Genomic DNA, 576,716 nt, shown 5'->3' with positions numbered 1-576,716 from the left:
TAGATCCAGGGTTAATCGAAATAGAGATAACTTGATCACAAAGCTTACCGTCGATCTCAATGATAGATGCTTGATGGTCTGCCTATTTGTTATCCAATGCTGCATAAATACAAGGAATTCTTTGACCAACATCCCCAACAGTCTGTGCGTCCTATGCACTGTATATTCAAAGTCTACCGCCTTGATATTGTGGATAATATATCCTGGGATGATCCCCTCCACAAGTCCAACACCACTCAATCTCCTTATTCTACTCCTCAGATCGATGCCCCTTTCCTCTATCTGATGCATTAAACTTCTTATATGGTGCAACATTCTCTTTATTATTTGTACCCTGAGGTCTTTCTCATTTATTATCCCATTTTCCTTTGTTCTTTGCATTACCTTTCTAGTCTGGCTTAGTCTCATATTTGTACTTCGATTTCTCATAGAAATTCCTTAGCTTTCAGATGGTTTCCTTTAATGATTTAGGCTCATCGAACTCAATCATGTCTTGCAAATGCAACTAGAAATCCACTAATGAACCTTTGAATCTTAGTCTTATCCTCTGTGAGATAAGGCACTTACCTCAGTAACTCCAATAACCTACTAGTGTACTCATCATCTATCATCAATCCCATCTTTAGTTCATAGACTTCCTTTTCTCTGTCATCAAAATATATCTCTGACATATACTTCTTCTTGAATAACCTCTCAAACTCACTCCAAGTCCTCCTCATGAATACATCTGACATTATTCACATCTTACCACCAAGTGTTTGCTTTACCTATGAGACTGAATGTAGCTAGTTTGGCTTTCATGTTCTCTAAATAATCATGTAACCTGAAGAACTTCCTCATGCCAAGCAACCATGCCTCTGCATCTTGTGGTTTCTTCATCTCTCCATGAAAAGTAGGTGGTTTTTTTTTTTCTAATCTCATCCAGAAAATATCCCTTATCACTCCTCCAGTAAGGATGATAACGATGATGATCATAGTTCCTATCTAAATCAGAACTAGAATAATATATGTGTCTATCCCTCCTCCTATACAAAGTGTCCAACTGTTTGCCATCTCTAACCGTTTCATCTCTATCTGACTTGTGACCACCATGTGACCTACTACCATATGCCCCATTAGTTATGTCCTCCTTCTCATAGCTGATTCGATGTGGTCCCTGTCGTTGCAAATCTGACAAACTCTGAAGTATCACTGCATTTACCTGTACTTGTTTCTCCTGTGCTTGCATGATTTTTTCATTATCTACCTTACAACTCTTTATTTATTCCTTTAAGCTTCTCAATATATCTGCCAAATCGGAAGAGTTCCCAACACCATACTTCTCTTCTGATTCATAGGGAGAGTCTTTGTAGTCTATCATCTTGCTAGCCATTTGATATTTATTCCTACAAGGTATATCATGTAAGTTAAACCAAATCACAATAAACCAACGTACCTTAATATAGCTCGAGGAGGATACATTTTCTACAAGATCAACGAATTAGTGTGATACATTTATAATATAATCATGACATCATATAGAAACATAACACATAAGCATATAACCATGCAACCATCACTCTAGATAGGGTTTAGCCATCAATGCATGACCTTATCAACAACACATACCACGACCTCATACATGACAACAACCATTACATCACTATACACTTAACCACATGCAAACATGAACATGCATAAACAATGTGTAACAAATCACACACATGCATAAACGCATGTAATCAAGCATAAAAGAACAATACTTGTAACCAAACCTACAAGCATGATACATGTAATCAAACATATAATAATGTAACCAAACATACAAAATGATAAATGTAAGCGACATATAATAACATGTAACTTGTCATACACTCATGTCGATGCATCCCACAATAACAACATTGACTTCCACATGGTGACATCACTACAACCATGATCAACATTATGCAAATGCAACAAGCATATGGAATGAAAGCATAAGAGACACACATGCAACCGACATGCATGCATGACCAACACACAACCCATCTAGTCTAAGGGGTGAGCCATGCTCTGATATCACTCTGTAACGCTCTCCTCACAAATCTACTCGATCAACTAGCAAGCCAGGATAAACATGCGACTAGAGGACAATATGATATGATTCGGCCTCCTAAGTCACGTTAAGGAAGTGAAACCGATGAAAACACACCATACAGACATTCAACATCAGCAATAGGACTCTTAGGAACCAATCCAACCTTGCTTCCAACTATCCCCTAGGTCCCACTAAGCTTTTGGACCACTTGACCTTTGGACACTCTCACAGGCTTACAAGCCAGCATCAAGGGACTATTTTGCACAGTGTTGTGCCAACATCCCTAGGATTTGAGCCACTTTTTTAGGCCCAAAGCCTTGGTCACTACTCATAATTCAATGACATCTTCAGAAAAGTAAAATAAAAGAGAAATGAGAGTGCAAATGAATTTACTTGAATAATACCTTGCTTGGACCCCTACGAGCCATGACAGGCATTTTGTCAAACATATTACGAATATGTAATCTACAAGTGTAAACAACAGATTTGAGCATAAGGGTCTCATACTTAGCTAAGAATCGCTAAGAAGCATTGTTGCCTCAACACACCAACTTCCATTTCATCCATTAGGCCATAGATACATTGGTCATTCATTTACCAATAAAAACATGATGAGAGCCATACATAGCTACTTTAATAAAACATATATATAACCAGCATAATAGCAACATAAATACCAAGGAAATCACAACCATATGATCCACATATAAACCAATACAATACTCATAGAAATACAAGGATAAATAGTCTCATATTGATGATGCAAAATCCATACTCGGGATGGGACTTCCACGTTCCACCCGGCTGTAGAATGGCTGAGACAAATCTCTCTTTAACCATTCACCCCCATGCCATATTCCAAGCATGAATGTGGGATTTCATAAAACACATAAATCCAAAACCATCTAGAGCTTCCAGAGGCCAACCACCTTAACCCATCAAACAGTGATTCCACCTCACAGTCGGACATCACAAAACCATCATCAGATTAGTCTCTATACTATCCATCCAAGGCTCTAGAGCTTTTGTTCCAACCAAGTCTCTAAGACTAGTAACTAAAACCACAGCTGCCATCGGGCTCCAAAGCATTTGTCCAACCAAGGCTACAGGAATAGTAACTCAACCCACCAAGGGCTCCAAAGAATTTGTCCAACCAAGGCTACGGGACTAGTAACTCAACCTAAGTTGTTATAGGGCTCTAGAGTGTTTGTCCAACCAAGGCTCTAGGAACTAATAACTCAACCCAAGCTAAGGAAAAATGAGAACCAACCAAAACTAAACAAGGAAATAAACCCACAATCTCCATGGTTGTCCAGGAAATGGAAAGGCTAGGATTTCCACTGTCAATCTAGGTAATACTAGATGACAGTGACAAATCATGACCAAGAAACGACATGCATATTCCATGCATGCCAAAACTAGTGAAGAAAACATACATGCAACTCGGTACCTACAAGCAAATCCCACTGTAGTTGCTGATCTCGATGTTCTCTTGCACTTTCCTGCGCTTCCTTTGCCTTCTTGCTCCAAAAATACAAGTATGACACACCCTCCAAGAGTGCTCCAAGAAAACTCCAAGTATCCAAGAGTATGAGAGAGAGAGAGATAGAGAGAGAATAATGAGAGAGCTCCAACACTGGACTGACAAAAGGTTAGAAAAAGCTTGCCAACTGATCCTCAGAAGCATTTTTATGAATGAGACCTCTACTTTTTTCATTTTCCATTATTTTCCTTCATTTTCCTCCTCACATGCAACATGTGACCTTTCACCTCCCTTTTCTCCTAATTTGCATTATTTTCGTAAATAAATGTGCCAAAAATGTCATTTTTCCTTTCCAAACTCTTAGCCATTATCTTTTCCAATTTCCTTAGCCATTAAACAACCACAAGTGATCCTCGTCACTATGATTTTTCCCAACATTCAGCGTAGAATAAGTTTCCAATCACCCGTGGTTATTATTTTTCCTTTATTAACTTTTATTACATGGGATTTTCACCAGGGCTGTTATAGACTTGGTGTGTATTCAAGAGGTTGACCTCGCATTCTACGTTATTGTCTTGGTGATTTAGCCAGGATTTAAAATTTATCACAAAATTAAACAATATTCACAATCCAATCCTAAGGTCTCTAAAAAGTAAAAAAAAACAATTAACACATGCTAAAAAATCTAAGGATTCAAACCATGCAAACAAGATTTTCACAATAAAATCACTAGTTGGTAATGAAATCCAACGTTGCAGAAATTAAAGTGAAAAGTGGTTGTAGATATGAGCGAGTGGAACCAGTTACACTGACAACCTTCTTAATGAAACGATATGGTGCAAGTAACTTCACTTATTCCATCTCGAGCGAAGATTACCCTCCAAAAATTCCAAGTGAGTCTAGTCAACATATGTTCTAGGTACAGTAGGACCTTCCCTCTGTCGTCACCTCAAGTAATATCCCTAGGATTATGGTCACTAAGATTACCAATTACAAAAATTCTACCTAGGGGGACAGTCTTAGATTAGACATATAGGCAAGGGCAGAGTAACAAAGCTCAATCCCCTTGAAAGATCCTCAACATGGTTAATTGGAGGTTTACTTTCAAGTGACCCCAAGTACCTTTCAACATCATTGTAATACATGTAAATAATTGTACCATAGCCAATGAAGTGGGTACGATCACTTCACTAGGTCTGGTATGATCTCGTTCTTGATTTCTTTGTAAGGGGAGCTTCCCAGAGCAAAACTGAAATCACTGGATTTATCTCCCTATCACAAGATTCTAGTGTTTGTTTGTAGCCATGGAAAGTTTACTCACTTCCCTATTCAAAAGCCCTACACTTAGTCTATTGTAGATGAAAGAGAGCGCTAAGAATAAAACTTTATAAATTGATTTTAATTAGCGTTGATTTTAATAGTTGTTGTTACACAAAGGTAATGGATGTGAAACTTGATGAAATTATGACTTGACGCAATCCTAATGCAAACGAAAATGATGATATGATATTTTTGTTTCAATGAAAATCTATCTAAGGTAGGGAAAGAGTCTTTCACTTTTTCAACTGAAATATAAATAGAAACTCAAAACCCCACTATAACCTTTTCCCTAAAATGCAAATAACCAATTTCAAATCACCTGAATATTGAAAACAATTTCAAATCTTCACTTTTCCCAATAATACAAGTAAACAAAAAATCTCTCTTTTCATACAAGCACTCAAAAATTCGAACAATGCAACAAGAAACCAATGATGACTAAAAATGAACTTTTCCCTAATTGAATGCTACAACTTTGCTTGCAATAACTAATTCAGTTCATGAACACTTCCAACAAATAAACAACAAAAAGGTTTTTCATTCCAAAACTAGCATACGAAGTATTTTCATAAACCGAACCTAATTTTGTAAATCATTCACTTTGGCATTCAAAATAAACTTCTGCAAAAGAGAAATATGGACTTAAAACCTACTTTAATCGACAGAAGAAAGACTGACAGTGAACTTAACAGGACCTATAAATCTCTCTCTTGATAGATAGGCTATTCATGACACAAGACTCTACCCTAATTTGCAAAACAAGACCAATCACAAGAAAAAAACCAAAATAACATTCAATCAAATTGACAGACACTCACAGGAGGTTCTAACAGGTGTAAAACAACAAGAAAAAACAAAAAAAATTGGATTTAAAGAGGAAATAAGTGAGTTTTTCAAAAGTTCCAGGCATTTGTGCAAGATCTTGAGTAAAACAATGTACATGTGCTCTGTTGCTAAGAGGTAAGTCTACAAAAATGTGCATTGTGTCTAAAGTAAAAGTGTGCACAACAGGGAAATTCAAGGAAAAAAAAACAAATCTAGCCCAAAATCCAAATTTCTAAACTTTCCAGACACTCAAGTAAGGCTTGTGTAGCAAGTTGAAAAGATCAAACAAGGAAAAAGACAGAGATTGAAACAATTCCCCAGTGGAGTTGCCAATTTGTTATGTGGACAAATCCATCTTGCGGACACGTGTGATCTACCTAGACATCAGAGAACCCTAGTAAAAAACACACAGTAATTGCTACCTTTCTCTAAGTTCTGATCATTTGAAAGAAAATAGAATGAAGGAGGCCTCTTACCAATTTAGCGAACTGATTGATGAAGTCCCTCAAATATTTTGATCACTCGCTCTTTGATGCTCTAAATGCCCTCTCGTCACTCCCAACAGCTTCTCTGCAATGTCCTGAAAGAGATATGCAAATATAGAGACAAACAAGAGATCAAAGCATACAACATATAATCAAAGAGATAAATGAATTAATTAACCAATTATACATGTGAACTGATCAATTATGCAACCAAAACTCATGTAGGTGATCAAGGAATCCTACAAATTAAATCAATGGAGATGTAACTGAGAAAGAACAATTGCTTATATTCATAAAACTAGACAAAAGCCTTAGAAACATGTAGACTTGATGTAGCAAGCCTTTTTTGCAATCTCCAACCCTCTCCCTTGAAAGAAAATCCTTCCAACCTAATCTCAATAGCATAAACCTACTTCCAACAATCCTCTTCCAATCCTAAGACCTGTAGTAGCTTTATAGGCCAATGATGAGAAGTTATGGATCCATTCTCAAAGGGATAAGATCCACTATTAGTGGGATATAGGTTCCACAAAGCAAGGGGAGTTACTCCATGATGGGAGGGATCAACACTGAATAGGCACTCATTCGAAGATTGTTGGTAGGGATAGATCCCACCAACAATTCTTCTAGACTTTACTTTTTATTTTACGTACTTCAATTCATGTTTGTAGGTCATAGTTGAAGACAATGCCTACTTGTGCGTAGATAATAATGGTCTTCCCTACGTATGCACGGGAATCAACTAAGAAACTACAAGTGTAGCCAAAATCAGGGTTTTGTACTATAGGATCCATAAATTCCACTTTCTCTAAAATGATTTAGATTCTAAATTTGCAGGGGAATGTTCTTGGGACACATTTGTGGATAGCGAAAGATCTAAACTGATGGTTGTTTGCCTAATGTGACAAAATTACGTGTAACACTTTCTTCTTCCTTTGCGATTTGTCCCTAACTGGGACCTTTCTTTTCCTTCCCCTTCGATGAAAGGGCTATATTCTCCTCATCCATCACACTCTTATGTCATTTTATATTGTTGTTGTTGATATTACTCTCAACCAGAGCAAGCCTTATCTCTTCCTGATTGAAATCAACCCACAATCGATCCCATCCAGGTAGTTGATATCGTCTAGTAATACCTTGGACAAAAGTTTGCCCACTCCTTAGTGAAAACATTGAGAATTGTACACACTAGCTCACTCTCGAGAGGTGTCTCTCCAACTACTGCAATCTCATCTCATACATTTTGAATCCTAGTGAGATGAGGAGTGACTCCTTCATCCTTATGCATCCTAGTGGTCCTCAAATTCTATTTCAAGAACATCTTCCGGTTCTCAGAAGGATTGTGGAAAAGCGTTGTAACTACATCCCATATTTCTTTGGCAATATTCTTACTAGCTAGATGTGAGACCATGTAATCTTGAACGCCACTAAGAATCATCCGCTTCGCCTTGGACATCTCCTATTGTAGTTCTCTAGCTGTTGTGGATCTGTAGGTATGACTATAACTCTCTCTGCATACGTCTTTAGACCATGCTCATCTAGTAGGAAAGTCATTTTGGCTTTCTAGATACAATAGTTAGAGGTTCCATCCAAGGAAAATTTAAGGGGATAATGTCTGTAGATGGGCTAATTTTCCATGGATTTTAAAAAAAAAAAGTCAATTTCCATTTTTTCTTAAAATGATTCACCCAAATTTTATACTATAAAAAAAAATATCTTAAAAATCGCCAAAAAAATTATACACACTATAGCTTAAAAAAAATATTGTCAAACATTTTATAATTTACATATTAGGAACTAGTAATATTCGCCAAGGTTTCTAAACTTTAAGATAAATTTCCAACCTTAAAATTTTCCCTGAAGTCTCCATCCAAGGAATCCTGATCTCGAAGTCCTATTGAGGCCATTTCTGCAAAACTAAAATATGGGAAAATAAACATGAATCTCCTCCCCTTCCTGTCTGACTTCCTTCTCTACTAATCGCAATTCTGCCTGGAATGTGCAGATTTTCCCAACTACTACCTTCTACTACGAAAAAACTTAGATTTACTCCAAAAAATTGGATCTGAAAATCCTCAGGGAAATTCTAGAAAAATCCTTTCTTTGTGTTCTTTTTCTCTTTCTCCGAGTGCTAATATGCTGCTGCAAAACTTGCTATAAAATCACTGCACCCATATCTTCTCCATGAAATTGTTGATTTGCTCACTAAAATTGCTTCTCGACAACACTACTTCCTACAAATCACTGCAAGTGACGTTTTTTGAATTTTTTGTTGTTTGAAAACTATAAATCGAACTTTGCCTCTAGTTCACACTCCTGGTTGGCTTTTGCACAGATCCTGAAATTTTTCTTAGAGATTGTAGGAATGTACAGGGTAAGTTCCTCAGAGAGACCAAAGGACACCACTCACAAACAGATCACAGATCAATACACCAATATTCTTGACGTGGTTAAAACCCTCAAAGAGGGAAATAGTCCACGGCTTGAGCCAACGCGGCCACTTCAGGAAATTTATTAATAAAATAATGAAAATTTACATAATCTTCTCTCATGAACAGTTACCCTACAAATGACCCTCCATGCTCTTTAAATAGAGATCATGGACTAATCAGGTGTTAAGCCACGGATCAAGTGTCGGTAATACCGAGGAGATAATGAACCGTCATAACACTTCATGTCTAGAACACATCATGACCATCGGATTGTAAGTTACAAAAGTACATAGTAAAGAAACACACTTTACCTAACTCTACACTAGACCAAGTTATACTTAACTAATTCTTATGTGTTGGAATATCCTAATATCCCCCCTTAAGAACAACTTGGGATAGGATTGAAGGATGTACAAATATGACACAATAGGAGAAGGAAGGAGGCATTAGAGCCTATCCCCCCTTAGTGACAACTCCAACCATAAATTGAAGTTTAGTAAAATTCACCTCTGTGAGAGGCTTTGTAAAGATGTCTGCAACTTGATCATCTGTTGAAAAATATTGCACTTCAAGAACATGGTCATGAATGAGCTTTCTGATGACGTGCATGTGTAGTTCAATGTGTTTGCTATGCTAATGTTGGACTGGATCTTTGCATAGTTGAATGGAAATTTGATTATCACACCAAAGTGTAGTCGAATGCTGCTGCTAAAAGCCAAAATCTGATAGGATCTGATGAAGCCACAGGGATTCCTTACTAGCTTCTATGGCACCACGATACTCTGCTTTTGCCGAAGAAAGAGAAATGACACTTTGTTTCTTGCAAGCCCATGTAATAGGTCCTGAACCAAGAGTGAACACAACCTGCAGTAGACTTCTGATCATTAGGGTCACCAGCCCAATCAGAATCAGTGAAACCAACCAATAGAGGAGATGCTTATGCATTGTAATGAATCCCAAACTGAATTGTACCTTAAACATAATGAAGTATTCTTTTAGCTACTTTCCAATAACTTTCATGTGGGTTTTTCATAAACCAAGCAATAAGACCAACAACAAAGGAAAGGTCAAGATGAGTATGGTAAAATACAAAAGTTTTCCTACAAGTTGACGGTATAATGTAGCATGAACTTTAGGGGAAGTTCAAGTGACTGAAAATTTGGCTCCAGACTGAAAGGGAGAAGGAGCTAGCTTACAGTCTTCCATGTGAAAATGGCGTAGAAGATCACAGGCATACTTGGACTGGGAAAGGGAAATACCTTCCTTGGATTGCAAAACTTGAAGACCAAGAAAGCAATGCAAGTGTCCTAAGTCTGTCATTTCAAACTTCTTTTTAAGGCTAGACTTCACATGATTTATAAGGTTGGGATCACTACCAGTAAGGATAAGATCATCAACATAAAGAACAAGAATGATAAGAGACTTTCCCACTTTCTTGGTGTAGACAGTATTGTCAGAACGACACCTAGAAAAGCCATTTTCTAAAAGATGGCATACCAATCCTGAGGGGCTTGCTTGAGACCATAAAGGGATTTCTTAAGCTGACATACAAGGCTGGGGTCTATTTTTATAAAGCCAGTAGGTTGTTCCATATAGATTTCTTCATGCAAGTCCCCATGCAAGAAGGCAGATTTAACATCCATCTAATGGACTTCCCATTTGAAAGAGGTAGCAAGGGCAAGAACAAGGCGGATAGAGTTCATTTTGGAACTAGGGGAGAAGGTTTCAGTATAGTCAATGCCTTCAACTTGTGAAAAACCCTTAGCAACAAGACGAGCTTTATGTTTATCAACTTTTCCATCTGGTCCATACTTGGTTCTGTAAACCCATTTGCATCTAAAAATTTCGTCCCTTTGGAAGAGGAACAAGATCCCATGTATCATTTCCAATAATGAACGATATTCTTCATTCATAGTTGCGTCCAAATCTGAATGGCTTGAAGCTTCTACAAAGGTGTCAGGATCATAATTCGCTGAAGCTTGAGCTAGCAAAGAAGAGGCTCTATCGAATTAAGAACGTGTACGTCACTGATCTGTAGGATCACCGGTAAGAGCACCCGCTGCATCCCGAGTAGCACGAACCCATTTTAGAAGCTGAGGAGCTGAAGGAGGATCCTGAGAAGGTGGGGGAGGATTGTCATCCTCACTGTCATCATCTGAAGAAGAAATATTTTTAGAAGTAGAAAGGATAGAGAGAGGTGGAACATCCACCGAACTAGGCTCGTAGGCCGATATATTTTCAGTAAACTTTACATCTCTTCTAATGATAACATTTTTGGACTTAAGTGGAATAAGTCTATATCCTTTGACATCTTCAGAATATCCAACAAAAATACATTTTTCACTCTTAGGTTCTAAAGCTAGATGTTTCTCATCTGGAATATGGGCCCATGCTTCACTTCCAAAAACACGAAAGTGACTTACATCTAGTTCAATTGAGTTCCATGCTTCTTCTGGAGTGATATTCTTTAAAACCTTAGTAGGAGTACGATTTACTATGTAATTTGCACAGTTATTTGCTTATGCCCAAAAATTAAGACTAAGTCCTTTAGATTGAAGCATACAATTAGCCATTTCCTTTAAGGTGCGATTCTTCCTTTCAGCTATACCATTTTGTTGTGGAGTATATGGAACAGTATGTTGCATTTTAATTCCATTATCAGTGCAAAAGTTGATGAATTTGTTGTTAACATATTCTCCACCATTATCAGATCTTAGCTTAAGAATTTGATGTCCAGATTTTTTTTCAACAAAGGCCTTAAAGGCCAAGAACATGTTAAATACTTCACTCTTGAGTTTTAAGAAGTATACCCAAGTGCGTCTAGAGAAATCACCAATGAAAGTTAAGAAATACTTGTAGCCAGAGAATGAAACAACTGGAAGTGGACCACATAAATCACTATGCACAAGCTGTAAAGGGGCTAAGGCGTGCCAAGATGCACGTTTTTCAAAACTGTCCTGATGATGTTTTTCGAGTACACATCCAGAACAAACACCATCTCTGCAAGATACCATTGGAAGACATGTCACCATATTTTCTTTACATAGATTCTGAAGGGATCGATAGTTTAAGTGACCAAATCGCTTATGCCAAAGTTTGCTCACTTCATCATTATGAGCAACAAATACCGAGGGAAGATTTGATGACCCAAAGTTGTTGACCTTATAGAACCTTGTAGAATCATCAGCAATGCCAGTAGCTAAAATCTGTCTAGGATCTCTTAGGTCCTTAATTACAACATCATGAGGTGAAAATTCAACGATTTTACCTTCACCTGAATGAGTTATCTGATATACAGATATAAGGTTGCAGGATAACGTTGGAACACATAATACATCATTAAATTTACCATTGTCTAGATGAACAGTTCCAATCCCTACAACACTAAGAGATCTATCATCACCAACATATATATTTTTGGTGTTACAATCATTTAAAGAAGAAAACATAGCTTTTTCTTTCTCCATGTGATAAGAAGCTCCAAAATTAATGATCCACTCATGAGAATGAGAAGAAGAAGATACATTTAGTGCATAACTAGACCGAGATGCTTGACAACCACATGCAAAAAGTGTTATTCCTGAATATGAAGTTGAAGTTGAAGAGTGCTCCAAATGGATGTTATGCTTCTTCATTGCTGCTTCCAAGGCTTCCATCTTCTTAAAGCATTTGGATTCTAAGTGGCCATCTCAATTACAAAAGTGGCAATTTCTATCAGTCTTCTTCCCTTTGTTTTTATTTGCCTTATCATTTTGTTGAAATGATTTTTCATTTTGAGACTAAAATTGCTTAGGACCCTTGTTTGGTTTAGGACCATTTTTTTTAGGATACTGTTTCTTAGGATTCTTTGAATTTGGTTGTTGCTGGGCGGCTAAGGCTTTCTTAGAAGAGTTTCCAATATTAAGAAGACCAAGATATAAGAGCTTTTCTTGTTCTCTTATTAAAAAATCACAGAAGGCATCAAAAGAGAGGGACTTGTAGTCTTCTCCTTAAGAAATAAAGGCTTCTCTAGTAGAATGGAAGGTGGAAACCAACACAGAGTAGGCCGATCCCAACTTAATAAGAATGGAATTGATAAGGCTACTATTTTCTTTCTTAACCTTAACACCTTCCAAGAGAAGTCTAAGGGTCTTGAACTTGGGCAAAAAATCTTCAATGGAAGAAAAATTATTGGGGTCCAATGTAAGCAATTAATTTTCGAGTTGATGTGCTCTAATTTCATTTTAATTCCAAAAACTTTAATGAGTTGTTTCATTGCTTCATTAGGAATATCAAGTTCTGCGGTATGGAATCTGAGGTCTAGAGAAATAGACACCCCTATCAACCCACGTGCTTGATCTTACCTATTTTCCCATTTGGCTGCCTTATCTTCATCTTGAGGTTTGGTTTCTTGACTTGAGTCTATTCTGTAAAGACCTTTACCTCTAAGTAAATCCACAATATAGTACCACCATTGGAAGTAGTTGGTGCTGTCAAGAATAACTTGGCATGGACTTTCCATTTTAACAGAAAATAAAGCTATATATGTTGAGACTAAGTGTTCCAATGGAAAGATCTCAAAAAATTAGGCTGATTATAAAAAAACGGCTTCCAGATGAAGAAGTTATGGTTTTTTGAAGAAAAGTTGTTGAAGATGCGAACAAAGTGCGTCAATGTGCGGAAATGAATGATAATGTTATATTTAAAAAAAATCCCCACCCGCACTTTCCAAACTTAATCTAATTAGCTCACTTAAAAAAAAAAGATTTTATGTGACTCACTTATATAAATAAGTGAAAGTCACTTTTACAATGGTACTTTATGAAATACCCACTAAATTGTAATTTAAATAAAAGATAAAGAGACTTTAGAATTATAAGTGACTCAATTTTTATAATGGGTGAGAACACTTTTACATAAAGTAACTTTAAAACATAAGTTACATGTGCTTTTTGAAAAAGTAACTCAACAAAAAGAAAGACTTGAACTCAAGACCTCTATTCTCATAAAGTAACCTTGGACCATGTGCGCTAGTTTAAAAGGTTAGTAATTTTTGGAAAAGAGGAAGGAGGGTTTTTTTATTTTTTTAGCCATTGAAGCTTTGGGGTGCGTGCTTACTTGAAAAGGCCATTTTTTTCCTACAAAACAAAAACCACAAAACCCAACATAGACACACAAAAAAAAACCTTATTTCCTCAATGTTTCTGATTTTCCGAGATCACACTAAGGCGCAGTAGAAAAGAGCATACACATGAGAAAAAAAAATCCTTCCTTTCTATTTCTGATTTGCCCAGATCACACAGAGTTGTGGGGCAAAGAGCATACATAGAAATGAAAGGTACAGATCTAGTAATAAAAAACCGAGAGCTAAATAAACCGAAATAAACAAATAGATGAATAGCTAGAACCACAAATAAAGACTGTATACCTCTAGATTTTAAAAATGACATAGCTAGGGCTACCAAAAACATTTTCACGTGAAACGAAAGGGGTTCCTCACTGGAATAGATGCTCCTAACACAATAGATCAGTTCTCTCGGCCCGAAAGTAGTCAAAAACAGTAGATCTAGGAAATGACAGACAAATGCAGTTGTACCAGCTTCAGATTTGGATCACCAACAGATGCGGCCCTCAAATAACTCTGATACCATGTAGGAATGTACAAGGTAAGTTCCTCAGATAGAACACCAAAGGACACCTCTCACAAACAGATCACAGATCAATACACCAGTATTCTTGACGTGGTTAAAACCCTCAAAGAGGGAAACAGTCCACGACCTGAGTCAACGCGACCACTTTAGGCAATTTATTAATAAAAGAATGAAAATTTACATAAGCTTCTCTCATGAACGGTTACCCTACAAATGACCCTCCATGCTCTTTAAATAAAGATCATGGACCAATCAGGTGTTAAGCCACAGATCAAGTGTCGGTAATACTGAGGAGAGAATGAACCGTCGGATCACTTCATGTTTAGAACATATCATGACCGTCGGATTGTAAGTTACAAAAGTACATAGTAAAGAAACACACTTTACCTAACTTTACACTGGACCAAGTTATACTTAACTATTTCTTATGTGTCGGAATATCCTAACAGAGACAACCTCTAAAGCTGCAAATTGTTTCCTCGTTACTGAGCTACTAATATATCTTCAACACTGCTTTGATACCATGTGAAATTTTCAGTCTATTGCAGCAACTTGAAATTATTCTGCTAACTGAATATTATTATGTGCAGTTTATTTATTATTACAATAAACAACGAATAAAATCACTACTACAATTTTCACTAAAAATAAAATGCACTACAGACATTAAATCTGAAACTAAGAAAATAGAGCAAACACACACATACACTAAAATTGAAATCCTTATTTTTGGAAAAATATCCTCGAAAAAACCTAATGTGGGAAAACTAGTGAAACAGATGAGGACTTTATTATTATTATTCAACAACAAAATCTGAGTACAACGAATAGGATGCCCAAAATGGAGATCCTCTCTTGAGAAAATGCTGGTAGAATATCTGAGAGAATTTTCTCTCTCTCCACAAGCCATCTGACCTCAACCTGGGCGCATGCCTTTCTGAAGATGCTACACAGTATCTCACATGTACTCCCCTCGTCTACCTCTGAATCAGACACCCTTCCTATTATTTCCCCTGGAAGTGATTCTTCATCCCTTTAAAAAATTATTCCAGCCAACGAAACCTGAATTAGCTTCCTCTTTTGCCAAATTGAACTCCCTCTTTGAGCCTCTACGCAAGCCCATGTGCAACCTCCTGTGGAATAACTCAACCTCTCTCAGTTAACCCTTCCGACACTGAAAATATCCACGTGATCACCCTATTGTTGCTCCTTAATCTCTGATATTAATATTTGGCTCGAATTCTCTTCCCGGTCGAGTCTCTACTCTTTTGGAAATTCAATCTTCCTAGATCACCCACTCACTCAATGTGTCTTTGGTGTGTCCATCTCCAACCCCATCATCCTTCTCTCATAATCTCTTGTTGGTGAACCCACAACCATGATTAGATCTCCATCATTGACTATGATCATCTAAAACTCAATTTGTATGAGTTTCTAGAGCATTCTCAATTAATTCCCTTTAATTAATCGATTTCCCTATGTTAGACTTAGACAATTTTTAATTATCAGTGAATTAATTTAATTGAGTTGTCTCTGGGTGTTTTCTTCCAAAACCTTTTCTGGGTTTTGGATATCTTATGTTTCTTAGCCTCTCTGACCAAGGTTGAGACTAGAACACCTATCCAATGTTACAAAAACTAACACATAGCATAATCATTAATATTAAAGCATCTCCTAGTGTGGTAATTGTTTCTTCTTTTTAAATTTTTTGGTGATTTACCTCATAGGAATGCATCTCTCTTTTCCCACATTCTTAGAGAGATCTTAACAAACTTGGTATATAATGAAAATAATTGCTTTCAACTAGTGGAACAACCACCATTTGTAGTTGAGGGAGATGTTATGAAAACTGACAATAAAATTATACCCTTTTCTGTCCTACAAAACATCCTTCAATGAGAGGTAAATGCAGGTACCGACCAATGTAAGGTAGATACAGATCAAGACCTTGAATCTATTCTAAAACGTGTTTGGCCCAACTTGTCACTTATTAAGTGTCATAGTCGAGATTCACATCTAATACTTGGATTGTCATGGAGGAACTATTCACAAACTTAGAAAAACTTTCAAACCAACAATGTCAATTCACCAATTTAACAGTCAAAATATTTTCTCAAATTATTCCCCTCATTACTCTCATTATCTGTGAGAGAGGATCAGGACTTGCAAAGCATCATTAAAATAAGCTCGAGGATGCCTTTCAATCACATGAATTAAAGTAGAATGGTGACCATACCGTCAACAGCACCTGTCACTGATTGCATGGATTGAAGCAAGATGGCGGGTATACTATCAAATCCACTTGTGACTCTAATGGTGAGTTTGTTTTCTATGATTTTCTCCTCAATTTATGAAAGTAAAGCAAATTTTATTAATTCATGTGCCCTTTCGAGATTATTGTGTTGAGTAACTACTAGATTCAAGGAATTAAACTAAGTAACTAGGAGGGATGAACATAAGGGATCGGTCAAGTCTAATGATACTTGGGAACAATTTGTAATGAACAATGTAAACTTTGAAATGGGAACTATAAACTCAAAATGAGAACTCTGCCCAAAAAACCCCGAGAAAACATGAAAAATATTGCTAAAAACGAAAAGTGTGTATGCTAGAACAATGGCTTTTTTTTTTTGGGTCAATTTTGAACATGTTTTAAAAATGGCAGTGAGAACGAATTTTTGTTCAAAAATTGTGCAAAAACCACCCTGAAAATGAAAAGTGCTAATAATGGAATGATGGATTTTTTTTAGGGTTAATTTTTAACATTTTAAAAAAATGCCAGTAAAATCGAATTTTTATGTGCAAAAATTGTGCAAAAAACACCCTCAAAACGAAAAGTGTTGATGCTCGAATAACACTTTTCTTTTTTGGGATAAATTTTCAACATTTTGAAATAATGGTGTAAAAGATTTTGTTATGACTCTGAAAAACATTAAAATTTCAAAAAAAAATAATGAAAACATAAAATTAAAAATAAAAACAAAAATAAAAACAATGAAAAAAACACAAAAAAAAAGTTTAAAAAATACCAAAACATAAATAAAAACATATATTTAAAAAAATGTAAAAAATGTAAAAAAAAAAAAACAAAATTAACCTATAAAATATAAGAATTAAAAAATTAAAAAATTTAAAGAAATAAATAATAAGAAAAACATATTTTCAAAAAAAATAACCTTTTTTTTAATGTGATGAACCATAAAAAAATATTTGGAAAAAAATAAATAAATAAAACTATAAAATTAAGTAAAAATAGGAAATTTTAAAACAGCATTAAGAAAAACTAAAAAAATAAAATTAAATTAAAAACAAACTATATTAAAAAAAAATTAAAAAAATTAAAAGAACTACAAAAATTAAGATTAAAAACATTTTCAAAAAACCCTAAAAACCAAAAATATGCTAAAATTAAACATAAAATAAAAACCCCAAAAACAATTAAAATTAAAATATATATATATATATATATATTCAAATTAAACATCATTTTCAAAAAAACATTAAAATTAGAAAAAGATAAAAATATTTTTGATATTTTTTAAAATAACATTTAAAATATTTAAAATATATATATTTTACAAATATATATAAAATTTTAAAAAAACATTATATATATATATATATATATATATATATATATATATCTAAACATATTTAATAAAATTTATTTTTTATTTTAAAAAAAAAAAAAAAAAAAAAAAACAATTTTATCGGCCACTACCCCCACGGGGGGCCGAGCGGTGGCCATTTGTTTCCGAGAATCGAATAACCGCTTCCCGGCCACCCCCACGGGCGGTGGCTATCTGATTCTCGGAATCGGATAGAGACCACTCAGTTCCCTGTAGGGGTGGTCAGGTGGTGGTTATTTGATTCTCAGAATTGGATAGCCACTGCTCGGCCGCCGGTGGGGGCGGCCGAGCAGTGGCTATCTGATTCTGAAAATTGGATATCCACCTCAAAGGTAGTCAGGGGGTGGTTATCCGATTCCGAGAATCGGATAGCAACCGCTTGACCGCTAGTGGGGGTGGTTATCTGATTCTCGGAATCGAATAGCCATCGCTCGACCGCCTGTGGGGGTGGCTATCCGATTCTCGGAATCGAATAGCCATCGCTCGACCGCCCGTGGGGGTGGCTATCCAGTTCTCGGAATCGAATAGCCATCACCCGGATGCCCGTCGGGGTGGCTATCCAATTCTCGAAATCAAATAGCCATCGCCTGGTTGCCCATGGGGGTGGCTATCCGATTCTCAAAATTGGATAGCCACTGCCCAGCCACTCGTGGGGGTGGCCAGGCAATGGCTATCTAATTCTCAAAATCAGATGGCCACCGCTCGGTCGTCCGTGGGGTTGGCCGAACAGTGGCTATCCGATTCTGAGAATCGGATAACCACCCCCATGGGCAGTCGGGCGGTGGTTATTCGATTTCGATTACGGGAACTGATACTGTAATGCGTTCAATATTTGTAATATGTAATTTTCGCATTAATTTTTAAGTTAATCATTATTTTTGAAAAAAAAAAAAACAAAACAAACAAACAAACTATTATTTAACCATTTTTAGTTAAAATTTCCGTATAAATATTGTGATTTTGACATGTCAATTCTAGCAAAAAATTATCAAAAAGTGTAGTTTTTTTAGTTATATTTATGTTAAAAATTGTTCTTTTTATGTCCATTGTTAAAAAATATTGTTTTTTAGAAACAATTATTTCATTTGGATTGAAAAATTAATTAAGGATGTATAAATATGTAGAATATTGAAAATTCAAAATATCGACCTTCTAATTTAAAAATGCAAAACAATAAAAACCTTACTACAAAAAAATTAAAATAAAAATAAAAACAAAAAAATATGAAAAAAATGACCACTTCAAAAATTATTAAATTTACAAAATAATTATTTACATTTCATACATTAGAAAATTTGAAGTCAAAAAATAAATCTTTTAAAAAAAGGGTCTAATGCAGAATTACCACTTTTTTAAATCAGCATGAAAATCATTACCATTCTAAAACGCAATGTACATAAAAAAATTAAAGTGCCAAAAACTATGTTCTAAAAAAAACATGTGTGTTCTGCATCACCCCTTTTCAAAATCATATCACGTTTTTGCTATCTCTACGAAACAGGTAACAGTATCAGTTCACGTTTCAAAGTTTACATTGTTAATGAATGAAGTCTTCATTGTTTTAGATATAAAATCTAAATATTAAATAAATGCAAAATCTTGTTACAACTTGTACATTGTTAATTGAATTAAAATCCATATCCAAAGCCTACCTATAGTTATCCATAGTATTGACATAGGTAATTTGCTTCAAGAATCTCACTCGATTTCCTTTGTGATGAAAGTATGGATTACGTCTAAATTTTTTGAATATTATTTTGAAAACTTCTCTGATTCTCAAGGAATTTGCCACCGAAGTAGGAACGTGAAAAACCTATACATCTCTCATTTTCGTGTGTTTTTCCATGGCTTCTAAAGTTGCATTTACAACCATGTAGTTTTCCCACTACTTAAAAAAATTAAGAAATATTTTTTTGCATTGTGATATAATCTCAGCGCTGTGTGGAGATTTCCTTGTGCAGAGCTTTCACTGTGCAGAGGAAACATCCTTTGCATAGTTCCTGCACTCCTGCACCTTCACACTCAACATTATGGAGATTTGTTTCCCACTCCACCCTATGTAAAGGACTCGTAACCATGGAAATTCTGACAACATTAGGTAGTGCAGTAGCATAACAGTGTCAGAAAACTCACTGAATAGTCACTCATAAAATTAGATAAATATATATATATATATATATATATATATATAGATATATATATATATATATATATAGATATATATATATATATATAATGAATTATGAAGCATTGATAAATACCGAAAATAAAATACCCTCCACCACGAGAATTATGTCGAATCAAAGCTGCTCAACCAATTGAAAATATAAGATTTCCATTAAAAATTATTTTTTAACTTATAAAAAATAAGAATATTTAGTATTTTCTTGAAACTTTGATTAAAATGGTTAAAATTTGACAAAATAATGTGAAATCAACGCGCATAGACCAACAAAGGAGGCAATAACGAATATGTAACCTCAAGAAAGATCGAACTAGAAAAAAGCCACCAAGGACAGGACTTGTTAATTAGTACAATTGTTTAAAACCGTGTGTCGAAAATTGAATCTGGCTGGAGCTAACCAGCCATGTATTGGGTATTTAATGCCCTCAGAGCAGCACGCCACTTAGCCCGATAACACGGGAGCGGGCAAATATTATTTAATGCCGAATTTGCCCGCTCCCGTGTTATCGCGTTAAGTCGCATGCTGCTCTGAGGGCATTAAATACCTAATATATGGCTGGTTAGCCCTTTCCATTGAATCTCACTTAAAATTTTGATCTTTATAAAGAATAAAGTTTGAATAACGATGTAGATTTAATTTTACATACGATGTATAAGTACTAGACACATTAGGTTTGGATGAATTTTCTTTTTAAATAGTCCCATAATGAATTATTTATGTTTTGTAATGTAATGAGAATTTTTTAGTAACCACGCTATAAGAATTAGTTGTTTTCTTGTTTTGTTTTTTTTTTTTTTAAATGTGTATGAACATATAATTAAGGTACGTTAAATAGCTATTGAAATGAGTTTATACTATTAAAAATATTTAATATATATTTTAAATTTTCCCGATAAAGATTTATGTGCTTTATTTAACATCATTGGAATATTGATATTTGTACTATTATAAATTGAGATATTTCCTATATTTAATATAATTAATTCATAAATTAAAATTGTTTGTAAGTGGTAGTATAATTGGTAAAACATGTTAGCAAGTCTTTATATATCCAAGTGATTGTAATTTCAATCCGCCTGAACATGTTTTACTAGCTGAACCAAAAAAAAAACTTATGAATTGAATTATTAATAATTGAGTAAATTTAATAATAATCAATCATTAACAATTATTCTTAATTATAAATACTATCAACTAGTATAATTATATTAATAAAGTGGTTGATATATGTGGATATGTGTTATTTTTCACCTTTCATATGCCAATCTATATTATAATATGTGGAAAATGATGTTCATCAACATATATCAACCATTTTATTAATGTGGATGTGTTAGTTGATGGCTGCCATGCATGTGGTTGATTAGTAGACCGTGGATGACAATGGTTGACAATGTTAACCATGGTTGAAGAAGGTTGACCATAATTGATTGATATTGACCATGGCTTACCATGGACAACCTCTAGTATAATAATGTATTTAGGTTACATTAATGTTGACCATTTTTACATCAATGTTTGTAACCATGGTTGATGTAACATTAATGTTAATGTTGATGTTATTGATTCATGCATTGGATATATTATGCAATATTGAAGGGTATAACTTATACGGAAAACAAGGAATGGTAATCATAACATGATATTCACTAACGAATAAACCTCTATTCTATTGAACACATCCAAGACTATACCTTGATTAAGGATGTGGGGTGTAACTAGATCGATTTTTAAGATTCATCATGTAGATGGGTAGTCAAGATTACTCTTTCTTCTATCATCCTAAATCAAAATTAGAACATTATTATTTTACTTCTTAAAAAAAAAATTGTAAGCTTGGCAGGACCTTTTCATTCATTCATTTTCAAAAAGCAGGTTACATCCATGAAAGACGTTTAATGGCCTCAACCTGCCCATTGGGAAACCAGGTCTGTTGGCCACTGAACCGCATTGTATGCCATCCAAAATCTCAATAACTTAAGTTTGTCAAACAAATCCTTATATGATTGAATGTCTGTAAACTAGTTTTCACCTAACAAACTATAATAGGTACTACTAACTGACATATACATCAGGAAATTAAACAAAATAAGGAGTTGTTATATCTAAACTAACAACTACTCATCAGAGGACTCCACAAGAGCTGGGTCCTTAGCACTGGATCCTGGTAATTCCGACTGGGGAAGGCACAAAATGTGCTTCTCAATATGGCCAAGACGAACATTCTGTTGCTGGATTTGAAATTGGATAAGTTGAAATTCTTTCTGAATTTCCTGGAAACCTGGATCAGATTTGACAGAGCCTGCAGGAGAGGTCATAATAGCTCTGGCCACAATAATTTTCATCATCCAGTAGAGATGAATAGTTTGTTTATACTGGGTGGTACGGTCGTGAGTGTGTCCCAGATCTTGAACTAAGACTCGCCAGTCTTCTAACTACACTTCAGCTTCTGTCCGTTGATTTAGTTTTGCTTCCCATGTCGAGATCATTTGTTTTACCTAGGATGGGGTACCTATATTATATACATGGGCCGCCTCACTGATAATTTGAGCATCAAATTTGCAGTCGCTTCTCTTCGATGGTCGAGCGGAGGAAGAACCCCAGCCACCCCGATTCCCCGATTTTCAGCTGCGACCCTGACCCCCATTTCCAGACTAACCAACACTAGGGAAGGATGATCCATTTAGATTAGCAACTAGTCAATCAAATTACAAATTGTCAACCGAACAGGCCGAGCCACAGTCCAGGACCAAACCGTCTGTCCGCGGGCTAGGTGGTTAGACAAGTTTTGAGAACCTGACACAATTACATAAAAGAAGAGCAAGAAACAATATTTGTTAGGCATGAGCCTTACATATACATTGAAAGTCGAAAAGGGCAGCCACCCTCGCCACTCTATTCTGATAACCAACACCTCATGCTCAATTAAGCCAGTAGACAGAGAATCCAAAGATAGTATGTCGCCTCAAAAGGGAGGTGCCATAGACTGGCTCTCCGAGCTGAATACCATTGAAGACAACACCATAACCATAATAAATCAAAGAAGAATAATTAAATATCATTCCCTTGCTCAGGGCCAACAAATCACAAAGATATCCATCACCATCGGGCGAACAATCCTTCGACAGGAGACAATTAACCCAAGTTTTTCCATACATTCCCATTCGAAACAATAGAATAGTAAAGAAAACGGACACCGACATAAAAACAACAGGCACAAAATAAAACAAAACAACAATGTTTTCTCACTTTCCATGCAACCAGTTCCATTTCTTACGATATTCATTTTGCAAAGATTATAAAGAAAATTTCGAGACATTCGATTATAGAGCAAGTCGTAGTCGAGGGGGGGAGAAAAAGGAAAAGGATATACCTGAATATGTACACCATGAACCAGAGGTTAGTCACGACCCGAGAGCAGAACCTCCTGACCTTTCTTGCAGATAGAGGATTGAAAACTGAGAGCCTGCACTTACCTCCAAGGACCGAACTCCAAAAAAAACAATTGCATGAATGAGACTCCACACCCTCCCCACCTAGATTTTAAGAGCCCCGAAGCTCGTCGATTCAGCATTAAATCTTCCCATGTGCTCTGCCACCCCACTATTTGGATCGCACATGTGAGGGAAAGGTTCAAGATGCCCTCCATCTTTGTCACCAATATTCTCATGCATGATGAAAAACTCGAGAGGGACGATGACCTGTATCGCACCCCGATTGGGGATACTACTTTTTTAAATTGACTCATGGGACGATATTGAATTCCCTTGACATGGGGCACGAGGGCTTCACTAGGGGAGCAATATCGTAGCACGTGGGTTCATATTGGTGGATATTTATTTAGGAAAAAATGACATAATATATTGGGGGATATATAGAGGCTAGAGGGTTTTTATATTGGTAGGTATAAAAAATGGAGCCCAAAGTTAATGAAAAATATAAAAGGGTATAAAAAATGTTAATGAACAAATAGATACCTATAATATCTAGTGAAAGTAGGGGTTTGAAATTGGGAAAGTGTATTAGGTTCATATTGGTATGGGGTTAAATAATGTGATTTTTAAAAGTATTTCCCAATAGGTAGTCAAATTAAGGGTATTGTTTAATATGCCACGAACGCACGTGATATGTCATGCGTTCATTGAGTGAAGCCCTCGTGACATGGGGTGATTCCAACAACTATCACTGGAACCTTTAAGTGCCTGCATATACCCCTTTGGCAAGCACAAGTGAATCAAGAGGATTTTAACATGTATATCCCTTTCATTTGAACCTTAAACCTCCTCACATATGACACTCCATTTTCATGGCCATGGCCAATTGAATTGCTCTTAGAAAACTAACATTTATTTTACATTAAAAGGATATCTAAAAAAAATATATTTTAATATTAATTTTTTTTTTTTAAATGTATAATAAAATGATAAATTTGAAAAATAAACTATAATAAAACTTTTTTATCTTGAATTCAAATATGACTATTGTAGGTGAAAAAGAGCCCTAAGAATAAAACTTTCTAAATTGATTTTAATTAGCATTGATTTTAATAGTTGTTGTTACGCAAAGGTAATGGATGTGAAACTTGATGAAATTATGACTTGACGCAATCCTAATGCAAACGAAAATGATGATATGATATTTTTGTTTCAATGAAAATCTATCTAAGGTAGGGAAAGAGTTTTTCACTTTTTCAACTAAAATATAAACAGAAACTCAAAACCCCACTATAACCTTTTCCCTAAAATGCAAATAACCAATTTCAAATCACCTAAATATTGAAAACAATTTCAAATCTTCACTTTTCCCAATAATACAAGTAAACAAAAAGTCTCTCTTTTCATACAAGCACTCGAAAATTGCAATAACTAATTCAGTTCATGAACACTTCCAACAAATAGACAACAAAAAGGTTTTTCATTCCAAAACTAGCATACGAAGTATTTTCATAAACCAAACCTAATCTTGTAAATCATTCACTTTGGCATTCAAAATAAACTTCTGCAAAAGAGAAATATGGACTTAAAACCTACTTTAATCGACAGAAGAAAGATTGACAGTGAACTTAACAGGACCTATAAATCTCTCTCTTGATAGATCGGCTATTCATGGCACAAGACTCAACCCTAATTTGCAAAACAAGACCAATCACAAGCAAAAAACCAAAATAACATTCAATCAGATTGACAAACACTCACAGGAGGTTCTAACAGGTGTAAAACAACAAGAAAAAACAAAAAAATTGGATTTAAAGAGGAAACAAGTGAGTTTTTCAAAAGTTCCAGGCATGTGCGCAGGATCTGGAGTAAACCAGTGTACATGTGCTCTATTGCTAAGAGGTAAGTGTGCAGAAATGTGCATTGTGCCTAAAGTAAAAGTGCGCACAGTGAGGAAATTCAAGAAAAAATAAAAATAAACCAAATCTAGCCCAAAATCCAAATTTCTAAACTTTCCAGACACTCAAGTAAGGCTTGTGTAGCAAGTTGAAAAGATCAAACAAGGAAAAATACAGAGATTGAAATGATTCCCCAGTGGAGTTGCCAATTTGTTATGTGGACAAATCCCTCTTGCAAACACACATGATCTCCCTAGACTTCAAAGAACCCTAGTAACAAACACACAGTAATTGCTACCTTTCTCTAAGTTCTGATCGTTTGAAAGAAAATAGAATGAAGGAGGCCTCTTATCGATTTAGTGAACTGATTGATGAAGTCCCTAAAATATTTTGATCACTCGCTCTTTAATGCTCTAAATTCCATCCCATCGCTCCCAATAGCTTCTCTGCAATGTCCTGAAAGAGATATGCAAATATAGAGACAAACAAGAGATCAAAGCATACATCATATAATCAAAGAGATAAATGAATTAATTAACCAATTATACATGTGAACTGATCAATTATGCAACCAAAACTCATGTAGGTGATTAAGGAATCCTACAAATTAAATCAATGGAGATGTAACTGAGAAAGAACAATTGCTTATATTCATAAAACTGGAGAAAATCCTTACAAACATGCAGCCTTGATGTAGCAAGCCTTTTCTGCAATCTCCAACCCTCTCCCTTGAAAGAAAAGCCTTCCAACCTAATCTCAACAGCATAAACCTACTTCCAACAATCCTCTTCCAATCCTTAGACTTGTAGTAGCTTTATAGGACAAGGATGAGAAGTTATGGATCCATTCTCGAAGGGATAAGATCCACTATTAGTGGAATATAGGTTCCACAAAGCAATGGGAGTTACTCCATGATGGGATGGATCAACACTGAATAGGCACTCATTCGAAGCTTGTTGGTAGGGATAGATCCTACCAACAATTCTTCTAGACTTTACTTTTTATTTTTACGTACTCCAATTCATGTTCACAGGTCATAGTTGAAGACAATGCCTACTTGTGCACAGATAATAATGGTCTTCCCTACGTATGCACGGGAATCAACTAGGAAACTACAAGTATAGCCAAAATCATGGTTTTGTACTATAGGATCCATAAAGTCCACTTTCTCTAAAATGATTTAGATTCTAAATTTGCAGGGGAATGTTCTTGGGACACATTTGTGGATAGCGAAAGATCCAAACCGATGGTTGTTTGCCTAATGTGACAAAATGACATGCAACACTTTCTTCTTCTTTTCTTCTCCCTTTGAGATTTGTCCCTAACTGGGACCTTTCTTTTCCTTCCCCTTCGATGAAAGGGCTACATTCTCCTCATCCTTCACACTCTTATGTCATTTTATATTATTGTTGTTGATATTACTCTCAACCAGAGCAAGCCTTATCTCTTCCTAAGTGAAATCGGCCCACAATCAATCCCATCCAGGTAGTTGATATCGTCTAGTAATACTTTGGACAAAAGGTTGCCCACTCCTTAGTGAAAACATTGAGAATTGTACACACTAGCTCACTCTCGAGAGGTGTCTCTCCAACTACTGCGATCTCATCTCATACATTTTGAATCCTAGTGAGATAAGGAGTGACTCCTTCATCCTTATGCATCCTAATGGTCCTCAAATTCTCTTTCAAGAACATCTTCTAGTTCTCAGAAGGATTCTGGAAAAGCGTTGTATCTTACTAGCTAGATGTGAGATCATATAATCTCGAACACCATTGAGAATCATCCGCTTCACCTTGGACATCTCTTATTGTAGTTCTCTAGCTGTTGTGGATTTGTAGGTATGACTATAACACTCTCTGCATACGTCTTTAGACCATGCTCGTCTAGTAGGAAAGTCATTTTGGCTTTCTAGATGCAATAGTTAGAGGCTCCATCCGAGGAAAATTTTAGGGGATAATATACGTAGATGGGCTAATTTTCCATGGCTTTTCAAAAAAAAAATTGTCAATTTCCATTTTTTCTTAAAATGATTCACCCAAATTTTATAATATAAAAAAATTTATCTTAAAAATCGCCAAAAAAATTATACACACTATATAAAATCATTAGAAATTTTAATATGCTTAAAAAAATATTGTCATACATTTTATAATTTACATATTGGGAACTAGTAATATTCGCCAAGGTTTCTAAACTTTAAGATAAATTTCCAACCTTAAAATTTTCCCTGAAATCTCCATCCAACGAATCCTGATCTCGAAGTCCTATTGAGGCCATTTCTGCAAAACTCAAATATGGGAAAATAAACATGAATCTCCTTGCCTTCCTGTCTGACTTCCTTCTCTACCAATCGCAATTCCACCTGGAATGTTCAGATTTTCCCAGCTATTGCCTTCTACTATGAAAAAACTTATATTTACTCCAAAAAATTGGATCTGCAAATCCTCAGGGAAATTTTAGAAAAATCCTTTCTTTGTGTTTTTTTTCTCTTTCTCTGAGTGCTAATACTGCAAAACTTGCTATGAAATCAATGCACCCATATTGATCTGGATTTAAACCAGAACGCAACAAATTACATAGATAACCATAAACACAGAGATGCAGCGGATATAATACTTCATTTCATTAATGTAAAATACTGAAATATGCTTACAAATAAAAACAGAAATAAACCAGCTAGGGCGATGGTAGCTTATCTCTGAGAAGAGATGTGGCAGCTAGCTGCCTCTAAACTGTGTTACAATGAGGCTCGAAGGCCTATTTATTATTGAGAAACAATAAAAAACCCTAAACATCCAAAAACCTAACCCTAAAAGATGAAATGCCAAACTGTGGGCCCCGTTTGGGTAAATTGGTGCATCAACTTCCCGGGGTCGTAACTTTGGCATATGATCTCCGTTTGACGTGTACAATATCTTGTTAGAAAGATCTATTCGAGAAATACAACTTTGGGAAGAGAAACATCGGTCCATGGACCCATGTTTCTCCCAAGTTTCCCAAAAAACATTGCTCAGGGCCTCAAAACAGCTCCGGAAGTTCAAGACCCAAAAAACTGCTAAAAATAGTAAACTGTGCTACAATTAAGGAAACTAAAAAGCTGAAAGAAATAATGGTGGGGGTCCAAGTGGACTTGGTAGGTGGCCACCAATATCCACCTGGATCATTCCTCCCCCCTTAGGAAGCAATGGTCCTTGTTGTGTTGAGTTCCTCCATGAGATGAGGAAACTTCTACTAAACTTGGTCCCTGGTGAGCCACTTGCCCTGGTGAAGGAGTTGGCTTGCTTTGACAACTCGATACAGTTGGATATTCTATTGGTGAGTGTTCTTGATCTGTGTGTCCATGATCCTATCAGTTGCAGCTTGTTCCACGCAATCTGGATTTAACTCTGTGGGTGTGAGCTGTTCTGCAATGTCGGATGTGTCTAATAATGGTGGAAAGTATGGCCGAAGGTAGTCCACATTGAACACTGGGTGCAGGCCAAGGAATGGGGGAATGTTGAGCTCAAATGCATTGTCTCCCACAACCTTGGTAATGGTGTAAGGACCATATCGGAGTGGTCTGAGTTTCCGATAGGCTCCAGTAAGGCGTTCCTTTTGCAAATGCAAACAGACTTTGTTGCCTAACTGAAACTTGTGTGGCACCCGATGTTGATCATGTCACTGCTTGTACTTGGCATTTGATTTCTCCAGAATTTCATGGACCTACTGGTGAATATGTTGGATGTGCTCAATGAAGTTGGTTGCCTTATCTGTTTCGAACTGGACATGAGACGAATCTACGTGAGTAGTTGCAAATGGCATGGCCACATCAATGGGACATAGTGGTTGGAATCCCAAGCCCACCTGAAAAGGGTTGTGGCGAGTCGAGCTGTGAAGAGCCCGGTTGCAGTTGTGCTGAACAAAGGGGAGGCTATCGTCCCATGTGCGTGGATGCATTGAGTTGTACATGTGCAGAATGTGTACGATTATCCTGTTGACAACCTCTATATGGTCATCATTTGAGGATGGAAGGTTGTGGACTTAGTGAGTTTGGTGTCCAGCATCGACCAGAGACTGGACCAAAATTTACTGAGGAACCTACTGTCCCAATCTGAGATGATAGACTGTGGGATCCCAAAGTGTACCCACGCTCGTTCAAAGAAGAGTTTAGCAATGGCTTCTGTTGTGATATTCTTCTTGCAGGTCGCCATAATGGCCATCTTCGAGAACCTGTCGATGACCACAAAAACACAGTCATTTCCATGCTTACTGGAAGGAAGGCCTGACATGTAATCCATGGAGATGGATTCCCAAGGTCAACTAAGGGTAGGCAGCGAGGTATAGAGGCCTTGCTTCTTGATGGTCGGTTTCGCAATGGTGCAAGTAGTGCATGATTTGATGTACTTCCTGACATCCTGTCGAAGATTCGGCCAATAGAAATACTTATGCAGTACTACCATCGTTTTCTCGACCCCGAAATGCCCAATAGCCCGACTATAGTGTGCTTCCCAAATCATCTTGGCATGCTCGCTTGAAGGAACACAAAGGTGACCCAGGTGGCATAACAAGGCATCCTAGAGGTGAAAATCTGGAACATGCTGGCCCTCCAAGAGTGTCTGGTATTTGTGGTCGAATTATGTGTCGCTTTTGTAGAGAAGTGGCCAATCATAAGTCTTGTGCCACAAAAGTTGAGCACGGTGGTTAACGCCATGATCGGTGGTCGACTAAGGCAATCTACAACATTATTGGTGCTACCCTTTTTATACTTGATATTCAAATGGAACTGTTGCAGGTATGTGGACCACTTATGATGGCGATCATTCTGCAATTTCCCTTAGATCTGTATGAACTACAGGGGTCGGTGGTTTGTGTGGATGACCATTTCCTTCCCAAAAATGTAATGCGTCCATTGTCGACAGGCCTGCACAATGGAATACATCTATTTGTCATAAGTGGGATACTTCTGGACTGTGTCTGAAAGTGTCTCACTGTGATATGCCACTGGATGCTCGTGTTGAGTAAGGATTGCCCCAATAGTAATGTCAGAGGCATCTGTCTCGACCTCAAATGGTTGTTGCAAGTATGGTAATGCGAGCACTGGTGTCGTGTAGAAGCGATATTTCAACTCTTTGAATGCCTTCTATTGAGATTCAAACCAAAAGAATTTTCCTTTCGCTCCTCCCTTGGTGACTTGACTCAAGGGCCAAGTGATATGAGAAAATCCCAACACGAACCTACGGTAGAAGTTGGCAAGACCTAGAAAGTTATGGAGTTCTATAAGAGTGGTTGGAGATGGCCAATCCTGAATGACTTGGATCTTGGCTAGATCCACATGCACCCCCTATTCATCAATAGTGTATCCCAAATACTGAACCTGGGTCATGCCAAAAGTGCATTTCTCCAAATTGGCACATAACTTGTGTTGTCGCAGTGTTTGGAGAACCTATCGAATGTGGTGGAGGTGCTCTTCCCAACTCCAGCTGAAGATCAGGATGTCATCCAAGTATACCACTACAAATGAGTTGGTGAATGGCCGCAAGATGTCATCCATTAGCCTCATGAAGTTTGCAAGAGAATTCGTCAATCCGAAAGGCATAACCAACCATTCGAAAAAGCCCTCAACTTTGAAGGCAGTCTTCCACACATCAGAGGGTTCGATTGGTACCTAGTGATATCCTGACTTCAAATCGATCTTGCTGAAATATTTTTCCCCCTTCAGTTGGTCCAGGAGGTCATCAATCTGTGGGATCGAGTACCTATTATGGACAGTGATCTTGTTCAGCGCCTAATAGTCAATATAGAGTGTCCAAGTCCCATCCTTCTTTGCCAAGATGATCGGGCTCCCACAGGGCGATGCACTCGAACGGATGTGACCTTTCTACAGCAGCTCCCGAATCTACCTCTTGATTTCAGCGTTCTCCATAACAGAGCGCCGATAGATTGGTCCATTGGGAAGCAGCGCACCTCGGGTCACATCGATGGAGTGCTTGACCTAAGCGTGCAGAGGAACCCCTGGGGGGGAGGTGAAGATGTCCTCGTACTCCTCCATGACCTTGTCCATCTGTAGTTGTTGTGTGGAGGGGCCCTGTCTGGAGGTCGTGGCCATCGTCTTCTTCTTTCCTTGAGGGCGTATCATCAGGAAAACAAATTTCCCGGTTTTGGAAATGAGCTTACTGCATTGTTTTGCAGTAACCAAAGAGATGGCGGTAGGTGGTGCTACCTCCGGTATCCTGTACAACTTATTTCCCAAAGTAACAATAACAACACGGGGCCTTGATTCATACACAGCATGTCGCTTCCACAAGTATGGTTGTCCTAATAATACATCAAAAACTTCAAGGGGAGAAATGTCACACAATACCTCATCCATGAAGGGCTTGATGTTGTATGGAAGGCGACATTGCTGGCTCACGCAAAGATCTCATCCTTGGTGAAGCCACCCTATGGTGTACGGTTGTGCATGTGCTGTGGTTAGTAAGCCCAGCCGCTTCACGACCTCTGCCGAAATGAGGTTCTTTTTGCTCCCATTGTCGACAATGAACTGTAGCGGGGAGCCCTTTACCCACATCTGGGAGTGGAAGAGACGCTCCCCCTCCTCTGGATCTTTGCGTTCCTCCTTATGTATCTTTGTGGTGGACACGGTGGCGTTGGGGTCCGCATCGATAATCTGCTTCCCTTTGTCATTCCTCTATCGGGTTCTGACTTAGAATCAGAACATGCATCTGATTCTGAAACCTTTAGCTCGGCCATCATTGACTACTTGGCCTGACACTCACTTGTGTTGTGAGTGGAGCTCTTATGGAACTCACACCACTTTCCCGTGTCCTTTTTTGGCTTCGTGACGTTGTTCTTTGCTTGCATCTTTGGCGGGTTGTCTTGGGTCGCCCCGCGTTGGCTTTGTCCTTTGTTCTGTGGTTTGGGGGCACCTTTCCCTTGCTTCAGTTTCGAAGATCTAGGTGGATAATGGTGGCCACCTAACAAGTCCACTTGGACCCCCACCATTGTTTCTTTCATCTTTCCAGTTTCCTTAATTGTAGCACAGTTTACTATTTTTAGCAGTTTTTCAGGTCTTGAACTTCCGGAGCCGTTTTGAGGCCCTAAACAACTTTTTTTGGGAAAACTGGGAGCAACCTATCTTCCCAAAGTTGTAGTTCTCAGATAGATCTTTCTAACGAGATATTGTGCACATCAAACGGATATCATATGCCAAAGTTACGACCTCGGGAAGTTGATGCACCAATTTACCCAAACGGGGCCCACAGTTTGGCGTTTCATCTTCTAGGGTTAGGTTTTTGGATGTTTAGGGTTTTCCATTGTTTCTCAACAATAAATAGGCCTTCGAGCCTCATTGTAACACAGTTCAGAGGCAGGTAGCCGCCACATCTCTTCTCAGAGATAAGCTACCATCGCTTTAGCTGGTTTATTTCCATTGTTGTTTGTAAGCATATTTCAGTATTTTACATTAATGAAATGAAGTATTATTTCCGCTGCATCTCTGTGTTTATGGTTATCTCTCTAATTTGTTGCGTTCCTGTTTAAATCTGGATCAGTGGTATCATAGTGATCTGTTTTTTCTCTGTTTTTCTTTGCATGTCCCCAACGAGGTCGGGATATAAGGAGTTAGGGCTTGAACTGCTCGAACCTTTGCAAGACCAACCTTGCAAATCCCGACGGCCTCCCATGGCAGATGAAAAGAAAGACGAGGGGGCAGTAGATCCTATCAAAATCTTGCTTGAAGAATCCCTTGAACAACAAAGGAACGTGATGATGGATAGCTTTGCCTAGATCCTTTAGCAGCTACCCAGGGGCAACGCATCGGCTTCCAACAGCTACTTTGGAAATGCCACATCGTTTAAGGTACAAGTTAATTTTTGAATCCCCATATTCGAGGTCAAATAGACGCAGATGCCATCGATAAATGGTTAAATCTGCTAGACGTTTATTTTTCTGTTCATGATTTTTCCAGTCGGGAAAAGATTATTTTCGCTCTTCTCAAAGCAATCCCCCACATCAAGGACTAGTGGGAAACCTACTGCGAGCAGAAGGATGAAAGTACAAGCTCACTATTTTCAGCCACACCCACTTGGGATTCATTCCGGGATGCCATCAAGGAGCAGTATTACCCTGTCGGAAGCTATGAGGATCAATACATAAAGTGGACCACGCTGCGGCAAGGGAGGGACCAAGACGTGCCAGAGTTTACCAATATTTTCCATACCCTTCGTACAAAGTTGGGTATCAAGGATTCGGAGCAGCATTTGGTACTCAAATACCGCGGCTGCCTGCACAAGTACATCCAGGAAGAAATAGAATTCCTGAACATCCCCTCGCTCGGCACGGCATACTGATATGTCGTCAAGGTCGAGCAAAAGTTTAAACAGGAATGCAACAAATTACAGAGATAACCATAAACACAGAGATGCAGTTGAAATAATAGTTCATTTCATTAATGTAAAATATTGAAATATGCTTACAAACAACAATGGAAATAAACTGGCTAGGGCGATGGTAGCTTATCTCTAAGAAGAGATGTGGTAGCTACCTGCCTCTGAACTGTGTTACAATGAGGCTCGAAGGCATATTTATTGTTGAGAAACAATGGAAAACCCTAAACATCCAAAAACCTAACCCTAGAAGATGAAACGCCAAACTGTGGGCCCCGTTTGGGTAAATTGGTGCATCAACTTCCCGGGGTCGTAACTTTGGCATATGATCTTCGTTTGACGCGCACAATATCTCGTTAGAAAGATCTATCCGAGAACTACAACTTTGGGGAGACAAAAATTCACCCATGGACCAATGTTGCTCCTAGTTTTCCCAAAAAACATCATTTAGGGCCTCAAAATGGCTCCAGAAGTTTGGGACCCGAAAAAATGCTAAAAATAGTAAATTGTGCTACAATTAAGGAAACTGAAAAGCTGAAAGAAACAATGGTGGGGGTCCAAGTGGGCTTGGCAGGTGGCCACCAATATCCACTTGGATCACATATCTTCTCCATGAAATTGTTGATTTGCTCACCGAAATTTCTTCCCGACAACACTACTTCCTGCAAATCATTGAAAGTGATGTTTTTTGAATTTTTTGTTGCTTGAAAACTATAAATCGAACTTTGCCTCTACTAATTCACACTCCTGGTTGGCTTCTGCACAAATCCTAAAATTTTTCTTAGAGACTGTAGGAATGTACAGGGTAAGTTCCTCAGACAGACCAAAGGACACCGCTCACAAACAGATCACAGATCAATACACCAGTATTCTTGACATGGTTAAAACCCTCAAAGAGGGAAACAGTCCACGGCCTGAGCCAATGTAGCCACTTCAGGAAATTTATTAATAAAATAATAAAAATTTACATAAGCTTCTCTGATGAACGGTTACCCTACAAATGACCCTCCATGCTCTTTAAATAGAGATCATGCACCAATTGGGTGTTAAGCCATGGATCAAGTTTCGGTAATACCGAGGAGAGAATGATACGTCAGATCACTTCATGTCTAGAACATATCATGACCGTCGGATTGTAAGTTACAAAAGTACATAGTAAAGAAACACACTTTACCTAACTCTACACTAGACCAAGTTATACTTAACTATTTCCTATGTGTCGGAATATCCTAACATCCCCCCTTAAGAACAACTTGGGATAGGATTGAAGGATGTACAAATATGACACAATAGGAGAATGAAGGAGGCATTAGAGCCTATCCCCCCTTAGTGACAACTTCCTGAACTCCAACCATAAATTGAAGTTTAGTAAACTTCACCTTTGTGAGAGCCTTTGTAAATATGTCTGCAACTTGATCAGCTCTTGAACAATATTGCACTTCAAGAACATGGTCATGAATGAGCTTTCTGATGACGTAAATGTGCAGTTCAATGTGTTTGTTGCGCTGATGTTGGACTGGATCTTTGCATAGTTGAATGGAAATTTGATTATCACCCCAAAGTGTAGTCGGATGCTGCTACTGAAAGCCAAACTCTAATAGGATCTGACCAAGCCACAGGGCTTCCTTACTAGCTGCTACGGCACCATGATACTCTGCTTCTGCTGAAGAAAGAGAAATGACACTTTGTTTCTTGCAAGCCCATGTAATAGGTCCTGAACCAAGAGTGAACGCATAACCTGCAATAGACTTCCGATCATCAGGGTCACCAGCCCAATCAGAATCAATGAAACCAACCAATAGAGGAGATGATTATGCACTGTAATGAATCCCAAACTGAACTATACCTCGAACATAACGAAGTATTTTTTTAGTTGCTTTCCAATAACTTTCATGTGGGTTTTTCATAAACCGAGCAATAAGGCCAACAACAAAGGAAAGGTCAGGACGAATATGGGTCAGATACAAAAGTTTTCCTACAAGTTGACAGTATAATGTAGCATCAACTTCAGGGGAAGTACAAGCGACTGAGAGTTTGGCTCCAGACTAAAAGGGAGAAGGGGCTGGCTTACAGTCTTCCATGTGAAAATGGCGTAGAAGATCGCAGGAATACTTGGACTGAAAAAGGGAAATACCTTCCTTGGATTGCAAGACTTGAAGACCAAGAAAATAATGCAAGTGTCCTAAGTCTGTGATTTCAAACATCTTTTTAAGGCTGGACTTCACATGGTTTATAAGGTTTGGATCACTACCAATAAGGATAAGATCATCAACATAAAGAACAAGAATGATAAGAGACTTTCCCACTTTATTGGTGTAAACAGTATTGTCAGAATGACACCTACAAAAGCCATTTTCTAAACGAAACCTATCAATTTTGGCATACCAATCCCGAGGGGCTTGCTTGAGACCATAAAGGGATTTCTTAAGCCAACATACAAGGTTGGAGTCTATTTGTATAAAGCCAGTAGGTTGTTCCATATAGATTTCTTCATGCAAGTCCCCATGCAAGAAGGCAGATTTAACATCCATCTGATGGACTTCCCATTTGAAAGAGGCAACAAGGGAAAGAACAAAGAAGATAGAGTTCATTTTGGCAACTGGGGAGAAGGTTTCAGTATAGTCAATGCCTTCAACTTGTGAAAAACCCTTAGCAATAAGACGAGCTTTATGTTTATCAACTTTTCCATCTGGTCCATACTTGGTTCTGTAAACCCATTTGCATCTAACAAGTTTTCATCCCTTTGGAAGAGGAACAAGATCCCATGTATCATTTGCCAATAATGAACAATATTCTTCATTCATAGTTGCGTCCCAATGTGGATGGCCTGAAGCTTCTGCAAAGGTGTCAAGATCTTAATTCGTTGAAGCTTGAGCTAGTGAAAAAGAGGCTCTATCGAACTGAGAACGTGTACGTCACTGATCTATAGGATCACCGGCAAGAGCACCTGCTACATCCTGAGTAGCATGGACCCATTTTGGAAGCTGAGGAGTTGAAGGAGGATCCTGAGAAGGTGGAGGAGGATTTTCATCCTCGCTGTCATCATTTGAAGAAGAAATATTTTCAGAAGTAGAAAGGATAGAGAGAGGTGGCACATCCGCCGAACTAGGCTCGTAGGCCGGTATATTTTTAGCAAACTTTACATCTCTTCTAATAATAACATTTTTGGACTTAAGTGGAATAAGTCTATATCCTTTGACATCTTCAGAATATCCAACAAAAATACATTTTTCACTCTTAGGTTCTAAAGCTTTATGTTTCTCATCTGGAATATGGGCCCATGCTTCACTTCCAAAAACACGAAAGTGACTTACATTTGGTTCAATTGAGCTCCATGCTTCTTCTGGAGTGATATTCTTTAAAACCTTAGTAGGAGTGTGATTTACTATGTAATTTGCACAGTTAATTGCTTCTGCCCAAAAATTAAGACTAAGTTCTTTAGATTGAAGCATACAATTAGCCATTTCCTTTAAGGTGTGATTCTTCCTTTCACCTACACCATTTTATTGTGGAGTATATGGAACAGTATGTTGCATTTGAATTCCATTCTCAGTGCAAAAGTTTATGAATTTGTTGTTAACATATTCTCCACCATTATCAGATCTTAGCTTAAGAATTTGATGTCTAGATTGTTTTTCAACAAAGACCTTAAAGCCCAAGAACATGTTAAATACTTCACTCTTGAGTTTTAAGAAGTATACCCAAGTGCGTCTGGAGAAATCATCAATGAAAGTTAAGAAATACTTGTAGCCAGAGAATGAAACAACTGGAAGTGGACCACATAAATCACTATGCACAAGCTATAAAGGGGCTGAGGCATGCCAAGAGGCATGCTTTTCAAAATTGTCCCAATGATGTTTTTCGAGTACACATCCAAAACAAACACCATCTCTACAAGATACCATTGGAAGACCTGTCACCATATTTTCTTTACAAAGATTCTAAAGGGATTGATATTTTAAGTGACCAAATCGCTTATGCCAAAGTTTGCTCACGTCGTCATTATGAGCAAAAAATACTGAGGGAAGATTTGACGACCCAAAGTTGTTGAACTTATACAACCTTGTAAAATCATCAACAATGTTAGTAGCTAAAATCTGTCTAGGATCTCTTAGGTCCTTAATTACAACATCATGAGGTGAAAATTCAACGATTTTACCTTCACCTAAATGAGTTATCTGATATACAGATAGAAGGTTGCGGGATAACGTTGGAACATATAATACATCATTAAATTTACCATTGTTTAGATGAACAGTTCCAGTCCCTACAACACTAAGAGATCTATCATCACCAACATATATATTTTTGGTGTTACAATCATTTAAAGAAGAAAACATGGCTTTGTCTTTTTCCATGTGATAAGAAGCTCCAGAATCAATGAGCGACTAATGAGAATGAGAAGAAGAAGATACATTTAGTGCATAACTAGACCGAGATGCTTGACAACCACATGAAAAAAGTGTTATTTCTAAATATGAAGTTGAAGTTGAAGAGTGCTCCAAATCGATGTTATGTTTCTTCATTGTTGCTTCTAAGGCTTCCATCTTCTTAAAGCATTTGGATTCTAAGTGGTCATCTCGATTAAAAAAGTGGCAATATCTATCAGTCTTCTTCCCTTTGTTTTTATTTTCCTTATCATTTTGTTGAAATGATTTTTCATTTTGAGACTGAAATTGCTTAAGACCCTTGTTTGGTTTAGAACCATTTTTTTTAGGATACTGCTTCTTAGGATTCTTTGAATTTGGTTGCTGCTGGGCGGCTAAGGCTTTCTTAGAAGAGTTTCCAAGATTAAGAAGACCAAGATATAAGAACTTTTCTTGTTCTCTTATTAAAAAATCACAAAAGGCATCAAAAGAGGGGGACTTGTAGTCTCGTCCTTAAGAAATAAAGGCTTCTCTAGTAGAATGGAAGGTGGAAACCAACACAGAGTAGACTGGTCCCAACTTAGTAAGAATGGAATAGATAAGGCTACCATCTTCTTTCTTAACCTTAACACATTCCAAGAGAAGTCTAAGGGTCTTGAACTTGGACAAAAAATCTTCAATGGAAGAAAAATTATTGGCGTCCAATGTAAACAACTCATTTTCGAGTTGATGGTCTCTAATTTCATTTTTAATTTCAAAAACTTTAGTGAGTTGTTTCATTGTTTCATCAAGAATATCAAGTTCTGTGATATGGAATCTAAAGTCTGGAGAAATAGACACCCCTATCAACCCATGTGCTTGATCTTGCCTATTTTCCCATTTGGGTGCCTTATCTTCATCTTGAGGTTTGGTTTCTTGGCTTGAGGCTATTATGTAAAGACCTTTACTTCTAAGTAAATCCACAATATAGGAACACCATTGGAAGTAGTTGGTGTTTTCAAGAACTTGGCATGGACTTTCCATTTTAACAGAAACTAAATCTATATATGTTGAAACTAAGTGTTCCAATGGAAAGATCTTGAAAAATTAGGCTGATTAAAAAAAAACGGCTCTGAAAACGGTTTCCGGATAAAGAAGTTATGGCTTTTTGAAGAAAAGTTGTTGAAGATGCCGACGAAGTGCGTGAATGTGCGGAAATGAATGATAATGTTATATTTAAAAAAAATCCCCCCCTTCCAAACTTAATCTAATTAGCTCACTTTAAAAAAAAAAAAATGTGACTCACTTTTATAAATAAGTGAAAGTCATTTTTACAATGGTACTTTATGAGATACCCATTAAATTGTAACTTAAATAAAAGATAAAGGGACTTTAGAATTATAAGTGACTCAATTTTTATAATGGGTGAGAACACTTTTACATAAAGTAACTTTAAAACATAAGTTACATGTGCTTTTTGAAAAAGTAACTCAACAAAAAGAAAGACTTGAACTCAAGACCTCTATTCTTATAAAGTAACTTTGGACTAAGTGCATTAGTTTAAAAGGTTAGTAATTTTTTGAAAAGAGGAAGGGTTTTTTTTTTTTAGTCACTGAAGCTTTGGGGTGCATGTTTACTTGAAAAAACTCTTTTTTTTTTCCTATAAAACAAAAACCACAAAACCCAACACAGACATACAAAAAAAAAAAAAAACCTTACGGCTTGAAGTTAGCTTTAGCTGGAAATTAAATATTTTCCTCAATGTTTCTAATTTTACGAGATCACACTAAGGCGTGGCGAAAAAGAGCATACGCATGAGAAAAAATCATTCCTTTATGTTTCTAATTTTCTCAGATCGTGCAGAGTCGCGGGGCAAAGAGCATACGCAGAAATGAAAGGTACAAATCCGGTAATAAAAAACAAAGAGCTAAATAAACCAAAATAAACAGAGAGATGAATAGCTAGAACTGCAAATAAACACTGTATACCTCCAGATCTTAAAAATGACGTAGCTAGGGCTACCAAAAACCTTTTCGCGTGAAACAAAAGGGGTTCCTCACTGGAACAGATGCTCCTAACACAATAGAGCAGTCCTCTCGGCCTGAAAGTAGTCAAAAATAGTAGATCTAGGAAACGACAGTCAGATGCAGTTGTACCGGCTTCAGATTTGGATCACCAACAGATGCGGCCCTCAAATAACTTTGATACCATGTAGGAATATACAAGGTAAGTTCCTCAGAAATAACACCAAAGGACACCTCTCACAAACAGATCACAGATCAATACACCAATATTCTTGACGTGGTTAAAACCCTCAAAGAGGGAAATAGTCCACGATCTAAGCCAACACAACCACTTCAGGCAATTTATTAATAAAAGAATGAAAATTTACATAAGCTTCTCTCATTAACGGTTACCCTACAAATGACCCTCCATGCTCTTTAAATAGATATCATGGACCAATCGGGTGTTAAGCCACGGATCAAGTGTCGGTAATACTAAGGAGAGAATGAATCGTCGGATCACTTTATGTCTAGAACATATTGTGACCATCGGATTGTAAATTACAAAAGTACATAGTAAAGAAACACACTTTGCCTAACTCTACACTAGACCAAGTTATACTTAACTATTTCCTATGTGTCGGAATATCCTAATAGAAACAACCTCTGAAGCTACAAATTGTTTCCTCGTTACTGAGCTACTAATCTATCTTCAACACTGCTCTGATACCATGTGAAATTTTCAATCTATTGCAACAATTTGAAATTATTCTTCTAACTGAATATTATTATGTGCAGTTTATTTGTTATTATGATAAACAACGAATAAAATCACTACTACAATTTTCACTAAAAATAAAATGCACTACAGACATTAAATCTGAAACTAAGAAAATAGAGCAAACACACACATACACTAAAATTGAAATCGTTATTTTTGGAAAAATATCCCCGAAAAAACCTAATGTGGGAAACTAGTGAAACAGGTGAGGGCTTTATTATTATTATTCAACAACAAAATCTGAGTACAACGAACACGATGCCCAAAATGGCGATCCTCTCTTGAGAAAATACTGGTAAAATATCTAAGAGAATTTTCTCTCTCTCCATAAGCCATCTGACCTCAACCTGGTCTTAGAAACAGGCTCCCAAAATACCCTTGCGCATGCCTCTCTGAAGATGCTACACAGTATCTCACATGTACTCCTGTCTTCTACCTCTGAATTAGACATCCTTCCTATTATTTCCTCTGGAAGTGATTCTTCATCCCTTTAGAAAATTATCCCAGCCAACGACACCTGAATTAGCCTCCTCTTTTGCTGAATTGAACTCCCTCTTTGAGCCTCTACGCAAGCCCTTGCGCAAACTCCTGTGGAATAACTCAACCTCTCTCAATTGACCCTTCCGGCACTGAAAAGATCCACGTGATCCCCCTGTTGTTTCTCCTCAATCTCTGATACTAATATTTGGCTCGAATTCTCTTCCCGGTTGAGTCTCTAATCTTTCAGAAATTCAATATTCCTAGATCACCCACTCACTCAATGTGTCTTTGGTGTGTCCATCTCCAACCCCATCATCCTTCTCTCATAATCTCTTGTTGGTGAACCCACAACCATGATTAGATCTCCATCAACGATTATGATTATCTCAAACTCAATTTGTATGAGTTTTTAGAGCATTCTCAATTTTCTCAATTAATTCCCTTTAATTAATCGATTTCCCTATGTTAGACTTAGACAATTTTTAATTATCAGTCAATTAATTTAATTGAGTTGCCTTTGGGTGTTTTCTCCCAAAACCTTTTCTGGGTTTTGGATATCTTATGTTTCTTAGCCTCTCTGACCAAAGTTGAGACTAGAACCCCTATCCGATGTTACAAAAACTAACACATAGCATAATCATTAGTATTAAAGCATCTCCTAGTATGGTAATTGTTTCTGATTTTTAGGTGATTTACCTCATAAGAACGCATCTCTCTTTTCCCGCATCCTTAGAGAGAACTTAACAAACTTGGTATATAATGAAAATAATTGCTTTCAACTAGTGGAACAACCACCATTTGCAGTTGAGGGAGATGTTATGAAAACTAACAATAAAATTATACCCTTTTCTGTCCTTCAAAACATCCTTCAATGGGAGGTAAATGCAGGTACCGACCAATGTAAGGTAGATACAGATCAAGACCTTGACTCTATTCTAAAACGTGTTTGGCCCAACTTGTCACTTATTAAGTGTCATAGTCGGGATTCACATCTAATACTTGGATTGTCATGGAGGAACTATTCACAAATTTAGTAAACTTTCAAACCAACCATGTCAATTCACCAATTTGACAGTCAAAATATTTTCTCAAACTCTTCCCCTCGACACTCTCATTATCTGTGAGAGAGGATCAGGACTTGCAAAGCATCATTAAAATAAGCTCGAGGATGCCTTTCAATCACATGAATTAAAGTAGAATGGGGAGCATACCGTCAATACCACCTGTCACTGATTGCATGAATTGAAGCAAGATGGCAGGTATACAATCAAATCTACTTGTGACTGTAATGGTGAGTTTGTTTTCTATGATTTTCTCCTCAATTTATGAAAGTAAAGCAAATTTCATTAATTCATGTGCCCTTTCCAGATTATTGTGTCGAGTAACTACTAGATTCAAGGAATTAAACTAAGCAACTAGGAGGGATGAACATAAGGGATCGGTCAAGTCTAATGATACTTGGGAACAATTTGTAATGAATGAAGTCTTCATTGTCTTAGATATAGAATCTAAAGTTTAAATAAATGCAAAATCTTGTTACAACTTGTACGTTGTTAATTGAATTAAAATCCATATCCAAAGCCTACTTATAGTTATCCATAGTATTGACGTAGGTAATTTGCTTCAAGAATCTCACTGGATTTCCTTTGTGATCAAAGTATGGATTACGTCTAATTTTTTTGAATAATATTTTGAAAACTTCTCCGATTCTCAAGGAATTTGCCACCGAAGTAGGAACGTGATAAACCTATACATCTCTCCTTTTCGTGTGTTTTTCCATGGCTTCTAAAGTTTCATTTACAACCATGTAGTTTTCCCACTATTTAAAAATAATTAAGAAATAGTTTTTTGCATTGTGATATAATCTCAGCACTGTGTGGAGATTTCCTTGTGCAGAGCTTTTATTGTGCAGAGGATGTTTCCTCTGCACAGTTCCCGCACTCCCGCACCTTCGCGCTCAACATTATGGAGATTTGTTTCCCACTCTGCCCTATGTAAAGGACCTATAACCATGGCAATTCTTGCAACATTAGGTAGTGCAGTGACATAACAGTGTCAGAGGACTCACTGAATAGTCACTCACAAAATTATATATATATATATATATATATATATATATATATATATAATGAATTGTGAGGCATTGATAAATACCGAAAATAAAATACCCTCCACCAAGAGAATTTTGTCCAATCAGAGTTGCTCAACCAATCGAAAATATAAGATTTCCAAAAAATTAGAAAATTATTTTTGAACTTATAGAAAATAAGAATATTTAGCATTTTCTTGAAACTTTGGTTAAAATTGTTAAAACTTAACAAAATAATGTGAAATCAACACACATAGACGGACAGATGCTATAGTCTCTAGTAAGGCAATAACGAATATGTAACCTCAAGAAAGATCGAACTAGAAAAAAGCCACCAAGGAAAGGACTTGTTAATTAGTATAATTGTTAAAACAGTCTATCGAAGATTGAATCTCACTTAAAATTTTGATATTTATAAAGAATAAAGTTTGAATAACGATGTAGATTTAATTTTACATACAATGTATAAGTACTAGACACATTAGGTTTGGATGAATTTTCTTTTTAAATATTCCCATAATGAATCATTTATGTTTTGTAATGTAATGAGATTTTTTTAGTAACCACGCTATAAGAATTAGTTATTTTATTATTATTATAGGCGTATGAACATATAATTAAGGTAAGTTAAATATCTATGGAAAAGAGTTTATATTATTAAAAATATTTAATATATATTTTAATTTTTTCCCAATAAAGATTTATGTGCTTTATTTAACATCATTTTAATTTTGTAGAATGATGATTACTTCTACTTTTATAAATTGAGATACTTCATATACTTAATATAATTGTTATTATTAATATAATTAATTTATAAATTGAATTGTTTGTGAGTGGTAGTATAATAGGCAAAACAAGTTAGCAAGCCCTTGTATATCCAAGTGATCATAATTTCAATCCATCTGAACATGTATTACCAGCTCGACCAAAAAAAAACTTATGAATTGAATTATTAATAATTTAATTTAAAATCAACTTTAATTGAGTAAATTTAATAATAATCAATCATTAACAATTATTCTTAATTATAAATACTATCAACTAGTATAATTACATTAATAAAGTGGTTGATATATGTGGATATGTGTTATTTTTCACCTTTCATATGCCAATCTATATTATAATATGTGGAAAATGATGTTCATCAACATATATCAACCATTTTATTAATGTGGATGTGTTAGTTGATGGCCGACATGCATGTGGTTGATTAGTAGAGCGTGGATGACAATGGTTGACAATGTTAACCATGGTTGAAGAAAGTTGACCATAATTGATTGATATTGACCATGGTTTACCATGGACAACCATTAGTATAATAATGTATTTAGGTTAAATTAATGTTGACCATTTTTACACTAATGTTTGTAACCATGGTTGATGTAACATTAATGTTAATGTTGATGTTATTGATTCATGCATTGGATATATTATGCAATATTTTTTTTATTTATTTATTTTTTTTTTTTAATGAATAAGACTAATTCTATTATCATACAAAAATCAGAAATACATATGAGTTACAATGGGCAAGGCTATGGAAATCTGCCTGGAAGCCCTCTTCTTGCCCTGATTACATTCCCAAAATTGAACGTTATCAAAATTTGGAATACGATAATTTGCCAAAGGCTCGACACATTGACACTGAAGACACAAGGACATTGAACAGACCAAGACACAGACAGACAGACACATAGACAATTACAGCCAACACATTGACATAGATGCTGATGCCGCTTGGCCGAATCATAGACATAAAGATAAAAACATAGAAATGCTCTTGCAGCAGAGGTTACCAAGAGCAAGCTCATTCGTCATCAGTGGTGTAGGGCGCCTCTTCTACTCGACACCCAAATAGGAGAGAATCATCAGAGTCTGAGAGAGGGATGACCGCACCAGATGGCCCTTCCTGAACCGGCTTGCTTGGACCAGCTAGCGCCAAAGGACAGGCTGAGGGGACGCATTCCTTGGCAGGGCGCTCAAGGTCAATTCCAGACCCTCGTCCATGAACCAAATGACTTGTTCCTGCCCGAACCGGATGGCACGCGATGGGGGATTCTTCTCTGCTGTGGCATTGCCATTCCGGTATGGGCTCTGCCCCATGCACAGGATAGTCTGCCGCGTGAATTGCCTCATCCTGTGTGCTCTGAGTAGCACCAGGTTCAACCGTAATAGAGATAATAAGAGTTGAATTAGCCAAAGGGCAGGGAAGCCGATACCTGAGCGTGGGAGATTCCTCCTGACCTCCTTCCGCTCTTGCGTCTCTACCAGCTCCTCTGCCACCTTCATCATTGCTGCCCTGGAACCGCTGTGGCACCGACGTGACTTCAATGGAGGAGGAGGGCGAAATGTGACCTTGCCTCTGCGTGGAGGCTCTACCTCTGGTGCCCCCTCGCCTGCTACACATTCTCTGCCTTTCCCTTTGCATCGCGGGATTTGCCAATTGCAGTCTCACGCAGGCCACAGGAGCTGCTTCTGTGCGGAGGACCTGCGCAATTGTAATGCAGTTGCAGGGCCTGCTTTTCCCCGTCTCTGAAACAGGCTGAGTGAACTCCGGATCCCTTCCCCCTTCCTCCGCAGAGCGCATCAGGGATTTCACCTTATGCCAAACCATATCCCCGGGTGAACAGGCCCTCCAACGTTAATACCCTCCATTGCACTGGTTGCCAAGCAGCTCGCTCGAGCTGAGAGGACTGGCATTAAATTCCTCTGCCATCGGATTTCATGCGAGGTTTTATCATTCCTTGCAGGGTACCGTCTGTCACCTCTGGGCTGCCACCTGCCCACGTGACCGCCCACCCTCTCAACACGTCCCGCCATCACCTGCATCCGGGAGATATATTATGCAATATTGAAGTAAGGGTATAACTTATATGGAAAACAAGGAATGGTAATCATAACCTGATATTCACTAACAACTAAACCTCTATTCTATTGAACACATCCAACCCTATACCTTGATTAAGGATGTGGGGTGTAGCTAAATCGATTTTTAAGATTCATCATGTAGATGGGTAGTCAAGATTACTCTTTCTTCTATCATCCTAAATCAAAATTATAACATTATTATTTTACTTCTTTAAAAAAAAATTTGTAAGCTTGGCAGGACCGTTTCATTCATTCATTTTCAAAAAGCAGCTTACATCCATTAAAGACGTTTAATGGCCTCAACCTGCCCATTGGGAAACCAAGTATGTTGGCCACTGAACCGCATTGTATGTCATCCAAATTCCCAAGATTAAGTTTGTTAAACAAATCCTTATATGATTGAATGTCTGTAAATCAGTTTTCACCTAACAAACTATAATAGGTACTACTAACTGACATATACATCAAGAAATTAAACAAGATAAGGAGTTGTTATATCTAAACTAACAACTACTCATCATAGGACTCCACAAGAGATGGGTTCTTAGCACTGCATCCTGGTAATCCCGACTGGGGAAGGCACAAAATGTGATTCTCAATACGACCAAGACGAACATTCTGTTTCTGGATTTGAAATTGGATAAGTTGAAATTATTTCTGAATTTCCTGGAAACCTAGATTAGATTTGATAGAGCCTGCAAGAGAGGTCATAATAGCTCTGGCCACAATAATTTTCATCATCCAATAGAGATGAATAGTTTGTTTATACTAGGTGGTACAGTCACGAGTGTATCCCAGATCTTTAACTAAGACTCGTTGGTCTTCTAACTGCACTTCAACTTTTGTCCGTTGATTTAGCTCAGCTTCCCATGTTGAGATCATTTGTTTTACCTAGGCTGGGGTACTTATATTATATACATGGTTTGCCTCACTGATAACTTGAGCATCAAATTTGCGGTCACTTCTCTTCGATGGCCGAGCAGAGGAAGAACCCTAGCCATCCCAATTCCTCGACTTTCAGCTGCAACCCCGACCCCCATTTCCAGACTAACCAACACTAGGGTAAGGACAATCCATTTGGATTAGCAACCAGTCAATCAAATTACAAACTTTCAACCGAACAGGCCGAGCCACAATCCAAGACCAGACCGTCTACTCACAGGCTAGGTGGTTACACAAGTTTTGAGAACCTGACACAATTACATAAAATAAGAGCAAGAAACAATATTTGTTAGGCCTGAGCCTTACATATACACTGAAAGTCGAAAAGGGCAACCACCCTCGCCACTCTATTCTGATAACCAACACCCCGTGCTCAATTAGGCTAGTAGACAGAGAGAATCCAAAGATAGTTTGTCGCCTCAGAAGGGAGGTGCCACAGACCGGCTCCCTGAGCCGAATACCATTGAAGACCACACCATAACCATAATAAATCAGAGAAGAAGAATTAAAGGTCATTCCCTTGCTCAGGGCCAACAAATCACAAAGATATCCATTACCATTGGGCGGACAATCCTTCAACAGAAGACGACTAACCCAAATTTTTCCATACATTCCCATTCGAAGCAATAGAATACCAAAGAAAATGGACACTGACATAAAAACAACAGGCACAACATAAAATGAAACAACAAATTTTTCTCACTTTCCATGCAACCAGTTCCATTTCTTACGAAATTCATTTTGTAGAGATTATAAAGAAAATTTCAGGAGACATTCAATTATAGAGAAGGTCGTAGTCGAGGGGAGAAAAGGAAAAGAACATACCCAAATATGCACACCATGAACCAGAGGTTGGTCACGTCCCGAGAGCAGAACCTCCCAACCTTTCTTGCAGACAGAGGATTGAAAGCCGAGAGCCTGTGCTTACCTCCAGGAACCAAACTCCAAAAAAAACAATTGCATGAATGGGACTCCACACCCTCCCCACCTAGATTTTAAGAGCCCCGCAGCTCGTCGCTTCAACATTAAACCTTCCCATGTGCTCTGCCACCCCACTATCTTGATCACACATGTGAGGGAAAGGGTCAAGCTGTGGGGACGATGACCTGTATCGCACCCCGATTGGGGATACTGCTTTTTAAAATTGACTCATGGGACTATATTGAATTCACTTGACATGGGGTTGATTCCAACAACTATCACTAGAACCTTTAAGCGCCTACATATACACCTTTGGCAAGCACAAGTGAATCAAGAGGATTTTAACATGTATGTCTCTTTCATTTGAACCTTAAACCTCCTCACATATAACACTTCATTTTCATGGCCATGGCCAATTGAATTGCCCTTAAAACACTAACATTTATTTTACATTAAAAGAATATCTAAAAAAAGTATACTTTAATATTAAATTAAAAAAAATTTATAATAAAATGATAAATTTAGAAAACAAACTATAATGAAATTCTTTTATCTTGAATTCGAATATAATATATATTGATGTTATTCTCCAATATTAATCCATAAATATATTTATCTTAATTTAAAATATATTATATCAATATTTTTATAATAATAAAATAACTAAGCTTGTAATTCAACTTCCTTAAGGATTAATTGACTTCTTATTAGTTTTAACCAATTACAAATAATGAATTTATTGATATATTTTGTTATTTATATTTAATATTATATTATTATTATAATATATAAATAAAAATAATATCAAAATCATTTATTGATATATTTTGTTATTTATATTTAATATTATATTATTATTATAATATATAAATAAAAATAATATCAATTATGATTTTGAGAGAAAAGAAAAATATAATATATATATATATTAAGAATGTGATGAAGTCTTAGAGGTATATGATTATGATGGTGATGATAATTACCACTTTCTAAATTCAACGAGGTTTCTTAAACAAATAAATAAGTTGAAACTAAATTCTCTTTAGTTTTCCATTTTATTTTTGAAAAATATAAAATAAAAGTAATAAGATCGTTATAATTTTTTATAAACTGGAAAGCAATTAAAATATGAAACTCGAAAGCAAATAAAATATGAAGAATTGTAAAATTAGGTTCTGTAATAGTAAGGGGGCAGAGGGTAATTAAGATATGAAAAATGGTAAAATTATGTTTTATACTATATAGTATAGAAGGTAGTAGAAAAAATTAAAGAAAATGTTGTTAATGGTTAACTCATAATATATTATAAATTTTTTAAATTTATTTAATTTAAAATATTGTTATACTAACTAATTTCCTTATTTTTAATAATATTTATAATTTATAAAATATTTATGATTATAATTTATAAAATATTTAAAGTAATTAACTTTTTATTAAAGATTTTATTATCATGTTCCAAAGTTTTATTTTTTAAATTTTTGGATTGTTGATTTGATGTTCTTTCTTTATACATTAATTCAATATTTCATAATATTCAACTGATTTTCTATAAAAGCTATTCCACGTATTAAAAAAACTAATAATAAAAAACATGTATTTATTCAACTCAAACAATGTGTTCTTATAACATAAATATGGATTTAGACTCATAAGCACATCCAACTTAGTAATAAGCGTTAAATTATAAGTTACTAGAAATATTCTGTACTTTTCCACTTTTATTGAGTGTGTATGGTAGGTTAATTTATAAGTTTCTAGAAATATTTTTGTATTTTTTCAATTTTATTAAGAGTGTATGGTATGTTGGTTATTAAGTGGATGATAGAAATTTAACCTCAATATAATGTTTTAAATATTTCTAGTAACATTCATAAATTAAAGGTGGAGATTTATCTTAAAAGTAGTTAGGTATTTTTGTCTTTTTAATTAAATTAAATAATAAAAGAAAAATGTCATATGAAATGAGTTATTGTCTTTTGGATATGTTTTGGGTATGTGGTATTGATAAGCCATTGTATTTTCTCATGGTATTGTAACAAAAGATTTTTATAGATTAACAAGTACTACATAGTAGCTAGTACCTGCGTTTGATTTAAATATATCTAATTGAAGTAAAAAACAATAAAGAACTAAAATTGCATATATCCCATTTTGCAACAACAAGACAAGTGCATTTAGGCAAGAAAATGTAGTAGCCTTTGTTGCATTTATTATTTATCATCTTTGTTCATGCCACCATTGAATGTAGTTGTAATAATTTTGGACATAACTGCATTGTAAACTTCGTTTATTTCTCAAGTTATGGAATTATTTTGAATTAAAAATGAAATTTTGGAAAAGAAGAGGACTACAAATTCAATGTGGCTCCCTTCCCAAAGTGCATCATGCACAAACACAATATTAATGTCAATTTAATCGAGTTTAAATGTGCAACCCTGGACGAAGGCCAAAGAAATCCGATCATTAGTTTGCCACCACCATTCTATCCCTTATTTGTATGCTCCCAAGCCATCAACAATCGACTGATGCATATATTTTAGTGTGCGGAGAAAGCTTTAAGCGGTGGAAATGTAATATCTTTATGTAAAAAGTAAACATTTAATATATTTTTATTATAAGTAAACATTTAATTTAGTTTTATTATAGTGATTTGGTAAACTATGGACTATGTGGAAAGCCAGTGGAATTTAAAATGTTTAAAGTTATGTGTGATTCACTTGTATTTATGATGGAAATATAATACTTTTTGTTAAAAGTACTTTTACTACCATGATTGGGTAAATTATGAACTATGTGGAAAGCCTAGTAAAATTTAAAATGTTTAAAGTTAATTTAATTTTATTTAAAATTATGTTATGAAAAGGGGAGAAAACACTTTCATTTACCACAAAATTAGAGGATAGTTACTCTCTTTTTCTAGAGATAAATTATCTCAGTTGAGAAAAGAAGCGAGGGTATGGGAGGAAACTAAGATAACTAAGAAGTGAGGAAAAGAAGATTACACTACCAGTTAGGGTATTCTTTACCTGGTTGGAGCCAATGATATCCCAAAATTAAACTTGATTGAGTCTACAAGTTCCTGGGTTAAACTTATACAGTGTTGATGCCTTTGAACAGACCTTGTTAAGTCACTATCAAACAATTGCTCTGGAAGTGGAAAATTGGATCCAGGGGAAAAGTGGTGATTGTCATTCTCAATAGTTAGTAGGAGTTGTCTTCTCTTCTATAAATTTCCTCGCATCCTAAAAGATAAGTAACTTAAATTGTGAATTCCAAAACATAGAAAACTATTTGCATTTACAGGAGGAGAAGACATCTCCTCTATAAATTGACACTTCTTTGGTATGAATTAAATACATCATATCAAAGATTTAAAGGACAAAATGAATGCATATAATTCAACTATAAGAGAATAACCAGATAGAATGAAGAAACTCCAACATTAGGCGTCCATCATCAACATAACACTGTTACAATGATTAAACATTGTTCTAGGAGGCCTTGAAAATAAATTTGCAGAAGAGTATGAATTCAAAGAGAGTTATCGCTGCGATTGGTTTTGAATCTCTAGCTACTATAGTGCAAGGCGTTAAAGTTGCACTATAATTGCAGTTATGAAAAGCGTTGAAGTTGTATTATCATTGCAGTAATATCGTCGTGTGAGTTTCTGGCTACTGCTACCTCTACAAGCTTTTCGGCAGCAGCCAGAGGACCTGCTGTTGCTATTCCACCACCATGCTCCACTGTGTCGACGCAGAAAGGCCTTGCAATATCGACTGCCTCCTGATTACTGACGACATCCCATAGCCCATCTGTTGCCAAAATCAAAAACTCGTCGCTAGACGTAATTTCAAGAATGGTGGTGTCTGGTTCTGATGTCACCCATTCTTTATAGTCCGAATCACCTATCCCCCTCGATACAGCTAGGCTCCCAATTCGTGGAACTCCACCACAACGCAACACAAGACCCCCCAACTTCTCTATGCGTTCTTGCTCGTCCTCCCTCGCAACTTTATGATCACATGTCAGTGCTTCCGCTTCCCCACCATCATTACCTCTTCTTCTTCTACTAATAACTGCTCTGCAATCTCCAGCATTGGAAACCACCAACTTACCACCTATAATAAGAGCAGTTACACAAGTAGTACCGCCGGAAACACCCTGTTTCAAAAACTCATCATCTGTTCTCAAGTACCCAGCTTTCACTGCCTCCTCAAGATTTTTCTGGTCCAGAAGATCATTTTTATTAATAATGTGCTGCTCAATGCCATAGTCTTCTTCTTCATCATCTGTTGTTTGTAATAATTTATCTTCCGTTGCACAAAGCAAAGCGTTGACAATATTCTTTCCAATATTTTTAGCAGCAAAATCTGCAGCTTTGCGACCGCCATGACCATCAAATACACCAAAAAAGGAGACATCCTCCGCCTCATCCTCAAACTCCACTTTCGAATCATCCAAACTGTCATTATCAGTTGGATGAAAAACATTGAGAGTCAATGTCATGACCTTGTGGGTGTCTTCAATAATCGATTTTCCTTTGCCTTTCCGCTTTCCCTTTCTGCACGCAACTGCATAATAAGAGCCTTCCACGTCATAGCTTTCCTTTTCCGGAGTCTCCGGTTCCTCCGGCTCGGACTCCCACACCATAGCAGGGGATGGAGGTATAGTGAGCGTGGATAGGCCGTACCCTGTATTTTCTTGTGGAAGAGAAACGTTAAAAGTAAGAGTACGAACCTTGGAAAGAACCAGAGGAGCTACACCAGCTTTTGGAGATGGAGATGTGTCCCTGGAGGAGGGAGTGTGATGCGTTATTTCTTCATCATATTTGTAATCACCATCGACGTTGACGTGCTGTAAGGAGGAGGAGGTGAATGGAGTTGAAGGAGAAGAGGAGGATAATGGGGTTAATGTAAGAGGAAAGGGTTTTATCAACCGGGCTCCCGATGGGGTGGAAGGAGAATACAATATGGAAGGAGAACTCAATGGAGTTGGAGACTGAGACTTCAATGGACTTGGAGTTGGAAGAGAAAGTGATAGCGAATTAGAAGTGGAGGTGGATGGAGTTGAAGGACGCAGTAAGATTGAAGGTGACTTGGATGGACTGGATAATAGTAGTGAATTAGAAGACTTCACTGGAGTTGATGAAGAGGACAACGTTAGCCTTTCAAGTTCATACGTCACTTCATCAGGGGACGATGTTGGAGTAGAAGGCATTGTGATTGTTATTAATTGACACTCTGATTGTGCTAGGGGCACCCGGCTTCTCTAATTTATGCTCTAATTTCTACAGAGATGGAATCAGCTTTTAATCGTTTGCCAAAAAGTGTGCAGACAATATGGATATATATGACTCTTTGTTTGCAAATATATTCTCAAACGACGCCACCTTTCATATCTTACCATGGGGCATCACAATTTATTTCACTCCTCATAATTATTATTCTTGGGATATATATATATATATAAAACTGAACCTGATTGAGAAGCCATAACCACAAAGGTCACATTAAGAAAATATTATATATATATAAAATATTATATATATATATATATATATATATATAACTGACCCAATCAGAAGCTATAACCACAAAGATCGCATTAAGAAAATATTATTCATCGAATCATCTCCCACACTTTAATATTCTACATTTTTCAACTGCTCCTAATCGAAATTGGTAACGAAGCAAGGGACGTGAAGAAAGCTCCGAGTTGAATCAAATCATAGTAAACCAATATCAGGGCTAAAAAAATAATAAAATCCCATTAAATCAAATCATAGTAAACCAATATCATCCACACCCAATGAGGGATAGTGTTAGTCAACCTATGACTATAATTATGCCATCCAAAGTCAATTCTTATGAATTATAATCAAGTAAATAAACCATAAGTAATTTATAATGGACTAAAATCATAAGAAGAAATACATAAATGCATTAAAAGCATTAGAGCCTTTGGGTTAACCATAGGCATCTAAAGTAAACCATACCATACTTGATGTATAGTGAACCAATAATGAGGCTGACTATATATAGCCATAATTAACATAAGTCTAATGTTAATTATGGCCAACAATAATTAACCAAAATATTACATTCTCAATTAGAGTTAAATACAAACACATTAAATACACCAAATCAATAACTAATGACAACTATAATTAGACTAAGTAAATTGTATTTGATTCATTATCAATCATTAATAACTATAACACTTGATCCATAGTGAATCATTCTTAATCATTAATAACTATAGTGAATTCAACCATTATCAATCAATAAAAGTCAACTATAATCAACCAAAACAATTATTTGAAACCATTTCCATGAGTCAACTATAATCAACCAAAACAATTATTTGAAACCATTTCCATGAGTAATGAACTAAAGTAAACTAATATGAAACAATTAACTCAGCATCAACCTTAGAAAATGATAGTCAATCATAATCAATCAAAGTCAACCAAAATAAACAAGAAGCAACACAATTTAACCAACACAATCACTTTCTGATATTCCTAAATATAATGCATCATATGAGATGAAATAATATAAGTTTTTAACAACACCATCACCTTAAGTATAGTAACATAGACTTAAGTACCTACAGGTAATCTCTCCAACTAAAGACCCACAACTATTTTATAATTGTCCTTAAAATACAAAAATCAATTATAAATGGAGATATTAATCCATATAGAACGCATGTATTCCATATATATAACATATGTAGGACACGCTATATGTAGGTTATTCCCAAGGATGACAACCATTATATTAAGCTTTATTTACCAAAAGACCCCCTTCCCCAACTATTGTGAATTAGAATTGTTGATTTTTTATTTAGTTCTTGGTGTGTGTTACTATACCTATGGGGTTTTCAGTTGCAGACTTTCGTACAAGTGGGTGTTCCTTAATAGTATACTCTATCATTGATTGTCCTACACCTTATAGGATAAATACTAATTTTTAAATTATTGTAAAGGTAAGAGGTCAACTAACCACAAAATCATTGGTGGAGTTACATAATGTGAGTAAACAAAATGTTTATTTGACAACAAATCAAAATCAACTTCATCTAATATATCACAACAACAACAAAGGTTGTGGGGGGTACATTTTATGTGTATGGTGACTATTTAATATGCTATAATTACAAATAAGAGTTTGGTCAGAGACACAAATGAGGAGTTGCCTACATTTCAATTCAACTTTAGACAAACATGTTTTGTGATGAAAATCCACTTAGTGGACATTTTTAACCACTCTTGTGCAATGAGAAATTGATGCAATAATAACCATCAATAACATGCAATAGCTAAACAATGTGAAAAGTGAGTTCCTTGAATGAGCCCCTAGATTCAAAAGCATTTTAAATGGAAAAAGTTATTTCAGAACAATTTCTCATTTGAAACAAAATGAATATTATGTAACTCGTTTCCTTTACATTGTTGCACAAAGCTTTTGTAATGCAATCAAGTGTGATGGTCCTTTTGCATTTGTATGAATAAATACATATATCACAAATGATGCAATGCACAACTTCAACATAGAAAATTAGTAAGCATACATTATGTGTTTGGTATTACCCTATGAACAAGGCCATGTAGACAATGGTTTGTTTGTTTTCCCCTAGTTGTGCTACATTTTCAATAAGAAAGACACATATCATTTATTCGCAGGGTTATCATCGCCATAGGATAAACTAATGTCGATGATAGTCATCGATAACATGCAATAATTGAATGATATGAAAATACATGATACCATTGAATGCAAGTCAAGACTAGGATTATACAAAAATTTCTTAAATGAATCTTTGGATTCCAAAGCATCAATGAATCTTTGGTACCTTTGTCACTAGTGGCATCATTTGGTTCTTCATACCCCATCAACACAACAGACCAGACTTCTATTCCTAGAGACATTAAATATGTCTTCATTCTTACTTTCCAGAAGGCATAGTTTGTACCAGTAAATAGAGGGGCCTTATTTGTTGAGCATCCTTCTTGACTAGCCATTTTACTTACTTAGGACCTCCTTCCAATTGTTAGACTGCTACTGAAGGAACTTGACCTTGATACCAATTGATATTTAATATGGGAATCACTGGGGGGGGTGTGAATCAATAATTAAATTCTTTATTTCTGCTCAACTTGATCTTTTTCTTATGCAGTTAATGATTTATGTTTGTGCTCACTAGTTATTGTATTTCTTTTGCAAATTACAAGGAGAGCGGTTTACTGATATGTTTATCAAGAATTCAAAGCATTCACATAACATGCAAGAATCAAACACATGAAGACACCAGATATAAGTGGAAACCCCGAAGGGAGAAAACCACGAAATTTAGGCTAAAAGTGATGTGAAGGCAAGTTGCTACTCCTTTTTACATCAGATTTTTGTAGGCTCCAACCTACAAGAGGCTCCTACCTCAAAGGAAGCTACAACTCCCACTAGTTTTCTGCAAGCTACAACCCACATGAGGCTCCTACCTCAACATGCTACAACATGTTCTTTTTCAAGATGCAACATAGAAAAGAACAGAAATTTCTCAAGACACAAATGTTGGTTACCTCATATCCAATTCTGCTGTCAAGTTTTTTGCTGAATTGCTCCTTCTCTTCACCACTTTCATACATTAAAAAGGAACTCAGTTTCATTCCACATTTTCTATTTTATAAGTAATCCATCTTGGTTGTTTGTATTATTTGTAGGAATATGAAATGAAACATAGTCTCTTGGACTTCTAAAACTACTCACAAGCCTGTCATTTCATTTTCAGTTTAGAAAAAAATGTTTGTAAAAAGAAATACATCTGAATTAACATCTCATTAAGAAATAATTACAAGAGACAAATCAGATTTTGATTATCTACATTTTCTGCTCAAACAATTATATGTATTCCATCTTTTGTCTCAATGTTTAGCTTTCACAATGATTAGCATAGCCTTTGCACTTCACGTCACTTTCAACCTTTTACATTCAACATAAATTATCATCAATGAGCTCAGTGACATCAATAATATGTATCAACATTAATCAACAACTTAACTTGTCATCAATGCCAATATTGCCAACATGTGCTTCCCTTTTTTAGTTGAATCTAAAGCATTTGATGTACTCACAAAATTATTAGAAAAATGTTTAGTTGTTTTTTTCCCGAAGGGGTTTCCACCTAAAAAATTTTGTGTCTATTGTTTATTGCTTATTTATGCCTTGAATTGACGCTGAAGATTAATTAATGCTTTGAAATATTAATAAGTTACTAATTGCTAAGAAATACTAATTCACCCCCCTCTTAGTATTTCCAATAAACTCAACCCCTCTTACTCAATTCGACCCTCCATTGGAACCCTGAATTGATCCACCTGTGTCGCCCTGGCTAACTCGGCCACTACTGGCAACTCACACTAGCTAGGAAATAAACTCAGACTCCACTAAAAATTCGAGTTCCATTGGAAAATATGACTTCTACTGTGCAAATCAATCACTTTGGAAATTTTTCTCTTGCTCCAGCAACATGACCTCACTAAACCAACTCGCACTATTGGGGAAACTCAACCTCTTCAGATAAAATTGATCTCCCCTTGTCACTAAGAATTTGGAAATCACTACGAAGAAATATCTCTCCAACAACTTGATCTCCAATCATTGTTATCTCAACTATTGGTGCTTTCCACACTATCATTGTACCCTTACTCTCACTGCAAATCTATCTTTCGAAATGTGTTCTCCAAGTGCCCATCAATATTCTCTTATAATATCATGCTGACAAATCAACGACCCCATCACATGAATTTTCTAGAAGTCACTAGAGGAAAATTGATTTGTCTCAATTAACCCCAATTAATTAACCACTTTTCCTAAGTTAGACTTGGGAAAGTAATTAAACTGGTTAATTAAATCTAATTAAGACAATTTTCCTTATAGACCTTTTTTGGGTATTAGAGATAATTAATCCATTGTGTTCCTTAGTCTCATATACACCACTTGAGACTAGAATAATTGTCTGAGGTACACAAACTAACACAATAGTAATGTGTCATTCCCACGATAATGTCTTGTTGGAAATTGCTCTCATATGCAACACTAGCTCAACCATTTCCTTGTCATTGAATACATCTTGTACATAATTTCAAACAATTTTATAACTTGTAAGGCATCATCTAATTAAGGAATTTATCTCTATAATAGGATGTAAGGTCAATTGTGGTATACAAATATAGTTGCGCATATTCTCACATTTTTTTTGTTGGATTCATTGTTTAAATGCTTGATTGTTCTACATTGGAAGTTTCAACCTTTCCCAACTAGGCATCCTCAGGTGGAGACACCAATTCCATAATGGTATGATCATTAATTGAAGAAGTTAATACCATAACATGTGATTTTATCTCTTTGATTGCTATAAGTTTCAAATGACATCTACTAACACCTTCTGAGATTTTAGTTCTTCAAGTGGACATATTCAAAAGGCCATTGCCAATGGTCCTTTAGTTGTCCTCTATAATTAATGGATGCACATGTTAAAATAAGGTTTATCCAACCCCAAAGTGAAACATCCTCCAAGCACCTTCCTCCTTGGGATCAATGCCTCTCCTTTAAGATGGTGTGCGCTATAGCACTTTATTAAATCAATGCACCTTCTATGATGGCCTATCCACACATCCTATACAAAGATATCCTTCCCTAACCATGTGCCACATGTCTTCTCATGCACCCAATGCTACTACCATTTGTGCCAATGTGGTAAAAAAGCTCTAATTCTCCTCTTCAACATATGTGTTCAAGTCCATCACCAACCTTCATGAAGTATGCTCCTTAATGTAGGAACCCTTAAGTCAAGTGTCCAACCTCCAAGGTACATATCACATGGTCCTAATATCCATAGCTACGTTCCCTCCTCCAAGTGTCCAACAATCTTAGGTAGGTACATTCCTTGATTGAGCAATTGACTTCCACATTGTGAGCACTTGATAGGTTACTTATCATACCAATTAAGTCAATGAGCTCCTAAGTAATGTGTAATGAACAAAGTTCTTACTTCACAATAATCTTCAGAACACTTGGAAGACGAAGACACCCATTGATGATAGACATATATATATTAAGTAGTGTGTAAAATAATTGATATGAGATATGATGTTTATGATTGAGGGCTTGCTTATATACCTAGGTAGGTGCCCCTTCATGAACAATCATGTCCTTAAGGACATGCATCTTCAATAATTAATTGTTTAATTGAATCATTATTTATAACTAGTATTATTTATATAATTTATATTGTTTTTATATGTTTTTTCTTTATAACATTGTCTTCCTCTTCAAAAAGATTTGTCCTTAAAGCTTATTGATGACAAGGCATGTCATTTTTTCTTTCTCTTGTAATCTATTTACATCTTTCAGAATTCTTCAAGTTGTCATCTTTGATGATACAAGATGATAGGGTCCTCTAAGTGATAGAACTGAGAAGGGATCTAACCATCCTAAACTAATATATTCTATGGAATCTTTCGATAACTGGAAACTTGAGTTGAATTTCTACCGTAAGACTAGATTGTGATGACATCGATGTTCTTGGGAACATAAATCATGTGTTTCTTGTTTGGGTGATATGGATTTGTAGATTGACTGAGATTATTGCTTTTATGATTTGGGTGTCGATAAGGAGTTCTTATGTCCGGATCTCCCCTTAACATGTTTGCAGCGATTTCTTGGATTACTTGAGGAATTTGATTTCCTTCAAGTATAAACAGTTCTTGGTTAACTATTGCATCTTCACTTGAAATCTTCGTTGTTTGCACTACAACATTTGAATATGTTTTTACTTCCATTGGTTTTTAATCTTCTTGAGTTGTGATATGATTGGATTGGTATTAGTTCCTTCAACTTGGACTGTTACTTCGATGCTTCTTTCATGATAAGTTCTTCTAGTTTACTTTTCAATTATTTATTATCAATTTTAAGTTTTTTAATTTGAGTGAGTAGACTTTGATTATGATTTTTGAGATGTAAGAGTTCTTTAGTTTCTAATTCATCAACCTTATTTTTTGTGTTTTGATGTTCAACCTTTTCATCTTTTAAACCTCTAATTTCTTCTAATGACCTTTGATTAAGGTCTTTTAAGCACATATTTTCTTCCTCCTCTAATAGATTCTCGTTGAATTGTTTCTCGAGACATTCATTTTCTTGTTCTAATTTTTCTTTGTAGCCTTGGCCTTCTTGACCTTTGCAAGTAATTTTTTGCTATGGTCCCTTAGATGCCAAATTTCTCTGTTACTTTCTATTGATCTTCGTAAAACCGATCTTCGAGACCTTTATATTTCTTTTTTGATGCCTCATTTTTTGTTGAAGTTTTGTGATTCCTTCCTTTAATCTTTTAATTTGTGTTTGTGTATTGTCCTGATATTCTTCAAAAGTAAACAATTTTCGACATGTTGGACAAAATGCCTTGCAATTTTTAAAAATGGACAAATACTCAAATGTTGTTCTATCAAACGGGTATTTGGTTCAAAACATAAAATTAAGTATGGAATCCATAATTCCTTCATTTTCCAATTAGACTCCATTTTCATTCGTTAATAATTTCGTCAAACAATACTTTGTTTATCAAACTTATATATTCTTCATGTGAGTAACCTAATTCTTCAAAATATAATAAAGTCCCTTTTTAATATAACTATTTTATGAAAGAGTTTTAATTAATCCTTCCCTCTTTCTTTTTTAAATATTCCTTCATTAAGTTCTTAAACTTTAAAAAAGTAAAAATCTCCTTTATGCAACTTGGTAATATAATAATACATAATCCTTATATTATATAAGTAATTATAATTATTATATTGAGACAATATGTTATCCTTATAATCCCCAATTGGGTTTATTAGTTAATTTAATGGATCGATAATTTGGAAGGTTGGGACGCTTTGATGTGATACTTCAGAAGATAATGTCGATTGATTTCAAAATGATATCGGTTTGAACTGTAGTGAGCAGTTGATTGCTTCAGTCTGGGTTGAAGAATGTGGCAGGGTACAAAAACAATTTTGTATAAAAAAAATTTGTACAAATTCATATGGAAAGACAAAATTTGCTACTGTATACAAAATTACTTGAAGAAGATCACATTTTCTTTTTTAAATATCAATGGTGGTTGTACAACTTGGCATCACTTTGATTAGCATCAATGATATTGTGAAGGTCGTATGGCGTATTGCTAGCAATGGGAAAAATCAGCGGCAATAATGGATATGTAATCGAGAGGGCGCGAGAGGACCTATGGCGGGGAATGAGGCATGGTTTGTGTGGATTTGTCATAGTGCCGAGGAAACAAAAGACAGGTAACAACATAGGCTGAGTCAGTTGAGGGGTAGAAGGCGATGGAGAAGGTAGGCGGTGGTCGACGACCATGGTGGACGGTTGGCGGCTGGGGCCCAAATGCAAGTACTTATTATTTTTTTTGTTTTTGATATATATATGTTTTAACTTTTTTTAAATAATTTCATTTTTTTTCTTTTAATAATTTTTCCCGTATCTATTCTCTTGCCTTTTTTTAAATCTTTGTTTCTTTTTCTTTTTTAATTAATTATATATATATATATATATATAACTACTTTTTTTCTATTTTTTTTAATGGCCAAAGGCCTTACGCCGTAATGGAGAATCTCTAAACAAACTTTCTATAGCTAAAAGGCTCAATTGCAACGAAAATGAACTTAACGAATAACTGATGGTCAAAGACCATATTAGATTGACTCTATGCAATAGTTGAGCGGCCAAAGGATTGAACAACTATAATACCAATGTAATGAACATAGTTCGTACTTCACAATAATCTTAAGAACACTTGGAAAATGAAGACATCCATTGCTGATAGAAATATATGTATTAAGTAGTGTATAAAAGAATTGATATGAGACATGTTGTTTACAATTGAGAGTCTGCTTATATACCTAGGCAGGTGCCCCTTTATGAACAATCATGTCCTTAGAGACATGCCTCTTCAATAACTAATTGTTTAATTTAATATATATATATATATATATATATATATATATATATATATATATATTACTCATAACATAATGACACCATGCTAGCACTGTAACCAAGGTCAAGCATTCGCCAAAATTGAGCCATTCTATGTCCATGAAACATTAACAAAGGGGTTAGGAGACATAACACTCTCATAGCAAGGTGAAAACCCTTTCAAAGTAACCCTAAAATATAACATGGGATCCTTCCCATTTCAACAATATTCTATATATTTAAATAAATTTAATCCCTTTACTCACTCCTAGTTCTACACAAATTCTTGTAAACCAAAATAAATCCATCTTAAACCTTAATCTATCACAACATGGAGAGAGATCAAATTCCTTAAGGTCTTGAATTTATTTTTATTTAATTCTATGTTATATTCCAATTCTTTATATTAAATGATAAAAGAATTACACATTAAGAAGTTTGATCTATCTAAGTGTTTCACAGATTTACATTTAAGATGGATCTATGTTAGTTTGTTTTTCATATATAGTAATGTACACATGTAATCATTTATTTTTTGTTTAGCTAATTTTTTTGTCATGTTAATATGTACATACATAATTATTTACTTTTTTGTTATCGTGTATGTATGTACCTGCCAACCTGCCAACATCTCCCCTATATAACTATGAATAGAGTCTAATATTTCTTTTGTCAACTAATAAAAAAATAGTTTTTCTAATTTCATTAATAACTCATAATTATAAATAAGTATTTATTGATTTTTCAAGAGACTCATTCTACAGGACAGTGTGGAGGCTATGTGCAAGTATGTTCGTTTTCAACTTGGAGTTGACACGTGTCCTTCTTATATATATATATATATATATATATATATATATATATATTCTCTAAATAGGAAAAAAATATCTGTTATATTTAAAAAAAATATGATATGCATGTCTAATTAGTTGTCCATATGACTTAATATAATTTCATGTAAAGTAATCACAAGTAAAAAAACATGTGAGTAATATGTTTAAACTTTATATTTTTCAAAAATATTTTAACAATGAAAAAGTACACATTGTTTTTTGCACTCTAAAATAAGTTTGCACCAAAGAAATTGATTCCTCGAGCTTCATGTATGGAGCTATGTTGGTTTTATTGTGCCTAGAGGCACATTCTACAAGCGTATGTCACATCTACAATAAAATAATAATAAAATTTAATTTCAGAAAAAAATAAAAATGAAAATAATCATATGAATAAAAAACTACAACCAAAACTTTTAATATCTTTTAATTAAATATTTGTAAAACGAATCTTTAAAAGGAAAAACCATATCCTATTGATATTATTAAAATCTTTAAAAACAAATATTTCCACATCAAAATTGTAATATTTGAAAATATTAATTTGATATAGTTTTATTATAAATTTTGTATCATGCTATGCTATGTAAAAAAAAAACCATTAAATTTAATATTAATATTAATATTATTAGATTCAATAACTTTGGATTAATAATTTTTGGAAAAGTTTACATATCCAAAAATATGATATTTTTTAGACACATAATAAATCTGAAATTAAATAAATCTAGACGGGTTACAAAGTAAACACATTTTTTCTATTTTTAACTAAATTATAATTAAAAGAAATAAAATTATTATTTATAATTTAACTTAAAAATATAAATTTACTTAAATTTTTACTTTAAAAATTATTTGTAATATTTTGTAATTTTACTTTTAAATCAAAGCAATTTTTTAAATTTACTTTAATATTGATTTATATTTTTCTTATTATAATTATTTTTCTAATTACTTTATTTATATTTTCCTTATTATAATTATTTTTCTAATTACTTTTTAATATAAGCGTGCAGCGAATCATAATGAGTATTTCCATAGGTAGCTCCCAATTTGAGCAATAAACAACCTGTCTTCATCAGAAAAGAGCTCGAGCGCCCAATTTGGGCAAGGCTATCATATTCCCATAAATGCATAGGCGTATTTGAGAACCTTACCCAGACCACATTGGATGACATTGATGTTGTTCCAAGGTAGTAGTATGCAGACCAATGGGCAAGGAAGGGACTTGCTTGATCCCAAACCATATGCCTCCTTTTAAATCTTGTTGCTTCTGAACCTGGTTAGAAAACAGGGCATAAAGGAACCGTCGTCACAAAAATAGACTCTGAAATCTCCTCCCAATTGGGCTCTAAGCCACTTAATAAGTGAATCAATTGGCAACGATAAACGATTAAATTGACAAACAGTGGTAACTTCAATCGACATTGAATATTCCAAAAAGATGTAATCTACTTGAAGATAAGACTCACCAAAGAATCAGCCTTCTCCACTATAACTATCCACCGCTAGTCTTTGAGTTTTCTCCTGGGCTTTCTCCACTATAACTGTTCACTACTAGTCTTTCAGCCGTCTCCTGGCCTTCGCGTTGCTGCAAATCATTAGCCAAGGGCTTCCTTGAATGACTTCCTGACCCCATGACTCCATTGAAATGCGATCTCCAACTCTGCTCTCACACTAACTTATAGAATCCACTCACCTTCTCCTTGGCTAGGTGAACAACGGATGACCAGGGCAATAATTTTAACCACTTGCAGTCGATCTTCTCTATACTAGGGCTTTCATTAATTAGGTTTCTCTAGTACTCTTTGACACAAGTTCGATTCCAACCACTACCATTATAACCTCTAGGTGTCTACCTATGCCTTTGCCACAAGTCCAGAGAATCAAAACCCCTTACATGACACTTCATTATCACAATGATCACCAATTGAACTGCACCAGGCTAATTATACATCACATCTTAGGTTCATCATAATATTGTTTTAAAATTTTAGTTTTGCATTTTATCCCCACGCTAATATCACATAAGATCCTCCTTATGTGTAATGCACATTTTTTTTGGGTAGGTTTCTTTGCAATGTTTCAACTAGACGAATACTAGTAGTCTGTTCCATGCTTAATGGTAATCAAAATTGTTCTCGTCACTACTACTATATGTACCAATAAAACGAAATTCTAAATAGCTATGCCTTGTTCTCTTGCTACAACAAACATAAGGAATTCAATATTAAGTTTGCAGTAAGATTTTGGAAACACCAACAAAATTGCATGTAACCTAAGTCACCTGACACGAGGATTCGGGACACGTAGGATTCGGGATTCGTGGTGTCGGATTCGGGAAACGCTGACCCCGGAACAAGACACGGTTAGGACACGTTATATATTATTTTATTAAAATATATATATATATATATATATTTAAAATATATATATATATATATATCTTAAAAATTAGTTATTAGCATATTTCTTACACAAATTTTAATTAATGATACAAATTTATTGATTTCAAACATAGATCTTCATCTATAGCTATTAGCATGCATAGTACATACAAAATTCAAATAAATGTCAGTGGTACTGGTCACATAAATGAGTTACTAATGAAATTTCCCTGTGCCAAGTGTGCCAAATAATTAGAAAATTTTCAGTACTTTCTGAGCTGTACTGGAGCACTTTGAAACAAACAGTGAAAATTATAATAAGGTTATGCCACTGTCATATTAGATTTATGCACATTGCAGATGTGAGGGGTTTTTATGTTGATTTAAGTTTGATTTTCTCACTGTTATGAAACTAATAGGACAGCTGTAGCAAAATGATGAAGTAGGAAACATTAGGAGATCAAACCCTGGAGGCTCAACCACTAGAAGTCTAGAACCCACTTGCACGAGAACCTAACTTCAATGCTTCTGCAAACCCACCAGGGATCAGCTCAAGAAACAAACATTTGCTGAAGCCTGACAGTGACTGATATGAAAGAAAAGGAAGAAGATAAAGCAAAACAGTCATTGCCAGAGAGCTTTTGCACAACTCCCAGTCTCAGAGTCATTGATGTATATCAGTATTAGCTTCCAATTTGGAAACAGTGGTCTTGTTGGTCTATACAGAAGCAGTGAATGCGAATGAAAACAGCGAACTTAAACCCCTAAAAACGAATCCGAAACCAAAAATCGTTCCAAAAATCGTGACACGTTCCAAATTTTTCTGACACGCTCATGACACGACGTACCCGGATATGACACGACGAGTCATGGAAATATGACACGTGTCAGGACAGAATCGTGTCCGATTCGTCCGATTCGGGATTCGTCCAGGGGTTAGGACGAATCCGGTTTCATAGCATGTAACCCATAAAAACTTTTTCTAAGAGGGAAAATTCTAATTACTCTACACGATGTGATGCTCGGATGAACCATTCACACATTAAGATGTGAATGCTTAGCTGAAAAATGTGTTCCCATAAACCAGAAGCAGAACATGACAATAAATATAAATTTATTGTTTGAATATTACAATAAAGTTAAAATCACAGCTTGCAATTTAATTAATTGAATCACTTCAACCTTTTTCCATTGATATTGATCGAACACGAGCAATTACTATCCTCGAGTTTTCCTCCCCATTTTTTCCCAAAAATATAACAATAGGCCTTTCACTGTGGATTCCTCAGACAAAATTGCTGAAAGGAGTGGATTCGACATTCTGATTTTGAATGGATGATGTCCAAAGTAAATCCGCATCCGAGCATACTGTTACCTTTTCATCTCTTAATACGTTTGATGTGCTGATTAGCGAACCAAAACACATTGGAGTCTCATCTGTAAAATTAAGCCAGCCATGAGATTTAAACTCACAAAAATCAATTGAAATAATTTTTTCTCCCAACTTATAACTATAATTTTTTCCAATGTTTCAACTAAATCAAAACATTCCCCTATTTCGCTTTCTTAGAACTACCTAATTCCCTTTCTTAGAGCTAAAACCAATAGCACTCATTCTGCTCGAGTGTTTTTTGTATTTAGCATACAAGTGCTGAAAGTAAGAATCTTATTAGGAGGAAAAAAATTATATTTGTACTTACTCAGATCCCATTTTAGGCCACTGGTGGTAGTACTCTGAGATGGTGCACCAACAGGAACAAGACCACAATGTGGCCCTTCAACTGAATGATTTATTAAAATCTTATGGAAATGAGTTTTGGGAAGAAGATAAACAAGACTATGATTGCTCAAGAGAACAATTCGAATGTTTGAAAATCTATAAAGAATATTGATATTTCCCAACTCGTGGTCAAATCTTCCTCCAAGTGCTCCCACTACAAGAAGAGTCAACTGGAAGCAAGGGAAATATTATGATGAAATAAGAACAAGATTAACAAATTCAAAAAAGCAAAATGAATTTATGTGCAAGAAAATCGTAGCTAAGGAAAGAACGAACTAAAGTCTAGCAAGGAAAGAACACAGCGAAATGCTCAGCTTTACAATTATTCCAACTGGAATAAATTTCCAGAGAAAACTTATCTGCAACCATAGGACAATACCATCCCAAGGTCCCAAAGACAGTCAGAACAATCTCGTAATCATCTTTTTCTCGTTAAAGGTAAGGACTTATTATAACACTGAAAAAGATGTCATGATAATTATACATGGCATCCGATATAAGTTGGATGCAACACAATTTCAAGATACTTACATTAGACTTCTCCAAATCTGGCGTGCGATCCCTAATGAAAGCTATACATTTGTGAAGATCTGTTGTATCCTGATCATATGACTCATCCAAGACAGTTGAACCCTGAGAAAAAAGAGTACAAGAATAAATGATGAATACACATGGTAGATACTACTAGCCAGGTTATAAAATTCAAAGCTACATCTTTTCTCAAGACCTGGGGTCTCCCAGTGGTGATAAGTAAACCAAGAAAGTTGAAACCCAGAGATACGGGTAACCAAGTAAACATAGAATACATACAACGAAAGTACTACTGACCATGCTATCGAGGTTATATCCTGGATTCCTCTTACTGAACTAGGCATTTGCTCCTTAAAGTTGGAAAATGATAGAGTTTTACAAAGCATTGGGATGAAAGAAGAATTGCACGATATATGAATCATCCATCAATCATTTCATTTCACCTCATTTCACATCATTTCACATCATTTCACCTCATGGAAAGTACAGAAACTCTATATAAAGCAGTGTTGAAAATATCGGTATCGACAAAATATTGGCGAAGGTCCAGAAAACATCTTATCGGCAATATCGGCGAAAATATCGACAAATATCGGCAAGCATAAAAAAATCATAATATATTCATTTTTTTCAGATTTCTAAACATATAAAGCAATAACAACATGAACGAAACACATTGACACATAAATATGAAGAAAACACTGATATATATTATGTCAAATAGAAATGATACATCAAACTTCAAAGGCGATACCAAATCCTACTGATCCCTGATAATTGTCCAATGAAGGACTCAAACAAAATAAAATCACATGTCTTGTTGATCCCTGATAATTGTCCAATCAAGGGCTCAAACAAAATAACATCACATATATAAAACTTTAAAAGTATTTCATCATCATGAGTTATAAACTTATGTGTAGCAAAAGTTGCAAAACAAATAAAACTAGTAGCTATTTATCTGAGACCATTAGCCTCTCCCTAGCAGCTTTCTTTCTGTCTTGTTCAGCGATTGCTTCAAGAGCTTTTTGTATAACCTGTGCACTAGAAACCATACAAGGCATTACATCTGCATCATGTGCAGAGAGTCTAGCCAGATGGTATTTCAATCGTGTAACCCCTCCTGACATCTTGGCCCCACACAATTTGCATGATATATATGCCCGAGTTGCCCCACCAATAGCCTCCCCATACTCCCAAAATGGGTCCAAGGCTTTTGGCATATTTGACATTTGTAGTGAACTAATTCAAACCTAGGGCACAAAAAATTGGCATTAAACCCCCCAACACAAGAAATAATAAGTAATAACCACCTCATTTAAAAAAAAATTACTACGTTATTTGCACTTTGCAATGTGAATGAAAAATGGCAATAAGAGGGTGCATAAGACCGTTGGAAAAAAAAAATGAAGCTTGCTGTCCAAATATGGAGAAAACCCTTGCATTGGCTCATGGGCATGAAAATCATATGGAAAAATACAAAGAAACAAAATGTTGGTAGGCAAAGAGGCAAGCAAGCATAACCCTAAATCTATGAAAAAAACATTAACATAGGGATTTTTAAGAACATACCTATTAATGGAAGAAATGAAGTTTGTCTCACTATCCTTCAATCTTTGATCCACAAAAAAATCTTGGTGGCGATGATCATTGTTTGATCCTCAAACCCTCCTTGACAACCACCATGAAACTCTTCCCCTTCCTTCTCCAACACTCAGAGACAAAAATGAAGAAAAAAAACGATTTTCCCTTTTTCTAGCCGCGGAAAAACACGCCTGGCGATATTTTATGCCGTCTCGCGATATTTCGCTGAGATATCAACGATATCTCGGAAATATTGCGATATTTTCGGGAGCCAAAAATATTGAGATATTTTCTCGGTGATATTTCGGCTCGCCAAAAATATCGCGATATTTTCTATATTCGACGATATATCGCCAATATTATCTTCACTGATATAAAAAACTAGTTTAGAGAGGCACATTCTATAGAGAGATTTATTCTACAATGTAATATGTGGGTAATGTGTAAGTACAAATCCAATAAAATTAAAATTAAATAAAGAAAATTATTAAAATAAAAATAAAATAAAAAAATATTTATTTGATGTCGGTCCAAAGAAATTAAAAATAACTATATATTTTTTTGAGTATTTAGAAATTGTAATTTGATTTATGTTAACAAATGGAAGAAATTTTTTCTTTTCTTTTCTGAATTTAGAAATTGTGTTTTTGACCTAAGATTAATTAGAATTAGAATTATAATACTAAAAAATATTAGTAGATATATAAAAAAAATTAATTAAAAAAATCATTTAAAGATTTAAAACCTGTATAAAAACTTTCAGAATATTCCATAGAAATTGATAATTTAAAAAAGGTTTGTTCCATTTGATCCTTTCCAGACATAAATCCAATGTTAAATAGATCTAAACTGGTTTAACATATTATCCTGTTTTCATTTACAGTAGAACCAAGTATAACTTTGTTTCAATTTACATACCATATGGATGCAATAAAGATCAATTACAAAAGCAGTCATCAAATAACTTTTATTGGCTTCTCCAAATGTGGATCTCACGAGAATGAGAACGCAACATTCTTCTTCTAAGAAGAATATGCCTATGGAATTCGAAAATTACTGATAGGTCATAATGTTGATCTTCGGATTGTTGCTAGAAACCCCACCAAGGAGTTTATTAAGGAAATAAGTCACGGTGTGGAGGCAATTCATTAAATGTAAAAGCCAACAACACTATAAGACTAATGCACTAACATCCAGTTCCATCGCTGATTACTTAGACTTATACGTACTCTTAAGCTAAGAAGACTTGAAACTCTTGGGCACAACTTCATAGCTAATGCGTGCAATAGAGCAAAACTATGGAGGAGTGCTGCAAAAGATAATCTCTCCAATCCAGTTTTACGTTTGAACAACATCAAACTCAAATATTCCTTCTTAAGCGAAACTAAGTACTTCTCATGCTACTGGATCTCAAATTTCAAAGAAAGGAATCTCCTTTTCAAATATTAATGAACTTCTCCAGAAGCAATACAAAAGAGATACAAAAAACCCTCTTTGCCTCAATCGACTTCTGCTCCACCAGAACCAAATAACCCAATGCATCTAATACATACAGATATGTTGCAAGTGGGAAGCTCTGTCTGATTGAGTGAAGAAGTGGGATGCGGATAGTCAGTGCACTGCTCACAGAAGTAAAAGCAGTGAAGCAGATTCTCAGGTCTTTTCTGTGGTCTTAATATGGCGGTGAAAGAGGGTTTTCTATGGTTTGTTGGGATGTGTGTATTATGCCCAAGGAGGAGGGGGCTGAGCACTATTGATGTCGTATTCCAAGGGATCATTCTGGCAGCTAAGCGGGTGGTAAGGTGTCTTGAGTGCTTCCCCAATGGCAGATTTTATTGCATCATAGGTTCCAATCATTTCAGCATCCACTTAAGGTTCACGGTGATTTTGTCTTACGTGATATCCTCTCCTCCCCTCATTTTTACAGAAAATATATACTCCTTTCTACATCAGAAGCATGTCCTATCCCCTATTGTGAATGTTCAATGGACCTCTATTGAATCAGACGACAAGGTACACAGTGTTTGATCTCTCTGCCTCAGCTACAAACTACAAGTCTTTGCAAGGTTGGTTATTTTTAGGGGCTACCTACTAAAGCTTGTTTTGCTAAGAGTCTACTCACTGATGATCGTTGCTTAGTATGTGGTCCTCTAGAGATGGTGAAGCACATTTTTCTTGGACTGCAAATTTGCGAATAATTGTTGGAATTAGGTCCAGGTTCATCAATTAGCATTGCTTCAAGGGAAAATACATTGGCCAGCAGCACTGTTTGGAGACTTCCACTACTTTGTGCTTTCTTCTTTCTTAGGGATCTGGCCAATTACCCCCTCGCATCTAGGGATAACCACAGGAGATTTTTCTTTGATGATCCACATCACAGACAATGGTCCCAATGATGGCATTCAGGATTTACCAAAAACAGCTACTCGCAAATGCCTTCCACATCATGCTCAGCTCATTCTTTTGATGATTATGGTGCTAGGTACACATGAGGTACATTTATTCATTGCTTCATATTGAGTATTAATGCCAAATGTATTTGGCCATGAAAGTAATGACCAGATAATGAATCACGATGCTTTAAAGTTATGCCTTTTGCCTTGTTTCATCTTGGTGGTCATCATCTTCTCCTAGCCAAATGTTGTCACTCTTGGGTGCATTGGCACTATTGGGGGCTTTGATAGGTGTAACATGTACATGTCCCAATCCATACATAACATGTTGTATCTCTCCCATCTCTGATATCCGACCTTTTGGGTTGGTTGCCATGTGTCACCTTCTCCTAGCCAAATGTTGTCACTCTTGGGTGCATTGGCACTATTGGGGGCTTTGATAGGTGTAACATGTACATGTCTCAATCCATACATAACATGTTGTATCTCTCCCATCTCTGATGTCCGACCTTTTGGGTTGGTTGCCATGTGTCACCGACTCACCCCTATAGGTTCATGATTCATAATTCCACGAGAGGAAGGGACTTGAATAACTGAGGTCGATGTATCTTTATAAAATAAAGGAAAGAGCAGAATATAAAGTTCAAAATGTAGAAGAAAATGAAGGGATATCATTGATAAGTTAAAAGCTAAATTAAAGCTTGAGCCTTACATCATTACTAGAAGGCCATTTCCCCAACTTCTATGCAACAAAACATATAACTAAAAAGACTAAGTTAAATTATCCTAACCCCCTGCAATAAAAATGCATAAACAAGAAAAGGGATCTTTTTGAAATGAAGTAAAAGAACAGGGAATATAAGAAAACAAGAAAAGGGTAGGAAAGGAGTAGTAAGGCAAGATGTCAAGGAAAGACTAATTCAATGCATAAGCACTCCCTCTACAAAAGTGTCACTCATGAGGATGAATCTCATAAATAACCTTGGGTGACTATGACACCACTTATGAAGTAAGACCCCAAACCATACCATATGTTAGTGGACATACATTTTGACAGGTTCCTTGGGAAATACTTTTCTTCCTAGGTATAGACCTGTGTTGTGAAAATCGTAATTGGGATAATATCGGTGAGGGGAAAAAATCATAAAAAATCATAAAAATCGGGAAAAAATCGGTAAAAATCAGGAAAAAATTGGAAAATACAAAAATAATAACCGTTGCAGCTCCAGGTATATATTTCTTGGGCCAATACCATTCAGTGCTGATGAAGCCACCTTTTTACAATATCCCTCAAACACACATAACTGTATTCTCAATGCAAAGGTTCGTATCCAACTTTCAGTGCCCTGATGCTACAACGCTTGCTAGGTGCATTATCTGGGTGTTTCACTAATAGACAAGAGCCAACACTGCTAGGCATTCTCATTCCTTCCATGATTAACAAGAATCAAACAAGCTCCATGCAGGTTCAATTTGACACATTAAAACTGATTTCTGGGTGTACAAACAAGCAACGCAGAGATTGAATTGCAGACAATGCAGAGAATACAAAAATGGCAGTCTAGCGTTGATACATTCGTTCCACAAGTTCTGGTTGTCACATCATGCCATCGATTTTCAGAAGACACACTAGACTCTTCAAACCAAGTAATGGATCTCAGATTTGTTTGTAACAGTGCACAATTCCTTCCGCGATTTTTTCCCATTGAATTGCGATTTTTCCAACGATTTTTTGGGAAAAATAAACTTTTGTAAGAATCGCGTGATATTATCGGTTAAGTGAAAAACCCGCGATTTTTTTATTTTATAGTGATAAGATTGCAATTTTTGCAACACTGGTATAGACACACCTAATAGGGGGTAATGATGATCCTACCTGAGGAGATATCTTTTCGATGAATTTGATAACTTTATGAATTTTCAAGTCTAGGGCTTATGGATAAATACAATTTTTTCAGTAAGTGGTGTCTATAACTCTTGTTGGAATTTTTTTTTATAGTATTTTACCGTAGAGCACAGTAAATAATTTGTTCAGTTTATTTAACAAATAGAAGAAAATTTTTGAAATGAAGTAAAAGAACAAGGAATACAAGAAAACAAGAAAAGCGCAGGAAAGGAGTAGTAAGACACGATGTCGAGGAAAGACTAATTCAATGCACAAGCACTCCCTCTACAAAAGTGTTGCTCATGAGGATGAATCTCATAAATAACCTTGTGTGACTATGACACCACCTATGAAGTAAGACCCCAAAACATACAATATGTTAGTGGACATACATTTTGACAAGTTTCTTGGGAAATACTTTTCTTCCTAGGTATAGGCACACCTAATAGGGGGTAATGATGATCCTACCTGAGGAGATATCTTTTTGATGAATTCGATAACTTTATGGATTTTCAAGTCTAGGGCTTATGGATGAAAACAATTTTTTCAGTAAGTGGTGTCTATAACTCTTGTTGGAATTTTGTTTTACAGTATTTTCCTATAGAACATAGCAAATAATTTGTTCAGACAAATAGAAGAAACTTAATCAGTTGCTGCAGTAGGATTTTGGATTTTGGAATTTTCACAATAGATGGTTAACATAAGTGCCTACTTGAGGAGATATCTTTTCGATGAATTTGAAACCTTTATGGATTTTCAAGTCTAGGGTTTATGGATGAAAACAATTTTTTCAGTAAGTGGTGTCTATAACTCTTGTTGGAATTTTGTTTATGTATGATTATTAAGTGTAATTGTACTTCTCTAGTGGTATTGGTGCATTTGCTTCATATAGATCTTAGATTTAAATTCCTTCTCATAAACTCTAGGAAGATTTCTAGAAGAGACTCTTCCTTTGAATTGTCTTGAAGCTTCTAAGGTACTATGAAATTTTATCTATTGCAATTACTGGAAATTATTCTTCTAACTCAAAAATTAATTATGCAGTTTATTTGTTAAGACAAATAACGAATCAAATCACAGCTGCAATTTTCACCATAAAAATACTGTGGAAAATAAAATACTAGGGAAAACCGGTGTAGCAAATGAGGGTTTTAATATTAATGTTCAGCAACAATTCAAAGTACAATAATTTAGTTTCCTAGCTGGCAATCTAATCTAAAGAAAATACTAGCAAAAATATAGTGAGAATTTTCTCAACCCAAAGTTATTTTCTGCCTCCGAAATAGCTTCCCTAGCATCTATGCTGAGATGCATGCGTCACCCTCTGCGTAGTGCCTACGCTGGCCCTATGAAGATTTCAGCCTTACTTCCTTCGACTCTTCCGAGAACTGAAAAACTCCCCCCCAAAATGCTACTTCTCTCCTCTTCCACCTACTACTTGTTGAAAAAGTAAATGTAAATGTAAACAACCCAATATGAGGGTAGATGTCACATAAAAACGTAAACATGTAAATGTAAACGTAAAGGTAATGTTTAAACATCAATCTAATTATTAGTATGTATAGACACAATATAAATTTAAAATGCTAAGATGTTTACGAAAACTCAAAAAAGATGTATGGTAAATAAATAAAAATATAAATAAACTAGAGGTATGGTAAATAAATAAAAATATAAATAAACTAGAGGTATGGTAAATAAATAAAACTTTTTTTATATTTACTCCAGAGGTATGGTAAATAAATAAAAATATAAATAAACTAGAGGTACAGTAAATAAATAAAACCTCCTTTTATATTTATTCCATAAACCTCTTTATATTTAAAGAAAACTCAAAAAATATGTTTTATTTAGGTGAAGCCTATGAGCCAAATACCATGGGACAAATAATTATTAATACCATGGGCCAAATACCATATTTATAAAAGAGGTATGGTAAATAAATAAATATAAAAGAGGTATAAAGAGGTATGATAAATAAATAAAAATATATCAAATAGGATTAGAAATCAACATCTAATTATATACCAAGCCTATGGGCCAAATACCATGGTAAATAAAAGAGATATGATAAATAAATAAAAATATAAATAAACCAGAGGTATGGTAAATAAATAAAACTTTTTTTTATATTTACTCCATAAACCTCTTTATACTTACTAACACTCAAAAAATAGGTTTTATTTAGGTGACGCCTATGGGCCAAATACCATGGGCCAAATTATTATTAATACCATACAAAAAAACATTATTAACCCTAATATTAATATTAAAAGATTAATATTATTATTATTATTAAATATAATATTCATATTAATATATTATAATATTAAATTTAATAACTTTGGATGAATACAATATTATTTTTTTATATTATAATATATCATGATATATATTAACTCTATATATATTAATATATGGGGGGGAAGAATAAATACATAGAGTGATAGGGATGGAAAGATAGGGGAAGTGACAAGGGAGAGATGGAGATAAACTTAAGGATAAGGGAGAGGAGAAATGAAGATAGAGAGAGGGAGATGAGTGAGAGATGTAGAGACAGGTAAGAGAGGGAGAGGGAGACACAAAGATGGAGGGGGAGAGAGAGGAGAGAGGGAGGGAGATAGTGAGAGGATTGGGGGGTGGAGAGAGAGAGAGAGAGATGGGGGAAGAGAGAGGAAGGTAGGAGAGGAAGGGAGAGAGAGGAATTGCAAGGGAGGAGGAGAGAGGGAGGGAAGAAGAAATACATAGAGAGTGAGAAGTGGAGAGAGAGAGGGAGTGACGAGGGAGAGATGGAGAGAAAGTTGGTATGTTTAGGGGTGAGATAAAGAGACAAAGAAGGAGAGATGGACGGAATTGGGGAGAGAAGGAGAGAGGAGAGCGGGAAGGATCAGTCAGTGTGATTTTCTGGAGCTGGGTTTGCTGAGAAAATTCGAACAAGTGATCTGTTTCAGCGAGGGGGCAATGAGTACATAGCAGAGAGGTAGAGATAGTGCCTGAGGGTCAGCGCAAAGCTTGGAGAGGCTGACGCGGAGGCATCAAAAGCCACGCAGAGGCAGCTAGAGACTGCGCAGAGGTTGAGGGTCCTGCATGGGTGACGCAGAATGCCAGAGAGCTGACGCGGAGAAGTAGAAGGTTGACGCAGAGGCTTCTAGAGCTATGTTGAGGCTAGCAAGGTTGACATAGAGCCTTGGAGAAGCACTGGAAGGATTTTCATGGGGCAAACTAGTACTGAGAAGCTGAATCTCTGCTTCCGAGAAGAGGTATTACTGTTGTGTAGAAATCTCTGTTGGGTGAGCCAGTTCTGGGGACGATTGTCCAAAATAACAGTGTCCCTTGTGTGTTTGTCTAGTATTTCAGTTGTTGATCTGTATATGAGTTGAGGCTGCATTTGTTAGTATTTATATGAATAAATAACTTGTTAAGGAATAAACAAGTAGGTGAAATAAACCAGATAATGCAGTAGGGATTTCTAATGGGTAACATTTAGAAATATCAACACTTGATGAGGGTTGGAAGACTAAGTGATGGCATGACTGATGATTGAAAGAGACTTTCCTAATGAAAGAGACATAAATGCAGAATTCTTACATGATGACACACTCATACATTGAAAACAATGAAGAAACCGGTGTCCCAAACATTACTCATGTTGTCCTAAAATTTTTATGCATAAAATTTAAGGACAGTCACAAAGAAAAATAAATTTTGTCAACTTAGAGGCATATTTTCTCAATGGGACCTAGACCCATTGAGAAATAGGATTTTTTCCTCTTTCCAATGAGCCCTTACTTGCCCCGAACTCCCAGCAATTGAGGAGATAATGAATTTTTAAGATTGAAAAAATTATTTTGATAGTGAGTCGACCTGCACCTTGTCTTTCAAGTTGACCTCCATACAGTGATGTGTCTTTTCATTTTGTTGTACGAAAACCTCTATTTATTAGGGATCCGAGCTCATTCTTTAGCCATCATTTTTCGTTATGAAGTTCATAATTCGGTGGGAAACACCAAGGAGGACAGTAGCGGATAGCGAGAAGTATTCTTGAAGATAAGGACATAAAATATTTATGTTCTGGGTTTTTAAAATGAAATTGACACCTCCAGGTAGCCATAATTGTATTCTCAACGCAAAGGTTCGTATCCAACTTATCCCTCATAAAAGGTGGATTCATGAGCCCTTACTTGCCCCGGAACTCCTAGCAATTGAGGAGATAATGAATTTTTAAGTTAGAAATAAATATTTTGACAGTGAGTCGACCTACACCTTGTCTTTCAAGTCGGCCTCCATACAGTGATGTGTCTTTTCATTTTGTTGTGCGAAAACCTCTATTTATTAGGGATTCGAGCTCATTCTTTAGCCATCATTTTTCGGTCTGAAGTTCATAATTCGGTGGGAAACAGTAAGGAGGACAACAAAGGATAGTGAGGAGTATTCTTGAAGATAAGGACATCGAATATTTCTGTTATGGGTTTATAAAACGAAATTGACACCTCTAGGCAGCCATAACAAGTGTTGTGACCACACTCGGACCTACAACAGACCTGTGGCAAATATACTTCAGAGCTACCTCACTGAAATAGACTCAGAACTGTGGTAACTCGGACAGAGGTAAACTCTAGATCTTAACTTTGGACTGTGGCACATCTATCTCTTCGACCTAAAGTCTCACTTCCTGTGGCTCGGTTAATATTACTGTGACTGCGTAGATAGCTTTGTGGCACATATAGCTGATCTCTACCTCGGATCTCTTGTTGTAGTCTATCACATCGAATTGGTGCAACAACCTTCTCATTAAATCGTGCTTGTTGTAGCTTTGAATTGTGTCATCTACAATGTGAACAAGATACTCTGATCGCCTCATTGACTGTGTTATCATTGGCTCTGTGACTGCAAAGAAGGATTGGATAACATCAGGACGTTGAAGAAGAGCTTGGGTACAGTAGATAGAGACACGAAGATTCTGTGTGTAGACTTCCTATGGGATTAGCCTCAGAGAACTGAAGTGAACAGTCAACAAAGTCAAGGAAGGGTCAAGGCCAGTTTTACACTATTCTAGATTCAGAGTTGAATTATGATTGCAACATTAATACTCCTATACCTATAGTGAAGACTAATGGTGGAGACCTATTTTGGACAGTCAAGCACAATGTTTGAAGCTAAATAAATATGTACGGTGAAGAATCTTATTGAAGGAACACAAGTAAGTATATCACTCATTTTTTTTGTATCAACATACATTGAAATCAGTGAAGGGTTTTGGAGCATCTATTAAGGAGCCAGTGGAGATTTTTTTGAAGACATGTTTTAAAGGATAGCTTGAAGACACTCTTGGAGACTTTGATTGAAGCCTTTGTGGAGTAACCTTGAAGAAGATTCCAGATTGAAGACACTCTTGGAGACTTTGATTGAAGCCTTTGTGGAGTAACCTTGAAGAAGGTTCCAGATTGAAGACATCACCTTGGAGACACTATTGAAGATGCCTTGAAGGTCTTGAAGATAATGTTGAAGACCATGATGCATTAGCCATCATGAGGTAACTTGAAGATCCTTTTTTTGGGTACCATGAAGAACAACGGAGACACCTTCATGTGAAGAACAAGGTTGTCATTGATGACGAGACATGGAGACTAAAGTGAAGGGATAGTTGAAGATTGACAGGGCTCGTTGAAGAAGACATTGGGAGCCGTGAGTTACTACCAAACATATCTTGACGAAGTATTGCAGTGGGTTGGAGCCTCAAAAAGACAAGGTTGGTGCCTTGGAGGATAGGGTTGGAGCCCTAGAGGATCGGTGTCCTGAAGAAACCAGGTTGGAGCCTGTACCAGAGAAGGGTTGGTGCCCTAGAGGTTGGAGCCTCTAAACGCAGGGTTGATGCCTTGAGAAGATAGGGTCGGTGCCCTAAAGGTTAAAGCCTCACAAAAGACCAAGTTGGTGCTTGGAAAATACAGGTTGGAGCTTGGGAGATTGAAGATTGGTGTCTTCATCTAGGGTTGGAGCCCTACACAAACATTGTACTTGATTTATCGAGATTAATAAAAGTATTTATTCTTATTGTTCATTTTGTGTTCTAATTATAAGTGATCTAACTGGTAAAAGTAACAATTGAAAAGGAATAATGATTCACCCCCCCTCTTAGTATTTCCAACACCTCAAGGATCTTGCCCTTCATGTAGTCCTCCTGACTACAACTCAATATCGCCCCACCTCTTCTCTAGAGGTGCATGAGCACTCATGGCGCAATCATCATCATCACCCTCTTTGTCAGCTTGCGCTGGAGCAGCCTTTGAGTCAGACTTCTCTTCTTTGCCCTTCTTCCGAGGGCACTAAGTGGCGAAATGACCCAATTCTCCACATTTGAAGCATCTAACTTTGGATATATATTTATTTTTCCTCTTCTGTTGCCCTTGTTGTCTCGTTGATGCAAGAGTTGCATCCTCCTCTTCCTCCTTCTTGGCTCTGATCCCTTTGTCGCTGCTTCCCGCCTTGGTCAACCGTCTGATCTCTTCCTGTCGAAGAGCTGCCCACATCTCCTCCCAACTGGGGAGAGAAGCCCTGCCCAAGATGCTCTGGACAAAGGTTTCCCAGTCTTCAGTGACTGCATTCAGGGTAGTCCTGACCATGAATTCAGGATCTGGTGTAGACCCTACGGAAGTTAGCTGGTCTCGAATCCCTTGCAACCTGAGAAGGAAGGGATCGATTTCTTCTCCCTTCTGCATCTGATACTGTCTCAGCTGACTCTCAAGCAACATCTTCCGTTGAACGGAAGTTCCCTCGTACAAGGTGGTCAAGGCCTCCCACATTTCCCTTGTTGTGTCCTTCTCAACAATATGTGGGATTATTGAATTTGAGACAAATGAATCTTGATGTGATTATCGCTGAAAACCTGTCTCAAAAAATATGTGGGATCACATGATCCTTAACCCCGTCCAAGATCATGCACTTAGCTTTTTCCTGAGCCTCCTCGTACTTCTTCAAAGGATCAGCACCAATTGGAACAACAACAATCTTCAAGGCATAATCCTTGATCCGATTTTTGTCCAAAACTACTAGGATCCTGGCCTTCCAGATGACAAAGTTGGATGCTCCATCCAACCTGTCTTGATCCCTCGGTCCATTAACTGCCACCTCTGCTCAAATGAGTGTCAAAAGGTTTCTCTTCTCCCTCTTTCGTTGTTGCTCCAGCAAAACTCGGATATGGATTTCTTTGGCGCTAGAAATCCTCTAAGGAACAAGCTCCCTCTAAAATTTGATTTCCTTTACGAAAATCCTTCTTCCAATAATAGCCGAATCACCCCTCTCTGATCTCTCTTTGTTGCTGCTCAACACTGGATCTAGATTTCTTGGCAAGAAATCTTCTAAGGAATTGATTCCCTCTACTTTGCTTCTGCCCCACTAGGTATTGTTTTGCACCAACAGAATTAGCACCCCACCAGCAACTCCAGATGAAGTTTGCGTTGCACCTCTAGCCTCGGCAGCCGAAAAAATGAGACTCAACAGCCTTTGCGCTAGCCCAACAATAATTGCACTGCCCTTTGCAGCTACAACATCACACATACAAGCTGACGCAGACTCTGCGTGAGCTTCCCTCAGTGACTATGTCACCCCTCCTCTACTCTCTTGGCTAAAAACTGCGTTGTCTCTCGGGACAACTGTCTTCGGCACAGATTCTCCTCTGTCCTTTCAGTGATAGCTTCAATCTTCCTTGATCTGCAATCACTCTGATACCAGTGAAATCTTTTTGAATCTAACAAACCAAAAATCCTACTGCAGAAAACTAATTTACATTACCTACTTGTATTCTTCATTTAACAAGTTATTTTTAGAAATGTTCAGAAAATATTAATGTAAATACACTGCAGCCTACACCACTATATAGATCAAGTACTGAAAAATAAATGAGACAACCATGCAAAGGACACACTTATTTTTGGACTAAACGTCCCCGGAAAAACCCAATGCAGGAAAACTGGTGCAGCAGCTCTGAGGGTTTTCTATTATTAAGCAGAAGTTCTGAATACAAATGTTGGTTGCCCTCTCGAAAAACCAGTGACAAAGAAATACAATGGCGGAGAACTTGAGTGAGTTTTACTTCACTCCACCCGGCGGAATCTGGCTGATCCGGCAGCAAAACTAGCTAGCCTCGGCTACAACTTCACTGCCGCTTCGCAGTAACTGTTGGGCCTGCATGGAGCTCTCTAAGGCTTCACATCAGCTCTGTGTCAGCACTTTTGTCCACTACGTCAGCTTTCCTGGCTGTTCCGACTGTTCCTGGCGCTGGCCCTCCTGGCTCTGCGCTAGCTCTCCTAAGAACTTCACCTCAAAAAATCGATTTCCTCAATCTCTCTGTGTGTCTTCTCCAACTGACACAAAGCCTCCATTTATACTTTTCCTGTTGAGAAATCTACGACCGAGATTACGTCTCTAATCAATGACTAAGATTAAATTAGACTTGATCCTCGTCTCTTAGAACCTTCTCACCCATATTTTCATTAATACCCATTAATATCTTAATTTTCCTAAGTTTAGACTTAGGAAACCCCATTAAAAATATTAATTATTTTAATAAAATACAATTTGGGTGGAATTTCTCCAACCGATTTTTGGGTCTTGGAGATCTCATGTGTTCTAGCCTCTCCACAAAATTTCGGAGCTAAAGCACATCCGATGCTAACCAAAAAACAACAATAGCAATCATAAATTAATCAAATTTTATTAAAAAAAATTGTGGTGATTTTCTTAAGATTAGAACTTAAATATGCTTCAAAAGTTTTCTGACCTCCACCATTAATAAGCCCATTCACATTAGTCAAGGAAAAGGCTCCTCGACCTTGAAGAAATAGGTCTAAAAAATATGTGGCTTCTCTTAAAAAAAATTGCAAGCGATAAAAGCCTTTGAAAAATCAATTTCTATGCCAAAAATTTATGGGGAACCCTCCAAAAATTCATTGAAACACCTGCAAAATCACAAGGTTTGGCAAACAAAATTAATGGCAAGCAATTAAATCCCTAGAGGGCTTGAGGCCTAGAGAAAGAGAGCTAGAAAATTCTATGGCCCTCAAGAAAGGGTCTCCAAAATTAATATGAGCCACAAACAAACCCTCATAAGGTGCCAAGGCAAGCCCAAAGGCTAGCGGCTACCCTAGTGTTGAAATTTCTAAGTCTGACACATTAGAAATCACCACTACATTATCTGGTTTATTATCTCCTACTTGTTCTTTCCATTAACAAGTTATTTATAAATATAAATACTGAAATAAACACAAATGCAACCTTAACTCATATACAGATCAACAACTGAAATAATTGAGACAAACACACAAGGGACACCATTATTTTTGGACAATCGTCCCCAGAAAAACATAATACGGGAGAATCGGTGCAACAAATATGAGGATTTTATTATTATGCAGTTTATGAATACGACTAGGGTGCCAGAAATAGCTCACCCCACAAAGAATGCCCTTGACAGTAGTACCTATCTTTGGAGACAGATATTTTGGCTGATTAGCAACTGGATGATGAGCCCCATAGTGACAATTCCTTCGTTGGACAGCGAAAGTTGCTCCAAGCTTCCCTCTGGAACTGTGTCACCCACTGGAGACTGCATCACCCTCCTACAGCTCTGTGTCAACTCACCAACGCTCAGTCTGCCCCACGAAAACCACCCAGCACTGCCTCTTGGCCCTGCGTCAGCATTGCTAGCCTCTGAGCAGCTACTGCTGCCTCTGCATCACCCACGCTAGCCTCCTCAGTGTCTGCGTCAGCCTTCCTAGGCTCTATGTTGTCCCTCTGGCACTATCTCTGCCTCTCTACTATGTATTCTCAGCCTTCTGCCGAACTGCCCCTCACTGCAACATATCACTAGCTCGATTCTCTCAGCAAACCCTGCTCCAGAAAATCGAACTGACTATTCAATTTGGTATGTCTCCAACTAACCCTCAAGCCTCTTCTTATACTTTTCCTGTTGAGTTTTCAATGACCGAGATTAAGTCCCTAATCAACGGCTAAGATAAGATTTGGCTTCATCCATGTCATTTAAAACATTCTCACCCAATTTTATATTAATACCCATTAATATTTTAATTTTCCTAAGTTTAGACTTAGGAACCCCATTAAAAATATTAATTATTTTAATATCTCTCCAACCAGGTGGAATTTCCCCAAACGATTTCTAGGTCTTGGAGATCTTATGTGCCTTACCCTCTCCACCAATTTTCATGGCTAGAGCACATCTGATGCTACCACAAATCAACACCTAGAAGATCAGATCTAAAGAGAAAATGGTAAAACCCCCAAGCAAAACCCTTGGAAAAATTTGCAAAAATATTATGGAGGAAAACCCTTGAACAAATTTCGATTTGGAAGGAAAAATAGGCCTCCAAACCCTTGCAGGCACCAAGAGAAGGCTAGACAACTCTTTAAAAATTTTCACTGCCCTCAAAATCCCTAACCCTCTAGGCTAGGAGGTTGGTCCTAGCTTCAAAAAATGATCTTCAAAAAATCGATGGGATCAAGCCTGCGAAAATATATACAAATAGATCAAAGCCCAAAATCGATGCCCTTCTTCAGATCTGCAAAGAAGAATAAAAAGAAAAAACCCAACAAGTATATACAAATATATGGAAATATATACAAGGTTAGAAGGAAATATATACACAAGATCTATTCATAAATTTACAAGTAAAATCTCTTTAAATAGCAGATCTATTCATTAAAGTTCTAAAATAAATTTTGAAATAGTTTTTAAAGAGAGATCAAATTTAGATCTAGAGCAAATGGTAAGCAAAATCCCTTTTCTTATTTCGAAAGATTAGTCTTCAAGTGACCCACTATGGGTTCTTCAGCTTCTATGCATGAATAGTTGGTTAATTCAACTGAGAATGTCCCCAAGTATCCAAGATTTGATCAACAATATAATTTTCTACACACTTGAAAGATAATTGTTAGATCCACAGAGATTTGGATGGCACAATGATAGAGGAGTCTAAGGGTTTAACTAAAAACCAATAGATTTGCTCCACCTAGTGTGTTTCTCCAAATCTATAAAATGATGCAAGGTAATTGTACACCAATGAATCTTCAAGAGCTAGTGGAAATAACAAGATTAAAACACCATTAAAACATTAAGCACAAAAGATTGGAAAGATTATACCATATAACTCAAGAATAATACCATAGCTTTTCCCCAAAGACTTTTATTTTATTTCTCAGAAGAAAGAAAAAAAAAAAAAAAATTACAAGGATAGCAGAGCTTTGCTTGACCAAGTGATCCAAGAGGATCTAGACACATTTCCCAAGGAGCACCATGGTGAAGATAAACTCATTCGAATCCTAGGTTGAAGGTGTTTTCAATTTGAATGCAAATGTGCTCATATTTAATTTTTAAAATTTATAAAATTGAAATTGAAATTTTGAGAGGATTATCCTCAAATTCAATTTCTAAATTTATGTTGAAGTTGAGAGCCTTTAGGGATTACACTCATCCATAGGGTTTTGGATAAGGCCCTTGATAGTAAGATTTGAGAGATCTACTCCACATATATCTCAAGGTTATCTTTTAAGGGATTCATTGAGTTATTTTCTCCCTGGAGTAGGGGATCTAAGGAGATATTTTGGGATCTTGAAATCTATATAAGACCATCCAATGTACTTTGTGAGGAATGAGATTTTGGAGAGCTTGAGAGAGACATCTTGAGAAGCTTTTGGAGAGCTTCATTTTGAGGAGAGCTTGGAGAGCTCCATAGGTCTTTCAGAGGTTTTGTTGATTGATATGTACAAGTCTTAAATTCCTTTGTGTAGAAGACAGCTCTAGGTTGGCCACCTTGTTGTAAAGAGAAATGTACATCTTCCTCATTTCAATAAGACAATAAAGCGATTCGACCTGTTGGAGGCAAATCCGGAGACGTAGCCTAGTGGAGGGGGTGAACTCCATTATCAATGCTTGATGTTTGCATGTTTTGTTTATTCATGATTGGATTAAGTACTTTTACATTTACCTAGGACATAGAATTAATTAGATTTTTGGCTTAGAATTTTAATTAATTTTTTATTAGTAAATTTAATTAATTAACCTATGAGGGGATACATTATTTTTTCAACCCTCAAGACACTTTACACCATGATTTTCACATTTTTTACATCTCAAGGGGGAAAACCCATTTGCAAAAGGCCCTCACAGACTACCCAGTGCTGCGACACAAATATAATCTAGCAGATCAAGCAATTTGTAATAAAATAACCTAACCAAATAGTTAGGATTATTCTCAAATCACTTTTACATAGACTCGATCTAGAATACTAGGACTCCCCTAAGATCCCAGTGACAAAATCCATTCCGGTTTTGAGGTAAGGTTGAAGGAAAACTTTGTCGACCATCCGAGAATGGATCGGTGAGACAAAAAACCTCCCTGAATGTAGATCGTCACCAAAAAAGTAGGTTTACCTAGGCAATTACATACACGACACGGATCTACCGAGATTATTTACATTATACACATGCAGAATTGGTTTACATTATAACATGATAATCAGGATGATGATGATAGCTGAACGGCACGGACACGTCAATCAGGTGCTATCCCTTTTGCGAAAAAGGGGGTGTACTACTATGGGTCGTTGACACGTAGTGGTCAAAAACTCCCATGCTCACAAAATTGGGGTTATTACAATCGTCCCCGCCAAAATTTGCTTGTCCTCAAGCAATGCTCGAACAAGCGCTCCCTCTCTCTATTGGCCCAAATTGTCACTGCAAACAATACCGAGGTCCCAAATGTGTCACTGAGTCATCCTGAATGTGTGCACCATCCTATCATAAATGAATCCCTCAATACAAGGGTCCCATGCTAATTTCATAAAGATGCCATCATGCTGATACTGGGCCACTCTAATTATAACTAACTGCCCATCGTGCGCATACTATATCCTCCTCTCCTGGAACCTAATGATGAAATACCAGTAAAGGCCAAATACATCTTGCCTAGGCATCTCCATGATGCCAAATCCTACCCATCTATAGCTAACCCCGAACCTATGCAACAACAAGGAAAGGTTTCCTAGCCATATGATGAAGGCCTTCGCAAACTCCCATGTGTCCACCCAAGAGTGAACTAGATCACTCTCTATCATGACTTCGCTCATCATGAGACAAAGTGATCTATCAACCAACTGAATCCCTAGATCCCATTGCCAGACCTGCTACAGCATAGCTCTGACAATTACTGAAATCCATTCGCGCCTCGTCTCTAGTCCCTACATGCAATCAATATATAGGCTCCATTTATCATGAACTAATCTGATGCATGCTAAACTGCCATGTGTCTGCCACTACGTAGTACCGATGACTGCTGGAAACTACATGTGTGAAATAGCTACCCCCTAAATGCAGCCAATAGATGGGTATCTGATACTTGCAATCAACTCAGTGTATGCAGATCCATTCGGCTCCTGCCAGCCATCACCACTAAGTCTTCCATCCTCCCTTTTGATAATGTGCTAATACAATGTCTGGAGCCCAGACACCCACTGGAAAAATGCCTCAGTCATACACGGTATCCTCTGCTCATGCAAGATTCTGACATGCCTTGCGGAAAGAGTACCACATGTCTCCCCCGTGACCAGCTCTGCAAGGTGATCCCCTAGTTGGAGGGTGATCCCCCAATTGGAGGATTCAACGCATCTTTCGTAACAAATGAATGTCCTTACAATAAGAAAAAAAGATGACCTGGATATATTACAAGAACGATATACAAACCAAAACAAAAATTGAAGGTACGCTCTTCCATAACTTTTAGATATGGTCTAAAGTTCTTGAGGCTTCTCGATCATTGAAGAGTTTTTGACTAGTCTTGAATTATTAAAACATTGTTCCATTTCTCACCAACAAGGATGTCTTTCATAACAAGCTTTTTGAAATCATATTTAGTCCTACAGGGATAAGATAATAGCTTGTTCTTTCAACAGATTTAGTGATAGTAGCTTCTCGGCTTTTGAAGGATTTGGTCTCCTAGAGTAATCTTTAGATCTAGAACCTTATTAAGACTTCAGGATCATGATCACACAACCTCATACATTTTTCAGTCTTCTGAGGTTTACCTGAGGCTTATTCGGCCTCTTGAAATTGTCACTTTGATCGTTGAGGCACGAACTGATGTCAATGGAAATACCCTAGATTTATTTCTTGCAATGTATCCATACATTTTATAGGTTACTGGCTTTGCTAGACTTCATTGCTTGTGTGATTACCTAGATCTCCAATGCATTACACAGCTAAAAACAGTTGTTGATCTTCTCAATCTTGATCTAGGCAAACTAGGGCTAGATAAGATCAATTTCTAGGGCTGCTCTTTCATGCCCTAGCTCTGATCCCATGTTAATTTTAGGGTAGTTCTCTTAGTTGTTTTCACATGATTATTCTTTTCATCCATTCTTACATTTAATATTATACATCATAACATAATTATTTAGAGAACTACAGTAACAAAACATGAAGAGACAGTTGTTAGTTTTGTAGCATTGGACAAGTGTTCTAGTCTAGACTTTGGTTAGAGAGGCTAAGAAACACAAGATCTCAAAAACCCATAAAAGGTTTTAGAAGAAAAAACCTAGAGATAGCTCAATTAATTTAATTGATCAATAATTAAATATTTCCTAAGTCTAACTTAGGAAAAGTGATTAATTAATAGCAATTAATTGAGAAAGGTGAGAAACTCACATAGATTGAGTTTGAGATTATCTTAGTCGTTGATGGGAATCTAATCATGGTCGTTGGTTCACCAATGAAAAGCAGGACGTTGAGTTGAAGATAAACACACCAGTAATGCAAGTTCCTTGGCAAATCAAGCTACCCAATTGCAAAGATCAAGCAATGGAGAGAAGTTTGAGCCAAAAGGAAGGCAGGAGTGAGATTAAGGGAGCAACAATAGCGTATTCCAACGAAGATTCCCAATAGCAGAGCAACAAAACTAGGAGGTCGAAATATTTCTGCAGGAATGCCGAATGGCTAGTGCAAGCAACTAAAAACCCAGTACGAGTTGCGGGAAGAGAGTTTGCAATATTGTCGGAGGTTAGATCAAGCTTCAGAATGCCAAGAGAATTTCTTCCAGTCGCAGAGGGAGGCAGGATGACTCACTTGGAGCCAAGCTAGCAGGTCGTACGATTTTCCCAGGCCAGGCAGTGCAAATTCATGGAGGCCCAGTTTCTCAGTGGGGTTTGAGCAAGTCAGAGGGAGGCCGAGATAATTTGCAAAAGGGAGAAAATTTTTCTCCAAATTATTTTAGCAGAGATTTTGTTGCAAGATTTCCAGTTTGGCATCTAGATTGTACTCAAAATTTTCACTACATAATAATAATAATAAAAGCCTCATCCATTGCACCGATTTTCCCACATTGGGTTTTTCCGTGGACATTTGTCAAAAAATAACGATGTCAATTTTATTTTGTGTTTGTGCTCTATTTTCTCAGTTCCAGTTTTTATTTTCCGCAGTATTTTTGTGGTGAAGAAATTGCAATGTGATTTATTCGTTATTTCGTCGTAATGAAATAAATTGCATAATTAATCAGTTAGAAGAATAAATTCCAATTACTACATTTCGAGGAAATTTTCACAACATCCACACAAGAATTTACCCTAGGAAAACCCTATTCCAAGGAGTAAAACCTAGCAATCCTTTCCTCATAGAATCTAGTCAATAGGAGAGACATCAAAGTCAGACTCAAAGACAAACCTTCTCCATCCTCCTAGTCAAGTCTTGCTCCATAATAGTGCCTCAGTCCTGCTCAGATATGCTTCAAGCATTGTCTCAGATTTATATCCTTTTCATGCCATCATATTATCCTTTGTTTGCCTTAGGTTCGCTCTCTTTGATGACCTCGGATTCACATTTTTGTAGCCTCAGAAAGACCCGAATTATCAACAGATAGTTTGCCTCAGATTCATCCACTTAAGAGCCTCAGACAAGGCCGAATTTGTCTCCCACAAAAGAGATGTGAAATTGATGCCAAATGGAGGAGCACAAATGTCAATATATAGTGTTTCTCCTTCAATGGGTATGTCTTTTGCTGGAGTTGACTTGAGCAATTTAGAGAGACGACTTGACTAGGAGGCCATCTAGGCTTCAATGGAGCCAAAAATTCTAAATTTAAAATGCAAATTTTCTTCTTTTGAAATGAGCATGAAGAACATGCTTTACAACATTTTTTTTAACCTTAGCATGAAGAACATGCTTAAAAATAAATATATAATAAAAAAATTATATTATGAAGAGAGACCATAGTTACAAAATTCAACACATCAGTCATATGAATTCTCACCCATCTCGCAAGAGCACACGAACGAAGGTGGGCTTTTGATCAAAAGGTACTTTATTCATTTTGCAATCAGGTGATTATGTTTGTTTGTAGTTTGGGATTTTGGCATGGATTATGTGGTGACCTGAGAAAAGGAGGGGCTTTGAGCGTGACCTTATTCTCTCACCTTGAATGGGGGTTTAATAGTCAACCCTAGTCGAGTGGGACCTCCCTTAATGGCCCAATGGGTTTAGGAAGGGCACTACTAGAGAAGCCCTGATTGAGATCTCATGTTCCATCTATCCTGATACCATACTTACCACTTTCCATCTTACATTACAAGCCCTATATTCCACCTCCATTCTTTGGGTTCAACTGACCATTGGTTCTCTGGGATTTGGCACCCATACATCCTCATACCTAGGTAGGGCTTAGAACTTGGCCCTAGGAGGTTGATGTAACTAAAAGAAAAGGAAAAATCATAAATTGGCCACAAGCAAAATAAAAGAATATCAAAATGCAAAAGATGGTCGGTACATACACATTAGCACGTGGGCAAAAGCCTAGCATGAGCTATCGCCCAGTTCCTGAGCACCATATTATTGAATTGTTCCTATACATCATGAGAGGAACCCTTGCATGTCCCAACCTCGATGGGCAATGAGCTGCCACATCATTGAGGGGTAATAGAACTATTATACATCATACAAAGAAAGCTCTAACCCTTTGAGCTACAAGCAGTAATACAAAGAAAAATCAAGAAAAATGAAAAGGAACACAAGAGAGGTGGAAAAACAAAGGCTAGGTTGGTAACTCATGCATCCATGATTTCTCCCTCATTGCATCAATACACCCGAGATGTGGATCCACGCCATGTTGATCCATTTGAGCGTGGCACTTGGCCATCAAGTCTTCTCCCCTCCATTACCATCATTGTTTACATAACACCTATTGATTGAAAGGTGGACTGAGGAAATGTGACTTCTCCTTGTTGAATTTGTAGCTATGGTTGGTCTTTATAATGTACTTGTGGTCACTTGATGTAATTATAATTATCATTGTAAAGCATATTCATAAATGCTTGAGTCAAATGAAAAATTATTTTGATTCAAAGCCCCATTGCGATTTTTAAAAGATGTAAATTTGAATTTTAAAAATGATTTTTTTGGCTCCAAAAGTGACGTCGGCTTCCCTCCAATTCAAGTAAGCCCTAGCCAAGAGACGCATCCATTCACCCTAGATAGACTACTATATAAAGGCAGCTCCAACTCCTCATTTCGGTAATTCGCATTCCTCTCTCAACACAGTTTCTGGGCAAGTGAGCAAAGGTCAAGAAGGACAAAGAATAACGCTGAATTTTCTCTCTCCTATCTCTCTCTAGCAACTTGCACATGTGAAGGAATCTCTCTCTATGATTTGCAATTTCTGGGGCAACTGTTGTAGGGGGGCCGAATTTTTCTAGGTTACTGGGGCAACTGCTACAAGGCCGAAATTCTGGGGCATCTGGTATTGCAGAAGGACCGAAATTCTAGAAATGCAGGATCAATAGAAAAGTGCAGGATTAGATTTGGGTGACTTGACTTGGAGGAGAAGACCAAGTTTGACCATAGGTCTAGGTGTGTTTCTCATTGAACAAGAAGAATTTCTCTATTGAAAAGGTTGTTGGGTTTTTCCCTGTAGTGGGTTTTCCCAGGGTAAATCTTGTCTCTCTTTTGTGCATTGTGATCTTTATTGTTCTACTATTCTTTAATGTTGAATTCCTGAAGTATAATTGCTAAATGATATATTCGACAAGTTAAAAGATCTACATCAAAAGTATATCAAAATTTCAAGAATATTGTACTAACCCTAATTGCCCTAGAAAATCAACATGGAGTCGGAGCTTTGGTGACAAAAGGAAGGTACAATAAGATCATTTTTGTCGAAACCCTAGAGAGAGATTTTGATTAAAGTCCTTGTACATTGACATCTATGGCTTCCTCCATGAAATCTGAAAACAAGATAGTGGGTGCATCAAACTTCAGAGCTTGAAAAGTCATAATAGATCTTATCCTTGCTAAGAACAAAATGTTCGATATCGTGACAGGAAATACTACTGAACCAACTAATGCAGTTGGAAAGGAGAAGTTCAAGGAGGATGACATTACTGCCATATGTCTAATAGTGGACTCCATTAGAGATCATCTCATTCCCTACATTACAAAGCATAATACCTATTGTTGCTCAAATTGTACATGCAATGCTACAACGACTCTGGTCGGGGGTTGTCACTCTGATCCCTGACCTTTTCGATTTAGTTGTCTCCCAACAACAAACTATGGGAGTAGTCCCTATGGAAATGTGAAGATGAAGGACAAGTTGGCAACCAACGAGTCCGGGAGACACGATTGAGTGGCCTAGCTACTTGGTTAATTTTAGCAAGACTCAAGGATTATATTTGATTAAATGTGAGACCAGTGCCTTATGGAGTCAACTTCTTGCTTATTACCAATTGTACGCGAAGTAACCGGATGAACAATCATTGCGTGGATGCTTCACTAATTTATATGCTATGCAAATCCTAAGGCCTAGGTTGTTGATTTGTGGTAGCATTGGATGTGCTCTAGCCATGAAAATTGGTGGAGAGGCTAAGGCACTATCTCCAAGACCCAGAAATGGTTGGGGCAAATCCCACCCAGTTGGAGAGATATTAAAATAATTAATATTTTTAATGGGGTCCCTAAGTCTAAACTTAGGAAAATTAAAATATTAATGGGTATTAATATAAAACTGGGTGAGAATGTTCTAAATAACATGGATCAAGACAAATCTAATCTTAGCCGTTGATTAGGGACTTAATCTCAGCCGTTGAAGACTCGACAGGAAAAGTATAAGAAGAGGCTTGAGGGTTAGTTAGAGATACACCAAATTTGAATGCTCAGTTCGATTTTCTAGAGCGGAGTTTTGCTAAGAAAATCGAGCTAGTGATCTGTTGTAGCAAGGGGCAGTTTGGTACGAGGCCAAGAATACATATCAGAGAGGTAGAGCTAGTGCCAGAGAGAGCGCAGAGCCTGGAGAGGTTGATGCAGAGGTAGCTAGGACATTATGCATCCCAGTGTCCTAGGAAGAAAAACAAGGTAGAGGCTTCCGACTCCAAGGCAGCGCCAGCTAAGGCAGAGAAAGAGGTTGAGACTGATGATGACTGTGCCACGAGTGCTCATGCACCTCTAGAGAAGAGGTGGGGGACATCGAGCTGTAGTCAGGAGGACTACAAACTAGGGGCAAGATCCTTGAGGTGCCCAAACTCTTCGATCATATCCGACTATGGGAGCCCTTAACGATAGTAGCAAAATGATAGATGTCAGGTGGAGCAAAGTGTAGTGGAGCAGCAAGGCAATGTTTGGCTGCAGAAATCTGAGGCAGCGCAGTGGAGGTTGCAGCAGTGCGAAAAGCATAGAGCTATATGCAGCGGCGCAATAGCAGTAGAGGGAGCACAGTGTAGCAGCAGAGGCAGCTTCAGTTTCACGAGGCCTCCAAACTGACTGGGATGTCAGTATTTGGGAGAAGTCAATTACCTACTTCTCGGTAACTAAGTTGCAGTGCAACAGTTAGCATTGGCAGTGTTAGGGGCAACATATTGAGAGGGAGCAGTGGAAGTGGAAGTGTCATGGGCAACAGTAGAGGAAGTAGCAGTGCAAATGATGTGAGGCAGCAGACCAAGCATCAGCATAGGTACCGGTGTGGAGGATCAGTGTGATGTTCCAGTGATTCAACATTACTAGAGCACATTCCTCGCTAAGAGGGAGCGTTGATTTGTGGTAGCATCGGATGTGCTCTAGCCATGAAAATTGGTGGAGAGGCTAAGGCACACAAGATCTCCAAGACCCATAAATGGTTTGGGGAAATTCCATCTGGTTGGAGAGATATTAAAATAATTAATATTTTTAATGGGGTTCCTAATTCTAAAGTTAGGAAAATTAAACTATTAATGAGTATTAATATAAAACTGGGTGAGAATGTTCTAAATAACATGGATCAATCCAAATCTAATCTTAGCCGTTGATTAGGGACTTAATCTCGGTCGTTGAAGACTCAACAAGAAAAATATAAGAGGCTTAAGGGTCAGTTGGAGATACACCAAATTTGATCAGTCAGTTTGATTTTCTGGAGCGGGGTTTTGCTGAGAGAATCAAGCTAGTGATCTTTTGTAATGAGGGGCAGTTGGGCACGAGGCCGAGAAGACATAGCAGAGAGGCAGAGATAGTGTCAGAGAGACAGTGCAGAGCCTAGAGAGGTTGATGCAGAGGTAGCTGGGAGCTACGCAGAGGCTAAAGAGGCTAGTGTGGGTGACGCAGAGGGTCTGAGAGCTGATGTAGAGAGCCAAGGGGCTAATGCAGAGGCTAGCAGAGCTGACGTAGGGCCAAGAGGCAGCGCTAGAGATTTTCGTGGCGTAGACTGGCAGCTGGGAAGGGTGATGCAGTTCCTAACTGAGTAACGCAGAGCAGTGGAGAAGCTTGGAGCAGCTTTCGCTGTCCAGCTAAGGAGCTGTCGTAGTTGCTGTGGGATCGTTCATCTATTGATTGATCAGCTGGAATATCTATCTCCGAGGAGAGGTCTTAGTGCCGAGTACATTCTCTGTTGGGTGAGCCATTTCTAGCACACTAGTTGTATTCATAAATTGCATAATAATAAAACCCTCATATTTGTTGCACCAATTTTCCGCATTGGGTTTTTCGAGGACGATTGTCCAAAAATAACAGTGTCCCTTGTGTGTTTGTCTCAGTTATCTTAGTTGTTGATCTGTATATGAGTTAAGGCTGGATTTGTGTTTATTTCAGTATCTATATTTATAAATAATTTGTTAATGGAATGAACAAGTAGGATAAATTAAACCAGATAATGCAGTAGGGATTTCTAACGTGTAAGACTTAGAAATTTCAACATAGATGTGATGCATGAATCTTGGTTACTTTTAGTTATATGCCTATTCTAAGTATAATCTCCCTCTTAACTGTTTTGGAATCAGTGTTTAGAGTAGGTTGTGAGATGGAAGCCAACGGAAAGCAAACAAAGGCTTGATTAACGATTCCTCCCCCTGTGTTCCAACCACCCAATGCCTCCAGCACTGTAGAAACTATGGCTCTGATGACTGCAAGGTCACCGTGTTAACCACTAGAAAGGTGTTGAATCCCTCAAGCTAAATTGAGAAAGGGTGGCCCTAGATACCTATCAACCAAGCTTATGCTTGGAGGTAAGTTATTAATGCAACTAGACTTAGGATGCTTATGCAAGGAGTGTGAGTGATTTCTTAGATTAAGATTGTTTAATTGTTTAAGTACTTAAGTTATGATTAGCTTCTATGACAAGAGTACTTAATGATAAATGGTAAAACAATCTTATACCCAAGAATGTGCCAGATTATCAAGCGCCAATATTAATAGATCAATCCAATGATAGCAAGTTTAGAACACTTATCCAATTCAACAATGATGACAATTGCTTGAGACAATCAAAGTCGATGCCAATGATGATCCTATCCCAATATTAACAGATGCTCACTTAGAATGATTCACCACCATAGATACTTCACAACCAATAATTCTGAAGATGCCAATGCTTAAGATAAACAATAAAATTATCAAAGCTTCTAAAGATAAGATGCTAAAACAAGACTATGTGTTTAGCAATTATACAATGATTCCCTTTGAGATTAGCAATGTTCCTTAGACAATTAAATGCTTAACACAATAATACCAATTAGATGCCAAGATACTTAAGAGAGAGAGATGCTTCAATTAAATTTCAATGCCCAAATTAACTTAAACCATCCAACAATATTAGAGCTTAGATGTGTAAGTGCTTATCGAGTGATTTTAGTGCAAAAATTAATGATTCTTAGAGGCTATGCATGAGCTTACAAGAAAACAAACAAATGTTAGCTTTCAAATAACCAATGTTTAGACAAGTTTTCTCACAATAGCACTTAAAATCACTAGTGTAAATGAGCACTTATTAACTTGTAAGATAGAAGCAAGTAAAACCACTTTAGAACCAAAGAATGACAAGCATGTATAAACTAAATATGAGCAATGAGACACCTAATGACTTGCCAACTGAAAATATGAGTTAACCAGCCTAATTATGATGTATTATTCAGTGTTATATCAGATCTAAAAGCACTTATGAAAGCAATAAGAAAAGAGTGAAAACAGTGAGCTACCAATGTGGGAGTGTGTGTCAAAATGTGCCAAACAATTCCCAAATGCAAAAACAAGCCTATCAAATTGAAAATTTAGATTTTTAAGCCCTTTATGATATGATTATCAGATCTGATCCACTGGTTATGCAGAGATATTCAGTCCATAAATAAGTTAGATCTATGCCCAATAAACAATGCTCAATTCACCAAATGACTAGTAAATTTTTACCATGAATTTCTTAATGCATTTAGGCAACTTATATATGATTTTTGGGGCACTTAGATTTGAATTTTATCATTGTTATGAATGTATTCAGAGAGCTGTAGAAAATAGTGGGGAAAAAATGAGGGTTTAGAGATCAAACCTTAGGCACAAGGCCTTGAAAATTGCTTGCCCAATTTGTCAAAAAAAAAGTTCCAATGACTTTGTACCTAAAAAACCCACCAATATTCAGTCCTGAATTTTTTGAAGATGAAATGAGGGCTAGGAAGATGGAAAATGAAGGTCAAGAGAGGATGAAGCAAGGAGGAAGGCTGAGCAGCGAAGGGAAAATACTACGAAGGCCTGCGGCTTAGGGTATAGGGTAGGCCGAGAGGCCTAGAGCCCACGGCGAGGGGAGGAAAAGAGGGTGAGAGGGATGGAAGAGGCAACGGTAGGTGGGACGGAGGAGGCCAAGGCTAGGAGAGGGGAGACGGAGGGCAAGAAGGAGGGTAAAGACCTACGGCAAGACTTAGGAAGGGAGGTTGAAGCCTTTAAGGCTTACGACCAGGCCTAAAAAGGCCTAAAAACACCACGACCAAGGGGAAGGAGGAAGGTCGAGGCCCTCAAGGGGCTACGGCTAGCCATTAAAGCCAGAAAAGGTCTGACGTTGAAGGCTTGGAGGTTGGAAGTCCTAGAGGAGAATGTCGAGCCTAGGAGATCTGAAAATTTTGAAACCTTTGTTCAAAAATTGAATTTTTCTTCAGATCTTCAATTTTGCAGTGAAATCTTCAATAAATGGCCCTGCAAAAATTGTAAAGGCTAGATATTACCCTCAAGGGCCTAGATCTAGTTCTAATGCACCTCTTTTCCCTTGATCTGACCTGCACAAATGTATTTACAATAACCCAAAACCCCAATATATACAAAAATTCAAAATATCTCAAAACCCCAAAAAACCCCAGCTGCAAAACAAGGGTTAGAAAATAAAATAATTTACAAGTATATTATACAAATTATATTTACAAAATATAAAAGTGTACAATGCTTAGAAAAATTGTTGAGAATATTATTTTGTAGATTTTGACGATGGCTAAATGTATTTCGAAAGATAAATGTCAAACCACAACCTTAGTGAAGTTAGAAAACCATATAAAATATTCAGGATCCAAACATAGTCAGCCTGTGCCCACAGTTTGTGAACTTGGAGCCCAAGGGTTGGGGAACTTGCAAACACTATATAATTTCTCAAGAATAAAGCGTTAGAACAACAATGAATCGGATCACCTAAGATAAGGCCAAAACTTATCAATAAAATGTTCCCATCATCTAAAATGAAACAACGATTTAATAAAAAATTAAAGCACAATATAGGAATGCCCATACCTAGCACATACCATAAATCAGTAGAACAGAGACACCATGAATTACACTCTAAAGTCTTTTATTATGATTATTAAAAACATTCCCAGCGGGACAGTAGCTTTACATCAACTTTTACAGAGTTACACTAGCCAAACATCAGATGGCTTAACACAAATGGCCTCCAATTTATAGATAAATCTTCCAAGTGGAAAATAACGGCTAGTTGGTTTGATTCTCGTCAAAATAATCTCAGTCGTCGATAAATCCTTCATGAACTTTTAATCTATTGTCGAAAATACTTATTTTTGACGAATTTTCGTATTTCTCATTAAACCCATTTTTTTTAGCTCAAAAATAATTATTTTGAGCTAATTTTCTCAAAAACTTGACTTTGATTTCCCCCGATCGGGGTGGAGGAGATGGGGAAGCACGGCAAAATAATGAAAAGGGCGAGGTGGCAGGAGGATCCACCGCGAGTCATTAATATCACACAAACCGGCATGATGAAGCTCAGAGGCGGTAGGATCCCGAGGCCAGGTTCTGTCAGGGCAATCAAGACAGGTGATGGGAAGAAGGGCAGTGATCAGAAGAGGAGGGGAGAAGGTAAGAAAGGAGACATGGACGCGAGAGGTCGGAAGGTAGAGTGCAAGAGTTTAAAGGGTAACCCAAGGAAAGGCAAGCGCCGAAGGAAGGAGACGCAGGACAGAAGAAAAGGAGCGGAACTCCAACAGAAGCCGGTGTTGCAAAGGAACAAAGGGAGAACGGTTAAAAGCATCTGGAGCTGGAGCGATAAGGTAGCCCTCTCCTCCGCGCAGATAGTGAGTACAGGTGGCAAATCCGCAAGACACTCTACAGTTGCAGCAAGAGAGATAGAGACGGAAGCAACCACGAAAATGGAAGTAAATGAGGCAGGGCAGAGTAGAATCACGCGCAGAACTTGGGAGGGCATAACCCAGGACCAGGTAACAGGGGAAAAATGTGCGTTCGACAAGGAAGTTGAGATAATAGAGAGGCCACACCAAACTGCAGCCAGTAAAGCAGGAGAGAGGAGGACCCGGAGATCAGGGGGTAACCAACAAAGCACAAGAATAGATGTCGAGAAGAGAACCAGAGGACAGCGAGGTGCGGGGGTGACAGAGAGTATAAATTTTGAAATTGGGCAGGGAAGTGAACCAACAGTCAGGAAAGGGCCCATGCATCCACGTAGGAGAGGTGGGCGTCGAGGCAGGGACCGAAGCAGGGGATTCGAAAGGCAACAGGCGAACTTGGAACCGCCAGCGGAACAGAGGCGAGGACGTCGAACCATGAATCAGATGGTTCAAGAAGCGGAGAAAGCCTACGAAGAAGGCACAGATGCTGAGATACATAGGATAATTCAGGAGATAGAAGCCAAGGCGCTGCAAGAGGACTCAGAAGCTGAGATGGAGGACTGGGGAAATTTGATTCCTGATCCAGGTAATACCAGAAGTCGACTATCTCTTTATAAGCAGGCATTACATGTTTACTGGGTTGTAAAGAGAATTATGGCAAAAGCGATGGAACAAGTGGCAATGGAATTGGCTGAGGAGGCCCAGGGCATCCCGAACTTAAAGAAAGAAATGAAGAACTTCCAGATTACCCTGCTCATGCAAGATGAAAAGCTAGAAGAAATTAAACAGCTCCTGAAGATGATAGTGCCAGAGACAAAAGCTGAAGAGACCCTGCCCGAAAATGTGGTAGACTAATCTGTCATGCTTAGTTTATGCTTCTGCTTAGTTTTTGTTAGTTTTTGATAACAGGTTGTTAGATAGTCAAGTCTTCAGCTTCATTTACAGTTAGTTTTCAATGCTGGACAGTAGCAAGTGTAGTGTTTTTGATAGTAAAGTTCACTTGGCATGGACTGATAGACTGAAACTTTTCTTTTACTGGATGGCTATTAAGGATTTTAGGTGGCCAACAGACCTGGTTTCCCTTCGGGGCGGGTTGAGGTCACCAAACTTTTGTAACTATTATAACCTGATGCAATAGAAAATGAAAAGATCCCACTTTTACTGAAAAAAAAAACTTGACTTTGATTTGACCACCAAAGCCCAAGGGTCCAATTGTTCTTGAAATTTCCAATATTCCCTTGGTGGGGGACCTCCAAAAGTTAATTTTTTCAAGACCCTCGAATTTTTCCACTTGGAGAATTTAATTTCTCTAACATTTTAATTTTTTACTCTAATTAATTAATTTTTTGGCTTAGGATTAATTTTTATTTTTACCAGAAAAATTAATTAATTGACACTTCAGGGGATTAATTATTTTTTCACCCTCAAATATTTTAGCCATGGTGTCTAAGTATGAGGTACCATGCACTAAAATATTTTTTACATAAGATTTTACAAAATTCAACGCTCAAAAGGGGAATACCCGTTTGTTATAGGCCCTTAAATAATTTACCCAATTTGCAACACAACATCATCTAGTAGACCAAGTGACTCGTAATAAAATAATTTAGCCAAATAACTCAAATTATTCTCAAATCACTTTTACAGAAGACTCGACCAAGAACACTAGGACTCACTTAAGACTTCGACGATAAATTCCACCCTAGCTTTGAGGTGAGGTTGGAGGGAAACACTTTGTCGATCATCCATGTTTAAAAACACACATGAATTAGTGAAACAAAAAAACCTCCTAAGATGAAATTCGTCACCAAAATAATAGGATTACCTAGGTTGTTACATACATACACGTCTTACTAGCATCATTTACATTACAAATTTTGCAGAATGGGTTTACAATGACTCAAAAAGTTGATGGCTAATGATCCTGATCGTTGAAAAAAATTTGTCCAACTGCTTCCTTGTGACTTTGACAGAATGTGTGCAATAATACCTCCAAGAAGATGTATGATGTCTATTACCACTCAAACTAGCAGGGGGCATAAAAACGACTCCTAAACGGATAACTACTAGATCAAAGGGCAACGATGGAGACTCCCTACTGTGTCACCTCAGCTAAGACTCCCTACTCCTTATGGACTTTCACCGATGGGAGGAGACCCAGTATATAGAAAGTCACTTGTGAAGGTTGAATCGACCAATGGATGTGAAGTGACCTTAATAATCCCTTTCCTAGAAGGGAGGTTAAGAATAGAGCTTACTTGCTTGTTAAGCAAGGTACAAAGATTTCTAGGATAAGAAGGTGAGAATTTGACGGTTAGGTTAGAGGAATCTGCCTTATGAAGGAGTTTCCCAATCCAAAAATCTTTATTGGACTTAACTTCTTGAAGATTTGACTTTTCAAAAGTGTGGGACCACATGGGACCAAGTGGACATAGCCTAGGTTAAGAGGGAAGAAATTAGCAACCAATGATGTTCTTAACCCAGACAAGGAAGGGGAAAGGATCAAAGCAATAATTTTCACTTAAAGGTGTCAACTTGATCTTATGAGGCACTAGCCTAGGGAACACTAGGGCAAAGTTTGATCTCGAAGCTAGGGTTTGGATTATATCACAACTCCACCGTTGGAATGGCTTCTAAATTGGAGGATTCCTTGAGGACGCACAGTGCAGTAAAGGCTATGAGATCGAACTTTTTCTTGGGCTATTTTGTCGAGAAAATGAGCCCTAGGTGACCCAACTGTTAGGATATTCCGACACATAGGAAATAGTTAAGTATAACTTGGTCTAGTATAGAGTTAGGTAAAGTGTGTTTCTTTACTATGTACATTTTGTAACTTACAATCCGACGGTCACGATATGTAGTGATCCGACGATTCATTCTCTCCTCGGTATTACCGACACTTAATCCGTGGCTTAACACCCGATTGGTCCATGATCTCTATTTAAAGAGCATTGAGGGTCATTTGTAGGTTACCCGTTCATGAGAGAAGCTTATGTAAATTTTTATTCTTTTATTAATAAATTGCCTGAAGTGGCCGCATTGGCTCAGGCCGTGGACTGTTTCCCTCTTTGAGGGTTTTAACCACGTCAAAAGCACTGGTGTATTGATCTGTGATCTGTTTGTGAGCGGTGTCCTTTGGTGTTCTGTCTGAGGAACTTACCCTGTAAATTCCTACATGGTATCAGAGCTATTTGAGGGCCGCGACCGTTGGTGATCCAAATCTGAAGCCGGTAGAACTGCACCCGATTTCCGTTTCCTAGATCTACTTTTTCTGACTACTTTCGGGCCGAGAGGACTGCTCTATTGTGTTGGGAGCATCTGTTCCAATGAGGAACCCCTTTCGTTTCATGCGAAAAGGTTTCCGGTAGCCCTAGCTGCATCATTTTTAAGATCTGGAGGTATACAGTGTTTATTTGCAGTTTACAGTTATCTTCTCTCTGTTTATTTCGGTTTCGGTTTATTTAGCCTTTTTTTATTACCGGATCTATACCTTTCATTTCTGCGTATGCTCTTTGCCCCGCGACTCTGTGCGATCTGGGCAAATCAGAAACAGAAAGGAAGGATTTTTCTCATGCGTATGCTCTTTTCCGCTGCGCCTTAGTGTGATCTCGGAAAATCAAAAACATTGAGAAAAATATTTAGTTTCCAGCTAAAGCTAATTTCGAGCTGCAAGGTTCGTTTCTTTTTGTATGTCCGTGTTGGGTTTTGTGTTTTTTGTTTTGTAGGAAAAAAGAGCTTTTTCAAAGCAAGCACGCAACCCAAAGCTTCAACCCCCCCTCTCTCTCTCAAACTTTTTGTATAGCTCACTTGGTCCAAAGCTAATTTATGAGAGTAGAGGTCTTGAGTTCAAGTCTCCTTTTTGTGGGGGCGGATTTTTCGTTTCCGCACATTCCCACACTTCGTCGGCATCTTCATCAAATTTTCTTCAAAAAGCCATAACTTCTTCATTCGGAAGCCGTTTTCAGAACCATTTTTTTGAAACAGCCTAATTTTTCAAGATCTTTCCATTGGAACACTTAGTTTCAGCATCTATACCTTCAGTTTCTGTTAAAATGGAAAGTCCATGCCAAGTTATTCTTGACAACACCAACTACTTCCAATGGTGGTCCTACATTGTGGATTTACTTAAAAGTAAAGGTCTCTACAGAATAGCCTCAGGCCAAGAAACCAAACCGAAAGATGAAGATAAGGCAGCTAAATGGGAAAATAGGCAAGATCAAGCACGTGGATTGATAGGGATGTCTATTTCTCCAGATCTTAGATTCCATATTGCAGAACTTGGTACTCTTGATGAAGCATTGAAAAAGATTACTAAAGTTTTTGGAATAAAAAATGAACTTAGAGCCCATCAACTTGAAAATGAGTTGCTTACATTGCACCCCAATAATTTTTCTTGCATTGAAGATTTTTTGTCCAAGTTCAAGACCCTTAGACTTCTCTTGGAAGGTGTTAAGGTTAAGAAAGAAGATAGTAACCTTATCTATTCCATTCTCACTAAGCTGGGACCAGCCTACTCTGTGTTTGTTTCCACCTTCCATTCTACAAGAGAAGCCTTCATTTCTCAAGGACAAGACTACAAGTCCCCTTCCTTTGATTCTTTTTGTGATTCTTTAATAAGAGAACAAGAAAAACTCTTACACCTTGGTCTTCTTAATCTTGGAAACTCTTTTAAGAAAGCGTTAGCCGCCCAGCCGCAACCAAATCCAAAGAATCCTAAGAAGTTGTTTCCTAAAAGGAATGGTCCTAAACCAAACAAGGGTCCTAAGCAATTTTAGCCTCAAAATGAAAAATCATTTCAACAAAATGATAAGACAAATAAAAACAAAGGGAAGAAGACTGATAGACATTGCAACTTTTGTAATCGAGATGGCCACTTAGATTCCAAATGCTTTAAGAAGATGGAATCCTTGGAAGCAGCAATGAAGAAGCATAACATCCATTTGGAGCACTCTTCAACTTCAACTTCATCTTCAGGAATGGCACTTTCTGCATTTGGTTGTCAAGCATCTCGGTCTGGCTATGCACTAAATGTATCTTCTTCTTCTCAGTCTCATGAGTTGCTCATTGATTCTGGAGCTTCTTATCACATGGCCAAAAACAAAGCCATGTTTTCTTCTTTAAATGATTGTAACACCAAAAATATATATGTTGGTGATGATAGATCTCTTAGTGCTGTAGGGACTGGAACTGTTCATATAGACAATGGTCAATTTAATGATGTATTATGTGTTCCAACCTTATCCTGCAACCTTCTATCTGTATATCAGATAACTCATTCAGGTGAAGGTAAAATCGTTGAATTTTCACCTCAGGATGTTGTAATTAAGGACCTAAGAGATCCTAGACAGATTTTAGCTACTGGCATTGCTGATGATTCTACAAGGTTGTATAAGTTTCACAACTTTGGGTCATCAAATCTTCCCTCAGTATTTGTTGCTCATAACGATGAAGTGAGCAAACTTTGGCATGAGCGATTTGGTCACTTAAACTATCGCTCTCTTCAGAATCTATGTAAAGAAAATATGGTGACAGGTCTTCCAATGGTATCTTGCAGAGATGGTGTTTGTTCCGGATGTGTACTAGGAAAACATCATCAAGATAGTTTTGAAAAACGTGCCTCTTGGCACGCCTCAGCCCCTTTACAGCTCGTGCATAGTGATTTATGTGGTCCACTTCTAGTTGTTTCATTCTCTGGCTACAAGTATTTCTTAACTTTCATTGATGATTTCTCCAGACGCACTTGGGTATACTTCTTAAAACTCAAGAGTGAAGTATTTAACATGTTCTTGGCCTTTAAGGCCTTTGTTGAAAAACAATCTGGACATCAAATTCTTAAGCTAAGATCTGATAATGGCGGAGAATATGTTAACAACAAATTCATCAACTTTTGCACTGAGAATGGAATTCAAAAGCAACATATTGTTCCATATACTCCACAACAAAATGGTGTAGCTGAAAGGAAGAATCACACCTTAAAGGAAATGGCTAATTGTACGTTTCAATCTAAAGGACTTAGTCTTAATTATTGGGCAGAAGCAATTAACTGTGCAAATTACATAATAAATCGCACTCCTACTAAGGTTTTAAAGAATATCACTCCAGAAGAAGCATGGAGCTCAATTAAACCAGATGTAAGTCACTTTCGTGTTTTTGGAAGTGAAGCATGGGCCCATATTCCAGATGAGAAACATAAAGCTTTAAAACCTAAGAGTGAAAAATGTATTTTTGTTGGATATTCTGAAGATGTCAAAGGATATAGACTTGTTCCACTTAAGTCCAAAAATGTTATCATTAGAAGAGATGTAAAGTTTGCTGAAAATATATCGGCCTGCGAACCTAGTTTGGCGGATGTGCCACCTCTCCCTATCTCTTCTACTTTTGAAAATATTTCTTCTTCAGATGATGAAAGCGAGGATGAAAATCCTCCCCCACCTTCTCAGGATCCTCCTTCAACTCCGCAGCTTCCAAAATGGGTCCGTGCTACTCGAGATGCAGCAGGTGATCTTGCCGGTGATCCTACAGATCAGCGACGTACACGTTCTCAGTTTGATAGAGCCTCTTCTTTACTGGCTCAAGCTTCAGTGAATTATGATCCTGACACCTTTGCAGAAGCTTCAGGCCATCCAGATTGGGAAGCAGCTATGAATGAAGAATATCATTCATTATTGGCAAATGATACATGGGATCTTGTTCCTCTACCAAAGGGACGAAAACTTGGTAGATGCAAATGGGTTTACAGAACCAAGTATGGACCAGATGGGAAAGTTGATAAACATAAAGCTCATCTTGTTGCTAAGGGTTTTTCACAAGTTGAAGGCATTGACTATACTGAAACCTTCTCCCCTATTGCCAAAATGAACTCTATCCGCCTTGTTCTTTCCCTTGCGGCCTCTTTCAAATGGGAAGTCCATCAGATGGATGTTAAATCCGCCTTCTTGCATGGGGACTTGCATGAAGAAATCTATATGGAACAACCTATTGGCTTTATACAAACAGACTCCAGCCTTGTATGTCGGCTTAAGAAATCCCTTTATGGTCTCAAGCAAGCTCCTCGAGCTTGGTATGCCAAAATAGATAAATTTCTTTTAGAAAATGGATTTTCTAGGTGTCATTCTAACAATATTGTCTACACCAAGAAAGTGGGCAAGTCTCTTATCATTCTTGTTCTTTATGTTGATGATCTTATCCTGACTGGTAGTGATCCCAACCTTATAAACCATGTGAATTCTAGCCTTAAAAGGAAGTTTGAAATGACAGACTTAGGACACTTACATTATTTTTTTGGTCTTCAAGTCTTGCAATCGAAGGAAGGTATTTCCCTTTCCCAGTCCAAGTATGCCTATGATATTCTATGCCATTTTCACGTGGAAGACCGTAAGCCAACCCCTTCTCCCTTTCAGTCTGGAGTCAAACTTTCAGTCACTTGTACTTCTCTTGAAGTTGATGCTACCTTATACTGTCAACTTGTAGGAAAACTTTTGTATCTAACCCATACTCGTCCTGACCTTTCCTTTGTTGTTGGCCTTGTTGCTCGGTTTATGCAAAACCCACGTGAAAGTCATTGGATAGCAGCTAAAAGAATACTTCATTATTTTCGAGGTACAGTTTAGTTTGGGATTCATTACAGTGCCGAAGCATCTCCTCTATTGGTTGGTTTCACTGATTCCGATTGGGCTGGTGACCCTGATGATCGGAAGTCTACTACAGGTTATCTGTTCACTCTTGGTTCAGGACCTATTACATGGGCTTGCAAGAAACAAGGTGCCATTTCTCTTTCTTCAGCAGAAGCAGAGTATCGTGGTGCCATAGAAGCTAGTAAGGAAGCCTTGTGGCTTCGTCAGATCCTGTTAAAGTTTGTCTTTCAGTAGCAACATCCGACTACACTTTGGTGTGATAATCAAAGTGCCATTCAACTATGCAAAGATCTAGTCCAACATCAGCGCAGCAAACACATTGAACTACACATGCACTTCATCAGAAAGCTCATCCACGACCATGTTCTTAAAGTGCAATATTGTTCAACAGATGATCAAGTTGCAAACATCTTTACAAAGGCTCTCACAGAGGCGAAGTTCACTTAACTTCGATTTGTGGTTGGAGTTCAGGAAGTTGTCACTAAGGGGGGATAGGCTCTAGTGCCTCCTTCCTTCTCCTATTGTGTCATATTTGTAAATCCTTCAATCCTATCCCAAGTTGTTCTTAAGGGGGGATGTTAGGATATTCCAACACATAGGAAATAGTAGTTAAGTATAACTTGGTCTAGTATAGAGTTAGGTAAAGTGTGTTTCTTTACTATGTACATTTTGTAACTTACAATCCGACGGTCACGATATGTAGTGATCCGACGGTTCATTCTCTCCTCGATATTACCGACACTTGATCCGTGGCTTAACACCCGATTGGTCCATGATCTCTATTTAAAGAGCATGGAGGGTCATTTGTAGGTTAACCGTTCATGAGAGAAGCTTATGTAAATTTTCATTATTTTATTAATAAATTGCCTGAAGTAGCAGCGTTGGCTCAGGCCGTGGACTATTTCCCTCTTTGAGGGTTTTAACCACGTCAAAAGTACTGGTGTATTGATCTGTGATCTGTTTGTGAGCGGTGTCCTTTGGTGTTCTGTCTGAGGAACTTACCCTGTAAATTCCTACACCAACTTGGCTAGACCTAGAAGAGAGGGGGAAAGGTAAAGAAAAGTATTCTTTGAGTGATCACCTATTGGAGAACCAGTGCCTTAATACCTTGGGGAGAATGAAGTCTAGGAGAATGATGAGAAAGGAATTTGTATTCCAGTCAAGGAGGCCTTAAGGACTTCTTCGCTCAACCTTTAGGGCAAGAGGAAGGGACCTCAAAGCTTTTATACTTCACTTGGAAAAAGAAATGGCTTATATATATAAATATCCCAATGGAATCATCCCTAGGAGATTTTATTCACATACATGGCCCAAACATTGAGAGATGTTATATAGAAACAATAATTCCACAAATTTGCAATGCAGCAATTAGCCCTATTATAGCGAAAATCCCATTCAATGCATATGACAAAAGTAAAACAAGAATAGCATTAAAATTGTGTACTTACATGTAATAGAACATATCCAACCATCAATAATCTGACAATAAAGAATCTCCAAGATAAAATACTCCAATCCAAACATCAAAATTCATCCATGCTCCAATTCTTCATCACAAAAAAGGTGTGAAAATCTCTAAAGAGAAGAGTGATCCAATCCAAAGTGATGATGAGAAAATGAACTCATCTCACTTGTATTTACACACTAATTAGGAGTTCTAATTAGTCTCTTACGCCTACATAAGCCCAAAAAATAAAATAATGTGCTAATAACCTAACTTTTGGTAACAAGCCCACCAAAATAGCCCATAAATGAAATAATAAGCCTCTCAAGAGGTCAAATGATAAACACTACATGTTGTAGGTTTCTCCAAGAGGCCCGATGAGGTTTATAGGTGCCATAATGAAATATAAGATCCTCAAAATTTATATTTTATAAATTATAAATTTATAATTAATAATATATATTAAATTTGTATTTGTATATTTTTTCAACTTTAAACAAGAAAACTTTAATGATAATCATTTAAACATGTTTAGTCTCTCCCATATAAAAACACAATTTTTTCATAGGAGATTCTTCTCAACCTGATAGTGGTCTAGACTTTTCTTGATGTCTAATCATCCACCTGCCCCATGCATGGTGTGCTCTGTGGTAAAGCAATCCCAAAAAGTTAAAACAGTGGTAGCCTTACCCTTCCACAAAACACGCTTATTCTTTTAGGCATATTTTCCTAGTTTTAATCTTAACATGATATTATCAGAATGCTGTGAGAAATTGGCAGATTTTGATACTTAATTTAGCCCTTTTCCAAAATAGCCCTTCGCCATTTAACAGCATCAGCTGATTACAGCTTATGGCTGGTCTCAATCCTACTTTCTATTTGACCGAAAATGTCTGAACCTGTATGTGTGAATTTACAGTTTATAGTTTGATGGTTATTAAATTATTTGGCTCGGGAATGAATGTTTCATAAATTCATTCCAAATTGATTTACAAGAATTTGCAGGCTCAAATTACAGAGTAAGAGGTCTCTTTTCCAGTTCTCGTTTCGATGCCATATAAATTTATAATATTAAAGGCATTGAAGATCCACAAATACAGGAGATTCATAATTTACATTGAGACTCTAGCAAACCTTGGGCATGAGTTTTGAAATTGTTTTTATAAATTTATAGCATAAGACTAATGGAGAGACTGATCATAAGAGTCTTCTGCGGTAGGAAGGGACTCATGAATGTGCAAACAGCTACCCTTTTTTTTCCAACTATGGTCATCACCTTATTAAATATTTCCACAAAGCTACAACCAATATGATATGATATTTTGCTTGTGGGATTGTACACCCATAATGTTCCTTTATAATATTGAGATATCATAATTATATATGATTTCAGAATACTGTGTTGCGCATAAGTTTTGAAAAACTTATCACTATTGATAAATTTTTACAATGATTCATTACCCTTGAGCAGCACGTCATGCCCACAGAGCAATGCTAAGGCATGTGAACAAAGACAGTCTTTGGAAACTGTAATCTTTGGAAATGATGGCAGAAAATTTCCTTGAGAAACATTCAGAAGACCTTACAACCATCTCTGAAGGACAACCCAGACCAATGACCATCAATGACTCCAAAAATGATATCATTTGTTTATGGCATATATTCTATATTCTATGGCATATCATTTTTTAAATTTCAATAATAAAAAAATTATTTGAAAATTAAATTTTTAATATAGTTTTTTTATGAAGAACCCAAAGAACCCAACCCGAAGAAACCCAGAACCCAAGCACACGAAGAACCCGAAGAACCCAAGAACCCAAGAACCCGTTAAAGGAAAAGAACCCAAATTTTTTTTTTGAAGAAACCGGTTCTTCATGGAAGAACTCGGTTCTTCTGGGTTCGTCTGGGAAGAACCCGTACCCGAATCCGGTACTTGGGTGCGGGAACCCGGGACGGGTTCGAGAACCCCACCCCCGGGTGCGGGTACCCGTGCAACACAGCTCAAAAGTAATGGACAAGGGGGTGGCCCCTTGTTCTCCAAACAATAAACCTGTGGTGCTCCCACTAGGTGTGGGGGCACAATAATAACCTCATGGGTCTCCAAATGAGTCAAAGATCCCTGTAGCCCATCTGCAAAGGCTCAGATGATGGTGTAGGTGATGCCCCATCACCCTACAAGTCCGGGGTCCGCTGCCAAGTGTATGGTACCTTTGTGGCGCTGGCTGGGCAAAGATGAACCAAGTGAATCTTCCTCATCCACTAGGTGGATCTCGAGCCAATCACTAAAAATATCTGGGAATCCATGGAGTATTGTCTACTGTTGTGGAGGCCCATGGCTCTTAACAGACTAACACACACCCTAAGGCCTACATGTGTCAATGTAGCCCTCTGGAGGGTTAGGACCCTGTATAGGGAGACCAAACCCAAGATGGAGACCATCTGCAATCATGTATAAGATCCAATGCATCCCTTAACCTTTTAATACAACAAGTCATCAAGGAGATCGAGGAAAAGAGCTTACAAACCATGGACCACAAGTGGGGACTTCATAATGGTCTACCCTTCTATAATGAGCTTTGGCATGTGCTAATGTCTCCAAATTCCAAATGGGGTTAACCAAGTATCCTATTAGGTGGTTTCTACTTCTAAAGGTGATAATATGTCTGAGGTACATCCTTTAAAAGGTGGTGGTATGTGATAAAGAGGTGAATGGAGTAGGGGATGAGAAATGGCAGCCTTGGGCCACATGCTGGGGTACAAGGGTGGCTAGTAGAAGGAAAACCCACACTTGGGTATATAATGTATAGGATGGAGCAATCATGGTACATGAGGTGCCCCAACGGTGATTTTTCCAACCTTTTTTATATGCCTTTTGCCTTTTTATGATTTTTCTTTAATTAACTGCTCAGGGCTGAAGGGGTAAGAGCATGATGTGTGAGATATAGCAGCGGATACCCCCCTTTAAGGTAGGGTGGTTCATTGCCCACTAAGGGGTTGGGACAACCATGGATTCCAATACGATGTAGGAGGCTCAAAGAACTTATAGGAACTAGGTTGATGGCCATGATGATGGGGTAGAGCTCATGTATTGGCTTTTTCCCACGTGCTAAATGTGTTTGTCTCGGCCATCTTTTGCATTTTGTAGTACATTTTCCTATTGAATGTTGTCAATTATGCTTTTACTTTTCTTTTTCGCTGCATCAACCTTTGGGGCATCATTCCAGACCTAACCCAAGGTGTGGGCAAGGTGAAGGGGAGAACTAGCCCTATGTGGACTCAGGTGGGAGAAATGATGAATGGGGTAATATTGAGTGGAAAGGGGGTAATATATGCGGAGGAGGGAGTGGGAACACGCAACCAAAATCAAGGTTTCCCGTGAAATACCATCCGTAAAGCAAAATGGTTAGTAAAAGAGATCTCACAGGACTAGAATCCAAGGTTAATATCTAAAATGGGTTTACGGGACAAGAGCACAAACCTAGCCCATTCTTAATGTTGAATCCCCAATTAATCCATGCCCAAAAGTGTCCATGATAAGCGAACTACAATACTCAATTTCCAAATGACAAGGCATACCTTTAGGTTTAAGAGGCCCATTGTCAAATGTGGAAGACTTTAAGTGATGAACAAAAGGATAAGGCAAAGGGGAAGGTGAAGTATTATATTCAACGAGTTTTTCCTCCTCAAAATCATCATTTTCATGTAAGGGAAAATAGTGACCCTTCTTTTCAAGGGTATTGATGGATATGTCATCATAAATAATGCCTGAGAGAAAGGGGAGACCACTCTCAATCTCATCTTCCTTGTCGGTGTCATAAATGAGAGCACAACCAAATTGAGGACCAACAATTTCCCATTTCTCCTTTTCAATCATAGTTGCAGGAATCGCCCCCCCCCCCCCCAGATCCTAAGCCGGAATCGCGACCCGTACGGAATCGTTCCGGAATCTCCAGGCGAAGCGCGATTCCAAATTTTAGGTTGCGCGATTCCGTTTTTTAAAAACGATTCCTGGTTTTTAGGTGGCGTTGCCCCGGATCCGCGCTTCGGAGGGCGATTCGGGCATCCGGTTGCGCCACGCAACCCGCCCGGAAGCGCACGCAACCCGGACGCAACCCGCGGGCAGCAAAAATTAACTTAAATTTTTTTTAATTTCTTTTAAAAGTTAACTTAACTTAGCATGAGGGGGTGGGTTAGGGTGAGTTTAGGGTGAGTTTAGAAAAGAATAAAGCCCCCATTCTCTTCTCATTTTCTCACTTTGAGTTTATGAGAGTTGGAGAAGAGAAGAGAGGAGAGGAGAAGAGAAGAGAGGAAAGGAGAGGAGAAGAGAGGAGAGCTTGGAGGAGTGAAGAAGGAGGAGCTAGGAGAAGGAGGAGGAGCTTGGAGCAAGAGCTTGGAGGACTTCATCTACAAGAGCTAAAGAGGTAAGTTCAAACCCCAAACTCCCTTGTTTTTTTGAAAAAAAAGTTGTATTTTTCTCCTCCCTCTCCTACTCTTTCCCATTGTTTCTACTTGCTCCTTTATTTACAGGTTGTCCACCACCTATATCCATATTCCAAGATGGTGTTCTTTTGGCTTCTATGTATCATTCCACTCTTGGTTTTAATGATGGCAAGGGTGAGGAATAGAGGGGAAGAGGAAGGGGATGAACTTGGTCCTAATAGTAGTGACCCAATGTATGATGAGGAGGAAGGGTTTGAAGAGGAAGGGGATGAACTTGAAGGGGACACTGAAGCACAAGATGGGAAAGGTACATCAAATCCCTTGTGGAACTATGTGACCAAACTTGATGGGGGAAAGGGTGGTGGATCTTACAAATTTGTGTGCCCTCATGGTTGTCATGGAGGAAAACCATATACGGGTTCATATACCCGTCTGAGGAGGCATCTTTGTGGGGTGCTGGACAGTGATGAAAAAAAGGGTTCTGTGGGGGTACAAATTTGCCCAAACATTTCAACTGAAGAAAGAAGAAAATACATCCAAATAGAGATGGCTGCACAACGAAAAAACAAGAAACAAAAAACTCATTCTGAATCAAGTGCAACCTCTAAATTTGGTAGTTGCCCATCTCCTCTTGGTACTTCTGCAACCTCTGGAGGTAGAAAAACAATAGGGGATTTCCTTAATGTTTCTGGGAGGGATGATGTGGATGGAAAGATAGTCCGTTTTCTTTGTGCTTGCGGTGTACCATTCAATGTGCTTCGCTCTCCCTATTGGCATGACATGGTAAAGGCCATCAATGAAGCCCCAAAAGGATACAAGGCCCCCAACTATGAGAAAGCTAGAACAGTGTTATTAGAAAGAGAAAAAGCTAAGGTTCAAAGAGCTTTGACACGTTTTACACATGAGTGGGTGGATTCTGGGGTATCCATTGTATCAGATGGGTGGACAAATATTAGAAACCAACATTTGATAAATGTTCTTGGTGTTTCTTCTAGTGGTGCAGTATTTATTGCATGTCATGACTCCTCCTCCATCAGTGCAACTGCACAAAACATTGCAGATCTCCTATTGAAATCAATCAAAGATGTTGGTCCGAATAATGTGGTTCAAGTGATCACAGATAATGCAGCAAATTGTAAGGCAGCAGGAAAAATTATTGAGCGTACTCATCCACACATCTTTTGGTCTGGGTGCCTGGTTCACACATTGAACCTTTTGATGCATGATATTGTGAAACACAAAGATTGTGGGTGGATTGCTGAGGTTTACAGGAAAGGGAAGCAGCTCATTAAATTCATCACAGGGCATACAAGGGTAAACTACTTCTATGGCACTTACTCCAAGTTGCAATTGCTTAAAATTGCAAAGACAAGATTTGCTAGTTATTACCTCACCTTTAGGCGGCTAGTGAGGGTGAGACAAGCTTTAACTAATCTGGTGTGTGCTGAAACATGGGATGAAATTAACACTGACACAGATGGTGCTAATGTAGTCAAGGACACTGTTCTTGACAGTTACTTTTGGTCACAGGTTAAATATGTTTTGCAATTCACCAAACCAATTTATTACATGATCAAGTTTGCAGATTCAGATCGACCAGTAATTGGGGAGGTGTATGAGCAAATGGATAGCATGTTGGGGCAGATTAAAGACAATGTTGAGCCTAGAGATACCACCTTGTACAATTATATTCGTGTAGAGGTGCAAAACCGATGGGAAATGCTAAATATTCCATTGCATGCATTAGCATATGTTTTGACACCTAAATACTATCATCCATCATGGCTTTCAACACCAGCACCTGGGGGGGGAAGCAGGAAAAAACCACACCAAGATAGAGAGGTTCACGAAAAATATATGGCTGCATTGAGTAGATTAATCCCTGATAATGAGGAGGCTGCATTGGTACGGAGACAGGTGAGCAACTATACGCTCAACACTGGTCCATTTGGGAGCATGCATGCAATTCAAGATCGAGAGCATTTTTCTGCTCTTGAGTGGTGGAACATGCATGGAGGGGCTACTCCACTTCTACAGAGTTTGGCATTGCGGGTGCTATCACAGGTGGTAAACACTTCTTCTGCAGAGAGGTGTTGGAGCTCTTATTCTTTCATCCACAGTGTTAAAAGGAACAGGTTGAATTTAGACCGGGCAGAGAGCTTGGTTTATGTTCATTACAACTTGCGATTGTTGTCCCATTACTATGAAGATGCAAAGTCTAATAAAGACTTGTTGACTTGGGACAAGAATCCACAGGAGCCCAATTTGGAGGATGGAGTGTTGCGACTAGAGCAATTAGAGGATGCTCTTATCCAGGTATGTCCATTGTGGTATGAATTTTCCAATTTTCCCTTATAAAGCATTTCTCTAATTCATGTTTTTAATTTTTTTGTTAACTAGTGTTTTTTTTTTTTTTGCATGAATTTTTTGAGCGATTCTAGGATGATGATGACCGTGTTGATATGCCACCACCCCCACCCCCATCTGGTCCCTTGGTTCCTAGGTTCCATGGTTCAACACCAACAGCAGGGAGTTCTTCTTCATCAGTTCCAGTGCCACGACTTACACAGGGACCATCTTCTTCATTGCCACCACGTGGAGGCCCGCCATCACGTTCTATTCGTGGTGGAAGGAGGAGAGATTAGTAGATATATTCACAATCTACTTCTTTTTGTCATAGATTACTCATTAGACTTGTAGACTTGTGAATTTGAATTTTGAACCTTTTTGGCTTGGCGGTGACCAAGTGACATATTTTGTAAACATTATTATTTGAATTTTGGACATGACAAATGTTGACAGTTGCTCACTTGCTAGATAAATCATAATATGCTCTATGTTTTATGTTTTATAATATGCTTAAATGTTTTATGTTTTATAATATGCTTAAAAATTTGATGTATGTTTGTAATAGCTAGAATATAGATGATTGTTGTACTAGTAAGTAACTACAATGGAATCATGGATGCCATATCTATCTTGATTTATGCAAAAATATGCATGTTTTCATGTCTTCTACAATTAATTTGGTATTTGGGATGTTTGTTTTGAGTATAAATGCAAAAAAATATAAAAAAATATATATATATAGCAGACGCTTCCGCGGACGCTTCGCTTCCTAGATTTTTGGAAAATGACGCTTCTGCGCTTCCGCTTCGCTCCCGCTTCGTGCAACATTGTTTTCAATATGGAAGTAATCTTCAATGTCACCTTCCAAGGGGCTAATGGGGTCACCTTCTTCAAGGTTCCCAAAGGAGTTTCATCGAGAGTAATATTGTTGAGAAAGGTAAGGTTAGTCTCAACTTCACTTTCCATGGAATCATGCTTCCCAACACGTGTTCTCAAAATCATTATTTTCATCATGTGGACCCAAGGAGGACTCACCTTCCCATTCATCACTTAGATTCTCAAGGTCTTGATGATGCTCAATGAAGCCTTCCTCTTGAATGCTCAATGCGGGGCATAGTTGAAAATGCCTAAGAAAGCCATCAACAAACTCCTCAATAAATGAGATGCTCCTAGGTTTGTGATTTTGTAACCATGAGTTACGACCATAGAGAGAACTAAAGAATAACAACATCTAGTGGACCACATTCTCCTTTGAAGTATGTGCATTAAGTCTTTTCCACATGGTCAAATGCGGAGGTTGGGTCACCATCAAACATAAGTACCCCATGTACCATCCTTCTTGTGACATGATTGGGGTGCCCAAGGATGCTAGAGATGTCCAAAGCGGGAAAATCATCAAAGAAAGACACCCTACTTTGGGTATACATGTAAATTCTATAGGAGCCGCCAGGTTGATTTTAAAGATGCATAGAAAAATGCTTGCTTCACCCTACAAGCATCGACCTTCAAGTTCAATGAAGAACTAAGGCTTTGTTCTTCCAATGGAGTCGCCAATCATGATATGTCAATGTGTCGTATGGGGAACAAAACACACGTTTCATGTCTTCGGCAACAACGCCGAAATGTTACCGCTCAAACTAGCAAGGGGCATAAAAGGGACTCCTAAAGGGACAACTAATAGATCAAAGGGCAACAATGGAGACTTAGCCCACTGTCACCTCAACTAAGACTCCCTACTCTTTACGAACTTTCATCGATGAGATAAAACCCAGTATATAGAAAGTCACTTCTGAAGGATGAATCGACCAATGGATTTGAAGTGACCTTGATAATCCCTTTTTCAGAGGGCGGGCTAAGGATAGAGCTTACTTGCTTGTTAAGCAAGGTACAAAGATTTCTAGGATAGGGAGGTGAGGATTTGAGAGTTAGATTAGAGGAATATGCCTTATGAAGGAGTTTCCCGATCCTAAAATCCTTATTGGACTTGACTTCCCGAATGGTTTTTAAAGATTTGACATTTCAAAAGTGTGGGACCACACGAGACCAAGTGGACCCAACCTAGGTTAAGGGAGAAGAATCTAGCAACCAATGATGTTCTTAACCTAGACAAGGAAGGGGAAAGGATCAAAGCAAGAATTTTCACATAAAGGTGTCAACTTGATCCTATGAGGCACTAGCCTAGGGAACACTAGGGCAAAGTTTGATCTCGAAGCTAGGGCTTGGGTTATCTCATAACTCCACCATCGGAATGGCTTCAAAATTGGTGGAGGCCTTGAGGACACACCAACATAGTAGAGGCTAAGAGATCAAACTTTTTCTTGGGCTATTTTATCGGGAAAATGATGCCCTAGGTGACCCAACTTGGCTAGACCTAGAAGAAAGGGGGGAAGGTGAAGAAAAATATTCTTTGAGTGATAACCTATTGGAGGACCAATGCCTTAATCCCTTGGGGAGAATGGAGTCTAGGAGAACGATGGGAAAGGATTTGTATTTTGGTCAAAGAGGCCTTAAGGACTTCTTTGCTCAGCCTTTAGGGCGAGAGGAAGGGACCTCAAAGCTTTTATACTTCGCTTGGCAAAAGAGATGGCTTATCAAGATAAATTCCCTGATGGAATTATCCCTAGGATATTTCATTCACATACATGGCCCTAACATTGAGAGATGCTATATGGAAACAATAATTCCACAATTCAACAATCAGCACTATTACAACGAAAATCCCATTCAATGCATGTGACAAAAGTAAAACAATAATAACATTGAAAGTGTGTATTTACATGTAATATAACATATCCAACCATCAATAATTTGACAATAAAGAAGCTCCAAGATAAAATACTCCAATCCAAACATCAAAATTCATGCATGCTCCAATTCTTCATCCCACAAAAAGTGTGAAATTCTCTAAAGAGAAGACAAATCCAATCCAAAGTGATGATAAGAAAATGAAGTCATCTCACTTGTATTTATACACTAATTAGGAGTTCGGATTAGTCTCTTAGGCCTACATAAGCCCCAAAAACAAAATAATTTGCTAATAACCTAACTTTTGGTGACAAACCCACCAAACTAGCTCATAAATGAAATAATAAGCCTTTCAAGACGTCAAATGATAAACAATACATGTCGTAGGGCCCTCCAAGAGGCCTGATAAGGTCCATAGGTGCCATAATGGAAAATAAGACCCTCAAAAGTGATGGACAAGGTGGTGGCCCTTTGTTCTCCAAACAGTAAATCTATGGTGCTCCAAATGGGTGTGGGGGCACAATCATAACCTCATGGATCTCCAAATGAGTTGAAGATGCCTATAGACCATCTGTAAGGGCTCAGATGATGGTGTAGGTGATGCCCCATCACCCTACAAGTTCTGGGTCTACTGCCAAGTGCATGGTACATCTGTGGGGCTGGCTAGGCAAAGGTGAACTTGTGCATCTTCCTCGTCCAATAGGTGGGTCTCGATCCAATCTCTAACATCTTTGGGGATCCATGGAGTGTTGTCTAGTACTGTGGAAGCCCATGGCTCTCAACACACACCCTAAATGTGTCAACATAGCCCTTTGGAGGGTTAGGACCCCGTATAGGGAGACCAAACCCAAGATGGAGACCATTTGCAATCCTGCATAAGATCCAATACGTCCCCTAGCCTTCTAGTATAGCGAATCATCAAGGAAATTGAGTAAAAGAGCTTACAAACCATGGAACACAAGTGGGGACTTCATAATGGCCTACCCTTCCATAATGGGCTTTGGCATGTGTTAATGTCTCCAAACTCCAAATGGTGTTAACCAAGTATCCCATTAGGTGGTTTCTACTTCTGAAGGGGATAATATGTCCAAGGTACATCCTTTAAAGGGTGGTGGTATGTGATAAAGAGCTCAATGGAGTAGGGGATGAGAAAGGGCAGCCTTGGGCCACATGATGGGGTACAAAGGTGGCTAGTAGAAGGGAAGCCTACACTTGGGTATATAATGTATAGGAGGGAGCAATCGTGGTACATGAGGTGCCTCGACCTTTATTTTTCCACCTTTCTTTATATGTCTTTTGTCTTTTTATGATTTTTCTTTAATTATCTGCTTAGGGCTCAAGGGGTAAGAGCATGATGTGTGAGATATAGCAGTGGATACCCCCTTTGAAGGTAGGGTGGTTCATTGCCCACCAGGGGTTGGGAAAACCATGGATTCCTATATGATGAAGGAGGCTCATAGAACCTTTAGGAACCAGGGTGATGGCCATGATGATGGGGTAGAGCTCATGTATTGGCTTTTTTCCATGTGCTAAATGTGTTTGTCCTAGACGTCTTTTGCATTTTGTGGTACATTTTCCTATTGAATGTGGTCAAATATACTTTTGCTTTTCTTTTTAGCTACATCAACCTCTAGGCCTGACCCAAGGTGTGGGCAAGGGAAAGGGGAGAACTAGCCCTATGTGGACCCAGTGGAGGAATGTGGACCCAGGTGGGAGAAATGATGAATGGGGTAATAATGAGTGGAAAAGGGGTAATATATGTGGATGAGGGAGTGGGACCACGCAACCAAAATCAGAGTTTCCCGTGAAATACCATCCCTAAAGCCAAATGGTCAGTAAAAGAGATCCCACAAGACTAGAATCCAAGGTTAATATCCAAAAGGGGTCTAGGGGACAAGAGCACAGACCTAGCCCATTCTTTCTGCCAAATCCCCCCGTTAATCCATGCCCAGAAGTGTCCATGATAAGCAAACTACAATACTCAATTACCAAATGACAAGGCATGCCTTTAGGTTCAAGAGGCCCATCTTCAAACATACGATCATGGCAGATGGGTGAGGGACCACATGGCTGGCTCAGGTGGCAGAGAAGTGGCACAACGAGCTAGCTGGTGGCTGCAAGGGGTTGCTCGCTGTTGGCTGAGGACCATCTTGGAAAAAAAAAAATTTCCTAGGGGTATCACCCACAAAATGGTGTGTAACAATGCCCTAATAAATCTCTACACTATCAAGAATGTCAGTTAGTTGATGAGTTTGAAGAATGAGCTCCAGAATAAAAAGATGATTAATGATGACACTATGGCTTCATACTTTATAAGTACTTCGCAAATCAAAGATCAAATTTCAGCTATTGGAGAGTCTATTCCCGACCAAGAACTTGTGACTACAACACTCAATGGTCTTCCTAGATCATGGGATGCATTTTTCGCAGGCATAAGCAGTTGGAAAGAACCTCCTTCATTTGAGCAATTATGGACATCATCTGCTCAAGAAGAAGCAAGATTGATGACCAAAGATTGTCAAGATGAAGTTCAAGCCCTTACAACTCACTTCAAGAACAAGGGAAAGAAGAAGTTTGGACCTCAACAATAGAAGGGATCTTCTTCCTTTAAGAAAAAGAAAGACTTATCAAAGATACAATGTTAGTTTTTGTAGCATCGAATGGTGTTCTAGTCTCAAGACTTTGTGGAGAGACTAAAACAAAGGAGTTCTCTGAAACCCATAAATCATTTATGGAAATTCCACCTAGAGATGGCTCAATTAAATTAATTGACCATAATTAAAAATTTCCAGTCTAACTTAGGAAAAATGATTCATTAATAATAATTAATTGAGAAAGGTGAGAATTCTCTAAAAACTCACATGGATCAACTTGGAGATGATCTCAACCATCAATGAAGTTTTAATCTTATCTGTTGGAGTCCCAACTGGAGATTATAAGAAGAGGTCCATAGATAGATGGATAACACACCAGTGCAAATACTCAGTGATCTAGACAGTTCAATTTTCCAGTGCAGATGATTCAGCCAGAGAAATTGAGTCAGAGATTGAGTAGCAGGTGGCATAGCAGCAACATAACAATTTTCCGAAGGAGTGTCCAGTTCCAAAGAGTCAGAAAGAGGAGGCTGAAATTTTCTCCAGGAAGCAATGCAGGGACAACGCAGTTGCTTTAGCAAAGTAGTTCAGTTTGGCTGAAGGGAAGGTCATTTTCAATTCCTGAGACTGGGAGGATTTTCCACAATGTCGGAGAGACAATTTTCGATTCAGCATCAGGCAAGACGACTTGATTAACATCTGTTTTGGGATGAGCATTTGGTAGGCTGCGCAAAGGTGATGCGGGCCCTGCGCAGAGGGTTTGGGTGACTTTCTTTCTAGAGGCAGTCATGTGTCGATATTGCTTGGAGAGAGTGTAAAATCCCTCAATATATTTTTGCCGGTGTTTCTCTTGGGTAGAATAGTCAGTTTGGTGACATTTTATTGTACTTAGAAATTTTGTTGCTGCATAATAATTCGGAGTTATGATGGATCTCAAATAATAATAATTATTATTATTATTATCCAATTTTAAGGTCACGGCCAAGCCATACACCAAATTAGTGTATGAGACCCCATTATTTGTGGGACAAGGGACCCACCTTCGTGTAGCGATTTGACTGCTAAGTCTACGAAGGCATACATACTCTACCCCCCTCTGGTTTTGAACCTGTGACCTCTTACGAGGAAACACATGCTCTTAACCATTAGGCCCACTCAAGCTATACTGGTTTTCCTGCATTGGGTTTTTTTGGGGACTTTTGTCTAAAAATAACAGTGTCATAATTTTTGTGTGTGTGCTAGCATTTATCAGTTTCCAACATCTTTATTTCCGCAAAGTTTATTTTTATTTGTGAAGAAATTGCAGTGTGATTAATTCGATATTAATCAGAAATTAATAAACTGAATAATCAATTAGGAGAATTAATTCAAGTTGTTGCATTTCAAGGAATTTTCACATACAATGCTATGGCTATCAAGAATATGGATATTTCAAGAGAGATTGCCCTAATATGGCTAATAAGAAAAGAAAAGGCAAACAACATGCTTCTGCAACAGAAGTTGAAGAAAATGAAGAGCCAAAGAAGACCAAAGGTGAAAAAAGACTTCTTCTACTACTCCGCTTTCACAGGTTCCTTTGCAGATGATGATGACATGTGGCTAGTAGATAGTGGAGCATCAAGACACATGACCGAAGAGTGTGGGAATATTTCAAGCATGACAGAGAAGAAGTTATCTCAAAGGGTTGAATTGGGAGACAATAACAGCTATGTAGTCAAAGGAGTTGGAAAGGCATCCATAGAGCTAGAATCTGGTAACCACGTACATCTCAACAATGTCCTTTATGTACCAGGTTTAAAAAAGAATCTTGTCTCTGTTTCTTGTTTAGAAGATAAAGGAGATAAGGTTTCTTTTGTGGATGGCAAAGTACTTGTGTGCTCAAAGGGCTCTAGTATAAATGATGCTAGGGTTATTGGGATTCATATTGGAAAGTTGTATGGACTTGTGAGTCAACCAAATCAAGCATTATTATATGACAAAATAGATCCATTTGTGTTATGGCACCAAAGGTATGGACATCTTCCTTTTAGAGCATTGCTCGAATTAAGTGAAATAGTGTCAGGGGTTCCTGAACTACAGATAAAGAACGATGGTGTATGCAAAGGTTGTGCTCTTGGGAAGAACATCAAGAAACCATTTCCAAACAGTGACAACAAATCTAAGAAAACTTTGGACTTGATTCATTCTAATGTCTTTGGTTCGATGCCCATGAAATCACTTGGTGGTTCATTGTACTACGTGGTATTCATTGATGACTTCTCCCATAAGACATGGATATATCTCCTAAAGTCAAAAGATGAGGTATTCGACATGTTCCAAGAATTAAAAGCTGAATTGGAAAACCTGACAAGTAAAATTATCAAGATACTGAGATTTTACAATGGAGGAGAATACACCTCAAAGGAGCTTCTGCTTTCTTCAAGTATGCTAGGATTAAGAGGGAGCTAATTGTCCCCTATAATCCACAACAAAATGGTGCAGCAGAACAAAAGAACAGACCCATTGAAGAATCTGTCAAGGCAATGATGCATGATTTGGACTTGTCATTGTTCTTATGGGCGAAGCATCACGGGCACCTGTGTACATTCAAAATCGAGGTCATCATAGAGTTCCGGAAGCTATGACTCTTGAAGAAGCCTTCTGCAAAAGGAAGCTTGAGGTTGGGCACATGAGAATCTTTAGTTTTCCTGTATATATTCATGTTCCTAAGGATAAAAGGAACAAGCTTGAGCCTTCAAGAAAGAAAGACATATTTGTTGGATACAATGAACCTTCAAAAGCTTACAAAATATATATTCCAGAGCAGCATCAAATTGAGGTCAGTGGAGATGTCATCTTCGATGAGAAAGTGACATATTGGAATTCTAAGGAAGTCGTCATAGATTCCTTGGAAGAAGTTAAACAAGAAGCCTCAAGGGAAGAGAACTTGAGTTCTACAGAATCTACCGGAAGGCCAGAAGGGTCTCAAGATCTAGCAGAACCAGTCATAGTTCTTGAGATCAAGAAGAGACCAGCATGGCTTAGATCCACATTAGAAGAGGCGGAAGGACACGCAACTCCTGTCGGCACATCTAGAGAAGTGAAGGAACCTAAAAGGTTCTCCAACTATGCAACTCTCATGACAAAGTTCATTGATGAAGAACCTTCCACATATGAAAAAGCATCTAGTAACCAATTGTTGAAGGAAGCAATAATGAGGAGTACCAATTAATAATGAAGAATGATGTTTGGGAAATTGTGCCAAGGCTTGAAGGGAGGTCTATGGTGACTTCCAAGTGGATCTACAAGATAAAGCATGTTGCAGATGGTAGTATTGACAAATACAAGGCGAGGTTTGTGGCTAGAGGATTCTCCCTGAAAAAGGGAGAAGACTATGAGGAGACTTTTGCTCTAGTTTCCAAGTACACCTCCATTAGATCCATCATTTCTCTTGTTGTTACGTTGGGATGGAATTTGCACTAGATGGATGTGAAGACTGCTTTCCTTGATAGTGATTGAGGAAGAGGTGTACATAGAGCAATCTCAAGGATTTGAGGTATATGGAAAGGAGTCTCATGTTTGTAGGTTGAAGAAGGCCTTGTATGGACTCAAGCAAGCTCCAAGAGCTTGGTATGCTCGTATAGACAGTTATTTGACGAGATTGGGATTTACCAAAAGCAAAGCCGATCCAAACCTTTACTTTAAGGTTGTGAAGAATGCACTTGTGATCTTACTATTATATGTAGATGACTTGTTTCTGACAGGTGTCGAGCCTCTTATCATTCAGTGCAAGAAGCAGTTGGCTTCTGAGTTCGACATGAAGGATCTTAGGTTGATGCACTATTATTTGGGATTAGAAGTATGGAATAAATTGGGTAAAGTCTTCCTTTGTCAAGGAAAGTATGTGGTAGAGATCCTTCAAAGATTCGGTATGATGGATTGCAAATCCATAGCAACTCCCATGGTGACTAACTTGAAGAAGTCAAGAGGCTTCGACTCCAAATTGATAGATCCATCTATGTACCGACAATTGATTGGAATGTTGATGTATTTGGTTAATACCAAGATGGACATTTGCTTTGCTGTGAACACCTTGATCCAGTTTCGGGTAGAACCGAGACACAAGCATTGGATTGCAGCAAAGCACATCTTGAGATATTTGCGTGGTACAGTGAACTATGGCTTGAAGTATGTTGCAAACAAGAATGTACAACTTCAAAATATACAGACGCTCATTGGGCAGGAAGTGATGAAGACATGAAGAGTACCTTGGGAGTATGCTTTAGTTTGGGATTTGCTATGATATCATGGATAAGTAGGAAGTAGATGTTGATTGCACTCAGAACTGTTGAAGCAGCGTACATGGCAGCCAATGAGACCTATACTGAAGCAGTATGGCTTTGGAAGTTTGCAGGATTATTTGGCCAAGAGTTGGAACCGACAGTGATACACTGCGATAATCAAAGTTGTGTGAAGTTTCCAGAGAATCCAGTGTTCCATGACAAGTTGAAGCATTTTAAGATCAAGTACCACTACATCCGTGGCATGGTGCAGAGGAGAGAAATAACACTCTAGTACATCTCCATCGATGCGAAGATAGTTGATATTCTGACGAAGTCGCTGCCAAGGGAAAAGTTCATGTACTTCAAAGACAAGTTGGGCTCGTGGTGATCACCCCTCTCATTGAGAGGGAGTGTTGGTTTGTCTGCAGCATGGACAGACATTCTCCTGAAGGGGAGAATGGGTCTAAGAGATCCAGAGGGCTCAATAGGTAGTTTTGAGTGAGTGTCTCTTGGAGGAGGACCCTAATCACACACCATAAATGGTGGAGTGAGGTCCTGGACCTTGATCACACACCAGGCATGGTGGAGTGAGGTCCTTCAACATCTGGACCCTGATCACACACCAGAAGGGTGGAGTGAGGTCTTGGACCCTGATCACACATTGAGTAGGGTGGAGTGAGGTCTTGTTCAACATCTAGACCCGATCACCAACCAAGAAGGGGTTGAGTGAGGTCTTGGCCTAGAGTGCTCACCAGGAAGGGTGAGTGAGCGCTTGCTAGTTGAGGGTATCAACATTTTTGGCCTAGGTGGTGGCCATGGGATTCGAGGATCAATCACTCTGGAGGAGTGAGTCTTGATATGTTGATGACATTTCCATGGGTTTGGTACCGCCTCAGATAAGGCCACTAGCGAATCTTGATGATAGTAGATGATGTTGATAATAATGGATAACCTTTTCTTTAGAGAAATTTGTTCAATCTGAGAACACCTATGATGGTGATTATGAATACCTCCCTAGTTAAGAGGGAGTGTTGAATTTGTAACTATGGTCGGTCTTCATAATGTACTTGTGGTCACTTGATGTAATTATATTTATCATTGTAAAGCATATTTATAAATGCTTGAGTCAAAGGAAAATTTATTTTGAGTCAAAGTCCCATTGCGACTTTTAAAAGATGTAAATTTGAATTTTTAAAATGAAATTTTTGGCTCCAAAAGTGACAAGTCAGCCCTGGCCAAGAGATGCATCCATTCACCCTAGACAGACTACTATATAAAGGCAGCTCGAGCTCCTCATTTGGGTAATTCACATTCCTCTCTCAAGATAGTTTCTGGGCAAGTGAGTGAAGATCGAGAAGGACAAAGAAGGACGAAGAAGAAAGTTGAATTTTCTCTCTCCTATCTCTCTCTAGCAACTCGCACATGTGAAGGAATCTCTCTCTATGATTCGCAGTTTCGGGGCAACTGTTGCAGGGGGGCCAAAATTTTCTGGGTTACTGGGGCAACTGCTGCAAGGCCAAAATTCTAAGGCATCTCATATTGTAGGAGGGCCAAAATTCTAGAAGTGTAGGATCAAGAGAAAAGTGCAAGATCAGATTTGGGTGACTTGACTTGGAGGAGAAGACCAGGTTTGACCATAGGTCTAGGTGTGTCTCTCATTGAACAAGAAGAATTTCTCTATTAAAAAGGTTGTTGGGTTTTTCCCCATAATGGGTTTTCCTAGGGTAAATCTTGTCTCTCTTTTGTGCATTGTGATCTCTATTGTTTTACTGTTCTTTATTGTTGAATTTCTGAAGTATAATTGTTGAATGATATATTGGAACAAGTTAAAAGAAGATCTACATCAAAAGTAATTATCAGAATTTCAGAAATATTGTGCTAACCCTAATTGCACTAGAAAATCAACACCCCTTGGGGGTTGGAAACACCTAATAAAGTGTTCCTATAGCCACTCATGCCTAGAGAAGAAACACCATTGCGAGTTCAAAGCCCCATATTTGGAAAGGGAGCCTTGCTTGCAGTGTCAAATAACCCTTTACATTTCAAGCATGGTTCACTTAGATGCAAAAATTATTATTGTACTTCATGATTTGTTGCTTGCTAGAATTTGTAATGTGATCGTTAGCTAGTTCCACAGCCATGACCTCGGCAACTTAACTGGGGCCCAGACCTCCATAGAGGCATATTGACACATACAAGTAAAGCGCTGAGAGCCATGGGACTCCAAGAAGCAGTGGAGCATCATACACACCCTTGGGCACCTCCAGTAGCCATGGCATTTTGGCACATTGCCCTACATTTAATGACTTTTTGAAATGATGCACCTGGTCCCAACATGGTCCCCAGTCGGCTTAGTAATTTATGAGGGATGGCAGCTAATCCAAGGCCTAGATGAGGATGGTCTCACACCTTGAGACATGGGAGGGATAACACCAACTTGGAAGCCCTCAAATTTGGAGCAAAGACCAACACTCTAGCCATTTGGAGACCCATGAGACTACCTTTGTTGCCCCAAGATGAATTTTGGGGTCCACAGAGGGATATTGACAAAACTTTGAGGGCCAACCCTCAGAGGGTGATTTTAGAGAGCTTCTACACCAAGTTTGGCACTAAGAGGAACCAATGCATGCCCTAGAAGGCCTAATGCATGGATGACATCAACATATCTTACGCTACGGGTGACACGTGTGGGAATTTTTTTATGTTTTAGGTCTTCGCTAATGGGTTGGTTTGTAACCCACCTCATCATTGTAATTCTACTTATCCTAGAAGCTTTTAAGCTAAAATACATGTTATTCCTCATATAAATAGAGGAGAAGACTATTGTATTTCTCATCATCACTAGGACTTGGATATTTCGGCCTCTCATAGAGAATTTCAGCGTCTTTCTCTTGTGGAGGAAATCAGATCTATGAATGCATTTTGATATTTGGAGCTACTTGCTTGTTTATGGAGCTATTGTCTTGGATCAATGGATGGAATTTCATGCATGTTATCTTGTAAGTGAGCATTTTGTTAGATAAATCTTTTCTTTATGTCTAATGTATGGAATATATTGAATCTAGAGTTTTCTATTTTGCCCTAATTTATTGAAAATCTATTGGATAGAATCTAGATATCATTATTGCATGCATTACTCATGAATAACATGTGAATGATAATCCTAGCAGTGAACTTTGATTATCTCTCCCATGAAACTTCTTGATATATTGCATAGTTAATCAATCGCTAGGGTTTTTGGTGCCAGGGCATGAATTATCCTTCCTCCTTAGCAACTTTTAGCTATCTAATTGACTCATAGACTCCATCCTCCCAAGGAGCTAGGCACTGGCCATCCTTTCTTGGCAATCAAATCACTTTTCATCCATAAATTGTCTTTTTCCTCTTGACCTAATTAGGCCCCTTTAAGGCCAAGCATCTAAACTAGGGCTTGGTGTGAATCTCTAGGGAGAGAGCATTCTTGAGATTGGATAACCTAAACATCAAGAGGATAGCATTTGCCACAAAATCTCTCCTTTTGGTGGCCATCCACTTCAATCTCGTCCACAAATTCCTTCGCCCTAGTCATTTTCCCTAGGGTACAACCCTAGTTTGGATTTAGCTTCAACTTTGGAGCTTCTCGAGGGTTTCATGTGCCCTTTTCTTGATGGAAACCCTTTCTCAACATCTTGACCTTGAGTCATCCTAACTCTCAACCAACAAATCAAACCCCACGCAATATCTTGCCCATTATAGGCCTCTACAAGGAAAGTGAATTGCCTCCTCTTCATAAAGGGAGACTTAAACCTAAAATTGTGTCTTTCCCTTTAAAGCCTCTAAGTCACCCTGCACCTCAAATTTTAGAATACCTATTAGGTGACCTATATACATACCAGAACTCCTCCCATTGGTGAAAACCTATAAAGAACAAGGGGTTTTGGTTGTAGTGATAGTGGGCCATCACCCTATTATTGTCTCTTGGTCTAGTATTAGCCGTGTAGGGTACCCCTCTTCAAGGCCTGCTAGATTTTGCAACAACAAGACCCGGGACATTATTTGATGGGCATCACTTGTTCCAAAGCCTAGATAATGATGGTCATCCTTGAGGTGACAAGGGAGGGCTTGCACATCACCTTGGAGCCCCAAAGCTTGAGTTAGAGAGTGCCACGTCACCCCCTTTGTGTGAAAATTCCTAATCCTCAAGGAACCCCTACTGCAGCAAATCTGAATCTACTTCACCTACTTGATTTTAATATTCATTCATCAAGTTATTCTCTGAATACTGAAGCAAATTACTTCTGCAGCCTACACTACTTTAATATTTGATTACATGAAACAGAAAACTGAGCAAAGAACAAGATACATAGGACACAGTTATTTTTGGACAAAATAGTCCCCGGAAAAACCCAATGTGGGAAAATCGGTGCAGCAACTCTGAGGGTTTTCTATTATTAAGCAGTAATTCTGAATTCAAACGTTGGTAGCCCTCTTGGAAAACCAATGACAGAGAAAATACAATGGCGGAAAAACCGAGTGAGTTTTATCTCACTTCACCCAGAAGATTCCAGCTGATCCGACAACAAAACTGGCTAACCCTAGCTACTTCTACGTAGGCCCTTGGTCAGCCCTACAAGCTCTACGTCAACTCTGCGTTGTCTCTTCTACCCATTGCGTTAGCTTTCCCGAATGTTCCAACAGTTCCCCAACAGTTTCGTCTTTCTACGTGGAGGGCAGCTTCTGCTTCTGCGTTGGCCCTTTTGGCTTTGCGTCGGGCCTGCGTGGGCCCAGATTGGCCCAGCGTTAGTCCTCTTGGCTGTTGCGCTGCCTCCACTAGCTTCTCTCCGCCTCTCTGTCAATACTCCCGAACTATTCTTGCCCCTCTACTGCAACTGATCACCTAGTTCGAATTTCTCAGCTTCCTAGCTCCAGAAATCAAACTCTAAGATCAATCTATTCTCTTCGTGTGTGTTTCTAACTGAACCCCAAGCCTCGTTATACTTTTCTCGTTGAGACTTCAACGACCGAGATTAAGTCTCTAATCAACAATTAAGATAAAAACTTGACTTGATCCGCCTTCTAGATCATTCTCACCCATATTTTGATTAATACCCATTGATATTTTATTTTTTATAAGTTTAGACTTAAGAACCCCATTAAAAATATTAATTATTTTAATAAAATACAATCTGGGTGGAATTTCACCAAACGGTTCTGGGTTCTTTAGAACTCATGTGCCTTAGCCTCTCCACCAATTTTTATGGCTAGAGCACATCCGATGCTACCAAAACCTAACACTTTGCTCCTTTGAGGGTGACTTAATGCACCATGGACATGACATTTTGGCCTAGAGTCACTTTAGAGGCTTGCACATAATACTGGAGATGTACCTTGGAGTATGGAGCACTCATTAGCCCATATTACACCTTTTGGTGGCTTAGAGAGCTCATTTCGAGGATGACATCATGCTTTAGGAGCATTTTCTACCACACATGTGGGCATTTATGGCACTCTTGTTCTGCTTTTGAGCTATGCGGTTGGTTTGTAACCTCTTTCTTGTGGAACACTTAAAGTAAACTTGTCAATAGGGCTTCATTAGTTGTTTTATTGTAAAAAATTTGTGACTGAGAGAAAGGAGAATATCAATGTCTGACTAACATGAACAAGGGATCGCATGCAGGCTAAAACATGCCGCGCTGGCTTATTGGGTGGTTTTGACTTTATATCTCCTAGGGAGCCAACATGATGAAAATCACATGTAATTATCATGCTATATTAGGGGTAACACCTCTTAAGGCATCAATTTCAATGGCACAATCTAAAGCTATTACTAAGTTCTAACACCATAAAAGGATATATACACCATAACAAATTGCCTGGTAAAGGCCCAACCTTCCTTATACTATTAGTTTTTGTAGCATTGGATGGTGCTCTATTCTCAAACTTTGTGTAGAGGATCAAACACAAGAGATCTCAAAAACCCAGAAATCCTTTCTGGAAATTCCACCTAGAGATAGTTCAATTAAATTAATTGATCGATAATTAAAAAATTCCTAAGTCTAACTTAGGAAAATCGATTAATTAATAGGAATTAATTGAGAAAGGTGAGAATTCTCTTGAAACTCACATGGATTGACTTAGAAATGATCTCAACCATTAATTAAGATTTAATCATGGTCGTTGAAAACTCAACTGGAAATTACAAGAGGAGGTCATGGAGTTGATGGAGAAAACACTCGAAGAGCAATTCCTTAACACAAGTAGAGTTTCCCAGCTGCACTGATTCAGCAGAGAGAAGTTCGAGCCAAAGAGGGGACGCAGAGTCAGTGAGGGGCAAAGTTGGTGAGTCCAGAGGAAGCTTTCCAGTTCTGGAGAGTCAATTACAAGAGAGTCAAGTTTCCTCAATGGGGCTGCGGAGGGCCTGCACAGAAGCTTCAGACGCAGAGTTCGATTTGGCCAGACAGAGGGTCAATTCAGTTGTTGGAGGTCAAGAGAATTTTTGGAGGGGCTAGCGAGTCATTCTCAGAGGCTAAGTTGGGCAGACAACTTGATCAGAGCAACTTCCAGGCAGAGCATGAGAGGGTCTACGCAACATTGGCACAGAGGTTGACGCACGGGTTCGAGCAGCCCAGCTTGTGCCAGTATTTGGAGCTGGATCTGGGTCAGGGAAAGAATTATTTCACTGATTTTGTGGTTAGATTATATTGTGGAGGATTGCCAATTTTGGGCATCTAGTTGTACTTAGAATTTCTCATTGTTGCATAATAATAAAACCCTCAGTTGTTGCACCAGTTTTCCCATATTGGGTTTTTTTGGGGACATTTGTCGAAAAAAAAATTTGTCAGGTTTTTAAGTGTGTGCTAGCATTTTCTTAGTTTCCAACATTTTATTTTCTGCAGTGTTTTTTATGGTGAAACTTGCAGTGTGATTTATTCAATATTTGTCGTAACAAATCAACTTCATAATTAATTTACAGTTAGAAGAATAAATTTCTAGTTGCTGCAATTAGAATTGTAAATTTTCACATGGTATCAGAGCATAGTTTACGAAGAGGAGGCTCAAAGACGAAGAGGGAGAATTTTGTGGCTCAAAGGGAGCAACAACACAAATTTCCAAAGGTTGCATAGTGCCTAGCTAGGCAGTGTGAATTGCTAGACAGGGGGTTAAATTTCCAGTTGTAGAGTGCAAGAAGGGTCGATTTGTCCGGGAAGTGATTCCAGCAGGCAATAGGTGAGCAACTCAGTATTTTCGCAGAGAAGATTTCTTGTCGGAGGCTTGAGCGCAGTTGGTTTTTGCAGCAGTTTGCAGTAGCAGAATCAACACCGGGTGGAAGAGAAATTGCACACACAAGGAGTTTCTCTCAGAGGGTTTCTAGTTTCAGAAATCTGAAATTTCTAGTTGCAGCAGGAATTAGCAGCAGGCAAATGTTTTCACTCCAAGAAGAAGCGTGATTAGCTGTGCTAGCAGCCGAGTAGGTGAAAGAGGGATAATTCCACCCTAGGTCAAGGATTTGCAATGATGGCTTCAGCAGGACTCTAAGATTAGGACATAATAGAGGGTGCATCGAACTATTGTATCTGCAAGGTCAAGATGTCATTCCTGCTAGACGAATTTGGTTTGAAGCAATACACAAAAACGTTGTTGTCGTGCCTACAGATCCAGATCAGCTAGGGAATTACAATAAGGAGATGACCAAGGCGAAGCGGTTGATTCTCGATGGAGTTCGAGTTCATATAGTCTCACATGTTGTGGCCAAGAATACGGCCAAAGAAATGTGGAATGCTAATGTCTCACTATATCAGAACCCTTCCAAGTAGTGGAAGATGTTCCTGAAGGAAAAATTGAGGAATGTTCGAATGTAGAAGGGTAAAGACATTAACCCCTATCTCACTAGGATTTAGGATATCCAAGATGAGTTTGCATCCATAGGAGAGTCGCCCCCATCTACTGAAATTGTGTGTTTGGCCCTCAACAGTGTCACCAAGGAGTGGAAGACCTTCATCCAGGGAATTCTAGGATGAGATCAGTTACCTGGGTGGGACATGAAGTGGGCAATTCTCACACGAGGAGATGAGGCGAGCTCTAGTAAAGAGCTCCATCAATGACAGTAGCAGTAGAGGATCGAAGGGTGTGAAGGAGGAAGAAAATGTGGTCCTTGCATTGAAAGGGAAAGCAAAAGGTCCTAGTCAGGGACAAGGCTTGTAAGGAGAGAAGAAGAAGAAGAAGGATTTGTCCAAGATCAAGTGCTTCAGGTGTGGCGAGTTTGACCACTACAATACCTAGTGTCCTCAAAGAAGAAGGACAAGAAGGAGAAGCAGGAGCAAGAAACAACTTCGACAGAGATAGATTAGTTGTCCCCCATGTTGGAGGAACAATTTGCTTTGTATGCAACTATACCTCCAGGAGAGAGGTGGGAAGACATCAAGTTCTAGACTCCAAGGTTGCAGAGATCCAAGCAGGGTCCAACGCAGATGTGACAAGGAGATTAGCTCTAGATTATTGCAGCAGGATCATTACCCTTGCTACAATGGCCCACAGTATTCAGTAGCAAGAGGATCATTGTCAGTGGGTGCAATCAGTTCTAGAGTGACAATTGTAGACCAATTGTTGTCAGATGCTGAGGGGCACAGAGTAGTATTGATAGCAGTGCAAGAGGCACGGTGCAGAATCAACAACAATGCATATTTCCCAATGGACAATGCAAAGGCTAGTAGCAGTCAGAGACTCAGGAGATAGTTGTGGCACAGAGACACAATTGATTCGAATACTTGTGGCACAGAGACACAATTGATTCGAATACTTCTTAGTTACAGTGGTTGCAACAACAACAACAACAACAGTGAGAGGGAGTGTTAGTTAGGTTGTAGTACAAATGCAGAGTCGGCAGCAGTACAGGTTGTACAGTGCAGTGTCAGTAGCAATACAGGTGCATCATGGTTCATCTACAACTAGTGGCAGATGAATCAGAGTTAACACAGTGGTTTATAGACAGTGGTAGGTAGCTACAGATGTCAAACATTAGCAGAGTGTATGGGAGGATGATGCAAAAACAGATTCTTGTAGCAGTGCAGCACTAGAACACCTTCGTCACTAAAAGGGTGTTAGTTTTGGTAGCATCAGATAGTGTTCTAGTCTCAAACTTTGTGGAGAGGCTAAAACACAGGAGATCTCAAAAACCCAGAAATATTCTAGAAATTCCACCTAGAGATAGCTCAATTAAATTAATTGATCGATAATTAAAAAATGCTCAAGTCTAACTTAGGAAAATCGATTAGTTAATAGGAATTAAATGAGAGGCGAGAATTCTCTAGAAATTCACATGGATCAACTTAGAGATGATCTCAGCCATCGATTAAGATTTAATCGTGGTCGTTGAAGACTCAACTGAAGATTATAAGAGGAGGTAGATGGAGAAAACACTCGAAGAGCGAATTCCTTGGCAGAGGTCGAGTTTCGCAACTGCAGTGATTCAGCAGAGAGAAGTTTGAGCCAAAGAGGGGACGTAGAGACAATGAGGGACAGAGTCAGTGAGTCTGCAGGAAGTTTTCCAGTTTCGGACAGTTAGTTACAGGAGGGTCAAGTTTCCTTAGTGGGGCTATGCAGGGCCTGCACAGAAGCTTCGGAGGCAAAGTTCGATTTGGCCAGACAGAGGGTCAATTCAATTGCTGGAGGCCGGAAGAATTTTCAGAGGGGTTAGCGAGTCATTTTTAGACGTTGCGTTGGGCAGACGACTTGACCAGAGCAACTTACAGGCATAGCGTGAGAGGTTCTGTGTAGAGGTTGATGCAAGGGTTCGAGCAGCACAGTTTGTGCCAGTATTTGGAGTTGGATTAGGGTCAGGTGAGGCAAGAATTGTCTCACTAATTGTGTGGCCGGATTATCATGTAGAGGATTGTGAGTTTTAGGCACCCAACTGTCTCATATTTTCTCACTGCTGCATAATAATAAAACCCTCAACCGCTGCACCGGTTTTCCCAAATTTGGTTTTTCTGAGGACATTTGTCCAAAAATAATTGTGTCAAATCTTTATGTGTGTGTGCTAGCATTTTCTCTGTTTCCAGCATTTTATTCTCTGCAATAATTTTTATGATGAAAAATTGCAGTGTGATTTATTCGATATTTGTCGTAGCAAATAAATTGCATAATTAATTTACAGTTTGAAGAATAAATTTCCAGTTGTTACAATTAAAAATGTAAATTTTCACATATACTCTGCAGAATAATTTTCCCAGAAAATTTTTGGGTTCCCTACCTTACAATTTCTTATGGCAATACAAAATTACTAGAACAAACAACACATGTTTAAGTTTTTGTTTTACTAAACTACATTGTTCTTCATTCTTTAATTTATTGTTTCCTCCAATACTTATCGGAACATCTATAATCAGAAATTTTAGAACAGAGGCATCAAAGAAACACAAAGGGCCAAAATTACTAGAACAAACAACACATGTTTAGGTTTTGTTTACCAAACTACATTGCTCTTCATTCTTTAATTTATTGTTTCCTCCAATACTTATCGGAACATCTATAATCAGAAATTTTAGAACAGAGGCATCAAAGAAACAGGAAGGGCCAATTATCATAAAATCAAGACACGGCCATTAGTTTGAATGGCCAGGCCTTTCTCAACGTACGATATCAAGCATCTTTTCTACCTTGGGCAATACTAAAGCAGTATCTTAAATACAGGCACATCATTTTTCCCACAAAAATCATCTACAGAGTTCTTCAGGTATCTTTTACAATTATGACTGTTCCAAATAAGCTCAAACAATGTATGATTGTAAACGATACCGAAAACTGAAGCTAACAAGAAAATGCATAATGCATGTAGACAAAAAGATAAGGTCACTGATATCATGATGTATATATATTTCATTTATCTAGACACCTACCAAATTGTCATAGAATTCTCTGACTTCTGGACGGATGGAATCCAAGTCTCCTTTTATTACGTCCGGTTTGTACCTAGTTTGAGTAGAAAAACCTGAATCAGTACATTGCAGAAGAAACAAAATTCTGCTAAATATTTCCAGCATATATATTACATAATCATAAAAGCAGAACCAGAAAGACAAGAAATGGCCTTCAATCATATTCCAATGGTACAATCTGACACCTCAATTATCAAACTAGCCTCCCAGAAAAATGATCATTAGGCATTACGGTGAATCGATATATTACACAAAACGACATGTGTGCTGATCCCAAGCGCAAGAAAATAAACTCTTGAAACAACATATATATCCAGCTAGAATTTAAACATCTAGGGAACCGTTAAGAAGAGCCAATTATAGACCAAAAAAAACTCCAAAAATAGTAGCGAATACACCCTCTTCCAACACACATCCCATCAGGCTGTGGTTTAGTGGCAACTTGGGACAGTTGCACCAAGCTGACCCGGGTTCAAATCCAGGGGAGCATACTCACCCTGCATGGTGGTGATATATTTGGCAAGAAGGTTAGGCTCTCGATAAAAAAGGCTTACCCCAAGTTGACCCAGGTTCAAATCCGGTGGAGGGTACCCTCACCATGCATGGTGGTCCTGTATTTGGCAAGAAGATTAGGCTCTCCTCCAAAAAAGATGCCATATATTGATTGTATCTTATGTATCGAGCATCTCCCCAGCAAGTAACATACTTTGAGCCAACCAACGCTCTCTTCTAACATTATATCTTATGTATCCGAGTATCTTTCCAGCAATTAACATAGTTTGAGCCAACCAACACCCTCTTCTAACATAAATGTAGTGACAGCATCAAAAGAAAGTGGGGAGGAGAATTTACTCCGGGTTTACTGACTAACCAACAGGTTTCCATTTCAAAAAAAAACCTAGAGAGAAAGGGGTAAAGAAACGTAAAGAAGTATTTATTAATAATAATGAAAATAAGATAATTTCATTAATGTTCAACAAATGACCACAAAGTAGACCAATGGCATTAAAAGAATACATTCAAGGTAAAAATCTCAAAACCTAAAAAAACCATGGCATTTCCACCATCATCCATGACACTTTTATAAAATAAATGTGAAAACTAAGGCATCCTTAATTGCTAGAAGCAACAAAGAAACCTACGATATAGCCCTTTTATACCCCTCAAAGTGCATGTACAATTTCATTGCTTCTTTCCAGCAGTTGAAGAGATCACTATCTACAGGAATTCTGCCAGCAAGCTATGCTAGACCATTTTTTTTCTAGGCCGAAACAAAGGAGTTGTTCAATCTGTAAGCTTATCTCAACAGAGGATGCATGAAAAGAGGGCTTGAAATTTATAATTGCTGATCTTGAAGCCAATCAGGATGCTCTACAGTGCTACGGAATTATTTGGAAATATTGAGCAGAATAATAGAAGAAAATGATGCTACAGGAATATAGATAATGGTAACATAAAGGAGTTTATGAGCTTGTAAGGTGAGAAGCTTAATTCAGAGGTTGTAGCTCAACTTTGTTACACCTCATGTTGTGTGAGGTTCCACTTTGTGATTTTCATCACATTCATGAGATTTGCTGTTGGTAGCTTGGAGCATTGGACTGACTTAGGTGATACATCTTCTTGGAGCCCCTTCTCTTCATGGCATTAAATCATTTGATAGAGGTATTTGTTTGGGGGAGTCTCACTTGTCCTTGGTTAGATGATTATGCATGTTGATGTGGTGGTCTACTCACATGAGCTTGCTTTGTTGATCACCCCTCAGTTGCACATTTGATGGTTATGGAGAATACTATGTGGTTTTGGTAGACGTGTTTATCTTGGATGTGCTACATCTTGTTCTTGGATGATGGTTCTAGCCCCCAAGGGATTGATGATGGAGTTAGGAAGCAGAAGTTTCATGATGTTGTTGGAAATTCCCAGTGACTTTTGCATGTTGATGTTGTATTATTGGTATTATTAGGAGGGGGTGTTCTACATGGTCCTCTTGTGTTGAATGTGTGGTGGGGACATACTTGATGATTAGATGGGATAGCATTTTCTATTTTCCACTTCGCTTATGATGTTGATGGGGTTGGATGATGCATATTGTGGCAATGCACTTTGTCTTGGTAAGATTTCCTTAGGCAATATGACTTAAGATAGTAACATTTGCTAGATATCTCCTAGAGGCAATGTGTTTGATGATGTTAGTACCCTCATTGATGTACTCTTTCCTAAGTTTAAGTTAGATAAGGAGGGTACTACATACATATTTGATGATCAAACCTTTCTCTAGGGTTTGATGAGGTATTAATAATGTAATAATCTATGTGTGGTGCACCCTAGGTTCAAACCTAGGTAGAGCTTCTATTTTTTTTTATCATGGTGTGATTTTGCTAGGAGATAACCTTCATTTGCATGGTAAAGCAGTTGCTAGAGTGCAGCCCCAACATTGGCACACATGTTCATGTTGATTTAATCAACTGGTGACTATTGGGAGGATGGGCAATGATTTTATTTGGGTATTAACCTTTGTGCACACATGTTGAGGTTGATGTAACCATTCAATTGTTAATTTAATCTATTTAATCCAGTTTAATATTAATTGCTTGAGCACCCTACTTCTCTTGGCAATTGTTCACACTTGGAGGGTGTTCTTTGGAGGAGGCATAGGGTCTTAATGGAGTACTATCCTCTTAAACACAATTTTCAAGGTTTGCATGCATTATTTTATTATTGTTGGAGAGGTTGGCAAACTTCTCTAGGGTGCACCTTCTTTGGTTAGTTGAACACCTTTATGACATGTTATATGGAGGTGTATTTTAATATTTTATGGATGAGTAGTGTAGCCACCTTGGCACACTTCTCTAGGTCATGTTACCCCGCATGTCAACAAGGGTACATATAAAAACTTTTGCAGCATTTATCACCACCATTGTAATCCCAAGGTCACACAACTAGGTGAGGTTTTGTAATAGGTATCCCAAGCTTGTGTCATGTTCTTACTGTTTGTATCTTGTTGTCTTGGTCAATCTATGGCGGCTCCCTTGTCGTTCATTTTGGGTTCCTTTCGTCTTGTGTAAGAATAGAGGGCCTTAGGTGAGCCTACTTGAGGACTCATGGTTTTATGGGAGCCTACTTTTGTAAGGGTGATCACCGGTTTATGGGCCAATCCAATCCACATCAAGGTGCACCTATGTCATGACTCTTGCCACACGGATAGAGTCTATAGAGTTTGTAGGTGAGCTTGGGTTTAGTGCGGTACCTTCAAACAACTCTCATCCATGGAAATCTCATATTGATAGCTTTTCACATTTTTCGAGGTAGTTCATAGTTCCCAATGCAAAGTGGTCTTAGTGGTCAAAGTCAACTTGGCCTCAGATTGTTCAGTTTGATGAGAGGAATTTATGCCATGTTGTATTTTTTGTAGGTTTTAACCCTGTACAGAAATTACCTGCAAACAAATTCTTCAAACAGAAAAATAAACAATGGCGAGAATAGAAAACAAATATACACAAAGATTTTCCCCTAGATCCCAAAACCAGGACTACTAGATCGATTTTTCATTATGTTCCTTTCAATGTTACAATACATATATATACATGTAGAAGCATTCATAAACCCCAATCCATTAACCCTAGATTATAACATAACCATAGTTCCCTTGATCGATCTACTAAATACCATGTGTTGAAATTTATAAGTCTGACACGTTAGAAATCCCTACTGCATTATCTGGTTTAATTTCTCCTACTTGTTCATTCCATTAACAAGTTATTTATAGATATAAATACTAAAATAAACACAAATGCAGCCTTAACTCATATACAGATCAGTAACTGAAATAATTGAGACAAACACACAAGGAACACCATATTTTTGGACAATCCTCCCTGGAAAAACCCAATGCGGGAAAACCGCTGCGACAGATATGAGGGTTTTATTATTTGCAGTTCCTGAATACAACTAGGGTGCCAGAAATGGCTCACCCAACAGAGAATGCCCTCGGCAGTAGCACTTCTCCTCGAAGATAGATATTCCAGCTGATCAATCACCGGATGAACGATCCCACAACAACAATTGTAGCTCCTTAGCTATCCCCGACTAAGATTAGATTTGGCTTGATCCATGTCATTTAGAACATTCTCACCCAGTTTTATATTAATACCCATTAATATTTTAATATTCTTAAGTTTAGACTTAGGAACCCCATTAAAAATATTAATTATTTTAATATCTCTCCATCCGGGTGGAATTTCCCCAAAATATTTCTGGGTCTTGGATATCTTATGTACCTTAGCCTCTCCACCAATTTTCATGGCTAGAGCACATCCGATGCTACCACAAATCAACACCATGGGCCGAAAACCATCATGCCCAAAAACCATGTGCAAAACTCAAGCACAAAACCATGGGTAGGTTCGGCCACCATCTTTGGGTCCGCCCCCCAATCGTGGAAAGAATATAACACATACCCAACATTCTCCCACTTGTTTATTTCCACACAAGGGGTCACAAGAGAGCTTTGTCACTGATTCAGGCCTGCAACACTCATTGTTTCTCTACACCAAGAAAACTTCTCAGTGCTCACAGACTTCATCAATGCATCTGCAACATTCTTCGCGTGTCCACCTTTACCTACAACACCTTTTTGTCCTCAAGCATATCCCTCACAAAGTGATACTAAACATCAATATTCTTTGTCCTCGAATGATAAGCAAGGTTCTTAGCCAAGAAAATTGTACTTTAGTTGTCACAATCTATCCTTATAGCTCGTTGCACCAACCCCATACTTGAACACAATCTCTGCAACCAAACTACTCTCTTGCTTGCATGAGTGGCTACCATGTATTCAACCTCTGTAGTTAAAAGTGTCACTACAAACTGCCTCTTACACATCCAACTAACTACTTCTCCAAAAAGGTTAAACACATACCCACTTGTAGATCTTCTTTGATCCAGATCTCCAGCCCGTTCTGCATCAACAAATCCACGAATGTCCAAAACTCTATCCAATCCTAATCTTCCTTGGTAGCACAAACCATGATCACCAGTGCCACACAAATACCTGAAAACCGCTTCACTATTGTCCAATGCTCCTTCCCTGGATTCGACATAAACCTGCCCAATACTCCCACTGCATGTGCAATGTCTGGTCCAGTGCAAACCATTGCATACATCAGGCTACCAACTGCACTCGCATATGGAACACGGGACATGTCATCTTCCTCTTCTTGTGTCTTAAGACATTGTTCAACAGATAGCTTTACACCTACAAGAATAGGAACCTTCACTGGTTTACTATCCTGCATATTAAACCTCTGCAATATTGGCTTGACATACTTCCTTTGGTTTAACCAGAGCTTCCTCTTTGCCCGATCTCGTTTAATTTATATGCCCAAAATATAGTTTGCAGCACCAAGATTTTTCATGTCGAATTTGGAGGACAATTGGGCCTTCAAATCCCGAATAATTTCTTTGTCATTTCCAATCAACAACATATCATCCACTTACAAGACCAAATAAATAACATGGTCACCAATTAATTTAAAATGCACACAGTGATATTCTTTGCTTCTGGTGAAGCCTAGTCCCCATATATATGTGTCCAATTTCTGGTACCATATCCTTGGTGATTGTTTTAACCCATACAAAGACTTTTTTAACTTGCATACCAATTCTTTCTTACCCTTCACCACAAAGCCTTTTGGTTGCTTCATGTAGATCTCTTCTTCCAGATCCCCATGAAGAAACGTTGTCTTCACATCCATCTGTTCTACCCCAAAATCAAAAGCAGCAGCGACAGATAAAAGTAAATTAATAGAAGCTAACTTGGCAACAGGAGAAAAAATATCACCAAAATCAATTCCTGACACTTGGGAATAACCTTTTGCTCCAACTAAGCTTTGTATTTCTCCACCTTACTTTATGCAGTCATCTTTTTCTTAAACACCCATTTGCTTCCATGGGTTTCCTTCTAGCCGACAACTCCACCAGATCCCAAGCCTCATTTTTGTCCAAAGATGCCATTTCATCAACCATGGCCTCTTTCCAAAGTTTGCCATCCTCTGAATCTATTGCCTCCCTAACAGTTCTGGGATCATCATCAGTAATAGATAAAACAAAATTTGAACAGAAAGCAGATGGTATATACCTTTCTGGCTGCCTTTTCTCTCGAACTGATCTTCTCAAAGCTGGAGTTTGTGGCTCTTCATATTCTGATTCTTGTTTTGCTATAGAGTTTGATTCTTCCTCCTTTAGTTCAAACTCTATTTTTTCAGGTTCCTTTGGTAGGACTTCATGTTTAATAACATCTTTCACCTCTCTAAACACCACATCTCGACTGTACACAACCTTCCTCGTTTATGGGTGCCAAAGCTTGTAACCTTTTAAACCATCCTTATACCCAATAAAAATAAACCTTTCATATTTACTATCCAACTTGGTTCTTTTCTCCTTTGGAACATGTACATATGTGTCACATTCAAATACCCTCAGATATGAAAGAGAGGGTTTCTTACCAGTCCATACCTCATGTGAATTATTATCCTCCAACATTGATGAAGGTGATCCGTTAACGAGGTAACATGCAGTATCCATGCCTTTGCCCAGAATTCTTGTCCTAACCCAACACCACTGAGCATGCTTATTGCCTTTTCCATCAACGTCCTATTCATTCTTTCTGCAACTCCATTTTGCCTATATCACACTTTTTACAAAACTCTTCAAATTCCTTCTTGCAAAACTCACCACCATTATATGTCCTCAACACCTTGATCTTCTTCTCTGTCTGATTTTCCACTAGAGTCTTAAATTCTTTAAACCTGTCAAAAATCTCAGATTTCTTCCGGAGAAAATATATCCGCGTATTCCTCGAGAAGTCATCTATAAATGAGACATAGTACACAAACTTACATACTGATGGAACCAACACAGGTCCAAACACATCACTATGCACAAGCTCTAATATCCCTTTCACCCTCTTAGCACCAGAGGGGAAACTCACTCGATTCTGCTTCCCATAACACAATGTTCACAGGAATTGAAATCTAGAGAGCAATTACACATACCTTCTACCATACCATTACCATGCAGTATTTGAAGACCCTTCTCTCCAATATGTCAAAGACTTTGATGCCATAACATGATCTTTTCTCTAGAGACCGCTAGATTTTCTACTCCACTTTCAAGAACCACAAAACTATTGCACCCATCAATAATAGTGCTACCCAGAAGCTTGTACAGAGTTTCAAACCGAACTCCCCACATCAATACCAGTGCTCCCCGAACCATCTTGCATGTATCTTTCTCGAACACTGTTTTTACACCTACTTCATCCATCTTGCTTACAGAAATCAGATTTCTGGCTATTGCAGGAATATGCAAAACACCAAAAAGTGTTCTAATCCTTCCGCACTACCACTGCGTAGAAGCAGTGAGAGGTAGAAGAGGCTCACGAAGAGCCACACCATCCTGCTCAGCCAGGTAGGAGTGACGCAGTTGGCCAGAGGAGCGATTTAGCCTTGCCAGGATTGCGCAGAGCTAAGAGTCTCAGTTTCTTCAACGGTTGGGGCCTAGGGAGCTGTGGGCAGATTGTGGATTATGAAGCTAGTGGGGTGTTGTTGCTATCGAAGCAAAATAGTACCTAACGGGACAGAACCAAGGTAGAGGGAGTCGCTACCTAGGCAGATTTCTAGCCAAGAAATCCATATCAGTGTTGCAGGAGCAAAGGGGATCGGAGAGGAGCGGTTCGACAGTTGGCAAGAGGATTTCTAGAGGGAAATCGAGACTCAGAGGGAGTCGAAGAGAGGATTTCCAGGAGGGAAATCGAGACTCAGAGGGAGTCTAAGAGAGAACTTCCAGGAGGGAAGTCGAGACTCAAAGGGAGTCGAGGAGAAGAGTGGAGATGGCAATGAACAGACTGAGGGATCAGGACAGGTTGGTTGGGGCATCCAACTTTATCATCTGGAAGGCCAAGATCCTATCTGTTCTGGATAGACAACACATCAAGGGCTTCGCCTTGAGAATTGTGGCTATCCCAATCAACCCAGTTGATAACGAAAGGTATGAGGATGCAATGGCCAAGGCAAAGTGCATAATCCTTGATGGGGTCAAGGATCATGTAGTTCAGCATATTTCCGAGAAGAACACAGCAAAGGAGATGTGGGATACCTTGACGACATTGTTGTTGAAATTTCTAAGTCTAACCCGTTAGAAATTTTTCTGCACTATCTAGTTTATTTCTCCTACTTGTTAATTACTGAACAAGTTATTTAACCATACAAATACTGAAATAAACACAATGTAGTCTCAACCATCTACAGATCAACAACTGAAAGAAATAGAGAAACACACAAGGGACACCATTATTTTTGGACAATCGTCCCCGGAAAAACCCAACTTGGGAAAACCGGTGCAGCAGTTTTGAGCGTTTTATTACTGTGCAGCGTTTTTCAGTACAACTGGGTGCCAAACTAGCTCACCCTCCAGAGAAAATAATCTGGCAGTAATACCTCTCTTTGGAAGCAGATATTCTAAAAATCTGCTCCACGAAACTCTCTCTAGCGCCTCTCTGAAGCACTGCGACAATCCTCCTTGCCTTTGCGTCAACCTGAAACCCTCTGTGTCAGCCCTCTAAGGCTTTGCACAACCTCTCTGGCCCTCTCCATCACTTTTGCAGCCTCTGCGTCACTCACGCAGGCCCTCTGGCCCTCTGCGCAATCATTGTTGGCCTCTGCGTGGCTTCCTCTGGCTCTACGTCTGCCTCTCTGCCTCTTCCCTGGTCTTCCGGCACTATATTTACCTCTCTTCTATGCAGACACTGCCCCTCGTTGCAACTAATCACTGGTTCGATTTCTCTTAGCAAACCTCGCTCTAGAAAATCGAACTGACTAATCACTCTGGTGTATCTCCAACTAACCTTCAAGCCTCCTCTTATACTTTTCTGTTGAGTCTTCAACAGCCGACATTATATCTCTAATCAACGGCTAAGATTAGATTTGGGTTGATCCATGTCATTTAGAACCTTCTAACCCAGTTTTATATTAATACCCATTAATATTTTTATTTTCCTAAGTTTAGACTTAGAAACCCATTAAAAATATTAATTATTTTAATATCTCCTTCACTGGGTAGAATTTACCCAAACCATTTTTGGGTCTTGGAGATCTCATGTGCTTTAGCCTCTCCACCAATTTTCATGGCTAGAGCACATTTGATGCTACCCCAAATCAACACTCCCTCTTAGTGAGGAATGTGCTCTAGTAATACTGCACCACTAAACATCACCCTGATCATCTGGCACCGGTACCTGTGCTGATGCTTGGCCTCCCTACCCAACATCCTCTGCACTGTTGCATCCTATACTACTGCCCATGGCTCTACCACTCCCACTGCTACATTTGTACGACAGCTCCCTCTGCATCTGTGTTGCTGCTGGTCCTTCCTTCTAACACTGCAACCCTCTCTCATCATGCTACCCATAGCACTACCACTGCTACTGTTGCACTGCAACTCAGTTACTGAGATGATGGTAACTGATCTACCCAACTACTGACATCCTTATCAGGCTAGAAACCCTCCTGATGTTGAAGCTCTCTCTGTCGCTATCTTATGTTCCTTCTACTGCCTCTGCGTTGCTGCAACACTTATGTACCTCTTGCACTACTGCAAACACCTTTGTGTCTTCCTGCACTGTTGCAACCTCCTCTGTGCCTCTTGCACTGCTGCAACCTCCTTTGTGCCTCTCGCACTGCTGCAACCCTCTCTGTGCTATCAGGGACTACTGCACTCTAGCAATCTCTGTCGTTCCATCCGCATCCGCTTCTACCGACATCCATCATCCTGCTACTGTCTCTCGGGGCTCCCGTAGCCAGATATGATCCAAGAGTTTCGGTATCTCAAGGATCCTGCCCCACATCTCCTATAGTCCTCCTAAGTCCTGACTACAGCTCGATGTCTCCCACCTCTTCTCTGGAGGTATATGAGCACTCATGGCACAATTTTCATCATCCTCTACCTCCTTCTTTGCCTTCGTTGGCGCTGCGTTGGAGTCAGACGCCTCTCCCTTATTCTTCTTCCTCGGACACTGGGTTACATAATGGCCCAGCTCCCCACAGTTGAAGCACTTAATCTTGGAGAGGTCCTTTTTCTTCCTCTTCCCCTGCTGCCCCGCAGATGCCAGAGCTGCATCCTCCTCTTTCTTGACCTGGGCTCCTTTGCTACTACTTCCTACCTTGGTCAGTCGTCTGATCTCTTCTTGGCAAAGAACTGCCCAAAGTTCTTCCCAATCTAGAAGATTCACTCTGCCCAAAATGCTTTGGACGAATGTTTCCCACTCCTTCTCGGAGACTGCGTTCAAGGCGGTCCTCACCATTAACTCCTGATCCAGCTTGGCCCCTATGGAAGTCAGTTGGTCACGAATCTCCTGCAACCTGCTGAGGAAGTGATATATTTGCTCCCCTTTCTGCATCTTATACGACCGCAGTTGATTCTCCAGTAGCATCTTCCTCTGCACGAAAGTGCCTTGATACAATGTCATCAAGGTGTCCCACATTTCCTTTGTCGTATTCTTCTCGGTAATTCACTGAACTACATGATCCTTAACCCCATCAAGGATTATGCACTTTGCCTTGGCCATCACATCCTCATACTTCTCGTTATCAACTGGGTTGACTGGGATAGCCACGGTTCTCAAGGCGAAGGCCTTGATGCGATGTCTATCTAAAACAGACAGGATCCTGGCCTTCCAGATGACAAAGTTGGATGCCTCGTCCAGCCTGTCCTGATCCCTCAGTCCGTTCATGGCCATCTCTGCTCTTCTATTTTTTCTCCTCTGAGTCTCTACTTCCCTCCTTGAAGTTCTCTCTTCGACTCCCTCTGAGTCTCTACTTCCCTCCTGGAAGTTCTCTGTTAGACTCCCTCTGAGTCTCGATTTCCCTCCTGGAAATCCTTCTGCCAACAGTCGAATCGCACCTCTCCAATCTCCTTTGCTCCTGCAACACTGATCAGGATTTCTTGGCTAGAAATCCGCCTAGGTACCGACTCCCTTCTACCTTGGTTTTGCTACGTTAGGTATTGTTCTGCCACAACAACAACAACACCCCACCAGCTTCAAACTCCACAATTTTCCCACAGCTTCCTATGCCCCAACAACTGAAGAACTAAACCTCTAGGCTCTATGCAATCCCGGCAGCGGTTGAATCACTCCACTAGCCAACTACGTCACTCCTACTTGGCTGAGCAAGATGATGTGGTTCTTCGTGAGCCTCTTCTGCCTCTCACAGCTTCTGCACTGGCCCCTTCTCTAGCTCAAACTGATGACGCAGGTCCTCTACGTCAACCCTTCTCTACTGCTTTCTACTTAGGAACAACTTTTGTCACTCAGGACAGTGGTTTCTGCTGCAAATTCTATGATTCAGCTGGTGCCTTCAGCTCTCCTGTGATTTGCAACGCTCTGATAACATGTTGAAATTTCTAAGTCTAACCCGTTAGAAATTTTTCTGCACTATTTGATTTATTTCTCCTACTTGTTAATTATTGAACAAGTTATCCATATAAATACTAAAACAAAAACAATGCAGTCTCAACCATCTACATATCAACAACTGAAAGAAATAGACAAACACACAAGGGACACCATTATTTTTGGACAATCGTCCCCGGAAAAACCCAACTTGGGAAAACCAGTGCAACAGTTCTAAGGGTTTTATTACTATGCAGCTTTTCTGAGTACAATTGGGTGCCAAACTAGCTCACCCTCCAAAGAAAATAATCTGGCAGTAATACCTCTCTTGTTAGGATATTCCGACACATAGGAAATAGTTAAATATAACTTGGTCTAGTGTAGAGTTAGGTAAAGTGTGTTTCTTTACTATGTACATTTGTAACTTATAATCTGACGGTCACGATATGTTCTAGACATGAAGTGATTCGACAGTTCATTCTCTCCTTGGTATTACCAACACTTGATCCATGGCTTAACACCCGATTGGTCCATGATCTCTATTTAAAGAGCATGGAGGGTCATTTGTACTGTGGCCGCTCATGAGAGAATCTTATGTAATTTTTTTTCTTTTATTAATAAATTGCCTGAAGTGGCCGCGTTGGCTCAGGCCGTGGACAGTTTCCCTCTTTGAGGGTTTTAACTACGTCAAGAATACTGATGTATTGATCTGTGATCTATTTGTGAGCGGTGTCCTTTGGTGTTCTATCTGAGGAACTTACCCTATAAATTCCTACATGGTATAAGACCTATTTGAGAGTCGTATCCATTGGTGATCCAAATCCGAAGCCGGTACAAGTGCATGCGACTGTCGTTTCCTAGATCTACTGTTTCTGACTGCTTTCGGGTCGAGAGGACTGTTCTATTGTGTTAGGAGCATCTGTTCCAGTGAGGAACCCCTTTCGTTTCACGCGAAAAGGTTTCCAGTAGCCCTAGTTACGTCATTTTTAAGATTTGGAGGTATACAGTCTTTATTTGCAGTTTTAGTTATTCATCTCTCTGTTTATTTCGGTTTATTTAGCTCTCTATTTTTTTTATTACCGGATCTATACCTTTCATTTTTGCGTATGCTCTTTGCCCTGCGACTCTGTGTGATCTGGGAAAATCAGAAACAGAAAGGAAGGATTTTTCTCATGTGTATGCTCTTTTCCGCCGCGCCTTAGTGTGATCTTGGAAAATAAAAAAAATTGAAGAAAATATTTAGTTTCTGACGAAAGCTAACTTCAAGCCATAAGGTTTGGTTTTTTTTGTTTGTCTGTGTTGGGTTGTGTGGTTTTTTGTTTTGTACACAAAAATAGCTTTTTCAAGTAAGCACGCACCCTAAAGCTTTAGTGACTAACAAAAAAAAAAAAAAACCTTCCTCTTTTCCAAAAATTACTAACCTTTTAAACTAGCTCACTTGGTCCAAAGTTACTTTATGAGAATAGAGGTCTTGAGTTCAAGTCTTTTTTTGTTGAGTTACTTTTTCAAAAAGCACATGTAACTTATGTTTTAAAGTTACTTTATGTAAAAGCGTTCTCACCCATTATAAAAAGTGAGTCACTTATAATTCTAAAGTCTCCTTATCTTTTATTTAAGTTACAATTTAGTGGGTATCTCATAAAGTACCATTGTAAAAGTGACTTTCACTTATTTATAAAAGTGGGTCACATAAAATCTTTTTTTTAAGTGAGTTAAATTAAATTAAGTTTGGAAAGGGGGGGATTTTTTTAAATATAACATTATCATTCACTTCCACACATTCATGCACTTCGTCGGCATCGTCAACACCTTTTCTTCTAAAAGCCATAACTTCTTCATCCGGAAACCATTTTCAGAGCCGTTTTTTGTAATTGGCCTAATTTTTCGAGATCTTTCCATTGGAACACTTTGTTTCAGCGTCTACAGCTTCAGTTTTTGTTAAAATGGAAAGTCAATGCCAAGCTATTCTTGACAACACCAACTACTTCCAATGGTGGTCCTACATTGTGGATTTACTTAGAAGTAAAGGTCTTTACAGAATAGCCTCAAGCCAAGAAACTAAACCTAAAGATGAAGATAAGGCAGCCAAATGGGAAAATAGGCAAGATCAAGCACGTGTGTTGATAGGGATGTCTATTTCTCCAGACCTTAGATTCCATTTCATAGAACTTGATACCCCTAATGAAGCAATGAAACATCTCACTAAAGTTTTTGGAATTAAAAATGAAATTAGAACCCATCAACTCGATAGTGAGTTGCTTACGTTGGACCCAAATAGTTTTTCTTCCATTGAAGATTTTTTGTCCAAGTTCAAGACCCTTAGACTTCTCTTGGAAGGTGTTAAGGTTAAGAAAGAAGATGGTAGCCTTATCTATTCCATTCTTACTAAGTTGGGACCAGCGTACTCTATATTTGTTTCTACTTTCCATTCTATTAGAGAAGCCTTCATTTCTCAAGGACAAGATTACAAGTCCCCCCTCTTTTGATGAATTTTGTGATTCTTTAATAAGAGAACAAGAAAAACTCTTACATCTTGGTCTTCTTAATCTTGGAAACTCTTCTAAGAAAGCATTAGCCACCCAACATCAACCAAATTCAAAGAATCCTAAGAAGCAGTATCCTAAAAAGAATGGTTCTAAACCAAACAAGGGTCCTAAGCAATTTTAGTCTCAAAATGAAAATCAATTCAACAAAATGATAAGGCAAATAAAAACAAAGGGAAGAAGACTGATAGACATTGCAACTTTTGTAATCGAGATGACCACTTAGAATCCAAATGCTTTAAGAAGATAGAAGCCTTGGAAGCAGCAATGAAGAAGCATAACATCCATTTGGAGCACTCTTCAACTTCAACTTTATCTTCAGGGATAGCACTTTCTGCATGTGGTTGTTAAGCATCTCGGTCTGGTTATGCACTGAATGTATCTTCTTCTTCTCATTCTCATGAATGGCTCATTGATTCTGGAGCTTCTTATCACATGGCCAAAAACAAAGCCCTGTTTTTTTCTTTAAATGATTAGAACACCAAACATATATATGTTGGTGATGATAGATCTCTTAGTGTTGTAAGGACTGAAACTGTTCATCTAGACAATGGTCAATTTAATAATGTATTATGTGTTCCAACCTTATCCTACAACCTTCTATCTGTATATCAGATAACTCATTCAGGTGAAGGTAAAACCATTGAATTTTCACCTCACGATGTTGTAATTAAGGAGCTAAGAGATCCTAGACAAATTTTAGCTACTGGCATTGTTGATGATTCTACAAGGTTGTATAAGTTTAACAACTTTGGGTTATCAACTCTTCCCTTGGTATTTGTTGTTCATAATGATGAAGTGAGCAAACTTTGGCATGAGCGATTTGGTCACTTAAACTATCACTCCCTTCAAAATCTATGTAAAGAAAATATGGTGACAGGTCCTCATATGGTATCTTGCAGAGATGGTGTTTGTTCCGGATGTGTACTCGGAAAACATCATCAGGATAGTTTTGAAAAACGTGCCTCTTGGCACGCCTCAGCCCCTTTACAGCTTCTACATAGTGATTTATGTGGTCCACTTCCAGTGGTTTCATTCTCTGGCTACAAGTATTTCTTAACTTTCATTGATGGTTTCTCCAGATGCACTTGGGTATACTTCTTAAAACTCAAGAGTGAAGTATTTAACATTTTCTTGGCCTTTAAGGCCTTTGTTGAGAAACAATCTGGACATCAAATTCTTAAGCTAAGATTTGATAATGGCGGCGAATATGTTAACAACAAATTCATCAACTTTGGCACTAAGCATGGAATTCAAATGCAACATACTGTTCCATATACTCCACAACAAAATGGTGTAGCTGAAAGGAAAAATCGCACCTTAAAGGAAATGGCTAATTGTATGCTTCAATCTAAAGGACTTAGTCTTAATTTTTGGGTAGAAGCAATTAACTGTGCAAATTACATAGTAAATCCCACTCCTACTAAGGTTTTAAAGAATATCACTCCAGAAGAAGCATGGAGCTCAATTAAACCAGATGTAAGTCACTTTCGTATTTTTGGAAGTGAAGCATGGGCCCATCTTTCAGATGATAAACATAAAGCTTTAGAACCTAACAGTGAAAAATGTATTTTCGTTGGATATTCTGAAGATGTCAAAGGATATAGACTTAGTCCACTTAAGTGCAAAAATGTTATCATTAGAAGAGATGTAAAGTTTGCTGAAAATATATCGGCCCACAAGCCTAGTTCGGCGGATGTGCCACATCTCTCTATCCCTTCTACTTCTGAAACTATTTCTTCTTCAGATGATGACAACGAGGATGACAATCCTCCCCCACCTTCTCAAGATCCTCCTTCAGCTCCTCAGGTTCCAAAATGGGTCTGTGCTACTCGGGATGGGTTCGATGGAGCCTCTTCTTTACTAGCTCAAGCTTCAGCGAATTATGATCCTAACACCTTTGTAGAAGCTTCAGGCCATCCAGATTGGGACACAACTATGAATGAAGAATATCGTTCATTATTGGCAAATGATACATGGGATCTTGTTCCTCTTCCAAAGGGACGAAAACTTGTTAGATGCAAATGGGTTTACAGAAAAAGTTTGGACCAGATGGAAAAGTTGATAAACATAAAGCTCGTCTTGTTGCTAAGGGTTTTTCACAAGTTGAAGGCATTGACTATACTGAAACCTTCTCCCCTGTTGCCAAAATGAACTCCATCCACCTTGTTCTTTGCCTTGCTGCCTCTTTCAAATGGGAAGTCCATCAGATGGATGTTAAATCTGCCTTCTTGCATGAAGAAATCTATATGGAACAACCTCTTGACTTTATACAAACAGACTCTAGCCTTGTATGTCGGCTTAAGAAATCCATTTATGGTCTCGAGCAAGCCCCTCGGGCTTGGTATGCCAAAATTGATAGCTTTCTTTTAGACACTGGCTTTTCTAGGTGTCGTTCTAACAATACTGTCTACACCAAGAAAGTGGGTAATTCTCTTATCATTCTTGTTCTTTATGTTGATTATCTTATCCTTACTTGTAGTGATCACAACCTTATAAACCATGTGAAGTCCAGCCTTAAAAGCAGTTTGAAATGACAGACTTAGGACACTTGCATTATTTTCTTGGTCTTCAAGTCTTGCAATCCAAGGAAGGTATTTCCCTTTCCCAGTCCAAGTATGCCTGTGATCTTCTACGCCACTTTCACATGGAAGACTGTAAGCCAGCCCCTTCTCCCTTTCATTCTGGAGCCAAACTTTTAGTCACTTGTACTTCCCCCGAAGTTGATGCTACCTTATACTGTCAACTTGTAGGAAAACTTTTGCATCTAACCCATACTCGTCCTGACCTTTCCTTTGTTGTTGGCCTTATTGCTCAATTTATGCAAAACCCACATAAAAGTCATTGGAAAGCAGCTAAAAGAATACTTCATTATGTTCGAGGTACAGTTCTATATGGGATTCATTACAATGCAGAAGCATCTCCTCTATTGGTTGGTTTCACTGATTCCGATTGGGCTGGTGACCCTGATGATCGGAAGTCTACTACAGGTTATGTCTTCACTCTTGGTTCTGGACCTATTACATGGGCTTGCAAGAAACAAAGTGCCATTTCTCTTTCTTCAGCAAAAGCAGAGTATCGTAGCATCGTAGAAGCTAGTAAGGAAGCCCTGTGGCTTTGTCAAATCCTGTCAGAGTTTGGCTTTCAGCAGCAGCATCCGACTACACTTTGGTGTGATAATCAAAGTGCCATTCAACTATGCAGAGATCTAGTCTAACATCAGCGCAACAAACACATTGAACTACACATGCACTTCATCGGAAAGCTCATTCATGACCATGTTCTTGAAATGCAATATTGTTCAACCGATGATCAAGTTAGAGACATCTTTACAAAGGCTCTCAAGGCGAAGTTTACTAAACTTTGATTTATGGTTGGAGTTCAGGAAGTTGTCACTAAGGGGGGATAGGTTCTAATGCCTCCTTCCTTCTCCTATTATGTCATATTTGTACATCCTTCAATCCTATCCCAAGTTGTTCTTAAGGGGGGATATTAGGATATTCTGGCACATAGGAAATAGTAAAGTATAACTTGGTCTAGTGTAGAGTTAGGTAATGTGTGTTTCTTTACTATGTACATTTGTAACTTACAATTCGACGGTCATGATATGTTCTAGACATGAAGTGATCCGACGATTCATTCTCTCCTCGGTATTACCGACACTTGATCCTTGGCTTAACACCCGATTGGTCCATCATCTCAATTTAAAGAGCATGGTGACCGTTCACGAGAGATGCTTATGTAAATTTTATTTCTTTTATTAATAAATTGCCTGAAGTGGCCGCATTGGCTCAGGTCGTGGATTGTTTCCCTCTTTGAAGGTTTTAACCACGTCAGGAATAATGGTGTATTGATCTGTGATCTGTTTGTGAGTGGTGTCCTTTGGTGTTCTATCTGAGGAACTTACCCTGTAAATTCCTACATCTCTTCGGAAGCAGATATTCTGAAAGTCTGCTCCACGAAACCCTCTCCAACACCTCTCTGAGGCACTGCGTCGGCCCTCCTAGCATCTACGTCACCCTAAAACCCTCTGCGTCAACCCTCTAAGGCTCTGCGCAGCCTCTCTAGCCCTTTACGTCACTCACGCAAGCCCTCTGGCCCTCTGTGCAGTCACTGCTAGCCTATACGTGGCTTCCTCTGGCTCTGCGTCTGCCTCTTTGCCTCTGCGCTAGTCTTCCGACACTATCTATGCCTCTCTACTATGCACTCACTGCCCCTCGCTGCAGCTGATCACTGGTTCGATTTCTCTTAGCAAACCTTGCTCTAGAAAATCGAACTAACTGATCACTCTGGTCTATCTCCAACTGACCCTCAAGCCTCCTCTTATACTTTTCTGTTGAGTCTTCAACGACCGAGATTACATCTCTAATCAACGGCTAAGATTAGGTTTGGCTTGATCCATGTCATTTAGAACCTTCTAACCCAGTTTTATATTAATACTCATTAATATTTTTATTTTCTAAAGTTTAGACTTAGGAACCCATTAAAAATATTAATTATTTTAATATCTCCTTCACTGGGTAGAATTTCTCCAAACTATTTCTGGGTCTTGGAGATCTCATGTGCTTTAGCCTCTCCACGAATATTCATGGCTAGAGCACATCCGTGCCACCCCAAATCAACAATTGTATCAAGGAACTTCCGTGCAGAGGAAGATGCTACTGGAGAATCAGCTATGGTCGTATCAGATGCAGAAGGGGGAGAAAATAGATCTATACCTCAGCAGGATGCAGGAAATTCGGGACTAACTTACTTCCTTAGGGGCCACGCCGGATCAGGAGTTCATGGTGAGGACTGCCCTGAATGCAGTCTCTGAGGAGTGAGAGACATTTGTCCAAAGCATTTTGAGTAGAGCTCATCTTCCAGGATGGGAAGAGATGTGGGCAGCTCTTCACCAAGAAGAGATCAGACGGCTGACCAAGGCGGGAAGTAGCAGTAAAGGAGGTCGAATCAAGAAAGACGACGATGCAGCTTTGGCATCTACGGGACAACAGGGGAAGAGAAAGAAGAAGGACATCTCTAAGATAAAGTGCTTCCATTGTGGGGAGCTGGGTCATTATGCAACCCAGTGTCCCAAGAAGAAGAATAAAGGAGAGGCTTCTGACTCTAAGGCAGCTCCGACTAAGGCGGAGAAAGAAGTCGAGACGGATGACGACTGTGCCATGAGTGCTCATGCACCTCTAGAGAAGAGGTGGGGATACATCGAGCTGTAGTCAGGAGGAATATAGAAGATGAGGCGCAGGATCCTTGAGGGACCCAAACTCTTGGATCATATCCGGCTCCGAAAGCCCCAAGTGATGTAGCAGGATGACGGATGTCGGTAGAAGCAAGATGCGGATGGAACGACAAAACAGTGCTAGAGTGCAGGGATATGTAGTAGCGCAGTGAGGGTTGCAGCAGTGCGAGAGGCACAAAGGTGGTTGCAACAGTGCAGAAAGGCACAGAGGTGTTTGCAGCAGTGCGAGAGGCATAGAGTTGTTGCAGCAGCGCAGAGGTAGCAGAGGGAGCACAGGGTAACGACGGAGGTAGCTTCAGTATCAGGAGGGCTTCTAGCCTGACAAGGATGTCAGTAGTTGGGTAGATCAGTGACTTCTCAAAAACTGGGTTGCAGTGTAGTAGTAGCAGTGGTAATGCTATGGGTAGCATGATGCAGCGTGATGAGAGAGAGTTGCAGTGCAGATGCAGTGTTGGGAGGAAGGACCAGCAATAGCACAGATGTAGAGGGAGCTGTAGTACAGATGTAGCAATGGTAGTGACAGAACCATAGGCAGCAATACAGGAGGCAACAGCAGAGGATGTTGGGCAGCAAGCCAAGCATCAACACAGGTACCGGTGTCGGATAATCAGGGTGATGTTCAGTGGTGGAGCATTACTAGAGCACATTCCTCGCTAAGAGGGAGTGTTGATTTGGGGTGGCATTGGATGTGCTCTAGCCATGAAAATTGGTGTAGAGGCTAAACCACATGAGATTTCCAAGACCCATAAATGGTTTGGGGAAATTCCACCTATTTAGAGAGATATTAAAATAATTAATATTTTTAATGGGTTCCTAAGTCTAAACTTAGGAAAATAAAAATATTAATGGGTATTAATATAAAATTGGGTGAGAATGTTCTAAAAGACATGGATCAAGCCAAATCTAATCTTAGTTGTTGATTAGAGATTTAATCTCGGTCGTTGAAGACTCAACAGAAAAAGTATAAGAGGAGGCTTGAGGGTCAGTTGGAGATACACCAAGATTGATCAGTCAGTTCGATTTTCTGGAGCGGGGTTTGCTGAGAAAATTCGAACAAGTGATCTGAGTTGCAGCGAGGGGCAGTGAGTGCATAGCAGAGAGGCAAAGATAGTGCCGAAGGACCAACGTAGAGGTAGAGGAGGCTACGCAGAGCCAATAGGAGCCACACAGAGGGCCAGAGTGACTGCGCAAAGGCTAGCAGGGCCTACGTGGGTGACGTAGAAGGCCAGAGAGCCAGCGCAGAGCAGCAGAACGCTGACGCAGGGGGCTTCTGAGTGATGTAGAGGCCAGGAGGGCTGACACAGAGCTTCAGAGAAGCGTCAGAGAGATTTTAGTGGAGCAAAGTTGTTGAATATCTGCTTCCGAAGAAAGGTATTACTGGTTGATTGATTTCTCTATTGGGTGAGCTAGTTTGGCACCCTAGTTGTACTCAAGAAAGTTGTTTAATAATAAAACCCTCAGAACTTCTGCACCAGTTTTCCCAAGTTGGGTTCTTCCGGGGACGATTGTCCAAAAATAATGGTGTCCCTTGTGTGTTTGTCTATTCTTTCAGTTGATGATCCGTAGATGGTTGAGAGTCAAGACTGCATTTGTGTGTATTTTCAGTATTTATGTGGTTAAATAATTTGTTAAAGGAATAAACAAGTAGGTGAAATAAACCAAATAGTGCCAAAAGAATTTCTAACGAGTTAAACTTATAAATTTGAACACTAATGTTTATTATTCTTCATTGTTGACCATTCCAGGACATTCACAAAGGGAATTGTGGACTATATTGGACATAGTGAGCTAAGTCGACCCCTTAGTGATCAAATTATTCCTTGTAATGTAATGTTTTATGAAAAAATACGAAGTCTCCAACTAGTGGATGACTAGTAAATAATTATTTTTGGAGTCCAACTAGTCATTAGTGAGTCATATCTAGCTATTAAAAATGTCTTATAAAAGGCCAGCCTCCCCTCTTGTAATAATTGTTGTTGTCATGTGAGATAAGTATCATCTAATAAAAGAGCTTCATTTTTGCAAACCCTTGTTCAACATTTTATTGTTCAGTGTATGGGATAGCTTCTATTTGTATTTCTTTTGTCAATTAATTGTGTTATCGTGGCTATAATCTAATAATCTCTTTAATAAGTAAAATTACCCAAAGTTAACAAGTTGAGCTATCAAGGGACTACAAGTCACATGGAGAGGGAAAATTAAGAGGAGACTCCAATTTGTTCTTCTGTTTTGCAGGTGGATCTCTTCAATCAATTGAACCATTCCAAAGGGGAGCTTCAATTTGGGAAGGAGTTTGTATTCATCTCTCACTCAATCTGAAGACCGAAGACCACCACATAAAGGGGACGCTGCTAGTTGTGTTTGAAATCTAGAGAGGTTATTAAGTCAATGATGTGGGCAAATTCTCATAGTTGACCAAACCCAGTCCCTTGACCACTACATGATCGATTTAAGAAGACATAAGTTTAACATCCGGACAAAGTGAGGTAATCTTCGTACAAGGTATAATCTAACAATTACTTCCCTCTTATAAAACTCCAAAACTTTTATTTTCAAAATTAGATTAGGAGTATTTACTTTGTTAGTTTATCATTTCTTATATCAAATTAGCAAGTTTTACCTTGGAGATATTGATTTAAATTCTAGATCTAAACCAAAGATAGATACATTATTTCACTAAGCACGTCTTACACTTGTATCTAACCAAATAGCATTGCAGATCCAAGCTTCTATTGGCTTTAGCACACAAGATCGACACCAAAATCAAATATTTTTTGCATTCTACAAGTAAGTTATCCTTACGAAATATTTTTAGTGACTCTAATTTGCTTGTAATTGTTTACTTTACTATATAGAGTCCATTTTATTCAATTTCCAGCCCTATTAAAAATAGTACTTTTACATCTGGATTTTTTTGGGCACTTTGCCTAAAAGGGTTTCATCCCATTTCTATAAAAAACAATTCCCAGCTAGCTGGAAATTGTCTTTTTCAGCTGTCACAGGTTGAGGAGAGGCCTTCAGAAGTCTCATCTTTTATCCTCCAATATTCACACCCCTTTAGCCTCAAGGAGTGCTTTGGCACTCATTGGTTGGCTAATTTGCGCCTAATAGATTGTTGTCCTTGGTATTTTACGCAGACTTTACAAACTGCTTTTACAAATCAACAAGTTGTTTTGACCAATAAGTCCCTAATCAACAGTCCAAACTAAGAAGTAAGACCATAGATGGTTAGGATATTTTTTGTTTATGTCGTTTGGTGTTTACTTAATTTTTGTTTAGTTTTCTATAATAACATCATACTCAGAAACAACGAGACATGTCCATATCTCAACTCCTCCACTCCTTCTCCACGCCATTTAAGGCAATAGTCTTACTTGGAGTTAGTTGGGGTTACTTTTGGGAATCATCTTTTGACCATTTAGGAGGTAGTTAGGTCTAACGAGCAGGGATTGGGCCAAGGTGACAGTGAGTTTTCAGGATGATAGAAACCCTATTAATTGCATCGATAACAAGTCACCTTTCTCTTGTGCAAATCATATTGGAAAATCAATTGATAGTATTGAAAAACAAAACTAGGTTTGGCACGTGTTTTGATGGAAGGTAACCACTTCGGCATTTCTTCCTTGAGCTCACTTCATATGGACTCTAGAGATTATTTATTGATTGTGGGGTTAAGCTAGGTACATGGCACAACCTGCTAGGGTGCAGCTCTTCTAGGTGCTCTCTTATCATTATTACATGGATATTTCAGCTACACTTGACATCATTTGACCTCTATTGGAGAGCACCCCCATCTCTTTGACTTGGCACATATACCATTATACTTGGAGGTTGTTATGGAGGAGTTTTATTGAGCATGTGGCATATTAGGAGGACAAGTGTCTCCTTGCAATAATCTTGCATGGACTTAGATCTTGAGGAAGGCCACAAATGGCACATTGCATGCACTTAATTGGTCTTTTTCTATAATTGGAGCATCATCTTAGAAGGCGCACATGTGGAAACATTCCACTTGCTATTTTGGGAGTTGACAACCTTATTTCTTGTGGAGCACTCCATCTAGTTGTTGTTACCCACCAAAAGTGGGTGATCCCATATGAGAAAATTTTCTTCCATCATCTTGTTGATTTCTGGTAGCATCGGATGTGCTCTAAGTCTCAAATTTTGCAGGGAGGCTTGGGCACATGTATTCCAAAGAACCCAAAAAATATTTTGGGAAATTCCACCCAGAAACAATTTTATTAAAATAATTAATTATTTTTAATGGGACCCTAAGTCTAAACTTAGGAAATTAAAATAATTAATGGGTATTAATCTAACTGTGGGTGTAACTTCTAGAAGAAGACAAGGATCAAGCAGAAATGATCTTAGCCATTGATTAACTTCTAATCTGGGTCATTGAATGTCAACGAGAAGATTATTTAAGGAAGCTTGAGGGTCATTTGGAAGACACACAGAGAGTTGATCAGTCAGATCGAATTGTTGAAGCTAGAGGCAGCGCAGTGATTTGTAGTGATCACGCAGAGAGGGGTAGAGGGAGTTTTGGCTGGAGGATCTTCTTTGGAGCCAAGAATACTCAACAGAGAGGCAAAGAGACACACAGAGGAGGCAGCACAAAGGTAAAGAGGGTGACGTAGAGCCAGGAAGGGCTCACGCAGGCCCCACACAGAGCAGCGCAGAGGCCTCCAGCGCAGAAGTCTGAGTTTGTTGAGGAGGCTGACATTTTTGAGTCGGGAGGGCTGGAAAAGGCTTCTGAAGGCAGATCGATTCTCAGTTGAGCTGACACAGGGCTTTAGAGGTTGATGCAGGGCCCACGCAAGGGTAGCGCAGAAGTAGCCGAGGAACTCGTGGTTCAGTTGCAGGATCAACCGAGACTTGCAGTGTAGAGTGAGGTAATCTCACCAGTTTATTCTGCTAAGAGATATTCTCTGTAACTGGATTTTCAGGAAGGCATCCAGTAGTTCTATTCAGAATACTTCAACTTAATAATAAAACCCTCAAATCTGTTGCACCGGTTTTCCCACATCGGATTTTTCCGGGGACATTTGTCCAAAAACAACTGTGTCATTTGTGTTGTATCCTTCTCTACTGTTCAGTTTCTTGTTTTGACATATTTTTTATGGTGTAGGCTGCAGTGTATGTATTTTGATGTTTGTCGTAGGAAACTGCAAATAACTTGTTCATGTAAATCTAATAAGTAGGAGAAATATCATCAGTGTTGCAGTATGAATTCCCAAGTTTAAGGAATTTTCACACATCTCTTCCAACTAGCAGCCAACAACCACTAGTAGTTGACTACACAGCCAGCCACCTTCATACCATCAAATGTTCAACAATCTCCCCCTTTGGCATTGATGGCGACACTGTAGACTCCCCCTCAACTTGGCACGGTCTGCTTTGATGCTAAATTTCTCCCCCTTTGACATCAATGGCAAAGAAAACTTCACTTGCACCCCCCCTAAACCAATGCAACCTACTCTGCCATGAGTTCCTCCTGCTGAGTAGCTACCACCTCCTACCAAAATGCATACGTTGTACCACTGATCCTCCAATTGTCGATTGCGGTTCGCCTGGACCTCCAATATGCGATTCATCCCGACCTTCGATTCGTCGGGACCTTTGATCTCCAACATTCCTCACTCCACAAGGTTTGAATCATCCTGAACTTCAGCAGGCCATTTCTCTTGAACCACAAGTCCATTTCTGGACTTCCGCATACAGTTGGAAAGCTCTTCCAAAGGACTTTACAATGAAAGGAGTCTGATTAGCCACTAATGTTGATTTGCGGTAGCATCGGATGTGCTCTAGCCATGAAAATTGGTGGAGAGGCTAAAGCACATGAGATCTCCAATACCCAGAAATGGTTTGGATAGATTCTAAACAATTTGGGAGATATTAAAATAATTAATATTTTTAATGGAGTCCCTAAGTCTAAACTTAGGGAAAATAAAATATTAATGTGAATTAATATAAAACTGTGTTAGAAGGGTCCAAAATTCATGGATCAAGCCAAAGTTAATCTTAGCCATTGATTAGGGACTTAATCTTAGTCGTTGAATTGTCAACGAGAAAAGTATAAAAGGAGGCTTGAGGGTCACTTGGAGAACACTCCGAGTTGATCAAGATTTCGATTTTCTGGGGCAAGGTTTGTTGAGGAAGTCTAAAGAGTGATCAGAGTTGCAGCTGAGAGGCAGTGAATGCAAAAGCAGAGAGGCAGAGAGTGTGTCGGGAGAATCAGCGTAGAAGTCGGGAGAAAGGGACACAGAGCCAGCCAGAGGCCATGCAAAACCAGCTAGGGCCTAAGCAGAGGCAACCAAGAGTTGCGCAGTGCCTCAGAGAGCCAGCGTGGGTGACGGAAAGGCTCTAGAGGCTAACGCAGTGCCTCCAGAGGTTGACGCAGGGGTTCTTGGGCTGACGCTAAGCCAAGAAGGGCTGACGCAATCCCTAGAGGCAGACGTTGGGGTTTTCGTGGGGCAGATTGGAGCTGGGAGTTGTCAGGGTGTTTATCATGGGTTTCAGCCATAATATTTGCTTCTGAGTAGAGAGGTAATACTGCCGAGATTATTCTCTGTTGGGTGAGCCAGTTTTGGCACCCAGATTGTATTCAGAAACTGCATAATAATAAAACCCTCAAATAGTTGCACCGGTTTTCCTGCATTGGGTTTTTCCAGGGACATTGGTCCAAAAACAATGGTGTCACTTGTGTTCTTGTTTTGTTTCCTTCAATTGGTGATCTGTAATGTGTTGAGCATGTACTTGTATTTATTTTCAGTATTTACATGGTAAATAACTTGTTAATTAATCAGAACAAGTAGGCAGAAATAAATCAGAAAAGTACATGAAGGGTTTCTAACAATTAGGCTTAGAAATTCCAACAACTAAGCCCATATTTTGCCTCAAAAGATGGCTCGAAAGTCTCTACCTAGCTGGAATCACAACCACCAAGGCATGAAGCCCCATCATGACGTTGAGCCTTATTTGACATCAATTCCAACACTTACACAGCCAACCACCTTCATACCATCAAATGTCCAACAATCTCCCCCTTTGGCATTGATGGCAACACTGCAGAATCCCCCTCAGCTTGGCATGGTCTGCTCTGATGCAAAATTTCTCCCCCTTTGACATCAATGGCAAAGAAAACTTCACTTGCACTCCCCCTGAACCAATGCAACCTACTCTGCCATGAGTTCCTCCCGCTGAGTAGCTGCCAACTCCTACCAAAATGCATACATTGTACCATTGATCCTCCAATCGCTGATTGCAATGCACCGGGACCTCTGATATGCAATCTGTCGAGACCTTCGATCTCCGATATTCCTCACTGCACAAGGCCTGAATCATCATGAACTTAGGCAAGCCATATCTCTCGAACCACAAGTCCATTTCTAGAATTCTGCATATCGTTGGAAAGCTCTTCTAGAGCACTTTCCAATGAAAGGAGTCTGATTAGCCATTAAGCCCATCTTCTACCTCAAAAGATGGCTCCAAAGTCTCTACCTAGCTGGAATCACAACCACCAAGGCATGAAGCCCCATCATCAGGCTGAGCCTTGTTTGACATCAATGCCAACACTTACACAGTCAACCACCTTCATACCATCAAATGTCCAACAATATCCCCCTTTGGCATTGATGGCAACACTACAGACTCCCCCTCAGCTTGGCATGGTCTGCTCTGATGCCAAATTTCTCCCCCTTTGACATCAGTGGCAAAGAAAACTTCACTTGCACTCCCCTTGAACCAATGCAACCTACTTTGCCATGAGTTCCTCCTGCTGAGTAGCTTCCACCTATTGAAGAATCTAGGGAGCTTGACATGCCGTGAATCCTCCCAAAAGAGAGGAGTGCCTTCGGGAACGCGAACACAGGTGGTGCATGGTTGTCGTCAGCTCATGCCGTAAGGTGTTGGGTTCCCATCATCAGGTCACTAACTTCTTTAACCTTCTGGCACTGGGCAAGCGTCATCCCCCATACAGGAGAAGGGGTGCCTCCTCAAGAGGTCGCAGTGACTAGGCCCGGGCCACTGTTTACCAAAAACACAGGTCTCCGCAAAGTCGTAAGACCATGTATGGGGGCTGACGCCTGCCCAGTGCCGGAAGGTTAAGGAAGTTGGGGACCTGATTTTTTGAAAATGTGACTAATGTGATTCTTCTTAGCATAATAACTAGTTCTGAGGTGCTTTTCAATTTTCCTTCTTATTCCAATCTTCACTTATTATTATTAAAGAGTGCCTTCGTTAGTTCATCAAATAGATACCACAACAAAGAGACAAGAACAAGATGCTGGCATTCTGCTAGGGCCAAAACCTGTCCCTCTTGGAGAGGAAAACCCGCAAAAAATTCTTCTTATAGAGATTCCAATTGACGAAAAACAAGACCATGACCCTTGACCTACTAGGCCACTCCAAGACCAAGACACCAATCCTCTTCTTATTGTTGAGATCATCATCATCATTACTGCTTCACCGAGATAATCATCATAGTACCACAGAGGTCCTTAGTTGCACCATTCCCTGCTTCATCATCATGTCAACGAGGTGAGCTGCACCAAGAACTTGATGATGACCTTGTCTTCATTAAGAACGAGACCATGATTGCTGCCTTACTGAGATCTTGATTGTGTCTAGAATGTCGAGAGTCGAGACTGTATATATGTGAAGTCATCATTATGTCGAGATTGTGACTATCTAGAATGTCGAGAATGTATGTGCTATAGTGTGATCTGAGTTCACCTTCATGACTGTGATTTCATCCTTCATTTAGATCAATACCGAGGAGGAGACTGTGATTTATGGAGACTGTAATTACCTTGCACTATGATTTGTGTCAAGGAGGAGAACCTATAGTTACTTGTTGTCATTATCACTGAGATCACAGATATGTCTGAGATCCTGTACCCATCGAAGTCATGTACCTTTGTCCTTATTCGAAGTCACTTATCCGAGATTTCTTACTGCACTTTTCACGAAATTTCAAAGCTCCTGTACCTTCATTCGAAATCTCAGAGACATCCGAGATTCTTGTTTTTTGTGGTGACCTCAGCGGGCTATTTATAGTAGTTAGGTCTCTGTAAATAAGCCGACATGTCACCTTGAATTGTTGTGTCTCTTTATTGAGCCGACATAACATTAATATTCATTTTGAGGCCGACTTAGCTGTTCTCTTCATCGTTTTGCAGGAAAACTTCTTCGTGCTTGTCTTTGGAGGATTGTGCTTGTCTTGGAGGGTTGTTCTAGACTTGTATACATTTTACATAGGCTCATGAAGAGCTCCTTATTCATGACTTTGACTCTTTGACCTTAAATCTAAATCCTAAGGCTCTCAATGGGAGCCATCTATAAAAATAAACTTCTTGCTCATGAAACCCATGCAGCAAGGAATAATAAATTTATTTTCTTGTTTTACAAAAATAATAATTACAATGTCATGAAAACCGAACCTAGTTACATTTTCTTCAACACTCCCTCTTAACTAGGGAGGTATTCATGATGGTACTTGGTCATTCTCAATCTAAATAATTTCTCATAAGAAGAATCGGATTGGTAACCCATCTGTTATAGCATCATAGTAACCAACATTGTTTATAGCAAGGCCTTGACTAACAAGGCTATCTCTCATAAGTTCAGTGCACAATGTTGGCAAGACAAATGATTTATAGACACATTTATCATTCTCTCAAGGTACATACCCACCCGGGTGTTCACTGAGTATGACCTTCTAGGACTATTCTTATCTTGGGTTCCCAACCCTCAAAGAATATCGGTCCTCTTGCCTACTCTTATCTTGGATGCCCTACACATCCTCAAAGAGCATCGGATGCCATATGATTACCCAATCCTCCATTCTTTCTTCCCAGGTGAAGACAAGAATGTTGTGTCTATCATATGTCTACATTTCCATTCATGGCCTTCACCTAGACTTACGATTGTTAGTCCTGGTCTAGTGCATGACACATGAAATAGAAAAATACAATTATCACTCCTTTTTAATCAAGGGTGATCTAATCCAAGCTCCCACTTGATCAGGGACCTGTCAGAGCTCCCTCTTAGCTAGGGTCTCTTTTATACATTAGCAACTTCTTCTTCGTGGGTCCTTCAACTACCTGATCATCTTCTCTCGTTGATGTCATGAAAATTAGTTGAGCTTATTTATTGTAGGGCAACAACCATCGATCACTTTCCTCCTTAGTTCGTCATGTCATTCCTTTCTTCATGGAAAGTGGCCTTCTCCATATCTGGAACCTTCGCCATATGACTACTTCTTTCTTATCATGCTTCTTCCATTCATCACATGAATGCTAGTTGTACTTGTAAGTAGCCCTACATGAATTTATCCAGATATTATTCAAGAAATCAAATATATCATTAAATCAAATTGTACCTTACTAGGTGGCTCTTCATCATGACATCTTTCTGTAGGTATCAACATCCTGCATTCATGTTGACACATCTCCCAAAGATATCCATTGTCAAGGGTCTACATCTTTTCCATCAGAGTCTTCATATCTTTCCAAGAGATTTTCTAGTCAAGTCTTCTTGATCTTTTGGATGTTGATTGCCTTCATCAAGGTTGCATATCTCACGATCTCTTCCTTCCTTACACATTCCATTCCCAGGTGCCTTTTAATCAAAGTTTCTTAGTTGTGATCAGCCACCTCATACTTCATATGAGGACATATTATGTTGATTTCATCTAGTGTGACTTATGTCTTCTTGCATCCTTTTAGAGGAGGAGATCCTTTTTCTCTTGATCATGCTTCTCAAGATAGAAGTAATGATCTATGTTACCTGCAACCATATGACATGTCATTATAATATTAAACACAAGCATACATACCTTATTTTTACCTTCAGGTCATCGAGGCTTCTTCCAGCAGCTTCCTTGATTGAAGAGATCTTAAATCCCTTGATCTGCTTCATGTCATCATGTCATCGTCTCATGGATTCCATAAGTTGGAGTTCCTGTTGAAACACTTGCTTCCTTTCTAGATTAGTGAATCCTACGATGAGGATTCCATCAGAGAATTTTGAGGATCTAGTATATCCCCAACTGGAAAATGTTTCCTTTTTGACTTGATGTATGATGAGCCTTGTCCTAGATGACTTCTTCCTTTCCTTCAATGTCCACTGAGGTTTTCAAGAGCTATATCCTTCATGTTTTGTCTGTCATGAATTTTGTCCTTCATGATTCCCATGGTGATGTCATGAGCTCTTGTTTTTAATGCTTCCATAATGCCACGATGCTTCTTATCATCATTGTCGTATCTTATAACAGAAGCTTATGATAGGACCCTTTTGTGAGGGATACCATCTTACTCATAGGAGAGATTTGTTACTCCCTCCTTTTCTTGGCCTTTTTCTTCAACTTCCTCCATCTATTTGGTGATATGAGCTTCCATAATTTTAGCTATACCTATTCTGCCTTGTTTGAGGACCAAACTTCCCTTTCCTTTCTACACATGATTTAGTCCTTTACCCTTCAATACTTTTGCCATCAACTTGTCTTTCTTTATTTAGCATAGAGACCATAAGTTGTCGAATGAGGTAACCTTCTTATCTTATGGATATTTGTTATCTTGATTATCTGTTAGCGCATTATGGTTATCTTCCTTTCTAGGTCTTGTAGATGGAATATGTCCTACATCCTTTGATACCCTTTACTTTCATGTAGATCAGATTTCATGTGACCTTCTTCATTGCATCTTTAGAGAATGAGTTTATCATCTACATCACTTTGATGTCTCCAATATTTCTATGTGAGGGGATCTTTCATAAGCATCCCTTTCCATAAATTCAGAGGAGACCTATTAATATGTTTAATGACTTCAGCTTCTTAGAGGACTATGACTATCCTCCTTCATGCAAGGAATCTTGATGAACCATCAACTTATAGATGTCCTTGCAATTCATGAAGTCATTTAACCAAATTTATAAATTGAAAAGATACTTACTTGTCATGTGAAGATGAAATCTTCACCTTGATTATGTTGATGATGGTTGAAGAAGATGTATGAGGGATTTTTCTTGGATGATCTTCTTTTAAGTGAGAAATCCTTTCCTTAATAGAAAAGGTTGCTCCCTTTTGATGAGGATGATTTGTTGCTTCCTCGGATGGTCTTCTTCTAGGGAAAGGGAATGATCCTTGCTTGATTTCATAACTTTGGAGATGATAGTAACTTCTTGCTTTCAATATGCCTTCTTTTGTAGTGTAGATCAGGGTTTCTTCCATGGTGTCAACTTGTTCCAAGATGAGGTCTTGCTTTGTAGACAACCTTTATGAGGGCCTTGGTGGCCTTTTGATGATGCTTGTGAGCATAAAAGCTCTTGTTGTTGTAGACTATCTTCTAGATTGCATAGACAAAAATCCTTTGCTATTGTAGACTGTTGTTGTAGACTTGATCCTTTAATCTTGACAAAACCCTTAAACTTGTTTTAATGCCCTTCTTGAAGACTGATCCTTGTATGTCTCTTTTGTTGCCCTTCCTTTGACTTCAGCACCTTAGCTCTGATACCATGTTGAAGAATCTAGGGCAAATGTAGTTAATGTGATTCTTCTTAGCATGATAACTATTTGTGAGGTGTTTTTCAATTTTCCTTCTTATTCCAATCTTCACTTATTATTATTATAGTGTGTCTTTGTTAGTTCATCAAATAGCTACCAAAACAAAGAGACAAGAACACAAGATGTTGGCATTCTGCCAGGGCCAAAAACTCTCCCTCTTGGAGAGGAAAACCCACAAAAAATTTCTTCTTATAGAGATTCCAATTGACGAATACCAAGACCATGACCCTTGACCTACTAGGCCACTCTAAGACCAAGACACCAATCCTCTTCTTACTATTGAGATCATCATCATCATTACTACTTCACCGAGATAATCATCATAGTACCACAGAGGTCCTTAGTTGCACCATTGCCTGCTTCATCATCATGTCAACGAGGTGAGCTGCACCGAGAACTTGATCATGACCTTCACCATTGCCTGCTTCATCATCATGTCAACAAAGTGAGCTGCACCGAGAACTTGATCATGACCTTGTCTTCATTAAGAACGAGACCATGATTGTTGCCTTACTGAGATCTTTCCTGTGTCTGAGACTGTATATCTGTGAAGTTATCATTATGTCAAGATTATGACTGTCGAGAATGTATGTGCTACAGTGTGATTCGAGTTCACCTTCATGACTATGATTTCATCCTTCATTTAGATCAGTACCGAGGAGGAGACTGTAATTACCTTGCACTGTGATTTGTGCCGAGGAGGAGAACTTGTAGTTACTTACTGTCATTATCACTGAGATCACAGATATGTCTGAGATCCTGTACCCATCGAAGTCCTGTACCTCTGTCCTTATCCGAAGTCACTTATCCGAGATTTCTTACTGCACTTTTCCCGAGATTTCAAAGCTCCTATACCTTCATCCAAAATCTCAGAGACATCCGAGATTCTTGTTTTCTGTGGTGACCTCAACGAGCTATTTATAGTAGTTAGGTCTTTGTAAATAAGCCGACATGTCGCCTTAAATTTTTGTGTCTCTTTATTGAGGCGACATAACATTAGTATTCATTTTGAGGCCAACTTAGCTGTTCTCTTCATCGTTTTGTAGGCAGACTTCTTCGTGCTTGTCGTTGGAGGATTGTGCTTGTCTTGGAGGGTTGTTCTAGACTTGTATAAATTTTACATAGGCTCATGAAGAGCTCCTTATTCATGACTTTGACTCTTTGAACTGAAATCTAAATCCTAAGGCTCTCAATGGGAACCATCTATAAAAATAAACTTCTTGCTCATGAAACCCATGCAACAAGGAATAATAAATTTATTTTCTTGTTTTACAAAAATCATAATTACAATGTCATGAAAACCAAACCTAGTTACATTTTCTTCAACACCACCTCCTACCAAAATGCATATGTTGTACCACTGATCCTCCAATCGCCGATTGCGATTCGTCGGGACCTCCAATTCACTGATACCTCTGACCTCTGATATTCCTCACTGCACAAGGCCTGAATCATCCTGAACTTCAGCAGGCCATATCTCTCAAACCACAAGTCCATTTCTGGACTTCCGCATACCGTTGGAAATCTCTTCCAGAGCACTTTCCAATGAAAGGAGTCCAATTAGCCACTAAGCCCATCTTCTGCCTCAAAAGATGGCTCCAAAGTCTCTACCTAGCTGGAATCACAACCACCAAGGCATGAAGCCCCATCATCAGGCTGAGACTTGTTTGACATCAATGCCAACACTTACACAACCAACCACCTTCATACCATCAAATGTCCAACAATCTCCCCTTTTGGCATTGATGGCAACATTGCAGACTCCCCCTCAGCTTGGCATGATCTGCTCTGATGCCAAATTTCTCCCCCTTTGACATCAATGGCAAAGAAAACTTCACATGCACTCCCCCTAAACCAATGCAACCTACTCTGCGATTTGTTGGGACCTCCAATATGCGATTCGTCGGGACCTCCGATCTCCGGTATTCCTCACTACATAAGGCCTGAATCATCCTGAACTTCAGCAGACCATATCTCTCGAACCACATGTCCATTTCTGGACTTCCGCATACCGTTGGAAAGCTCTTCCATAGCACTTTCCAATGAAAGGAGTCGGATTAGCCACTAAGCCCACCTTCTGCCTCAACAGATGGCTCCAAAGTCCCTACCTAGCTAGAATCACAACCACCAAGGCATGAAACCCCATCATCAGGCTGAGCCTTGTTTGACATCAATGCCAACACTTACACCTAACCCTCAAGCCTCCTCTTGTACTTTTCTTGTTGATGAATCAACGACAGAGATTAAGTCCCTAATCAACGGCTAAGATTAAAACAGACTTGATCCTCATCACTTAGAAGTTTCTCACCTATATTCTTATTAATATCCATTAATATTTTTATTTTCCTAAGTTTAGACTTAGGAACCCATTAAAAAATTAAAAATATTAATTATTTTAATAACTCCTCATCCAGGTGGAATTTCTCCAAACAATTTTTGGGTCTTGGAGATCTCATGTCTTCTAGCCCCTCCACAAAATTTCGGAGCTAGATCACATCTGATGTTACCCAAAATCAACACTCCCTCTTAGTGGGGAATGTGCTCTAGTAACACTTCTCAACTGATCCACTGCATTAGTCCTTTGTGTTGTTGATGCTTGGCCTGATGCCCTTCATCCACTGCACTGTTGCAACTTGTACTGTTGCCCATGACACTGCCACTGTCACTGCTACATCTGTACCACAGCTCCCTCTCAAAATGTTGCCTCATGCTACCCATAGCACTGCCACTGCCAACTATCGAACTGCAACTCAGTTGCTGAGAAGTAAGCAACTAAAACTTCACCCAAAAACTGACATGTTGGTCAGTCTGGATGCCTCATGATGTTGAAGCTACCTTTGTTGCTAATATGTGCTGACCCTCTGCTGCTACTGCATTACTGCAAACTACTTTGTGCCTCTCACACTGGTACAACATCCATTGCGTTGCCTTAGACTTTGGCACTCTATCTCTGCCACTGTCGCTCCATCATACCTCGCTCCAACCGACACCCGTCATTTTTTTACTGTCGATAAGGGCTCTCGTAGCTGTATGTGATCCAAGAGTTTGGGCACCTCAAGGATCCTGCCCTTATGTAGTCCTCTCGACTACAACTCCATGTCGCCCCACCTCTTCTCCAGAGGCGCATGAGCACTCATGGCACAATCGTCATCCTCGTCTTCCTTGTCAGCTTTCGCTGGAGCAACCTTTGATTCAAAAGCCTCCTCCTTGCCCTTCTTCCGAGGGCACTGAGTGGCATAATGTCCAAGTTCCCCACACTTGAAGCATCTGACCTTGGTTATGTCCTCCCTCTTTCTCTTCTACTGCCCTTGTTGTGCCAATGATGCGAGAGTTACATCCTCCTCCTCCTCCTTGAACCGGGCTCCCTTGTCGCTACTCCCTACCTTGGTCAACCTCTTGATCTCTTCTTGTCGAAGAGCTACCCACATCTCCTCCCAACTGAGGAGAGTTGCTCTGCCCAAGATACTTTAGACAAATGTCTCCCAATCCTCGGTGACTGCATTCAAGGCAGTCCTAACCATGAACTCAAGATCTGGTGTAGACCCCATGGAAGTCAACTAGTCTCTAATCCCTTGCAACCTGAGGAGGAAGGGATCGATCTCTTCTCCCTTCTGCATCTGGTACTATCTCAACTGATTTTCTAATAGCATCTTCCGCTGGATGGAAGTGCCCTAGTACAAGGTGGTCAGTATCTCCCACATCTCCCTTGTTGTGTCCTTCTCAGCAATGTGTGGTACTACATGATCTTTGACCCCGTCTAGGATCATGCACTTGGCTTTCGCCTGGGCCTCCTCGTACTTCTTTAACGGATCAATGTCGACCGGAACAACAACTACTTTCAAGGCATAGTCCTTGATGCGATGTTTGTCTAGGATACCCAAGATCATGGCCTTCCAGATGACAAAATTGGAGGCTCCACCCAATCTATCCCAATGTTCCACCAAGGTTCCGGGACGAGGGGGCGAGGGAGCGAGGGGGCGCGGGAGCGGCCTATGCAAAAGCTCCCTACCATTTTTTAGGAAACGTGGGGGAGCGTCAGGGTCTTAAAAATTTATAAATATAAAATATAATTTATTAATTGAGTCCACTATGACAATTTGGTTTGAATTGAAAAGCTGCAAAGCATGATCATTGATATGAATATCATTTGACATTATCCAAATTTATAATATCATATAAAATAATAAATTTAAAATTCTAATTCAGCTTGGTCAAATTCTAATTTAGATTTTGGTCAGACAGAGGGAGAGCTTTAGCTTGATAAGGTAGCCACTGAATTCTATGAAAAGATAAATGAACAGATCAGGAACACTGCATTGGCAATAGAAGGGGCAACTACAATGGGTTGTCCAGCTGTATTGGATCCAACAGCTAGAAGTTTGTTACATTATATATAATATAGACAGTACACCATATGCTGAAAGAAGAGTTTTAGTTCCAGGAGAGATGAGAAGATCACATGAAAGAGTTTCTGACAGTTTACTATCAAATGACATTGACTGCAGGATGACCATCTGCGAACCAACTTGGGTGACCAACGATGGCATGGATAATTTGTCTACCTTATTAGAGCAATGCCATGCAGTTCAAACTTCAAACTAGCAGTGTATTTCAGGGGTGAAAATAATTTTCAGACCTGAGAATTCACGCTAAGCAATTGTGCTCTGTGTAAATTTTGTAACTGTATAAATTCATATATAACGACAGTTCCTGAGATTTCTTGCTGCCCATAGTATTTTGTCATGCTTGCAGTAAACACATGTTAGTCTGTAGTCCACCCAATTATTTCCCACATGACATAGGTGCTGCTTCCATAGTTTGTATGTCAAATGTCATGCAAATTAAAAACACAAACTGAATGTCTCATATTCCTTCCCTGTCACTCCAGTTATCTCCCCACTGTAATCAAGCCATCACTTGAGAAAAAAAGGAGAAGTTTTAAAAGGGAAAATTCATGTACGTGCTATATGGTCCAGCAAATTTCCATGATACTGACCCTCTAAAATAACGCTTGTTGAAACCAAAAGACAGCACAAGACGTTATCGCCATACAGAACATGAGTAGCTTTGTACCACTTTAGGTCTATTAAATCATAAACTATAAGCAAGGCCATTTTTTTGGGAGCGTGGGGAAACGTTCCCTCAGGGAAGGGAAACGTTTCCTTGGCAAGTCCCCCTGAGTTTCCCTCCATTTTGGGAGCGTGGGGAAACGTCCCCTACTAGTCCCCAAGTCCCCGGAGCGCGGGGGAGCGAGGAAACTAGACCCCTAGGGGGGGGGCGAGTCCCCGTGGAACACTGATCTATCCTGATCCCTCAATCCATTGACCGCCATCTCTGCTAAAAAAAAATAGGACTAGTTCTCTTCTCCCTCTCCTGTTGTTAATCTAGCAAGACTTGGATCTGGATTTCTTTGGCGCTAGAAATCGTCCAAGGAACAAGCTCCTCTAGACTCCCTCTAAGTCCTAATTTCCTTCACGGAAATCCTCCGGCCAAATGTCGAATCACTCCTCTCTAATCCTCCTTTGTTGCTGCAACCCGGATCTAGATTTCTTTGGCTAGAAATCTGTCAAGGCAATGACTCCCTCTACCTCGGCTCTGTCTCCACAGACACTGTTCTACACCAACAGCGACAGCGTCCCACCAGCTCCTCAGATCGAATCTGCTCTACTCCCCCAGCCCCGACAACTGAAGAATATGAGCTCTTCTGGATCTGCACAATCACTGCGTGAGCTAGATCAACTCCTCCTGGCCACTGCGTCACTCCTTGGTCTAGAAAGATGACGTGGCTCTGTGTGAGCCTGATTTGCCCCTCTCTGGTTATGCACTGGCCTAGACAGCTGATGCAATTACTGTGTGGGATCCTCCCAGCTACTACATCACCCTCACCTGGCTCAGAATGCTGACGTAGGCACTGCATGAGCCTCTACGTCACCTCTTCTACACTGCGTCACTCTCCCTCTGCGTCTCTGGCTCTGGAACAACGTTGTCACTCGGGACAACTGCTTCTCTACAACAAATTCTCAGGATTTCTCAGCTGGTGTCTTCAATCTCTATGATCTGCAGTCCTCTGATACCATGTGAAAATTTCTGAATCTACACATCAGAAATCCTACTGCAATCATTGGTTTATCGTCTCCTACTTGTTCTTTACATTTAAAAAGTTATTTAATTATATAAACAATGATGAAAACATTATTGCAGACTACACATACATATAGATCATAAACTGTAAATAGAATGAGACAATCACACAAGGGACACCATTATTTTTGGACAAGCGTCCCCAGAAAAACCCAATTCAGGAAAACCGGTGCAGCATATAGAGGGTTTGTATCAGTGTTGAAAATATCGGTATTGGCAAAATATCAGCAAATATTGGCAAGCATAAAAATGTATAATATATTCATTTTTTCAGATTTCTAAACATATAAAGCAATAACAAAATGAACTAAACACATTGGCACATAAATATGAAGAAAGCATTGATATATATGACGTCAAATAGAAATGATACATCAAACTTCAAAGGCGATACCAAATCCTGCTGATCCCTGATAATTGTCCAATCAAGGACTCAAACAAAATAACATCACATATATAAAAGTTTAAAAGTGTTTCATCATCATGAGTTATAAACTTATATGTAGCAAAAATTGCAAAACAAATAAAACTAGTAGCTATCTATCTGAGACCATTGGCCTCTCCCTAGCAGCTTTCTTTCTGTCTTGTTCAGCAATTGCTTCAAGAGCTTTTTGTATAACCTCCGCACTAGAAACCATACAAGGCATTACATCTGCATCATGTGTAGGGAGTCTAGCCAGATGGTATTTCAATCGTGTAACCCCTCCTGACATCTTGGTCCCACACAATTTGCATGATATATATGCCCGATTTGCCCCACCAACAGCCTCCCCATACTCCCAAAATGGGTCTAAGGCTTTTGGCATATTTGACATTTGTAGTGAACTAATTCAAACCTAGGGCACAAAAAAAACAAAAAATTGGCATTAAACCCCCCAACACAAAAAATAATAAGTAATAACCACCTCATTTAAAAAAAATTACTACATTATTTGCATTTTGCAATGTGAATGAAAAATGGCAAGAGGTTGCATAAGAAAGTTGAAAAAAAAAATGAAGCTTGCTGTCCAAATATGGAGAAAACCCTTATATTGGCTCATGGGCATGAAAATCATAGCAAATGGAAAAAAAACAAAGAAACAAAATGTTGGTAGGCAAAGAGGCAAGCAAGCATAACCCTAAATCTATGAAAAAACCATTAACATAGGGGTTTTTTAGAACATACCTGTTAATGGAAGAAATGAAGTTTGTCTCACTGTTCTTCAATCTTTGATCGACAAAAAAATATTACTTGGTGGTGATAAGCGTTGTTTGATCCTCAAACTCTCCTTGACAACCACCACAAAACTCTTCGTCTTCCTTCTCCAACACTCAAAAACATAAATGAAGAAACAAAACGATTTTCCCTTTTTCTAGTTGGGGCATAACACGCCCAGCGATATTTTCTGTCATCTCGCGATATTTTGCTGAGATATCGCCGATATCTCGAAAATATCACGATATTTTCTCAGCGATATTTCGGCTCGCCCAAAATATCACGATATTTCCGATAATCGGTGATATATCATCGATATTATTTGTATTATTAAGCAAATTTTTGAATACAACTTGGGTGCTAAATCTGGCTCACCAACAGAGAATAAACCCAGAAGAAGTAACTATATCCAGAGACAGATGAACAAACCCCACAGGTGACTGTGTTGTTCCCAGTGCTGGGCAGCGATGGTTGCTCCAAGTTTTGCGTTGGAACTGCGTTACCTCCTCTAGGAGCTGCGTCACTGTAACACTGCGTCGGAGCTCTCCCTCTACGTCACTGCGTTAGAGCTCTCCCTTTGCATCACTCCGACACTGCGGCAGATCTCTCCCTCTGCGTCATTGCATTAGAGAGCAACTGTGTCAGAGCTCTCCTGGTGCTCCTTTGCCTCTCTATTATGGATTCTTGGCCTTGGACTGAAGTCCCTCTACCGAACTGCCCCTCTCACTGCAACAGATCACTTGTTCGATTTTTTCAACAAACCTCGCCCCAGAAAAATCGAACTGACTGATCTCTCAAGTGTATTTCCAATTGACCCTCAAGCCTCTTATACTTTTCCTGTTGATGAATCAACGGCTGAGATTAAGTCCCTAATCAATGGCTAAGATTAAGACAAACTTGATTCTCATCACTTAGAAGTTTCTCACCCATATTCTTATTTATACCCATTAATATTTTTATTTTCCTAAATTTAGATTTAGGAACCCATTAAAAATATTAATTATTTTAATAACTCCTCATCCGGGTGGAATTTCTCCAAACGATTTCTGGGTCTTGGAGATCTCATGTGTTCTAGCCCCTACACAAAATTCCGGAGCTAGAGCACATTCGATGCTACCCAAAATCAACACTCAATTACCAAATGACAAGACATACCTTTAGGTTTGGGAGGCCCACCTTCAAACATATGATCGTGACAAATGGGTGAGGGACCACATCGCTGGCTCAGGTGGCAGAGAAATGGCACAACGAGCTAGTTGGTGATGCAAAGGGTTGTTGGCTGCCAATTGAGGACCATCATGGAGAAAAAAACTTCTCCTAGGGATATCACCCACAAAATAGTGAGCAACATCTAGCTCCAACTGGGACATGAACTCTCGGAAAAGTGGGCAAAGCTACTCGAACAGAAGGTCATGACAACACCAACAATCTCTTGGTCACCGTAGACCTATTACCTGCACATATCAAAGACTAAACCCACGGGGAAGCATGTTTCTATGGTGTCTTATGATCACCCATGTTTAGTGTTAGGTCGTAAAATCAACAACAAAAAAGAAAAAGAAAAAAAATGCGAGCTCTAATCTAAATGCAGCTAGTCTACCATGAGAAATATCATATGATGTTAGTTCTAATGCAAAAATCAACATGCAATGCATCCTACTCTAACATGCATAAACTACAATGTCAAGTCTCTAAGAAAGGGGTGATACGACTTGACCGGCTCAGGCCAAATTTCGCCATTGATGTTGGAATTTCTAAGTCTAACCGTTAGAAACCCTTCATGTACTTTTCTGATTTATTTCTGCCTACTTGTTCTGATTAATTAACAAGTTATTTAACATGTAAATACTAAAAATAAATACAAGTACATGCCCAACACATTACAGATCATCAACTGAAGGAAACAAAACAAACACACAAGTGACACCGTTGTTCTTGGACCAATGTCCCCGGAAAAACCCAATACGGGAAAACGGGTGCAGCTATCTGAGGGTTTTATTATTATGCAGTTTCTAAATACAATCTGGGTGCCAAAACCAGCTCACCCAACAGAGAATAATCTCGGTAGTAGTACCTCTCTACTCGGAAGCAGATATTCTCGCTGAAACCCTGGATAAATACTCCGATAGATCCCAGCTCCAATCTGCCCCACGAAAACCCCAGCGTCTGCCTCTAGGGATTGCGTCAGCCCATCTTGGCCCAGTGTCAGCCCAATAACCCCTGCATCAACCTCTAGAGGCACTGCATCAGCCTCTAGAGACTCTGCATCACCCACGCTAGCTCTGTGAGGCAATGTGTAGCTCCTGGCTGCCTCTGCGTGGCCCCTAGCTGGCTCTGCATGGCCTCTAGCTGGCGTGGCCTCTGGCTGGCTCTGCGTCCCTTTCTCCCGAGGTCTACACTGATTCACCTAGCACACTCTCTGCGTCTCCGCTTCTGTATTCACTGCCCCTCAGCTGCAACTCTGATCACTCTTTCGACTTCCTCAGCGAACCCTTCCCCAGAAAATTGAAATCTTGATCAACTCGGCGTGTTCTCCAAGTGACCCTCAAGCCTCCTTTTATACTTTTCTCGTTCACAATTCAACAGTCGAGATTAAGTCCCTAATCAACGACTAAGATTAACTCTAGCTTGATCCATGACTTTTGGACCGTTACAACACAGTTTTATATTAATTCACATTAATATTTTATTTTCCCTAAGTTTAGACTTAGGGACTCCATTAAAAATATTAATTATTTTAATATCTCACAAATTGTTTAGAATCTGCCCAAACCATTTCTGGTTGTTGGAGATCTCATGTGCTTTAGCCTCTCCACCAATTTTCGTGGCTAGAACACATTCAATGCTACCCCAAATCAACACTCCCTCTTAGCGAGGATTGTGCTCTAGTAATACTCCTCACTAAGCATCACCCTGATCATCCGGCATCGGTCCCTGTGCTGATGCTAGGCCTGTTGCCCAACATCCTCTGCACTGCTGCATCATGTACTGCTACCCATGGCCCTGCCACTACCACTGCTGCATCTGTACGACATCTCCCTCTACATCTGTGTTGTTGCCCATGGCCTTGCCACTGCCACTGCTACATCTGCACTGCAACCCCTCTCATCATGCTGCATCGTGCTGCCAATAGCACTGCCACTGCTAACTCCTGCACTGCAACTCAGTTACTGAGAAATAAGTAATTGATCTCCCAACTCTGACATCTCCGTCAGCCTAGAAACGCTCCCAATGCTAAAGCTCCCTTTGTCACTGACAAGTGCTCCCTCTCTAACCTCTGCGCTGCTGCAACAACCGTGTGCATCTCGCACTGCTGCCTCACTCTGTCCTGGGACACCTGCACTGTAGCTCCCTCCGTCGCTCTATCCACATCCGTCTCTACCGACATCCGCCAGTCTTGCTACTCCTCTTTGGGGCTCCTGTAGAAAGGTATAATCCAAGAGGTTAGGTACCTCGAGGATCCTGCCCCTCATCGCCTATAGTCCGTCTGACTATAGCTTGATGTCTCCCCACTTCCGCTCAAGTGGCATGTGAGCACTCATGGCACAATCATCATCTGTCTCCACTTCCTTCTCCGCCCTTGCTGGCGCTGCCTTGGTCTCAGAAGCCTCTCCTTTGCTCTTCTTCCTCGGACACTGGCTCGCATAGTGACCCAGTTCCCCACAGTTGAAGCATTTGACCTTAGAGAGGTCCTTCTTCTTCCGTTTCTCCTGCTTTCCCTCAGATGCTAGGGCAGCATCCTCCTCTTCCTCCTCCTTGATTCTGATCGCCTTACCGCTGCTTCCCACCTTGCTTAGCCTTCTGATCTCTTCTTGTCGAAGAGCCGCCCACATTTCCTCCCAATCTGGAAAGGTTGCCCTGCCCAATATGCTCTGGACAAACACCTCCTAGTCTTCTAGGATTGCGTTCAGGGTTGTTCTCACCATCAATTCTTGATCTGGCGTGGCTCCTATGGAAGTCAGCTAATCTTGGATCTCCTTCAATCGACTGAGGAAGGGGTTGATCTGTTCTCCCTTCTGCATCTGGTATGTCTGCAGCTGATTTTCTAGTAGCATCTTCCTCTACACAGAAGTATGCTGATACAACTTTTTTAGGGCCTCCCACATCTCATTTTCCGTATTCTTCTCGGCAATGTGTGGTACTACATGGTCCTTGACCCCGTCAAGGATGAGATGATGCTCTTGGCCCTCGCCATTGCATCCTCGTACTTGTCATTATCAGCTAGGTCAATTGGGACTGCTATTGTCCTCAAGACAAATTGCTTGAGACGGTTTCTGTCTAGAACGGATAAGATTCTAGCCTTCCAGACTACGAAGTTTGAGGCTCTGTCCAGTCTGTCCTGGTCTTTTACCCCGTTCATTGCCATCTCGCTGCTCCTCTACTTCCTTCCTGAAAGTTCTCGGTGTGACTCCCTTTGAGCCTTGATTTCCCTCCTGGAAATCCCTCTCCCAATGTGGAAATGCCCCCACTCTGATTCTTAGTGCAACTGCACCACTGATCTAGATTTCTTGGCTAGAAATCCTCGGTAGCAACCATTGTTTTAAGATCCGGCCGGCTCGGAACCGACTCGACCGAGTCGGTCTGAGCCGAAAAAAAAATAAAAAAAAATAAAATTCAACCCGGCAGAAAATTCGATTCGGTCGGCCGAGTTATGACTGACCCGGCTGAGTCATAGCATGACTCGGTCGAGTCAGTCATAACTCGGCTGACTCGGCCGGATCCGTAACTACTCGGCCTAGTAGCTGATAGTGGCTAGTGAACCATAAAAACACGCCTCTTTTCTAAGTGCGGGGGACTCCAAAGGGGTTTATGAATTAGTTTGTTGGTCTTTGGGGTCCATTCCCCTCTCCCAAACCCTAGTATTTGATCATATTGCCCTACTAAGGCTATGCTATTCATGGTAATGTTAAATTCTTAAAGTAAAAGTGACATTCTCCTTAATCTTCATTTTCATCCTTTTACTTAAATTTTTAACATTACCATGAAATGACTCAGAATGTTTGAGAATGGTTCCAGCCTCATTGGATTTCATATGGAGAAAGTAGAATTTTAGATTTCATTCAAAATCCAGCAGACTTATCGGTTTTTCAGGATTTCAGGATTGGGGGATTGCAATGTTTCCATTGAATTTTGTCATGTATTAGGGTATGGAACTCGTATTTAATCAAGAGCACCAATCCCTCTATGTACCTTAATGTTAGTGACATTGGTTGTCGAACTCCTCCGAGATTCGTTCCCAAACTGGGAGCTTCCGAAAATGTCACTCCCACTCCTGTTTTTGCTCCCGCTCCCCACTTTCACTCCCGCTCCCAAGTAACACTGAGCCAAATGATGTTGGCAACTCTAGCAGTAGCCAGTAGTATTGGTCACAGACTTTTGTTGTAGAGGCCATTTCTAGCCTCCTTGGTTGTGTTTTTGTTTTGATCTCTATATCATCATCGTGTATGTATTGGACAGTGCACTGGGTGCCATTTTAATATAACGGATATATTCATGAGCCTACTTTGATCATATGTTGTCTTCTATCTATATTCTAATGCTGTGTGTTTGGAAACATGAATGAAAATCTTTAAAATTATGTATTTTATAAAAAATAAATATTTAATGTATTTTTTACAACGACCGAGTCATTGAAATCGAGCCGGCCGAGTCGACACCGAGTCAGATTCGGAGTCGGAGTCGACCCTCGGCCGAATCGAAGTCTAAGTCAGAGTTTTAAAACATTGGCAGCAACTGCCTCCTCCTTGGTCTTGCCCTGTTAGGTACTGTTCTCACTACAATACCCCACCAGCTTCACTCTGCAACTTACCCGCAGCTTCCTAAGCCCCAGCAAACTGAAGGTTAGAGCTTCTAGGCTCTGCGCAATCCCGGCACCAACAAAATCCGCACCTCCTAGCCACGGACGTCAATCCTTCCTGACTGAGAAAGATGACCAGGCACTGCGTAGGTCAAGTCTTCTCCCCTTTGCCACTGTGTTGATCCTCTTCCCGACTCAAACTTGATGACGCAGGCACTGCGTCACCCCTTCCTTGTTGCTTCTCTGCTAGGAACAACTTCCGTCACTCGGGATAGCTGTTTTTTGCTACTGCTGCTCTGCTCGACTAATGTCCTCAGTTCTCCTGTGATCTACAACTGCACTCTGATACCATGTTGGAATTTCTAAGTCTAATTGTTAGAAAACCTTTATATACTTTACTGATTTATTCCTGCCTACTTGTTATGTTAATTAGCAAGTTATTTACCATGTAAACACTGAAAATAAGTACAAGTACATGCTCAACACATTAAAGATCATCAACTGAAGAAAACAAAACAAACACACGGGTGACACCATTGTTTTGGACCAATGTCCCCAAAAAAACCCAGTCTGGGAAAATCGGTGCAGCTATCTGAGGGTAAAGCAGGTTTTCCCTTTTGGGATCCCTGGGTAAAAGTGTCTCAATTTGTGTAAGTTGTTTTTGTCTCTGGTGTTTTATTCCACTGCTTCTAATTTGTTAAGAAACTTTGTATCTTGGTAAAAGTAAATTTGTTTTCAGTATTTGGTTGCCTTGTTTTCAGTCATTCATCTAAGTAGTTACAGAGTTTCATGGAAATTTACCCCTTTTTATCTCAGATCTTTATAATATGATTGCATAATTTTTTTTATTGGTTAATTATACATGTTGGTTTATTAATATATATAGTATCTCTGCTCTGTTTCTCTGACAATATAAATCAGTCCCCCCTGGTAATGTATCTAAATTTCAACACATTGCCATTTTTAACCGAGATGGAATGGGAGCCTACTGAATCCGATTCCAAGAATCAGTATCCATAAAATATTTCCGCAATGCCCAACTTTATTGTCTTACTCCACAACATCTAAATACAAGATACATCCATTGTACAAAGAGTCACTCCCTGAAGGAAATGCCTTGGCCTTGAGCCATGATTCGTCTTGGGTTGAAAGAATCCATAAAGAACACACAAGATATGCTGCATAGAGATTGCATTTGATGAGTTGACCTTAAAAAGACTGGGTGGGTTGATCCCTAGTAAAAAGCCAGCCCTTCATAATCTTGAAAGGTCTTGACTCTTACCAAGTTGAGTTGGTACTTTTGGACTTAAATAGAGGACGCGGCACTCACGAAAGTATCTATCTTATTTAATACCGTATTTCATAAATCACTTCTGCAATATTAAAAGGCCAAAAGAAATAAAATCAAAAGTTAAAATTAGAATGGTGAGTACTCTGGCACCACCCAGGCTTATATATTTTATGTTTGGTGTCTATTTAGGCTTCTATATCCTATGTTTGGTTTCTTTCTACACGTGGAATCAAGTGTTACTAAGCTAATGCCCATATCCTATGTTTGGTTTCTTTCTACACGTGGAATCAAGTGTTACTAATCTAATGCCCATTTTCTATTTTGTAGGATGTTATTCAATTTTGACTTTGTATATAAAGCTATTATAGTTTTATAATTTTTAATAATTTAATTGTTATATATTTTGGAGGTTTTTTTGGGCATATTTTTTGGTCAAATTTGTTTAGAATCCAGCAGGAAATTGTTGACATCACAAATTTGATCTGTAAAGTCTGCACAATCCTAGTGTTCTAGGAGTTTTTCAGAGAACTAAACTTATTTATGCATTAAAAACCAATTTTGAATAAAAAACAAAATCTGACCAAAAATTATTTCACCAGTTTCTAGTGAAAAACTTTAAAATATAAAATAACTAAATAATACCCTACAAAATTTCATAAACTGTTTTTTTGAAAAATTTCATAAACTGTTTTTTTTTTAATTTCACAAACTGTTTTTTTTTTTAAATTTCGTAAACTGTTTTTTTCAAGAAAGAAGTTAGAGATGTCATTAAACTCAATGTAAACAATAAAACCATCCATTTTTTTTAAATCTTTACTTTTAACCTGATAAAAATTTTGTGTACGTTTGAAAGTTTATGGATATGAAACATGATCCATAACTGATCATTTATAATAAGTATTTGAAGAATATTATTTAGTATAGTTTAAATGTTTTATATTTTGGTTTTATTATTTTTTAATGGGTAAAAATTTGTTAAAATCATATATTTGAGTTTGTAAGGGTAATTTTTCAATAAGTCAATTTGTTAAAATTGTCTGTTGAGTTGTTAAGTTTATGTAATTTTAATATTGTAAGGGTTGTTTAGACAGTTGAATCTATTTGCTTCGCCAAAAAATATATCACTAGATTCAGGTGAAAAAAGCCAAAACTTAAGAAGAACAACCATAATCTATAAATGTGATAAATTTAAGTTGTATAATTGCTAAATCTACATGTTGTATTTTAAATAACAAAAAAATCACAATTTTATCTAAACTTTTGGTAAAAAACAAAATATATATTAATTAAACTACACCCAAATTATTCTGCTAGGAAAAATAACCAAAAAAGACATCAAATAAATTATAAAACCTTTAAAATGTCTTATAGAGATATGCTAATACAAAAGCCCCAGCCCCCATATGAATATAAACTTAAGGAAACATACACCAGGCATGGCTCACATAGGACAACATGAAAATCTCTGATCCTTAGAACCTGTGTAATTTATCTAAGCTCAGACTCGCAAGTCTTGGCGAGGGCATGTACTCGCTAGATTTATGGAAAACTCGCCACAAACTCGTTAATATTTTTAATGCACAAAATTTCTTATATCTTAAAGTTTTTCTTTATCTGCCAAGACTTTGTCGAGCCTTTCCTAAATCTTTTCCAGGTTACGAAATCTTACAGTCCAAAGTGTGATAACATTGCTTAAACGAAAAAAGATAGATACTCATAAAGGAAAAAGCACTAGCCAATCAAGAGGCCGCAATAACTGCTTCGATGAAATCTTCTACCGGAGCCCTGGATCTGAATGAGAGAGAATATCCAAATAGGAATTACAGAGAGACTTAATGAAAAGTTAATTGGCATCTCTATCATCACTTGTCAGGGAGGGGAAAAAATAATTGTCAGATGTTTCTGTTCTTTTTGGCAATTTTTTTTAACAAATTTTCCAGGTTCTTTTGTAATTTTAAGTCTTAGTGGCGTGATTTGCAAAGGACAAGTCTACCGAGGTAGAAGAATTGCCCAGACAGTCACTTTTGGTCAGAATCAGGGCACAAAAAATTCAACAAATCTTGTAAAAAGAGTGCTTATCCTGTTTTTAAAGTGGAATTGGATTTAGCACCATCAAAAACTTCTGGAGCACCTAAAATCTTAAAGTTTAACAACTGTAACTTAAATTTACAAGAATATTTTAAAGTTTAATAACTGTATCCTAAATTTACAAAAATCCTTTCTCAAAATATTACTATAATGAAAATTTTTGTAAGATTTTAAAAACATTTAATTTAAATTTTTTAAAGTTTTAAAATTTTGAGTTATTTATGGTACTGACAAAAATTCAAACATTCTAGTCTTCAAATTTTGTAAAAAATTTCTTTCCCTCCAGAAATTTGGAATCCAGGTGAAATTGTGGCCGGGCTAGAGAACGCCGATTTTAACACTCAGATATTGAATTGAATTTGGGAATAACGTGTTAAAAGTTTAAACCCGTATAACCCTGAAAAAGTAAACTTGGAAAGACGTCAGGCTTTTGATGTGAAATAACCAATCCCTGGTAACGTCTTAAAAGGAATATAACCCCAGACCACTGTCACATCTAAAGGTGGGGTTGCGAGAAGGTAATGGGGTACCTATTTTGTATTATCTGTTTTGTTTGGCAGCAGGGTTTGGTCGATGCAGGCAACTGAAAAGCCCTATACGAGAGATTACGGTCAATCAAAAAGGAACTCAGATTTTTTGGGCTTTTGCTATACTGGGCTAATAGGTCGTTTTCGGTGAGCGGAAAGAAAGGGACAAGTTTAACTTCTTTCTTTCCTTTTCTTTTTTAATTTACATGGTCATATCTTAATGGTGTAGGAACAAAATTGGTTGAATGTAGTATTTATTTTATGAATTTTAAATAAAATTAATTAAAAATTTCAAAATTTAAAATATTTGATTAGAGCATATTTTTTTAACGTTTTTTAAATAAAAAAAATTCTAAATAATTTTATTCAAAATTTTGTAAAATTTCAAAATTACAATTCTCAATAAAATTATATAATTTAATAGGTTTAGAATATGCCCTAAAATTGTGTTTGTTTGGCTAAGAGTTAGTCTTTCTAAGACTTAGGAAATAGGGTAACAACCCAAGGTCTTGCCCCTTAGTGACTCAGCGCCATTAGCAAGTAGCGTGGTTTTCCTTGAATAGCAATGATGAGTCAATGTGATATATCACTGTCTCACTACTAATTTGACAACTAAAGTGTGATAATAACAATGATGAGTCAATGTGATATATAATGTCCCACTACTAATTTGACAACTGAAGTGTAATAAATTTTCCCTCTGCCATCAACAAGTAGTGTGGTTTTCCTTGAATAGCAATGATGAGTTAATGTGATATATAACTGTCTCACTACTAATTTGACAACTAAAGTGTGATAATAACAATGTGATATATAATGTCCCACTACTAATTTGACAACTGAAGTGTAATAATTTTCCCTCTGCATAAAAAAATTATAGCATAATATATTATTATTATTATCCAATTTTAAGGTCATGGTGCCATCAACAAGTAGTGTGGTTTTCCTTGAATAGCAATGATGAGTTAATGTGATATATAACTGTCTCACTACTAATTTGACAACTAAAGTGTGATAATAACAATGTGATATATAATGTCCCACTACTAATTTGACAACTGAAGTGTAATAATTTTCCCTCTGTATAAAAAAATTATAGCATAATATATTATTATTATTATCCAATTTTAAGGTCATGGTGAAGTGTAATAAATTTTCCCTCTGTATAAAAAAATTATAGCATAATATATTATTATTATTATCCAATTTTAAGGTCATGGTCAAACTAGATAGAAATTAGTGTATGAGACCCCTTGTTTGTGGGACAAGGGACCCACCTCCAAGAAGTGATTTGACTGCTAAGTCTACAAAAGCATATATACTCCTACCCCCTCTAGTTTTGAACTCGTGACCTCTTAGGAAGAAACACATGCTCTTAACCATTAGACCCACTTAAATTGTATAAAATTACAATTTCCCTGACAATTAGAAAAAATAAAAACCTACATAAAATCATCTAAGCTATCAAATTCACCAAAAAACCAAACCAAATAAAACATAATCACATATGTGATTATATATATATTGACCAATCTCAACAAGTGAGAACCCACCACAACCAACATATAAAAACCAAACATTGGCCACATATATTGACCAATCTCAGCAAGCCAGGTGACCCAGTGGAGAAGCTCTTCAGGAAACCAAACCTTGGCCACATATATTGACCAATCTCAAAGGTGACCCACTCCAGGAAATGGAGAATCCACCTGTCACTTCATGAAAACAAACCTTCGCCACATATATTGACCAATCTCAGCAGGTCAGGAGCACTTCAGGAAACCAAACCTTGGCCACACATATTGACCAATCTCAGCAAGTCAGGTGACCCACTCCAGGAAATGGAGAGCCCACCTGTCACTTCAGGAAACCAAACCTTGACCACATATATTGACCAATCTCAGCAGGTCAGGTGACCCACTCCAGGAAATGGAGGAGTCCACCTGTCACTTCAGGAAACCAAACCTTGGCCACATATATTGACCAATCTCAGCAAGTGAGATGACCCACCAAAACCAACATGTCATTATTTCAAAGCCACAATTTCCTAAAACTCCCACTTGACCCCAGGAAATAGAGGAGCCAAGCAGTGACTTTCTGAAACAAAACATTGGTGGGAATAACAACGGTGCTGATTTTGGACCAAGCAGCGCCATTGACAACCATTTTTCTACGAAAACATTTCCAATGGACCAGAAAAGCGCTTCTGGTACTGGTGAAGCTAAATTGTGTTTATAAATCTAACGCTTTATGTCTGAATTTGACATGTAAATATGATAAAACCAACAGAATTGACATCCACGCCAAAACCCACCTAAAGATTTAAAAATTACCAACAATGACAAGCAGTTCTCGACGTCTGAAGATCGAATCCCATTGACTAATAAAGGCAATTCACCATTAAAAAGAATTATTCAAGACGCACATACCTTTTACGAACAAGCAGGGGATCTTCCTGGGGGAAGAAGCTCGGAATTGTATCGTATAGGCGATTGGCCCCTCCGTCTGCACACAACCGTAGCAGCGCTGCAGCACAACACCAGTGTCAAAATATTCAATTATTCCCCTGTTTTAATGGCTGTCAAATAACCAGATTTATCCTCATTACGCACCTCGATCCCACAGAGTTGCGGTGAAGCGGGGGAGGTCATAATTGAGAATAATCAGCGCATGTGACCGTTGCCTGTTACCGCCACCGGGCGTCGAGAGAAGGAAGTCGGCGCTGCTGTGCTCCATAACTTCCATGGTTTTTTTCTGCTTCAACATTCGCAAGAATTTTCTCCTTCAAGAATCACAGGAAAGGGAGGCTCCACATCATTCCATTAGCGAGATCTTCTAAAGTAAAAAGTGGGATCCTAATTTTAATACGACTCAGAGTCAGTGTCGGCCATTACGACTTTTCAAAAGTGAACTTCTCTTCACTGATAGTTTGCTGGAGATTTATATTTGAAACTATGGAATATATGTTGTAGTTCTACATGTGAGATAAGATTAAAATAATTATATTTATGTTTAATTAATTAATGATCACAAAATAAGTGAGAGGGATTGTTGAGTATAAAATAGGTGAAAGGGATTATTGAGTACAATGATGTTAGTACGAAGTGGTCTCTTATAAAAGATACAATACATGAAGTAAATCAACATCTCGACCACGTTTTAACTTAAAATTACACTTCCTTTTCCTATAAAAAATACAATGGATGAATTAAATCAACATCTAGGCCAATTTTGACTTAAAATTACACTTCCTTAAATCCTTCATAGAACATTAAAGTAACATGGATTATATTATTAACTTTGTAAATGTAATTTTTTAAGTAGTGTAAGATTTCTATGAAATGTATATGGTTTATTTAACTTTAATTTAGTTTTATATTATAAAATTTAATAATGTTTTTAAAAGTTTTATTTTTAAATTATTTTTTAATTTATTTTATTTTGTTTATATTTTATTTGTGTAAAAATGTAATTAAGAAAAAAAAATTCTAAAGAAAAAATTGTATTTTTCAATACTGAAAATGGAAATTTCATTTTGGAGATGCGATAGTGTGCATTCAAAAAACTATATAGGCTCTTCCAAGAAACAAAAAATATCAGTAGCATGTTTCTCCCACCTGTGCATGCATAAAAGATCTTCAAGATTGTTAGTTTGAATTATTTCTACAAGTGAGTAAAAATCCTTTCACTTAAGTTATAGGTGACTTATAACCCTAACAACAAAAGTTGGTTGATTATATGCTTCAGATCTACAACCAAACTTGAACAAAAAACCCTACAACGCAATAGATCTTGCAAATACAAACATGTAACAACATAAAATAAAAATGCAAGAACCCAATGGAAGACTTGAATAATAATTTTATTAATGAATACACGTGGTGAGGAGAAATTACAACATGGGTCTGCAGTTCCCCTCCGTGGGATGGGTCATTTTCTTGTCCTTGTGCTTCAATGGTGTGCTTCTCTCTCTCTCAATTTGCAATGGGCATAAAATAAAATTGGTGTTTGAATTCAAGTGGGAGGCCAATTGCTATGAGACGATAATGTTGACGATGAAACTGGTAATGGTGAAGAATGGATAGAAAACCTTCTATTTATAACAAAGTATTGAGCCAAATTAGGAATTAGAAAATAATAAGTCTAGATCCATCTTAACTTCGGATTTATCAAGCGCTAAGAGGGATCAAATCTCTCGAGGTGCAAACCTCTTTTTTGAGTGCAAAACTGAGGAAAGGTTTGCACCTCAAGAGATTTTATCCCTCTTGGCACTTGATAGATCCGGAGTTAATATGGATCTAGGCCGGTTTTAGTAGTGTGCGACCAAGGAATATATATCGAACATATGACTAATTTTATCTATAATATATAAATACAATATTAATATAATCATTTTAAATGTGCTAAATATGTCTGAGATTTATCTAATTTTAAATTTGCTTAGTTACCTCAATTTGTTGAAATGATAAATATTGTTAACAACTTTAATGATGAAAAATGATGAAATAAAAATTTTGAATGCAAAGTGACAATGTAATAGTGTTGAATGATAAAAAATGTGAATAACAAGAATGTATTCAATTACAAATATTCTTCATTGTGATCAATCTCAGATCATTTTCTTCTACTCACCCTTGTTAGTTTTGTCATATTTTCATATTGATTATATGAAAGTTAAAATTGTAAACCATTTAAATCTTTACCATGAGTTGTTGTAGTAAACATCATACTTTATCTCTCTTGCTCTCCAATATTAATAGGCTGAATTACTATAACACAACAATCAATGTACATTGTCAATAATATTTTGTGCTTACACTAAAATCAATGCACACTGTTAATCTAATCACTTTAGAATTAATGTACCATCATACATCCAATTACATCAAATCAGAAATCAACATCTACACTAAAATCAATGCATCTAATGCAAGCAATCAAATAAGATTAGAAAACATCTACACTGAAATCAATGCATTTAATGCAAGCAATCAAATAGGATTAGAAATCAACATCTACACTCAAATCATTGTATTTAGTGCAAGTAAGAAAATAGGATTAGAAACCAACATCTCCATTGAAATCAATGCATATAGTGCAAATAATCAAATAGGATTAGAAATCACCATCTACATTGGAATCAATGAATTTAGTGCAAGCAATAAAATAAGATTAGAAATCACCATCTACATTGAAATCAATGCATCTAGTGCAAGAAATCCTCTTCCCTCTCTCCTCCCTCTATCTATATCTATCTCTCTTTTGTCTCTCTATCTCACCCCCCCAAACAAACACGCTCTCTCACTCCATATCTATCAATCTCTTTGTCCCTCCTTCCTTCCCCCCCCCCCACTCCATCTATATCTATATCTCCCTCCATCTCTCCTTCTTTGTCTCTCTATATCATCCCCCCAAACACACAAGCTCTCTCACTCCATATCTAACAATCTCTTTGTCCCTCCCTCCCTCTCTTCATCTCTCTCTTCTTCCCTCTCTTCACCTTCCATCTATATCTCTATCTCCCTATGCCTCTCTATCTCACCCCCAAACATACACTCTCTTTCTCCAATCTATCTATCTATCCATCCCTCCTCCTCCTCCTCTCTCTCTCTCTCTCTCTCTCTCTCTTCCCCTTCTCTCCCTCTCCCCCGGTTCTATCTCTCTTCCCTCTTGTTATCCCCTCTCCCTCTCTCTCCATCTTCCTTACACCTCCCCCCCTCTCTCTCAACCTTTCTCTCTCTATGTCTTTCTTCTTACCTCCCTCTCTCTCCCCCTCCAACTCCATCTCTCTTTCCCTCCCTCTCTCCACTCTCTCACATCCTCTCTCTCTTCCTTCTCTCTCTCCTTTTTTCTCCTACCTCTCTCTCTCTCTCTCTCTCTAGATTTGTTACTATATCCCTCCCTCTCTCCCTCTCTCTCCTTCTCTCCCCCCTTCTCTCCATATCTCCGTCTTTGTCTCTTTATCTCACCCTCTCTCTCTCCACTTCTCACCCTCTATGTCTTTCTTCTTCCCTCCCTCTCTCCCCCTCCAAATCCATCTCTCTATCCCTCCCTCTCTCCCTCCGTCTCTCTCATCCTTCCTCTCTCTCCCTTTCTCTCTTACCTCCCTCTCTCTTCCCCCATTGCTCTCCTCCTCTCTCTCATATTTCATCTCTTTCCCTTTCTCTCTTACCTCCCTCTCTTCTCCCATCACTCTCTCTCTCTCTCTCTTTTCCCTCCACTCCCCTCTCTCTCTCTCGTTTCCATCCAATCCTCTCTCTTACCCCATCACTCTATCTCTCTCTCTCCAACTATGTTACTATATCCCTCCCTCTCTCCTTCTTTATCCTTTTATCCCCCCTCCTCTCCATCTCTCCTTCTTTGTCTCTTTATCTCACCCCTAATCATACACACTCTCTCTCCATCTCTCCCTTGTCACTCCCTCTTTGTCTCCACTTCTCACTTTGTATGTCTTTCTTCTTCCCTCACTCTATCCCCCTCTAACTCCATCTCTCTATCCCTTCCTCTCTCCTCCTCCCTCTCAAGTCCTCTCTCCCCCTTTCTCTCCTACCTCCCTCTCTCTTCCTCATCTCTCTTTCTCTCTGCCCTCGAATCCTCTCATTATCTCCCTCCCTCTCTCCTTCCCTCTCTTCCCTTCCATCTTTGTGTCTCCCTCTCCCTCTCTCTCTCTTCATTCCTTCTCTCCCCTCTCCTTAAGTTTATCTTCATCTCTCCCTTTTCAATCCCCCTCTCTCCACCTCTATCACTCCATGTCTTTGTTCTTCCCTCCCATATATATATTTATATATAGTTAATATATATTATGATATATTAATATATAATTATAATATAAAAAATTTAATATTGTATTAATCTAAAGTTATAAGAAGAATTTCGGCGTAAATCACATGTAGAAAACCTTTGTCGACGCGTTTCGAACCAACTAGTGTGGTTCATCGTCAGGACAAGTTGAGGAGTCAGATCATGGCTGCATATTAAATAGGGAGAGCAGATCCTCCAAACAGCTAGGTTGACTAGGTTGACCATCAATGCATATTGACCAGTATCTTCATGCCGATTCCCATCATTTCCCTGCTCAAAAGTTGGGTGTTCTTAACACCCTCGCTACTTGTGCCCTCAGGATTTCTGATAATGAGAGCTTCGAAAGGAGAAATACCATCTCCTTAATGTCTTTATGGAGAATGGATATAGTAGGAGCCTAGGTCAGAAGGCTTTCCTTAAAGCCTCTAAAAATTCGTTAATTAAGAAAGAACCTAGAGAACGCCTGCTAGGTGTCCATCTTCCCTATGTCTAGGGAACCACAGACAAGATTGCTCGGATCCTTAAGAAGTATGATATTCCCTCAACCTTTAGGCCCCTCAACACCATTCATAAATCCCTCCGATTGGTGAAAGATCCCATTGACCCTAAAGACATGAAGGGTGTCTACTTGATCCCTTGTTCTTGTGGGACCCCCTATATCGGGGAAACAGGGCGCTCCATCCATCAGAGGATCAACGAGCATGCAGCTGACCTAAGACATGGGAGAACCAAGTCTTCAACGTTAGCAGAGCATGCAGAAAAGACCAAGCATCAGGTCTGTATAAAGGAGGCCAAGGTTATTGCTAGGGTTGCGCAGTTCCATCACCGTAAATTCAAAGAAGCTATTGAAATTGAAAGAAGGCTTAACAATCTCAATAGAGATGACAGCTAGAAGATCAATAGTTGTTGGATCCCTGCCCTTTCTTCTTAGTCTTGATTTTCCTGCCCCCCCCTCCACCCCCCCTTTTAACCTTTTCGAGCTTTCGATGTTTCCCCTTAATTTCCCGGATCCTTCTCCTTTTAGCCATGTCTTTTCCTTCCTCCTAGGGTTTCTCCTTTGGCTCTGTGGTTTACTATTGGTCTTGTTCTTGACCTTTTCTTCTTCTTTTTTTAATGTGTCGCTCATTCTATTTATTTTTCCTGAAAGATATAAATAAATAAAAATTTAACCAATATTCATTAATAGTTTATTTTTTCCATTAAATCAATTTTATTAAAAAACCCCCTTTACTTATCCCTAGTGATTTAAATAATTAATTAAATAAGTTAATTTAACAACCATAATAAATAAATAAATATTTATTTATTTATATTTATAAATAAATAAATAAATAAATAAATAAAAATTTAACCAATATTCATTAATAGTTTATTATTTCCACTTAATCAATCCTAAAAAACCCCCTTTACCTATCCCTAGTGATTTAAATAATTAATTAAATAAGTTAATTTAACAACCATAGAATAATATATAATAAAACAGAATAACATTCTTGTCCCTAGGGAATTAATAAATTAATTTAATAACCAAAGAAAAACTTTCTAAAAACCCCTTTACTTATCCCTAGTATATAAGGAATTAAATTTATTAATAACCAAAGAATAATGTATGAAGAAAATAAAATGGAATTACTTTCGAATATATAATATATTATAATATTTTTAATTATTTATTAGAGAGAAAATTTAATTACTATAATTATAATATTATTTTTATTACTTTTGACTAAAATAAAATGGTATTACATTCGAATATATAATAATTTAATTACTATAATTATAATATTATTTTTATTTTTCCTTATTTAATATGCAGCGATGATCTGACTCCTCAACTTGTCCTGACAATAAACCACACTAGTTGGTTCGAAACCCGTCGACAAAGGTTTTCTACATGTGATTTACGTCGAAATTCTTCTTATAACTGTTATGGATCACAGAAGCCTCAATTCAACAATTAATATAAAGTTATTAAATTTAATATTATATTAATATTATAATATATTAATATGAGTATTAGATTTAATAATAATAATATTACCAGTACTAATATTTTTTTTTTGCATGGTATTAATAATAATTTGGCTCATAGGCTTCACCTAAATAGAATATCTTTTTTTAGTGTTCTTAAATATAAAAATGTTTATGGAGTAAATATAAAAAAATGTTTTATTTATTTACTATATCTCTATTTATTTTTATTTTTATTTATTTACCATACTTCTTTTATTTACCATGGTATTTGGCCCATAAGCTTGGTATATAATTAGATGTTGGTTTTTAATCCTGTTTGATATATTTTTATTTATTTACCATAGCTCTTTATACCTCTTTCATAAATATGGTATTTGGCCCATAGTATTAATAATAATTTGCTCATATGCTTTTTATTTATTTACCATACCTCTAGCTTATTTATATTTTTATTTATTTACCATACCTTGGGAGTAAATATAAAAAAATAATTTATTTATTTAACATACCTCGGGTTTATTTATATTTGTATTTATTTACCATACTCTTTTTTGAGTATTTGTTAACCTTTTTATATTTTAAATTTATATTGTGTTTATACATAATAATAATTAGATTGATTTTTAAATAGGGCACCTTAAAAATGTTAACCTCTTTATATTTTAAATTTATATTGTATTTATACATAATAATAATTAGATTGATTTTTAAATAGAGCACGCTAAATTAAAAATGTTAAACATTACATGTTAAATGTATTTATGCTTGAGATCTACCCCATATTAGGTTGTAGAGCGTCTATCCGCACAATAAAATATTATTGAATAAATCAAAATCTAGGTGTTGAAAATACCTTATTATATTTTTTAAGAGGGAAAAGATATTCAAAATGGTAAAATATCTTTATTTAGAAAGTGTTTAAAGTAATTAAGAAATAAAAAATAAATCTTAATCACTTGAATAAATCAAAATCTAGGTGTTGAAAATACCTTATTATATTTTTTAAGAGGGAAAAGATATTCAAAATGGTAAAATATCTTTATTTAGAAAGTGTTTAAAGTAATTAAGAAATAAAAAATAAATCTTAATCACTTTATGAGAATTAAGAAAAATGTGAATTTGAAATAATTATTAAATAATGATTTAACAATTATCTAAAAGGAAAATAAGGAATAATAAATAAATAGTGATTTATTTAATTATTCCAAGGTATTAAGTCAAAAATAATAAGAAACAATTAACAAATAATGATTTCTAAATAAAATTAAATAAATAATTGATTTATCTAATAATTTTCATAGGGGTTTTGAATTTTAAATGAGAAATAATTTAGGAAAAATGGTTTACTAAATTATTTCATATGGTGAAAGTGAGTTTTACAATGGTAAAATTAATCTTACATGGTGTATTTCAATCAACCTTGTACAAAATAGCTAGGTGATCATTTTTGGGTGATAACAAACTGCCCCCAACGTAAGAGTTTCAGGAGCAAATTGTATGACTGAAATATGTTGTAAGTTGCACTTTCACGAGATACCGAGAGAGAGAGAGAGAGAGAGAGCTGAAGCAAGGCAAGGAAGGACTGAGAATGGAGGGGGCGAGACCTACTTAGTTGATATAAATATCCTTTTACTGGTAAGTGCATAATGTCAAATGAGGCGGGGTAGACATACCCATGTCTGCCGAGACAACTCAGTACAAATAATAATGATGTGCCCAACAATATGGGTTTGAGCAACAAAGTACATGATACATGATATGTTGGCGTCAATGGGTCAAAAAAACGATATAACGATACAACGAGTCCCATATACATAATGTGCCTGGAAAATAAAAGTTAGGACTGATACAATGAAATCTGTTGATATGACTACATGAGACATAATGCCCCTCAAGCTTACATGGTGAGGGGAAATCATAACCAAAGAAGGCCTGCTAAATATGAAAGGGCTCTGAAGATCTGAATGGACTATCTAAAGGAGACATGCATGTTGTGGACTCTACAAGCGGTGGAAATCCAACTAGTCAAATCTACGAAACTGCATTTGAGTCTAGATCATGCGTTGTTGACATCTAGACGTGTGGGGGGCTACCTAAAGGGCCACCCCATTATGAGGTCTGGAACATCTCACACACACTTGGGAAATGTTTGTACAATATTTTGAATCACTGGACCATTAAGTGTATAATACTCAATCATGTGATAATGAGCTGGAGTCGAACACGTGAGAACTTACCAAGGCAAATGTTAATGATGATTCCCTTTGCTTGATTTGAGGAACCGAATAATGATGAAATATGGAACCAAGGTACACCTTTCTCTAGAACTCACAACTAGAATAGATGTGCTAAAGTTAACAGAATAGGGCCTGCCAGAGTTGAGGCAATGATGATTCCTCAACAAAGGCACGAGGGATATAAAAATCTGACTAGTAGACTGACACCAAGAATGATGATGGAGTAATAAGATGAGTGGTAGACTGATGAATTCCCTTGTCAGAGCATATTATGCATGATTGACCAAACAACGACGAACTCAATTCCAAAGGGGATGGTCAATTGCTCAGACGAATGCTTTTGAAAGAAATGGGATGAATGAAATGGGATGAATGTAATGGAATAATGAATGAAATGGGATGAATGTGATGGAATAATGAATGATGGACTATAATAAGACACGATGGGACTCTGAATAGACCCCATGGATCCAAGGGTGACTCATTTCTAATTCTATGAACAAGGGTGACTCGATGATGCTGCCACATGGGGAAGGCCCAAAGGGGACCGTAAAAACATGAGTAAATAATGGTTACTCATGACGAAACTCGATACATAAATCAATAAGTGCAAAGGCATAGTGGTACCAGAGTACAAGCGACTCATATGAAGAGATCAGTTTTGAGAGGCAAAAAAATGAGAGCTCATGGAAAAAATGACTTCCTCGTGAAGTTTTAAATTACCTAAAATGAATAAAGACCCATTACAGAGTTTGGTGAGAGATTTTCCTTTAAAAGGACTTCTTGCCCCCAAATCTAATTCATTTGCACATTGAGTTTTTGGGGAATTTGGAGAGGGGGAGAAGGCCCTAAATCTTGGTGAGCTCGTAGCATACAAATCGATCGTCAGAATTCATATCTACGACTTTTAGGAGGGTGACCTAACTTTACTCATCAATTTCAGTGGGTTAAATTTTCAGATTAGGGCCTCAGCTACCTAGGGGAAACCCTTGTTCTTCCTCACGGTCACAACGCACATGTTGGGACATTTTTTGCGCCCTAGGGCACATAAAAGAGGTTGAAAAGTGTCCCCAGTGTAGTTTTCAAGGGAAAGATTGCGCCCAAAACCTCAGGGAAAAACTGAGTTGGGGGTTTCCTAGAAGCTGAAGCTGAGTTTTGAAAATGCATGTTATCACTATGAGATGACAAAATATGATGGTATTTTGTAGGTATGGCAAAGTTAAAGTTGGTATGGTGAGAATGAGATTTTGATGATATTCGCATGAGATTCAGGGGAATCAGGCTGTCAGATGAGCTCTGGCATGGTATGGGTTTCTTAAGTTCATGGAGAACCCATTGATAAGGGTGGGTGAGCCACTATTATCCTGGAGTGTGACTTACTATGACCCAGATCATGAGGCCTTTGTTATACAGGGGCATAGGATCGAGATCACAATTCAGGACATATACTTTTTTACAGAGTTTCCACCCTTGGGGGTGGTGGGAGAGATCCATCCAGTGCTGCCTCGTGGGAGACATATTAGAGAGTTTGTTGATCATCATTGTGTACCTGGTACTCTATTAAAGGATACGAGCATTCAAATACATGACTTGGAGAGGCTTGAGACACGAGCTATGTCGCATCAGTGGTGCAGATCTTAGGTATTCATGCCTTCCACCACGTTTCTGGAGGGCAAATGATGCTGGTGGAGAGTGTACTAAGATATACCTACTATCGGTGGGCCCAAATGTTTATGACATCGTTGAAATATTAGTTAGGTCTATGCAGGTAGCGGGCCAATGATAACTGTTCATTTGGGACAGTTTTATGCACATTCTTCTTTGATAAGATCCCCACCATCCGACCACATGTACAGATTCGGGATGGGGATCCACAAAGCATAAGATGCGTTGTTGGGGGAAACTACTACAACAGGCTTGAGGGGGGGAGTCATACAAGTGTTCTAACCTAAGTTCTTTTACCATTGGAATCAAATGCCACTCTACGTAGACGATTATCCATACTGTGGTACGAACTTCTAGGGAGATCTTGATCTACCACTACCACCGGGATGAGCTTGGTGACTAGATGGTAAGTCATAGTTGCTATTTTTTGTATGCATGTATAGTTTAGAAAATATATGTATGTGATACTAATTTTCAAACTTGTGACATGCAGATATAACACTGGTGAGGCCGACAGGATATGCGATGCGAGTTACAACATTTGGGTCTATAGATCAGAAGGAGTCGACATCACAACAGAGACCAGATAGTGATGCATTACTGGAGGATCTTCATCATAGGTTTGACTTGATACTAACCGAGGTGACAATGCGTGGGTGGCACAAGCTAGAAGTTCAGTATACAAATGCATGTACCGGTCTTCCCTCTTAGTGGCGAGCTATCACGAGGAGCATAGCGATGGTCAGTGAGGAAGACCGAGACTTATGAGCTGAGGGTATGGACCCATTGGCATGAGATTCACCAAATGATAGTGATTAGGTGTAGGGGCGTAGGTGCCCCCATTTTTATATGCATGATGATATCATGTTATGGGCATGCTATATGTATTTAGAGTAATGGACTCCAAACACTATATGATGGATGTTATGATACATAATATGGTTATGCATCTTTTTGTGATGACATGGTTCACCATTTGTTTATTTTATGGATGCCTTCTTGTATATGCATGTGATAAATGTCAATATAGAATGTTATTTGCAATGGTATCTACATAGTTATTTTGTGCTCTAGGAACATGACTGAATGAAATGGATTCAAATTCACGTGCCAAAAGCTTAACTCGTAGATATTTTCTAAATAGGACAAGATTACACACATAATAAATGTCATTCAATTGCATGACGAGTAGTAAGGAGTCGAGACAACATAGAGGTGAAGGACACGATGATCAAGGGAATCAGCTAACAAACCTATCACATCATCATAGTCAACCTGATTATTGGTGGAAGATCCGATGCAGATGCTGTTGGAATGGACTACCGAATGCAAAGGCGTAAAAATGGCGTAAGCTACTAAGGCTAGATTCTTGGAGAAGATACTCGCACCATCGACGTAACTGATATAGGGTGTGGATGATGGATCCATCTGAAAGGCACAAGAAGATATTGAATGAGATGATGGGAGATGCAACCTACTTAAATGATCCAAAATGAATTTTGGATAGACTTCTAAGTCTAAGTGTTCCTCACAGAGGAAAATGGAAGTCCAAGGATGTTCCTGGAAAGAGCCCCATTACAAAGATCTTTTCCTTCTGAATCTACTACAACTTGAATGGGCTAAAATGGACTTCGGAGGTAGAAGTTATCGCAGAAAGAAGTTGCCCTTTGTTCTTTGGAAAAAGAGGCAAAATCTTCAAAAATGGCAAAAAACCCTTATAAAGGGAAATCACATCGAAGATGGTCCAAGACGTGGACTTAAGCGGAAAGGGAAGAGACCCTCGATTGCCGATCCCTGACATATCAGGTCGGAGGCATGCATGTGCAAATAACATAAGGAAAGTACCCGGGTCGATGCAACATTGCGATCGCCGATATCGGCAATCGGCGATGCCATGAGGCAAGGAAAGGACCCGGGTCGATGCGACATTGTGGTCACCGATATCGGCAATCGGCGGATCGGCATCGACGATGCCACGAGGCAAGGGAAGGACCCCTGAGGCTATGCGACATGCGATTGCAATATATCGCATCTCAATGTCCCATCGCAGCGATATAAAGAGGCGATAACATGCCGGACTCGATGGATTTTATAAGCGCGGTTCGATAAATTTTGAGTTTCGATATATGTCGAGTTTTTTGTGTATTGATGCATTTCGAGATAAAAACCAAAATACAAAGGAAAAACACCTGAAGTGATAAAGCCAGACCTGAAGGGGAATTATAGGTGCAATTCATAAAATTTTAGTTCCATAAAGGCAGGATTTCGGGCGGGCCTTAGGCGGAAAGTGGTATTGGGTTGGCTCCACCTGATCCCACACACTAGTCGACACGTGGCTGGCGGAGGAGAGAGGAAAATCTCCCTTTCAGGCGAGTAACCTCCGTACTCCTAAGCCACTCCAAAATGGATATTGACCGTTGGATTGGAGATCCCGCAAATCAACGGTGGGATTGCGATAGCGGCCAAAGGTAGACCCGATGCAATATTAGGGCAAATGTGATAATATTTGCAGTTTGATAGAAGGCATTTTAATAGGTTTTTCAATGTATTTCCCGTGTATTTGGGATTTTGCCCAATATGCCTATGCGATGCGATATGCTGCCTAATGGCGGACCCGATAAGGTTTTTAGGGGCGATTTAATGGAATTTCACATCCGGAATTCACGCCCAATAGTGTATTTTCCCAGAAAACCTTTGTGTAATGGATTTTCTCTAATTTCAGGTTTTTGCCTAAGGAAAAGCTCTGAAACCTCTATAACCGCTCCAGATCATCATGCCACGCTGCAAGCGGGTGTTTTTACCAGCAATGATGCATTTTGAAGCCACAGAGCCACAAAGCCAGATGGATAGTCGAACTGAAAAGGAGCAGGGAAGCCGCAAAGGTGCAGATAGATGATGATACGCAGAGAAATGGCTGGGGTAGCCGAAAAGCTGGAAAAGTACCTCAAAGGAGAGCAGAGAGAGCGAAAGCTAATGCATAGAGCAGCTGAGGGAATCACTTGAAGGTCAAGAGAACCATTGATGCACGTAGAGGCCAAGAGAGAGCTCAGAGAAGCCAGAGCCGAAGAGCCAGAGCCAGAAACGGGAGCCAGAGCCAGAGCCAGAGCTGAGAGCCAGAGACAGAGCTAGAGCCAAAGTCGAGAGCTTCAGAGCCAGGGATGAGATGGTGTTCTAAACCCATTGTTTCTGTGTAAAACAGTGGAGTTGAGTGTGGAGCTTGTAAAAGAACTGATGCCATAATCCCAGAGAGCCTAGTTGAGTTGACTAGAGCTCAAGGAGATGTAGCCCAAGAGTTTTGGGTGAACTCCATATTAAACTTAATTTCTTACGTGTGATGCTCATTTGTTGTATTGTTTCACTGTTATATGTTTTATATCAGTTTAAGCAAATCAATTACTGCACATAAACAATTTTAAAGAAAACATAAGCATACACCTATATGTTCAAGCACTTATTAATTCCGCAATTGGTTAATCATGGTTGTCTTGGGAATAATTAAGCTTTGGAAGTGGGAGAGGTTCTTGTAAGTTCACAAGAAGCCTTTAAGCCCCATTTTCAGATCATGTGGTATCAGAGCTTGAGATTGATTAAACCCACCTTCAAAGAAGGTTATATCAGAATGCTTGATTGATAGAGCAAAGATTGTTTGTCTGAAAGGTGTTTGGGCAGTCAAGGATTGATTGTCTGATTGATTGTATGCTTGTTGCAGACTGACTATTTTTGAGTTTGCAGAGGAGAAGGAAGAAGGGATGAAGGCATTCTTCTTATCCCAAAGGACCTCAAAGCAATCCTTGAAGCACAAGAGGTTTGTTGCAAAAGGTTGCTTGAATAAGCTCTTTGTTAATCTTGTTTGAAGTTCTTTTGTGCATTTTGATAATGACAACTTCTACAAGTGAGTCCTCAAATTCCTCCTTCATCACAAGACTCTTTGATGAAGATATGAAGCAAGGCTTGTTCATCATGATGGATATGGTGAGAGAAATGTATGAGGATGGAAGGAAGAGAAGCATACTTAGAGAGCAGTTGAATTTTGTGGAGGAAGAGAAGCAGTTGCTTTCTGACAAATTGCAGGAAATGGAGAGGCAACTTCATATTGCAAATATGAACCTGAAAAGGATGCATGAGTTGGAGTCACAACTCTTTGTTGCCAAGGAAGCCTTAGTTAAGTATTAGCTTGAAGAAGAGGTAAATAGTTCCTGTTTGTCTTCAAATTCTTCTAAGAATGCTTATATTGGTTCTATTGAAAGACATACTAGAGGCATAGGTTCCAAGCTAATGTCCAAGATGGGCTATGAAAGGAAAGGCTTGGGTAAACATGCACAAGGTATTGTTGAGCCAATAATGATTGAGGAAAGGCCTAAGTATTTGGGTCTTGGCTATGGACAAGCTTATGGAGAGTGTTCCAAAGCTGCCATGAAGGCCATTGAAACAGATCCAAGGAGGAGTTGCATTGCAGGTCTTCAAGAGTGTGAAGATTGTATTCAGGAGGAATGCAATAGCTTGAAATATCATTTGCAGGATGCAGGTGTTTAGAAGCACACACTTGGACTAGAGAGTTGTGGAAACTCTGAAAGCCTTGAAGAGGTTGATGGTGTTCCAAATGGAGCTACTTCTTCACTCAATTCACCTCCTCATGTAGGCAATAAAGGTGAAAGAGAAAGGTATAAATCTGGTTCTAAACATATTCCTTTTGATTTTGCAAAGCATGATAAATTTCCACATAGAGATGGGAAAAGAATTGCATGTTCCTTTTGTGGTTTGGATAACCATCATGTTTCTAGATGTTGGAAGAGAATGGCCACATATAGGAAACTTTTGAATGAAAAGAAGTAAGAAACCAAAGGTCCATTGGACAAGGCAAATCATGTTGTCAAGAGGATGCACATGTGTTGCACCTACTGCCATAAGCAATGAATTCTTGCTGCAAAATGTTGGACTCAAAATCCAACAATGCTTCCACAAAAGCTGAAGAAAGTGGAAAGAGAAGATGGAAGAAATGGAAAGGAAGTTTCCATGAATGATGTGTCTCAGGATGAATCACATGTTGATGCTGATGTGCAGACAAAGGTAGTACCTTTGAAAGGGATTGGTGAGAAATGGTTAGAGTTCTTATCCAATTAAGATTGCATGTCTATTGATGCATCTATTTGCATTTCTTTGTTAATGGAATGCAAGTTGCAGGACTTTACCAAGAAGGTGAATGGGAGAAGTTGAGTAGGAGGATCACTTTGTTGCTGCAACATTACATTTCATTTCAGCTTCGAAAGTACAGTGTGCTTAAGTGAAAGTTGAAGGATGAAATGTATGCATGAGCATGAGATGCATGACCACAGGGATGTTGATGTTTTCCTTGTATTTGAACATGTATGTGTAATTAACTTGAAGGTCTGATTGCTTTAAACATGCATGTAATATTGAATTGAGAAAAGTTGATTTGGTCTCCAAGATGGAGATAACGATGAAGTGTTTCCTCTTTTTAAAAAGAGTCCTAATGGTCTTTATCTACATGCTTAACTTGAAGGGTCATTTGTTTAAAGGCATGTTTTGTGGGCTTGTTGTCTAGTCCATCATTTGTATGCAGATGTAAGACATGGAGGTGTTCACAAGATGTGAATCTGTTTCTTTTGTGAAGGAGGAATTTAGTCCATCCAGTTGTTGTCTGTGTTTCTATTGTTGTTCACAGCTTTTCAAACAGGTACAAATGAAAATTTTATGGAGTAGATGTACTTCAAATTTGTTTGAGCCACCTTGGATCAATGACCAAGGCAGAAAAGTTCAAACTACCTTCTGTGACCATTTCAGCAGGAGTTCTGCAGAAAGGCAAGGAGTAAGACAAGGAGAACCAACACATCCAGGAAGGAAAGTGGTCAAAGGCTTTGGTTCATAGGAACTATGAAAGGCAATTGTGTGGAGGCTGAAAGAAGAGGGTGTTGTTACTCTCATTTACTATTCAGATCAATATATCAGTCTTTTGGAGACCAAAAGTTCTTTAGTGGGAAGGCGTGATCCAAAATGGATTTTGGATAGACTTCTAAGTCTAAGTGTTCCTCACAGAGGAAAATGGAAGTACAAGGATGTTCCTGGAAATAGTCCCATTGCAGAGATCTTTTCCTTCTGAATCTACTGCAACTTGAAAGGGCTAAAATGGACTTCGGAGGCAGAAGTTATCGCAGAAAGAAGTTTCCCTTTGTTCTTTGGAAAAAGAGGAAAAATCTTCAAAAATGGCAAAAAACCCTTATAAAGGGAAATCGCATCGGAGATGGTCCAAGAGGCAGACTTAAGAGGAAAGGGAAGAGACCCCCGATTTCCGATCCTCGACATATCGGGTCGGAGGCAGGCATGTGCAAATAACATAAGGAAACGACCCGGGTCGATGCGACATTGCAATCGTCGATATGGGCGATCAGCGAATCGGCATCGGCAATGCCACGAGGCAAGGAAAGGACCTGGGCCGATGCGACATTGCGATCACCGATATCGGCGATCGACGGATCGGCGTCGGTGATGCCACGAGGCAAGGGAAGGACCCCCGAGGCTATGTGACATGCGATTGTGATATATTGCATCGCAACGTCACATCGCAGCAATATAAAGGGGCGATAACATGCCGGACCCGACGGATTTTATAAGCGCGGTTCGATAAATTTTGAGTTCCGATATATGTCAGGTTTTCTGTGTATTGATGCATTTCGAGATAAAAACCGAAATACAAAGGAAAAATGCCCGAAGCGATAAAGCCGGACCCGAAGGGGAATTATAGGCGCAATTCATAAAATTTGAGTTCCGTAAAGGCGGGATTTCGGGCGGGCCTTAGGCGGAAAGCGGTATTGGGCTGGCTCCGCCTGATCCCACACACTGGTCGACACGTGGTTAGCAGAGGAGAGAGGAAAACTGCCTTTTCAGGCGGGTAACCTCCGTACTCCTAAGCCGCCCGAAAATGGATATCGACCGTTGGATCGGAGATCCCGCAAATCAACGGTGGGGATTGCGATAGCGGCCAAAGGCGGACCCAATGCAATATTAGGGTGGATGCGATAATATTTGAAGTTCGATGGAAGACATTTTAATGGGTTTTTCAATGTATTTCCTGTGTATTTGGGATTTTGCCCAATATGCCTATGCGATGCGATATGCTGCCTAATGGCAGAACCGACAGGGTTTTTAGGGACGATTTAATGTAATTTCACATCTGGAATTCACACCCGATAGTGTATTTTCTTTGAAAACCTCTGTGTAATGGATTTTCTCTAATTTCGGGTTTTTTCCTAAGGAAAAGCTCTGTAACCACTCCAGATCATCATGCCATGCTGCAAGCGGGTGTTTTTACCAGTAATGATGCATTTTGAAGCCACAGAGCCACAGAGCCAGATGGCCAGTCGAACTAATAAGGAGCAGAGAAGCCGCAGAGGCGCAGAGAGATGGCGATACACAGAGAAACGTCTGGGGTAGCTGAAAAGCCAGAAAAGTGCCTCAAAGGAGAGCAGAGAAAGCGAAAGCTAATGTGTAGAGCAATTGAGGGAGTCGCTTGGAGATCAAGCGAACCGTTGATGCACACAGAGGCCGAGAGAGAGCTCAGAGAAGCCAGAGCCGAAGAGTCAGAGCCAAAGTCGAGAGCGAGAGCCAGAGCCAGAGCAGAGAGCCAGAAAGCCGAGAGCTTCAAAGCCAGGGATGAGATGGTGTACTAAACCCATTGTTTCTATGTAAAACAATGGAGTTGAGTGTGGAGCTTATAAAAGAACTGATGCCATAATCCCAAAGAGCCTAGTTGAGTTGACTAGAGCTCAAGGAGACGTAGCCCAAGAGTTTTGAGTGAACTCCATACTAAACTTGTTGTCTTATGTGTGATGCTCATTTGCTGCATTGTTTCACTGTTATATGTTTTATATCAGTTTAAGCAAATCAATTACTGCACATAAACAATTTTAAAACAAACATAAGCATACACCTATATGTTCAAGCACTTATTAATTCCGCAATTGGGTAATCATGGTTTTCTTGGGAATAATTAAGCTTTAGAAGTGGGAGAGGTTCTTGTAAGTTCACAAGAAGCCTTTAAGCCCCATTTTCATATCATTAAATGCAAAAATAAAAATAATCAATACACATCTCAATGGGAAATGTTATGGGTAGAATTTCTTCAAGTAGAGTGCATTGCGAGGGTTGGGAATAATTTCTCCTTATGGACCTTCTAAAAGGTATGCCCCCTTTACCAAACACTTACGAATAATATAAGGATCGTTCCATAATGGTTCAAACTTTCCATGCCCTAGGACATCATAAGCTTGGTCAAAACAAGAACATGGTTGCCTTCATGAAAGGTATGAGGGTGGACTTTACGGTCATATTGATATTTGGTACAATTTTTGGCTGCTTCAATGGTTTGCAAGGCAACACAATGGTCTTCATTAGCATGCTCAAGCATGATGAGTCTTTTTTCTAAAGTTTGGGTGTATGGGAGGAGTTCGACAACAAGGTGGAGGGAGGGGATTTCACACTCAATCGGTAAGACTGGCTCCTATCCATTGACAAGGTGGAAGGGAGTGAACCCAGTGGCAGTTTTGAAAAAAGTTCTATAGGCCCACAACGCGGTGAAGAGCATAAGATGCCAGTTGGTCTTGTGCTTATTCATCGTCCACTGAACCATGGTTTTAACGATTTTATTAATAGATTCAGCTTGTCCATTTCCTTGAGGGTAATAAGATGATGAATATTGGTGTTCAAAACACAACAGTGAGGATAGCTCACACCATATCTCATATTCAAAGTGTCAGCCATGGTCGGATATAAATTGTTTTGAAACCTTGAATCGAGTGATAACATGGTTTAAGAAGAACATGGCTGCAGTAGTTGCGGTGTTATTGAACGTGGGCATAGCTTCAGTCCATTTGCTAAAATAGTCGACGACCACGATAATATACTTATGGTTATTAGCGGATGGGGATCGACACTCCATAAAGTTAATGGCCCATTTATATAAAGGGTTGTCTACGATGACAGGATGGTGGGGAGTAGGTGGAGCTCGAGCCTTAGGGGCGTCTAATTAACAATTGGGACTGTGTTTTATTGCCTCAATGTAATCGCTAAAGAGAGAAGGCCAAAAGTATCTGGCATGCATGATTTTTTGGGTGGTGGCCATTCCAGAGAGATGATCATCACAAGAACCACCGTGATAGGCATTGAGCACTTGCTCAACTTCAACATGGGTGAGACAACGACAAAGGACAATGTTGACACCATGACAATAAAGATCATCACCAATTAAGAGATAGAAAGGGGCTTGATGTCAAATACGTCATCGAGCATCACGATTGAGATGGAGGGTGAATTTGTGGGTTCACAAATAGGTGAGGATATCGCCATACCAAGGATCGTCAGAGGTTATAATGAAAAAGTGTTCATTTGGAAGGTCATCATATACCAGCACATCGAGCACACCAGTAGAAAATCCATAAATGAATTCAGTAAGGGTTAAACCTTTCTTACTCCTAGGTGTGACAAATTCTAAATCAAATTCCTGAAGGATAATGATCCAACGGGCATATTTCTCATTGATGATCCGCCAATTCAACAGGAAATCCATGGGGTTGGAATTGGTCACAACTTTGGTGGTACACGTAAGGATATAGTGATGAAGTTTCTGAACAGATAACACAACAACCAGGGCCAAATTTTCTTCATGTGAATAGGACACGAGGGGTCCGTTAAGTTTTTTACTGAAATGATAGATGACGTGCTCATTTCCAGTTCTATATTCCTGTATTAGGACCCCAACAACCGAATAGGTGGAATCTGAGACATACAAGATGAAGTCCCTCTCAAAGTTAGGTGGATTAATCAAGGGGGCAGAAGTGAGGGAATGTTTGAGGGCATCAAAAGAATGCTGAACTCGATCATCCAAAACAAAAGGAATGTTAGATCGAAGGAGTCTGAGAAACCCATAAGTAGTGGTTTCATAGTCAGGAACAAACTAGCGAAGAATGTTGGCTTTGCCTTGAAGGCTTTGTAACTAGTGAAGGGTGCGAGGAGGAGGACGTTTGATAATGTATTGAACTTTGAGAGGGTCAAGGGTGATATCATCTTTGAAGATAATAAATCCCAACAACCTTTTGATGGGAACACAAAAAACACACTTAAGGGGGTTGAAGCAAATGTTATACTTATGACATTGAAGGAAGATGGTACGTAAATCATTAAGGTGTCGCGACTGAAGCTTGGAACGAGTAGTGAGATCATCTAGATACGCAAGGATAATGTGAGCCAAGTCATGAAAAAAATAAGACATCGCACATTGAAAACTGGGCCAAAAATTATTTAAACCGAAAGGCATGACCCTATAAGCAAAAGTTCCCCATGGACTAGTAAAGGAAGTTTTAAGTTTATCGGCATAGCGGATACGTATCTGGTTGTATCCCGAGAATCCATCCATAAAGGAAAGGACCTCATGTCCCACACATTTGTCAATTATTTGGTCGATGAAAGGTGTGGAGAAGTTGGCTTTGGGACAAGCTTTGTTCAGATCACAAAAGTCCATGTAGACACGAATGGTGCCTTGTTTCTTTAGAATGGGAACAAGATTGGACACCCATGTGGTGTATTCAATGGGATAAATGAAACCGACCTTCTTGAGCTTATTGATTTCGACTTTTATAACACCACACTTGGAAGGATGGATAAACCTTTGCTTTTTGCAAATGGGAATGGCATCGGGATGTGTGTCGATATGGTGTTCAACAATGGCGGGATCTAGTTCAAGCATATCAAAATAGGACCAGGCGAAAAACATCATGAAATTATTTGAATAACTTAGTGTAAGCTTCAATTTCTTTTGGGATACATTGTGCCCCCAAGATGATATTCTCTTCAACCCCTGGTTTATTCGAAATGTTAATTTTAATGGTAGGGGAAATGTTAGCCATATTTCCTTCTTTGAAAACATATGGTGCGGGAATGGGATTTTTGAACCAATCAACCTCACCATGGATGAAGTCATTTGATTCCATAACACATTGATCATGGTTTTTTTGCGGAAGGAATAATGCGTGATGGTGCATATCATCAAAAGGATAATCAGGGGTGGTCATGGCTTCCATGATGTCTTCATCAGAATGAAAGATGGGAGGAAGGGAGGAAGAGGGACCACATGATGAAGAGGAACTATATGAGCCATCTTCATGAGAGACAAGATTCACATGCGCATTGTCATAAGGGTTGGATGGATGACTAGTAGATGTGACATCTACCAATGTTGAGACCAAAGTGTCCTTCAAAGAAGGTTCGAAAGAAGCATAATATGAAACTCCTTTAGAGTCTAAATAAATTGATCCCATGGATGACGATAGGTAGAGAATAGGGGAAGAATTATCCATCATCTCGAGATCAGGAGGGGGAATCACGATGGTGGGTTGAGAAACCTCTTATCTTGGCGAAGCATTGGGGCCAGGACCCACAAGTAGAGGAGAAGTAGAGTCACTATGAGCGACATCTAACTCGTGAAGCACTTGAAGTGTATCACAAAAATATTCGAGATGAGGACAGTGATGGGAATAATGTCCATGCTTATCACACCAAGTACAAGGGTGAATCGTGCATACGTTTTTGTTCTTCTTGGCGGACTTGGGTAATATAACATGGACCTCAAGAATGTTAGGGTCAGGAAAAGTATCAGAGACCACATTTTTAATATGAGGGAGTTCGAGACAATTATTGGTGGTATGCCCAAAAATATCACAGAAAGCACAAGGGGGAGAAGGATTGGTGGTTTAGGAGGAGTGGGATTTTCCTGGGGTGCCTTGTATTTGTTTCCTTTTTTCTGGGATTTTCTTGGGGTGCCTTGTCTTTGTTTCCTTTTTTCAGGGATTTTCCCCCCTCACCAGATGTTTTTGTAATAGGAGTGGCTTCCTGTTGAGTTTGTTGTGGAACTAAAGCAAAGGAAGGGGAGGGAACAATGTATTGTACCAGAGTCAAAGTTGTATAAGGTTTGAGTTGATTGGGGGCAGTGTTTGTAGGAGGATAAATGTACCATATTGGGTTCCCCAAAGTGATGTTAGGTAGACTCAATGTAGCCATTGCAGGGGTAGAAAAGATTCATGGTGGTGGGAATAAGAAAGGTATCTAATCGGAGGGGTAATGACCTAGGGGAACTACTCTTGGGTGGTTGAGTTTTGGAGTAACGATTCCTGGTTGTAAAGGACAATGGGAAATACTAGTGGAAGGGAATTGGCATGGAGGAATTGTAGTTGAAGGATGGGTTGAGTCTAGAGTAGGGGGTTGCAGAGGAGTTGGCTATTGGGAAGGCATACTAGGCCGCTTTCCAGCGGACCCTGATGCTTGAAGCATGCAAACACTCAAAGAGATAGGCTCTAAAGGGGTAGGTGGTGGCCCATAATAAGACTTAAGCAACATGGAATCTTTATAGACCCCAGGGGAAACATTGGCTAGGGCAGGGGTGGTCTTATTGCCAATCATCGATGAGATAATGGACTGGGGAGAAGTCCGGGACTGAGGAGAAGTTTGGGACTGTCATAATAAGTCAACTGATCAATAGCGATGATCTTTCCATTATGAGGGAAACACATCTTGCGAAAGACATAAGATGTAACAATTGACCTGACATATGTATAACTACAACCTATAAAGACGTTATAATCTAAAGGGGTGTCAATGACTTTGATATCAATCAAAATAGTCTTACCAGCAATAATGATGGGGCAGTTGTGATATAAACCAAGGGGCTGCGAGGGGTGGCCGTCCCAAGCACAAAGAGTGATAGTGGATGGTGATAGGTTAGGGGAAACAAGTTGCTTCTAGACACTAGAGTCCATGACACAGGTGAAGGCACCTTTATCTATTATACACCTCTGAACAATGGTGTTTTTTATGGAGACTAGTATCTGAAAGGAAATAGATGAAAGTAGGGGGGAATGTTTCACTTTATTAATATCAAGGAATCAAGGATGATCATATCATCAATAGTTGGATCCACAACACCTAAATCAGATAGTATAGCTTTCCATTGGGATGGGCACGTTTGGAAGACTTCTAATGTTGACATGGCAGCTAGGGATTGTGCCAATTCATCTACTATGTTATATGTATGGGCGGCTTTAGAATAAGAAACATTTCAACGTAATGGGCCTTTGGTGATATTGGGATGAACCTATACCTTATGTGAAGGGATATGTAAGGTACCATTTAGTGACGACAGGGGCTTAGTGGAAACATTGGGTTGTGAATCAATCATTGAATTATCAAGAAGTTTGTCATATTGGCACGATCAAGTCTGGAGGTTGATTTCTTCGGAATCAATCATGAGGATATTGTAATTATTTTTGCCAGATTGTGAAGGTTGGGGGGTTGCGATGCTCTAGGTGGATTGGGAAGCCACATATCCTTGATGAGGAAATGGATTGGTTAGCACTGTCAGCTATGATGAAGAGGGATGAGGAGGTGGAGCCATAGGTTGAGGTCCTCTAAAGACAGTCGCTTAAGCTTCCCATGCATGGCACATCTGAGGTAAAAGGGGAAATTCATGAGTATAATGGAAAAAAACTCTACAACAAGCACAAGGTTTATTAGTTCTAAGAGCCTTGTTCTGCTTGGGTTGTCCACCTTGTTGCTAGGTTGCGGGATTAGGATGGTCACCCTTAGGGGCATTAGGTTGTCGACCTTGATTACCTTGGTTACCTAGAGGTTGTCGATTTGGATTACCCTTCCCATTATTCATTCTCTTAGGGTTCGGTGGATTAATAGTACTCTGTTGAGCATACACTTGATTATGTGGAGGTGGTTGATGTTGTGGCAAAGGAGGTGGAGGTGTGGACGGTTGAGGCACTAGTGTTGGTGGGGATGTAGTGCTAAGCGGTGCATAAGGATAGTAAGGGTTTGCAACAACATTTTGATAACCCATTTGATCAACAACTATCCCTGACATCGACCGATGAGGATGGGAAATGCATATGATGTGTTTGTACCTTGGTAAGAGTTGACATGCGAAGGATCGGGAAGGGATAGGTGTAAGCGGAACTGGTCCCCCCTTGGGGTTGACCATAACTCATAGGAGGTTGAGGATATTATGGTGGTTGAGGGTGGGATATCCAATGATATTGTCAATGACATGAGATGCCCCTAGTGCATTAGTAGTAATAGGACGAAGCAGATCAGGGAGGACATTATAAACATAACCTGACTGGGCATATATCAGATCATATTTTAAGGCTATCTGGAGAGCTTCTTCCTCAGTTTGAGGGAAGTGAGAGGTGATATATTTACTGATGGGGCCCAAAAGGGTTCTCAAAACCAATCCATATATAGACAACCTTCAAATTTAGGGGCTCTACACATGCTCCTCCTTCTGCACCATTATTGTACATGGTAAAAAAGGCGGGTGGAAAATTTTTGACGAAAAGAGGTCAAGAGTTCGGTACCTGTGTCGTATCGAAGAGGTAATTGGAAGTATGAAAGGAAATATTTGGCGAGATTTGCAAAGGTAGAATGAGAGGCATGCGATTGGTCCACATACCATTTGACAACAACTCTAGTTAGGGTGTATTGGAAGAGACGAACATGAATGGAGTATTTAGTAATGGAATTTGATGAACACCAAATGTGAAAAGAGAAAACATTATTGGTGGGGTGTTCTTTAGGATTACCTTCAAACTTGGGAAGTTTGGAAGGGAGCTTGGTGGACATGTGAGGCCAATTTTGGTTATGGAGAAGAGGATTGTTGATAAGTTGGCTGAAATCAGGGAGGCTCAAACCAACCATATAAGGAAGAAAGGGTGGATTAGTGGCCATACCTGAAGAGGTTTTGCCTATGGGGTTACCTTGGTTAAGACCTTGGTTACCACCTGGGTTTCCACCACCCACATTAGTGCCTAACATGGTGGTGGTGCGAGGTTGGGAAGATGCGGAATTAGAGGAAGAAATGTAAGAATTAGAAGAACTAGAGTTAGTATGGGGACTCAATGGAGGACTAGGAGGATGGTTCTGAACTCGACGAGCAGAAGTAAGATGTCATAAGGGGAACTAGGAGTGAATGCCCAAAAAACCTTGCGACAGGTGCCTAGGGGGTGCAATGGTGTCAAGACAAAGATGACTCAATAGACTAAAGGGTGATGATAGGAGAAAAGAGTAACAAACAACAAGAAAACACCTAGTGCAGTGGTGCCAAGTGTAAACTAACTATAATGATATGCTACTCTAATTCAAGCAAACATGTCCTATCAAAGAAAAATGACCTCTACCCTAAAGGTGATCTAATTATTCAAACAAGTCCTAATTCTACTGTTTTAGATGGCCTTCCAAGGGACTTCTTGCTTGAACGAATATGATCCCTGCAATCAAAGTTGTCTAGAGAAAGGTGGGGTAGAGGACCAACTGCTTTCCCACAACCAGTCTTATAGAGTGCTTTCCTAAGATTGGAAACTAAGGTTACCTTTGTCCCATAAGGGAGGTCGAGTCTTAAGCTTATTGGTGATTAACCATGGCACAAAATTCCCTACCACGAGTTGGGTAACCTCAAGGAGAACTTCTCACACTGTGATCTAGCCTAATCCCCTTGGAATCGGGTTTCTGATGTGCTCTGATTTTGGACCGTGGGATGGTGAAGAATTTTAAGCTCCCTAATATGTCAACTTTCTATGTCTCAATGTAAGTGATCAATGGGTGTTATTGGAAGCCTATCCCACTGATCCTACACCTAACTACAAATATTGTTTTGGCCCTGGTGCCCAAGTGGGCTTAATATATGTGAGTTAAGTTATTAGTGTAGATTGTTTCAAGGTTTGACTTGGTGATGATAACCAAGCTCACGTTCACTTAGGGTGTGTGTGAGTGAAAAATAGTTGAAGTGGATGAGTCAATTAATCATGTTTTGATGATGACAATGCTTGTGAAAATAAAGTGCGTAAACTGTAAATAGTACTGAAAATGAACAGTAAATAAAAAGCAAATTGAAGCACACAAACCCCCACCCAATAAGGCAATCAAGTAGCAAAAAATGAGGGGAAAAAAGCAACTCAAGGACACAATAAAATGGCCAAAAGATCTAATGTCTAAGGGACTGGGATCTAAAGGTAAGAGTTTGTTGAAAATGGAGCAGAAAACCAACAAGAAACAGAGGTGAGAATGCTGGAAAAAGACAGGAAAGAAGCTGAAAAAGTAAGGATACACAAGGGGATCCTGAGGGTGAAAGTAAACACAAGACTCTAAAGGGAACAAAGTGTTGTAAAAGCCTGTCTAAAATGACTGTAAAACACTGGACAAAACACTAAAAAACAACGACTGAAAATGTTGCACACTAGACTCCTCAACTCAATAATTCTCATCTTAAATTATGGAGGTGTACTATAAACCCTTCCCAACATGCAGACAACAACCTCAACAAAATATGGAAAAACTTATTTTATTTTTATTTTATTTTTTATATATATTTATTTATTTTATTTTTGTTTTTTGTTTTTAATTTATTATTATTATTTTTTAAATTGCAGTGCAGAAACTGACCTGAAAAGTGCGTTAGGTGTAGTTTCTGGGCTGAAAAGTGCACTAGGCGCAAAAAAAGGGCCAAAAAGTGCACTAGGCGCAGAAAAGGGCCAAAAAGTGTGTTATGTTCTGCTTCTCTCACTTGGCAGATTTGACCCAAATTGTGTCGTCTCCTGCTCGACTGGTACCTGTGACTTGCGAAAAGATGCGAAACCCCAAAAAAAGCGGAAAATTTTCTAGAAAAGAGAAGAAATCTAAAAATAGAAATTGAGAGGACTAAAATTTTGAAGAAACACTCATAATAACTGAAACAACAGTCACCAAAGTTCTGAATTACTACACCAGTGGAGTCGCCATTTGTTGACGACTAAAGTGCTAAAGACCCAATGGAGTTGCCAGTTGTTAGTGTGAATTATTTTTGCAAGTGAGCAAAAATACCTTCACATAATTTATAGGTGACTTATAACCATAACAACAAAATATGGCTAGTTCTATGCTTCATATCTACAACAAAACATGAATAAAAACCTTGCAACACAATAAATCTTGCAAATAGAGACATATAACAATACAAATAAAAGTGCAATAACCCAATGGAGGACTTGAATAATAATTTTATTAATGAATACACCTGGTAAGGAGAAATTACAACACGAGTTTGTAGTTCCCCCTCCATGGGATGGATCCTTTTATTTTCCTTATGCTTTAGCGACATGCTTCTCTCTCTCAATTTGCAATGGGCAGAAAACAAAAATGGTGTTTTAACTCAAGTGGGAGATCAAATGCTATGACACGATAATGTTGACGATGAAAATGGTCATGGTGAAGATGGATAGAAAACCGTCTATTTATAACAAAGTATTGAACCAAATTAGGAATTAAAAAATATTAAAATATTATTGACTAAATCAAAATCTAGCCATTGAGAATACTTTATTATATTTTTTTAAAGGGAAAAGATATTCAAAATGGTCAAATATCTTTATTTAGAAAGTGATTAAAGTAATTAACAAATAACAATGATTTATTAATCACTTTGTGAGAATTAAAGAAAATACGAATTTGAAATAATTATTAAATAATGCTTTAACAATTATCTCAAAAGAAAAATAAGGAACAATAAAGAAAGAGTAATTTATTTAATTATTCCAAGGTCATTAAGTCAAAAGTAGTAAGAAACAATTATCAAATAATGATTTGATAATTATTTCTAGAGAAAATTAAATAAAGAATGATTTATCTAATTATTCTCATGGGGTTGTTTGAATTCCAAATGAGATATAATTTAGGAAGAATGATTTACTAAATTATTTCATATGGTGAAAGTGGGTTTTACCATGGTAAAATTAATCCTACATGGTGTATTTTGATCAACCTAGTAAGAAATGGCTAGGTGATAATTTTTTGGGTGATAACAAAGATCCCCTCATATTGCTAAGAAAACAAAAATCAGGCATATTTTACAGGCCTGTCTAGTTTGTTAAGAAGTTGTTACAAAGGTTACATAAATATGACAATATACATAATCCATCATAATGTTTATAAATTGACAAAAACAAAAATAGATAAATGTATAAGTTCATTTCATGTTTGCTCCTACTGCAGACCCTCTATAAAGGGCCTATGGTAGTATTCAGAAGGTGTGTCCCCTATCCATTCTGTGATCTTTGAAGCACCCATAACTTTTCGAGCGTCTTCTTTAAAAAGGGTGCCATTTGTTTCTTTTATTTCCCTGTATACATGATGACATGAGATTATGTTAAATGCATGTTTACGTTGCAAAATTTCTTCTAAGATAGGATCTAGTGTGTGCACATGACGTATTTGAACATTGTTGAACTAATTAATGATAATCATAGAATCGTCAAAGATCTGAATATGCTAAACATTTTTCTCAATAGAAAATAGAAGAAGGAGCTTAAGGCTAAGAATTTTAGTGTAGTTATTTGATCCTCTGCCCAATCCACCCTGTCAGTTGAAATTGTGATTTTCCTAAAAATAAAGAATAGCATCCCCCTTCCCCCACCCTCTTGTGAAGAGACCCCATCAAATTAGGCACAACAGATGGATTGGTCAATCTCTTCAGCGATAATGTTACGCATATTTTATACTAATATTGTTTCAGGGAGAAAGCTAGAATAGCTTATACCTAGGAAACCATAATGTCAGGAGCAGATGGATTGTCCTAAAAGATCTCATTATTCCGAGAGAGCTAAATACCCCAATTTATGGGAGGAGGAATTCTTCTCAATTTCTTGGGGGAAACCCCCTCCCACCAATTCTTCCATGCATCGTTCAAAGATTCTCCTTGCCAACTTAGTGCAGACCCCATATGATTTTTTTATCAAATTCCATACCCTTATAGAAAAAGGACATAAGAGGAAGAGATAATCCATTGATTCCTCATAATTATTGCATAACACACACCAGCTAGGACCAACCATATTCCTCTTTTATAAATTGTCCCCTATTGGGATCTTGTTATACAAATAGATCACTGAAAAAGATGTGATTTAGCCGAACATTTGAACTTCCATAGCTTCTTCCACCACCAATCCAAAACGACAAGTTTCTGGTTTTCATTGATGTGCAAATACTCTGCTTTGGGACTGTATTCTCCTGACAATGAGTGTACCCATGCAAGAGTGTCTTCTCTATCTCGTATGCGTACATGAGATGTATTGATAACTACAATATAATTTTGCCAGAGATTTGCAAAGTTTCCATGGAAATTTCATTGGTGAGCAAACATCCACCCCTAAGCCCAAATAAAGGTACGAGTGACATTAGTTACCCGATTTAAAGTATTTACACCTCTATAATTAAGAATAACAATCAACTCTTAAGGCAGTCGGTAATTCTCCCCACACCCCACCCAGTTGCCAATGCCTATCTTTACGTTTGACCCATTACCAACCTTCCATGCCATATCCTCCTCAATTACAAAAAAGGAAGATAGTATAACTCTCCAGACCACTGATATTTTAGACCTCTTCTTATCTACCCGATGAATCCATTCTGTTAAAGACTAAGGGAAAATCTATTTTCTGTACAATATTGCCTTCCAAAAACTGTTTGTTGAAATCAACCTCTAGCCAACCTTCATTGCCAATGCCTTAGAGAAGGATTAAAGATTTTTTAATCCCCATCCACCCCGAATATTAGGCAGAGAGATTTTGTCCCATTTAAGCCATAAGAATATTCATCCTTCTTTGGAGAAAATCTATAAAAAATGACAACATATTTTGTAAATGGAATTCAAGACTCCTTTAGGAATCCACGATAATAACATCCAGGAAATAGGAATTGCCTCAAGAATAGATTTTATAAGAACCAATATACCATCTATATATAGCCACTTGTAGCTCCAAACCTTCAATATTCTCTCAATATTTGCAATGATCCAATGCCAACCTACATTTTTATAATAATTAGGTTTTAGATGGAATCCCAAGTATTTTAATCCATCATCAAAGTTGTATGAGTGAAAAGGAAATAAATTTTGTACATTGATATATTCATCCCTTGATAAATTGAGTGGAGAGATAGTTGATTTATAGATGTTTATTTTCTTTCATGTAGCCTTTTGAAACAGTGTCAATGCATTTTTAATGGCAACAATTTCATTTCTTGAACCATCACAGAATAATAAAATGCCATCAACTAACAATAAATGTGTAATGGTCAAATCTTTAGCCACCCAAGCACCTCCTAAGTCCCCCCTTCTTTTTGCATATGCTAAAATCCTGCTCAAAGCTTCCTCCACCAAAATAAACAAGAGGGGTGACTGGGGGTATCCCTGTTGAGCATGAAAAAAGTTTGAGCCAACTTTGTTTATCAGGACAATGAAGGACACCAATGTGATACAACCCATCACCTAATTTATGAAAGTGACTTCAAAGCTCAGGTAGTGAGGAGCATACCTTTAATTTTCCTTGAATTTAGGCTATGGATCCCTTGTTGCGCAACCCTAATGGCTTCATGGATCTTCCTTCCCTCTAGAAAAGAAAATTGTTCCTTTGAGATGTTATTAGATAGAATGAGCTTCAACTTATTTGCTATGATTTTTGAGAGTAATTCGTACATATAGTTATAATGAAATAGGCTTGAAGTCATCAAAGGACTGAGGGGCTTCTTATTTAGGGATGAGAGCGATAAAATTCGAATTGAAAGAACCAAGCATCCAACCCAAGGAACAAGAGTCCTCCTCCACTCTTAAAAGATCTTTCCACAAAAAATCATATAACTCATTAAAGAATTCCAGTGACCATCCATCAGGACCCAGAATCTTGTATTTCTGAAAGCTTTGCAAAACCTTTTTCAATTCTTCCTCAGTAATAGGCTTCATTAGGTTTTGATTATCCTCATAATTAGAGAATCTAGGGAAAAATTGTGTCAGTTGAATTACTTCTGCAATAGTTATTTCAGGAGGGGCTTAAAATGATTGCAGAAATGGTTTTTCCCCAAACTGAAAATCTCATTGAAAGATGTGGCTCTACCCCCGTCTGGAGTGTCCAAATCCTAGATGGTGTTTTGAGCATTACATCCCTTAGAAATTTTTTGAAATAACTCCTATTTTCGTCCCCAATTTTTAACCAAATAGCTCTGCTTTTTTGTCTCCATGCTTCCTCTTTTTCTTCCAAAATTATTCTTTTTGTAGCTTCCAAATGAACAATCCTTTGTTTTGAGTCCTCATTCAGATACACCGCCGCTGCCCCCCCCCCCCCCCCCCCCCCCAATTCAGGAGATTCTAGTCTCTCTACTTCTTCCTCCAATTCTTTAAGCTCCTCCTCTCATTGTTTTTTTTGGGCAGATCATTGTATGGTAGCTTGTTTAACCCTTTTGAGTTTCTCATAAAATTGGATTGCCACAAACACCATCTTATTCGGATTAAAGGGGACCCATGTTTCAGATACCAACTTGCGGAGTGAGGCATCCTTAATCCACATATTTAAAATGGCTTCTAGGCTTATTTGAATTCCCCTTCAAGTCGAGAATGATAGGGTGGTGATCAGATTCACCCCCTACTCCAATCCACTGACAAAACAAAGGGGTTATTTCCATCATAGCTTATGTCATAAGAAAACGATAAACATGTATCGCAACATAGCATCCCCTAATCTTCGATTCCTCCTAGTGGGATTAGATTTGATCAAATGCACATAAGATAATTTATGGTCCATCAGAATGTGATTAGAGTAATCAAATAAAGAGTCTACATGGACATGAGGGCCATAAGTTTCTGAAATTCCAATAGAAAAATTCAGGTCACCCCTGATCACTATATTATTTGATTTCATAAAGGATCTAGACATAAACATGTCCCATAAAGTCTTATTGTCATGACATGGTTCATAAATATTTAGAACCTTGAGATCCTTCCCCAGATATGCATAGAAAATGTCAGCCCCTAAAAACATCTCACCCCCCAGGAGCCAACAAGTTTAATATTTTTCTTATTAAATCTAATTGTTAATCCCTCAGATCTACCTTTAGCATCAGAATCTATGCAAATCCAACTAGGAAATAAAGAATCCAACACCCCAACAACCTTGTCCCCTTCTCCCAACATCTCTTGTAGAAAAATAATATACATATGATCAGAAAAAATCAGCTGCTTCAAAGCTAATTTCTTGGATGGGATAGCTAAAAGCCTATAGTTAAAGGAGATAAAGATCATTTGGGGATTGAGATAGGGGCTTATTCCACTCTAAGTGCCCCACCAATAGACCTTTTTATGCCTGCAACAATATCCAGGCTTGCCTTGAAGTTAACCCTAGAAATGTGCGATTTTCTGCTCCTTTGTCGCCCACCATGATGAACCAGGAATGAGGACCCTAGACCTCCCACACACGAGATGGAATCCCATTCACGAATGGATGATCGAAGATTATATATAGGGTTGGTATCATAGGATGAATACATAGCAATAGAAGGAATATATAAGGTAGAGGGTCCGTTAGGGCCAGGACAGGGGATAGTACATGACACTGGATCCAAGGAAGCCATATCAAGCAGACAAGACAAAGAGGGAGATGATGAACCCATATTCATGTCAAGAGAAAAAAAATCTAATTAAACATGACACAAGAGGGGAGGAAGGGTTAATACCCAATGATAGAGGACCTGATGTGGAGGGAGGATCAACATTTGCATCTTGCATCTTAGGTTCATCTTGTCCAAGAAAGTGTAACTAGGTTCGGTCTTCATAAATGTAATTTTGATATTTGTATTTATAAAGAAAATAAATATTATTTTTGTTGTTTATACTAATGAGTTTCTTGCTCATTGAATAGGTCTAGCACATGTTAAAGTGGTAGAGGGAAGTCAAAGAGTCAAAAGAAATGATGAAGGCCCTTAAGGGCATGTTACACCATGTATATACTTGTATTAGAGTCAAAAGAATACCTCCAAGCAAAGTCACAAGTCTCCTCCATGCAACGACATCACCAAAGAAGAAAATCCGAAGTATAAAAGTCAAGTCGGCCTAAAGGAGGGACAAACCTCTATATATAGAGGTTGTCCACTCCTCCAACGACAAGCATCAAGCATCTCTGAAATCAGCGAGAAAGGAAGTCAAGAAAAGGGTGAAGAAAGACGAGGAAAGGGAGCCTCTAGTGCAGCGAAGAAGGAGGAAACAAAACCGAGCCTTGGAAGTCTGTTCTAAGGTCAAATTACAGTCACACGTGCGAGAAAGAGAGGGTCTATCTGCTGTCATAGTAGCCCTCTACCACAGTCACATATCTCTCATTGTTTGGGCTAGAAACATAGGCCTATAAGGCCTCCTACTCAAGCGAAGAAGAAGCTCACTCAAGCGAAGAAGGAAGAGGTCACTTTCATAAGGTATCCCCTCACACGTGCGAAGAAATAGGGTTGCACTGTTGTCACAACAAGTCTGCAACTATACCTTAAGAAGGTGCTCGGTTGGAAAGAAAATAAGGTACCCTTCATATGTGAAGGAGCCTACTAAGAATCAAAGAAGAATATCTCTTCTGGAGCAAGTATAACCAAGACTACTATCAACTTTTGGAAGAAGAACGAAGTGCTAGAAGAAGGAGGACGAAGTGCTAGAAAAAGAAGGACAAAGACTTGACTTGTGCTTGGAGGATATTCTTTTCAAGGGTCTAGGGTTTGGCATTGATCAATAAAAGCTTCAATAAGAGAAATTTATGAAAGGGTTTTCCTCTCTAAGAGAGAGAGGTTTTTCCCTGGAAGAGAGCTAATATCTTGTGTTCTTGTTTCTTGTGTTTTTGTAGCAATTTGATGAAGTAAACACACATACACTAATAATAAGAATAAGATCAAGCTAACAAGAAGAATTGAAAAAATTTCTTCACAAATTGTTATCAAGTCTAGAAGAATCCTATTATCACTAATTTCCCTATATTCTTCAACATGGTATCATAGTTAATGTGACACCTCAAGGAAAGGGCATCTCAATAACACTCATAAGGTGACACATCAAGGAAGGACATCTCAAGAACATCTAAAAGGTTGAAGCATCAATCCAAGAAGTCTCAGATACATCAAGGACAAGAAGGTCTACCATCTACTATCCATCAAGAAGACTACAAAGAAAGAAGAGAAGCCTTTCATATAAAGGCACCTACAAGAAGATCCAATCAAAGAAGGACCTACATCAAGCTACACCATCTTCAAGGGAAAAAGCACTACAACTCAAGTCCTTCTCTCCAAGCAAATCTCATCATCAAGCAAGTCTATTTGAAGGAAGCAATTTGAAGATCACCAAGATCCAAGAAGGTAATCCATCTAGTCTTCAAGAAGAAAGCAAGACTACTACATCACAAAATCTATCAAGTAAGTATATATATGTCCCCTCCTGAACATACCTCAATGTATTTTTGCAAGGAAAGCAACAAATTGGTTGGGACCACTAACTTCCTTGCATGGAAGAAGAGGATTGATTTACTTCTCAAGGAGAATGAACTTCTAGACCTCATCAAAGGGAATATCACTATCCCTGCTAAGGAACAAACTCAAGCCTTAGCAAAGTACAATAAGGATGAGACAAGATCTCAAAGGATTCTAATAGAATCTATCAAGGACTCTCTCATTCCTTATGTCTCCAAATTTGAAACATCAAAAGAAATCTATGATAAACTAATAGAGCTATTCTCGGTAAGCACAACTGGAGAAGTGATATCTCTACGTAATGATTTGTACAAGATGAAGATATCAAAGGAAGGAATAGCTCCCTACTTCATGAAGATCTCTGAGATGAGAGATCAACTTCAAGAACTAGGAGAAGTCATGTCTGACAAAGAAATGACAACTCTAGTACTCAATGCTTTACATGAGGGTTGGGGCAACTTCACATCAAGCATATATGCTAAAAAGGAAGCTACCCCACTAAGTGAACTTTGGTCTCTATGCAAAATTGAGGAGACTAGACTCAAAGCCAAGGATGATGTGGGATCAAAAGAGCAAGCATTTGCTACCATGGCCAAGAGAAAGGGAAAATTTATTAATATATTTAATAAATGTTTTGATTTTAATACAATTAATTATTTGTATTTATATTTTATTGATTTGATGAACAATTAGATGTGAACAATTTTATAAATAAAATATTTCTTTTTATAATTTTTTTAGGTTTATTTTAGTAATTAATATATTATCTTAGAGTTTATTTACTTCATAAATTTTTATATTGGATAGGAATGAGCTACTTTGTAGCATATTTACTTTTATCTTATGATTTTTTTGTGATAAGACTTTGTAAATATTTATTTTTCTCGAGAAAATAGATATTTATAGAAATTTATTAAATATTAAATACCCATTAATTAAATAGTGTAGTGATTTTTAAATTTCTTTAAAAACTAAATTTTGATAATCAAAACTCTTCATATATATATATATAGATATTTCCAAGGAAATATCTAGGCTACTGGCTTATTTGCACAGCCTAACCTTGAGAGTATCAAGGAGAATTAACCTTACGACTTCTTATTAACAAGGTGCTTTAGCAACAACAACTCGAACAATTGAGCTAACCCTCATAAATTTCACATAAACTGTTATTAACATTAAATTATTTCATAATCTATATTTTAAATTTTCTAATATTTATGTTTAAATGTAATTTTTAAATTTTCCAAAAAAAATAAATATAACCATAACACATAATTGACTCATATTATGCGTATATCTATTTTTAATGGAGGTTATCTTTTAATTAATAATATTTATTAAACATACTTTGTGATAGGATAACATCATAGATGGTTGGTAAATGGGTCGCTTTACCTATTTATTAGGCATTTAGATTTACAAGTAATACAACTTTATTTTTTTTTCCCTTTGGAAAAAACGTAATTTTCATTGATATATAAAAATTACATGCTGTATATGCATGAGCATATGCTATATGAGGCAGTGCCTGTCAGTTTCAAAAAGAAATCCAAAAAATTTGATGCCTTTCTTCCACGCAGGGAGGCATCCATTTATGAAATGATCATCATATTGTTTTTGTCAAAAAAGAAGAGTAGCATAGAAAGGTTGGTAGTTATATAATTTGTCCATAGTTCTTGCTGAAAAAATTGAAATATAAATAAAACATATGGATATTTACAGGTGGTAAACAAAAAACCCATGATCTAAGCTCCCTGAGAGCTTGTTGTAGCATCTATGTCCATAAAGGGCCGGTGGTAGTATTGGTAGAAATTTCCCTCTCTGTGTTCCTGGATCATCCAAGTGTCGGATGGCCTGTGCGCAACTTCTTTGGATAATCTGTCAGCATCTGCATTTCGCTCCCTGAAAATGTGATGACATGTAAATGAGTCAAAAGCAGTAATAAGACGGTGGGCCTCTTCCAGTATGTGTAACAGAGTGTATGCTAAGCATCTAGATTTTTTGTTTATCCAATCACAAACTATTTTTGAGTCACCAAAGAGTTGAAGGTCTCGGCATTGGATTTGTAAAGCATGTTGGATGAGGAATTTTGCAGAGGATAGTTCTGCAAAATTATTAGTACCTCCCCCTAAACCCATCTGTATGTGGAGGGAATGAGAGACAGAGAGGTTTAGAATGGCTCCTCCCCCACATCCGTCCTCTTGGGTAGACCCGTCAAAATAAGCCCATGGCTTTGAATGGTCTATGGATTTGGGAATGATGGTTCTGGTTCGAGATTTTTCCTTGTCATCAGGTATGATGGAATAGTCAGAGATGATACAAGAAGTAATGGAGGGCCAGTGCGGCAGGGAGTTTTGGAAGATGAGGTTGTTTCGGGCTATCCACAGTCCCCAACAAATAAGTAAAGGTAGATTTCTGAGTTTTTGTGGGCAGGCGCTTGTCCACCAATTCGACCAAGCTTCCTTTACAAAAGCGCCTTGCCACCTTGTCGGGAAAAAATCATTGTTCAAATCGAAAGCCAAAGTTCTCGGGCAATCAGACATTCAATAAAAAGATGAGTGATAGATTCATTGTTGCATTTACATAGGTGACACCAGAAGGGGCCATGATGAGCTCGCTTAAGCAGGTTATCTCCAGTGGGGATTTTGTTCTTTAGAATGGTCCACATGAGAAGTTTGCTCCTGGGGGGGATTTTAGCTTCCATAGATGCTTCCACCATGATTCTAGGACTTGTGGGTGATGATCATCAGCTAGTACTAGATATCCCTCCTTTGGTGTGTATCTTCCTGCTTTTGAGAGTGCCCAGACAACTTCATCTTCATCCTCACCAATCCTGATATGTGCCTCAGTGAGGGCCCTGATGAAGGTATTCCATTGTTGAGTCCATTGATGGGGAATGTTTAATCTCTGGGCCATTTTCCAAGCTTGCTGAAAAGGGGTGGAGTGCTCCACATCTGCTATATGACCAATATGGGTAATGTTGCTATCCCTAAGGAAAGAGCAGAGGTCATCTGGCAGCCTATGTAAGTTTTCGCAACCAATCCAAGGATCTTGACCAATCCTTACTTTCATTCCGGACTGTAAGTTTCCGCAACCAATCCAAGGATCCCGACCAATCCTTACTTTCATTCCGGACCGAATTTTCCAAGTAATGTCGTCCCTGATGATGTTAAGTGAATTTGTTACTGCCTTCCATATAATGGAGACCCCTGATTGTAATCTCTGTAGTTGACTTATCCAATCCATCAGATTTGAGGGGGCAATATATTTTGAACAGGCCACCCTGGTCCATAAGCTGTTTGTAGTAAGAAGATGCCATCCTAGTTTTTCCGCCAAAGCTGAGGATAAATCTTCTAATTTCTTAATGCCCCATCTACCCCATTTCTTGGGCAAAGTTAGGGCCTCCCACTTTACCCATGCAAAGATTCTTCCTGTTTGTTTTCCTTTCCAAAGGAATCTGCAACATAAAGCCTGAATTATGGATAGAATACCCCTGGGGATCCAAGCCAGTGACATCCAATAGACCGGGGTGGCCTCCAGGATAGCTTTAATGAGCATGAGTCTGCCTGCCCTGGAAAGGTATTTGTGGTACCAAATGTTTAGTCTTTTCTCCATTTTGGAGATTAGCCAGGTCCAATCTGCAATCTTGTACCCCAGAGGTTTCAGCTTGTAGCCCAGATATCTAAGACCATCCTCCAGCCTGAGAAGAGTGTATTGGAATCTTTGCAGTGCATAATGGATTTCATGGGGGGAACATCCAGTCTCTGTGAGGGTCGACTTGTTGCAATTGACAATCATACCCATGGTTTTTTGGAATAATGCAATTGTGTTCCTCATGTGTGTTAAGTCTCCAATGCTTCCATTGAGGAAAAGAATAACATCGTCCACAAATAATAGATGTGTCAAGATGCAATCATCTGTGATTTTTATTCCCTTTAGTCTGCCTCTTCTGAATTCTTCTTTAACCAACATGCTGAGACCTTCCATTATCAGTAGGAACAACAAAGGGGATAGGGGGAACCCTTGTCGAAGACCTCTTTCAGAATTAAAAAAGGGGGAAGCTGCCTTGTTGATCAGCACACTGAAAGGTATGTTAGTGATGCAGCTCATGATCCATTTTATGAAATCAAAGGGGAATCCCAGGTGGGTTAAGAGCATTCTAATATATAACCAGTTTTCTCTATCAAAAGCTTTTGAGAGGTCTACCTTTAGGATCATACCTTTGATTTTCTTGGAGTGCAGAGAGTGTAGCACCTCCTGGGCAGTTCCCACTACTTCATGAATTTGTCGATCTTGTAGAAAGGCAAATTGCTCCAGCGAAATGTACTTGGATAAAATGGGCCACATCCAGTTTGCAATAATCTTTGCCATGATCTTATAGATGCAGTTACATAAAGATATAGGTTTGTAGTCATCAAAGGTGGAAGGGTTGTCGAATTTTGGAATGAGGGCGATGAAAGTGGAGGTGAAGGATTCAAGAATCTTTCCACTAGTTCTGGAGTGTTCAATGACTTTTAGAAGGTCCTCCCCCAGAGTATCAAAAAAAGCTGAGTAAAACTCAATCGCCCAGTCGTCTGGTCCTGGGCTCTTGTCCTTCTTAAACCATTTGATCATGGCTTCTAATTCCCCGATAGTAATCTCCTTTGTCAGTTCCATGCCTGCCTCCTGATCCACAAATTGAGGGAATAGTTGGGCTACTTGTATAATTTCGGCTAGATTAGCATCAGGGGGGCCCTGTAGGTCTGTTTAAAGTGTGAGTTTGCTAAGGAAGCCAGCTGAGGGAAAGTATTGACAGTGTGGCCTTTCTCGTTCGAGAGTTGCCAGATGGTGTTGATGGTTTTCCTGCCATTTGCAAACTTGTGATAGAACTTTGTGTTGTCATCACCCTCTAGTAGCCAGGTCGCCCTACTTCTCAGTCGCCAAACTTCCTCACGATCCTTAAGAATTTTCCTTCTGGTGGTATATAGCTCCGTGAGTCTATTTCTCTGATCGTTCACTCTGTATGCCCCTACCAGGTCTTTTTCAATCTCAGCGATTTCCTTCTCGGCATTCAATAGAGATTGATCATCTTTTATTCTCTTGTTGTGTGCCCAGGCTTTTGATAGTTTCTTCAGCTCCATGAGGTTGTGAGCGAAACCCTCTGATATGTTCCCACCCACACCCGGGGGATGCGCCCTCCAGTATTCCTTGATCATCTGATTATAAGTGGGGTCTTTTAGCCAAGAGGAGCTGAACTTGTAAGGTCCCTTGGGCTTTCGAGGACCCCCTCTGATTTCCATAAATATAGGTAGGTGATCAGAGACTCCTCCCGATCCCACCCATTGTCTGTGGAGAAGACCCAAGGTCAAAAGTCCTTCCTTAATAAGGAAACGATCAAGTCTTCGAGCAAGACAGTCCTCTTCGGCCCTATTGTTCCTCCAGGTAGGTGTGAGCTTGGTAGAGGGGATGTCCAATAGATTATGGGAGTCCATCAGATTCTCAAAATAGGCAGATAAGGGGTCCTGTTGTGCATGATGCCCCCATGACTCAGAGTGTCCTATGGAGAAGTTTAAGTCCCCTCCCATAATTAAATAATCATTCTGAAAAACTTCTGAACCAAGGAGATGGTCCCAGAAGGCAGGCCTTTGTTGGCAAGGCCCATAAACATTAATGACTTGAAACTCCAAGCCCAAATCAGTTGAGAAGAGGTCTGCCCCTATGTGCCCAAGACCTCCCCAACAGTTACAAAGATTTAAGGTGCGGGAGTTGTATCCCAGGGCAAGGCCTCCTGATCTTCCATTAGCATCTATTCCTATGAATTTCCATCCAGGGAACATGGCCTCGAGGAGGTGAGTAATGGTGTCAGCAGGACCCAGAGTTTCTTGGAGAAGGATGATATCAACGGGAGAGGTATGAAACAGTTTGCAGAGGGCTAGTTTTTTTTTGGTCTAGCCAACCCTTTGCAATTGAAGGAGGCAATCTTCATGGGGGGGGTCAGAAGGGGGGTTCAAAGCTCTAAGTGCCCCGTGAATGGTTGATTGCTTTCCCAAGGCAATTTCACCTCTGGCTCGAAATTGAGCCTTTGAGAGGGAGGAGGGTCGACCCCGCAGAAGCTTGGGAGGAAAGGGGGTTAAAGAGGGATCAAGGCCGATATAATCTTGGGTTATTATCTTCTTCTTAGCCTTTGATCGGGTTCGGTACCGAGGGGAAGGAGGACCTGCTACAGGAATAGGAGTGAATTCGGGGGGGGGGGGGGAAGGGGGTGTTGGGATGGCTCCAGAGGAGGCGAGAAATGATGAGGGAGAGGGGACGACTAGAGGGGATTGAGAGGGAGGGTTTACAAATTCTTTTAAAGAAAAATCTACTGGAAATTCATTTAATCCATCAATATCATGATTGCAAGAGGGAGTAGGAGAGATTGGTCGCTTACTCGAAGAAACCACCAACCCAGTAGCCGCTCTTGCCCTAGTGAGAGGAGGGGTGGGAGGTCGAAGCGGAGGCCTACCGCATTTCTTCGGGGTCCCTACAAGAGAGACATGTCTGATTGAGGTGGATCACTTTGAATCCCGTCATCCTTGTTATGGGGTTGCTTCCCCTGATCCTGGTCTGTCTTCAGGGGAATTTTCCTCCCAGCTTCTCCCCTATCCTTGTTTTTGTTGAGAGGGCAGTCCTTGAAGAGATGCCCAACCTTATGGCATCTCCTACATCTGAATGGAACCCCTTCGTAGTTTAGGTTCTGCCTTCGAGAGAAGTTCCTCCATTGGATTGTGATATATTCCTGAAGCCCATCACTGGTGTCAATGTGTACCAAAATTCTTGCATACACCATTCTTCCTGTCGAGAGGTAGGTCTTGTCATATTCCAGATAGGTGCCCAGAGAGTTCTCGATATGCCTAAAGATGTCTTCTGACCAGAACTGAAGAGGCAGGCTGGGTAGTCTAACCCAGAGAGGGCTAGCGCCAAGCTATTCTCTTTCTGGGTCGAAAAGTGGTGTCCATCTCCGAAGGAGGATCAGGGCTTGCTCAATATGCCAAACTGCTGAAAGAACCCAGTTGGTATGCTCTACCCTGGCAAAACAAAGCGCGAACCATCCTTTAACAAAATTCTGAACCACTGGTGGTTCAGCTAGATGATGCCCCCAAACCTCTGTGGCCCACTGCTTCAATCTGGTAGCACTGTAAAAACGACCCCTGACTCTTCCAACTAGCACTCGCTCGGCTGTGTCCATCGCCTCACTCCACTGGAAATCCTCGCCCAAACTCAGGAAAACCTCCAAAGCTTTTGGTCTTAGGACCCTTTGCTTCTTTACTTTCTGGGTTCCTTCATCCGGTATGGGGTTCTGATGGGTTTCTCAGGAAGGGTTAGTCTCAGGTGCAGGGTCGCCCAAGGGAGGATTAGTGGGAAAAACCCCCGAGATGGGTGGGATTTTAGTGATATTTCCAGAAGGGGGGCCGATGAGGCTGGCATAGGTAGCCCTAAATCAGAGGCAACAGGATCGTTTTTGGTCGTTGTAGAGAGGATGCGGGAGCCAGCAGAGGAAGGGGAAGATGAGATACCCTCATAGGAGATGCCCAGACTGGGATCTAGGGTTTGATCCACGAAATTTAGGGTAGAAGGGGACAATGGTTGGGCTGTGAGGTTAGGCATGGAGGGGGAGGCCTCTGAGAGTGTAGCCACCGAGCACGAGGGCCTTGAGATCAAGGGAAGCGAGGCAACAGTGTCGGTGAATTCACAGCCATAATGGAAACTGCTTACCGGGTTAACCTGGGGAGAAGTCCAGATGGAGGTACCTGCTAGTGGGTCTTCCGAGTAGTCGACTAGGTCCTCCATAACCGTCGCTATATTTCTGCGCCAGCTGCCTTCAGAAACCAAATTCTCTTATCATTTTAGTGACCAGGTAACAGGCGGGGGTTTGTCGAGGACTAGGGTAAGGGTAAAAATCCAAGCAGTAAGAAAGGAGAAGTGATAATGACGACGAAAAACGAGAACGATGTGAGAGTAAACGGGGCTGGAGTACGGGAGGGCGGAGAGTGCAACAACATAGTCAGGCGGTCGTAGGCGTGGAGCAGTCTGCAGGTTCTGGTCGAAACCCTAGCCCCATTCCTTTCGTCGTTTCTCCTTCTTCTCATTTCTATCCATTCATGCCAACCAACTCATTAGTAATACAACTTTATTATCCTAATTAATTATGCATTTGAATGTTGTGAATTGATTGTAAAAAGTGTATTCAATTAGATTTACAAATAATACAACTTTATTATCCTAATTAATTATGCATTTGAATATTGTGAATTGATTGTAAAAAGTGTATTCAAGGTCTATGGTTGAATCATTTTTCTCTGAAATTAAAAGACAATCTAAGTCACTTTACAAACATGTAATTATGAAAATAACTTTCCAAGTTTTGGAGAGAAGCGCGTAGGAACAAAAGTCTAATTTGAATGTTAATTGCTACTATTATTGAAGAAGTAGCTAGTTGTTTATTACCCAACAACCAAAAAAATAAGGATTTATTAGTTATATTTAATTAAATTAATTAATTAATATCATATTATTAATTAATTAAATTAACTAATAAATATTAAGTTATTAAATTAATTTAAATGTTACACAGTTAATTAATTAAATTAATTAATTAATATTGTATTATTGGATAAATAAAGATTTATTAGTTATATTTAACTTAATTAATTAATAAAATGTTATATTATTAATTAATTAAATTAACTAATAAATATTATCTTATTAAATTAATTTAAATATACACAATTAATCAATTAATGTTGCACTAGAGATTGAAAGGAGACTAGAAAATTCGTAGTTGTTCTTAACTTTTATATATATCTATTTCTTAATTTTTATTATTTATTTATAGTTTTATCTTGACTATTAATAAAGGATTAATTATCTTTTCATTATTGATTGATTTATTTATTTAGTTAGTTAATTAATTTATTAATATTATTTATTTACTTAATTTTGTTTTTATTTATTATTATTATTATTTTTTTAAAGTTTGACTATTTATTATTTTTAAGTTTTTAAAATTAATTGTTTGGATTATTTAAGATTGACATAAATATTAATTTTATTTTAGTGTTTTGATTATTTATATTTCACCCAAATATTTTATTTAAATTTGACTATTTATTATTTTTATTTATTTTTAAGTTTTTAGAATTAATTGTTTTGATTATTTAAATTTGATCCAACTATTATTTTTATTTTATTATATTGATTTTATTAATTGTTTTATTGTTTTGATTATTGAGGTTTGACTTAAATATTATTTTTATTTTTATTTTTACATATTCATTTCATTAAAATTTTCTTTTGATTAATTATTTTCCTTAATTCATGATGTGAGAGAAGTCTAAATTCAAATGCTACACAATTAATTAATTAATGTTGCACTATTGGAAAAGTAAGGATTTATTAGTTATATTTAATTAAATTAATTAATAAATGTTACATTATTAATTAATTAAATTAACTAATAAATATTACTTTATTAAATTAATTTAAATGTTACATAATGAATTAATTAATGTTGCACTATTGGATAAATAAGGATTTATTAGTTATATTTAATTCAAATAGTTAATAAATGTTACATTATTAATTAATTAAATTAACTAGTAAATATTACTTTATTAAATTAATTTAAATGGTACAGAGTTAATTAATTAATGTTGCACTATTGGATAAGTAAGTATTTATTAGTTGAATCAGTCCCGAGGACGAGTCTTGTCCTACTAGACTCCAAACATAGACAACACAAAAATGTAGACTGTGGAATATTTGAACCTATAATTTCAAAACCGCACCACAAAAATCTACAAACCAATAAATGTTACATTATTAATTAATTAAATTAACTAATAAATATTGCGTTATTAAATTAATTTAAATGCTACACAATTAATTAATTAATTAATGTTGTACTATTGGATACTTAAGGATTTATTAGTTATATTTAATTCAAGTAATTAATAAATGTTACATTATTAATTAATTAAATTAACTAATAAATTTACCTTATTAACTTATTTTAAATGTTACACAATTAATTAATTAAATTAATCAATTAATGTTGCACTATTGGATAAATAAGGATTTATTAGTTATATTTAATTTAATCAATTAATAAATGTTAGGCAATTAATTAATGTTGCACTATTGGATACATAAAGATTTATTAGTTATATTTAATTTAGTTAATTAATAAATGTTACATTATTAATTAATTAAATTAACTAATAAATATTACCTTATTAATAATAATGTCTTTCAGATTAATCACATCATTAGGATTTGTTCGAACTAACTAATATGGTTCATCCATAAATCACATTAGTTGGTTAGAAACCTCAACCAAATCGTAATGATGTAATTAATCTAAAAGACATTATTATTTACAATATAGATCACAAAAGTCTAAGATATCACATTACCTTATTAAATTAATTCAAATGTTACCTAACTAATTAATTAAATTAATTAAACGTTGCACTATTAGATAAGTAAGGATTTATTAGTTATATTTAATTTAATTAATTAATAAATGTTACATTATTAATTAATTAAATTAACTAATAAATATTGTCTTATTAAATTAATTAAAATGTTACACAATTACTTAATTAATGTTGCACTATTAGATAAGTAAAGATTTATTAGTTATATTTAATTTGATTAATTAATAAATGTTATATTATTAATGAATTAAATTAACTAATAAATATTACCTTATTAAATTAATTTAAATGTTACACAATTAATTAATTAATTTTACACTATGGATAAAATTATTTATATTTAATTTAATCAATTATTAAATGTTACATTATTAATTAATTAATACTACCTTATTAAATTAATTTAAATGTTACGCAATTAATTAATTCATGTTGCACTGTTGGATAATTAAGGATTTATTAGTTATATTTAATTTAGTTATTTAATAAATGTTACATTATTAATTAATTAAATTAACTAATAAACATTACCCTATTAAATTAATTTAAATATTACACAATTAATTAATTAATGTTGTACTATTGGATAAAAAAGGATTTATTAGTTATATTTAATTTAATGCTAATAAATGTTACATTATTAATTAATTAAATTAATTAATAAATACTACCTTATTAATTTAATTTAAATGCTATACAATTAATTAATTAATGTTGAACTAATAAATACTACCTTATTAATTTAATTTAAATGCTATACAATTAATTAATTAATGTTGAACTATTGGATATGTAAGGATTTATTAGTTATATTTAATTAATTAATTAATTTAACTAATAAATATTACCTTATTAAATTAATTTTAATATTACACAATTAATTAATTAATGTTGCACTATTGGATAAGTAAGGATTTATTAGTTATATTTAATTTAATTAATAAATAAATGTTACATTATTATTTAATTAAATTAACTAACAAATATTGCCTTATTAAATTGATTTAAATGTTACACAATTAATTAATTAATGTTGCATTATTGGATAAGTAAGGATTTATTATTATATTTAATTTAATCAATTAATAAATGTTACATTATTAATTAATTAAATTAACTAATAAATATTACCTTATTAAACTAATTTAAATGCTACACAGTTAATTAATTGAATTAATTAATTAATGTTGCACTATTGGATACATAAGGATTTATTAGTTATATTTAATTTAATTAACTAATAAATGTTACATTATTAATTAATTAAATTAACTAATAAATGTTACATTATTAATTAATTAAATTAACTAATAAATATAAGTTTATTAGATTAATTTTTTTTTTTTCTAAAGCAAGAGTTGTACCTTCTTTATCATTAAATCGGAAAATAAATTACATAAAATACAACAATCCACGTGGAACTGTGGACCAAGGAAAAACTAATCTCTAAAAACCAAGGGCATCGAGCTAAGTGCAGAAACCCTAAACCCTACCAACAAAACCGCAAGACCCTCAAAAGACAAACAGTGTCGAGGCCATACAATCAACCCACAAAAATCCGAAAGAGGGACCAAATTTAAAGGAAATCGGGTCCGAATGGGAGAATAACCCTCGAACATAAGGAATACGCAAAAATCATTGAATCCCGCCAAGAAACGAAATATATTCCTCGTCCGGACTTGCATCCTAAATCTCAACCGTCAAAACTCCTCACCCGATCCAACGGCTGAGGAAAACGTCACTGTACCTAGAAGCACGATGATTAACCGCTTGGACCCACTTACATGCTCGTTTATTCCTGACCATAGATCCGCCGTGCTTGATCCGATAGCTGAGGATCATATCGCGTGGGTCTAAAGCACTGATAGTTAGCGCGCGATGAGGGCGGTATTCATTCCCTCCCCTTGGCCACGTGTAGCATGGTGAGTGGAATCGCTCCCATTTCAGAAAAACCGCTTCCAACTTGAAAGGCTTGCGATAAACCGAATACCACCCTGCGAGTGGTATTGTGTCCATATGAAGAAAATCTGGGGTATTCAGGTCGTCGAGAAAGCTTGGATTCCGGCCTCTCGCTCCATCCCCTCTGCGCCGGTTCATGGACCCATGTAAAATGATGCTCCATCCCTCTGGCCACCTACCCGAGAAGCAGAGTCCGCCGAGAAACCCACTAAAGACCAGACTGTGGAAAAAATAACAAATCATAATGATTCCAAATCATCCAGACCCTGCCTCCAGGGCTCTGTTTTGAAACACCATCATGTCTTCATCCACCTGGTCGTGACAATGTGCCTTAAGTCTGTTCTGAGGCATCCCTTGCCAACCCATCGCGACCCTGCTGACGGTACAGTGCACTCCTTGATTGGCCAGAATATTCGCCAGTTTGTTGGCTGTCCTTCGCACATGGTTAAAACTTACTGTGCGAAGGCACAGGAGGTGGAGCTGGATCCGTTGAAAGACCTGGATCAGCCTCCAGTGTTTTGATACCTTCTCCTGCTCCGTGCCACAGCTAATTCTCTTGACCGAGTTAATGGAATCAACTTCGACAATCACATTTTGGCGATTATCCTGCTCCAGGAATTCTAAACATTGATCCAGAGCCATTAATTCTACCATATTGTTAGTGGCTCTTCCTAAATGGCAATGGAAGATGAAAAGGATATTTCCATTTTCATCCCTTAACACCCCTCCAAAGCCAGCAGTGCCCGGGTTGCCTTTTGAAGCCCCATCAATGTTGTATTTCAAAAAACCCTGAGGGGGAGGATACCAGTAATCCTGCTCAGTATCCATTTTCATTACCTTCCTGTCCAAGCCCTGAGGAATAAGCCCCTGCATACCCAACTGTCGGAGTATCCTCATTTCAACATTTGAAGGTGGATTCTTAGGGGGATTTCGCACTAAAGTGCCATCTGTCTCCTTAAGCTATTTTAAGATCTGCTCAAAGAGACATTGGGAGGGTCTCTTTTCATTTTTGAAGATTTTGTTGTTCCTTTCTTTCCAGACATTCCATATAATGAAGCTTGGCGTAAGAGCCCAAGCTGAGCCAAGAAATTCATTATCAGAAAAATTTCACCTCCAGTTGTTTAGGGTATTGATAATACTCCCTCTATCCCTGTCGGTCTGTTGGAAAATGGTGGCAAAATAATCCCACAACCAGGAGGTGAAGATGCAATTATTGAGAAGGTGCTCCATAGTTTCCTCTTGGGCCTCACAGAGCTGGCATCTGGAAGGCCCCAGAACACCCCTTTTCCGAATGTTATCCCAAGTCAGAATTTTCTTATGTTGAACCAGCCACATGAAGAGTTTAATCTTCATCCAACCTTGATGCCTCCATAGGTTCTGCCAAATCCTATCTGGAACATGAGAATCCAGCTCAAGGAGTATGCGTTTTGCCTCCTTAAGATTAAAGGTACCCTCATTATTGTTGCCCCATCTAAGTTGGTCATGCCCCCCTGTTACTAGAATCTTCCTTTGTTCCAACATTTTCATAAGAGCCTCTGCTTTTGCTTTCAAGGGGCTGTCATCCCTGTAATCAATGTTCCTCCAGGTTCTCCATTTTCCTGCACTATTGGTTTGATCCCAAAAATATTTTACCTTAGATAACCCTATGGTGTCTGTCTCTTTCTTGAGGTCCAAAAAATCCTCTTTTAACAGTATAGGTTCTTGTTGCCATTTATCCTCCCAAAATAAAGCAAGATCTCCCTCTCTGATTTCCCAGAAGCTGTTCTTTTGTACTAAGCCTCTGTTCTCCCAGGCCTTATTCTAGATGTGTGAGCCCTTTATACTTCCAGACATCCTTATGTGATCATTAATTTGCCAAGTGCTGGCATATTTTTCTTTCTAGATACTAGCCCATTGAGCCTTTGGGTCTTTTACCCAACGCCACCATAATTTTGCCCCTAAAGCTCTGCTTAGAACCTCTGGATCATCCAATCCAAGACCCCCATGATTTTTAGGTTTGCAAATTTTTTCCCAGGCTACCAAGGCCCATTTCTTTCTTTCCTCCCTCTTACCCCAAAGAAAGTATCTTTGAATGGTTTTGAATTGATGCAAGACTCCTTTTGGTGCCGGGAGCACTGAAAGCATGAAAACTGGGATTGATTGAAGAACAACCTTTGTAAGCACCAACCTACCAGCCAAGTTTAAAGATCTAATAGTCCAGTTCCTGATTTTATCTTGCATCTTATTAATCATCAGCTCCCAAATGCTCTTGTGCAAAGGTTTAGCAGTTAGAGGAACTCCCAAATATTTTGAAGGGAGGACATCCCTTTGAAAGCCCAGAATTATGGAGATATTCCTTTGAATAGAAATATTGGTATTAAAGAAAAAAAATCTTAGATTTGGAAAGATTAACCTCCATACCTGTAGCCATGGCAAAGTCACTCAGGATTTGTTTGTATGCAAGAGCTTCTTTGACCGTGGGGATTCCCTGCAACATGGTATCATCAACAAATTGTTGATGAGTCAAGGCCTGTCCATTCTCAGAAAGTTGGAGACCCTTGATTTTGCCAACTTCTTTTGCATGCTTGATAGACCGACCAAGTCCTTCCATCATGAGGATGAAGAGAAAGGGAGAGAGCGGATCTCCCTACCTAAGGCCTCTTGAAGGAATAAAAGTCTCAGAGGGAGAACCGTTAACCAATATTGAAAAGCTGGAAGAAGTTACCAGGGCCATGACCCATCTAACCCAGTTATGATCAAACCCAAAAGCAATAAGAACCCTCCTGATATAGGTCCAATTCAACTTATCATATGCTTTGGCTAGGTCCAATTGCATGATCATTCTAGCCTTCCTATTGCTAGTCAGTGAGTGCACCACCTCATGCGCTTGAATGATATTATTGAGAATTTTCCTGCCTTCCACATAACCAGATTGTTCCCCAGAAACTAGAATAGGAAGAAGAGGTTTGAGTCTATTGGCAACAACCTTGGATATTATCTTGTAAACCACATTGCACAAAACTATTTTGAAGGTGCTCAGCACCATTTCCTTATCTATGAGCATAAGGTCCTCTGAGATTATGAATCTATCTAACTTTGAGGCTACTTGAGACTCTCCTCCTCTTTTATTGTTCCAAGTAAAGAGACCATTACTCGTATCAATGTCAACTAGCTTCATATTATCCATAAAAGTTAGAAATGCTAAAGAGTCTTTGTTTAGAGTTCTGGTTCCTCCTTTTTTCTCCGAAAGTGATTTGATTATGTTGAAGTACCCACCCATGATCCATGGTATTCCTACATGTCGTCTTTGAGATCCACAAGAGAATCTAGAAACTTGAGTTTATTATCCATTCTTTGAGGGCCATAAACATTCGTGACTAGATAGGTCTCCCTATCTCCCACAGGCTGAATAGCCACTGATAAATAATTCCTAGACGCCTCAACATCTATTATGCCAGTATTTTGGGGGTTCCAAAGAGTTAGTATGCCTCCTGCTGTATTCTTTGCTTTGACTTCTAGAAACTCAAATCGATTTAGCCATTTGCTATATATTTCTTTTATTTTTTGAATGAAACATTTAATTTCCTGGATGAAGATCATATCCAGAGCTTCTTGTTTCATTCTATTACTAGGTAATCTTTGTTTTCTTTTACTACCTAAACCCTTGATATTCCAAGAAGTGAACTTCATCATTAAAGATTTGTAAAGGAGTCGCTGGTTAGGTCTTTCATCTTACCTGAATCTATCATTAGCTTTCCGCATTCCATCAATAGCTCATTCTGCTTTTTCCTGCCTCTTTTCTTTCCTGGGTTTCTAGATGCTAATCCTGGTGTGTTTTTCATAGTTTTCAAACCTTTGTTACCCTGTCTTTCAGTGTTTCTTTGCCTATCCAACCCTTTAGCCTGAGTTTTCCATATGTACAACTGCTGTACTCTATTGAACTCTTCTTGAGGTAACGAGTCTACCCCTCACATGGTTCCCTGTTCCAAGAACCTTTCCAGATCTAGATGTTCTCTATCAAGAATCTCCTATAGTTCATGGTCCTCCATTTCCATCTCACTCTGGGTCATTTCCTGGTCCATCTCCAGTTCTACATCGCTCATCATAATCTCTTTCTGTTTATTAATATCCTTTGTTTGATCATTGTCTTCTTCTTTCTCCTTCTCCACTGGACTTCCCTCCATTCCCTGATCTACTTTTGTTATCTCTTCTTCTTCTTCGAGTACTTGGTACCTGTTCAGACTGGCCTGTAGCCCTTCTGTTTGATGTTGCTTTAGTCCCCTTTTTCCCCCTTTTCCTCTATGACTCACTTTGTGAAAGCTTTCAATATCTTTCATTGTGGTAGCTTTACTCTTGTTCTCTATTTTACTGAGAGGGTAGTCCCTGAATAGGTGCCCATGCTCATGGCATCTGCAACATCTGAATGGAATATGTTCATAATCTACTATTTGCACCCATTCTTCATCAAAAACTTCCAAGATAACCTCATCTAGTAGAGCTCCGGAGAGATCCATCTCCACACAAATTCGTGCAAAGGAAGTGTATTTTCCCCATTTGGTGACCTCAGAAGCTTTGACAAAACTCCCTAATTTATTTCCTATGGTAGTTAATGATTCCGTTTGCCAGTAATCAAGAGGGAGGGAGTACAGTCTTACCCAGACCAGGATCGAAGTGAAAGTCTCTCGCTCCGAGACAAAGTTCATCATCCACGGCCGCATGTAGAGGCATGCTGCTGCATAGAAGTAGGGCCCTCCTTTAAACACCCTGTCTTTATGCTCAATATTTGTGAAGACCATAGTAAAGAATCCTTTTGACCCAAGATGTAGGTCAATGCTTCCTTTTGGTTTCCAGTGGTATTTAATCCATGTCTGTAATGCCTTTTCAGTGGGCCATAATCCCATGAATTTACAAATGATAGCATATGTCCGCATGTGGTCCTTGTGTGCCTGCAGAGCAGGATCATTCAAAACTACTCTGGGTGTGACCTCAGCTTTGGGTTTACATGGTCCCTTTTGTGCTTTGTTTTTTGCTCCCTGTTCCTTGTCTTCTTCCTCATTTTCTTTTGTGCTATTATTCTCCCTTGATTTGTTTCCCTCTTGCTCCTCTTCCATGCTCCTTTTCCCTTCTTCTGCAGGACCTCTGACATTTTCTATTGGTTTCTTACCTCGGCTGGCCACGGCCTGCTTGTAGGAGGGAGTGGAGCTCCCTCCTTTGCGCCCTTCCATGGAGTTCAACACTGCTTGATGGAGGGAGTGGAGCTCCCTCCATCCTTTCGTAACATTAATCATGGCACCGAGCCCAATGAGGCCATTCTTACAGCTCACACCTCGATCTGGTATAATTAAATTAACTAATAAATATTACTCTATTAAATTAATTTAAATGTTACACAATTAATTAATTAATGTTGCACTATTGGATATGCAAACATTATTATTATATTTACTTTAATTAATTAATCAACGTTACATTATTAATTAATTAAATTAACTAATAAATATTACCTTATTAAATTAATTTAAATGTTAAACAATTAAGTAATTAATGTTGCACTATTGGATAAGTAATGATTTATTAGTTATATTTAATTTAATTAATTAGTAAATGTTACATTATTAATTAATTAAATTAACTAATAAATATTACCTTATTAAATTAATTTAAATCTCACACAATTAATTAATTAATGTTGCACTACTGGATACGTAAAGATTTATTAGTTAGATTTAATTAAATTAATTAATAATGTTACATTATTAATTAATTAAATTAACTAATAAATAATACCTTATTAAATTAATTTAAACTTCGCACAATTAATTAATTAATTAATTAATGTTGCACTATTGGATAAGCAAGGATTTATTAGTTATATTTAATGTAATTAATTAATAAATGCTAAATTATTAATTAATTAAATTAACTAATAAATATTACCTTATTAAATTAATTTAAACTTCGCACTATTAATTAATTAATTAATTAAAGTTTTTTGGTAGAAATCACATAAGAGAAATTTTTGGCTGACCCATTTCAAACCAACAACTGTGGTTCATCATCAGGACCAGATGAAGAGGCAGACCATGACAAAAGCTTAAATAGAGAGCAATGTAGAGACATAATTTCAAGTAATGACTATATTTGAACAATAATATTTAAATTATGATATTAATTTATTAATATATTAAAAACAAATATTATTAAGTAACGACTATATTAAATGACTAGTTTTTGAAAAACAATATTTAAATAATGATATTAGTTTATTAATTTATTAAAAAATATTAATAAGTAACTACTAGTTTTTGAAAAATAATATTTAAATTAATTTATTACAAAAAAAGTCAAACTCTAAACAATAAGGGAAGTCAAAAATTATAAAAAGGAGTCAATACCCTAATGAGACAAGATCATTTAATAAATAAAATAATTAATGGAAATAAAGTAAACTAAATAAAAAAACAATTAATGGAAAAATAAATAAAATAAAACAAAAAATACACAAGTGAAAAGAAATATATATATAAACAAAAAATACACAAGTGAAAAGAAATATATATATATATATTCAAAAAAAAGTAATCAATAAATAAAACAGGGTAAATAATAAAATATGGGCCCATTAAAAAATAACAAAAATACTAAAAGGAGTTAAGAACGAATATGATGATAAAATACATAAAAAAAACACGAAGGATCAAGAAAATAAACTCCAATGAAGAATAAATCAACAACAAATACTATAAAAAGGACGCCAATACCTACATAGATAAACAAACAAACAAAATAAATCCCAAAAAGAAGCCTAAAAAACTAGGAGGACAGGACAGGGGCCCAACTTCTACTAATATTCCAACCATCATCTCTATTCAAATTATTGGTTTTTTTTTTCAATTTCTAGGGCCTCCCTCAATTTACAATGATGGAAATGACTAACCATAGCAACGACTTGGGCCTCCTCAATGCAGATGTGATGCTTATATTTATCTGCATGCTCTGCCAAAGCAGAGGAGTGGGTCTTGCCATGCTTGATGTCAGCGACATGCTCACGAATCCTTTGATTGATCGAGCGACCAGTCTCACCAATGTAGGGAGTCCCACAAGAGCATGGGATAATGTAAACACCCTTCATATTCTTGGGGTTGAATAGGTCTTTTACAAATCTAAGGGAGCTTCGAATGGTGTTTAAAAGACTAAAGGTTGAAGCCACCTTATGCTTCCTTAGGATCCTCACAATCTTGTCGGTGGTCCCATGGATAAAAGGAAGATGAACACCAGAAAATCGATCCTTGGAATCTTTCTTAGCACTAGGACATTTTTCAGCTCTTAGGAAAGCCTTAGTACATTAGTGTCTACTATACCCATTATTAAAGAAAACACTTAGGAGATGTGCTGAATTGATGCCCAATCTGCCTCACAAAAACCCCAATGCTGCCTCTGAGTGACTGCGTCTGCCCTCCAGCATCTGCGTCACCCTCCTGGAGTTGTGTCATCTCTCCTTGGTGCTGTGCTGCCTCTTTGTTATGTATTCTTGACTTTGGACGAAAGTTCCACTGCCGAGCTGCCCCTCTCTGCACTAGAAGCTTACTCTGAAATTCTCAGCAAACCATGCCCCAAAATTTCAATCTAGCGCAAGTGCTACTCTCCCTATGTGTGTTCTCCAATTGACCCCAACCCTTCCTTTATAATTTCCCTGTTGAGAAATCAATCGCCGTGATCTAATCTCTAATCAACGGCTAAGATTAAATTAGACTTGATCCTCATCACTTAGAAGCTTCTCACCCATATTTACATTAATTCACTTTAATTATTTCAATTTCCTAAGTTTTAATTTAGGCACCATTAAAAATACTTAATTATTTGAATAGCATGCACTCCGGGTGGAATTTCTCCAAACGATTTCTGGGTCTTGGAGATCTCATGTGTTCTAGCCTCTCCACAAAATTTCGGAGCTAGAAAACATCCGATGCTAGCCAAAAATCAATAGGAGGGACACTAGATTGTGACAAAAGTTTGAAGATCAAAATTACAGTGGAGAATATTTGTCTTCAAGCCTTATGAAGGAGGAAGAGAAATAAGATGTACCACCTCTCAAAAAGACAAAAGGATAGAAGCATGAAGAGTAGCTTGACATTGCCACATCATCATCAAGTCCATGTCATTCGTTTTAAGTCATGTCTTTTCAAGATGTCACTTCAAGGTTTCAAATGAGCCATCATGTGCCACACCATTTATGGATGTAATTATATAATTTTTAGTACTATGATAAATGTAATGTAAAGTGGAAGTCCAATAGTCACCTATAGAATGTGAAAGGTCATGTAGAAGTCTAAGAGTCATGATGGAAGTCTAAGAGTCACAAGGGAGGTGAAGAGTCACCCTATTTGTTATATATACAATGTCATAGCTCAAGCAAAGGACTTTTCACCTTGACTCCTCCCACTAGGCATTATAGAGGAAGATAGTTATTTTGAGGAGCAAGTGGTAGCTCTAACGTTCCACTATTGGAGCTATTTGTGTTCATTATATTGATGTATCCTGGAACTTTTACGTAATACTTGAAGCTCGTTTAGCCAACACACTTTCATGCATATGTTGTAAATGTTGTAAGAATATTCTTTGAATGTTTACGATATGTTGTTTTCATCTATACTAAAGCAATTGAACTACTTTAGTGACTTTGGTGCTTATGTTGTTGAAGGTGTGTTGTATTTGTTTTAATGATCATTGCTTCTATGTGAACTATTTCGCTAATTGATCAACGATTCTTTTATATATATATGCTCGTGTGTATTTATTAGATTAGTATTATTTCTCTTCTCTCAGAGGCTCGCTTTTATTTCCTCTCCGGTGAAAGAACCTTGATACATTGTACAACTGAACATTCCACAAGGCATACTCACTTTTTCATTGAAAAGTACATGTACATTACTCTCTCATGTTGACAATCACACCCAAGGCAAATCTTTAAGAAAAATGGCAGTTAGGCCTTATTTCCGAAAGGGCTCCTACACCAAACAATGCGAAGTCTAATTGAGACTTTTCATCGAGAAGACCCCCTTGCATGTTGGCAAGATCCAACACCGTCAACATTTTGGCGCTAGAAGGAGGGATACCACTTTTTTATGGCTGATAACTCACCACATCCTAACAAGAAGACTTCCGCACAGGTCAATAACGTTCCCATTTCCACTCCAACTCATACTCCTGAGAAAGTGGAAAATTCTCAGTATAGTCTGGAAAAAGAATTTGAGGTTACTTATGATCAGTTCTGGATGATCTAACGCATTACACATTAGTTTGCGAAAGCTCTTGGTTTACTCCATGTTGTTGCTATTCTACCTCATAAGTTTGTAGAGAAAGAAACTACTCCCAACGGCGTATTGGTTTCTTCGTTGGAAGATTTGGTTATCACAACCCTTGAGGAGTTAGTCGATCCTATGGAAATAACAAGTCACCAAGGGGAACTTTCACCTATCGAGGAGAATTTAGATAGTGAAGGGGAAGATTTTCAGTTTTTTGATGAGGAAAATCTTGATTGTAACACAAATTTTAATGGTGAAGGGGAAGCCTATTCATACTCAAAAGAAGAGGAGAAGGAAAGAGGCGAAGCCATGGTTGATGTATACTTGGAATGGATGGCCCAAGGGCCACTCACTCTTCTGGACAATCTTCATAAGATGTAAAAGAATCCAGAAAAGTTGATGTCAAAGTTCGATCCCAATAAGAAGACCAAAGCACAAGACCATATTGACGATTTCTACATGCATTTATGAATGCTTTATGTACGTTTTGACGATGTTGCTTGTAGACTCTTCCTATATGCTTTAGAAGGTAGAGTGTTTGTATGGTATCATAGTCTTCCGGCCAATTCAATCCATAGTTGGAGGGAGTTTAAGAAGCTATTTTTGGAAAAATTTGTTGACGATAAAACTCTCGCCATGTTATTAAAAGAACTTGGGAACCTGAAAATGGGGGACAAAGAAAGAGTTAAATATTTTAACCAAATATTTACTCGTTTGTTGAACAAGTTCCTTGCCAATGTACAACCACACAATGACATTACTAAAGATTATTATACAACTTCCTTGCCAACTGACATTTTTGTGTTTGTCAAAACCACTGCAAAGAATAATTTGGCCATCAAATTTGCAGAAGCTCTTGCCGTAGAAAAATATTTGCGTTTTATTGGAGTCATTGAAGACACCGATGATCCTAAAGACTCCAAGGAAACTGGTAAGAAAACACAAGCCTCTTCCAGCAAAGCTAAGGAGAAAGACTCTTTCGATATGGAAAGCTTGACCAAGTATTTGAAGTTGCTCACGAACAAAGTATCAAAGTTAAAGAGAAGGTCAAGTGAGGCATCCACTACTGAAAACAAGTGTTTTAGGCTGACTTTATTTAAAAAGAACAATAACTCTGAACTAACCAAATCTTCTTAAAGTTCTAATGTGATGTTCAATATCGAAAGTTTGGGCATGAATAATTTTTGCAATTTTCACCAAGAGAAGCATTTAGAAAAGATGTGCCCACAGTGGAATCACAATATGAACACTATGATTTCTAATCTGGTTGATACCTTGTTAGCATAAGAACAACCTAAGCAGAGTGAAAAATAAAATGAACCTGCCGCGATTGAAGAAAGTTCGGGTGCTAGACACTCATTGAATATGTTTGATGTTATATACAACGTTGATAAGAAGAGTTCTGATGAACTATCCATAAGTGAATCTCCTCGCCAACAGTGAACTAGCCGCTATAATTTGAGGAGAAAGAAATCTATTTCTGAGTAGGAACTTATGAAGCAATTTTTGCATAGAATTCTACCACCTTCCAATCTAGCTCAGAATTCACACAACAAGTCAGGAAGTGCTCCCTCTTCCAAAAACACTTCCACCAATAACAAGAACAATTCCACCACTCACGAAGCATCAAATAAAGCTACACAACCTGATCCGTTAGCACAACCTGTTAAGATGGAAAGTATAGAATACAACGTTGTCGACAATACAAAGAGAGCTCATGCCAACATTTCAATCTTTGAACTCACAAAGATAATGGGTCAGTCGAAGAACTGATTATCCAGGCACTCTCATCACTCTCTTCGGAAGGTAAAGAAATTTATTCTTATCAGATAATGTCTGGTAATTCTCGCAATATTATCAAATCCGTGGTTAATGCTGTCAATTTGAATTATAACACTCTCTGCCCTCCGTTTCTTTTAACTTTTGAAATCTTTAATTATAATGTCCATAATTGTTTGGTTGATTTTGGTGCATCCGCGAATGTTATGCCATTATTTGTCTCTAAGAAAATTAATGCTAAATGGGATAAAAATGATGCATAGATCATACAGATGGACAAATCATTTGTCTAGACAATTGGTGAAATCAACAATGTTATCATTCATTTGTCATATGACCATAGAGTTCACCAATGCATAAACATTGTAATTGTGGACATTCTTGAAGCCTATGGTTTACTATTGAGTGGAGATTGGTCTAGCGAGTTACAAGGGTACTTTTCAACTGACTGGACACATTTGTGGCTTCCATATAAGGGCAAAAACAACTAGATTCAAGTAGAAAGCGAGCCTTACATGAAACATACCGTGACACAACTTGAGGGGAAAAATGAACCAATGGGCTTTGCATATGTCATTTTCATAAATTGTTTTATGGAAGTAGATCACATATGTTATGTAGCACAACCTTCACCTATCCCACTAGATACATAGTTGGAACTCCTTCCTTGAAGTCCAATTGGTGCAAATGAATCTTGTACAATATATGTAAATAGTAGTAGTATAGGACATATCCCTAGTATTGTTAATATTTGGATATTTTAATTTGACGATTTGAAAACGAAAGAGGGATCTGGAGCTAGTTGCATTTAAAATAGACCCACAAGAGAAAAACATATGATCTCTTTCCGCTTAGAATTTGAGTGCACCAACAACATTATTGAATATGAGGCACTCATTATGGGTTTGAAGAAATCCATCAACCTCAAAGTTGAAGTGCTCAAAGAAATAGGTGACTCTAAAATTGTCACACACCAGGTACGAAATACGATACATTGTGTGTCACCTAATCTCTAAAACAATCAACAAGAGGTATGGCATTTGATTTCACAATTTCAAGATTTCAATATTATTTTTGTTCCTCGAATTTACAATGATGTCGCTGATATGTTAGCAAATTCAACTGCTAGGTTGTCACCTCTAAAGGATGGATTTTTTGTTAAAATTATTTATAGGCCATTCGTTCCTGATAATATTACTAGTTTTCATGTTTTTAATGACGATCATCAAATAATGGATTTCATGGCAAACACAGACGCATTCAAGGACGCAACTATCGATGAAGACGAGTACGAGAAAGCTTTGCAGGATTCGGCTCAAGCAAGTAGAGGAAACCCCATGCCCAAAGGTGTGGTTTCATTGGAAAAGTTGTATGACTTGCATAATCATTTCAAGGGACCAGTCAACGCAAAGACTCATAGTTCTAATTTGTTGTACGAACAAGTAAATCTTGGTACAATAGAAGATATGAAGTTTGTGAATCTCGGTACTTAAGTTCGTGAATCTGCCTCTTTAAGCAGTATCGAGATGTCTTCCCATGGACGTATGATCATCTTAAGACTTATGATACAAAAATAATCCAACATGTAATTCCCATTAAAGAAGGGGTCAATCCTTTCCAGAAGAAACTGAGAAAAGTTCATCCCATGCTTGAACCCCTAATTCAGAAAGAATTAAGAAAACTATTGGATGCTTAGATCATATTTAAAGTTTGTCATTCAACATGGGTCTCCAATCTGGTTCTCTGAATCCTAAGAAGAACATTTTTGCAGTGTCCGAGGGAAATATCTTGGGCCATAGCATCACAAAGAGTTGGATTAAAGTGGACCCTAAATGGGTCAAAACCATCACTTAGATTCCCTTATTGGTAAACAAGAAAGTTATACAGTCCTTGTTAGAGAAAATAAATTTCCTTCGTAAGTTCATCTCAGACTACACACAGATAGTCAAACTGTTACAGGAGATGATAAAGAGGGATGCAACCTACAAATGGGATAAAATGGAAAAGGATTCCTTCACCCATATTAAGCAAGCAATCATAGAAACTCCAACACTATATAGTCCAAACTTCGATAAATATTTCCTGTTGTACACTTTTTCTTATGATACTTCTCTTGCTTCCATTCTCACGCAAAAGGATGATCAAGGAAATGAACATCCCATATCATTCATGAGCGCTGATTTGCAAGGACCCGAGCTAAATTATCTCGCCATCAATGAACAAGCTTATGCAATGTACAAGGCGGTGAAAGAAGCCTTATCTTTTGAAGAATCGTGTTATCATCTGTGTGCCTCACCTAGATGTTAAATCATTGTTTGTTCAGCAAGAGATGGATGAAAGAAGAGTGAACTGGATGATAATCTTGCAAGGGTGCGATATTGAGTTCAAGCCAGTTCACATGATAAAAGGCCATGGTCTATGTGAGCTAGCAGTAGAAGCAACAAGTTCATTAGAAGATGATGCTTCTGAATGGGAGAAAAAAATTGGAATGTATAACATCGAACAAGCTACCCTCACTGACGCATCCACCTTTTGGTACACAAATGTACGACAATATCTTTAGCATGGTACGCTTCTCTCACATGTATCAATGAGACAAAAGAGGGCCACTAGAATAAAAGCTCTATCGTATCAGTTGGTACACATAGTGCTTTTCAGAAAGCACCATAATAGGATCCTACTCAGATGTTTGGAAGCACCTGATTCAGAAAGGGTATTGCATGATCTACACGATAGACCATACGAAGGGAAATTCACGGGTGACACTAGTGCACACAAGATTATGCGAGCCAATTGCTATTAGCACACACTTTTCAAAGATGCTCATGCTTATGCCTGCAAATATCCAGTTTTTCATAAATGTTTTGGCTAAGATAAGAAGTCAACTATCCCATTGCAGCCTATTATTGTAGAAGGACCTTTCTAACAATGGGGATTGGACATCATCAGTGAAATTTTTCCACACTCATCGAAGCAACACCACTACATCCTCACTAATACAGACTACTTCACGTGGTGGACATAAGAAAATCCTCTCAAACAAATGAATGATCAAGAAGTCATCAATTTCTTTGGAAAAAAATATCATTACTAGGTTAGACATTCTTACGTCACTTGCTTTCGATAATGCAAATTATTTCTCTTCGCTTAAACTTTACAATTTTGCATTAGGAAATGGTATTATATTGAAATATTCATCTAACTATTATCCACATGGTAACATTATTGTTGAATTAACCAATAAAAACTTGATCTGTATTATGAAAAAAATTGTCTATTCTGAGCAAAGGAACTGACACAATGCTTTGGTGAATGCTCTATGGGTTGATCGTGTTACGCATAAACCATCTCTAAGAACCTCCCCTTACTTTATGGTTTATGGAAAGGAAGACATCCCACCTCTGAAAATTTACTTGCTTGCCCTTCAACTTTCACAAGAATCTCAAGGTAAGCCTTGTCTTTTTGTTCAAATTAGGATAGAAACTCTTTTGAAGTTACAAGAAGAAAGGAGGAAAGTAAAAGAGAAAATTTCTCTTCATTAAAATCGTATCAAGAGATGGTTTGATAAGAAGTCTGCAGGGAAGAAGGAATTCAGCGTGGGAGACTTGGTATTGAAGTGAAATAAATCCCACGAAGAGAATGGGAAACACACAAAGTTCCAATCCCTGTGGATTAGACCCTATCTTGTTCATGAGAAACTTGGTTACCATACTTATCATCTTTAATATTTGGATGGGAAGATGGATTCACTTCCTGTAAATGGAAAAGATCTTAAACAATATTTTCAATAGTTGTATAGGGATGTGACCCTACCCTTTGTACATATTCCTCTTGTGTTTGTAGTTTGCTTGTTTGTTTTTTCATGTTGAGTCTTTTTTGTTGTTTTCCCTCTGTGAATAAAGCCGTGTGGGAGCATGTATTGTTTGGTTCCAATGTATGTGGTGAAATTGTAAAGGACCTAGTGACATGACAACATTTTGCTAATGTTTTCGTCCTTCTTCTTTGTATTGGTTTACATATTTTGGTTGATGATGTTTGACGAAAAATACGATCCATTCATAAGGAGAGCTTTATGTAGAGCCATGACACTCGTATATATTTTAGGAACTTCATTTATAATATTGGTTATTTTGATTTGGTGTTTTGCACGCTGATCCGATTTAGTAGATGTTAGGATATTCTGACACATAGGAAATAGTTAAGTATAACATGGTCTAGTGTAGAGTTAAGTAAAGTGTGTTTCTTTATATGTACTTTTGTAACTTACAATCCAACGGTCACGATATGTTCTAGACATGAAGTGATCCGATGGTTCATCCTCTCCTCGATATCACCGACACTTGATCCGTGGCTTAATACTTGATTGGTCCATGATCTCTATTTAAAGAGCATGGAGAGTCATTTGTAGGGTGACCGTTCATGAGATAATCTTATGTAAATTTTCTTTCTTTTATAATTAATAAATTTCCTGAAGTGGCTACGTTGGCTCAGGCCGTGGATAGTTTCCCACTTTGAGGGTTTTAACCATGTCAAGAATACTGGTGTATTGATCTATGATCTATTTGTGAGCGATGTACTTTGGTGTTCTATCTGAGGAACTTACCCTGCAAATTCCTACATGGTACCAGAGCTATTTGAGGGACGCATTTGTTGGTGATCCAAATCGGAAGTCATTACAACTGCATCTGACTGTTGTTTCATAGATCTATTGTTTCTGAATGCTTTTAGGCCGAGATGACTGCTCTATTGTGTTAGGAGCATCTATTCCAGTGAGGAACCCCTTTCGTTTCACGCGAAAAGGTTTCCGATAGCCCAAGCTACATCTTTTTTAAGATTTGGAGGTATACAATCTTAATTTGCAGTTTTAGTTATTTATCTCTCTGCTTATTTCGGTTTATTTATCTCTCTGTTTTATATTATCGGATCTATACCTTTCATTTCTGTGATGCTCTTTGCCCCGCGACTTTATGCGATTTGGTCAAATCAGAACAGAAAGGAAGGATTTTTCTCATGCGTATGCTCTTTTCCACCACGCCTTAGTGTGATCTCGGGAAATCAGAAACATTGAGGAAAATATTTAGTTTCCGGCAAAAGCTAACTTCAAGCCATAAGGTTTGGTTTTTTTGTATGTCCATGTTGCGTTGTGTGGTTTTTTGTTTTGTAGACAAAAATGGCTTTTCTAAGTAAGCACACACCCCAAAGTTTTAGTGACTTAAAAAAAAGACCTTCATTTTTTCAAAAAATTACAAACCTTTTAAACTAGCTCACTTGGTCCAAAGTTAGTTTATGAGAATAGAGGTCTTGAGTTCAAGTCTTTCTTTTTGTTGAGTTACTTTTTCAAAAAGCGCATGTACTTATGTTTTAAAGTTAATTTATGTCAAAGTGTTCTCACCCATTATAAAAAGTGATAAAAAGTGAGTCACGTATAATTCTAAAGTCTATTTATCTTTTATTTAAGTTACAATTTAGAGGGTAGCTCATAAAGTACCATTGTAAAAGTGCATTTCACTTATTTATAAAAGTGGGTCACATAAATCTTTTTTTAAAGTGAGCTAATTAGATTAAGTTTGGGAAGGGGAGGAGGGATTTAAAAAAATAAATAAAAAAATTAACATTATCATTCACTTCTGCACATTCACGCACTTCGTTGGCATCTTCAACAACCTTTCTTCAAAAATCCATAACTTCTTCATCCGAAATTCGTTTTTAGAGCCGTTTTTTTTAATCAGCGTAATATTTCAAGATCTTTCCATTGGAACACTTAGTTTCAACATCTATAGCTTCAGTTTCTGTTAAAATGGAAGTCCATGCCAAGTTATTCTTGGCAGCGCCAACTACTTTCAATGGTGGTCCTACACTATGGATTTACTTAGAAGTAAAGGTCTTTACAGAATAGCCTCAGGTCAAGAAACTAAACCTAAAGATGAAGATAAGGCAGCCAAATGGGAAAATAGGCAAGATCAAGCACGTGGGTTGATAGGGATGTCTATTTCTCCAGACCTTAGATTCCATATCACAGAACTTGATACCCCTAATGAAGCAATGAAACAACTCACTAAAGTTTTTTGGAATTAAAAATGAAATTAGAGCCCATCAACTCGAAAATGAGTTGCTTACATTGGACCCCAATAATTTTTCTTCCATTGAAGATTTTTTTTCCAAGTTCAAGACCCTTAGACTTCTCTTGGAAGGTGTTAAGGTTAAGAAAGAAGATGGTAGCCTTATCTATTCCATTCTTACTAAGTTGGGACCAACCTACTCTGTGTTTGTTTCCACCTTCCATTCTACTAGAGAAGCATTTATTTCTCAAGGACAAGACTACAAGTCCCCCTCTTTTGATGCCTTTTGTGATTCTTTAATAAGAGAACAAGAGAAACTCTTTTAAGAAATCCTTAGCCACCTAGCAACAACCAAATTCAAAGAATCCTAAGAAGCAGTATCCTAAAAAAAATGGTCCTAAACTAAACAAGGGTCCTAAGCAATTTCAGTCTCAAAATGAAAAATCAATTCAACAAAATGATAAGGCAAATAAAAACAAAGGGAAGAAGAATGATAGACATTGCAACTTTTGTAATTGAGATGGCCACTTAGAATCAAAATGCTTTAAGAATATGGAAGCCTTGGAAGCAGCAATGAAGAAGCATAACATCCATTTGGAGCACTCTTGAACTTCAACTTCATCTCTAGGAATTGCACTCTCTGCATGTGGTTGTCAAGCATATCAATCTGGTTATGCACTAAATGTATCTTCTTCTTCTCATTCTCATGAGTAGCTCATTGATTCTGGATCTTCTTATCACATGGCCAAAAACAAAGCCATGTTTTATTCTTTAAATGATTGTAACACCAAAAATATATATGTTGGTGATGATAGATCTCTTAGTGTTGTAGGGACTGGAACTATTCATCTAGACAAAGGTCAATTTAATGATGTATTATGTGTTCTAACTTTATCCTGCAACCTTCTATCTGTATATCAGATAACTCATTCGGGTGAGAGTAAAATCATTGAATTCTCACCTCATGATGTTGTAATTAAGGACCTAAGAGATCCTAGACAGATTTTAGCTATTGGCGTTGCTGATGATTTTGCAAGGTTGTATAAGTTTAACAACTTTGGGTCATCAACTCTTCCCTCGGTTTTTGTTGCTCATAATGATGAAGTGAACAAACTTTGGCATGAGCGATTTGGTCACTTTAACTATCACTCCCTTCAAAATCTATGTAAAGAAAATATGGTGACAGGTCTTCCTATGGTATCTTGTAGAGATGGTGTTTGTTCCGGATGTGTACTCAAAAAACATCATCGGGATAGTTTTGAAAAACGTGCCTCTTGGCATGCCTCAGCTGATCCGATTGGAAAATGGCATCAACCCATGTTATTCATCCACCCATGGAATTTACCCATGGTATTATAAGTGGCATCTACCCATGGTATTGTAAGTGACATCCACCCATGGTATTCATTCACCCATGTTATTTTTCCATGGTATTGTGACATCCACCAATGATATTCATTCACCCATGGAATTGAGTCGTGGTATTGTGACATCCACCTATGGTATTCATTCACCCATGGAATTGACCCGTGGTATTGTAACTGAAAAATACTATAAGTAACAAGTCGCATTTTGTAAAAGGACAGATTGTCTGCCACAATGTAGCTCTTATAGTTGTTCTCTATTTTAATAAAAAAATTCTTTGTGGTTTTGTTTATTGGGAATTATCCTCTTTTTCTTCAGGCATTTAAATTTTTCAGATCTTGGGGGCCTCTCCCCCAAGATCTAAAATGGATCTTGGGGGAGAGGCTTCAAGATCTGAAAAATTGAAATGCCAGAAGAAAAAGAGGAGAATTCCCAATAAACAAAACCACAAAGATTTTTTTTATTAAAATAGAGAATCACTGTAAGAGCTACATTGTGGCGGACAAACTGTCCTTTTAAAAAATGCGACTTGTTACTTATAGTATTTTTCAGTTACAATACCGCTGGTAAATTCCATGGGTGAATGAATACCATGGGTGGATGTCACAATACCACGGGTCAATTCCATGGGTGAATGAATACGATGGGTGGATGTCACAATACCATGGGTGAATGAATACCATGGGTGGATGTCACTTACAATACCATGGGTGGATGCCACTTACAATACCATGGGTAAATTCCATGGGTGCATGAATAACATGGATTGATGCCATTTTCCATTCGGATCATCAGCCCCTTTACAGCTTGTGCATAGTGATTTATGTGGTCCACTTCCAGTTGTTTCATTCTCTGGCTACAAGTATTTCTTAACTTTCATTGATGATTTCTCTAGACGCACTTGGGTATACTTCTTAAAACTCAAGAGTGAAGTATTTAACATGTTCTTGGCCTTTAAGGCCTTTGTTGAGAAACAATTTGGACATCAAATTCTTAAGCTAAGATCTGATAATGGTGGAGAATATGTTAACAACAAATTCATCAACTTTTGCACTGAGCATGGAATTCAAATGCAACATACTGTTCCATATACTCCACAACAAAATGGTGTAGCTGAAAGGAAGAATCACACCTTAAAGGAAATGGCTAATTGTATGCTTCAATCTAAAGGACTTAGTCTTAATTTTTGGGCAGAAGAAATTAACTGTGCAAATTACATAGTAAATCACACTCCTACTAAGGTTTTAAAGAATATCACTCCAGAAGAAGCATGGAGCTCAATTAAACCAGATGTAAGTCACTTTCATGTTTTTGGAAGTGAAGCATGGGCCCATATTCTAGATGAGAAACATAGAGCTTTAGAACCTAAGAGTGAAAAATGTATTTTTGTTGGATATTCTGAAGATGTCAAAGGATATAGACTTATTCCACTTAAGTCCAAAAATGTTATCATTAGAAGAGAAGTAAAGTTTGCTGAAAATATATCGGCCTGCGAACCTAGTTCGACGGATGTGCCACCTCTCTCTATCCCTTCTACTTCTGAAAATATTTCTTCTTCAAATGATGACAGCGAGGATGAAAATCCCCCCCACCTTCTCAGGTTCCTCCTTCAGCTCCTCAGCTTCAAAAATGGGTCCGTCCTACTCGGGATGCAATAGGTGCTCTTGCAGGTGATCCTACAGATCAACAATGTACACATTTTTAGTTTTATAGAGCCTCTTCTTTACTAGCTCAAGCTTCAACAAATTATGATCCTGACACCTTTGGAGAAGCTTTAGTCCACCCAGATTGGGACACAACTATGAATGAAGAATATCATTCATTATTAGCAAATGATACATGGGATCTGGTTCCTCTTCCAAAAGGACGAAAAATTGTTAGATGCAAGTGGGTTTACATAAGCAAGTTTGGACCAGATGGAAAAATTGATAAACATAAAGCTCATCTTGTTGCTAAGGGTTTTTCACAAGTTTAAGGAATTGAATATACTGAAACCTTCTCCCTTGTTGCCAAAATGAACTCTATCCACCTTGTTCTTTCCCTTGTTGCCTCTTTCAAATGGGAAGTCCATCAGATGGATGTTAAATCTGCCTTCTGGCATGGGGACTTACATGAAGAAATCTATATGGAACAACCTCGTGGCTTTATACAAACAAAATCCAGCCTTGTATGTTGGCTTAAGAAATCCCTTTATGGTCTCAAGAAAGCCCCTTGGGTTTGGCATGCCAAAATGGATAACTTTCTTTTAGATACTCGCTTTTCTAGGTGTCATTCTAACAATACTCTCTACACCAAGAAAGTGGGTAAGTCTCTTATCATTCTTGTTCTTTATGTTGATGATATTATCCTTATTGGTAGTGATCCCAACCTTATAAACCATGTGAATTCTAGCCTTAAAAAGCAGTTTGAAATGACAGATGTAGGACACTTGGATTATTTTCTTGGTCTTCAAGTCTTGCAATCCAAGGAAGGTATTTCCCTTTCCCAGTCCAAGTATGCTTGTGATATTCTACGCCACTTTCACATGGAAGATTGTAAGCCGACCCCTTCTCCCTTTCAGTCTAGAGCCAAAATTTCAGTCACTTGTACTTCCCCTAAAGTTGATGCTACCTTATACCGTTAGCTTGTAGGAAAAATTTTGTATCTGACGCATACCTTTCCTAACCTTTCCTTTGTTGTTGGCATTATTTCCCGGTTTATGCAAAACCCACATGAAAGTCATTGGAAAGCAGCTAAAAAAATACTTCACTATGTTCGAGGTACAGTTCAATTTGGGATTCATTATAGTGCAGAAGCATATCCTCTATTGGTTGGTTTCACTGATTCTGATTGGGCTGGTGACCATGATGATCAGAAGTGTACTGCAGGTTATGTATTCACTCTTAGTTCTGGACCTATTACATGGGCTTGCAAGAAACAAAGTGCCATTTCTCTTTCTTCGATAGAAGAAGAGTATTTTGGCATCGTAGAAGCTAGTAAGGAAGCCCCGTGGCTTCGTCAAATCCTGTCAGAGTTTGGATTTCAGCAACAGCATCCAACTACACTTTGGTGTGATAATCAAAGTGCCATTCAACTATGCAAAGATCCAGTCCAACATTAGCGCAACAAACACATTGAACTACACATGCACTTCATCAGAAAGCTCATTCATGACCATGTTCTTGAAGTGCAATATTGTTCAACCAATGATCAAGTTGCAGACATCTTTACAAAGGCTCTCACAGAGGCAAAGTTTACTAAACTTCAATTTATGGTTGGAGTTCAGGAAGTTGTCACTAAGGGGGGATAGGCTCTAATGCCTCCTTCCTTCTCCTATTGTGTCATATTTTTACATCCTTCAATCCTATCCCATGTTGTTCTTAAGGGGAGATGTTAGGATATTTCGACACATAGGAAATAGTTAAGTATAATTTGGTCTAGTGTAGAGTTAGGTAAAGTGTGTTTCTTTACTATGTACTTTTGTAACTTACAATCCGACGGTCACGATATGTTCTAGACATGAAGTGATCCGATGGTTCATTCTCTCCTCGGTATTACCAACACTTGATCTGTGGCTTAACACCCAATTGGTCCATGATATCTATTTAAATATCATGGAGGGTGATTTTTAGGGTGACCATTCATGAGAGAAGCTTATGTAATTTTTCTTTCTTTTATTAATAAATTGCCTGAAGTGGCATCGTTGGCTCAAGTCGTGGACTGTTTCCCTCTTTGATGGTTTTAACCACATCAAGAATACTGATGTATTGATCTGTGATATGTTTGTGAGAGGTGTCCTTTGGTGTTCTATCCGAGGAACTTACCCTACAAATTTCTACAGTAGAGAAGGACAAGGGGAAAATCTATAATGAGTATGTTAATGTCAAAGGTATATATATATCCTTCTCTGAAGGAAAAACCTCTTCTGCTCTCAATAAGTTGAGATCCTTCTTGCACCCCATGAAATAATAAGTGTCTAAACACAGTCCTATAAATAAAAGAAATAAAGGGTGAAAAAAGAGAAAGGCTTCCAGTGCAGAGAGGTGAAGAAAGCAACATCGTGTTCATGCTTACTTGCAGGGAAGCAATGCTTGTGTTCCTGGAGTAACTCTGCCAAGGTATTGTCCAGGCCTGCAGGCAGCTGAGCAACACCAAAGATGAAAACTAAGACTCTGACCATTAAGCTCACAAACATATTAACCTTCTCTCGAATCGAGACAATTTGGATTTATATGATCTATGAATGTGTTCACCCAAGAAAGGAATTAAGGGGACTATATCTATAACTGGTTTAAGTGGGGAAGTCAAAGTAATTTTCATGATAAATCAATACTTTCTGTGAAACTAGACCCTGCACAAAAGTTGGACCAAGGTAGAGAAGTTAGAGTTCTTCCTGTGTGTCTCCAAGTGTTGTCGTTGCTACAACACCCTCCAAAATTTTGGCCTACATCCAAATTTCGGAGCCTACTTTAACCTTGCATGTTGTTTCTAAGTAGTACAAGTCATTCCATGAATATCCTCTAGTTTTCTAGTCCCTTGTGAAGAAAACCAAAGTGTCATCTTTTGGCATGGGAAATGTCGCACATTGCAAATGCGAAGTTAGAGTTCTTCCTGTGTGTATCCAAATGTTGTCGTTGCTACAACACCCTCCAAAATTTTGGCATACATCCAAATTTCGGAGCCTACTTTAACCTTTCATGTTGTCGTTTCTAGTAGTATGAGTCATTCCATGAATATCCTCTAGTTTTCTAGTCCCTTGTGAAGAAAACCAAAGTGTCATCTTTTGGCATGGGAAGTGTCGCACATTGAAAATGCGAAGTTATGGTTCATTTCAAGGGGTAACTTTGGTACCGATGAGTCCTATTTATCATATAGACACGTATTACACTCATTCCCAAATTTTTATGCATTTTTGCACTAGGGTTGTCACTATCATCGCAAAGTACATCCTAAGTGTTGCACTTGGAAGAGGATGTTGTATTGCTATCCCATTGAGGGGATGATGTTGTTCTTGAGTACTGAGTGATCAATGTTGTGTCGTTGATTTTTCTAAGTGTATGATCATGTTCAAGTTTTATCCTTGCTCACTTTTACCTCACTGATCCCACACTTAGTCAAATTCTGGAAATATCCTACCCAATCGACTTGACCTCACTCAACCCCCAGAAGTTGCGCACTACACAGTGTCAACCCTCAAGCTGATCCATTGCCTATTGGAACCACGCAATGCATAGTTCATGTCTCCAAGGACTGCGTATTGCGCAATCTTAATGCTTAACCCTAGCCCCTTGACCTCCACAACTATGCATTTCATCCTCCCATTCATCCTCCTGTGCACTACGTAGTGGAAAGCCTCAAGTTTTCATCCTTTCTCCTTGAGCTGTGTAATCCCTAGTCCTCTCTCTCTCTCTCTTTTATTGTGCATTGGGAAACTTCAAGGCTCAAGACTACCTCATTGAGCTCCTCAAATACGCAGTCATATTTCCTAGGCCCCCAGAACTACGCACTGCATAATCTCAATCTTTAGTCCATATCTCTTGGTCCCTAGAACTATGCACTGTGCAATCCCTAAATCTTCCTCTCAATTCATCACCCAGTTCTAGATCGATCAACATTTTCATGAAACAAGTTAGGCTATGAGATTTCTGGACTGATGTCATCTTGTCATGAGTGGTTTTTAGTTGCAGGTATTATATCTTGTCATGAGAGGACGATGATGGAGGAGAATAAGAAGGAGACCATGTTGTAAGACACCTATGAAGTTGAAAAGATAAGACGGCCATTAAACAAGAATATGGAGGGACACTAGGTTGCGATAAAAGTTTGAAGATCAAGATTATAGTGGAGAATCCCTATCTTCAAGCCTTATGAAGGAGAAAGAGAATATCATGTAACGCCTCTCAAGAAGTCAAAAGGATAACAACATGAAGAGCTGCTTGACATTGCCACATCATCATCAAGTCCATGTCATTAGTGTTAAGTCATGTCTTATCAATATGTCACTTCAAGGTGTAAAATGAGTCATCATGTGCCACATCATTTATGGATGTAATTATGTAATTTTTAGTAATATGAGAAATGTAATATAAAGTGGAAGTCCAAGATCCACCTATAGAATGTGAAAGGTCATGTAGAAGTCAAAGAGTCATGAGGGAAGTCCAAGAGTTACCCCATTTGTTATACATATAGCCTCATAGCTCAAGAGAAGGAATTTTCGCCTTGGCTTTTCCCACTAGGCATTGGAGAGGAAGATAGCTCTTTTGAGGAGCAAGTCGTAGCTCTAACACTCCACTATTGGAGCTAGTGGTGTTCATTCTACTGAAGTATCTTGGAATATTTTCTTAATACTTGAAGCTCGTTGAGCCAACACACTTTCATGTGTATGTCATAGATGTTGTAAGACTATTCTTTGAATGTTTGTGATATATGTTGTTTACATTTGTACTAAGCTTTTGGTTCTTATCTTGTTGAAGGTGTTTTGTATTTGTTCTAACGATCATTTCTTCTATGTGAACTATTTCACTAGTTGATCAACGATTCTTTCATATATATATATATATATGTAGATGTATATATATATATATATATATATATATATATATATATATATATATATATATATATATATATATATATATATATATACACACACATATATATATATATATATATATATATATATATATATATATATATATATAGATATATATATATATATATGTATATGTATATATAGATATATATATATATATATATATATATATAGATGTATATATATACATATATATATATATATATATATATATATATATATATATACATATACATATATATATATATATATATATATATATATATATATATATATGCTTGTGTGTCTTATTAGATTAGTACTATTACTCTTCTCTTAAAGGTTCACTTTTATTTCCTCTTTGATGAAAGAACCTTGATACAGTCTACAACTGAACATTCCACAAGGCATACTCGTTCATTCAAAAGTGCATGTACATTACTCTCTTGTGCTAACCATCACAACCAAGGAAAATCTCTACGAAAAATGGCAGCCGGGCCTTATTTACAGAAGGGATCCTACACCAAACAGTGTGGTCTAATTCAGATTTTTCATCAAGGATACCCCCTTGCATGTTGGTGAGAGCGAACACTACCAAAAATATCCTTGGACACATAATTCACTTATTTTTACAGAGTTGAATATATACCTAATTAGCAAAATAGATGGGACATTCCATGGGTCCATTGATTGCATGTTCATTTGGAGTATCAAGCAAGGCATATTGTGTGAGATCATTGACCATTATGTTCTATGAGGCCTCATGCGATTGCTCATTCCACTCCTATGGTTCCATAGATAATGAACCTTTTAGAATTTTGTGGTATTGAGTGAGGCAACTCATGCAGGATCATCAATCATTTTGATTGTTGCGATGTCCTGTGTGATCGTTGACTACATTCTTGGTGGTGTTGTAGATATTGTAACATTTTTAATTTTGTCTCGAGTGAGGTGGGATGCACGTGATCATTAATTGTTGTGTTTACGTGAGGTATTGAATGACTAACTTTTCTCTTGGAGGTTTTCTACAAGGAGGGATGTGGGGAGATAAATATTTTCACTACCTTTGAATTCAAGTGATCAAAGAGAATCTAGATGTATAATTCTAATTGAGATTTTGTTTGGAGTTCTCTTTGCTCTAATACGCAAATACCTCGAGTTTTGTTATGTATGATAACACTCCTTCTCATTTGTACCTTCAAGTTATTTTGTTTATGGCTTTAATTGATCTTGGGTTCACTAACTATTTAATGTGATCATAATATCTTATAAGCCCTACTGATTTTTTCATTGGATTTCTTTCAAGTATTAAGGATTGATTGCAATGCCATATTTTTTGTCAACATATCCATTTTGAAATTCATTGCACAAATTTACAACATATTTCATGTTGAAAATGCAACAAGATGATGGAGCTTAGTGAAAAGAAGTCGCCTTCACTAAGTGGGCCCGCAGGCTATTTTTGGCGCAAAGTCTATTTTTAGACATATGGATCATGGTGTATGAGTTGCAGGATGCTATTTATGGATGATTGGTCATGTTGGTAAAAATAGATGGACCTATATTTTTAGACATATGGGCGGAGTATATTTTTAGACTGCCAGTCTAAAAATAGAACAGTCGAATATTATTAGCTCTTAATAATATTTGGACTATAAACATTATCTTATCCTCTTGCAGCACTTCAGTTTGAGCTACGGATGTGGCACATGTAATTGCCAGAAGGAAATACGCTTTTCCTATGGGTTAATTGAGCTATTGCATAATGGACTTCAGTTAGAACACAAGTGATTGAGTTTGGTGGAGTTGATTGAGGAGTCGATGGAGTTATGTTCAGTTTGACTTAGTTGAACTAGTTGTATTTAGTCTAACTGCCAAATACACTAGTGATGAGTGATGTGAATTAATTATTAATTAATTCACTAATTATTAACTCATAAATCAACTAAAGAATACATCAGTTAACTCAGTGCATGGACAGTTCAGTGGAGACAAGTGTTAGAGGTGGGTGAAAGGGTGAGACTACTATTAGTTGTGACTATAGTTGTGCATGAGATTTGCACAATCATTGATGGATATTTCCAATGAGGATTGCGCAGTACAAGCCAAGGGAATTCGAACTTGGATCTAATCTATTCTCAACTTGGATTGCGTAGTAGAGGCAGGCAAACAGTGGAGGAGATTTGAACGCGTGACTTGTTCAGATCTGAGCTAGTTTTGTGTGTAGCATGTGGAGATAGTACTGAGTACTTGTGAGGAGTATTGTACTATGTATTGTTACATGTTCTCTATCATTATAATATACAGATAGTTGGGGTTTTTCAGCTGTATGCTTTCCCCATTACATACTGTGTTGATATGTGTGTTTGATGTTTCAATGTGCGCATGCGATTATTTTTAATTCCGAAAATTGATGATCAATGGTAGAGGAGGTTATGTATTATGCATGTATTCCACAAATAGTGTATAATCAGGATAATCTCTGTGAATAAGTGTTATATTATTCAAATTTCTACATGGTATCAGAGCGAAGTTGATCATCAGATCTATTATTCAGAAAGTGATTACATTTTATTTCTTCAAGCAAAGTCTGTAATCAGGGTAGGTAGCCTCTGGATTCATCCTTCTTTTGGAAGGTGAGATATCCAGTAAATGCCCATACAGTCAATCTCTGTATGAGAAATACTTTGTTCTCACGAATTTTAGATCAGAAGCGGTTGAGTTTTGAGCTGGTGGAATTCGAATTTGTAGCAGTGTTTTCTTGGTGTCGAAGTTGAAATGTCTTTCAACGGATTGTGATTGGAGTATGCCCTTGAAGGCAACTCGAATTATATTGCATGGAAAGACAGGATGGAGGCGGTGTTAGATGACAATGGGTTGAAGGAGTTCATATATGTTGAGGTCCCAAAGCCTACTGATGTTGCTCACGTTGAGGCTTGGCAAAAGAAGACAACAAAGTGTTGAAGGATTCTGTTGGAGGGCGTGAAGGATTACATTGTATCCAGCCTGCATGGAAAGGCTTCTCCATACTTGATGTGGAAAGCATTGACATATTTATTCCAAAGCAAGAGCGACCAGAGGAAGTTGGCACTCAAGGATAAACTTAGAAACATTAAGTGTGAGAAAGGAGACAATATGCCCAAGTATCTTACGAAGTTCACCCAATGCTGGGATGAGCTGGGAAGTGTGGGGGTGACTGCTGATGATGAGGACTTGGTGAGCTTGGCTCTCCTTGGTCTTCTGAAGAGTTGGCATTCCTATCAAGACTTTGTCAATGGTCGGGAGAAATTGCCAGGATGGGAGAGACTTTGGTCTGATTTTGTGCAGAAGGAGATCAGGCGGAATACCAGGGACGGATCTTCATCAAAGGCATATGATGAAGAAAATTGCGCTTTGGCCACCAAAGCAAAGAAGGGGAAGAACAAGAACGCTTCTCATTCCGGTGCGAAAGGCAAGAAGCAGGACATGTCCAAGGTGAAGTGCTTTCACTGTCACCATCACGGACATTATGCCACAAATTGTCCGTAGAAGAAGAAAAATAAGAAAGCTGCTGGATCTGCAGCGGGAGAGGCCTTAGCCTCGCAGTTTGAGCTGGATTTTTCGCTGATCGCATGCTTGGTATCAAGTGTGATGAGATCAGTATGGTTCTTGGACAGTGGTGCGTCTTTTCACATGACAGGAGATCGAGATTTGTTTTCTGATCTGGATGAGAAAGATCTTGGAGTGCACATCGAGATGGGCGATGATGGTAGATACAGTGCAACTGGTATCGGTACCATTTTCTTTGAGAGGGAGTCTGGTAAACCCTTCATATTGAAGGAAGTGATGCATGTTCCAGGATTGAAGAAGAATCTTATCTCTGTGGCAATGTTAGAAGACAAGGGATATGATGTTGTCTTCAGCGAGGGAAAGGCTTTCCTGCGTAGTAAGATAACTGGAGAAACCCGGAAGATAGGGGTTCGAGTCAAGAACCTTTATCAATTGCATGTAGATGGCTGCACATCAATGGCATGCAAGGTAGAAGGATTGGTGAGTCGGGATGATGGCGAGCTGTGGCACCGGAGATTGGGCCACCTTCACCATGGAGCCTTGAAGATAATGCAACAAATTTCTATTAGGCTTCCTAAAGGCACTCTTGCGCAGTCAGATCAGTGCAAGGGGTGTACTTTGGGAAAATTTGTGAAAGCCACCTTTCACGAGAAGGATAGTCATGCCACGACGATCCTTGAGAGAATTCACACAGACGTGTGTGGACCTTTCTCAGTAGCTTCGATAGCAAAGCACAAGTACTATGTGATCTTTGTTGATGATTTCTCTTGAAAGTGCTAGATCTTCTTCATGCAGAAGAAGAGCGAGACATATTCAAAGTTTTGTGAGTTCAAAGCACTGGTCGAGAAGGAATCGGGGAAGAAGGTGAAGGCTCTTAGGAGCGAAAATGGTGGTGAATTCATCTCTGGCGAGTTCAAGGACTTCTGCAGCGCAGAAGGGATTCGAAGAGAGCTCATAGCTCCCCATAACCCACAGCAGAACGGGGTTGTTGAGCGGAAGAACAGAACGATCGTGGGTGCTGCATGGACGATGTTGCATGATCAGGGCCTAACCCTTCACTTGTGGGCGGAGGCATGCAATATTGCAGTATATGTGTAGAACCGTTGTCCTCACAAGATACTTGGCATGAGTACACCCGAGGAGGCTTATTCTGGTAAGAGGCTTGATATTTCCCATTTGAGGATTTTTGGTTCTCTTGTTTACATGCATGTGACGAAGGATGCCAGGAAGAAGCTGGAGCCGACCGAAGAGGTTGGGATATTTGTGGGGTACACTGATACACCCCACAACTATCGTGTGTATTTGCCAGACAATCGCAAGACTGTTGTGCGACAGGATATCAAATTTCAGGAGGAGAAAGCCATGAAGTGTTCGCTTGAGAGGGAGCCACACTTGCATGCAGATGAGGAGCTATTAGTTCCTAAGGATGAGCTTCAGGATGTGGATCAGCCACAAGATGAAGTTCATGGAGTGGAAGAGACCACTCATGCAGCGCCAACCATCAGAGGGCGAAAGCGCACTACAGAAGCTGAGCAACTGGCTCAAGATGCAGAGAAGGTTGTAGGACCACCTACAACACAACGCAGACAGAGACAGTCACCTGATCGGTACACTGGATACATGGCTCTTGTGAGAAAATGTGTCGTGACTGAGCCATCCTCTTTCGAGGAAGATGTGGAGGATCCCGCATGGGTAGATGCCATGGTGGAAGAGTATGATTCAATTGTCAGAAACAGTGCATGGGAGATTGTCCCAAGACTGGAGGGGAAATCAATGGTGGGTTCGAGATGGATCTACAAAGTGAAGCAGGCAGTTGATGGGAGTGTGGAGAAGAACAAGGCAAGATTTGTTGCCTGAGGCTTCTCACAGATAGAGGGGATCGATTATGAGGAGACCTTTGTACTTGTCGCAAGGTATTCTTCCATACGGACGCTTCTTTCTCTCTCAGCGCAGATGGGGTGGCACATCCATCAGATGGATGTGAAGACTGCGTTCCTCAATGGAGTCATTGAGGAGGAGGCGTACATAGAGCAGCCCGAAGGTTTTGAGATCTTCAGCAGCGAGTTGCATGTGTGCATGCTCAAGAGAGCGCTGTATGGGTTGAAACAAGCACCTCGTGCTTGGTACACACAGATAGATAGTTATTTCACCGGACTTGGATTCTCCAAGAGTGAGGCGAATCCTAACCTATACCAGATTGTGGTGGAGGGTAAGTTGCTGATCATTGTACTTTATGTAGATGATTTGATTTTGATGGGAGATGAGCTGTTGATACTTTCATGCAAGGAGGATCTTTCTAGAGAGTTTGAGATGAAGGACTTGGGCCTCCTTCATTATTTCCTGGGATTGGAAATTTGGCAGTGCAGTGATGGACTATTTGCTTCTCAGGGTAAGTATGCCCGGGAGATACTGGAGAAGTTCAACATGCATGGCTGCAAGCCTGTTGATACTCCTCCTGGAGGTTGGAGGAAGGAGGATGCTACTTCAGTGGAGGTAGTGGATGCCACTGTTTATCGACAGTTGGTGGGGTTACTTATGTATCTGGTCAATACAAGACCTGATATATGCTATGCTGTTAACCAGCTTTCACAAGCTATGGTTAAGCCAACCAAGCTCTTCTGGAAGGCAGGCAAGCATGTATTGTATTATCTCAGAGGCACATCGGGATATGGATTGTGGTACAGACAAGAGGATGAGGTGAAGCTATGTGGCTTCACGGATGCAGATTGGGTAGGGAGCCCAATGGACAGAAAGAGCACATCTGGAGGGATCTTTAGTATCAGGTCGACAACAGTTTCTTGGTACAGCAGGAAGCAGAGATCCGTGGCACTTAGTTCAGCAGAGGCCGAGTATATGGTAGCAAGTTTGGCTGCATGCGAGGCTACATGGATGAGGAAGATCTTGGTCGGGTTGTTCAGGTCACACTTGGAGCCTACTGTGATTTATTTTGATAACCAGAGTTGCATTAAACTCTCGGTTAATCCAGTATTTCATGATAGATCCAAGCACATCGACATCAGGTACCATCATATTAGAGATTGTGTGCAACAGAGAATCATGTTACTTTCATACATTCCCACAGAGGATCAGGATGCTGATATCTTGACGAAGGTGCTCACCAGGAGAAAATTCGAATACCACAGAGGCAGGATAGGGGTTGCAGATAATCCATATCTTGTTGAGAGGGAGTGTTGAAAATGAAACAAGATGATGGAGCTTAGTGAAAAGAAGTCGCGTTCACTAAGTGGGCCCGCAGGCTATTTTTGGCGCAAAGTCTATTTTTAGACATATGGATCATGGTCTATGAGTTGTAGGATGCTATTTATGGATGATTGGTCATGTTGGTAAAAATAGATGGACCTATATTTTTAGACATATGGGCGGAGTATATTTTTAGACTGCCAGTCTAAAAATAGAACAGTTGAATATTATTAGCTCTTAATAATATTTGGACTATAAACATTATCTTATCCTCTTGTAGCACTTCAGTTTGAGCTACGGATGTGGCACATGTAATTGCCAGAAGGAAATACGCTTTTCCTATGGGTTAGTTGAGCTATTGCATGATGGACTTCAGTTAGAACTCAAGTGATTGAGTTTGGTGGAGTTGATTGAGGAGTTGATGGAGTTGTGTTCAGTTTGACTTAGTTGAACTAGTTGTATTTAGTCTAACTGCCAAATACACTAATGATGAGTGATGTGAATTAATTATTAATTAATTCACTAATTATTAACTCATAAATCAACTAAAGAATACATCAGTTAACTCAGTGCATGGACAGTTCAGTGGAGACAAGTGTTAGAGGTGGGTGAAAGGGTGAGACTACTATCAGTTGTGACTATAGATGTGCATGAGATTTGCACAATCATTGATGGAGATTTCCAATGAGGATTGCGCAGTACAAGCCAAGGGAATTCGAACTTGGATCTAATCTATTCTCAACTTGGATTGCGCAGTAGAGGCAGGCAAACAGTGGAGGAGATTTGAACCCGTGACTTGTTCAGATCTGAGCTAGTTTTGTGTGTAGAATGTGGATATAGTACTGAGTACTTGTGAGGAGTATTGTACTATGTATTGTTACATGTTCTCTATCATTATAATATACATATAGTTGGGGGTTTTCAGCTGTATGCTTTCCCCATTACATACTGTGTTGATATGTGTGTTTGATGTTTCAATGTGCGCATGCGATTGTTTTTAATTCCGCAAATTGATGATCAATGGTAGAGGAGGTTATGTATTATGCATGCATTCCACAAATAGTGTATAATCAGGATAATCTCTGTGAATAAGTGTTATATTATTCAAATTTCTAAATTTCATAAAGAGTATAGTAAGCCAAGCACTTATTCCTCTAGAAGGTTTATTATGCTTATGTACATGGTACCTCTACATAGATCATCATGTACTCAAAAAAATCTTCATCAATTACTATTGTCTTATTCTATGAATTAAATATCACCTAAAATCTTTGAGGGGAAAAAAATTACTTAGAAATTAAAAATATGGCCACCATTAGGCTCCAATTAGTGGTCAAGATGTTTGGAAGGCAATGTTCAAGGCCAAATATGGGCTTTGGGTTTAGTTGGCAGAGGATCTCAATTCACCCAACACCCATGGTACCTTCAGGAACCTCATGAATGATGTATGGTGACTTTTTGCATAGTTCAATTTGTTTAGGCGTACCTCAACAATGTGTTGATCTACAACAAAATTTGGGATGAGCTTGTTGAGCATATTGCACCAATCATCCAACTTTGCACTAACATAAATTGTATGCCGAAATGGAGAATATCATCATCTTTGGCATGAAGCAATTAGAAGAGGTAGATTATTTGTGATAGGATTTCCCCAACTTACATTTATGACCCACAAAGCTTTCTTATCTTGGCATTCATTCTTATAGTAATTTCATTTTGGGTTTCACATATTGCACATCCCTCAACAAGACGTTGTATACTGGCAACAAACACACTTTTTAAATAGCATCAGGCACAATAAAAACAATCAATAAATTAAAGCATTGATTGAGCTCTATGCTTTTGACTATGTGATGGAAATAATTATCATTCAAAATGATATCCTAGTTGCTATCGCTCAAATATTAAACAATTCCCTCCAAAACTACTCAAAGTATGACTATGAGATCTATGTGATAGTACATATTAGATAATGAAAACATTACATATTGGGTAAGAAAGTTGTCATACATTTGAACCATAAAACTAAGCATTTTATGAAAAAAATGAGAAAATTAAAAAATAGGCACCAATGCAAGTAAAGGACTTATCTATAATGATTTCCCCTATTTATTAAGTGTAAGTGCAACTCAACGAATTGCAAAATACTATACTTCACTTGACAACCATGGAGAGAATTGTTGACCATTTTAGACACTTATGGACATTCAAGCTATGGTTGGAAGAATCAAAACACCTCAACCCAACACTTGTGTAGATTCATCAAGATCTCTTAGGGAATTTGAAAAATGGCTACTTTGGCAACAATATGTGTAGCCTTGGAAACATATATACTAACATGAACATAGAGAGAAAATATTATCAAGCGGAGTGCAAAGTCAAGAAGGCATTCCAATGCCTATAAAACTCTAGTATTTTACCAAAATGATTCCACTAGCATAACTTCCACACATAGGTAGAAATGTACATAGAGGTTTCTTTATTTGCATCATCACTAGAAGAGTGAATAGGAAGCAATGCTTTCACACTTCTATATTGTATGTAGTGACGAGAACTTGTCTTCATGGATTTTTAACAAAATGTTATAATTATAATTCTGTCACAGATTCATTCTCTAAGGTGGCCCATACCTTGTGCCATGAAATAAATAAACCACAATGCCAAATATGATTTTTTTCTTTTTAGTTCATGTATAGGTCAATTTTGGGTTTCAACATCTATATTCTCAAATTGTGATCACAAATTCATTAGAAACTTGCACAAGTCTCTTTCAAGCATGATGGGAACAAGGCTAAACATGTCAACAACCCTTTTTGTCTACAAACAAGTGGATAAACAAAAGTGGTTTACCAAACATTGCTTATTTATTGCACATTTATACTCATAGAGAGCCCCACACTTGGGACAAAAACATGGGTTTCACAAAACATATTTATGAGTACACTCATCACAAAATCTATGCAACAAAATGCATTCAAAGTATATCTTGGGTTTAAACCTAAGTAATAATTTGGGATACATTCTTAATGTTAAAAACCAACAAAGTAACAAAGTTCATCTAATAGATCCAAAATGTTTAGATCTATAATAAGATATCATAAGCTACTAATAAGTACAAGCAATGCCATGACAAACATTACACCTCATGCAACTTCACAATTGGGATAAGGTTTGGCTTCACAGATAAAAGGAAAGATTGAAAGGACAACACTAACAACTACATTGATTATGGTATAGTCCATATACTATCTCAAAACAATGTTACAACAATGTATTTAAAAGTGATTTTCCACCCTATCTTGGTCTACATCTAATTTTTAATGTCAAACATTTGCAACCATATGGTCCAGCTTATTGAAGGAAGTGTAACTAGGTTCGGTCTTCATAAATGTACTTTTGATATTTGTACTTATTCAAGAAGATAAATATTATTTTTATAATATATGTCAATGAGTTTCTTGCTCATTGAAATAGGTCTAGCACATGTCAAATTGCTATAGGTGATTCAAATAGTCAAAAAAAATGTTGAAGGCCTTAAGGGCATGTTACACCATGTATAAATATATATTTAAGTCAAAGGAATAACCTCCAAGCAAATTCTATTCCTATACAATGGCACCACGGAAACTATCTGAAGTCTGCTCAACAAATCAGCCTCCTAATAGTCCTCAAGTTATCCTACAAACAGTTAACAAGTCGGCCTGCAAACAGTTGATAAGTTGGCCTAAATGGAGGGGAAAACCTCTATATATAGAGGTTGTCCACTCCTCTACACAATGCATTCACTCAGCTCTGAAATCCGCAAGGTAAAGAAGGAGAATATGAACGAAGGAAGGTCTACAAGGGCAATGAAGTAAGGAGGAAGAACAACGAAGTTTGAGGGACTATTTACTAGGGTAAACACAGTCACATGTGAAAGAAAAGGAGGAATTTCTGTATACATATTAGCAGCAATATAACAGTACCATACTTCTCATTGTTTGGGCTTGCAACTTATACCTAGAAGGCCTCTCATTGAAGCGAAGAAGGGACTCTCACATATGAAGGAGAAAGGAACCAAACTCACCACGAATCCTCCCACATGTGCAAGAATTTAGGGTTGTCGTGTTGCCACTACAGGTCTGCAATCCTACATGAAGAAGAAGCTTGATTGGTGAAGAGAAGAAGACCATCATCCTATGTGAATAGGTGCACTTAGGATCAAGCAAAAACATCTCTTCTAGAACTAGTATAAGAGAGCATATCACCATGGAGTAGGAGAATGAAGTGTCAGAAGAAGGAGGACGAAGTGTCGGAAGAAGGAGGACGAAGTGCTGAGAAACGAAGTGCCAGAGTATAAGGTGTAGAAAGGAGGGAAGACTTGACTTATGCTTGGAGGATCCTCTTGTCAGGGGTCTAGGGTATGGCATTGATCAATAAGAGAAACTTACTAAAGGGTTTTCCTCTAAAGAGAAGAGATGTTTTGGCCCTGGCAGGGAGCCAACATCTTGTGTTCTTGTTCTTATGTTTTGGTAGTAGTTTGATGAAGTACCCACACATGCATTAATAATAATAAGAAGAATATTAAGCTAACTACAAAAAGTAAAAAGACTCCACAAATTGTTATCAAGTAACGAAGAATCACACTACACTACTTTGCCCTAGATTCTTCAACATGGTATCAGATCGTAGGTGACACATCAAGGAAAGGGAAACTCAAGAACACTCATCAAGGAGAAGCATCTAAAATGTTGAAGCATCAAGCCTAGAAGTCTCAATCACTTCAGGAACAAGAAGGGTCTACAATCTATAATTCATCAAGGATGTATAGAAAGCTAGAAGAAGAGCCTTACATAACGGCACCTACAAACAAGAACAAATTGAAGCAGGACCTACATCAAGCTACAAGACTTCAAGAAAATCTCATCATCAAGCAAGTCCACTTGGAGAATGCAACTTGAATAACATCAAGATCCAGGGAAGACAAGCCATCAAGCCTTCAAGGAGGAAGCAAATCCATTACATTTCAAAATCTATCAAGTAAGTACATGTCCCCTTCTAAATATATATCAATGTCTTTTTGCAAGGAAAGCAATAAATTGGTAGGTACCAATAACTTTCTTGCATGGAAGAAGAGGACTGATCTACTACTCAAGGAGAATGAACTCCTAGAGCATGTAAAAGGGAATATCACTATCCCTTCTAAGGAACAAACTCAAGTCTTAGCCAAGTACAATAAGGATGAGACAAGAGCTCAAAGGATTCTGATAAAATCAATCAAAGACTCTTTCATTCCCTATGTCTCAAAATTTGAGACATCGAAAGAAATTTATGAAAAGCTGGTAGAGATATTCTTGGTATCCACAACCGGAGAAGTCATCTTTGAGGAATGGATTATACAAGATGAAGATAACAAATGAAGGAATAACTCCCTACTTCATGAAAATCTCTGAAATAAGAGATCAACTTCAAGAGCTTGGGGAAGTCATGTCTGACATAGAAATGACAACTGTAGTACTCAATGCTCTACCTGAGGATTGGGGCAACTTCACATCAAGCATATATACCAAGAAGGAAGCAACCACTCTCAGTGAAATGTGGTCTCTATGCAGGACAAAGGAAACTAGACTTAAGGCAAAATAAAATGTGGGATCAAAGGAGCAAGCATTTGCTACCATGGCCAAGAGAAAGGGTAAATTTGGCAAGTTTGGTCCATGAAGAACAATTAACAAAGACATGTCCAAAATCCAACGTTTTGGATGTCAAGAATATGGACACTACAAAAGGAATTGTCCTAATCTTAAGAAGGACAACAACAACAAAAGAAAAAGGGAATAAGCTCACATAACTCAAGAGGTGAAAGAAGAAGGAAAGAAGCAAAAGGAGGAAGATCCTCTAGATCTCTACTATGACTAGGTCAAACTCTTTACTTCTAGACTTCTTTCAAAGTTTTGAGTAGTATAGGAGCATGTAGGAATAAAATAATATTTCATAGCTAGAAACATGCTCTAGAATTTAGAAGCATGACATACATAGAGTTCTAGATACTCATGAAGATGTAACATTTATTATAAGAACAAAAACGCATAAGTAGAAATATCTTCTAGAATATAGGAGCATGGCAGATATAGCTCAAGATATTCATGTACAAGAAGCATACCTAGTATAAGACCCCATCCACGATTAAAGAAAAATTGATCATGATTAAGAATCTTAGAATATCTCCACCATCAAAAGAAAGGAAACATTTGCAAGGCAAGGATCTTTAAGATCCTATGATGGGATCTTCAAAAGAAGGTTCATGGACCAAACTAGATGTCTCATTGGAAATCCCATTCATGGGATTTAAGAAAATGATGATATGCAGACATTGAGCTAAGATGAAGCAAGAAGGGCCATACCAAGGACAACCAAATGAAGCCTAGATGATCAAAGGAGAATCAAGATGAGGTATGTATGCATTAAGGTTTAGTCATGTTATCATTTGTATATTATTGAGTAATGGGATAGCTCTATAACATGATCAAGCATGAAAGAATCTCTTTCACCAAGAACATGCTTGAAGGCATGTACCACAATGCAATGAAGGTCAACAAAAGAATATGCTCACATAAGGAGTGTAAGATTGCTCACTAAGAAGCAAGAAGAAGTGCTGACAAGTCCAGGAAGAAAGCAATGAAGGAATGCTCTCACAAGAAGCATTAGATAGTTGACCTATCTATCTGATAAGAAGCAAATGAAGAAAGAGATCAAGCATGTGGAAGAACAACAATATCATCGAGAATCACCATTTGACAAGAGACTTTGAAGATATCTCTCGAAAGAAGACAAGACAACTCTCATAAAGGAAGAAAGGACACTTGACATCTATGAAGGCCTTGGAGATGTTGAAGGATGTGTAACTAGGTTCGGTCTTCATAAATGTATTTTTGATATTTGTACTTATTCAAGAAAAGAAATATTATTTTTATAATATATGTCAATGAGTTTCTTGCTCATTGAAGTAGGTCTAGCAAATGCCAAAGTGCTATAGGTGAGTCAAATAGTCAAGAGAAAATATTGAAGGCCTTAAGGGCATGTTACACCATGTATAAATATATATAAGTCAAAGGGAAAACCTCCAAGAAAAGTCAACTCTATTCCTATACAATGGAACCTTCAAAATCCTCCTTCAAGCATGCTACAACACCATGGAAACTATCTGAAGTCTGCTCAACAAATCTGCCACAACTCCCCTCAAAGTCGACCTATAATGAAGAGGACAAGTCGGCCTAAAAGAAACTAGTCAAGTCAACCTACAAGTGGGTTTAAATGGAGGGAGAAAGAGAACAAGAAGGACGAAGAAAGCGAAGATAAAGGTCTACAAGGGCAACGAAGCAAGGAGGAAGAATAATGAAGTTTAAAGGGCTTTTTTCTAGGGTATACACAGTCACACATGCGAGGGAATGAAAGACAATCTGTGGCCATAACAACAGTAAGATCAAAGTTGTATATTTCTCTTTGTTTGGGGCTAAAACTAGGCCTACAATGCCTCCTACTCTAGCATGGAAGAAAGACTCTCAAGCGAAGTAAGAAAGTAGAAGACCAAAGTATAAAGGACTGTTTCTAGGGCTAGAAATAGTCAAACGTGCGAGGTGCAGTAAGGTTATGTCTGAGCCATAGCAATAGCCAGCGAACAATCCATTGTTTTGGTAAGAGATCAAGTCTACAAGGACTCCCAAGCCTAGCGGAGGAGCCTATCTCTCTAGCAAAGGTGAAAGGCCTCTAATTGGAGGACGAAGTGTTGAAAGACAAAGTGCCGGAAGAAGTGCCGAGACATAAGGTGCAGAAAGGAGTGAAGACTTGACTTGTGCTTGGAGGATCCCTTTGTCAGGGGTCTAGGGTTAGGCATTAATCAATAGAAGCTTCAATAAGAGAAATTCACTAAAGAGTTTTCCTCTCAAGAGAAGAGAGGTTTTGGCCCTGGTAGAGAGTCAACATCTTGTGTTCTTTTTCTTATGTTTTGGTAGTAGTTTGATGAGGTACACACACATGCATTAATAATAATAATAATAAGAATATTAAGCTAAAAAGAAAGTAAAAAGACTCGACAAATTGTTATCAAGTAATGAAGAATCACACTACACTACTTTTCCCTAGATTCTTCAACATGGTATCAGAGCTAAGGTGGCACATCAAGAAGAGGGAAACTCAAGACACTCATCAAGAAGAAGCATCTACAAAGTTGAAGCATCAAACCTAGAAGTCTTAATCACTTCAAGGACAAGAAGGGTATACAATCCATCATTCATCAAGGAGGTCTACAAAGCTAGAAGAAGAGCCTTACATAAAGGCACATACAAAGAAGAGAAGATTGAAGCAGGACCTACATCAAGCTACAATTCATCAAGTAAATCATCAAGCAAGTCCACTTGGAGAAGGCAACTTGAAGAACATCAAGATCTAGGGAAGACAAGCCATCAAGCCTTCAAGGAGGGAGCAAATCCATTACATCTCAAAATCTATTAAGTAAGTACATGTCCCCTTCTGAATATGCATCAATGTCTTTTTGCAAAGAAAGCAATAAATTGGTAGGTACAAATAACTTTCTTGCATGGAAGAAGAGGACTGATCTACTACTTAAGGAGAATGAACTCCTAAAGCATGTCAAAGGGAATATCACTATCCCTGTTAAGGAACATATTCAAGCCATAGCCAAGTACAATAAGAATGAAACAAGAGCTCAAAGGATTCTGGTAGAATCAATCAAATACTCTCTCATTCCTTATGTCTCCAAGTTTGGGACATCAAAAGAAATTTATGATAAGCTAGTAGAGTTATTCTCGGTATCCACAACCGGAGAAGTAATATCTATGAGGAATGAATTAGTAATATCTATGAGGAATGAATTATACAAGATGAAGATAACAAAGGAAGGAATAGCTTCCTACTTCATGAAAATTTCTGAAATAAGAGATCAACTTCAAGAGCTTGGGGAAGTCAAGTCTGATAGAGAGATGACAACTGTAGTACTCAATGCTCTACCTGAGGAGTGGGGAAACTTCATATCTAGCATATATGCCAAGAAGGAAGCAACCACTCTTAGTGAAATGTGGTCTCTATGCAGAACATAGGAAACCAGACTTAAGACAAAAGAAGATGCGGGATCAAAGGAGCAAGAATTTCCTACCATGGCCAAAAGAAAGGGTAAATTTGGCAAGTTTGGTCCACGAAGAAAAAACAAAAAAGACATGTCCAAGATCCAATTATTTGGATGCCAAGAATATGGAAATTACAAAAAGAATTGTCCTAAGCTTAAAAAGGAAAATAACAACAAAAGAAAGAGGGAAGAAGCTCACTTGACTCAAGAGGTGAAAGAAGAAGGAAATAAGAAAAGAAGGAAGATCCTCCAGATCTCTACTATGACTAGGTCAAACTCTTTACTTCTAGACTTCTTTCAAAGTTTTTGAGTAATATAGGAGCATGTAGGAATAAGATTAATATTGCATGGCTAGAAACATCCTCTAGAATCTAGAAGCATGATATACATAGAATTCTAGATACTCATGAAGATGTAGGAATTATTATAAGAACAAAAATGCATAAGTAGAAATATCTTCTAGAATATAGGAGCATGGCACATATAGCTCAAGGTTTTCATGTAGAAGGAGCATACCTAGTATAGGACCTCATCCACGATGAAAGGAAAATTGATCATGATTAAGAATCTTAGAAGACCTCCATCATCAAAAGAAAGGAAACATTTGCAAGGCAAAGATATTTAAGATCCTATGATGGAATCTTCAAAAGAAAGTTCATGGACCAAAGCAGATGTCTCATTGGGAATCCCATTCATGGGTTTCAAGAAAAGAATGATATGTAGGCAATCTAAGATGAAGCAAGAAGGGCCACACCAAAGGATGATCAAAGGAGAATCAAGATGAGGTATGTATGCATCAAAATTTAAGTCATGTTATCATTTGTATATTATTAAGTCATGGGTATAGTTCTATAACATGATCTAGCATGAAAGAATCTCTTTCACCAAGAACATGCTCGAAGGCATGTACCACAATGCAATGAAGGTCAATAAAAGAAATATGCCTACACAAGGAGCATAAGATTGTTGACTAAGAAGCAAGAAGAAATGATGACAAGTCCAGAAAGAAAGCAATAAAAGGAATGCTCTCACAAGAAGCATTAGATGGTTGACCTATCTAATAAGAAGCAAATGAAGAAAGAGATCAAGCATGTGGAAGGACACCATGATCACCAAGATTCACTATCTGACAAGATGCTTTAAAGATATCTCTCGAAAGAAGGCAAGACAACTCTGATAAAGGAAGAAAGGACTCTTGACACCTATGAAGGCCTTGGAGATATAAAAGGTACAAATGACTGATTCTACTCTACGAAGATGTCATGATGAAGAAACCATCCTGTTTATCTAGATTGTAATTGATGTCAATATGGCAATATTCTAGATACTAAATAATAATGTGAAGCCAAGCAGAGCAGATCCATGAAGCAACATGAACAAGAAGCCAAAGAGGAGAAGCCATTGTGAAAGCCAAAGAGTAAGAGGAAGATTTCATCGGAATCCATCAAAAGAAGAGCTATCGAAGCAATGTATCAGAAGTCATAGGAGTGAAGAGAAGCCATAGGAGCGACAAGCCAAGACAAAGCAAATCTATCGCATATGCCAAGAGTAAGAGCATATCAGAGGAAGGAGTAAACTGTTCACAACACATAAACTGGAGGAGTTAGCATATCATATTGGTGGGTTCTATTATATGCCATCGCACAAAACCCCTGATTGCGATATACAACACGGACCCGATAGCTCCATTACAATACGACTTAATGAAACACCGCATCCGCCACTATCGAAAGTTACATATCACATGTCTTAAAAAGGGTCATGCTAAAATTGTCGATTGCAAAATGTACTGTGGACCCGATGGTTCCATTACAGTACACCTTAATACAATATCGCATCTGTCGTATGAACTTTCATATCGCAAGACATAAAGGTCATGGTAAAACCTACGATTGCAATATCATTGGAGACCCACTGCACCATTGTAATACAACTCAATATAATATCGCATCCGTCGTGAAATAAAAAACCATAAAGTTTATTATGTATCACCACCCAAAATCTACGATTGTGATATATATACGGACCCGCGGGACCATTACAATTCACCTTAAAGAAACATCGCATCCGCCTATCGGAATTGTCATATCGCAAAGCTTTTTAAAGGATGTCACACCGTCGATTGCGATAAACCTGACAGACCGCCGATTGCGATGGAGATGTGGACCCGATAAATCTATTGACAACTATTTAATATTATATTGCGTCCGCTTCATCAACAATATGAGTATCAGTTATGTTACATCGGTAATGTTAAAAGGTTGCGATTGCGGGATTTCAAAAAATTGCATTGATAATGTGGCATGTGGGACCACCATATGGGCCTCGGATGAATATTAAAAAGGGCCTCTTCGATATATATTGTAGTAAGAAACCTCCGAAAGTTGCGATTGCGATTAACGGTGAGGTGGCATGTGGGGACTGCCAGACTTCTATTATAATATTGTTATAGCCTCTCTGGTTTCTCTAAAAATAAACAAGTCGACCTCCCTCCAATAAACGTGTCTCTCAAGTATTGGTGAAACTCGTATAAAAATGAGTTAAAATGCTTCACTTCCTAGCATCGATCTCAGGCATCAAAACAGAGAATAAGGAAAGTTCACAACTCGTGAATTTGAAGAAACAGAGGAAGCCGAAGGTCTAGCAGACGCAGAAAGTACAACAGAAGCCGAAGGCCGAGCGAAGAAGGAAGTTGAAGATAGAGCGGGAGAACAATATTTTGACTTGATTCATCTTGGAAGGATCAGACCCGAAGTGAAGCCATAGTGCAGAAAACGACTTGTTACAAAGACTACGAGGACATGGTTTGGTAAAGAAGTCTTTGAAAGCAGAATAATACAAACAAACATTTCTTAACAGAGTAAATATATAGGGTTGGAGCCCTTGGGGTTGGTGCTTAGAATTGGAAGGATTGGTGTCCTTGGAGTTGGTGCTCCCAAATTCAAGGTTGGTGCCTTGGTAAGATAGGTTCGGAGCCCTAGAGGTTGGAGCCTCATCAAAGTTCAAGTTGGTGCTCGGAAAAATTCATAAGATATTGTACTCAGTATTTTTTTTCTATATTTTAATCAAATCATTTCTTTGATTAAGATTGTAAAGAATCTAAACTGGTGATAATAACAATTGAAGAGAAATATTGATTCGCCCCTCTTAGTATTTCCAACACATCCAACAAAAGGCAATGTTGAAGCAATATCAGGATGAAGTCATAATGGGCTACTAGGTCAAAGCATGTAATCAAGCAAGTACAATGAAGCATCCATGAGAAGAATATTATGAAGCATGGACAAGATGACAAAGGAGTAGCCAAGATGACAATAAAACCTAATGTATGATATGAAAGCCACTTTCCTCGAAGGAACCAATGACATGACAAATCAGGGAGGAAAGTGATCAATGGATGATGCCCTACCTAGAAGAAGTTCGAACAAAGACTTCATGACATCAAGAAAGGAAGGAGATCAAGCAGCTGAAGGACCCACGAAGAAGAAGCTATTGATGAAGGAAGTAGTCCCCAGTTAAGAGGGAGCTCTCACAGGTCCCTGATCAAGAGGGAGTTTTGGATCACCCCTGATTACAAAGGAGTGACAATTGTGTTTTCCATTTCATGGGTCATGCATTAGACCAGGACTAACAACCATAAGTCTAGATGAAGGCAATGAATGAAAATGTAGACACAAGATAGACACAACATTCTTGTCTTCACTTGGGAAGAAAGAATGGGAGGATTGTGTAATCACCTGGCATCCGATACTCTTTGAGGATGTGTAGGGAATCCAAGACAAGAGTAGGCAAAAGGACCGATATTCTTTGATGGATGGGAACCCAAGATAAGAATAGTCCTAGAAGGTCATACTCGGAGAACACCCGGGTGGGTATGTACCTTGAGAGACAATGATGAAGGTGTCTATAAATCATTGGTCTCACCAACATTGTATCTCATGGTCTCCTAAAGAGATGGAGTTGTTAGTCAAGGTTTTGCACTATGACAATGTTGATGGATATGATGCTATAACAAATGGATTGCTAATCCAGTTTCTCTTATGTGAATTCTTCAAGATTGATAATAGCCAACCACCTTGTAATGTTGTATGAATACCTCCATAATTAAGACGGAGTGTTGAAGGAAGTGTAGCTAGGTTCGGTCTTCATAAATGTACTTTTGATATTTGTACTTATTCAAGAAAAGAAATTTTATTTTTATAATATATGTCAATGAGTTTCTTGCAAATTGAAGTAGGTCTAGCACATGTCAAAGTGCTATAGGTGAGTCGAATATTCAAGAGAAAATATTGAAGGCCTTAACGGCATGTTACACCATATATAAATATATATAAGTCAAAGGGAAAATCTTCAAGCAAAGTCAAGTCTATTCCTATGCAATGGAACCTTCAAGAAGCTCCTTCAAGCATGCTACAACACCATGGAAACTATTTAAAGTTTGCTCAACAAATCACCACCAAACTCCCCTAAAAGTCGGCCTATAATTAAGAGGACAAGTCGGCCTAAAAGAAACCAGTCAAGTCGGCCTACAAGTCGGCTTAAATGGAGGGACAATCCTCTATTTATAGAGGTTGTCCACTCCAAATAGAATGCATCAATTGTGCTCTGAAACCTGCAAGAGAAAGAGAACAAGAAGGACGAAGAAAGCCAAGGTAGAGGTCTACAAGGGCAGCGAAGCAAGGAGGAAGAACAACGAGGTTTAAAGGGACTGTTTCCAGGGTATACACAGTCACATGTGCGAGGGAATGAAAGACAGTTTGTGGCCATAACAACAGTAAGATCACAATTGTATATTTCTCTTTGTTTGTGGCTAAAACTAGGGCTACAAGGCCTCCTACTCTAGTGTGGAAGAAAGACTCTCAAGCGAAGTGAGAAAGAAGAAGACCGAAGTATAAAGGATTGTTTATAGGGCTAGAAATAGTCACACATGCGAGGTGCATTGTCATGTCTGGTCTATAACAATAACTAGTGAACAGTCCATTGTTTGGACAAGAGATCAAGCCTACAAGGACTCCCAAGCCTAGCGGAGGATCCTATCTCTCTAGCAAAGGTAAAATGCCTCTAATTGGAGGACGAAGTGCTGAAAGACAAAGTCCCTGAAGAAGTGCCGAGACATAAGGTGTATAAAGGAGTGAAGACTTGACTTGTGCTTGGAGGATCCCTTTGTCAGGGGTCTAGGGTTAGGCATTGACCAATAGAAGCTTCAATAAGAGAAATTCACTAAAGGGTTTTCCTCTCAAGAGAGGAGAGGTTTTGGCCCTGGCAGAGAACCAATATATTGTGTTCTTGCTCTTATGTTTTGGTAGCAGTTTGATGAGGTATACACACATGCATTAATAATAATAAGAAGAAGATTAAGTTAACAAGAAAAGTAAAAAGACTCCACAAATAGTTATCAAGTAACGAAGAATCACACTACACTACTTTTCCCTAGATTCTTCAACAGGAGATATAAAGGGTGCGGATAACAGATTCTACTCTACAAAGATGTTGTGATGAAGAAGTCATCTAGCAAATGAAAAAGAAATGTTGAAGCAATATCAAGATGAAGTCATAATGAGCTACTAGGTCAAAGCATGTAATCAAGCAAGTACAACGAAGCATCCATGAGAAGAAAATTCCGAAGCATGGACAAGATGACAAAGGAGTAGCCAAGATGACAAGAAAACATGATGTATGACATGAAAGCCACTTTCCTCGAAGGAAGAAATGACATAACAAACCAGGGAGTAAAGTGATCGAGGGATGGTGCCCTGCGTAGAAGAAGTTCGAATAAAGACTTCATGACATCAAGAAAGGAAGGAGATCAAGCAACTGAAGGACCCATGAAGAAGAAGTTGTTGATGAAGGAAAGAGTCCCCAGTTAAGAGGGAGCTCTAACAAGTCCCTGATCAAGAGGGAGTTTTGGATCAGCTCTGATTACAAAGGAGTGACAATTGTGTTTTCCATTTCATGGGTCATGCACTAGACCAGGACTAACAACCGTAAGTCTAGATGAAGACATTGAATGGAAATGTAGACACAAGATAGACACAACATTCTTGTCTTCGAAAGAATGGGAGGATTGGGTAATCATTTAGCATCTGATACTTTTTGAGGATGTGTAGGGCATCCAAGACAAGGGTAGGCAAGAAGACTGTTATTCTTTGAAGGCTGGGAACCCAACATAAGAATAGTCCTAGAAGGTCATACTCGGAGAACACCCAAGTGGGTATGTACCTTGATTGACAATGATGAAGGTGTTTATAAATCATTGGTCTCACTAGCATTGTAGCTCATGGTTTCGTAAAGAGATGGAGCTATTAGTCAAGGCCTTGCACTATGACAATGCTGATGGATATGATTCTATAACAGATGGATTGCTAATCTAGTTTCTCTTATGTGAATTCTTCAAGATTGATAATAGCCAAACACCTTGAAATGTTGCATGAATACCTCCCTAGCTAAGAGGGACTGTTGAAGGAAGTGTAACTAGGTTTGGTCTTCATAAATGTTCTTTTGATATTTGTACTTATTCAAGAAAAGAAATATTATTTTTACAATATATGTCAATGAGTTTCTTGCAAATTGAAATAGGTCTAGCACATGTCAAAGTGCTAAAGGTGAAGCAAATAGTCAAAAGAAAATGTTGAAGGCCTTAAGGGCATGTTACACCATTTAAGTCAAAGGGATAACCTCCAAGCAAAGTCAAGTCTACTCCTATGGAATGGCACCATCAAGAAACTCCTTCAAGCATGCTACACCACCATGGAAACTATCTGAATTGTGCTCAACAAATCAACGTCCTAGCAGTCCTCAAGTCGGCTTACAAACAGTTGACAAGTCGGCTTGCAAACAGTTGATAAGGCAGCGTAAACGGAGGGATAGACCTCTATATATAGAGGTTGTCCACTCTAAACAACGCATTCACTCAGCTCTGAAATTCGCAAGGGAAAGAAGGAGAAGAGGAACGAAGGAAGGTATACAAGGGCATTGAAGCAAGGATGAAGAACATTGAAGTTTGAGGGACTGTTTTCTAGGGTAAACAGAGTCACACGTGAAAGAAAAGGAGGGCTTTCTGTATACATATCAACAACAATATAACAATACCATACTTCTCATTGTTTGGGCTTGCAACTTAGACCTAGAAGGCCTCTCATTGAAGTGAAGAAGGGACTCTCACATATGAAGAAGAAAGGAACCAAACTCACCATGAATCCTCCCACACGTGCAAGAATTGGGTTGCAGTGCTACCACTATAGGTCTGCAATCCTACATGAAGAAGAAGATCGATTGGTGAAGAGAAGAATATCATCATCCTATGTAAATAGGTGCACTTAGGATCAAGAAGAAACATCTCTTCTAGAACTAGTATAAGGGAGCCTATCACCATGGAATAGGAGAACGAAGTGCCGGAAGAAGGACGACGAAGTGCCGGGAAACAAAGTGTCGGAGTATAAGGTGCAGAAAGGAGGGAAGGCTTGACTTGTGCTTGGAGGATCCTCTTGTCAGGGGTCCAGGGTTTGGCATTGATCAATAAAAGAAACCAAGGGTTTTCCTCCCAAGAGAAGAGAGGTTTTGGCCATGGCAGAGAGCCAACATCTTGTGTTCTTGTTCTTATGTTTTGTTAATAGTTTGATGAAGTACACATACATGCATTAATAATAATAACAAGAAGATTAAGCTAACTAGACAAAGTAAAAAGACTCCACAAATTGTTATCAAGCAACGAAGAATCACACTACACTACTTTGCCCTAGATTCTTCAACAAAACTATCCTTGAATAATTTATTACATAGCTTGGATGTGGCATGGATTCTAACCTCAACACACATCGTGTAATCAAGCCAATCACTGACAAGACAATTAAACATCCAAAAAACAAGATTGTTTTGTTGTGCAAAACCATTAATACAAGGCATTTCCTTGAGCAAGACAATACTAAATTCTAAATCATGTATGCTAGAAATTAATTAAAGTTCTCTGTCACAATGGGAATTGATTCTACTTCAACCAACTAATCAACAATATTTTCTTTGGAAATTTCTTCCCTCGATACATTCGAGTTTAAGAGTGTGGTCCATTTATGTGTGTAGGAAACCCACAACCCCCACCATAGCAATATTTTTTGTATGTCTCTTTCTATTATTTGAACTTTACTTTTATGTTGTGCTACCACTATCAATTACATCAATAATATTTCTTAATGTCGACTGAATGTAAGCACTTTACATCTATAACCTTAATGTTATATGTGATCAGGCTTCTATTTAGTTTATAGCACCTCTTCAAAATCCATGGAATTTGATCTCGAATGAATTTGTTTCTCATCCTATCCAAGTGTTTTATTATGTTAATTTTTATTCTCTCATTTTTTCATTCTTATGGTGATGTCTCACTCCTATTTATTTAACCTAATTCATGAGTGTTATAGCTCCAAATATCACCCTTGGTATTTGTGATGCTTGGTTTATGGCCTAGGGCAACCCCTCTTTCCAGACTTGGTCTAAATATTTTAAAAATAGTGTTTTACTCCCTATACGCTACTTTGCCCTGTGATAAAAGCATGTACACACGAGTTAGTCAATACCCAACCCGCGTATATGTGTTAAAACACTTAAAAAAATTAAATTTCCTTAATTATGGGCGGAGTTCATGGGTTTTACCTGTTGATTACCTCCTAGTGCCTGTGGCCTAACTGTTTCCTAACTAAAAAACTAATTGGGAGAAGTATAAATAGACTTCTATGGGAAGGCCTTAAGGAGGAGACAAGAGATATAATTACTATACTGAGATTATCCCCTGACCAAGTCTAAAGTGTCCCTGTGCTTCAAGCACTTCCCCAAGTTCAGGAAACCGTTGTTTCCTTGAGTGTTGATATTCTCCCACTTGCTTGAGATATCATGGTATTGGTTATGGAAGGAGGTTGTTGAAGACTGGGACTGGATGGATCCGGAGGACGGTTCCGCTTGGAGCCGGAAGAAGAAGACTCAGGTGAACTCTTTCCGTATCTATTATAGCTTTCTACAATAAAAAGAAACATTGTCTTGTTCCTGAGATTGACTTTGTTTATGCATCAGATGTTGTTGTTGTAATTCATGTATGAATGATTATTTTGATGTATAACTAACCATTTTCTTATACGATATAAAGTTGATTTCATTAAAATGCTTTATCTATATGTTGCTATGTATGTTCGAATTGGTTGATTTGCAGATTCGAAGATCATCAGGCGCTGCAGAAGGTCTGAACACTGCTGGAACTACCCAAACGAAGGACATTTGGGTATGATCGTTATCACATAGTTTGTTTATATAAGCATGTTTCCTGAGTTGTATGCATGTTTCTTACTGTAGATTGTTTTTGCTCTGTTAGGGTTCCAACTAAAACCCTAGGGTACTTAGTCCCCTAACAATGAGACCATAAATTGGTAAGCACTACCATTGAATATGAGTTTTTCACTCAAAATACTAAGGTCACTTCTCACCAATCTATGAAATTAAAAGATTGTACAAGCTACACTTTATCATTTAAAGCTCTAAAACCCAAGTCACATGACACACTTTTGTGGGGCATGTAAATACAAGTATTTGACATGAGACGCGTGACCCTAAAAACACAACACAAAATATGGGACACCAATACCTAATCCTTAGGCAACAAATTTCAACCCAACATTTTTCATAGCTTTTTGTAAGAGCCCATAAGGTGTATAACATCAAGCATCGTGTACAAGGACTTCAATCATGTGCCTCTAGATCTATCATTTGACTATTGTAGGTGGGTTCACTATGAAACCTAAAGGAATGGCCACCAAAATATCAAGGTCCTTGTGACCCATAGGAGGCTAAATATTGATTAAATGACGGAAATGACAACATTACATAAAAAAATATTGTACACAAAAATACCTTAAAAAATTATATTTTTAACATCATATCATTCCCAAGTGCCTTCAATTAGCGCTTTTAGTAATTTTACATTTTGAATACAAGTTAATCTTTTTTCACACAAACAATACTCTTATGATCCAAGTTTACATACCAGTTATAAATAAACCTATCAATTTATTATGTCATAGAAAAATTAAATGTTAAATAAACAATAACAACATCACCAATTGCAATATTGATATGCATTTGAAATAAATTAAGCTTAAATTTTACATAGTGAAAATTTTCTACGTATAATTGTTGGAGTTGAGCTCAAGCGGTAGAGGCACATATTATGTCTATGGTCATGGTGGGTTCAAATCTCCAAAGACATGCTCTACTTGGTAAAAATTGTGAAAAAGCCATATAAATGAGTTTTGCTGAATAGTCCCATAACCATTTTGTTAAAAAAATAAAGAAAAAAAAATCCGCTTATAATTATTAAAACTTTCATTGAGCCGAGAGACTCATTCTACAACTCAATATGATGTGTAACACTGTTTGTCCATCATCAAAGTTGAAATTATGCTCATGTCGGCCAAAATACCAAAAGAAAAAAAATTATACAAAACATTTAAATAATGTATGCTTATAAAAAAAAATTGCACGTGAAGAAATTGGATCCCTCTCGGCTCATGTTAGATCCGTATTTAAGATGGTTCTATGCTGGTTTGCTAGAACATCCTCCACTTGTCTTTAAATTACTTGTTTCTTGATCGTGCGAATAAAATGTATCTCTAGCATAGTATAGGTATAAAATAAAAATCATAAAAGGGAATTGTGGCCATCCTTCCTAGCAACGTGTCAAATAAATCGATAATTTCATAGTTACCCATCAGTTATCTTAATCATTAGTGCATATTACCTTAGAAGTTAATCTTATTCATGAAAGCCTCATGCATCTTATTAACATAATATATGAATTTATGCACTTTTTCATCTCTCCACAAATTTTAAACTCCCCACCCACCTTTTTGAACAACAAAAAAAACCTTAATCAGATTTATAAACCATTGGAGCAGAATCTTTCCCTCCCCGACCCAGAAAAAAGCTTACCGGATTTATAAACAATTGAAGAAGAATCTTATTGACCATATGTAGACAAATATATGGTCCATTTAGCTTTTTGAGTACACAGTGAAAATCAAAGTGTTTTGTCATTTTAATAAAATAATGAAAGAAATGGTTGAAAATGTAATGTGATGAATCCAAATCAACTCCTTGATTATCTCATTTTTAACATATGCTTTACATATGATGTGTCAATGCTGTTTATTACTATTAAGATTCACCCAACATAAAACAATCAAGAAAATGTCGCAACACTTTCTTTCTGCCAAAAGTTCAAGGCCAAACACATCTGCTAATTTGACATTTTCAGACATTGAAGCAGCATCTCAGCGATCACATTTAATCATGCATATGGTCCATTTGAAATGTTTTAGGTGAACATACAAATTCGATTGAATAACATCTGTTGATAATAAAAGTTATAATGGTCTGACACCAAGTAGTTCTAAGCATTAGAAATATGTTGTAAGTTCCATCGTCGTACACTCCAAACTTGTTTGGGATGGTAGTGGAAACAGGATTGCGTATTGTGATCATTTCACACCTAGGCATACTAAACGGTTACATCAATTAGCAGCAAGTCATGGCACAAGAACAACAGATTTAACTTTGAATCCTTGTTGTAATTACTAAGTTAGTGCTGGAGTTTAAAATCAAACACAACTAACAATTGTAGACAGATCAACGACTAAACCATACTTACTCTAGGTAGTTGTCGTTTTGTCTGATTTTCAATTATAGGACTTGGTCAACTAGATTTACTGAGTCAAGAATGTCAATTTAACAAACTGGTTGGTTGAACTGAATGCCAAGTAGTGACAGGTTTACACCCGGGGACAATCAACTACCCAATAGTTGTGATTTATATCCACACTAGAAGTAATGACTCTAATGATACCTCTTGGTTTCTTAATTTAGAATGTATTGTCTATCGTCTACCAATACCTCTTTGTTCTTTACTCTAGAAAATGTGTTGCCCTTTGTTAAAATTGGCAACCAGGGTCAAACCCCATGTGGGTCATCTTATTTATGGCAGTTGATATTTTTCTTGGATCCCTTTCATCGAGAGGTGTAGGATTGATCTAAAGATAATCCGATTCCGATAAGTATTCATGGAGTTATGAATTTATTTGTGTTATAAGACAATTCGTCAAGGTCGGCCAGCAACCAAATAAACCCATGTGCTCAACATTTTAGTATAAAAGGAGATGACTTGAGAGTCATTTCTTACACACACTTCTATCTTGATTTCTCTCCACTTGTCTTGGGTTTTAGTGGAAGAGAAATCTAGGAGTGGAAGCCCTGGACGTTGGAGAATAAGAGGCTGCCCTAGCCGCAGTCAAGAAGAAATACGCTGCCCTAATCTAGAAGATGCAGTCATGAAGAAAAGCCTTAACGCTATCAAGAAGGATCCCTAAACCTATACGTTGGTCCCTACTAAAATGCAGACCTAAAGGCTGCCCTAACGCAGACCTAAAGGCAGCCCTCACTAAGACCTAAAGGCAGCCCTAACGAAGCTATCCTAAGGCAGCTCAAGAAGAAGGAGGACGCTGATGTGAAGGGTCAAAGGGACAGCGTGGAGGCTGCCCTAGACAGTGTGGAGGCTGCCCTAGACAGCGTGAAGGGCTGTGTGGACAGCGGAGCCTTAGCCGCAACATGAAGGATCAAAGGGACAGCGTGGAGGCTGCCCTAGACAGCATGAAAGGGCTGTAGGGACAGCGTGGGGACAGGACGGTTAAGAGCACAATAGGCAAGCAACTAGGCCGAGGAGAATAGAAGCAATATGCTGCTGTTTGTGGACGGATAGCTGGGTGTGTAAGGGCTGCCAGATGCCCTAACCAGTCACCATATAAACAACAATAAAGACAGCATTCGAACAACAGTGTTGTAGACAGCAGCAAAGTAAATAGGACAACTGGGCTACATGGTGTTGCTAACTAGTGCAGCAAATGTATGGGACAGCAAGCTAACTAGTGCAGCAAAAATGTATCGGACAACAAGGTAACTAGTGCAGCTAAAATGCATAGGACAGCAAGGTGACTAGTGCAGCCAAGATGCATGGGACAGCAAGCAAACTTGGAATGAACAGTGGGACAGCTGTATGCCACATAGGACAGCAGTGACTAACATGTTACAACAAAGGCACATGGGACAGCAGCAAGTATGGACAGCAAGGCAAGCATGATGTGTACAGCATGGTCATGAGGTCCAGCATTATGATGATGGGTGCAACATGGTGCAGAATGGTGAGGTGCAGCATGATGACGAGATGCAGCACAATGTTAGGTGAAGGAGTCACCTTCGAGAATCAATTGAAGCAACATGTCTTCAACTGATCTCATGTATCATCTTCGTAGAGATTATCTATGCTCTTATTTGGATAAGTCAAGTGTTGAATTCTGTTGTAAATGTACTATCTCTCTTTCTCTCTCTGCTGAGCTATTGAAGAACATATAAGAAGAATTGATCAAGGGTTTCTCCACATTGGGGTTTGTCCCTGGCTAGCGCCACATCTTGTGTCCTGTGTTCTTGGCTTGTCTTTTGCAATTTATGTTTATGTTCTATCTGCAGTTTACTTTAATGCTGATGTGATTGCTAATTTGGAAAAGATATTGAGCTAACTGTGAAAATTGAAATAAATTGCTCGAAGCATAGAACATACCTAAAATTAACACCCTTTGTAACCGATGCTGGCTATTACAACTAAAATTTCGCAAAACAGAGAGTTGTTTAACGTCTAAATTGGGGAACAACATATTTTACATGTCACAATAGTGAATAATTTGGCTATACAAATGACATACATTGAACAGAGAATTGCACAAGCTAACTTTATACTAAAAATTTTCAAACATGGTCATGTAGGTAAGATTAAAGACCCCAAGTAAATTAGGAAATGAAGGAAAAATGCAGTGTTACAAGGTAAAGGCTAAAATTGTTCTTAGGATCAAATATAACTTATGGAAAACATAATAGGATCCAATCATTTTTTATGCTTGTAGCTGTTTAGGACTAATCCCTACCAATTCTAGATATACCAAACCTATGGATTTTCACTTTCAAAAAAAAAAAGGTCACACTTTAAAATTGCAGAAACTTTTAAGCATATGTATACACATGCATTAACTAGAATACAATAGTGATGCAACAAATTTTGTGAATGTTCTTATTTAATGGCATGACACCATTCTTGAAATTGTGCCCCCGGTGTTCATTTGATGTCTTCTTCCAATCCGCTACCATGAATGAGCTAAGAAGCATGGACAAAAAACAAATTTTTCAATCAGTATTGAGGTATTACAATAAATAAGCATAAAATCACTTATGTGCTATAAAAATTTTCACAACAAATAACCTCAATTTAGAACCAAAAATGAGCTGAACTTGAAGCATGACCCAAGTGCTGAAATATATTGAAAAGTGGTCCTGTTTTATGTTCAAGTAACTTCCATATTATTTTCAAAACATATTATTGTCATGTGGCCCTTATGACCTCCTCGTAATTTGACGAAATTCTTTTCAATCCTCAAAGATAAGTAATTTATATCTCTCTTCCTTAATTATTATTGCTTTATTATTAGCTAGCCTCTTCACTTGGTTTCTTTTGTTGGTCATAATCGTTTCTTCCATAACCTCCTAATAAGGGCCGCAAGTACATTTTAAAGGCTGCCAAAGCCGATGAAAACATTGGGAAGAACAAAACAAAGTTTGTGGCAAGAAGGTTTTCCCATGATCAGTGACTTGTGCTCAAGAGGGAGAAGTTGTACAATCATAATCACTGGAAAAGCCCCTAATTCAGAAGGAGCTGGCAGGCCAACAAGTTTGAAGGATGTCATTGTGCTGTAATCTATGGAAAGTCAATGATGAATTCAAAGTGGAATTACAAGATCAAGCTTTTGGTAGATGGCAACATAGAGAAGTAAAAAGTGAGGATTCTCCCAAACAGAGGGAGAGGGTTGTTGAAAAGTGTAACTAGGTTCGGTCTTCATAATGACATGTAATTGTGATTTTATGTAATAGATGTAAAGAAGAAAAATAAAATTATTGTAATGCTTGCATCATGGGTTTCATGAGCAAGAGATTTTATTTTTAGTTAAGGCTCCCATTGAGAGCCCTTAGGGATATTGTCATCTAGTCATAAAAGTCTAAAGAGTCATTGTCATGTAATGAAGGCATGTTACACATTGTAAAGAGTCAAACTTGTTTTGTAAGTCACCCTCCAAGACCTTGTCACTAGCCCTCACTCAAGTCGGCCTACAACAAAAGGATAATTCTAGAAAGGTGAAGTCGGCCTACTCCAAGGGATCATGTCGGCCTAACAATGATGAACCAACCACTATAAATAATAGTGCTTGGCCTCATTTGGAGGACATCAACTTGGTGAAGCAAGTCTCTATCTCAAGTGCACAAATCATCTTGGAAGAAGCCTTAAAGCCAGCGAGGGAAGAAGGAAGGATAGTGAAGGAAAGAGTCATCATTGAGGACTATTTTCGGGCTAGTATACCCTCACACGTGCGAAGGTTGCAGGTCTGAAGTTGGAAAGGAAGGATCGAAGATTGCAGTCACCTAGAAGTGATCTTGTTTGGGTGGAAGTCTTCACTTAAGGAAGTCGAGTTAGAGAGAGAAGAGTCTCTCTCAAGGAGGAGACTATTTGAGGAGCCAAATCAGATCTAGGGTTTCTGTTGTGAAGATAAAGGGTTGCAGACCTACAAGAAGAGGTCGAGAATCTGAAGGAAGTCGAGAAGAGGAAGAGGAAGAGCAACATTGATCTAGGGGAGAAGAGGAGGCTTGTGACTTGGTCTTGGAAGGGCTCTAGTGTCAAGGGTCTTTGTCATGGTCTTGGTATTCGTCAATTGAAGGTTCTATAAGAAGAATTTTGTTTGGGTTTTCCTCTCAAAGAGTGAGAGGTTTTGGCCCTGGCTGACAGCGTATATGTTGTCTCTTGCCCTTTTTATTGTTCACGAGTAGGTAATTGTCTTGATGAAAAGAACACAATAATAACATAAGAAGAGAATGTCATAATCAAGAAGTAAAAAGACAAAAGCAATTATCATAATAGAGAAATCACCTATGTATTGATGCCCTAGATTTCTCAACAAGGGCAATGAGGAGATAATTGCTCCAATTCTCAGAACCACCTTAGGGCTTTGAGAAGTAGAAGGACTCACGTGGCAGAGGGAGCACCTAGTCAGGGTGACCAGAAAGCAGCCATGACACATCTGTTGAGGTATTGACATGGTACATTTGGATGTAAACTGAGAAGTACAACTGTAGGGATATACAAAATCAGATTGAGCAAAGAGTGTTGAAGACAGGGTGATGATTCAATTTTGATTATGCTTTGGGGAGGAAGCAAAAATCTATCGCACTCAGGACTGTAGAAACCGAGTATATTGCATCTAGTTTGGCGAGTTGTGAAACAATGTGGCTTTGGAAGCTACTTGTAGGATTATTTGATCGGGTGCAAGAGACGACCATGATGATAGGTCGAAGCACATCGAGATCATGGTACCACCACATCTGGGACATCGTAGAAGGGAGTAGTGAGGCTCCAATATTTTTATATAGACGAGAAGGATGCTGACATTCTCACGATGCCTCCATCCCAAGGTGATGTTTGTATACTCCAAGGTCAAGCTTAGATTAGTCGAGAACGCTTCCTCAATCAGAGAGAGTGTTGATGTTGTAGAATCAAGGGACAAACATTCTCCCTAGGGTCAAGGGTGTAGAAAAATTTTAGTTATTGACAACCCATCTAGTTTCAAGTTCTTGCCAAGGTTCAATGCCCAAAACCCATTATTACATATCACTGATATTTATATGTTAGTTTTCATTTAACAAGAAACATAAGGACTACTCTATTGTTTCTCTGTTCAGTTGATATAGGAAATAAATGAGCAAGCACAAACTGTTGAAGAATCTAGGGCTAACATAATTGAATAGATTCTTCGATACATGATAACAATTTGTGAAGTTTTATACAAAATTAATCTTAGCTTGATATTTACTTCATTATTAGTGTGTATGTGTTAGCTTCACACAAATATTTTGGCTTTCTGCCAGGGCCAAAACCTCTCCCTCTTGGAGAGGAAACCCATGCATAAATTCTTCTTATAGAGATTCCATTAACGCATACCAAGACCATGACCCTTGACACACTCTACCTCTCCAAGACCAAGGTATCAATCCTCCTTTCTGTCACTGTTGAGATCACCCTGCACCATTGAAGCCATCACTACAACATCACTGAGATCCGCCATTACATTATGTCAACGAGGTCTTCTTCAACATGATGATTGTGCCTTATATCTTCATCATCACCGAGACAGCGATCCTCAAATACAGTTTTTCATCAAGTAGTCCTAGTTACTATATCATTCCTCCATTACTAGTTTGCTGGAGCTTTAGTACTGCTTCTCCATATAAACTGTGATACTGCTCCTTATGCAGAGACATAGTTCCGAGTCTCACTGTGATGTATGATCTCTCTATATCCCTGTGATCATCACTGAGATTGAATGTTGTCTACTGCAGGAATACCATTCTTGAGACCATCATGATCTTTATGTCCACATCCGAAACTTGTCTTGATCCTTTTATTTGAGATAGATATGCCAAGAGTGACATGCCCAGACTTTGCTACTCTCTCCATGTGAGGATACCACCTTCAGATCTTAGGTATGCTGAGACTCCAATTCTATCATTATTCATAGTTCCATGCATCGAGGTTGTGACTGCACCTAAAACCCAAACTAGGTGTAGTCAAACCCAGCGGCTCCTCTCTCCATGACTGTGGCTTCCCTCTTCTTCATGATTGCGGCTTCATGCCTTAACTACGACTCCTCTTCCTCCATTGGCTGTAGCTTACTGCAACTCCTCTTCCTCCATTGACTGCAGCTTACTGCGGCTCCTCTTCCTCCATTGACTGCGACTTACTGCGGCGCCTCTTCCATGCAAGATTTCAGACATTTGAATTTTCTCTTGTTTTATTTTCGTTGACCCCTCATGGGTATTTATAGTGGTTAGCCTCCCAAATTGAGCCAACCTACATCCATGAACCAACGGGTCTTTTTATCAAGCCGACATAACATTTATTTATTCATTTAATTCATTTATTTGGAGTCGACCTGATCATTTCTTTATCGCTTTGCTTGCAAACTTCAGAGGGCTTGTTTTGAGGCATAGATCTTGGTCTTGGAGGGATGTTACACTTGTTGAAGACTTGTATACATTTACACAAACTCATGAAGAGTTTCTATACACATGACATGACTCTTTGACATATAAAATAAATCCTAAAGACATCAAGAAGAAGTCCTTCACCTAGTGACACTTCTTGCTCATGAAACCCATGTAGCAAGATTACAAAAATAATTTATTTCCTTTCATTACATCAAATAAAAAGATCATGTCATTATGAAGACCGAACCTAGTTACACTTTCTTCAACACTCCCTTTTAACTAGGGAGGTATTCACAATGGTACTTGGTCTTTCTCAATCTGAAGAATTTCTCATAAGAAGAATTGGATTTGCAATCCATTTGTTATAGCATCATATCAACCAACATTGTTTCCATTTAGCAAGGCCTTGAATAATAGCTCTACTTAGATTAGCGCACACAATGTTTGTGAGACCAATGAATGATAGACACACATCATCATTGTCTCTCTTAGGGTCATACCCACCCGGGTGTTCTCCGAGTATGCCCTACTAGGACTAATTCTCATCTTGGGTTCCCAACCCTCAAGAATATCATTCCTCTTGCCCACTCTTGTCTTGGATGCCCTACCATATCCTCAAAGAGTGTCAGATGCCAGATGATTACACAATTCTCCATTCTTTCTTCCAAACTGAAGACAAGAATGTCATGTCTGACTCTCCCTCTTAATCAGGGACGAGTTCCAAGTTTCTCTTTACTTACAAACTTGCTCAAGTTCCTTTTTTCATAGGAACTTCCCAGAGCTCCCTCTTACCCAGGGACTCTATCATCAATGCTTTATAGGGTCTTCTAGTTGACCGACGATTCAAGACTTCGATGTCATCAATTCCTTCATATGTAGGGCTCATCCATCCATCACTTTCCTTCGTCATGTCATTCCTTCGTTCCCGGAAAGTATCCTCCTTGGTTTTACATCTGGGGCTTCCTTCATAAGCTCATCTATCTTCACTTTTCTTCAACAGTGATTGCTCTGGATCACAAGATACATAGTTGTGACATCCTTCACAACTCTCCTTTCCTTGATCCTGCACACATACCCAGACTTTTCCAAGAGGTCGAACACCAAAAACAAATCACATATTACCTTTTGGTGATGGCCTTCTTCCAATGACATCTTCTTGTAGGTATCAATCATCCTTCATTCATGTTGACACATCTCCCGATGATATATGTTGTCAAGGGTCCTCATCTTTTCAGACTTCCATCAAAGTCTTCACATCATTCCGGGAGGTTTCTTGGTCAAGTCTTCCTAATCCTCTGGATGTTGACTGCCTTCGTCATGGTTGCATGTTTCATGATCTCTTTCATCCTCATGTCTTTCATTCCTAGGAACTCTCATAGTTCTTCAATGGTCACCAACTACCTCATACCATATTATGACATATTATGTTGATTTCATCTAGTCTTACTTATGTCAGAGGAGGAGATCTATTCCCTTTTGATCATGCTTGATCTATTTTATCTGCAACCACATGTCATGACATTTCAATATCAAATGCAAATACAAATACAATCATGCAGACCTTATTTTCTTTCTGGTATTTTCCTGCATATTACTTGATTGAAAAAGATATTCAATCCCTTGGTTTGCTCCATTCTTCATGTCACTGAACCACCAACCCATGAGTTCTAGGAGTTGGAATTTCTGACGAGACATTTGCTGCCTTCCCGGACTAGGAGATCCTCCATTGAGATCTCTATTAGAGATTCTTCAGGGTCTAGTATATCCCCATCTGGAAAATGTTTCCTTTGACCTGAATGACTTCTTCCTTTTCTTCAATGTATAATGAGATTCCTCAGAGCTATTTTCTTCAAGATTCCATAAGATCTCTTGATGCCACGATGTATCTTACTATGTTCATATCTGCAAGGACTCCTGATAGGATCCTTTTGAGAGGGATATCATTTCATCCATAGTGGATATCCATTATTCCCTCTTTCCCTTGATCCTTTCCTCAACTTCCCTGCACTTATTTGTATCTTATACAACTTGCCTTTCTCTATTTGACATAGAGACCATACACTATTGATCGAGGTAACCTTCTTGTTTATGGACATCTTGTTGCCTTACTTATCAATAATATTAATGATGATTATTTTACCAGATTTCTCCATTGATATTTCATGAATATATTTCTTCACTCTTTGGCGCCTTCTACACTTTACTTCGGAGAATATATCCTCTAGTATTTTATGTAATCTTCTTGTGTCTCCTTTCTTACTTCATAGAACCTTAAGAGTTCTTATGACTTAAAGGAGACCTTGATGTGCTGACTTCACTTCTTCATAAGGATTTTGTCAATCCTATTGCAAGAGCTTTATCTAACCCATATATCTTCTTGCACTGATGAAGTCAATAAACCAAAACTTGATTATAGAATAAAAATACTTTCTTGATACGTGAAGATGAGATCTTCACCTTGATTGAGGTAGATGCATTGATGCTTCCTCCAGATAGGATCCTTGCTGAAGCTTATCCTCAACCTTTCAAAATGATTGTTCTGAATATCTTATCCTTGCATCATTGAGTTGAGGTTGATTGCCATGATGTAGAGATCCATCAATAGGTGTTATTATGGCTGTGAACACCTTCATTCTGCATTGAGAACTATCCATATACCTCATGCTGCAGATGATCTGCTTCTTTAAGTAGGAATTTGAGTTGTTCTTTATTGGAAGGATGAATCTTTGTATGCCATGATGTGGATTGTGAGAAACACCAAAATTGTTGTTATAGATCAAACTTCAAAATTCTTGCTGAAGATGACTAAAGTTGTGAGCTCCGCTTATTGGACCTTGATCTTCTTCGATATGGTGTAGGTAGATTGTCTCCTTGATCATGTTTGTGTTTGCATACTGCTGTTGTAGACTTACCCTTTGATCTAGGGTTTGATCAAGGTATCGTTCTTGATCTTCTTTCAGTTTTCTATGCTTGAATCTTGATGTTGGCATGTCTCTTTTCTGCCCTTCTTTGATTGTTGAACCAATCCCTCTGATACCATGTTGAAGAACCTAGGGCTAACATAATTGAGTTGATTCTTCGATATATTATAAAAATTTGTGAAGTTTTATACAATTAATCTTAGCTTGATCTTTACTTCATTATTAATGTGTATGTGTTAGCTTCATCAAACTGCTGTCAAAAACAAAAGAGACAAGAACACAAATATTTTGGCTTTCTAACAAGGCCAAAACCTCTCCCTCTTGGAGAGGAAAACCCATGCGTAAGTTCTTCTTATAGAGATTCCATTGACGAATACGAAGACCATGACCCTTGACATACTCTGCCTCTCCAAGACCAAGATATCAATCCTCCTTTCTGTCATTGCTGAGATCATCCTCATTGCTGCACCATTGAAGCAATCACTACAACATCATTGAGATCGGCCATTACAATATGTCAACGAGGTCTTCTTCAACATGATGACTGTGCCTTATATCTTCATCAACACCTCTTGTGATCTCTTCCTTTCCACTTGTCTTTGGGATTTGGTGGGAGGAGAGATATTAAGATGATACACTGCCCTAAGAGGAGATGCCCTAGATGCTGTCATGGGAAAGAAGGATCTACGTAGCCCTAAAGAAGATGTCCTAGCTCCTAACGCTGGCATGGAGATGAAGGCCTAACACAGTTATGAAGATAGGCTTCTATCACTACCCTAATAAAGCCCTAACGCTGCTTAATGAAGAAGCCTCCTAACGCAGTAAGGAAGAGTCCTAAACATAGAGATTTGGCTACTACCCTAACCCTAAACGCAGTCTCCTAGCCGCAACACTTAAGGTTGCCCTAGGCCGCAATCCATGAGGGTATATACACAGCAAGAAGGGACACTTATACACAGCAAAGGAAGCTACTTTAACGCAGGCAAGGAGGCACCCTTATCTCAACCCTAAAGGAGATCTAACTACAGCTAAACCTTAGCCCTAATACGTTGTCCTAGGCCGCATTCATTAAGGGTTTGGATGCAGCAAGGGGAGGCCCTTAACAAGCCCTAATCGCAGTGCAAACAAGTGTTTTATGCTGTTGTTCTAAAGCCCTTATCACAGGTCCAATAATGACTCTAATCCGCTGTCCTAAGAAGACTAGCCGCAGGTCTAAAAGGGAGTTTTAGACTCAGTTTAGTAGCCCTATTCACAGCAGTAAGGAGGCCTAGAAGAGGCCCTAATCTTAGGCTTGAAGAAACCCTAATTCACTATCTCAAATATTGCTATCATTGATAAGGAAACCTAGCAGCAACAATGATAGATACTGTTGTTCTAAAGCATGGGTTAGGTACGTTTGGAGTTGTTGTCTCTATATTAGAGGACTAAGGGAAACGCTGTTTGTTTGGGCCTGTTGAAGGAGTCTGCAACTATAGCCTAGTTGCTCTGCTAGGTTGTAAGCCATAGCAAGCAGCTAAGGCTGGTATGCATTGAGTGTAAATGGTTGCAGCATATTGGATGCAGTATGTTGGGTGCAACATAATATAATGAAGTGCAGCATAGTATGATGGGAGCAACATAGTGATGAGAACAACTCGGTGATGGGTGCAGCACAATGATAGGTGTAACATAGTGATGGGTACAATATGGCGATGAGAACAGCTCAGTGATGGGTGCAACACAGTGATAGGTGCAACACAGTGATGGCTACAGTATGATGATGAGGTGCAACTCAGTGATGGGAGCAACACAGTGATGAGAACAACTTAGAGATGGGTGCAACACTGTGGTGGGTGCAACACTGTGATGGGTGTAGCATGGTGATGGAATCACCTTGGAGAATCAGTTGAAGCAATATGCCTTCACCGGATTTCAGATCAGCTACCTCATGAGTTATCTTCTTAGTGAAGATCTCTGATCTTATTTTGTCAAGTCAAAATGTTGACTTCTGATGTATATGTACTATCTCTCTTTGCTGAATTATTGAAGAACATACGAAGAATTGATCAAGGGTTTCTCCACATTAGGGTTTGTCCCTGGCTGGCACCACATCTTGTGTCCTCTTGTCTTGGCTTGTCTTCTGCGATTTATGTTTATGTTCTATCCGGATTTTACTATCATGCTAAATGTGATTGCTAATCTGGAATTGATATTAAGCTAATATGGAAAATTAAAGTAAATTTGCTCTCAGCATAGAACATACCTAAAATTAACAATTGGACTACAATTTCATTTGCCAGATTTATTTTCAAGCAATAAATATTTACTTTTGGTGCTGATCTATTTTGTTATTTAATTTTTGTCATTGGATTATATGCCTGCCAATAATATAAATTGTATGTTGTTGATTATTTTTTTTCCTTTTTATTTTCTTCGTAACACCCCTAGACGGGTTGAACTCCATACCAATTGACTCTACCATAGGGAGCTTGACCCTGATGGAACTAAGGAGAATTGAACCCGCGCCTCATGAGAGAGGGGCAATGACTTGGTAGGGGGGCTTCAATCAACTGGGCTACCCATCAGGGATATATGTTGCTAATTAATGTACTGTTGCGTAATTAAATTAACTCCTAGAATAATTTCTTGCTGACTATAGCTTAATCAACATTAGTTATTTTTAGTGACTACCCCCCTAGTTTCGCCGGGAGTTAGCCTAGACAGAGGAGTCGATATTCAGTGGGAAATCTTTGTTAAATTTTGCATGTCAAATATTTTCTTCCTTCAAATCCATAGGATAACTACTACTGTGCTTTTCCTATTTAATATCTTTACTCGTAAAAAAGATAGTAAGGGTTTTGTGAAGTGGAAAATTTATTTTCCCTCCTTACTTCAATCATTTGTCATTTATCTCTAAAATTTTTCCCCAAGACTCCATCACACAAGTAGGATTAGGCACTTGTGAATTTTGTGTTGATCAAAAACCTCCAAAAATTAAATATTTTCATTTTTTATTTTCCTCCGCTTTTAAGGCAAGCTACTAGGGAATTTTCCTAGGGTTGAATTGATTCTAGGCCTCTAGCAGATGTATGTTAATGGATGAATACATAAGATTTATCTCTCTTTACCTATTAAATGTAAAATCAAGCTTTATTGGTGGTAAATCTTCCCATTAGAGGGCTGATGTCATCTTTTCCTAATCAATTTTGTGCCTTGGAAACCTAACCCTAGTCTAGCTTCAACTTGAAGTCTATTTTGATGGTTTGTTCTATCGCTTTGTTGATCTAATTTCTAGCAAACCCTTTCATTGACTTTTATATGTCTAGGTATTCCCTTATTGTTGCATATCAAGAACCCCTAGTTTATAGAAGTCTTTATCTAGCCTAGGTGCATGATACATTGCTCCCTCATAAAAAAGAATTGAGCCTCATCCAATGTAGAGTATCTTCACTTAGTCTATTTTCATCACCTTGAGCCCTATATTTAGAGTATCACTATAGGTGACTATTGGGAAGCCTCCTTTTTGGTAAAATTCCACTAAAGACCAGGAGGAGGATTGTTGAGGTCATAGTGGCAATATCTCCTAATTTGTTGTTACAAGGTCTAGCCCTTACCTTGTGAACTCCATCACAAGGCCTCCTAGCTTTTGCGGCAATAGTAACCATTCAATCATATTTTGATCCCGTCTTGTATGTTGTCTCTAAAGAACACTTACTGGCCAAATGTTTTTACATTCCAATTTTTACTTTATGGTGAAGTTGATTAAAGTAGAACCTCGTCCTTGCTGATACATATATTTCTTCTGCAATTCCAATAACAACTACCCTTATTTGTAGACATGAATAAAATTTCCATTCCATTCAGTCTCTTAGATTAATTCCAACATGAAAACATTTTTCCCTAATATGGAGGTTAAAATATTTCTCACGATTACAGTCACCCATGCTTATAACCATTTAAAATTGCAGAACCAATAGAAAAAATGGCAAGATATTTAGTTTTGAAAACGTAATGTAATATTTTACAAATTATGTCACCATGCTTTATTTTACAAATTTTCCCCAAATTTTATATTCAAAAAGGAAAGAGCTGTTTGAAGGCTCTTTAACTTTTATCCCAATTATTTTGCCAAACTTCCCATGTTTAAAGTCTCTTTCAAAGGGCCACTAGGAGCCTCCACTGTCCACAAGCCATGCTTCACCCAGATGCCAACTTAGATTTCGCCCATCCAAAAAACCACATGAACCTTTATCCTCCTCAAGCAGCCTCTTCCCATGATAATCAAGATAATTCCTTAAGGTGACCAAATATTTGAACAATTCAAATATATGAAACAACAGAGAGTGTGACAACACAAAGCAATCAATTATTAGCTCATCTGTTGCAACTAAATAACAAAAGTTAAAACATACAAGAGAAAAGAGAAAATTTGCCATACCAGGGAACCAAGGCGTTCATATCCCTCCATTACTTGAGGATCCTCTTCGTCTTGATAACCAACTTCTAGTATCCTTGGACCATTAACTGACCAAAGTCCCCTATGTCCTCCTTCCTAAATGTAAAAAATAAGACCAAATACATTCAATATCTATTTGTCCAAGATGTCGTATAGCATTGACAGGCTTGAAAATATTAACACAAAAGACCAACCAAAAGGATTGATCTCTTGAAATGAAAATCAAATCACTAAAAGCATGAGATGACAAAAAAATGTGAAAAGCACATGCTAAAGATTGAAACTAGTCAAACTCTAGAAAGTTTTGCAGAAATTAAATCCTACGAGTGTTTAGAGTTATTTTGGAAGAAATAATTGAATCGAAAGTAAGAGAAAAATTAATCATGTGGGACAAGAACTTGAGAGCAGAAAAGAGAACAAGGTGATACATATTCATGGTTTCAATTTGGACTGCCAGCAGCAGATCCCATGCAAGTATAAAATTGTTATCAGAAACGGGTGGTCTGCAGTGGTTCACAGAAAAAATGCGAGGACCAAATGTGAAGCTAGAATAAAGCTTGCTCAGACCAAGAACAAGCCAAATCAGGACAAAAGTGATCATCTTGGCCGATTTGGCTAGTTCTATTCAAGACTGGCCCTCAAAAACTTGAGTCCTAATTACATGCCTAATGAGTATTTGGTGTGTAATGGTTCAGATATATATATATATATATACTTGAGTCCTAATTACATGCCTAATGAGTATTTGGTGTGTAATGGTTCATATATATATATATATATATATATATATATATATATTAAAATTTCCATATTTTATGTATTTTTTAGTTGGCTTGTTCTTCAACCCCGTTTTTAGGCTATCTCTGATATGATCCAGTCTTGCTCTGACCCTGTGTAGGTTTCAGTCCCAATTCCAACTATAATAATGCTGAAATCTACTGACCCACATAGAGACACCCTCGGAGAAACACTCTTGACAAGAAGTGAAAGGCTCCACATAGCCAAGTAAAGTGGCAATTTGTCAGTAGACCAATAAGGCAAACACGCACAATTTGTAGCCAGTAGGAAAGAAGCATATTTTATAGTATGCAAAACAAAAGCAGGAGTGGAGCATTTGCTGACATGCACTGCAATCTTACACAGTTAGGCAGCAAGAAAAATGGCAAATGTAGCGAAATTTCCATAACTTTTTAAGCAGAAGGACGCCACACTTAGGAAGCAACATGGTTTAGGATTTGTGCAATATTGGGATATTCTGAGCATATAAAAGACCCACAACCTATGGTGAATGAATCTGTTGCATGTGAAGTAAATGGAAATGTAAGTAGACTCTAGAGAGACCTGAAACCCATAAGAAAAATTAATCATGTGGGACAAGAACTTGATAGCAGAAAAGAGAACAAGGTGATACGTATTCATGGTTTCAATTTGCACTGCCAGCAGCAGATCCCATGCAAGTATAAAATTGTTATCAGAAACAGGTGGTCTGCAGTGGTTCACAGAAAAAATACGAGGATCGAATGTGAAGCTAGAGCCAAGATTGTTCAGACGAAGAACAAGCCAAATCAGGACAAAAGTGATCATCTTGGCCGATTTGGCTAGTTCTATTCAAGACTGGCCCTCAAAAACTCGAGTCCTAATTACATGCCATCATGCCCAAAAAACCAAAAAGAAGGAGAAAATGCCTTACATGCTATATACATGTACAAACATTGAGTATTTGGTGTGTAATGGTTCAGATATATATATATATATATTAAAATTTCCATATTTTATGTATTTTTAGGCTATCTCTGATATGATCCAGTCTTGCTCTGACCCTGTGTAGGTTTCGGTCCCAATTCCAACTATAATAATGCTGAAATCTACTCACCCACATAGAGACACCCTCGGAGAAACATGCTTGACAAGAAGTGAAAGGCTCCACAAAGCCAAGTAAAGTGGCAATTTGTCAGTAGCCCAATAAGGCAAACATGCACAATTTGTAGCCAATAGGCAAGAAGCATATTTTATAGTATGCAAAACAAAAGCAGGAGTGGAGCATTTGCTGACATGCACTGCAATCTTACACAGGTAGGCAGCAAGAAAAATGGCAAAGGTAGCGAAATTTCCATAACTTTTTAAGCATAAGGATGCCACACTTAGGAAGCAACGTGGTTTAGGAGTTGTGCAATATTGGGATAGTCTGAGCATATAAAAGACCCACAACCTGTGGTGAATGAATTTGCTGCATGTGACGTAAATGCAAATGTAAGAATAGACTCTAGAGTGACCTGATACCCATGAGACAAATTAATCATGTGGGTCAAGAACTTGATAGCAGAAAAGAGAATAAGGTGATACATATTCATGGTTTCAATTTGGACTGCCAGCAGCAGATCCCATGCAAGTATAAAATTGTTATCAGAAATGGGTTGTCTGCAGTGGTTCACCGAAAAAATGCGAGGGCCGAATGTCAAGCTAGAACAAAGCTTGTTCAGACCAAGAACAAGCCAAATCAGGACAAAAGTGATCATCTTGGCCGATTTGGCTAGTTCTATTCAAGACTGGCCCTCAAAAACTCGAGTCCTAATTACATGCCATCATGTCCAAAAACCAATAAGAAGGAAAAAATACCTTACATGCTATATACATGTACAAACATTGAGTATTTGGTGTGTAATGTTTCGGATATATATATACTAAAATTTCCATATTTAATGTATATATATATATATATATATATATATATATTAAAATTTCCATATTTTATGTATTTTTTAGTTGCCTTGTTCTTCAACCCAGTTTTTAGGCTATCTCTGATATGATCCAGTCTTGCTCTGACTCTGTGTAGGTTTCAGTCCCAATTCCAACTATAATAATGCTGAAATCTACTCACCCACATAGGACACCCTTGGAGAAACACTCTTGACAAGAAGTGAAAGGCTCCACATAGCCAAGTAAAATGGCAATTTGTCAGTAGCCCAACAAGGCAAACATGCACAATTTGTAGCCAATAGGCAAGAAGCATATTTTATAGTATGCAAAACAAAAGCAGGAGTGGAGCATTTGCTGACATGCACTGCAATCTTACACAGGTAGGCAGCAAGAAAAATGGCAAATGTAGCGAAATTTGAAATTTCCATAACTTTTTAAGCATAAGGATGCCACACTTAGGAAGCAACATGGTTTAGGATTTGTGCAATATTGGGATAGTCTGAGCATATAAAAGACCCACAACCTATGGTGAATGAATGTGTTGCATGTGAAGTAAATGGAAATGTAAGTATAGACTCTGGAGAGTCCTGAAACCCATGAGAAAAATTAATCATGTGGGACAAGAACTTGATAGCAGAAAAGAGAACAAGGTGATACATATTCATGGTTTCAATTTGCAATGCCAGCAGCAGATCCCATGCAAGTATGCAAGTATAAAATTGTTATCAGAAACGGGTGGTCTGCAGTGGTTCACAGAAAAATTGTGAGGACCGAATGTCAAGCTAGAACCAAGCTTGTTCAGACCAAGAACAAGCCAAATCAGGACAAAAGTGATCATCTTGGCCGATTTGGCTAGTTCTATTCAAGACTGGCCCTCAAAAACTCGAGTCGTAATTACATGCCAGCATGTCCAAAAAACCAAAAAGAAGGAAAAAAATGCCTTACATGCTATATACATGTACAAACAGTGAGCATTTGGTGTGTAATGGTTCGGATATATATATATATATATATATATATATATATATATTAAAATTTCCATATTTTATGTATTTTTTAGTTGGCTTGTTCTTCAACCCAGTTTTTAGGCTATATCTGATATGATCCAGTCTTGCTCTGACCCTGTGTAGGTTTCAGTCCCAATTCCAACTATAATAATGCTAAAATCTACTCACGCACATAGAGACACCCTTGGAGAAGCACTCTTGACAAGAAGTGAAAGGCTCCACAGAGCCAAGTAAAGTGGCAATTTGTCAGTAGCCCAATAAGGCAAACATGCACAATTTGTAGCCAATAGGCAAGAAGCATATTTTATAGTATGCAAAACAAAAGCAGGAGTGGAGCATTTGCTGACATGCACTGCAATCTTACACAGGTAGGCAGCAAGAAAAATGGCAAATGTAGCTAAATTTCCATAACTTTTTACGCATAAGGAAGCAACGCGGTTTAGGAGTTGTGCAATATTGGGATAGTCTGAGCATATAAAAGACCCACAACATATGGTGAATGAATGTGTTGCATGTGAAGTAAATGGAAATGTAAGTATAGACTCTAGAGAGACCTGAAACCCATGATAAACAGAGGCATGTGTGCAGAGTAAACAGGTTTTAACTGGGCATAGGGATGCAAGCCCAAAACAAGCATAGAAATGCACCTATTGGGCACAAATGCAAACTTCCCCAGAAATAACAGAGATAGCAGTAGATATGTTTATGTGATGTGTATCTAATCTTTTGGGTGTGAAGCGAACAAAGTTCCTTCTACAGATTAATTACTCCAAAAGACTTGGAATATAAAGATATCCATGAGGATACAAATCAATGTTTTTAAAACCGGAACCGGTGACCGGACCAGTCCACCTAATGAACCGGTTTACCGACCGGAACCGGTCTAACCGGCACTGGTTTGGTCTAAACGAACCGGTTTTTAAAAAATACATTAAATAATTAATTTTTAATGAAACAAAACTATTTTTAAGATGTAAAACCATGATTCCAAGCCAATAGAGACAAAATATGCAAAGTTTGCTCATTTATATACCATGTAAAGGTGAATACATCAAAATGGCACCGAGTGCAATACATATCATCAACAAAATAGCAAAATACATAACAAATGAGGCTCTAAATGGCCTATAAAGTCCAAAAACATTGCTGCAAGCTATGAGGCCATTGGCCTACTACAAGTCTACAGTATACACATGATCAATCATCAAGTTCATTACCACTACTAGACACAAGATCATCATCAGGAGCTACATAGACATCATCTGGTTCAGAGTCTGAGGATGCCTCAGCCTGATCTGCAACCTCAGTATCAATGCCACCAATGACAATAGAAGTGGACCTAATGGAAGCACGAGTTTGTCGACCTGCATGACTAGTGCCTTCCATTGGTTCTTTGCCTTTCCTTGATGCCGCTATTGATCCTGGTTCTGATGCCACCACATAATCTGCTTCATCCCCCGCCAAAGCCATGTCGATATCAAAATCAGCCTCAAACACAGGTTCTTCAGTCTCCTCCACCCATTATGATGTTGGATCAATATCGTCCAACACAATGGGATCTAGATTAGGAGTTTTTCTCATCATTTGGAGCTCTAATTGCATTTATTGTTTACCCCCAAACCATGAAATCCTGAAAACCATTAAGTCTGCTGAATTTTGAGTGAAATCTAAAATTCTAGTTTCTCCATATGAAATCCAATGAGGTCGAAACCACTCTCAAACATCCTGAGTCATTTCATGGTAATGTTAAAAATTTAAGTAAAAGAATGAAAATGAAAATTAAAGGAAATGTCACTTTTACTTTAAGAATTTAACATTACCATTAATTGCCAACATTGTTAGGGTTGAAACACCCTTAGTCCCCCCCCAAAACCCCTCAAACACAGTCAAAAACATGTTTTTTTAACTTTATGGTGGTTGTGCCTAAAACCGGCCGGTTTGTTACAAACCGGCCGGTTCCGTCCTAAACCGGCCGGTTTTCACCGGTTAGGGCACAAAAATGGAGAAGTCAGCATTCAAACCGGGTTTTTTGGCCGGTTTAGACCGGCAGGCTTGCTAACCGGCCGGTTAGACCGGTAACCGGTTTTTAAAAACGGTTTTTAAAACACTGATACAAATATTATATATTAAATGCAATGTTCCACCAAGACTCCGGGACGGGGAGACGCGGGTGCGGGGAGACGCACAAGGGGGACGTGTGGGAGTACCCTCAAATTTTAGGGAAATTTAGGGGGGACGTCAGGGTATATAATTTTTTTTCCTTTTTAATATATATATATATATATATATATATATATATATATTTTTTTTTTTTTTCAAATTCATATTCAATAATGAAAGCATAAATAGAATGATACATACATAATTGAATTAAATAATGAAATACATTGATCCATACTCATCATCCTTATTAATACATACATGATTCATCCATAAACCACGAGATTCAATAATGAAATACTCTGATCCATATTCAGTATTCATTATTCACCATTCTCGAATCTACATTGATTTGAAAATAAATTCATCATTCATCATTCTAGATTCTAAATTGATTTAAAATTAAAATTCACCATTTATCATTCTAGAATCTAATTAGTACTAAGCAAAATAGACTAGAATAGATACTGAAATCTAAAGACTGGAATAGTAAAATGATATAACTAAAACTCAAAAACAACGGAGTGATGAGTCAAAAAGTCACTCTAAAGTACACAGAGGGCTTGGTGCTCTTGATTAAATACTAATTCCATACCCTTGTACATGACAAAATGCAATGAAAACATTGCACTCCATCGAATCCTAAGTTCCTGAAAAACTGATCTAAAGATTGGAATAGTAAATTGATATAACTAAAACTCAAAAACAATGGAGTGATGAGTCTAAAAGTCACTCTAAAGTACATAGAGGGCTTGGTGCTCTTGATTAAATACTAATTCCATACCCTTGTACATGACAAAATGCAATGGAAACATTGCACAACATCGAATCTTGAATTCCTGAAAAGATGTTAAGTTTGCTGGATTTTGAGTGGGATCTAAAATTCTACTTTCTCCATATGAAATCCAATGAGGTCAGAACCACTCTCAAACATCCTCAGTCATTTCATGGTAATGTTAAAAATTTAAGTAAAAGGATGAAAATGAAAGATAAAGGAGAATGTCACTTTTACTTTAATAATTTAACATTACCATGAATAGCATGGCATTAGTAGGGACATATCGTTAAATACTACGTTTTCCCTATCATAAATCATTGTTTACAAACAAATTTAAGGGGGGACGCATAGCCCATTTTGAAGGGGGATGCCCAGGCGTCCCCCTTTTGGGGAGTCGCGCCCCCCACACTGGGGAAACGTCCCCCCTTGCGTCTCCCCAAAAAGGGGACGTGAGGAAACGTTTCCCCAGACGTCCCCCCGTCCCGGGTGCGAGGGGTGCGCGTCCCCGTGGAACACTGATTAAATGTGTGAATAAGAATGAATTACAATGAGAGCAAGAGGCTTGCTTATATACTAAGCAGGTGTCTCTTCATGGAGAGTCATGTCTCATTTAGACATGCCTCTTCAACCTAATTACTAATTAACTAACCATTATTTATCATTATTATCATTTACATTATTTTACATTATTTCCTATATATTTATTCATAACATTGACTTCTCAAAAAGCTTTGTCCACAAAGCTTGTTAATGAAAAGGGCTTGATATCTTTTTCGGCTTCGAATGTCTTTCTATCTCAGAACTGTCATCTTTGTCGATACATGTTGATATGATCTTCTAAGTGACAAACAAAATTGTCGCATTGAGAAGGGATCAGACCATCCTAGATTAATCCTCTGTGGAATATTCTGATCACTGGTATTTTGTAGCGAATTGTCATCGTAGGACTAGACTGAGGTTATTTCAATATTCTTCGGAACATCAGCTTCTTGTTTATGTTCTGAATGGTACATATACGTAGCTTGATTGAGTTGTCTACTCTCATGATTCGGATGCTGATAGGGAACTTTTTTGGTTTGACATTCCCTTATTAAGTGTGTGGAAATTTTTTGATTTACTTCAGGGGACGATGTTGTTGAGTTGGTTACAAAACCTTCACTTGGGATATTAATCATCTGAACTGCAACATTTAAGTGTGTTGTTTCTTTGATTGGCTTGTCTTTTTGAGTTGTCATATTCATTAGATCGGTATTTGTTCCCTTATCTTCAACTTGGACTGTTATGACTGGAAATTTCGACACTTCTTCTTGGGTGAATTGTTCTAACTTGTATTTTAATGCTTTCTTATCATCCTTAAGTTTCTTAATTTGAGTGAGTAGACTTTGATTATGGTTTCTCAGACATTAAAGTTCTTTGATTCCTGATTTATCAACCTTATTTTCAGTGTTTTGAATTTTAAGCTTTTCATCTTTTAGATCTTTAAACGCAAAGTTTCCTCTTCTTGTTCTGATAAGTGCTTCTTGAGTTCTTTCTTTGTGACTTTAGTCTTCTTCACTTGTGCCAGTAATTTTTTGACGTGGTCCTTGAGACGAGAAATTTCTTCGTCTTTTTCCATTATTGCTTTGTAATGCATATCCACAAGATTTTTATGTTTGTGTTTTAACGCTTTCTTGTTTCGCTGAAGTTTGGCTATTTTACAATTCTCTTGATCTTTTAGCTGCACTTTCTCGGTACACTGGATTACATCGTTTTGTGGGAGTGATGATGGATGTTCAACTTGGAATATGGATTCCATTTTCTTTCTCTCCTCAATAAAATCAACATGTTGTTGCTCAAGTATTGTCATGAATTGTTCTATATCTCTTGTGAATGATTGTTTTTTTATTATTACTTAGAGACTCCATATTTTTTTTTTCTTCACTTCTTTTAACTTTGTATGGAATTTTTTTTTTCAATTTGTATTGTTATTCCTTTTTTTTATACTTTTTTGCTAATACTTTTTCTTTTATATAAATTCTATGTTTTTAATTAATTAATTAAATTATATAATTAAATTAATTAAGTTATAATAAATTAAATTAATGATCAAATATGTAACAATATATAATATATAGTTACTAAAAGCTCTGACGGTTGAAGCGGTCACCACCGTTGACTACGGACAGTCATGTAGTCGTGAAAAGATAAGTCAGCCTTGTTCGTTCGTAATTTTTGGTTTCAAATGTCTTCTCGTCTCGAAACAGTCATCTTCGTCGATACAAGTTGATATGATCTTCTAAGTGACAAAAAAAACTGTCACACTAAGAAGGGATCAGTGCATCCTAGATTAATCTTCTGTGAAATATTTTGATCACTGGAATTTTGTAACGACTTGTCATCATAGGACTGGATTGAGGTTACATCATTATTTTCTGGAACATCAGTTTGTTGTTTCTATTCTGAATGGTCTCGATACGTAGCTTGGTTGAGTTGTCTACTTTCATGATTCGGATGTCGATAGGGAACCTTTTTGGTTTGACTTTCCCTTATTAAGTGTGTGGAATTTTTTTTATTTACTTCAGGTGACAATGTTGTTGAGTTGGTTACAGAACCTTCACTTGGGGTGTTTATCATCTGAACTGCAACATCTAAGTGTGTCTTTTCTTCAACTAGTTTGCATTCTTCTTGAGTTATGATATTCACTGGATCGGTATTCGTTCCCTTATCTTCAACTTGGACTGTTACGACTGGAGATTTCGATACTTCTTCTTGAGTAAATTGTTCTAACTTGTCTTTTAATGCTTTCTTATCATCCTTAAGTTTCTTAATTTGAGTGAGTAGACTTTGATTATGGTTTCTCAGACGTAAAAGTTCTTTGGTTTCTGATTCATCAACCTTATTTTCAATGTTTTGACTTTTGAGTTTTTCATCTTTTAGATCTTTGATTTGTTCTAATAAATTTTTATTAAGGTTCTTTAAACGTAATGTTTCCTCTTCTTGTTCTGATAAGTGCTTCTTGAGTTCTTTCTTTGTGACCATAGTCTTCTTCACTTGTGCAAGTAATTTTTCCACGTGGTTTTTGAGGCGAGAGATTTCTTCATCCTTTTCCATTACTTCCTTGTAATGCATGTTCCTGTTGTAACGCTTTATTATTTTGCTGAAGTTTGGCTATTTTTCCTTTCTCTGATCTTCTAACTGCAATTTCTTGGTACACTGGATTACATCGTTTTGTAGGAGTGATGATGGGCTTTCAACTTGTAACATGGATTTCGTTTTCTTCATTTCCTTGTTAAAATCTGTATGTGTTGCCTAATTGTTGCCATGAATTGTTTCATATCTCTTGCTAATGATTGGTTTTTTGTATCACTTAGACATTCAACTAAAGTAAAAAATTTGTAACATTTTGTGCAGACGACGTTTTGATTTCTGAATGACTCTTAACAATTAAGATATCCTTTTGAACAAAAAAGACATATTGGAAAGAAACCCATATTATTGTTTTTTAGCTTGATTATGGAAAAATATCAGTATGTATTCCTCCTTGGTATTTTCAAAAATACCCCTTATGATATTAAGAGTAAAATGGTTTATTTCCCTTTTACTTTTTATAAAATACCATCACAATTTTCCTTTTTTATAACTTGTTTAAAGTAACTTTTTCTTAAAAGAACCCTTGGATAATAGAAGGTAGCTTCCTTTCATCACAAACCTTAAAAGTCCAAATATGTCTTCTTATGACTAGCTGAGGCTCAACACCAAAACATCCAGATTAGCTTGTATGCTTGAATGTAAAAATACACAAATGGTCATACGTTTGAATGACTTACTTAACGCAGTTGAATCCCAAAAATGATATCTAATACACAAAAGGTATTTGTAATAATAATTTATTATATATAAAAATGTCTAAGTGATGATTGTTACAATGAGGACCCGCATATATATACCTAAGCACGTGTCCCTTTGTGACTGGGCATGTCTTTTTAGACATGCCTTTTAATATTTGATTATTTAATATTTACATTAATTTTATTTAGTTTACTTGTTATGAATTATATTCATAACATAGCCCTTTCCTTCGAAAGCTTTGTCCTCAAACCTTTAATGTTGTCGATTTTCATCACTTAGTATTTGTCGTTGATTTTCTTCACTTAGTGTCTTTCGTTTCGATATATATAATCTGGTCATCGTTTTGTCATGTAGCTCATCATTAATATTCCATTGGATTTTTATAGCTCTAATTTATATTATATATATAGTCTTATTTTATTTATATATTTTTAATTAAATTTAATATATTAAAATAATATATGTACCTTTATTACATATAGAACTTGCAATTGGAGCCATATGATGGGTTCACTGTTCAGGGCAGCGTATGTCTGTCAAAGGTTATGACGTTTCTGTAGGCAATAAGGCAGCGGGGAGTGGTGGAGATGTTAAAATTGGCAACTAGGGCCAAACTCCATGTGGGTTAGCTTATTTATGGTAGGCGATATTTTTATTGGATCCCTCTCATCGAGAGGTGTAAGATTGATCTAAAGATCATCCCATTCTGATAAGTATTTATGAAGTTATGAATTTATTTATGTTATGAACAAATTGTTAAGTCGGCCAACATCTTACGTAGGCTCAGAAGCCCAATAGACGTGTCTATTCATCATCTACGTTTTTAGTATAAATAAGTGTGGACTTGAAGTCATTTACACACACATTCTTCATGTGATCTCCTCCTCTCCACGTCTTGGGTTTTTGGAGAAGGAGAAGACACAAAATAATACATTGGATGCCCTAGCTGCAGAGGTTCTAAATGTAAAAATTTCTCATTTCCCACCCCGGTTTTCAATTTCACCTTATTTCTCCCATATAGTTAAATGCCCTTTCCCATATCCATACATTCAACAACTGAAAAAATAAATTTTTGCTGAAAACACAAATTCTGGAAATTTTGCAGAATGCTGGAAAATGCAGAAATAAAAATATCAGCAGGTACAAACAGCCATTTAACACATTTAAGCACAGTGATTTTTGGTCAAGGTGACCCTGGAAAACCCCCCTACAACTCTTGGGGAAAACTAGTTTGAGAGCTCTTTCTTATTTCTGGAAAATGCCTTTTACAGTGAGAAATATTCAGCAAAAAAATCAGCGAGCAAATTTTACAACTTATCTTGTTTTCCGTGCCTCACAGCCAACTGAAAAAACTAGCAACAGCAAAACAGAACAGCAATAAATGTTGTACGACCTCCTCAATTTTCGTGCCAAATTTGCTGTACAGCCTCCTCGATTTTTGTGCCCAACTACTATACAGTTTTCCTAGAAAATCATGCCCAACTTGCTGTACAGTTTTCCTAGAAAATCGTGCCCAATTGCTGTACGGCCTCCACAAATAAATGTTGTACGGATTTCTAGAAAATCGTGCCAAATATCTGCCTTTCACTGTGTGCTCACTCAGCTATATGGATTTGCTAAATTGTTGCCTTGGAATGTGTGCCAAGCTGCTGCCTCCTTCTCCTCCCTGTCCAGAAATCTCCCTTGCTCTCTTGCTCTCTCTCTCTCTCTCAATCTGCTCATGAAAGAATAAGAATGACCTTTTCCTCCTTTTCCTCCTTTAATCTAACCCTAAGTGACTTTTGGGTGATCCCTAAATCCAATCGCTGAAATAGATTGAGATCTAGGGCTGAGATTAAATACTCATTTAAATCTCACTTTCTATTTTTTAATTCACCCCACTTTAATAAAGACCCACTTAGTCATTTATTTCCAAAGTCAATTTTCCTTTCTAATTTTACATTGACTTTATTAAAGTCACTTTAAAATTAGACTTTAGTAACTTTATCACTTAAAGTCACTTTTAAATTAGATTTGACTTTATAAAAATTATAAAGTCACTTTAGGAGAAAAATTAAATTCTTTTGGACACTTTTCCCTAGGCCAAAGATCAAAGCCTTAGGGAACCACCTGTCCTCCGGTACCAAATTTCAACACTCCCTCTTACCGAGGAAGGTGTTCCTCACCACACCCATCTTGTCTCTGAAGTAGTCATGCTTGCCTCGTGGTAAGGCTTTGGTAAGAATATCTGCAACCTGCTCATCAGTGGAAATATACTCAAGCTTCATAGCGCTCTTCTGAACACAGTCTCTGATGAAATGATATTTGATCCCGATATGCTTTGACCTGTCATGAAATACTAGATTCTCCGTGAGTTTAATGCAACTCTGATTATCACAGTAAATCACTGAAGGTCTCAACGGCTGACCAAATAAGCCAAACAACATATTGCGAAGCCAGATGGCCTCACAACTAGCTAGACTGGCTGCCATATACTCTGCTTCCGCTGAACTCAATGCTACTGACTGCTGCTTCCGGCTAAACCATGACACTACTGCTGAACCCAACCCAAAACAACACCCTGAAGTGCTCTTCCTATCAGAAGCACAACCTGCCCAATCAGAATCAGTATAACCTGCCAATCTCACTCCATCCCCCTGCCTGTAGTCCAGACCATAATCCACTGTCCCCTGCAAGTACCGCAAAATGTGTTTTGCAGCCACCCAGTGAACCTTCCTAGGCTCACACATAAACTAACTCATTGTGTTGACTGCAAAACAAATATCTGGTCTAGTGTTGACCAGATACATCAAGGAACCAATCAGCTGCCTGTAAAATGTGGGATCCACCAACTCGGAATCCAAAGCATGAAGCTTCTTCCAGTTGGTGATCGTCGGTGTCGACATGGGTATACAATCCTCCATGTGGAATCTGCTAAGGATGTCCACAATATACTTCCCCTGCCCCAGGAAGAAATGCCCCTCCTCCTGCCACACTTCCAAACCCAAAAAGTAATGCATCAAGCCGATGTCCTTCATCTCAAACTCCGCCGCAAGATCGCTCTTGTAGTGCTCTATGAGTCTCTCTGCACCTGTAATGATCAAGTCATCCACATACAACACCAGAATGAGAGGCTCCTCACCTATCACAATAAAGTAAAGGTTCGGATCTGCCTCACTCTTTGTGAAACCCATCCCCTGCAAGTATGTATCTATCCTGGAGTACCAAGCTCTGGGAGCTTGCTTCAAGCCATAAAGGGCCTTCTTCAATATGCACACATGGGACTCCTTCCCATGCACCTCAAAGCCCTGTGGCTGCTCAATGTACACCTCCTCCTGTATGAAGCCATTGAGAAATGCAGTCTTCACATCCATCTGGTGGATCTTCCAACCCATTTCTGTTGTTATCGATATAATGGAGCGGATCGAAATATATTGAGCCACGGGAGCGAAGGTCTCCTCATAATCAACTCCCTCTACCTAGGAGAACCCTCTAGCTACAAACCTCGCTTTGAATTTCTCAATGCTTCGATCTGCAGCATGCTTTACCTTGTAAAGCCATCTGGAAGTAACCACGGATTTTCCCTCAGGCCTCGGCACCACCTCCCAAACATCATTCTTCATGATAGAAGAATACTCCTCCTGCATGGCGTCTCTCCAGACCTGTTGGCTAGCTGCCTCCTCATAGCTAGAAGGCTCAGAGTCAAGGATGCTGGTAACCATTGCCATAGCTACAAAACCTCTCAGGTCGTCTACTCTCTTTGATCGGCCTCTTAGGCTCAGCGACAGATGTGGCATCTCTCAAGGTGTCCTGAAGCCAGTTGGGCTTCCTTTTCCTTGAGTGCACTTCTCCCATAGGAGAATGAAACTCCTCCTCCCCATTATCATCAGGAGCCTGAACTCCTGACTGTCTGTCTACTGTCCTCCTGCCTACACCTGAACCTGTAGAAGCTGAGGTACCGTGTGAACTGTCCATCAGTGGACTCCCTAGTGAACTGCTCTGTGGATTGCTTTGCATGCTGCCCGGAGCACCACCCCTCTGGCTCGACGAGTCACTGTTCACTGACGGACCTGAAATCCTCATAGATGTACCTCCGGATCCTCCTGATCCCTGCCCACTGGATCCCTGCGACTGACTCAACTGCTGCTGAGGGTCTGGCTGATCCAGATACTCTAACTCCCATGACCTCCTAAAGGCCCTGTCCTCCTCGAACTTCACATCCCGCCTGACAACAACTTTCCTCTGTGCAGGAATGTAAATCCAAAAGGCCTTTGAGGTCTCACTGTAGCCCACAAAGATACCCTTCTCTGCGGTGGGCTCTAGTTTGGTCCTCTTCTCCTTGGGTATGTAGGAGTATGTAATGCACCCAAAGATACGAAGATGACCAATATCAGGCTTTTTCCCAGAAAAAGCCTCCTCTAGAGTCATGTTCCCCAAGGCACGATGCAAACTCCTGTTCTGCAAATAAACAGCTGTGTTGCAGGCCTCTGCCCACAAGAACAATGGCAACCCCTGATCATGTAACATGGCTTTGACAACCCCTACGATGGATCTGTTCTTCCTCTCCGCAACCCCGTTCTGTTGGGGGTTGTAAGGAACAAAGAACTCCCTCCTAATGCTTGCCTCCACACAATAGTCAACAAACTCTCCAAGGATGTACTCTTCCCCATTATCCGACCTCAGGGACTTGATCTTCCGACCTGTCTGTGTCTCCACAAGAGCTCTGAACTCCTGAAACCGCTTGAAGACCTCATTCTTGGTCTTCAAGAAATAAATCCAGGTCCTCCTGGAGTGATCAACAATGAATAAAACATAGTACTCATATCCACTCAAGGAAACATGAGACATCCGTCCGCTCACATCAGAATGAATCAAATCAAGTATCCCAGTCGCTCTGCTGTCACTGCTGGGAAAAGGGGATTTGGCAAACTTGCCCATCGCACATCCTCTGCAAGTATCAAAATGATCAGTACCGAAATCTGGCACACCTGTAGTGATCTCCCGCAAGGTCCTCAAGGCTCCATGATACATATGTCCCATCCTGCGGTGCCAAATCTCACACAGCTCAGAAATGCTAGCTCTGCTGTCGGTACTACTGCTCAATGCCATAAGGGACTGGAATGCAAACTTGTACACCTTTGCATGGCGTACACCTATCACTCTAACTGAATCAGCTGGAGTGCCCCTGGGATACATCAACACCTGTCCTCCTCTGAACAGTACCTCATATCCTCTGTCCTCCAAAGCTGAGATGGATATGAGGTTCTTCCTCATCCCTGGTACATAAAGAACATCTGACACCTTCAAAGGAGGTTTGGACTCCCTCTGAAATGTCAGTGTCCCCACACCGACTGCTCTAACAACTCTGTCATCACCGAGTACTACCTCTATATCAGTGCCACTCTCTGAAAGCTTTGAGAAGTACTCACGGACTCCTGTCATGTGACGTGAAGCCCCACTGTCCACATACCAGATACCTGAAGATGCTCCGCTAATCGAGGGAAAAGCATGCTCCCTCTGAACCTGTGTGGCAGGTGATCCTGCACTAGAGGACTCATACGCAGTGAACCCAAACTCCCGGTCAAAACGAACTGCAAAGTCCTCAACCTCTGCTGAAGCTACCACGCTCTGGTTCTTCCCCTTCTTCTTCTTCTTCTCCGGACACACAACTGCATAGTGTCCCATCTTTTGACAATTCCAACACTTCACCTTGGAATAGTCCTTCTGTGTGTTACCCTGTTTACCTTTACCTTTGCCTTTGCCCCCACCATTGCTTGTGGAAGCCTGCTTCTTCCCTTTGCCTTTCTTGCCTCCTGCCGACAGTGCTACATCCTCATCCTGCTCAACTGGCTTGGCTGCCCCAAGCTGACCTTTCCTGATCTCTGTCTGAATGCAATCATCCCAAAACCTCTCCCATGTGGGAAGGGTCTCACGTGCACAAACCCCATCAACAAATTTCATCCATGAACGGGGGAGGCCATTCACTGCAATCCGCACCAACTCAGTGGGTGGAATGTCCTCTCCAATTGCTGCCAACTCATCTCTCACATTAGTAATTTTTGTGAGATATCCAGCTGCACTATCATTGCCCATCTTAATGGTCTTCAGCTTCTCCCTCAGGACCATTTTCCAGTTCTCATTGGTACTCTGGTAGAAATTGGACAATGTTGTCCACATCTCATGGGCATTTCTCTTTCCTCTCACATGAGGAATGCAATGGTCTTTGACTCCGTCTAGAATCAGTCTCTTACCCTTGTTGTTCTTTTTATTATACTCGGCCAACTGAGTAGCATCAGTAGGCACAACAACAAGGTTCTATGTGGTATGCACCATGATGTCCCAGACTTCTGCCTCCTCAAAGATACTCTGCATTCTCTCCTTTCAAACGTTGTAATTTGTATGCCCATCCAGCCTATCCTCCACCCTCAATCCCAATGACATCCTGCTGTCCTAAAAACTGAAAAATAACACTGCTGTAGTAAAGATAAAACTGTTGTTTGTGAAAAATCAGCTTGCTGGAATTTTCTGAGTGAAAAATCAGCAGGCTGTAATTTTCCTCCTTGCTGTCCCAAACTGCACTTCAGCACTCAAGCTCTGATACCATGTAAAAATTCCTCATTTTCCACCCCAGTTTTCAGTTTCACCTTATTTCTCCCATATAGTTAAATGCCCTTTCCCATATCCATACATTCAACAACTGAAAAAATAATTTTTTGCTGAAAACACAAATTCTGGAAATTTTACAGAACGCTGGAAAATGCAAAAATAAAAAAATCAGTAGGTACAAACAGCCATTTAACACATTTAAGCACATTGATTTTTGGTCAAGGTGACCCTGGAAAAACCCCCTACAACTCTTGGGGAAAACCAGTTTGAGAGCTCTTTCTTATTTCTGGAAAATGCTTTTTACAGTGAAAAATATTCAGCAAAAAAATCAGCAAGCAAATTTTACAACTTATCTCGTTTTCCGTGCCTCATAACGCACTGGAAAAACTAGCAACAACAAAACAGAATAGCAATAAATGTTGTACGGCCTCCTAGATTTTCGTGCCAAATTTGCTGTACGGCCTCCTTGATTTTTGTGCCCAACTGTTATACGGTTTTCCTAGAAAATCGTGCCCAACTTGCTGTACGGTTTTCCTAGAAAATCGTGCCCAACTGCTGTACGGCCTCCACAAATAAACTGTTGTACGGATTTCTACAAAATCGTGCCAAATATTTGCCTTTCACAGTGTGCTCACTCAGCTGTATGGATTTGCTAAACTGCTGCCTTGGAATGTGTGCCAAGCTGCTGCCTCCTTCTCCTCCCTATCCAGAAATCTCCCTTGCTCTCTTGCTCTCTCTCTCTCTCTCAATCTGCTCATGAAAGAATAAGAATGACCTTTTCCTTCTTTTCCTCCTTTAATCTAACCCTAAGTGACTTTTGGGTGATCCCTAAATCCAATGGCTGAAATAGATTGAGATCTAGGGCTGAGATTAAATGCTCATTTAAATCTCACTTTCTATTTTTTAATTCACCCCACTTTAATAAAGACCCACTTAGTCATTTATTTCCAAAGTCAATTTTCCTTTCTAATTTTACATTGATTTTATTAAAGTCACTTTTAAATTAGATTTGACTTTATAAAAATTATAAAGTCACTTTAGGAGAAAAATTAAATTCTTTTGGACACTTTTCCCTAGGCCAAAGATCAAAGCCTTAGGGAACCACCTGTCCTTCGGTACCAAATTTCAACACTAAACGCAGTCAAGAGTAGTTGTAGTAAAAAGAGCCGCAGTCATAATCCCGCAGGCATAGATGGTGGCCGCAGTAATAAAAAGAAGGCCACAGTCAGGTAAGATAACTGCAGGCATGCATGAAGGAGCCACAGTCAATCCGCTGTCCAAACAGCCATTAACTTATCCGCTGTCCTAGCAACCTTACACGCAGTTCATGAAGACATTCATTCACAGTCAATGTGATCCCCTAATCTGCTCCGTTGTCATATGGAAGAGAAGAAGCCGCAGTTAAAAGGAGACCTGTAGCTGCCAAACGCAGTGTGAAGGTGTCACCATTACGCTACAGCCATGTGGCCCTAAACGCTGTAATCATACGCAGTCATGGTTACCTTTATACGTTGTTCACAAAATACACAGAATACAAAGATATATATATGTAGTCATAACTGCACTTAAGCATCGTTGTAGCAAAGGCATGGAACATCAGTCGAGCAAAGGTTATATTATTGTCTTGCTATGACTCAATGATGAGATAAGGATTCGATGAGGAAATCCTTGGCACATGTATCATCAATGTATTCCTGTGGCAAGAAGATCCATGAAATCCTACAGCAGCTTGATGATGAATAAGACCATGGAAGATGTAGCGTGATGCATGGGTAGCATGAAGCATAATGATCATGGGCAGCATGATAGATGAGATCATGGGCAGCATGATGAATGGGCAGCATGATAGATGAGATCATGGGCAACATGATGCATGGGCAGCATGATGGATGAGATCATGGACAACATGATGTATGGGCAGCATAGTGATCATGAGCAGCATGATGATGCATGATGCAGCATGATGGTGCTACACGGTAAGGTGCAACAAATGGACGAGATGCAGCACTATGATAGGTGAAGAAGTCACCTTAGAGAATCAGTTGAAGCAATATGTCTTCAACTGATCTCTGTAGATATCAAAAGTCAAAGTGTTGACTTCTATTGTAAATGTACTATCTCTCTCACTTTCTCTGCTGAACTTTGAAGAACATAAAAGAAGAATTTATCAAGGATTTCCCCACATTGTGGGGTTTGTCCCTGGCTTGCGCCACATCTTGTGTCCTCTTGTCTTGGCTTATCTTCTGTGATTTATATTTATGTTCTATCTACAATTTACTTTAATGCTGATGTGATTGCTCACTGTGAAAATTTAAATAAATTGCTCTAGCATAGAATATACCTAAAATTAATAGGAAACGACAAGTATTACACAACATTAGTCAACCATTAAAAAGAGCGGAACAATCAACTATTAAAACAATGGGACAGTTATATGACAAGTCTTAAAACTGCGGTAGAGAAGTTCAAAGGTGGAAGAATGTCAATGGAAATGTTGTGTTGTGTGGACGCAAGAAGAGAATTTAAGATTGAAAAATGTCAACGGAAATGTTGTGCTGTGTCACAGCAATTGAACGGGACAAAGGAGTTGGACTATCGAATATTGACCATGTTTGCCGGATATTAAACAAAAGTCGCAACAGATTATCATTTATGCTTTGCTTCTGGAGGAGCTAATTCTTGAATTTGGAATCTCAAAAAGTCTACAGTTGCAGCCCGCGTAAAAACATCCAGAGTCAGTAGCGCATCTGGTAAACTTCTGTGTTTTTGCGTTCCAGAATCCATGTATTTGGCAATTGTACAGAGTGTGTTGTAACTTGCTTCAATGATGTTATCAGAGGATCTGAATTGGAATCTGTGCATGAAGAAACTTCCATGGCACCTACAGGATCATGCATACTGCTGCAAGGTTTATCATTAGAAATTCCTACAAAATGATTATACAATCTAGTAGAACCTTCAATTTTTACATCATTCACAATTTCTGTAAGTTGCTGCCTCTCATAATTTCCAAGAGATACTACTTTTGTGCTATCATCAGTTACAATAGGTTCTATTGGAATCTCTGGAGTCAAACTGTCATCATAATCTAATTCAATGTCCCGGGGCTCCTTAGGATCAGATGGAATAGACTCTTCATTTAAGTAAACTGCTTCCTTTTCCTGCTTAACACGTTCACACTGAAATTCCACCTCCTTGCTTTCTTCCCCGCTAGAAAACCTCCAAACATGATCAATTATCATCTCTAGAGGTGTTATCCAAAGAATTTGAACCTCTTCAATCTGTATACTCTCAGTCAAAGATGAATTTTCTGTAATAATGTGCTTTCCCATCTCCTCTACAAAATCCCTGTTTATGGCAAAGCTGTCACTGGCAGCTTCTGTAGCATGTTGGGACCCATGTGAAGTGACTTCTGAAATACTTGATTCTGGTGGACTGGCTTTGCTGCAGCTCACTTTGTTGTAATCTTCTCCAACGACTGATTCTGAAAGCTTTGTTTTCTCCAAATGATCATCATCCAACTTTGAAACATCAAGTTTACCATACCTGTTTTGCAATAAGTAAGCTTGCCTCTTTGCTTTCTGAATATCATCAGTGGAAAGGGGACGGAAACAACTTTTGGAAACTGTTCCACCAGCTTTGACTTTTCTCCTACTCATTCCTAGCATGGGCTCTTCTACCAGGCGGACTTTCCTACGTTCTTTTGTTTGATCAAGAGGAACAGAATGGGCAGGCCTCTTTTTTGAACCTTCAGATGAATCCATATTTAGAAGACAACCTTGCAAGAGCTTTTGCTACCTAGTTGAACCAATACCTGTAAAAGAACGTGCACCCTTCATTTTTTAACACTCTCGAGGATCCTCAATGCTACCTATTTTGGTTCGTTTGTTATTACTGTCAGTTTCTTGCATGGACTTGACTACTTGAGGAGACAACTTTCCTTCCACTCTGACTTCTCCCAAATAGCTTGCTCCATCTTGCTAAAACAATCCTTGCCCTGTTGGAAATATCTGATGTACGATAAAATCGAAGTTTATTAACAGTCTGCAAGACAGTTGACATTTGAACAGGGAGGGCTTTATGCAGTGGCAAATGACAAAGAACCTTGAATAAAACGTGTAGCACAGTTGTTTGCTCCTCAACTGATGCTACACGGCCATATCTTTCATTCTTTGTGATTGCTACTAGGCTTAGTTCCGATCTTCTTATGACTAGCTGAGGCTCAACACCAAAACTCAATATGCTCCAATTATTCCAGCCATTTGGTTCAGGTGGGCTTCTAAAGAATTCATTAGCGTGATGTTGGAAAGGCACCTGAGGGAAATGGTTGATTTCAAAATATTTGTTCGTAGGTGTTTCATCATCATTAAATCCTTCCTTGCATTCTCTATAAATTGTTAGGTTGTTGTTCGTTTGATTAGTCTCTGGAGTCTCATTTTGTTCATGCATTGTATATTGTTTTACATCCTCTTTTATAGATTCTATATCTTCAAAAACCTGCTTTTTCTCAAGAGCCACCGATGGCAGATTTTCATTGACATCTTTTTTCAACAAGGATAAATCTAATATCATTTCATTATCAATATCTACAACAGCCTACTCTTTCTCCAGAGTCATAAATGGTAATTTTTCATTGAGGACTTCTTCTTCATCATTATGATATTGTACATCTCCTTGTTTCTCAAGATAGTCCTCATCTTAATCTTGTTTCGTTTATTCACTGTCGCTATTAACTTCCTTATTATCGATTTCCCTTTGACATGCTTTAATTTTTGCATATGATTTTTCTAAACGCTGAAATGCTTCTTGAATTTTACTAAAATTCTCCATGGATTCAGTACGTGAACGTAATGGCACATTGTGCAGCGAACGACATTCAAAGACTCGCATGATTATATTGTGCGCCATGGCTCTAATACCACTGAAGCATAAAAACTGATAGCTTGTATGCTTGAATGTAAAAATACACATAAGGTATTTGTAATAATAATTTATTATATATAAAAATGTATGTGTGATATTTGTTACAATGAGGACCCGCATATATATACCTAAGCAGGGATCCTTTCGTGACTGGGCATGTCTTTTTAGACATGCATTTTCACTTGACTAATGACTATTTAACATAACCAATATTTGATTATTTAATATTTACATTAATTTTATTTAATTTACTTGTTATGAATTATATTCATAACACATTATTTATGATTAATATCATTTACATTATTTTCTATACATTTTATTCATAACACAATCAAGCTCAAAAAAAATATAAGGCTTAAAGAGCAGTTGCAAAATCTTGAGAAGAATCATAATATTGATAGAACTGAAGTTGTCCTCTTGAGACTTGAATAACTAGAAAAGAGAGGAGAAATGTTGACAAGTCAACAGAAGGAAAAGGTTGAAGATTACAAGAAGCTAGAAGCAGAAGTTGATCAAAAACTGAAAGAGCAAGAGTAAAAATTTGAAGAAGCCACATTGAAAATTCAACTAGAAGAAGCAAATAAAATAGAAGTGATGAAAAGCCAACTGAAGGAAAAAGAAGAAAATTGTGAGAAGCTTGAAGCAAAAATTGTCTCATTAAGGAATGAAGTTCACAAACTCAACAAGAGAAGTTCTCAAATGTTGGATGATATTCTCAGTAGTCAAAGATCACCATACGACAAAACAGGTCTTGGTTATGTGGGTGAGACTTCATACAAAGAAGATGCACACCATAAGTCACCAAAAAATCAAATTGAGCAGAAGTCTGAAGATTATGCTAATATTCTTCAAAGCCCCAATCATAGTGAAAGCAAGGAAGGAAATCATAATGAGTCTGGAAAAGCGACTACACCAAGAAGCTATGCTAATGGTCTCAAAGGATCCATACACAACACAAGCAGCAGTATAGTAAGAAAAAAAGATTAACAAAGCAATGAATCTTCTTCAAAGCAGAACAACTTCAAAAGAACTACTTCATCAAGGCAATCCTACTCAACCAAGTATCAAACCATATTTCTTGGTCATTGTTTTTCATGTACAAACTTTGGACATAAAGCAAGGGATTGTAGAGCCTATGATAGGAATGATTATGTAAGTGAAAGAGGGCCTTTTCAGAGCCCTAGAAGTGAAATTGTAGGCAAACAAATCAAAGATCCTAATGGTTGCATCAACATAAATCATAATTCATTCACTCCCCTTGTAATGACCCGCCTATAAATAAAATACGAGTATTAGCATACATACGAGACCTCCATACGATAGCTACGTATGCATGGACCCGCATGTATCGCACTATATATAAACTAGTTACTACAGGAGGAGATATAAATTAAGGCAATAAGTTAATACCACACCAGAGTATCATATATATTATAAGTCCTTAAAACCAGCAGAAAATATTAATTTTAAAATACAGATTAAAATTACAATTTAAAATTAAGAAAATAATAAAATAATAATATAAATTAATTAAAAAGTATAAATTTAATTAATTCATTAAAAAAGAATATAATAAATAAACTTTATTAAATTAAACCACTGTTGATAATATCGGCGATATATCGGCGATATTCGGAAATATCGCGATATTTTCGGCAAAACGATATATCGCCGAGAAAATATCGCGATATTTTCTGTTTTGAAAATATCGCGATATTTTCAAAATATCGGCAAATATCGGAAAATATCGGCAAAATATCGCGATATTTTGAAAATATCGGCAAAATATCGGATATATTTTAAAATTTGAAAAAATTATTTTTTATGCTTGCCGATATTTGCCGATATTTTGCCGATATTGCCGATAAGATATTTTCTGGACCCTCGCCGATATTTTGCCGATACCGATATTTTCAACACTGAATTAAACCATGTATTCAAAAAATATCATTGAAATCAAATGAGATTTGATTTCATAAAGCACACATAACCAAAATTTTGACACGGGGATGAGGAGAAAGCAGTGGATGAGGAAATAAAAGACGAGGGAAAAACTAGTTTGCGGGGCAACAGAGTGGAGAATAATTTTGGATACGAGTCTTGATTATACTGAAGTTTTGGGGTACGGGGGAATCAGACTGTTTCAATTGGAAAGCTTTTTGAGACTAAGTACCTAAGTTGGACTCAGTTCGGCAAGGAGGTTTTGGCAGTTTAAGTAACGCAGTCGGACAGGAATTGCAGCAGAGCAGGACAGAGAAATTGGCAGCAAAGCAGACAGCAGAGCAGGACGGACAGATTGTCAGCAAAACAGACATGTTAGTATTCAATAGATTAATTATTTAAATTCTGTTAAATTCTGTATGCAAGATTTCATGTTCTGCTATTATAAAATCCGCGAATGAATGGGTTCTTACATTTGGTATCAGAGCAAAGGTTTAAACCCTTTTGACCTTACAGACCTTACACCCACCTGCATATTCTGCCCTCTTTGATTTTCAGGTAGACCGGAATCTTGTTGGCATAGCTCCACAACTGTAGAAATAGTTTGCCCTTGCCTTCATTTTCTAAATAAAGTTGTGAACTGTAGCTAGGACTCAGAGGCAACAATATCAACGTTAAACTAAGCATCAGAGGGAACTTGAAGCCTCTTTTCGAACAGTTTCAACCCAACGTAAATATTTCGCCGACCATTAATGAGCAAAAATATTCCGCGTATCCACATCCATGGACGGGGCATAAGGAAGCGTGCACATCAATGGAGTGTCCATTACCTCCAAATCCCCCTCCAGTATTCTCACAATTGTTCTCATTGAAGGCCTCATCGCCAGGTTGCTCTGAATGCACCACAACGCCGTCTTTATCACCCGACATGCCTCCTCCATCTCCTCATTGAAGGCCTCATCGCCGAGTTGCTCTAAATGCACCACAACGCCGTCTTTATCACTCGACATGCCTCTCCTCTGATCTATTCAATTTTAATCTGTCGTCAATCAATTCATCCATTTTTCCTTGCCTCGCCTTACGGTAAGCAATGGAAGAAATAAAACTAGTGATCTGAATCCTAAGTGTTATCCACATTCTTACTGCCCCTTACTATTTCCAGAAGCACCATTCCGTAGCTGAACACATCGGTCTTGGATGTGATTCCTGACTCTGAAAGCCACTCAGGCGCCATATATCCGGGCATCCCTCTCACCTGCGTCACCACGCGGCTTTGCAGATCTCTGTTCAGAGACCTCGCCATGCCGAAATCGGAGACTTTCGCCTTGAAATTCTCATCCAGCAGAATGTTCTGAGGTTTGACATCAAGATGTAAAATACAAAGTCTAGCCTCAGATCTGCAAATCGCTATGAGCCAATAGAGCGATGAATTGCAAGGAATGGTTACCTTACGCGTTATGCATGAAAAGCGAGCTGTTGGATGCAACATCACCAAAAGGAAAGTGGTCGACGAATTCAAAACACCCGTCATCTGTCAGTGCCAATTGTGAAATGTCCATGGTGTAGTTAAATTACCGAAATGTTAAAAAAAAGGCGTAGTTTCAATATTGATTGAGTTTGAAAATTTAATTTAAATTTTTTTAGAGGTTTTCAAAATGTTTAATAACTTAAGCAGTTAAAAATATATATACATATGATTGTATCGGTGTTCTGAGATTTAATGGATACATATTTTGGAATATTTTATATATTTTACATGATTTACTTTGTTATTTTAAGCATTTTAAGTTTTAGATTTATTTAAAATTTGATATATATTTTATACAACTTACTTTGTTGTCTTAACAATTTTAAGTTCTAGATTTATTTAAATTTTGATCTTTAACTTATTTTATTGTTTGAAAATTAAACGTTGTGCAAAATCAATTTACATCCGTATTAAAAATTTAAGTTAAATTTGTAAAAATATGAAATACAAATAACTAAATGTTAAAGTAATCTTAAGAATACTAAATGTTTGACTATGATGCATGGGTCTTCATAGAATTATTAGGCATTAGGATAGAATACTTTGCATTAGGACAAGGAGGTCGTGAGACCACCCTCCTTGACCTCGGTACCAGTAAGACCCGCCTAGCAGGTAAAAATAGCTAAAATAACTATACCATTTGTAAAGTTAAAATTGCAAATTATACGTTAAAAATGAAAGTATACTTCAAAATTTTTACAATTTTATTATGTATACAGGAAACACTATGATGGTAAGGACATATCAGCGACGACGACATGATCGGGTAGCATCACCGTCATTAATGCCACCACTGTCGTCATCACCATCTCCATCGCCACCACCATCATCATCGCCTCCATCGAGACCATCATCAACACCAATCGCTCCAGCACCAGAGTTGACCGTGATAATGCACTCATTAGAAGCCTTATTGGAAACATTAAAAGGGTCAACAATGGCTAAGACCAAAGAAGAACCTCAACCCTTAGCAACCAATTCAGCGGAACCAAAGAATTTTGAGTATAAAAGATCAAAGGAAGATATTTCTAGGGAGCTACAAAAAATTAAACTCCCAGAATTTTCAGGAGGACGAGCTGGAGAACGTGCTGAGGCATGGTTAGAAGGAATGAACAAATGTTTTAAACTAAGAGAGTACTCTTCTTCTTCAAAAACAAAAATTGTTATATTTCAATTAAAGGAAAGTGCCTTGATTTGGTAGGGAAATCTGGAAAAACAGCTACACCTCACAACGGATAATGTGCCTTGGGAATTGTTCGAGGAAAGATTCCGTGCTAAGTATTTACCTCCATATTTCAAGAACAAGCAGCTGGAGCTTTCAATACATTAACTCAAGGTAATAAATCAGTGGAAAAATATGAAATAAGGTTTATGGAGCTTGTGAAATACATTCACTACTTAGATTCTGATGAACGTCAAGTTGAACGCTTCATATTTGGGTTAAACCCTCGCATCAGGGCCTTGGTTAGGATGTGGAAGCCATCATCAGTAGCCGAGGCGGTAGAATGTGGCCGTTATGCAGAAGAGCATCTAGGAATAAAAAAAGATGTCGGGCCAGTAGAACCTCTACAATTAGGGTTTCTAGGAAAGACTCCCCGAAATTTCTTCAGGGGAAGTAGCTCAAGACCACCTTATGGTAATAGATTTACCCCAAGAAATGTAGGAGCAAGAGCTCCCATGGCAGTTAATACTATAGCCGATGAATCATCAAACACAAGTCCATGGAAATCTCATGGAACTGCTAATAGAGGAAGAAATACAAGAGGAATCAGTATGAGAGGGTGAAGCTCTTTATCTAGAAACTCACAATATGATTCAAGAGGACTGACCCAAGTTAATTGTTGGGGATGTGGAGGACCACATTTTCAACGTGATTGTCCAAAAGCTTCATCAAGTATATTACAAAGGGTAGGAAAAATACCAATACCTAATACCCAAGGCAATCATAGAATTCATGCAGTAGTCAACAACAATCAAGTAGCACATCAGTCCACTGTAGTGGAATCCTCAGGTATTATTAATGGTATAAAATTCAAAATCTTATTTGATACTGGTGCCACAGATAGTTTCATTTCGTCATATGCATTAAATAAATGTGGGCTGGCAGCTCGCAGGCAAAATGATTTCAGACAGGTAAAAATGGCCTTAGGAGAACTCCAATCCGTAGACTTATGTGTGAATACATGCAAAATTGATCTATGGGTCTATTCGACTAAATTGAAATTTTATGTCACAACCCTAAGAACTTATGATCTTGTCATAGGTATGGATTGGTTAGAAGCTCATCAAGCTTGGGTACACTGTTATGGGAAAAGAATTCTCGGTATAAATGATGAAGGAGAGGCGATCCAAATTCAAGGTATCAAGAGAAAAGTATCTTTACGCTACATATCAGCAATGAAAATGAAGCGTTGCTTAAGGAAAGGTTGTCAGGCATATGTAATTCAAGAAGTAAGTAAAGAAAAAGGACCATCCTTAGAACAATATCCAGTGTTAGCCGAATTTCCAGATGTATTTCAAAAGGAACTACTAGGATTACCCCCCGAAAGAGAGCTAGACCTCACAATAGAATTGAAACCTGGTACTCAACCAATCTCTAAAACACCTTATAGAATGACAGCTTGGGAACTTCAAGAATTACAAATTCAATTGAAGGAACTATTGGATATAGGATATAATCGACCCAGTGTTTCACCTTGGGGTGTTCCTATATTTTTTGTCAAAAAAAAAGATGGATCCTTAAGATTATGCATAGATTATCGAGACTTGAATTGAGCTACAATAAAGAATCGATATCCTATGTCTCGAATTGATGACCTCTTCGATCAAATGAAAGGAGCTGTTGTCTTTTCAAAAATTGATCTTCGATCCGGCTATCATCAGCTAAGAATTTCTGAAAATGATATTTCTAAGACTGCATTCTGAACACGCTTTAGGCATTGTGAATTTACTGTGGTATCATTTGGATTAACTAATGCACCAACAGTATTCATGAACCTTATGAACAACGTTTTTCGCAAATATTTTGATTCTTGATCAATTTGTACAAGTTTTCTTAGATGATATTCTTATCTATTCCAAGAACAAGAAAGAACGTGAAGACCATTTACGAATAGTATTATCTTGCCTCAGAAAACACCAATTATATGAAAAGTTATCCAAGTGTTCTTTCTTTCAGAAAGAGATTCATTACTTAGGTCTATCTGGTGAAGGAATCTCAGTAGACCCTGAGAAGGTAAAAGCAATCATGGAATGGCCAATACTGAAAAATGCACATGAAGTGCGAAGCTTTATGGGTTTAGCTGGTTCCTACTGAAAATTTGTGGAAGGATTTTCCAAAATCGCAAAGGCAATTACAACTCTTCAACATAAAGGTGTTAGGTATGAATGGACTGAGGAATGTAATAAAGCATTCTCTGAACTCAAAAAACTACTGACCAGTGCACCAATCTTAAGAGTCCTTGATATGGACAAAGATTTTACGGTATGTACTGATGCATCTAAACAAGGGTTAGGTGCAGTATTAATGCAGGATAGACGAGTAATGGCGTATGCCTAAAGAAAGTTAAAGCCTCATGAAGAACTCTACGCCACTCACGATTTAGAATTAGCCGTTGTAGTACTAGCTTTAAAGATACGGAGACACTATCTAGTAGGGCGAAGCTTTACGCTTAAAAGCGACCATCAAAATCTACAGTATTTATTCACCCAAAGAGACCTGAATGCTAGACAAAGACGATGGAGTGAATTCCTAAGTGAATATGACTTTGGAATATCATATATTAAAGGAAAAGAAAATGTAGTGGCAAATGCTCTAAGCAGAAGACCCCAAATATTTTCCCTCATACCTATCAAAGTAGACTTAAGGCAACGAGTACTAGAACATCTCATAAGAGATAGTTGGTATTTAAAGGTAAGATCTAGTCATGATAGTAAAAATCCAAAAGAATCTAAGTTTAAAGGATATGAACTAGAAGATGATGGAATCTTACAATTTCATAAAAGGATGTATATTCCTGATAATAGGGATCTTCGAGACACCATCCTTAAGGAAGCCCACAGAGCAGTATATTGTGCTCATCCTGGAGTAAAAAAAATGTATATTGATACCAAGAAAATCTTCTTCTAGTCGGGCATGAAATGTGATGTCGTTCAATTTGTTGCAAGATGTTTGGAATGTCAACAAGTAAAAGCTGATCATTGTCATCCAGCAGGTCTCTTACAACCTCACGACATTCCTATGACCAAATGGGAGATTATCTCTACGGATTTTATCACTGGGCTACCTCTTACTTCTCAAAGACACAATGCTATTCTAGTGGTAGTGAATAAATTAACGAAAAGTGCCCATTTCATTCTCGTAAGATATACTTATGAAGTTGTTAACATAGCTCGAGTATTCATAAATGAAATTATCAGATTTCATGGAGTACATAAGAAGATCATATCAGATAGAGAATCACGATTCACTTCAAGATTCTAGACTTACATGCAGTCAGCCTTAGGAACTCAACTAAATTTGAGTACAGCTTATCATCCTAAAACTGATGGGCAAACAGAAAGGGTAAATCAAGTACTTGAAGATATGTTGAGGATGTATGTTATCGATCAGCAATCGCACTGGGAAAAGTAATTATCCTTAGTCGAATTTGCATACAATAACAGTTACCACAGCTCAATCGGAATGCCTCCATTTGAAGCATTATATGGCAGACCTTGCAGAACACCGTTAAGTTGGGACAGGTTAGAAGATCGGGTGATAGTAGGGCCAGAATTAATCCAAGAAATGGAGGAGCAAGTAAAACAAATTAGACAATGGTTAAAAGAAGCACAGGATAGATAAAAGAGTTATGTTAATGCTCACAGAATTGATAGGAAATATGAAGTAGGGGATCAAGTTTTCATCCGCATCAAACCAAATAAAAGCACTATTCGATTCGGAAAAGGGACAGTTGTCACCCCGATTTATTAGATGATTTAAAGTCATGGAAGAGTTGGACTTGTCGCCTATCGTCTTGCACTGCCACCTCACTTGCATAAAGTTCATAATGTATTTCATGTATTTGTATTAAGGCATTACATAGCTGACCAATCTCATAACCTTCAATGGAAGAAACTGCAGGTATCGGACAAAGGAATCATATCGGTCAAACCATTACGTATACTGGAACGTAGAGTTTGACAGCTCGGGAATCGTCTGGTAGACCAAGTTAAAGTCCAATGGGACAAGTATAGTCCTGGATCGGCTACTTGGGAAGATACAAAAATCATATGTCAAAAATACCCCAATTTGTGTCCATTTTGAAGAACTTTAAACCATATTTTGTATATATTTACTTTACTTTAAATCAGATACTCAGAACCATTTTGGAATGATCACATATAAACGTGAATTTTTATGATATGTTATCTGCTTAATTCCACTGGTACGTGGATACCAAGACGGAATATGTCATTCAAATTAATCTTACTGAATTATAGATATCAAAGTAAAGTTTAATATTTGATTAATCTTGCTATAAAATTTAAATCATGAATTCTGATAGGAATTAAGATAGTATAAATTTTGCTTTATTTATGCATATCAATGAGATAGAAATAAAAGAACGATTACAATTTCAATATGAAAGTTGATAACATGAGCAGGACATGACGAAATATGTTGTACTAGAGATAACATGTATAAGCTATACAAAAATTGTTTATTTTATGTATATACTGATGCATATGTTATAATATATGGACAAGTGTTTATGTTGCAGCTAGTATTGTTACTAAAACGGCCACGTGATGACAAAAACTTCAGTATAATTAAGACTCAATAACTCTGGTTCCAGTAGGAGGGATGGAGGTATTGTCCACTATTTATCCTCCAAAAACCTGGAGTCATGGGAGGACTGTGCGAATCACGCTCCCCTAGACGTGTGATGATGACTACCAGATGCCTACTGGGCAATCAGGTTGATGTAATCAACGCTGACACCCTTGAGAGTCTATGAATGGTTAATCAGTATAGCTGACACCATGGCATACTCTAGTAGAGGACGGATAGGATGGAAGCGGAAGAGATTAGGAAGGATAGGATGATTCTAGAATAGCTTGGGGAGCCTGGTTGGGGTCAGGCTTAACTATTAAAATTATAAACCTATCAACATTCAAAATCACAAATTTTAAAATGTCCTCACATTAAACAAGTATGTAATCACGGAACATAGTCCTCATATAACTACACTAATTACTAAAATAATAATACACTATAATCACTAATATATTTTAGTATAATCCTAACTTCGGGACGAAGTTTTTGGAAGGGGGGATGTATGTAATGACCCGCCTATAAATAAAATACGAGTATTAGCATACATACGAGACCTCCATACGATAGCTACGTATGCATGGACCCGCATGTATCGCACTATATGTAAACTAGTTACTACAGGAGGAGATATAAATTAAGGTAATAAGTTAATACCACACTAGAGTATCATATATATGATAAGTCCTTAAAACCAGCAGAAAATATTAATTTTAAAATACAGATTAAAATTACAATTTAAAATTAAGAAAATAATAAAATAATAATATAAATTAATTAAAAATTAAAAATTTAATAAATTCATTTAAAAAGAATATAATAAATAAACTTTGTTAAATTAAACCACGTATTCAATAAAGATCATCGAAATCAAATGAGATTTGATTTCATAAAGTACACGTAACCAAAATTTTGACACGGGGATGAGAAGAAAGCGTGGATGAGGAAATGAAAGAAGAGGGAAAACCCAGTTTGCGGGGGGCAACAGAGTAGAGAATAATTTTGGATACGAGTCTTGATTATAATTTTGGATACGAGTCTTCGATCTTCTTTCTGCACTTCTTCCAAGTTCAATCCTGCAGCAACCAAACCCTAACCCAGTGGCGAAAACCCTAGCTTCCATCCTTTGCACGTATGAGGAGAGAGAGAGAGAGAAAAAAAATAGCCCAAACACTTTATCTTTGTCCTCCTCCTTCCTTTGCTAGCCTCTTCCTTCTTCTTCTTCGCTCACTTGATGGGAGAATGAATTGTGTCTCCAGTCGACGAAGTTCCTCAAATTAGGTAGACTTCTTTACTGGTAGGCCGACTTGGTCTTGGAGGGTTTCTTGACACTTTAAACTACAAAAATAATTAATTTTACAAGTTACAATGTGCCTGAAGGAGTTTTCAACATATGACAATGACTCTTTTGACTTCTTGACCTAGGCCAAACCCTAGAAGCACTCAATGGGTGCTTGACCTCTAAAATAAAAGACCTTGAGCATGAAACCCAAGCTCAAAAAATAGCAATAATAGTTTTTCTTTCATTTTACAATACACAAGAATCAAAAGTACACTTCATATTTATAAAGGCCGAACCTAGTTACACATTTTTCAACACTCCCTCTTAACTAGGGAGGTATTTATAAATGGTACATGGAAATTCTCAATATGAAGAGATCTCATAAAAAGAGTCGGATTGGTAACCCATCTGTTTAGCATTGTAACAACTAGCATTGTCACATAGCAAGGCCTTAACTAATACTCTATCTCTCCACAAGATTAGAGCACAATGCTAACGAGACCGATGATTTATAGACACCATCATCATTGTCTCTCAAGGCACACCCCACCCGAGTTTTCACAAAGTATGTTATTGGACTATTCTTGTCTTGGATAGCTAGTCCATAAAGAATATCGATCCTCGACTACTCTTATCTTAGATGCCCTACCTCATCCTCAAAAAGTATTGGATGCCAGATGTTTACCCAATCTTCCATTATGTCTTCCCAAGTGAAAGCAAGAATGATGTGTCTATCTCTCCCTCTCAACTAGGGAGGATATATCAACTAGACCAAGCTTGTCTCTCAAATATATATGCTTCTTATTAGGAAGAGATTTTGTCAATATGTTAGCTACTTGCTCATCAATGGAGATATATTGAGCTGCAACACACCATCCTATACTAGCTTCCGAATGTAGTGATACTCGTTATTTATATGCTTTCTCTTTCCATGAAACACTGGATCTTCAGATAATCTTATACAACTGGTGTTGTCAAAATGTATCATTGTAGGGTCCATTGGTCCTTCAAACAAGTTGGACAACAACATCCTCAACCAGACAACTTATCTGCTTCACATGCTGCAATTTTTTCAGCCTCAACATTACTCAAAGCAATTCAATCTTTCTTTATGTTCATCCATGAGAACATGGAGAATCCCAAACTAAAACATCCTCCTGTAGTGCTCCTACCATCCTGCTCATTGCCTCCCCAGTCAAAATTTGTATATCCAATAAAGTGGAAATCATTACTCCTTTCATATTTCAGTCAGTAGTAGATTGTACCTGGCAGATATCTCAAAATGTGCTTAGTTGCTATCTAATGATAATGCTTCGACACAACTTGGAACTGACTGAGAACATTTACTACAAAACATATGTTTGGTTGAGTATTCACCAAGTACATCAGTTAGCCAATCGATTGTTTATACATAGTCGGATCCACTAGGCTTGATTCGAAACTCCTTAGTCTTCTCAAGTTTGTGATCATCGGGGTTGTCATTGGTTTGCAATCCATCATGTAAAAACCTCTTCAACATCTCGATCACATACTTCCCTTGACCTAGATAGATCTCATCAAGTCCCTTCCAGATTTCCAGTGCCAAATAGTAGTGCATCAGCACAAAATCCTTCATATCGAATTCTATTGCTACCTGTTGAAGCAAGTGTAACTAGGTTCGGTCTTCATAAATGTAATTTTGACATTTGTATTTATTCAAGAAAAGAGAAAATATTTTTATATTATTTGCCAATGAGTTTCTTGCTCATTGAAGTAGGTCAAGCACATGTTTAAGTGCTTCTAGGAAGTCAAAGTGTCAATGTATTTATGTAAGACCCTTAGAGGGCATGTTACACTATGTATAATATTGTATAAGGTCAAAGGAATACCTCCAAGACAAGTGCAAGTCCTCTCCATGCAGCAATGTCCTCCAAAAGGAAGCTAAACGATGAAAATGATGAAGAAACAGTCAAGTCGGCCTAAAGACATCATGTCGGCCTAAAGGAGGGACAATCCTCTATATATAGAGGTTGTCCACTCCCCCTCAACGTCCTCCATCAATCTTTGAAATCAGAAAAGTAAAGTAGCCGAGAAAGTGAGGGAAAAGCCTAGTCTAAAGGGTCTCCAAGACAAGCGAAGGAAGGAGGAAGAAGGCTGAAGTGAAGAGGACTGTTTCTAGGGCTAGAAACAATCACACGTGCGAAGAAGAGGAGGGTAAGTCTGCGGCATAACAACAACTAGAGAATAGTCCATGAAATATCATTGTTTGGGTGAGAAATCAAGTCTACAAGGACTCCCAAGCCTAGCGAAGGAGCCTATCTCTCTAGTGAAGGAAAAGGACCCTAATTCTCTAGGGTTCCTACCATACGTGGCAAAACTAGGGTTGTTGTTCAGTCACATCAAGTTTGCAGACCTATCTCAAGAAGAATCTCGTTGGATCAAGAGAAGGATGTCTCCTTAAGTGAAAGAACATCTCGAAGAAAGGAAGAAGAATATCTCATCAAGAAGCTAACATAACCAAGGTCTATCTCTAGACAAAGCAATGAAGAAAAAGGACGAAGTGCTAGGGAGCAAAGTACCGGAAGAAGGAAGTCTATGTGCCGAGGAACGTAGTGCAAAAAAGAGGAAGGACTTGACTTGTGCTTGGAGGACATACTAGTCAAGTGTATAGGGTTTGGCATTAGTCAATAAGAAGCTTCAATAAGAGAAACTTACTGAAGGGTTTTTCTCTCTAAGAGAGAGAGGTTTTGGCCCCAGCAAAGAGCCAATATTTGTGTTCTTGTCTTTTTTATTTTGATAGTCGTTTGATGAAACACACACTATAATAAGAAGAAGAAGACCATGCTAAGATAATTGTAAGTGCATCACAAATTGTTATCAAGTAGTGAAGAATCCTAGCAAACACCAGTGCCCTTCATTCTTCAACATGGTATCAGAGGTAAGGTACACATCAAGGAAAGGGAATCTCAAGAACACTCATCAAGGAAGAACATCTACAAAAGTTGAAGCATCTAGCCAAAAAGTCTCTATCACATCAAGGACAAGAAGGTCTACCATCTATCTTTCATCGAGAAATACTACAAAACAAGAAGAAGAGCCTTACACAAAGGAACTTACAAGAAGAGAAGATCAAAGAATGTTAATTTTAGGTATGTTCTATGTTAGAGCAATTTATTTCAATTTTCACAGTTAGCACAATATCTTTTCCAGATTAGCAATCACATCAGCATTAAAGTAAACTACAGATAGAACATAAATACAAATCGCAGAAGACAAGCCAAGACAAGAGGACACAAGATGTGGCGCTAGCCAGGGACAAACCCCAATGTGGGGACACCCTTGATCAATTCTTCTTATATGTTCTTCAATAGTTCAACAGAGAGAGAGAGATAGTACATTTACAACAGAAGTCAACACTTTGACTTATCTAGATAAGAGCATAGATCATCTCTAGGAAGATGATACGTGAGATTAGTTGAAGACATGTTGCTTCAATTGATTCTCTAAGGTGACTCCTTCACCTATCATTGTGCTACATCTTGTCATCATGCTGCACCATGTTGCACCCATCATCACAATGCTGGATCTCATGTTGCGGTTGTCCCAATGTTTAGCATTGTTGTACCTAGTGCCATAGCTGCACCATGTTGTCACCCATGTGCTTGTTGCACCATTGCTGCTTTGTGTCCTTGCTGCACCAAGTACTATACTGTTGTCCCAATGTACTTGCAGCACTGTGCTTGCTGCTCTCCATGCTTTACCATGTTGTTGCTATCCATGCTTGACCATGCTTGCAGCTGTCCCAAGCTTCTTGTTGTTGTCCATGCTTCACCATGATTGCAGCTGTCTCATGTTTCACTATGCTTGCAGCTGTCCCATGTATTAGCTTGTTGTCCCTTGCATTGCTTGCTGCTATCCAACTGTTGCATCTAAACATGTTGTTCCGCGCACCTTACTGCACCACGCTGCTGCAATATACCATACTGCTGCATCCATCACATGGCTCCCACAGGCTGCTCTAAATCTGATCCAAATCTGGTCAATATCCTTGACCCAACGCACCTCTAACACTGCTCCAAATATGCTTGTCACTTTGTTGTTCCTAACTGTTCTGGTTAGGGTACTTGGGCAGCCCTAAACTCCTCTCAACAATCCTCGAATAGCCCTCCAAATCTGCTTGTCACTTTGCTGTTCCTAACTGTTCTAGTTAGGGCACTTGGGCAGCCCTAAACTCCTCTCAACAGTCCTCGAACAACCCTCCAAATCTACTTGTCACATTGCTGTTCATAACTGTTCTGGTTAGGGCACTTGGGCAGCCCTAAACTCCTCTCAACAGTCCTCGAACAACCCTCCAAATCTGCTTGTCACTTTGTTGTTCCTAACTGTTCTGGCTAGGGCACTTGGGCAGCCCTAAACTCCTCTCAACAGTCCTCGAACAACCCTCCAAATATGCTTGTCACTTTGTTGTTCCTCGCTGTTCTGGATAGAGCACTTGGGCAGCCCTAAACTCCTCTCAACAGTCCTCGAACAACCCTCCAAATCTGCTTGTCACTTGGGCAGCTTCAACATGATTTTGTCTTAGGCAGCTTCACCATGACAATGTCCTAGATCTAGGGCACATAGAGCTAGGGCATCATCTTCTAGGAGCTGCGTAGATCCATCTTCCCCATGGCAGCATCTAGGGCAGCTCTTCTTAGGGCAACATATCTCTTAGGATCTATCCTCCCACCAAAACCCAAAGACAAGTAGAGAGGAAGAGATCACAAGAAGAGTGGGTAGAAATGACTAGCAAGCCACCTCTTTTTATACTAAAACGTTGAGCACATGTGGGTGTTATTTAGTTGTTGGCCGACCTTGACGAATTGTCTTATAACACAAATAAATTCATAACTCCATAAATACTTATCGGAATTGGATGATCTTTAGATCAATCCTACAACTCTCGATGAGAGGGATCCAAGCAAAATATTAGCTGTCATTAATAAGATGACGCACATGGAGTTTGGCCCTAGTTGCCAATTTTAACAAAGAAAGACCTACATCAAACTACAAGTCATCAAGCAAATCTCATCATCAAGAAAGTTCACTTGGAGAAAGCAACTTGAAGAACATCAAGATCTAAGGAAGGCAATGTTGATTTGGGGTAGCATCGGATGTGCTATAAGCCTCAAATTTTGTAGGGGGGTTTGGGCACAGGTATTCCAAAGAACCCAAAAAGCGTTTTGGGAAATTCCACCCATAAGTGATTTTATTAAAATAATTAATATTTTTAATGGGGTTCCTAAGTCTAAACTTAGGAAAATTAAAATATTAATGGGTATTAATCTACTTAGGGGTGAAACTTCTAGAAAAAACCATCGATAAAGTCAAAACGATATGAGCCTTTGATTATGTTTTAATCTAGGCCTTGATTGCTCAACAGGAAGATATAAAAAAGGACTTGAGGGTCATTTGGAAAATACACCAGGCAGATACTCAGTTGCCAAAGAGAAAGCAATTTTCTCACTAGTCGAAGTTTGGCAAGGGAAAATCGATTCAGAGGGAGAGTTGCAGGTGGAGGAGAGGCAAAGAGGGTTCAACATCAGTCAAGGAGACAGGGACGAAGACATAGAGCAACAGAGGGAACAACGTTGGGCAGATTGATGCTTGGAGAGGCAACACTAGCTTGGGTGACACAGGGATTGCGCAGGCCAGTCCAGAGGCTAGAGAAATTGACGTTAAGCAAGACAAGGAGACGTAGAGGGTCAACGAACATCTCTCTTGAGTCAGACACTTGTTCAGGAACGTCTGTAAATATTTCTCAGTTCTATACCGCTGGGTGAAATTTTGTACATGTTGATTTTTGCTAAAGAATAATAAAACCCTCATCTGCTACACCAGTTTTCCTGCATTGGGTTTTTCTAGGGACAATTGTCCAAAAATAACTTTGTTATGGTGTTTGTATATGTGCCGACATTTTTGTTCTTATATTTAATTTCTGTAATGTTTTAATTGTGAAGGCTGCAATAGAATATGTTTCGATATTTGCCGTAAGAATACAGTAGATAACTTATCTCTGAAGTAATAAGTAGAAGAAGTCATATTAATCACTGCAGTAGGATTTCCATTTTAGAAATTTTCACATGGTATCAGAGCTACAGGGAAGCAGAAGAGAAAAGTCAGAAGATCCAACGTTGAGAAAGGAAGGGAATTCGAAATCCCTGCAAGGGTAGAAATTCGAATCTCCTAGAGGATTGAGCAGTTCAAACCAAAGAGATTGGATTTCGTGGGAAAACTCTCTCTGAGTGAGCCGACAGAGAGGTAAGTCTTTTCAGTTGAAATTTATTAGTGGTAGAAGGAACAACACAGTAGAAGACTCAGCAAGGAAGACATAGTTTTTTCCTACAGTGGTTGCTGGGATAGATTAGCATCATAAATTGGCACAATACGGATACTCAAAATATCCAAGATTTGACTATGAGATTAGATGAAGAATTTGCGTGCTTAGCTAATTCAGCATCAACGAATGTTTGGTACATCGATAGCAGGGCTTCAGCTCATATGACTGGAGTACGAGAACATTTCTCGAGCGAGAAAGAAGAACAAATGGACTTCCAAAAAATATGGGAAACAGAACGAAGTGTACTCCCGTAGGAAGAGTCACCATAGCTTTTCAGACAGAAGCAGGGACCGACATCCGAGCCAACAATGTTCTGCTTGTGCTAGGATTAGGGATGAATCTAATTTCAGTGTCCCAGTTACAGGACAAGAGATATGATGTATACTTCATCGGAAAGAAAGTATACGCTAAGCATCCAGGTTGGAAGAGGAAAAAGCAAATTGGGGTTCGAAGCAACAAGTTGTATAGGTTGCAACTCGAATCGCCAATGGCACTGATAGGCAACAACTATAATCATGAGAAGGAGTGAAATGAATTATGGCACAGAGAGACTGTTACAGGGGTACCAGTCCTAAGCAATGAACATGATGACTTATGCAGAGGATGTGTACTAGGAAAGTACGCAAAAGCAACCTTTCCCAGAAGTAACAATAGAGCAAGGGATGTATTAGGATTAATACACTCAAATATCTGCGGTCCTATCTCCACAAGGGCTCTTAGTGGTGGCGAATACTTCGTCACTTTTATCAATGATCACTCTATTGATCTAGATTGTCATTGATTTCAATATGGCAATATTTTGGATACTAAATAATGATGTGAAGCCAAGAAGAGCAGATCCGCGAAGCAATAAGAGCAGTAGACCCAAGAAGGAAAGTCGAGGAGGAAAGATATCGAAAGTCATCAAAAGAGAAAGCCAAAGAGTAAGAGGAAGAAGTTCATCGAAAGGAGCAAAAAGGAACACGCAGCGGAAAAAGGAAGAGCTAAGAAATAAAGAGGAACACACAACAGAGGAGCATAGGCAATGTTAACAAAGGAGTTAACAGTAATATCAAAGAAATAAGCGGAGGTAGTATTAAACCATGGAAACCCATTAAAATCCCTAACACATGTAATAAAACACATCGGCGCCTTTATATCGACGACTTTACCAGCGGTCTATTATGTGCCACTACCCAAAACCTCCAATGTGTGATATGAGGTGCGGACACGATCGTTCCATTATAACGCGCCCTATTGTAATATCACATCCGTTGTATCAGAAGCTTCACATCGCAAGTCTTAAAGGAATGTCACACTAAAACTGCGATTGCGATATAATATGCAAACCTGAAACAGTTTATGGTAACAACCCTAGTGCAATTTCACATCCGCTCGAAAGTTACGTATCGCAAAGAATGTTACACTCATAAAACCTCCGATTGCGATAATAATGTGGACCCGCTGCACCATTATAACATAACACAATATGATATTGCATCTGTTGAATCGCAAGTTCTTAAAGGATGTCACGCTAAATACGTCAATTGTGATATGCACTGCGGACTCGACCACTCCATTAGAATACACTTTTATATAACATCGCGTCCGGCTATCGAGAGTTACGCAAATTATAAAGGGTTGTCACCGTTGGACCGCTGAATTGTGATAGACCCGACGAACAGCTGATTGCGATAGTTTCGCAGACCGCCGATTGCGATAAAGTGGTGGACCCAACGGGCTTATCAAAAACTGTTAAATACAATATTGCATCCACATTATCGCTAGTTTCAAAGGGATGTTAAAACCTCCGATTGCGATAATATTGTGGACCCGATGGATTCATTAAAAACAGTTTATTAAATATCACATCCGCTCCATTGGAAGATAGAGCATGTGCACACTTGTAAAACCTCCAATTGTCATGAAGTTGTGATTGCGGGATTAAAGGAATGACTCTGATTCTCATGAAGTTGCGATTGCCGGATTAAAGATGATGACATGGCATGTGGGACCTCCAAATGGGTATAGCCTCTCTTATGATGTGATTTCTATAAATAAAAAGGTTATGTTATAATTGATTGAATATTAACAAAAGGCCCTCCGATATATTTTAATGCACTACCTCATGCACAAGTCAGCGTCTCCACCAATGAATGTGTCTTTACGTTTATTGGAAAAACTCATATATTTATATAAATTGAAACCAATGTTGTTAAAATCGTGATATTATCGTATAATCGTGATATTTTCAACAAAAAGATAAAATCGCGCTTAGTACTCGGATAAAAAAAGATTTGCCCGATTTTTTCGAAAAAATTGTGGGGGGGGGGAATTATTTTATTTTATTTTTATTTTAATTTTAATTTTTAATTTTTAATTTTTTAATTTTTTTTTTTTTTTTTTTTAATTTTTATTTATTTATTTATTTTCGAGGAGGAGGTGACCCAAGCTACCCCTGTCACAAGTAGAGGACGTGGTCTACCTCCTGCAGCTCCTAGTTCTTCAACTTCTAGAGCACAGCAGACTCCATAGTCTATTGTGGCCTGCCAACTCCACTGCCATCTACATCTAGAGGCGCAAAGGAAATCAGTAGTATTAGACTTTAGTTATTTGGTTCATTTCATTGTATATGACATTATGACTCATGATATGAGATACATTATTATATTTTTTGTTGATATTTTGAGGTTGAGTTGGGACTCAGGAGTCAGGACTTACTATTCAGGACATGATTCACTGTTATGTGTGATTTTAGCACTAGAAATGATATTAAACATCTTATATATTAGTTCTTTTATCATATTTATGTGTCAATGTATTTATTTTATGTTGTAGATGGTTTAGATATTAAAAAAATTGAAAAAAAATGAATATTTTGTACCAAACGATTTTTTCCCGATTATCACTGATATTTTCCCGATTATTACGATTTTTTCCGATTTTTTCCTCGCGCTAATATTATCCCGATAACGATTAGTGCAACATTGGTTGAAACGCTTCATTTCAAGTTGTGGATCTTGCACATCGATTATAGAGAGAAGAAGTAACAGTTCACAACTCGTGAACTTGAAGGAACAGAGGAAGTCGAAGATTGAGCGGGAAGGAAGAAAGCCGAAGGTCTAGCAGGAAAGAAGGAAGTCGAAGGACAAGCAATTCTGTTGATTGGGTTAATATTTGAAACGCTCAGACCTGTGATGAATTAATCAAGTACAGAACACAGTTCTGTGAAGAAAAAATAAAGTTTCATCTGTCTTCGTTTGAAGGGAGCAGTAGACAACACCATCATTGAAGCGTTTGTGAGTTTGTTTCTTGGAAGTAAGATATCGCGACAGTAAGAACAGTGAGAAGCAGTCACTCCTGAAACAGTTACCACAACAGTAAGAACAAAGGGTTGAAAACAGAGAATTGCCTTTGTGCAAACATTGAGGGCTTAGTGCAACTTATCAAAGATATCCTGTTGAAAAGCATCAACAGATCTTGGAGACATTGTTGGAGATCATGATGGCTATTTAAAATCATCATGAGGTAACTTCGCAAACTCTGTTTGGGCAATATGAAGAGTTGTGAAGACTCCTTCATATGAAGACAGGTTGTCATTAATGTAGCAATGAAGTTGTAGATTGACAGAATACAGTGAAGAAGATTTTGAGATCAGTGTAATACAATCAAAACATTCCTTGACAAGATAGGGTCGGAGCCCTTGGGGTTGGTGCCTCAGAATTGGAAGGATTTGTGTCCTTAGAGTTGGTGCTCCTAAATCCAAGGTTGGTGCCTTAACAAGATAGGGTCGGAGCCCTTGGGGTTGGTGCCTCAGAATTGGAAGGATTAGTGTCCTTGGTGTTGGTACTCCTAAATCCAAGGTTGGTGCCTTGACAAGACAAGGTTGGTGCCCTAGAGGTTGGAGCCTCACAAAAGACGAAGTCGATACTTGGCAACAAGTTGGAGCCCTATATATATTGTACCTAATTTATTGTAAAGATTATATTAATAAAAGAATTTATTCCTATTGTTCATTTTGTGTTCTAAATATAATTGATTTAACTGGTAAAAGTAACAATTGAAAATAAATATTGATTCACCCCCCCCCTCAGTATTTCCAACAATTAGTATCAGAGCCAGTACCTTCATTCAAAGCCTAACAGCTTGAAGGTTGATCAATTAGAACACAGATGTTGAAGCCAAGGAAGAAAGTCTCCAATCCTCCTAAAGATGTGTCTCCCTCAACCACCAAATTTGAAATCAATCAATTTGTGAGGACTCCATTGTGCAATGGAAACTTTGATATATGGGAAGCAAGAATGAGGAATTTCTTAAAAACTCAAGGCATTGAAGTCTGGAAATAGGTGACTACTGATAATATGATGGATGAAGAATCCGAGTACAATACAAAAGCAAGGAAGGCAATCCTGAATGGGCTACCAGAATCTATAAAGGAAAATTTAGAAAAGTGTTCATCAACAAAGGGTATATGGGACAAACTTCATGACCTTCACTCAAGAGGAGCATTGACCATGACCACTAGTCAAGAAGATGATGGAAAGCAAGAAGGAAATCTAGAACCCATCATGGAAATTGAAAATGAGAATGATGAAATCAAGGCTAAAGAAGACCTAGAAGATGAAGAAAATGAAAAAGATTTTGAAGAAGATCTCCTCACTAAACTTATGGCTGCTATGGAAGAAATTATCAGTTTGAAAAAGGAAAACGAGGAACTTAAGAAGAAAGCACTAGCTGGTGACCAAGACCAAACAAGGAAGGAAGTTGACCTTGTCAAGCTTCAAGTACAAGAAAGGGATGAAGAGCTTGCCAAGCTTAAGAAGGAATTTCATCAAAGCAAAAGAAAGCATCATGAAGAAGTCATATCCATGACAAATCAATTGGATAAGGCAAAGAAACGGGAAGATACCTTGTCAAGCCACCTTGAACAAAGGCACAAAAGCTTGAACAAACTTGAAGTAGATATTGGTCAATACAAGGAAGAGGTTTCCTCCCTTAGATCTCAACTAGAAGAAGCAAGGAAACAAGCACAAGGAGCTGAGAAGGTGATGGAAGCTTCGACATTCATAAAAGGACAAATTGATGACGCATAAAAGGAGAGAAACACCATGATGTACCAACTAGAAGAAAAGGATGATGACATCATCAAATTAAAATCAGAGATCACTTCTCTTAAGGCCCAATACTGTGAAGCAACCAAGATCAAGGAAGAAATGGAGAGTAGCCTAGCAAAAGAAAATGAAGAAATTTTCAAAATGAAGTCAAATATCATCTCCCTTAAAATAGAAGCAAATGAAGCAATACATATCAAGGAAGAGTTGGAGAAACAACTTGCTAAGAAGAATAATGATTGTGAAAGAATGGAAGAAGAGATTGTCTCCCTCAGGAAAAAGGTAGAAGGGATGGACAAATTTTTGAAGAGCTCCCAAGCCTTGGATGACATGCTCAGCCATCAAAGATCCCCATTTGATAAATCAGGTCTTGGCTATGAAGGAGAATCCTCAAGCAAGAATGATAATGCTTCAAACAACAAGGATGTGAGGAAGCTAGAAAGAAATATTGATGCTCCCAGTTCCAACAAAGGAAAGGATAAGAGTCAAGGCAACAATGAAGTCAGTCCCGTTCCAAGAAGAAATGTAGATAATATCAAGGATGCAAGAAGCAATGGTTATAATCAAAGGATCTCAAGGCAGAAAGACTTCAGAAGTACATCAAGGAAACCTTCTTCCCCTAGGTACCAAAGTATATTTCTTGGCTATTGTTACGCTTGTACAAACTTTGGACACATGGCAAAAGATTGTAGGGCATATCACAAAGATAAATATTATGGTCCCCAATAATCTTCGAGAAGCAATGTTGCAAGAAGAAGTCATGAATTCTTAATCATGAACAACATAGAGTGCTTCAAGTGTCATAACATTGGTCATATGGCACGTGATTGTAACTTGTCTTGGGCACCTACTCAAGCTAGAACTATTCCAGAGAAGAAAGTTACACAAGTATGGAGAAGAAATCAAATACAATTTGAAAATCTCCTAATCTCTCCAGCCAACAACACATGTTGTTGATTTAATGAAGATATCCTTGATATTCTGAGTATTTGATGATGGGATTCTGCCAAAAGGAGACCATGCATACAGTTAGGGGGAGCTTATGATGATTAGGCATTCTTGCAGAAGTTATTCATGATTGGATCCTTATGAAATCCTTAATGAGCTATATTGACAATCATTCTTTGATAAATCATTCCTCATAAACACTCCACTGAAGAACATGATCTTTTATCTATCCAATGGACTATTGTTAAAGATGTTTTCCACTTGATCACTAAGCAAAAATTGGAGCAGCAGAAAAGGCCATCTAATGCTAATAAGGCGAATAACTATGTTGCTGTTATTACAGAAGTTGAATGTCTCGACTCAGGGATTTGATGTGAGAACAGGTAAATTATGGACAAAAATAGAGGCAACCTTCTTCAGACCTATTGCTACTCGGTCAATCCAGTGTTGCAGACTTCAGTTGTGAAGTTTCAAAGGCTTGGACCTGTGCATAGACTTCGGATAGAGAGCAGTCCTATTATATGCTTCAGTCCTCAGTCTTGTGGAGCTCGTCTATTGGTCCATCAATCAGACTTACACCTTTGGACTTGTGGTAAGCTGTCATCTATTGGAGCTCAGATTACCTTAAGAAAGTGACACTTGTTCAACTCGGATTTGTGACAGGCAGCGAACATGTTTTGGAGGACTTACTACTCAGTCAGTCCTGTAGTGGTAGTCACCTCGGTGGAAGGATTAGTAAGGAGACTCAATTGTAGTGTCTCAGACTAAGAACTGTGGTGTAGGAATCTTGTTGAAGGACGCTTGATTGTTGTGCAGAAGAAGATTTCTTTGAAGACATTCTTAGCCTTGTTGAAGCAGTCTTATAGACATCTTATTGAAGGAGTTTTTACTACTTCTTGGAGCATTACTTTGAAAGGTGGTGAAGGGTAGTATACAGCAAATTGGATGGCAGTGACTTAAGGAGAAGCACAGAAATACAGAGGAAATCAGATTTGAAGAAAGACAATTTCAGTGGCATTTTCTCTTGTTTCGGACTATGAAGACCTCTTAAATCTCACTGCGGCAACAACAGAATACGGGCAACAATCCTTCTATCTTGAGCAAAAAGAAGAGCACCATGACAGGGGGAGTAACATACCCATGAAGATCTACTATTCATGAAGAATAGGAGCAGCTTGACAGGGGGAGTCCCTGTGCACTCCTTTGCCATTGATGTCAAAGGGGGAGAGAAGAAGAATATTGCCATCAATGACAAAGGGGGAGATTGTTGATATAGATTTTCATTGATGTCAATATGGCAATATTCTGGATACTAAATAATGACGTGAAGCCAACTAGAGCAGATCCGCAAAGCAACATGAGCACTAGACCCAAGAAGGAAAGCCGAGGAGGAAAGATATCGGAAGTCATCAAAAGAGAAAGCCAAAGAGTAAGAGGAAGAAGTTCATCGGAAGGAGCAAAGAGGAACACACAACAGAAAAGGAAAGAACTAAGAAACAAAGAGGAACACGCAGTGAAGGAGCATAAACAGTTGTTGACACCTAATCTTCATGATTGGGGAATTTGTAACATAAATAAATCAGGAATGTGAACAGTCATCGGAAGATGAACTGAACAATCACTCCTAATGTATAAAACAATAACATACCTATGAAATAAACACACCAATAAGTTTTTCTGCCCTTGGAGAGTTACTGCCTGGCCTGACATGGTATTAGAGCCAGCCCTTTTTTTAGCTGTTGTAACTCCCTATTCTGCTCCTCTGCTCCTCTGCTTTCCATTCAAAAATGCTGCCTGTTCATAAATATGGTAGCCTGCTTCACACTGTCACCTGAACACTGGTGCCTCACATTTCCTGCGCCCTCTTCTCTGACCATTTTTTCCTTTTCATATTCACTGTAAGCTGCGCTGCTCATCCTCTTAAATACATTCTGGAAGTTGTCAGAGGCGTTAGAGGATTTGACAATCCTAGGCGTTGGAGGCAGACAGAAGCGAGCATGCATTGGAATGAGTCTATCTACATGCCAAAGGAATGTATGAATGATGTTCCTGATTTGAATGTTGCTCCGTTCTGAAGAACACTGGTATATATAAGTTGAATGTGTTTTGGCTATACGCTGTCATGCTGTGTTAAACGCTGCTTTATATAAATTCCAGAAATGTGTTAAAACATTGCTTTATATAAATTCCAAGATTGAATTTGTAATCACGTGAAAGGTAAACTAAGCAGTAATCCGTGGACATTGAAGAATCGATGCAATCATCTATTAACTCATCACATTTCTGAGCATTTCACAGATTTGGAATTTATGGTGAGAGCTGGTTATTTATTCATCTTCATGTACAACCTGAATATAAGTCGTATGATCCTTTTTTTTGTGGTTGTCATTATATTTGAAATTACCATCTCACGTGGTAATTGAGTTTTTAAAAGGAGACGTATGCCATATGCATATATAATAGTGGATTTATATGGATTTATATAAAACTTATATGAAGTTTATATGAGATTCATATGGTGGATTCATATGAGATTTATAAGGTGGATTTTTTTTAAGATTTATAAGGCAAAGTTTTATGAGATTTATATGATGAACTTATATAAAACTTATATGAGGTTTATGTGAGGTGAATTTATACAATGATGGATTTATATGAGTCACATTGTGGATTTGAAATCCTTTGAGAATGCTTTTTTGAGTACACTGGCAGAAGTATTCTTTTCTATCAGCAAAAGTTTTTTTTTACAGAATGCATTCAATCATCTCTATGGTAGGAATAGTTCTCACTGGCAAGGAGAACTATCCTGAATGGTCCCGGATGATAAAACACACCCTCATCTTCAATGAGTTGTGGAAGGGAGTGTGTGTCGGAGAAGGAGACAATGACCTAGTACAGCCTACATCAGACAAAGAGCTCGTCATTTGGGATAACAAGAACATCAAAGCATATGCATTAATCGCAGCATCTGTAAATGAAGAAGTAAGTCGCCATATTTCATCATATTCAACCAGTGTTGCACACATCGCGATAAAATCGCGATAAAATCGTAAAATCGCGATTTTTTAATTTTGCCGATTCAAAGCGCGATTTTTATCGAAAAAATCGCCCCTTTTTTTATAGCGATTTTTATCGAAAAAATCGCTGAAAAAATCCTTTGAAAAAAGCTTTCAATTTGTGCCAAACGAGCTCCCGATTTTAACGAGATTAAAATCGCTGCAACACTGTATTCAACTGCCTTTGAAGCTTTACAAAAGCTCAAAGAACTCTATGACTCACATTTTGCACTTGAAGTTGTTCAGCTCATGATTAAACTCTTCACTCTTGAACTGAAAAATAATGATCCTCTTGCTCTTGCATCTGAAGTAAAATCCATAATGCATGATATCAAATCCACTAAGGTTGAGCTGGATATCCCTCTTATTGCTTTTCTCAAGGCACTCTATCCTACTTACTCCAATTATCTCGAGTCTTTACAAGCAAATGGAAATCTTAAAGATATAACCTTTGACTCTCTTGTGAAAAAGTTTGCTGAAAGAGAGAAAGCCTTTGGAAAGAAGACAGTCCCTGAATCTTCTGAAGAGACTGTTTTCCTTGCTCATAAAGAAGAGCATCATGCTCAAGATTCTACAAGAGGAAGAGGTGGACGAAGAGGAAGAGGAAGATACTTCAGAGGCAGGGGGGGCAGACATTCTCAAGGAGAAAAATCAGATCTGCATTGCATTCGCTGCAAACGAAATGGATCACATGATGCTTCTACATGCAAGCTACCATGGGGCAAAATTGAGCAGAAAAGAAACCAGCAGAAAGGTAAAACTGATGATACAGACAAAGGTAAAGCACCTGAATCCGCTCACTATATTGAGGCACAATGTAACATTGGAGTAAATGAAGATTTGTTTAATGCTTCACTTGCTTCTTCAAAAAATGATTGGTTGCTTGATTCAGGAGCAACATGTCATATGACTCATAGGAAAGATTTTTTTGAAGATTTCACTGACAGTGTTGATGGAGCAGTATACTTTGCAGATCAGTCAAAAATCAAGCCATCAGGGCTTGGCACAATCAGGCTTAAACTCCCTGGTCTTCCAGACTTTCTTCTGGATCATGTTCTATATCTCCCACAGTTCAAGAGAAACTTGCTGTCCTTGGTCCACATCCGCCAACAAGGTCACTCCATTCATATGTTTGATGGCAAGCTTGAGGTAAGAAAAGCATCTGACCACTCACTTGTCATGAGGGGAATAGAAGAAGAAAGACTTCTCAAACTGCAAGGAACCTCTACTCATGCACAACATTTCTCATATATTTCTCATCATGAAGAAGGTACACTTCCATCAAGTTTATTATGGCATGCTAGATTTGGACATTTAAACTATGACAGTCCCCGCTTATTGAAGAAAAATGGTGTTGCTGGTTTGCCTACAATTCCTAGGAAACATAAGCAATGTGATGCTTGCATTCTAGGAAAGCATAGCAAATAGTCTTTTCATGATTCACATTCAAGAGCACATAGGAAGCTTGAACTCATTCATTCTGATTTATGTGGTCCAATGCCTGTTCCTTCTGCAAATGGAAATAAATATATCATGACATTTATTGATGATTACACCAGAATGTGTTGGGTTTATTTATTGAAGAACAAATCTGATGCTTTTCAAACATTCAAGAATTTTCATAAATGGATTGAAAATGATGCACAATCTCATATTGGGTCTATTCGCACTGATAATGGAAAAGAATATACATCAAATGAATTTGAAAACTATCTTCGCCAACATGGGATCAAACATCAAACAACTGTACCTTATAATCCCCAACAGAATGGTGTAGCAGAAAGAATGAATAGAACAATTTTGAATATGGTACGATCCATGCTTTTCTTCAAAAATGTAAAGATAATGTTTTGGGCTGATGCTGTTCTATGTGCTGCATATATAAAGAATAGATGTCCATCTAATGCTATAAGAAACAAAACTCCTTATGAATTGTGGTATGGACATGTTCCTTCGGTAAAACATCTCAGGATCTTTGGTTCCACCTGTTATGCTTTGATACCAAAGGTAGAAACAAACTTGGTGCTAAAAGTCGTAAGTGTATCTTCCTGGGGTATTCAAACACCTCTAAAGCATACCGCCTCTATGATGAAGTAAATAAAAAGTTTGTTGTATCTAGAGATGTCATTTTTCTTGAATCATCCAAATCTGACAATGTTGTTGAGCGGCAACTTGATCGCTTGGATAGATTCGAAAAACGAAATCATTTCAAGAATTTGATAATCAGATTCCACATCTTGAAGGGGGGATTCCTATACTAGAACAACATGTGGAATCTTCTTCTGAAGAACAATCTCCTCTGCATGAAACTCCAACTACGGATGATGCTTTAAGTGATGTAATTGATAGAATTGGGAGACTCAATCTTGATTCAGTCCCAACTCAATCAACAGAGCAGCCTGGACCATTTCAGAAAGGTCCCCCAAAGTGGCTGACAAAGACACTTGAAAGTGTTCATCCTGGTGAAATTGGAAAAACAGGAACCAGAAATTCAAACCGACAAAATGGAGGTGATGTAGATGACTCTAATTCACCTGTTGATATGGATGTTACTTATGATTGTGAATTGAACTTGTCTACAGATTTTGAACCAACTTCCTTCAAAGAAGCTGCTTCTCATGATGAATGGAAAGAAGCGATGAAAAAGGAGTATGATGCCCTCATAAAAAATGGCACTTGGAAGCTGGTTGATCCTCCATTTGGAACCAAACCAATTGGCTGCAAGTGGGTCTACAAGAACAAGTACAACGCTGATGGCTCACTTGACAAGCACAAAGCTAGGCTTGTGGCAAAAGGTTTTGCACAGAAGGAAGGGGTCGATTATGAGGAAACTTTTGCCCCCACAGCAAAATGGGCCACCATCCGGACACTCTTTGCACTAGCTGCTCAAAACGGTTGGAAAGTCCATCAAATGGATGTAAAAACTGCATTCTTGAATGGAGATCTAAAAGAAAATGTTTTTATGTCCCAGCCTAAAGGATTTGTTGTGAAAGGACATGAACATAAAGTATGCAAACTTGTGAAGTCCTTGTATGGCCTCAAACAAGCACCACGAGCCTGGTATGAAAAACTAACTGAGCATCTTCTGAAACTCAACTTCAATCATTTTGATCTTGATGATGCAACTTTATTTGTCAAGAAAGTTGGCAAAACAATTGTGTATCTTGTGGTATATGTAGATGATCTTTTAATGACAGGGAACAACGAAAGCCACATTGCATCCATAAAGAAGGAATTAGGGAAAAGTTTTGAAATGACTGATTTGGGTTATGTTCATTACTATCTTGGCATTTAAGTAACCCAACATCCAAAATCCATATTTCTTTCTCAAAAGAAATACATTGGAGATTTGTTAAACAGATTTGGCATGACAGAGTGCAATCCTCTTTCTATTCCAATGGAACAAAACTTAAAGCTCACATCTATTGAAGGAAACGAATTTGAGGATGCAACAAAGTATAGACAGCTTGTAGGAAGTCTCATCTACCTCACTACTACCAGACCAGACATTTAACTTACTGTTGGAATCCTCTCCAGGTTCATGCAAAAGCCTTGTGAGGGACATTGGTCTGCTGCAAAAAGAGTTCTAAGGTACTTGAAGAGAACTCAAGACCTTGGAATCAAGTATACACAGGTGGACGACTTCAGCTTGATTGGATACTCTGATTCAGACTTCGATGGAGACAAAGAAACTGGGGTATCTACTTCAGGATATGCTATGAGTCTTGGATCAGGAGCTGTCTCCTGGAGATCACGCAAACAATCAGTTCCAGCAGATTCCACAACTGAAGCAGAATACGTGGCAGCAGCTGAAGCAACGAAACAAATTGTGTGGCTCAGGAAAATTCTTGAAGATTTGCAGGTAAAACAAGTACAATCAACTCCACTCATGATTGATAACACCTCTGCAATAAAGTTGGCCAAGAATCCAAACTTCCATGATCGAACAAAGCATATCAATACTAAATATCATCTGATTCGACATCATGTTGAGGCCAAAACAATCCATCTCCGTCATTGTTCCACAAATGAGCAAGTTGCAGACATCTTCACCAAAGCACTTGGAAAGGAAAAGCTTGAACGATTCAGAATGATGCTTGGACTCACCAACATCCCTTCAGATTAAGGGGGGAATGTTGACACCTAATCTTCATGATTGGGGAATTTGTAACATAAATAAATCAGGAATATGAACAGTCATCGGAAGATGAACTGAACAATCACTCCTAATGTATAAAACAATAACATACCTATGAAATAAACATCCCAATAAGTTTTTCTGCCCTTGGAGAGTTACTGCCTGGCCTGACAACAGTGTTAACGGAGGAGTTAACAGTAATATCGAAGATATAAGCGAAGGGAGTATTAAACCATGGAAACCCATTGAAATCCCCAACACATATAATAAAACACATCGGCAGCTTTATGTCGGCGACTTTAGCAGCGGTCTATTATGTGCCACTACCCAAAACCTCTGATGTGTGATATGAGGTGAGGACCCAATTGTTCCATTATAACGCGCCCTATTGTAATATGGCATCCGCTGTATCGAACCTTCACATCGCAAGTCTTAAACGAATGTCACACTAAAACTGCGATTGCGATACAATATGCGGACCCGAAACAGTTTATGGTAATAGCTCTAATGCAATATCGCATCCGTTCGAAAGTTATGTATCGCAAAGAATGTTACACTCATAAAACCTCCGATTGCGATAATAATGCAGACCTGTTGCACCATTATAACATAGCACAAAATGATATCGCATCCGTTGAATCGCAAGTTCCTAAAGGATGTCACACTAAAAACATCGATTGCGATATGTACTGCGGACCCAACTGCTCCATTAGAATACACTTTTATATAACATCATGTCCGGCTATCGAGAGTTCCACAAATCATAAAGGGTTGTGAACGTTGGACTGCTGACTGCAATAGACCCGACGAACCGTTGATTGCGATAGTTTCGCAGACCGCCGATTGCGATAAATTGGTGGACTCGACGAGCTTATAAAAAATTGTTTAATACAATTTCGCATTCGCAGTATCGCTAGTTTCAAAGGGATGTTAAAACCTTCGATTGCGATAATATTGTGGACCCGATGGATTCATTAAAAATAGTTTATTGAATATCGCATCGGCTCCATCGGAAGACAGAGCATGTGCACACTTGTAAAACCTCCGATTGTCATTAAGTTGCGGTTGCAGGATTAAAGGAATGACTCTGATTCTCATGAAGTTGCGACTATGGGATTAAAGGTGATGACATGGCATCTCGGACCTCCAGATGGGTATAGTCTCTCTTATGATGCGATTTTCGTAAATAACAAGACTATGTTATAATTGGTTGAATATTAACAAAAGGCCCTCCGATATATTTTAATGTGCCACCTCATGCACAAGTCGGCCTCTCCACCAATGGATGTGTTTTCCTATATATATATATATATATATATATAAGTTGAAACGCTTCATCTCAAGTTGTGGATCTTGGGCATCAATTATAGAGAGAAGAAGTGACAATTCACAACTCGTGAACTTGAAGGAATAGAGGAAGCCGAAGATCGAGCGGGAAGGAAGAAAGTCGAAGGTCCAGCAAGAAAGAAGGAAGTTGAAGGACGAGCAATTTTGTTGATTGGGTTAATCTTTGAAAAGCTCAGATCTGTGATGAATTAATAAAGTACAGAACACAACTTGAAGAACAGTTTTGTGAAGGGAAAATAAAGTTTCATTCGTCATCGTTTGAAGGGAGCAGTAGACAACACCAACATTGAAGCATTTGTGAGTCTGTTCATTGGAAGTAAGATATCGAGACAGTAAGAACAGTGAGAAGTAGTCACTCCTGAAACAGTTAACACAACAGTAACAACAGAGGGTTGAAAATAGAGAATTGTCTTTGTGCAGACATTGAGGGCTTAGTGCAACTTATCAAAGATATCCTGTTGAAAAGTATCAGCAGATCTTGGAGACATTGTTGGAGATCATGATGACTATTTAAAATCATCATGAGGTAACTTCATAGACTCTGTTTGGGCAATATGAAGAGTTGTGAAGACTCCTTCATATGAAGACAGGTTGTCATTGATGTAGCAGTCAAGCTGTAGATTGACAAAATACAATGAAGAAGATTTTGAGATCGACGTAATACAATCAAAACATTCCTTGACAAGATAGGGTCAGAGCCCTTGGGGTTGGTGCCTCAGAATTGGAAGGAATGGTGTCCTTGGAGTTGGTGCTCCTAAATCCAAGGTTGGTGCCTCGACAAGATAGGGTCGGAGCCCTTGGGGTTGGTGCCTTAGAATTGGAAGGATTGGTGTCCTTCGAGTTAGTGCTCCTAAATCCAAGGTTGGTGCCTTGACAAGACAGGGTTGGTGCCCTAGAGGTTGGAGCCTCACAAAAGACCAACTTGGTGCTTGGCAACGGGTTGGAGCCCTATATATATTGTACCTGATTTATTGTAAATATTATATTAATAAAAGCATTTCTTCCTATTGTTCATTTCGTGTTCTAAATATACTTGATTTAACTGGTAAAAGTAACAATTGAAAACAAATACTGATCCACACCCCCTCTCAGTATTTCCAACACACTCCAGAAAAACCTGGATCTATTTCTTAAAGACTAAGGATGAGGTCTTTGAACATTTCGAGAGTTCAAGGCTCTTGTTGAAAATATGATAGGGAAAAAGATAAAGGTATTGCATTCAGATAACGGTGGAGAATATATAGACAAGGATTCACAGATTTCTGCACAAAGGAGGGCATCAAAAGAGAATGGACAGCTCCATATAACCCAGAGCAGAATGGAGTGGTGGAACAGAAGAACCAAACTATTGTTGGGGCAGCCAAGGCCATGTTGTATGATCACCATCTACCTAAGTATCTATGAGAAGAAGCTTGCAACACAGCAGTATATATTCAGAATAGAACTCCTCATAAGGCATTGGGGAAGAGAACGCCCGAAGGAGTATTCACAGGGAAGAAGCCAGAAGTCAGTCATCTCAAGATATTCGGAAGTGTGGCCTATTGCCACATTCCAGACGAGAAGCGTAGCAAACTGGATCAAACTGTAGAGAAGGGGTATCTCATAGGATACAACGAGACCTCAAAGGCATATAGAATCTACATTCCAGGCAATAGGAAGATTGTAGTAAGACGAGATGAAAATTTCATGGAAGACAGAGCTTTTAGAAAATCTAGTGAAATGCCTACAAAAGATCAGTTAGGGATGTTCCATTAATCCAAGAATAGCAGGGGCAACAAGAAGGATAGGCAAGAGAACATATGATCTAGGTGGATATTGGTGGCCACCCGCCTATTCCACTTGGACCCCCACCTTTGTTTCTTTCAATTTTTTAGTTTCCTTATTTGTAGCACAATTTACTATTTTTGGCAGTTTTCAGGTCCTGAACTTCCGAAGCCATTTTGAGGCCCTACACAACATTTTTTTGGGGAAAATCAAGACCAACATGACTCATAGACTGATGTTGGTCATTCAAAAGTTGTAATCCTCGGATAGATCTCTCTAACGAGGTATTGTGGGCGTCAAACGAAGATCGTATGCCAAAGTTACGACCCCAGGAAGTTGATGTACCAATTTACCCAAACGGGGCCCAAAGTTTGGCGCTTCATCTCCTAGGGTTAGGTTTTTGGATGTTTAGGATTTTCCATTGTTTCTCAATAACAAATAGTCCTTTGAGCCTCATTGTAACACAATTCAGAGGCATGTAGCCACCACATCTCTTCTCAGAGATAAGCTACTATCGCCCGAGCTAGTCTTATTTCCATTTTATTTGTAAGCATATTTCAGTATTTGATATTAATGAAATGAAATGTTATTTATATTACATCTTTGCATTTATGGTTATATCTATAATTTTGTTGCATTCCTGTTAAAATCCGGACCAGTGATATCAGAGCAGTCTGCTCTTTCTCTGTTTTTCTTTACATGTCCCCAACGAGGTCAGGATATAACGAGTTAGGGCTCAATCTGGTTCAACCTTTGCAAGATCAACCTCGCAATCCCCATCAATTGCCCTGGGGGAAGAAAAGAAAGATGAGAAGGCAGGAGATCCTATCAAAATGTTGCTCGAAGAGGCCCTCGAGAAACAAAGTAATGTGATGATGGATAACTCTGCCCAGATCCTTCAACAATTGCCCACCGGCGGCGCATCCACAACTAGCAGCCACTCTAGAGGCTCCACTCCTTTTAATGTACAAGTAAAGTTTGACATTCGCATATTTCAAGGCCAAATAGATGTAAACGTCGTATATAAATGGTTAAATCTACTAGAAGGATATTTTTCTGTTCATGATTTTTCTAGCCAAAAAAAGATTACTTTTGTTGTTCTCAAAGTCGCCCCCCACGTCAAGGACTGGTGGGAAACCTACTGTGAGCAAAAGGATGAAAGTACGACCTCACTTTTTTCAATCGCACCCACTTGGAATTTTTTCGAGGATGCCATCAAGGAGCAGTACTACCCTGTCCGGAGCAATGAGGATAAATACATAAAGTGGACAATGTTGCGGCAGTGAAGGAAAAAAGATGTGTTGGAGTTTACCAATGTTTTTCATGCCATTCGCACAAAGTTGGGTATCAAGGATTCTGAGAAACATTTGGTACTCAAGTATCACGGCTGCCTACACAGGTACATCCAAGACGAGATAGAGTTCCTAGACATCTCCTCGCTCAGCATGGCATACCAATACACCGTCAAGATCAAGCAGAAGTTTAAATAGAAGAAGCCAGACTTTGGATCTGCGAATTTGAAGCAAGGGAAAGGTGCCCCCAAACCGCAAAACAAAGGACAAAGCCAAGGCGGGGCGGCCAAGGACAACCCGCCAAAGCCGCAAGCAAAGAATAACACCGCAAAGCCGAAGGACATGAGAAAGCGGTTTGAGTTCCATAAGAGCTCCACTCACAACACAAGTGAGTGTCGGGCCAAGCAGTCACTGGTGGCCAAGCTGAAGGCTTCGAAATCAGATGCATGTTTGGACTCTGAATCAGAACCCGACAAGGGGAATGCCAAAGGGAAGTAGATTATCGATGCGGAGCCCAACACCACCATTGCTACCATGAAGATCCAGAAGGAGGAGCGCCTCTTCCACTCCCAAATGTGGGTGTCAAAGTTTTTGAATCTAACACATCAGAAACCCCTACTATAATATTTGGTTTACTATCTCCTACTTGTTCTTTTACATTAACAAGTTATTTAATAACATAAACATCGAAGTAAACACAATTGCAGCCTTCACAAATATACAGATCAACAACTGAAATAAATTGAGACAACACAAGGGACACAGTTATTTTTAGACAATCGTCCCCGGAAAACCTGATTCGGGAAAACCGGTGCATCATATATGAGGGTTTTATTATTAAACAGATTTTTGAATACAACTAGGGTGCCAAAAATGGCTCAACCTTCAAAGAATATCCTTGGCAGTAGTACCTCTATCCGGACACGGCAAATCACCAACCGAATGATCAACCCCATAGTGACTTTGACTGTTCCTTATGCGAAAGTTGCTCCAAGCACTCCTCTGCAATTGTGTCACCCTCTCTGAAACTGCGTCACCCTCTCCGGCTGATCTACTCTCAGTCTGCCCCACAGAACCTCCTCAGTGTAGCCTCTTCAGCCTAGCATTAGCCTCTACAACCCTCTACACTGTCTGCATCTGCCTCTACAACCTCTGCGTCCTCTGTGTCAGCCCTCCTAGGCTCTGTGTTGCCTCTTCCGACACTTTGTTGCCTCTCTGATATGTATTCTTCAGCCTTGGATCAAAATCCTTTGCTGAACTGCCCCTCGCTGCAACTGATCACTCACTTGATTTCCTCAACAAACCTCGCCCAAGAAAATTGAATTCTTGATCTCTATTGGTGTCTCTCCAACTGACCCTCAAGCCTCCTCCTATACTTTTCCTGTTGATGATTCAATGACCGAGATTAAGTCCCTAATCAGCGGCTAAGATTAGATCTGGCTTGATCCTCGTCTCTTTGAACTTTCTCACCCATTTTATATTAATACACATTAATATTTTAATTTTCCTAAGTTTAGACTTAGGAACCCCATTAAAAATACTATTTATTTTAATATCTCTTCATCCGGGTGGAATTTCTTCAAACGATTTTTGGGTCATGGAAATCTCATGTATCTTAGCCTCTTCACCAATCTTCATGGCTAGAGCACATCCGATGCTACCAAAAATCAACACTCCCTTTTAGCGAGGAATGTGCTCTAGTAATGCTTCACCATAGAAACATCACACTGATCTTCCACATTGATACCTATGTTAATGCTTGCCCTATTGCCTCACATCCACTGCACTGCTACTTCCTGTACTGCTACCCATGACACTGCGACTGCCACTGCTACATATGTACTGCAACTCCCTCTCAAAATGCTACATCATGATGCCCATAGCACTGTCACTGCTAACTGCTACATTGCAACTCAGTTACCAAGAAGTAAGTAACAGACTCCATCCAATCACTGACATCCTAGTCAGTTTGGAAGACTCTTGATGCTAAAGCTACCTCTGCTTCTATCCTGTACTCCCTCTGCTGCCATTGCGCTGCTACAACCTCTTTTGTGCCTCTCGCACTACTGCAACCTCCACTGCACTGCTATAGGCTTCTACACTCTAGCACTACCTTGTCGCTCCATCACACCTTACTCCACCCGACACCTGTCATCATGCTATTGTCGTTAAGGGCTGCCGTAGCCCTATGTGATCCAAGAGTTTAGGCACCTCAAGGATCTTGCATGTAGTCTTCTCGACTACAACTTGATGTCACCCCACCTCTTTTCTAGAGGTGCATGAGCACTCATGGCACAATCGTCATCAGTCTCGACATCCTTCTTTGCTTTTGCTGGAGCTGCCTTAGAGTCGGAAGCTTCTCCCTTGCCTTTCTTCCTGGGGCACTGAGATGAATAATGTCCCAGCTCCTCACAGTTGAAGCACTTTACCTTGGAGATATCCTTCTTCTTCCTCTTTGTAGTCCCTGTTGTCCCGCAGATGCAAGAGTTGCATCCTTCTCCTCCTCCTTGCTCTGAATTCCCTTGCTTCTACTTCTCGTCTTGGTCAATCTCCTAAGCTCTTCCTGTCAAAGAGCTGCCCACATCTCCTCCCATTTGGGGAGAGTCGCTCTGCCCAAAATATCTTGGACAAATGTCTCCTACTCCTTAGAGACTGCATTCAGGGCAATGCTGACTAAGAACTCTGGATCTGGAGTAGACCCTACTGAAGTAAGCTCATCATGAATCCCCTGCAACTTGAGAAGGAAGGGATCTATCTCCTCTCCCTTCTGCATCTGATATGACCTCAGTTGATTCTCTAATAACATCTTCTGCTGCACGGAAGATCCTTGGTATAAGGAGGTCAGGGTGTCCCACATCTCCTTTGTTGTGTTCTTCTCAGTGATATGTGGTATGACATGATCTTTGACCCCGTCTAGGATCATGCACTTCGCCCTTACCTGAGTCTCCTCATACTTTTCATTCTCAGCTGGATCAACTGGGATAGCCACTACTTTCAAGGCATATTCCTTGATGCGATGTCTATCCAGGACTGTCAGGATCCTGGCCTTCCAGATGACAAAATTGGAAGCCCCATCCAATCTGTCTTGATCCCTCAGTCCGTTCACTGCCATCTCTGCTCTTCTCTGGTAGACTCCCTCTGAGTCCTGATTTCCCTCCTGGAAATCCTCCTGCCAACTGTCGAACCACTCCTCTCCAATCCTCCTTTGCCACTGCAACTCAGATCTGGATTTCTTGGCTAGAAATCCGTCGAGGTATTGCTTCCATCTACCTTGGTTCTGTCTCCTTAGACACTATACTGCACTACAGCGTCCCACCAACTCCTCAAATCACAATCTGCACAGCTTCCATAGCCCCAACAACTGAAGAATCTGAGCCCTTTCAGGCTCTGCAGAATCACGGCTTGGGTTGAATCTGCTCTTCCGGCCAACTGCGTCAATCCTACCTGGCCAAGAAGGATGATGTGGCTCTGCGTGAGCCTCTTCTGCCTCTGCACTGGCCCTTCTCCTGGCTCAAAATGTTGAAACAGGCTCTGCGTGAGCCTCTGCGTCACCCTCTTTGCACTGCATCACTCCTCTTGCCTTTTCAGCTCTGGAACAACACCGTCTCTCGGGACAACTGCTTCTCTGCTGCAAATTTTCATATTTCTTCGGCTGATGTCTTCAGTCCTCTCCTTGATCTGCAATCGGTTTGATACCATGTGAAAGTTTCTGAATCTAACACATCAGAAACCCCTACTGCAATATAGGGTTTACTATCTTCTACTTGTTCTTTTACATTAACAAGTTATTTAATAACATAAACATCGAAGTAAACACAATTGCAGCCTTCACAAGTATACAGATCAACAACTGAAATAAACTGAGACAACACAAGGGACAGTTATTTTTGGACAATCATCCCTGGAAAAACCCAATTCGGGAAGATCAATGCAACATATATGAGGGTTTTATCATTAAGCAGATTTCTGAATACAACTAGGGTGCCAGAAATGGCTCACCCTTCAGAGAATATCCTTGGCAGTAGTACCTCTATCTGGAGACAGATATTCTGGCAAACCAACAACCGGATGATCAATCCCACAGTGACTCTGATTGTTCCTTGTGCTGGACAGCGAAAGCTGCTCCAAGCACTCCTCTGGAACTGCGTCACCCTCTCCTGGCTGATCTGCTCTCAGTCTGCCGCACAGAACCTCCTCAATGCAACCTCTTCATCCTAGCGTCAGCCTCTACAGCTCTTTGCGTTGTCTGCGTCAGCCTTTGTGGCTTTCTGCATTAGCCTCTGTATCCTCTACATCTGCCTCTACAGCTTTGCGTCCTCTGCGCTGGCCTCCTTAGCCTCTGCATCAGCCCTCCAAGGCTCTGCGCTACCTCTTCCGACACTTTTTTACCTCTCTGATATGTATTCTTCAGCCTTGGATCGAAATCCCTTGTTGAGCTGCCCCTCATTGCAACTGATCACTCACTCGATTTCCTCAGCAAACCTTGCCCCTGAAAATCGAATTCTTGATCTCTCTTGGTGTCTTTCTAACTAACCCTCAAGCCTCCTCTTATACTTTTCCTGTTGACGATTCAACGGCCGAGATTAAGTCCCTAATCAATGGCTAAGATTAGATTTGGCTTGATCCTCGTCTCTTAGAACTTTCTCACCCATTTTATATTAATACACATTAATATTTTAATTTTCCTAAGTTTAGACTTAGGAACCCCATTAAAAATATTATTTATTTTAATATCTCTTCATCCAGGTGGAATTTCTCCAAACGATTTCTAGATCTTGGAGATCTCATGTGCCTTAGCCTCTCTACCAATTTTCATGGCTAGAGCACATCTGATGCTACAAAAAATCAACAGTGGGTAAAGGATTCCCCGCTATAGTTCATTGTCAATAGCAAGAGCCAAAAGAACCTCATTTCGGTAGAGGTCGTGAAGTAGCTGGGCTTACCGACCATAGCACACCCACAATCGTACACCATCGGGTGGCTTCACCAAGGACGGATCTTCGCGTAAGCCAGCAGTGTTGCCTTCCATGCAGCATCAAGCCCTTCACGAATGAGGTATTATGTGACGTTGCTCCCCTTGATGTTTGTGATGTAATATTAGGCCAACCATACTTGTGGAAGCGACATGTTGTGTATGAGTCAAGGCCTCGTGTTGTTATTGTTACTTTGGGAAATAAGTTTTACAGGATACCGTAGGTAGCACCGCCTACCGCCATCTCTTTGGTTACTGCAAAACAATGCAGTAAGCTCATTTCCAAAACGGGAAATTTGTTTCCCTAATGATACGCCCTTAGGAAAAAAAGAAGACGGTGGCCACGACCTCCAGACGAAGCCCCTCTACACAGCAACAACAGATGGACAAGGACGTGGAGGAGTACAAGGACATCTTCACCTCCCCCGCATGGGTGCCTCTGCATTGTCAAGTCAAGCACTCCATCGACCAATCTATCGATGCTCCGTTCAAGAGAACGACGAAATCAAGAGGCAGATTCAGGAGCTGCTACAGAAAGGTCACATTCGGCCGAGTTCATCACCTTGTGGGAGCCCGATCGTGTTGGTACAGAAGAAAGATGGGACTTGGGGACTCTGTATTGACTTTAAGTCTGGATATCACCAGGTACTAATCAAACCCTCTGATGTGTGGAAGACTGCCTTCAAAGCCAAGGAGGGCCTTTTCGAATGGTTGGTTATGCCCTTTGGGTTGACGAATGCTCCTGTAACCTTCATGAGGCTGATGGATGACATCTTGCGGCCATTCACCAACTCATTTGTAGTGGTATACTTGGATGACATCCTGATCTTTAGCCAGAGTTGGGAAGAGCACCTCCACCACATCTGAAAGGTTCTCCAAACACTACGGCAACACAAGTTGTGTGCCAATTTGGAGAAATGCACTTTTAGCATGACTCGGGTTCAAAATCCGGGATACATTATTGATGAACGGGGAGTGCATGTGGATCTAGCCAAGATCCAAGTCATTCGAGATTGGCCAACCCCAACCACTCTGACAGAGCTCCGCAGCTTTCTGGGTCTTGCCAATTTCTATCGCGGGTTCGTGTTGGGATTCTCTCATATCACTTGGCCCTTGAGTCAAGTCACCAAGAGAGGAGCGAGAGCAAAATTCTTTTGGTCTAAATCTCAACATAAGGCATTCGCAGAATTGAAACATCGTCTCTACTCTGCACCAGTGCTCACGTTACCAGACTTGCAACAACCATTTGAGATCGAGACAGATGCCTCTAACTATGCTATTGGGGCAGTCCTTACTCAATAGGGGCATTCAGTGGCACATCACAGTGAGACACTTTCAGACGCAGTCCAGAAGTATCCCACTTATGACAAAGAAATGTATTCCACTGTGCAGGCCTGCTGACAATGGAAGCATTACATTTTGGGGAAGGAAATGGTCATCCACACAGACCACTGACCCCTGCAGTTCATATAGGCGCAAGGGAAGTTGCAAAATGATAGCCATCAGAAGTGGTCCACATACTTGCAATAGTTCCATTTGAATATCAAGTATAAGAAGGGCAACACCAATAATGTTGCAGACTGCCTCAGTCGACCACCGATTGTGGCGTTAACCATCGTGCTCAACTCCTGTGGGCACGAGACTTCTGATTGGGTACTTCACTACAAAAACGACCCAGAATTTGGCCACACATACCATATGCTCTTAGAGGGTCAACAAGTTCCAGATTTTCACCTCTAGGATGCCCTGTTATTCCACCTGGGACACCTTTGTGTTCCTTCAAGTGAGTGTGCCAAGATGATTTAGGAAGCGCACTACAGTCGGGCCGCCGAGCATTTCGGGGTCGAGAAAACGGTGGCAGTACTGCAGAAGTATTTCTATTGGCCGAATCTTCGACAGGATGTCGGGAAGTACATCAGATCCTGCACTGCCTGCGTTATTGCCAAACTGACCATCAAGAAGCAAGGCCTCTATACTCCGATGCCTACCCCTAGTCGACCTTGGGAATCCATCTCCATGGATTACATGTCGGGCCTTCCTTCTACTAAGCATGGCAACCACTTTGTTTTTGTGGTCATTGACAGATTCTCGAAGATGCCCATTATGGCGACCTACAAGAAGAATATCACCACAGAAGCCATTGCTAAACTCATCTTTGAACGAGTGGGGGTACACTTAGGGATCCCACAGTCTATCATCTCATATCGAGACAGCAAGTTCCTCAGTATATTTTAGTCCAGTCTCTGGTCAATGTTGGACACCAAGCTCACTAAGTCTATAACTTTCCATTCCCAAACTGATGGCCAGACAGAGGTCGTCAACAGGATGATCGTACACATTCTGTGCATGTACAACTCAAAGCATCCACCGCTCAAATGGCCACAACCCTTTTCAGGTGGGCTTGGGATTCCAACCACTATGTCCCATTGATGTGGCCATACCATTTGCAGCTACTCAGGCAGATTCGGCTCATGTCTAGTCCGAAGCTGATAAGGCAAACAACTTCAATGAGCACATCCAACATATCCGCCAGTAGGTCCACAATATTCTAGAGAAATCAAATGCCAAATACAAGCAGCGACATGATCAACATCAGGTGCAACACAAGTTTTAGGTGGGCGCCAAAGTCTGGTTGCATTTGCAGAAGGAACGCCTTACCGGAGCCTATCGAAAACTCAAACCACTCCAATATGGTCCTTACACCATTACCAAGGTTATGGGAGACAATGCATTTGAGCTCAGCATTCCCCCATTCCTTGGCCTGCACCCAGTGTTCAATGTGGACCGCCTTCGACCATACTTCCCACCATTGCTAGACACATCAAACATTGCAAAACAACTCACACCTGCAGAGTTATATCCAGATTACATGGAACAAGCCACAACTGATCAGATCATGGACACACATATCAAGAACACCCGACAACAAAAGATCCAACTATAAGGAGTTCTCAAAGCAGGCAAACTCCTTCATCAAGGCAATTGGCTCACCAGGGACCAAGTTCAACAGAAGTTTCCTCATCTCATGGAGGAACTCAACGCAATGGGGACCATTGCTTCCTAAGGGGGAGGAATGATCCAGGTGGATATTGGTGGCCACCTGCCTATTCCACTTGGACCCCCACCATTGTTTCTTTTAGTTTTTCAATTTCCTTATTTGTAGCACAATTTACTATTTTTGGCAGTTTTTCAGGTCTTGAACTTCCAGAGCCATTTTGAGACCCTAAACGACGTTTTTTGGGGAAAACAGAGACCAACATGGGTCATGGACCGATGTTGATCATTCAAATGTTGTAGTCCTCGAATAGATATTTCTAATGAAGTATTGTGCGCATCAAACAGAGATCGCATGCCAAAGTTATGACCCCGGGAGGTTGATGTACCAATTTACCCAAACGGGACCCATTGTTTGGTGCTTCATCTCCTAGGGTTGGGTTTTTGGATGCTTAAAGTTTTCCATTGTTTCTCAATAATAAATAGGCCTTTGAACCTCATTGTAATACAGTTCAGAGGCATGTAGCCGCCACATCTCTTCTCAGAGATAAGCTACCATCGCTCGAGCTAGTCTTATTTCCATTCTATTTGTAAGCATATTTCAGTATTTGATATTAATGAAATGAAGTGTTATTTCTACTACATCTTTGTATTTATGATAATATCTGTAATTTGTTGCGTTCTTGTTTAAATACGGATCAATATACCTAGGAAAAGTACAGTGACCAGTACCAGTATTTCCTCAGTGGGAGGAAATGCAGATGCTTCTCAATAGACGAAACAACAAAGTGAGGAAGAATTGGTCGAACCTCCCACCGCCAGTGGTGGAACGAGCAGAGAAGTGCGTAGACACTGAGGGATGCAAAGGAGTTTGTTGGAGCTCCTAGAGCTGAGAAGAGGCAATGGAGACAACCAGATAGATACCAAGCATTGGTAGCTCAGGTTGGAGAACCCTCTAGCTTTCAGGAAGTTGTTCAACACCAAGTGTGGGTAGATGCCATGGTGGAAGAGTACAACTCCATCATGACAAATGATGTCTAGGAAGTAGTACCTAGACCGGAAAATAGATCAGTTGTAGGTTCGCGATGGATCTACAAGATCAAGTATGCTGCAGACGGCAGCATAGAGAAGTACAAGGCAAGGTTCGTGGCAAAGGGGTATGCTCAGAAAGAAGGGATAGATTATGAAGAGACCTTTGCCCCAATTGTTTGTTACAACTCTATCAGATTTGTTACATCCCTAGCAGCTTAAATGGGATGGGAGATTCACCAGACGGGCGTCAAGACAACATTCTTGAACGGGTGATAGAAGAAGAGGTGTATATAAAACAGCCCAAAGGCTTCGAAACTCATGAGAAGAAGTCTCATGTTTGCAGGTTAAAGAAAGCCATGTACGGGCTCAAGCAGGTGTATTTGCAGCAAGAAGCAGAAATCAGCAGCACTGAGTTCCACAGAAGCAGAATATATGTCAGCCAGCACAGCGACGTGTGAAGCCATATGGCTTAGAAAATTGCTTGTGAGCCTATTTAGGAAAAGGATAGAGGCGACCAAGGTTTACTGCGATAATCAGAGTTGCATCAAACTCTCTGAGAATCTAGTATGTCACGATCGGTCGAAACATATAGATATCCGTTGTCACTTTATCAGACACTGTGTTCAGCATGGGGCAGTACAACTACAGTATGTTCCCACAAGATAGCAAGTGGCCGATATACTCACAAAGGCTCTCAGAAGAACTAAGTTTACACAGTTCAGAGAGGAGTTGGGTATGATTGAAAATCCGTTTCAATAGCAGGAGCAGGATGCAGTGCAGATGCAGTGTTGGGTGACAGGACCAGCAACAACACGGATGCAGAGGGAGCTGCAGTACAGATGTAGCATTGACAGTAGCAATGTCAAAGGCAGTAGTATAGTAGCAGCAGCAACGCAATAGTTGATGGACAGCATGTCAAGCATCAGCAGCGCAAAGACGATGCTTCAGAGTCAGAGCAGTATGCAGAGAGGCAGTGTATTGCTAGAGCACATTCCTCGCTAAGAGGGAGTGTTGATTTGGGGTAGCATCGGATGTGCTCTAAGCCTCAAATTTTGCAGGGAGGCTTGGGCACAGGTATTCCAAAGAACCCAGAAAGCGTTTTGGGAAATTCCACCCAGAAGTGATTTTATTAAAATAATTAATATTTTTAATGGGGTTCCTAAGTCTAAACTTAGGAAAATTAAAATATTAATGGGTATTAATCTAATCAGGGGTGAAACTTCTAGAAAATATCGTGGATCAAGTCAAAATGATCTGAGCCATTGATTATGTTTTAATCTAGGTCGTTGATTGCTCAATAGGAAGATATAAGAAGGGACTTGAGGGTCATTTGGAAAATACACCAGGCAGATACTCAGTTGCCCAAGAGAAATCAATTTTCTCACTGGTCGAAGTTCGGCAAGAGAAAATTGATTCAAAGGGAGAGTTGCAGGTGGAGGAGAGACAGAGAGGGTTCAACATCAGTCAGGGAGACAAGGACAAAGACACAAAGTAGCAGAAGGAACAACGCTGGGCAGATTGACGCTGGGAGAGGTAGCGCTGGCCTAGGTGACGCAGGCATTGCGCAGGCCAGTCCAGAGGCCAAAGAAATTGATATTGAGCAAGCAAGGGAGACGTGGAGGGTCAAGGAACCTCTCTCTTGGGTCAGACACTTGTTTAGGAACATCTGTAAAATATTTCTCAGTTCTATATCGCTGGGTGAAATTTTGTACATGTTGATTTTTGTTGAAGAATAATAAAACCCTCATCTACTGCACTGGTTTTCCCACATCGGGTTTTTCCGGGGAAAATTGTCCAAAAACAACTGTGTTATGGTGTTTGTATATGTGCCAACATTTTTCTTACATTTAATTTCTGCAATGTTTTAATTGTGAAGGCTGCAATAGAATATGTTTCAATATTTTCCGTAAGAATACAGTAGATAACTTATCTCTGAAGTAATAAGTAGAAGAAGTCATATCAATCACTGCAGTAGGGTTTCCATTTTAGAAATTTTCACAGGCAAGCCATCAAGTCTTCAAGGAGAAAGTAAGTCTACTACATCTCAAAATCTATCAAGTAATTATATGTCCCCTTCTGAATATACATCAATGCCTTTTTGAAAGGAAAGCAACAAATTGGTAGGTACCAATAACTTTCTTGCATGGAAGAAGAGGATTGATTTACTTCTCAAGGAGAATGAACTCCTAAAACACATCGAAGGGAATGTTACTATTCCTGCTAAGAAACAAACTCAAGCCTTAGCCAAGTACAAAAAGGATGAGACAAGAGCTCAAAGGATTCTAATAGAATCTATCAAAGACTCTCTCATTCCTTATGTCTCCAAACTTGAAACATCAAAAGAAATCTATGATAAACTAGTAGAGCTATTCTCGGTAAGCACAGCTGGAGAAGTGATATCTCTACGAAATGAATTATACAAAACGAAAATATCAAAGGAAGGAATAGCTTCTTACTTCATGAAGATCTCTGAGATGAGGGATCAACTTCAAGAGCTAGGGGAAGTCATGTCTGACAGAGAAATGACAACTGTAATACTCAATGCTCTACTTGAGGATTGGGGCAACTTCACATCAAGCATATATGCAAAGAAGGAAGCCACCTCACTAAGTGAAATGTGGTCTCTATGCAAGATAGAGGAAACAAGACTAAAAGCAAAAGAGGATGTGGGATCAAGGGAGAAAGCATTTGCTACCATGGCCAACAGAAAGGGAAAATTTGGCAAATTTGGTCCACAAAGAACAAACAACAAAGATGTGTCCAAAATCTAATGCTATGAATGCCAAGAATATGGACACTACAAAAGGAATTATCCTAAACTAAATAATGACAACAACAACAAAAGAAAAAGGGAAGAAGCTCACATGAATCAAAAGGTGAAGGAAGAAGAAAAGAAGGAAGATCCTCCGACCTCTGCTATGACTAAGTCAAACTCTTTACTTAAAGTCTTCTTTCAAAGTTTTGAGTAGGATAGGAGCATGTAGGAATAGAATAAAATTGCATGGATAGAAACATCATCTAGAATCTAGAAGCATTATGTACATAGAGTTCTAAATACTCATGTAGAAAGAGCATTTATAAATAAGAATAAAATGCATGGTTAGAAATACCTTCTAGAATATAGGAGCATGGTAGATATCAGTGTTGTGAAAATCGCGATATTATCGTTTTATCGCGATTTTTTCCCGAAGCCGATATTATCGCAAGTAATAATCGCAGATTTTTTTTATACCTGATAATTTCGAAAAAATCGCGATAATTTGAAAAAATCTCGATTTTTTCGAAAAAAATTGTGATTTTTTCCGAAATTATCGTAGGACGTCTGGGCGACGCGGTTTTATAAGGCAAAAAACGATCTTTTTTTATTTCATTTGCACAGTTAGGCGTGCAGAGGGCAGTGGAGTGTTGGAGAGGGCTTGGAGAATTTGCTTGGAGAGGATTGGAGCTATTTGAAGTGCGTGGAGGAGGAAATCAAGAGGAGGAGACCGATTATCTCCATAGAAATGGTATGGGCACCAATTTTTTTTGTTTTCATTGTTTTGAAACTTTGTTTATGTTTTTTTCATTGTTTTTGGTTGGGTAACTTGGGTTTGGAATGGGGTTTATGAAATTTGCCCAATGTAATTTTTTTTTAGTTTTTTTGGTGGGGTTTGGAATGGGGTCTTTGATGTATTGTTTTTTTAGTTTTTTTGGTTGGGTTTGGAATGGGGTTTCTTAAAAATTAAAATGTATGTAATTTTTTTTAGTTTTTGTACAATGTAAAAATTAAAATACTAAATAGTAAGTTTGTAACTTGTAAATTACTAAATACTAAATTGTAATCCTTATTTTCCCATAGGTTCACAACTTCACCGAAACACCATTCAAGTTTTCAACTTCAAAGTTCAAAAACAAACATGCCAAGGAAATTGGACCCTTTTTGAGAATTTGGTGAACCTAAAGCTCCGAATGATAGACTAAACTTGACTTGCAAGTTGTGTGGCCACCCTATGTCTGGGGGTGTGTACAGGTTGAAGTATCACCTTGCACAAATCCCTGGATTTGATGTGGGGCCTTGCACAAATACAAATCTTGAACTCATCCAAAGAACCATGAAAGCATTGGAAACTTTAGACCAAAATAGAAAGGCCAAAGAAGAAATGAAAAGGCAACTAAAAAAGTCAGCTAAAGCAAGTCGCACTGGTTCTACTGCAGCATCAACCAATCCGGTAGCTGCCACATCATTTTTTGTTCCTCGAACCACACCTCGTTCACAGCCATCTATCAGTTCAATGCTAAAAAGAACTGAGAAAGAACAAGGTGACAAGTTACTGGCAAAATTTCTCCTCTGGAGTGATATTCCGTTCAGCATTGTAAGGAATAATCCATTTTTCCAACCTTCTATTGATGCTATTGCAAGTGTTGGCCCAGGGTACAAAATCCATTCTTATCATGATTTCAGAGGCCGGATTCTTTAAAATGAAAAGCTTAACTGTACCCAAAGATTGGAGGATTTTAAGGCATCATGGGCACAAACATGATGCACTGTTATGTCAAATGGTTGAACTGACCAAAAGGGGAGAACCCTTATAAACTTCTTAGTTAATTGTCCCAAGGGGACTATGTTTATCAAATCTATTGATGCATCTGCACAAATCAAAGATGCAAGAACTTTATGTGATTTGCTAGATGTGTTTATTTTGGAGGTGGGTGCAGAAAATGTTGTCCAAGTCATAACGGACAATGCTTCAAATTATGTCGTTGTTGGCATGATGCTTATGGACAGGCATCCTAGTTTATTTTGGACACCTTGCGCTGCACACTGTATTGATTTGATGTTGGAGGACATAGGGAAAATTCCCTTTGTCAAAGATATTGTTGATTCATCCCAAAGCATTACAAAATTTATATATAACCATACATCTGTGCTTAGCTTGATGAGAAGATTCACCAACAACAAAGAGTTGGTGCGCCCCGCCATTACATGGTTTGCCACCAGTTTCATATCTCTTCAATCCCTCTTGAATTCTATGTGGGATATGAAGAGAATGTTTCTTTCAGAGGAATGGCGTGCTTTGCCAATGAGTCGCAAACCAAAGGGAGAGGCCGTATGCAGACTAGTTTCATACCAGGAAGACTTCTGGGTGGGAGTGCAGGAGGTGTGCTGTTGGGTCCCTATAATACTAGTGATTACCCCATTACTATTGTAATTGTACCTCTTATTAATATTGTTGTGCCCCTATTATCCCCATATTGTTATTAATGTGCCCCATAGAATCCCTCTATTGTTATTTTTGTGGCTTTATATTATTATTGTTAGGTCGGCTGGGTTATATTGTGACTCCTTAGACTCCTATATATAGAAAGGAGGTTTTGTCATTTGTATCATCCAAGAACTGTTCATTTATGTAATGTAAAGGAGGTTGCCCCCACGAAGAGGCTGAATTCTAAGGCGTTGATCTATCTTTTCTATCTTTTCTTGAGCTGGTTTCATAACATTTGGTATCAGAGCTTTGGGTTCTAGAGTTTCGCTGCTCCAAACAGGTCATCGTGGCATTTTCGCTATAACTTTTTTCTGCGATGTTTCAGAAGCTAAAAAAAAACCCATTTGAGAAGACATCGCGCTGAAGCTCGGGTCCAAATTTCAGAGCTTTTCGCGCTATATTTGCGGAGATATGATCTGAGGAAGTTGGTATTTTTGCAGACTCCTGAATTACATTCCAAACAGGTGACCTGGGGAAAATCGTCATAACTTTCTCTCTGAGCATCGGATTGAAATTTCGTAAGAAGGTATAGAAAGAGGATGGACTGTAGTTTCTTGTATATATTTTGCAGAGCCAAAGGTCGAAACAGTGACTCGTGGCACGTCGTAAAAGTTCGCTCTACTGAACTACTTTATAATCAAGTCATTGTGGGAGATTTCGCATAACTCTTCCTTGGAGAACCCAATTTGGATCAGACTGGTGGCATTGGAAAGAGGGCTACTGCAGGTCACAATTTTAGAACTGGATGATTTGAATGTACAGAGATACATCAGAGGCAATATCGAGCTCCTACAAAGTGAAAAAAGGTGTGTAGATTCTTTTAAATTTTTGCTTAAGATTGGTTTGAAATTTATTTTGAAGGAATTCAAAGGGCATAGCAGAGCATTATTATCGGTAACTGATGCCCCGAGGAAAGAAAATGCAAACACCTAGTAAGGAACCTGAAAGCTCTAGCATGACTCATGAAGAAGAGGTTGAAATGCAACATGACATATCAAAATTACAAGACCAGGTGCAACAACTGTCCCTTGCACAAAAAGGAACAGAATCTAAGATGGATGGTTTAAAGAAAGATGTAGAAGCTAAGATGGATGGTTTAAAGAAATGCGTAGAATCTAAAATGATTGACGTGGAAGCTAAGATGGATGATTTGAAGATAGATTTGAAGACAGGCATGGAAGATTTGAAGACAGATTTAACAAAGTTTCTACAAGAAATGCTTACTAATGGCAAAAGGGTAGTAAAGGAAACTCATGATGAAAACAAAAGAAATGTTAATCATGATTTCATAAACTCTAATGTTGGATCGAAGACCCACCATATTCCAAAAATCGATATGAGGAAGTTTGATGGCAAGGATCCCGCAACATGAATATTACAGATGGACAATATTTCGATCTCAATAATGTGCAAAACACACAAAAGGTACGTATTGCAACTTTATATTTGGAACCAAATCAGTTTGTATGGTATCAATGGCTTTGCTCTCTTAAACAATTTATCACTTGGGCAATTTTTATGGAAGAATTGATAGCACATTATGAGGATACAAAAAGCAACACTTTCTTTAGCCAATTGATAAGTCTCAAACAAAAGGGTTCAATAATGGAGCACATTAAGGAGTTCCAAAAATTGAACATAAAGGTAAAAAATATTCCAGAGGAGCATAGGATTGATGTGTTCAAAGGGTCTTTAAAGGATAATATCCAACATGATGTTCGCCTTTGGGACCCTGATTCATTAGAGAAGGCATTCAAGTTAGCAAGAAAAATGGAAAGCAAAATTATGGAAACTAGGAAGCATACCACTCACAACTATAAAGACGGAAGTGTTGTTGTCCCTAGTCTTCCACAACCTATAAGGTTGACACCACAACAATTGGAAGAAAAAAGAGTAAAAGGGCTTTGTTACAGTTGTGATAGCAAATACACTAAAGGTCATAAGTGTGCTGAGAAGAAATTATTCTACATAGATTGTGAAGAGGAAGAAGAAAAGGAGCAAGAAGGGTCAAAAGAAAAGGATATACTCCAAGAACAAAGCCTAGATAAAGAAGAAATGAATCCAACCATATCTTTTAATGCATTGGCGGGAATTACCACTCCTCAAACCATCAAGATAGAAGGACAAATCAAGAAGAAAAAGGTAATAGTGTTGATTGATTCAGGAAGTACCCACAATTTTATTCATTGTAACGTAGCAAAAGAATTGAATTGCTTCTTATATCCAGCACCAGAGTGTCAAGTGATGGTTGCAAATGGAGGAACAATAAATTGCTCTGGAAAGTGCCATAATATAAAGCTATCCATGGGAGAATATGTATTGACTAGCCCAATGCTTTCCATTCCAATGGGAGGTGTTGATGTTGTACTAGGAGTCCAATGGCTACAATCTTTGGGTACAATAGATTTTAATTTTCAAGAACTTTTCATCAAATTTTCTATGGAAGGAAAGGAAATTGAATTAAGGGGTATTGCAGGGAAACCAGGAAATATAATCAGCTCTAATGGTATGACAAAGCTTCTAAAAAAAGAACAAAGAGGTGTAATTGCACAATTATGTTCGCTAGATGTTTCCACATCGGAATCATCTATTTCTCCAGATCTCAAAAAAGTCCTGGACAATCATTCTAAGGTATTTGAGACTCCCAAAGGTCTCCCACCTATGCGCGATCATGATCATGCTATTCATCTGATTCCAGGAAGTGTTCCTCCAAACATCAGGCCGTACAGATATCCTTATGCCCAAAAGAGTGAAATTGAACGTATGGTTGCAGAAATGCTAGAGGCTGGTATAATTCAACCGAGTCAAAGTTCTTTCTCTGCTCCAGTAGTATTGGTGCACAAGAAGGATGGATCATGGCGCATGTGTCCGGATTATAGGGAGCTCAACAAGCTCACTATTAAAGATAAGTTTCCCATTCCTGTCATTGATGAATTACTGGATGAATTGCATGGATCAATTTACTTCACCAAGTTGGATCTTCGTTCAGGATATCATCAAATCAGAATGAAGATTGAAGACATTCCGAAAACAGCATTTAGAACTCATGAGGGTCATTATGAATTTTTGGTCATGTCTTTTGGCCTTACCAATGCACCTTCAACATTTCAAGGTTTGATGAATTCAATTTTCAAACCACTCCTTAGAAAATTTGTGTTAGTATTTTTTGATGATATACTAATCTACAGCAAGTCTTGGAAGGATCATGTTGAACATGTTGACAGGGTGCTACAACTATTGGAGGAAAAACAATTATATGCAAAAAAATCCAAATGTTTCTTTGGAGTCCAAGAGGTGGAATATCTGGGTCATATTGTATCTCATGAAGGGGTTAAGGTAAACCCTAGCAAAATTAAAGTCATTAAGGAATGGAAAATCCCCACATCCATAAAGCATCTGCGAGGATTTCTCGGGTTAACAGGGTATTATCGCAAGTTTGTTAAGAATTATGGGAGAATAGTAGTACCTCTAACAACATTATTGAAGAAAGATGCATTTTCATGGACTCGAGAAGCAACAAAGGCCTTCGAACATCTTAAAGAGGCAATGTGCCAAGCACCGGTCTTAGCTACACCGGACTTCACAAAAACCTTTATTGTGGAATGTGATGCTTCAGGAAATGGAATTGGTGTTGTTCTAATGCAAGATGAAAGACCCATTGCTTTTGAAAGTCATCCAATCAAGGGAAAGTTTTTACACAGCCATTTATGAGAAAGAAATGTTGGCAATACTCCATGCACTTAAGAAATGGCGACCCTACCTAATGGGAAGACACTTCAAGGTAAAAACGAATCACGATAGCCTTAAATACTTTTTAGAACAAAGATTATCCTCTGGAGAGCAACAAAAGTGGGTCACAAAGATGTTGGGTTATGACTTTGAAATCATCTACAAAAAAGGGAAGCAAAATGTGGTGGCAGATGCACTCTCAAGAAAGGATGAGGATGTGGAAGCATTGTTGTGCGCCATTTTTATTATCCAACCAGATTGGATAAACGAAGCAAGGGAGGAATGGAAGAATGGCGAAGAAGTGTGGGCACTTATTCGAAAGTTACAACAAGATTTCAGTACGTCGGATACATTTAGATGGCAAAATGATTCGTTATGGTACAAAGATCGCTTATACCTCTGTAAGAATTCCCAGCTAAAACAAAAGATTCTTATGGAATTGCACACTTCTCCCTTAGGAGGGCACTCAAGATTTTTAAAAACTTACCACAGGGTTAAGAAAGAATTTTTTTGGGATGGCCTTAAATCAGATATTCAAAAGTTTGTGGCGGAATGTTTGGTTTGCCAACAAAATAAAGTTGAAACAATTAAGACACCAGGTCTATTACAACCTTTATCCATTCCAAGCCAACGTTGGGAGGAGGTTTCAATGGATTTTATCACAGGTTTACCTAAGTCTGAGGGAAAGAGTCATCACGGTGGTAGTTGACAGACTTACCAAGCATGCACACCTTTGTGCATTATCACATCCATTTAAAGCCAATACAGTTTCTACTGCATTTATGGAAACAATTCAAAAGCTACATGGAAACCCAAAGATTATTGTAAGTGACAGAGATCCCATTTTCACTGGAAATTTTTGGACAATTATTTTCTTGTCTTGGTACTCAGTTAGCTCATAGCTCATCTTATCATCCTCAATCTGATGGGCAAACTGAGATAGTAAACAAATGTTTGGAAGGATATCTTCGTTGCTTTGTATCTGATAAACAGACACAATGGGTCAAATGGTTGCCTCTGGCTGAATGGTGGTATAACACTTCCTTCTATACAGCAACAAAAATGACCCCATTTATGGCACTTTATGGGTATCAGCCACCATCCATCACATCATATTTAAGAGAAAATTCTAAGGTTCAGGCAGTGGAACATCACATCGAACATCAACAACAAGTCCTCCAACTCTTAAAGGATAACCTCGTGTTGGCACAAAATAGAATGAAACAACAGGCAGATCAACATCGCAGCGAAAGAAGTTTTGATGTAGGTGATTGGGTATTCCTACGGCTACAACCATATAAGCAAATGTCCCTCAAGCAAGCTAAGAAGGATAATAAATTATCACCAAAGTATTATGGTCCATACAAGGTGTTGCAAAAGATTGGTATTATGGCATACAAATTCGAGCTGCCTGCAGCTTCTCGATTGCACCCAGTTTTCCATGTTTCATGTTTAAAGAAGGTTATAGGCGACAAGCTCCAAGTTCAAACAATATTGCCAAAACTTGACGAGGAAGAAAAAATTATATTGGAACCGGAAGTAGTCATAGAAACAAGAACTCGACAGCTACGAAATCGATCAATTTCGGAGTATCTTATCAAGTGGAAGAACTTATCTGCTGAAGATTCCACATAGGAGGATGAGAATTTTATACAGAAGTATCTAGAACTACTCAAGCGTTGAGGACAACACTTTTTTGAAGGAGAGGGGCATGTTGGGTCCCTATAATACTAGTGATTACCCCATTACTATTGTAATTGTACCCGTTATTAATATTGTTGTGCCCCTATTATCCCCATATTGTTATTACTGTGCCCCATAGAATCCCTCTATTGTTATTTTTGTGGCTTTATATTATTATTGTTAGGTCAGCTGGGTTATATTGTGACTCCTTAGACTCCTATATATAGAAAGGAGGTTTTGTCATTTGTATCATCCAAGAACTGTTCATTTATGTAATGTAAAGGAGGTTGCCCCCTCGAAGAGGCTAAATTCTAAGGCGTTGATCTATCTTTTCTATCTTTTCTTGAGTTGGTTTCATAACATGTGCGTCGTTACTGAACCTTTGGTAAAGGTTCTTCGGTTGGTTGATGGTGAGAAGCCCGTAATGGGCTATTTGTATGAGGCCATGGACAGGGCCAAAGAAGCCATTCGGGCCTACTATGATGATAAGAGAGATGATGGGTTTCAGAGACAACTCCTCCTATGGGGAGTGATTGATGAGCGATGGAACAACACACTCCATCATCCCATTCATGCTGCTGGGCTTTTCCTGAACCCCGCATTTTCTTACTCATGTGGGTTTCTATTTGATGCTGAGATCATGGATGGATTCTTATCCTGTGTCTAGAAGATGGTGCGATCTCCAGCAAAACGTATAGAGATCTCTAAAGAAATTGAAACATATAGGATGGCAGGTGGCACATTTGGCTTTGACATGGCTATCATTGATAGGACGATTAAAATGCTAGGTATTTTTTAGTTTGTAACTTTGTTTCAAATTTCATTGTCTCTTCAAATTCCATTTTTTTCTTATGTTTATTTAAAATTTTATTTGTAATTTTGCTGTAGATGCATGGTGGAGAATGTACGGTGGCAGAGTACCCTTTCTGCAAAAGCTTGCCATTTGCATCCTCAGCCAAACATGTAGCTCCTCAAGATGTGAGCGCAACTAGAGTGTATTTGAAAAAGTACACAACAAGAAGCGCAATAAGTTAACACTTAAACATTTAAAATATTGCAAATTTCCAAATAAAGTTTTGAATTCATTAAACAATATTTTTTTTTTAATTATTAATTATTATTTCATGATCTTTGTACAAGTTGGAGTCCCAACGACTTAATGACATGGTCTACGTCTACTACAACCTTTGATTGTGGGTGAGGCAACATGAGAGGCCACCTAATGTGGAGGCCATCTCATTGGATGGGATTGACACCACTGCTGCATGGAGGGTTGAGGCTGAGAGGCCTCTCATGGAGTCTGCTGATGATTGGTTACTGCAGGATGTAGTGGAGGGGGAGGAGGGGGAGGAGGAGGAGGAGGAACAGGAACAGGAGGAGGAGGTGACACCACCTGCCCGGGCTACCCCTGCCACCAGTAGAGGACGTGGTCTACCTCCTATAGCTCCTACTTCTAGTTCTTCAGCTTCTAGAGCACAGCAGACTCCACTGCCAACTCCACCAGCACCAGCATCTACATCTAGAGGGAAAGGGAAAGCTGTGGCATTTTCTCGCAAGAGGGGCAGAGGAAATCAATAGGATTATACTTTAGTTATTTTCTTCATTTTATTGTATATGACATTATGACATGATGAGATACATTATTATATTTTTTGTTGATATTTTGAGGCTGAGTTGGGAATCAGGAGACAGGACTTACTATTCAGGACATGATTCAATGTTATGTGTGATTTTAGCACTTAAACATCTTATATATTAGTTCTTTTATCATATTTATGTGTCAATGTATTTATTTTATGTTGTAGATGGTTTAGATATTAAAAAAATTGAAAAAAAAAATGAATATTTTTGTACCAAACGATTTTTTCCCGATTATTTCCGATTATTTCCCGATAATTATGATTTTTTCCGATTTTTTCCTCGCGCCGAAATTATCCCGATAACGATTAATGCAACATTGGGAGATATAGCTCAAGATATTCATGTAGAAGGAGCATACCTAGTATAGGACCTCATCCACAATTAAAGAAAATTGATCATGATTAAGAATCTTAGAAGACCTCCATCATCAAAAGGAAAGAAACATTTGCAGGGTAAGGGTCTTCAAGATCCTATGATGGAATCTTCAAAAGAAGATTCATAAACAAAGGCAGATGTCTCATTGGGAATCCCATTCATGGGATTCAAGAAAAGGATGATATGCAGGCAAGCTAAGATGAAGCAAGAAGAGCCACACCAAGGACAACCAAATGAAGCTAAGATGATCAAAGGAGAATTAAGACGAGGTACGTATGCATCAAGTTTAAGTCATGATATTATATGTATATTATTGAGTCATGGGAATAGTTCTATGACATGATTGAGTATGAAAGAATCTCTTTCACCAATGACATGCTTGAAGGCATGTACTACAATGCAATGAAGGTCAACAAAAGAAATACTCACATAAGGAGTATAAGATTGCTGACTAAGAAGCAAGTGAAGAAGGAACGTTGACTAGTCCTAGAAGCAAGCAATGAAGAAGTTCTCTCACAAGGAGCATAAGGTGGTTGACCAATCTATCCAAGAAGAAGTGAAGAAAGAGATCAAGCATGTGAAGAACACCATGATCATCAAGAATCACTATCTGACAAGATACTTTGAAGACATCTCTCGAAAGAAGGCATGACAACTCTAACAAAGGAAGAGAAAGATCAAAGGACCCTTGACACCTATGAAGGCCTTGGAGATATGAAAGGTGTAGATAACTGATTCTACTCTACGAAGATGTCATGATGAAGAAGCCATCCAACAAAAGCACCATTTAATGTTGAAGCAATATCAGGATGAAGTCATGAAGGGCTACTAGATCAAAGCATGGGAACAAACAAGTACAAAGAAGCATCCATGTGAAGAGTAGTCTGAAGCATAGACAACATGACAAGGAATAACCAGATGACAAGAGAACCTGATATATGACAAGAAGGCCACTTTCCACGAAGGAAGCAATGACATGACAAACCAGGAAGGAAAGTGATCAATGGATGGTTCCCTAGCAGGAAGAAGTTGAGATGAAAGTCATGGAACTTGACCTAGAGACTAGTGGGGTTTGGAGGATCAATCTCCCTTCCCATTGATTATGGATTATTCTTCCTCTTCTTGAGACAATTCTAGATGCAATGATGATGCAATTGCCCGCCTTCTTATATTGAGACATGTCATCTGAGATGAGACTTATGATATGAATTGAAATTTCTCCCTAGTTGAGAGGGAGTGTTGAAATTTGGGTAACGTCGGCATGAATTTCCCCAAAGGGAAAGCCAACTACCCCAAATATACCCCATCTTGCCCATGAGAGAAAACACGAATTTGAATTTGATTATTATTAATGTGACAAAATATTAAAAGAGAATTTGAATTTAGATTTCCCTCCTAATTCACTAAAGTCGGCTCACCCAAGTAATGTGGCATGGATCTACCTCTATTGTGATACACACGTTCGATCTTTGTGGCCCGCATTCAAGTTCTCAATCCCAAGCCTTCTAGTTCGCTCTAGGCTCTCTGAGGTTCCCAACAAATTCTTGAGGCTCGCTCCTCAGTGAATCGAATTACCTTCTGAGCCTCGCATCATCTGGTTTTGCCTTGCTCTTTGTGTCTGTATACCACAGAGGCTAACAATGCTTCACATATGTCTCTATCTCGCGTATATACTTTATGGTTTGCATTTACATGGTCCACATCGTGTTTATGATCTGTTGTGGCATGTGTATCACATTACATAATTTTGGGCTCGCGTTTTTGTGACACCTTTTATCTGAAGCATTGCATCATATTCATAACCAAGGCATCGCAGCACTGGGACATCACATATGCTTGTCGTATGTAGCATAACAATGGTAACACTATAATACTTCTTGTGGTGCATATTAAACAACAGTGGCATTAATATATTGTATATACCATACAGTGACGTGATTACTCACATTGATCCTTTTGAGGCTTGCTTTATTCTATGAGTCTAACACTCTACACCTATGACTCACATTGTTTTATATAACTCGTTATATCATTGTGCTCACCTTGAATCTTAGTGGATCATCTTTATTATTGGTATCTTTGTGAGCTCGCACGTATATGTATCATATTGTAGTAATAGTGTTGGATGATCAATATACTTGACAATATTATATGACTGTGATGTTTGTACTTCAAAGTCAGATAGTGAAGAATAATAGGGATAGTGAATTTGTGACTTGGTTGGACAACAATATGACAATGACCTTGCTCCTTAACGGAAATGACCTTAACTGTGATCTCTTATATGATAGTAATGTTGATTTTTTAGCATCGGACAAGTGTTCTAGTCTCAAACTTTGTGGGGAGGCTAAAACACATGAGAGCTCCAGAACCCAGAGATTATTACTGGAAATTCCACCTAGAGACAACTCAATTAAATTAATTGATCAATAATTAAAAATTCCTACGTCTAACTTGGGAAATCGATTAATTAATTGGAATTAATTGAGAAAGGTGAGAATTCTCTAAACTCACATGGATCGACTCAGAGATGATCTTAGTCATGGATGAGAATTTGGTCTTGGCCATTGGTGAGCCGACGAGAGATTATAAGAGGAGGTTGATGGGTTTGGATCTCGACACACGAGAGAGAAGCCGATAGTGCAAATTCCTTAGCAGATCGAGCTATATAGTGTTACAGGTCGAGCAGAGGAAGAGAGTTCAAGATGGAAGGGATGCAGAGGGGCAGAGACAATGATTTCGAATGAGGATTCCAACTCTGGAGAGTCAGGAGAGGAGGTCAAGTTATTTCTCTAGGAGGTTGCACAGGGACTGCGTAGTAGCCTTAATAAGGAAGTTCAATTTGGCTAAGCAGGAGAAGGATTCAGTTGTCGGAGGTCGGAATGATTTTTTAGAGGGCCGAAGAAATCATCCCAAAGCAACAGCAATCAGTCAGAAGCTGATTCGAGGCAGATCTAGGCTAAGTGTGTGAGTGACTATGCAAGGCTTGTGTTGAAGCTACGCATAGGGGTCCAAGTTAGCCAGTTCGAGTGGGCAGACTGAGTCGAGATTGCTTGTGGAGGGTAAATTTCCCTTAGTTGATTTTCCTAGTATTTCTCTCAGATTGGATTGCCAGTTTGCGCATCCATAGATTGTACTCATAATTTCATTGTTGCATAATAATAAAACCCTGATCTGCTGCACCGGTCTTCCCTCATTAGGTCCAAAAATAACTGTGTAAAATTTTATTGTGTGCTAGCATTTTCTCCGTTTCTAGTTTATTTCCGTGTGATTAATTCGATATTTTGTCGTAACAAAATAAACTACATAATTCATCAGTTAGAAGAATTACTTCCAATTGTGCCTCTCCCAACCAACTCGCACTCCCTCTGGCTTTTCGCACAGACTGCCAAAAATGTGCACTGTTAGCTCTGGAAAATGTGTGCAGCCTCTGGAATCTCTCTCTTGCAAGTTGTTTTGCCTCCAACACTGCCATTGCCCCACTCGTTTTGCCTCTGGCTCACTGAAACGAGCTCCTCTACCACTCGTACTAGCTAAATACAACCTCCTCTTCCTGTCACTCAACTGAAAAATATGAGGAAATCTCCTTTGGAATCCTGCTCCCAAATCTCCATAGAAACCCCTTTGTCGGTGTCTCCCTCTGCTTCAACTGCGCCCTTGTTGAATCACTACAACTAGGTAAGTCGAACTACTTGTGTCTCAACCATGTTTGATGTCTTCTCCAAACCCCATCGGCTTGCTCTTATAATCTTTTGTTGGGCAACCAACGACCATGATCACATTTCAATCGATGGCTAAGATCATCTTGACTCCATCAACTCACTTTTCTAGAAGTTTCTAGAGTAAATTGATTTCCCTTAATTTATCTGCTTTACTAAACCAAATTTCCTAAGTTAGACTTAGGAAATATTTAATTATTGGCTAATTAATCTAATTGAGGTATTTCTAAGTCTTTTTTCACAAAACATTTTCAGAGTTTTGGAGATCTCATGTTCCTTAACCTCTTCGACACCATAGAGACTAGAACGCCTATCCATTTCTACCAAAAATTAACACTCCTTCTTAGTAAGGAAGGTGTTCTCCACTACTCCCATCTTATCCCTAAAAAGACAAACTTTGCCTTTCCCAAGGCCTTCATGAGTATATCTGCAACCTATTGATTTGTGGGAACATGTTGTAGCCGAACTTATCCACGTTGCTGGTGTCTAACATCTATGATACCACTGGTTGCCAAAAATTAGCAAACCTCTGGTAAATTTATTCCTTCACTTCTGCTAGTTGATCTTCCCTCCTGGAAGTAACTTGTCCCCTCTAAATCAATTCAACCTCCCTTTGAGACCTTGAATCAACCTCTGCAACTGTGTACCATTAATTCACTGCATCCTTTCTAGCAAACTCGCTTTGCAGGGAAAATAACTCAGCCTCCACTAGAAATTTGTATTGTTAAAGTTGGAACTGCTTCTCCTTTGCAAATCGATCTGACTAGCAAAGTATCTCATTGCCCCAAAAACCCCCTTTGTCTCATTCAACTCACACTATTGGAGAGACTGCATCCTCCATGAAGTAATTTGCACCCTTATTCTGCAGATAAAAAAAACGATTTCCCTCTAACACTAAGACAGTGGGAATCTATGTAAAGAAAGATCCTCTGACAATCACTGCCCACCATGCTATCATTGCACTTCTTTGATTCTCCTGCTATATGTTGTAGCTGAACCAGTGTGCACTTGCACTTTGCTACTATGATCTCACATTGTTGATGTCCCTGCATTGCTTCTATCACTGCAATGATAAGTCTCAATCTCCCACGAAAAAACCGGGAAATCTCTTTTCCTTTTAGCAAATCAACTCATCCAACTCCTAGCTACTTGCACTTGTGCCTGCAACCACACTAGCTAACTGGATTGCACAACACTACCCTAGGAAATTTGATCTTTCCTTCAGAAACCTTTCTGGCAATCACTCTGCCTCTTGTTGCTCACTGAAGCTTCTCGCTCTTCCTTCGGATCACCTGTCGGTACTAGCACACGACCTATAGCCTTTGCAACATGCACTGACTGACTGTCAAACTCACACTGGCAACCGCCTATTTTGGCCTTCTCTACTGCAAATTTATGCTTCCTTCCTAACACTGGATGGAATTGCATCTTGCTCTCCACAACTGGCCAATTTGCACTGCCTCTCTACTACTTTAATACTTGGGCTCTTGTAGCAAAGGTAATGGTACAACTAAGGAATCACATACTCAGCAACTGGATTTGATCTACTAATCAAGCCCTCCTTGGCTATGATCTAGATATCCTTATTGCTCCTTCCTTGAACCCTGTCCAATCTGGCATACCAGAGTATCATACTCCTCCTCCGGAGTCTAGTGCCACTATAAGTGTGAATTCATCCTCCAACCTGGAAGATAAATCCTCGATCCCTACTAAACTAGTTGTCTACTTCCCCTTCTTGTCCTTCTTCCTCCTAAGACATTGATTGACACAGTGACCAAGTTCACCACAGCCAAAACACTTGACCTTCGACGGGTCCTTCTCCCTCATTTCTCCTTTTGAATCTTGTCCCTTGTTGGCACCCTTCTTCGCTTTACCTTTTCTTGCAAGAGCAACATTCTCTTGCTCCTCCTTAATGTGAATATTTCACTACTTAAATTCTATTGTAGCAGTTGGAATTAATTTTTCTAACTGCAGATTAATTAAAAATTTATTTGCTATGATAAATATCAAATAAATCATGCTACAATCTTCACAAATAAAAATGTTGCGGAAGATATATTGGAAACTGAGAAAATATTGGCACACACACACAAAACTATGATAGTTATTTTTGGACAAAAGTCCCTGGAAAAAACCCAATTTGGGAAAACTGGTGCAGCAGCTGAGAGTTTTTATTATTAAGCAATAGTGAGAAATTATGTGTACAATAAATATCACTAAATCGGCGAATCTATCCGAGAGAAATCTGGCAAAAATTATCTGAGGGATTTTACCCTCTCTCCAAGCAATGCCAACACTTGACTACCTCTAAAAGGCTAGTCGCTCAACATGCTTTGTGCAGGCCCTACCTTAGCGCAATCCCTCACATGCTCTACCTGAATCCGCTGCCAATCTAGCTGTCTTAACTGGCGCTGACTGAGCAACTGTCTCTCCGACACTCTGGAAAATATTCTCGGCCTTTGGAACTAGGAACAAGCTCCTCTTCAGTTGGATAGAAATTTCCCTCTTGAGGCTTTTGTGTTGCCTCTACGCAGCCTCCTGGAGAAAATCTCGGCCTCCTCTTTCTGACTCTACGGACCTGGAAAAATTCCTTCGGGCTCATTGTCTCTACCCTTCTTTGCTTCCCTTCTCTGGCTCGAACTCTTCCGGCAACTACTACTACTCTCTGAAAAATCGAACTGCCCAACAAAATCGATCTCAAGTGTCACAAGTGTGTTCCTCCATCTATTCATCGACTTCTTATAATCTCACTATGGGACTCCAATGGCCAAGATTAAACCTTAATCAATGGTTGAGATTATTTCCTAGTTGATCTGTGTGAGTTTCTAGATAATTCTCACCTTTCTCAATTAATATTGATTAATTAACCAATTTTCCTTAGACTTAGGAAATATTTAAAAATTGGTTAATAATCTAATTGAGACACTTCTAGGTGGAATTTCTAGAAATGATTTCTATGTTATGGAGAACTCTTGTGTTTTAGCCTCTCCACAAATTCTCGAGTTTAGAACACCTCCGATACTACAATAACTAACACTCCCTCTTAGCGAGGAAGGTGTTCTAGTGTTGAACATCTCCAACACCCTGTCTCTACATCTCCCTCTATACGTTGTTGATGTCTGGCCATTATGACTACCTGCCATTGCCCATCAACCACTGCGCAACTCTGATGTTGCATTTGTGTTGCTGCTGACACTGCTATATTGCTGCCAACTCTGCATCTGCACTGCAACTCCCATTCAATTGTTGTTTGCTGCTACTGCAATTGAGAAGCATCTGAAATACTGAATCAACTGTGTCTCATGTTGCATCTATCTTCTGAGCCTCGACTACTACTAGGGTCTGCACTGTCCACTAGGAAACTGCGTTATTGTTAACTCTGCCACTGAGCCTCCTCTCTGTTGTCAACACTGCTCTGCACTCCTCAGCACTTGACTGCACCTAGTCTGCAATTGTCACTAGGGAATCTGATTGCATGACTGACACTGATCCATCCTGCTACTGAATATTGTGGGCCCCTGTAGTAAGGTAATGATCCATGAGAAGGACACCTCTATGGACCCTGCCCAAACTATGTGCAACTCAGGGACTATAACTCCATATCGCCCCACCTCTCTCCTGGAGGTATAGCTGCAAACATAGCAAAATCTTCCTCCATCCTGGGGAATAACTTGTCTATCTCTACGAATGTTGTCGTCTGCTCCTCCTACTCATGCGTGTCCTTCTTCTGAGAGGACAGTACATACTGTAGTGGCCAAACTCGCCACACCTGAAGCACTTGACCTTAGATAGGTCCTTCTTCTTCTTATTCTCCCCTTGTCCCTAACTAGGACCCTTTGATGCAAGGGCCACATTCTCCTCTTCCTTCTCACCCTTCGAACCCTTACTGCTGCTTCCGCTGATGGAGCTCTTTACTAGAGCTCGCCTCATCTCCTCCTGTTGTAGGTCTAACCACATCTGATCCCACCTTGGAAATTTGTCTCATCCCAAGATGCTTTGGACAAAGACTTGCCACTCCTCTGAGACATTGTTCAGGGCCAAATGCACAAGCTATGTAGGTTAAGGCGCCTCCCCAATGGCTGCAAGTTGATCCTGTATTTTTTGAATTCTAGTGAGGAAGGGATCTATGCCTTCACCCTTTTGCATCCTCATGTTTCTCATATTTTCTTGCAAGAACATCTTCCACTGCTCGAAAGGATTCTGATATAGCTGACCGAGACTATCCCACATCTCCTTGGCCAATATATGCGAGACTATATGGTCCCGAACTCCATCCAAGGTCATTTTCTTTGCCTTTGCCATATCTTTTTGTATTTTTCAGCTGATCTGCATCATTCAGTACTGCCAAAAAAATTTCTGCATAGGTCTTCAGGCCAAATTCATCTAGCAGGAAAGACATCCTAGCCTTCCACATGACATGGTTGGAGGCTCCCTCCAACCTATCCTGATATCTAAGCCCAGTTGTGGCCATATCTACTTCTGAACTGGAAAACTCCCTCTTTCACCTGCTCGATTGTTGAATCTGCTATTCGCACTCCCTTCTGGAGTGAGAAAATTTGCTTGCAAATACTGTCGATTGCAACTGGAAATTTGGGTTTCTAGGCTAGAAACCCTCTGAGAGAAATTTCCCTTTGTGTGTGCTCTTTCTCTTCCACCCGCCGTTGATTTTGCTCTAGGAAACGGCTACAAAACCCTCTTGCACCCAAACAAGGAACTTGCTCAGCGAAAATACAAAATTGTTGCTCCCTTTGCGTGCTGGAATTACTCAATTAGGAAAGTCAAAATTTTCTAGCAACCTACACTGAAAAATCGAATTGCCCAACAACTCATACTCCCTAGCTTAGGCTCTACAGACTACGCAACCCCCAGAAATTCATCCTGCTGCTCCCTCTAAACAACGAATTTCTTTTTCCTCTTCTGAGTTTCCTCATCTGATCAAAACTGCTCTTATACCATGTGAAAGTTTCACTACTAAATTTCTATCGCAACAACTGGAATTAATTCTTCTAACTGTAGATTAATTAACAATTTATTTTCTATGGCAAATATCGAATAAATCACACTGCAATCTTCACAAATAAAAATGTTGTCGAAGATAAACTGGAAACTGAGAAAATATTGGCACACACACACACAAATATGGCACAGTTACTTTTGGACAAAAGTCCCCAAAAATTCCCAACTTGGGAAAATCGATGCAGCAGCTAAGGGTTTTTATTAGTGTTCCACGGGGTCTCGTCTCCCCACCTGGGGGTCGAGTTTCCTAGCTCCGTCGCGCTCTGGGGACTTGGGGACGAGAGGGGGTCGTTTCCCCACACTCCCAAAAAACAGGGTACGCGGGGAAACTTGAAAGGGGTCATTTCCTAGGCGAAAGGGGTCTTAAGGGGTCTTGAGGGGTCGTTTCCCTAGAAAAAATTCACAAATTTTTTTATGAAACAAAAAAATCGTAATTTTTAATATTTGTTGATCGACCAAGAAGGGTTTACATTATGTTCATTTCACATTTCACTTTTTGTTTACTCCTTCGTTGAACTAAACACTACTGCCATCTCCATGCAGCCTTTTGTCTGCTCCTTCGTTGAACGGATTACCTTGAGCAATTATGCTCATTTATCTTTTGATATGTTCTTATGTTATTTTGACTCTATAAAATTAAAATTTTTGACTCTTGATGTATTAGACTTGTCTTTTATAATTTTATTTCAATATTCAATATTCAATGTTCATAGCTGGAAGTGGAACATCAATATGGTTTAAAGTTTAAAAGTTTAACATTTATAAGTTTATAATTTATTTTCATTGTGAATTGTTAGTAAGATAGAAGACTAGTAGTTACATTGTACAGTTACAAACTTACATATATGATGTATGATTATAATTTATATGATAACGTTAAAATTGGCAAATAGGGCCAAACTCCATGTGGGTCATCTTATTTATGGCAGCTAATATTTTTCTTGGATCCCTCTCATCAAGAGGTGTAGGATTGATCTAAAGATCATTCGATTCCGATAAGTATTTATGAAGATACGAATTTATTTTGATTATGGACAAATTGTCAAGTCGGCCAACAACTTATGTAGGCTCAGAACCCAAACAGTCATGTCTATTCAACCTCCATGTTTTAGCATAAATAGAAAAGGACTTGAAGTCATTTGACACACACACATACTCTTCATGTGATCTCCTCCTCTCCACGTCTTTGGGTTTTGGTGAAGGAGAGACACTCAGAGTATACGCTGGCCTAAGTTGATGCCCTAGTCGCAAAAAGGATGATGCCCTAGCCGCAATACAGATGATAACCTAGCCACAGCCAAAGGAAGAGCTCTAGCCGCAAATTGAAGGGAGATCTATCTACTGTCTTGAGGAGCTCCAATACGCAGTCTAAGGAAGCCCTAATCCATTGACTAAAGGAGGCCCTAACTGTAGTTGAGAGAGGCCTAATCCACAGCAAGGAGGGGGGCCTAATACACAGTCAAGGAAGACATCTAACCACAACACTAGAGAGGAGACCTAGCCGCTGTCATAATGAAGTCGTAGCTGCAGTAAAGATATGCCCTAGCCGCAGGTTTATGAGGACACCTACACGTAGAAAAGAGGAGACTTGTAAGAAGCATAAATAAGCCTCTATACGCTGTCTCAAGAGGCTCAATCTGCCGATGAGAAGAGGGCTAATATAGGCCCTAAATGAAGGCCTGAATCCGCTGTATATTGACCCTATACGCAGCAAGAAAGAGACTCTTTATTCGTAGTAGAAAGAGGATTTAACAGTCCTAGAGGAGATGATGTAGCTGTTGTTCTAGCAAGGAGACTTAGCCATAGCTTAGCCGCAGTCATGAAGCCTAGACATAGTTGAAGGAAGCCCTTGCAGCTGTCTTATGAAGAGGACCTATTCACTGTCCAAGGGAGCTTCATACGCAACCTTAATCCGCAGTCAAAGAAGTCCCATCCGTTTCAGTGATGATAAAGCATAAACTCGGATTGCTGTAGGTGACAGCATGGTGATAAGACATTGTTACATAGTAAAGGAATGAATCTGCTCTAGATCAACTTATAAACAACTGGGTGTTTGAAAGAACTAACAGCACGGTCAATCTTATGATGCTTGAGCCTATCGGATGGACAGAGCTACTATGTTGAGGGTTAGTCAGATAACAAGGATGCAGCATGGTGATGGTTGCAGCAGGATGGGGGCAACAAAGTGATGATGGATGTTGTATGATGAGTACAACATAGAAGTCATTGAGTGCAGATCTACAATGAGTACAACATTGGGCGCAGATCCGTGATAAAAAGCAGCTCAGTGACAGGAGCAACACCATGAAGTGCATAGCATGGACATGATAAGTGCAACATGGTGCAGTACGTAGAGATGCAGCAAGTGGACAAGATGCAACACTATGATAGGTGAAGGAGTCACCTTGGAGAATTAGTTGAAGCAACATGTCTTCATCTGATCTCATATAGATATAGAAGGTCAAAATGTTGACTTATGTTGTAAATGTACTATCTCTCTCTCTCTCTGCTAAACTATTGAAGAACATAGAAGAAGAATTTATCAAGGGTTTCCCCACATTAGGGTTTGTCCCTGGCTAGCACCACATCTTGTGTCCTCTTGGCTTGTCTTCTGCGATTTATGTTTATGTTCTATTTGCAGTTTACTTTAATGTTGATGTGATTGCTAATCTGGAAAAGATATGGAGCTAATTGTGAAAATTGAAATAAATTGCTATAAGCATAGAACATACCCAAAATTAACATGGTATCGGAGCTAAGGTGAAGACAATGCCCAAGCAAGAGTGAAAGAGCAATCATCGAAGATAGTTGGGAAAGGACAAAAGGATCAGAGGATTCCTCATCCTTCTTCAAATTCATCGAGGGTGAAGTCGAAGCAGAGAATATTATTAAAATGGCGCAGCAGAAGTTTCTGATGGCCTACCTAAAGATCACTTCATTGGGAAGTTCGGATCTAAGGGTGGAAGGAAAGGCGGATGCCTTGGTTGCAACAAGTTCAGCCATTATGCGAAGAAGTGTCCGAATGGCAGAGACACATCTCTTGATGAAGATAAAAATCATTCCAGTGACATCTTCAATAATCAAAGGAATGACAGGTAATGCAGGTCATCAAGGAAATGGTCGACTCTTCAAAGAAAGCAAGGAACCCCAGGTATGAAGAATCAAATGTTGTTTCTGATAAGATAAAGAAGAATTATCTTGTATTGGCCCTCTCCTTTAGATTCTTTGGGAATCTGGCTTATTGATTGTAGTGCTTCAAGGCACTTCATCGGATAGATGGGTGCACTCTCTAATTTGGTAGAGATGGAAACAATCGTCAGATTATACTTGGAGTCGATGCCACCTATCCCAGAAAGGGTGTACAGAATGTTATCCCTCAATTGAATGAGGGTAACTCAATTCATTTACAGAATCTCTTTTATGTACCTAATCACAAGAAGAACCTGGTGTCTATTTCAGCAATGGAAGTCAAAGATTTCAGGGTGGCACTCATCGATGGAAAGGTACGTGTTTGAAAATAGATTTTTCAAAGATGTTTTTGAGTTCAGGATTGTATCAAGTTGCAGAAAGTCCACTGGGGACCATGTCCATTGACACATAGCACCAGAGGTCTATGAGTCAGATAGTGACAGGGATGCCTGAATTCAAAAAGAGCATGAAAGTACATGTCTGAGATGTACCGAAGGAAAATCTTACAAGGGGACCATTCCCCTCATAGAGCAGGTCCACAGGTTTGGAACAACCCAAGGGGTTTGAGATTGTTGATTAGGAATCTCACGTATGCAGGTGGAAGAAAGCCCTCTATGGCTTGAAGCAAAACTCCTCGGGCATAGTATGAGAGGATTAATAGCTGTCAAATGAAGCTAAGATTCACTAAGAGTGAAGCCAATCCAAACCATTGTTTGAAGGTTGTGGATGATATCATACCAGCACCTTATGAGGACAACCTATTTCTGACAGGTGCAAAGTGCAAACCCTCTCATTTGCAAAAGTAAGAGGGAGTTGGATTCCAGATGTGGAATGATAAACTGCAAGCCTGTGACTACCTCGAGGATCTTAACTTTCAAAAGTTATATGGTAGTGATGTCGAACCAGATTTGGGAAATGCCTCTGAGTTTCATAAACTCATTCGTGTTGATGTTCTTGGTGAACTTCCATCCGAACATATGTTTTGCAGTTAGCATGATGAGCTCATTTTTGGTTGAGCCTCACTGGATTGATGCCAAGAATCTTCTGAGATATCTTTGGGGCACAATCTCTCATGGATTGAGATATACTGCCGGAAATATGAAACTGCATGATTATTCGAATGCTGAGTGGGCAGGCAGTGTGGAGGATCACTAAAGCACCTCTCAGGACTGGTTCTCTTTGATTCTGCTTCGATATCATGGATGAGCAGGGAGCAGAAATCGGTTGCTATAAGCACCACCGAGACCGAATACACAACTACGAGCATGTTCTCATGTGAAGCTGCATGGTTGCAAAAGCTCTTAAGTGAGTTGTTTGTACACATGATGAATACCACTATGATTCTCTGTGACAACCAGAGGTGGGATTCAATTACCGAGGAATCCCGTATTCGATGATTTTTCCAGCAGATAGACATCACATACTGCCTTGTCTGGGATATGGTGAGTCGATAAGCAAAGAGGCTCCATCACATTAAAACTGATGTACAAGTCGTAGACATTTTGTCAAAGCCCCAGGGAAAGATCAAATCTGTGATTTTCCCGAACAACTTGGAGTCGTTGAGAGACCTTTGCAAAAAGGTCCTGCATGTTGCATACATTGAGCTCTGGGAGCTTTAGGGGGCTTGGGGTACTTACTGGAGCAACATACGACCACAGGGCGACTCACCCTCCCCTGGTGGTGCGCTATGAACAGCATGATTAGTTCTCCTATGGGCCAGGATGATTTGTTCTCCGTAGCGATTATGGAACAAGATGATTCGTTCTCTTGTGGGCCTGGATGATTCGTTCTCCGTGGCAACTGTGGAACAAGATGATTCGTTCTCCTGTAGACCAGGATGATTAGTTCTCCGTGGCATCCACTGGACAAGATGAATCGTTCTCCTGTGGATAGGATGATTAGTTCTCCTGTCGAGGCATCCTATCCATGCAATCTGGGACTCATGAGAAGTACCTCTCATCTGATCAATGAGCAGGGAAATGAGGATAGGGACCATAGTAGTTCTATCGATGGATGCATCATTGTATCTGCTGTACTCCCTATGCTAGGATGACCTCCATTGATCTGGGATCAATGATACTAGTCTGGGACCAGTGAGAGTGGTACACACTCTGAGACTGACTTCGGGTCAGTAGAGGACTGGTCTGGGACCAGTGAAAGTGGTACACACTCTGAGACTGACTTTGGGTCAGTGGAGGATGGTATGATACATCCTCGATCACTTCTTCTTCTTCATAGTTCGAGCAGAGCAGAGCTCAGCAGATCAGAGCAGAGCAGATCAATGCAAGGCACAGATGGCAAAGATAGTACAGTCGGACATATGGATCAACAAATGGAGTTCTCCCTAGTTGAGAGGGAGTGTTAAAATTGGCAACTAGGGCAAAACTCCATGTGGGTCATCTTATTTATGGCAGCTGATATTTTTCTTGGATCCCTCTCATCGAGTGGTGTAGGATTGATCTAAAGATCATTTGATTTCGATAAGTATTTATGAAGATATGAATATATTTTGATTATGAACAAATTGTCAAGTCAGCCAACAACTTATGTAGGCTCAGAAGCCCAATAGTTATGTCTATTCAACCTCCACGTTTTAGTATAAATAGAAAAGGACTTGAAGTCATTTGACACACACACAATCAAGGGAGACATCTAACCGCAGCACTAGAGAAGAGACCTAGCCGCTGTCATAATGAAGTCGTAGTTGCAGCCATAGCTGCAGTAAAGATATGCCCTAGCCGCAGGCTTATGAGGACACCTACAAGCAGAAAAGAGGAGACTTATAAGCAGCATAAATAAGCCTCTATATGCTGTCTCAAGAGGCTCAATCCGCAGATGAGAAGAGGGCTAATATAGGCCCTAAATGAAGGCCTGAATCCGTTGTCTATTGACCCTATACACAGCAAGAAAGAGACTCTTTATCCGCAATTAGAAAGAGGATCTATACACAGTCCTAGAGGAGATGATGTAGTTGTTGTTCTAACAAGGAGACTTAGCCATAGCTTAGCCATAGTCATGAAGCCTAGACATAGTTGAAGGAAGCCCTTGCAGTTGTCTTATGAAGAGGACCTATTCGCTGCCCAAGGGAGCTTCATATGCAGCCCTAATCCACAGTCAAAGAAGTCCCATCCGCTGTAGTCATGATAAAGCATAAACTCGGATTGTTGTAGGTGACAGCATGGTGATAAGACAATGTTACATAGTGAAGGAATGAATCTACTCTAGATCAACTTATAAACAACTGGGTGTTTGAAAGAACTAACAGCACAGTCAATCTTATGATGCTTGAGCCTATCAGATGGATAGAGCTACTATGTTGAGGGTTAGTCAGATAACAAGGATGTAGCATGGTGATGGTTGCAGCAAAGTGATGATGGATGCTATATGATGAGTACAACATAGAAGTCATTGAGTGCAGATCTGCAATGAGTACAACATTGGGTGCAGATCCGTGATAAAGAGCAACTCAGTGACAAGAGCAGCACCATGAAGTGCATAGCATGGACATGATAAGTGTAGCATGGCACAGTACGTAGAGATGCAACAAGTGGACAAGATGCAGCACTATGATAGGTGAAGGAGTCACCTTGGAGAATCAGTTGAAGCAAAATGTCTTTAACTGATCTCATATAGATATAAAAAGTCAAAATGTTGACTTCTGTTGTAAATGTATTATCTCTCTCTCTCTCTGCTAAACTATTGAGGAACATAGAAGAAGAATTTATCAAGGGTTTCCCCACATTGGGGTTTGTCCCTGGCTAGCATGCCACATCTTGTGTCCTCTTGTCTTGGCTTGTCTTCTGCGATTTATGTTTATGTTCTATCTGCAGTTTACTTTAATGCTGATGTGATTGCTAATCTGGAAAAGACATGGAGCTAACTGTGAAAATTGAAATAAATTGCTCTAAGCATAGAACATACCTAAAATTAATAGATAATGATATCAATGATCATGCTTTTCGTTTTTAATTTGTTTCAGTTATATGATTCATCGATTTATATTTTATATTTATAAGTTTTTAAGACCTCGACGTCCCCCCACGTTTCCTAAAAATTGGTGGGGAGCTTTTGCATAGACCACTCCTGTGTGTCCCCGCTCCCTTGCCTCCTCATCCCGGAAACTTGGTGGAACATTGGTTTTTATTATTAAGCAACAGTGAGAAATTCTAAGTATAATAAATTTTGTCAAACAAGCGAATCTATCTAAGAGAAATACTGGCAAAAATTATCAGAGGGATTTTAACCTCCCTCTAAGAAATCACGACACTTGACTGCCTCTGAAAAGATAATCGTCCAACCAGCTCTGCGTAGGCCCAGCGTCACCCTAGCGCAATCCCTCACATACTCTGCTTGAATCAGTTGCCAATCCAGTCCTTCCTAGCACTCACTAAAAAACTGTTTCTCCAACACTCTAGAAAATATTCCCGACCTCTGGAACTGAGAACGAGATCCTCTTCAGCTGGATCGAATTGCCCTCTTGAGGCTCTGCGCAACCTCCTAGAGGAAATCTCGGCCTCCTCTTTTTGACTCTCCGAAACTGGAAAATTTGCTTTGGCCTCACTGTCTCTACCCCTTTCTTCTTCCCTTCTCTAGCTCAAACTCTTCTGGCAATTGTTTCTACTCTCAGGAAAATCACACTGCCCAAGGAAATCGATCTCAAGTGTCACAAGTGTGTTCCTCCATCTACTCATCGACTTCTTCATATAATCTCATTGTGGGACTTCAACGGCCAAGATTAAACCTTAATCAATGGTTGAGATTATTTCCTAGTCGATCCGTGTGAGTTTCTAGATAATTTTCACCTTTCTCAATTAACACTGATTAATTAACCAATTTCCCTAAATTTAGACTTAGGAAATATTTAAAAATTGGTTAATAATCTAATTCAGACACTTCTCAGTGGAATTTCCAAAAACGATTTCTAGGTTACGGAGAATTCTTGTGTTTTAGCCTCTCCACAAAGTCTCGAGACTAGAACACCTCCAATGCTACAAAAACAAACACTTCACCTTCGTTGCCTTCCCAATGTTGTTGGTAGTGCCTTCAACCAAGCTAAGCGTTAGCTCCTCCTAAGTGGAATCATTCTATAGGCACTCCCATCCTAGAAGTGTGTCTACCCCAGAAATCACTTGGATGAATGTATGTCGTTCCTTGGTAAACCCATTGAGTGTTATACACACTAGCTCGTAATCTATTGGCTTCTCTCCTACTGCAGCGAGTTCATCTCTGACAGACTAAATCTTGGTGAGATAGGTGGTCACATCTTTGCCCTTGTTCATCTTGACAATCCTCCGCTTCTCTATGAGGATCATTTTCCTATTCTCTGACGAATCCTGGTACAGCTTCACGATGGCATCTCACATCTCCTTTATTGTTCTCTTTTTTGCAATATGTGGAACAATGTGATCCCTGACTCCATCAACGATCATCCTCTTAGCTTTGATGTTATCCCTTATGTACTCATGAAATTGAATGGGATTTGTTGGCACAGTAATAACTGTTGTGGCAAACTCCTTCAAGTCATGCTCGTCTAATAGAAACAACATTCAGGCCTTCCAGATATGAATATCAAAGTTGGAAGCTCCATCTAACCTATGCTGATCTCTCAATCCTGCTACCGCCATCTCTAGAAATTCCACGAACTCAAATACACTGGAGAAATTAATAAACTGGGTTGTAATACCCTTGTGCTTTATCTTCCAGGCCCTACGCTAATTTACTCTGCAAAACCCTTTTGTTGCAAACCCTCTGTGCTAAATCTGCTTTGCGAAATTTGATATGTCCAGAAATCCTTTCTGACAACATCACTACCTATTGTTGCTCACTGAGACAACTCGCACTTTCTCTGGATCAACTCCCTAAACTGGAAATCGAATTGTTGCCTTTGAAACACACACTAGTTGATTGGCATGCACAGATCTGATCTTCAGTGCATTGATCTCTTTGATCTGCACCAACCTCACTCTAGATTTGCTCCAGTCTAACTTAGCTCTGATACCATGTGAAATTTCCACGAATCGCAGTAATTGGATATTATTCTCCTCACTTATGTAGTTTATTTGTCTTTTGTTAATTATTAACGACAAATATCAAATAACTAACACTGCAATTCTTCACAAATAAAAATATGCTACGGAATATAAAATACTGGAATTGAGAAATAATGCACACACAATAAATCTAACACCAATATTTTTGGACAATAGTCCCTAGAAAAAACCCAAAGGGAAAACCAGTGCAGTAGATGATGGTTTTATTATTATTAATCTTCAGAAATTTGAGAGTACAATGATCTACTTGCCTAATACTAGCAAAGCTTCGGCAAATAATAGTCTTGCTGGAAATATAATCTGGAGACACACAGTCTCCCTCTGTAACTCGATCTAGCATCTCCCAACCAACTCGCACTCCTTCTGGTTATTCGCACTAGCTTCCATAAATGCGCATTGCTATCTCCAAGAAATTCGTACAGCCTCTAGAATCTCTCTTGCAAATCGTTCTTCCTCTAGCACTGTCCTTGGCCCACACGCTCTGCCTCCAAGTGATAGGTTCGGCTCTGGTTCACTAAAATGAGCTACTCTATCGCACACTATCAAACTGGCTACTCACACTAGTGGAATATGGCCTCCTTTGCAGATAAATCAGCCTCTTGTTCCTGTCACTCAAACACTAGAAATCTAAGGAAATATCCTCTAGGATCTTGCCCCCAAATCTCTGTTGACACCCCTCTGTCGATGTCTCCCTGTGCTTCAACTGCACCCTTGTTGAATCACTACAACTGGGTAAGTTGAACTACTTGTGTCTCAGCTGTCTTCGATGTCTTCTCCAAATCCCATCGACTTGCTCTTATAATCTTTTGTTGGGCAACCAACGGCCATGATCACATCTCAACCGATGGCTAAGATCATCCTGACTCCGTCAACTCACTTTTCAAAAAGTCTCTAGATAAAAATCGATTTCCCTCGATTAATTTGATTTAATTAACCAGTTTTCCTAAGTTAGACTTAGGAAATATTTAATTATTGGCTAATTAATCTAACTGAGGTGTTTCTAAGGCTTTTCTCGCGAAACATTTTCTACGTTTTGGAGATCTCGTGTTCCTTAGCCTCTTAGACACCATATAGACTAGACCACCTGACAGCTGCAACCAAAAACTAACATTGTGTATGTACATTATCTAACAAGCAAGCAACAATACTTTGCTTCTACCAACGTTGACAATCATATGACTACAACTAACGATGTTTATTCCCATAAAGGGCAAGATAAAGGACATTGGTAGATATGTAAGAAAATAATTTTAAATATACAAATATCATAAGCCATTCTTTCTTAAATGCAATATTTGCTAGCTTTGTTAAATGTATCGACATAGATGTACAAACCTGAAAAATGTTTCTAATGGAAAGGGAATATGCAATCATAAAATGAAATACAATGATAGATCAACAATTAAAGGGCAATTGGGTCTGACTCTAAAATAACAAATCCAAGTGAATATTTTTTACCTGCATTGCAATCAAGTAAAGTGACTCAGCAGCTTGCACTCGAATTTCTGGGTCCTTCTCTGGATCACGCTCATGAGAAAGTGGATTAGCTAACTCAAGTGGCATTTTGTTTGTATCCTCTTTGCTATAGACCTGAAATAATGTAAACAGTACATACCAAGTAAACATTAAATGATATAAAACAAGAACTAAACGATTGAGAAATAAAATAGTTAGACAAACAAAAAGCAGCAATATTTAAGAGATTCTTGCATTTATATGAGCAGTAAGCATTCCACTTTCTACTATCATATGAAAGCATACAACCATACTCAACATGTTCTTGAGCACACACAAAGGTAAAAGCATACATGGAAAGTGTAATACATAATATGCTCATCTAGGTGTCATAACAAAACAACTTCTTGTACCACTAAGGACCACCTATCAACACAGTCACCCTATGTTACAAACTTAAACGTAATTTCCACTACATGGGGATCCATACTCAGTCCATGTGGAGACTTGTTATCCTGCAAATCTGCACTAGAAAATCCAGGGAACAACCTGAAGCAATTGGCCTATTGTAATAGCTAATTACCTCTCTGTATGGACTGGTTCTTTTCCAGTCACAAGGGGTGTCCCCAGGGATCGTATGCTGTCAATAACCTAATAAATCTGCATATACCGCAAGTGACTAGCAGACAAGCTATGTGTCTTTTGAATATTTGTGAGAAACCAAGAACAAGGGTAATGTTGTAAACTATTAAATTAAGTATGAGGAAATAGAGATTAGGTTTGTCAACAGATTGCAGCTGTGAATAAAATAAAGAAAAGAAATGTGCACCTTAGGTGAAAACAAAATCAAAATAAGTGCACTGAGGCCAACTAACCACTGCAAAACCATAACAATTATTCAACCATGACATTCAAAGAGCTGCAAAATATGGCGTAATCAAACCCTATCTGTATATCATTCAAAAGATTGTTTGCATCATGATCATAAACATAAGACTGGCTGCAATAATCAAAAAGGTACACAATGATGACAGCAATGTGTCGGATCTGGAGGCAGGAAGATGATGGGATCTGCTCTGTAACCTGCTCTGAAAAATTCATCTCCCTTTCACTGTCCTCTCAATTCTGATCTTACGGAAACACAGGAAAAACCCTAAACTGGTACACCATAGTTTGGAATGAGAGAGAAAAGAGTCAATCAGGAATGATGACCCACAAGGCAAGCCAACTGAAACTCAAACTCACTTTCCAAAAAGGGCCATTGGCATACTCTTTTCTCCAAAATAATGCTGTCTATAGCTGCTAAATTAACTAAATTCTACGCAAGCCAACTGAACCTCAAACTCACTTTCCAAAAAGGGCCATTGCCATACTCTTTTCTCCAAAATAATGCTGTCTGTAGCTGCTAAATTTAACTAAATTCTACCTGGGAATAGTCCCAAGGCATATCCTCACTGCCTGTAGCATGTAAATCGATGAGGTACACCTATCTAGCCTGCTGTAAAATCATCAAGTCACACAAATCTTGCCTGCTGTAACTACTTGCTACGAAATCCAATAATAGGCCCACCAATATGACCAGTCTCAAAGCTAATCCTATGCTAACTCCAAAAAAAACCTGCCAAGAATAAATGACCTTAGCTGACCCAGCATTTGGCCATCAAGTATTCATCAAGTTTGTTGATGAGTAATTGAGGCTGTTAGCCACACAAGTAATTGGAGATTCCCCATATTCTCTGTCAGGTCTTGGCCATAAAATTATTAAAAAAAAATAGGGTAAAAAAAATTATTGGAAAAAAAGTTATAAAAAAGGGGTTAAAATAAAAAGGTATATATATGTAAACGAAGTCAAAAAAAAGTTATAAAAAAATTTAAAACTAAGTCAAAATATATATTAAAAAAATAAAACAAAAACAGAAGTTAAATATATAGAAATAAAAATAAAATCAATTGGAAAAAAAAACCGTAGCAGCCTGACGACCGCACAGCATCCATTTGCAGGGCAGCTGCCACACGCAACTTCCGAAGCACCCACCACATAACCACCGTCATTCAAGTCTGCAGTTGTCTGACACCTACAACTGTCAGCCGTTGTACGCAGTGACAGCATTGGCCACCGTCCCTGCCCGTTGTCTCACCCAATAGCCTACTCGACTGCAGTCACCGTCAACTTTTGCTTGTTGAGAATTCAATAGGGCAGTGAATATGTTAATTCTCTTGAACTTGATAACTGTTTGTGTTACCTTTTAGGCTTTTACCTTATTAGCTTTGCTCATTATTATAGTGTGAGATACATCAAACAACTACCAAAATAATAAGAACAGTGACACAGTATATACACTGCAAGCCACAGCCAAAACCCCTCCTCTTGAGGGGAAAACCCTTAAATCTCTTCTCTTCTTATGGATCCTTCAATTGACGAATACCATGACCTAGTGATTTAGACAAATAACCTCCAAGATCAAGATCAACTCAGCCTCCTATTGCAAGATCTTTGACCTCCTACTTCAGATCCGAAATTCTATCTCCCAGCGATTGCTACAACTGTTGTTGCTCCTCAAGAAGACTTTCATCTTCTTCATATGGCCTCCTTTCCCATTCATTTGCCTTTCCTTGAGACTTAGGGCTAGTAAGATGCCCTAAGTGACCTTCGTTTCACTTCATTTCTCTTTCCTCCAAGATCGAACCAAAGATAACCCCAACGCAGAAACCCTAACTTTGACTTGCATGTGGGACAGAGAGACAACTAACCCAAGCACTTCAACTTCCTTCGATTTCCTCTTCTTCGACCTCTCTTTGTCCTCTTCTTCACATAGAAAGAGATGTCACTGAGTGTGTCAAATGGAGGACGAGTTCTTCTCTATATATAGGCTTCTTCAAGGGTAGATGTGGCTCTTTATGTAGGCCGACTTGACAACTTCTAGGCTGACTTGATCTTGGGGGCCATTTTGACACTTTAAAGACAAAAACAATTTTTTTCTTTACAAGATACAATATATGACAATGACTCTTAAACCTAGGACAAATGCTAGAAGCACTCAATGGGTGCTTGACCTATAAAAGAACTTGAGCATGAAACCCATGCTCCAATAATAATTTCTTTCCATTTTATAATTTACAAGAATACATTTCATACTTATGAAGACCGAACATAGTTACACATTTTTCAACACTCCCTCTTCACTAGGGAGGTATTCATAAGAGGTACACAGTCATTCTCAATTTGAAGAGATCTCATAAAAAGAGTCGGATTGGTAACCCATCTATCTAGCATCATATTTAACCAGCATTGTCACATAGCAAGGCCTTGACTAACAACTCTATCACTCCAAAAGATCAAAGCACAATGCTAGCGAGACCAATGATTTATAGATAGCATCATCATTGTCTCTCAAGGTACATACTCCACCCGGGTGTTCACCGAGTATGACCTTCCCTTGGACTATTCTTATCTTGGGTCGCTAGTCCTCAAAGAATATCGGTCCACAACTACTCTTGTCTTGAATGCCCTACCTCATTCTCAAAGAGTATCAAATGCCAGATGGTTACCCAATCCTCCATTCTTTCTTCCCACGTGAAGACAAGAATGTAGTGTCTATCTCTCCCTCTCAATTAGGGAGGATCAATGTTTTACGACTCCGACTCCGACTCCGACTCGGCCGAGGATCGACTCCGACTCGGTAATGACTCGGTCGGCTCGATTTCAATGACTCGGTCGTTGTAAAAAATAAATTAAATATTTATTTTTTTAATAAAAAAACATAATTTTAAATATTTTAAACATAATTTTAAAGATTTTCATTCATGTTTCCAAACATACAGCATTATAATATAGATGGAAGACAACATATGATCAAAGTAGGCTCATGAACCAATCCATTATATCAAAATGGTACCCAATGGCAATACATAGTCAATTGTCATACATGATCAAAGACTCAAAACAAAATACAAATAACCAAGGAGGCTAGAAATGGCCTCTACAACAAAAGTAAACTGTGATGGTGACCAGACTCCAATACTAGTACTACTGGCTAGTAGCTACTGCCAGAGGAGCCAAGATCATCTCGACCAATCTCTGGATCATCATCATCAGAGTCAGACAAGGGGCCCCATGGCTCCTCCTCATCATCATCGTCTCCAACTGCAACTGTAGAAGTGGTGCCAGTACCACTAGCAGGCTGTGCAGCAGATGCAAGCTGAGATAGAGTAGATATGCGGCTGCGCTTCTGTCGTGGCTGAGCAGAGGAAGCACCTACAACTGGAGTCCTACTCCTTGCTGGCTGTGAGACTGAGGCTGGTGGATTGGGATCTGCATTCAACTGAACAGGCTGAAGTGGATGTTCAAGTTCATCAAGATCCTCATCAGGATCAAACTCTGGTGGACGACTCTCCACTACCCAATCTGATGTTGGATCAATGTCTTCCAACACAATGGGATCTGAATCAGGTCTTTTGTTCAGAAATTGGTTCCGTCTGAGCCGAAGGTTGTATTGGACAAAAACTAGATCATTCAACCGTTTTTGCTCCAAACGGTTTCTCTTCTTTGTGTGAATCCTCTCAAAGACAGACCAATTGCGCTCACACCCAGATGCACTGCAAGTTTGACTCAAAATACGAATTGCAAACTTTTGCAATTGAGGGCACTGGCCACCAAAGGCCTCCCACCATTGTGCTGCAAAAAACATAGGAGTGTAATGAATTATGAGTTAGATGAAGGCTGAAGCTCAACAAAATTACAAATTATATCTAACTTTCAAATTATAAATGATTTAACAAACTTTAGTCTTTAATAAAAAAAGTAAAACTGTAAAACCATTAAGAAAATGAAAATTGAAATTTTTGTTTACCTGGCTCATCTGCTTCTCTTGCAATCTTTGCTAGGTTCTTCCCAAAGGTACCTGTTGCATTGCTGAAGAATGTGACCTGTTGATGTATCTCCAGCTGATCAGACTCCGATGGGATCATGCGTTCAATGCAATCAACCAGTCCATCTCTGACCTCCCCCCTCAAAGCTCCTGACTCCTTAGCTTTATAATGATACCGTGGGTTCAAAAAATACCCAGCTGCATGTATAGGGCGATGGAGTTGATTGTTCCATCTTTCATCAATGATTGCCCAAATGGGCCCATACTTTGCCACTCTATCCTTGTATGCTGTCTTTATTTGCTCCTTTGCTTGATCCATAGCCTCATAAATGAAGCCCATAGCCAACCTTTCCCCATCCACCAACCGCAACACCTTAACTAGTGGCTCAGCAAACTTCACAATCTCTGCTGCCTTTCTCCAAAAAGTTTCATCATGGACTTTCCTTTTCAATTCTCTGCCTTCTGGTTTGTTAGACCAATTGCTTTGATTCCATTCATCACTGGAAAACATCTTTTGCAAGTTTCTATGTTGGGAAAGCATAGATTGCAATGTCAAAAAATGTGTAGCAAATCTAGTGATGGCAGGCCTAATAATATCCTTGCCTCTAGTGTGTTTCCTCATGAGACTCAAAACCAGTGTATGATTGTAGATAAATTTTGTTATGCTTTTGGCATTATCTACAGTGTTTCTGACCCAATCTAATTTTCCAATATCCTCAAGCATGAGGTCTATGCAATGTGCAGCGCATGGGTTCCAAAAGATGGTCTTGTGTTTTTCCTCTAACAGTTTACCAGCAAGAACATAGTTAGAGGCATTGTCTGTGATGATTTGAACAACATTAGCCACCCCCACATCCTCAATAACCTCATCCAATAGCTGAAACAACAAGTGGCCATCTTTTACCTTATCAGATGCATCAACTGATTTTAAAAACATGGTTCCCTGTGGGCAGAAGACAAGAAAGTTTATGATGGTACGGTTTCTTTGATCAGTCCATCCATCTGACATGATGGTACACCCTATTCTTGCCCATGAGTCCCTGAACTCTTGCAAATACTCATTAATGGATTGAATTTCTTTCTGCAAACGAAACCCCCTTAGCTCTTGCATAGTAGGGCCTTTGAATCCTTTTCCAGCAGCATGTATGGCATCAAACATAGGCTCATAATATGGTGAACGAGCAGCATTAAAGGGGATATCAGCATCATACCACCATCTAGCTATGTAGTCACAAGCAGTCTCCCTCAATTCTTTCTTCCAATGGTCATCTAAAGTGGGCTGAATTTGACCTTTACTAACTTCAGGACCATGTGCATCTGATGGAGAGGAGGGAGTGAAATAACTTTTGATAGTCACATCACCCTTCATTCTACCCTTTCCCTTATCTTGAACAGAACCAAAAGAGGGAGGAACATAACGGAAAGGGTTGGATGCCTTAGTTTGAGGGATAGAGGAAGAACCCTCAAAATCATAGTGGGGGTTGGTAGCCATCATTCTTTGTATCTCCCTCTTCCTCCCAATTTCATCCTGTATCTCTTTTTGCCTAGCCTTATCTTCTTTAAATTTTTCAAAGCTGGCCAACAAATTCTTTCTAATCTCCTCAATTTCATCAGAGGGACATGCGGTAATTTGGCCTTTAATCCCTGCCAAGTGTTGTTTCAGCCTATTAATCCCCCCAGGACCTTCCTTAATTTTCCTATGGCAAAACTTGCAATGCATCTGACTATCAACCATTTCAACATATGCCCAAGCAGGATCTTTTGCTCTAGGTGCCATTTTTTTACTAGGAAAACAATCTGAAAATGAAAAAAAAAAAAAATTGATTCAATGTTCATTTATTTGACAAAAAACACTCTCTAAGCTTTCTTGATATGCACCTAAAATTTACTAAGCAAAAACAGATTTATAGAGGTGGAAAAAAATACCTCCAGGCACAAACTCCCTCCTCAAGCTTGCTCCAAGAATCAGCTCCTCAATGCTGCTCCAAATGGCTGCCCAAGAAGCTCCTCACTCCAGCTACAATGCTCCTCCAAGACTCCTCACTGCTGCTCCAAAACAAGCTCAAGAACTGCTCACTAATTCTCAAAGAAGACTCTCACTCAAATGCATAAGACTGCTGTGAGTGAATGAGAGCATTTGGCTGTCTTAAATAGGGTTTGGGAGGGGGAAATGGACCCCAAAAGCATTTAACAAATTACCATTACCCTTTGGAATCCATAAACTGAATTTAACTTTATCAAAAATCACAAAAAAAGTGAAATTTTTCTAACTGTTTCGCTGCCCAGCTGGAATGCATTGACTCGGCCGAGTCATAACGGACCCGGCCGGGTTGACCGAGTCACATATGACTCGGCCGAGTCATATGTGACTCGGTCAACCGAGCCGGGTTGCTGGCCGGGTCAAAGTTTAGGGTGATGACTCGGTTCGAAACGGCCGAGTCGGAGTCGAAACGGGCGGGTTGTAAAACAGTGGGGAGGATACATCAACCAAACCAAGCTTGTCTCTCAAGTACACAAGCTTCTTGTTCGGAAGTGACTTTGCCAATATGTAAACTACCTGCTCATTAGTGGAGATATATTGTAGTCGCAGCACACCATTTTGCACTAGCTCTCGAATATACTGATACTTGTTTATATGCTTTGTTTTTCCATGAAACACTAGATCTTCAGACAAACATAAACAACTGGTATTATCACTGTAGGGTTCATCGGTCCTTCAAACAGGTCGGATAGCAACTTCCTCAACCATACTGCTTCTCTGCTTACTTCACAGGCTGCAACATATTCAACCTCAGCACTACTCAAAGCAATTGTGTCTTGCTTTCTGCTCATCCATGAGACCATGGAGGATCCCAAACTGAAACATCCTCCCGTAGTGCTCCTTCCATCTTGCTCACTGCCTCCCCAGTCAGAATCTGTATATCCAATCAGTTGGACATCATTCCTTCTATCATACTTCAGACAGTAGTGGATGGTTCCTCGTAGATATCTCAGAATATGTTTTGCTACTACCCAATGATCATGCTTCGGCTCCACTTGGAATTGACTGAGAACATTTACTGCAAAGCATATGTCTAGTTGAGTATTCACCAAGTACATCAATGAGCCAATAAGTTTCCTATACTTGGAAGGATCCACAGGGCTAGATTCGGAACTCCTTAGTCTCTTTAAGTTTGTGATCATCGGAGTGGTCATAGGTTTGCAATCCATCATGTCAAACCTCTTCAGCATCTTGATCACATACTTTCCTTGACCCAAATAAACTTCATTAGGTCCTTGCCAGACTTCTAGTCATAAATAGTAATTCATCAACCCCAGATCCTTCATGTCAAATTCTGCTGCTAATTACTTCTTACATTCTTCAATTTGTCCTTCTACACCTGTCAAGAGAAGATCACCTACATATAGAAGAATGATTATAGGTTCTCCATCTACACCCTTAATATAGAGGTTCAAATCAACAAAACTTTTTGTGAAGCCTATTCTTTGTAGGTATGCATCCATTCTAGCATACCATGCCCTTGGTGCTTGCTTGAGGCCATATAATGCTTTCTTCAATCTGCAAACATATGCCTTCCTATCTTTAACTTCGAATCCCAAGGGTTGCTCTATATAGACTTCTTCATCTATTGTGCCATTCAAAAATGCAGTCTTGACATCCATTTGGTGGATGTTCCATCCCATCGATGTTGCTAGAGACTAATGATCGAATCATTGTATATCTTGTTGTTGGAGCAAATGTCTCTTCATAGTCGATGCCTTCAAGTTGAGAGAAACCCCTAGCCACAAATATTGCTTTATACTTATCTATACTTCCATTTGTTGCATGTTTGATCTTATAGATCCACTTGGAAGTAACCACAAATTTGTCTTTAGGCCTAGGTACGATCTCCCAGACTCCATTCTTCATTATAGATTGATACTCTTCATTCATGGCATCTTTCCATTCCTGATTACTTACAGCCTCTTTAAAAGTGGATGGTTCTGCTTCTATTAGTTTTGTCATATATGTAGCATACCCAGAATATCTCTTGGATTTCTTGCTTTCTCTGAATGATCCTTTCATTGCCTCATGACCTTCTACATCAAGTAGAGTAGATTTCAACCAATTAGGTCTTTTTCTTGTTTCAGGGATGACCACAGGTTGAACAGGCTCACTAGGACCACCTTCTTCATGGTGTGATTCTTCTTCCCCCTTGTCAACTTCCTCCTCAAATACCGGAATTTCTTCATCATCAAAGTCTATGGAAAACTCCTTTGATTTCTTGAATGCTATGCTTTCATCAAATATGACATCGCGACTAACTTCTATGTGATGTCCATCTTTCTTGTAGACCCTATAATCTTTCGATGAGTTGTTGTACCCAACAAATGTTCCCTTCATGCCTGAAGGATCCAGCTTCTTTCTTTTGTCCTTTGGTATGTGAATATATACAGGACACCCAAAGATCCAGAGATGATCTACAGATGGCTTCTTTCCAATGAACACTTCTTCTAGAGTTTTGTTGTTTAGAGATCTGTGGGAACTTCGATTTTGAATGTAGACAGTTGTCTTCGTGGCTTCTCTCCATAGAAACTTAGGTAGATCCTGATCGTGTAACATTGCTTTTACACTTTCTTCAATGGATATATTCTTTCATTCTACAACTCCATTTTGTTCGAGATTATATGGGACTATCAGCTCCCTCTTAATTCCAAATTCCTTACAGAATGTTATAATCTTTTTGGATGTATACTCTCCTCCATTATCAAATCTTAGTATCTTGATTTTCTTTCCTGTAAGGTTCTCCACTTCAGATTTGAATTCTTGAAATTTTGTAAATACTATGTCCTTGATTTTCATTAAGTAAACCCAGGTTTTTCTTGACTGATCATCTATAAAAATGACATAATATAAATGACCTCCAAGTGATTTGGGAGTCATAGGGCCACATACATCAGAGTGAATGAGATCCAAGATTTCTTTTGACCATGAAGCACTGCTTCCAAATGGTCTCTTGGTATTCTTACCCAATGCACATCCTTTACAAACTCCTTCATGATCTTCCTTCAGATTAGGAATTCCATCTACTATGGAACTTAGAGTTGGAAGGATTTTGAAATGTAGATGACCAAATCTTCTATGCCAAAGTTCACATGGGCTAATTTCAATGTGAACTAGGGCTTGGGCCACAGGAGATATCAGCCTGTAGAGTCTTCCTTCTCGAATACCAATGACTTTAGCTTGATCTATACTTGAGTCTTTACTCCATTTCCATCAATAAAGGCTACTCTATCACCCTTATCTTCTAGACTTGAAATGGAAAGTAAGTTCTTGTGCAAACCTGGAACAAATAAAATGTTGTTGAGGTGAATGTTGCTTCCATCTTCCAGCTTTATGGAGGTTGATCCAATACCTTTCACAGGATAGCTCTTGTTATCTCCAAGTTCCACTGAATAAGTGGATTTTCCTTTTGATAAGGTCTTCAATCGATTGGAATGGCCAGTCATGTGCCTTGATGCACCACTATCAATTACCCAAATGTCTTCATCTTGGAATGTGCCAGAGAGAGCCGAGAAAATACCTTCGTCTTTTTCTTTGATTAATACCTTCCTTGAAGAAGATAAGAAACTCCATGCTTTCTTGATATCTTTCTTGAGATGGCTTGTGATCTTCTTGATGAACTTATTCATTGTAGAGGAGATATTCATGATGCCCTTAGCTCTAATACCATGTTGAGAATTCAATAGGGTAGTGAATATGTTAATTCTCTTGAACTTGATAACTGTTTGTGTTACCTTTTACCTTATTAGCTTTGTTCCTTATTATTATAGTGTGAGATACATCAAACAGATACCAAAACAATAAGAATAGTTACACAGTATATAGGTTGCAAGTAGAGCCAAAACCCCTCTTCTTGAGGGGAAAACCCTTAAATATCCTCTTATTATAGATCCTTCAATTAATGAATACCATGACCTAGTGACTTAGACAAATACCCTCCAAGATCAAGATCAACTCGGCCTCCTACTGCAAGATCTTTGACCTCCTACTTCAGATCCGAAATTCTATCTCCCAGCAACTGCAACTGTTGTTGCTCCTCAAGAAGACTTCGATCTTCTTCGTATGGCCTCCTTTCCCCTTCACTTGCCTTTCCTTGAGACTTGGGGCTAGTAAGATGCCCTAAGTGACCTTCACTTGACTTCCTTTCTCTCTTGCCTCCAAGATCGAACCAAAGATAACCCCAGCACAGAAACCCTAACTTCGACTTGCACATGGGAGAGAGAGAACTAACCCAAGCACTTTGACTTCCTTCGATTTCCTCTTCTTCCTTCTTCTTCAACCTCTCTTTGTCCTCTTCTTCGCATAGAAAGAGATGTGAGTGAGTGTGTAAAATGGAGGACGAGTTCCTCTCCATATATAGGCTTCTTCAAGGGTAGATGTGGCTCTTTATGTAGGCCAACTTGACAACTTCTAGACCGACTTGATCTTGGAGGACATTTCGACACTTTAAAGACAAACAATTTTTTTCTTTACAACATACAATTTGCCTATGGGATCTTCAATATATGACAATGACTCTTAAACCTAGGACAAACCCTAGAAGCACTCAATGGGTGCTTGACCTATAAAAGAACTTGAGCATGAAAACCATGCTCTAATAATAATTTATTTTCATTTTATAATTTACAAGAATACATTTCATACTTATGAAGATCGAACCTAGTTACACATTTTTCAACATCGATGTGGCAGTCCATGTTGCCATACATCGTCGCCTCGATTTCACAGTTGCCTCCACACAGTCACTCAGAGAATCGTTGACCACTGCCATCTGCCTTTGCCAACAGCGCCAAGCTAGTGCCAGTGTAGCAGACGCAATTTGGAGCGCTCTCTCCAGGTAGTGCGAAAACTAGGGTTTCAAGTGCCAGGGTAGAAAACGCAATCTGGAACCCTCTCTCCAGGCTGCCCTAAAGCCTATAACAACACAATTCGGAAAACTCCACGACGAAGTACTAGACGGAACAAATGTTCCACCTGCTTACCACAAGCACGCCAACCTATCACTCTAATTATGATCCCCCATTGTACATGTTTGTGCCGCCATACCTATCCCCGACTTTGTACGGACTTATCCCCACAAAATGTCATAATGATCGTGGTAGCCACATACCCCAACAAAAAGATTGTTAATTAATTATACATATTATGTATTAATATGCCTCCAATAAATTTAATGGTATAATAAGTTATAAGGGTCCATAAGTTTCAAGTTAAGTATCCATAAGTTTCAATTCAAGGAAAAAAATAGGAAAAAGAAAAGTGACTTACAAACTACTTACAATAATAAAAAGGAGAAAAAGGGAAGTAAAACAAAGGTACTAAAGAATTTTTTAAATTAAGGAGAAAGGTTATAAAGCTAAAAAGTACCTGGTGAAAGTATTATTAAATTAGTTTTCATATTAAAAGTATATAAAGGAAAACATATATGTTAATAAAAAAGGACTTTATTATATCTGGAAGAAGTGGGTCACTCATCTAAAGAATATAAAATCCTTAGTCAAAGTATTATCGACAAATATAAAATGGAGTCTAATTCGGAAATAAAGGAAGATTTTCAGAAACTTCATTAACTTATGATCATGTGCTATTTAGCCAAGTCAAATGTAATCAAAAAATTAGACCCTTGGGATAAAAAACAATATGACATAACCAATTGACAATTAAACATTGGTGATTACACATTTATATCGCAATTCTCAGTTTGATCCCTATGGAGCCATCAAGGTGACGTTATTTTGGGTTCACTCTAGATGGAAACTCTAGGGTCTTTCAGCCTAAATACGAAAAATAAGGTTTTGACATTTTCATACAAAAAGAAGAAAATAACACTACAAGATGTCACATTGAAGCCAAATTTAGTAACACAAGAAGATATACAAAATATTTCAAAAGTAATTTTTCAAGAAGGTAAAATGGTACTATAAAATATACAAAGAGAAATTGACAAAATCACCGCTGAAAAGAATGAAGTAGTTTCTCGGCTTAAACACCAAGTGAAAAATTATTAACTCATATTAAGAAGCTTAAGAAGGATAAGAAGTTGCTAAAAGACAGGCTGGAACAACATGCTCAAGAGGAAGTATCGAAGTCTTGAATTGTAACAGTCCAAGTTGAAGATAAAGGAACATACTGATCCATTCAATATCACAACTCAAGAAGAGGATAATCAAGTTGAGGTGAAGACGTACTAAGATGTTGCAGTTCAGAAGATGAAAAATCCAAATGAAGATTTTGTAACCAACTCAACAACTACAATACCTGAAGTAAATCATGAAGTTGTCACATGCAAAATAAGGGAAAATCAAACCACAAGAACTCTTTATTGACATCTGAATCACAAGACCAGACAATTCAATCAGTGCGCGTATCTATATCACTCAAAACAGAAACAACAAACTTATGTTCCAAAGAATACTGAAGTTTTCACAATCCAATCCTGTGACAACACTTTATCACAAGTTTCTAGTAACCACAAGATTCCACAGAAGATTGATTTAGGATGGTCAAACCCCTTCTTAGTTCGACAATTTTATTTATCACTCCAAGGATCTTATCACTTTGTATCAACAAACATGACAGATCCAAGAGTTCCAAAAGATGTGTATAGATTACAAAGACAAAGAACAAATGATATGCCGTGTCAAAAATAAGCTTTGAAGACAAAGCTTTCTAAAGAGGAAGGCAATGTTATAGATAAAATATTTATAAAAATAATACAAATAATATAAATAGTAATAGTCATAAATAATGATTAATTAATTAGTAATTAGTATTGAAGAGCCATGTCCCTAAGGACATGACCATTTGTGAAGGGGTGCCTTCCTGGGTATATAAGTAGGTCCTCACCCTCATTTGTAATCATATAATATTCTTATTCAATACATTTTATTGTATCCTCAATGGATATTTTCATATTCCAAGTGTTTTGGAGCATTTAACCTGCTATTACGAACTTTGTTCGTTACATAAATTTAGTTACAGAAATTCAACCTAGGCTCGGATTGGATAAAACTGGAAAGCAGAATTAAGGCTTCGATCCTGACAAATTTAGCAAGGTGAGTTAGGTCTTTAGCTTGACAAAATTAGCAACAATTCAATCCAAGGTTTGGAGTGGATAAGGTTAGCAACATGAATCAAGGTTTTCAAAAGTCAAAAGACAAATACCATAATAGCAATTCAAATTACGGTTTGGAACAGCAATCTAGGGTTTTAGCATAAAAAAAATTAGCAAAAATTCACATAAATGGAAACCCTTCAAATGGTCGCTACATGCCACAATGAGAATGTGTCCACCTTTTCAATTCAGAATTCACTCACCATCCTTCACCCACTGGGATCCTAGAAACCACTCTAATATTGCACACTCCAACCATGACATCACACCCTATACCTGCTATAAATAAAATTGCTACATATAGACATGCGAGAAATAGGAATCCAACTCCTTAAAAATAGGATTCTGAAAACCTAACTGCTAAATATAGTAGTGCCATGACATTGTTTGCATGCAACCTGAAATAAGCTCATTGTTATCATTAACTTGCAAATAATAAAATTATGTAACCAACTTTGACATGTGGAACTCAAAACTTTGGCTCCTAGAAAATAGAAATACAACTAAAAATAGCAGCTTCCATAATCTGACAAAACTATATAGCAAGCTCTAATCACTATGAAACGATAGATATGCCTACATATCTAACCAACTTTATGGAATCTATCTTAATCCTCCAGTTCTGCACACAATTTAGGGATAAACAATGGCAACTTAAGAGGACATCCTCCCCTCATGGGATGTTGAGAACATTAGGATCTTTGTACTTTCCAACTCTGGAAAACTAATCACTAGAAACCTGGCTCGTGAACTAAAGTGCATGTCCATTGGGCAATGGGATAAAAGGCATGCTTCCTTTGATAATCTACTAGGATGAGGATCCCACTACACATGCCCATCAACAACCACAACCTACAAAACATCTATCCTTTCATGCTCCTCCCACTAGAATGATGAGCTAAAGTTGACAACTAGGTGAATTCCACCTATTTAAATGTTGATTATGAAAACATCCACCACGCACAAAGAAACTTACCCCTAAGACGGGGACAAGGGACAGACAAGACATGCAAATTCTAGTGTCCAAAACGGGGCACGTAAACCCCCCGAAACAGGACACATAGTACATATTATATATATATATATATATATATATATATATATATATATATATATCAATGATTTCATATTACACAAATTCTCATTCATGATACAAATTCAAACATAGATCTAGATTCTACATTGTAAATTTGTAAATTGTAACATTAAGCATACATATTACAAATACAATCGTGACAGATTCCCCAATGACCCAATAGGAGAAAGACAAGAAACTGCAATTTTATCATTAAGTCATCTCTTATGACATACTTCCATAAGGTATATTTACTGTCTTGACCCTATCATCTTTCCAAATTTATTTTGCCCTTAGCATTTGAAGTTGTTGCAGCCCCACTTCCAACAGAGGGAACACTTGTAGACCCTGATGAAACTAGAACAGAAGGGGCATCACCAATGGGAACATTCTTCCCCTTCTTTTGCCCCTTCCCTGTTTCCCTTGATTAAGCCATGAATGCTATAAAAATATAAAGAAAAGATGCACTAGAATGTAAACAAAATGTACAAGAAACTATCGTAACAAAAATGGAAAAAAATGGAAGCAAAATGCACTTACTGGTTGCTTGAATCACCTCCAAAACGCTCCTAAACCCTTTGCCACTCGCTCCCACACACCCACAACAAGAGAGAGACACAAGAAAGAGGAGAAAGCGGGCCAAACCGGGCATAAAAAACCCCGTGACACACTTTTCTATAGGGACACGTCTGTCGAAATCGAGCACGCTCGACCACGCGAATCCCATGTGTTTGGACATGCTCGAACACGCGAATCCCGTGTGTTTGGACACGCTCGAACACGAATTGGACACGTGTCCCTCGAGAATCATGTCCAACACATGGGATTCGAGACACAACGAGGGGGAGGATGAATCCAGTTTCTTAGGTTGTAAGGTACTGTTGAAATTCTAATGTTCTATGCTATAGCAATTACTTATTTCAAAAAATTCTTTTAGCTGCAATATTAGGTAAGAAATTGTAAATAGAACATAAACCAAATGCACAATAGAAGGCATCCAAGAACAGAAATGAAACATAGAGAATTTAGGTCCAATGACCAAGGGAAAAACCCAACCAGATTCTTCTTCTATTAGATATCAATTATTTAGTAGAGATACAAAGTACAATGCAATGTTTTTAAAACCGGAACCGGTGACCGGACCGGTCCACCTAATGAACCGGTTTACCGACCGGAACCGGTCTAACCGGGACTGGTTTGGTCTAAATGAACCGATTTTAAAAAAATACATTAAATAATTAATTTTTAATGAAACAAAACTATTTTTAAGATGTAAAACCATGATTCCAAGCCAATAGAGACAAAATATGCAAAGTTTGCTCATTTATATACCATGTAAAGGTGAATATATCAAAATGGCACCGAGTACAATACATATCATCGACAAAATAGCAAAATACATAAGAAATGAGGCTCTAAATGACCTATAAAGTCCAAGCTGTTGAAACTTGAAGCTTTGGAAATGTTCTAAATGGATAAACAACAGAGATAGAACATCATGTTTTTGTCAAATAGGTCTAACTCGGGTGGTTGAGAGAAGAAACTGTTACCTTCCCCACCAGAGTTCAAACCCTACAGATGACATGTTCACTATTTGTGAGGCAATCGACATTGAGGCTCTTCATAAGCTATGAGGAATACCTCTCGCTTATTGGGCTGGAGGGTGGGGTGATAAATTGGATGTAAACAACAACAACAAAATTGTCATTTTTCTGGTAGGGATAAAGAAAGAAAAAATTATCGGTGGAGAGTTATGAACCCCATGTCCACATTATCTCAGTCCGAGTTCAATGTGGGGAGCTGTCAAATTCAGCTAAAGCATGCTCTGTTCTATGGCTCTATGCCCATCAAGGTATGAACTGGGATCATTTGTGTTAACAACTTAACACCCCATTTTAACCATTGACCACAGCCCAACAAACCAGACATACGATGTCATCTGCTACCTGAGCACATTTCATAATCCTTTCTTGCTATTTATGGCCTAGTTCAGGGTTAAATTTGAGCTTCTTAGTGCAATGGGGGCACAATCAGCTTCCTTGACACTGGGAGATAATCAAAGAGATGTGGCAAAAGCAGGCTTTAAAAGATATTCTGAAGCAACCAACATATGTGAGGCACTTACCAAACGGGTTCCATGCAGGTTACAGGAAGGCTATGCTCTCAATAACTTTGGCAACTATCCCTTTGAAGAATTTTTTTTTGCAACTTCTGTGAAAGAATTCATTTAAAGGGGCATGAAAATTGTTGTACTTTTGACAGAAAATCTCAGATGTGCAGTAGTTAATAACTTAATACCATTACAGGCATTCGAATACAAAAAAGTAAAATGGTTATGCAAGAACAAATATTAAGGATCTTTATCAAACTAAACTACACATAAAAAAAATACTACTGCTTCATTCAAGAACACTTTGGATGGACTTTCAGATACCTGTGTGCCAAATTAACAAGCTTTTCATTCACAAGACCATGGTAGACTCCAATGACCTCTGCTCCTTCCATACCTAGCAAATCACTTTGAATTCCAGTTATAGGATCTTTCATAACAATATATCACACTTTTACTTCCCCCCCAAAACCCCTAAACCACAGGCAAAATCCCTTTTTTTGCATGTTTCAGTGGGCGTGCCTAAAATCGACCGGTTTAGGACAGAACCGGCCGGTTTGATACAAACCGACCGGTTCTGTCCTAAACCGGTCGGTTTTCACCGGTTAGGGCTAAAAAATGGAGAAATGCCCTATCAAACCGGGTTTTTTGGCCGGTTCGGACCAGCAGCCTTGCTAACCGGCCGGTTTGACCTGTAACCGGTTTTCAAAAACAGTTTTAAAAACACGGGTACAATGAGAGATCAAGAGAATGAGTACGTTCACCCAAATCTGAACAAGTTGTAGCATGAAGATCATTGGTAGCAGCGGCTGATGCAAACACTAAATCAACCTTAAACTTCTGCTCTTACTCTCCAAGTCTCTCCCTCTCTCACAATCTTTTTCAAATCTCTCCAACTCTCTTTCTCAAGTTTGAATCCTTCTTTCACAATGCACATGTAGTGAGTAGATGGGATGATATGAGATATATATATAGAAGGAGCAACAAATTCTAGTCAAAAAGGAGTAATACGCATGCATTGAGGAAGAGTAATATATGCCATTTAGGGAGTGTAACTCATGTCATTATGAAGAGGCAATGCATGCCTTGTAACTTATGTCATTAAGGGGAAGGCAATGCATGCCTAGATGGGGGAATCTCACATGGCTTAGTAACTTATGCCATAAAGGAGAGAGTGTAACATATGCAATAAAGAGTGCCTAAGAGGAATCTTTTGTGACATGCTTTAATGAGTGAGTAAGAGAGTGTAACGTATACATTAAGTGAAAGAGAGTAACAGATGCATTAATTGAGGGAAGTTACATATGACATGATTGAGTGTCATGATTGAGAGACATGAATTTCCTTCTAATAATAATATAATAGTATCATAGAGGATAATAGTAATAATAATAATGATGATGATTAAGTCGAGATTGAACTATTAGGGTTGATTAAAGATAACTTAAGTGATTTTCCATCAACTATACTTGATTACCAATTGATGCAATGTGATTTACAATTTTTGGAAGGTCGTGCTTGAGATGATAGACATGACTTTCTATTTTTAGAAAGTCACTCCAGAATTGTCAGAAATGAAATTTTATTTTAGGAAATTCATCCATGAGATGCCAATTTTCAACACTCCCTCTCAACTGAGGAACTTCTTTTTGTAACAAAGATCTTGGCTTTCTTTGGTCATCTCTAATCTCCTCTCCTCTGGAACAATGATGTCACAATCTAATGAAACAGAATCATCATAGGGGAGATTCATCCATCACCCTATATCCATTGATCTTCTCACCTTGACACAGACTTGGGGGACTTACCACTTTTCAACACATGGCAAGGATCATGCACAATGAAGCTTCACCACAGGAGTCAAGTGGTAGAACACCTGCATCCACAAATTTTGGGGGGGTTACCACTTGTCAACACATGACAAGGATCACGTATAACCAAGACTCATTTTTGCTTGGGGGGATTACCACTTGACAAGGATCCCGCACAACCAAGCTTCATATCTGCTTGGGGGGATTACCACTTGACAAGGATCGCGCACAACCAAGCTTTACCACACCCATTGAACAGATGGGTGGTAATCCCAACAAACCCAGCTTGTGGGTAGGATGCATACTAGGGTATACTCTTGGCAAGTCCTAGACTTGATGGTAGGGGGGATTACCACTTGTCAACACATGACAAGGATCACGCACAACCTACAGTCAAGAGTTCCCTCAACCCTAGGAGCTCTCCTAGATCCATTCCCAACATGGGAGCTCAAACAACAGGGAAGATCATAGCTCAGTGTTCTCAATCATCCATGACCGCCCCTACCAAGAAGGGTCACATCCGTCCATCCAAGGTCCTCTCTGAATACCAAAAACTTCCTTTTTGGCAAAGGTTTGGTAAGTATGTCATCTATTTGATCATCAGTTGCAATATGATGGAGCCTCACTACTCCTCTCCGCACCATATCCCGGATATAGTGATATTTGATCTCAATGTGCTTGGACTTGTCATGGAACACGACATTTTCTGCAAGTCGAATCCCACTCTTTTTGTCACAGTATATTACTATCATATCTAGTACATGCTCAAACAGCTCTCCAAGGAGATTCCTCAACCATACTGCCTCACAGCTAAACATTCTAGCAGCAATGTACTTGGCTTCATCTGTGCTAAGGGCTACAGACTTCTGCTTTCTGCTCACCCAATATATTATGGCAAATCCCAAGCTAAAGGAGCATCCAAATGTGCTCTTTCTATCAGCAAAGTTACCAGCCCAATCAGCATCAAAGTACTCATGTAGTCTCACATATTGGGCAGTATATCTCAATCCAAGATTGATGGTCCCATGCAGGTATCTCAGCACATGCTTTGCAACAATCCAGTGTGCATGTAATGGCTTAATCATATATTGGCTCAAAGTATTGACCGCAAAACATAAGTCTGGTCTAGTGTTCAATAAGAACATCAGTGCCCCAATCAGTTGTTGATACTCAGAAGGATTAACCAAATAAGGTCCTGTAGCTTCACCACATAACTTTTTGAAATTCATTAGCCAAATAAGGTCCTGTATATACATGGGTAACAAGGCACATATATGTGTCATCATTTACTGTTCTGTTGAGTCTCATACAATAGATAATTGATCCCATGTTTTATGATGCCCTGTATCTGTTTAGGCATAGTTCAATAGCTACAACTTTATTATTTTGAGAACACATGTTCATTACATTTTTCTATAAGAAAAAAAATCATTATATTCATGGGATTTGAATATACAAGTTGCTATCTTTACATATCACAATTCAGCTTTTTCCACTCCTTTCCTATGAGAGGAAGTACAGCTTTTCTTTACATTTGTGCTGTATGGCCCCATGCACTTAGCCTACAAAAAATAAACAAAAATATGACTGCTCCTGTCATCACTGCTTTACTGATAACGTTCCAAAAAAGATGTATTTGTGGCAGGGATGCTTTCTGAGAACACAACTAAAGATTTTTCATGGATAGATTAGGATATTTCAAATTAACCAAGTTAGTACTGTAAAGTCATGGAATTGGACTACAATAACAGCATACAAATCTCACAGTGAGGCTTTTTGTGATTAAATCACAATAATTTCTCTCATTTTGGTGACTTTCCTTTCTTTCAAGATTTCAAGTTCTTGCCTGCAATTTTTGGTGCACATATGCTAAAAACTAATGTCTTCTTCAAAACTATGATAAAATCCATCCCTATTATAATATCAGATAAGATAAGAGGAGAATTTTATTGATGTCCCAGAAATGACCACAATAGTGAGTCAATGGGACTCAGAAGTGCAACCATTGTAAATACATAGTAGGAGTGCAAAAGCAACTAACACGAATCTACAAAAAGCAAATAAAATAACTGGCCTCAATACTTTTTATGGATCATTTTATTAGCAGGTCCATTTTCAAGCATTAGTGTAGTTGAAATAAAAACTGTGAATAGTACCTGTTAGAAATCAGAAGGAAATTGAACCAATCAGTGAAACAGGAATCGGCGATTTTCCCGATTAATCGCGATTCTAACTCTAATCGGCCGCCAAACGAGCAGATTCGAAACTTCCCGAGTCAAATCGCGTTGACCGAGTTTGACTCGTGGTCAACGCGATTTTGACTCGCGCGTCGTCCGATTATTCCGATCTGCGTCTTTTTCCCGAGTCCCGCCAAAAAATTTATCGGGTTCTGGGTTTTTGTTTGGGTGATTTATGGCGTTATCGAGCTGCCGGCGTCCATTATCCCGCGTCCAGACTCCATACACCCGCGTCCAGGCTGTCGGCGTCCATTATCCCGCGTTCAGTGTCCACCGTCCAGAACCGAGCTGCCGGCGTCCATTCTCCCGCATCCACCGTCGACAGTGGAACTGGACACCCCGCCGCAGAGCCTCGAAGCTGAAGCTGCATTGCTGAGATTCGAGGATCGTATCGACCGCGACGTATACTTGGCAACCTGCGCAGTGCGTGAGCCTTCAGGAGTCCTGGATCATCAACGTACTGATTACCAGATCTCACTGTCTCAGTAATGCACAGTTAAAGACTTTCATCAACGTACTGAAGTCGTTTCTTAACACTCAATTTATCAGTTCCCTTTTCTACGAGTGAGGAACATCACGTTCATGTTTCCATTTTTCAATGTTTCCATTGCTTATCGTGTTTGTGAATGATGTGTGCCACTGTGCTATCAGTTAGTTTATATGACTTGTCTTTGGTTGCTTCGAAAGTTCGAACCATACTAGTCTCTGTCTTATTTACCTTTCTCTCTGAAATTTTACATATTTCCTTATCTGAAATCTAAAAAATTTAGAGCTGTAGATAGTGCTAAATCAATGTTACCTTTCCAACTGCCCATTTTCTTGGTCCCTTCCAGGAGCCAAACCTTCGTTGACTATTGCAAGTCCTCTGCTGCTAAGTTTGCTAGCAGGTATGCTACCTGGTTAGCTACCTGGTTAGTTGATCTCCTTACATTGATAAATTCTATTTGGTCAAAATTTCTGATTGCCTCTTTGGGCCTTATTATCTGTCTCTTCAGCTCCAAAGAGGCCTGTCTTCCTGTTTCTTATCTGATCTTGAAATATAAAAAGTTTTGGGTCTCCTGTTTGACTCACACAAATTGGGTCTTCCTGTATATATATCAAGGGTTGTCAAACAGGTGACCCAATTGACATGCTATATATTATTATATACCAAATGAATACATGCCTAAATGCATCTAAGATGTATGACAAGGATGTGCGTATATATCAAATGGGTCCACCTTTTTCTTGGGAACAAAAAGGCCTTTATATTATTGTGGCAAAAGCCATGCATATTTACGTACAGTACAAAACTTGAGGTGCTGGAGGACAGCCACCAGGCCCACCATTCTTCTATTATCTATAGTCTATACTAGATTTATAATTTCTAAAGATCAAGCAGATATATTATATAGGATGTCAATTGAAATTTGAGAGTCTGAGACCCAATTGACATGCTATATAATATCTGCTATATATATATTTGATATTTTTTTCCAAACCCCATCCATATTCCAGTAACCTTAACATGGTTACAATGTTACATGACTCAAACTGACCTTTGAAATTGTTCAAGGACTCAAAGTCTCAAAGTCTCAAACAGTTTAAAGCAAATTAGGATTCAGGAACCAATATGGTTTTGTAACAAAGATTATTTTTATCAGCTCTTGTTTCCATTTTTGTTTCAAGCAATGCCATGAAATTCAGACATAGTGTTGATAACATATTTTAAATTTTTGGATCATTTTTAAATTTGATTTTTTGTTGTCTTTCGCAGGAGCCACAAATAAAATAGAAGCCAAACTCTCAAATCTTAACAGAAGCCACAAATTAAACACAAGTTCAAAGCAACAACAATGCCGAGAGAGCGAGACTTTGCTTGGGCTTATTGTGACAAGATTCCCGGAAAATCCACGCTCCTTTGTAAATTTTGCAAAAAGGAATGTAGTGGAGGCATTTATAGATTCAAGTTCCACCTTGCAAAAATACCTGGCCATGATATAGGTCTTTGCGGCAAGGTTGACGACAATGTCAAATACCAAGCAGCCTTGGCAATTGAGATGTTAGAGCAGCATAATGCCAAGAAAGCAAAGCAAAATGCTGAAATAGGAACTGTTGGAGTTGAATCAGTTGATACTTTTTCTGCCACTAGCCCCATGTCACCTCAATCTGTTGAATCCTCAATGTCGTTCCCAAGTTTTCCACACATGCCTCCAAGGCCAAGTTAAACTCAAAGCCATGCCAGTCCTTCAACTCCTTCCTTCAACACTGGAGGTGGAAACATAAACACCTTTTTGCTCCCCGCACAAAACCCGGTTCCCAACCTACCTTGGATGGCACTGGTTGGAAAAAAAATATCTATAGTCAGGCAAGGAAGGCCATTGCTAACTTTTGGTACTATTCTGACATACCTTTCCACTGTGCCAGAAGTCCTTATTGGCAAGCTATGATTGATGCAATTGCTGCTGCAGGTCCAGGGTTCAAAGCCCCTACATCAGAGAGCCTTAGGACAGATATGTTGTTAGAGAGTGTTGAAGATGTCATGCTTGTGCTAGCTGAGTTTCGTTCATCATGGGTAGAAACAGGGTGCACCATCATGAGTGATGGATGGACAGATCAGAGGAATAGAACTTTAATAAATTTCCTTGTATCTTGTCCCGCAGGCACAATGTTTCTCAAGTCAGTGGATGCTTCAGATAAGGTTAAGACTGCCCAACTTATCTGTGAAATGATGGAGGAAGTCGTTCAAGAAGTGGGAGAAGAAAATGTTGTACAAATTGTCACCGATAATGCAGCGAATTATATGGCTGCTGGTAGACTTTTTTAAATGAGGCACCCCACTATTTTTTGGACCTCTTGTGCTGCCCATTGCATAGATTTAATGCTTGAGGACATTGGTAAGCTTCATTGGATTCATGAGGTTGTGGAGAAGGCAAAATCCATAACCAAATACCTATACAACCACACTATTGTCCTAAACACTATGAGAATATACACTGAAGGTAAAGAAATTGTTCGACCTGCAGTGACTAGATTTGCAACAAATTTCATATCTTTGCAATCTGTGGTTGAGCAAAAGATAAATCTGAAGAGGATGTTCTTGGGACCTGAGTGGATGGGATCTAAACATTCCAAGACCCCTGAAGGCATCGAAATTGCTGCACTTGTGTTTAATGATGGCTTCTGGAAAGATGTTGAAGAGATTATTGCTGTGACGGAGTCCCTTGTTAGAGTTCTCAGGTACTTTTAGTCTTTTAACTTTTTCATTTTTTAAATTTCATTTCAAGCTTCTTTTTATTTACAATGTTTCATATTTCTTTAAATTTGAATGCTTGAACTTTCAGGATGGTTGATGGTGACAAACCCGCTATGGGTTACATTTATGAGGCGATGGATCTCGCAAAGGAGGCCATCAAAAGAAGATATGGTGATGATGAGACAAAGTATATGCCTCTTTGGGACATTATAGATGCACGTTGGGATAGGCAATTGCATTCCCCCTTACATGCTGCTGGGTACTTCTTAAACCCACAATATTTTTATGATAAGAGCAAATTTAATGAGGATGGGGAGGTTGGCAGAGGACTTATGACATGCTTGGAAAGGTGCTTCCCTGATCCAGAACAACAAAGTCGTGTCTTTTCCCAACTACAAGATTATAGGGCACCATCTAAATTGTTTGCCTATACCAGTGCTATAAGACAAAGGTCAAAGATGTTGCCAGGTACCCAGCTTGAAGGCTTCATCAATTCATTAAATTTGTTTAAACTTTATTTTGTATGTTAAATGTTTTATTAAATTTTCTTTTCTTTTTAAGTTTTTACTATTTACTAATTTGGTACTTCTAATCTTCTACTCACAAACCCTTACCACTTGCTAGGTCTTTGGTGGCAAAACTTTGGTAGTGATACGCCAGGTTTGAAGAGATTTTCCATTCGAATCTTAAACCAAGCATGCAATGCTTCAGGTTGTGAACGCAACTGGAGCATGTTTGAGAAAATACATTCTAAGAAGCGCAACCGATTGACACAAAAGCGCTTGAATGACCTTGTATTTGTCCATTACAATCTACGACTTCGCAACAAACAAATACAAGGTGAGATTCGAGAGCTTGAATTTGAAGGTTTCATAATCTAGTTCGTACTTTAAAAGTTTAAAGTTCAAACTTCAAAGTGAAATTTTAATTCACATTTCAATGTCTCATGATAATGACAGGTATTGATCATTCACCAATCGACCTTGAAGAGTTAGATTTGCAAGCTACAAATGCGGCAGAATGGGTTCAATTAGATGAGCCTCCTCTTTTCAGCCTTCATGACTTGGAGAACTTTGAGAGTCAAGCAAGCGAAGGAGCGGGAGGAATCGCTTCTAGTTCTCACTCTTAAGAGTCTTAGACTCTTAGTTGCTGATTTTTTTCTGATTAGTATGCAGTTTTTAACTTTTTTGTAAACTTTTAGAAGCATATGCTTCTGAGGACTCAAGACTCGGTGCTTTGGATCATGTGTGGACTCATAACATATATGAGATACTTATTTACTCATGATATTTTGGACATCTATTGATATTATGCATTGTTTGGACATACCTTTACCCAATATTAATGAAAAATGGTTTTTTTAATTCAATATATGTGTATATTTTTATTTAATGAATTTGCCGATTTTTTCCCGATCCGATTAAAACTTTCGCTCTTTTGCCTCGCCGATTTATTGCCGATTCCGTGTCTGGTAACATTGGAACCAATTATTTATCTTATAATTATATTGAAGACAAAACTTAAAGAATGATTGTCACCTGTTATTGTGCATTCATTTCCAAAATCCATTCTATTGGGACATCACCAATTGCAACCAACTAGATCAACTCCAACGGCACTTTCAGCTAACAGTATTGATACACATAACTTCAATATTTCAAGATACAATTTATAACACTAAGACCAGCATAGGGAATAAAGCTGAAAATCTTGACTTCTACAGATAACATTCAGGTGCTTGTCATGAATCTTCTGGTAAGTGAAGTATGGAATGTATCTAAAAAGAACAAGATTCCATTTGCAACAGGGGAGGAGACAGATGGGTATGACATTAATTAAAATGGTAACTTTCATGTGGGAGGAATATTTTTCATTCTCAGTGCATACTGTACAAATCAAAATCTCAAAGCTCATCAAGAAAAATCCTCGTATATATTGCCACTGTTCATTCTAATGCAGTCGGCAGAGTACCACACCTGTTTTCCTGCAAGAGGTAGTAGAAGAGCAGGCCAGAAAAATTGAGAGGTAAGAAGTAAATTGGACAGCTGTGTTTCAGCATCAAAGCAACAATTCCGAATGGTGCCTGAAACCTGTCATAGAACAGAATATTGCATGAGGCCAGGCAGTTCATTGGAATGTCATGAGACCCAACAATTACCTGATTCAGAAGAGAGAGATCCCAAAAGCATAGTAATAAAACCTTATTGAAAGAATCATATAATAAGACAGATTATTTCTGCACAGAAAGTGACCTGCAAATCTTTCTGCTGGAAACATCCTACTGAAGTTATACAGTCCCTGTTCCTAAGCTAATACTTTTATGATTAATCTCCATAAGCATTTCATGTGTCAACTCTAGTAAGATAAGCCATCATTAACTCTAACTTCTTACTGTTTCAAGTGGCATTCATATCAGCTTTAAATAGACAAAGAATCACAGATGCTAGAGAAGATGGCATCTGTAGACTCAGCTAGATTGAAATAAATTAAATGACCATTTATAATCAAATTTCCTGTCAACTAGAAGGTAAGGAGCAAGTGGTACTGTCTTTCAGAGACTCCAGCTATCCTCCAATAATCAAGATCAGTTATTTGTAGCACACTCATTATATGAGAATTTTTTCTCCATGGGAGGAAATTTATGCAAATGCATTTACAGTCAGCTCCATACACACACAGGATGATCGCATCATTCCTTCAACTCATTTCATCTGAATAATGGAAAAAACACCAAACCCCCTATCTGCATTCCCAAACACCAAACCCCCTATCTGTATTCCCAAAGGTAAGTGAACAAATTAAACTCACCATCAGACTCACAGCCAGAACTCACAGAGGCATAGCACTTTGACCTCGAATGGGAAGAAAGAAAGAAATTATATTATTGTCCACAATTGACCAAATAGGCCAATGGGACCAGAAAGGACAAGCCATTACAGCAATCTGGCAATGCTATAATTCATAGATTTTAAACAAAAAGGAAACATAAATGATTATATGCACAAGTGGGAAGTTCTTGCAACAAGACAAAGGAGATTTATAGATGAACAGTTGCTGAAAATGTATATCTGTGGGTTAAAGGATTAAATCCGTAGTGAAATAAAACTATGGAACCATGAAACTATTGAGGCTGCTAAATATGCAGCAAAACTAATTGAACAAAAAAACGAAGTAAATAGACCATCATTCACCAACGAAAACTGGCATCAATACCCAAATAAGAAAGGGGTAAGGAAATGTAGATATTTTGGAGACAAATGGTCGCCAAGTCATGGATGCAACAATAAGAAACTATATACTTGCAAAGCAAAGGACTTGGACACATCTAGTCATGAATCAGAGAGAGGGGAAAAGAGGAAAAACAATTGTTGTGTGGAAAAAATCGAACTCCATGACATAGATGTGAAGACATGTCATTGTGCTACTATAGAATTGTGGATGGCAAGCAGGTAGAAGTATAGAAGCCATATGATGAAATCACTACAACATACAACATAGATTCAGACCATGATGAAACACTGCAAAAAAATATCACTAGCTTCAATCTCATGTGCCTAGCAAAACAAGAATGAAGAAAACAAACTTCAAGAAAAGATAATTATTACAAAAGACCAAATACAACCACTGATGTAACAGACATAATAATAAACAATAATGATTTAAACATAATAATAAATAATAATGAATTAATGTAAAGGTGTTTCTTATTAAAAAGATGTCTCTTCTTATGAAAAGGCACCCCGCCTAGTATTTATAATGAGCGCTTCTCATTGTAAGATCATTGATCCAAAATTTATTAATAATATCTATTTACAATTATACTTTGCATATGATTCTGCTTGTTACAATGGTATTAGAGCCACGTTCCACATTCCCTGCACCCTGTTTTGCTGTCCTTACATGTGTCGTGTCATCTGCAGACATGTGATCGTGATCCGACAGCATTGTTTCGTTTTTAGAATGTTGTTGTCGCCATTGATCCTAAGTATTGTTCTCCACCCTATGTCAGCTATTCTTACCATTGTGTCTCGTTTCCTGCCACTAGTTCCCATCCCTTGCCACAGTCGCGCCCCTTTTCTGTCAACCGCGCCTATACCTCGCCACTGTCACACCCCTCTACTGTCATCGTAGGTGTTTCCTCTAGCCGTTGTGTAACATAAAAACCATGCTGAAGCACGAAGACTGATAGCTTGAAGACTTGAATGTAAAAATACACACAGGTATTTAAAATAATAATTTATTAATATATATATATATATAATGTATAACAGGTATTTAAAATAATAATTTATTAATATATATATATAATGTATAGGATGATATATGATTACAATGAGGACCCGCATATCTATATATATATATATATATATATATATATATCTAAGCAGGTGTTATTTCGTGAATGGGCATGTCTTTTAGACATGCCTTTTCACTTAACTAATGACTTCTTAACATAATCACTACTTGATTACTTAGTATTTATATTATTTATATTTATTTATTTTGTTATGAATTATATTCATAACATAGCCCCTTCCTTTAGAAGCTTTGTCCTCAAAGCTTGTTGATGAAACTTGATCTTTTATCTGCCATGAATGTCTTCTTTTCCCTCTGAGCTCCGATACCACTGTAACATAAAAACTATGCTAAAGCACGAAGACTGATAGCTTGAAGACTTGAATGTAAAAATACACACAGGTATTTAAAATAATAATTTATTAATATATATATATATATATATATATATATATATATATATATATATAATGTATAAGATGATATATGATTACAATGAGGACCCGCATATATATATCTACGCAAGTGTCCTTTCGTGAATGGGCATGTCTTTTAGACATGCCTTTTCACTTAACGAATGACTTCTTAACATAATCACTACTTGATTACTTAGTATTTATATTATTTATATTTATTTATTTTGTTATGAATTATATTCATAACACACGTTGACACCACAGTTGTCACCAACCTTGCTCCTCAGTCGACGTCACTGTGTTTCCCGCCACATCACCTTGTCCCCCATTGTAACCACAGTCTTGTTCACCGTAGTCGTTTACTCTGATTGTTGTTGTCGAACATGATCCCACTCAAAATTTTATAGACTTAATGGTTTTCAAGATTTTAGGATTGGTAGGATTGCAAACATTTTCATTGAATTCTATCATGTACGAGGGCATGTGATTTCCATTTAATCAAGATTCAAGAGCTCTAAGCCTTTTATATACCTTGATATTGGTGGTAATGATGTTGAACTATAATGTTGGCGGTATTGATTGTTGAACTCCCCTGCCATGGCCTTAACAAAAATATACCCTTCACTCAAACAAAAATCATTAGATATACATGTGAAGCTTTCTCTACCATATTATATGATATAGGTTAATGAGATGAACCCTTCACTCAGACCAAAATCATTGCTTAGGTATGTCAAGCTTTTTCTACCATATTTTAAGGTTGAGGAATTTGAGGAGTTTGAAGACTAAGCCAGATAATATTTATGTAGCTCCTACTGATGATCACATTTCTAGTAGTGGTGATGAGTTTGATGATTGATCATGTTGATTAATGATTTGTAGTAGGCTAGTGGCCAAGTCGCTCGTAGCATGGTTTTTGGACTCTAGAGGCCAGATAGAGCGTCATCAATTATGTATTTTGATTTAAACTTCAATCAATTGTAATGATACAATGCCATGATCTCCAAGGGGCAGTGATGATTGGTGCCTGAAATTAGTGTGTGTTCTCTTAGGATTGGCAACACATCCATCTATTATATGATCTGATTCTTTGAGGATCTTCCCAACATCGGGTTCCAGACATATTTTCTACATGTATGTTCACTAAGCAAAGATCGAAACTCGACTTGGGATAAAAACTCAACTTGGCCACAAGTCTTGGCGCTAAGTTGCCTAACTGACTTAGATCTGGACTTAATACAAACATTGGCATGTCCATCACCAATTTTAGTCATATCTCAATTCTTGGGACAAGAAATTCTCATGTATGCTTCACAACCCCTCATACTTTGATCCTAGTTATGCTCTTCCATGTTAGTGACACCAAATTTCACCTTAAGGTTGGGAGTCGAGACATATGAGCTATTGCAAAAAATTTACATATGCTTTAGGTTTCAAGAGCTATGACTCTCCATAGATATTGTCAAGGCCACAAAGATTTCTAACCATGGGATCTACTTAGTACATTCACAATTCGATCCTCCACAAAGTCAAGAGATTCAGAATGGGTCTTCTCATGCTCAACAAGTTAATCAGCATACTCAATCTCAGAGTGATCATAGAGAGGGTAATATATATCAGGGTGACCAAAATTTATGTCTTGAAGATGAGTATTTGCAAATAAAGGGAAACATATCATTTTCAGTACTCTATCAATCATAGTTGCAATCCCAGGAGACCAATCATTGCAATTCCATTGTGTCAGTGCCTCTTTGACTTCAATGCTAACATTACCAACAATCTCCCCCTTTGGCATTGATGGCAACATTGAACATTGCTTCTTCATTGCTTCGTCTTGTTGATTTGGCCCTCCCCCTTTGGTCCTAGGAATTATTTCTCCTTATTGCTCCTTTGGGCATAAAAACTTGCAATGTGTGTTTCTTACTTGTTTATTACCTCCCCTTTTCACATCAATGGCAGGGGGTCGATACCTGCTATGGCTTTCCTGACTTGTAATTGCTCTACCATCCACTTCCATCTGCTGCTCTGCTTTGCTCTGCCATCTGCTGCTCTGCTTTGCTCTGCCATCTGTTGCTCTTCTCTGCCATTTGATTACGATGGCAAGGGATAGGTAACTATTCTATCTTTCCACTAAGTTGTAACTTCTTTGGATTCACTGAAGGCCATGTCAGATTCACCATATATGGTCTGCAATATACTAATAGGTAACGCATATTATGTAATCGCAAAGTATGGTAACACATATCACTACTAACACATACCTCAGGTCCGAGATTCTCTGCTTTGGCATCCGCATACTCAGTTGTTGTTATTGGAATTTTGTATATTCCGCTAACACATAATGTTTTGTCAATGTTGTCAATCTTCAACGTATAATGCTTCTATCAATTCTATCATCAACATATAATACCGCCCACGACCAAAAGTCTACGCAGCTCTGGTATGAACGCATAAGTATGCCTAGCTCTGGTCTGACCGCAAGTGATGAGGATTGCCACAAAAATGCTCCACAATCTTGCTAATGTTCCCATGACTAGACTATGTAACGTATAACATTTTGTGTATTGCATACTATGCAAGGACTAGATTCCCCCAGATTATATAACACCAGACTATTTGCTATCAACCCTACTAACAAACCACAATTCTACTACTCCATGTAACATTTGAGGCTCTCGGGATTAGTATTTGATGACATCTTGTGAAGACACAGTCTCTTCCTTTGTTCATTCATGCAACTTACTCGGCCTTGTAAAGGCATTCTCTCTCTATTGATGTTTCTTTGTTGCCCTGTGTGAAGGCACCATGTATCATTGTTTGTTTACAGGTTGTGACTCATCTCTGCCTTTATTGTTTATTCATGTTGCTCCCCCTGTTCATCTAGCTTTTATTGGTTTAGCTCCACTTGAGATTAGTATGTCTCTGTCGTCATCTCTAATTATTCGTTTACTATATAAGCTTAGTATGAAGTTTGAACATGAATTAGTTGTTGTTCTTGTCCTTTAAACAAAATTTCAATTCCTATGCCCAAAAACAAGCTCCCATTTTATTCAGTATGAATCGTTATGAGGAGGCCTTCATCTTGTTCCTTCGAATCAAGTCAACCCTAGCGAGGGTTGGAGTTGGGATCAACACCAATCACATATGCGCCACTCTAGTAGGTACCCCGGGCCATGTTTGTTGTATTAATGATGAACTGTCAAGATTGTTTTTAACATGAATGATTGAGGGCACCTCAATCATAGACAAGTGCTTTTTAAAGTAATTCTTACCTTCAGTTAGCTCTGGCTTGTAACTCTCTTGTAACCCCAACTGCCCGACCAAGTGAGTTCGAACGAGTCTTGACCTTGTTGTAACCCAAACCTCGCCATAGTCCCAACCCCCAACTTGGGGCAGCACCCACCAACGAAAAAAGGTCCAAGTCAGGAAAGATCATAGTCAACCTATTCGGGCCTGGAGTTAATCGGCAGCTTGATAAAAAATAGAAAATCTTTGATCCGACCTAGTGTGGTGTTGGATAAAGTTGTCATTGATGTCAATAATATGGCAACCTAGGTGCATTGTTGAAGCCTACCCTAGATGAAACACTAAGTACAAACCCTATCCCTAACTACAAATGAAGAAGTAAAACCCTAGCCTGTATTAAGCCCTTGTTGATGCAAACCCTAGGAACCCTAACAATACATGATGCTCTAGCCTTACTAAAGATGCCCATGAAACCCTAACAATATATATCCCTATCTATATGATGGCAAGCCCTAAATTGTTAAGCATGGCCTAATGATGTATCAATGAAGGAGCCTATTGACCGCTGAGAGTGGCACCTAAACTTTTTGAAGACTCCATGCCTGAGGATATGTTAGAGGCTTCATGTACCATCAGAGTTCAAATATCATTAGAGTTTTTTAACTCTAACTTCTTCTTCTCATCTTCTTTTATGTTGTACTCAGATTTTGCAAGCCCTGCGGGGATGATGTAAAGTGATGCTAGTGTGATGAATTGACGCATGTAACAAGCCAAGGTAACTTGGGACATTGTCATCAAGAGAGTTTACTCCGGGAGGTTTCTTTTACTTGGTAAATTATTAGGTACTTTCGGTGACCTAATAATTAATTGAGTTTTTTCCTCAAAGCATAACCCCAAATCCGGAGTGCGCTTGATGGCGAGGCCTTGGGTCAATCCTAGTGTCTAGAGTCATTGTTGTTGGAAACCTAATCCGCTAAGGGTTATGGTGAGGAAGTTTAACAGTCAAAGGTAGTCCAAGAGACCTTGGAAGATGAATCCAAGAGTCACTCCATTGTATTATAAATGTATATCATGTGAATAATATAGGCATCTAATGCTTATCTTTCATATTCGTTCATTGCCATGGTTGTGTTTAACATGGAATCAGAGCAGGTGAATTTTGGCCCTGCTCCAATTTGAGCCACTAGTTTTTATAGCCTTTGTCAGTCTTGTTGTGTTTCTACTTGTCTTACCACTCTACCCATTTCATTGTTATGTGCCTCTTATAGAAACGCTCCAAGAGTCACTCCATTGTATTATAAATGTATATCGCGTGAATAAGATAGGCATCTAATGCTTATCTTTCATATTCGGTCATTGCCATGGTTGTGTTTAACATGGTATTAAAGCGGGCGAATTTTGGCCGTGCTCCAATTTCAGCCACTGGTTTTTATGGCCTTTGTCAATCCTGTTAAGTTTCTACTTGTCTTACCACTCTACCCATTTCATTGCTACATGCCTCTTACAGAAACGTTCCTGTATGTTCACACCTGCCCACTCTACCCATGATTCTGGCTTTTATGTTCTATCAAATCCCTAATTGCATGAATTTTATTCATACAAAAATGCAATAGGCCCTGCATAGAAATCTGCCAATTTTGCCTCTGTCGTGTTTGTCAAACCTGTCGTCCTATGGTCTTGCATCCAATCTTTTGCCTGGTTATCGATGCTCACACATGTTTTTCCTAGTGATAACAAGTAACGCAAAACATAACCTAGGACAAGTGATACCCCAACAAAGAACAACGCCTGGAAAAAAGAACCCGAGGCTACAATTTTGGTGTCTAGATGACATTGAATCCTGGAAAGTCCAGCGAGATTAAGTTAATATTATAGGAAGAGTCTGTGATTGGATTCAAATGCCCAGAAGAATTGTACAGCTGCATAATTTGGTCAAGCTGTTGAAGAATGCATTGCAGCAAAAGTGTGGTCGGCTTAAGTGAGCAGTATATGATTTTTGGCTTGTCTTTGAATCCACGGATTGAACGTTGGTGTCTCCATTGAATTAATCTCTTGTGCAGGGAACCACTACAAAATTTTGAAGCCTTGCATTTGACTGAGTGCTGGAACTTGTTAGAGCCAATGTGTATAATTCTTGGTGCTGCGTTGTTTAAGTTTTGTGCTATTTTACTGCCCTATGTGTTGCCTCTTTCTCGAAGACTATGTTACAAACCACCTGTGCTCTGACTGATTCACTGTGTGCTCGGACATGGCCGTTGAATCATTTTGAGGGTCGAGAACAATGCAACGGCTATATGTGTGAGAAAGGTCGCATTCCTTACATATATTTGTTCGAAGTCATCCATATGCGTTGGATCATATAAAGTGGGTATGGTATCCATAAGGTGCATTTGGTATATGCTTCAATAGTATATGCATGGAGTGTTTTTAAAGTTTTGTGTTTTAATGTGTGCACTCAAGTTTTTATGAAGGCTATGGTATATATCAGTGTTGTTAAAATCGCGATAAAATCGCGATTTTATCGGAAAATCGCGATTTTTTCATCTTGCCGATCAAATCGCGATTTTTATACGAAAAAATCGCCTACTTTTTTTTTGCCGATTTTTACTGAAAAAATCGCGCTTTTTTCAAAAAATCGCGATTTTTTCGAAAAAAGCGCGATTTTTAACGAAAAAATCGTGGGGGATCAGGACAGCATAGTTTTATAACTTTTTTTGGGTTTTTTCATGCAATGTTTTTTGAAAGAAACAAATAATTTTTGAGTGGGGTAGCTTAATGATCAAGTCTAGGCCCTAGTATGGATATGCTATTCATGGTAATGTTAAATTCTTAAAGTAAAAGTGACATTCTCCTTAATCTTCATTTTCATCATTTTACTTAAATTTTTAACATTACCATGAAATGACTCAGGATGTTTGAGAGTGGTTCCAGCCTCATTGGATTTCATATGGAGAAAGTAGAATTTTAGATTTCATTTAAAATCCAGCAGACTTATCAGTTTTTCAGGATTTCAGGATTGGGAGATTGTAATGTTTCCAGGTGACACCACCTGCCCGGGCTACCCCTGCCACCAGTAGAGGACGTGGTCTACCTCCTATAGCTCCTACTTCTAGTTCTTCAACGTCTAGATCACATCAGACTCCACTGCCATTTCCACCTGCACGGGCACCAGCATCTACATCTAGAGGGAAAGGGAAAGCTGTGGCATTTTCTCGCAAGAGGGGCAGAGGAAATCAATAGGATTAGACTTTCATTTTATTGTATATGACATTATGACATGATGAGATACATTATCATATTTTTTGTTGATATTTTGAGGCTGAGTTGGGACTTACTATTCAGGACATGATTCAATGTTATGTGTGATTTTAGCGCTAGAAATGATATTAAACATCTTATATATTAGTTTTTTTATCATATTTATGTGTCAATGTATTTATTTTATGTTGTAGATGGTTTAGATATTAAAAAAATTGAAAAAAAATGAAAAAAAATGAATATTTTTGTGCCAAACGATTTTTTCCCGCTTTTTTCCGATTTTTTCCCGATTTTAACGATTTTTTCCGCTTTTTTCCCGGCGCCGATTAAATCCCGATCGCGATGTGTGCAACACTGGTATATATGTAATGCATGTTGCACACATATATTATATGGTGACCATATATCATATTCATATGCACCCTTTTCTTTATAAAGGTTGTATTGGTATATAGTATGGTATGTAACATTCACTCCTTTTTTTATCATATTCATATGCGCCCTTTTCTTTATAAAGGTTGTATTGGTATATAGTATGGTATGTAACATTCACTCCTTTTTTTATCATATTCATATGCGCCCTTTTCTTTATAAAGGTTGTATTGGTATATAGTATGGTATGTAACATTCACTCCTATTTTTATGGTCATATGTTATATGGTATGAAATTGCATGGTGTATGGAGGTATATTGAGAGCCTACATCTTTAGTTGGATATTTTTTTGAAGACAAAGTTGCATGCCAATTAGTTATTTTGCAATGACATTATTGTGAAATGGATCAAATGAGTGACGTATTAGAATTATTGAATAGTCTAATACATTCCACTACTGATGGGATGGTAGAAATCAGCAAAGGCGCTCTTTTTGACATTAAAACCTGCTTGCAAAATGCACAAGAAAAGATTGATTTTTTGCAGCTTGAGTCACAGCTACAGCAAGATGAGCTTCAACAAAGGAGTTGTCATTCTAAATTGTTTTCTATTCAGAACAATCCTTTGTTCAAGATTGAGACAAACTCCCATCAGCAGCAAGAATATGAAGTTGAGGTTGATTCAATGCCCATTTCAAGAGCAGAGTTGCATGTAGATGCAGAGATTCACCCTGCACTTCCCAAGCCCATCATCAAACCTTGGGAAGAGCTTGTCAACAACAAGCACAAAACCAGTGTTGGATAGGACAAGGATGTGTCCTTTCATATTCCGGACTATTCCAAGCCAATCCAATTTCACAGTGTTGGATTTCTTAAGGACAACCCATACTCAATTGCTCCTCCACAACAGCAGATTGTGACCGAGTTAGCCATGTGAAAGATCATTGTTTTGATCTTCACCCGTACAAGCATTGTGGCCAGCATACTCATTCTTCAAACAAATGCTTCAAAAAATAAATCTCCTGCAAAAGCAAAGATTCACCTTGGAGGAATCGCTTCTTGGCAATGGTCTTCAACAGCCAAGAAAATATTTTATTCATACGTCAAAATTTCTTCTCAATTATTGAAAAGTCTTGCAGTTGAGATATCTTCATCTTCTCACCTTGTATCTGACAGAGGGGGAGTGATGGTCATATACAAGCTTCAAAGCCACATCAAGCGTGCTTGAGCCACAACCCGAACCTGTTGCCTAATTCAGAGTTGTAGCCAGAGAAATAGATGCCCCTGAGCATGCCTTTGGTTGGTGGTCAGCCTTAAACCATCTATGCGGGTTTGAGACCTCCCTTTACAGGTTGAGCTTCTCCCTCTTCAAAGAATTGGGGACACTTCCTCTAGCAGAAGACTTCAGCTTCTTATCAGTTCTGGAAGAGTTCCAGGAATTGCATTAAGCATTCCAGAGTTGGTGGTCATCCTTAAACCACCGTAGGTTGTACTTTGTAGAACTCCCTTTTCCAAGTTGAAGGTCTCCCTCTTCAAAGCATAAGGAACACTTCCTCTAGCAGAAGACCTCAGCTTCTTGCCAAATTTTGAAGAGTTCCAAGAAATGCTCTAAGCGTTCCAGTGTTGGTGGTCATCCTTAAACCACCATCCGTTGAGACCTCGAGTTCTCCCACCTTGTTCCAATATTTCAGAGAGCACATTCAGCCTAATGCTACCATGCATTTTTTGCACATTTTGTATTATAGCTCTCTTCTTGAACTCACACATACCCCTTCGGATTTAGGGGGGGGGAATGTTGGACACCTAATCCGCTAAGGGTTATGGTGAGGAAGTTGAACAGTTAAAGGGAGCCCAAGAGACCTTGGAAGATGAATCCAAGAGTCACTCCAATGTATTATAAATGTATATCATGTGAATAATATAGGCATCTAATGCTTATCTTTCATATTCGGTCATTGCCATGGTTGTGTTTAACAATTGTATATTACCATACTAGATCACTCGTTAAATTTCACGAAATCTGATTAGGTCTAAGCAGTGTTGCGGGGGAGCGCCCCACCCCTCTCGATCTCGCTCCCAATCCATGCTCCGAGCGGGAGCGACTCGGGAGTGGGTCGAGAGCGCGCTCCCTAAAAAAAAGTCGCTCCCTGCCTTTTCGGGAGCGTATAGCCTTTTTTGCAAAAAAAAAAAATTGCAGTAATGTTCGAAATGCAATTTTTTTTTCAAAGAAACAAATACGTTTTGAGTGGGGCAGCTTAATGATCAAGCCTATGGCCCTAGTATTGATATGCTATTCTTAGTAATGTTAAATTCTTAAAGTAAAAGTGACATTCTCCTTAATCTTCATTTTCATCCTTTTACTTAAATTTTTAACATTACCATGAAATGACTCGGGATGTTTGAGAGTGGTTCTGACCTCACTAGGTTTCATATGGAGAAAGTAGAATTTTAGATTTCATTCAAAATCCAGCAGACTTATCAGTTTTTCAGGATTTCAGGATTGGGGGATTGCAATGTTTCCACTGAATTTTGTCATGTATTAGGGTATGGAACTCGTATTTAATCAAGAGCACCAATCCCTCTATGTACCTTGATGTTAGTGACATTGGTTGTCGAACTCCTCTATCATGACCCTCCTAAAAATGTACACATCACTCAAACAAAATCTTGACTTGACATGCTATGCTTTTTCTATCTTATGTTAATGCTTAGAGGGTGATATTAATGACAAAGATCCCTATATAGTTACAAAGGTAATGACAAAGATACTTCTAGATATTAATGCTTAGAGGGTGATATTAATGACAAAGATCCTGATTTTCCAACAAGACTAAAAAATTAGACATTTCTCGTGGTGGCAAGAGGCCCAAGCATAAGAAATAGATAATAGATTTACTTGTCTTTTCTAGTTTCTAGTAGTTTTTATAACTATTGACTCTTTCATATTTATTATGATATTTTTTTAAACAATATATGACAATTTAAGTTTGATGTTGGCAATTATAACTCATTAGTAATGAATTACGAATATGATGCTTCATGAAAGTTGAAAGTTGTTTCATTTCATTTCATTTGATAACATTTCATTTCATGTTAGATATTATTTGTTGTAATGGTTACACTTAGCTTACAAGTACAACTTTGGTCATCAATGATGATAAATGTTGTATATTGAATTTTGAAAGCTTGAAACTTTAAGATTGATGAATCATGAGACTCAATATGTTGTATGTTACTAACTTGTGGACGTGGTTGATGAAGATTATAACTTCTAGATGATTGTTGTTATATGGTTCAATCTATGTTTTTTTATATCTAATTCATTATTCTACATGTTTTTGTTGACATATATGTATCAAAATATAAAATATATATATATATATATATATATATATATATATATATTAATTATATAATAAAAAAAACGCTCCGGGATTCACTCTCAAACCGGGAGCTTCTGAAAATGTCGCTCCCGCACCCATTTTCGCTCCCGCTCCCCGCTTTTGCTCCCGCTCCCAAGTAACACTGGGTCTAAGGGTCAATTTTTTAATTTTTTTAGTTTCCCACAAGACAAGGTTTTTCATAAAATCTGAATGTAAATTGTAATAAGTATAGTCCAAAGAAGTTGTATGGGGTGTGTGTGCTCAAAATTACACCTCTCCTCACCAACTTTCTACTAAAGCATACTTTGAGGGGTAAAAAATAAGTTTGGACCCTCAAAACCCACTTTTTCCTAAGTTAGGTGGGAAAATGAGAAATAAATAGCCTAGAAATATTAAAAAACAGAGAAAAAATTCCCACATGCCAAAATAGTGTTGAAATGACTTGAAAATTAAAACCCAAGTCAAAGTCAAGTTAAGTGACAAGTTGGAGGTTGAGTGGGCACCCACATGGCACAAGGAAATTTGTACATGGTAAAATTAAAAATGTGGGCCAAATTTGGGGCACACATTGCATATTTTCAAGTCGACTTTCACGTGAGAGATCAACGCATTGTGAAGATTGTATCAAATATTTGACTTGAGATTTTTTGGAACATTGTCCCCACTATAGTCTACCAACTCCACACATGTACACAACTGAAGAAGGAAGAATCAATGCACAGCCATGATCCGGATTTAAACAGGAACGCAACAAATTATAGAGATAACCATAAATACAGAGATGCAGCAGAAATAATACTTCATTTCATTAATGTAAAATATTGAAATATGCTTACAAACAGAAATGGAAATAAACTAGCTTGGGCAATGGTAGCTTATCTCTGAAGAGAGATGTGGCGGTTGCATGCCTTTGAACTATGCTACAATGAGGCTCGAAGGCCTATTTATTATTGAGAAACAATGGAAAACCCTAAACATCCAAAAACCTAACCCTAGGAGATGAAGCACCAAACTATGGGCCCCGTTTGGGTTGGTACATCAACTTCTCGGGGTCGTAACTTTGGCAAACGATCTCCATTTGATGCACACAATACCTCGTTAGAAAGATCTATCAGAGGACTACAACTTTTGAGGGAGCAACATCGGTCTATGACCCATGTTGCTCAAGGTTTTCCCAAAAAATGTCGTTTAGGGCCTCAAAACGACTCCGGAAGTTCAGGACCCAAAAAACTGCTAAAAATAGTAAATTGTGCTACAATTAAGGACACTGAAAAACTGAAAGAGACAGTTGTGGGGTCCAATTGGGATAGGTGGGTGGCCACCAACATCCACCTGGATCATTCCTCCCCCCTTAGGAAGCAATGGTCCCCATTGCGTTGAGTTCCTCCATGAGATGAGGAAACTTCTGTTGAACTTGGTCCCTGGTGAGCTGTTCTGCAACCTCTGATGTGTCCAATAATGGTGGGAAGCATGGTCGATGGCGGTCCACATTGAACACTCGGTGCAAGCGAAGTAATGGGGGAATGCTATGCTCCAAAGCATTGTTTCCCACAGCCTTGGTAATGGTAGAAGGACCAAATCGGAGTGGTCTGAGCTTCTGAGGGGATCTTGTAAGGCGTTCTTTCTGCAAATGCAACCAGACTTTGTCGCCCACCTTAAACTTGTGTGGTACCTGATGTTGATCATGTTGCTGCTTGTACTTGGCATTTTCCAGAATGGAGCGACGATATATCGGCCCATTGGGTAAAGGTGATCTAGGAGTGAGACCGAATGAATGCTTGACTTGACAATGGAACGGTACCCCTATGGGAGAGGAGAAGATGTCCCTGTATTCTTTCATGACCGTATCCCTCTCCTGTTGCTGTTGCGTGGAGTAACCCTTCGCGAGGGTCATGGATGTGGCGACGATCTTCCCCTTACTTTGCGAGCTAACCAAACAAAAAATGAATTTCCTAGTCTGGGAGATGAGCTTGCTGCATTTCTTAGCAGTGATCAAAGAGGTGGCGGTAGGTGGGGCTACCTCCGGTATCCTGTATAATGAATTACCCAAAGAAATAATAACAGTGCAAGGCCTTGACTCATACACAGCATGTTGCCTCCATAAGTATGGTTGGCCTAATAGTACATCACAAACATCAAGAGGTGCAACATCACACAATACCTCATCTGTGAAGGGCTTGATGCTGTAGGGAAGGCGGCACTGCTGGCGGACTCGAAGATCTCGTCCTTGGTGAAGCCACCCGATACTGTACGGCTACGGGTGTGGTGTAGTCGGTAGGCCCAACCGCTTCACAACCTCTGCTGAAATGAGGTTCTTTTGGCTACCACTGTCTACAATGAATTACAGTGGTGAACCCTTCACCCACAGCTATGAATGGAAAAGACGTTCCCCCTCCTCTGGATCTTTGAGCTCATTCTTCTGGACCTTTGCGGTGGCAACAGTGGCGCTAGGCTCCGCATCAATGATTTGCTTCCCTTTGCCATTCCCCTTGTCGGGTTCTAACTCAGGGTCGGAACATGCATATGATTCTGAAGCCTTCAATTCGGCCACCAGCAACTGCTTGGTCCGACACTCACTTGTGTTATGAGTGGGGCTTTTATGGAACTCACACCACTTTCCTGTGTCCTCCTTTGGCTTCGTGGTGTTGTTCTTTTCTTGCGGCTTCAATGGTTGTCTTGGGTCACCCCGCCTTGGCTTTGTCCTTTGTTCTTTGAATTCGCAGATCCAAAGTCTCACTTCTTTTGTTTGAACTTCTGCTTAATCTTGATGGTGTATCGGTATGTCGTGCCGTGCGAGGAGATGTTCAAGAACTCCATCTCGTCCTGGATGTACCTGTGTATCCTTGATACCCAACTTTGTGCGAAGGGTATGAAAAATATTTGTGAACTCCGGCACATTTTGGTCCCTTCCCTACCGCAGCGTGGTCCACTTTATGTATTTATCCTCGTAGCTTTTGACAGGGTAGTACTACTCCTTCATGGCATCCCGGAATGAATTCCAAGTGGGTTAGGCTGAAAACATTGAGCCCGTACTTTCATCCTTCTGCTTGCAGTAGGTTTCCCATCAGTCCTTGACGTGGGGAGCTGCTTTGAGAAGAGCTAAAGTAATCTTTTCCCGGCTGGAAAAATCATAAACAGAAAAATACCCTTCTAACATATTTAAACATTTATCTACGACATCTGCATCTATCTGACCCTCGAATATGGGGATTTCAAAGTTAACTTGTACCTTAAAGGGTGTGGCGTTTCGAGAGTAGTTGCTAAAAGTAGATGCATTGCCCATGGGTAGCCGCTGAAGGATCTGGGCAAAGTTGTCCATCATCGCTTTCCTTTGTCGCTCGAGGGCTTCTTCAAGAAAGATTTTGATAAGATCTCCTAACCCCCTCGTCTTTCTTCTCATTCACCATGGGAGGTCGTCGGGATTTGTGAGGTTGGTCTTGCAAAGGTTCGACCAGTTCAAGCCCTAACTTCTTATATCCCGACCTCGTTGGGGACATGCCAAGAAAAACAGAGAGAGCAGACCGCTCTGATACCACTGATCCGGATTTAAACAGGAACGCAACAAATTACAAAGATAACCATAAATATAGAGACGCAACAGAAATAATATTTCATTTCATTAATGTAAAATACTAAAATATGCTTACAAACAGAAATGGAAATAAACTAGCTCAAGCGATGGTAGCTTATCTCTTAAGAGAGATGTGGCAGCTACATGCCTCTGAACTGTGTTACAATGAGGCTCGAAGGCCTATTTATTGTTGAGAAACAATGGAAAACCCTAAACATCCAAAAACCTAGCCCTAGGAGATTAAGCGCCAAACTATGGGCCCCGTTTGGGTAAATTGGTACATCAACTTCCCGAGGTTGTAACTTTGGCATACGATCTTTGTTTGACGCGCACAATACCTCGTTAGAAAGATCTATCCGAGGACTACAACTTTTGAGTGAGCAACATGGGTCGTAGGTTGCTGTCAGTTTTACCAAAAAACATGTTTAGGGCCTCAAAACAACTCCAGAAGTTTAGGACCCGAAACACTGCTAAAAATAGTAAATTGTGCTATAATTAAGAAAACTGAAAAACTGAAAGAGACAGTTGTGGGGGTCCAATTAGGATAGGTGGGTGGCCACCAACATCCACCTGGATCAAGCCAAATCTTGCCTACGCACAGCACTTTTTTGGGTATATACACACAAGTTTTTTACGACAATTTGTTAATGGATTTGTAGAGGTGTCATTCCCTTGGCTTTTGGGTTGAGAAATTCATGTAATATGGCTCCCATCCCACCTTCCACACTCCACACATGGCATCTACAGCAGGAAATTCGATTTTTGCACATGGGCATGAGTAAAATTGATTCTACACTTGGCATTTAGAGCTCCTATCAGCATATTCAAATTTTCTTTGAGATTTTCTCGATTTCTCCACTTGGCATTGGGGTTTACATTGGGATTTGCTTCAATTTCTTATATAAATTGAGCAATTGGGCTCTCATTTAGTATTCATGTTATGAGCTATTGGGCTTGAGGAAACTCTGCCATTTTGTACACTTGCATTTTGCTAATAAAACAAAGATTTTGGGGTATCATTGGTGGTGTTAACTTGGCTATCTTTAGGATCCTTTTGGGCGTGGGAGAAGTCTCAAATAAATCAACTCACTCCCGGATTCAAGATTGCTCAAGCCGTTGATTTTCACTTCAAGGCTTTCATCTAAAGAGAAGCAAGAGGCGAGTTCTATTTCCCATATTCTACTTGAATCATTTACAAATATAAATTTCATACTTTTTTTATTTAAATCTAGAGCTTCCAAAGATTACATAAGCTAATTAAGAGCAATTTTCTAGACTAGACAAGTATGGGGTTTCATTCCCATCGCTTGGTTTAGTGTATTATAATTTGTCTTATTTGCATGCTCTCTCCATTAACATTCCTTTTGTTTTGCAGCCCATACTTGAAGCATTTGCTAACTCATCTTGTGACAGATTTTGAGGAGAAATTTCTTGAAACTTCTAACAAGTGTTTGCAGGACCTTTCACACACGTGGAACTCAAATTTCAAGGAGGTCGTGAGCACTTGAGGGCAACTGCAAAATAGCTAGGTCGTGGGCCCTTTGAGGTTGATTTCTTTCTTGTAATTTTCAGATTTTGAGAAAATTTCCATTGGCTATTGAGGTTGCCAAGTTTCACAAGGAGACTCTAGCTTCTAAAGCTCCTACTTTGTAAAAGTTTATCCTTTATCTTTTGGGCAGCCTTCTAAAAGGCCTTCTCCTCATTGTAACATTTAATAAAAGTTCCAAAATTTCTTGTAGGAGCTTGGTACCCATGGCATCCCTCCTCCTCATTTAAAGGGAGGACTTTTGTGGGTGGATTGACTTGCATCTCATTTTTCTAGTTTTCTCACTTAGTTCATTTACATGCTCTTTTGGTAATCTAACTCACATAGCATCCACATCTAATTTCAAATTTAGCTTGCTTTGTATTTCTCAAGTATTTGCAATCTCTTACATTCCATGCACAATCTTTGAGCAAATGCAAGTACTCTAAGTTTTATGTGGCAAGTTTAACTCATTTACTTAGCATTTGGTTTCCTTGGAATATATTGCCTCATTACATGCTTACTTGTTGTTTTGATCATGCATCATATATTTTAAGTAATCATTTTGCTCACTTACAAGCAAGCATTTTACTCTTGGCTACATTTCAATTGATACATGCTTCATTGTCAATTTATGCTTAAGTATATTGTCCATTGGTATATCCTTTGATTAAGCATTTAGTTGGAGCAAATTTGCAAATCTTGGTCATTTATGAAGCTTATGTTTACATGCCATTTACTTTTACAAGCTTGTGAGTAATATTTGAAGTCATTGATGCAATCTTATTTTGAGCAATTTATCCATTTACTTTGAGGCATTTTCCTTTGCAAGCTCTAATAACATACAAGCATTTAGGCATTTTAGTTTTAGATCTTGCATACTTAAAATTTACCTCCAAGCATAAGCTTGGTTGAATAGAAATAATAGGGCCAAGATTTTCTTTGAAATTTCTTCCAATTGGTATGGAGTAAGGTAAAGTGTGTGACCCTGCAGTTATGAAGGTGGCTTTGTCCCCTTGTAGGAACGAAGGCACACATGGCTTGTAAGGATTAGGGGAAGGGTATCGTTAACGAAGACAAGAGCTTCCTTAGCCCCTCTTCCTTGCAGTCACCCCAATCTTTACCCTTTGGTAAGAGGTTGAAAAGAAAATCTCTCACCTAGAATAGGCATTTAGTTTAAAAATTTACCAAGATACTTGCATCTCACCTTAGCTAAGTGCATATCATTCTAACTCATTTTATTTTAAATTCAAAGCATTTTCCATTTACTTGCAAATTTATCTCATGTACTTGTTATGGTGAATAACCTCACTATCCATTGAAGTTATCATTTTTATTGTTGAAGTATCTCATTTAGCAAGTACAATATTTTTCTTTTGCAAGTAAAGCTTTGGTTCATTTAATTTCATTTTGCAAGTCATTGATTTGTTACCTTACATGCTTATGATTATGAATGATAGTATCTTTGTTTAAGCATTTCTTTAAAGTACAATTTATATCTTGCAATTGATATCTCTTTATCTAACATTGATTTGTTTTGCAGGACTACTTGTTATCTCATTTTTGGGTATTTACATTTGAGCAAGTTTTTACTATTTCTTGAAGCAATCATTAAGGCATTGGTTTTACATGTTTATCTTTTAAAAGATGTATTGATGATCATTGAAAATATCTTTATTTGATTAGTGAATCCATATCTTGCTCATAATTTTTTGAAGTAGTTCCATTAACCTAATATCTCCTGGAAACTCACATCATTTCATCTAACTTTTCCTTAGGAACCACCCCCTTAGCTTTATCTAGGAGAGAGCTTTAACGAAGAGAGTTGAGAATAGGTGACAGCCCCATCTCTTAGGTTTGCCACCAAGTCACACCTTGTGGGGTTAAGGACTTTTCCCACACTAACCTAGGTGTGTGTTGGACAGCATCAACATATCCCTTACCATAAAACCCTCCTAGGCATATGTATGCATGATGTTGACAAGCCCTAACATTATGAAGTGATATTGCTTAGCTACATGATGAAACCCTAACTCTATATGATGTCCTAGCCTTGTTGAAATTGCCATAACCCTAACAAATGAAGAAATCATGTGAAAGAGCCTTTACATTGAAAGCCCTAGCATGGAGGAAACCCTAACATGGTTAAAGATAATCTAGCCCTAATGTGTTGAAGCATGCCCCATGTATTGATGAAGTTTGATTGACAAACTCTAAAATTGTTTGAAAAATATGCCTTGGAATTGATATGGAAGCAACCCTAGATGTATGAAGATATCTATGAAGAAACCCTAGCATGGTTCATTCATATAAGGAAACCCTAAAGATGACCATGTGACCTGATGAATAAAATTCCCTAAAAAGGAGCCCTAACATTTTCCCAAGCTTGTCAAAATAATGAAAACCCCTAAGTCACTTACCATAAAACCCTCCTAGGCACATGTATGCATGATGATGACAAACCATAACCCTATGAAGTGATATTGCTTAGCTACATGATGAAACCCTAACTCTCTATGATGTCTTAGCCTTGTTGAAATTTCCATAACCCTAACAAATGAAGAACTCATGTGAAAGAGCCTTTACCTTGAAAGCCCTAGCATGGAGGAAACCCTAACATGGTTAAAGATAATCTAGCCTGAATGTGTTGAAGCATGCCCCATGTATTGATGAAGTTTGATTGACAAACTCTAAAATTGTTGGAAAAATATGTATCGGAATTGATATGGAAGCAACCCTAGATGTATGAAGATATCTATGAAGAAACCCTAGCATGGTTCATTCATATAAGGAAACCCTAAAGATGCCCATGTAACCTGATGAATAAAATTCCCTAAAAAGGAGCCCTAACATGGTTCATTCATATAAGGAAACCCTAAATATGCCCATGTAACCTAATGAATAAAATTCCCTAAAAAGGAGCCCCAACATTTTCCCAAGCTTGTCAAAGTAATGAAAAACCCTAAGCCACTTGAGCCCTAATTCTATAAAATAAATTCTTCAGTAAGGGTTGTTATGAAAAATATGCAGATGTTGAAAGAAAAATTAACTTGCCAACAATGGAGATAGGTTCTTGGGGAAAATACTACATCAACTTGTAGAGGACTTTCACCTCTTTCCAATGAGTATTCATACACCTCCTAATTCCTTGTCATTGCAAAGATTATAATTTTTGAAATCGAAATATGTTGAAAATTCTGCTAGCCAACCTAAGCCTACATAAGTTAGCCTTCTTTAACCAACTAACATGTCTTTTCACCATAGGTTGAAACAATTATTTATACAAGTATGTTTAGTTCGGTTATCATCATTTTTCAGTTTAGAGAATTTGGTGAAGACAAGCAGAAGCAAAGAAAAGAGCTAAGAAAGGACGAAATTTGAACACACTTTATGATTGGTTTTTTGAATTTATCTCTACTACAGATCTGTAAGAGACACCTTAAAACCTTCGACCTGTGCATAAGTATTATGGAGATTTGCACCTTAAATCTGTGATATTCAACCTTCACTTCATATCTGTAACAAACAAAATCTGCAAATTGAGGAGGCACCTTTTTCCAGTCCTACGATGGCATATTTTCTATGGTCTGAGGCCTACAACAAGGAAGAACTCACAATTTGGACTTGACAAATTTGGACTTGTAGTACTACAAAGTACAAACTAGCTACAAGTACTACAAAGTACAAACTAGAAAAGACATGTAAATCTATACTCTAAAATTTCTTCTTTCCATAAGAAACTTCTAATTTCTTCGATGATCCATGAGCAATGGGAGTCTCCTCCCGCATAATGGGATGACCACGTCTAGAACCAGAAGGCACATGACCTCCACGCAATGTTGCATATGGAGGTGGTGGCAAAGGCAAAGCTGGTGCAACTTGAGCACTGCTAGTGGACGATGGGGGTGGCATGGTTGTTGTTGCTTCATCATCATCTTTCAAAAGCTTTGCTTCCAATTCTTCTAAATGTATAGCTCCATCCTCCAAATTATCCTCCTCTGGTTTGTTGTCCCAAGTCATATATGATCTATCAAAACGAGCTTGCTTACAATAATGTGTCAACAACCTCAAGTCGTAGTGCACAAAAACCAAGCTCTCTCACTGATTTTCATTGAGGCATTGTCGTCTCACATTATGGATGAAGTTATAGGTGCTCAAACACTTCTCTACAGAAGAAGTATTAACAACCTGCGAAAGCACTTTTATGGCCAATTTTTCCAAAGGTCCCCTGGAGCGATACATCTATTGAGAAATCAATAACCTTGTAGATAAGGGTTGATTCCTCTTACTTGATAATTACTTGTGAGTATTTGTTGGATTTTATTACTTAATTATATCTTCTTATCAAGCAATTATCAAGACATAAAATGCATGAAGATCATAGGCTCCAAGCCAGGGAAAAACCCCACATGGGGGAAAACCCAAACAACTTCTCTTCTTATAGAATCAGATCAAAGTGAGACATCCAAGACCCAAAGACCAAGACCAAGACCTCCTCAAGCCTTGAGTTAGCCCTCCTTCAAAATCTTTCTCAAACGAGTCAAAGTTCACAAAGTCAACGCTGATCAAACTTCACCAAATCTAGTCCAACTTAAATTTTCAGGCCTGCAACTCGGATCTGCAGTTCAAACCTGCAACTTCGGCCCTGCAACTCGCAGAAAAACCCTAGAACTCTCGCGCGTGTGGGCAAAAAACAAGAAATTTCAGCCTTTTCTATCTCCTTTGACTTTTTGTTCTACCTTTTTTAACTTTCGCTACATTTTTTCTTCTTCTTGCTCAGAGATCGAACTTGTGAGTGAGAGTGTGCAAATGAGGAAAAAGTCTCTTTCTTTTATAGCCATACATGTGGTCGAATTGGGCCTCTTCTAGGTCGACTTCTTGGGGATCAAAATGACTCTTCTTGACTCAAAAATAATATTTTCTTTTATTACAAAATGTCCAAATGGGACTTTGACACATGAAAAAATTTCTTCTTGACTCAAATAAACCCTAGAAGCATGAAGAACATGCTTGACTAGAAAAATAATAATAATAGTAATTTTTCTTTTTCTTATTTTTGTTTTTTTCATAAAATATACATTGATACAAGTACAAAGATAATTATGAAGACCAAACCTAGTTACATTTTTCAACAACATGTTCCACCATTCAACAAGATTCATTCTGTCCCTATCTTCAATTGCATGCAAAAAACCAAACACTCCAATTTGACTAAAGTATTTGCCTAATTCTCCATGCAATCTAGCACACTCCCTCCTGCCAAGTACCGGCTTGTCTAATGCTACCATATACCCATCTTGTAGCTATGAATCTTTATGGGTTTTGATCCTAATGCCACCCCCAGGTGCAAGTTTTCCCAACCAAGATGGAGAATAGTATTTTAGCATAACAAAGCATGTAGTGGAACATTAAGTTTATCCCACTGCACACACATATTTGTGAATGATCATACAAGATGGTATCTTTTGGCTGAACAATCTTTTATTTCCCCACAATTTATCCATCTGCTCATAGACCTCCCAAATCACCGGTGCATTTGTATCTGCAAAATAAATCATGTTATAAATGGGCTTGGTGTATGTAATATTCCATCTAAGATGTACCACAAATTGGCCACCTAAATTCCTAAGTTTTAATGAACTACTTCAGTGTGAGGTTTCATCAAACACATGGAGGGAGCACTGTTATAGGTGTAGTTGGTTTATTTTTATTTTGAGCAAACACACAGTGGCAAATTTATGCAACCAAACTTCAACCAACAACCCAAGTCACCATTTAACCTTCAAAATATCACCCTTAATTGATATGAAAATCATTATCAATGAACTAAAAATAGTGGGTTATTGTAGATATAACCATATATATTTTTATTTCTCCAAACCCAAATATACAGAGGCATATGAGTTTCAACAGAGTCCCAAATAAAGATGAGTGACATAACCAAGTTTGAAAGGAACATCATTGTAATAGATATGTCTATTGTAACATATTTTATAGCCTTTCTCCTTTAAAACATCACACAGGCACACATTGAAAGTTTGATAACTTCTTTTTCAGTCAACACAGATATAGACAATGGAGAGAATAAGCTCAAAATGGCACAGAAGAACCTGGAATCATTCCACCATGCTTACATTAGTTTAACCATGCCCTTCAAGTGAGTAACTTGACCCGTAACGTAAGAGAACTCAACCCAAAAGAGAATTAAGAAATCTGTGCAATACGTCCAGCAGAAATGAGTAGGAAATCCACCCTTTGTTCAGTGCCTCGCCCCTTAGGTAATAGGCTCAAACCCTTCCTTCAGCTCTTATGAAAATGCTAGTACACAACACAACTCACAAGGGACACTTCCAACAGCTGTTATAGAAGTCCACGGCCCTCAATGCTTAACAAAAATCACCTTTCAGCCAACAAATATCGACTTAGGCAGTAAGGGAGGAATTCAACCTTCTTTGTTATGAAAAAATATATATATAAAATAATACAAATAATGTAAAACAATAACAGAATAAATAATGATTAATTAGTAACTAGTTAATGAAAAGGTGTGTCCCTAAGGACATAACCGTTGGTGAAGACGTACCTGCCTAGGGTATATAAGCAGGCCCTCACCCTCATTGTAATCATCTCATCAATTCTTTATATAATATTCAATATACACTTACTTGTCCTACAATGGATGTCTTTGTCTTCGAAGTATTCTGAAGATTATTGCAAGTATACGAACTTTGTTCATTACATTAGTATATTAACCTTTTGTAGAATCTTCTGATCCATTCTTAGTCCGACAATTTTGATTAGCACTCAGAGCATCATATCATCTTGTATCAACAAAGATGAAAGTTCAGAGACGAGAAGATATTCGAAACAGGAAAAGAGATCAAGACCTTTCATCAATAAGCTTTGAGGACAAAGCTTTTTGAAAAGAAAGGCAATGTTATGAATAAAAATATATATAAAATAACACAAATAATGTAAAACAATAATAGTAATAAATAATGATTAATTAGTAACTACATAATGAAAAGGTGAGTCCCCAAGGACATAACCGTTAGTGAAGTGGTACCTGTCTATAAGATATATAAGCAGGCCCTCACCCTCATTGTAATCATTTCATCAATTCTTTATATAATATTCAATATACACTTACTTGTCCTACAATGAATGTCTTTGTCTTCAAAGTATTCTGAAGATTATTGCAAGTACACAAACTTTGTTTGTTACATTCTTTTTGCAAGGAAAAGCGAGCAGTAAAGGCTCAAGTATAGCAGTGTTACAATAGACAAAATTGCGCACCTTTTATTTCCCCAAAAATGTGCAAATCAAACCTAGTTATAAAAAAAAAACGGCCTTCTTGATGCATCAACCAAGCTTGGCCCACAATACATTTTGGTCTTGGAATTCTTGGCTACCCAATGTGAAAATGGACATATCAGTCAATCGCTTTAGAACACACCCTTTCTTGGTACAACCAAACTGAAGTGCAGCACGATTTCTTCCTTAGAATGATGCAGCCCCTGGATGGATTATTATAATGAACTCAACATGGATTTGAAGGTGTTCGGTTCTGGAATTTGGCAAAGAATTCATCCTTGATGATTGCTTTGGAATTCACCCTTTCAACCTTTGGCACTCAACCCTCTTAGAGAAAAATAAACTTGGCCTCTTTATGCTTGTATGACCTTGTATTAACACAATAGAAGATCAGAGATAATCTTCTCCAAATAGCTAACTAAGGTGGCACTCGAAGTCCACCGAAATTAGCTTGAGTTTCGCTTGAAACTCTTGAACTCACTTGAGCTCCTTTCAATTGTCAATGAAATAGATAGAATAGAATGATTTGCAATTGAGTTCCTCCTTTTATAATTCTTCATTGAGCCTCCCTCTAGCTTCTAGATTCTCCCTTTTTCCTTATTATTTTATTGGTGGGGGCCATTCTCCACTTTTGCCGCCATTTAAATAAAATAATAATTTGTTACCATTCCAATAAAATAATAATTTGCCTCCCTCTCCAATAAAATATTATTTTGTCTCCATTCCATTAAAATAATGATTTGCCTTCCTCCTCCAATAAAATATTATTTTGCCGTCATTTCATTAAAATAATAATTTCTCCCCTTTTCTCACAAAATAATATTTTCCCCTTTTAATATTATCCAAAATTTGGCAAAAGTCCTAAGTGATTTTTGCATGCACAAAATTGGGAACATTACAGTGTTTTGCAAAACATCCCTCACAGTTGCCCAAAACTGACAATTAAGAGCGGTGTGCTCCATCTCTTCAAAATCTTCCCTATCAGTTGTGGTTGCATCCTTGTCCTTTAATACCTGCCAATGTGGACTTGATACCATGCTAGCCAATGACTCTCTTACCTTCAAAAGGCGCCTGAAGGTGAGGTAACAGCCAGCAAATCTAGTCTTCGCAATCTTCAATAGCTCCAACCTTGAGTGACTACAAAAAAGGTCATGGGTATTGTTATGATTGGTAATAAAAATAAATTTTATCATTTCCTTGCCTCTCTTTTACAATTCACCAATCCATTTGTATTGAGGTTCCTTCATCTTAATAATGTCATGCATCAAAAGGTTCATTGTGTGAACCAAACACCCGAACCAATATATGTTGAGGTATTTATCGTCAATGATTGCTCCTGCTAGCTTACAATTAGAAGCATTATCAGTGGTGACTTGGATGACATTGTATGGCCTAATACTTTCAATTGTTAGAATTAATGGTTGTGCAATGTTGATGGCGTTCTTGAACTTTTCTGAGTAATCATGTGATGAAAGGAAGACCGCACCTGTAGCAGACACACCAAGAACATTATCAATGCCCTTCCTTTTACATTTGTCCAACCATTAGATACAATGGATACCCCATATTCATTGCAAGCATTTGTGAATTTACCTAAAGCATTTGTTCTTTTGGCTTTTCCACGATCAAGTCCCACGGTTCAAGCTTCGCCATACCCAGGGCTCTTGTATCCTTTAGGGGCATCATTGATGGTGGCAACCATTTCATGCCAATAAGGTGAGCGAAGAACTTTAAATGGAATCCCACATGCAAAGAGAAACCGGAAAACTTTTGCATACACGTCATCCCTACACCCTTGATTAAGGAAACCTGATATTGTTCTACGCCTTAAAGAGATGTTTATGTTTGTGGCTTCGTATCCACTATCGTAGGTGGATGTTGATGGAGTTCTTGCTCTATATGGGCTAGTGGTGTCATGTTCAACTTCACCCTTTGATTTTTTAGATTCGTATTGGCCTTTCTCCTCCTCTTCCCTTATGTATTTGGCTCTTTGTTGTGTTGACACACTTAGACAGGTTTTGATTCCTATTTGCTTAGTTCCATCCCATGCCATTTTCCCATAGAGATGCTTTCTAGCACGGGTATATGAACCTATGTAAGTGATTTTGCAATGGGGGCATGTAAATTTAGTGGTTCCACCCCCTTTCCCTCCTGCAAGCCTAGTAACATATTTCCACAAGGGGGTTTGGTCTACCTTGGTTTTCTTTCCATCATCATCTCCACTCTCATTATCCTCCTCTTCTTCCTCTTGGTACTCCTCTTCTCCAGGGTTTCCTAATCCACCACTACCCACTTCATCATCTTCATCACTTCTTCTTTTGCTCTGCACCACCATCATCATAACAAAAAAATGAACCAACAAGAGAAGGCTAAGCCATATACCCATCATGTTTGGCAAAGTTTGCCCTTCTTGCCTACAACAAATTGGAGGAGGAATGGGAATTGGGACAGAGTAGGAGAATGGCACAAATAAACTCAACTATTCAGCAAATTCATATTTTATTATTCTTAAACAAATAGAAGATAATTACAATTTGTGGGAGGCCCCTGGCTTTCTACTGCCTTGGGTGCCTCTTGGTGAATGAGCATGATCTTTGATCATGCCCTTTGCCTAATAACTACTAATTTACTAATTTTTTATATAACATTGCCTTCCTCCCAAAAAATGCTTTGTCCTCAAAGCATACGTAACGACGGATGTCGTTGACTAAATGCTTCAGTCTCCCAAGAAGCTTCTTCTTCTGGTAAGTCCTTCCACTTGATCAAGTATTCTTTGATTACTCGTGATCGGAGCTTCTTTTCCCTGTGGATATGATACCTTCTGGCTCTAAAATGACCCTTCCTTCATCATCTAAGGATGGAAGCACTGTTTGTGCTGATTGATGGTCACCAAGTGCCCTTTTGAGGCAGGATACATGGAAGAGGTTGTGAACATGGCGTTTATCCGAAAGGCTTAAACTATATGCAACTTGGTTGATCTTTTTGTTGATCTGGTCTGGTCCATAGAACTTTGGTGCTAATTTATTTTTTCCTTTTTGTTTCAAGGACAACTGTTTGTATGGCTGGAGCTTGAAAAATATCCATTCTCCAACTTCAAAGTCTCGCTCGATTCTATTTTGGTTAGCTTGTTGCTTCATACGGTTTCTTGCATTATTTAAAATTTCTTTTAGGGTTTGGACGATTTTTTGCATTTTTTCTAGGTGGTTTTTAACAGTTGGTAGATTTGTCTAGACGGTAGCTAGATCCTTCCATTACGGAGGTTCGTACCCATACAAAGCTTGGAATGGAGTCATTTTTGCTGACGTATGATAAGTAGAATTATACCACCATTCAGCGAGATGCAACCACTGAAACCACTTATTTTGTTTTTCTGTAGCGTAACAACATAGTTAGGCTTCCAAACATTTATTGACAACCTCCGTTTGTCCAAATGTTTGAGGGTGGTAAGCGGAACTCATATTTAGGTAGGTTCCTATATGGTTGAAAAAATCCTTCCAGAAATTACCCTTGAATTTGGCATCTCTATCACTCACAATGACTTTCAGAAAACTGTGTAATTTGTAAATATTCTTGCAAAATATCTCAGCGATTTATTTAGCCAAGTCTGATTTCTTCATTGCAATAAAGTGAGCACATTTGGTGATTCTGTCGACTACTACAAAAATCTTATCCTTGCCATTGGATAAAAGTAACCCCTCAATAAATTCCATTGATATTTCTTCCCATTTCTAATTCGGAATGTTTATGGAGTGAAGTAATCTAGGTGTCATAATATTTTAACTTTTATTTCTTTGACATTTGTCACATTCTACTACATATTTCTGAATATCGCGACTCATCCCTTTCCAAAAGAATGATTGACGTGCATTGTAGTAAGTTTTGAAGAATCCTACATGTCCGGCTGACAATGAATCATGTGACTCCTTGAGTATCTTGGACTTAAACTTGGAGTTTGAATTCAGATAGATTCTTCCTTTGTACCATAGAATATTGTTCTACCATTCAAATTTTGAGTTGTCTGGAAGGTTATTAATTATCGCAGTTATTTCTGGATCCTTGGTATGCTCACTTCGAATCTCATTAAGCCATTCAGGAACAACAACCGAGACTGCAAGTAATGTTCGTTCTTCGTCCTTCCTAAACAAGGTATCTGCTACTACATTGTCTTTTCCCTTTTTATATAATATCTCCATGTCAAAGGTGGCAATTTTTTCAATCCATTTGTGTTGTTCTTCGAAAAGTGTTTTTTGTTGAAGGAGGTGTTGGAGACTATTATGGTCTATTCGGATGGAGAACTTATTTCCCAAAAGATATTGTCTCCACTTGGCCAATGCGTGCATAATAGCGAGCATTTCTTTGTTGTATGTGGATTTAATACGTTCTCGTTTATTGAGCTTCCTGCTTTCAAAAGCTATTGGATGCCCCTCTTGCATTAACACTGCACCTATACCGAACCCAGAAGCATAACACTCAATGATAAATGGTTTAGAAAAATCTGGAGTTGCCAATACCGAGGCATTAGACATAACTTCCTTCAATTCCTCAAAACACCTTCCTACTTCCTCATTCCATTGAAATGAATTCTTCTTTAAAAGGTTTGTTAGAGGTGCAATTATATGTGCATAGTTTAATAAATCTTCGGTAATATCAAGTCAATCCTAAGAACCCTCTTAGCTTGGATATAGTAACAGGTTTGGTCCATTCCTTTATAGCCTTGATTTTATTAGGGTCCACTTTTACTCCTTCATGGGATATTATGTGTCCGGAATATTCTACTTCTTCCTTCCCAAAGGTGCATTTGGATTTATTAGCGTAGAACTGATGCTCTTCCAGTAGTGTAAGAACTTTATCCAGATGTTGTAGGTGCTCCTTCCAAGTTTTACTGTAAATTAAAATATCATCAAAGAATACTAATACAAACTTCCTAAGATATGGACGAAATAACTCGTTCATAGTGGCTTAGAACATTGTTGGTGCATTAGTTAATCCAAAGGGCATTACTTTAAATTCGTAGTGACCTTCGTGTGTTCGGAATGTAGTTTTTGGTATGTCTTCCAACCTGATTCTCATTTGGTAATAGCCTGACATTAAATCCAATTTTGAGAAGTATTTTGCACCATGTAGTTCATCCAACATTTCATCGATAAAAGGAATTGGGAATTTGTTTGTAATCGTTATTTTGTTTAATCCTCTATAATCAATGCATAGCCTGAACGATCCATCCTTCTTCCTTACGAATACAACTGGAGCAGCATACAGACTCTTACTTTTTGAGATGATTCTACATTTTAAAAGGTCTTGGATTAATCTCTCAATTTCAGTCTTTTGGTGATGCGGATATCGATACAGTTTGATGTTGGACGGGTCTGACCCTGCTTTGACTTCTATTGTATGCTCGATTACCCTGTTAGGAGGCATTTTAATGGGCAGGTCTTGGAATACTTTTTCATGCTTCTGAATTAGCTCTTGTACTTCTGGTGACTCTTCATTTATCACTTTTGCATATAACATTTCTAATTGGTGACATTGTACTACATAAGCTGATGCTCCTTTTCGAATCAATTTCATCATCTAGGATGATGACACGATTTGATTTTCTGGTGCTTGGAATCCATATAACTTGTACCTCTTCCCTTCCCATTTAAAACTTATAAACTGCTTTTGATGGTTAGCAAAGTAAGTGCCTAAGGTTTGTAGCCATTGGGTACCTAAGACCACATCTACTCCTCCTAATGGTACAGTGTACAACGGAGATTCTAAATTAAAGTCTTGAATCTGCAATTTGACCTTATGGCATTTCCCTACCCTTTCAATCTTCTTACCATCGGCTACCATCACCTTCATGTTGGGCATGGGAAATGTGAAATATTAAGTCTCTTTACCATGGTTGAGTCTAAAAAATTGTAGCTGCTACCAGTGTCGATGAGAACCATTATGTTGTTCTTCTTGATATGTCCTTTTAATTTTGAAGTTTGGGGTTGTGATATACCTGTCATAGCCGATAATGACACTTGTTGAATGCTTTCATCATCTAGTTTTGGAGAGAATTCTGGGGCATCTTCTATTCCTTCTATGTTTGATTCATCACTGTTTGAATCATTAGTTGCTTCACAGTTATATAAGTTCTTTGTCTCTTTTCCTTTAGCACACCTATGTTTAGGGTCCCACTTTTCGCCACAGCATTTCAACTTGCCCTCTTTCATCCTTTACATTTCCACGTTAGATTTTTCTCCTTCGCGAAGATGTGGTGGAACATATTTTGTATTATCCGTATTCACAGACTGGGGAAATCTTTGTATCGAATATACTTTTTCCGGTTTTGACCACAGTATCTTTTCAAATTTCTTTTGAGCGGCTTTTGCTTTTTGTCTTGCTACTTCTATAGACATAATTTCATGAAGCTCAAGTTCTACTCGTAGGTGGGTTTTAAGTCTAAAGATGTACGATTGGATTAGATAAGATTCTGATAACCCACGTACTCGTGTTGCTAAGGTCTCCCATTCTTGAGTGTATTCATCCACATCTCTTTTTTGTCGCAATCTGATGAGTGTTGAAAATAACTCTTCTTCCTTGACACCTTGGAATATTTTAAAGAACGCATCCTTAAATTTTCTCCAACTAATAGCGAGTGTCGTCTTCTTCCACCACATATACCAATTATATGCTTCACCTTCCATTTTCATGGAAGCGTGCCTAATCTTTTTGTCATCATTGTCAATATCGTAAATCTCGAAATATTCTTCTACTTTACTGAGCCACGCAACACTGCATTTTTTGTTACCATCAAACTTGGGTAGCTCGATTTTTGCCCTTCGTTGATACGTCGTTAACGACGGAGTGAACAGAGATTATTGATTGGTGAATGAATTCCAAAGCTGCTTATTTTGAAAATTTGGGTTACTATTTTCTTGATGGTGCATGGATGATTTTTTGGAGACTCGATTTTTTCATGAGACTCTGATGAATTGTGTTGTTGATTACCTCCATCATCCTGGAATATTTGTTTGGGTGTAATCTTCATCTTGTCACAAATAACGGTCAGCGTTGTCATTGTCTGATTATGATTCATTTTGGATACGATATGGTTCTACCCAAACTGTTGTTCTATCCGATTTGTTGTATCCTGAAGCTTCTTGATGTCGTCGGAATGTCTGGAAACCTTACTCTCAAGATCAACTAATTTTTGGTTAAAATCATCGGAATGGCTGGTAATCCTATTCTCAAGATCAATCAATTTTTTGTTGAAATCGATCATTGTCATCGACGACATTGAACGGGTTTGTGGGGGTGTATATTTGTCTGCCAGCTTAAACCTTCTTCCTTAATTTGAACTAGAAAAATAAAATTAAAATAAATAAATAATAGTTTTTTTTAATAATTATATATATTATATAATTATAAATTATATAAAATCTATATTTAACTTAAATGTTTAACTTATCTCCAGTATAGTCATCATCCCCGTTTGACTTGAGCCGTCTGAAGTTGACTTGACGGCCTGTTCACGAACCTCACGTTGTATCAGATGTCGCGATCACGTCTGTTGACTGTTCGTAAGTTGAGCAGGCTTCTCCACAGCAGCACGACAGGAAACAAGTCAGGGATGGACGCAAACAAAAGGTGGAGGCTAGTCGATGATGGACAAAGGAGAATACAATAAGGGACGACTCTGAGGGTGCACGAGTGTGGGACTGTGATGCGGTAAACGTGTGCAGGAAGAACACAACGGAACAGTGCAAATAGATGAAGGGGTTTGATTGATGACCGGCGGAGGACAGGTGCGGATGGCGGAACGGAACGAGGAAATCACACGGACAGCGGAACAATGGGGATTCGAGGGAATGAAGAAAAAAGAACGAGAATAGTTATGACGCAGAGAACAGAATGGAGAATGGGGCATGTTGACCACCACGTGTCAACGACCCATAGCAGTACACCCCATTTTTTCGCAAAAGGGATAGCCCCTAATCAATGTGTTCGTGCCGTACAACTATCATCATCAGTTTCACTTCCAAGATGTTATGTAAACACTTTATGCATGTGTATAATGTAAATAATCTCAGCAGATCCATGCCGTGTATGTAATTGCCTAGGTAAACCTACTTTTCTGGTGACGATCTACATTCTAGGAGGTTTTTAGTCTCACCGATCCATTCTCAGATGGTTGGCAGAATTTTCCTTTAGTCTTACCCCAAAGCCGAAATGGATTTTGTCATTGGGATCTTAGGCGAGTTCTAGTTTTCTAGATCGAGTCTATGTAAAAGTGATTTGGGAATAATCCTAACTATTTGGTTAGGTTATTTTATTACAAATTGCTTGGTCTGCTGGATTATATTTGTGTCGCATAAATGGGTAGTCTATGAGGGTTTTTTACAAATGGGTTTTCCCCCTTGAGATGTAAAAAATATGAAAATCATGATGTAAAGTGTCTAGAGGGTTCGAAAAATATTTTATCCCATCATAGGTTAATTAATTAAATTTTCTGGCCAAAAATTAATTAAAATCCTAAGCCAGAAATTTAATCAATTTTAGGTCCTAGATAAATTTAAATTTTCCAAAGGCAAAATTCGTCGGTCCTTAAAAATCAAAATTTAAACGGTCCCGGGACAAAGGTAAATAAATTTTGTTGATAAATTTTAAGCCTTTGATCCTTGGGGTTAAGTCAAAGTCAAAATTTTGGGGAAATTAACTCAAAATTTTAATTTTTGAGTTAATTAAAATGCATTTAATTGAAAATTTTGAATTTCCTCAAAAATTTAATATTTCGACAGATGAGAATAAAAGAAATTTTAATCCTCATCAACGGTCGAGATTGCTTTGATGAGGATCACTCAAACTAGCTGTTAGAGGATTTATCTTTAAATAGGAAGTCATTTGTTAGTCCATTCATCCAACCTTTGAGTCGTGTGCTAAGCAAAAAAACTCTTGTGTAATCTTTTTTTTTAATAATAAAAAAAGACTTTGGGGTTAATCTTCGTCGATGTTACTCTTCATGGAAATTTTGTAAGATGTGTCGCTCTTCATGTGTAAATTTATTTAGCCATTGATAATAGCTTTTGAAGAGTGATTTGAGTACAGGTATCTTGCTCAGTCATTGGGGTTTAAGTGATAATTTAAATTTTCAATGTAATAGCAGGTATCTCTATTTATCTGAATTTTATTACTATTTTCTCACTCTATTTTGATGGTTGTATTGAGTTTTGCAAGAAAATCTTAATTTTTAGATCATCGAGCGTTTGGGGCAGTTTTCAGTGGGACCAACGAACTCCCGATTCGTATTTTTGAAAGAGCCCTGCTTGATTTAATCCCGAACTTATCATAAGATTTTTATTGGTGATGCATGAAAGGTTTTGAGTTAAGCACTTCCTTTAAAATTGAAAAAAAAAAAAAATTTCTTATGTGGGAAATTTATAGATTTCGTTGTTGAGAGTGGAGTTGGATTCACACTCCCCAGATCTGATAGATCTACCATTCATGTGCATAGATCTGTAATTACTTTTGGTTTTCTGACTTGGGTTTTTTTGGGTTTTAGTTTTATCATTGTATATATTGTTTGGGTGTTTTCTTGTTGTCGTGCAGCTACAGAACTGAAGAAGAAAACTGTGTAGAGTCCAGATCTAGGCCCACTATATAGAGTCTAGATCTAGGCCCTGGAGGGTAAGATCTGGATCTCTGGGGTTCATCAATATCATTTTGCAGGAATATTATCCAGTATTTTGCAATCCAAGGATTTTAAATATTTTAAATCTGGAAACGATTTAACAAGGGTTTTCATTGATAAATCTGAAGCATAAAAATACATTGGTGTGAAATTCGTTTTTCTGGGTTTATCTTAAATTTTGGGCTACGGTTTCTTTGTTGCCTGGGGTTTTCTGAATTGCTTTTACTATCTTCATCTTGGGGTTTTCTGGAAAATTTCGAAAAAAAAATTATTGTCTACGTTTGGGTTTTAAAAGTTTTAAATCTGGAAAATTTTATAAGGGTTTCAAATAAATCTGAAGTAGAAGGATTTAACATTTTAATCAGAATTTCTGGGGTTTTTTGGCTACCATTGGTCAAAGTTTTTCGATCTGCTGGTTGGGCTTTCGTTTCACTACAAAAAATTTCAAATTTATTTTAGAAGAAACACTCTCTTTTCTTCCCTCTATTGTTTACGTTTTCCATCTACATCAAGCCCTCAATTTTGTCGCTGCCATAGCCTACCTAAGCCCTGTGATTTCGTCCCTCTTTGTTGCTCTGCCTGCTCGCAGCCATCTGTGTGCAGCTCTCCCTCCTACCACCATCAAACCCTCGCTGCGTGTTGCCTTAAACTCTCGCTATCATCGTTGCTCCATTCTCCCCTTCGAATCCCCTTGATCCGTCGTCATTCCATTCCCACAGCATCCTTCATTCCACCTCCCATCGCTACCCTCATCTCCAAACCTACAACCCGCGTCCCCCATCGCTGCCCACACCTCCTCGTTGGCTCAAACTGCAAAACAGTCCTACGTTCTATGCGGCTTCCTCTCCCTCGCACCTTCACCCATTTGTTGTCGTTTCTTCATCATCATCAGCTACACTCCTTTTTATTTTTATGAATGCGTTAGGTTAGTTTAGTTCGTTTTGATTTTTTATTTTTATTTGTTGTATTTCATTTGGGTTTTAGTTTTAGTTTCGACTTCATTTTTCATTTGTTTTGAAACTTTAGTTAGATTCTCTTTTTTTTAATTTCGATTTTGTTTTGTTTTTAATATTTTAATTTCGTTTCATTTGATGTTTTTTATTTTTAACTTATGAATTTGATTTTCACTTTTATTTACATTCAAAAAACATAAAAAAAAATAAAAAAATCTAAAAAATTTTAAAATCTAAAACATTTAGAAAAAAATCAAAAAAAAAAACTTTTTTTATTCTTTGTAACATTTGATTTTTATTTTTTATTTTTTTTTTATTTTTACAAAATTAAAAATCATAAAAATTTCTAAAATTTCTAAAATTTTAAAAAATCTAAAAATTAAAAATGAAATAAATTAAAGGGATTTGCGCTTTCACATTAAAAATTTTAATGTGGCCTATGGCCCATTAAAATTTTAATTTTTAACCCTTTGATTCATTTTAATTCCGTCACATTAAAAGATTTTGATTTCTTCATTCAACTAATTGCCTAAGGAATAATTAAAATTCTAATTTAAAGTTCCTTGGTGTTATTTGGTGATTAAATGCAATTTTCATGATTTTTCTATGGTCAAGGTGCGATAAATGTTTTAAATCATATTCACTGTTGGAGAAAGATAATTTTGCTAGATTATCCTACATGTTAAAGTTTTGAGCATTTTACATTTAATTGTTCATGATCGTCGCTTTGCCACATTATAAATTGCTCTGGGTGACTTGTCATTTATTTAGTCTTTGGTTAATTCAAATTAAAGGCACTGGTCTGTAGTCATTTTTATCTTGTGATTGTGTCTATCTATCTCAATTGACCGAGACTTATTCTAAATTCATCAAGTTGTTCATCCTTAAAATCTCTTAGAGCCAGTGTTCCACAGGCTACCCTCATCCGTTTCCCTTAAGGACTACCCCCCTTGACTTGTCTAGGAGAGAGTCCAAACGGAGTGAGTAAGGATTAGAGTGACAACGCTTACTCTGAGCGTTGTCGCAGTGCCTAGACACTTTATGCGACAATAGGGCAGAATAGTACGTACGCAGCAAAACAGGGTGTGGACAGAACGGAATAGGGTTGTGCAGCAAGGAAGTGCCTGAAGATCAACCTTTCTCTGATACAAATGGCACAAATAAACTCAGCTATTCAGCAAATGCATATTTTATTATTATTAAACAGATAGAGGATGATTACAATTTGTGGGAGGCCCCTTGCTTTATATTGCCTTGGGTGCCTCTTGGTGACTTTACCTAATAACTACTATTTAACTAGTTTTTTATATAACAAAGAAGAGAACATCTTTCATTCAACATATAAAAAGACAAATGTTTCACGGAAAAAAAGATGAATGAGTTTAGACCCTACCTCTTTGGCTCTCCAATGGTGGTGCCTTCAATCTCCCAAGCTCTCTCAAATGGAAGCCTTCAATCTCCCTTGCAAGCTCCTCAAGCTCAAACCCTCTCAATCTTCCTTTCTCTCAAGCTCCTCAAGCCCTCTCAATCTCTCTCAAGCTCATGAAAATGATACAATGTGGGAGGGGAGTAGGCCTTTTATTCTTTTGTCCCCTCCTTTTCCCTCCAAAAAAAATTCTCCTCCAAGGCCGTGCATGTCTCTCATCCAAGCAGGAGCATTTTTTTCCCGCAAGAGTGATCACTCCCATATCAGTCCCCACACTTAAAATTCACTCCTGGAGCGAAGGGGAGCAAAAAGGGAGCAATTGCTCCCCAATCAGTCCATTTATCGCTCCTGAATTGGCAGGGAGCGCGCTTCCGGGGTCACTCCCGATGCGCTCCTGCTCGGAGCATGCTTCGGGAGCGGATTCGGGGTGGCGCTCCCCTGCAGCCTTGATATAGACCAATGATGTGTAGACCTTTTCCTTGCATTGTTTTTTCTTCATGAGAAACAATTGGAAGCACACATATATTCAAATTTCAGAGTACCCTATCAAACCAGTCAGATTTCATCTGCAGTTCCAGACACCACAATTGCAGTCAGATGAGAACATACAGGATACCCACTAGAGCATGGGAGACCAAACCGTTGCAGGATTGAGAAAAGACATACACCCTAGGAAAAAATGCAGATAGAGCTGCCAGAGATGCCCTCAAATCAGTATGCAGATAACTAAACCTGCTGAGATACCTAGAAATTAGTGTGGACAGAGAAAATCAGTGTACAGAAAGATGTTCTTCGTGCCTAGACAAACTGCAGCAAGGAGAGCTGAAACCCTATCCACAAGCACATAAATACCTTTGTGAAGGACACTGGTTTTTAGAGCTACCTGAAGAAACACGAACCTATAAAAGAAATAAAATACCAGAACTGTTGTGGTCAATAAAAAAACATTTTGTAGAGAAGAGAACAGTGGCAGATCCACATTGCACAAACTCTGAGAAGTCAACAGCAACAGTCAGGTTTAATATGGAGCAAATGCCACCAAGGACTTTTGTTCCAGATGAAATTAAGCACAACAGTGAGTGTTTCAGCACACCACTTGCAAACAAAAGAATTCTTGGAGGTATCCATTTTTTTGGTGTTTTAAGTTACTTTTGTGAAGCGGAGTCAATAAAATTTTAACAATAATATTTATGGGATGCACATGAACCTCAAATTTGGACCAGAAAACACTTTAAATTGTTGAAATGTTTGTGATTGGTCATAATTCACCCACCTACCACACTACTATGAAACTTATTATGTTCCAAAAGAAATGTTTTCCATCAAACAATTTGAAGATGTAATTCTGAAAATCATGAAAAATTAAAGAGAGTAAATCGAAGATTAAAAATTGAAATATGTATTTTATTGAAAGTTTACCCTAGAAGAAAGTAAGCAAAATGTTTGTCCTGAATCCTGATGCACTAACAGAAGAAAATGGGTGCATCATTGATTGGTTGCAACTTGCCGATTGGTAAATTGGATGGTTGTCTAAGCAAGGGAGTGCACAATATGGATGGTTAGGTGAATTTCACATTCAATATCAACATGAGGGTGATGGCAGCCAAATTGAGCACCAATAATGGCTTCCAGAGGAGAAGCAATTGTTTTTGTATTGAAGACACATCAAATGCCCAGGGGGCTGTTCTAGAAAACCGACAGGAGCTACTGGTGGCGACCCTGGGGGTAAATCGAGCACCAATAATGGCTTCTACAGGAGAAGCATTTATTCTTGTATTGAAGACACATCACATGCCCAAGGGGCTGTTCTAGAAAACACACAGGGGCTACCGCTGGCTACCCAGGGGGTCCTAGTAAACTGAGTCACTGCCACTGGTTACCAAGGGGACCAGGTGGACAGGAACTGACCTATATGTAGTCTTCATTTCAACAGTTTTCATAAAATTATTGAGTTATAAAATTGCAGATATTTGTATTGGAGGGGGGTAAGACTATTAAGTCTTAATCCTGGTGTTATATGTTAAAGTTAAGACATAAACACCATAGAGAAAATAGACTGTCCATTCAATGAACACTTGAACGACCCTGAACGATATGGCCAGTATCCTTGATACCCAAATAATCAATGAATAGAATAAATAGTTCACTGCAGAGATCAATATAACTTCTTTCCTTATATAGAGAGAGAAAATGAAAGAGAGATCATCAACCATTTGATTGATGTCCAAGTTAAAAGGTAATCAAACATCAAGAGCTAATATGTGTGTTTGTGTGTGGAAACTTGAATACGCTTCCATTAACTAAGGGACGAGCACAAAACACTTAACAATAGGTAAGAGCATCGATACACTTTATAATAGTGGTGTGACCACGCAGCCCGACTTAACAACCACGAAAGCTTTTGCTAACCAACAGCCCTTTATATGGCATGCTGGCCAGTGAGAGGCAAGCATGTCATTTTTTTGAGGATTCAAACCCTGATGGGGGCAATAGCAGCTCCACACTTTCACCAGCCCAACTCACCTCTCATGACATGAGCACTCGTGCATATATTATGTATGTACGTATGTCTGAGAGTTTGAATGACGTACATTTAGGTAACATTGGATTGTAAAATTGACAACGAAAACATTACTTGGATATCTAATTACTCCAGAAGACCTCAATTACCAAATCATACTACAAGACAGAGTCATAAGCATTGCATACATACTCCTTTCCTTCGCAAAAGGCTTGGTGAATCAGATTGCCGAATTATTATTTTGAAAAGACTTCGCTTAGGATCCAATAAGAGCTTTCTCCCTATTTCCATCCTAGATATATTGACAAGTACAGATCCAATGTGTCCATATGGGTCCTCTTTTCCTACATCATTTACAAACAATTAACTCCTTTGGCATAATGTAAGAAGCAACAAGTTAAAAGAAAGCATATATTTGATACTCAATAAAACAATAAAGATGAAATTTTTCAAAAAATATGGATAGAAAAATAACAATGCAATAAAGAAGAGGAATCATCGAACTCATAAAGAAAACCTCAACCTAACACCAAATGCACAATTCAGGAAAGATGCAAAACTTTTGACGTTTACTTTTCCATTGCAAGAATATTTGATAAGCTAATAAAAACGTCACTTCCAGAAGTCATATAAGAAAGCAAATGTTTTCCATTCAAAGCAGACATAGATTAAGAGATAAAGAAAAAGTGGTTTATTGTCTTCAAATTGGGTAACCATATGCATAGGTGCTCATCCATGGAATGATTCACACCATCAAGCATCAGATATGCACATTTTATTATAAGCAGTACCCACAACATGGTTCAAACAAAAAAAAAATAATAACAATAACAATTAAACTTCTAAAGGTTTGCATACTAGCGAGCTTTCACAGACCTTGGAATAATTATAGCAATGCAAGTGTGGACATATTTACAGGGATAGCAACATTTAGTGGCTACAACCATTTTCTTGTTGGCAATAGGAGCATCCTACAAGTTTGTGTCAAGGTTACACAATTCGTGGGTGCAATTTGAAAACAGCAAAATATTCTGGTGTGAGTTCATAAGAAATCCTGAAATTTGGAAATGACGCAGCAGCCATCCTGAGATTAGGAATCAGGCAATCAACATCCTGTTTTTTATAATATATATTTATATGAAGGAAAAAGAAGTTTATGAGAAAAGCTGCAATTATGAGAAAAGCTGCTATTTCAAATCTAACTTGAAGGAAGGGGCATACTTTTATCTTAGCAAGTTGTGTGATACTAAAGAAAGTGCCCCAAGAGTTAAAAGAAGCACATTATGGACAATTTGCAGGACTGTATTATGCTAAATTACTTCTAGAGCGGAGTGAAGTAATTTTGTTGAATGGGCAAACAACAAACTGCTGTAGTAGTTATGTATGTTGTAATAACCACTACTGAAGTTAGTGGTTGGTAAACATTGCCATCAGTGATTAGTAGGCATGTAACCAATGTCATATTTAAGCATATAGTTAGAATATAACTGGTTTAACCACCATAACCATATATAATACTATAAATATTGTATATAAAGCATATAGTTAGAATATAAGTGGTTAAACCACCATAATTTAATGATAAATGATATGAAGGTGAGAAATTGTTATGTGTGTTCGACAGCATACCTCAGGGTCCCTATATTGTATTGTACACACTGTAACATTAATATAAATTTTGCTATCCTTTCTAATATGATTGTATCAATTGTGTTGTATGTGCACCTTAAAAAAAAAATACACGGCCACCCTCAAACCTATAATCCAAAGTTCAAAAAAGGAAAGAGTTCACCTCAGATGAGAGAATCAGTTAAGGAGTCAAAATTTGATGGACCAATAAAGGAGAATAATATTAATTAAGGAAATTTCAGTGTTTGAAATATAGAAGTATTTCAAACATTAGAGTTTATCTTAATTTATAAAGCCAGAACCTTGTAATAAAGTGTGAAAACAAAGGATCAAGGAGAATATAAGCATCCTACCCTAACCGCCCTACTTTATGCTACTAATGAGTTAGTCAATTGATATATGCACCCATCCCTATTTGAATAAGGCCCGTGAGGAGATCTTTGCAGATCTATAAATCAGCAACATTGTTTATTCTTGTGGGTACTAGAACTTAGCAGAAGTCAGATTTTTTAATCAGATCCAGAAATGGCAGCAACGAGTTTGAAATTTCAAAACTGGTTGGCTGGAGCATCTAATTTTCTGCCCTAGAAGCGAAGGGTTACTTCACTGCTGAAAGAAAATGACCTTTGGGATTGTTGATAAGGAGATTCAACAACCAACAGATGTGGCAGCCCATGAAAAGGACATTAGAGTTCAATACTATAGAGGACCTGTTCCAGAACATGAACAAGAAAAATGATCTTGAGAAACAAGCTCAGATCCATCCAAATATCAAGGTCTAATAATGTTACGAGTTACTTAATGAGGATCACCCAAATACGAGATCAGCTTGCATCCATTTGGGAGAAAGTGGAGGATGTAGACCTCATAAATGTGGCACTGAATGGTTTTCCCAAGTCATGGGAAAAAAACTTAAGGGAATCTATGCTCTAGAGAAACTTCCCAAATGGGATTGGCTTTGAGATGACTGCATCCATGAAGAGACTCAGGAGGAATCTAAAGCTCACAGTTAGGGAGATGGGGAGCAGAAAAAACAGGAATCAACAGGAAAAAGAAGTTTGTGAGAAAATCTGCTATTTCAAATCTAACTAGGAGGGGCATAATTTTATCTTATCGAGTTGTGTGATGCTAAGAAAGTGCCCCGAGAGTTAAAAGAAGCACATGATGGACAATTTGCAGGACTGTACTATGATAAATTATTTGTAGAGTGGTATGAAGTACTTTTGCAGTAGTTATGTATGTTGTAATGACCACTATTGAAGTTAGTGGTTGGTAAACATTGCCATCAGTGATTAGAAGACACGTAACCAATGTCATATTTAAGCATGTAGTTAGAACACAAGTGGTTAAAGCACCATAACCAGTATAATACTATAAATATTGTAATAATAAATGATATAAAGGTGAGAAATTGTTATCTTTCTGTTCGACAGCGTACCTCAGGGTCCCTATTTTGTATTGTACACGCTGCAACATTAATATAAATTTTGCTATCCTTTCTAATATGATTATGTCAATTGTGATATATGTGCACCTTACAAAAATTTTACATGGTCATCCTCAAATCTATAATCCCATGTTCAAAGAAGAAAAGAGTTCACCTCAGATGAGAGAATCAGTAAAGGAGTCAAAGTTTGACGGGCCAATAAAGGAGAAGAATCTTATTAAGAAAATTTCAGGGTTTGGAGTATTTCAAACATTAGAGTTTATCTTAATTTATAAAGCCAGAACCTTGTAATAAAGTGTGAAAACAAAGGATCAAGGAGAATATAAGCATCCTACCCTAACCTCCCTACTTTATGCTACCAATGAGTTAGCCAATTGATATGTGCACCCATCCTCTTTGAATAAGACCCAATTGATATGTGCACCCATCCTCTTTGAATAAGGCCCATTAGATAGTAGTGGATAGTTCTGTGCACCCATCTTCTTTGAATAAGACCCAATTGATATGTGCACCCATCCTCTTTGAATAAGGCCCATTAGATAGTAGTGGATAGTTATGTAATGTAAGAGTCCACTTTATAAGGCCCATGACGAGCTATTTGCAGATCTATAGACATGCAACACTTTTAATTCTTGTGGGTGCTACAAGGGCTTCGCACAAGGCAGATTTTTTAATCATATCCAGAAATGGCAACAACCAATTTCAAATTGGTTGGCTGGAGTATCTAATTTTCTGCCCTAGAAGTTGTTAGCGCTTGAGATTTCACCCTAGGCTGAGGAAGGTAAACCTTCAAGGCAACATCAAACCATTTCACCTTGTAGCTAGCCCTACGAGGTATGAGAAGGCTCTCTCGGGTCAGATTCGATAGATCTTTCAATATGATTAGGCTGACCAATTAGTAATGAAGATTTTAGGCTAGTAAATTGATAAGGGGGGTTGATTTAATGATTTTTGGGGGTTTTGGTGGCAATTGGTGGAAGTGCAATTCAAGGTGCGGGGATTGAGCACAGTTTTCACAGGGGGATCTAAGGGGCAAGGTAGGAATGAGTGCTGATGTCTTAATCTGAGATGGATGATCAGAGATGATAGAGGAGAAGCTAAAGAGGGCAAACACACAATTCGAATCCTCTCTAGACAGTAGAAAACATTAAAATTGAACAAACTAAAAAGCTGAGCATGTCAAAACATGAGTTCAAACTTTACCACTTCATCTGTCCAATTTAGAAGCATAAGAGAGATGTGAAACACATAAACAAACTTACAAGAACATGTAGAGAACACACCATCAACAATCAAATCCACAAGAATCCTCAAAGATGTCTGTAAAACCCTGGCTTTCCTTGCCTTCAATTGCAGAAATAGATGCACAATATACAATGAAGCTTCCTTACACAAGAGTCCAACCATGAAAATGAGAAGGAGAGAGCATAATATAGACCATCTAGACCATCTAACTCCTTTCCCCACCTCTAGGGGTCGAGCTCAGCTTCCTAGGAGCAGTTTGAACTAATTCTAAACTAAGAACTAGAAAATAGGCAGCCAAACAACTTGCCTCTATTACTTAGCTAACTCATCCATGCATTAATTTTTCACTTTTTACATCATGGAAGCTTCTAGAAGGGTAAAGAGAGATAAAATCTATCAAAGTGCCATGAAAATATTACATTTATCCATCATCTACAAGTAAAAATAGTCAACCATAGTCAAAACAGTGTTTTTTGACCAAAAATGTGAATTCTGGCAAATCTGGAAGTTCTGGTCGCGCCCCTGGAAGTTCTGGTCGCGCCCCTTCACAGCTGTTTTTGAGTGGGTTCCACTGGTCCAAATCAGGTGCAAGATGGCTCATTGGAAAGCTTGGCCTGTCTACTTTCCATCCCAAGTGGAATTTCTGAATTTGGTGTTGATTTGACCCCTAAAAAACCATTTCTCCCAAGGTCACTTTCTGCAACTCAAAAAGTGGGCAGAAAGTCATTTTTTTGATGTATTTTGAGCTTTTGGAGGCTCAAAACTCAAAACCAGGCTTCTCCCAAGCATTGGTAATTTTTCTTTTTGCATGCCCTTTCCAAAAATGCCAAGTTTTCAAAATTCCGAGCAGTCCTCCAAAATGGTCTCACCCGGGGTGAGACCAAACCGTGGGCAAAACCTGTAATTTTACCAAAAATTTGCAAAATGCTCCAAAATTCTCAAAATTTTCAGATTTTGATGCTAGATCAAGGCTAATGAGTACCATGATGAGTGAGGGATGCCTCAGCCAAGATACGGGGATTTGTCCTTTTCTTTTTCCTCATGAGAGCCTCGTTCAACCGCCGCTGAAGGATCTTCATCCTTGCTTTGTAAACATGCATTCTGGCCCAATAATGTGTTTTCATGTTGCGTAGCAGCTCTTTGTCATGATTTGCCTTCTCTAAAAGCCTCTGCTGTGTCTCAACCTCCGTGGAAGAAGACCGGTCATCACCTTGCTCATTAGTCTCATTGGTTGACCTGATGTTATTGAGCAAGGTGGAATCAACAAGTCAAAATGACCGCTGCCCTGCCTGCAAAATGCTGTGAAGTATGTTGTTTTCAAGGGGAAACATCATGAGGGATATGTTAGGGGAGGGAATTTACATATAGGAAAGGGAAAAATATATATAAGCAGGGAATTTTGAAGGAAAACATCACATAATGCTAAACATGTCATTCCATCTCTCACCATTTGCAAATCAATACTTTATTTAGGGAAACTGTGTTATGATCACCAAGGGAAAGGACAATATAAATTTTCATGATGGAGGGAATGAGAGCATTGATCATAGGGATATAAGGTAACATCAATAATGAACAATCAACAGGCTGCTCTTTTAATTTTGTCTTTGAATGTACTTTACTCTGTTTTTCCAACATTTTAAAATGACTTTGGATGCTAAGGGAAAAAGAGGTTTTGCTTGTATTGATCATAGGGGAGGGGAAGGGTTTATATGACAGATTTTGAAAGGGAAAAGAGATGAATGGCATGAAAGGGATTTAGGGAGATAGATGGAGAAAGGAAATTAGATTTTGGGACTAGGAAATACATTAACAATCCTTTGCCAACCATACTCTATAACAGCAGGTCTTTAAACAATACTTGCAGCTTCATGAATGCTTTTTGTCATAGGGGAAATAAAGCTTCATTTACATGTTGACAAAAGGGAAGAGGGATTTCAATTGCACTGGGATTTTTAGGGAAAGGATAAGCAATTGAATTAGGGTTTTAATGAAGGGAAGGGTAGGAAAACAGAGTTTGAGGTTAGGGAAATATACCATGTTCTTATGCAAACCTTACCACAGCAAAATGTTCATTTTGACAACATGTACAGCTGTATATTGTTAACTTTGTCATGACAGCCACCTAGTTACCTTGCCTCTGATTTTTACACAGCAATATGTCTCTTTTGCTCTTGTCTTGTCTAGGCTATGCATAGTGATATTACTCTGTTTTTTGTGATATTCATATGCATGCATTTGCCATCATATTCCTTTTTCTTTTCACAATGTTTCTTTTTCATTTTGCTGTGTTTTTTATACATAAATTTGTTGTGTGACAAAGTGTTAGGGTTTGAGTAGGATGCATGGGAGAAATTAGGATTTGAAATAGGGTTTAGGAGGGGTTAGGGTTTTTAGGAAATTGGGATGGGGTCTAGCATTAATTTGCAAATGAGATCAATGAAAATGACACTCTAACACATGTGAATTTATAATGGGAAACTAATGGAAGGGAATAAAGGAAAAATTACCTTGAAAAACAAACAATACAACCTAACATAAGCTTGCAAAGACATCAAGTCACTTAACCTATTTTTCATTAATTTCTTGCATGATAAAATGACCATAACCCTCCTTATTCATCCATGGCATGATTATAAACATCATAAGGGAAGCATACCTTGAAGAAATCCGAGCAAATTTGAAAGAAAATTGAAGTTTGGGTGAGTTTTTGTGAAGGCAGACCAAATGGTCGCGCACCACCCTGGAATGGTCGCGCACCATTGGAATGGTCGCGCCCGTGTATTTTAACACAGCGCACTGCCCTCCGTTTGGTCGTGCACCACTCCAAGCCCTGAAACTGCATAAACTTTGCCAAAATCGCCTTTCAATCTCTCTTACTCGTATTCTCTTGCCTTTAAATGCATTATGATGACCTCCAAGGAGGGAATTTACCTTTATAAGCTCATATTTAAACAAATTTAACTCAAAAACTCACTTTATAATGTCTTGACTTTTGCATCTCTCTTTAACACTGTTTTAGAGTCTTTTTGTCCTGAAATGAGCCTTTTGACGCGTTTGACTCCGTTCTTTTTGCAGGTTGACCATCTGATGGACTGTGGCGAAGGAACCAGGGCTGTTGCCGGCACTTTTGCAAACTTTTGAAAATTTCTTTATTTTTACAAATTTGACATGACCTTGGACTTAAAAAATTTTAAATCCAAGGCATAAAATGAGCTGTAGCTGATGAAAATAATAATGAAACATATGTACATACCTCCTTCTGGCTTGTTGGGCACTCACTGAACTTGAACTCATGACCTTGCAGTGATTTTGACTCAGAATCCTAGACCTAAGACCTGGGACCTCAAGACAAAAATAAAAACAAACATGACTCAATTTCATTGTGGTATGACCTGATCCAGCAAAGCCAAGAAGGGAACAAAAACCAGCTCCTCCATTCAGTGTTATGGCATGCCTAGTGAGATGCAAAACTGACACTGATGAGACACCTATAAATGCATATGCAAAGAGTTATTGATCACTGATGGAGGGCTCAAGACCGACACTAACAGAAGTAAAGGGTTACCTTGCTGCTGAAAGAAAATGACCTCTGGGAGAGTCAACCAGCAGATGCAATGCAGTTGGCATCCCATGAAAAGGAGGACATTAGAGCTCAGCAGGTCATCATAGTTGTCCTGAAGGATCACTTGATCCCTCACTTAACAATTGATGTCCAAGGCTCTAGTGGACCTGTTGACCTTTGGAGTGGCATGAGCATCTGAGGATTATCTGAAGACTCCATGCCCAAGGATGTACCAAAGGATGTCTATACCATCAGTCATCATCATATTACCTAAGTTTTTCAAATCTACTTCTTCTTATCATTTTATGTTGTACCCAAATTCCACACCCTTGCGGGGAAATGTAATAAGTGATGCTAGTATGATGAGTTTTGAGTCATGTAATAGACCTAGGTAACTTGGGACCTTGTCATCAAGTGAGTATTTATCTGGGAGGTTTTTTTCACTTGGTTAATTATCATCTCCTAAGAAACCGGATTCGTTCCTCAGCCCCCCCTCCTGTCCCGAATCAGTCGAATCGGACATGATTCGGTGGGACATGTGTCCTCCAGATCGTGTCCAATCAGACACAATCGTGTCCCAATTTTGGGACACGTGTCCTCTTTTTTGAGTGTCGTGCAGCCCATAAAAGGCGGTTTTGGCCCATTTCAACTTCAAATTTGACTCACTCTTGTTGTGGGTTTCTTGTGGGTGTGTGGGAGCAAATAGCAAAGTGTCTAGGAACATTTTGGAGGCGATTCAAGCAATAGGTAAGTGCATTTTGTCACTATTTTTTTTCATTTTTATTACAGCAGTTTGCATGTGCATTATTTTTACAAATTTGTGCATTTTTTCTTTATTTTTTTACAACATTCATGGCTCAATCAAGGGAAGCAAGGAAGGGGCAAAGGAAGGGGAAGAATGTCCCCATTGGAGATGCCCCTCCTTTTCCAATTTCATCAGGGTCTGCAAGTGCTCCTTCAATTGGAAGTGGGGCTGCAATAGCAGCTTCAAATGTTGAGGGAAGACAACAACCTCAAGATAACAAATATACCTTGTGGAAATATGTCACAAGAGAGCAAGGGTCAGGCAGCAAGTTGAGGGGAGGAGGCAATGTTGCTGAGAAATGCAACTATTGCAACAATCATTTCATGAGCACATATTACCATGTAAAATCTCATTTGTTGGCTTTACCAAGTTGTGGAATTGCAGCATGTACACGGGTGTCTTTAGCTAAGAGGAAAGAAATGGAAAAAGAAGCCAATGTTGGTATGGCAAAGGTGGCTACAACATCTAAAAAAACAAGAATGATGATCCCCTTCCTTTCTTGAGAAAAAGTGGCAACAAATTTCCATTTGAGAGTTTTGGTGGTGGACAAGCAGCAAAAAGAAAGGCAGTGGCACTTGGTCCAATGGACAAGATTTTTCAGAAAGAGAAATGAGAAGAGTTTGATTTCACCATTGCATTCTTTTTCTATAAGAACTTCATATCCTTTAATGTTGCACGTTCACCTTTATTTATTGAGATGTGTCGAGCTCTAACTCAAGGGGATCCATCAGGGTCTGTGCCTCCTAGGTCAAAGAAGCATAAAACCACATTGTTGACGAAGGCAAAGAAAGAGGTGGACAAAATGCTTGAGCCTATTAAATCAGCATGGCCAACATCTAGGGTTAGTATTGTTTCTGATGGATGGAGAGATCCAGCATGCCACCCACTCAACAACTTCATGGTGTCTTCCTTGAATGGTCCAGTTTTCTTGAAATCAATGGATGCACTTGGACAATAAAAAGATGCACAATATATGGATGAGTTGTTCATTAAAGTTATTGAAGATGTAGGTGTTGATTCTTGTGTGCAAATTATTATAGATAATGCACTTGTTTGCAAGGTTGTTGGCATGATTGTGGAAGCTAAATATCCACAAGTATTTTGGACACCTTGCATTGTCCATTCTTTGAATTTAGCACTTAAATTTGTTGCTTCTGATGTGCTTTGGATTGGAAGTATTATTGAGGATGCACGGCATATCCGCAACTGTGTACAAAATCATACAAATGCCCTCACCATCTACAAGGAGTACACCAATCTATCATTGTTGAAGATTCCAGATACACGATTTGCCTCTTCATTCATCATGTTGAAGAGGTTGAGGGAGGTCAAGACCGCTCTTGGGGCCATGGTTATTTCAGAGTTTTGGTCTTTTTGGAGAAAGACAAATCAATTAGCCTCAAAAGAGTGAAGGACACAGTGTTAGATGATGCTTGGTGGGAGAGGGTAGATCTGCTTATTAAAATCATGGACCCTATCATTTCTTTGCTACGATTTTCAGATACAGACCAACCCATCCTAGGAGAGGTTTATGAGGGATGGGATTCCATGATGTGAAAATTTCTGAATCTAACAAACCAGAAATCCTACTGTAGTAAACTGATTTGCATTACCTACTTGTGTTCTTCATTTTGACAAGTTATTTTCATAAATATTCAAAAAATATTAATGCAAATACACTGCAGCCTACACCAATATACAGATCAAGTACTGAAAAAATAAATGAGACAATCACACAAAGGACACACTTATTTTTGGACTAAACGTCCCCGAAAAAACCCAATGTGGGAAAACCGGTGCAGCAACTCTGAGGGTTTTCTATTATTAAGCAGTAGTTCTGAATACAAATGTTGGTTGCCCTCCTGGCAAACCAGTGATAGAGAAATACAATGGCGGAAAACCTGAGTGAGTTTTACCTCACTTCACCTAGCAGATTCGGCTGATCCGGCAGCAAAACTGGCTAGCCCCGACTACAACTGCGCTGCCCCTTCGCAGTAATTGCGTGGAGCTCTCTGAGGCTCTGCGTCAGCTCTTCTTCCCACTGCGTCATCTTTCCTGATTGTTTCGGCAATTCCCCAGCTTTTTGCATGGAAGGCATCTCTTCCTCTGCATTGGCCCTTCTAGATCTGCGTCAAGGCTACGTGGATCCAAACTGGCCCAGCGTCAGCTCTTCCTGGCTACTACGCTACCTCCACAAGTTTCTCTCTGCCTCTCTGTCTGTATTCCCGAACTATCACTGCCCCTCAGCTACAAGATCTCCCCAATCGATTTCCCTCTTGAGAACTTCTCACCTTAGAAAATCGATTTCCTCAATCTCTCTGTGTGTCTTCTCCAACTGACCCCAAGCCTCCATTTATACTTTTCCTGTTGAGAAATCAACGACCGAGATTAAGTCTCTAATCAACGGCTAAGATTAAATTAGACTTGATCCTTGTCTCTTAGAAGCTTCTCACCCATATTTTCATTAATACCCATTAATATTTTAATTTTCCTAAGTTTAGACTTAGGAACCCCATTAAAAATATTAATTATTTTAATAAAATACAATCTGGATGGAATTTCACCAAACAATTTATGGGTCTTGGAGATCTCATGTGTTCTAGCCCCTCCACAAAATTTCGGAGCTAGAGCACATCTGATGCTACCCAAAAAATCAACACTCCCTCTTAGCGAGAAATGTGCTATCGCAATACTTCCCAGCAAATGTATCACACTGATCCAAGGCATCAGTCCTCTGCGCTGCTGATGCTCGGCCCGTTGCCCCTCATCCACTGTGTTGCTGCAATTGTATTGCTGCCCATGACACTGCTACATCTGTACTACATCTCCATCTCAATATGTTGCATCATGTTGTTGATAGCACTGCCACTGCTAACTGATGCACTGCAACTCAGTTGTTGGGAAGTAAGCAACTGAAAAGTCACCCAAAAGATGACATGCAAGTCAGTGTGGATACCCCGTGATGTTGAAGCTACCTCTGTTGCTAATCTGTGCTGACCCTATGATGCTACTGCGTTGTTGTTGTATATGCTTTGTGCCCCCTACACTGCTGCGACACTCCACTACGCTGCTTCAAACTTTGGCACTCTAGCTCTACCATTGTCGCTCCATCATCCCTCACACCAACTGACTCCCGTCATTCTGCTACTGTTATTAAGGGCTCTTGTAGCCATATGTGATCTAAGAGTTTGGGCACTTCAAGGATCCTGTCCTTTTTCTGTTCACTGTAACTCCAACTACAGTTCTATATCGCCCCATTTCCCTCCCTGAGAAGAAGCTACCATCTCTGCGAAATGAATGTCGAACTGGTCCTCTTCTCCCTCTTTCATTGCTGCCCAGCAAAATCTTGGATCTGGATTTCTTTGGCGCTAGAAATCCTCTAAAGAACAAGCTCCCTCTTAATTTCGATTTCCTTTACGGAAATCCTTCTACCAATCATTGTCAAACCACCCCTCTCTGACCTCTCTTTGCTGCTGCTCAGCACTGGATCAATATTTCTTGGCAAGAAATCTTCTGAGGAACCAATTCCCTCTTACTTTGCTTCTGCCCCACTAGGTATTGTTCTGCACCAACAGAATCAACACCCACCAGCAACTCCAGATAAAATCTACGCTGCACCTCTAGCCATGGCAACCGAAAAAACAAGACTCAACAGTCTCTGCGTTGGCCCAGTAACCACTGCGCTGCCCTCTGCAGCAACAACGTCACCCAAACAGGCTGATGCAAGCTCTGCGTGAGCCTCCCTTAGCGACTTTGTCACCCCTCCTCTGCTCTCTTGCCAGAAACGGTGTCGTCTCTCGGGACAACTGCCTTCACGCACAGATTTTCCTCTGTCCTTTCATTGATGGCTTCAGTCCTCCTTGATCTGCAATCGCTCTGATACCATGTGAAAATTTCTGAATCTAACAAACCAGAAATCCTACTGCAGTAAATTGATTTGCATTACCTACTTGTGTTCTTCATTTTAACAAGTTATTTTCAAAAATATTTAGAAAATATTAATGCAAATACATTGCAGCCTACACCAATATATAAATCAAGTACTGAAAAATAAATGAGACAATCACACAAAGGACACACTTATTTTTGGACTAAACGTCCCTAGAAAAACCCAATGCGGGAAAACTGGTGCAACAACTCTGAGGGTTTTCTATTATTAAATAGTAGTTCTGAATACAAACGTTGGTTGCCCTCCCGGAAAACCAGTGACAGAGAAATACAATGGCGGAAAACCTGAATGAGTTTTACCTAACTTCACCCAATAGATTTTGGCTAATCTAGTAGAAAAACTGGCTAAACTCGGCTACAACTACGCTGCCCCTTCGCAGTAAATACATGGACCTGCGTGGAGCTCTCTAAGGCTCTGTGTCAGCTCTTCTGCCCATTGCGCCAGCTTTCCCGGCTATTTTGATTGTTCCAGCACTTCCCCAGCTTTCTGCGTGGAAGGCAGCTCTTCCTTTGTGTTGGCCCTTCCGGCTCTGCGTCAAGGTTGTGTGGGCCCAGACTGGCCCAACGTCAGCTCTTCTTGGCTACTACGCTGCCTCCACAACTTTCTCTCCGCCTCTCTATCTTTATTCCCGAGAAATCAACGGCCGAGATTAAGTCTCTAATCAACGGCTAAAATTAAATTAGACTTGATCCTCGTCTCTTATAAGCTTCTCACCCATATTTTCATTAATACCCATTAATATTTTAATTTTCCTAAGTTTAAACTCAGGAACCCCATTAAAAATATTAATTATTTTAATAAAATACAATCCAGGTGGAATTTCACCAAACGATTTCTCGGTCTTGGAGATCTCATGTGTTCTAGCCCCTCCACAAAATTTTGGAGCTAGAGCACATTCGATGCTACCCAAAAAATCAACACATGATTGAGTTTGTGAGGAGCATTATTTTACAGAGTGAGTGCCCCGAGTATGAGACATCATCAGAGGCCTTTTTCACCACCATACAATGTTGGAATTTCTAAGTTTAACCCGTTAGAAATTATTCCTGTACTATCTAATTTATTTCTTCCTACTTGTTCAGTTATTTAACAAGTTATTTACCATGTAAATACTGAAAATAAATATAAGTATAGTATCAACACATAGAGATCATTAACTGAAAGTAAACAATCACACTAGTGACACTGTTATTTTTGGACTAATGTCCCCGAAAAATACCCAATGCGGGAAAACTGGTGCAGCTATTCAGAGGGTTTTATTATTATGAGTTTCAGAATACAACCTAGGTGCCAGAAATGGCTCACCCAACAGATAATGCCCTCGGTAGTAGTACCTCTCAGTCGAAGACAGGTATTCCGACTAAATCGTTGGATGAACAATCCCACAGCAACAATACAGCTTCTGTTGCTCTGCATCGCCCTGATAGGGACTGCGTCACCCTATCCAGCTCTCCAACTCCAATATGTCCCACGAAAATCTCCTAGCGCTACCTCTAGGGCCTGCATTAGCTTCTCTAGCCCAACGTCAGCCTCTCGGGGCTCTGCGTCAGCCTCTGGAGCCTCTGTGTCTCACACGTTGGCCCTCTCTAGCTCTGTGCAGCTCCTGGCTGCCTCTGCGCGGCCTCTGGTTGCCTCTGTGTGGCCTCTAGCTGGCTCTGCGTCAACCTCTCCCGACTTTTGCACTGATCCCCCCAATACTAACTCTACCTCTCTGTTATGTATTCACTGCCCCTCAGCTGCAACTCAGATCACTTCACTCAATTTCCTCAGCAAACCCTGCCCCAGAAAATCTAGTTCTTGATCTCTTTTAGTGTGTTCTCCAATTGACCCTCAAGCCTCCTCTTATAATTTTCTCATTGGTCCATCAACGGCCGAGATTAAATCTCTAATCAACGGCTAAGATTAGATTTGGCTTGATCCATGACTTTTGGACCATTCTAACCCAGTTTTATATTAATTCATATTAATATTTTATTTTTCCTAAGTTTAGACTTAGGAACTCCATTAAAAATATTAATTATTTTAATATCTCCCAAACTGATTAGATTTTGCCCAAACCATTTCTAGGTCTTGGAGATCTCATGTGCTTTAACCTCTCCACCAAATTTCAAGGCTAGAGCACATCTAATGCTACCCCAAATCAACACTCCCTCTTAGCGAGGACTGTGCTCTAGTAATACTCCTCACTGAGTATCACCCTGATCATCCAGCATCAGTCCCTGTGTTGATGCTAGGCCTCCCCACCCAACATCCTTTGCACTGTTGCATCATGTACTGCTACCCATGGCCCTGCCACTGCCACTATTGCATCCGTACAGCAGCTCCCTCTGCATCCGTGTTGCTGCCCATGGCCCTGCCGCTGCCACTGTTGCATCTGCACTGCATCCCCTCTCATTATGTTGCATCGTGCTGACCATAGCACTGCAACTGAGTTACTGAGAAGTAAGTAACTGATCCTACCAACTCTGACATCCCTGTCAGGCTAGAAACACTCTCGATGTTGAAGCTCCCTCTGTCGCTGACAAGTGCTCCCTCTACTGACCTCTGCGTTGCTGCAACAACTCCATGCATCTCACGTTGTTGCCTCACATTGTCCCAGGACTCCTTCACTATAGCACACTCTCTCGCTCCATCCGCATCTGTCTCTACCGACATCTGTCAGTCCTACTACTCTTCAGGGCTCCCGTAGCAAGGTATAATCCAAGAGGTTGGGTACCTCGAGGATCTTGCCCCTCATCGTTTGTAGTTCTTCTGACTACAGCTCGATGTCTCCCCGCTTCCTCTCAAGTGGCGTATGAGCACTCATGGCACAGTCATCATCTGTCTCCACTTCTTTCTCCGCCCTTGCTAGCGCTGCCTTGGTCTCAAAAGACTCTCCCTTGCTCTTCTTCCTTAGACACTGGTTCGCGTAGTGACCCAGTTCCCCACAGTGGAAGAACTTGACCTTGGAGAGGTCCTTCTTCTTCCGTTTCTCCTGCTTTCCCGCAGATGCTAGGGCAGCATTCTCCTCTTCCTCCTTTTTTATTATGACCCCCTTGCCGCTGCTTCCCGCCTTGGTCAGTCGTTCGATCTCTTCTTGACGAAGAGTCGCCCACAGTTCCTCCCAATCCGAAAGGCTTTCCCTACCCAGTAAGCTCTGGACAAATACCTCCCAATCCTCTGAGACTATGTTCAATGCAGTCCTCACCCACATCTCCTCATCCAGCATGGCCCCTATGGAAGTCAGTTGGTCCCGATTCTCTATCAATCGCTCGAGGAAGATATCTATCTGCTCTCCCCTCTACATCTGGTATGACTACAGCTGGATTTCTAGAAGCATCTTCCTTTGCACGGAAGTATGTTTATACAACTTCTTTAGGGCATCCCACATCTCATTTGTCGTAACCCTTCTCGGCAATATGTGGTACCACATGATCCTTGACCCCGTCAAGAATGATGCACTTAGCCCTAGCCATTGCCTCCTTGTATTTCTCATTTTCCGCTGGGTCAACTGGGATCGCTATCGTTTTCAAGGTGAAGTGCTTGATGCGATACCTGTCTAGAATGTACAAGATCTTAGCTTTATAGACTACGAAGTTGGAAGCTTCGTCCAGTCTATCCTGATCTCTCAGCCCATTCACTGCCATTTCACTGCTCCTCTTTCGACTCTTTCGAGTCTCTCAACTTCCCGTCTGGAAGTTCTCGGTTTGACTCCCTCTGAGCCTCGATTTCCCTCCTGGAAACCCCTCTGCCAATGTCGAGATGCCCCACTCCGATCGTTTGTGCAACTGCACCACTGATCCGGATTTCTTGGCTAGAAATCCTCGGCAGCAACTCCCTCCTCCTTGGTCTTGCCCTGTTAGGTATTGTTCTGACCACAGTACCCCACCAGCTTCGCTCCGCAACTTACCCACAGCCTCCTATGCCTCAGCAATCTGAAGGTTTGAGCCTCTAGGCTCTGCGCAATCCCGACACCAGCAAAATCTGCACCTCCTGACCACAGCGTCGATCCTTCCTGAATGACAAAGATGACCGGGCACTACGTAGGTCAGGTCTGCTTTTCTCTGCCTCAGCGCTGATCCTCCTCTTGGCTCGAATTGATGATGCAGGCCCTTTGTGTCACCCCTTCCTTGCTGCTTTCTGCTAGGAACAGCTTCTATCACTCGGGACAGTTGTTTTTGTTGTTGTTGCTCTGCTCGGCTAATGCCTTTAGTTATCCTGTGATCTACAACCTCACTCTGATACCATGTTGGAATTTCTAAGTTTAACCCGTTAGAAATTCTTCCTGTACTATCTGATTTATTTCTTCCTACTTGTTCAGTTACTTAACAAGTTATTTACCATGTAAATATTGAAAATAAATACAAGTACAGTATCAACACATACAAATCATCAACTGAAAGTAAACAAGCACACAAGTGACACCGTTATTTTTGGATTAATGTCCCCGGAAAAACCCAATGCGGGAAAACCGGTGTAGCTATTCAGAGGGTTTTATTATTATGCAGTTTCAGAATACAACCTGGGTGCCAGAAATGGCTCACCCAACAGAGAATGCCCTCAGCAGTAGTACCTCTCAGTCGGAGACAAATATTCCGGCTAAATCACTGGATGAACAATCCCACAACAACAATACAGCTTCTGCTGCTCTGCGTCACCCTATCCAGCTCTCCAGCTCCAATCTGTCCCACGAAAATCTCCCAGCATTGCCTCTAGGGCATGCGTCAGCCTCTCTGGCCCAGTATCAACCTATCTGGCCCAACATCAACCTCTCAGGGCTCTGGGTCAGCCTCTGGAGCCTCTACGTCTCACACGCTGGCCCTATCTGGCTTTGCGCGGCTCCTGGCTACCTCTGTGTGGCCTCTAGCTGGCTCTGCGTCAACCTCTCCTGGCTTCTGCGCTAATCCTTCTAGTACTAACTCTACCTCTCTGTTATGTATTCACTACCCCTCAACTGCAACTCAGATCACTTCACTCAATTTCTCAGCAAACCCTGCCCCAGAAAATCGAGTTCTTGATCTCTCTTGGTGTGTTCTCCAACTGACCCTCAAGCCTCCTCTTATACTTTTCTAGTTGGTGTCCATCAACGGTCGAGATTAAATCTTTAATCAACGGCTAGGATTAGATTTGGCTTGATCCATGACTTTTAGACCATTCTAACCCAGATTTATATTATTTCACATTATTTTATTTTTCCTAAGTTTAGACTTAAGAACTCCATTAAAAATGTTAATTATTTTAATCCCAAACTGGTTAGATTCTACCCAAACCATTTCTAGGTCTTGGAGATCTCATGTGCTTTAGCCTCTCCACCAATTTTGAAGGCTAGAGCACATCCGATGCTACCCCAAATCAACATACAAGATATTCTTGTCAGGAGATGGGACAAGAATTACACAACTTTGCATTGTTTGGCTCACTCATTGAACCCAAAATACTATAGCCATGAGTGGCTGAACGGTGGACCTTCTCGCAAATTCCCTCCTCACATGGATGGTCCCTAAGAAATCTTGTGTACCTATCTGAAATGATGCTCCTTGGTATCCCAAAGTGCACCCAGACCTGTCCAAAGAACAAGTTTGTTGCTTCTTGTCCGTTGATGGTCTTTTTTACAGGGCATCAGAACACACATCTTGTTGAACCTGTCAACTACCACGAACAGGTAGTCATGTCCCTTCTTGGTTGTTGGTAAACCTCCCACAAAGTCCATGGAAATGATTTCCCAAGGACGAGTAGGTACAGGTAAGGGATGATACAGATCCTGTTTCCTGTTGCTAAGCTTGTTGGTACAACAAAGCATGCATCCTCTTATGAACCTAGCTACCTGCTCTTGCATCTTGGGCCAATAAACATACCTCTACAAGTTAGCCACAGTCTTCCCTACACCAAAGTGCCCTGCAACCTTGGAGGTGTGGGCCTCTCTGATTAGCTGCAATCGCTCACCTTTAGGAACACATAGCTTATCCAACCTGTAGAGTAACCCATCCAGGAGATGGTAGTCAATCGTGCTATCGCCATCATGCACATGACTCTAACTCTACAACTGCTGATACACCTCCTTGAAGTCCACATCTTCTGAATATGCCTCTTTGTATGCATCATGGGTGAATGGCTCCATCTGCATAAGAGTCGCCAAAGCTATAATCTTTGATTTGGGTGGCCTTGAAAGCATATCAGCCAACTTGTTTGTGTTGCCCTTCTTATACTTGATTCCCAAATGAAACTGATGTAGAAACCCCATCCACTTGTAATGCCTAGTCTGTTGTAGCTTACTCTGGGCCTGCAAGTATTGTAATGGCTAGTGATCTATGTGGATTATTATCTCCTTTTCCATCAGATAGTGCTTCCACTTCTTCACAGCTTGCACCATGGCATAGAGCTCCTTATCATATGTAGGGTAGTTAAGAACTACCCCATGAAATACTTCAGAATGGTAGCAAATGAGCCTTCCTCCTTGCATCAAGACAGCTCCCATAGCATACCCACTCGCATCTGTCTCCACTTCAAAGGGCCGCTACAAGTTTGGTAATGCCAGAACTGGTGCTTGACTGGTCTTCTTCTTTAGCTCTTTGAAAGCTTTCTACTGACCTTTTCCCCACTGGAAACTCTTGCCACTTGTTGTTATGGCGTGGAGCGGTGTTGCTACCGCTGAAAATGAGGCTATGAATTTCCTCAGGTACTGTGTTGCCCCAATGAAACTCCTGACCTCAAAAACATTAGTAGGCATTGGGCATTTCATGATGGCCACCATATTGGAAGGATTTATCTTTAGCTCTCCTCCACCGATCACATACCCTAAATACACCAAGGACTGTTGCGCAAACTCGCACTTCTTGAGATTTGCTAGCAATTGGTGCTTCTTCAATGTTTCCAACACCTGCATCAAATGTGACATATGCTCATCCTAGGTAACACTATATACTAGTATATCATCCAGATAGACAATAACAAATAAATCTATAAAAGGCGCAGTATATCATTCATTAATCTCATAAACGTAGTTGGTGCATTACATAGGCCAAATGGCATAACTAACCACTCAAACAAGCTTGGTTTTGAAGGCGGTCATCCATGTATCTTCTTCTTTGACTCGAACCTGGTGATATCCAAACTCCAAGTCCAACTTGGTGAAATACTTTGCTTGCTGCAACTGATCTAGCAAATCGTCTATTTTGGGCAAAGGGTATCTGTTCTTGAGCATGATTTTATTCAACGCCCTGTAACCTATAAACATCTGCCAAGTCCCATCATTTTTTGGCACAATGATGATGGGTGACCCACATGGTGATGTACTCGGTCGAATGACACCCTATTCCAGAGCTGCTGCAACTGTTTCTTCACCTCGCTTCTATAACAGACTACCTATACAGCCCAATATTTGGCAATGGGGAGTCTGGCAATATTTGGATCTCGTGCTCCACTTCTCTCTTAGGTGGTAACCCTTTAGGCTCTCGGAACACATCCTTGTATGCCTGTAACAACTCCTCCAATTGTTGTTTATGTTTCTTAGTACACCCCTCCAGGGATGCCTTGCCTCTTATTGACTCCTCTTCAAACTGACTTTCTCTTAAAAACAATAAAACATACTTCTTGCTGGAACTGATCAATTTCTTGGCTTGGTTGGCACTTACCAGTGAAATTTTCGACTTGCCTTTATGCGTGTTGATGATGAACGATTTTCCATCCTTAATGAGTCAATACTCGTTAGCTCTTCTAGAGTCTTTTACATCACAAACACGTGGCTAGCCCCTTTTCCATGAATAATGGGGGTTGACGCGAAGCATCCTCCCGAACTATAGGTGTGAAAACAGGAAGGTCAACTTCTGAGTGGAATAAATTTTGCATACAGACTTCAATTGGTGTGCTTCTTGGGTCGTTAAAAAGGTCTTTGTGTGTAGAATAGCATGAAAAGGTGTAGCGTTGAAGCGGCAAAGTTTTACCCCCAAAAAACATTGTTTGATGCCTCAAAACACTCCCGTAAGGTTTTTGACCCTGTTTCACCAAAGTGTGACCCACCGATAAAAGCGGTTCCATGAGCTGATTCCTCCACTTTTTCCACTACAAATGCATCGAGATGGATGACAATCAATATAATGATCCAATTCGGATCAACAAATAACATATGCAGAAGTCAAGCCAATACAAGAGAACACGGGAATTGGCTCAAGCCAAGGAAAAACCCCAAGATGGGGAAAACCCTTGATCAAATCTTCTTATTATTAATATCAAATGTTCAGCAGAGAGAGAGAGAGTAAAATAGTATAGGACAAATTTGATTTGACAAATCACGGATCGAGGCAGCCTTGAAAAGTCTGTGATTCTCACTGATATAGCTTGCTTCCAGGATAGGACTCCTAATAGGCATTAACAAACCTTCCCGAACTGATCCTTTGGTACCAACTGTGGATCCTTTGGTACCAGCTGTGGCTCTTCTCCCTAGGCACTGTACCTTAAATTTCCTGTGATCTGAATGTGCTTCTCAGATGTGGCTTTAGATGACCTGGTTAGGGCTAAGTGCCAGCACTTTAGCCCTCTTCCTCTGTTCCAAAACACTTATGACAACTACGGCCAACCTCCAAGCAGGGTCTGCACTGTATACAGGACTAATACCAACCCTATGGTTCTTCCACTGCTGAGGTATGGGGCTCGGTCCTGATGTTACCCTTAATATAGGCCAGTGATTCTCGATTCAGTGATATGCCCATACAAAACATCCTTCAAATACTGCCCAGCATTACCCTAAGGCCCTGCGGCCTACTCAACAGAAGATCTTGGTCCACAATTCAGAGAGAGTTTTTACACCATAAAACGCACTAGCCCATCAATTATGCCTGGAATCAGCCTTAGAGAAAACCCAAACCTGCAACAAGAGAGAGATGTGCCCAGATTCTTCCATGCCTTGCCCCAATAAACTTTGTTGCCACAGAGATATATTATCACAAGGACGAGGGCACAAGGATGTGTCTCCAAATGAGGTTGGAGGATGCCTATATATACAAATAGACATGATGATTTGTCCTTATGGAGGTGAAGCCAACCTTGACACTCGAGGCAAATTCAAATTTCAATTTTTCAATTTTTCCCGCCTTGATAAGGTCATGCCTTATAAAAAAAATTGAATAAATAAATATTTTTTCTTATCCAAATTTGGTAATCTTTAGGTCGATTTTGAACCTCTCGAGAGGAGGAATTTAATGCAATGATTATCTTCATCAGATGAGCTGTCCAAAGTGGAATTTGGCCCTCGTTGCCAATTTTAACAAAAACACTAGCAAAATTTGAAAAATGGGGAAAGGGTGCAAGTCATGTATTTTCTACACTGCTAGCTGTTTGAAGTACTGAACGAGATCTTAAGCTTACTGTTGGATGTAATTTAGGGTTCACTACTATTGTGAGTTCTGGGAGTGAAACCTATTGCTTGGAAATGCTGCTCCTCTGCCAAACACCTATTCAAACCATGTTCTTTTGAGCATGACAAGGGTTTTGAAGTGGTCACTTGATTCTGTCCTGGGAAAGGGTGCAGCTCACAAGAATAGAATTACAGCCCTAGTGTGCTCTTAACCTCCACATTGCCACATCACTAATGAGCTTTTTCACCTTTGATTGCCCATTTATTCCCTCAAATTAGGTCAGGGCCAAGCCCTTAAACACTTAAAATCATGATTACTAAGGCAGGGCTGAACTACATGTAACTCAAAGGTCATCTTTAAAATGATATTTTGCTTTAGGTTGAGGCTCACTTATGGCCGATCTGGCAATGCTTCGAGTACTCCTTCCATGCTGATCATTTCTCTGTTACAAGGAACGCCGCTAAGGAATGCCTAACAGTGTGCCTCAGTGTTGGTTTAGCTATCACAATGTTGCTTGGGAGCGGGGAGCGGGAGCGAAAACGGGAGCGGGAGCGACCATTTTCAGAAGCTCCCGGTTTGGGAGCGACTCCGGGAGCGATTTTTTAAAATATATATATTTTTTTTATATTTTTTAATTTTTGATACATATATGTCAACAAAAACATGTAGAATGATGAATTAGACATAGAAAACATAAAAAAAAAAAAAAACATAGATTGATCATTGAACCATATCACATCAATCATCTAGAAATTATAATCGTCATCAACCATGTCCACAAGTTAGTAAAATACATATTACAACTGCAACATATTGAGTCTCATCATCATGAATCATGATTCATCAAATTCAATCTTAAAGTTTCAAAGCTTTCAAAATTGAAAATTCAATAACATTTATCATCATTGATCACCAAAGTTGTACTTGTAAGCTAAGTTTAACCATTACAAGAAGTAATATCTAAGATATTTCTAAATCCTAACTTCTAACTGTTAACATGATATGAAATGTTATAAATTTATAAAATGAAACATGAATAATGAAATGAAATGAAACAACTTTAGTCTTTCACGAAGCATCATATTCATAATTCACATCATTACCAATGAGTTATAATTGCCAAGGCCCAACTTCAAACTTCAAATTTTCATTGTCACAGTGATATATTGTTTACAAAAAATATCATTATGATATGAAAGAGTCAAGAGTCAAGAGTCAAGGACTCAAAACTCAATAGTTATGAAAACTAAAGTCTAATAGAAACTAAAAAAGACAAGTAAACTGTAAATCAGAATCTACATGTGGCCCTTGCCACGAGAGTCTCCAAGAGTATAAGCAGGTCGTGGTGGTCTTCTAGGAGTCTCCCGCACAGACCGACGACCAGAACTAGAAACTCCACGTGAGGGTGTAGATGGAGGTGGCGACGGCAAAGGAACAAGACTCGGACCTCGAGCACTGCTACTGGATGGTGGAGGTGGAGGTGGAGGTGGCATGGCTGCTGCAGCTGCTTCATCTTCATCCCTTACAAGTTCCTCTTCCAGTTCTTCAATATGTACAATGTCATCCTCCAAATTGTCATCCTCTGGGTGATTGTCCCAAACTTTATATGTGGGATCCTCATAAGCCCGATCACAGTAATGACTCAACAACCTCAAGTTGTAGTGCACATAAACCAGGTTTTCTGCTCGGTTTTCATTGAGTCTATTTCTTTTCACATTATGTATGTAGCTGTAGGTGCTCCAACACCTCTCTGCAGAAAAAGTATTTACAACCTGTGAAAGAACTTTTTTTGCCAATTTTGGCAAAAGTCCATGCCCGCCATATGTTTCCCACCATGTGAGAGTATCAAATCTATCTCTGTCATCCATTGCATGGAAGTTACCATACAAACCAGTGCCACTGAAGTATCTGCCTATTTCAAGGCGCACAGCTGCACATTCCTCCCTGTCAGGTACCAACTTTTCTAATGCTTCCAAATATCCTTTAGTTACCTCTGGATCTAAATGGGGTTTGGTCCTAACCCCACCCCCTGCTGCAGGTTGGCCCAACCAAGATGTAGAGTAGTATTTTGGTGTAAGGATATACGCCAAGCAATGTAGTGGAAGATTAAGCCTATTCCACCGTTCACACACACAATCATGAATCAGTTTGTACAAGTTGGGATCTCTATTATGAACAATGTCTTTTATTTCCCCCAACATGGTATCCATTTGCTCATACACCTCACCAATCACTGGTTTGTCTGTATCTGCAAACCGAATCGTGTGATAAATTGGCTTGGTGAAATCCAATACCTGCCTCACAGTTGTCCAAAACTGCCCATCAAGAGCGGCCTCCTCCACCATTTCAAAACCTGCCATGTCAGCTACATTTGTAGCCCTTTCCTTTAATACCTGCCAATGTGGACTTGATACCATGCTAGCTAATGCCTCTCTTACCTTCAAAAGGCGCCTGAAGGTGAGGTAATAGCTACCAAATCTGGTCTTCGCAATCTTCAACAACTCCAATCTCGAGTGACTGCGGAAAAGGCCATGGGTATTGCTATGATTTGTAATCAATTTTATCATTTGTTTGCCTTTCTTGTACAAATCACCAATCCATTGGTATTGTTCATTTTTTTTCTTGACAATATCATGCAACAGAAGGTTCAATGTGTGAACCAAACATCCAGACCAAAATATGTTCGGGTATTTATCCTCAATAATTGCTCCCGCTGCCTTACAATTAGGTCCTAACCCCAACCCCTGCTGCAGGTTGGCCCAACCAAGATGTAGAGTAGTATTTTGGCGTAAGGATATACGCCAAGCAATGTAGTGGAAGATTAAGCCTATTCCACCGTTCACACACACAATCATGAATCAGTTTGTACAAGTTGGGATCTCTATTATGAACAATGTCTTTTATTTCCCCCAACATGGTATCCATTTTCTCATACACCTCGCCAATCACTGGTTTGTCTGTATCTGCAAACCGAATCGTGTGATAAATTGGCTTGGTGAAATCCAATACTTGCCTCACAGTTGTCCAAAACTGCCCATCAAGAGCGGCCTCCTCCACCATTTCAAAACCTGCCATGTCAGCTACATTTGTAGCCCTTTCCTTTAATACCTGCCAATGTGGACTTGATACCATGCTAGCTAATGCCTCTCTTACCTTCAAAAGTCGCCTGAAGGTGAGGTAATAGCTACCAAATATGGTCTTCGCAATCTTCAACAACTCCAATCTCGAGTGACTGCGGAAAAGGCCATGGGTATTGTTATGATTTGTAATAAATTTTATCATTTGTTTGCCTTTCTTGTACAAATCACCAATCCATTGGTATTGTTCATTTTTGTTCTTGACAATATCATGCAACAGAAGGTTCAATGTGTGAACCAAACATCCAGACCAAAATATGTTCGGGTATTTATCCTCAATAATTGCTCCCGCTGCCTTACAATTAGGAGCATTATCAGTGATGACTTGGATGACATTGTATGGGCCAATACGCTCAATTGTTTCAAGTAATGCTTCTGCAATGTTGATGGCGGTCTTGAACTTGTCTGAGTAATCATGTGCAGCTAGAAAGATGGGACCACTAACAGACACAACAAGAACACTTATCAATGGCTTGCCTTTTACATTTGTCCATCCATCAGATACAATGGACACCCCATGGTCAGTCCAAGAACTTGTCATTCTATTCAAAGAATGTGATATTTTTGCTTTTTCATGATCAAGGCCAACGGTTCTTGCCTTGTCATACCCAGGGCTCTTGTATCCTTTAGGGGCATCATTTATGGCAGAAACCATTTCGTGCCAATAAGGTGAGCGAAGAACATTGAATGGTATTCCACATGCATAGAGAAACTTGTAAACCTTTGAATCCACATCATTCCTACACCCCTCATCAAGGAAATCTGATATGGTTCTACGCCTTAAAGATGATGACCCTGTGCCTCCATATCCACTGCCTTCGGAGGATGCTGAAGGAGTTCTTTGTGAGTGTGAGCTTGGTTCAAAGAAACCCCTTGATTTTTTTGATCTGTATTGGGCTTCCTCCTCTTCTCTTATGTATTTGGCTCTATCCGCCGCTGACACCGCTGTACAAGTTTTGATTCCTATTTGTTTGTCTCCATCCCATGGCCTTTTCCCGCAGAGGTGTCTTCTAGCACGGGTGTATGAACCTGTGTAATCAGTGTTGCAATGGGGGCAATGAAATTTAGTGGTTCCACCCCCTCTCCTTGTTTCAACCCTATTAACATATTTCCACAATGGAGTTTGGTCTTGTTTAGTTTTTTGAGGGTCATGTTCACCCTCCTCCAGCTCCTCCTCACCGGGGTTTTCACCAATTTGACTTTCTCCAGCTTCTTCATCCCCCTCTTCAGTTTGGCCCCTCCGTTTCCTACTCTCCAGCACCATAATAACCATAAAAGGGACCAGGAAGAGGAAAATGCCAAGAAATATAGCCAGGTCCATGGTGTTTGATGTTTGTAGGGTTTTGATTCCTGAATCTGCAAATTAATTTAATTTATTGGGATTAATTAATTTAATTTATTAATTTAATTTAAATTTATGATTTTTAAACTCAATAAACTAAATTAAATTAACTAAATCACTACCTAACTAACTAAACTAACTAAATTACTAAGTTACTTACCTCTGCAGGCTTGCTCCTCGCTCCTTGGCACTTGCTCCTCGCTCCTCAGCACTTGCTCCTCGCTCCTTTGCTCTTGCTCTTGCTCCAAACTCTTGCTCAATGAAGTCACAATGAAATTTTTTTAGGCCCATTGGGCTTTTAAAACCAAAAAAAAAAAATTAAAATTTGATTTTTTTTTGCGTCCGCGGATTTTTTTTCCGTCCGGTCGCTCCCGGCCTGAGTCAAAACGCTCCGAGAGCGACGGAGCGATCGCTCCCCGAAACGATCCCGAACAGGGCAGGGAGCGTAAATTTTTTTTAGGGAGCGCGCTCCCGAGCCGCTCCGGCCCAGAGCGCGATTCGGGAGCGGGTTCGAGGGGGGGGGGGGGGCGCTCCCCCACAACTATGAGCTATCAAATCTTCCTTGAGAATATTTTTAAGGGATGGCCAAATGTTTTACCTTATCGCTGCTGCAATTTCTTCAGAATACACTACTTCAAGAAATATGTGTCCAATATGCCTATTAGCTTCTTTCTAAGCCCTGGAACTAGCCCAGGCTGCACTTATTTCTTCAGACCATACCAACACTCATCAACTCTTACTTGGGCAACTAGGAAAAACTTCATCGAGGGTTTGATTGTAGATCTCCTAGATTGCATCTGCTGTCATTGTGACTGTACTTACAAAAATCAGACCACTATCATAGCAAGATAATGAAGCCAATTGATCATTTACCACTAATCTTCAGTTTCTCCATCATTCTCATTAGTCTTCAGTTTCTGCACTACAAACTGTTGTTTGCCCTCAATCCTCATAGTTTGTTCATATTGGATTTATTACAATCAAGTAGCATCTTAGATTTTGGTAAGAAGATTGCATATATGTTTAAAATGTTTTTATCTACGGCAAACCAAGACAATTTTCCATTACTGTTTTACGAAGCAAATAATACTAATGCATATAATATCTATAAGAGGAGATGGCACCTTCATTTTCTGTGGAAGATATGTTAAATAGTCTCACAAGCTTGGCTAGATAAAGACCTTGCAATTTTTCATCTCCTACCTGCGAAGTAAAATGCAACATCTTTTAAATTAAACACTTCAGTAATTGAAGAAGGTCCTTTTTACTCCCAACAAAAAATACACAGAATTAGCTATAATAGTACATCGTATTACACATACTCAACATTTTAAAAACATTTATTCTTATGATTAAACTCCAAAAATAACTTGTGCATAATCAATAGTGAAGTGATCTTTCCAGCTTTGTAGGTCATCAATTTATTTTTAAATGCACACTTGCACCTCATTTTATTTATCTGTCTATTTCAAATGAAAATTTTAAATGAGGACCATATCCTACAAATAGTGCCCAAAGATACAAGTCTTCACTGGAGCCGTTGCAGTGATAAAATTACTGGATTAATGTGTACATTGGTCATGGCCGATTCAATGTAGCATTGTGTACTTGTAATTATGTCTAACGCCGTATCTTATTTCATTTACTGTATAGCAGATTTGTAGTTAAGGTTGACATAGTCAAACTTGATATGTAAGCACAATAACTCACTTCGGGTGTCTTCCCTTGTTATGTGCGGCCATAAGTTATAACCCCTCTTGGGAGGATGCCTCACTCGAATTGTGTGTAAGTACACAGCTAGAGCTCTCATTTGTATCATCCTGTCTTGTGATTTTGCTTGGTATTATATGAAACGTGATAAGCTTATTTGGCTTTCATTTTCTACTGTTAGACATTTTCTCTTAGGTGCAATTATGTACTTCTGTTTTCAGCACATTTGTGTTGAACTTTTGCACTCTTTCTCTAGATTACTACACCTAGCTCTCTCGTGCACTTGTCCATAAGCTATTTCAGACTTTCAGTGAGATTTGCTTCCATCAATTCTCTTGTTGACCCTTGTAAATTTCAACATGGTATCAGAGCAGACGTCAACCATACTCTCTTAGTCTGTTGGCTGATCTGAAAACTATTGCCTAGTGCCATCTTTGTTACAAAGCAAGAGGGTTTTTATGGATCATTGCTTCTAGGGTTTATCTAGGGGTTCATCAAGGGCTGTACCTTCTTTCTAGGCTGTTCTTTGTGTTATAACTTATACCTCATATTATATAAGGTTCCACTCAATGTTGCAATTATCGCGATCGGGATAAAATCGGCGAGGGTCTGAAAAAGGAAAAAATAATAAAAATCAGGATAAAATCGGCAAAAATTTGGCAAAATTAAATAAATACAAAAAAAAACAATTTTCTCAATTTTTTTAGTATCTAAAGCATCCACAACATAAAATAAATCAATTGAGTCATTGACATAGAAATACGAAAAGAGAACTAATATATAAGATGTGTAATATGTCTAGTGCTACATCACATATAACAGTGAATCATGTCATGAATCCCAAGTCCTAACTCAGTCTCAAAATACCAACAAAAGATATAATAATGTATCTCATATCATGAGTCATATAAAATGAAAGGAACCAAGTAACTAATGATTTCTTCCACCCCTCTTGTGAGAAAATGTAACAGCATTCCCTCTAGATGAAGAAGGCCCTAGGGCTAGCATTGGACTCCGATTTCCTCTAGAAGCTGAAGAACTAGGAGCTGGAGGAGGTAGACTACGTTCTATATTGGTGACCATGGTAGGTGGTGTCACCTCCTCCTCTTGTTGCTCTTCCTCCTCCTCCTCTGCAACTGCTACCCCTTCCACTACCTCCTCTGACCAATCAGAGGTTGATTCCATGATAGGCCTCTTGGCCTCAACCCTCCATGCAAAAGTAGTGTCAATACCATCCAATGAGATGGCCTCCACGCCAGGTATCCTCTCAAGTTGCCTCACCCACAATCAGAGATTGTGGTAGACATAGACAATGTCATTAAGGCATTGGGACTCCAACTTGTACGAGGGTCCTAAATTATAAATTAATAATTATGAAAATAATAAATTATAGTTTTTATTATTTTACAAAAAATTAATCAGAAAATGTTTAACCTGTTGCGCTTCTTGGTGTGCATTTTTTCAAATACACTCTATTTGCGCACACATCCAGAGGAGCTACATGTTTGGTTGAGCACTCGAATGGCAAGCTTTTGGAGATTGGATACTCTGCCACCATAGCTTCTCCACCACGCATCTACAACAAATAAGAGAAACATAAGAAAAAAATTGAAATTTGAAAGTTGAAGCAAAGTATGAAGAGACAATGAAATTTGAAAATTGAAATAAACTAAAGCTTACCTGGCATTTTGGTTGTCCTATCATGGATAGCCATGTCAAAGCTAAATGTGCCACCTGCTATCCTATATATCTCCATTTTTTTAGAAATTTTTGCACATTTTACTAGACATGACACCATCTTCTGAACACAAGTGAAGAAGCCATCCATAACCTCAGCATCAAACACGAAACCACAGAAGTAAGAAAATGCAGGGTTCAAGTACATCCCTGCAGCATGAATAGGACGATGGAGTGTATTGTTCTATTGCTCATCAATCACTCTCCATATCAGTTGTTTCTCAAAACCCTCATCCCCTTTATCATCATAATAGTTCCAAATGGATTCGTTGGCCCTATCCATGGCCTCATACAATTAGTCCATTGTGGGTTTGTTTACATCAACTAATCGAAGAACCTTTACCAAAGGTTCAGTAATGCTACACACCTCCTGCACTCCTGCCCAAAAGCTTTCCTGATATGAAACTAGCCTACATATAGCCTCTCCCTCTGGTTTGTGGCTAAATGACAAAGCATGCCACTCCTCTAAAATTAGTCATTCTCTTCACATCCCACATAGAATTCAAGAGAGATTGAAGAGATATGAAGCTAGTGGCAAACTATGTAATAGCAGAGCACACCAACTCCTTGTTGTTGGCGAATGTTCTCATCAAATGAAGCACAGATGCATGATTATATAAAAAAATTGTACTGTTTTTTTATGATTCAACAATATCCTTGACAAAATGAAATTTTCCCATGTCCTCCAACATCAAGTCAATGTAGTGTGCAGCACAAGGTCTCCAAAATAAGTTACGATGCCTCTCAATAAACATCCTACCAGCAGCAACATAATTTGCAACATTGTCCATTATGACCTGAACAACATGTTGTGGACCCACCTCCTGAATGAACACATCCAACAAATCTGGTTTATCTCACCTACTTGTTTATTCCTTAACAAGTTATTTAACCATATAAATACTGAAAATAAACACAAAATGCAGTCTCAACTCATATACAGATCATCAACTGAAATAATAGACAAACACACAAGGGACACCATTATTTTTGGACAATCATCCCCGAAAAAACCAATGCAGGATAATAAGCATGCATCTTTGATATGTGCAAATGCATCAATAGATTTCATAAACATTGTCCCCTTGGGGCAATTGACCAAGAAGTTCATAAGGGTTCTACCATTTTGATCACAGTGCAACCATCTGACCCCGTCTGTGCCCATGATGCCCTGAAATCCTCCAATATTGCAGTGCATTCGGCCCTCTCATTCTGAAGAATACACCCTCTAAAGTCATCATAGTAAGGGGATTTGTACCCCGGGCCAACAATAACAATAGCATCAATCGCGTGCTGGAAAAATGGATTGTTCTTGGCAATGTTGAAGGGAACGTCATTCCATAGAAGACACCTACCCAACATCTTGTCAACTTTTTCCTTCCCTTTTTTTTTAAGAGTTGACCTGATAGATAAATGGTTGTGCACCAGGTGTGGTTATAGGAACAAAAAATTATGAGGCAATTGTGGGGTTGATTATAGAAATTGATGTTGAAGAACCACTCTCACGATCACCTCCCACCATTCCACCCCCTGCCATTTGATTCTTCAAAGTTGCCTTGGTCAGTTTGGTTGTCTCTATATCTTCCAATGGTTTGAGGCTCTACAAAAGATTTCTGAATTTGTATTTGTGCAAAACCCTACTTCATGTTCCGAAATTTGTGCAAGATGGAATTTCAATTAGTATACTCCCCCTGACATATCTTATCCACATAACTTGCAAGTCAAATTTGTTCTGTCAAACCCCCCATTGGGTTTACCATATTCAAACATAGGGTCCAATTTTCTTGGAATTTTTTTTTTGTTGAACTCTTAATGTAAGATTGAACCTAGGGCACAAGAAGAATTTAAAGTTAAACAAATCAAATTTACAATCAACATTTTGAATTTTTGACAAAAAAAACCTCCACTCAATGCAACAATAATGGCAAAACGAACACACTCAAACCCAAGCAAAAGTCAAGGAAAAACCTAGGGCACAAGAATTTAAACATATAAAATTAACAATCAACATTTTAAAGTTTTGACCCAAAAAAACCCTCTCCATTAAATGCAACAAAAATGGCAAAAAAAACACATTCAAACACAAGCAAAAATCATGGAAAATATATGGGTGATTAAAAACCAAGGAAGAACAAGGAGAAAACAAAAAAAATAGGGCCAAATTTGATGCCCATACTTGAAATCCATGCCCTATTGAAAAAACTCAGTCCAAATTCAAAATTTCTTTGCTTGGGATCCTAAATTCCTTTGGTTTTCTCCTCTCTCGCACATGTAGATTAGTTCCCCTCCTCCTTAGCTCTCACCCTTGCCCTCTAATTGCAAAATGAAACAAAAAAAACCCAAATTAACCTTTTAAAAGTCGTCATTTCCACAGGCCACAATTTTTCCATATCGGATCGTGATTTTTTTTGAAAAATCATGATTTTTTCAAAATGAAAAAATCGCAATTAAATTGCAATTATCGCAACATTGGTTCCACTTTGTGATTTTCATCACATTGATGGAGATTTGCAATTGGTATCTTGCATTATTGGACCAACTTGGGAAGAATTCATCTTCATGGAGCTCTTTTCTTCCTGGCACTGGATCATTTGATGGAGGTCTTTGGTTTAGGAGAGTCTCACTTCTCCTTGGATTATTGTGCTTGTTGATTTAGTGGTCACCTCACATGTTCTTGCCTTGTTGATCACTCCTTAGCTGCATATTTGATGGTTATGGAACATGTTATCTCATTATGGTACTTGAATATGGTACATCTTGTTCTTGAATGAACGGTCTATCCCCCAAGGGGTTAGATGGGGATGTCATTCGAAGGTAGATGTTTCATGATATTCTTGTATCGTAGTGACCTTTGCATGGTGATATGGTATTATTTTTTGTCACTGGGAAGGGTGTTCTACATGGTTCTCATGTTTTGGATGTGTGGTTGATGATTGGATGGGTTAGCATTTTTTATCATCCCCTTCTCTTATGATGTTGTAATTAGATGATATGTGTTGTGGTAGAGCACTTTGCCTTGGTGGAATTCCCCTAGGTGATATGACTTGACATTGTAACATTTGCTAGAAAACACATAGGTGGAATGTGTTTGATGATGTTCATACCATCATTAATGTACATTTTCATAAGTTGTAGTTGGCGGGGGTACTACATACATCTTTAATGATCAAACCTTTTTCTAAGGTTTGAAGAGGTATTAATCATGTTACAGTCCTTTGGCGATGCACCTTAGGTTCAAACCTATGAGGAGCTTTTATCATTGTGTTGTTATCAAGAGGGTCTTTGCTAGGATATATAAGTTATTTCCATCATACAACACTTATTAGAGCACAACCCCATTCATTGGCACACATGCAACACGTTGTTCCATGTTGATAAATTTATGTGCAAAAACTAAGTGAATAAGAACATTTATTATTAGAAGAACAATGTATGATGCTTGTGGTGTTGACTTCCCAAATAGAAAGGAAGTCTAGATCTCCTCTAATTTTGTGAGGGAGTAAAGGAGTCTCCTTGTATAGGAGCAAGGTTTTATTCTCAAGATTAAAGGAGAATAAGGATGTCCTCTCTAGTTGAGAGGGAGTGATGTTGGACATCACATGTGCATTCTCCTCTTCAGGTGATGAAGATACAATGGCTGAGGATTGGATAAGCATTTGTGGTTTCCTTGAGGATATAGCATCCAAGAAAGAAAAGGTATCACCACTCTTTAAGGATGGGATGGGTATCCAAGAGAAGAGTGGTCGAAGAGGACAGATATTCTTTGAGGACTCAGGATTGGAGATCCAAGGAATAGTGTTAATTTTGACAACTAGGGCCAAACTTCACATTGGACAACTCCTATGAGGCAGCTCATATTTTTCTTGGATTCCTCTCTCCGAGAGGTGTAGGATTGATCTAAAGATTATCTCATTCTGACATGTACAAATGGAAATATGAATTTATTTTGATTATGGACAAATTGCAATGGTCGGCCAGCAAGCTCATGTAGGCTCAAAAGCCCAACAGTCACGTCTATTCATCCTCAACTTTTGCATATAAATACATGATGCCTCCTCATTTTGGACACTTCACTCACTCACATCTTCTCTCTCCTTCATTGATTGGGTACGAAATTCAAAGCCTACTCTCCACGTGTGTGAAGGAAAGGAAGGCTTTTTTGTTCCAGTCTTTGACCAGAGTTGACCGAAATTGCAGAGGTTGTTTTCACTTGTGTTGACCAAGCGTTGACCTGTTTTGGTGCGGTTTTAGGTGGAGGATTTCTATTTGAGCAGGCCGCAGTTCTGGGCACGAAATCTGAGGTAACTTTGACTCTTGTTTGACCAATGTTGACTGTGCTAGGGCTAGCTGCAACGTTGACCTTTGTTGACCAAGTTTGACTAGACTTTTTGGGACTATTTTGGGCTTATTAGACTTGTTGTTGGAGGCCGAAGTTGATTGGGTTTGACCGAGCTGAATTGAGGAAGAATTATGCCCTGTTGACCAGCGTTCACTTTCTCGTTAGGGCTTTCTATTTTGTTGTTTGACTGATCAGATTTTCATTGTAATTGGACAAGTGAATATCATACATTGTATTCTCTCTCTGCTAAACTTTTGTAGAATTATAAGAAGAATTGATCAAGGGTTTCCCCACATTGGGGTTTGTCCATGGCTGGTGCCATATCTTGTGTCCTCTTGCCTTGGCTAGTCTTCTACTATTATTTTTTATGTCCTATTTGCATTTTACTATCATGTTGATGTGATTGCTAAACTGGATATTGATATTGGGCTATAAAGAAATTGAAGTAAAATTTCTCTTAGCATAGAACATACCATTGTTATCCTAAAATTAACATGGAATTAGAGCTAAGGTGAAGACAAAGCCCAAACAAGAGTGAGAAGAGCAATCACCTAAAGGAGCAATCACTAATCAAAGACAAGATTCAATGGCTTCCACATCCTACTTCAAGTCTGATGATAAGCTTCATGATAAGTCTGATTATCATGCATGGAAGATGTCTCTTGATTTGACATTAGAAGAGCAAGATGTGATGGATTATGTGCAGGGAAAGATTTCAGAACTTCCTTCTAATGCATTAGCTACTGCTAAGACCAAGTACAAGAAGGGTGAAGTCAAAGCCAAGAAGATCATCAGGGATTCTATTCATAAGCATTTAGTTGCTTACATTTCCAATTTGAACACTTCAAAGGAGATATATGACAGGTTGGTTGGCATGTTCAAATCTAGCAATGCAAATCAAATTCTTTTCCTCAAGAACAAGCTGAAGGATATAAAGAAAGGAAGAAATGAAGATATTCAATCATACTTCATGAGGATTACAGAGATCAAAAATTATCTTCTTTCGATTGGAGAAGTTATTGTTGATAGGGAGCTTACCCTCATTGCCCTTGGAGGACTCCCTCGTGAATGGCACGTGTTCAACACTACTATTCTTAACAACGACATGATTCCAGGTTTTGAAGAATTGCTGACTAGATGCTCTCAAGAAGAAACAAGGATGATGGAACTAGATATGCCTTCAAATAGGAATGATCCTACTGCATTCTCCGCTCATGCTAAAAAGAAGAACAATGCAGGTTCAAAGAAGCAATGTCAAGGAAGGTCGGGTTTCAAAATGGAAGGAAGGGAAGATGCTTCATTTGCAACAAGTTTGGTCACTATGCTAGGGAGTGTCCTAATAGAAGGGATACACCTCATGATGATGACAACCACAACAACAACAATTTCAGGGGCAACAACAATCAAAGGAATGGCAAATTCAACAACCAAGGGAAAAGGAATGCTCCTGCTTCTCATCAAGGAAATGGTCGCCCTCCCAAGAGATCAAGAAACACTGGGTATGATGAATCTAATGTTGATAACAAGCAAAAATAATTCTATCTTATATCTACCGTTTCTACTGCATCTCCTCCGGACACTTTGGGAAATTGATTGATTGATAGTGGTGCCTCAAGGCACTTCACCGGGTATAAGGAAGCTCTTTCAAATTTGATTGAAAGGGATACAAATTTAGAAATTATCCTTGGAGACAACACCATCTACCCCATGAAGGCAGTTGGAAATGTTACTTTTCAATTAAATCAGGGTAACACCATTCATCTACAAGAAGTACCATATGTACCCGATCTAAAGAAGACACTGGTATCTATCTCGACGATGGAGGACAAAGGATTCAAGGTGGCATTCATCAATGGAAAGGTATGTGTGTGGAATAAAAATTTCAAAGATGCCTTTACACTTGGCTTCAGGGTTGATAGCCTATATCAAGTTGGAGGAAGCCCATTGGGAGCTATGTCTTGCGACACATCACTTCAATCCGAATTATGGCACCAGAGGTTTGCTCATCTACATTATAAGGCTCTACCCAATGCGAGGAAGGTGTTTGTCATGGGTGTGCTAAAGGAAAGCATACAAGGAGACCATTCCCCTCAAGTGATTGCAAAACTACTGACATATTGCAATTAATTCATTCTGATCTATCTGGTGCAATTCCCGTGAACTCATTGGGAGGATATCTATATTATGCCATATTTATGGATGATTTCTCTCGCAAGACTTGGATATATTTCTTAAAGAAGAAGGACAAAGTATTCTCATGGTTTTGTTCTTTCAAAGCTTTGGTCGAGAATCAAACTGGGAAGAAGACTAAAATATTGAGGACCGATAATGGAACGAATACGAATCAAATGAGTTCAAATATTTCTGTAGAGAAACTAGCATTAAGAGGGAGACTACTACCGCATATACTCCTGAGCAAAATGGTGTCGTTGAAAGGAAGAACCGTTCTATCGTAGAAGCCACTCGTGCCATGCTTCATGATCAAAGCCTTCTGAAGTTCTTATGGGCCAAAGCTGCAAACACCACCGTGTATGTTCAAAATAGATGCCCTCATCAAGCGTTGGACTCCAAAACTCTCGAAGAAGTTTTCACCGGTAAGAAACCTAATGTTTCTCACTTTAGAATTTTTGGTAGCCCCATATATTTTCATGTGCCGAAAGAAAAGAGAAGCAAATTGGATGCTTCTGGGAAGAAAGGAACATTTGTGGGCTACAGTGAAACTTCTAAGGCATATAGAATCTATGTGCCTGGTCAAAGAGAAGTGGAGATAAGTCATGATGTCACTTTCGATGAAGATGCTGCCCTTGGGAAGATTAGTAACCTTCCTCTTCCAAGGAAGGACAAAGAAGCAGATTCTGGAAAGCAGGGAGAACCGTAGGATGAGCAGATGCCCGATGTTGAAGGACTAATGGATCCCATTGATCCACCCCCTCATGAGCCCTCCTCCTTGAAAAGGAGACCCTCATGGATTAGGGAGACTCTCGAAGATGCCGAGAGACATGTTGCACCTAGGGGGACATTTCGTAAAAGCAAGAAGTCGAATAGGTACCAAAAGTACTTAACTACTATGAGCACCATTGTTCAATCTGAGCCTTGCACATTCGAAGAAGTTGCCAAACACCAAGTTTGGAAGGATGCAATGAATGAAGAGTATGAGTCGATTATGAAGAATGATGTCTGGGATGTGGTCCCTAGACCCAAGGACAAATCTGTTGTCACCTCAAAATGGCTCTTCAAGATCAAGCATGGAGCTAATGGAAGTGTTGAAAAGTTCAAGGCCAGGTTCATTGCTCAAGGCTTCTCTCAAAAGGAAGGTGTAGAATATGAGGAGATATTTGCGCCAGTTGCCCGCTACACCACCATCCATTCAATTATAGCCCTTGCTGCCTCGCAAGGATGGAATCTTCATCAGATGGATGTCAAGACTGCCTTCTTGCATGGTTCACTTAAGGAGGAAGTCTATGTAGAACAACCTAAGGGGTTCGAAGTTCAAGATCGTCAGACACATGTATGCAGGTTGAAGAAAGATCTCTATGGATTGAAGCAAGCACCCTAGGCTTGGTATGAGAGGATCGACAGCTATCTAATGAAGCTGGGATTTACAAGAAGTGAAGTTGATCCGAACCTTTACTTTAAGGTTGAGAATGATAGACCTCTCATCTTGGTACTCTATGTGGACGATCTCTTTCTGACAGGTGCAAACCCTCTTATTCATCAATGTAAGAGGGAGTTGGCTTCCGAATTCAAGATGAAGGACCTACGATTGATCAATGTTTTAAAACTCTGACTCGGACTCCGACTCGGCCGAGGGTCGACTCCGACTCCGACTCCGTATCGACTCGGCCGGCTCGATTTCAATGACTCGGTTGTTGTAAAAAATACATTAAATATTTATTTTTTTATAAAAAAACATAATTTTAAATATTTTCATTCATGTTTCCAAACACACAGCATTATAATATAGATGGAAGACAACAAATGATCAAAGTAGGCTCATGAATATATCCATTATATCAAAATGGCACCTAGTGCACTGTCCAATACATACATGATGATGATATAGAGATCAAAACAAAAACACATAACCAAGGAGGCTAGAAATGGCCTCTACAACAAAAGTATGTCACCAGTACTACTGGCTACTGCTAGAGTTGCCAACATCATCTGGCTCAATGTTACTTGGGAGCGGAAGCGAAAGCGGGGAGTGAGAGCGAAAACGAGAGCGGGAGCGACATTTTCAGAAGCTTCTGATTTGGGAGCGAATCCCAGAGGAGTTCGACAACCAATGTCACTAACATCAAGGTACATAGAGGGATTGGTGCTCTTGATTAAATACGAGATCCATACCCTAATACATGACAAAATTCAATGGAAACATTGCAATCCCCCAATCCTGAAATCCTGAAAAACTGATAAGTCTGCTGAATTTTGAATGAAATCTAAAATTCTACTTTCTCCATATGAAATCCAATGAGGCCAAAACCACTCTCAAACATCCTGAGTCATTTCATGGTAATGTTAAAAATTTAAGTAAAAGGATGAAAATGAAGATTAAGGAGAATGTCACTTTTACTTTAAAAATTTAACATTACCATGAATAGCATATCAATACTAGGGATCAAAGTGGGTTAAATAGGGTTTGGGAGAGGGGAATGGACCCCAAATAGCACTTAACCAATTTTTAAAACAACTTGGAGTCCCCAACACTCAGCAAAATCTTAAAAATTTAAAAAAAATATTAAAAAACGTTGTTTTTGGGGTTTACTGGCTGCATGAACTGACCCAACCGAGTCATGCTATAACTCGGCCGGGTCAGTCATAACTAGGCCGACCGAACCATTTTTTCTGCCGAGTTGAAATTCTTTTTTCCGGCTCGGACCAACTCGGCCGAGTCGGTTCCGAGCCGGCCGGATCTTAAAACAATGGGATTGATGCATTACTTCCTAGGGTTGGAAGTCTGGCAAAATCCAGGTGAGATTTTCCTTTCTCAAGGAAAATATATTGTGAAGATACTTGAAAGCAATGTTGTGAACATCGCGATCGGGATTATATCGGCGAGGGTCTGAAATCGAAAAAATAAAAAAATAAATAAAAAATAATAAATAAATAAATAAATCGTAAAAATCAGGATTTAATAACCAAAAAAAAAATAGCAAAATTATAAATAAAAAAAAATACAAAAATCAAGATTTTTTCCCAAAAAATTGCGGATTAAATCGCTTCGATTTAATCGTTTCAGCGAAAAATCGTGATTTTCGCAACATTGCTTGAAAGATTTGGGATGGTGGACTACAAGTCCATGACTTACTCCGATGGAATTTAACTTCAAGAAGTTATGCAAAAGTGCTGCTTGGCCCGATTTGGGAAATCCTTCTGAGTATTGTCCACTCGTGGGGGCCCTGATGTTCTTAGTGAACTCCCGTCCGGACATATGTTTTGCAGTGAATACACTGGGCCAGTTTATGGTCGAGCCTCATCACATACATTGGATTGTTGCCAAGAATCTCTTGAGATATCTTCAAGGCACAATCACTTATGGACTAAGATACAGTGTCGGGAATGTGAGACTCCATGGTTACTCTGATGAAGACTGGGCTGGCAGTGTGGTCGATCGTAAAAGCACATCTGGTTGTTGCTTCTCTCTAGGTTATGCTTCGATATCATGGATGAGCAGGAAGTAGAAGTCGGTTGCCTTGAGCACTGCTAAGGATGAATACATTGTTGCTAGTTTGGCCTCCTGTGAAGTTGTTTGGTTGAGGAAGCTCTTTGGACATGTGCTAGATACCACCGTGATCTTCTGCGACAACCAGAGTGGGATTTGTCTTTCGGAGAATCCCGTGTTTCATGACCGCTCCAAGCATATTGATATCAAGTACCACTTTATCTGGGATATGGTACAATGGGGAGCAATAAGGCTCCAACACATTGGGACTGATGATCAGGTCGTCGATATTCTTACAAAGCCCTTGGGGAAGGTCAAATTCTTAACCTTTCGTGAATGACTTGGAGTCGTGGAGAGACCCTCTTATGAGGGTCCCGTATGAGATGGATGTTGAGCTTTGGGAGCTCCGGGGGGCTTGGGGTACTTCTTGGAGCGATGAGCGACCATAGGGTGAGTGGTTCACCTTCCCCTAATGGTGCGCGATGTACAGGGTGAGTGGTTCACCTTCCCCTGTGATACCCCATGGTGACATATGCATAGGATGAGTGGTTCACCTTCTCCTATGGCATATGAGCAGGATGAGTGGTTCACCTTCTCTTGCCGCCACATCCTACCCATGTAGTCCAGGACTTCGGGTCGGTTAAGAATGGTATGACACACTCTCCATTATTGGAGACTGACTTCGGGTCAGTGGAGAATGGTATGATACATTCTCGATCATTTCTTCTTTCTGCATAGTTCAGGAGAGCAGAGCAAAGCAAAGACAATGATGGTACCATTTGGCAAGTGAAGTTCTCCCTAGTTGAGAGGGAGAGTTAATTTTAGCAACTAGGGCCAAACTTCACATTGGACAGGTCATATGAGGCAGCTCATATTTTTCTTGGATACATCTCTCCAAAAGGTGTAGGATTGATCTAAAGATCATCCCATTCTGACATGTACAAATGGAATTATGAATTTATTTTGATTATGGACAAATTGTCAAAGTCAACCAGCAAACTCGTGTAGGCTTAGAAGCCCAACAGTCACATCTATTCATCCTCAACGTTTGCATATAAATACATGATGCCTCCTCCTCATGTTAGACACTTCACTCACTCACATCTTCTTTCTCCTTCATTGATTGGGCACAAAATTCAAAGGCTGCTCTCCACACGTGCGAAGGAAAGGAAGGGTTTTTTGTTCCAGCCATTGACCAGAGTTGACCAAAATTGCAGAGGTTGTTTTCACTTGCATTTACCAAGCATTGACCTGTTTTGGTGCGATTTTGGGTGGAGGATTTCTGTTTGAGTAGGCCGCAATTCTGGGCACAAAATCTAAGGTAGCTTTGACTCCTATTTGACCAACGTTGATTGTGCTAGGGATGGCTGCAACGTTGACCTTCGTTGACCAGGTTTGACTGGACTTTTTCGGATTGTTTTGGGCTTATTAGACTTGATGTTGGAGACCGAAGCTGACTAGGTTTGACCAAGCTGAATTGAGGAAGAATTCTACCATGTTGACCAACGTTGACTTTCTGGTTAGGGTTTTCTATTTCTGTTGTTTGACGGATCAGATTTTCACTGTAAGTGGACAAGTGAATATTATACATTGTACTCTCTCTCTGCTGAATTTTTGAAGAATTATAAGAAGAATTGATCAAGGGTTTGCCCACATTGGGGTTTGTCCCTGGTTATAGTCTTCCACTGTTATTGTTTATGTTCTATCTGCATTTTACTATCATGTTGATGTGATTTCTAAACTAGATATTGACATTGGGCTATAAAGAAATTGAAGTAAAATTGCTCTTAGCATAGAACATACCATTGTTATTTTGTTTCTGCTGTTTGACTGATCAGATTTTCACTGTAGTTGGACAAGTGAATATTATACATTGTACTCTCTCTCTCTGTGCTGAATTTTTGAAGAATTATAAGAAGAATTGATCAAGGGTTTCCCCACATTGGGGTTTGTCCCTGGCTAGTGCCATATGTTGTGTCACCTTGCCTTGGCTAGTCCTCTATTTTTATTGCTTATGTTCTATCTGCATTTTACTGTCATGTTGATGTGATTGCTAAACTGGATATTGATATTCGACTATAAAGAAATTGAAGTAAATTTGCTCTTAGCATAGAACATGCCATTGTTATCCTAAAATTAACAAATAGTACTAAAAGGACATACCTTGTAGACATCTGGATAGGGTATGTACCTTGTAGAGGTAGTGCAATATCACACATAAGGCCTCCCAGCATAATGCTCTTGATTAAAGAAGAGCCTTTCTAGTTAGGCCTCAAAGACAGTGTTGGTCATGATGATGATGCTTACAGTATGGCTTATCAATCTGATCCTTCTACTGAGAACTCTTCAGTTTAAGATATGATGTTGTATTGGTTGTACAATTATGAATACCTCCCTTGTTAAGAGGGAGAGTTGAGAAATGTAACTAGTTTCAGTCTTCATAATTGTTGTACTCATTCAATATGTATCCTATGTAACAAACAAGAAAATAAAAGAAAAAGTTATTATTATTAAAGCATGGGTTTCATGCTCATTATTGATGGTCTTCTAGGTAAAAGCATGTTCTTCGTGCTTCTAGTCTTTGTTAGGTCTTAGGATTTATTGTCATGAGTCAAAGGAGTCAACATTATGTTTATAATACCCTTCTGGGCAAAATGTAATTGTAAAAAGGAATTAATTTGAGTCTAGAAAGTCCAAGAAACTCCAAAAGTACAAGTCAGCATCAAGTTGGCCTAAAGGAGGGAATTCGACCCCTTGAGAAGGCTATATAAAGGAGCAGTTTGACCTCATTTAGGACACACACTCTCCACAAGTTCGATATCACAAGAAGAAGTTCAATCTGTAGTTGGGATGAGAAGAATGGAGAGCGAAAGCCAAGGAAGAGAAGGAAGGACGACATTTTCTTGTTTTTGGATTTTATCTCTCTCACACATGCGAAGATATAGGGTTTTTGGTACTACAGAAGGAGGTCGAAATTGCAAAATTGAGTTGCATTAAGATGAAGTGCAGCGTCTTGTAGCTGGAGGGAAGGATACTCTGTCTAGACCTCGTTGACATAGGAGGAGTTGTCTTGCTCCAGGAAGGTCTCAAGAGGAGGTTGATCTAGGCTTTCCTAGGAAGCTGTGGAACCGAATTGCAAGTTCAAAGTTGCAAGCTAAGTAACAGTATCAAAGCTAGCAGGTCGAAGTTGAATTGTAAAGCAGTTTGGTGCAGATTCAAGGAAGGACCTGAAGAAGGGGTAACTTGGTACTAGGAGAAGGACTGGTTTAGGGTTTCGGTCTTTGTATCTCATTTCAAGCAAATTCTAAGAGGAGTGTTCGGGTTTTCCCCTTGGAGGGGTTTTTCCCTGGGTGAGGGCCTAATATCTATGTCCTCTATTTTTGCAGTTTATGTTCTTAATATTTGTTTGATGAAAGATCATACTAAAAGAACACAAGAAAGCTAATAAGTTCACAAGCAAATATTTAAAGTTAAATAAAATAAGTATAATAAGTTTCCACTTTGATTGTTCAACATTCACTAGTATGGCAAGGTGATCAGCAGGAGGAGATCATGGTGAGCTCATGTGGGCAAGGATTCTTCTCAACAAGGATTGGATTGTAACTTCAAGAGTCCACTCTTAAAGCACGCAAGATTGGTTTCCCAATAGGGCAGCTTCTCGAGGGGTTGATTAGGATTTTGCATTATCGAGGTGCTCTACTTATTGGTAGTACGTGGAGGAAAACTGGTGACTATGGCTTGTTGGACAATAAGTGGAGCGAGAGATGCTTCACATTGATCAAAATGGTTTGGGACCCCGGTATCATGGAATTCGTTCTTGGTGTGGTGGTACAATGGCATGGAGTGGCTCAGTGGTACATTTGGGACCTTGGTATTAGTTTCAATTTGGGTCGGATTGTGGAGCAGCAGTGGGTGATGGAATTGCTTGAGGACAAACAATTTTGGGGAGGAGGACTATAATTTGACCAATTATTTGAGCACAGAGATATCATTTCCGCTTGCCTAATTGTCTCCTTTAGGCTAGCAAGAAGGGAAATCGCTAAGCAAGCAAAGGAGTTTTGCCCAATTTTGATATTATTATTATAAATAAAAAGGGGAAAATTATTATTAATAAAAAAGGGGCAAAAGTCACTTGGAGGAAATAAGTGGCTTCATCAATAAAATATAAAAAAAGGGAGTTCTAGAAGATTTGGCAAAGGCTTGTAAAAGAAGAAGAGGAGGGCCATTCCTCAACATTTGGATCGGTTATTATTTTTTGGTGATTGGGTTATGGCTTAAGGCGATTCTAGCTCAAGGTTTTCATGGGAAACTCTCAAATTGGTTCAGTGGAATTCGAGTACCACCCTAGCTAGAAACTAGTCAATTTCGGTGGTCCTCCACAGCCACCCTAGTTGGCATTACAGAGAAATCATTCAGATTTCTCATCTGATCTTCATTGCGTGTGTTCTTTTTGGGAGCAGATCTTCATTGGACGAGGTTGATACTATTTGCCAGAGACAATTGTTGATCAAGTTATTATATTTCCAGGGGGCCGAGTCCTTTCCTTCTTGGGAGATCGGATTATCTTGGCAAGGGTTTTGCTGGGCCAAATTGGTTTTATCCAAGAGGCCGGATTCATCTCAAAGTGCCAAATTTTGTTGCTGTTTGTAAGGGCTGAGTTATTCCTTATTGAAGGCCAAAATTGCTCAGTACATGAGAGGTTGATTTGCACAAGAATTACACAGTGTTGCAGGAGACCGAGACTGATTTTATTGTGGAGGTCGAGAGCCTCTTCTCTTGCAGGCCAATGGCATTGTCTACCTGAGGCTGATTCCCCTATTGCATTTGCCAGAGATTACCTACTAGTGGGACGAGTTACTCAGCTGTAGGCATTCATCTTAGAGGCCGAGTTTGTTTCCAGATTGGGAGGCCAAGACTGATTTTATTGTGGAGGTCGAGAGCTTCTTCTCTTGCAGACCGAGAGAATTCTTTACCAGGAGCAGAGATTCATTTATTGTAGATCCCGAGAGTTTCTATTCCTTACAGGCCAAGAGTTTTCTTCTGTTAGAGGCCAAAGCACTCTCATTGGAGGACCGAGAAACATAATCCAGAGGGGGCTGAGACTAATTATTATTGGAGGCCAAGAGTTTCTCCTTATTACAGGTTGGAAGCATCATCTAGTGTCATCTTCAGGGGCTGCGTAAATCATTATTAAAGGGGTCGAGTTTTATTGCATTTGCCAGAGTATTAAGGCAGAATTTATCCGTCATATATATCAATATTGCAAGGAGCCAAATTGCATTCAAGGAGGCTAATTACTGAGTATTGCAGTCATCTTTGGAGGCCGAAAGCCATTGTCTCTTGGAGAGGTCGAGTCTCAGATCTCAGAAGCCGAGTTTCTCATTGCTCAGTTGATTGGCAGTCCAGGTTTACCATTTCTGGAGCTGAGTTTTCCCATCTGATCAAAGGTGCGGTGCCGAGTGACTGTAGCAGAGGTGTCGAGTTCACTATTGGAGAGGCCGAATTCCCTTATCTGTTGTTATCTTTGTTTGGGAAGTTATTATATTGCTGGAGCTATTGGAAAATTATTGTCATCCTAAAGGTTGTATTTCTGAAGTTTATAGTGCTGGATCTGCTAGGGAGAATTATTGTTAATCTAAAGATTGCATTGCTGGAGCTGTACCAGGTTTCTCAGTTTCAATGAGCAATTGTAATCCTCTCCATCAAGTTAATAGAATTACTATGTTCCCCTAAATTTATTGCTGTTGCAAGTGTTTCCATTTTGTCTGCAATATGTTTGACGAAAGTCCTGTGCACTAACTGTTCATTAAAAGTCATCAACGAAGATTTTGAAGATTGTTGAAAAAAATTGCATATGTTAGCTTTGGTATATTACATAGGGGTAAGACCAAGCACCTACCAAAAATATTTTTGTACTTCTAATTCACCCATCTGGCATTCTAAGATCAATAATGCCCATTCCTTTTATTTCATATGTGGCATCATTTGCAACTAATAACAAGCCTTCAATGTTGCATTTTGTCTCCAAATCCACTAATGGCAAACATCTTGTTATATGTTTTATAGATCCCAAATCCACCCACCAAACATCATTAATACTTCACTTTTTTGTGTGGCAACAAACAAAACAATCCATTTTCTCTACCTATTAATTACATTTTTCACCAGCAAAGTTAAATTTTTGACTCTTGGATTTATGACCCTTGTAATTTTGACTAAGGATTTTTCCAACAATCCTTTTCCAAATTCCCTATTCTTCTGCAATAAAATCTTGGTTTTGAGTTTTTTTCTGAGAGTCAAAGTTCAATTTTCTTTGATAATCTGGCTTATGCTAATTCTCAAACTGCTTTCTCTCCTTGCCCTTGTTCTTGCCGTTCACCAAGAATGCTCTAATATCAACAGACAACAACAATGACAAAACAATTATGCAAGATGCAAAAATTATTTCACTATGGCACAAAGTGATATATATACAACACTTGGAAATAGCGATCAAATTCCCACAACCCACAGTAATTGGTCTTAACTTCATAAAAACATAATTACCTTTGAACTTTTATTACTTTAACTTAGGCTTAAAACATAATTTTACTGCAACATTACAATTGACAATTATAGTCTAACAAAGGAACCATCCCAGTACCATCAAGATATCCTAAGAAATATCGGTTCAGAATGTCAACTTAGAGGCAATAAGTGTTGGAAAACATTAATAATTCCAACCACCTACATTAAATGCAGAGTCCAGCTTCTTCTGGAGAATTCGGCGGAAGTTTCAAGAGCTAGATAGCTTCCTGAAGAAGCCACCGACTCCAGAAACTTCTCCACTGTATATAAAAACCCTCTTTGGCAATCGAATGAGCAAGTGTTTTGTGTGATTGTGCTCGTGCTGTGTTCAATCAGTTGTGTCTCTCTGATTTGGTATCAGAGCAAGGTGAGAGTGTGAGTCTAAGATTGTTGAAGCTGTTTGAGAGCGCTGTGTGCAGCAGTCTATGAGAAACTGCTGTGAGTGAAACTGCTGTGTGAGTGGTGTGGCTATGAGAGTTTTGCTGCACGGAGAATAGGTGCTAGGTGGAGACTGCAACCAGAGAGACCTTGTATTGCAGAGAAGTTTCAAAAAGTTCGTTCTGTTCGTTGTGTTGTAGAGAGAGCGTGAAGCCCGTGTGAGAAATCGCTGCATCAACAGAGGTCTGCATTGAAGGAAACGAAGGGGCCGAGAACCAAGAGTTCGTAGTTGCAGCTCTTGTCCCTGCCGAAACGGTCGTTGTTGCAACAAAAAAGGAGGGGTATATTTCCAGATAGTTTCATATATATAGTGAATGATTCTCGTGGATTTTCAGTACTGACCATATATTGCAAGGGTTAAATCTTGAATGGATTTTCATTTTTATTAACCCAAGCTTCATGTTTGAAATTTGAAGAGTAGTTAGATTGTGCATGAGTGGATTTATATTCTGAATTTTCTGTATGAAGTTTTCAAATGAGTAGTGTAATCATAGAAGTTTTGGAGTGGTGAATTTGGAGTTTGATTTGTTGTGTTAAAAAAAAAGGGCAGCCATATTATCCAATGATATTGGATAAAATTTTATGATTTATGCTTGAGGGTTTATATTTGTGAAAATTAGTAATATTTTTTTTTTGGTGATTGGTACGGTGAAAATAAGTAACATGGCTAATGTATTGGCAGAATCTTATTTATCTGACTCTAACAAGTTAGATGGTGAAAATTATGCAAATTGGAAGTTTAAGTTGCAGACTTTGATGGAAGGCAACAATACATGGACAATTGTGTCTGGAGCTGGAGTTAAGCCAGTGTCCCCTCAAGCCACAGATGTTGCAATTCAAGATTGGGAGCAACGGGAAAACAAAGCAAAGGTGCTTTTGTGGATAACGGTTAAAAACAACATTATACCACACGTTAGAGAGTGCAAAACATCCAAGGAGACATGGGACACTCTCAAAAATTTGTATGAGACGAAGACTACAAATCGAATATTGTATTTAAAGAGTAAGCTTTTTTCAATTAAGATGGAAGAAAATCTAAGTGTTGGTTATTTTATTTCTAGGATTAAAGATCCAAAGAATAAGTTAGGTGACATTGGTGAATCAATATCTAGTACAGACTTGGTTACTGTGACATTAAATGGAATGCTTGATGAATATCAAATGTTTATCACTGGTCTTTCAGCTAGAGAGAAGGCTCCTACTTTTGATGAGTTGGCAGGTATACTTATGCAGGAAGAAGAGCAGAGAAGAAGCCTTAAACAGAAATCTCCCAATTCAGATTTGGCATTGATGGCCAAAGGGAAGCAATCCTTCAAAGGCAAACAATGGGAGAAAAATAAAGGCAAAAAGCCACAGGTAAAATCATTTCAAGGTACACCTTTACCAAGGACAAATGCCAAATCAAGTAGAGATGATGTGTGTTATTACTGTGGAAAACCTAGTCATTTTGCTAAGAATTGCATGAAAAGAAGGTCTGATCAATTTAAACAAAGAAGGCATTCAGGAAATTATGTTGATAGAGATGAAGCAATTAGTCATGACTTTAGCAATCTTAAATTGTTTGTGTCCAATGTTGCTTTATCAGCAGAAACTGATGATGATAATGCTTGGTTTATAGATTCTGGTGCATCAATCCATATGTCATGCAAAAGAGATTGGTTTGATACTTATCATGAGATTAATAATGGTGGACACATCTATTTAGGAGATAATAGATCACATGAAATTAAAGGATATGGTGATATAAGTGTTATGATGCCTAATGGACAAGAAAAACAAATTCAAAATGTGGTGTATGTTCCAGGATTAAAGAAGAACTTAATTTCAGTCTCTACTATCACAGATCAACATTTAAAAGTTGAATTTGTGAAATCACATTGTTTGGTAAAGGATGTGCAGGACAACTACAAGGTTGTTGCAAAAGGAATGAGAGTTGGAGGCTTATACAAGTTGGATGTAATGAAGAATGGGCATCAAGCTTTGGCATCAACAGGCATGTCAACTATAGAGCTTTGGCATCAAAGGTATGGACACTTAAATCATAATGACCTAATGTTACTACAAAAGAAATTGATGGTAGAAGGTCTTCCAATTATTAACGGTGAACACTTTGAATGTGAAGGTTGTGCACTAGGAAAAAAACATAGGGAAGAATTTCTTGTGCATGAAAATAGAAGAAAATTCGAAATACTTGAACTAGTGCACACTGATGTATATGGACCAATGCAAACTAAGTCACTTGGTGGAGCATATTACTTTCTTATATTTATTGATGATAGCACTAGATACCCCTGAGTGTACTTTATAAGAAACAAAAGTGACGTGTTTGAATACTTTAAACTTTTAAAGAATTCAAGAGTATGGTTGAAAAGCAAACAGGAAAGAGCATTAAAATTCTTCAATCAGATAAAGGTGGTGAGTACACTTCAGGAGCTTTTATCAAATATTGCAAACAAAATGGAATTATGCAACAATTTACAGTACCACATACACCTCAACAAAATGGAGTAGCTGAGAGAAAGAATAGAACATTAGTTGAATGTGCTCGTAGTATGTTAAAAAGTAAAGGAATTTCTAATATTTTTTGGGCTGAAGCCATTAATACAGTTGTATATCTTAAAAATAGAAGCCCTACTAAGTATCTTGAGCACAAAACACCATTTGAAGCATTTTATGGTTTTAAACCTAAAGTTAGTCATTTAAGGATATTTGGATGCAAGGCCTTTGCTCATATTCCTAAAGAAGATAGGAGAAAGTTAGATGCTAAAGCCATCAAATGTATTTTTATTAGTTATTGCACTGATCAAAAAGCATATAAAATGTATGATCCAAGTACTCACAAGGTCTTTGCAAGTAGAGATGTTATATTTCATAAGCATGTAGATAAACAAATAAAAGAAGATGAACATAATATATGGTAGTCTCCTTATGAAAGCTTTAAGGAAGAAGAAGAAGTTGTGGAATCAACTCAAGTTCAAGAACACATGGACATTCCAAAAGACACATCAAGGAATCAAAGTCCACAAAGAAGTGATGAAGGCACTCCACAAAGAAGAAAAGGAGAAGGTACTCTACAAAGTAATGAACCTCTAAGAAGGTCAACACGATAGATTCAAGCCCCCATCAGGTATAAAGATTATGCTTTAATGTCTCAAGTAATGATCGTTTTTGAGCCCTTAAATTATGAACAAGCCAAAAAATCATAAAGAATGGATGGGAGCTAAGAGAGAAGAATATGACTCTATAATGAAAAATGAAACTTGGGAATTAACAGAATTACCTGAAAATAAAGTCCCTATAGGAGCAAAATGGTTGTACAAGACAAAATGTAATGCAAATGGTAGCATAGACAAGTATAAGGCAAGATTGGTTGCAAAAGGTTATTCACAAAAAGAAGGTATAGATTATGAAGATACCTTTGCTCCGGTTGCAAAAATGAATACAATCAGAATAATGATAGCATTGGCAACTAAATATGATTGGAAGCTACATCAATTAGATGTAAAGTCAGCTTTTCTAAATGGTGACTTAAAAGAAGAGATTTATCTTGTTCAACCAGAAGGATTTGTAAAGAAGGGTCAAGAACATCTTGTATGCAAGTTAAAAAAGGCCTTATATGGACTAAAACAGGCCCCCAAACATTGGTATGAGAAAATCGACAAATTCTTCTTTTAGCAAAGATTTAAAAAAAGTAAAAATGATCCTAATTTGTATGTCAAGACAGATAGAAATGGGGATATAGTATTACTCTCTATATATGTTGATGATCTAATAATAACAGGGAGTGTTGATAAATTGATTACAGATATAAAAATGAAGTTATCACAGGAATTTGAGATGAAGGATTTTGGTGAGATGCACTATTGTCTAGGTCTTGAAGTATGGAGAGATGATGGAAGAACCTTAATCACACAAAGCAAATATACAAATGAAGTACTAAAGAGATTTCATATGAATGGATGTAAAGCAGTGAGTATTCCATTGGAACAAAATATCAAATTAAGAAGTGATGATGGAACAAAAGAGGTGAATGGAACATTGTATCGACAATTAGTGGAAAGTCTGAATTATCTCACTACCACTAGACCAGACATTGCTTATGCAGTAAACATACTTAGTCAATTCATGGCTAAGCCTAATGAAAGCCATTGGATAGCTGCAAAAAGGGTCCTTCGATATTTAAAGAGAACTATCAATTTTAGTATTGAATATACTAATGCTTGTAATGTTGAATTGATAGGTCATTCTGATTCTGACTGGGTTGGAAATCCAGATGACAGGAAATCCACCACTGGATACGTCTTCAATATAGGATCGGGAGCTATTTCATGGAGCAGAAAGAAACAGGCAACAGTTTCCTTGTCATCAACTGAAGCAAAATATAAAACATTATGTAGTGGCACCTGTGAAGCTATATGGCTCAAAAGAATACTTGAAGATGTTGGTGAAGGTCAACAAAAACCTACAGTGATCAGATGTGATAATCAAAGCACCATCAAACTAGGGAACAATCCTGTATGTCATGCATGGTCAAAACATATAGACACACAATATCATTTTGTAAGAGAAAAGGTCCAATCAAAAGAAATTTCTTTAATATACTATAATACAAATGAGAATGTCGCTGACATATTCACTAAGCCTCTTGGGAAGGCAAAATTTGAGTTTTGTAGAAGTCATGCATTGTAGAAATCAAGATTATATTGCAAGCCTAGCTGAGACTTAGACCAACAGGCATGACAATTAAGAGTATGTTTACAGTGTCTTATATATTGTGCTATAGTATATTTGTCATATGGTTGGAATTAAGGGGGAGTGTTGGAAAACATTAATAATTCCAACCACCTACATTAAATGCAGAGTCTAGCTTCTTCTGGAGAATTCGGCGGAAGTTTCGAGAGCTAGATAGCTTCCTGAAGAAGCCACCGACTCCAGAAACTTCTCCACTGTATATAAAAACCCTCTTTGGCAATCGAATGAGCAAGTGTTCTGTGTGATTGTGCTTGTGCTGTGTTCAATCAGCTGTGTCTTGTGTTCTCTGATTATAAGAAAGGCCCAACAGGTCTTGACAGCATGGTTTTTGAATATGAACTTCAATATATAGTTTCATAATCTTCTGATCGGTGGTGCAACTAAAAAACACTAGCTTTCCACAAATGCAATTTTTGAAGAACAATTTCTCATTCCATCAAAAGACACTCTTCCTTTTTAATTATGAACAATGGCAAACATTGCAATTAACCAGTGTCTGGAATAAACACACCTGAAGCAGGCGCTCAACACCTGAATCTAGTTGTGTGAGATTGACAAGAAGCATCGACAACAGCTGATTTATGCATATATCTGCCCTGCCCAAAATCTCCATAGCCTTTTCTATCATCCCAACCTCAACCAATTCTCCTGATAATGCAGTCTCCTGTGACAGATTAACTAGGGCTTCCAACGCAGGTTGTTCAAACTCCTGCAATAATTATCAATAGTTAGCACATCCATATTAGATTCCTCTCTTTAAGTTACTGAGCATCCAACGAATGGAAGAATATATAAGCTAAAACATAATATAAGCTGGCCTAAAACTGCTACCAATCACTGACAAAATCTGCCAGAAGCCATACTGGTAGGATAACTCCAATAGATTCCATAAAAATGATAGCCTGCATTAATGGGATAATTATTAATTATTCACTGCCTACAGCTTTCATGCTGTAATTGACAATAGTTCCAACATCTTGGCCCTAATCTAATCCATCCAAATAGATCATAAACCTAAGGTATTCAAAAACAAACCTACAAAATGTTTTTTTCTTAATCTATAACAAGGAGAGGCAAAACCCTTACTTTTTGTCTCAACCACTATACATTACAATGCGCAGGGATAATCAGATTCAGCACTAATTATCAGTACTTCGGGTATCCATAGGGACAAATTGTGCGGGCTCTTGGAATATTTAAAATAATTTTTTTGCTTAACAGAGTTTAATAACAGTTGGTGTACTTTTCTCCTAGTTAACTAAGTTTATGTTATTTTTCCATTAGTTAACAGGAAAAGTGTATTTATTCCAGGACCCATATGCAAAGGGCAAAGAGCTAATGTTCACATGTAGTTGAAGAGACTATTTTGGACCAAGAACAGCATCCATACAGCCCTAGACTGTGAAATTTTCAAGCATAGGTGACTGCTGTCCAAATGTTCTTGTATTTAATAACTCCAAATAGAATTCATTTAACAGCTGAAAGTTAAATTTCTGAACATTGCATCAAATCATACAACAGCTGAAAAAATGAACAGCAGATAAATAAAAAACATACACGGACTCCTCCTATTCAGATTTTCATTCTTTTGATCAAAGCTTACAAAGTGGCCTCCGCAGCTTGGCAGCTGTACTGTCAATAAAATCTCTTAGTGTTAAAATTGGCAACTAGGGACAAATCCCACTTTGGACAGCTCTTTTGAAGAAGATAATTGTGGCATTGAATTCCTCTTTTCGAGAGGACCAAAATCGACCTAAAGAACACCGAATTTGGATAAGGAAAAATATTTATTTATTTAAAAGAAATTCTACAAGTCATAACTTTATTAAGGCAGGAAATTTGAAATTCAAATTTGCCTCCAATTGTCAAGGTCGGCTTCACCTCCATAAGGACAAAGTGTTATATATATATAGGTGTCCTCCATCCTCATTTCACACATCTTTATCTCACATCTTTCTCTCTGAAGTGACAGCAGAAGGAAGGATAGCACCAGCAAAGGAGGAAGGGTTTGCTTGTCACTGTTGCTGGGCTATTAGAGGGACCGAGATCTTAAGGCAGAAGGCCGAGACTGTTAGGGACTTGTTTGGGGTAGTTCAAACCATAGTTTTTAAAACCGGAACCGGTGACCAGACCGGTCCACCTAATGAACCAGTTTACCGACCGGAACCAGTCTAACCGGGACTGGTTTGGTCTAAACGAACCAGTTTTAGAAAAATACATTAAATAATTAATTTATAATAAAACAAAACTATTTTTAAGATTTAAAACCATGATTCCAAGCCAATAGAGACAAAATATGCAAAGTTTTCTCATTTATATACCATGTAAAGGTGAATATATCAAAATGGCACCGAGTGCAATACATATCATCGACAAAATAGCAAAATACATAAGCAATGAAGCTCTAAATGGCCTATAAAGTCCAAAAACAATGTTGCAAGCTATGAGGCCATTGGCCTACTACAAGTCTACAGTGTACACATGATCGATCATCAAGTTCATCACCACTACTAGCCACAAGATCATCATCAGGAGCTACATGGACATCATCTGGTTCAGAGTCTGAGGATGCCTCAACCTAATCTACAACCTCAATATCAATGCCACCAATAACAATAGAAGTGGACCTAATGGAAGCACAAGTTTGTTGACCTGCATGACTAGTGCCTTCCATTGGGTTCTGATGCCACCACATAATCTGCTTCATCCCCTGCTAAAGCCATGTCAATATCAAAATCAGCCTCAAACACAGGTTCTTCAGTCTCCTCCACCCATTCTGATGTTGGATCAATATTGTCCAACACAATGGGATCTAGATCAAGAGCTTTGCTCATCATTTGGAGCTCCAATTGCATTTAGTGTTTACCCCCAAACCATGAAATCCTGAAAACCATTAAGTCTGCTGAATTTTGAGTGAAATCTAAAATTCTAGTTTCTCCATATGAAATCCAATGAGGTCGAAACCACTCTCAAACATCCTGAGTCATTTCATGGTAATGTTAACAATTTAAGTAAAAGGATGACAATGAAAATTAAAGGAAATGTCACTTTTACTTTAAGAATTTAACATTACCATTAATTGCCAACATTGTTAGGGTTGAAATGTGTCAGGGAAATGAAAGGGTAGGCATGTTTTTCTTGGAGGGACTATTTCTGGAAGTAAAGAGAGCATTGTAGTTGTCAGTCAATAAACCCTCACCAGGATTCTATCTACTATTGAAGAAGTTCGAGCTCACCCAAGACTACTTTGCCTGCTATATAAAAAACTAATTAATTAGTAGTTATTAGGCAAAGGGCTAATCATGCCCCTTCACCAAGAGGCACCTAAGGCAGTATAAAGCCAGGGGCCTCCCACAAATTGTAATCATCTTATATCTTTTAATAATAATTAATATGAATTCATTGAATAAGCTAAGTTAATTGTGCCATCTGGTAACAGAGCGGTCAATTCTCCCTGGAATTCTCTGTTCGTCCCTTTTTCATTCGGCCTCCTTCACTCATTCGACCTCCCCCCCTTCGACTCCAGCACAAACAGTACAGTCACGTCATGCCACTTCATCCGCTGTGCCCCCGCATTCGACTCCACTGTCGTGCTCCACCGCCCTCGACATCCGTCGTCCATCTCCACGTCTGTCGTCATCCCAGATGATGAAGATGATTCGAAAAGGAGCACCAACTTATGTAGTACAATGTCATCTACAAACATGATCAGTGAAGAGTCACTAGAAGTACAAGAGCTAATTCAGAAGCATGAAAAGGTATTCCAAGACCTGCCCATGAAAATGCCTCCTAACAGGGAAATCAAGCATACAATAGAAGTCAAAGCAGGATCAGACCCTATCAACATCAAGCCACATCGATATCCACATCACCAAAAGATTGAAATTGAGAGATTAATCGAAGACCTTTTAAAATGTGGGATCATCTCGAAAAGTAAGAGTTTGTATGTTGCTCCAGTGGTATTGGTAAGGAAGAAGGATGGATCATTCAGGCTATGCATTGATTATAGAGGATTAAACAAAATAACGATTAAAAACAAATTCCCAATTCCCTTTATCGACGAAATGTTGGATGAACTACATGGCACAAAATACTTCTCAAAATTGGACTTAAGATCAGGTTATTGCCAAATTAGAATCAGGTTGGAAGACATACCAAAAATTGTGTTCCCAACACACGAAGGTCACTACGAATTTAAAGTAATGCCCTTTGGGTTAACCAATGCACCAACAACATTCCAAGCCACTATGAACGAGTTATTTCGTCCATATCTTAGGAAGTTTATATAAGTATTCTTTGATGATATTTTAATTTACAGTAAAACATGGAAAGAGCACCTACAACATCTGGATAAATTTCTTACACTACTGAAAGAGCATTAATTCTACGCCAAGAAATCCAAATGCACCTTTCGGAAGGAAGAAGTAGAATATCTCAGACACAATATCTCATGAAGGAGTAAAAGTGGACCCTAATAAAATCAAAGCTATAAAGGAATGGACCAAACCAGTTAATATATCCAAGCTAAGAGGGTTCTTAGGATTGACTGGATATTACAGAAGATTTATTAAAAACTATGCACACATAACTGCACCTCTAACAAACCTTTTAAAGAAGAATTCATTTCAATGGAATGAGGAAGCAGGAAGGTGTTTTGAAGAACTGAAGGAAGTTATGTCTAATGCCCCGGTATTGGAAACTCCATACTTTTCTAAACCATTTATCATTGACTGTGATGCTTCCGGATTGGGTATAGGCGCAGTGTTATTGCAAAAAGGGCATCCAATAGCTTTTGAAAGTAGGAAGCTCAATAAAAGAGAATGTATTAAGTCCATATACAACAAGGAAATGCTCACTATTATGCACGCACTGGCTAAGTGGAGACAATATCTTTTGGGATGTGAGTTCTCCATTCGAACAGAGCATAACAGTCTCTAGCACCTCCTTCAACAAAAAACACTTTCTGAAGAACAACAAAAATGGATTGATAAAATTGCCAACTTTGACATGGAGATACTACATAAAAGGGGAAAGGACAATGTAGTAGCAGATGCCCTTTATAGGAAGGACGAAGAACCAACATTAGTTGCAGTCTCGATTGTTGTTCCTGAATGGCTTAATGAGATTCGAAGTGAGTATGCTAAGGATCCAGAAATAACTGTGATAATCAATAACCTTCCAGACAACTCAAAATTTGAATGGAAGAACGACATTCTATGGTACAAAGGAAGAATCTATCTGAATTCAAACTCCAAGTTTAAATCCAAGATACTCAAGGAGTCACATGATTCACTGTCAATCGGACATGTAGGATTCTTTAAAACTTACTACAATGCATGTCAATCATTCTTTTGGAAGGGGATGAGTCGCGATATTCAAAAATCTGTAGTGGAATATGACACATGTCAAAGAAATAAAAGTAAAAATATTATGACACCTAGATTACTTCACCCCTTAAACATTTCGACTCAGAAATGGGAAGAAATAGCAATGGACTTTATTGAGGGATTCCCTGTATCTAAATGCAAGGATAAGATTTTCGCAGTAGTCGACAGACTCACCAAATATGCTCACTTTATTGCAATGAAGAAATCAGACTCAGCTAAACAAATTGTTGAGATATTCTGCAAAAATATTTATAAATTACATGGTTTTCTGAAAGTCATTGTGAGTGATAGAGATGCCAAATTTAAGGATAATTTTTGGAAAGAATTGTTCAACCATATAGGAACCTACCTAACTATGAGTTCCACTTACCACCCTCAAACAGATGGACAAACGGAGGTTGTCAATAAATGTTTGGAAGTCTACCTACGTTGTTACGCTACAGAAAAAAACAAAATAAGTGGGCTCAGTGGTTGCATCTCGTTGAATGGTGGTATAATTCTACTTATCATATATCAGCCAAAATGACTCCATTCCAAGCTTTGTATGGGTATGAAACTCCAAAATAGAAGGATCTAGCTACCGTCCAGATAAATCTACCAGTTGTTAAAAACCAACTAGAAGAAACCCAAAAAATCATCCAAACCCTAAAAGAAAATTTAAATAATGCAAGAAACCATATGAAGCAACAAGCTAACCGAAACAGAACCGAAAGAGAATTTGAAGTTGGAGAATGGGTATTTGTCAAGCTCCAGCCATACAAATAGTTGTCCCTGAAACAAAAAGGAAAACATCAATTAGCACCAAAGTTCTATGGACCATACCAGATCAACAAAAAGATTAACCAAGTTGCATATAGTTTAAGCCTTCCGGATAAAAGTCGAGTTCACAACGTCTTCCATGTATCCTGCCTTAAAAGGGCACTGGCGACCATCAATCAGCACAAACAACGCTTCCATCCTTAGATGATGAGGGAAGGGTCATTTTAGAACCAGAAGGTATCATATCCACCAGGGAAAAGAAGCTTTGGTCTCGTGTAATCAAGGAATACTTGATCAAGTGGAAGGTCTTACCAGAAGAAGAAGCTTCTTGGGAGACTGAAGCATTTCATCAACGACATCAGTCATTACATATGCTTTGAGGACAAAGCATTTTTTTGAGATGAAGGCAATGTTATATAAAAAATTTAATTAATTAGTAGTTATTAGGCAAAGGGCATGATCAAAGATCATGCCCATTCACCAAGAGGCACCCAAGGTAGTTTAAAGCCAAGGGCCTCCCACAGATTGTAATCATCTTCTATCTTTTAATAATAATAATAAATATGAATTCGCTGAATAAGCTAAGTTACTTGTGCCATTTCCTATGCCATCATTGACCATTGAATAGCGCACACTTTTGTTGGCTATGACAGAATGCTAGAATTGCATTATTGTTTGGGCCATCTACTTATCTAAGGGTAGTTATATTGTACTCTCTCTCTCTCCGAATATTTGATATTGATAATAAGAAGAATTGATCAAGGGTTTTCCCCATCTTGGGGTTTTTCCCTGGCTTGTGCCAATTTTGTGTTCTCTTGTCTTGGCTTATGGTTTTTGTTCTTTCGCTAGCTACTGTCAATATAATGAAAATGTAAATTGGGCTAATATGGATTATTGAAGTAATTGACCTAAGCAAGGAACATGTTAACCTAATCTTAACACTTAGATCTCAAGTGTACAACCTGTATAAGAAAGAGAAAAGCTACAACAATACAGGCTGCTCCTTTATGCCTATTCTGAACAGCAAATCACTCTTCCTCTTCTTTCTATCCTAAAGCGCAATTAAGCAATCACTTAAGACAAAGTTGGCTTGCAAATTTGTATGGTCTGTGCACAGAAAAGACTGCTACAGTATTGTACAGTCTACAGTGTTTGCTAGTCACTTCAACAATGTAATCCTCTTGTCCTTGAATGTGCTCTGCCTTTCCTTCAGCTCTCTTGCTCCCTTCTCCTCAGTGAGATCACCTTCTCCTATCTTGCCCTCTTTATGCTTTGAAAGAGATAATGAATCTCCTCAATCATAGATACCACCTATATCAATCATAAAAAGTGCAGATAAGATTAAGTCATAATCTAAGTCACTAATGTTCTAGAACTTTTAGAACATTTCATTTAGATTACTAAAACAAACTAACTTCAAAACATAAGACCTTCACTTTTTCTTTTATTTTTCAAGTGAAATTGTAAGATGGAATTGTTTCCCACTTTTCCTAAAGGGTCGCCAAAGAAATGTCTCGAACCATTTCCTACACATTCAGACTATAACTTGTGCAATAAGTTCCTACTCGAGCTCCATTTCTCAACACTCCCTCTTAACGAAGAAGGAATTATGCACCACCCCAAATCTGTCTCTAAATGCTTCAAGGTTCTCTTTCACTAAGGACTTGGTCAAAATATCAACTACCTGCTAATCTATAGGAATATGTTGTTGCTTCACTTCTCCCTTCTGAATTTTGTCTCATGTGAACTGAAATTTGATCTCTATGTAGGCTTTACCCTATATAGTTAATTGCTGCAAACAGATCCTTAATAAAACAGAAAAAATGCAATGGCAAACACACACATTAACACAAAGAATTTACCCCGGAAACCCAAACCAAGAAAACCAAAATTTGCACTGGACTAGAATACAATCATAGTTTTTTAACCGAAACTACAAAACCATGGGCTAAACCACCATGCACCACAAAACCGCTAAACGCAAAAAACATGCAAAGAATATAACACATACCCATCATTCTCCCACTTGTTTTCTTTGCACATAGGTGCTTGTAATAGTACATGATCAACAATCCAAGGCAATGATGCCTAGTGTTCTCTACACCAAGAAAACTTCTCAATGTTCATAGAGTTTGTTAATGAATTTGCAATAGTCTTCAAAATGTCCACCTTCTCTACTAGCACCTTCTTTTCTTCAATCATATCTCTAGCAAAGTGATATTGAACATCAATATGCTTTGTCTTAGAATGATATGCTAGGTTCTTTGATAGGAAGGTCGCACTTTGACTATCATAATCTATCCTCACAGCTCGATGTACCAACTCGATACCTAAACACAATCTTTGTAACCATACTGCTTCCTTGCTTGCATGAGTATTTTCCATGTATTCAGCTTTTGTAGTTGAGAGTTCCGCTACAGACTGTCTCTTGTTGATCCAACTAATTGCTAACCCGAAGTCAATTTCATATGAAGAGAGTGTGTCACATCACACTTACTGACCCGAAGTCAGTTTATTGATCCCAGATCAATATCACAAGAGAGTGTCTCAAACCACTCATACTGACCCCAAATCAGTTTCATTGATCCCAGATCAATGGAGGTCATCCTAGCATAGGGAGTACAGTAGATACAACGATGCGTACATCGATAGAACTACTATGCTCCCTATCCTCATTTCCCTGCTCATTGATCAGATGAGAGGTACTTCCCATGAGTCCCACACTGCATGGGTAGGATGCCTCGACAGGAGAACGATCATCTTGTCCACAGTAGAACGAATCATCCTGTCCAGTGGATGCCACGGAGAACTAATCATCCTGCCTTACAAGAGAACTAATCATCCTATTCCACAGTTGCCACCGGAGAACTAATCATCCCGGCCCATAGGAGAACTAATCATCCTGTTCCATAGTTTCCACGGGAGAACAAATCATCCTGTTCCACATTCGTCGCGGGGTATCACAGGGGAAGGTTGAACCTATCACCTGTACATAGTGCACCACCAGGGGATGGTGAGTCGCCCTATGGTCATATGTTGCTCCAGTAAGTACCCCAAGCCCCCCAAAGCTCCCAGAGCTCAATGCATGCAACATGCAGGACCCTTATAAGAAGGTCTCTCAACGACTCCAAGTTGTTCGGGAAAGTCACAGATTTGACCTTTCCCCGAATTTTTGACAAAATGTCTGCGACCTGTACATAAGTCTCAATGCGATGGAGCCTCCTCACTCATCGACTTACCATATCCCAAATAAGGCAGTATCTGATGTCTATCTGCTGGAGAAATCATCGAATACGGGATTCCTCAATAATCGAATCCCACCTCTGGTTGTCACAGAGAATCACAGTGGTATTCATCATGTGTACAAACAGCTCACTTAAGAGCTTCTGCAACCATGCAGCTTCACACGAGATCATACTCGTAGTTATGTATTCGGTCTCGGCGATGCTTATAGCAACCAACTTCTGCTTCCTGCTCATCCATGATATCGAAGCAGAATCGAAAGAGAACCAGCACTGAGAAGTGCTCTAGTGATCCTCCACACTGCCTACCCAGTCAACATTCGAATAATCATGCAGTTTCATATTTCCGGCAATGTATCTCAATCCATGAGAGATTGTGCCCCGAAGATATCTCAAAAGATTCTTGGCACCAATCCAATGACGCTCGACCAAATATGAGCTCATCATGCTAACTGCAAAACATATGTCCGAAGGGAAGTTCACCAAGAACATCAACGCGAATGAGTTTATGAAACTCAGAGGCATTTCCAAATCTGGTCCGACATCACTACCATATAACTTCTGAAAGTTAAGATCCTCGAGGTAGTCACAGGCTTGCAGTTTATCATTCCACATCAGGAATCCAACTCCCTCTTACTTTTGCAAATGAGAGGGTCTGCACCTGTCAGAAATAGGTCGTCCTCATAAGGTTCTGGTATGAGAGGTCTATCATCCACAACCTTCGAGTAACAGTTTGGATCGGTTTCACTCGTTGTGAATCTCAGCTTTATCAGACAGTGATCAATTCTCTCATACTATGCCCGGGGTGTTTTGCTTCAAGCCATAGAGGGCTTTCTTCCACCTGTATACATGAGCTTCCCGATCATGAATCTCAAACAAACCTGTGCACCTGCTGCATGAGGGGAATGGTCCCCTTATAAGATTTTCCTTCAATACATTTTAGACATGTACCTTCATGCTCTTTTTGAATTCAGGGATCCCTATCACCATCTGACTCATAGACCTTCGATGATATGTGTCAATGACATGGTCCCTAGTGGACTTCCTGTAACTTGATACAAACCTGAACTCAAAAACATCTTTGAAAATTCTATTTTCAAACATGTACCTTTCCATTGATGAGTGCCACCTCGTAACCTTTGACTTCCATTGTTGAAATGGACACCAAGTTCTTCTTGCAATCAGGTACATAAAAGAGATTCTGTAAATGAATCGAGTTACCCTCATTCAATTGAGAGTTAACATTCCCTACACCCTTTCCGAGATAGGTGGCATCGGCTCCAAGTATAATCCCACGATTGTTTCCATCTCTACCAAATTAGAGAGTGCACCCATCTATCCGATGGAGTGCCTTGAAGCACTACAATCTATAAGCTAGATTCCCAAAGAATCTGAAGGAGAGGGCCAATACAAGATATCGCTTCTTTATCTTATCAGAAACAACATTTGATTCTTCATACCTGGGGTTCCTTGCTTTCTATGAAGAGTCGGCCATTTCCTTGATGACCTGTATTACCTGTCATTCCTTTGATCATTGAAGATGTCCCTGTTGTTAGCATCATCAAGTGATGTGTCCCTAACATTCGGACACTCCTTCGCATAATGGTCGAACTAGCTATCTTTCCTTCCGCCCTGAGATCCGATTTTCCAATGAAATGATCTTTAGGTAGGCCATATTCCGCTATGGCATTCTGATAATATTCTCTGCTTCGATTTCACCCTTGGTGAATTTGAAGAGGGATGAGGAATCCACTGATCCTTTTGTCCTTTCCCAACTGTCTTCGGTGATTGCTCTTTCACTCTTGCTTGGGCATTGTCTTCACCTCAGCTCTGTTAACATGTTAATTTGATGTTCTATGCTTATAGCAATTTATTTCAATTTCACAGTTAGCTCAATATCTTTTCCAGATTAGCAATCACATCAGCATTAAATCAAACTGCAGATAGAACATAAACATCAATCGCAGAAGACAAGCCAAGACAAGAGGACACAAGATGTAGCGCTAGCCAGGGACAAACCCCAATGTGGGGAAACCCTTGATCAATTCTTCTTTTATGTTCTTCAATAGTTCAGTAGATAGAGAGAGATAGAGATAGTACATTTACAACAGAAGTCAACACTTCGACTTTCTATATCTACATGAGATCAGTTGAAGACATGCTGCTTCAACTGATTCTCCAACGTGACTGCTTCACCTATCATAGTGTTGCATCTCGTCACTGTGCTGCACCTAGTCACTGAGCTGCTCCCATCACCATGTTGCAACTCATCATCATGTTGCACCTCACTATCATATTGCACTTCATCGTCTTGGTGCTGCACCCAAATATCACTGAGTTGTTATCAACATCATTGATGTCACCTACATCATGTTAGTCCTTGAAACAGTCAACAACTCAAAGACCAAGAGAGGTTCCAGCATGGCCACTGATTAGTTCAGCCCTTAAAGTTCTATGTTGTTGGCTATGGCCTACGGCCTAGCTCAGCAGCAAGATAGGTTTACACACAGCACCCAAATATCACTGTCTTTGAACAGCAGTGTGTCTTCCAATCTTATCCAGAGAGATCATTTACACAGACTTGATTGACCTTCTCTTTGAGGCTGCACCAGACCTTAGATCAACCTTATTAAGCACAGTCAAATCCCACGTTGTCTAGGCTCCTTCTAGCTGTAGATTACAGGTCTTTATTTTGTTGTGTCAAAGCTTTCTTCGGACAGCAGATAGGAGCTCCTCTGGGCTATGGATCTGGCCTCTCTTTGCTGCGTTTAGGCCTCCCTTGAATGCGGTCAGATTTCCCCACCATTGCAGCTTGATAGGGCTCTCCTTCAACTGTAGTTGTCTTCTTCTTTACAGCGGATTAGTGACCTTTAGATGACTGCATCTTACTCTCCTCTAGGACTGAGTATAGGAGCCTTCTAGGACAGTGGATTGTAGCTCTCCTTAAACAGCGTATGAGAATCTAATTACTGCATAATTAAGTACCTTCATGGATTGTGTATTGAGCCTCCTTTTAACTGTGACTAAGGGAATCTTATAGCTGCATTTAGAACCTCCTTTCTCTGCGGAATTAGGTCTCTTCTAGACTGCGTATAAGTGCCTCCCCTTGCTGCATTAGATCATCATTGACTGCGGTCAAAGGCACCTTTAAATACTACAGCTAGAAGTTTCCTCTAGTTGCATATAGAACCCTCATTACTGTGGCTAGGGCATCATCTTTACTGCAACTAGGGCATCATTTTTACTGCAGCTAGGGCATCATCTTTAATGCGGCTAGGGCATCATTTTTACTACAGCTAGGGCATCATCTTTACTGCAGCTAGGGCATCATTTTTTACTGCGGTTAGGGCATCATCTTTACTGCGGCTAGGGCATCATTTTTTACTGCAGCTAGGCATCATCTTTACTGCGGCCAGGGCATCATTTTTACTGCGGCTAGGGCATCATCTTTACTTAGGCCAGCGTATACTCTTAGTGTCTCTCCTCCACCAAAACCCAAAGACGTGGAGAGGAGGAGATCACATGAAGAGTGTGTGAGACAAATGACTTCAAGTCCTCTTCTATTTATACTAAAACGTAGAGGTTGAATAGACATGACTGTTGGGCTTTTGAGCCTACATAAGTTGCTAGCCGACTTGACAATTTGTCCATAATCAAAATAAATTCATATCTTCATAAATACTTATCAGAATCGGATGATCTTTAGATCAATCCTACACCTCTCAATGAGAGGGATCCAAGAAAAATATCAACTGCCATAAATAAGATGACCCACATGGAGTTTGGCCCTAGTTGCCAATTTTAACACTCCCTCTCAACCAGGGAGAACTCCATCCACTGATCCATATGTCCGACTGTACTATTTCTGCCATCAGTGCTCTGCACTGCTCTGCTCTGCTCTGATCCATGAAGAAGAAGAGTTGATCGAGAATGTCTCATACCATTCTCTACTAACCCGAAGTCAATTTCATCTGAAGAGAGTGTGTCACATCACACTTACTGACCCGAAGTCAGTTTATTGATCCCAGATCAATATCACAAGAGAGTGTCTCAAACCACTCATACTGACCCCAAATCAGTTTCATTGATCCCAGATCAATGGAGGTCATCCTAGCATAGGGAGTACGGTAGATACAACGATGCGTACATCGATAGAACTACTATGCTCCCTATCCTCATTTCCCTGCTCATTGATCAGATGAGAGGTACTTCCCATGAGTCCCACACTGCATGGGTAGGATGCCTCGACAGGAGAACGATCATCTTGTCCACAGTAGAACGAATCAACCTGTCCAGTGGATGCCACGGAGAACTAATCATCCTGCCTTACAAGAGAACTAATCATCCTATTCCACAGTTGCCACGGGAGAACTAATCATCCCGGCCCATAGGAGAACTAATCATCCTGTTCCATAGTTTCCACGGGAGAACAAATCATCCTGTTCCACATTCGCCGCGGGGTATCACAGGGGAAGGTTGAACCTATCACCTGTACATAGTGCACCACCAGGGGATGGTGAGTCGCCCTATGGTCATATGTTGCTCCAGTAAGTACCCCAAGCCCCCCAAAGCTCCCAGAGCTCAATGCATGCAACATGCAGGACCCTTATAAGAAGGTCTCTCAACGACTCCAAGTTGTTCGGGAAAGTCACAGATTTGACCTTTCCCCGAATTTTTGACAAAATGTCTGCGACCTGTACATAAGTCTCAATGCGATGGAGCCTCCTCACTCATCGACTTACCATATCCCAAATAAGGCAGTATCTGATGTCTATCTGCTGGAGAAATCATCGAATACGGGATTCCTCAATAATCGAATCCCACCTCTGGTTGTCACAGAGAATCACAGTGGTATTCATCATGTGTACAAACAGCTCACTTAAGAGCTTCTGCAACCATGCAGCTTCACACGAGATCATACTCGTAGTTATGTATTCGGTCTCGGCGATGCTTATAGCAACCAACTTCTGCTTCCTGCTCATCCATGATATCGAAGCAGAATCGAAAGAGAACCAGCACTGAGAAGTGCTCTAGTGATCCTCCACACTGCCTACCCAGTCAACATTCGAATAATCATGCAGTTTCATATTTCCGGCAATGTATCTCAATCCATGAGAGATTGTGCCCCGAAGATATCTCAAAAGATTCTTGGCACCAATCCAATGACGCTCGACCAAATATGAGCTCATCATGCTAACTGCAAAACATATGTCCGGAGGGAAGTTCACCAAGAACATCAACGCGAATGAGTTTATGAAACTCAGAGGCATTTCCAAATCTTGTCCGACATCACTACCATATAACTTCTGAAAGTTAAGATCCTCGAGGTAGTCACAGGCTTGCAGTTTATCATTCCACATCAAGAATCCAACTCCCTCTTACTTCTGCAAATGAGAGGGTCTGCACCTGTCAGAAATAGGTCGTCCTCATAAGGTTCTGGTATGAGAGGTCTATCATCCACAACCTTCGAGTAACAGTTTGGATCGGTTTCACTCGTTGTGAATCTCAGCTTTGTCAGACAGTGATCAATTCTCTCATACTATGCTCGGGGTGTTTTGCTTCAAGCCATAGAGGGCTTTCTTCCACCTGTATACATGAGGTTCTCGATCATGAATCTCAAACAAACCTGTGCACCTGCTGCATGAGGGGAATGGTCCCCTTATAAGATTTTCCTTCAATACATTTTAGACATGTACCTTCATGCTCTTTTTGAATTCAGGTATCCCTATCACCATCTGACTCATAGACCTTCGATGATATGTGTCAATGACATGGTCCCTAGTGGACTTCCTGTAACTTGATACAAACCTGAACTCAAAAACATCTTTGAAAATTCTATTTTCAAACATGTACCTTTCCATTGATGAGTGCCACCTCGTAACCTTTGACTTCCATTGTTGAAATGGACACCAAGTTCTTCTTGCGATCAGGTACATAAAAGAGATTCTGTAAATGAATCGAGTTACCCTCATTCAATTGAGAGTTAACATTCCCTACACCCTTTCCGAGATAGGTGGCATCGGCTCCAAGTATAATCCCACGATTGTTTCCATCTCTACCAAATTAGAGAGTGCACCCATCTATCCGATGGAGTGCCTTGAAGCACTACAATCTATAAGCTAGATTCCCAAAGAATCTGAAGGAGAGGGCCAATACAAGATATCGCTTCTTTATCTTATCAGAAACAACATTTGATTCTTCATACCTGGGGTTCCTTGCTTTCTATGAAGAGTCGGCCATTTCCTTGATGACCTGTATTACCTGTCATTCCTTTGATCATTGAAGATGTCCCTGTTGTTAGCATCATCAAGTGATGTGTCCCTAACATTCGGACACTCCTTCGCATAATGGTCGAACTAGCTATCTTTCCTTCCGCCCTGAGATCCGATTTTCCAATGAAATGATCTTTAGGTAGGCCATATTCCGCTATGGCATTCTGATAATATTCTCTGCTTCGATTTCACCCTTGGTGAATTTGAAGAGGGATGAGGAATCCACTGATCCTTTTGTCCTTTCCCAACTGTCTTCGGTGATTGCTCTTTCACTCTTGCTTGGGCATTGTCTTCACCTCAGCTCTGATAACATGTTAATTTGATGTTCTATGCTTATAGCAATTTATTTCAATTTCACAGTTAGCTCAATATCTTTTCCAGATTAGCAATCACATCAGCATTAAATCAAACTGCAGATAGAACATAAACATCAATCGCAGAAGACAAGCCAAGACAAGAGGACACAAGATGTAGCGCTAGCCAGGGACAAACCCCAATGTGGGGAAACCCTTGATCAATTCTTCTTTTATGTTCTTCAATAGTTCAGTAGATAGAGAGAGATAGAGATAGTACATTTACAACAGAAGTCAACACTTCGACTTTCTATATCTACATGAGATCAGTTGAAGACATGCTGCTTCAACTGATTCTCCAAGGTGACTGCTTCACCTATCATAGTGTTGCATCTCGTCACTGTGCTGCACCTAGTCACTGAGCTGCTCCCATCACCATGTTGCAACTCATCATCATGTTGCACCTCACTATCATGTTGTACTTCATCGTCTTGGTGCTGCACCCAAATATCACTGAGTTGTTCTCAACATCATTGATGTCACCTACATCATGTTAGTCCTTGAAACAGTCAACAACTCAAAGACCAAGAGAGGTTCCAGCATTGCCACTGATTAGTTCAGCCCTTAAAGTTCTATGCTGTTGGCTATGGCCTACGGCCTAGCTCAGCAGCAAGATAGGTTTACACACAGCACCCAAATATCACTGTCTTTGAACAGCAGTGTGTCTTCCAATCTTATCCAGAGAGATCATTTACACAGACTTGATTGACCTTCTCTTTGAGGCTGCACCAGACCTTAGATCAACCTTATTAAGCACAGTCAAATCCCACGTTGTCTAGGCTCCTTCTAGCTGTAGATTACAGGTCTTTATTTTGTTGTGTCAAAGCTTTCTTCGGACAGCAGATAGGAGCTCCTCTGGGCTATGGATCTGGCCTCTCTTTGCTGCGTTTAGGCCTCCTTTGAATGCGGTCAGATTTCCCCACCATTGCAGCTTGATAGGGCTCTCCTTCAACTGTAGTTATCTTCTTCTTTACAGCGGATTAGTGACCTTTAGATGACTGCATCTTACTCTCCTCTAGGACTGAGTATAGGAGCCTTCTAGGACAGTGGATTGTAGCTCTCCTTAAACAGCGTATGAGAATCTAATTACTGCATAATTAAGGACCTTCATGGATTGTGTATTGAGCCTCCTTTTAACTGTGACTAAGGGCATCTTATAGCTGCATTTAGAACCTCCTTTCTCTGCGGAATTAAGTCTCTTCTAGACTGCGTATAAGTGCCTCCCCTTGCTGCATCAGATCATCATTGACTGCGGTCAAGGGCACCTTTAAATGCTACGGCTAGAAGTTTCCTCTAGTTGCATATAGAACCCTCATTACTGTGGCTAGGGCATCATCTTTACTGCGGCTAGGGCATCATCTTTACTGCAGCTAGGGCATCATCTTTACTGCGGCTAGGGCATCATCTTTACTGCGGCTAGGGCATCATCCTTACTGCAGCTAGGGCATCATTTTTTACTGCGGTTAGGGCATCATCTTTACTGCGGCTAGGGCATCATTTTTTACTGCAGCTAGGCATCATCTTTACTGCGGCTAGGGCATCATCTTTACTGCGGCTAGGGCATCATCTTTACTTAGGCCAGCGTATACTCTTAGTGTCTCTCCTCCACCAAAACCCAAAGACGTGGAGAGGAGGAGATCACATGAAGAGTGTGTGTGACAAATGACTTCAAGTCCTCTTCTATTTATACTAAAACGTAGAGGTTGAATAGACATGACTGTTGGGCTTTTGAGCCTACATAAGTTGCTGGCCGACTTGACAATTTGTCCATAATCAAAATAAATTCATATCTTCATAAATACTTATCAGAATCGGATGATCTTTAGATCAATCCTACACCTCTCAATGAGAGGGATCCAAGAAAAATATCAACTGCCATAAATAAGATGACCCACATGGAGTTTGGCCCTAGTTGCCAATTTTAACACTCCCTCTCAACCAGGGAGAACTCCATCCACTGATCCATATGTCCGACTATACTATTTCTGCCATCAGTGCTCTGCACTGCTCTGCTCTGCTCTGATCCATGAAGAAGAAGAGTTGATCGAGAATGTCTCATACCATTCTCTACTAACCCGAAGTCAATTTCATCTGAAGAGAGTGTGTCACATCACACTTACTGACCCGAAGTCAGTTTATTGATCCCAGATCAATATCACAAGAGAGTGTCTCAAACCACTCATACTGACCCCAAATCAGTTTCATTGATCCCAGATCAATGGAGGTCATCCTAGCATAGGGAGTACGGTAGATACAACGATGCGTACATCGATAGAACTACTATGCTCCCTATCCTCATTTCCCTGCTCATTGATCAGATGAGAGGTACTTCCCATGAGTCCCACACTGCATGGGTAGGATGCCTCGACAGGAGAACGATCATCTTGTCCACAGTAGAACGAATCATCCTGTCCAGTGGATGCCACGGAGAACTAATCATCCTGCCTTACAAGAGAACTAATCATCCTATTCCACAGTTGCCACGGGAGAACTAATCATCCCGGCCCATAGGAGAACTAATCATCCTGTTCCATAGTTTCCACGGGAGAACAAATCATCCTGTTCCACATTCGCCACGGGGTATCACAGGGGAAGGTTGAACCTATCACCTGTACATAGTGCACCACCAGGGGATGGTGAGTCGCCCTATGGTCATATGTTGCTCCAGTAAGTACCCCAAGCCCCCCAAAGCTCCCAGAGCTCAATGCATGCAACATGCAGGACCCTTATAAGAAGGTCTCTCAACGACTCCAAGTTGTTCGGGAAAGTCACAGATTTGACCTTTCCCCGAATTTTTGACAAAATGTCTGCGACCTGTACATAAGTCTCAATGCGATGGAGCCTCCTCACTCATCGACTTACCATATCCCAAATAAGGCAGTATCTGATGTCTATCTGCTGGAGAAATCATCGAATACGGGATTCCTCAATAATCGAATCCCACCTCTGGTTGTCACAGAGAATCACAGTGGTATTCATCATGTGTACAAACAGCTCACTTAAGAGCTTCTGCAACCATGCAGCTTCACACGAGATCATACTCGTAGTTATGTATTCGGTCTCGGCGATGCTTATAGCAACCAACTTCTGCTTCCTGCTCATCCATGATATCGAAGCAGAATCCAAAGAGAACCAGCACTGAGAAGTGCTCTAGTGATCCTCCACACTGCCTACCCAGTCAACATTCGAATAATCATGCAGTTTCATATTTCCGGCAATGTATCTCAATCCATGAGAGATTGTGCCCCGAAGATATCTCAAAAGATTCTTGGCACCAATCCAATGACGCTCGACCAAATATGAGCTCATCATGCTAACTGCAAAACATATGTCCGAAGGGAAGTTCACCAAGAACATCAACGCGAATGAGTTTATGAAACTCAGAGGCATTTCCCAAATCTGGTCCGACATCACTACCATATAACTTCTGAAAGTTAAGATCCTCGAGGTAGTCACAGGCTTGCAGTTTATCATTCCACATCCGGAATCCAACTCCCTCTTACTTTTGCAAATGAGAGGGTCTGCACCTGTCAGAAATAGGTCGTCCTCATAAGGTTCTGGTATGAGAGGTCTATCATCCACAACCTTCGAGTAACAGTTTGGATCGGTTTCACTCGTTGTGAATCTCAGCTTTATCAGACAGTGATCAATTCTCTCATACTATGCCCGGGGTGTTTTGCTTCAAGCCATAGAGGGCTTTCTTCCACCTGTATACATGAGCTTCCCGATCATGAATCTCAAACAAACCTGTGCACCTGCTGCATGAGGGGAATGGTCCCCTTATAAGATTTTCCTTCAATACATTTTAGACATGTACCTTCATGCTCTTTTTGAATTCAGGGATCCCTATCACCATCTGACTCATAGACCTTCGATGATATGTGTCAATGACATGGTCCCTAGTGGACTTCCTGTAACTTGATACAAACCTGAACTCAAAAACATCTTTGAAAATTCTATTTTCAAACATGTACCTTTCCATTGATGAGTGCCACCTCGTAACCTTTGACTTCCATTGTTGAAATGGACACCAAGTTCTTCTTGCGATCAGGTACATAAAAGAGATTCTGTAAATGAATCGAGTTACCCTCATTCAATTGAGAGTTAACATTCCCTACACCCTTTCCGAGATAGGTGGCATCGGCTCCAAGTATAATCCCACGATTGTTTCCATCTCTACCAAATTAGAGAGTGCACCCATCTATCCGATGGAGTGCCTTGAAGCACTACAATCTATAAGCTAGATTCCCAAAGAATCTGAAGGAGAGGGCCAATACAAGATATCGCTTCTTTATCTTATCAGAAACAACATTTGATTCTTCATACCTGGGGTTCCTTGCTTTCTATGAAGAGTCGGCCATTTCCTTGATGACCTGTATTACCTGTCATTCCTTTGATCATTGAAGATGTCCCTGTTGTTAGCATCATCAAGTGATGTGTCCCTAACATTCGGACACTCCTTCGAATAATGGTCGAACTAGCTATCTTTCCTTCCGCCCTGAGATCCGATTTTCCAATGAAATGATCTTTAGGTAGGCCATATTCCGCTATGGCATTCTGATAATATTCTCTGCTTCGATTTCACCCTTGGTGAATTTGAAGAGGGATGAGGAATCCACTGATCCTTTTGTCCTTTCCCAACTGTCTTCGGTGATTGCTCTTTCACTCTTGCTTGGGCATTGTCTTCACCTCAAGCTCTGATAACATGTTAATTTGATGTTCTATGCTTATAGCAATTTATTTCAATTTCACAGTTAGCTCAATATCTTTTCCAGATTAGCAATCACATCAGCATTAAATTAAACTGCAGATAGAACATAAACATAAATCGCAGAAGACAAGCCAAGACAAGAGGACACAAGATGTGGCGCTAGCCAGGGACAAACCCCAATGTGGGGAAACCCTTGATCAATTCTTCTTTTATGTTCTTCAATAGTTCAGCAGATAGAGAGAGATAGAGATAGTACATTTACAACAGAAGTCAACACTTTGACTTTCTATATCTACATGAGATCAGTTGAAGACATGCTGCTTCAACTGATTCTCCAAGGTGACTGCTTCACCTATCATAGTGTTGCATCTCGTCACTGTGCTGCACCTAGTCATTGAGCTGCTCCCATCACCATGCTGCAACTCATCATCATGCTGCACCTCACTATCATGTTGTACTTCATCGTCTCGGTGCTGCACCCAAATATCACTGAGCTGTTCTCAACATCATTGATGTCACCTACATCATGTTAGTCCTTGAAACAGTCAACAACTCAAAGACCAAGAGAGGTTCCAGCACTGCCACTGATTAGTTCAGCCCTTAAAGTTCTATGCTGTTGGCTATGGCCTGCGGCCTAGCTCAGCAGCAAGATAGGTTTACACACAGCACCCAAATATCACTGCCTTTGAACAGCAGTGTGTCTTCCAATCTTATCCAGAGAGATCATTTTAGACAGACTTGATTGACCTTCTCTTTGAGGCTGCACCAGACCTTAGATCAACCTTATTAAGCACAGTCAAATCCCACGTTGTCTAGGCTCCTTCTTGTTGTAGATTATAGGTCTTTATTTTGCTGTGTCAGAGCTTCCTTCGAACAGCAGATAGGAGCTCCTCTGGGCTATGGATCTGGCCTCTCTTTGCTGCGTTTAGGCCTCCTTTGAATGCGATCAGATTTCCCCACCACTGCAGCTTGATAGGGCTCTCCTTTAACTGCAGTTATCTTCTTCTTTACAGCAGATTAGTGACCTTTAGATGACTGTGTCTTACTCTCCTCTAGGACTGAGTATAGGAGCCTTCTAGGACAATGGATTGTAGCTCTCCTTAAACAGCGTATGAGAATCTAATTACTACGTAATTAAGGACCTTCATGGACTATGTATTGAGCCTCCTTTTAACTGTGACTAAGGGCATCTTATAGCTGCATTTAGAACCTCCTTTCTCTACGGAATTAAGTCTCTTCTAGACTGCGTATAAGTGCCTCCCCTTGCTGCATTAGATCATCATTGACTGCGGTCAAGGGCACCTTTAAATGCTACGGCTAGAAGTTTCCTCTAGTTGCATATAGAACCCTCTTTACTGCGGCTAGGGCATCATTTTTACTATGGCTAGGGCATCATTTTTTTACTGCGGCTAGGGCATCATCTTTACTGCGGCTAGGGCATCATCTTTACTGCGGCTAGGGCATCATCTTTACTGCGGCTAGGGCATCATCTTTACTTAGGCCAGCGTATACTCTTAGTGTCTCTCCTCCACCAAAACCCAAAGACGTGGAGAGGAGGAGATCACATGAAGAGTGTGTGTGTGACAAATGACTTCAAGTCCTCTTCTATTTATACTAAAACGTAGAGGTTGAATAGACATGATTGTTGGGCTTCTGAGCCTACATAAGTTGCTAGCCGACTTGACAATTTGTCCATAATCAAAATAAATTCATATCTTCATAAATACTTATCGGAATCGGATGATCTTTAGATCAATCCTACACCTCTCGATGAGAGGGATCCAAGAAAAATATCAACTGCCATAAATAAGATGACCCACATGGAGTTTGGCCCTAGTTGCCAATTTTAACACATAGTTATAGTTAGTTAAAGAGTCAATAAAGCTCGTATTAATAATTGTAAGTGGTTGACCCGCATTTAAGAAAGGGACCATAATTAGTTGCAAACAGGCCATGGTATTAGATAGATGGTATTGAGGGAACCATGGTAATGACCCACGGTATTGTATGTATGAATCCTATATAAAGGATAGAGACTCTCCATTGAGGAATATCGAGTCTTATTTTGTAATCGAGCTCTGCTCTGCTGGATGTTGCCCCCTCGAAGAGGCAAGTGAACATTGCTTTCATCTTTGAATAATAAAATACTTGTTGTTTCTCATTTTGTTCTGTGTTCTAGGTTGTATTTCTTCGCATATTTGGTGTTCTGGAATTTCTCGCATGTCAAGAGCATAACAAGTGGTATCAAAGCGCTTTCCAAGGCCGGTGGTACCTCCGTTTTTGGTAGAAATTTTTTTAGGCTAGAGATGTGTTCCGGCGTCTTTAAACCACGAGATTTGTCGTTGAGCACATAAACCTGCGGAGTTGGGGAGGCATGTACGCAGGAAATACAAGAGGTGGTCACGCTTGTTGGACTCCCTTGTAACCCCTGTGGGTACCCCTTCGAGTAGTAGCGCATTAGACAGAACCGCGCACAGACTGCCTTCCATGTACCCTCTGGGTATATTGGAAGCCCCCTAGGCTCACCTGAAACCTCGCCTTAGATAAACCGTCGACCGTCTTGCTGCTACAGTACACCGAGAACAGCACTTGGGGAGATTACTCGCACATACGATAGGGTAGTCGGGTAGTACGGCTAAGGGTACGGTTGATCCTCCTTAGTTAGTGCCCTAAAAGATTGGGCCAAGTACTATTGTTGGACCCTTATGTATATTGCGATTTGTAGCACCTGACACTCCTTTGAGACCATAGTTCCCTCGACTCTCTAAAGATCGCCCATTATCTTATTTTCCAGATCAGATCTAGCAGTTGGGGTTCTGTCGCTGCCACAACAATCAGATCCACCAGTTGAGGTTCTACCACCACAGTACCATTCAGATCTAGCAGTTGGGGTTCTGTCGCCGCCACAGTCCAACTCACATTCAGCAATTGGGGGTTTCGCAAGCAGATCTGACCATTTGCGCAGTGAGGCTTCTGGCTCCTATAGCCTGGGGCGATTCTCACAGGACATTGGGCAGGATCAAGTTTTCTGGAATTTGGCCACTGCAGTATTGATAAGCGGGGAGTAAAACTCCATTCGGAGTATAAAAAAAAGGGTCTACGGCCTTCCCGAGACACTTATAAGAGACTTAGCCCATAAGAATCAGGGCGACAAGTTGATCGCAGTGGTACCATTCACTTGTCAGCTTCAATTTTCGAGTGGTCCCAAATTTTTTCGAAGTGACGACAAGTGACCAAGATCTGTGTATGGTAGAAACCAGAACTCAAGCCATGGCCAAACAGAAAATTGAGCGCCTTGAAAAACAGTTGGACTCTTTCAAGGAAATAGCAGACCAGATGCAGAAATTGAAGGAAAATTTCAAAGTGAGCACGTCGGGGTTGCATCCAGAGGCACATGGTCTTAATGAAAACCTTGAAGGAGAATCTAGCCATCATATTCACTTCCATGGAAATCACCAACATTCACACCCTCGGCCACCCAAGTTGGACATGTATAAATTTGATGGCTCTAATCTGACAGTATGGGTATCACAAATGGAACAATATTTCCTTCTTAATGATATCCAAGATTATCAAACTAAACTATGTGTGGGAGCCCTTTACTTGGACCAAGAGAGATGGCAATGGTGGCAGTGGCATCGGAAATGCTATCCCGGGAACATAACTTGGCAAGTGTTCTCAAAATCTCTTTGTGACCGCTTTGATAGAGACTTTAATTTTTTGGGTCATCTTACTAAGCTCCGACAAACAGTCCCAGTAAAAGAATACATTGCAACCTTTAAGACATTGGCCATCCGCACAAAAGGTCTAGGAGATGAATTCTACTTGGAATGTTTTATAAGTGGTCTCAAAGAAGCCATCCAAGCACATGTCCGAATGCACCACCCACCTACATGGATAGACGCTTGCAACAAGGCTATCGAAGTGGAATGTGCTTTAGTTGCCCAATCTCCTCGTCCAAATTTCATAGCCAAGGGACGCCCCACCTAGGCTTAGGGCCCTACCCAAACACTTAAGGTTCAAAAGGTGTCTCCAGCAGAAATGGCTAAAAGAAGAAAACAAGGATTGTGCTACTACTGTGATGACAAATACTCCCCCGGGCATAAATGCAAGGAACCCAAATTCTTTCAAATTGATGTTACTGATCACAGCTCATCTGAGGAAGCCCCACCCCTTGAGGGACCAGAGGACGAAGTTGAGGAAACCCAGCAGGACAATGAACTCCCAGCTACGCCAGAGGAACCAATTATCTCGCTACATGCTTTGGCGGGCATTTCTGCGCCCCAAACTCTCAAAATCAGAGGCTTTATTAAACATCACCCTGTAGTAGTATTGATTGATAGTGGCAGCACTCATAACTTTATCCATCAGCGAGTTGCCAAAGCTGTTCATTGTTTTTTCAGGGCAGTCTCTAATTTCTAGGTCCAGATTATTGATGGGGGGGCAATGAAATGTGAAGGCCACTGCGAGAATATCAAACTTCAAATGGGAGACTACCACCTAAAGACCCACATGTTTACGATTAACATGGGTGGTTGTGACATTGTCTTGGGTGTTGAATGGCTTCACATACTAGGCCCAATCACCATAGATTTCCAGGAGTTATATATGAGCTTTAAGCAGAATGACCACATGCATACCCTCTGTGGACTCTAGGCAGGTGCTCCTTCTATCATCAGCTCGCATCGCATGGAAAAGTTGTTGAAAAAGGTCCATCATAGAGTTATCGCCCAGTTTAATGCCATGCAGGCCATCGACCCCACTACTCTTCATATTCATCTTGACATGCAACAGGTCTTGAATCGACACCAGCAGGTATTTGAAAAACCTAAAGAGCTTCCACCCTCTAGAGGGGAACATGATCATAGCATCACTTTGGTCCCAGGGGCACAACCGCCGAATGTGTGGCCATATCGATATCCTTTCGCCCAAAAGAATGAAATTGAAAAAATCATCAAGGAACTCCTTGAAGTCGGTGTCATTCGTCCTAGCATCAGTCCTTATTCATCACCAGTGGTCATGGTGCTCAAGAAAGATGGGGAATGGCGCATGTGTCCAGACTTCAGGGCCCTCAACAAGCTCACGGTCAAAGACAAATTCCCTATCCCGGTTGTTGATGATCTGCTGGATGAACTACATGGTGCTCAATTCTTTACTAAGCTAGATCTTCGCTCTGGCTATCACCAAATACACATGAAAGAAGTAGACATTCCCAAGACTGCTTTCCGAACTCATGAAGGCCATTATGAATTCTTGGTCATGCCATTTGGTCTCTATAATGCCCCATCCTCGTTTTCTTTGATGACATTCTCATCTACAGCCTCACCTAGGAAAAACATTTTCAGCATGTAGACCTGCTCTTGCAACTACTCCGGAATCATAAATTATTTGTCAAATTGTCCAAGTGCTCTTTTGGCATGGAAGAAGTCGAGTATTTGGGCCACATTGTGGGTCGTGAAGGTGTCCAGGAGGATCCCAAAAAGATACAATGCAAGATTGGCCCCAACCAAAAACCTTGAAGAGTTTTAGGGGATTCTTCGGTCTCACTGGCTACTATCGCAAATTTGTCCGCAATTATGGTCGCATTGCTAGACCCCTCACTAACCTTCTCAAGAAAAATTCATTCCTCTGGACTAAAGCAACACAACAAGCGTTTATGGCTCTCAAACAGGCCATGTGTTCTACCGTATTGGCACTACTAGACTTCACCAGATCTTTTGTGATTGAATGTGATGCTTCAAGTACTAGTATTGGTGTTGTCTTAATGCAAGAAGGTCGACCCTTGGCCTTCACCAGCCAACAACTAAGTGAGAAACATCTGGGACAATCGACCTATGAGAAGGAGATGATGGCCATCTTACATGTAGTAAATACCTGGCGACCATATTTATTGGGGCGGCGTTTCTAATTCCGCACAGACCATCAAAGCCTCAAATATTTTTTGGAGCAACGTCTATCCTCGCCCCAGCAAAATAAATGGTTGGCCAAAATGCTAGGATATGATTATGAGATAATTTACAAGAAAGGGCATGACAATGTAGTAGCGGATGCTTTATCACGCCAATTTGAGGATGAAAGCACCCTGCTATCAATCTCTCTTCCCATACCAGATTGGATTGAAGAAGCTCGCAAGGAATGGTTTTCACATCCCTCTCTCTCCCAACTCATTAATAACTTGAGAGCATATCCTAATTCCTCAATTGGCTACTCTTGGAAGGATGAGATTCTTTGCTACAAGGATAGAGTAGTTATATCGCCGACATCCACCCTCAAAACGCGCATTTTGGCAGAGTTGCACTCATCTCCCACTGCAGGCCATGCAGGCTTTCAGAAGACTTATGCTCGCACTCGTCGTTCTTTCTTTTGGACAGGCATGAAAACTGACATTCTTACTTTTGTAGTTGAATGTGATGTGTGTCAACACCATAAAGGAGAAACAGTCAAGTCACCAGGCACCTTACAACCATTGCCCATCCCTACCTCAATTTGGACGAATGTTTTTATGGATTTCATTACTGGTCTTCCGAAGTCAGGCAACAAGTCAGTCATCATGGTGGTTGTGGACAGACTCTCTAAATATGCTCATTTTTGCACTCTACCCCACCCATTTACCACCACTTTGGTCGCTCAAGCTTTCATGGACCAGATCTTCAAACTGCATGGCATGCCCACTTCCATTGTGTCTGATCGTGACCCGACTTTCACCAGTAACTTTTCGCAAGAACTTTTCAAGTTACAAGGCACCCAAATCCAACTAAGTACTTCCTATCATCCCCAAACTGATGGTTAAAATGTTTGGACACATACCTAAGGTGCTTCACTTCAGAAAAGCAACATAGCCATGGTATAATACTAACTATCATGCAACCACCAAGATAACTCCATATCCCTGGATGCTCTAAGGTGCAAGAAGTGGATCAACTCCTACAGAACCATGTAGCCATGCTAGCCTGTCTCAAAGATAATCTCCATCAAACTCAAAATCGCATGAAGCAATAGGCAGACCAACATTTCCAAGCGCACATTTCAAGAAGGGGATCAAGTATTCCTGCAGCTGCAACCATATAAGAAAACATCGCTCAAAGAAAAGGGCTGCCAAAAATTAGCTCCAAAATTCTACGGACCTTATCAAATACTTCAGCGCATTGGAGCAGTAGCCTACAAGCTAGCCTTGCCACCAACTTCAAAAATCCATCTAGTCTTCCATGTATCATGCCTCAAGAAAGTGGTGGGGAACAATTGCAGAATTCAAACCAATCTACCTGAATTGGATGAAGAAGGTTCACTCTGGCTCCAACCTGAACAGGTCCTTGATACGCGAGAACAACATTTGTGCGGCCGCATGATCAAGGAAGTCCTCGTCAAGTGGAAAGACACCTCTCCAAAAGATGCGACCTGGGAACCAGCCACTATTCTTCAGCAGTTTCTGCAACTTCAGCCTTGAGGACAAGGCTGCTTTTTATGGGGGAGGGCATGTTAGGGTCCAACCCTAACCCCTTTATTTATGTAATAGGGTCGAGTCATAGTTATAGTTAGTTAAAGAGTCAATAAAGCTCGTATTAATAATTGTAATTGGTTGACCAGCATTTAAGAAAGGGACCACAATTAGTTGCAAACGGTCCATGGTATTAGATAGATGGTATAGAGAGAACTATGGTAATGACCCATGGTATTGTATGTATGAAATCCTGTATAAAGGATAGAGACTCTCCATTGAGGAATATCAAGTCTTATTTTGTAATTGAGCTCTGCTCTGTTGGAGGTTGCCCCCTCGAAGAGGCAAGTGAACATTGCTTGCATCTCTGAATAATAAAATACTCGTTGTTTTTCTCATTTTGTTTTGTGTTCTGGGTTGTATTTCTTCACATATTTGGTATTCTGGAATTTCTCGCAGGTCAAGAGTATAACATATATATAAACACAAAAACAAAATAAAAAAATTGTAGCCGCTGATGTCATTGACCAACAGCACAAGGCACCCGTCGTTGTCCTCGCTGAACAACTACACACCACAACCACCACCCCTCGCTGCACACCACAGATCGTCATCCCTCACTGACTTCCAAAGCAACGCAACCACCATACAACCTACAGTCCCTTCTACATTGTACAACCACCAACCGACCGACCACCATACGCCACCATGCACCGCTGCAACCTGTCACTCGCAGTCACCGTACCACATGGAAATTCTTCCCATGCCACCTCTGACTAATGCATCCACCCTAGTCCCTGTCGTCCACTACCTCAATCAGCGGCCACTTGTTGCATCCACACAAGTCATTCGTTGTTTCCCGATGGCTACGACAAATCCACACAAATCGGAGCCTCTTCCCACGTGTCTTCAACCCTATTGACACCGAAATTGGCAGTGAAACAACGTGACCTTACAGGTGAGGAGGCATCACCATTATTATTATTATTATTGGAATTAAAATAAGGTTCCCAATTAAAATACGAGACCCTCTTTATTACCAAAGAGTCTAGATTGTCGAAGAGGGAAAGGATTGGAAAAATGTATTAAAATATTTTAATATAAAGGTTCTCCTTAAAAGGATTTAATTTATAAAATTAAAATTAAAAAAAGAAAAGGGGGCGATTTAAGAGAGAGTCAAGGTTATTAAAAGAAAAAGTAGAGTATTTTACATATAAAATAAATAAATAATATATATATATATATGAAAGAATAAATAAATAAATAAAGATATAAAAAGAAGTCGATAACAAGTGGGTCGCAATTATGAATAATATTTAAAATTCATAATTAAAGTATCAATTGACAAAATTATCGACATGCGCAAAATGGAAACTAGCAATGGAAGATTTTTAGAAACTTCATGTTACTCTGCTTCAATGCTATTTATAATTAAAGGAACTCTTGCAAGAAAAGATGTTATTATTTCTATCTCTCCCGCTGAAGAAAAAAAAAATATAAACCTTATTCTTGCTAACCAATTGGTGATTCCCAAATCAAATGTAATCGAAAAATTAGACTGTTGGGATAAAAAACAATATGACATAACCAATTTACAATTAAACATTGTGCATTATACTTTTATATCACAATTCTTTATTCGATCCCTATGGAAGGATCAAGGTGACATTATTTTGATTCCACCCTGGATGGAAACTCTAGGGTCCTTCATCCTAAATATGAAGAAGTTATTTAACATTTTCCTACAGGAAGAAAAAAATATCACTACAGCCTATAGAACATTACATTGAAATCAGATTCAATAACACCAGAAGGCATACAAGATATCTCAAAAGTAATTTTTCAAGAAAGTAAAAAAGAAAGACATTGGTTGCAAAGGGAATTTGACAAAATCACCGCTGAAAAAAATAAAGAGGTTTCTCCACTTAAGGACCATAGTGAAAAATTATTGATGCAAATTAAGAAGCTTAAGAAGGACAAGAAATCGTTGGAAAACATGGTACAACAACTTATTGAGAAGGAAGCGTCGAATGTAGAAATTCAAGTCGAAGAAAAAGGAGCAAATATCGATCCAATGAATACCATAGCTCAAGAAGATGACAAGACAGTTGAAGTAAAAACATATTTCAATGTTGTAGTTCAAACGATGAAAAATCCAAATAAAGATTTTTTAACCAACTCAACAACAACAGTACCTGAAGTAAATTAGAAAGTTGTTACACGCATGATCAGGGAAAATCAAACCACAAGAACTCCCTATCGACATCTGAATCACAAGAGCAGATATGTATCACCGAGAACAAAAAAAACGAACTTATGTTCCAAAGACTACTAATGTCAGTGCAATTTAGTCTTGTGATAAAAATTTACACGAAATATCTAGTAACTGCAAGATTCCACAGAGGATTGATATCAGATCCCTTCCCAGTGCAACAATTTTGTTTATCACTCAGAGGATCCTATCATCTTGTATCAACGAAGATGACAACTCCAAGAATTCGTAAAAGATGTGAATGGACTATAAAACAAGAAACAAATGAAATGCCTTGTCAACAATAAGCCTTGAGGACAAAGCTTTCTGAAGAGGAAGGCATCGTTATGAATAATATATATATATATATATATATATATATGATTAATTAATTAGATTTGTATAGAAGAGGCATGTCTCTAAAAACATGATCATTCATGAAAGGGCACTTACCTCGGTATATAAGTGGGCCCTCATTTCTAACATTCTTATCATGATCTCATATCTTTTGTACATTCTTATATAAATATATTTATCCTATCATGGATATTTATATATTTCAGATCTTCTGAGTATTCTACTGCGTATATGAACTTTGTTCATAACAAGTTCTTATTTTGGTTCTTGCTCTTCTATAGAGTTTGATTCATCATCCTTCAATTCAAAGTTCAAACTCTATCCTTTATTGTTCTTTCTCCCTTGGTAGGACTTCCTACTTGACAACATCTTTGATTTCTTTAAATACTACATCTTTACTATACACAACCTTCTTAGTTTCTAGGTTCCAAAGCTTATAACCTTTCAAACCATCTTTATATCCAATAAAGATACAATTTTCAATTTTCTTATCCAGCTTACTCCTATTCTCCTTTGGAACATGTACATAAGCATCACAACGAAATACCCTGAGATGTAGACAGTTTCTTACCAGTCCATACCACATGTGGAGTCTTATCATCTAGAGTTCATGAGGATGATCTCTTTACTAAGTAACACAAAATGTCCACTACCTCTGCCCATATTTCTTGTACTAACCCAGCACCATTGAGCATGTTCCTTGCTTTCTCCATTAGCGTCATGTTCATCCTTTCTGCACCTCCATTTTGCTGAGGTGTGTATGGAGTAGTTTTTGGCCTTGCTATACCACACTTCTTACAGAATTCTTCAAAATCATTTTTCCTAGCTTCCTAAGATATCTCTCTCTTGTATTGAGTCATTGGAATCATTATTTCATGGTCAATGAGAAGACTATTGGTTATTGTTAAAATTGGCAACTAGGGCCAAACTGCATGTGGGTCATCTTATTTATGGCAGCTGATATTTTTCTTGGATCCCTCTCATTGAGAGGTGTAGGATTGATTTAAAGATCATCCGATTCCAATAAGTATTTATGAAGATATAAATTTATTTTGATTATGGACAAATTGTCAAGTCGGCCAGCAACTTATGTAGGTTCAGAAGCCCAACAGTCATGTCTATTCAACCTGTTTTAGTATAAATAGAAGAGGACTTGAAGTCATTTGTCACACACATATACTCTTCATGTGATCTCCTCCTCTCCACATCTTTGGGTTTTGGTGGAGGAGAGACACTAAGAGTATACGTTGGCCTAAGATGATGCCCTAGCTGCAATATGATGCCCTAGCCGCAGTAAATCTATCCGCAGCATTTAAGGGTGCCCTATTTGAAGGTACTCTTGACAGCTATCAATGATGATCTAAGCAGCAAAGGGAGGCACTTATACGCAGTCTAAAGAAGCCCTCATCCGTTGACTAAAGGAGGCCCTAACTGCAGTTGAGAGAGGCCTAATCCACAGCAAGGAGGAGGGCCTAATACGCAGTCAAGGGAGACATCTAACCGCAGCCCTAGAGAGGAGATCTAGTCGCTGTCATAATGAAGCCATAGCCGCATCAATATGAGGAGAGACCTAGCCGCAACAAGAGGTGACCTAGTTGCAGCAGAAGGAGCCCTATAACATCGTGAAGGAGTCTAGAAAAATCAGCGTGGGAATTCTGTGATAAAGCCACATCGCTGTAGGTTACAATGTGGTCTATTTCAGGGCTGTTTGGGCATGATAGGGCTGTTCTTGAGCTCGGTTTGCAAGGAAGCTGAGCCACAATATAAAGAGGTCAGAAAGGACAGTGTATAAATTCAGATTGTTGTAGGTGACAGCATGACAAAAGAAGGATTGTTTAGTTTGGGACTGCTTGGAGGATTCTGGAACTATAGCCTAGCTGCTTTGCTAGGCTGCAAGCCATAGCAAGCAGCTAAGGCTGATATACATATGGCAGTATAATGAAGCAACAGAAGTATAGTGTTGCAGCATGATGAAGCAACAGAAGTATAACAGCAGCATGATGTAGCAACAAGGCATTGCAGCATGATGATGTATTGAGTATGTCTTGTGTATGATTGGGTGAAAACACTGTGACAAGTGCAACTGATAATCAAGTACAGCATAGCAGGCAGATCAGCAATGTGTACAACATTAGATGCAGATCCATGATGTTGAGAACAGCTCAGTGATATTTGGGTGCAGCACTGAGACGATGAAGTACAACATAATAATAAGGTGCAACATGATGATGAGTTGCAGCTCAGTGATGGGAGTAGCTCAGTGACTAGGTGCAGCACCGTGACGAAATACAACACTATGATAGGTGAAGCAGTCACCTTGGAGAATCAGTTGAAGTAGCATGTCTTCAACTGATCTCATATAGATATAGAAAGTCAAAATGTTGACTTCTGTTGTAAATGTACTATCTCTCTCTCTCTTTCTCTGCTGAACTATTGAAGAAAACACTATGATAGGTGAAGCAGTCACCTTGGAGAATCAGTTGAAGTAGCATGTCTTCAACTGATCTCATATAAATATAGAAAGTCAAAATATTGACTTCTGTTGTAAATGTACTATCTCTCTCTCTCTTTCTTTGCTGAACTATTGAAGAACATAGAAGAAGAATTTATCAAGGGTTTCCCCACATTGGGGTTTGTCCCTGGCTAGCGCCACATCTTGTGTCCTCTTGTCTTGGCTTGTCTTCTGCGATTTATGTTTATGTTCTATCTGCAGTTTACTTTAATGCTGATGTGATTGGTAATCTGAAAAGATATGGAGCTAACTGTGAAAATTGAAATAAATTGCTCTAAGCATAGAACATACCTAAAATTAACAGTTATTGCTATAGATTACAATCTTGCTGATTTTGATTTTCAGTAGTAGTATTTCTCAGATGTACGACCGGTCACTCGGAAAATTGATCCCAATTCAGTTATGTTGTATCTCTATTTCTAAGGTACACTTCTATGGTATCTGTTTTTAAAAAGGAGTAATTTCGGTTAATGTTTTGTAACATTTTCATTTTCCGTTCTAGGTTTGATACTTGAGTTCAGATCTGCACATAATGAGTTAAAATTTCAACAAAACCAATGCATATATCAATATTATTCTTATCATCATAAGCCCAAGATAATTAAATTATACTGGGATTATGGAATGCATTGTAAGAATGGATCAAAAGTTGTAAGGAATGCATCTAACATGTTTTTTCATGGGGGTGATATTTACTCTGACTAGTTATCCATTTGAGGACAAATGCTACAGACAAGTAGTTATTATACCACATGTTTTCATTGTAAGTTGAGCTCCAGAATTAGTAAAATGATGGAGAAAGTGATACCTTTTTATCACCAACAAGATGCAAAAGTGAAGGCAAAAGAGCCTTTGAATGATTAGCAAGACTTCGAACTCCCTCTTCTGAACCAGTTAATCCTTGGACAATATCCACTGCTGCCTTTTTCACCTGGTATAAGCACACATAAAATATCATCATAATGGCAGAAATAGAAAAAAATATCATTATTATTAACTTTTAACTGTATACTTGATGTCATTTTTGCAAATGCATGCACAAGCTTCTTAGCAGTACATTGTTTAAAGCTGAAATTCAAGACATATGTATCCCATGAAATGTGCCAGTTCATGTAAACAATTTAACATGCAGAATTCAATTACATTAAACAATGACTGAAACAACCAGTGATCAGCATTACTTATTGTGCAAATATTAAGACAAACCTCAAACTCTCTATTTAGATATTAAGCTTCAGAATATGACAAGGTAGATCAAGTAGCCACTCTATATGTACGATAGATATTTTGTTCTAACTCCGAAATATCGGGATAAGGATCAAACACTGTCTTCAGAAAATGAATACCTCTCTAGCTATTGGAGATATTTGTATAACATCATCAAATACGAGAGCTTGAAATATGGAAAGTTTCTGAATCTCCGGGGGAAGTGGGGAATGTCAATTTTACTAATTTATGGAACAACAGAACTTCTTCCAATAGGGAAATTAAAAAAGAAGAATTTATGAAAGCCGTGTTGAAATTTGGTACTGGAGGACAGGTGGTTCCCTTAGGCTTTGATCTTTGGCCTAGGGAAAAGTGTCCAAAAGAATTTAATTTTTCTCCTAAAGTGACTTTATAATTTTATAAAGTTAAATCTAATTTAAAAGTGACTTTAAGTGATAAAGTTATTAAGTCTAATTTTAAAGTGACTTTTATAAAGTCAATGAAAAATTAGAAAGGAAAAGTGACTTTGGAAATAAATGACTAAGTGGATCTTTATTAAAGTGGGGTGAATTAAAAAATAGAAAGTGAGATTTAAATGAGCATTTAATCTCAACCATTGATCTAAATCTATTTCAGCCATTGGATTTAGAAATCACCCAAAAGTCACTTGGATCACCCAAAAGTCACTTGGAGTTATATTAAAGGAGGAAAAGGAGGAAAAGGTCATTCATTCTTTCATGAGCAGATTGGGAGAATGAGAGCAAAAGAGATTTCTGAGCAGGAAGGAGAAGGAGACAGCAGCTTGGCACACATTCCAAGGCAGCAGTTGAGCAGATTTGTACAGCTGATTCAGCACATAGTGAAAAGCAGATTTTGCACAAAAATCGAAGAGCAGTTTGCTGATTTTTCTGCACACAAAACGGAGGTCGTACAGCATTTATTGCTGTCCTGTTTGCTGTAATTTCCAGATTGCTGTGAGGCACGGGAAAGGAGATAAGTTGTAAATTTGCTTGCTGATTTTTTGCTGAATAATTCTCACTGTAAAAAGACCATTTTCAGAAATAAAGAAGAGCTCTCAAACTGGTTTTCCCCAAGAGTTGTAGGGGGTTTTTCCAGGGTCAAGTTGACCAAAAATATCAGTGTTTTAATGTGTTTTAATGGCTGTTTTTAATTGCTGATTTTTATTTCTGCAATTTCCAGCATTCTGAAAAATTTCCAGAATTTGTGTTTTCAGCAATATTTATTTTTTCAGTCTGTTAAATGTATGGTTATGGGAATGGGCATTTAACTACATGGGAGAAATAAGGTGAAACTGAAAACCGGGGTGGGAAAACAGAAATTTTTACATGGTATCAGAGCTTGAGTGCTGAAGGGCAGTTTGGGACAGCAAAAGGAAAAATTACAGTTGCTGATTTTTCACTCAGAAAATTCCAGCAAGCTGATTTTTTCATAAACAGCAGTTTTATCTTTACTACAGCAGTGCTATTTTTCAGTTTTAGGACAGCAGGATGTCATTGGGATTGAGGGTGGAGGATAGGTTGGATGGGCATATAAATTACAGCGTTTGGAAGGAGAGAATGCAGAGTATCTTTGAGGAGGCAGAAGTCTGGGATATCATGGTGCATACCGCACAAAACCCTGTTGTTGTGCTCACTGATGTTACTCAGTTGGTTGAGTATAAAAAGAAGAACAATAAGGGTAAGAGGCTGATTCTAGACGGAATCAAAGACCATTGCATTCCTCATGTGAGAGGAAAGAGCAATGCCCATGAGATGTGGACAGCATTGTCCAATCTCTACCAGAGTTACAATGAGAACCGGAAGATGGTCCTGAAGGAGAAGCTGAAGAACATTAAGATGGGGAATGATAGTGCAGCTGGATATCTCACAAAGTTTACCAATGTGAGAGATGAGTTGGCAGCGATTGGAGAGGCCATTCCATCCACTGAGTTGGTGCGTATTGCAGTGAATGGCCTCCCCCGTTCATGGTTGAACTTTGCTGATGGGGTTTGTGCACGTGAGACCCTTCCCACATGGGAGAGGTTTTGGGATGATTGTATTCAGACAGAGATCAGGAAATGACAGCTTGGGGCAGCCAAGCCAGTTGAGCAGGATGAGGACGTAGCACTGGTGGCAGGAGGCAAGAAAGGCAAAGGGAAGAAGCAGGCTTCCACAAGTGGTGGTGGGGGCAAAGGCAAAGGTAAAGGTAAACAGGGGAACACACAGAAGGACTATTCCAAGGTGAAGTGTTGGAATTGTCAAAAGATGGGACACTATGCAGTTGTGTGTCCGGAGAAGAAGAAGAAGGGGAAGAACCAGGACGTGGCAGCTTCAGCAGAGATTGAGGACTTTGCTGGTCGTTTTGACCGAGAGTTTGCGTTCACTACGTGTGAGTCCTCTAGTACAGGATCACCTGCCACACAGGTTCAGAGGGAGCATGCTTTTCCCTCGATTAGCGGAGCATCTTCAGGTATCTGGTATGTGGACAGTGGGGCTTCACGTCACATGACAGGAGTCCGGGAGTACTTCTCAGAGCTTTCAGAGAGTGGCACTGATATTGAGGTAGTACTCGGTGATGACAGAGTTGTTAGAGCAGTCGGGTTGGGGACAGTGACATTTCAGAGGGAGTCCAAACCTCCCTTGAAGGTGTCAGAGGTTCTTTATGTGCCAGGGATGAGGAAGAACCTCATATCCGTCTCAGCTTTGGAGGACAGAGGATATGAGGTACTGTTCAAGGGAGGACAGGTGTTGATGTATCCCAGGGGCACTCCAGCTGATTCAGCTAGAGTGATAGGTGTACGCCATGCAAAGGTGTACAAGTTTGCATTCCAACCCCTTTTGGCATTGAGCAGTAGTACCGACAGCAGAGCTAGCAGTTCTGAGCTGTGTGAGATTTGGCACCGCAGGATGGGACACATGTATCATGGAGCCTTGAGGACATTGCAGGAGATCACTACAGGTGTGCCAGATTTCAGTACTGATCACTTTGATACTTGCAGAGGTTGTGTGATGGGCAAGTTTGCCAAATCCCCTTTTCCCAGCAGTGACAGCAGAGCGACGGGGATACTTGATTTGATTCATTCCGATGTGAGCGGTCGGATGTCTCATGTTTCCTTGAGTGGATATGAGTACTATGTTTTATTCATTGATGATCACTCCAGGAGGACCTGGATTTATTTTTTGAAGACCAAGAGTGAGGTCTTCAAGCGGTTTCAGGAGTTCAGAGCTCTTGTGGAGACTCAGACAGGTCGAAAGATCAAGTCCTTGAGGTCGGACAATGGAGGAGAGTACACCCTTGGAGAGTTTGTTGACTATTGTGCGGAGGCAGGCATTAGGAGGGAGTTCACTGTTCCTTACAACCCCCAGCAGAACGGGGTTGCGGAGAGGAAGAACAGATCCATCATAGAGGCTGCCAAAGCCATGATACATGATCAGGGGTTGCCATTGTTCTTGTGGGCAGAGGCCTGCAACACAGCTGTTTACTTGCAGAACAGGAGTCCGCATCGTGCTTTGGGGCACATGACTCCGGAGGAGGCTTTCTCTGGGAAGAAGCCTGATATTGGTCATCTTCATATCTTTGGATGCATTACATACTCCTATATACCCAAAGAGAAGAGGACCAAACTAGAGCCCACCGCAGAGAAGGGTATCTTTGTGGGCTACAGTGAGACCTCAAAGGCCTTTCGGATTTACATTCCTGCACAGAGGAGAGTTGTTGTCAGACGGGATGTGAAGTTCGAGGAGGACAGGGCCTTTAGGAGGTCACGGGAGTTAGAGTATCTGGATCAACCAGACCCTCAGCAGCAGTTGAGTCAGTCGCAAGGATCCAGTGGGCAGGGATCAGGAGGATCCGGAGGTACATCTATGAGGATGTCAGGTCCATCAGTGAGCAGTGGCTCGCCGAGCCAGAGGGGTGGTGCTCCGGGCAGCATGCAGAGCAATTCACAGAGCAGTTCACTAGGGAGTCCACTGATGGACAGTTCACACGGTACCTCAGCTTCTACAGGTTCAGGTGCAGGCAGGAGGACAGCAGACAGACAGTCAGGAGTTCAGGCTACTGATGGTGATGAGGAGGAGGAGTTTCATTCTCCTATGGGAGAAGCATGCTCAGGGAAGAGGAAGCCCAAGTGGCTTCAGGACACCTTGAGAGATGCCACATCTGTTGCTGAGCCGAAGAGGCCGGTCAGAGAGAGTAGACCACCTGAGAGGTTATGTAGCTATATGGCGATGGTTACCAGCATCCTTGACTCTGAGCCTTCTAGCTATGAGGAGGCAGCTAGCCAGCAGGTCTGGAGAGAGGCCATGCAGGAGGAGTATTCTTCTATCATGAAGAATGATGTTTGGGAGGTGGTGCCGAGGCCTGAGGGCAAATCCGTGGTTACTTCCAGATGGCTTTACAAGGTAAAGCATGCTGCAGATGGCAGCATTGAGAAATTCAAAGCGAGGTTTGTGGCTAGAGGGTTCTCCCAGGTAGAGGGAGTTGATTATGAGGAGACCTTCGCTCCCGTGGCTCGATATACTTCGATCCGCTCCATTATATCGATAGCAGCAGAGATGGGTTGGAAGATCCACCAGATGGATGTGAAGACCGCATTTCTCAATGGCTTCATACAGGAGGAGGTGTACATTGAGCAGCCACAGGGCTTTGAGGTGCATGGGAAGGAGTCCCATGTGTGCAGATTGAAGAAGGCCCTTTATGGCCTGAAGCAAGCTCCCAGAGCTTGGTACTCCAGGATAGATGCATACTTGCAGGGGATGGGTTTCACAAAGAGTGAGGCAGATCCGAACCTTTACTTTATTGTGATTGTTGAGGAGCCTCTCATTCTGGTGCTGTATGTGGATGACTTGATCATTACAGGTGCAGAGAGACTCATAGAGCACTGCAAGAGAGATCTTGCGGCGGAGTTTGAGATGAAGGACATTGGCTTGATGCATTACTTTTTGGGTTTGGAGGTGTGGCAGGAGGAGGGGCATTTCTTCCTGGGGCAGGGGAAGTATATTGTGGACATCCTTAGCAGATTCCACATGGAGGATTGTAGACCCATGTCGACACCGATGATCACCAACTAGAAGAAGCTTCATGCTTCGGATTCCGAGTTGGTGGATCCCACATTGTACAGGCAGCTGATTGGTTCCTTGATGTATTTGGTCAACACTAGACCAGATATCTGTTTTGCAGTCAACATGATGAGTCAGTTTATGTGTGAGCCTAGGAAGGTTCACTGGGTGGCTGCAAAACACATTTTGCGGTACTTGCAGGGGACAGTGGATTATGGTTTGGACTACAGGCAGGGAGATGGAGTGAGATTGGCAGGATACATTGATTCTGATTGGGCAGGTTGTGCTTCTGATAGGAAGAGCACTTCAGGGTGTTGTTTTGGGTTGGGTTCAGCAGTAGTGTCATGGTTCAGCCGGAAGCAGCAGTCAGTAGCACTGAGTTCAGCGGAAGCAGAGTATATGGCAGCCAGTATAGCTAGTTGTGAGGCTATCTGGCTTCGCAAGATGTTGTTTGGCTTATTTGGTCAGCCGTTGAGACCTTCAGTGATTTACTGTGATAATCAGAGTTGCATTAAACTCACGGAGAATCCAGTATTTCATGACAGGTCAAAGCATATCGGGATCAGATATCATTTCATCAGAGACTATGTTCAGAAGGGAGCTGTGAAGCTTGAGTATATTTCCACTGATGAGCAGGTTGCAGATATCCTTACCAAAGCCTTACCACGGGGCAAGCATGTCTACTTCAGAGACAAGATGGGTGTGGTGAGGAACACCTTCCTCGGTAAGAGGGAGTGTTGAAATTTGGTACCGGAGGACAGGTGGTTCCCTTAGGCTTTGATCTTTGGCCTAGGGAAAAGTGTCCAAAAGAATTTAATTTTTCTCCTAAAGTGACTTTATAATTTTATAAAGTTAAATCTAATTTAAAAGTGACTTTAAGTGATAAAGTTATTAAGTCTAATTTTAAAGTGACTTTTATAAAGTCAATGAAAAATTAGAAAGGAAAAGTGACTTTGGAAATAAATGACTAAGTGGGTCTTTATTAAAGTGGGGTGAATTAAAAAATAGAAAGTGAGATTTAAATGAGCATTTAATCTCAACCATTGATCTAAATCTATTTCAGCCATTGGATTTAGAGATCACCCAAAAGTCACTTGGATCACCCAAAAGTCACTTGGAGTTATATTAAAGGAGGAAAAAGTCATTCATTCTTTCATGAGCAGATTGGGAGAATGAGAGCAAGAGAGATTTCTGAGCAGGAAGGAGAAGGAGACAGCAGCTTGGCACACATTCCAAGGCAGCAGTTGAGCAGATTTGTACAACTGATTCAGCACATAGTGAAAGGCAGATTTTTGCACAAAAATCGAGGAGCAGTTTGCTGATTTTTCTGCACACAAAACGGAAGTCGTACAGCATTTATTGCTGTCCTGTTTGCTGTAATTTCCAGATTGCTGTGAGGCACGGGAAAGGAGATAAGTTGTAAATTTGCTTGCTGATTTTTTGCTGAATAATTCTCACTGTAAAAAGACAATTTTCAGAAATAAAGAAGAGCTCTCAAACTGGTTTTCCCTAAGAGTTGTAGGGGGTTTTTCCAGGGTCAAGTTGACCAAAAATATCAGTGTTTTAATGTGTTTTAATGGCTGTTTTTAATTGCTGATTTTTATTTCTGCAATTTCCAGCATTCTGAAAAATTTCCAGAATTTGTGTTTTCAGCAATATTTATTTTTTCAGTCTGTTAAATGTATGGTTATGGGAATGGGCATTTAACTACATGGGAGAAATAAGGTGAAACTGAAAACCGGGGTGGGAAAACAGAAATTTTTACAAGCCGAGAGAAAATTGTTAAAATATCCTTATAATAATCGTATAAAAATTTGTAAAATGGTCAGCATAAATCTTGACCATCATGCATCCGATTGAGAAGAGCAACTTCAAAACGTAGAAATTTATGTTTAAGACTTTTACTGCGAATTCAGAAATTTCACCTCTTACTAGAACCTTTTTGGATCTAATCCTTGAGAGCTCTCAGCCTTAGGGTTGATCTATAATATTTAATCACAGCTGCAAACCGCAGCAAATACTTCATTCCAAAGTATCAGACAGTTACAACCTTTGGGGCACACTTTTTCATGCGTCTAACAGATTTGAAATAACTTTATTAGAGAAGATTTTACAGCAATCAATATGCCCTCTTATCTTCAAGACATATGTTAAATCTCTTAATGATTTCAGCCCAATGTTATGCCAAATCAACATGAACAACAAGTGTTGGAATTCACCCAATCCAAAAAACAATATAAACTGAAAATCAAATCTGCAAGCACGCAATGATTGGATATAGCAACACTTAATTAATATATAAGAGATGAAGTATATGTACATACTTGCAGCATATTACAAGCGGGTGCAATCTCAAGCTCCCCAAACCCTAATTAGGGTAACCATGAAAACCCTAGACACCAAATCCTCCTAAGTACTAGCTAGGAATCACTCCTAATCAAAGTTGGTCAATCCACCAAGGATTCTCAAAAAGCTAATATCATCATCGACAAGTCCTTCCCAGCACATGCAAAACATTTCCTTCTTTTCTCCTCCCCAACAAGCGTAACAAGTATCACTAGGGTTTCCAAAACCCTAGTCTTCTTCTCTCACAACAGCTACAAGATACAACGCTTCTTTTACCCTCTAGGGTTTATTACAAACCCTAGCTTCTTTGCCTCCTTGGGGTGAAACCCCTAGAATTTCCCTTGATCTTCTCCAAGAACCCTAGCACTTCAAGACAGAGAGTAATAATACAATGAAGAGTATAAGAAAGAGAGACTTTTATCCTCCACTCCTTAGATCTCTGATACAAGTGTGTGATCAATGAATGAATGAAAGGATACTCTCATTCCTCTATTTATATGAGAGGTAAATGAGGCCAACAATATAGTATGGACCTAGTCGACTACAAGCAACTTTAACTCTACACAAATAGGCTCACATGTGAGGCACTCCCTTTACAAGTGATACATGTCAAGCTCCAAGGTGAAAATGTCCAACAAGCAAGGTCTAAGGCATGAGCACTCTACGCGTTGTTTCCAACATTCCCACCTCCTCAAGCCTCCAAAGCTCCAACGCTCCTCCTAAGCCTTGTGGTCCTCCACATCCACCCCACCTACATGATCACTCCCTCAACCCAAGCATCCTCGAGTCAAGGGCAAGCCTCAATAAATGCCAATGACCAAGTGTCCCCATGTCATCTAGGGTACAACACCCTCCTCTAGGATTCCCAATGTTCCTCCTCCAAGGTAAATCATTCTCCTAAGCAAGTAACCATCCTCCATATGCACAATGCATGAAGGAGTCGCCAACCTGTCTAGGTATCCAATCCTCCAAGGAAGAATGCCACATAAGAATTCATCGAAGCTCAAGCAAACAATGAGCAAGTCAACTCTAGTATGTATGCGCATCACGGCACACCCAAGGGTCATCCATAGATTCCATACACCATGCAGCCCACATCATATGAAGCACTCTCAAACATGATTTAAACACTTTTAGAGTAACCATGTAAGCTACCACAAAATTTATAGTTTTGCTAAATACAAATACTAAATCCATCAAACTCCCTACCTTGAGCACATGTACCAGCAAACTACTTATGCACCATATCTCATATAGGATGGCTAAACCTTAAAAAGGTGTCAATTATATAAAACTCGGCCATACAAACACAAAGCATTGCAAAATTTTGAATATGCGTGTATTCCAAATGCATTCTTTCAATGTCAATAACTGATCATGCAAATGGTGATTGCTTCTTTTCATAGCAAGAAAAAAAAAGATATTATCTTATTGTATTTAAATCTGCCAAAGAACCCCCGGATGCGGGTGATTAAAAACGGAAAGAATGACACGGGCCATCACGTGGCCGAGTGTCAAGACCACATGCAAAGGTGGTACCATGGGGTGAAGGCGTTAAGGCGTTTTAATGTGGTGAAGGCCGGAGATGAGACGGCATTAATGCCTGTCCTCTCGGCTCGAGGGAGGCAGGTGAGCAGTCGAGCGATGGAGAGGTTTAAGCGGGGGAGTATGGCTGGTTTGCGGAAGTATGGAGCGTCTGGTGGAGAGACCCTCCTCTGTGCTAGCCGCAAGGTGAATGCAGAGCCGAGGGGGGAAACGGGAGAATGTGAGATTGCGACACATCGTGGGAGGAAGACTGTGAGTTATATGCTGAATGTCTTATTGATAATTCTTGCAGTTCGAGAGGTGAATTTGCTCGGTCAATGGGTTCGTAAGGCGAATTTGCTCTGTCATAAGGCTCGAGAGGCGGATTCAGGAATTGGGGGTAGGTTTTGGAAGTGGGCTCTGGAAGCCTGCTCGTGGTGCAGGCCCTCAAGCCTGGTTCTGGAAGCTAATCGCTATCTGGTCCTTGACGCTAATTCCTGGAGCTCGGGCACATTAAGGTATTGGACTCCTGAGGCCAGAGATCGAGAGTGGTGGTGGAATTCGCTATTGCTACTGGGAGTAGCGTTAATTCTGGTGACTGTTCACAGCATAGACTTTGAAAGGCATTTAAGTATGCCGCGAGACAGGTTACGAATGGGTAGCCGGAGGGGAGGAATTCAAGGTCGCGCTCCGCCGAGAGATGACCATCACTCCCCTTCTTCTTCAATAGAAGTCACCTCTCAGCCTTGTTGGTTCCAGGATAGCAATGACGAAGTGGGAGGGCATAAGGAGAGCAGCCCAAGTGAAGGTGACAGTCACAAAGAGCTTCCCATGCTCAGGTATCGCCTCCCCTGTCCGCATGTCAATTCCTCTCTGATCGTGACAATTGCAGTGGAGCATGGCATTGAGCCTCAACAGCATAGGCAGCATCCCAGTGGGGATGACTCCCCTGTTGCCGGCCTTCCCGTGGGTGAAGAAGGGGGTGGGGCTCAGCCCGAGCTCATTCCTGGGATGGGATGGTCAGTTCCGGGTCCCGCGGGAGGGAGGAAATTGGAACGCCCTGGCCTCAATCCGAATCCAAACGCTGGCCCCTCGGCACGAGCAATCACTCATCCGCCTGGTTCGTGTAAGGGCAAGCAGAAAATGGAAGACTCCGACCTCAATCTGGATCCGGTAGCTGATACCTTGGTGCGTGCTGCTCCTTGGCCCGGTCCGAGGGAACTTGCCAGAAATGACAGTCCTCATAAAATCATTCAGCTCTCGGATTCGGAGAACACGCTCCACTTCGGATGCAGAATTGCAGAGCAGCCCCAGTCTATGGACGAAGAATGATGTTGTCATGGTAATTTATGTTTTGTTTGGGATTTTCCGGGGCAATTCAGTTACATTTTCCATATGTTGGCTTTACAGTCCAAATGTCGCTTGTAAATGTCCAAGTGTCCAGTGTATACGTCCAGTGTTCTATGTCTTTGTCCGTGTCAAATATGTTTATGTGCATCATATGTTCACTCCAGCAATGGACAGTCTATCAGTGTTATGTAATAGAGTCAGCAGGAGTACAGCGAACCACCCAATTTTGAACTCTCTCAAGTTGGGTGCTGCAATATGGGCAAGGCCAAGGAGCCTGAGAAAATCCACTTAAACCTTGCCCTCTGTAATCTTTTTTGTATATTTGTTTTGTAAAGATAATAGAAGTAGTCATATTCAGAAAAAAAAAAAAAAAAAATCTGCCAAAGAACAAATATAATGAATAGGACGACTAAACAGTAAAACGTGGTAGCACATAATAAATGTCCCGTGAAAAAAAATCTCTGCATCATTGTTCTTTTTTTCAAATTCTAAGCAAAATACAAGGTACAACAGCCCTTTACTTGTATCTATGATATTATTTTGGTCTCTATACAAACTCTCTTTTATGACATTTTCTTAAGTCCAAACTCAACTGTAAGATATTTGTTGTTTTAGTCATGTTCTGTTCCTGGAACACTTAAAAAGGGTGTGCCTAATTACTTCACATAACTTGTCACCATATGCTTGGAATGAGATTTCCACGAGCCACGCAATTCTTTTCTTTGGGTCTACCAGCTAAATGTTGATTTTTGTAGCTCAGGCGGGTACTTCTACATAGGCCTTGTGTCTAGGCAAGCAAAAGTCACCCACATTTTCCTTAGAACACTTGATCAAGTTTGAGCAAGCTGCTAATGTAACTTAGACTAAGTCTAACTTAGGAAAAAAGCACATATTAATATGTTGGCTTATTGAGGTAAAAGAATCTTAGGAAAAGTAAAGTAATTTACTTTAGTGAGTAAGTCCTTCATCTTAGCCGTTGATCTCAAGTGAAGCGAGATCTAATCCCGACCGTTAATCACTTTGAGATTAGGGTTAGGGTTAGGGATTTAGCTCAATGTAAAGTTATAAAAGCAAGGCTAAGGAGAGGAGAAAGATACTACTACAGCAGCATCTCCGTGAGCAGTGTGCTATGTCCGAGGGAATGTAGAGAAACTAGAGATCTAGATCTACAGGAAAAATTAAACACCAATCTAGGGCAGATCTGCTCAATCAAATCCAGGGTAATTGTATTCTGTATTTTTTCAGGTGGGCCATTATCCCAGGAAAGGAACCCACGTAAGTTTGGATTATTTTAATGAAAAACTTGTTGGGCAGAAATCTGTTTGTGTCATTGTGATTGAGATTGCTATATTTGCTTCCGCTCAATTTTATTGTGTTAGGAACCTAGCTGTGTATTTATTCAGTAGATCAGCTTTCTGCTAGGAATTAAATACTGGGTGCTAGGTTTGCTGGAAAACTAACACTAAAGTTCGTCCTAAACCTCAAAAATATAATCTTAAACAAAGAGTATGCCACTCAGTGTCCTTTGCTAGCTATACCAACCAACGTTTGTCCAAAAACTCAAAGATATGATCTCATACAAACAAAGTGGCACTGATTTTCTTTATTGGGTTGAAGTCTATCACCTAAATCTCGTCCTAATTTTGAAGATTTGAAGATATGATCTGATGGAAAAAATCAAGCAATAGAAGTACGTCCTTTTTTCGATCTACCAGCCAAAATTTGGAAATATTGAATAATATAATCTTATGCAAACAACATGCGGCCATTCCTAATAATCAGAACAAACTTCTTAATATTCCTGCTATCCAGCTGAACTTGTGTACCGTCATTTTATTTTAGTTATATACTAATGTCGCCAAAAGTGGCCAACAGGCCTGGAAAAAGATACATGAATGGAATAATGAATTGGAGTAGCTAGTGAATTCCAAAGTTAAAACATCAGAGAAGTAGAACAAGCCATGGAGCATTAAAACTCCAGAGAGATAAAAGAAAAAAGAAGACTGGAGAAGATCGAATCCAGAGAGGGTTAACTCAATTGGCTTGAACAACCCAAATTGCTAAAACCCAATAATATTAATAGTTATAATGAGTTCATTTACTCCCATCTGATACAATGTTTTGCGAGGAAACCCCATACTGGGTCCGGGCCTAGTTCTCAGAAACAGAATAATTCTCTGAAGCTCCTCATGTTAAGCATACAGAAGAGTGTCGCAAATCCAAAAAGGGAGCAGGAATCATGGTTACAAATACCTGTGGTGAAGGTGATGACAAGAATCCCACCAGCTCTTCCACTTCAGTCGCCATAGTTAATAGCTGCTTCAAACTCCCTGTCCAAGCACACGCCCAAGTCATAATCTCCGGTATAAAATCAAAATATATGCATAAGGACTACAGTAGAATACACAGAGGTGTTTACGTTAAAACAAAGTTTGAAATTACAGAGCAGTAATATTCAGCTAAAAGTAACATAGCCACTTAGTCTACATTATGTAGTCTAACATATTAAATCGCACCCACTTATCTGTAGGCTAACATATTAAACGGTAGCCTCTAGTCAAATCTACATTACAGTAAGCAATTTAGTGTTTACAAACCTGAATGTGCCCCAGAATCAATTGGACAAAAATGTCCAGAAACTGATTATATAAATTGCAATAACGGTAGGGTTAATCAATGCAATTATCCCTGTGATTGCTGTGATTTTGCTTCGCCGCCTGTCGAGAATAGCATCAAAAAATAAAGCATGTTCTCAAACAAAGTTCGTGTAATTCTCACACTAAGATACTCAAATAACCAGTGGAAGCTTTGCTTATGGTCTCAATATTGAGGATATTTCATGTCTGTTGACGGATTGGAAATCGGACCGTTTATTGACCGGTAATTAACACTAAAATAAACAGCCGAGATGACTCTGCTTCTACTTTTTTAGGTTTAATCTAAATTAGAAATTGTTAACAATTCGGTTCCGAAGGGATGCGCTAGAATGTATGGTTAATTTTTTATTTGAAAATGAAAAATTTAAGCACGCTCATATTATGATTAATTATAAAAAGATGAATATTAAATAGGAAGAAAAAAATAAAAATAAAAACCCACATAGGGTGAGTGAAGGCTAATAACTAATATATTAATATATTTCTTAAATTAAATGGGGATTAAAATTGTGGAAGGAGAAAAGTAATACTAAAGTATAAAAAACAAAGTTATAATAACAAAATATTAGTGTTTATAATGGGGTATTTATAGCAATAGTCTTTAGCATGGTAGAAGATTTCCATAAGGAAAAGTTAAATCAAAAGGTCGTGAGATTCACTATAAATCACAAAAACTATGGTAAGCTTTCAAGTTATGTGCATGTTTAGGTAGCGGTACATGAACCAAGTACCTACCATATATAATCACCATTAGCATTACCAACATGTACCAAGTACGGAATAGTTAAGAATTAGAGACAATGTGACTGGCGATTGGAGGCAATTAGATGAGGGATCCCATGACTGACGGGTAGAGGCAATAGTATGAGGGATCCTACAAGTAGCAACTAGATTGCAGAGGACATTCATTCTGTGAAGGAAAATGCAGAGCGAAGTCAGATTCAATCCCCTAAAGACCCCACCACTGCTCCAACTATGATTCTATGACCATCTACACAAAACTCTTGTGTTAAACTAATGGAGAATGCAATCTTGTAACCCAAGGATTGTAACAAAAGCATAATTTATTCTAGGGATGAAAAATGCCTTTGTTTGTAGAGCAAGCAGCTCCTTCGTGAGTATTTTAGAAAGTTGTAATGGAAAAGCCATTTTGGCAAATCAATCATCTAACCTAGGTAGATGGTGCATGTATGAGTTGCATGCAAACACTAGTTAATATGTTAAAAGAAACAACTCATGCCCTGACTAATAGGTTGAAGGAAATTGTTTGCAACTTTAATCAAACCAATCAAATAATGGAAATGACTCTCGTTCCACACAAAATCTGAATCAATCCAACTACACCTAGCCGTGATTATTTTAAAGGGGAAAAAAGTTGGCAATTAGGTATTGAAAGGTTCCATATTTAAGGTTTAAATTTAATTTCATCCCTCAGATTTTAATGACAACAAAGAATATTCTAAGATTATCAAATATGGACCATCCATGTAATTCTTATTTTTATTCTTTTTAATTATATTATAGATCTTCAATTTCAATATAGGTTTGCTTATTAATGTAAAATTTTGAGCATAAATTTATTTAACTTTGTATTTCTTATGTACTTTAAAAAAAAAAATAGCCAAAATAAGAATTTTGTATTTATATGCAATTATGCACTTAGATCATAGCAAATTCATTAAGTATTACATAGACATATCTTGAAAAAAATTCCTAAGCCCTCTTATCTAGCAAAACTACAAATTTTTCTAGAGGGACTGCAAATTGGACAACAAAAAAGGGGTTTTCTAGGTATGTACCTAACAAAAATGACCCACCAAAAAACAAAATTCACATGTCATACTATAATTGATTGACAATGTAGTCCTCCATAATTGTGTAATGTCAATCCATTTAGCTCTAAAGAATAGGAGAGGGCCCAATTCGGCCATTGATTTTTACATCTCTTAATCTTAATTTACACCCTTCATTAGCATATGAGTTTGCTTCTTTATTGAGATCATGGAGAACATGGAAATATGCTATTAAATAGAATCCTTCCACTGTTTTCCTAATTCTTTTCATAGGTCTTTCTACTGTTTTGTCCCTCAAAGAGGAGTCCTTCACCAAATGTTGAATAAGGAGGGAGTCTCCCAAAACAATGAGAGAAGTTACTTATTTTTCTTTGGCTAACTAAATACCCTAGTAGAGGGCATAAGCTTTAGCTTGGTTGTTTGTCATGCATCATAATCCCCATGAATACTTTGCAACTTTAACTTCCTCGGGGCCATAGAGCATCCCTCCCCCTATATTAAAAAAGATTAAAAGGGAAACAAGGCATAATATTTTTGTGCTTGAGAGATTAGAATTAATATGGATAAATGTTGGTTTATTTTATTACTATAGTTGTTTGTTATTGTTTTAACGTTCTTTGGTTTATCTTTCATTTTCCCCTTTTATTTTAATTTTATTAGCATTACTTTACATCACACATATCGTCCACATTAGGTTGTAAAATGTAACCCCCTTCTCTTTGTGCAATTATAATTGCTGGTGAAAAATGGGATAAAGTAGTATTAGAACCCTTCTCTTGTAAGGTAGTTTGGACTCCTGCAAAATGACAAATGAGTATTTTTTTCATAGTTATTTATAAAAAATCAACCATAAAATGATGGCAATGAGGTGGAGAAAAATACGTATATCTAACAATTATGTGTTGACCAAACTCCTAAGTAACTAAAGCTAGTAGAGGAGAGGAGCAATGAGCTCTCTTTGGAAATCTAAACACTTGCACATAAACAATTAGAGCATTATTTGCACAAAACTTGAAGAAAAAAATGAAAATTTGTATAAACAACACAAAACCACGATACTAAGCTCTAGTTCTGCCAAAACAAAACAAACAAGCATGCTATAATCTCATAACAATGGGGGGGGGGACAACAAGATTAAGTAAAGTGGAAAACGATTACAAAGGGGATACCAACAATGATGAGCAAATGGTTCCTCGATCCTTCACTTCACCAAGTTCAACCTCCTAAGCCAATTCTCTTCTCTTTCTTGAGAATTTAATGTAATTTTGATGCATGGAAATCCTCTCATGCAAGTGGAGCAAGTGAAGCAATGGATCTATTTACAATGTAGCAACACAACAATGCATAAAACCTAAGATATCAAACCATAGCCCAAGAACTTTACACTTTACTTATATGTTTTTTTAGCGCATCAATCTTTTAGTTGGGGCTCTCAATGAGGGTCACACTCATCCTAGGATGATCTTCTACAATGACTAACTTAAGTAAGACCATATAAGGTCACAAATGGTAGAACTACATGTGTCATATGACCATTCTCAAAAAGCAACAAGGTTATAATAAATATATCACATTGTTGATGTGACTACAAAGAAACTATGACATCAAGTGACAAAATGTTGAGAGTAGCCATTGGGGGTGCAATTATATCCTTTTTTCAGTTAAGGTTCCATGTTGTGATAATCATCAGCGTATGTCCATCGGTGAGTTTAATATTGGGTGAGATTTTGTCATTGTGTGACCACTTCGGTGCTTTAACAAATGCCCCCTAATGTATTGAGGTTGGGAGAACAATGTAATGTTGGAGTACATCAACTATTTTCACTATCTCACTAGAGAAGAAGGGGAGAGAGGAAGGGGAGAGAGGCTCGTAATATGCATTGTCAAAAGAAGGAGAGGTGGGGTGTAGGAATTTACAGGGTAAGTTCCTCATACAGAACACCAAAGGACACTGCTCACAAACAGAGCACAGATCAATACACCAGTATTCTTGACGTGGTTAAAACCCTCAAAGAGGGAAACAGTCCACGACCGGAGCCAATGCGGCCACTTTAGGCAATTTATTAATAAAAGAAATAAAATTTACATAAGCTTCTCTCATGAACGGTCACCCTGCAAATGACCCTCCATGCTCTTTAAATAGAGATCATGGACCAATCAGGTGTTAAGCCACGGATCAAGTGTCAATAATACCAAGGAGAGAATGAACCGTCGGATCACTTCGTGTCTAGGACATATCGTGACCGTCGAATTGTAAGTTACAAATGTACATAGAAAAGAAACACACTATACCAAGTTATACTTAACTATTTCCTATGTGTCAGAATATCCTAACATCCACCCCTTAAGAACAACTTGGGATAGGATTGAAGGATGTACAAATATGACACAATAGGAGAAGGAAGGAAGCATTAGAGCCTATCCCCCCTTAATGACAACTTCCTGAACTCCAACCATAAGTCAAAGTTTAGTAAACTTCGCCTCTGTGAGAGCCTTTGTAAAGATGTTTGCAACTTGATCATCGGTTGAACAATATTGCACTTCAAGAACATGGTCATGAATGAGCTTTCTGATGAAGTGCATGTGTAGTTCAATTTGTTTGTTGTGTTGATGTTGGACTGGATCTTTGCATAGTTGAATGACACTTTGATTATCACACCAAAGTGTAGTCGGATGTTGCTGTTGAAAGCCAAACTCTGACAGGATCTGACGAAGCCACAAGGCTTCCTTACTAGCTTCTATGGTGCCACGATACTCTGTTTCTGCTGAAGAAAGAGAAATGGCACTTTTTTTCTTGCAAGCCCATGTAATAGGTCCAGAACCAAGAGTGAAGACATAACCTGCAGTAGACTTCCAATCATCAGGGTCACCAGCCCAATCAGAATCAGTGAAACCAACCAATAGAGGAGATGCTTCTACACTGTAATGAATCCCAAACTAAATTGTACCTTGAACATAACGAAGTATTATTTTAGCTGCTTTCCAATGACTTTCATGTGGGTTTTGCATAAACTAAGCAATAAGGCCAACAACAAAGGAAAGGTCGGGACAGGTATGGGTCAGATACAAAATTTTTCCTACAAGCTGACAGTATAAGGTAGCATCAACTTCAGGGGAAGTACAAGTGACTGAAAGTTTGGCTCCATACTGAAAGGGAGAAGGGGTTGGCTTACAGTCTTCCATGTGAAAGTGGTGTAGAAGTTCATAGGCATACTTGGACTAGGAAAGGGAAATACCTTCCTTGGATTGCAAGACTTGAAGACCAAGAAAATAATGCAAGTATCCTAAGTCTGTCATTTCAAACTTCTTTTTAAGGCTGGACTTAACATGGTTTATAAGGTTGGGATCACTACAAGTAAGGATAAGATCATTAACATAAATAACAAGAATGATAAGAGACTTACCCACTTTCTTGGTGTAGACAGTATTGTCATAATGACACCTAGAAAAGCTAGTATCTAAAAGAAAGCTATCCATTTTAACATACCAAGCGCGAGGGGCTTGCTTGAGACCATAAAGGGATTTCTTAAGCCGACATACAAGGCTAGAGTCTGTTTGTATAAAGCTAGTAGATTGTTCCATATAGATTTCTTCATGCAAGTCCCCATGCAAGAAGGCAGATTTAACATCCATCTGACAGACTTCCCATTTGAAAGAGGTAGCAAGGGAAAGAACAAGGCGGATAGAGTTCATTTTGGTAATAGGGGAGAAGGCTTCAGTATAGTCAATGCCTTGAACTTGTGAAAAACCCTTAGCAACAAGACGAGCTTTATGTTTATCAATTTTTCCATCTAGTCCATACTTGGTTCTGTAAACCCATTTGCATCTAACAAGTTTTCATCCATTTGGAAGAGGAACAAGATCCCATGTATCATTTGCCAATAATGAATGATATTCTTCATTCATAGCTATGTCCCAATGATGGCCTGAAGCTTCTGCAAAGGTGTTAGGATCATAATCCGTTGAAGCTTGAGCTAGTAAAGAAGAGGCTCTATCGAATTGAGAATGTGTACGTCGTTGATCTGTAGGATCACCTGCAATAGCACCTGCTGCATCCCGAGTAGCACGGACCCATTTTGGAAGCTGAGGAACTGAAGGAGGATCCTGAGAAGGTGGGGGAGGATTACATCCTCGCTATCATCATCTGAAGAAGAAATATTTTCAAAAGTAGAAGGGATAGAGAGATGTGGCACATCTGTCGAACTAGGTGTAGCTTTTAACCCCGTACAGAAATTACCTGCATATGAATTCTAAAACACAAAAAAAAAAACAATGCGAGAGCATAACACATAAAACACATATACACAAAGATTTTCCCCTGGATCCCAAAACCAGGACTACCAGCTTTCATTATGTTCCTTTCAATGTTACAATACATATTTATACATGCCAAAGCATCCAATACCATGGACCGAAAACCATCGCGTCCAATACCATGGACCGAAAACCATCGCGTCTAATACCATGGACCGAAAAACCATTGCGTCCAAAAAAACATGTGCGAAAATCATGCACAAAACCATAGGTGGGTCCGCCCAACCTAACATAGGGTCCAAAACCAAAAAATTTCGGGGCACTGCCCCGGACCCCATAAAGTGGGGTTACGAGTGCCCTTCAAACCCCCTGTGACCTCCCCCCCTCTAACCCCCGGTTAACTATGTGGGCTAGTTGTGGAAAGAATATAACACAACCCAACATTCTCCCACTTGTTGTTTTCTTTCCACAAGGAGCCACAAGAGATCTTAGTCATTTTTCCAGCCCTGAAACGCCCATTGTTTCTCTACACCAAGAGAACTTCTCAGAGCTCACAGATTTTGTCAATGCATCTGCAATATTCTTCAAAGTGTCCACCTTTACCAGCAACACCTTTTTGTCTTCTATCATATCCCTCACAAAGTGATACTAAACATCAATGTGCTTTGTCGTTGAATGATATGCAGGGTTCTTTGCCAAGAAAATTGCACTTTGGCTGTCATAGTCTATCCTTATAGCTTCTTACTTGCATGAGTGGCTGCCATGTATTCTACCTTTGTAGTTGATAGTGCCACTACAGATTGTTTCTTACTCATCCAACTGATTGCACCTCCAAATAGGTTAAACATATACCCACTTGTAGATCTTCTCTGATCCAGATCTCCAGCCCACTCTACATCAACAAAGCCATGAATATCCAACACTCTGTCCAATCCTGGTCTTCCTTGGTTGCACAAACCATAATCACTAGTGCCACGCAAATACCTAAAAACCCACTTCACTGTTGTCCAATGCTCCTTCCATGGTTTTGACATAAACCTGCTCAATACTCCCACTACATGTGCAATGTCTGGTCTAGTACAGACCATTGCATACATCAGGCTACCGACTGCACTTGCGTATGGAACACGGGACATGTCCTCTTCCTCTTCTTGTGTCTTGGGACACTATTCAGCAGATAACCTCACACCTACAGGAATAGGAACCTTCACTGGTTTACTATCCTGCATATTAAACTTCTGCAGTATTGTCTCGACATACTTCCTCAGGTTTAACCATAGCTTCCTCTTTTTACGATCTCTTTTAATTTCCATGCCCAAAATATAGTTTGTAGCACCAAGATCTTTCATGTCGAATTTGGAGGACAATTGAGTCTTCAAATCCTGGATAATTTCTTTGTCATTTCCAACCAGCAACATATCATCCACATACAAGACCAGATAAATAACACAGTCACCAATTAATTTAAAATACACACAGTGATCTGCTTTGCTTCTGGTGAAGCCAAGTCCCCGTATAAATGTATCAAATTTTTGATACCACATCCTTGGTGACTACTTTAACCCATATAGAGACTTCTTTAACTTACATACCAGTTCTTTCTTACCCTTCACCGCAAAGCCTTCAGGTTGCTTCATGTAGATCTCCTCTTCCAAATCCCCGTGAAGAAACGTTGTCTTCACATCCATCTGTTCTACCTCAAAATCAAAAGCAACAACAACAGATAAAAGTAATCTAATAGAAGTTAACTTTGCAACAGGAGAAAAAATATCACCAAAATCAATTTCCGGCACCTAGGAATAACCTTTTGCTACCAACCGAGCTTTGTATTTCTCCACTTTTCCTTCTGCATTTGTCTTCTTTTTGAACACCCCTTTGCTGCCAATGGGTTTCCTTCCAGCCAGCAACTCCACTAGATCCCAAGCCTCATTTTTGTGCAAAGATGCCATTTCATCAACTATGGCCTCTTTCCAGAGTTTTCCATCCTCTGAATCCACTGCTTCCTTCACAGTTATGGGATCATCATCAGTAACAGACAAAGCAAAATTTGAACCAAAAGCAGATGGACTATACCTTTCTAACTGCCTTCTTTCTCGAACTGATCTTCTCACGACCAGAGTTTGTGGCTCTTCATCTTCTGATTCCTCCTCTGTTGTAGAGTCTGATTCTTCCTCCTTTAGCTCAAACTCTATCTTCTTAGGTTCCTTTGGTTGGACTTCATGTTTTTTAACATCTTTCACCTCTCTGAACACCACATCTCAGCTATACACAACCTTCCTTGTTACTAGGTTCCAAAGGTTATAACCCTTTAAACCATCTTTATACCCAATAAAGATGCACTTTTCAGATTTACTATCCAACTTGGTTCTTTTCTCCTTTGGAACATGTACATATGCATCACATCCAAATACCCTTAGATGTGAAAGAGAGGGTTTCTTACCAGTCCATACCTCTTGTGGAGTCTTATCCTCCAACGCTGATGAAGGTGACCTGTTGACCAAGTAACATGCAGTATCCATCGCCTTTGCCCATAATTCCTGTCCTAACCCGACACCACTGAGCATGCTTCTTGCCCTTCCCATCAACGTCTTGTTCATTATTTCTACAGCTCCATTTTGCTGAGGTGTATATGGAGTAGTCTTTTGCTGTGCTATACCACACTTCTTGCAAAATTCTTCAAATTCCTTACTGCAAAACTCTCCATCATTATCTGTCCTCAGCACCTTTATCTTCTTCTCTGTCTGGTTTTCCACTAGAGCCTTAAATTCTTTAAACCTATCAAAGACTTCAGATTTCTTCTTAAGGAAATATATCCATGTATTCCTTGAGAAGTCATCTATAAATGATACATAGTACACAAACTTACCCAGTGATAGAACCTTCACAGGTCCAAACACATCACTGTGCACAAGCTCTAATATATGTTTTGCCCTCTTACCACCAGAGGGGAAACTCACCTGATTTTGCTTCTCGTATACACAATTTTCACAGAAATCAAAATCCAGAGAGCTATTACTCATACCTTCTACTATACCTTTACCATGAAGTATTTGAAGGCCCTTCTCTCCAATATGTCCAAGCCTTTGATGCCACATCATGGTCTTTTCTCCAGAGACCAAGAGATTTTCTGCGCCACTTTCAGGAACCACGGAACTGTTGCACCCATCAACAACAGTGCTCCATTGCAGCTTGTACAGAGTTCCAATCCGAACTCCCCACATCAATACCAATGCTCCCCGAACCATCTTGCAGGCTTCCTTCTCGAACACTATTTTTACACCTGCATCATCCAGCTTACTAACAAAAATCAGATTTTTGGCTAATGCAGGAATATGTAGAACACCCGGAAGTGTTCTAACCCTTCCACCTTGCAGCTTCAACTTTACTTTTCCACAACCAATGATTCTAGCCTTCCTGTCATCCCCCAAGAAGACATCACCACCATCATATTTCTCATACTCACAGAACCACTCTCTATGGGGAGTGAAGTGAAAGGATGCACCTGAGTCAATCAACCATGCCTCATGATCTACATGTGTACTCGAAGAAGCCAAGTACACATCCCCACCTTCATCTGAGGTGGTTTTCGCCTCTGCAGAAGGAGCCTCATCAGATCCCTTTCCTTTGTCAGGAGCTTTAGATTTACACTCCCTTTTGAAGTGGCCTTCCTTTCCGCATTTCTAGCAGACCACCTTTACAGGTTTTCCTGAAGATTTAGATCTCCCTTTAGATTTAGATCTCCCACTCGATGACTTATTTTTGTTTTTGTTCTGGGACCGTCCTTGTACAGACAAGGCATCACCATTTTAGCTCTCCATATTTTTCCGTCTCATCTCCTCCGTCAGCAAGGCTGAGACTATTTCATCAAACTGCAAGGCAGTTGCATTGCTACCTATTGCAATAACCAGACTATCCCATGAATCTGGTAGAGAACACAACAAACTGATGCACTTATCTTCATCTGAAATTTTAATATCAATAGATGCTAACTGACTTACCATAGTATTAAATGCGTTTAGATGCTCTGTCACCGAGTCTCCATCTTTCATCCTCAAGTTATACAACTTTTTTCTGCAGGAATAGTTTATTCACCAGAGACTTAGATTGGTACAAAGTCCCTAACTTGTCCCACAAAGCCTTTGCTGTAGCTTCCCCTGATACATTCAGCAATATTGAATTTGAGACACACAATCGTATTGTGCTCTTTCCCTTCCGATCTAACTTCTTCCATTCTTCATCGGACACTCCCGTTGGTTTAGTACTCGGATCTACCGTGATCCACTGATCTTTATCCACCAACAGATCCTCCATCTTGAGTTTCCACAACTCAAAACTCTGACCATTAAATTTCTTGATCTCTATCTTTCCACTGCTCGCCATCTTCTTTGACCACTAGAATCGATCTTGCAGATCTCCCACTGAACAGGGTCTACCACAGGTCGGAGTGAAACCCCTCAACAACAAAGGCGTCCCCTTGAAGCCAAATCTACTCTGATACCAAATGTAGGTTTTAACCCCATACAGAAATTACCTGCATACGAATTCTAAAACACAAAAAATAAACAATGCGAGAGAATAACACATAAAACACATATACATAAAGATTTTCCCCTGGATCCCAAAACCGGGACTACCAACTTGATTTTTCATTATGTTCCTTTCAATGTTACAATACATATTTATACATGTCGAAGCATCCAATACCATGGACCGAAAACCATCACATCCAATACCATGGACCGAAAAACCATCACATCCAAAAAAAACATGTGTGAAAATCATGCACAAAACCATAGGTGGGTCTGCCCAACCTAACATAGGGTCCAAAACCAAAATTTTTTGGGGCACTGCTCCAGACCCCATAAAGTGGGGTTACGGGTGCCCTTCAAACCCCCCGTGACCTCCCGCCCTCTAACCCCCGGTTAACTACGTGGGCTAGTCGTGGAAAGAATATAACACAACCCAACACTAGGCTCGTAGGCCGATATATTTTCAGCAAACTTTACATCTCTTCTAATGATAACATTTTTGGACTTAAGTGGAATAAGTCTATATCCTTTGACATCTTCAGAATATCCAACAAAAATACATTTTTCACTCTTAGGTTCTAAAGCTTTATGTTTCTCATTTGGAATATGGTCCCATGCTTCCAATCTTGGGCTTCTCATCTGGAATATGGGCACTACACACGGGGAGGATCCTTGAGGAGTCCGCCTCTTAGATCAATTGCTTACTACGGGAGCCCTAGATTCAACAGCTACTAGATGGACTTAGTGTCAGATGATGCAGTGGATTGGTTGGAGAGACAGATGTAGTAGCCGGAGACTAGAGGCTGATCAACACAGAGCAAGGTTGGCAGCAGTGCAGATGGCACAGTGCAGAACTCAACAACAACGCAGAAGATTGAGAGGGTTAGAGACTAGTAGCAGTCAGATTCCAACATTCATGATATTATGATGAACAAAGTTAATTTCAATTAAATTTGGATGCTTTTCCGTTACTGAGCAACAACAATTGGAAAATGATGCAGTGTAGAGCTAGCAGTGGTAGTGTTAGCAGAAGATGCAGAGGGAGTTGTAGTATAGATGAACTAGCGGCGGTTGTAGTGTCATGGGTAGCAGTATAGTAGAAACAACAACACAGTGTTGGTGGCAGCAAGAATGCAGAAAGGAGGTGCTTCAGAAACAAAGCATTATGCAGTTGGACATTGTTGCTAGAGCACTTTCCTCGCTAAGAGGAAGTGTTAGTTTTTGGTAGCATCAGATGTGCTCTAGCCATGAAAATTGGTGGAGAGACCAAGGCACATGAGTTATAAAGAACTCAGAAACTGTTTGGTGAAATTCCACCCGGATTGTATTTTATTAAAATAATTAATATTTTTAATGGGGTTCCAAAGTCTAAACTTAGGGAAATTAAAATATTAATGGGTATTAATCAAAATATGGGTGAGAATGATCTAGAAGGCAGATTAAGTCAAGTTTTAATCTTAGCCGTTGATTAGAGACTTAATCTCGGCCATTGAAGTCTCAGTGAGAAAAGTATAAGAAGGAGGCATGGGGTTCATTTAGAAAGACACATGAAGAGAAAAAATAGATCCAGAGTTCGATTTCTGGGGCTAAGAAGTTGAGAAATTCGAACTAAGTGATCATTTTGCATTAGAGGGGTAGGGATAGTTTGGGAATACTGAGCAGAGAGGCAAAGAGCCACTAGTGGAGGCAACACAACATCTAGAGGGACTGATGCTGGGCCAGTCCGGGCCCACGCATTCTTGACGCAGAGCCAGAAGTGCTAGCGCAAAAGTGAGGTTTCCCTCACGCAAAAAGCTGGAAACTGTCAGGGAACTGCCGGAAAATATGGGAGAGGTTGACGAAGAAGTTCTAAGAGGCAAAAAGAGATGGTGTAGGGCTGAAACAGGGCTACGTAGGGCCAGTGTAGGGCCAACGCAGAGAAAGCCGTGATTAGCTAGTTTTGCTGCCCGATTAGCCGGAATCTGTTGGGTGAAGTGAGGTAATATCACGCAAGTTTTCCGCCATTATATTTTTCTCTGTCACTGGATTTCCAAGAGGGCATCCAACATTGTATTTATAACTACTGCTTAATAATAGAAAACCCTCAGAGCTGTTGCACCGGTTTTCCTGCATTGGGTTTTTCCGGGGACTATTTTGTCCAAAAATAACCGTGTCCAATGTATCTTGTTCTTTGCTCAGTTTCTTGTTTCATGTAATCAAATTTAGTTGGTGTAGGTTGCAAAAGTAATTTACTTCAGTATTATTCAAAAAATAACTTGATAATATATATTAAAATAAAGTAGGAGAAGTAAATTCAGTTTTGCTGCAGTAGGGGTTCCTTGAGGATTAGGAATTTTAACAACCTGGAGGTATGGATGCATGTGCTCCCTCTGCCCACTTCGCCCGAAATTCCCCCCTACTAGAGTTAACTACTTGACTGGATGTCTCCACTTAGCCTCCTCTCTGCTTCTCCAATTGTGGCTGCTCCAGAACTTGTTGAGGCTGCATGTTGAGAGGCAATTCCTCTCAACCACCAAGTCTCTAACCTTTTGCTTGCTCCTTAAGGCTTTGCATGCATCTTGTACCTGAAGTGCATACATGTTCTTGACTCGCACACCGATCTCTTTCACCTGTCCCGTGGCGATGTGTCTAAGGAAAACCTTCTCTTTGCTAAATATCACATCATAGCCATGGTCTTCCAATACTGTGACGGAAACATGATTCTTCTTTAGTCTTGGAACATACGTCACATATGTGAATATGAGAGGGGAGCCCGAATCCCTCTGAAAAGTAATTGTACTGATACCGGCCGTGCTATACCTCCCATCATCTCAACACTCTATGTTCTACTTGAGGTCTTTCTCTTCCAAGTTACTTAAGATATCTATATTCCCCGTCATATGGGACGAGGCACCATTGTTGAGATACCACATGATTCCCATTACAGTGCTTGTCATGCATGCAATGAGAGTAAAATCAAGCTCGAATTGTGAAGCTAGAGCCTCACCTACTACTGCTACTGCAGGCTCCTTCTTGTTTTCTTTCTTCAGTGGACATTTCGTTTCATAGTGCCCAAACTCATGACAGTGAAAACAATTGATGTTGGACAAGTCTTTCTTCTTGCCCTCCTTGCCTTGGGACTTCTTTCCCTTGGATTTATTTCCTTTGCTAACCAATGCAAAGTCCTATTCCACTTCTTTGGATGAGGTCCCATATTTGGTGTTTTGCCAAATCTTTTCTTGCACCAAGTTAGACCACAAACACTCTCACCCTGGTAGCTTTTCCTTTTACCAAATCCTGGTACCTATGAAAGCTCTTGGGAAGGCATAGAATTGCTAGGATGACTAGATCATCTTCAGAAACTGTAATACCAACACTTCCAAGCTCATCCCTACATTGGGTGAACTTGCTTAAGTACTGTGGTATTGTGTC

General features: G+C 38.9%; 2 protein-coding genes across 3 annotated transcripts; both read right to left on the bottom strand.

Annotated features, from left to right (window-relative positions):
• Positions 1 to 66,512: 66,512 nt before the first annotated feature.
• Positions 66,513 to 186,652, bottom strand: LOC149164292 (thiamine pyrophosphokinase 1-like). The gene is made up of 6 exons (XM_089432018.1): positions 186,320 to 186,652; positions 186,137 to 186,233; positions 134,846 to 134,918; positions 67,745 to 67,846; positions 67,134 to 67,383; positions 66,513 to 66,870 (listed from the first exon to the last, which is right to left on the bottom strand). The coding sequence occupies exons 1-6, from the start codon at positions 186,471 to 186,473 to the stop codon at positions 66,719 to 66,721; spliced, it is 828 nt and encodes a 275-aa protein (XP_089288144.1). The 5' UTR covers positions 186,474 to 186,652; the 3' UTR covers positions 66,513 to 66,718.
• A 101,259-nt stretch (positions 186,653 to 287,911) lies between these two features.
• On the bottom strand, positions 287,912 to 562,929 carry LOC149164291 (ARM repeat superfamily protein). 2 transcript variants are annotated; one of them, XM_089432016.1, is made up of 10 exons: positions 562,670 to 562,923; positions 562,326 to 562,402; positions 549,398 to 549,520; positions 515,822 to 516,019; positions 491,230 to 491,308; positions 463,850 to 464,001; positions 423,692 to 423,805; positions 397,225 to 397,356; positions 299,566 to 299,679; positions 287,912 to 288,295 (listed from the first exon to the last, which is right to left on the bottom strand). In XM_089432016.1, exons 2-10 carry the CDS (start codon positions 562,377 to 562,379, stop codon positions 288,257 to 288,259), a joined length of 1,005 nt encoding a protein of 334 aa, XP_089288142.1. In that variant the 5' UTR covers positions 562,380 to 562,402; positions 562,670 to 562,923; the 3' UTR covers positions 287,912 to 288,256. The 2 variants fall into 2 exon arrangements, with proteins under 2 accessions (XP_089288142.1, XP_089288143.1); XM_089432017.1 differs by lacking the exon at positions 549,398 to 549,520 and having other exon boundaries at positions 562,670 to 562,929.
• Positions 562,930 to 576,716: the final 13,787 nt, after the last annotated feature.

The sequence above is a fragment of the Pinus tabuliformis genome, chromosome 5_1, assembly GCF_031772625.1.
Source record: "Pinus tabuliformis cultivar Carrire ecotype Pingquan chromosome 5_1, CPIR1, whole genome shotgun sequence".
NCBI classification, from domain to species: domain Eukaryota; kingdom Viridiplantae; phylum Streptophyta; class Pinopsida; order Pinales; family Pinaceae; genus Pinus; species Pinus tabuliformis.
The sequence above is the reverse complement of the archived record's forward strand: the minus strand, read 5'-3'. Positions and strand labels throughout refer to the sequence as shown.

Bases quoted from the DNA above. Each gene is read 5' to 3' on its own strand.
- LOC149164292 (XM_089432018.1), bottom strand. From the start codon at position 186,473: ATGTTGAAGCAGAAAAAAACCATGGAAGTTATGGAGCACAGCAGCGCC. The intron at 134,919-186,136 runs GTATGTGCGTCT...TACTCAAACTAG, and splicing joins CCCCTGCTTGTTCGTAAAAG to GTACAAACCGGACGTAATAA. The intron at 67,847-134,845 runs GTAGGTGTCTAG...CTTTTTTCTCAG, and splicing joins GAGAATTCTATGACAATTTG to GGTTCAACTGTCTTGGATGA.
- LOC149164291 (XM_089432016.1), bottom strand. From the start codon at position 562,379: ATGGCGACTGAAGTGGAAGAGCTGGTGGGATTCTTGTCATCACCTTCA. The intron at 549,521-562,325 runs GTATTTGTAACC...TGCTTATACCAG, and splicing joins TGTCATCACCTTCACCACAG to GTGAAAAAGGCAGCAGTGGA. The intron at 491,309-515,821 runs GTGTGTTTATTC...TTTACTTCGCAG, and splicing joins GTGTTGAGCGCCTGCTTCAG to GTAGGAGATGAAAAATTGCA.